Source organism: Silurus meridionalis, chromosome 9, assembly GCF_014805685.1.
Source record: "Silurus meridionalis isolate SWU-2019-XX chromosome 9, ASM1480568v1, whole genome shotgun sequence".
Classification (NCBI taxonomy): Eukaryota; Metazoa; Chordata; class Actinopteri; order Siluriformes; family Siluridae; genus Silurus; species Silurus meridionalis.
This window is the reverse complement of record NC_060892.1, coordinates 1,411,490-1,948,989: the sequence shown is the minus strand read 5'-3', so window position 1 is coordinate 1,948,989 and position 537,500 is coordinate 1,411,490. Positions and strand designations below refer to the sequence as shown.

The 537,500-nt window shown below is 41.0% G+C and overlaps 22 protein-coding genes and 1 non-coding gene across 40 annotated transcripts in view; 13 read left to right on the top strand and 10 right to left on the bottom strand.

The window, feature by feature from the left end:
- Positions 1-2,945: 2,945 nt before the first annotated feature.
- tle5 (TLE family member 5, transcriptional modulator) lies at positions 2,946-21,472 on the bottom strand. Of its 3 annotated transcripts, none has more exons than XM_046856892.1 (8): positions 21,335-21,463; positions 15,282-15,320; positions 10,580-10,668; positions 8,768-8,831; positions 6,652-6,696; positions 4,982-5,044; positions 4,068-4,142; positions 2,946-3,447 (listed from the first exon to the last, which is right to left on the bottom strand). In XM_046856892.1, exons 1-8 carry the CDS (start codon positions 21,359-21,361, stop codon positions 3,214-3,216), a joined length of 636 nt encoding a protein of 211 aa, XP_046712848.1. In that variant the 5' UTR covers positions 21,362-21,463; the 3' UTR covers positions 2,946-3,213. The 3 variants fall into 3 exon arrangements, with proteins under 3 accessions (XP_046712848.1, XP_046712849.1, XP_046712850.1); XM_046856893.1 differs by having other exon boundaries at positions 2,946-3,444; XM_046856894.1 differs by lacking the exon at positions 15,282-15,320 and having other exon boundaries at positions 21,335-21,472.
- Positions 21,473-27,208: 5,736 nt separating this feature from the next.
- On the bottom strand, positions 27,209-55,761 carry LOC124390834 (guanine nucleotide-binding protein G(q) subunit alpha-like). Its single transcript, XM_046856891.1, has 7 exons — positions 54,556-55,761; positions 39,065-39,249; positions 37,467-37,621; positions 35,525-35,653; positions 32,204-32,333; positions 31,832-31,985; positions 27,209-31,302 (listed from the first exon to the last, which is right to left on the bottom strand). The coding sequence occupies exons 1-7, from the start codon at positions 54,689-54,691 to the stop codon at positions 31,112-31,114; spliced, it is 1,080 nt and encodes a 359-aa protein (XP_046712847.1). The 5' UTR covers positions 54,692-55,761; the 3' UTR covers positions 27,209-31,111.
- A 6,321-nt stretch (positions 55,762-62,082) lies between these two features.
- LOC124391331 (guanine nucleotide-binding protein subunit alpha-11-like) lies at positions 62,083-76,413 on the top strand. The gene is made up of 8 exons (XM_046857838.1): positions 62,083-62,398; positions 63,437-63,592; positions 64,711-64,895; positions 66,151-66,305; positions 68,989-69,117; positions 70,869-70,998; positions 72,178-72,331; positions 74,171-76,413. Exons 2-8 carry the CDS (start codon positions 63,442-63,444, stop codon positions 74,371-74,373), a joined length of 1,107 nt encoding a protein of 368 aa, XP_046713794.1. The 5' UTR covers positions 62,083-62,398; positions 63,437-63,441; the 3' UTR covers positions 74,374-76,413.
- Positions 76,414-118,905: 42,492 nt separating this feature from the next.
- On the bottom strand, positions 118,906-124,518 carry LOC124390931 (C2 calcium-dependent domain-containing protein 4C). The gene is made up of 3 exons (XM_046857045.1): positions 122,667-124,518; positions 121,957-122,079; positions 118,906-120,678 (listed from the first exon to the last, which is right to left on the bottom strand). Exon 3 carries the CDS (start codon positions 120,632-120,634, stop codon positions 119,378-119,380), a length of 1,257 nt encoding a protein of 418 aa, XP_046713001.1. The 5' UTR covers positions 120,635-120,678; positions 121,957-122,079; positions 122,667-124,518; the 3' UTR covers positions 118,906-119,377.
- Positions 124,519-127,164: 2,646 nt separating this feature from the next.
- On the bottom strand, positions 127,165-162,717 carry ap3d1 (adaptor related protein complex 3 subunit delta 1). Its single transcript, XM_046857043.1, is given in 34 exon segments — positions 127,165-129,413; positions 132,059-132,138; positions 133,205-133,326; positions 133,422-133,507; positions 133,587-133,675; positions 135,002-135,191; positions 135,675-135,722; positions 137,641-137,805; positions 138,024-138,122; positions 138,649-138,702; positions 139,338-139,484; positions 140,206-140,368; positions 141,290-141,363; positions 141,445-141,641; positions 142,906-142,981; positions 143,091-143,106; positions 143,108-143,160; positions 145,555-145,696; positions 145,836-145,981; positions 146,071-146,302; positions 146,979-147,209; positions 147,412-147,560; positions 147,728-147,873; positions 149,507-149,555; positions 150,086-150,135; positions 150,230-150,279; positions 150,442-150,515; positions 150,602-150,741; positions 151,158-151,287; positions 151,381-151,488; positions 153,400-153,480; positions 154,371-154,451; positions 154,934-155,029; positions 162,359-162,717. Coding segments are annotated over 34 exon segments (3,756 nt in total). The 5' UTR covers positions 162,455-162,717; the 3' UTR covers positions 127,165-129,317.
- Positions 162,718-163,446: 729 nt separating this feature from the next.
- Positions 163,447-175,785, bottom strand: hdgfl2 (HDGF like 2). 2 transcript variants are annotated; one of them, XM_046857282.1, is made up of 17 exons: positions 175,639-175,785; positions 175,063-175,406; positions 174,021-174,097; positions 172,413-172,551; positions 172,134-172,304; positions 171,063-171,185; positions 169,022-169,090; positions 168,743-168,923; positions 168,536-168,617; positions 168,142-168,439; positions 167,933-168,051; positions 167,505-167,572; positions 167,349-167,419; positions 166,809-166,910; positions 166,349-166,502; positions 165,598-165,724; positions 163,447-164,297 (listed from the first exon to the last, which is right to left on the bottom strand). In XM_046857282.1, the coding sequence occupies exons 2-17, from the start codon at positions 175,132-175,134 to the stop codon at positions 164,201-164,203; spliced, it is 1,950 nt and encodes a 649-aa protein (XP_046713238.1). In that variant the 5' UTR covers positions 175,135-175,406; positions 175,639-175,785; the 3' UTR covers positions 163,447-164,200. The 2 variants fall into 2 exon arrangements, with proteins under 2 accessions (XP_046713238.1, XP_046713237.1); XM_046857281.1 differs by lacking the exon at positions 175,639-175,785 and having other exon boundaries at positions 175,063-175,590.
- Positions 175,786-178,024: 2,239 nt separating this feature from the next.
- Positions 178,025-186,549, top strand: ubxn6 (UBX domain protein 6). Of its 2 annotated transcripts, XM_046857284.1 has the most exons (12): positions 178,030-178,249; positions 178,398-178,495; positions 179,453-179,607; positions 181,165-181,220; positions 181,313-181,441; positions 181,898-181,995; positions 182,080-182,155; positions 182,229-182,313; positions 183,251-183,470; positions 183,561-183,691; positions 185,453-185,598; positions 185,668-186,549. In XM_046857284.1, the coding sequence occupies exons 2-12, from the start codon at positions 178,467-178,469 to the stop codon at positions 185,791-185,793; spliced, it is 1,251 nt and encodes a 416-aa protein (XP_046713240.1). In that variant the 5' UTR covers positions 178,030-178,249; positions 178,398-178,466; the 3' UTR covers positions 185,794-186,549. The 2 variants fall into 2 exon arrangements, with proteins under 2 accessions (XP_046713239.1, XP_046713240.1); XM_046857283.1 differs by lacking the exon at positions 178,398-178,495 and having other exon boundaries at positions 178,025-178,249.
- A 245-nt stretch (positions 186,550-186,794) lies between these two features.
- On the bottom strand, positions 186,795-198,994 carry chaf1a (chromatin assembly factor 1, subunit A (p150)). The gene is made up of 16 exons (XM_046857280.1): positions 198,631-198,994; positions 197,855-197,905; positions 196,600-197,207; positions 196,087-196,137; positions 194,282-194,526; positions 194,126-194,186; positions 193,125-193,193; positions 192,815-193,032; positions 192,247-192,415; positions 192,018-192,098; positions 190,828-190,923; positions 190,043-190,286; positions 188,794-188,938; positions 188,322-188,628; positions 188,100-188,184; positions 186,795-187,608 (listed from the first exon to the last, which is right to left on the bottom strand). Exons 1-16 carry the CDS (start codon positions 198,698-198,700, stop codon positions 187,505-187,507), a joined length of 2,604 nt encoding a protein of 867 aa, XP_046713236.1. The 5' UTR covers positions 198,701-198,994; the 3' UTR covers positions 186,795-187,504.
- A 1,432-nt stretch (positions 198,995-200,426) lies between these two features.
- On the top strand, positions 200,427-209,832 carry scamp4 (secretory carrier membrane protein 4). The gene is made up of 7 exons (XM_046858293.1): positions 200,427-200,536; positions 200,930-200,946; positions 202,072-202,200; positions 202,283-202,439; positions 202,541-202,642; positions 205,039-205,156; positions 208,158-209,832. The coding sequence occupies exons 2-7, from the start codon at positions 200,940-200,942 to the stop codon at positions 208,338-208,340; spliced, it is 696 nt and encodes a 231-aa protein (XP_046714249.1). The 5' UTR covers positions 200,427-200,536; positions 200,930-200,939; the 3' UTR covers positions 208,341-209,832.
- A 2,231-nt stretch (positions 209,833-212,063) lies between these two features.
- pias4a (protein inhibitor of activated STAT, 4a) lies at positions 212,064-219,543 on the top strand. The gene is made up of 11 exons (XM_046858209.1): positions 212,064-212,704; positions 213,504-213,888; positions 213,984-214,068; positions 214,343-214,384; positions 215,607-215,697; positions 215,860-215,988; positions 216,072-216,177; positions 216,592-216,665; positions 216,856-217,016; positions 217,110-217,258; positions 217,897-219,543. Exons 1-11 carry the CDS (start codon positions 212,480-212,482, stop codon positions 218,166-218,168), a joined length of 1,719 nt encoding a protein of 572 aa, XP_046714165.1. The 5' UTR covers positions 212,064-212,479; the 3' UTR covers positions 218,169-219,543.
- A 3,166-nt stretch (positions 219,544-222,709) lies between these two features.
- Positions 222,710-233,308, top strand: map2k2a (mitogen-activated protein kinase kinase 2a). Its single transcript, XM_046857926.1, has 11 exons — positions 222,710-223,393; positions 224,056-224,266; positions 224,402-224,548; positions 224,921-224,998; positions 226,658-226,709; positions 229,667-229,791; positions 230,030-230,243; positions 230,437-230,501; positions 230,738-230,799; positions 230,882-230,927; positions 231,080-233,308. The coding sequence occupies exons 1-11, from the start codon at positions 223,305-223,307 to the stop codon at positions 231,188-231,190; spliced, it is 1,200 nt and encodes a 399-aa protein (XP_046713882.1). The 5' UTR covers positions 222,710-223,304; the 3' UTR covers positions 231,191-233,308.
- Positions 233,309-236,811: 3,503 nt separating this feature from the next.
- zbtb7a (zinc finger and BTB domain containing 7a) lies at positions 236,812-256,568 on the top strand. 3 transcript variants are annotated; one of them, XM_046856782.1, is made up of 4 exons: positions 236,812-237,015; positions 244,319-244,825; positions 245,341-246,170; positions 249,902-256,568. In XM_046856782.1, exons 2-4 carry the CDS (start codon positions 244,397-244,399, stop codon positions 250,371-250,373), a joined length of 1,731 nt encoding a protein of 576 aa, XP_046712738.1. In that variant the 5' UTR covers positions 236,812-237,015; positions 244,319-244,396; the 3' UTR covers positions 250,374-256,568. The 3 variants fall into 3 exon arrangements, with proteins under 3 accessions (XP_046712738.1, XP_046712739.1, XP_046712740.1); XM_046856783.1 differs by lacking the exon at positions 236,812-237,015 and adding an exon at positions 237,951-238,140; XM_046856784.1 differs by lacking the exon at positions 236,812-237,015 and adding an exon at positions 238,216-238,339.
- Positions 256,569-266,372: 9,804 nt separating this feature from the next.
- Positions 266,373-284,697, top strand: tcf3b (transcription factor 3b). Of its 3 annotated transcripts, XM_046856779.1 has the most exons (21): positions 266,374-267,041; positions 268,971-269,067; positions 270,244-270,316; positions 272,401-272,474; positions 272,552-272,624; positions 273,017-273,057; positions 273,188-273,320; positions 273,413-273,459; positions 275,959-276,058; positions 276,227-276,363; positions 276,547-276,673; positions 277,143-277,201; positions 277,372-277,450; positions 277,736-277,809; positions 277,939-278,154; positions 278,504-278,615; positions 278,706-278,850; positions 279,124-279,177; positions 280,186-280,421; positions 280,955-281,102; positions 281,181-284,697. In XM_046856779.1, the coding sequence occupies exons 2-20, from the start codon at positions 268,993-268,995 to the stop codon at positions 281,098-281,100; spliced, it is 2,001 nt and encodes a 666-aa protein (XP_046712735.1). In that variant the 5' UTR covers positions 266,374-267,041; positions 268,971-268,992; the 3' UTR covers positions 281,101-281,102; positions 281,181-284,697. The 3 variants fall into 3 exon arrangements, with proteins under 3 accessions (XP_046712736.1, XP_046712735.1, XP_046712737.1); XM_046856780.1 differs by lacking the exon at positions 279,124-279,177 and having other exon boundaries at positions 266,373-267,041; XM_046856781.1 differs by lacking the exon at positions 268,971-269,067.
- A 5,984-nt stretch (positions 284,698-290,681) lies between these two features.
- mbd3b (methyl-CpG binding domain protein 3b) lies at positions 290,682-303,564 on the top strand. Its single transcript, XM_046858487.1, is given in 9 exon segments — positions 290,682-290,862; positions 292,490-292,549; positions 294,266-294,425; positions 295,657-295,794; positions 296,648-296,738; positions 296,826-296,883; positions 296,885-297,001; positions 299,494-299,646; positions 302,312-303,564. Coding segments are annotated over 8 exon segments (921 nt in total). The 5' UTR covers positions 290,682-290,713; the 3' UTR covers positions 299,642-299,646; positions 302,312-303,564.
- A 223-nt stretch (positions 303,565-303,787) lies between these two features.
- On the top strand, positions 303,788-332,168 carry si:dkey-110c1.10 (unconventional myosin-Vb). Of its 2 annotated transcripts, none has more exons than XM_046856757.1 (34): positions 303,788-303,922; positions 305,327-305,437; positions 306,572-306,737; positions 307,616-307,760; positions 308,151-308,307; positions 308,393-308,536; positions 312,663-312,744; positions 312,852-312,959; positions 313,053-313,165; positions 313,673-313,941; positions 314,022-314,103; positions 314,232-314,372; positions 314,464-314,589; positions 314,766-314,849; positions 314,950-315,176; positions 318,161-318,247; positions 318,527-318,844; positions 319,648-319,804; positions 319,949-320,188; positions 321,183-321,392; positions 322,375-322,468; positions 322,813-322,967; positions 323,101-323,274; positions 324,005-324,087; positions 326,821-326,938; positions 327,051-327,165; positions 327,354-327,461; positions 327,550-327,701; positions 329,037-329,129; positions 329,927-330,056; positions 330,281-330,581; positions 330,878-331,052; positions 331,139-331,219; positions 331,306-332,168. In XM_046856757.1, the coding sequence occupies exons 1-34, from the start codon at positions 303,896-303,898 to the stop codon at positions 331,465-331,467; spliced, it is 4,935 nt and encodes a 1,644-aa protein (XP_046712713.1). In that variant the 5' UTR covers positions 303,788-303,895; the 3' UTR covers positions 331,468-332,168. The 2 variants fall into 2 exon arrangements, with proteins under 2 accessions (XP_046712713.1, XP_046712712.1); XM_046856756.1 differs by having other exon boundaries at positions 323,098-323,274.
- Positions 332,169-332,575: 407 nt separating this feature from the next.
- On the bottom strand, positions 332,576-395,656 carry unc13a (unc-13 homolog A (C. elegans)). The gene is made up of 44 exons (XM_046857580.1): positions 395,192-395,656; positions 387,643-387,672; positions 386,926-387,025; positions 385,268-385,385; positions 383,313-383,436; positions 383,155-383,225; positions 382,593-382,647; positions 381,264-381,293; positions 380,983-381,178; positions 379,533-379,652; positions 376,352-377,098; positions 376,153-376,246; positions 374,883-374,929; positions 374,602-374,680; positions 372,223-372,228; positions 372,054-372,128; positions 371,737-371,956; positions 371,392-371,619; positions 363,899-364,040; positions 363,598-363,767; positions 362,873-362,988; positions 362,614-362,777; positions 362,381-362,534; positions 361,954-362,022; positions 361,554-361,643; positions 361,296-361,430; positions 359,642-359,775; positions 359,332-359,368; positions 359,076-359,219; positions 358,405-358,482; positions 358,287-358,310; positions 358,011-358,088; positions 357,825-357,913; positions 357,587-357,739; positions 356,812-356,935; positions 354,721-354,726; positions 353,256-353,285; positions 348,112-348,168; positions 347,949-348,029; positions 347,646-347,793; positions 345,366-345,422; positions 340,470-340,562; positions 340,222-340,381; positions 332,576-336,200 (listed from the first exon to the last, which is right to left on the bottom strand). Exons 1-44 carry the CDS (start codon positions 395,211-395,213, stop codon positions 335,909-335,911), a joined length of 5,187 nt encoding a protein of 1,728 aa, XP_046713536.1. The 5' UTR covers positions 395,214-395,656; the 3' UTR covers positions 332,576-335,908.
- A 2,378-nt stretch (positions 395,657-398,034) lies between these two features.
- Positions 398,035-404,099, bottom strand: hmg20b (high mobility group 20B). Of its 2 annotated transcripts, none has more exons than XM_046858196.1 (9): positions 403,950-404,099; positions 402,376-402,470; positions 402,059-402,283; positions 401,847-401,967; positions 401,561-401,616; positions 401,418-401,484; positions 400,134-400,349; positions 399,040-399,186; positions 398,035-398,590 (listed from the first exon to the last, which is right to left on the bottom strand). In XM_046858196.1, the coding sequence occupies exons 2-8, from the start codon at positions 402,451-402,453 to the stop codon at positions 399,050-399,052; spliced, it is 900 nt and encodes a 299-aa protein (XP_046714152.1). In that variant the 5' UTR covers positions 402,454-402,470; positions 403,950-404,099; the 3' UTR covers positions 398,035-398,590; positions 399,040-399,049. The 2 variants fall into 2 exon arrangements, with proteins under 2 accessions (XP_046714152.1, XP_046714151.1); XM_046858195.1 differs by having other exon boundaries at positions 399,054-399,186.
- A 1,755-nt stretch (positions 404,100-405,854) lies between these two features.
- On the top strand, positions 405,855-416,034 carry btbd2a (BTB (POZ) domain containing 2a). 3 transcript variants are annotated; one of them, XM_046858193.1, is made up of 9 exons: positions 406,076-406,883; positions 407,415-407,534; positions 407,730-407,886; positions 408,311-408,416; positions 409,304-409,501; positions 411,423-411,615; positions 411,745-411,832; positions 414,994-415,140; positions 415,212-416,034. In XM_046858193.1, the coding sequence occupies exons 1-9, from the start codon at positions 406,285-406,287 to the stop codon at positions 415,371-415,373; spliced, it is 1,770 nt and encodes a 589-aa protein (XP_046714149.1). In that variant the 5' UTR covers positions 406,076-406,284; the 3' UTR covers positions 415,374-416,034. The 3 variants fall into 3 exon arrangements, with proteins under 3 accessions (XP_046714150.1, XP_046714149.1, XP_046714148.1); XM_046858192.1 differs by having other exon boundaries at positions 406,083-406,973; XM_046858194.1 differs by lacking the exons at positions 414,994-415,140; positions 415,212-416,034 and adding an exon at positions 412,962-414,111 and having other exon boundaries at positions 405,855-406,973.
- An 864-nt stretch (positions 416,035-416,898) lies between these two features.
- Positions 416,899-421,691, bottom strand: LOC124391443 (elongation factor 2-like). The gene is given in 14 exon segments (XM_046858013.1): positions 416,899-417,242; positions 417,334-417,466; positions 417,544-417,726; positions 417,808-418,161; positions 418,239-418,408; positions 418,411-418,604; positions 418,685-418,880; positions 418,961-419,213; positions 419,401-419,506; positions 419,600-419,778; positions 419,870-420,081; positions 420,192-420,373; positions 420,452-420,666; positions 421,539-421,691. Coding segments are annotated over 14 exon segments (2,574 nt in total). The 5' UTR covers positions 421,542-421,691; the 3' UTR covers positions 416,899-417,048.
- On the bottom strand, positions 419,290-419,357 carry LOC124391758. Its single transcript, XR_006927045.1, has one exon. It is a non-coding gene; the product is annotated as a small nucleolar RNA SNORD37 (small nucleolar RNA).
- Positions 421,692-426,426: 4,735 nt separating the features above from the next.
- On the top strand, positions 426,427-432,974 carry creb3l3a (cAMP responsive element binding protein 3-like 3a). Its single transcript, XM_046857019.1, has 10 exons — positions 426,427-426,678; positions 426,960-427,073; positions 427,174-427,402; positions 427,589-427,722; positions 428,769-428,879; positions 428,974-429,080; positions 429,865-429,933; positions 430,025-430,109; positions 430,489-430,585; positions 431,868-432,974. The coding sequence occupies exons 1-10, from the start codon at positions 426,652-426,654 to the stop codon at positions 432,182-432,184; spliced, it is 1,290 nt and encodes a 429-aa protein (XP_046712975.1). The 5' UTR covers positions 426,427-426,651; the 3' UTR covers positions 432,185-432,974.
- A 4,909-nt stretch (positions 432,975-437,883) lies between these two features.
- rxfp3.2b (relaxin family peptide receptor 3.2b) lies at positions 437,884-439,540 on the top strand. Its single transcript, XM_046857934.1, has one exon. The coding sequence runs from the start codon at positions 438,026-438,028 to the stop codon at positions 439,193-439,195; it is 1,170 nt and encodes a 389-aa protein (XP_046713890.1). The 5' UTR covers positions 437,884-438,025; the 3' UTR covers positions 439,196-439,540.
- A 28,691-nt stretch (positions 439,541-468,231) lies between these two features.
- Positions 468,232-537,500, top strand: part of celf5a (cugbp, Elav-like family member 5a) — a 190,982-nt gene continuing 121,713 nt past the window's right edge. For 3 of the 6 annotated variants that reach the window (XM_046858147.1, XM_046858143.1, XM_046858142.1), the window contains exons 1-2: positions 468,232-468,783; positions 480,431-480,513. In XM_046858147.1, coding sequence (XP_046714103.1) covers positions 468,381-468,783; positions 480,431-480,513 — 486 coding nt within the window. In that variant the 5' untranslated portion in view covers positions 468,232-468,380. The remainder of the gene's footprint in view (positions 468,784-480,430; positions 480,514-537,500) is intronic. The other 3 variants (XM_046858146.1, XM_046858145.1, XM_046858144.1) reach the window with 1 other exon arrangement.

Below are 537,500 nucleotides of genomic sequence, written 5' to 3'. Positions count from 1 at the left end.
TGATATCAAATACATTTTTTATATATATTTTTTTTCCCCAATTGCTCAACAAGGAGCTGAATCGGAGCGAGGTGGATATGCACGTGCATTTCATTTTGTCTCTAATATCACTGTGAAGGAAAGAAAAGTGTGTAAGGGAGAAAAAAAAAAAAATTACTGTATGATCATTCTGTAACTGAAAATGGCGAAATCTTACTGCCCCCTATCGGTGTAAAAGAGGAACTTCATCCAGGACAAAAGGCACAACTAGGGGGACATTACACTCAGAATCTCTAGATTCCACACACACACACACACACACACACACACACACACACCTACATGGTCTTCTTAAAGAAAACACAATTTGCTTTGTTTCAGGTTTGTAATACAAGGATCCTCGGGCCTTGTATGTGCTTTAGCACCTGATTTTTTTTTTTTTTTCCTTTTCCTAAATTTTTTTATCTTAAATCTTGCATGCATCTAACAGGGGAAATCTGCCGAGAGAAAGTGCTTCTCATTTCTAATATTTAATTCTTCCACCGTAATATTTTCTCTGTAGGAAAAACACCAGAATCCAACACAAATCGGCAGTAACAGATAATACCGTTAAAGATTTTTTTTTTCCCCCCCAAACAGTTCACCCATCACTTGGTGAGAGAGTTTGCTGCTCTGATTAATGATGCTGAACACTAAATGCTCCCTGTCTACGACAGCAAGAAAAATCACACACACACACACACGGTGGACCAAAAGTATGCGGACACCTGACTTTTTTTTTCTCTCTCTCTCTCTGACCCATATGTGAGTCTTCTCCAAACTGGACGTCTTTGGAAATGCTTCTTCACTTGAACTGGGAGAACTAAAGCTGTTCCAGCATGACAATCCCCTGCACACAAAACCAGCTCCACGGAATTATGCTTTACACGGGTTGGAAGATGTGGAAGATCTTCTCATATAGCGCTCTGAACTTAACCCTACTGAACAGGAAGAATGTGAACCCTGACTGCACCCCAGACCTCCTCACATCACCTACATCCGTTCCTGACTTTACTAACACCCTCTTAATAAATTCCCACAAAATCTAGTAGAACATCTTCCCAGAACAGTGGAGGTTCTTATAACAGTATATGAGAAATAAATGTGAAATGGGATGTTCAAAAAGACCACACAAATCTTAGTCAGGTGTCCACAAACTTTTGCCTATATAGTGTACATTATGTACAAGTGTGTGTGTGTGTATATATATATATATATATATATATATATATATATATATATATATATATATATATATATATATATATGTGTATATACACACACACAAACACATATTTGTACATAATGTATATGTTATGGCCAGACGATTTGTAAGTCATTTCAAGTCTGACTCTGAATTTCATCACATTACAGCTTAAAGGAATATTTTAAGAAAAAAAAAAAAAAAATCAAGAATACAAACGTCTTATCCAAACGTCTTTCACCGAAAAAACATTAAATGTGGTAAATATATTGTATTTGATTAATAATGCTCTCGCACTGGAGACTCCTTCCATAAACGAACGGAAAGCTAGAGCATGTTAATGATTATAAGTATAACTATAGATTGTGTGTATGGAAGTCTGTTTCTGCCACATTAAAAACAGATCAGAACAGATGCAGCCACTGAAGCCAGGATACTTCTTCGATGTTAGAAAATAAAAATTAAAAAAATTTAAATAAAAAGTTCTGAATTGCAAGAAATAAAGTCGGAGTTGTCCTTAAAAAAGAAAATAAAAATTCGGAGTTGTGCTAAAAAAAAAAAGGTGGGAGTTGTGCTAAAAAAAAGGAGCCAGAACATGGCAGAAAATGTCAGAGTTACGATAAAAAAAAAAAGTTGGAATAGTGCTAAAAAAAATTAGTCAGAGACGGCAGAAGTAATGTCGGAGTTGCGATTAAAAAAAAAAAGTCGGAGTTGCGATAATGTTGGAATGTTGAGAAAAAAAATCAGAATTCGAGAAATAAAGTCGGACTTGGATAATTTTTTTTTTTTTATGTGGCGGAAACCATAGAATGTTCTATGTTGCCATAGAAATAAGAGTGGGCACTACTGTGAGGACAAAGACTATTGATTTGTGAGTATAGACAATAACTCTATAGAACACTGGTCATTAAAAAGGTCCAATATGTAAATAGTTGTAATAGATTTCATGACTATTTTTTGGAAGTATATAATCATATTAATGTCCTGAAATCAAATGTAAAATTAATCCGTTCTCCGAACTGCACATTTTTTTTTTTATAAAATATTCCTTTAAAGTCACTTTATTCCGGTCACCGCAGGCCGTTTCGAACTATTATTTATAGAGTAAAACTACACCCATACCAAAAATGGCGCCGATAATACACTTCTACACTTCACGTACTATTGCTGACCTTCATTCTTTACGTCCGTCTCCCCCTCTTCAGTCAGTCAGCGATAACGTGTTCTCCTTCAAAGGTGAAGGCTAAAAGAATCTCTTCAGGAAGCAAGCGGGAGATAAAACTGTGCTCAAAGAAACACTGGTGGTGCCTCGGTGGAGCTGGATGGCCATGCAGAGATGAAGCAGATTATGAAATACATAGTACAAAGATATATACATACACACACACAATACGGACAAAAGTATTGGGACACCTAATCGAAATCTGGTTCTTTATCAAGACCACAAAGTTAGAGACGCACCATGATATCGCTAGAATATGATTTACATGGGTAGCAGTGGAAGATCTCGAGCTCTTTCCATGCTCTAAAGCGCTCACTTCAACCCTATCGAACATGATGAATGTGAACGCTGCTTTACTAACGCCTCTGTGGCTGAATGAACCTCCAAAACAAATCTAGTGGAACATCTTCCCATGAGAGTGGAGACCATTATGTGGAATGGGATGCTCAAAAAGCACAAACTGATCTTATGCTCAGGTGTCCACCAACTTTTGTCCGTATAGGTTGTGTATATTTGTACATACTGTACACATACACACACACACACTCAGAGATGGCAGAAAAAAAAAAAAAACTAAATATATAGTAAATATATAAAAAGAAAATGTAGACTGCTGAATATAAAGCTAGTGGAATGACCAAGAACAGACGATCAAGATCACGAGAGCAATTTACAGCGTCGGGGACAAAGAAAGAACGACGACGCGTTTGTGCCGTAAGCGAGCCCTGGAGGATGAGGTCACAACCAATGGCAGGCGGAGGAGCGGTGTCTAGTCGGACTTGTCTGCGTCGTCGTCACGGTGGCTGTCTGAGGCGTCCCTGGCACTCTTTTCCTCCTTGGCGAGCTGGGCCTGTGATGCCAGGATGCTGGAAAGGGAGAAGAGGGCGGAGCTTGAGGTGACCGTGGGCAGGCCACTCGGCTGACTCAGGCCCAGGGGGAGCGGAGTCACAGGCAGCGCCAGCCCCTGCAGCTGGGAGAGCTGGTGTGCTTGAAGTTGCTGCTGCTTGGAGAATAAAAAAAAAAACACAAAGCATCTTTATAGACATGTATATATTAGAGGTCTACTGATGGTGTATTTCACCGATACAGATAGTTAGGTTGGATTGCACTGATTAATCAAACAATCGTTTGTTTTTATCCAAATCACTCCATGTAAAATAGTACTGAACTTAATTACAAATACGTAAGTAACGCAGGTCGAAACGATTTAAAAACGAAAGTGTGGATGTGATGCGTTTTAGAAGGAAAGGCCGTTTTCAAACGTATCCGGAGTTGGTGTAGACGTAGACTTAATTTTGTAAAAGAAATAGTCTTACAAAATCAAGATTTTTTATTTTAGAAAACCGAATAGGGCATGAGTGTGGCAACACAAATATTTTTCATTCCTCATCATCAAGTGACTCGCCTCTAGAAGCCGCTCTCGTAAGGACAGCGGACCTTCTCAGTCGCTCCAGCAAAGGATGCTACCTGGAAAAACTATCTGTATGGATTTATGCTGTTTCGGCAATCAACTATCAGTGCTGATAAATTGCTAAATCTGATTAATTGCTCGTCTCTTTTGCATTCTGTTCTTATTTACATTTTGCACAACTTTTTTTAAAATTGTGGCTTTTCCATCCTTACCCGGATAATGGAGTTCATCTCAGGTGGTGTGACCTGTTTGGCTCTCTCTATAGCTCCCAGGACCTGCTGCTGGTGCTGTAACACAGGAACATATCACAGATCATGTCAAAATCTGCATGCGTCCTGCACATCCCCTGTGGCCATCAAGGTATGCATATAAGTAGGCATCCTTACCACCACAGACACTATATGGACAAAAGTTTGTGGACACCTGACTAAGATTAGTATGTTCTTATTTAACTTCTCATTCCGCATGTGGTCCATAATTGTTATAATTTCCGCTCTTCTGGAAAGTAGTGAGATTTTCTGGAGATTTGTAGAAATTTTGTGTACATTTGTGGAAATTCATTTAGCCACAAAGGCGTTAGTAAAGTCAGGTACTAATGTAGGCGAGGAGGTCTGGGTTGCTCCAGCAAAAGACCCATGGAAACCATATCTTCTTAGAGCTATAATTGTGCACAGGAGCATTGTCATGCTGGAACAGTGAAGGGACAATTTTATGCTTTTGCAAACAAAGTCATCCAATACAATTATGTGCTAAAATTTTAGGGAAGAACCAGATATGATTGGAAAGGTCCCAATACTTTTGTCCATATAGAATATATCTATTCATAGAACCATCCAACCACACAAAACCATCTAAACATCCATCTCTATATCCGTCCATCCATCCATCCATCCATCCATCCATCCATCCATCCATCCATCTATCCTCAGCCACGCTCGGATCAACACAGCACTCAATATCTACAGGGTGGCAGGCAAAAAAAAAAAATCAATGTGTTCCTTGCTGCGAGCTTCAGAGGAACCGAGATGCTTATAAAACGTCACTATAAAAAAAAATTAAATTAAATTAAATGAGTGCTAACGGATGATTCTGTGTGTGGGTTAAATGATTGGTGGATGTGCAGTACCTCTTGAGACAGGTAAGGCAGGACTTGAGCACAGATTGCATTTAATCTCTTCACAATCTCTGCCTGCAGGGAAAACACACAAACACACACACGTTATGTAGGATACGGTTTATTTTATTTAAACAATTTGAGCGAAAATAATTTGCAAAGCAAAAACAATATATACACAGTTGTGTGAAAAAGAAAGTACACCCTCTTTGAATTACATATCAGGACACAGTAAAAATTATCTGGTCCTCATCAGATAATAGAATTAAGACAATATGAAATTACACTGTCTCATTACTTATTATGCAAAAATGAATCTAAAGTTAAAAATAATTTTTAAATACATGTTTAAAATCATATCTGTATTTGATGATAAAGGTTGGCTTTCAAACTAAAATGTTCTTTAGTTATTAATAGCGATCGAGGTACCCATAGTGGAACTATCGGATATTAGCAAAAATCCATACCGATAGTTTTTCCGGTTCGCTGTAATTACGAGAGGTGCCTATAGAGGTGAATCATTGATGCCAGATGCTGTTTGTTTTTACACTTGTGACTGTACGCTGCACAAAGAGCGCTGTATTATATTTATAATTTATTAATTATATAAATTAATGAATTCAGTCATTTCCTTTAGCACATTTTATGATTCAGTAGTTTTATTGGTTTTGTAGTAAAGTTCAGTACTATTCATCAGTCGACCTCTATTTATTAACATAGCCTAATTATTCCTTCACTTATTCACTTATCAACCGGATGCAAAAAAATCATTTTAAAATTGTCAAATTTCATTCTAAACTCTAAAACTAAAATGTTATTATGATGGTAATAATGCTCTTTTAATAGGTAATATATCTCTTGAAAAGTAACGCTCATTTGTCTGTACGGTGCAGAACAAAATAATTATATAAATAATAATATAATAACAAATATATTATTTATTATATTTTAAAATATTATATATAGAAAGTGTAGGAAGAAAAAGCAAAGGGGACACCAATAACGCCGTTTCGGTATAGTCCTGGCACAATGTCCTGTCACACGGACACATTATACAGCATGAAAGAGGAACAGCAGGAGAGAGTGAGAGATGAAAAAAAGGTAAGAAATCAGAGAGGGTGATAAAGAATTGGCTGAATACAAAACACCAGGGTCTGTCTTTGCATTCATTTCTGGACTCCTCTTCACCTTTCTCAGTCACACATACTTACACACACACACACACACACTTATAGACACATACACACAGACACACACACACAGCTGCCTGTATGCCTTCCCTCCCGTTTTTCCCCTGTCCCCCAACAAGCCTGATGAATTGTGCTGGAGGCGAATTCAGTGTGGGACTGGAATCCTGACAGCATGTTCAGCAAGGATGAAGAGGCTGTCACTGTAAAGCATTGTAAATCTCTGTATGCTGTCCCACAAGGGCACAGTCAATGATAAAACACCACAAGGACCAGCGGACATCAACTTCCAGACTAAAGCTGTGAATTGACTGAGCACAAATCAGCACTGCATCCAATCTACATTAAAAAAATAATATATAACACAATGTGCATCTACTGTACAATCCATCAATATTAATAGTATTTTTTCTCTCCTATAACAATAGGTACGTCCCAACTGATGTAAAAATGTAAAGGTGGTCCTAATAAAGGGGACAGAGAAGGACAACTTACTTGCTTGTGCATTTCAATGTTTAGTCCATATGACATCTCGTAGTACTGTAAAGAGATACAAGAAATTAGAGGAATATAAAATCACACATACACAATTCTGTCGTAGCATGGACAGGGGAAGGGCATGGGAACTCGATAAGCTATTAGAGAGAGGAGGGGAGAGCCGGATGATGGCGTGAGAGCAATACTGCACAGATTAGATCAGATTAAACTGCTGGGTGGTTCAATTAGAGAAGCAATATCAGAGAGCAACATGGCGCTCGGGCAGCAAAAATAAGATTACAGAGCAGAGACAGAGAGAGGGGGCACAGTGCAGAAAAGAAAGGGAACAGGGAGAGAGGGAAAGAATGGAGACGGGGGGGAAAAAATAGCAAGCAAAAGTGGAGCGAAATCAGAAGAAGGGAAGAAAAGAGATAAAAGGCAGAAAAGAAATGTGAGAGAGAAAGAGATAAGATGAAAGCAAGAGTCTAGGGAATAGGTCAGTGGGTGGATGGTTGGAGTTGTGTGTATGTTAGAGGGAAAGCAGCCTGAGGCAGAGAAACGCCCTGCTTCAGACGCAGTTGTTGGCCTTTTCTCTGGTGCAGCTCTTGCATGTCCACTTTCTGTTCCTAGACCTGGTCTAGTGCAAAACAAAACCATGAACCTGCTCGACTAGACTTGCTTCTGCCCCACTCTAGAGGCCTTCCCCAAAACTATGCCATACAAAACCGTATTACCAACATCCTCACCTCCCTTCACCTGCGTCATCACCCTTCAATATACCTTCACCAGCACCACTTCCTATACCTGCCCCGGCACCACTATACCTGCTCTACTACCACTCTATATAGCTGCCTTATTACTACCCCTATACCTGCTCTACGACCACTCCCTATACCTGCTCTATTACCACTCCCTATACCTGCTCTACTACCACTCCCTATACCTGCTCTACTACCACTCCCTATACCTGCTCTACTACCACTCCCTATACCTGCTCTACGACCACTCCCTATACCTGCTCTATTACCACTCCCTATACCTGCTCTACGACCACCCCTATACCTGCTCACGACCACTCCCTATACCTGCTCTACTACCACCCCTATACCTGCTCTACTACCACCCCTATACCTGCTCTACTACCACCCCTATAACTGTACCAGACACTTTTCCCTATACTTGACCCACTACCACTCCTATACCTGCTCTATTACCACTCCCCATACCTGCTCTATTACCACTCCCCCTATACCTGCTCTACTACCACTCTCTATACCTGCTCTATTACCACTCCCTATACCTGCTCTATTACCACCCCCATACCTGCTCTATTACCACTCCCTATACCTGCTCTACGACCACTCCCTATACCTGCTCTACGACCACTCCCTATACCTGCTCAACGACCACTCCCTATACCTGCTCTACGACCACTCCCTATACCTGCTCTACTACCACTCCCTATACCTGTACCAGACACTTTTCCCTATACTTGACCCACTACCACTCCCTATACCTGCTCTATTACCACTCCCCCTATACCTGCTCTATTACCACTCCCTTTAGCTGCTTTATTACCACTCCCTATACCTGTACCAGACACTTTTCCCTATACCTGAACCACTACCACTCCCTATACGTACCCCAACACCTTTCCTATACCTGCCCTGAAACCACTTACAATACCTGCCCCACACCGCCTGCCCTATCACCAACCTCCTCACCTGCCTAGGAACCCTTCCCCATACCTGGCCTGGCACCACTCCTGTCACCTGTTTCAGCACCCTTCCCTAAAACTGACCCACTGCCCCGACACCACCTGCATTGACACCACTCTTCACCTGCCCCAGCACCCTTCTCTATACCTGCCTCGACACCACCTGCCTTATCACCCTTCTCCATACCTGCTCTGGAACCACTCTAGATGTCTATTGGCCCAGAACCACTACTTCACATGCCCAAGCAACACCTGCCCAAGCATTTCTTCCTACAAGCCGCAGAGCCACCCATTGTATAAACTCCTGGTTCTCTTCCTTCTTCAGCTCCTCTCTAGTTTCTGTCCAACCTCCTTATCCTGACCCAGCTTTAGCGCCCCTCTCTGCTCCGGACCTGCTCCAGCTCAGGTAACTCTTACCATGATATAATGACGCTGCATCTCCGACTTCTCACTGGCCAGTTTGTCGCATTCTAGCTTCAGACTGTAGAGAAGAAGAGCACAAAACATGTACGACGTGTAAAAGTTAATCATCAACATCAGCAACAAGTAAAACACAACAAAACCTGGAAGAGAGAAATATTTTTATACTGAATCCAGTCCAGTTTTTATTTTTTCTTACTTTCAATCAAACCGCAATGAATGTATGACATCTAAACTGTGCTGTTTTTTTTGGGGGGGCATATCATGAACAAAGCAATCACAGTTTACAGAAAGAAAAAAACATCAAAGTGAAGCAGCGTTTTTTTCCCTTAGCTGTGAGATGCACAGTGGCCTCGCTCCCTACCCCTTTCCTCACAGATTGGTTATGTCCAAAAAAAAAACCCCCAAAAAAAACATACATTGGAGGTTGTCATAGCGACCATCCTCCATGCTGTCAGGGTACCTGTGATTGGCCATGGCAGCCCCTGATTGGCTGTGGCCACTAGATGCTTTGGAGAATGCTGTCAGGGGTTAAAAAATAAATAAATAAATACAAGAAGTAAACAAGCAGGAGGGGAAAAGACACTATGTAGTTTGATTTCGGTTTCTTTCTGTCTCCAAATCGCTTGTGCTGTCATCCTTATTTTGATTAATTTATTCCCAGATCTATTTATGCACATGCATGGAGGAGCGACGGCCCGGCTGGGCTCTGGAGACAGCCTGCAGTACATTTCTTTTACAAGGTAGTACGTGTGTGAGAAAAAATAGAGAGAGAGAGAGAGAGAGAGAGAGAGAGAGAGAGAGAGAGAGAGAGACCTTCTGAGATCTGTGCTAAAGTCAACTACAGGAGCGTGAAGGTCTGAATAGTCACAGGAAGCGTGGGGCCCTGTTCTTCTAAAGTGCTCACATGTGGGGTTGTCATGGTAATAAAGTGGGGTGTTGTGTGTGTGTGTGTGTGTGTGTGTGTGTGTGTGTGTGTGTGTGTGTGTGTGTGCGTGTGTGTGTGTGGTTTCAAATTTTAGGTCCAAAAACAATCTGAGCTTCAGCACCAGCCTCAGATAACAGTTCAAGTGAGCAACCGTCAGGATTTCTGCAGGTTTCACCAAGTCAGATTTATGGCATTTCAAGATCTTTTTAAGAACTTGCACTTTGCCGTAGATTATAAATAAAATCCTTTTACATCTGTGGTATTCTGCACCAATAACAAAAAAGCTGATTGGCAAAATTTGGCATTTGTAGTCAAAACATCAAAGTAATATTTAGACTAGTGGAAGAAAGAACTACACAAAAACAAACAAAATAAATTCTAAATTTCTAAAGGTGGCATTTCAATGGGCATTAGAGGCATTGAAAGGGCTGCTGAAAGGTTGTAAAATTAAATATGTTCTTGCATAAAAACAAAGTGCATTCAGAACAAGTGCAACTGCTTAAAGATACAACAATATCACTGGGAAACTTCCTGCCTTTTCAAAAACGTCCACCACAGACGGAGTGCGCGTGCTCGGAGGGGTTTTGCTTTTCTGTGCCGCGTTCCTCTCATATTCAGCATAGCGATCGGGATGTTTGGATTTCAGGTGATAAATTAAACCCGACGTGGAGAAAGTCTTTGCAGACGGCATTTTCGGTTTACGGCCGAAAATGTTCGGTGGCCGAATATTCGGTGCATCCCTAATATAATTAATATATATATATATATATATATATATATATATATATATATATATATATATATATATATATATATATATATATATAGACAGAAAGAGTAAAAAAAATATAGACAGCTTCGAGAGACATCCACAGACGCACCTGTGATATTGTGCTTGGAGGAACTGGAATTCGTCTTTGATGCGGTCGCAGGAGTCTGACGTTGTGAACTTCAGCTGCTGTGATGAAGCCTGCAATCAAAGCATTAACATTTAGCTAGTCAGATGCCTTCACCTCCTACTGCTCCATTACACACACACACACACACACACACACACACACACACACACACACACACACACACACACATCTACAGCGCACATTAGCATGGTTAATGGCACGCCACTCAAAACAGCACCCGCACCACTTCCATAATTTCCACAAGGTCTTCTGGAAAATATATTACATTCCAAAACCTGGATCAAGTCGAAATTCTCATGTGGTTCACCGCCGCCTCAGACACACCATAAACCTGACGATGTCTTTTTACCCCAGATATAAAAATTATGAACAGTGAAAAAAAGAATAAAAAATCCCTGTCGGTCAAGTGTCAGTCAAGACTGTGTTTCTAAATTCCAGCTGTATTACATGTAAAGCACTTATTATTTCCCTCGTCTCGGCAAAGACATTCCAGGAGGACAAAGAGGACAAATTACTACTATGGTGATCTTATGCCAGGGACGCTCAAGGACACCAGGTGCCACGCTGGACGCATACCCATCAAGCAAACAGGAGGCCCCTGGTACATTTCTTTCAGATTTTTACAGGCTTTCTGGAGGAACACAACCTTGTGGGGAAAAAAAAAACTCTCTCACCTCTACCTTGTAAAGCTTTGACAAATTAACCATCGAGTCAGATTGAACCAATAAGCTAATGAGCTGAAGTTGAATCAGAACCAGAAATGGCTTTATTACCAAGTATGTTTACACACACATGGAATTTGACTTGGCGACAGAAGCTTCCAGTGCAGGAGAAGTACAGACATAATAAAACAAGATTAAAACAGATAGATAAATAATGCACTTTGTACAGGAGTAAAAATATTGTTTACAAATGGACCATTTGGATTCTTTGTATAAATGTGTAGTTATGAATATTTGGATTATTCATGGTGAGACAACTGTTCTTGTGCCTGAGTCTTCTGGTGGACGGTGCTCTGTAGCGCCAACCAGAGGGTAACAGTTTGAAGAGACAGTGGAGCTGTGGGGTCCAAAATGATTTTTTTAGTCCTTTTCTCTAATCTGGAGGAGTGAAGATCTTGGAGGTTGGGCAGTTGGGCACCAATTATCCTCTAAGCAGTCCTGACCGTCCTCTGTAGGGTCTTGATGTCTGATTTGGTAGCTGAACCAAACCAGACAGTTCCATATGTACACAGGACAGACTCAATGATGGCCGAGTAGAACAGTTTCACCAGCTCCTGTGGCAGGTTGAATTTCCTCAGTTGGTAAATGAAGTACAACCTCTGCTGTCCCACTTCAGGTCCTGAGAGATGGTGGAACCCAGAAACTTGAAAGACTCCACTGTTGTAACAGTGATGTTCTTGTTTGGAGCGCTGGGGGATTTCTACTGAAGTCCACAATCATCTCCACTATTTTGAGCATGTTGAGCTCAAGATTGTTGTGAGTGAACCAGAGTGCCAGCTCTTTTACCTCCTGTCTGTAAGCAGACTCGTCTCTGTCCTGGATGAGGCCGATGACTGTAGAGTCGTCCGCAAACTTCACAGGCACACAGGCAATCAAATTCAAGTCAAGTGCAACTGCTCTCATTAACAGTCATGGATCCCTGTGGACCAGGCGACCTACTGTACTGCCCGAGGGCAAATATCACCTCATTTTCACATCCAATTACCTTCTGTACTCATCCATGAACCTAAACTTTGGGCTTTCAAAAAGCAAACGAGGGGGAATCTATGAATGGGCAACATCTACAACAACTTCTAGAAACAGTAAATATTAGAGGTCGATCGATGGTGGATTTTATAGATACTGATAGCGAGGTTGGATCATGAAAATGTGCTAAAGAATATAAATCTGAACGCATTAATTTATAAATATAACTATTATAATAATAATAATAATAATAATAATAAATTAAAAGTAATAAATATAGCGCTCTCCGTGCAGCACGCAGTCTCGCATGCAAAAACAAACAGCACGTTGTGTCAGTGATTCGCCTCTAGAGGCCGCTCTCGTAATCACAGAGAACCAGAAAGCAGGAAAAACTATCGGTGTGTATTTTTGCTGATAGCTGATAGATTAATCGTTTGACCTGTAATATATACATGGCATAAAATTGTTTTGTGCTTTTTGAACATCCCATTTCACATTTAGTCCTCATTTTATTTTAGAATAATCTCCACTCTTCTGGGAAGATGTTCCACTAGATTTTATAGAGATTTTGTTAAGATTCATCTACAAGAGTAGTAAAGTCAGCTACTGATGTAGGTGAGGAGGCCCAAGGTGCAGTCTGTGTTCACATTCATTGTTTGAGAGGGTTGAGGTCAGAGCTTCATAGCAGGAGATCTATTCAAACCCATATAAAGCATATCGTCATGGAGTTTGTATTTGTGCATTGTGATGCTGGAACAGGTTTGGGTCTTGTAGTTCAAGTGAAGGGTAAATGGTCTTCTGCAAAGACGTCCTATACAATTGTGTGCCTCTAACCTTTGCAGGAACAGTCTGGGGAAGAGCTACGCATATTTTATGGTCAGGTGTCCAATTTTTTTTCCAAACAGTTTTGCAACAAGCAACATTTTAGAGCAAATGCATGAGCTCCCAGCTAGGAACATTTCTACTGGTTGCCAAATTTCTACCAATGTTTTATTCAGAAACCCCCTCCGGGGGAAAAGTGCAACAATAACCGCCAGAGGCTAAAGACACACGAAGGGTCATATCGCTAAAAAAAATCTCAGTATGCAGAGTAAAGCAGAGCACTCGTGTTCTTCACTTCCCTCAAACCTGCAGCTCCGTGACTCAGGAAAACTCAGCTCAGGAAACTTCATTCCCTGAACACTATTAGGGTATGGAACCAGCTCGAAGTCTCAGACGTCCACCTCGGGTGGAGCATTGAGACGTGGATAGCAGGGATGCGGCTATCAATAATTTTTTAGAAGTCTACCGATTTAATCCATCCGTGTGTAGATATTCGAATTAATTAAGGAATCGTTTCAGCCCTAGTGGGTAGCTTCAGGTTGTGCCTCATACACAATAGTGGCCTTCAGCAGCTGATCTCTAAACTGGCGGCTTCGGTAAACGAAACTTGGGATCAGCGCAATTCAAGGCCAGATGCAGAAAAGCAGGTAACAGAGAAGCCAGGAATTAGGCCAAGGAGGAAAATAAAAGTGTGGGCCAAATTACAACATTCCAGACCTGGTCTTTTAGATGGAGAGATGTGCCAGAGATAATTCACTCACTCACTCTCTCTCGAACAAACATCTAAAAAAAAAAAAATAGGACAATCCCCTAATTTGATTGCCGCTTCTTGCTATTCTGCTCTGCTCCTCTGAGATGCAATTAAAGCATTTATAGGTTTTAGGTGCTGCTGGGCAAATTGAGATTCTTCAGCAGATAAATGAGATTCATCATTCCACTACGTTTCCTGTCACAGCCCCTGACCCTCATCACTTAACAGGATCCTTTCCTTTCGGAAAAACAAAGAAAAAGAATCGTGTACATCTGAGCGCTGTGTAGAAAGATGCAGGAGATGAACGCGAAGAGCGATTCTCCGCAAAGAGCAATTCATCAGTAAAATCCATCTGAGCCTCGCTCTGCCTGAGAACCACACTTGATCTTAGCTCGGTTCCTGGTCAGATACATCAGGTTTCTAACAGATTCTGTGTTTCAAAATCGTCTCGATGATGATCAGCACTGCATATTTACTTATAGGGATCTTTCAGGACAAATACACTGTACGCATGAATATCTAGAGCGCTTTTAAACGTCCCTGTAAAAAGACGAATAAATACAAATCAAACCACACAACGATGACTGGGAAATACACAACAGACAAATCATGGCCTCAGATTGGAGGCTTCCTGAGATGCTGCTGAAGGGGACGGTTTTGTAATCCGGTTGAGGGATGGAAAGCTAATCCTGTCGGGCATGAATTTGATTTGGATTATTATCTCCATGGTCGTGAACCTGACACACACACACACACACACACACACACACAGACTCAAGTGTGGGTGCATTAACCCTTTCACCACACTAAACCACTCTGGTTTCATGTTTAAAATGCACACCTCAGGTTCCCACATCATGTGACCTCAGTCCCTGTCTAGTTTTTTTTTGTATATGAAAACAGAATATGTACAAAGGTTTGTGGACACCTGACCATGTTCAAAAAGGACATCTTAATCCACTAAATTTGTTCAGCTACATGGTTTCAGGCTTGTGCAGGATTTTATTCTCAAAATTCTCAAGTTTTATCAGCCGAAGGGGCTAGCTGAAAAAGAGAGTATACATTTTTGGAGAAATGGGGGAAGTTTATTTATACTTCTAACTGGACAGTCAAGTCAGGAATTGCTTGCTGGCAGAGGCAATTAGAAAGCTGGAGATACTATACAGACAAATATTGTAACATCTGACTTGTGTACTAGCTCCAGCAAGATGTTTTACATGGGTTGAAGTGAATAAACATGAACACTGACAGCACCCCAGGCCCCCTTCCCTACAAAATCTAGTGGAACATCTTCCCAGAAGAGTGAAGCTCATTATAACAGAAAATGCAGACTAAATGTGAAATGGGATGCTCAAAAAATGTTGACAATCAATTTGACAAATAATATTTTGAGAAAACCTACTGTGCCTTCAAAGCCCATCACATTACACCAAACTGGAACCTGAAAGGAAAAACGAGACACGGCTATATGTTATATGTTGCTTGTCAGCAGTTAACGGGTTTCGAGGGCAGATGCTGAGAGCAGACGTTTTGCTCGGTGTGATTTATTGAATTACTGACCTGCCTTTGTTTGTGACTGATGACGTTTGAGCGTTTAAAATTGAAGAAAAAAAAAGAAAAATAACAAAAATTCACAGGGTCACAACCTCAAGATTACTTCCAGCCCATGAAACAAATAAATCAACAACCAGACACTGCGCCTGAAGCTGAAATAACGTGTGCAATCACATCTCTAAAAGCCAGCAGCAGGTCGAATGCAGATGAACTCGAACAAAAGGAAGATATTCATAGCTAAACAGTGTATTAGCATCCCACACGGTGAACCTCGTCCCTCTGGGATTCGCCCGAGTGCAGCAGCAGGATGGTGATGAGCTCCGGGCGATGCTCTGGTAAGCTGCTGAGTTTCGTTTCTAAACAGGGACTACAAGGCAGCACGATGGCTTACAACTTAGGTAGAACAAGACGTGGAAATGAGGTACATAGGTGTCAATACACCGAACCTGCTAAACAGCAATCTGGGACACGGCCTAAACAACTGAGTTATGGGACAAAACAGGAAATGTGAATAAATGACTAGTACAAAGACAGAAGATTCTCAGGCAAGAAAAATACAAGACAGTGATATTGTTTATTCATAACTGTTCACCAAGCAATCACTAGTATTCCAGTTTGGTATAAATTAAAAAACACCATGTATAATTATACAGAACTTTATTATAAAAAAATTATACAAATTTTAAAGGTACTGAATAAAATTAATGAATATATTAATATAATACATCCAAAATAATGTATTTCAAATAAACAGCTTCAGTGATTCGCCTCTAGAGGCCACTCTCGTACCGTATAATGCAACCCGGAAAAACTATCGGTAAAGATTTTTGTTGATTGGTGCTGATAAATCGACTTCTACACAATCTGTGCAAAGGTTTGTGAAAACCTGATTATAGGATTATGTGCTTTTTGAACATTCCATTCTACATTTAGTCCTTATTTGCTCCTATAACAACCTTCAACCTTATGAGAACAAGTGCCACCAGATTTTGTGAAGATTCTTTCAGCCACAAGGGTGTTAAAGTCAGGTACTCATGTAGGTGAGGAGGCCTAGGGTGCAGTCAGCATTCACGTTTATCCTGTTCAAAAGAATTGAGGTCAGAGGTCTATAGCAGGAGATCTTCCACCGCAACCTGTGTAAAGCACCAATCACCAAACTTGCTCAGGAGACAAACTTTTGGTCAATATACTGTATAAGCCTAGTCTTGATCCGTTCCATACTTTTCATCCTCTGAGGCAGCCATCTCAGACTAGGTTTATCTCCTCAACTCCTCAGGAACAAAAAACCAACCAAGATGATGCACTAAATATGAAAGCACTCATGGATACTTTACCAAAACACTGAGTTTCAGGGTTTCAGCATGGCTGTGAGGGGAAATAAATTCCTAATAACACATTACAGAGACTTGGTGTAAAGTTGCTCCCTTTTCAGCTGAAGGTCTCAGATCCAGCGTATCTCTGCACACAGTTACAGCCAAGAGCCTTTCAGGGCAGTCAGCGTAAACACCATGTTTGTCAAGAACGGTGAAAAGTCGTTGCTATGGAGCGGTGCTGCCGTGACAATAACACCCTTTTCTTCATCATCTCCTCCTCTGGCCAGGGTTCAGGCAGGTCAGATTCAAGATAGCGATTTATGAGATCCTCTTCTGCACCTCAGAGCCACGACTAAGCTTCCTGAGCCGTTCAGACCTCTCAGCGCTTTTCACAAATTCAGTAATCGCTGTGCTTCTGTGTCGCAAGGAAAAATCAGCCATGCGTAATCCAATCCTCCTGTCAATCACAGCGACCCTTACAAATTGTAGATATCTCCGAGCTGATAATACACTAAACTGCAAAAGTTTTGGGAGGCCCATCTTTTCCATCCAGATGTGGTTCTTGACCAAAACTCTTACCACAAAGACGTCTGCACCCCAGGCCTCCTCACTTTCTCACCTACATCACTTCCTGACTTTACTAACACCCTTGAAGCTGAACAGATCTCCACAAAATCCAGTGGAACATTTTCCAAGAAGCATGGCGGTTATAGGGTGGAGTCGAATGGGATGTTCAAAATGGACATGTCTCCACAGAATTTTGTCCATATACTGTAGCTCTGCCCATCAGGTGCATCTAAATTCCAAGGTCAACATTTCAACCAATATGAGTGGGTCATCAAATTGCTACTAAAAATCTATTGTACTGATAAGAGCAGACGTTACGGCTTTACATCCTGCGATTATCCTGAAAAATCAGCAGTCTTCATGCAGCCTGGCAAACCGCTGGACCGCGTACTGAAATGTACACCTCGCTCTTAATAGTGACTCGGTGCAGCTTCAGGAAACAGCGCAGAATTAATCAAAAGTCTGGTTTCAACTGCGTGCAATTAGTCAATTGTGAAAATCACCAATTAATTTATCGGTGACTACCTGCTGCATCGTAAACGAGCGCTTCTCGTTAACGGGTCACTTGAGACTTGAGAAGGATCTGAAAGCATAACCTACGACTGCTGCTGGTGGTGGTGGAGATGTTGCATGTGAAGATGGTGGGCTAAAGAGGGCTATTAATTAAACGTCCCTCAACACGTCAATTTGATGCAATTAAATTTTATAGAGCTTTTAACAATGGACTCTCTTTCCTATATCCTGATAGATTGTGGTGAGGATAAAACTCCAAGACTCCATAAGGAAAAAAGCTTGAGAGGAACCGGACTCGAAAGACTCATTCTCATCACCAGATACTCAATCATAATAGTTCGATCATTGTTGACATTGTTCACTGATGGAGACTCGAGTGCACCATCTGAGCTCATTTTAGCAGAACTGTTTATATTTCAATCCAATTCCAATCCATCTTCATGGCTCTTGAGTGAAACCATTCACACTAACCTCATCTTTAAACTGTTCATGTGGAGCCAATTGTAGCACCAACAGTAGGTGCGTTTACGTGGAGCACTGTAATCGGTTTAAAAGTCCAATCCGAATGAAAATGCTCCATATAAACATCTTGAATAGGAATAAAAATGCACAAAACGAGTGCAATTGTAATCGTTTTAAAAGGCGTGAGATAAACCTTTCCATAAACCGAATGAAATAAAAATTCTGCCATGAAACACCACTAACATTGGGCCACAACGCAGCAATAAATCCCTCCACCAGTGTGATGACCAGCGACTCGTGTAAAACTTTTGCTTTTATTCCAGTTCACTAAACTACATCCTGCTCCCACCAGTCCTTACTACAGGAATAAGAGGCGGCAACTGGGACACAGGCTGTTGTGAGCATGTCAAAGTCATTCCGATTGAAAGTGAAGGCACGTGTAAACACCATATCGGTTTAGAGAACGTCTCATGTAAACAGTCTAACGAATCTTTCAATCGGCAAGTGCATATAGTCCAAAAAGCTGGACTTCTAAACAAAAGGCCTTAAGATCAAATCCCAGCACCTACTGAACTTGTTTTCACCGTATCTGACTAGTTAAGACTCGTTACTCAGGAGCAGAAAGTAATTCGGATTTTCTCTGTCCATGACGACCCTCAGACTGTACAAACCTTAAACACAAACACTCCAAAGCCTATAAACTGCTATGGCAAAACTATATGAGACCTGCTCCAAGAGCAACATCTGGAACACTAAGAAAACTCTCAGAAGGGAAAAGGTTGTGCTGGAACTGCAGGAAAGGTTCTGACACAGGAGCTGATGGTGGAGTATAGAGGAGTCTATAGAGGAGTCATCAGAACAAAAACTCTTTCCATGAACTCATCACCAAAGACCATGTCCACAGTACATACAGGTAAAACCAAGGTATTTTGGAAAAAGGAGAGATCATCATGTCATCCTCACCACATCCGTGTCTTCAGCACCACCCATATTATATTATCATCATATACTGGTAACATGCTGTTCTGCACCTCTAGATTGCTGCTCTTGCTGTTTCTGCACATTGTTTGTCTATAAATACACTCTTGTTTATAGTTCTCTTTTGCACATTGTAATGTAGAACATATACAGCAGGTTTACTGGTGGTGTTGTGTGTTGTGTATCTGTCCCACACCATCTCATGTCTTTTTTCTGCACTGTTTGCACTTAGTTGCACACGATGTACTTTATGTGTCGAGGACACATTTAGTCCTGGGCTCTGTGTCCTGTTCTGTAGCGGCTCTGTGTCATGTTCTGTAGCGGCTCTGTGTCCTGTTCTGTAGCGGCTCTGTGCCCTGTTCTGTAGCGGCTCTGTGCCCTGTTCTGTAGCGGCTCTGTGCCCTGTTCTGTAGCGGCTCTGTGCCCTGTTCTGTAGCGGCTCTGTGCCCTGTTCTGTACCTCTGTGTCCCGCTATGAGCGGCTCTGTGTCTTGTTATGTAGCTCTGTGTCTTAAGTAACGGCTCAGTGACCTGTTATGTAACGGCTCTGTGTCCCGCTATGTAGCGGCTTTATGTCCCGCTATGGATCAGCTTTGTGCCCCGTTATGGAGTGGCTCTGTGTCCCGCTTTGTGGCTCTGTGTCCCGCTTTGTGGCTCTGTGCCCCGTTACGTAACGGCTCAGTGACCTGTTTTGTAGCGGCTCTGTGACCTGTTTTGTAGCGGCTCTGTGACCTGTTACGTAGCGGCTCTGTGTCCTGTTACGTAGCGGCTCTGTGCCCTGCTATGTAGCGGCTCTGTGCCCTGCTATGTAGCGGTTCTGTGCCCTGCTATGTAGCGGCTCTGTGCCCTGCTATGTAGCGGCTCTGTGTCCTGTTATGTAGCGGCTCTGTGTCCTGTTATGTAGCGGCTCTGTGTCCTGTTATGTAGCGGCCCTGTGTCCTGCTATGTGGCTCTGTGTTCAGTTTTGTGACTCTATGTTCAATTAAGTGGCTCTGTGTCCTGCAATGTGGTTCTCTGTCCTGCTATGTACTTATCTGTTGTGTTATGTAGCTCCATGTTGTTTTATGAAGCAGCAGAGTTTTTGAGAAAGGTCTGGCACTGTACTGCGTCATAAATATATCTGTGTCCTGTGCTGTGACTCTGTGTCCTGCTATGTAGCGCTGCGTCCTGCTATGTAGCACCAGGGTTCTGGAGGAACGTTGTCTTATTTCACAGTGTACTGGCTCAGATATATATATATATATATATATATGTGGTTGAAATGACAGTAAAAGCTTCTTGACTCGACCAAATGTAAGTTTGGCGGAACAAAAATTAGCTTTTTTTTTTAATTGATTAACTTCTGATCTTCACTCAGACGACAGAAATCCAAATCAATATATAATTATAATAAACGAATAAAATATAATTACAAATCAGTTAAATTACACTGTAATTAAATGTCTGCAAAACAATTTGCGGTTAAGATTCAAGCTGCAGAGATGAAAAAATGAGTTAATTAAAACATTAATTTGATTATTATAAAATATATTATACATTTTTAATTAAATAAAAATAATCAGAGTTTCTGTAACACATTGTGAATTCGGTTCCTTATTTTTATTTTTTTTATACATTTTCACCTTCACGTGAACTCATTTGTGCGTCTAAAATCAGATTAAGATAAATTATGCAGAACATTTAAATTAATGTCCATTAATCTCTTAATCTTTATTTAAATATATCTGAATTTTATTTGAATATTTGATTGTATTAAGTTACAGTCACTGAAGCCTGAACGCCTTTTCTCTCTTTTTTTGCTTTTATAAAAATTCCAAAAAATATCTAAAAAAATATCTTTATTCTTTTAAAGGTTTTGTATATTGTGAATTTTAAAGGTTTTAAATAGAAAATAAATAAAATAAACAATAGAAAAGTTGCCCGAGGTTTCGGGTTGAAGCTGACTAGCCTTCCTGAGCATTAGAGCAGGTTAGTTAGCTGATTAGCATCGCGCTGTGGTATTTATAGCGAGGATTTGGGGATTTGTTTTTGAGGAAAGAAAGAGAAAAGAAAAGAGAGAAAAGTCTCACCGAGTGCCTGGATTGTGGAAACATCATGACAGGTTTCTGTTCCGATTATTGAGGCTGGATTTTGTTGGTTCTGATCGCCGTCTTTGTTCGTCGCTGATGATAGCGGATGGAGCAGGTTATGCTAGCCGGCTAACACGGCACCCGAGCGGCGGCGGTGACGGCGGCGGCAGCAGCGGCTTTGCTCCGGTGTTGGGATTTTTTACGAGGCTTCAGTCTCGTATCTGTGAGGGATTTCTCCTGAGGTTTCATTCGGCATCGGTAGAAAAAAGTCAATTTTACCCAGACTACCCGAATATTGCTGTTTCTTTTTTAACCACAATCCCAGCAGCGCTGTTTGTCTGCGTTGGTGGGTTTGTGAAACACACACGCGCGCGCACACACACACACACACACACGGTTACATGTGCTTTTGTCATAGGCTTCATTCTTTGGTTAAAAAATATATATATTTCTTTTATTTCTTTTATTTCTAATTTTAAAAATAGTTATATAATTTTTTCTCCTCTACATTACTTTTTCAGGTAAAATGCGTGCGGCGGCACTACCACGCTTTACCACAAGGCGACGACAAAACGCCGCATTTCAACATTACGTCAAAGGTATTTTTACAATAATAATAATAATTTATATATATATATATATATATATATATATATATATATATATATATATATATATATATATATATATATATATATATATATATATATATATATTATTGTACTTTTTGTACCTGTAAATATTTAATTATATATATATATATATATATATATATATATATATATATATATATATATATATATATATATATATATATAATTTGAAATGCAAAGCGTGGTCCGTTAAACCAAAAGGAAATATATAAAATAATATAATACTGTATATATTTTCCCAGTTATTTTTCGCGTTACCACGATTCACCACAGGGCGGCGACAAAACACCAGGTTACAATATCTATAATCAAAGGCTACAAGATCAAACCGTTTTGCGAGATAATTTAAAATATAAATAAAGATTTTTTATGATTTGATTATCATGACATTTTTAGAGATGTATTTATTGGACGATGAAACGCAGAGTGTAAACTTAAAAGAAATTAGGTTATTTAAAATGTGTCTTTTTCCCCATTTATTTTTCGCGCCATTATCACGATTCACCACAAGGCGGTGTTTTAATATCTATGTCGAAGGTTACAGGTATGAACATTTTTGGATGGTTGAATGATCATGTATTTGTTTAGAGGTGTAGTGATGGAATGATGAAAATGTAGAGTGTGTTTCTTCAAACTAAATGGAAATAATACTATACTTCTTCTTCTTTCTGCTTCTCCCATTAGGGGTCTCCACAGCGGATCATCCGTCTCCATACCCCCTGTCCTCTACATCTGCCTCTTTCACACCAACTACCTGCATGTCTTCACTCACCACATCCATAAACCTCCTCCTTGGCCTTCCTTTTTTTCTCCTTCCTGGCAGCTCCATCCTCAGAATTCTCCTACTGATGTACCCCATGTCCCTCCTCTGCACATGTCCAAACCATCTCAATCTCACCTCCCTCACCTTGTCTCCAAAACATCCTACATGCGCTGTCCCTCTAATAAACTCATTTCTAATCCTGTCCATCGTTGTCACTCCCAATGAACATCTCAACATCTTCAGCGCTGCTACCTCCAGCTCCCCCTCCTGTCTTTTACTCAATGCCACTGTCTCTAATCCATACAACATCTCAGGTCTCACCACAGTCCTACAAACTTTCCCTTTCACTCTCACAGATACTCTTCTATCACAAATCACTTCTGCTATCACTCTTCTCCACCCACTCCACCCTGCCTGCACTCTTTTCTTCACTTCTCTAACACACTCTCCATTACTCAACTTCTCCACCTTCAAGTCAAGAGTCAAGTGAAGAAGCTTTTATTGTCATTTCAACCATATATAGCTGACGCAGTACACAGTGAAATGAAACAGTTCCTCCAGAACCCTGATGCTACATACAACAACATAAAACAACAATCACAGAGACAGAAAACACAGGGCCAAGGACTAGTAAGACAAATCCTTGCCACATAAAGTGCATGTGTGCAACCTGGTGCAAACAGTGCAAAAAGACAACACAAGACAAAAGTGCAATACAATACACAAAACAAAAAATAGCTCCGCCAGTAAACCTGTCGTGACGAGATAAAGTGAACAGGAGCAGAAATGTAAACAGAATATTGTGCAAAAAAGCAAAAAGCAGCAATCACAGATGTGCAAAAACGTCATGTAAACTCTTTGTGGTAATGATTTAGTGTGAGTGGTACTGGATCATGTGTGTGCGAAGTGAGTACGAGTGTGTGTTGAGTCCGGTTTGTACAGATCAGTCACACAGTGTGTGTGTGTGTGTGTGTGTGTGTGTGTGTGTGTGTTTGTTCAGTTCAGTTTTGTGTTAAGTAGCCTGATGGCTTGATGAAAGAAACTGTTCTCCACCTCTTCTCCCTGCAACTGCACCACTCCACTGCACTCTGTCTTACTCCTACTGACTTTCATTCCCCTTCTCTCCAGGGTGTACCTCCACCTGTCCAGGCTCTTCTCCACCTGCTCCCTACTCTCATCACAAATCACAATATCATCCGCAAACATCATAGTCAACGGAGACTCCTGTCTGACCTTGTCCATTAACCTGTCCATCACTATTGCAAACAGGAAAGGGCTCAGAGCCGATCCTTGATGCAATCCAACCTCCACCTTGAACCAGTCTGTCGTTCCTACTGCACACTTTACTGCTGTCACACTGTCCTCAAACATGTCCTGCACCACCCTCACATACTTCTCTGACACACCAGACTTCCTCATACAATACCACAACTCCTCTCTCCACTCTGTCGTACACTTTCTCTAAATCCACAAACACACAATGCAACTCCTTCTGACCTTCTCTATACTTCTCCATCAACATCCTCAAAGCAAATAATGCGTCTGTGGTGCTCTTCCTCGGCATGAAACCATACTGTTGCTCACAGATGGTCACCTCTTCTCTCAGCCTGGCTTCCACTACTCTTTCTCATAACTTCATTGTGTGACTGATCAACTTAATTCCCCTGTAGTTACTGCAGGTCTGCACATCTCCCTTATTCTTAAAGATAGGTACCAGCAAATTCCTTCCCCATTCCTCAGGCATCTTCTCACCTTCCTGAATCTTGTTAAACAATCTGGTTATAAACTCCACTTCCATCTCTCCTAAACATCTCCATGCCTCTACCGGTATGTCATCTGGTCCAACTTACTTTCCACTCTTTATGCTCTTAATCACTGCTCTCACTTCCTCCTTACTAATCCTATCCACTTCTTGCTTCACTTTCTGCTTCACTTCCTGCTTTACCATCTCCACATCACCCAACCTTCTCTCTCTCTCATTTTCCTCATTCATCAGCTGCTCAAAATACTCCCTCCATCTTCTCAACACACTCTCCTCACTAGTCAACAAATTTTCATCTCCATCTTTTACTGCTCTAACTTGCAGCACATCCTTCCCAGCTCAGTTCCTCTGCCTGACCAATCGCTACAAATCCTTTTCTCCTTCCTTAGTGTTCAACTTCTCCTACAGCTCCTCATATACCCTTTCCAAGGCTTTTACCACATCCCTCTTTACCTGCTGCCGCATCTCCTTGTTCTCCTGCCTACTTTTCTCACCACTCTGTCGATCCCAATCCTCTTTTTCCTTAGGCTTTCCTGCACTTCCTTATTCCACCACCATGTCTCTTTGTCTTCCTTTCTATTCCCAGATGTCACACCAAATACCTTTCTAACTGTCTCCCTCATCACTCCTGCAGTAATTACCCAATCATCCGGCACCTCTTCACCACCACTGAGCTCCTGTCTGACCTCTTCCCTGAATCTCTCACTTCACTCTTCCTCCTTCAGTTTCCACCATCTTATTCTTCTTTCAGTCCTCACTCTCCTCCTCTTCTTCTTCACCTCCAAACCATCCAACAGACCACCATCCGATGCTGTCTAGCTACACTGTCCCCTGCCAACACCTTACAGTCTCCAATCTCCTTCAGGTTGCATCTCCTACATAGAACATAGTCCACCTGTGTGCACCTTCCTCCACTCTTATACGTCACCCTATGATCCTCCTTCTTCTTAAAATAAGTGTTCACCACTGCCATTTCCATCCTTTTAGCAAAATCTACCACCATCTGCCCTTCCACATTCCTCTCCTTAACACCATACCTACCCATCACCTCCTCATCACCTTTGTTCCCTTCACCTACATGCCCATTAAAGTCTGCCCCAATTACCAATCTTTCATTCCTAGGTACACCTTCTACCACTTCATCTAACTCACTCCAGAATTTTTTTCCTCTCCTCCATCTCACAGCCGACTTGTGGAGCTATTCTAGACATTTATTATCACCCCTTCAACTTCCAGCTTCACGTTCATCACCCTATTAGAAACTCTCTTCACCTCCACTACACTCTTACTGTACTCTTCCTTCAGAACCCCCCCTACACCATTTCTCTTTCCATCCACACCATGATAGAACAGTTTAAACACCTCCAATGTTCCTGGGCTTACTCCCTTTCCACTTGGTCTCCTGAACACACAACATATCTACCTTTCTCCTGTCCATCATATCAGCTCTCTCTCCTTTTACCAGTCATAGTACCAACATTTAAAGTACCAACCCGAACCTCTACTCTCCTACACTTCTTCTTTCCCTGCCGTCTCTGTAGACGTCTTCCTCCTCTCCTTCTCCTCGTTCGGCCAACAGTAGCCCAATTTCCACTGGTACCTTAATGAATATTTTTAAAATGTATTTTTCATTTCACTATTACTATTGACCACAAGGTGGCACTGTTTTAATTTTCAATAAAGAAAAACTAGGGATATCGAGGAGGGCTTTAAGCCCCGCCCACTCAGTCTAAACACACCCATGGTTACCTTTTTGAATAGTTCGCTCTTATTATTTACAGTAATGTCAAATGACTTATTATAATACATTTTATGAAACATTGTACATTCTAATGAAACATACTAAGAACCAAAATATGTATTTCTATACGTACTTTCTCAAATTAGAGGTTTATTAAAGAGAACAACCTTATAAAATGTTTGTACTTGGTTTTAGTTTCGGTTTTGTATCGAAAAACGATTTATAACAGCAAGGAAACGATATTCAGACACAATGTTGAGAAGTCTAATTTGCGAGCTTCATCACTGTTAAATAAACAATTAAAATAAACGTGACACAGTATAAAGATGCAAAATGTAATGACCTTTATCCAGTGCAGCAGTACATTCAATCAACACAGTTCCTGATATCTGTTATTAAAACTATCTGTAGTTTTTCTTTACTGGAACAAAATATGTTGAATTATTAATCATAATTTTGAGGTGTAATATTTACATGCTGAACATGACTAGTTTATTTCTCTTATTTTCAGATCCAGAAATGAACAAAGCCTCTTTAATTTCCACTAAAATGGTACAGATCTATTCTGCATCTATTCACTAATAGTTTCAGACACAAATCTATTATTCATTAATCTTCAGCAACAGGAACAATGAGAAGATACAATACATGGGTAAATGTTTGTGGACATCTTTTTGGGAGGTGCGCACGGAGATTTGTCCTCATTCAGCCAGTTAGTAAAGTCAGGTACTGATGTAGATGAGGTCTGGGGTGCAGTCAGATTTCACATTCATCCCAAAAGGTGTTCAGCAGGTCAGAGCTCTATAGCAGAGGATTTCCCACTCCAACCAAAGTACCCAACCAAGGTTTGGGTCTCCATCTAGACACAGACTTTATATACACAACGATGTGCATTCAGCTTTGTGGTAACAGTTTAGGAAAGAACCACATAATAAATTCACACCTGAACACAGAGTATAGGAACAAAGTTTATTCCAATTTAAAACAGATAGTTTTTCTTCGAAGGAGAAGGTTATGAAAACTGTTTCCATGTTTGAATGAGCTTCAGGCAACAGTGGCTGAAATGAACCATAGAAAAGAGAAATATGGCTAAAACACTGTAAATGAGAGAATTAAGCCCCTTGTTGCCCCCCCTCGTCCCTCCCACCGGCCCACCCGCGCCCCAGCCAATCACACACACATGCAATTAAGATGGAATTGGAGTTAAAAACAGAAGAAGTTTAGCATCTTTAACCTTAAATACGCAATAGAAGTGTCCTTTATCTGTTTAACTTAAATCACATACTTGGTGTTTTGTTTGGAAAAACAAGGACCATAAAATACATTGACCAAGTCCTTTCTCTCTTTTTTTTTTTTTTCTTTTTAATATGGTTTTACACAATATTGGCACTTGTTAAAAGTCTGGCTCTACAAAGAAAGGGGATTGGCACACATTATAGTACATCATTTACATTTGGTATGCTTAAAAAAAAGCTAAACAAACAAACTGATTTTATACACCGCAATATTTTTCTTTACCAAAACCAAAAAAACTAAAAACTAAACAAATCTATGGAGTGGTCCTACAAACAGGTCAATTACTATTAAAGTAGTAAGAGAAATTAGCTTCATATTTCCTCTATCCAACACTTCAGTATGGACCTCAAGCAATCCCACCCCAAAAAAAAAAAAAAAAAAAAAGGAAAAAAAAAAGCATCCATTCCATTAATTAGTGTTCACATCTCAGAGTACCAGGAATGTGCTCGACCAAAACCGGACAAACGCAGCCGTTAATGCGAAGCGGGTTCGGTGCGGGCGCTGGCCCGAGGAGAACAAAACTCAACACAGAACTCTGCGGCTCGAACCCACATCATCATGAAAGAGTTAATGCTTAGGTGTGGTAAAAACTCTGTTGTGTGTGTGTTTTTTTGCAATATGTTACCCTACAAGAAGATCTGTAGTGCTTCCTTTTAGTGAGAAATGGCAGGAGTATGTCTAGTGTATGCAGCTTCAGTACAATGCAGTCCAAACCTTAGCTTTCATATTCAATATAAACAAATACACAAGTTTCGTATAATCAGAGATGCGTGGCTAAATAGGGCAGGGCTCGATATTACCTTGAAGCTGGAACAAATCGCCCATACGTGTCCCAAAAATACAGTTTCAGTGAGTTAACAGTGACCATAAACTGCACATTAAGGGAAAAAACAAAAAAAGGAATAAAAATATACAGCAGCAGTGGCCTCGCACCTGAATCCATCAGCCGCCCATGTGACGTGAACAAAGTGTGTGATGAACGTAGTCATGGTTAACCTTTTCGATCCAAAAGTGAGTCGTTATGTAGACAGGGGGCTACAATCTCAAGCCAAAGACCAAACGATCTTCTGGAATACAGGCGAAAAATCAGGAGGAAAAAAATAATAATTAGCGTCACATGCTAATTCTGTGGCACGAGCAAAATCTGGACCCGTTCTCAAACTGCACAACCTTACCTTTAATACCAAAAACACAGCTCACAAGTAGTGAGGGAAATATAATAAAGAGAAAAATGTTTCCTCGCCTATAACTGTATGTACATTTTTACTATACAATCATCATCGAATAGAGAAGCCGAATCAGTGAGGGGGATTCTGGGTAGTGTTCTTTCAGAGCATGATGCAGAGATCAGGCTGAGGTTCTTGGAGATCTGTTGTTGTACCAACCCCTAAAGATCTTTTTCATAAATATGCCAGACGCTTGTGAAAAAAAAAATCAGAATAGTGTAGTGCATTTTTCACCCACTCTTCCGCTTTCAATCTCCATCTCCTAGTGAACGGATGGAGTGAAAGAAAAGAAAAAAAAAAAAAAAACACTTCCGTTAAAGCCTAGAATTACGCCGAGCTTCCCATCGCATTGCAGACAAAACAAATGATTTGTCAGGTTTATCCCAAGCTAAATGTGTAAAGACGATAATCATGCCATCACGCACACACGAAGACAACGTCACCCCGCTTCAGCTTCTCGCTCCGGTGCACCTATTGCTGTCTCAGACTCCATAGTGTTCTTGCATTCTGTCAAGGTCACCCATAATTAGCCCTTATAATGAAAGTATGAAAACTCACCTGAATTACATTGCAAAGAAAATCTAAAATCATCTCCTTACCACAACAGCTAAGAAATTTACACAGGCATCAAGCATAACTACTACTACCGATACCGAGTCAAACCTTTCAGGTCGCAGCTGAAAGCCTACTAAGTGTTGATTATCCACTAATGAATTCTTGTGTTTCCTATTTGCATAAAGCGCATCTTCGAAATGGCAACTGTCAACCCAAACACACACACACAAAAAAAAAAAACATAAGTGACAAGCATGTACAAAATACTGAAAGTAAAGTAGATTAGCCTATAGATTTTACAGCAGTATGGACTCCTCCCCTTTTCATTTCAAACAACCATGGCAAGGGGAAAAACAAGTCCTATTAACATTTATATATCTGGTCCATAAATTACATAAATAGAGAAGATCGATTCCACTTTTGTACAGCACGCTTGTGTGGGACGACGTCGGCCAGAGAAAGTGTTCTTCATGGAACCAGCAGTTTGAACGCTAAGGAGAACGTACTGTCTATTTTTTTTCTTTCCAAGCGTTTACTTCAGACTGTTGCCACACAAACACCGACTACTGAAATGTTCAATGTTCACCATCAAGTACGCATGACGCACTCCAGAACAACAGGATTTAGTAAGCATATCACATTGTCGAAAATAAGAGATACTATGTGGCAAAATAACACCTGGGTTTATACTGAAACTACTGATTCTTAACAATGCATGTAAACATACAGGAGAAAATACGATTTTGTTTCGCAAAACTTCTAAATACATTAGGGTTTTTTTTGTCGGTTTTTTTTTTTCTTCAAATCCCTTCAACTGTACCAACCAATACTGGCAAAAAAAAAAAAAAAAAGAAACAAAAGTAGCAAACGAATCAACATCAAAAGTAGCTAGATATAAATTTGGCAGACGGTACAGACGGAGGAGGAGAAGCGCTAGCGAGTTGTGCGCTCTATTGTGAATAAAGGACCTTTAAAAGTGTGTGTGAAATGGTAGCGAGGCGACGATACGACTCGCGCTCATCTGATCCGCTCCTCGTTCGTTCAGAAAATCTATTTCCACATAACTCACGAATAACTTTTTTTTTTTTTTTTTTTTTTTACTACAGCAGTAGGGCTGTGAGAAATGTTTAAATTATTCCTAATACACAAAACTCAAATGCACGAGGTCTCTGCCGTGCGGCGTGAAACGTCTTGACGTCCGGTTAGATGTTGAAAATCAAATCAAGTTACATTCAAAAGATGCAAGGTGAGGTTTAGCCTTGGAGAGGCACGCAGAGAGAAAAAAAAAATATTTTATATAATATTATATAATATAAAACTGCACTCAATGCCCTGCTAGAATGTTGCCTGTGCTGATAGTTTGGCATGGAGTTATAGTTATAGCCTCCATTCACACCGCTTTCTCCTAAGATCAAGGGTCAGGGATTCTGAGGTTCTTACGATTTGCAATGCAATTCTACTGAGCACCACCACACACAGACTAAGTGTCCTAACACTCTCGTTAGAGAGGAAATCAGGAGGTACAAGCAGTGGAGTTATCAGCTGATGGAACAGGGCAAAACGCTGCCCGCAGCAACTGATAACGCTGTCAGAAATGACCGAAGGAAAAAAATTTGGTAAAATAAACGAACAACAAAACGTAAAGACCTGTGCCTGAAAAAAAAAAGCAGAGTTGTGTCAGTCTAAATCGATTATGTTACAAGCGTGGATGTATGTAGGATACATTAAAAATTGTGTTGTGCATGAAGCTGCAGGTGTCCCTCTTTATCCCTCCCCCTCCTTCACACCAGGTTGTACTCTTTGAGGTTCAGCTGCAGGATGGTGTCTTTGACGGCGGCGAAGACGAAGCGGATGTTCTCCGTGTCCGTGGCGCAGGTGAAGTGCGAGTAGATGATCTTGTCGCTGTCAGGGTTTAGCTCCACAAACATCTTCAGGATGAACTCGCGTCCTGCCTGGGCGTCTCTCTGTGGACCTGGAAGAAGACAGACGGGTTTGGTTGTTTAGGGTTATTTACAAAAATACACTATGAACTGTGTGAAGTTTAGAGACACCTGGTTATAAAAATGGTATTTGCTTCTGTGGAACATCCCATTTTACCACTTTTTCCTCTTTTTACCACAAAATAACTCGTTAAGTCAGGTACTGATGTAGATGAGGAGGCCAAAAGTGTTCAATAGGGCTGGGGGTAGTACTCTATAGTAAGAGATATTTTATTCCAACCAATGTAAAGCATATCTTCATGGAGCTGGCTTTGTGTACAGGGGCACTCTCCTACTTGTACTAACAGCTTGGCTAAGTATCACACGACTGCAAAAGTCAGGTGCGCCAATACTTTTGTCCATAGTATGCGTGTGTGATCTACAGTTTACTAAATAAATCCACCTGCACTAGCTGTTTAATTAATAACAAACCTAGAGTTGTAAATCATCTTGTTACCACTTGGGGTCTCTGTTTTCCAATTAAAGCTAAAGAGCATTTTAAGAGTGGAAAACAAAATGTACCATCAAACTCTGGGAAGTAGTCAACCAGATGAGAGTACATGATCTTTTCCTCCAGCAGGTCTTTTTTATTCAGGAACAGAATGACTGAGGAGTTCTGGAACCAGGGGTAGGTGATTATCGTCCGGAAAAGGGCTTTGCTCTCCTCCATTCGGTTCTAAGGGCAAAAAAAAAGAAAAACTTAAAGGAGAGACAAGAATTATGGTTCCGAGACACAAGGCTGGACATGCAAATTATTTCAACTCGGTCCAGGAGACTGGTTCATTGATATTGGAATCAAGAATTTGCCACCAAAGCAGCATAAACACTATTAATGTTTGTTAGTAGACATTTAACTACCAAATTTATAAAATATTTTTTATCCAAAAGGCATACCTCATTATCTGATTCCACCAGGACCTGGTCATACTCGCTCAGGGCAACGAGGAACATGATGGAAGTCACATTTTCAAAGCAGTGGATCCACTTCCTGCGCTCTGAACGCTGGCCCCCCACATCCACCATCCTGAGAATGAACAAGACTAGCAGATGAGAAGATAAGCACGATATTCATGCAGTGAAGAGCAAATTCAAACTGCGTCTGAAGTTTCAGCCGGAGCGATTTTAAATGAGGTAAGAATGTTTTCCAGACCAAGAATTGACAAATTTATATTTGTATTGCCTGTTAAATATTACTAGGTCCATCTTATACATCATATTGACTGTACTGTATGTTTGTATGTGCCACATGCCTTGACATTAGCATATTCATGATTTATGGTATCATCTAGTGCATTTGTCATCCATTTTTTCCAGTCACACACTTCCCATGTTTGCAAGTGAAAAATGAATGTGTGAAAAGAAAAAAAATATTTCACTGTCAAATCCCAGGAAATTCAATAAGGACCTGAAGCAGGACAGCAATATGTAGGACACATCTTAAATTATCTATCAGTTAATCACACAATATACACTACATGTCCAAAAGTATTGGGACACCCGCCGTTTCTATATGCGGTTCTCCCCCAAACTGACACCACCAATCAATCTCCACAAAATCTAATGGAACATCTTCCCATAAGAGTAGAGGAATTAAAACAGCAGAGGGCACTAAATGTGGAATACGATGTTAAAAAAAAAAAAAAAAAAAAAAAAGGAATGTACCAATCCTATGGTCAGGTGTCTACAAACCTTGTACATATAACAAAGAAATTGTTTTTCTTGCAGCAGATGGCACACAACACAAAAGTACAACAGGATGAAAAGGAAGGACTTTGAAAATGTGCCAATTTGGATGCATTCTATAGCTGAGCAAGAGCAAGATAAATAAAGTTTCATGGAAGAGAGAATGAAGGCTATGTAAGAACAAGGGAAGCCTACAAACCTACAGCTATGTATAAAGTATTTATAATGTCCTCAATATAACATTCAGAAAGTGAGTAGAATTACTGCTCACAAAATGTTCCAAACAAATGTTATCATCAGTATTTTGAACATAAAATATCCAAACATCCACCAACATCTCAATCAGTTTAATTAAAAAAAAATCCTGAGAGCAGCTGTTGTAAAAACCCCTCGATCTTTGTACCCGAGTCTCTGGGGTCCAGGCGTACAGACTGATAAATGGCTCCTTTAGGAGCATCAGCCTAAAATAAAAGCTCCCTCACATCACCCAACCTCCTTTCCAGCAGCAAGAATGACCGTCTGACCTACTTACAAAAGATAAGTGCTCCCAAGTAAAGGAAGCTTTGTAAGACAGACAATTTCATCTGCTTCTGAAGCAATTACACCTCTGAGGCATTTTGGCAGGGAATATTGTAACCATTACAATGATTACACTCGGTTTTCAAATCACTTCCAGTATAATGCAGCTCTTAAATGAATCTGGCCTCATGAACACCTTTAGATTTAAATATCTCGCAATCGGCATGTGAATTTAAGAAAAGCATAGAGGTTTGTGAATGCAGTGCATAAAGCTCATTCTGCGAGCATACCGAGATAAAAAGGAACCTCCGAGCCCAAGCTCTTTGGGAACGGTGCTATTTCTAGTGCTGGTCTGCGTAGGCGGGCTCAACACACTGGCTTCCTGTCGATCTGCTTGCTTTCGTAATGACTCCTGTTCAGTGGCAGCTTCTCTCTCTCTCTTGCTCGCTGTTCTAATAGCTGGAGGATAAGTGTGTGCAGAGGGCTGCTGTGCCCATCACAAAGCTGCAGTCCTTAATACAACACCTCTACATTAGCGAGCTGATGTGTTCGCTTTGTCAGATGCTGCAAGCTAATGCAGTAGTGGTATATCCTGCTCTGCTGCATTCCATGGCCTAGCTGCGTGTGCAACATACTCGACATTCCAGCGGTTCGGGGTTCTGGTTAGGATCATGCCAACGTCGTAAAGGTTTATCCTCAAAGCGTATGTTTGAACTACGATTATATATGGGCAAAGGTATTGGGACACTTGGCTTTTTCAGAAGTATGTGGTTCTTCATCAAGCATGTTACTACAAAGGCACACACTTATGTCTATGGATGAGATGGCAAAGTAGTAAATTTCTCTTTGCTCTATAGCAGGCTAAGAGCTCAAGATCTTCCACTCTACCCCATGTAAAGCATATCTTTATGGAGCTTGTGTTGTGCACAATGCTGGAACACCAACAGGGGGTGGGCAATTTTATCAGCAACAGCCTGGTGTCCAGATACTTTTGACTAATTATATATATATATACACACACACACACACACACACACACACACACACACACACACACACACACACACACACACACACACACACACACAGAGTGGTCCCCCGGTTATCGAACGGCTCGGCTATCGAACATTCCGGTTAGCGAACGGTTTTCCGAACTAAATTTCGGTCCAGTAAACGAACAAAGTTCCAGTTACCGAACGCCACCCACGCTGCCCAACCCAGCGCGAGGGGAAGAAACTGCTTCCGCTTCAACCATCGCTGAGTAAGCATCTATCGCAACTCCTGTTTGTGAACAATATTAGTGATATTTAGCGGTAAGTACACTAATAATTTTGTTTCTTACTCTTGTAAAGTTGTTAATTTATACTTTTACCGAACCAACACAAAATACCCGCAGACATCGGGATAATCCGGCAAAAGGCAGTCCATAAATAATATCCACGGTGCTTTACGGAGGAAGCCCGATTGCGATGAGCTCAATGTGGGCGGGCACGATGAGCGAAGGAAAAGGGCATTCCCTGAAGCACCATGACAGCCACCGTAGGGGGCGTGGCAGGGGGATTCCTGAATATTAATACGGCTAAAAACAAGAAAAAATGGTTAATTATTGGGTATTGGTGGAGTTCGGGAACGGATTAATTGGTTTTCCATTATTTCTTATGGGATAATTAGGACCGGTTTTCGAACATATCGGATTTCGAACGGTTTTAAGGGACGAATTAAATTCGATAACCGGGGGACCACTGTATATTATATATATGCATCTGCATTTGAACTAAAATCGCAACTATCAATTATTGTGATTTAAAGAAACGATGACAATCCATTAAATGATAAATGATGTGCATCTTGTACATGAATAAAAGAAGATTGATATCAAAATAGGGTAATTTTATATAATACACACACACACACACACACTTAAATTTTTTTATTTCAACCATAACCCAAGAATTAAACAGCACACAAGTCCTAACAGGAAAATGATAAGAAAAAAATACTTGTGATTTTTACCTGAAAATAATGCTTTGCAAGTCGAAAGGGTATTCGATGATTCCAGTAGTTGGAACACGGACCCTAAGGACATCTTGCTGGGTTGGTAGATAGGATGAGTCTGCGATGCGATCCAGATCACTTAGATAGCTAAATTTGTTTAAGGGATGGAAAAAAAAAAAGAGAAAATTTCAGGCATGAGAGGAGACACTCTTAAAACAAATCTGACCAGGCCTTCTCAACAAGTCAGAGCTTTAGGACCTGCAACTCTAAAAAGGGAGCAGATAGCCCACAGCCTTCTTCGGCATTCAATCATCTCAATTAATCAGGAGATGCTAATGAAGCGCTAAAATTTGGCTTAAAATTAAAGGTCTCAGGCCCGGATAAATGTGGAGGGTTGAGTTATTAAGGGCATCCAGCGTAAAACATGTGCCAAATCAAATATGTGGATCACGAACCATAATTTCATTGCGGATCGGTCGAGGTCTGGGTTACCAACGACCGCCACAGGTATCGTTAGCCAACACGGTACCAGTGGAAATTGTGCTACTGTTGGCTGAAGGAGGAGAAGAAGAGGAGGAAGATGTCTACAGAGACAACAGGAAATGGAGAAGTGGAGGAGAGTGGAGGTTCTGGTTGGTACTTTAAATGTTGTACTATGACGGGTAAAGGGAGAGAGGGAGCTGATATGATGGAGAGGAGAAAGGTAGATGTGTTGTGTGTTTAGGAGACCACGTGGAAAGGGAGTAAGGCCAGGAACATTGGAGGTGTTTAAACTGTTCTATCATGGTGTGGATGGAAAGAGAAATGGTGTAGGGGTGATTCTAAAGGAAGAGTACAGTAAGAGTGTAGTGGAGGTGAAGAGAGTTTCTGATAGGGTGATAGGGTTAGCTGATAGGGTTAGCTGGAAGCTGAAGGGGTGATGAAGAATGTCTGGAATAGCTCCACAAGTGGGTTGTGAGATTGAGGAGAAGGAAAAAATTCTGGAGTAAATAATGGGCATGTTGGTGACGGGAACAGAGATGATGAGGAGGTGATGGATAGGTATGGAATGTGAACAGGAAGGTGGTGGTATATTTTGCTAAAAGGATCGAAATGGCAGTGGTAAGTATGTGAGGGTGGTGCAGGACATGTTTGAGGAAAGCAGTGAAGTGTGCAGAAGGAACAACAGACTGGCTCAAGGATCAGCCCTGAGCCCTTTCCTGTTTGCAATGGTGATGGACAGGTTGAAGGACAATGTCAGACAGGAGTCTTAATGGACTATGATGTTTGCGGATGATATTGTAATTTGTGGTAAGAGTAGGGAGGAGGTTGAGAAGAGCCTGGAGAGGTGGAGGTAAGCGCTGGAGAGAAGGGTATTAAAAGTCTGCAGGGAAAAGAGGTGGAGAAGGTGGAGGAGTTCAGGTACATGGGATCAACAGTGCAAAGTAATGGAGTGTGTGTTAGAGAAGTAAATAAAAGAGTGAGGGCATGGTGGAGTGGGTGGAGAAGAGTGATAGCAGGAGTGATTTGTGATAGAAGAGTATCTGTGAGAGTGAAGGGAAAGTTTATAGGACTGTGGTGAGACCTGAGATGATGTATGGTTTAGAGACAGTGGCATTGAGTAAAATAAAAGAGGTGGAGCTGGAGGTAGCAGCGCTGAAGATGTTTATTGGAAGTAACGACAATGGACAGGATTAGAAATTAGTTTATTAGAGGTGCAGCGCATGTAGGACGTTTTGGAGACAAGGTGAGGGAAGCGAGATTGAGATGGTTTGGACATGTGCAGAGGAGGGACATGAAGAATATCAGTACAAGAATGCTAATAATGGAGCTGATAGGAAGACCAAGGAGGAGGTTTTTGGATGTAAAGGACAGTCATTTGGAGACAGACGATCTGCTGTGGCGACCCCTGTCAGAAGCAGCTGAAAGAAGAAGTTAGACATTGTTACGAATGGTCCCTGGTTAATATAAACACACTCACTATTTGGTGGAGTCAGACAGCTGATACTCTCTCCTGCGATCGTAGGACTCCTGGATCCCCGGGTCAGCCCACAGCATCTTTATTGCGTTGATGTAGGGTTGGTCAAAAGAGCAGACCTTCTCCACATCCACCTCCCTCACCAGAAGAGCATTGGCCTGTGGATAGACAGCAAATTCCTGGTCACCACTGTACTTTAACTTTCAACTCTGAAATGGAGAATGTTCTAGAGAACAAAAGCCAGATCACATTACAGTAACTCTACACTGGAAAGTCACTGAGACATGATTGAGCATTCACACTTAATCGAATTCATGTGCTTTTAGGACCATATCAGAGAACCAATTAAGTGGTTATTTGCTTCTAAAGCCTAGGGGTTTATGACTGTATGATTAAATCATCTTAATTGTGATCAGGATTGGTGGCTCCCACAATTATACAAAACAGATTATGTACCTTGATTTAGATACTAGTTTGTGTCGACTGTAGTTTGTTTGAACATGAGCTCACCATTCATACAGTTACATACAGCTACTGTGGAATATATAAAAATGACTATATAGACTTATATTTTAAGTTACAATGAGGTCATTGTAACGAATCTCCATGGTAAGTCGAGACATGGCCTGGCCTACCCAGGAATCTTAAATTATTAGGACCTTACAGTATACTACCCAATTCTGATCAACATTCATTAACAAATTACAGAACAATTTAGCAAAACAGAGCATTTACACTATCGTAAGGTATAAACTTTACAGTATATACGTTTGTGGCACCGGGTGATTGCACGTGTGCCCGTTCGTGAGCAGACGAGCGTCGGTTCATGAGTGGAGAGCAGAGCACGCTGTGCACACTGTTTCAGTGTCTGGTGATGGCGATGGCAATAAAAAGGAGAAAGACAAGAGCTAAAATTGGGCTTCATACAGCCAATACCACCCTACTGGTATTCCTGGTAATGGATGGCTGTGTCTTTGTGATCCCCTGATGTTTGGGTGAATTATTGTCTAGAAGTTCTATATGGATGTCAAAGCGGTTAAAAAAAAGAAAAGAAAACCAATATATACAAAATACATTTTTACTAGGGACAAAAATTATTGAGACACTAGATGTTTCCAGCCATATGTGTTTTCAGCCATAAATTGGAGGCACAATTATATTGGATGTCTCTAGATAAAGTTAATTTTTGTTCACGTGAACTCCTCTTCCAGCTTGACAATGTCTCTGTGCACAAACCATATTTATGAATTTATTTATGTAGTCAAAGCTCAAGATCTTCAATTGCCTGCTCTAGAGCTCTGACCTCAACCCTATTGAACACCTTTGGGATTAATTGGAACACAGACTGAATTCTAGGCTTCCTCACCTCACCTACATCAGGACTTTATGAACACCCTTGAGGCTGAATGAGCGCAAATCTCTAGAACAACATTCCAAAAATCTAGTGGAACTTCTTTCCAAAAGAGTGGAGGTTATTATAGCTAATAGGGACTAAAAGTGTTCCAAAAGCACAAAAACTTGGTAATGTGTCCACAGATTTGTGGACATAGTGTACCTCGGACCTCATCACAATAATTGATGTCTCGGTGAATGTGCCACACCTTGTTCTGCTCATACTTGTACAGGATCTTGAGATGGTCCATGGCACGGATCATGGCCTGCATGGAGGTGAATATGTTCTGGTAGACGAGCTTGGTGTAGCTGCGCTTGTCCTCGTCGGTGTAACCCGAGCCATGAATGATGCGCATCTGTTTGATGAAGGTGCTCTTGCCACTCTCACCTGTGCCTGGAAAGAAACGCACACAAAAAAAAAGGTATGAAATATGCCATCGACAAAACCGTGTACCTATATAATATTGCTTCTCAGATGTTCTTGTGTAAACATCTGATGTTTAACATGTTTCTACAGTGATCACTGCTGAGCCCTTAGGAAAATAATTTTTTTTACAACTACTGTTTTTGCTGTAATAGTAGCAAAAGAGCAATATGAGCTTAATCACATTTTTCACCATGAACTTGGAAACCAAATAATGATGTGTAGAACATCCGGCATTAGTTTATATTATTAGCCAGAACTGTTTTTTGCACAGCAGTCAATGATTTGGGTTCTTCATTGGTCAAGCAGAGTTTTCACAACAGAAACACCAAATAAAGTGCTATATAGACAAAAGCATTGGGACACCTGACTTGTCCAGCTATATGTGGTTCTTCTCCAAAGTATTACCACAAAGTAAGATACAATCATATTGAATGTCTGGATGGGCTAGCATTAAATTTTACCTTCACTTGAACTAGAAGAAACAAATCTGTTCCAGCATGACAACACCCCTGTACACAAATCCAGCTCCATGAACATATGGTTCACATGATTTGTGGACTGCATTCGAGCTCGAACCTCAACCCTATTGAACACCTTTGGGATGACTTGAAACCCTGACTGCACTCCAGGCCTCCTCACCTCACTTCCATCAATACTTGACTTTATTAACATCCTTAAGGCTGAATGAGCAACATGTCCACAAGCACTCTCCAAAATCTAGTAAAACATCTTCCCAGGAGTGGAAGTGGTACCAGCAAATGGGACCAATTGTGGAATGGGATGTTCAAAAAGAACCATATGGTCAGGTGTTTACAAACTTTCGTCCATATAGTTCAAGTTTATATTTGCTTTGATGTGCAGTACAGATTACACTGTCATTTGTCTTGTAATTAATTTGATGACAAAGACCGGTAAGACTGGAATTACCTAATGCCTGTGTGTACACAGCAGATTTACACATTTCATCCAACACACACCTTCTTGGTCTCTTAAAAATTTCATAATATAAAATTTTCCCACCATCACCCACCCCTTCAGGACACCACCATCAGTTAAAGCAGCACGTCCCACATTTCCAAGAAAGCAAGTGGAACTACTGTTGTGATAAATGAGACTACTAAAATAAGAGGAGAAAAAGCAGGTTGTCAAGCTGTACTCCATGCTGACCTTATCGTCTCTTTCTGTCTCTTTCTCTCTCCCTCTCTCTCTCACACGCATAAGGAAGCTGATCAGGGAAACACATTAAACAGCCAGGCTGCAGATCCTTAGATTCATCTACTGTAGAGCCATGTGATGACCAGGAACAAAACAAGAGAATCTGATGCTGAACATCACAATCAGCATTCAGTCCTTATCATCCTACTACTTAACTTAAACAACCTTTATTTCCTGCAGAGATGGCATATGAACTTGATGACCGGGACTTCAACGGAATTGCCAAAGACGTAGTAAATAAACTGACTGGACAAAATTATTATAGCTGTCCTCATGACTCATCTGGATTATGTTGCTTCCTTAATGAAAGGAAAAAGAAGAACAAAAGAACTGTGCCAAAAAATTTAATAAAATAAAAAAAAAACATCTTGTGTCGCAGTTCGTTGAAAGTAAACACCTTCTGGATGCGAAGGTCTGAGGAGAAAGAAGACCAGGAAATGTTTTCCCAAACCTTCAGCTATACAGTTACAGTGAACTTGAACTCAATGCAGACTAATAGGGAGGAAGTCACTTTTTGTACAGAACAGCAAAGTTCAACATGTACATTGTGAAAAGCTTTTCTGTTCACCACATTTGTAAAGTATTGTAAGAGTTACTGTAACCTTCCTGTCAGTCCAAACAGTCTGCCAAACATCCTCTGACCACTCTCATGAGGTTCAGTTCCTCACAATGTTTAATCTTGTAGTACCATTCTGTTTCAAGTTTAAAGGTAAATATTGTGTGTGCATTAAGAATACTTTTTTACTCATAACTTTTCCACTGCTGAATTTTTGTTTCTGCAATGAAAACAAACTCTCCATCTGCCACAGTCAAAGTCACATAGATCTTTGTTTCTACCCTGTATGGTGTTTCATGTGAACCATAACTGCTGCTTTTGACCTACATCCATACAATTTAATGCACTGCACCGCTGCTATACGTGACAGACTAATCTGAAACTCACGAATAAGCAGGTGTACAGATGGAGCTCATAGCATCATGGGAAATTTACATGTACACTATATAAAAAGATTTTAGGAAACCTGAACAGAAGATTGGCATGTGCTTTATCTAACTTCTAAAAAGGGTGTTCATAAAGTCAGCGTTCCAATTAATTCCAAAGGTGTTCCATAGGGTTGAGGTCAAAGCTCTATATCTGGCCCCTTAAAATCTTCTACGCCAAACCTGCTGGAACATGTCTTTTAGTTCAAGTGAATGGAAAATTTTAAAATGGTACCATGTCTAAAACCAGCCTCCAAGTTTGTGGAAAAGGTTGGTGAAGAACCACACATGACTGGAAAAGTCAGGTGTCATGATACTTTTGTCCACACAGTGTATTACAATGTACACTACAAACTCTGGATATTATAAGCTCATCCAAAAAGTCTTCCTGTTTAAAAACACCCATTAAATGCTATTCTGGATAGTAACTAAAATTATGACCAGATTGTTTCAACATAAGTATAAAGGTTTGACTCGAGCTTGTAAAGACCCTGAATCAGTGTTTTAAGGACGGACAATGAAATGCTGATGGGGTACATTACTATCAGGTCATGTTGTGTAATTTGAGCCACAGCAAAAAGCATCATCCTTCAATTCTCTTTGAGTCATGAAGGCATTCTAAAAGATGCATCATCATAACATTCGAAGAGTCACTGATACTGTAAATATAATTGCACCGCTGCAACCCTGCTTCAGCATACTTCCATATTTCCTCATTGTGTGTGTGTGTGAGAGAGAGAGAGAGAGAAAGAAAGAGAGAGAGAAACTGGGCTACGCTCACCACCACACTCGGTCCCTGTGCAACCCTGGTCGTCATGGTAACCCTTTAAAGCATTTAGTGCACACTAAACTGGATTTCAAAGAGTAGGCCAACAGCGGTACAGCACACCCCCTGTGCACAGCAAACAACAGGAGCTGACCACAAATAGAAGTACGTTTACGTGTGTGTTTGGGGATGGGGTGGGGGGGGGGGTATTTGGGGTTTCACTTAAACGGCACTGAAATACTGGATGGAGTGTCGTTGGTTCCAGGAGAAAATTATATATGTATAATGTGACTAGGCAGGCTGTTGCTGTGCCCTGCTCCATGTCCTTCTCTACATCTGTGCAACAAATCAATCTGATTTGAAAGGCTGAAAGGCTAAAAATGGATCAAATGCTTAAAAAACAATGTCAAAGCGGGGAAGAAAAAAAAACTAAATTTCCAATGAATGGAGTGCAATTATTTGAAATCAAGGTTAATTTCCTTGGGGGGGAAAAATAATTAATTCTCAAAAAGAGCCCTCTCAGAGCTGTGTGAAATATAAATATTAGATGTTTTGGCATTTTAGACTTTTCTACAGACATGTAAAAGTCACAATTACCTCGTATTAAACACTGAATTAAATGAGCATGATGGTCATTTCTCAGGAGCCATCAGAAGAGCACATAAGCTTGATATATGCTTCAAATCAGCCATTAAGCCATTACTCCAGACGTTTGGGACGGCTGTGGGCTGAAGTAAAAGCTGATGTCATTTATTTTGACTCCGTGCAGTGGCAGCCCGGGTTCTTGTTGCCTGGGACAACAGTGTGATTGACGGAACAAAATCCTGCCTGATCACTTCCACTGCTCCCACAAGGAGCTAAGATTTTGACTAGGAAAGGATAGCATGCATGAACTTAAAGCAAAATGGCATGAGAATATAGTTGTGGGGACTGTTGGAAGGAACAGGAACATGGCAAGATACCAGCCATGTAATAAGATAAGCCATGTGTAGAGCCTTGGTCTGATTTTATGAGCATTCTCAACATTCTTTGCCTTGTAATGGACTTCTAAGCTCATTCAACAGCCTGACCTGTTTTGGTTCCCGTCAATCAAACACATAATACTTGTAAAATGTAAAACTATGATAGCAATAAAGCAAACAGTGTCTGTGCCAGAATCAGAATCATTGCATAACTGTGCGGAAAATAATAGTGAATGATTTAAATGGGGGCCAGAGCAGGTGGAGTATGAGGTTCGGCCTGGATTTTAACACAAAGGAGAAGCCATGACGGTCCTTTCAACCCCTTTTTTTTAGTCTCCACAAAATATTTATACACTCAGCAATAATAATAAATGTAATCAAAGACTATTGCACTTTCCCCCCACTTATTAACAAAGGGAGGACGGTCAATGAAATTAGTTATTGTTCCCTAGATAGACAAAAGTATTAGAAAACCTGACTTTTCCAGCCATATGTGGCTGTAATTAAGAAACTTTTGGGGGAACAATGTAACTATAAAAAAGAAGAGCAAACCATCAATGATGTAGATGTTAACTGTAAATCACTTGTTACTGTGGATAGAAGCAAAATGAAATAAATATCACAACTTCTGTATACCAGGTCATATTTGTCAGCCCTAATATTCACCACAGCGTTCTCGCTCATCTAATAAACCACTAACTTTTCTTTAGATCACGCAATCAGTGCATCCCAACCTAAAACCTTGACAAGTCTAATACCTCTGAAAGGCCAGCTGTAGGAGAGTCATTTACAATATTCACCGCTACCTTTTTGACCACAGGATGATAATGTTTAAAGATTTGCATGAGATTTAATGCCATGCAAACTCTTCCCTCATGATTTCCCTTCAAGAACCAGCGATCTGCAAAGATACGACTGAACCATACTGAACCATGACATAGATGTGAGCTACTATGTTAGAATTGGCACCAGGGATGGACTCGTGTCATGACCACCATCAAGGCTATTAGCATCTGTGGTTCAAAGCACTTAAATGGAGGGGGCAGTCCATAACCGCAGGTCTAACCTTCAGGGGGAATTATGAATCATTAATGGAAAAGGGTAAGAACTGGAACCCTGGAAGGAAGCGTTACCAAATAAAAAAATAAATAAAGTGTGCAAATAATTGTCCTAAAATTATTAGACATTTGAATATTAAAGAATATAAATAATATTAAAGACACACAATATTAAAGACATTTGACTTGGAGACAATTGTATAAGGTGTCTTTCGATGTGGTAGCACCAAGTTTTCCCTTCACTTAAACTAGAAGACCCAATCCTGCTCCAAAAAGTGCATAAAATGTGGAGTGGAAGATCTTGAATGGTCTGCCATAGAGATCGAACCCCAGGCCTTCTCACCTCACCAACACCTGGACAAATGCTTGTGATATTTGCAAAAGTATTGTGACACCCAACTTCACCAGCCACGTGCACTCATATTGGATTGGAAGATTAAGGTTAAAATCAGATCAGTCCACTCACTCAACACCTATGGGATGAATTGGAATGCTAACTGCACCCCAGGCTTCCTCATCTCCCTTACTGACTTTACATTCTTTTGGCAAAATGACCAAATCTCCAGAATCACACTCCAAAATCTAGTGGAACACCTTCCCAGAAGATTGGACATCATAAGAGCATACCACATACCAACCTAATGCTTAGGTGTCCACAAACTTTTGTCCGCTTTAGATATTGCTGTAAATGTGAACGCACAGAGCTAAAGATCGGTATTCCTATGCTACAGCAGACAGATGCTAGTCATAAGAATTCTAGTGCACCTTCTTGCATCTTGTAGGGAGCAGAAAACCAATCCTGTTCCCTTTTTCTTTCACTTCCTGAGCATCATGTGACACAGCAACAGCGTGCGTTCGTGTGTACAGCAGTAGTGTGGGTTGATACGGGGAGCAACTGTGTGTGGAGAACGCCAACACACTTTCTCCCTCTCACACAGAAAATACTTGGCCTATTTGTCACTGCACACACACAAAATACAGTGTGATAAGAGAATAAAACAGCAAAGCAAACACAAACTTGAACACACACACACACACACAGGCAGCCCAAGCCATAAACTCATTACACGTTTAGATAAAACTGGATGCAATTGTTCTCAACAGGCAGATGGCTAAAACATCAGAAGGAACAAGCATGAATGTGGATATATAAAAAATTCAAGCTCCAACACAGAAGTATGAAAACAGCTGCAGGGTCTCTCAATAAGTCAAACTGACAATGCAGGACCACACTTACAAAGCGCTTCCTGATGATCCATTAAAGTGCCATCTTTCAGAGACTAATGTTAGCGAGTCCAAACAGCAGATACACAACCTCGCCGACGCTACACGCTGCACTCATGACGGATGAGCTCACACATCACACAAGATTACAAACTGCCCAAGACTAGACTTACTGTTGATAGTGATGCTGCTACATGGATATCATCGAAAATCACTTTACATCTCCAGCTACACCAACATAATGTGTACATGTCCGTGCGCATGTGTATCAGGGGGTTCTGGAGGGGGGACTGAGTCTTTGATGGATCACCCTGTACTAGTCTTGTGTTTGTCTACAGGAATGCTCTCTAGAACACTTGTGTTCCTCCTCCACAGGGATGGGTTTAATCTATAGAAACCAAGCAGCAAGCATAGTCCCGGTGTGCTTTTGGCTCTGCAACATCCTGCACTATTCCCTTTTATAAACATCTCGGTTGCAGATTATCCGTTTTTAAAAATCATGCGTTCTCCAGCTTGGTGACTACAGGAGTGTCTAATAGATTGAGAATGTGGTTTCATTCCATCAAGCAGACACAAACAGGGCTTTTCTATCACTAAGCATAAGAATCTGTCTTGGCTGTCTCCTGGAGATGATTGTGGTACCGCTGACAACCAGCCTTTGACCAAACGTACAGCATAACTCCATCTTCTCTACATGTTTCTCCTTAATGTCACTAAATTCTTCACAGGTTTCCTTATTTAGCCTACACATTATATGGACAAAGGTTTGTGGACACATGTCCACAAGAATATGTTTTTTTGAACATCCACATTGTTCTTGTAATTAGTGTTGGACGATAAACTTCATTTTCAAATCACCTTATCGTCTCAAACGACAAACACATTTTGGACATTTGCATACACACCACCCTGCTGAGGCTGCTAAACTATCACCAAAAGAAGCTTCATTGACCGTCAGGAAAGATCCAAGCCAACCATCAAACAAACGTTGGTGCTATTGCAAAAAAACACCAAGTACAAAAGAACAACTTCTGATGTTTGTCAAACAGTATGAGCTGCCGGGGCACCAGTACTTCACCAAAACCGCTCTCTCATATCTGTACAATAAAACGAGGGAGATCATCGCAAATGATCTGGTATCTGGAACCTGAATGCAAAATGTCTTGAAATAACGTTCATCTCGAAGACAACAGGGTCGCCATACAAGGGCTTGAAAGGCCATGGCTAAATCGTTTAGGCAATAACCTGTATGTGGCAGTGAATTATTCACTTCAAGTGTGCTTTTGCCCTTTGTTGTTCATTTAACGGAGCATTCTCTCACAGCTGGCCGAGACGACGAGCTCAGCTCAATCTAGCTCCAACTATAATAACAGTAGGTCAACAAACAAATCTTTGTTAGTTTGTTTGTCTAGAAATATTCAAATACAGCCTAATCTAATCCTAATATCCTAATTAATTGAAACTTTAATGTGAGGTGAATTCATCTTTGTTCTGTAGATGTCGGTTTAGGTGGTGATGTTGAGAACAGTAGACCATAGCTGGGCAAATTAATTGTTCATTTATTATTATTGTATTCGCTATGGACCTTAGCGTTTCGGGCGACATCTCTGCCTATCGTCGATACACGATCCGATCATCTATCAAGACAACACTACTTATAATACCCTCAACTTTTCTGGGAAGATGTTCCACTAGATTCTAAAGTGTGCTTGTGGAGATTTGTGGCGATTCATTCAGCCATAAAGGTGTCAGGTACTGATTAGGTAAGATGAGGAGGCCTGCGGGTGCAGTAGGTTTGAAATCAGAGCTCTATAGCAGAACACTGGAGGTCTTCCACTACACATATGGCTATTAAATTGTGTCCCAATACTTTTGCCCATATTGCATAGGAGGCAAATCTAACGTGCATTTCAATGCAAATGCACAATCTGACCTGTATGAGATACAACTCTAGATCTAGAACATTATTTACAGTGTGCTTGATTACAGCAGTTCACATTCTGTGCTGCTTTCCGGCTCTAGCTTATCTCCACTGCTGTAAGCCATCACTCATCTCTCAGTGCTCCTCTCTGCCAATAAGCCTGTAATTTCTATCATTTTGAGATGTATTAGACTGCGAGTAGACAGTGGAGAGCTATAGGTCTCTAAAACAACAACAACAACAACAACATATAAGAGCAAATTACACAATGGACAAAACGTGCAACTAAATTACTTAACTATAATTAAACCATTTAATTACACTTCAAGCACAGGAGGCAATTAATAACAAACTTATAACTTCCATGTCCAAAAAAAAAAATAAAAAAGCTTTGAACACAACTGCACTCAAGTCTGATTTCGGGTTTATTCAGAAGATGCAGTCACAGGTTTGCATTTGTGTGGATCAACTGCACAATTCTATACAACACTATGTAGAATTAAGGTTGTTATTTTCATGTGTACCAACATTCACGTAGTGGAGATCATGTCACCTTACAGGAATATCTGCAAACAGGGAAATCGTTCTCATGTAAGAAGATAGCCATGGAGGCAATGTGCAATTTTCCTCAATGCCAAATACAAATGCTCACACCAAAAGGTGAGGTAATTACAATGCTCCAGTTCTACAAACACAAATAGCCGTGTGTGTTACCGTTTTTCCGGAAATCATGGGACAAGTCCTTGTTACTCTGCATGCAGCATTAAGATCTAATCACGTACCTACCTGATGCAGAGCACACCATGGGGTCGCGGGTTTCAACAGGATCTGGGTTCGGTTGGGAGTCAAAAACAGCTTACAGATTGTCCCAAATGAACTAGAAGTCAATTCCAGGGGCAATCAGAAAACCTTTTTAGTGTTTCAAGCGAGTTTACAAATGCACAGCATTAAACAACTAACAGGGTAAAACTGAAAGTCAAATCCTTCACCAGGCCTGAGAGAGAGAGAGAGAGAGAGAGAGAGAGAGAGAGAGAGAGAGAGAGAGAGAGAGAGAGACCCCACCCACTTAGACTACCAGGCCAATAAGTAAATAAAAAAATAAATAAATAGAAATCTGATGTGCCCGTCAACTAAATACAAACTATAGTACATTTAAGACAATGTGTAAGAAAAATCTATATTGGCCAATATTCGTACTTTCTGATTGATGAACCATGCAGAACTCTGCAGGGAAGCCTAGTGATTACGTAGACTGGTTTTACATTGAGGTCAAGGTTAAACTGAAAATAGCATGATGACATGAGTGAACTACTTTCTTTACCTTTCTCTGGCACAGTTTTGTATTGTGGTCTAATTACGTATGGAGGGGTGTAGAACTGTGTTTATTTATCCAACAAATCATTCGCTCATTTAAAATAAGCTTTATTCACATTCTAATTTATTGATCCAAGTCAAACTACCCAAATGGATTTTTACTGATTTGGTCTCCTCCGTGGAGTGAGACATACTAAAGCGACATACTAAACTATACTACAAAAATACATACATTATATAGACAAATGTATTGGGACACCTGACTTTTAGCCATATGCAGTTCTTCCCCAAACTGTTACCACAAACTGGGAGGCACAACATTGTATAGGACATCGTTGGATGCGCTAGAATGAAATTTCCCATTAACATCAACTAGGAGACCCAGACCTGTTCCAGCATGGCAATGCTCCTGTGCACAAAGCCGGCTACATGAACAAATGTGATATATATATATATATATAGGGAGTAAATAAAATATGGAGAGAGATGTTCAAATTCAACCTTTTTAATTTAAGTTGTCTACAAACTTCTTATAGGGTATTTGATTATGTCTGTGTGTATGTGTGTAATTACAACATCAAATACCCTATAAGAAGTTTGTAGACACCTTAACATAAACATGTGGATTTTGAACATTGATTTTATTATTATCTAATTAATCTATCTATCGATCAATCAATTAATTAAATAATAATTCTCTCTCTCTCTCTCTCTCTCTCTCTCTATATATATATATATATTAGATAATAAAATTGATAATGAAATTTGTCAACAATGCAGTTATTGATTAGTTGGCCTGCGCAAGTTACTGGTTAATGGTATAGTTCGATGAAGCGCTATTGTATAAACTGTTTTCTAACTTCGGGACAGTCGCACTGTGATCCGTTCTGTCGTGAGCATCAGCATTGGACGATCCGGTATTACTGTGTGTGCGCGTGTGTGAGATTGAGGATTATGTGCTCATTATTTTCTGATGTTGCTTTGACTAACCCGTAACGCTGTTGCCAATAAATATAAAAAAGCACGAGTTTTGGAAAGCTGTCTGTGCTTATATGATTTTTGTTGCAACTGGAGTTAGCGAGCTCTCACTTTACCCAGACTCAACGCGTTACAACGGCTTGTATCTAAACAGTAGCCGACCAACAAAGTCATTGTTCACTGTCTTCCTCCTTCCTTTCACAACTATTTCTCCCGGGAGTTTATCTTTTGGCATCGTCGTGCTTAAAAATCACCATCGGTGAAGCTTTTCTCCCGATGCCATGCAGCTCAGAACACAGGTGAAGTGTGTTTTTTCGTTTCCGTTCGGAAATTTTCTTGGTCTAATGTTATGGGGTTCAGTTTTTTTGCTTGAAGTTTGTAAAACCGGGAAAAACACAGGAAAAATCCATAAATTAGCCGCTTCGTTGTTCAAAACGTGGGGAAAAAGTAGCGGCTTATAGTCCGAAAAATACGGTACATTTTAGTCAAATGTTGTGGTTTTTAGCTAATTTATACACCAATGTATTTTTTCCTTGTTTGTATTAAGCCAGTTAGCTTGCTGCATTTCTCCATATCATTCTCTACTTATAACAATTGAATAAAACAGTTAACTTATCGGTTTTCAAATGTGATTTTGCTGCAGCTTTGCATTTTTGTTTTGTTAACCCAGCATGAGTGAATGTGTTCAAAGAAGAAATTCCTCATGCACTTCAACAAGCAGCTACTATAAGCTTTATAAAAATGTTAAAATTAAAGATTTTAAGTGAACGTTTATACATAAATATTTATAGGTAAACAAACTATGAATCAGGGTTTTAGTGTTATAACGAGTAAAACATCTAATTTAAAAAAATATATTTTTTAATCTGGGGACAAAAAATCCGAAATATTATACCGTTTTCAGTATCAACTAACGGCTCCAGAAACCCTGCTCCTAATTGCATGTTATGTAATTTGACAGAAAGATGACACAGCTGGCCAAGACACACACACAGTCCAGAGATCAGATTTGTTGGGGGAAACCACACCTGCCATAATCAGACAATGTGAACTGAACCCAGTGTTCTTTTGCAGTGAAAGTGTACTGGTTTGAGATTGTCTTTTAGAACACAAAATATAAACCCAGAGAGCTCCAGATTAGCACAACAAGACCCTAATGATGCCACAACCATATCTGAGGCCAAGAGCCAAATTAAGGTAAGAGTGGTGGCACACACTCTCCCCTGTCCATCTCAGTGACACCAAGCAATTTTGGGCAAATAGACCTTGTACTAGAAGAGAGCAGATAACACTGTCCTCTGAAGGCCTTTGTTTGCCCAGTTTGTAACGATGCAGTTGGACATGCAGGTTTTATATGTCTTGAAGGAAGCATGTGTTAGCCTGTAGCTGCTGTAAAGGATCCGTGTGGTGGGTGGGACATGGCATGTGATCAAAATGGTAGAGAAATACCCACAAACTCCAGTATAAGTGATCAGCATGAGGCCATTAGCATTAGGCAGATGGGTACATGGTTGTGTAATGGATTTTACACAGGGAACTACTGATAGCAATAATACAGCTCTCTTCCAGACAGCGAACCACATCCTGGACCTTCACGTAAGCCCGGATAAAGACTTGGATGAAGAAGTGTTACTGAGTGGTCAAAATGCTTCCTGCCTTGTTTCCTTAATGCATCACTATTTATTTTCCCTTCCAAAAGAACCTCATAAAAGCGACTTGTGTTTTCTGTGGCTGGGTATGGACTCTCAGGGCACATAGGCTGCAAAATTCAGGGCTTTTTATTGATGCTTTTACACCACAGCACAAGACCAGGCTCATGAACATGTTCTAAACTACACATTACACAACTCACTCGACAAAGCGGTAAAAATACAACGATGAGAAACCTGAAGGCGCGTTTGTAACGCAACCCATCGAATTAGGTTTTTCGTCAAGTGTGCATGCAACATGAGGAATAATTTGGAATTTGGGACGCGTAACAGATTTCGGTACATGTCCTACAATTCTGATGTTCAACCCGAGATTTGAATTAAATCTCTGATCTAATTAGGTGCATCGTTTCTACGTTTTCCAGCGCATACTCAGAGGAACAATGTCCATGGATTCACATCACATGTCAACCTCGCTGATTCAGTTCCTCTATTTGATTTTCAGCGATTAACTTTTACATGTATTCACAACAGGAGTCTTAAATGTCTCCGAGACATTACACTTTTGGACACTGGCTCAGGTTTGGGAATAAACAAGTTTTCTTTTTTTTTTATATAAAATAAAAAGAAGTGGTCAAGTCAGTCACAGCCACAATCATTTCAGATATATTACTTCTGCACAAATTTATAAAGACTTCAGATACTTAAATCTGATTTCTTGACACCTGATTTATAAAGCCTAAACAGCCAGAACGCCACAAAAAATAAATCTTTCCAAACCTTCCTAACAGGATTCAAGCCATGTTCGGATGTGGCTTCAAATCCAGTTAAAATGACTCCTAAAAATATGCAGCGTCATTTAGTGTGCAGTACCGAACATGGAGTGTGTCATTCTATAGCTTGTGACTGGACCACATCAGAACCTTGCCTGGACAGTGCCCCTGAAACAATCCACACAAAACCTTCTAGCTAATTTTCACTTAATATACATATATACATATATACATATATATATATATATATATATATATATATATATATATATATATATATATATATATACACACACAATATAAAAGTGTTTACAAGCAAATGAACAAAAGTATTTGGACATCTGACCATAGGATTCATGTGCTTTTTGTAACCTCCCATTCCCAATGCAGTCAGCATTCCAATTCATCCCAACGGTGTTCAATAGGGTTGGAATCAAAGCTCCAAGTGATGAGATCTTCCACTCCAACCCTTGTAAAGCATATCTTCATGGACTTGGCTTTTCTGTACAGGAGGATCTTCATGCTGGAACAGGTTTGGGTCTCCTAGTTCAAGTGAAGGGAATATTTACTACTTTGTTACTGCATCCAAAGAAATCCTATACAACTGTGTGCCAACTATGCTAACAGTATGGGAAAGACATCTGGCTAGAAATATCAGGTGTCCCAATACTTATGTCCATATGATCTACAAATCCTAAAGATCTAATCAGATCCAAAATAATAAAAGATGTGGAGATTTGGGTTTTGTTTACAAATCTGTAACATAACTAAGGAAGCAAGAGTATCACAAGAGCATCTGATTGACTTTGTAATCGCACTGCTTGGGTTTGGTTTCATAGAAACAAATCTTGATCTGGGTGTAATTATTGAACAGTAGAAGAAGAGGGGTTTGAAATTGCAGTAAAGTTTCTCTGCATGTCTGCACATCGCTCAGGAATAATGAGTGTCTGTCTGTTGAAAATAACATGAAAGTCACAGATCCACTGTTTTAATGCCCCTGTACTAAAATAACTGCTCTACATCTATGGTTCTCCAATTGAGGTCTGGAAACCTCCAGGAATCTAGGGTTAGCAAGGACATGATTCCCCCCCGTTTTCTCCACCAACCGCAACCCACCAGTCTGCTCTTTCCATTACACACTATATGGACAAAGGTTTGTGGACACCTGACCATAAGATTAGTATGTGCTTTCTAAAAATCCCTTCCCCAAATTAGCCAACAATTTGCTCTCACAAGAACCTTCACTAGATTTGGAAGAGTGGTTGTGGAGCTTCTGCTTCTTCAGCCACAAGCCAGGTACTGGTGCAGGTGAGAAGGCACATTCCAATTCATTTCAAACGTGTTCAATAGGGTTGAGTTTAGAGCTCTATAGCAGGAGATCTTCCACTCTAACCCATGTAAAGTATATCTTTAATGATCTGGCTTTTGTGTCCACTGTCCTATTGCAACTTACACAAGTTGTGTTCCTCCAACTTTGCGTTAACAGTTTGACAAGGAATCACATTTGGCTTTAAAAGGTGTCCCAAAACGTTTGTCCACGGTGCGCATTGGATAGCAACCTGTGTATAGGTGAAGGTGAACACGCTTGAAAACAAACCACCAGACCACCAAAGCCCCCCACAAAATTGCTGCTCCATCCTGCAACAAAGCATAAGGAAGTGAAGGAAAGTGGTTTCTGCCACCATTTCCGCATACATGCCCCGTGACTGGCAGATGGCATACCAAATTTCTGTTTATCTCCTGACCACAGAATGGATCCCAACTCAATAACATGAAACAAAACATAGAACCATTTAGTGATTAGTGATGCTTCACTACATTTACATTTATTGCATTTGGCAGTCGTCCTTGTCCAGAGCAACTCATCTCATTTATAAAACTGAACATCTACATGGTTATTGCACTTGTTCAGGTGCCCAGGAGTGGCAGCTTGGTGTCATATGTGGGACAAAAGAACACCATGGCTCAAGTAAATTAAATACATTAACTACAAACATTAATATATGTATAATAGACATATACATTAATAGACACCACATATTTAATCCCGGGATTTGTACTTCGGGTGCATACGATATGACCCATCTCCACATTTATATGTTCACACCTTCTACAGGTAGGAGTATCTCCAGGTATGAGGAATACGCTTGTGTGTGTGTTTACAGGACCATAAAAAACACATGTTCTGTCTCAGCTGCTCAGAGTCAATATGAGCCATGAAAGTCTGTAGAACCATTGCTGAACATAAAACCGTCTTTTCAACATTACCTGGGTACCAGATATCTGGATGGTACCATCATCATCACCACCACCACTATCTTTTTATGCAATGAATATAGTTGACTGCAAAATGGCATCATTTTGGATCTAGCCACACCAGCCAGACACCCATGTTAAAGACATTTCATTCAGCTTGGAAAGATCTCACATACCCAGGAGGAGAAGTTTGAGCTCCCTCCTCGCGTCTCGCTTGTCTCGGCGAAGCTGTTTATCGATCTCGGCGTTGATCCTCTTCGACTCCTTGGCCTCCTCACTCAAGCAGCAGGCCATCATCGACTCCAGCGTCATCGCCGCAGTGTGGTTCAGAAAAACGATCTTTTATATACGTGTGTATATATATCTATCTATATATTTTCCCCCTTTCGAAGAAGCACGAATATTTGCTGCTGCCTCCGTCTCAGCAGGTGGTTACCTTCCTAAATCGGCGTGTCGATGCAGCGAAGAGAAACGGCGTTAGCTGCTAAAGAATCATGCCAATCGCCTAGGCCTTGGGATGTGTGATTATATATATTTATACACACATGTTTATATATATTTATATATAATGTATATGAGCACACACACACGCACACACTCACACGACAGTAACCTGCCTGTTGACTAGCTAGCCCAGTGAACACGAGCAAAAGATTTAGGACAGGCCCTAAATCTTCAATAATTAGTATAATATTAAATAACTGATTTAGTTAGCATGAACGCTAACCGTGTGCTATACAGGAGGAGGAGACCAGCTGTCTAAATAATGAGCACGTCTTACCGCCTGCTAAAGCCTGGAACCGACCCCCCGGACACCGCCGTTCGATAATGCTGACTACCAACTCGAGTTGTCCCGTTGAGTTCGGGACGATGCTGCCTGCCAAGACATCCGTACTGGATTTCTGCTAACTACCCAAGCTAACCGCCCCAGTACCGAAACCAAACGACGACGGAGTAGTCGCGCTGTGCGCCCGCAAAACCGTCCATCAGCTAACTCCGCCGACCGACGCGCTAGCTAGCTAGGAAACTAGCCCACCACATGCAGCGAACAGAGGCAGAACCAAGACCATTCCAGCTTCAACCTCAGCCCGGTCTCACTGCAGCCCTGTGCGCGCTGGCTAGTCAGCGTTAGCAAACACAGCTTAGCTAATTTACCTCAGAAAGCTCTGATAGCTAACAAGCTAGTCCTAATTTTCTTGTACCTCAAAGCGTAACCGTGATCATTCATTTCTTTCTACGACCTTCCACGAATGCTTTACGATTTAATCTTTTTTTTTTCTTTTCTTTACAACGTTTTTATTACGTCTTATAAAGGCTGAAGAAACGAATTATTTCGAGCGCATCAGCTCCTTCTGCTTGCTGGAGCCCCTATGAACTGTACGCTGCCGAGACGCTGGAAATGATTGGTGATTGACAGGCAAGCACAGCCAATCAGGACAACGAGAGTGTGTCCGGAGGCGGGCTCTTCGGTCAATATAGCTTGGTGGAGAACGCGAGAAAGGCCCGAGGGGCGTGGCTTCGGTGCAGAGTGGGGACGGGCGACGCCCCTTCTTAGCTTGGTCAATATTCCACAATGTGGTAAACATGGGTGGATCCACCTGAATGAACTGTGTGTGTGTGTGTGTGTGTGTGTGTGTGTGTGTGTGTGTGTCTGTGCGACCAAGTGTCCCCACAAAGGTAGTATTCCACTTAAGGCTTTTATTGTGATTCCAGCAACATACAGTACAGTACACTGTGAAACAGAACTATGTAGCCCTCCAGAACCAAGGTTCCTCATGAAACAACACGAATTAAAATTCTAATGCAAAAAAAAAAGCACAACTAAATAAGACACTACATAACGTGCAAACATTTAGTTGCAAACAACAAAAGACATTGAGACATTGCAGCACCCACCATACAATAGATGTATGATAGTGCAAAATAGTTTAATAGAGATACGTATATGGTTTATATTCGATTTAGTAATGAGTTTATTAGAGGGACAGCCCATGTAGGACGTTTTGGTGAGGGAGGCGAGATTGAGATGGTTTGGACATGTGCAGAGGAGGGACTTGAGTTATATCGGTAGAAGAATGCTGAGGATGGAGCCACCAGGAAGAAGGAAAAGAGGAAGACCAAGGAGGAGGTTCATGGATGTGGTGAGGGAAGACATGCAGGTAGTTGGTGTGAAAGAGGCAGATGTAGAGGACAGGGGGGTCTGGAGATGGATGATCCGCTGTGGAGACCCCTAATGGGAGCAGCCGAAAGAAGAAGATATGGATTATATTTGACCTTGTAGGGACATTTAGAAGACAGAGAAATCCGAATTTTCTCTTTTAGTGTTAGATACATGCACAGCATGGGTGACTTAACTTCTTAGTTGTATAAATGAAAAAAAAAGTAGGTCGCTCTGGATAAGGATGTCTGCCAAATTCCATACATGTAAATGTAGAGAGAAAGAGGGGGAGAGAGGCATACCTTGCTGAGCTTACTCATATTCATTTTTCCAATATTCCAGCATGTAACAATATCCCCAGTGGGAAATTCACTACTGCAGAATTTATTAATGTCCATCTGGACTTACATGAACAATGCAGATGTTAGATCAACACTGGAGATTTTGTTTAGCTCTACCATGATAGGCTTGATAGACCGGTTCTGCTTGTAGGGGACAAAAGACTGACATCCAAAATGTTGGAGGGGAAAGGAGTGGCAAATACCAAGTCAATGAATTTGCAGCTCCAGTGCATCTCTCAAGGCCTATAGTGACTGACTGACTTCTATGTCCAATGAAAAGTGAAAGTTATCTTCCAGCAATTTGACTCTAAATGAACGTATGTGATGTAAACAAAGTGAATGTGTGTATACAACAGTTGCAATACATCCATTTGTATACACTATGGTGAGAAATGTTATACTCCTATTAAATGTACTATATGAACAAAAGTTTGTGGAAACCTCACCATAAGATTTGTCTGTGTTTTTTGAACATCCCATTCCACATTTAATCCCAATTTACTGTTATAATAACCTTTACTGTGGACATTTCTGTGGAAATGTTTCACTAGATCTTGTGGAAGCTGTTAGTAAAGTCAGGTTCTGATGTAGGTGCGGTGAGGAGGTTTGGGGTCAGTCAGTGTTCACATTTATCGCAAAGCTCTATAGCATTGCACTCAATATCTTAACTCTTAACCATGTTAAGCATATCTCAATAGAGTTGGCTTTGTGCACAGGGGCATTGCCATGCTGGAGAACCATAGATGGCTGGAAATGTCAGGTGTTTCAATACCATTGTGTGTGTGTATGTGTGTGTATGTGTGTGTGTGTGTGTGTGTGTGTATATATATATATATATATATATATATATATATATATATATATATATATATATATATATATATATATACAGTACAGACCAAAAGTTTGGACACACCTGCTCATTCAAAAAGTTTTCTTTATTTTCATGACTATGAAAATTGTAGATTCACACTGAAAGCATCAAAACTATGATTTAACACATGTGGAATTATATACATAACAAAAAAGTGTGAAACAACTGAAAATATGTCATATTGTAGGTTCTTCAAAGTAGCCACCTTTTGCTTAGATTACTGCTTTGCACTCTTGGCATTCTCTTGATGCCTACTTTGAAGAACCTACAGTATGACATATTTTCAGTTCACTTTTTTGTTATGTATATAATTCCACATGTGTTAATTCATAGTTTTGATGCCTTCAGTGTGACTCTACAATTTTCATAGTCATGAAAATAAAGAAAACTCTTTAAATGAGCAGGTGTGTCCAAACTTTTGGTCTGTACTGTATATATATATATATATATATATATATATATATATATATATATATATATATATATATATATATAATACTATATGTGCTATGCTCCATACACTCTATTAAAGTGTTGCCAAGACAGACAATTTTCAGTTGTAACTGTGCACACACATTGCTGTTGTTACACAACACTGCCACCTTAACAGCTTAGCTAACAAACAGAAAATGTGAATAAGCAACCTGTGTTTGGAAGTTCCATATTCATTCGGGCTCGTCTGTCCTGCATGGTGATGTTCCCAAACCAAGAAGTGATGCAAGTGTAGAAAGTCTTTAGCACCAGAGAGGGTAGTTTAAAGTCCTTTAGGCGTCTCAGATGGTACAGACGCTGCCAGGCTTCTTCAACAGAGTTTAGATGTGTCAGGTCCAAGACAGGTCCTTTCCCAAACTGTTACCACAAAGTCAACAATTTAATAAGAGATTTTTGGATGTGGGCGCATTCCATTTTCTCTTCACTTGAACTAGGAGACCCAAACCTGTTCCACCATGAGAGTGCCATTGTGCACAAAACCAGCTCCATGAAGATATACCTTTATGGATTGGAGTGTAAGATCTCCTGCTATAGAACTTTGACCTCAACCCTATTGAACATGATGGACAGGATGTGAACGCTGACTGCACCCCAGGCCTCCTCACCTCACCTACACCAGTACCTGACTTTACTATCACCCTTGTGGATGAATGAGCACAAATCTCCCCAAAGACATTCCAAAATCTAGTGGAACAACTTCCCAGAATAGTACTTGCATACCCATCAGCAGGTCCTGATGGTTTAAGAATTGAAACTAGCTTGTTGTGTTTAATCATGCGTAGGTTTCCTATAGTCAGTATCCTATAATGACATACAGTACAAGGCAAAATGCCCAGTGTTGAGTTATGACAGTTCATCACTGAGGCTGTACTGTGTACACACATCAGCACAGGCAACTGATTATGTATCTCACATTTACTGTCATAAAAGTTTCAAACCTCATTTTAAGTAGCTGCAGCAGGGAGTAAACATTTTAGAGCAAGTTCATGTCTTTGTTATTGGTTATAACTTGGAAGCTGGAGAATCTGTTCTTATGGAAAATACTTACACATTGAAAGAAATGAATGTGATGTGGTTGTAGAAACACTAACTGCCCCCTAACAATAAAATCTACATTCAATAACAATATATGAATTGAATTCATGCTGCATCTGGTTTATAATCACACACGCCATAAGCGCTCAGTTATGGACATATTCCTCAATATTTGGTCGCCATCATTTTAAGGAAATATGTTGAACCAAAATAATGGCACTGATAACTGAATTTAATCATCGTCAGCTGTAGTAAATAGTAAAGAGCAAGCGTACGTATGCCAGATCAGATGGAAAACGCTCACACTGGGTTCTACACTCCAACCCACTCCAGCAATCTCTGATTGACCCTTCCTTACAATACACGTTTTATCACACTGGTTAAATAGAAATCAACATGTCATATTTTCAATATCTGTATAAACAAAGACTGAGGTATAAAGTAAGTATTTATTTATTATAAAATGAGTCAGAACACTATGGGCTTCTGTGTGTAGAGTATCAGGTTTGTTTAGTTGCTAGTGAGCAGAGACACAGGAAAGGGGAGGGGTGTGAGCCCCCTGCTGGGCAAAACATTCACATCGCTTCACCACAAAATTGCTCTAGAAATAAATTTAATTACAGCTAGAGATTTTTTGATATGGAAAAAAACGTAGCTGTGTGGAATAAAGTTCATAAGTTGGGGTTAGCACTTTATGAACTCAAGCTAACTTCCAACAAAATGCCTTTTAACTATTTAAACTAATATATATATATATTACAAAGCCAAATTATACAGAATGCCACAAATTGAGCTAAATTAGATATAGCTGGTTGCTATTTTTGGTCCAGGTCTACAAATGCTGTAAATCCCCCTTACACATATCTGCTTACACGTGGCCCATTTTGGCGGTTTTATGTCAATCCAGGGAAGAACAGCAGTGTAGCTTTAGCTGCCTCACAGCTCCAGGGTCCACAGTTTGGTCCAGAGCTTGAGTTACACTGTGCAGTGTAGTCTGTCATGTTTCTGCTGGATTCTCTGGTTTCCTCCTACCTCCCAAACCAGGACAGGTACTTTGGCCTTAAAATGGCCATGTCTCTATATCTAGCTAACTGGTTAAGACTCTGAGTTACTAAATAGAAGCTGCCAAGCTGCCACCCTTTGGTCCATGAGCAAGGCCCTTAAACCTCTCTGTCTTTATTTACAAGCTGGTATATATCAAGAAAAAATGACACTGTGCTGTAATGTATATGTAACAGGTAAACGCCTATTTCTTTTCCATATGGTGCCTTACAATGGACTGACCATCGTACCTGGGATCTATTCACACCTCATGCCTATGTTTCTGAGAGAGGCTTCGTATCCGCCAGAACTCCCAGATAAAGTAGTTATTGAAGAAGAATGAATACATCAATCCTGCAGCAATCAATCTTATTACTTTCTCCTGGTATGTGCAGCGATGGTCATGACACCTTCTTCCAAGATCTAATTACACAGATAAAAATATATCTTATACATAATACATGATATGTTCCATAGTTAGAAACAGTGATTGGACTTCACTGATTTATGTATGAAATCAAACCAAATAACAAAAATAAAGGTTTCCCAATGTGTCACTGGTGTGATAATGGACCTGTTGTGTACCGAGTGTTTATCTTTTACCTGGAAAGCCACATGTGGTTTATGCAATCATCAAGATTGAAGCATTTATATGACATTGTATTTATGGGTACACTGTATTCACGTTTTAGAGTCAAAGATATTTACATTTATGGCATTTGGCAGACGCCTTAGACAACTTACAGTGATCTCAGTTATACAGACGAGCAATTGAGGGTTAATGGCTTTGGGAAAGAACCCAGGAGCTTGGTGATTTAAATCAATAAATTTTTATTAGTAAAGCATTTTTAATAATGGACATTGTCGCAAAACAGCATTTTAAGATGTCATGAATGTCATGGTTCCTCTCAAGGTTTCTCCGTTATGCCGTCTCGGGGAGTTTTTCTTTCCACAGTCGCCACCGGCTCGCTCATCAGGAACAAACTTACTTATAAAGAACATCTTAACTTTTAATCACCACATTATCTGTGTAAAGCTGCTTTGAGACAATGTTCATTGTTAAAAGTGCAATACAAATAAAAATGAATTGAATGAAGTTGTTTAAAAGAATGTATAAGTTTAGTGCCTATACGTTTGTTAGTTATAATTGGTATAAAAGTTTATCCATATTGAGCGAGCCAGTGGCGATAGTTGCATGAAAAAAAAACTCTCTTGAGAGGAACCAAACTCAAGAGAACCCATTATCCTCCTCAACACCAAATGACAGTTAAATCATTGTTGGGGTGTGCAGTGATTCAAATCAATGACCTTCAGATCAGAAGTCCAACATCTCATCCACTGATCTCTGACTTTCACACAAATATATATATATATAAACCGAGGTGTGAAAGGGTGTCCTCCTCAACACCAAATGTATATTTATAACAGTTAAATCATTGTTGAGGTGTGCAGTGATTTGAACCAATGACCTTCAGATCAGAAGTCCAACATCTCATCCACTGAGCTCCAACTTCCAAACAAATATATTAAAAAAACACAAATATGAAAATAAGAGTTGGAGTAGCAACCAGGGTGAAAAAGTGCTGAGGAACCTCTATATCTGATTAATTGGTTATTGGTTATTGATTAATCACTTTGTGCTTTGCAGGTGAGAGAAACCTTTGGCCAATACTCCAACTTCCATTCCCTTATCTGAGTAAGGCGGTGGCCTGGAGAAAGCTGAGAGTATCCGAGCACAGTCACGTTGTTCTCAGTGAGAATGGGGTGAAGTCTAACAGGCTTAGCGCTGAAGAGCAGCTTCACTCCCACGAGTCGCATTCCTGCGATAGGCATCGGGAGCAGCCGCGCGCGCATACCTGTCATATTCCTCACCAAATGCTGCACTTCCGTGTCATGTTGGTCTGCTGACCGACAAGAATGCGTACGAACTCGGTGAATATCAGCGCTTTCGGTCTTTTCCATGAAGACTAAAAAAGTTCGTTTCGGACCACACTCCAGTTCACCTGAGCGCGAGATGGATCGTGTTTCCCACCGAGACTCCCAGACCGCCTAAGCTCCCGGAACAGGTGTGACTGAAGGTGAGTGATTTTTGCTCCATTTGTCTGTCCGACCATCTCAGGGGACTGTTTTCTACACTTATCAGAGCACATCAACCTCAATTATTTACAATGTAAATCGTCGATTATTTTCTTCCTTGTGTTGGAGCGAAGATCTACCATCGATCCCCGTCTCACAAGCTACTCCTCCACACACCAAAATGGCACCCAGAAGAACCAGCGCCATCAACTTCACCAGCAACCAAAAACATTGCATGGAAACACGTAGGAATTATGAAACGAAAACAACAACAACAAAACAATCGCTCTCAGTTTCTCCATAAAGAACTCCTCCGTCTGCTCTACTGTTCAGTGAGCACCTGAAGTGTTCAAATGAACCCAAGTGGAAACAAATGAGAGTTTACTACAACACTGAAGATGTTCATCAGACACCCCCTTTTACACCTCCTGAACCTTACAGAAATCATGTAGACCTGATCAGGTGGATCTGCTTTTCAGAGAATTTCCAGGAACTCTTTGTTTACTAATAAAGGAAACAATCCAAACCAGTGGTATAGAGAACAACACCGGGTTGATCATCTGCATGTGATACTATAATCTCATGCCCTGGAAGATGATCACGAGAAGAGTGAAAATCATTGTGTGTGTTTTTTTATTTTTTTAATTCCAGTTTAATTTAATGTAGGTGAGCCGAGCATGTGTGAACAGGCATTTTTAAATAAATCGGATCATTTTTCCCTATGATAAAAAAAAAAAAAAAAAAACAGAGTGAATCTGGACCCGATATTGTTCTGAAATTAGGAACACTGTTTAACTGTTATTTTAATTTTTTAATCCATCAAAAAAACAATCTTGCAGTTTAGGAGCTCGTATGAACTGTCCAACGAATACAGCGAAAGATTTAGGACAGGTATATAATTATGGGTGTAAGGAATGTAACTCCCAGTGTGAGGGATTGGGAGTTATAGGAGTCTGGTTTTCAGCCCTTGGCTCGGTGCCTGGGAGACGTGCACTGAACAATGACGAGAATTTTTTGACATCTGACCTGTTATGTTTTAGGGAAGATGGAGGGCTGCTGGAGATGGTGCTACCAAACCTGCACCTGCTGTCTGAACGAGGAGCAACGGAAATCAGTCGCAATAGACAAGGAAATCAAGAGGATTCTGGCTGAACAGAAGAAAAAAGAGCGAAGAGAAATTAAAGTGCTCCTACTGGGTAATGAGAAATCCAGAGTAAATTATTTTACACGTAGCCACGTGATGATAGCTGAGGAATCTGTCTGAGTCTGTTGAGTAAAACTGTGAGCTGTGAATTCATTTCTGAAGTAGAATATCTCATAGGGGGTTTTCTTCATGGAAACATCACCCCGTGACCTTCACAAGGGAAATGACATCACCACTATTATTATTATTATTATTATTACTATTATTATTATTATTTGTCATGTTGCTAGCAGACTAGTAATAAGTAGATTGTAACAGTTCAAACAAGTGTAGTTTCACAAGGAAGCGGAAGTGTGGTTATCACAAGAATCGTAACTATTAGGCAACAGAGACGGTGTCCTTTACATGATAAACATCCAGTTCTCATAAAGCCGATAAGACGAGTGCATAGCATGAACAGGTAGACGAGAAAAAAAAGAGGAGCCGATCGTGTGTTTTTCTAAGTAGTCTGACGGTGCTGTCATGATGCCATGACGCTGTGGCTTATTTGATATGATAGAAGTTGCTTGCTCGTGTCATTAAGCAAATATTTGCTCGTTTAAGAAAAAAAACAGTGGACAGCCGAGGCAGCTGTGATTCCTCAAAAACACACCCCGGTCGTGCGGTTCTGTGTTCCTCTGTAATTACACAAGCGGTAGATTAACTACATAAATTGGAGCGAAATATAAACATGTGCTTAATCAAACAGGGAAAAGGACTGGGTGGAGTAGGTTGATTTCTCAACACCCCAAATTCCTGGTGTAAAAATGCCCCGTTTAACACGCCCTGCCCTGCGACAGGCTTTTTCAGTTTGTCCGCCTGAACACCTCCACTGTTCAGCTGCTTCATTCTCAACAGGATAGTTAACATTCCAATGTGTGCATGATGTGGGTCTGCATTCAGCTGATGCAAATACTCAGCACTTTCTTTCTTTCTTTCTTTCTTTAGTTATTTACTTATTTACTTATTTATTTATGATTTGGGCTACTTTTATACCTGACCCCTGTTTTTCTTTATTCTGTATTTTATCTTATTATAATTTTCATCGAATTTAATTTCGGTATTTAAGTTGAATTCGGCTTCTCTGTATCTACATTTTGTCTTTCTGATTTTCCTGTTGCTCGTCGCTAGGCACGGGAGAGAGTGGGAAAACTACCTTTATCAAGCAGATGAGGATCATCCACGGCAAGGGATTCTCCGAAGTAGACAGACGCACCTTCACCAAACTGGTTTATCAGAACATCTTTACAGCAATCAAGGCCATGACAGCTGCCATGTCAACCCTCAGGATTCCCTACGCCAACCAGCAGAACGAGGTCTGAAGATCCTGTGACTGTATTTTAGATCTGAATATTTTGAATGAGATTGAGCGATCGGTTTAGTCTGATTTGTCTGACATGAAAGTACTGATGAAAGTTGTTGAAGCTTTATGACACAATAATGAAGCATGGAGTACAGGTTAGTATATTTATATTAACAGGATTTGGCAGATGCCCTTACCCAGAGCAACTTAACATGAACCTGGCTCAGGGGCCCAGCAGTGGCACTTAAACTCACAACCTTCTGTTCAGAGGTCCTCTGTCCACTGGGCTACCAATGTCTGAATAAATGCACACAAATGCTGTAAATGTACATTTAAAGATCCCCAGAGAACTATGCTGTAGAAAATTTATATAGAATATCGAAACACATTCAACCACCCCATCTCCTGTAAGCGAAATCTGCATGGCCTGCAGATAAATAACTCAGCTTTCATCATCATACTGCGGTTACCAAGCAAACAGGGTGAGTGAAGGCGAGCACTTTCTTCCTCTGAGACACTTAAACCCACCAGTTACATTTGTTCTAACTGTTGCTCATGCTCCCATTGTGTTCCAGGGCAGCATAACTCACTCTGAGAAAAGCTATCTGCCCTCTTCCACATACATGAACCTACAGACACTCACAATTAGCTTCTCTGTGAATGACAGGAGAAAGAGATTGAGAGATTATCTCATCCCATCCCATTCCATCCAGTGTCCATGGTCCATTCCTGGAATGAAGTGATAGTCTGTTCACACAGATTCATTTTTAAATAAACAAATAAATAAATATTATATATGTACATAGGTTTGAGGACACCTGAACATATGTGCATTTTGAACATTCCTACCATTTCATCTCATTTAATCGGGTCGAGGTCAGCATGCCGCTCAAGATCTTCCACTCCAACCCATATCTTCATGGAGCTGGCTTTGTGCACAGGCATATTGTCATGCTGGAACAGGTTTGGGTCTCCTCGTCCAAGTGAAGCACATCCAAAGACATACAATACAATCGTGTTCCTCTGAGTTTGTGGTAACAGTTTGAGGAAGAACCTCATATGGCTGGGAAAGTCAGGTGTTCCAATACTTGTCCATACAGTGTACAGCAGACCTGTGTATCTGCAACTTCACACCTAGTGATAGACTCCAGAGACCCACAGAAAGCCTGACCTAGATAAAGCACCGACTGAAGATGAACAACGAATGCCTATATACACTGATTGTGCACCTTATTTATTTTTGAATGCTCCTGTCTCAATATCTGTAGGCACATGCTCAGAAGGTTCAAGCTGTAGATGTCCATCATGTAGCCCACCTGGATCGAGGTTACGTGGATGCTATTCAGTCTCTGTGGACCGACACCGGAGTTAAAATCTGCTACAGTCGCCGGCGAGAGTACCAACTCCTGGACTCTACTGAATAGTAAGTTCTGTTTAATTCATTGCAGGAAAACTGATCACAGTCATTCTTGTAGAGAAGCACTAGAGCTGCAGATAAATTGGGTAACACAATTTTTTGTCCACGCACTTGATTGAGGATCGTTATTTAAATCGAGGAAAGTACTGATGATGATCACTGTTGGTCTCAGTGATCTCAGACAGTTTCATTTGGAAGCACCAGAAGCATTAAATTGTCATTTTCACAAAGTTTTGTGTATATATATATATATATATATATATATATATATATATATATATATATATATATATATATATATATATACACAGAAGCAGATATTACCACCAGATGGCGCCACATAGCTGCTCATGAAACCCAAGATCACTCCACAGGAGCAGCTTATCATCTTCAGTGCACAATGAAGATTTTAGAAATTTTTGGAATTACCATGCATTTCGGAAGCATTGGAGGAGTTCATATGTGCACTTTCTATTGAAGTTCAACTTTAAATGTACACCCTTAAGCGTGGAAATTCTAATTCAGGTCTTTTTATAGGTGCAATCAGATTTGTGTGCAATCAGATTTGTGTGCAATCAGAGTAACGAGGGATTTGATTGTAGTTATTTTTGTCACATTTTATGCCACTGCAGGTTTTCATCATATTTCAATCAGTGCATATGGATCTGTTAGTTTGGTAGGGTGCAGTACAACAAGAACCTGCTCCATAGAAAAGCTCCATAATGGTCCTTAGGAATAACACATTTTTGCATATTTGCAATATACACCATATAAACAAAAGTATGTGGGCACCATTTTCCAGCCTTATGTGGTCTTGCCAAACTGTTTCCACAAAGTTCGAGGCACACACTTGTACAGGTTGACTTTGGATGCAGTAGCGAAGTAGTAAGCTTTCCATTCACTTGTTCCAGCATGACAATGGCCCTGTTTACAAAGCCATCTCCATGAAGATAGAATTGACATGGTTTGGAGTGGAAGATCTTCTGCAATAGAGCTCTGATCTCAACCTTATTTAACACCTCTGGGACCTCACAGAACACCCTTGTGGCTGTATGAGTCTCCACAAATCTCCAGACAATCTAGTAGAACATCATAGGAGAGTGAAGGTCATTATAACGGCAAATAATGGACCAGATATGGAATGGTATGTTCAAAAAAGCACATCCCAATTGAGCAATCCTAAAATAAGGAGAACAATACAGACAGGACCTGCATGAGGTTGGGTTCTGGGTTCTCTACATTCCTCACACCTGTAGTTAAATGCGTTTTGGTTTATTAAAATGAGGTATGCAGTGAACTAAAGGATTATTAGAGCTCTAAGGATTCTAGTAAAAAGTACAAACAGCCAGCACATTTAAATAAATGTAGAGAAACAGTTCCTCATGGATTTTATTTTTGGATTTCCACATAATTACATAAATGCCTTTTCATGTACATGTTTTTTTTTCTTTCTTTTTAACAAACCCTCATGCACAATTACATAAGTTGTGATTAAACCAATACACAAGCTTGCAAATGGAATTGTTTATCAGATAATTAAATGCTACATTACTGATTATCATCTAATTTCCTGTAATGGACAGAGCGAGGCATTTCCCTGTTCGACGTTAGTGCTAGGTCTTTCCCCATCACCGACTTGCTTCCTGGATTTCTCTCTTTTCTCATTCTCTCTCTCTCTCTCTCTCTGTCTCTCATCTTTCATCATCCAGTTCTCAGAACTCTTTCGTGATAAGAAACACAAACAAATCTTGGGTAACATTTAATTAAAGCTGGCAATGCCATTACAACCCAATTCACCTTTCAGCTTCCGTGTGTCCATCTGTTTTCACATAAACCATCTGATCGTTTTTTTATACACGTGATAAATAATCTTTTTGTTATTGTACCTCATCAAAGTGTTTATTAATCGCTTGTTTCATTTACATATTCAACCACTTGTAATCATCAATTAGATACAATCAACACAGAAATCAAACAGCTGCCAAGAATTCCGGCTTATTTATCCTATTTTTATATTATTTTTTAAATGATATGCAGCCAAAAATTATCCAACATTTATTTTATTTCTCTCTGGCTATTCAGTCTCCTCATTATACATTCATATGAAGTGATTTTAATCATCTCATCAATACAAATTTTTACTTCAGAGGGAATTTGTGATGGAGGTGGGAGCTCTGGGGGTTAAGGTTCTGGGTTACTGATTGGAAGGTCAGGGGTTTAGGTTCTGGTATCACCACAGCTGCCACATTTGGGCCCTTTATCAAGGCTCTAAGAAAGTATTTCACTGTGCTGTTAAGTACCTATAAAGCACCTTTCTTTCCAGTTGCATGAGATCATCCCAGCAGCTGCAATACAACCAATCTTGATCAGAATAAATGTATTTTGTGCTGTTGCTATGATTTATCTCTAAGAAGGCATGGTCATGGTTTCACAGGTAAAGTGAGACCTGTCACTTTCTGGGATTATCATAATATTTATTCATTAGGGAGTTGACGTGAACTGTTACTGTGACATAAGAGTCACTGCGTTTCTGTACACCATGTCTGATGTTTTAAGGAAACCCGTATAGTTTCATAGCAGAGCTATTGGAGCTTCACTCCAGTTGATGAAATGCAAATATTTATGATAGGAGTAGTTCAGGATGAGGACTGAGAATCACTCATGCATTCTAATAACCATCCATCTGCAGCTTCATGTCCAGTCTAGAGCGCATCGCAGACCGTGACTACATCCCCACTGCTCAGGACGTACTTCGGGTTCGTTTTCCAACTACTGGGATCAACGACTACTCATTCGTAGTGGAAAAGATCACACTCAGGTAACAGCACACCACTTTCAATACACACTTTTAAATCAGAGGTGCCAGAAGGAACCGAATAGGGCTTTTTGCAGCAGTGCCATAGAAGAACCATGCTTGGTTCCTCAAAGAATCTTTTCAGTTTCCTTGTTAAACCCTTTCATAGAGAAGCTTGTCCAGTACAGTTCTTTGTAGAACCATTAAAAAGCAAATCCCTGACATTTATAATATTATGGAAGATCCAGCCAGTGTGTGACCTGCAGTACCGCGGCTGCTAATGATGTTCAGTGAAATCGCAGTGTCTGCTCCGCTGCCTGTTTACCTGTCATGCTTGATTTATTTTAATTATTTGCGACAGCATTAGAATTTCTCGGACACGCCATTGTGTCCAAGGACATTAATGTTCTCTGTCTACCCCATTTCCTCCGGTTAAATGGATGACATGATCAGACAGAGCCATTACTTTGCAAATCAATTCCAAAAACCTGTGGAGAAAAATAAATAAATAACCGAAAAAGCTGTCATGGCTGATGTACATCAACCATTTAATCGTTATTATTCGATGCCTAATGAGATGCTCATATTACTTATTCGTGCTGTATTTATTTCTCATAATGAGTGGCAGAAAGGGGGTGACTAAGTAACCTGTTTTGGGTTTGCTAGTTTAGCAAAAACATTAATAAAAAGCCATTAGCAGGGTAGGAATATACTCACGACATTGTACAGAAGTCTCAGAAGTCATTTCTCAGTAACAGATAATATCTGTTTAGCTGCAATTGATTACAGAGTTTTTTCAGGGTCACTAGGTTAGCCAGCTAACAGTGAAATTAGCATTTTCTGACTAGAAACATATTCGCTAAATTCACAATGTGAACTTTTTGCTAGATAGGTTTGATTAGATAGGGGTTTAGTCAGCTAAACACTTTACTAGCATCCTGCTTACTTGTTTGTATATGAGTAAGGCAGCTGTTAACTAGCTTAGTAAACAAACTACAACTAACTAGCGCCATGCTAGCTACATTTACAATTTGAATCAGTCTGTAGTAATATCTGTTCCTCTGCAGCTGATTATACAGAGTTTTATAAAAAAATGTAAAAAAAAAGTTGGCTAGCAATGAAAAAGACTAGCTCGATACCCACCTACATTGTATGGCCAAAAGTATTGGGACACCTGACTTTTACAGCCATATGTAGTTTTTCACCAAACTGTTACTTCTGTAAACTGTTATAACAATGTCTTTGGATGCGGAAGCATGAAATTTTCCCCTCGTACTAGAAGACCCCAACTTGTTTCAGCATGGCAATGCTCCTGTGCACAAAACCAGCTCCAAGAAGATCTGCTTTTTATGGGTTGGAGTGGAAGTTCTAGTGCTATAGAGCTCCAACCCTATTAAACCCTAACACGTGACTTTTCAAACATCCTTATGCTGTCATATCCTGAATGAATCTCCACAAAATCTAGTGGAACACCTTCCCAGAAGAGTGGAGGTCGTTGTAACAGCAAATGGACACAATGTAAAAAAAAAAAAAAAATCTTATGGTCAGGTGTCCACAAACTTTTGTCCATATAGTGTATTTGTGATTTAATCATTTTTACTGTCCACCAGAAAACTTCATGAGAAAATGATAATTTTTAGGACAACTTTTCGGATCAGTCAGATGAAGGTAGAAACCTGATGCTGATCTAATGTTCAAACTATATGCGGAAATCCTTCTACTTCTGTCTGCTTCTCTCGTTTCAATCCGTAACACACTTGTACACTCTGATACAGGATTGTGGATGTCGGAGGGCAAAAATCAGAGAGGAGGAAATGGATCCACTGCTTCGAGAACGTGACGTCGCTCATCTTCTTGGCTTCGCTTAGCGAGTACGATCAGGTCCTGGAGGAGAACAACAGTGATGTGAGTGGAAGAGTTTTTGCAGTAAAGCAGATTTTTCTTTTTTTTCCTCTGTTTTCTGTTGAAAAAAAAAGACTATTTTTAGTCTTATTCAGTTCCTTATTTTAAGGAAAATGACAGTAAGAAGATGAAGATTTCCTTTGAGCAAACAAATCTATAAATGTCCAGATATTCCACTTTATTCTCATAGAAATAAAGAACAGCTTTACACACTCTCAGCATCCCAACACTTCCTTTCTCCAAATATTTACCTGAAATACTTTGCAGTGCTTCGTCTAAAACTCGCCAAAGTTGTTCTTCACTAGTTGCAGATTTCTTTCTTTCTTTCTTTCTTTCTTTCTTTCTTTCTTTCTTTCTTTCTTTCTTTCTTTCTTTTTCTTGTGATGCAGTTAATCTTTCTTTCTTTCTTTCTTTCTTTTTCTTGTGATGCAGTTCATATTTCTTTCTTTCTTTCTTTCTTTCTTTCTTTCTTTCTTTCTTCTTTCTTTCTTATGATGCAGTTAATCTTTCTTTCTTTCTTTTCTTTCTTTCTTTCTTTCTTTCTTTCTTTCTTTCTTGTGATGAAGTTCATCTTTCTTTCTTTCTTTCTTTCTTTCTTTCTTTCTTTCTTTCTTTCTTTCTTTCTTTCTTTCTAAATAGCGCTTACAGAACTCAGACGTATGTTTACGCTCATCCTTTTGTTGTTTGGTGAAGTCGCTTTCAATACCGCAGTCCAGAAGGAACTGCATGTATGAAATGGTTGCCATGTTGATTCAGGATCCATGTGTGGGGGTGAGGCAGATGTTTTCTCCTGTTCTACATTTTACACAGGTTTTTCTGTTAGAGACCAAAAAAATATTTCGACGCTTTCTTGTGTTGAATAAATCTCCACAAGCACATTCCAAAATCTAATGGAACATCTTCCCAGAGGAATTGAGGGTATTGTAATGTGGAATGGAATGTTAAAAAATCATCAGTCTCGTGCTCAGGTGTCCAAAAAATGTGTCAATTTAGTGAACATTAAGTATTTTCAGGATTTTTTTCATTTGTAGGATGCAGTGTTGTGCCACATTTCCCATAGGGTTCCAGTGAGAATTGAATCTCTGAAGTTATTTTTATCAGTTAATGAAGTGATCATTGTGTATATTTCTGCCTGATACATTTTTTTATCCCAATTTCTTTCCAATTTATTCTGCTTTGCAGAACCGTATGGAGGAGAGTCTGACGCTCTTCTACACGACCATCCACTCACCCTGGTTCTCTAATGCCTCCATTATCCTCTTTCTCAATAAAATGGACATCCTGGCTGAGAAGATCAAAATTTCCGATCTGCAGAACTACTTCCCGAGGTTCCAAGGTACAACCAGCTAAAACGACACACACCTCCAGTTCATACTATTTTAGGCTGATAAGGAATGCCATGGCAAAAGATTGTGTTCACTTGTGTAGTGTGAAAGTGCTGTGAGTCACCTCATATCACCGTATCTCCAAACCCTCACCTTCCCATTTCTGTCTGTTACTCATGGCAACCATGAAATGCCCAGTGTTTTGCATCAGCAATCAGGCAGGAAGACTGACAGCCTGTTGTTATGATGGTAGAATTTTTCCAGCTCTCACCCATGACAGCTGTTCACATGATGGGATTTGTGGGGTGTGTTTTATATTCAGAGAGAAAAAGCCATGACATGAAGAGCCTTCATTAAATGTGCCGCGTGTCATTTTTTGAGCCCTCTGCTGCCTGTGATGTGAATTACAACTTCAGGAAATACATTGGCGAGCTTTTCCGTTCTCGTCATAACGCCAAGTTCACACGTACTTTGTGTGAAAGGATTGTGTATTACGTTTTCATATAAGACATCCATAAGAGAGCCGCAATATTCAAGCGATTATTTCTAGATAGATTTACATAATAAGATTCACAGACAAGACAGACATTATTATCTGACGTGAAATGTTACCATCACTTCCACACCAACAGCTGTTGAAATAGGAAAAGGACATATTGGATCTTATATTTCTCCACTTTAACATTTTTTCAAGTGTCATCCAGTGTATAGCCTTCATGTGATCACTTCTGCTTAAATACAAGCCCCCCCACATGCATAATGTAACAAATTTCTAACGTATTTCACAATAAAAAATACTTTTTTAGACTATAATTTTAGTTCTTTTTGCAACTCCTGTTAAATATTTCGCATTTCTTTGTCCCCGCCGGGCTTAAATTAATACGATGAATGCACAAAAATAGTAGTATACTATAATTATATGCTTTTATGCGCAAACAATAAAATATTCATGTCAATGTGTTCATTTTCACCATGAACCATGCAATGCAACTTCAGCATGTGCAACATGTGCGTTTTTTTCATATTCATTGCTATCAAAAGCAAAACATTTACTTACCCATGCACATGGTTGGTGGGTGAATCTAACAAATAATTAGGCTATTTGAATAGCTAGAAGTCGAGCGATAGTGGATCTGATAGCGAGGTTGGAATGTACGTGCCGATAACCGATTAATCAAACAAATGGATACTGGATAAAAACAAACACTGAATTATGAAAAAGTGCTACATTTTAGGAAATACATATAAATATATTCATAAATATAATTATATAATTAATAAATATTCAATTAAACATAGCGCTCTCAGTGCAGCACGCAAAATGCACGTGGGCGTCAGTGGTTCGCCTTTAGAGCCACTTGACTTGACTTGACTTGACTTGACTCCACTTTAGAGGAGATCCGCAACCTGAAAAACTATCAGTGTGGATTTTTGCAATCGGTGCCTCGACATCTATTAATAACTAAGGGGCATTTTATTTTGAAAGCTGACCTTTATTATCAAACACTGATATATTTCATTTAATTTAACTGGCATTGTTCAGGTGGCCGTTCCAAATGTGGGGCCATAGTGTTGGGCCCTGTGTCCTAACCTGTAAACATGGGCATAGAACAAATACACATTACGACCTTACTGCCTCTGTTGACCTTTTTTATGCAAAAAATTATCAGAATTATTCCAGTGTGTTTTTGAAATGCTATTATTATTATGATGCTTATATTTCTTAAAATCCCACATATTCCCTGCATTCAATCTATTAATCCAGTGTAAAGCTTTCACATTTCCATTAACGCACCTCCTACCGGATTTGTTGTTGGCTTTGACCCTGTTTCACTAAACTCCACTTACAGGTAAGAAACGGGACGCAGATGCAGCCAAGGAGTTCATCCGTGAGATGTACAAGCAGCAGGCGCAGACCCCTATGAAGAAGGAAAACAAGACCATTTACCCGCACTTCACCTGTGCCACGGACACCAACAACATCCGCATGGTGTTCAACGATGTGAAAGACACAGTGCTCATTAAGTCTCTGCAGGAATATGGTGTGCTGTGACCAGGCCATGACATGACTGCTTGTTAAGATTGTGGATAAACCCACCTCCCTTTCTTCATCTTCTTCTTCCAGTGTCATTTGTCAGACATTTGTCTAATAGTTTTGGGTGGTAGACATGATAGCTACTTCTCGAGATTTTGCAATAATGGAACAGACCAACATCTTGGCTGAAGAACTCGTAAAGAACTCATAATGGTTTCCCAGTCATGCATCAGTGAGGGATATTTTTTCTCTTCATTCTTGGCAAGGGAACGATTCTGCGGTGAAAATGAACGTTTTGCATTGGGATTGGTGCAGTGAAGACGTTCCACATACTAGACGGAGAGAAATCTGTAAGGACCTTTTTTTTTTTGTATATTAACGTCTCTTTAAATGATGCTGCATATTAAATCAACTGAATTTCTGGGGTTTTATGATTTCATGGTGTTAGTGTTATAACAGGACACATTGTTCAACTAGTTGACGCCTTTACACTCAAATATAAGAGTCTTCAATTGCTGCAAGGGCTCCATTTCTTCCTCTGGGACCAAGATCTTATGTCCTTATCTACAGGGACACTCCTTTGTATCAATTTCCTACTTTTGTTATCATTCTGTCTTTTTTTTGCTCTCTCCACTATACTCTATTTAACAAGAGTACAGATGCCCTCTGTATAATTAATATTTATCATATGTTCTTTGTATTGTGTCCTGTAAACGTTATAACTGTAGGTGCTTGGAATCCTTTGTGGCATGTAGAAAAGCTGAATTCGTATCAAATGGAGAGAAAATATCTCAAAGAAATGAAGGACAATCCTATGTGTCATCTGCTCACCTTTGAACCTATGAATGATTTATTTGTGACATTGAGAATAAATGTTTTTCTTCATTTTATAATATTAGTCAGTACCCTCCATTGAAATGCAGCAGACTATATGGACAGAAGTTTCTAGAAACCTGAGCATTCGATGTGTTTTTTGAACACCCTGTTCCACATTTTGTTAGCATTTACTGTTGATGAGCGACACTCTTCTGGGCAGATGTTCCACTAGATTGATTCATGAGGGTGTTAGTAAGGTCAGGTACTGATGTCGATGAGGAACCCTGGGGTTCATCAGTGCTCACATTCATCCTGTTCAATAGGGTTGAGTTCAGAGCTCTAGAGCAGGAGATCTTCCACTCCAACCCTTGTGGAGCATATCTTAATGGAGCTGGGTTTGGACACAGGTTTATTGTCATGCTGGAGCAGGTTTTGGTCTCCTCGTACCCAAGTACTGCTTGTGCCTCCAAAGACAATATAGTCTCTCCATTCAACCTATCACCATGACCACAGAGATCACACCTTTTTCTTATTCACCAGATGTACTCAACTTGTTCCTGTGTAATTGTTCTTCCGTTACATGATTCGTACGAACACTGGGGGGGACTTACATAAAAAACCCAAAGCTCTGGATGAAGGCAGGGCTCATCATGCTGTGTGAAGGCGATGCTACCAATTGCACTACCTTTATTTGTCAATTATAGTACAAATTATAATTCACTTAGCTTGTGATTAGATACCAGCACGGTTAATTATTTATCCTGCCCACAAAACTAAACCATCTGTTTGCAATGATGAACAATATTTCATGTTTACTGGTGTGTTTGTTTTCATAGTGCCTGATTTATGAGGGAAAAGGGAAACACATTTAACATGGCAGCGAGCAATAAGCTACATTTGTATAGTCTGTTTCATTAAACATTCGGTAGTGCACTGTATACGACCTGTTTAATATCGCTTTATTCATGTATCTGATTGTTTGTTTTTTTTTACCCGGAAGCACCTGTTTTATGTTTCAATATTTCCTTACATTATTACCTTGACATTTTTATAGAAGTAGTTTTTTTTTTTTAGTTAGCAGTTGCTGCTTTACCTTCATGACAAATTCATGTAAACTAGGTTTGGAATAATAGATATCCCACCACCAACACCACCAACACCACCACCACCACCACCACCTACACCACCACCGTCACCAACACCACCACCACCACCACCATCACCACCACCACCATCACCACCACCACCACCACCACCATCATCATCACCACCACCATCACCACCACCACCACCATCACCACCATCACCACTACCACCACAACCACCATCACCACCATCACCACCACTATCACCACCACCATCATCACCACCACTATCACCACCACCATCACCACCACCACCACCATCACCACCACCACCACAACCACCATCACCACCATCACCACCACTATCACCACCACCATCATCACCACCACTATCACCACCACCATCACCACCACCACTATCACCACCACCATTACCACCACCACCATCACCACTGTCACCCACTGACTAAACCGTTTTAATTCTGCTATGCTTTCCTGAAGTCTTTCTGGATGCAGGCCACATTTTTTTTAGAATATCAGTATAATATCAGTTACTGCCTAATACGCACTTTATACTATATGGATACAAGTTTGTAGACACCTGAGCATAAGAGTGGTATGTGCTATTTTGAACATCCTGTTCCACATTTAGTCTCCATTTCCTATTATAACAACCTCCACTTTTCTGGGAAGATGTTCCATCAGATTTTGTGGAGATTTTTGTAGTCGGCGTTCACATTCTTCCTGTTCAATAGGGTGGAAGTCAGAGCTCTAGAGCACGTCCTGTAAAGCATATCATAATATATCTGGCTTTGTGCACAGGGGTTTTGTCATGATGGAATCAGATTTGAGTTTTTTAGTGGATGTGAAGGGAAAAAATGTCATGCTAGCAGATCCAAAGACATCCTATGGCTGGAAAAGTCAGGTGTCTGAATACTTTTGTCCAGACTGCACAGCATATAATGTGACATGGGAAGCAGGATGTAATGTGGAACTGCTCTGTCAATTCAAAGTTACTCATCAGGGTACCACAGTACAAGTACATTGATATATATTTGAGTTTTTTGTATGTTTATTTCACCTCAGTCAAGATCTTTTTGGTCTTTGGTTCTTGGTATTTAATGTATCTGTATTTGTATAACACGTTCTGTCCCATTCCTCTGATGCACGTGAGACATAGAATCCCAATCCTCTCAGTTCTTCTAGCAAAACTGAAAACCCATGGGAGATATGTTCTACTTATTACGCTTTTCTATTTTCTATCCAAGTGAGGTCTACTGTATCGATGGGTCGTTTTCGAACGTATTACTTGTGGCCCTTGATGGAAATGACACTTTTATTGTTTCTTCATCCTGTACAAACCTGTGTTTAAAAATAAAATAAAATGATCAACGCACAGTCTTTCCTTTATCCCATTCTTCCACTCCAAGACTCCACACAAAGTTTCAACATTATTTAGTTTGATGTCATTTTCTTGTTTGTGCCTTCAAGAAAATACTCTCTGTATTTGCACTTCCTCACACAGGAGTAAACAGAAATGTCACCGCAAAAAGTGATAATGAAACGGATTATCCAGCTGCTCCTGTGCAAATAATCATTATATGAGCATCGGTGTGTTATTAGAAGCCTGTTTCGCTCGACCGGTGAGTCAGGCAATCTGAGTGTATTTATCGGGTGTATTTTTACAAAATACAACACAATTACAATTATTAGCTACATGCCAATTTTACACAGTACCTTCTTTTTCAAAAGTAATTGGACAAACCAACTTGATTATATATGGCAGATCTTCTTTCAGCTGCTCCCATTAGGGGTATCCACAGCAGATCATCCGTCTTAATACCCCCCCTGTCCTCTACATCTGCCTCTTTCAAACCAACTACCTGCATGTCTTCCCTCACCACATGGCCCTCCTCTTTTCCTCCTGCCTGCCGCCTCCATCCTCAGCATTCTTCTACCGAATATACACCATGACCAAACCACCTCAATCGCACCTCTCTCACCTCGTCTCCAAAACGTTTAACCTGCACGTCCCTCCTGTTCATCCTTGTGTACCCCCAAAAAATCTTTAACTCTGCTACCTTCAGCTTCACCTCCTCTCTTTTGCCTCAATGCCACTGTCTCTAAAACATACAGCAGGTCTCACCACAGTCGTAAAAACTTTCACTTTCACTCTCACGGATACTCTTCTATCACAAATCAGTTGTCTCATTTGATCAAGTGAGCTGTTTAGGCCTTGTGCAAGGGCCCATCAGTGGAAACTTAGTAGAGCTGAGATCATGGTGAAGCTTGTAGCAGCCCATTCTGCAGCAAGTGTGTTAGTAAGTCAGGTACTGATGTAGAGAATGATAGGAGATACAGGTTTGAATGGTTTCACATATGGTTTTAAAAGTCAGGCGTCCTAATGTTTTTGGCCGTTCAGTGTTGCTTAGGTCTTAGGTATGCCAGTGTAAAATGTAAAATGCTGTATATAAGTGACTTCTGATATTGTTTCGTACCAGATACTGTACTCATGGCTTCATTTGTATATCAACAGCAAATGGACACCATGAGTAAAAATGGGGTATTTACTCCTGCTTTCTCTCATAGCAGCACCACCAACGTCAAGTCAAGTCAAGTCAAGTCAAGTTTATTTGTATAGCGCTTTTCACAACAGACATTGTCTCAAAGCAGCTTTACACAAATCAACAGTGATGGTGAATGGTGTGCATTTGTCCCTGATGAGCAAGCCGTGGCGACTGTGGCAAGGAAAAACTCCTTAGATGTTATGAGGAAGAAACCTTGAGAGGAACCAGACTCAAAGGGAACCCATCCTCATCTGGGTGACATCAAGAGTTTGATCATAAATCTTTCAACAATACAGAACACTGGAGAGTGAGAACTAACATGATTACTGGAGTATAAGATTATAAGTGATGTTCTTTCTGCAGTCTTAAACAGTCTATATGGTTAGTAGCTCCGAGTTTTATAAGCTCAGCATTTGTGATCACCACAGATCCAGCATCAGCTTCTCCATGCCAGAGCCTTTAAACACTCCAGGAGGTCCAATGTCAAAACTCCACACATGTAGCGGGATCCAAATGGCACTGGTACGTCTCTAGATGGTTCAGGATGTTTGTGAGTTCGGCATCTACTTCTTTAAAGGTCCGTAATCATCACGAGGTGGGAGGTGACTGGAGCTGGAGCAACCTCAGGATGCCTCGGGATGGGGAGAGAAAGAGAAGCAGTGGAGAGGAATTAGCGTAGCTGCTGTTCATGATATTAACAGCACAAGTTGATAATGTGCATGTGATCAGATGTTCTGGAGCACAAGGTTATGATGTGATGTGTGTTATGTGTAGGCTTTGCTAAAAGATATGTTTTAATCTACACTTAAATTGGGTGAGTGTGTCTGAGCCCCGAACACCGTCAGGAAGACTATTCCAGAGTTTAGGAGCTAAATGTGAAAATGCTCTACCACCTTTAGTGGACTTTGCTATTCTAGGAACTACTAGAAGCCCAGAGTTTTGAGATCTCAGGGGCGTGGCGGATTGTAGCGTGTTAAAAGACTGGATAGATACACGGAGCCAAACCATTTAGTGCTTTATAAGTGAGAAGTAATAGTTTGTAGTCTATTCGAAACTTAACAGGAAGCCAATGTAGGGACGATAAGATCGGGGTTATGTGATCATATTTTTTTGACCTTGTAAGAACTCTGGCTGCTGCATTCTGGACTAACTGAAGCTTGTTTATTAATGAAGCAGGACATCCACCTAGTAACGCATTACAGTAGTCTATTCTGGAGGTCATAAACGCATGGACGAGCTTCTCTGCATCGGATATAGACAACATATTTCTTAGCTTAGAAATATTTCTAAGGTGAAAGAAGGCTGTTTTGTAACCTGATTGATGTGATTTTTGAAAGACAAGTCGCTGTCTAAAATAACACCCAGGTCTTTTACCGTTGAACTAGTGGTTACAGAACATCCGTCTAAATGCAGGTTGAGATGCTGGAGCGTCTGTATACCAGTTTTGGGCCGATGAGCAAAATCTCAGTCTTATCAGAATTTAAAAGTAGAAAGTTATGGGTCATCCAATCTCTTAGTTCCTTAACACACTCAGTCATCCGGGTTAATTGAGCTGTATCGCCTGGTTTAGATGAAATATATAGCTGAGTATCATCAGCATAACAATGGAAGCTAATTCCATGCCTTCTAATAATATTTCCTAACGGAAGCATGTATATTGTGAAGAGCAGGGGTCCTAGAACTGAACCTTGCGGCACGCCATAATTTACTTGCATTAGCCTGGATAGCTCTCCATTCAAATCTACGAAATGGTAACGATCGGACAGGTAGGATTTAAACCAGCTTAATGCCTGTCCCTGAATGCCGATGTAATTTTGTAAGCGATCTAGGAGGAGATCATGGTCTATAGTGTCGAATGCAGCACTAAGATCTAGTAAAACCAACAGCGAGATGAAGCCTTGGTCTGAAGCTAAAAACAGGTCATTAGTTATTTTAACTAGAGCAGTTTCTGTGCTATGATGGGGCCTAAAACCTGACTGAAATTCTTCAAAGATATTGTTCTCTTGCAGGTAGGAACATAACTGTGCAGCGACAATCTTTTCTAAAATCTTAGACATAAATGGGAGATTTGAAATTGGTCTGTAATTTGATAACGTGTTTGGATCCAGATTAGGTTTTTAATGAGGGGCTTAATAACTGCTAACTTGAGGGATTTAGGGACGTGACCTAAAGATAGTGAGGAGTTAATAATATTTAGAAGAGGCTCACCAGTTGTATATAACACTTCCTTCAGTAATTTAGTAGGAATTGGATCTAACTGACATGTTGTCGATTTAGCTTTGGCAATAACATTATACAGCTCTTCCTGTCCTATACATGTAAAACAGTGGAGTTGTGGAGTTGAAGGTAACACTGTCTCAGGAGATGCTGTAAGAGGTTGAACTGCCACAATTGTTTTTCTAATGTTATCTATTTTTTCAGTGAAGAAAATCATAAAGTCCTCACTACTAAACTGTGATGGAACACAATTTTCAGAGCCCTGATTTGTAGTTAGTTTAGCTACTGTACTGAAAAGGAACCTGGGATTGTTTTTGTTGTTTTCTATAAGTTTGCTCAGGTGTTCAGCTCTAGCAGCTTTTAGCGCCGTCTGTAGCTGAGCATACTGTCTTTATACGATTCTAAATACCTCCAATTTAGTTTTCCTCCATTTTCTCTCCAGATTACGTGCTGTTCTCTTGAGGGCATGTGTATGACTATTATACCAAGATGCAGGTGCTTGGTCTCTAACCTTTTTTAACCGGATAGGGGCAACGGTGTCTAATGTGCTAGTGAGGATAAGGTCTATGTTCTTAGTTATCTCATCAAGATTAATAGTAGTTATGGGTTTAGTGAGAAATTGAGATAAATCAGGCAGGTTATTTACGAATCTGTCCTTAGTGGTTGGAACAATAGTCCTACCAGGTCGATAACGTGGTGCAACACGGCTAATCTGCTCTACCGGTAGTGTGTACAGTATGAGGTAATGGTCTGTGATGTCATCACTCTGAGGTAAAATATCTATATCAGTGACGTCTGCTCCGTGTGATATTATTAAGTCTAGTGTGTGGTTAAAGCGATGAGTTGGTCTGGTGACGTTTTGTTTAACCCCAAAAGAGTTTAATAAGTCAACAAATGATAATCCTAGAGCATCGTTTACATCATCTACATGAATATTAAAATCTCCTACAAGCAGCACTTTGTCAAAATTGATCAAGAGATCTGATAGAAAACAAGCAAACTCTTGAAGAAAATCAGCGTAGGGTCCTGGGGTCTGTACACGGTGACCAGAGCGAGTTTACTATGTATGTCCGAAAGTACAACTTTAAGAACGAGCACTTCAAATGATTTAAAGCTGAATCCTAACATCTGACTAACATTAAGAGAAGCAGTATAAATGGTTCCTACACCCCCCCCACGACCAGTCTGACGGGGCTCATGCTTATAAACATATCCTGACGGTGTCGACTCGTTTAGACCCATATAATCACCTGGTTTAATCCAGGTCTCAGTGAGACAGAGTGCATCCTCGATCCCCTCGACCAGAGTAAATACAAGCTGCTAGCCAAAGGAACTGAAGGCCTTCTGAGTCATGCTCCAAAAATCCACTCATTCCTTTCAAGTCCACAACACACAAACCCATATCATCCCCGTAATCCTGTAAACTACAACAATTTTAGCTACACAATCTGTCTACCAAACCTGGCATTCACCCACACACCACATGAGCTAAACCCCTTTCAGTTCTACAGACGAGAGATCTTTCAGATCCAGATTCAAGGCCATTATGTACAGAAATTTTGTTTACGGTTCTACATGTTGCTCATGAGTTCTACTTAAATAAATAAATAAAGCTCCATCACAGTACAATACAATCCAGCAGAAATATGAGCACGGTCCTAACCAAATTTTGATCTTAGTCCTAACAGTCACAGCTCATGTCTATATTTGGTTCGAACCAGACCAATATTTCTATAATGTTTTGCAAAGCCTGTATGCATCAGAGCACTCCAGGCTGCATATTGAGCCTATTAAACTCCCCGGAAATATAATTATAGCACTCACTGTGGCATTTTTGAAGTGCACTGATTACCTCGGTGGATAAAAAACACTATTACAAACTCTAAAAGATGAATTCCAGTGTCTGCAGTGAAGCACCAGGGTTCGGTTTGCACCTGCTGCTGCGGCATGAGCTCGCCAAGTTCTTAATTGAAGACACAGTGAGGTGGACGGATGTATGTAGAGCATCTGGAGGGAAGTAACATGCACGAGGAGGAAAAGTTTGACAAAATCCTACACGTTTGGCAAAATCCTACATGAATGAAATATTTCGCCATTTTTTTCTGACATCATGCTGCCAATACGCGATCGCCACAGATGAGAATTGCAGCATTGCTTTTTGTCCTCACAACTAATATATTCTGTACAATAGATGAGAAAAGCTGAAAAAAGCTTTTTATATATCCATTTACAGGAACAGATCCATAAAGAAAGTTACTTACATTTCCTCCATTTCTGCTCATTATGAAGACCTTTATGAGGTAAAATTTCGAGCATAAAAACACTAAATAATGTATTTCATGGCTGCTATTCAACACTATTGAGGTTTGCCTTGATTTCTCAAAATCATATTTTGGGTTAACTATTTAGAAAACATGTTTTTCTCTCATCCTGCTGAGGCTTTGTGAAACACTTCACACTGTGAAGGACTGTGCTGTGAACAGTGAGTTTCCATACAAGAGCTAATCAGCATGAACTATTTAAACAAAAGTATTGGGACAAGTGACTTTTCCAGCCATGTGATTCCTCCCCAAACTGTTACCACAAAGATCTGAGGCACAAAACCTGTACAGGAATTCTGTGGATACACTAGAACTAGGAGACCCAAAATTCCAACAATTCCCATGTTAAAAAAAAAACAGGTCCATGAAAATCTTCTACTGTAGAGCTTCAACCCTATTGAACACCTTCAGGATGAATTGGAACGCTGACTGCACCCCAGGATCTCACCTCCATCAGTACCTGTTGTTATAAACACCCTTCTGAATAAATGTCCACAAATCTCCATAAATGCACTCCAACATCTAGTGAAACACCTTCCCAGAAGAGTGAAAGGAAACTTCTCAAAAGGTTCAAATATGTTGCTCAGCTGGATTTCAGTCTAATAGACAGTAATCCTATCGCCTGCAGCTGTAAGAGTTTCCCATCTGTAACATAGCAGAGCATTTATGAATGTTTATACAAGAAGCTGAGCGAGGCTAGCACTATTCCTTTAATATTTGGGCCGTAAAATAATGCAGTGTCTATCACTCTTTTTTTCTTTGTCCTTGTACTTATTAGTCATGATTTTTTCTTCAAGGTCTCTCCCTCAAACCCTCTTAAACAATCAGAGCTGGTGTTGGCTATATGCTTAAAACGATTTGGTTACTTCTAGAGAATGTGGTCAGGAATCCGATCTTTTTCAGTCTGTTAAAGCAGAAACTTGACCTCATTCCATACAAGAAGAAATCCCAAATTATTGTTTCGGTGCTTTCAGGACTACAGTAAAAATCACAACTGTTGCTTTTTAAAAGTAAAAAAAAAAGGTTTCTTTCCATCTACGGTTTACACTTTATTAGTGGAAGAGAGAGTGAGAAAAAAAGAATGCAAGAGAGAGAGAGTGAGAGAGAAAATAAAATGGAGAGAGAAAGCGATAGAGTAATTGAGAATGCGAGAAAGACTTTTTTTTTACTTTTAAGTGCCTTTTTATTTCAAAACGTTAATTTTTAAACACAAAAAAACCCATATAGAATGAAATCAAAAACAATAAATAAACCAAGTAAAATGTCAAATTATCATTCATGTGAGTGGATTTAAACAGAAATAATTAAGCAAAAACAATAAAAGGCTGAACATGTGGGAGAATAAAAAAGGCCATAAAAGATCACCAGTAAATAATAGTGTATAAATACAGAGAACAGTTTAAAAAAAAAACACAACAAAAAATAAAGAATGACAGAGAGAGCAAGAGAAAAAGGATGAGTGAAAGTGAGACTTATTGAGTGAAATTAGAGCTATAGAGAATGAGACTCGTGAGAAAGAGAAGAAAAATAGAGAGAAAGCATGAGAGAAAGTGAGACTTAAGTGAAAGTGAGAGATAGCAAGAATGAGACTGATTGGAAAAGAGAAAAGATAGATAGAGAGAGAGAGAGAGAGAGAGCATTAGTAAAAGTGAGACTTATTAAATGGAAATGAGAGATAGAGAAAGTAAGACTGATTGGGAAAGGGAAAGTGAGACTTATTGAGTGGAAATGAGAGATAGAGAGAATGAGACTGCATAAAAAGGGAAAAGACAGATAGAAAGAGAGCGAGAGAGAGAAAGCATGAGTGAAAGTGAGACTTATTGAGTGGAAATGAGAGATAGAGAAAATGAGACTCAGTGAGAAAGAGAAGAATTAGAGAGAAAGCATGAGAGAAAGTGAGACCTAAGTAAAAGTGAGAGATATAGAGAATGAGACTGATTGGGAAAGAGAAAAGATAGAGAAAAGAGAGAGTGAGAGAGAGAGAAAGAGAGAGAGACAGAGAGAGAGAGAGAGACTAAGAGAAAGAGAGAGAGAGAGAGAGAGAGAGAGAGAGAGAGAGAAGAGAGAGAGAGAAAGAGAGAGAGAGAGAGAGAGAGAGAGAGAGAGAGAGAGAGAAAGAGAGAGAGAGAGAGAGAGAGAGAGAGAGAGAGAGAGAGAGAAAGAGAGAGAGAGAGAGAAAGAGAGAGAGAGAGAGAGAGAGAGAGAGAGAGAGAGAGAGAGAAAGAGAGAGAGAAAGAGAGAGAGAGAGAGAGAGAGAGAGAGACTAAGAGAAAGAGCGAGAGAGAGAGAGAGGGAGAAAGAGAGAGAGAGAGAGAGAGAGAGAGAGAGAGAGAGAGAGAGTGGCAGACAGCTCTAGTGATTCTGCCTCATTAACTGTCACTTCCTGTTAATGCATTTGATTTCTGTCCCACTGGACTTCCCACCGGTCGGTGTTTTTTTACTTCGTGTCGTCTTGAAAGTCGCCTCATTTGACGTGGCTGCCAGTCTCTGCCCCACATGCTATTGGCCTTGCAATATTACTTCTGATAGCAGGTCAAAGATGAACAGATGCCCGGAAACAACACCAAACTGCGCAGGCATGTGTTTAACAGTAAATATTTGATTATGATAATAATTTTTTTACATTTAAATTGCATGGAAAAAACATACAGAATTACACTGACACATTTATTCCAGACGGTGTGTCTGACATTTAGAAAGGTGGATTCGTCTGGGCTTTCTTCATCCATCTTAATGATTGTTGCAGACCTTTGTTAGTGCATGTGAAATGATGGAGCGATCCAAGCTCAGCATTTTTCATTCAGAACGCTCACTGGTACATTCTTCCAACTTTATCGATGTTTCCCAGGCTGGTGGTTTCTCCAGCATCCTCCCACGCTGGCAGACATACAAAGAACCTGACAAGTTATCCTCTGCCGAGAGCAGGCTGCTTTAGGTTCTTAAACACATGTAGTCTTGGAGTCTGGATGCTGAGGAGATAGCAGCATATGCTTTGAGGGTCCACCTTGGCCTGCCGCTGGCGCATACTGCACTTCCTGATAAGAGACTGCCAATGCAAGTAATTCATTTTCATTATTGTCTCGTGTCTTGTGAAAGCCTCTGGAGTCCTGTGATGTGATGCATTTGCAAAACGTTACTATTTTTTGTCATATATTTGGAAAACCTGAGACTAAATGTGAAAGGAGATTTAGTTTAAAATGGTCATTTAATATGAGAAAACAGAACAGAATTCTATAGGATGTCTTTGTCTAGTTTTTTTAAACTGGGAGACTCAAACCTGTTCCAGCATGCCGATGTCCCTGTGCACAAAGCCAGCTCCATGAGCATATGGTTTACATGGCTTGGAGTAAAAGATCTCCTGTTATAGAGCTCTGACCTCAACCCTACCAAACACTTTTGGGATTAAACGTGAACGCTGACTGCACCCTAAGCCTCCTCACCTCACCAACATCAGTACTTGACTTCACTAATGTCCATGAGGCTGAATGAATCTCCACAAATCTCCACAAGCACACTCCAGAATCTAGTGGAACATCTTTCTGGGAGAGTGGAGGTTATTATAACAGCAAATGAGAACTAAATGTTGAATGGGACACTCAAAAAGCAGTCAAAAAAGGAGCGTGTTTGTGTAGATTTTGTAGAGATTCATTAGTAAATTCAGGTACTGATGTGGGTGTACCATGTACACCAGATCTTCATCGAGCTGGGTTTGTGCACAGGGGCATTGTCATGCTGGAACAGGTTTGGGTCTCCTAGTTCAAGTGAATTTGGTGGTTAAATTCAACTAAAAGCTTTTTTCAAGGTTTTTTTTTTTTCAGATGTTTCGCATTCTGAGATATGTATCTGCTTGCCACAATTGTTCAGAGTGGTTATCTGATTAACTCGAATCTACTGGTTAGCTTGAAGCAGTCTTTGTTGACCTGTCACATCAACAAGGCATTAGAGACTGTTATGTGAGTTAAAGAAAATCTGAACCCTCATCCTGTACTAACATTTACGCCACAGTCTTGATGTGAACATTCCCCGAAGCTTTCCCTGTATCTGTGTTATTTATGTATCTGCATTGCACTGCTCCTACACGATTGGCTGATTAGATAATATCATGAATAAGTAGGTTCATAGGTGTTTTCCAAACAACGTGCTCAGCGAACGTATATACAGACAAAACAAAGCTTTCAAAAGCGCGTCTGCTGTCATCATGGCTACCGTCTGTTTCTGTGCTTTTCTCTTGTTAGCAATAATAACTCAAGATAACAAAAACCTGTGGTTAAAAAATTACCATTTGGAAACACCTGTTGTAATTTTGGTTGTGGAACTGAAGAGGTGCTTGGAGACCATGTCACCGTGACCCGACATTTCCTAGCGGATTCAGTAAAAAGAACAGACAGTGAGCCTGAAAGAACATTTTCTCGTCAGCGTTTAGGGTTGACAGTGTTTGCTGGTGTATTATGAGCTCCATTCGTTAAGATGGTGTACATTCAATTCAACTGCATGGGCTATGAATATATCATTTGTATATCATCTACAATACACTGTGAAACGTGTGAAAACTGCTGCACTTTATAATTTTTGAGACACATGCATATTCCTTTTGTTTCTATACAACAGTAAACATGCATTTCTGTTGTTATGTGTTTGTGTGTTCAATGCTTTGGCAATGTTTATATTTGTCATGCCAATAATGCAACCTTTAAATCTGGAATCGTGAAAAAACAAACAAAAAGACACCAGAATTCAACAGTGAATGAGTGAAGAAAGTGCTGTAGAGTCGATATGCGACATTATTGTCTCTTCCAGAAGAACTTGTGTGAGACGGAGAACAGGAGAGAAGATGTGATCAGACTCCCTCACCCCCACACTCACACATGGAGGTGGAAGCTTAATGGTTTGGAGTTGTTTTAAAGCAGGGAATGTTCTGGAATGTACCCTGAACCAACACGGCTCCCATTCCGTACTTCAACACCGTGCAGATCCGTCTAGACTGCGTCTCGTTGGAACCAACGAGACGATGAGTACGTTTAAATCTTACGTCAAACCTCTGCTAGCATTATTTAAAGAGCAAACAGTTGTCTGGAGTGTTAGCTATCATCCAAACTCCTGACACGTGCTGGATATTAAGTAATAATGTGATCAGACAGTAGCCTATATAAAAGAGTAGCTTTTTCCCATTTGTTTCTGCTATATAGATAGCTAGTTAAATTGGTATAGCTTTGTTAAACTGTGAATCTGCTTTCAATCTAAATCTCAAAATGAGCAGTCATGTTTATATATCAGGTGGGACGGAGGTGTCACACTGCCCTCTTATGGCTCCAGAGTCCATGGTTTGATCCTATGAACAGATTACTGTCACATGACCTTTTTTTTGTGTGTCTGTAGGCTTTGTGTGAACTGGTTTGTGAATGTGTGTGTGTGTTTGCGAGATGGATTGGTAATCCACAATAGGGTAGGGAGGGGTATTCTCACCTCTTACCCAATGCACCCTGAGTGAACTCAACAACCATGTCCAGGATGAAATGTGTGAATAAAGAAAAAAAAAAATAGTTTGAAATAATGTTGAAAGATGTAGGACTCATTTGTGTTCACAGATAGCAGCCATTATGTTGTTGTTGTTTTTTTGTTGAAGATGAGATTAATGATGTGTCTGTCCTGCATTGGTGAATGTGCAAATCTAATCAACCATATGGTTGCAAACTGAAATGGAGTGACACCAACACAACTGAACAACATGAAACAATCAAACCCTCGTTTCACTCTGTTTCTCTCCAGATGAAGGAGAACGCTTTTGGTTTTATGTTTAGGTTAATATCACAGAAACAGACTGCTTCCCTGAAGGCAGTGGTGCTACAGATAAAATCTCTCTCTGTGCCTGGTCTTGTCTCGCTGTTGCAAACTCAGGTCTGTTATCAACAGCCATCACCAGGCACTCAGTGTATGAACTTTAGCAGGCTTTAGATGAAGCAAATAAGTTTCCACGGTATAAAAAACACACTGATGGTGCACCACTGTTGCTCTGCAAGCATCAGGACTTATCTAAAAAAGAGCAGTGGGTGAAATTGGAGCTTCAGCGCTCACATTAACAGCACTGGTACCATTTTTAATAACCTGAACCCATGTACGAAAGACACGCCTCTCCTTGGCTAACCATCTGGTACACCTTGTTAACCTTTGCTAACAAAATTAACTATAAGATCTACACTAGATGGGAGAAAGTATGAGAACACCTTACATTTCCAGCCATATGTGATTCTTTCTCAAATTGCTACCACGAATTGTATAGGACGTCTTTGAGCGAAATTTTCCCTTCACTTGCACTAGAAGACCCAAACCTGTTCCAATTCCCCTGTGCACAAAGCCAGCTTCATGAAGATATGCTTTACATGGGTTGGAGTGGAAGATCTCCTGCTCTAGATCTCTGACCTCAACTTTATTGCACATAGATGCCAGGCCTGACCTTACCTGACCTACATCAGATTCAGATTACAAATGCTCTTGTAGCTAAATTAATTTCCACAAATTTTCTAAATCTATTGGAACATCTTCCAAGAAGGGTGGATTGTATTATAAAAGCAAATAGAGATTCAATGTGGAATGGGATGCTTAAACAGGACATACGGTCAGGTGTCTATAAACTTTTGCATATATACACTGATCAGGCATAACATTATGATATTATAACATTAGGAGGAAACATTATCATTAAAAATTGGCGAATGTAAGGATTTGAGCGAGTTTGACAAATCGTGATGTCTAGACGTCTGGGTCAGAGCGTCTCCAAAACTGCAGCTCTTGTGGGATGTTCCTGGTCTGCAGTGGTCAGTGTCTATCAAAAGTGTTTCAAGGAAGGAACAGTGGTGAACCGGCGAAAGGGTCGTGGGCGTCCGAGGCTCATAAGGCTATATTGTCATGGCTGATCGGTGTATATAGTGTAGCTAAGAAGCATTTGCGAACTGGAGCAGTAAGAATGATGTACAGTTCATTCATATATAATTAGATAACAACAGCATAAAACTTAAAAAAAAATATCTGATAGGACGTTTACTAGATATTGAACTTTGCTTTTTTGTGTATAAATTCAGCATCAGAGAGCTAGTGAGAGGAAAGTGAGCAGAGGAACTGTGGGAGAGCTGCTGCTTAATAGTCTGTCTGCCTGGCAATAATTCACATGCTGAGGCTCGACAGGGCGCTGCACTCTGCAATTCATCTTCATTTTAATTGAAAACATTTTGTGTTTGGTGTTTCACCGCATTAAAAAAGCACAACCCCTGGGGAATTGGTCAAATCTAATTGATGGATCCAGAACCAGGTCTGAAAGTAACAGAGCGAGCCAGAGAACACTATAAATTTACTATAAACAGACTATAAACAATGTAGCCGTGTCTCGAAACAAAATCAATGTTGTATTCCGAAGAAGATCATCGTCATGTGTCAGCAGTGATCAACCGGATCAAAACATGTAAAAACCAGATCTCTACTTATTGCTCGCAGAGCTGAATACTCATATGATATATCATTTTCAGTGGAGATAGTGTAGAACGCTTTTTTCCTTCTTGAGGAGTTTGCTTTTGGACATTTTTGTCCAGGCTGAAGTACACAAAAACGCTCGTGTTTTCAGTGCTGAAACTGCTCGAACATCTGCTCAAAGTTTCTTCTTCTTATTATTCTTTTGTTTGTTTGTTTTGATGCTAAAATTTTTATTGGGAGTGACGAGGATGGACAGGATTAGAATTGATTTTATTAGAGGGACAGCACATGTAGGAAGTTTTGAGGACAAAGTGAGATAATTGACATGATTGAGATGGTTTGGACATGTGCAGAGGAGGGACATGTGGTATATCGGTGGGAGAATGCTGAAGATGGAGCCACCAGGAAGAAGGAAAAAAGGAAGACCAAGGAGGAGGGTAATAGATGTGGTGAGGGAGAACATGTAGGTAGTATGAAAGAGGCAGAGGTTTGAAAGAGGCAGATGTTGAGGACAGAGTAGTATGGAGACGAATGATCCGCTATGGCGACCCCTACTGGGAGCAGCCAAAAGAAGAAGTTGGTTTTTTTGTAAGTTTCACAGTGTCTGTAAAAAGTGTGGAAACCCCAAGTGTTTCATGGTTTTTGAGAGACACGTGCATGTTCATTTTGTTTCTATGCAACAAACTCAGTAAAGTAACAGTATGAAGATTTCCTTTGAACAAACACATCTATAAATGTCCAGATGTTCCACTTTTCATTAACATCACACTCTCTGAATCCAGACACCTCGTTTCTCCAAACATGTAGCTGAAATACTTTGCTGTGTCTCTTGTAAAAGTCCCTAAAGATGCTCTTCACTAGTTGGAGATTTCGTGTGATCCAGTTCATCCCAGAGCAGTTCAGTAGGATTGAGGTGCGGTGACTGGGCAGGTCGTTCCATGATACATGACCATGATGATCACTCCAGACGTCTGTTCACCCTCTAAATAACGCTTCGTATACTTCGGCTCATCGTTTTGTTTTATGGTGAAGTGGGTTTCAATGAGCCGCAGTCCAGACGGAACTGCATGGTGTTGGTTCAGAATTCCTACATTTGCATTTATAGCATTTGGTAGATGCCTTTATCCAGAGCGACAATTATTTAAACAGTTGAAGATTAAGTGCCTCGCTCAAGGGCCCAGCAGTGGCAGCTTGGTGTGCTGAACTCACACCCTTCTGTCAGTATCCCTTCACCATTTAACCTACATGTATATAATAAGTGAGCATGTTCTCCATATATAAACAGAAATGAGGTATGTGGAATGTGACTCAGCTTCACAGATTTCATCCATAGCTTACTGTTATTGCTTAAGGTGACAGTTTAATGGAAATAAACACCATTCGATTTTTATTTGCATATTAACAAAAGGAAAAAGTGAAGAAAAAGTCAAATTCTATGAAACACAATGAGAGCTGGGCAGTGGTTGGAGTTGGTCAGGATGCTGTTCAGTGATGCAGTGATAGAAAGCCAGCGTGGTTCTACGTGTAGACAAGACCGAGCGTTCGCATCAACCAACCGAGCATTTAGAAATCCCTTTTTATCCACAAAATCTAGGTGTGTATTTTTTATTAAAAAAAAATCTTTTCCAGTATTTTTCTTCATCATGTCAGACGAAGCTACATTTGTAATAATGGCAAAAGAAACGATTCTATTCCCAAGAATATGACACATCCCTACATCTTATTAGATCCCCAGTGGCTTAAACGCACAATTTCACATTGCATTGTTTTCTGGTCTAGCTCAGTGATGCTAAAAGTGGTGCTCTTTGAGGAGGGTATAATACAGGAGCAGATGTGTGGGCTGTGCTTCAGTAGTCAGACAGATTAGGCTCTCATATTTTCATATTGTATATTAATGAGTGGCTGATTTGAAGGCGTGAATGAGTCTGACCTTTTCTGCTGTACTAAAGCGGTGGATCACACGTTCCGAGCGCATGCACATCAATTTAAAAACCATACACACGCACACACACAAAATTCACTTTAAAACAATAGTCCCGAAAAGAAGACAACGAAATACCCACACATACAGACATGCAGCTGGAACGAGCTCCTCGGTACTTCAGAGGATCTGCAAGGTGAACCGAGACTTCTTTAATATATTTTGTAAACCCAAGGTTTCTCCTGCCGTCAGTGGAGCCGGGATTGATATAAAAAAATGCTTATGCTTTTCCTAAGAGACATTGGACAGCACTTACAGTGGTATTCTGCAATAATTGGACATTTTATAGGCAGAGAAGGAAGACAGCTCTCTCAGCCTAAGGGAACTGACAGACAGCATGTGACTTCGAGTGTCTGCAATGTGTTTAGAGCTTTTACTGAAAATGGGCTGCTGTTTCGTTTAACATGAGAAATTCGGGTTCATTGGTGTAGGTCGATAACAAGGCATAGGAGTCAAGGCTGCTCACTAGTTTGGATCATCACTCTCTGTTCTGCAGTGATGATCATTAGAAAAAAAAAAACATCAGCAGTGCATTAAGTGAAACCTGACCTAAAGTAAAGGATAATAAAGGTAGCTTTTTTTTCATAAGTGCTAGTAGAGTGAAACAGCTAGTAATAAGATTGGTATGTGCTTTTCAAACATCCCATTCCACATTTAGACCACACTTGCTCTATTATAACCTCCACTCTTCTGGGAGGAAGAGATTCTCTAGATTCTCTAGATCTCTAGATTTTGTGAAGATTTGTCATTCAGCCACAAGGGTGATAGTAAAGTCAGGTACTGGTGTAGGTGAGGTGAGGAGGCCTGGGGTGCAGTCAGCATTCACATTTATCATGTTCAATGCGGTTGATTGATGAGATCAGAGCTCTGTAGCAGAAGATCCTCCACTCCAACACATGAAAGCATATCTTTACGTAGCTGGCTTTGTGCAAATGGACATTGCTATGCCGGAACAGGATTGGGTCTCCTAGTTTAAGTGATCCCCTTCCATAGTGCCAAACATAGTTAAAATCTGAGTTTCCCTCAGGAACATATAAAGTAGCACACACTGCAGCAGGGATTTTGGCTCACTTCTCCATACAGGTCTTCTCCAGATCAGTTTCCTCCATAGATTTTCTATTGGGTCCAGGTCTGGAGACTGACTAGGCCACTCCAGGACCTTAAAATGCTTCTTACAGAGCCACTCCTTAGTTGCATCGGCTGTGTGTTTGGGGTCATGGTCATGCTGAAAGACCCAGCAAAGACCCCTCTTCAATGCTTTAACTGAGAGAAGGAGGTTGTTGCCCAAAATCTCACGATACATGACCCCATCCATCCTCTCCTATGGTCCATTCGTCCTGTCCCCTTTGCTTGTGTACAATTTTGTCCCTAGTGTCCTTAGACAGCTCTTTGGTGTTGCCCATAGTGGAGAGGTTAGAGTCTGATTGATTAAGTGTGTGGACAGGTGTCTTTTTTACAGGTAACGAGTTCAAACAGGTGCAATTAATGCAGGTAATGAGTTTAGGATATGAGGCTTCTTAAAAACAAACCAACAGGTCTGTAAGAGACAGAATTGTTGCTGTATGGTAGGTGATCAAATACTTATTTTATGCAAAGAAATGGAAATTAATTATTTAAAATTCATACAATGTGATTTTCTGGATTTTTTAGATTCTGTCTCTAACAGTTGAGTTGTACCTATGATGAAAAGGACAGATCTCTCCGTTCTTTGTAAGTGGGAAAACTTGAAAAATCGGCAGTGTATCAAATACTCATTTGACCCACTGTGTATACATATACTCATACAACTTGGGTGACCTGCTATAGATACAGATGAATGTAAATGCCGACTGCACTCCAGACCTCCTCTTCTCACCTACATGAGTACTTGACTTTACTAACACTCGTGTGGCTGAATTAGTCCCCACAATATCTAGTTGAACATTTTCCCAGAAGAGTGGAGATTATGGGACTAAATGTGAAATGGGATGTTCAAAAAGCACATACTAATCTTATTTCCATCATATAGCTGATCTTTTCTCATTAGTTATCTTTGTTTTTTGCACCGAGACATAGGTGAGCCACAACAGTGAGTTAATGAGCGTACAAGCGCAGACACACACACACACGCAGACACACACACACACGCACACGCGCACACGCACACGCACACACACACACACACATTCTCATCACCTCCGATCTAATTATCTATTTGCGAGGTGAACTGCAGTGACCAGGCTAACCTTCTCAGGCATGGAAATGTAAATGCTGCACTCACACGTTTATTTGTTCATGATAAACTTAGACGAAGGGGAAAATGTTACCAATTACAGTGGGAAACGTCTTAAGGATGAACATTACCTCATTTTAATAGTAGTTTAAAAGTGAAACAATGGAAAGCAGGTAAAAAATTATAAAAAAACAAGGGTTTACAACAGCAATCATTTTAAATAAATAAAACAGGTATATTTATCCATTTATATTAACATAATTATCTATCTATCTATCTATCTATCTATCTATCTATCTATCTATCTATCTATCTATCTATCTATCTATCTATCTATCTGTCTGTCTGTCTATCTGTCTGTCTGTCTGTCTGTCGGTCTGTCCATCTGTCCGTCCATCTATCTATCTATCTATCTATCTATCTATCTATCTATCTATCTATCTATCTATCTATCTATCTGTCTGTCTGTCTGTCTGTCTCTCTCTCTCTCTCTCTCTCTCTCTTTTTCTTTTAGGTTGCTATTGATTGCACTGAAGCACACAGATACACTGTCTGCTTTGAACTTTGATATCCTTCGCTGGTAAATATTTTGATCTGAAATCCAGCCAATGAGGTGCAATTAATAGAAACCAAAAGGAATTCTCTATTCAGTCATGGACATTCTCTTGTATGCTTCCAAACTAAGTACACAGTAATGTGAATTAAAGTAACATTTGAATATGGAAGTCTGCATTACCTTTATATCCAGTACCTCCACTATCTAAAGCCCACAGCTCCAAATTCAGTTCTGAAAAGAGATACTATTCTTCATCACAGGGAGAGTTATGGAGCCCCTGCAGCTGCTTTCTCCCTGAATGCTCATTAGACAGATGCTTGGTAGTGTAAGCCAGACCCTCTGTAACTTTATTAGATAGATCTTTCGACCTGCGCTGACCCATGTTCTGCACAAACAAGCCAACCAGCAGCAGCATGGACCTGGAGCTCCACAAGCCGGATCCCATTTCTCCTTGATAGCATGAAGTTGTTTCACTTAAGTCACATTCTGCCAGCAGCTGAGAGGAAAGAAATATGTCATACTTCAGTAACAATAGAAGCTCTTCTATGTCATGCGACTGAACTTTCGCATGTGACAGCAGCAAAGTGGAATTCCACTCAGCTATCAAGTGCTAGATGAGGAAATGATAGAGGAAAGAAATTAAAGTCAGTCCCTGAGGAGTACGGATGACTGGCAGAAAGGAAGAAAATAATTATGAGCGGTTATGGGGGAGAATGAATTAGTCGAGTTTTCATGTGTGGAACAAAAAGACTATAATAGAACTACAAAGTATGACCAAAAGTATTAGGACACCTTACTATTCCAGCCATATGTTTTCTTCCGCAAGATGTTATCACAAAGTTGGAGGCACACAATACTTATGCTTATAAGCACGTGTTGATGGTCATGGGGGGTGGTGTAGCAACCATTTACAGTGCTCATCTTAATGTTAGTCAGAGATTAGGATTCAGGTTTAAATCATTTGAAGTGCTCGTTCTAATGTTGTATTTTCAGACATACATAAAAACCCTTACTATCTCTCGCTCAGTCCACCGTGTACAGACCCCCAGGGCCCTACGTTGATTTTCTTCAAGAGTTTGCTTGTTTTCTTTCAGACCTCTTGATCAATTTTAATAAAGTGCTGCTTGTAGGAGACTTTAATATTCATGTAGATGATGCAAATGATGCCCTAAGAATATCATTTGTGGACTTAAGAAACTCTTTTAGGATTAAACAAAACATCACCAGACCAACTCACTGTTTTAATCACTCACTAGACTTAATAATATCCCACAGAGCAGACGTCACTGATATAGATATTTTACCTCAATGATGACATCACAGACCATTACCTCATACTGTACACACTACTGGAAGAGCAGATTAGCTCGTTATTGACTTGGTAGGACTATTGTTCCAACCACTAAGGACAGATTCACAAATAACCTGCCAGACAACAACACAGACACGATCCTCACTAGCACAATAGACGCCGCTGCCCCCATCCGAGTAAAAAATAACAAATCAAATATCTGAAAAAATATTCCATCACAGTTTAGTAGTGAGAACTTTATGAATTACTTCAATTCAATTCATTTTTATTTGTATAGTGCTTTTAACAATGAACATTCACTAAAAAATTTAAGTATCAGAAACACAATTGTGGAAGTCCAACCTCTGAGGTCATCTCCTGATTCAGTCTCACCTAAAACTCCACAGTTACAGCTACACTGCTTTACATGTACAGGACAGAAAAGAGCTGTATGATCTTATCACCAAATCCAAATCAACATGTCTGTTAGATCCCATTCCAACTAAACTACCGAAAGAAGTGTTACATACAGCTTTTGAGGCGCTTCTCAATATTATTTACTCCTCACTATCTTTAGGTCACGTCCCTAAACCCCTCAAGTTAGCAGTTATTAAGCCCCTCATTACAGTTTTTCTCAGTCGCTTTGGAGCGTTTCTCAGATCAGAAATGAAATTCTCAAAACTACTTGTTCAAACTCCACATCATTTAGTCATTTGTGCTCATCATAAGAACATTTCTCGTTGCTTTGATCAAATTGCGAATGCTTTTGTTTATGTTCATGTTAATCAAAATATATTATCCTGGTTTCACCTAAATGGTTTTAACCCCCAAAACATTTAGGCATCAGTTCATTGCATAAGTCATTAAGTGCAAAATGGTTAAACCAGTTGTCAGAATTTGTCAAGCTCTTCTTCTTCACAGTTCTATCAAACTTTTTTGGTAAATGTGTCTTGATGAATTGTGCAGATGAACCTTGAATGTCAATAATGAAGGGGCGTGTTCACTTTCAGACCAATAATCAACTAGTTCTCTAAAATAGGTCAATGCTGAATCTCGTGAACCTTTACTGTAATTGGCGAGTGTATATAAAAAAAACAAAACACAGATTTACAATTGTTGAAAATGGATGAACAACTAGGAAATGAACATGGTCGAGAGCCAGGAATGAGGATGCAGCTGGAAGGAGGCAAAATAGAGGAAGAGGAAGAAGAGGCCAGAGACAGAGACACATTTCAAATGAAATTAGCACTGTTGTGGACCATGTTGTCAATCATGGCCTCACAATGGTATGATATCTGTTGTGATGTGGATGAAAATCTGAGGCCCGACAGACTGGGACGTCAGGGGGTAGAGACAGATTACACTGTATAGTGCAGCATGTGCAGTTCTGCCTAAGAAGTGTTTCCTATGTTTACCTTTTTGAATTTTTATTTGTGTCTTTTTATTTTCTATCACAATGACAGTGTATTGTAATTTTCTGTCAGTCCACTAAATAAGTGGATAAAAATAAAAATAAATAAAAAAGGAATCCTGTCCAGTCTCTTACAATCAATATCCCACATACAGTAATGTGTAAATTTGTGCTGTTGAAATTCATAGTTGACACTTCAGTCTTGTGCATTTTTAATACTTGTAATCCAAAACATAGTTTACATCTGGAAATACTAAAATAAAGCATTGTTATATTGAAAAAATGACTAAACATTTTGACTACCGTATTTTCCGAACTATAAGCCGCTACTTTTTTCCCCACGCTTTAAACTCCGCGGCTTAAACAATGAAGCGGCTTATTTATGGATTTTTTTCTGGGTTTTTCACGGTTTCACAAACTTCAAGCCAAAAAACTGAGCCCCAAAACATTAGACCAATGAAATTGCAGAACAGGTTCAGGTAAACCAATGAAACTCTTTATATTAAATCAGAAGCGCTCCCACTGAATCGGGCCGCACCACATAATAATTATAGATGAGGTTCCTCTGACGTTTGATCTGCCGCTCACTCGGACTGTCTACAGGAAATGTGAATCATTCGTCACGCTGAAAACCACCGGGCATGAAAACACACTTCACCTGTGTTCTGAGCTGCACGGCATCGGGAGAAAAGATTCACCGATGGTGATTTTTAAACGCACGACGATGCCAAAAGATAAACAGTGAACAATGACTTTCTTGGTAGGCTACTGTTTAGATACAAGCTGTTGTAGCGCGTTGAGTTTGGGTAATGGGAGAGCTCGCTAACTCCAGTTGCAACAGAAATCATATAAGCACAGACAGGTTTCCAAAACTCGTGCTTTTTTATATTTATTGGCAACAGCGTTACAGGTTAGTCAAAGAAACTTTGAAATGAGCATCAGAAAATAATAAGGACATATTCCTCGGTCTTGCACACATGCAGTAATAGCGGAAAAATGCGGCGAAGGCTTTTCACGAAATGCCGCTCTGCTCTTAAAGGAGCCACAACATATTTCACCGTGTAACAGACACTGTCTTTCGTTAAAGCCTGTGTAAAGGTTATTAGTTTCAGCGTAGACAGTGTAGGCTTATAGACCGGTGCGGCTTATTTATGTTCAGAAAAAAATCTTTGTAAAATTCAGCGCTTATATTTGGGTGCGCTTAATAGTCCGGAAATTACGTTATCTTGTTCGTAGACAATGATAAAAGGACTTGTTATTTTGATGGTAATGAAATGTTCATTGACACAAATACTTACTTTTGAGAGAAGTACTAAGGATTTTGAGCAAAAAACAGGCTTTTGCAAGAAATCCAATGTATTGTGCTGTTTGTACACATTGTTTTGAGAATGCACTTACTGATTTGCAAATCTTAAGGATGATTCGAGAAATGCTCCAAAGCAACTGAGAAAAATTGTAAGAAACCTAATTTGGATCCAAACACTATCAAATTACAGACCCATTTTAAATCTCCCATTTATTTTTAAGATTTTAGAAAAGATTGTCGCTGCCCAGTTCTGTTCCATCTTACAAGAGAACAATATCTTTGAAGAGTTTCAGTCAGGTTTCAGGCTCCATCATCCACAGAAACTGCTTTAGTTAAAATCACCAATGACCTGTTTTTAACTTCAGATCAAGACTACATCTCTCTGTTACTTTTACTAGATCTTAGCGCTGCATTCGACACTATAGATCAATAGTCCCCAACCCCCGGGCCCCGGACCGGCAATGGTCCATGGGTCAATTGGGACTGCACAAAAATAATACATAACATTATTTCCGTTTTATTTATTGTCTGATTCTGAACGATGTTTTATTTTGGAAAATGACCGGATTCTCTTCTCCACATCTGTCTATGACTCACTCTTGGATGCATGTCAAGATGCCTTGGTCACATGTCTTACCTCCATCCACTACCTTTTTAAAGGGGCTCCGGCCGCTAACACATAATATATTACCGCTAAATTTAAACCCCCAAGCGAGCAAAATAAACAAAAAAACAACACAGTGGATTCACTTTTATTATTATATTTAGAAAATACTAGTTTTTATGCCGGTCGTATTATTTTATTTTGTTGTATTTATCCGCCACATCTTAAAGGCCGGTCCATGAAAAATATTGTCCGACATTAAACCGGTCCGTAAAAATATTGTTTGACATTAATCCGGTCCGTGGCGCAAAAAAGGTTGGGGACCACTGCTATAGATCATGACTTTCTCCTGGATCGCTTACGGAGTTACATCGGCATTCAGGGACAGGGATTAAGCTGGTTTAAATCCCAACTGTCTGTTTGTTACCATTTTGTAGATTTAAATGGAGAACTGTCCAGGTTAATGGAATTAAATTATGGGGTGCCACAAGGTTCAGTTCTAGGACCCCTGCTTTTCACAAAATACATGCTTCTCTTGGGAAATATTATTAGGCATGGAATTAGTTTTTACTGTTATGCTGGTTATACCCAGCTATATAATGTCTACTTCCTCTTCTTCTTCTTTTGGCTTCTCCCATTAGGGGTTGCCACAGCGGATCATCCATCTCCATACCCCTCTGTCCTCTACATCTGCCCCTTTCAAACCAACTACCTGCATGTCTTCCCTCACCACATCCATAAACCTCCTCCTTGGCTTTCCTATTTTCCTCCTTCCTGGTGGCTCTAATCTCAGCATTTTCCTACTGATATACCCCATGTCCCTCCTCTGCACATGTCCAAACCATCTCAATTGCGCCTCCCTCACCTTCTCTCCAAAACGTCCTACATGCGCTGCCCCTTTAAAAACTCATTTCTAATCCTGTCCATCATCGTCACTCCCAACGAAAACCTCAACATCTTCAGCTCTGCTACCTCCAGCTCCACCTCCTGTATTTTACTCAATGCCACTGTCTCTAAACCATACAACATCTCAGGTCTCACCACAGTCCTATAAACTTTCCCTTTCACTCTCACAGATACTTTTCTATCACAAATCACTCCTGCTATCACTCTTCTCCACCCACTCCACCCTGCCTGCACACTTTTCCTCACTTCTCTAACACACTCTCCTTTACTTTGCACTGTTGACCCCAGGTACCTGAACTCCTCCACCTTCTCCCCTCTTCTCCCTGCAACAGCACCACTCCACTGCCCTCCCTCTCATTCACACACATGTACTCTGTCTTACTCCTACTGACTTTCATTCTCCTTCTCTTCAGCGTGTACCTCCACCTCTCCAGGATCTTCTTTACCTGCTCCCTACTCTCACCACAAATCACAATATCATCCACAAACATCATAGTCCATGGAGACTCCTGTCTGACCTCGTCCGTCAACCTGTCCATCACCACTGCAAACAGGAAAGGGCTTAGATCCTTGATGCAGTCCAACTTCCACCTTGAATCAGTCTGTCGTTCCTACTGCACAATTCACTGCTGTCACACTGTCCTCATTCATGTCCTGCACCACCCTCACATACTTCTCTGACACTCCAGACTTACTCATACAATAACCCAGTTATATACTGTATCAAAATCAGACAAAACATCTCAATTGGCTCGGTTAACTGAGTGTGTTAAAGAATTAAAAATTGGATGACTCATAACTTTCTATTATTAAATTCTGATAAGACAGATTTTGCTCATCGGCACAAAAACCAGTACACAGAAGCTTCAGCATTTCAACCTGCATTTAGACGGATGTTCTGTAACTACTAGTTCAACAGTAAAAGATCTGCGAGTTATTTTAGAGCAACTTGTCTTTTAAAAATTATATCACCCAAGTTACAAAACCAGCCTTCTTCCACCTTGGAAATATTTCTAAGATAAGAAACATCTTGTCTATATTTGATGCAGAGAAGCTCGTCCATGCGTTCATGACCTCCAGACTGGACTATTGTAATGCATTACTAGGTGGATGTCCTGCATCATTAATAAACAAGCTGCATTTTGCCCAGAATGCAGCAGCCAGAGTTCTCACAAGGTCGAGAAAATATCACCATATAATCCCAATCTTCTCATCCCTACACTGGCTTCCTGTTAAGATTAGAATCCACTACAAACTACTGCTTCTTATTTACAAAACACTAAATGGTTTATCTCCATGTATCTTTCCAGTCTTCTAACACGCTACAATCCGTCAGGCTCCTTCAGATCTCAAAACTTCGGAAGTCTAGTAGTTCCTAGAATAGTAAAGTCCACTAAAGGTGGTAGAACATTTTCACATTTAGCTCCTAAACTCTGGAATAGTCTTCCTGACATTGTTCGGGGCTCAGACACACTCACCCAGTTTAAGTGCAGATTGAAGATGTATCCTTTTAGTGAGTTCTACACATAACACACATCACATCATAACCTTGTGCTCCAGAACATCTGATCAAACACATTATCAACTTATGCTTTAATATTATGAAAAGCAGCTACGTTTATTTCTCTCCACTGCTTCTCTTTCTCGCCCCATCCTAAGGCATCCTGAGGTTGCACCAGCTCCAGTCACGTCCCACCTAATGTAGGTTATGGACCTTCAAAGTAAAGATGCAGAACCCGCAAACATCCCGAACCATCTAGAGATGTACCAGTGCTCTTTGGATCCCATTTCATGTGGAGTTTGGACATTGGAGTCCTTTGAACATTTAAAGACTCCGGCATGGAGGAGTTGGTGTTGGATCTCTGATGATCTCAGATGTTGAGCTATTTTATGAGTTGCTCAGTAACTGTCTGTATAAGACTGTAGAAAAGACATTACTCATAATCACACACTCATGTACTCATGGTGGTCCTTATATTTTCCTGTGTTTTGTATTGTTTTAAGATTCAAAATCACACATTTGACATCACCAAATGAGGATGGGTTTCCTTTTTGAGTCTGGTTTCTCTTAAGGTTTCTTCCTCATAACATCTTAATGAGTTTTATTTTACCAGTCGCCCCAGACTTCATCATCAGGGACAAACACACATAATTCACTTATATTAAAACAATTCTATAATTCTTGCTGCTTTGAGACAATGTGAGACAATGTGAACTTGAACTTGAACTTTGAAACACCTTAGGAATGAATTCTCACACTGACTGACTTTAACACCATTATGGCTGAATGAGCATAAATTTCCATAAAAATCTAGTGGAACATCTTCTCAGAAGAGTGGAGGTTATTATAACAGCATATGGAGACTAAATGTGGAATGGGATGTTTAAAAAGTGCCCACCACATGAAAAATCTGTACAAATTACAGTTTTACTCAGTAGCTTTGGAAAACAGTAATCCTCGCTTTACCGCGGTTCGAACCGCAGTATATCGCAAAATTGCATTTGCCAGATAATTAATTTGTTTTGCTGATTTCCCTGGATAGCATGATAGACCACAAAACTTATAGGGAATTGTTTTTAAGGAGTTTTATGTTGAAATAATGAAATGTATCTCGTAAAAAGCACTCATTATTCTGATGACAATGAGATTTTCATTGACACATATCCTTACTTTTGAGAAATGAACTGAGGATTTTGAGAGAAGTTCAGGCTTTTGCAAGTAATCTGATGTGTTCTGCTGCTTGTACAAATTGTTTTGAGAAATGCACATAATGCTTTACAAAATTATTAAAAATGGTTAGAGAAATGTTTCACAGCAACTAAGCAACTGAGTAAGGGAATAAATATGTCATACAAATTAAATGACAGAAATAGATTTCAATTCTAATCCTAACCTTATTTGAACATATTATATTGTTATGAATTTGCCAGAGTGAGCTCATGTCCATTTATTCTGCTCCCAATTAAGATCATTAGCTGATAATCAAGCTCTGGATGTGTGTTGTCTTGTATTCAGGACACACAGAGACATTTTTAATGAGTAGTTCAGTGGTTGTCCATGACAGCCATTTGATTTGCAAGCAACTGAATGATGAACTGCTTCAATAGAAATTTACATCACCATACCACAGTGTTTTCAAATTGTGGACAAAGAAAGAAAGGAAGAAAGCGAGAGTAAGAGAGAAAGAGAAAGGTGACTTGGCCATATTAATCGGAAGAAATCAAGTGGCAAGATCCTGGGTTCAAAAGATCCAGATACCAAATATGAGAAAGTTTTAACAATGAAACCAACAAGCCAAATGTCTGGTTTAACACAACTCAGTAGAAACTTTAATATATGGCTCAACCCTTTGCTTTTCCTATAGCAAAAAAAACAATATAATAAAAAAACAACAGCCCGTTAGGACATCACTGAGAGTCTTATCCTGATGAAATGGAAATCAATACAAGTGTCAGTGGGAATCGTGGGGCACCGGAGGAAGCGAGACGAAATAAAGCTAATCCGCTCATATCCTCCACAAATTCTAGCTAGAAGATTTTAGAGCAAGATTAGAGCATGCACAAGGAACAGCAGCGATAATAGAGACAGATTAGAAAGCTGGGAAAAAACAACAACAAAGAGATAGAGATAACATGATTGAGGGAATTACATGGTATCATGAGAATGCTGGATATATATTCTACACAAAAAAAGTTTGTGGACACTTGAGTATAAGATTGGTATGTGCATTTTGAACATCCCATTCCACAGTTAGTCTTTAATGGCTGTTTTAATATCCTCAATTCTTCTGGGATACTTGTGGAGGTTTATTCAGCCTCAAGGGTGTTAGTAAAGTCAGTTATGTATAATAGTATGTGTAATAGGGTTGAGGTCAGAGCTCTATAGCAGGAGATCTTCCACTCTTAACCATGTAAAGTATATCTTAATGGAGATGCTTTGTGTAAAGGGTTAGGGTTAGGGTTAGGGTTTGGGTTAGGGTTTGGGTTAGGGTTAGGGTTAGATCTGACATTCTGTAACAGGTTTGGTACTCTTAGTCCAACTGATGGGAACATTTCATGCTAGCACATGCAGAGACTTTCAGGATTTTTACAATCTGATCTCTCTCTTTCCTGTATCTCTGGCGTTGGTGTGATTTCCACAGAGAGAAAGTTTTGGAGACGCTCTGACCCAGTCGTCTAGCCATCCCAATTTGGCCCTTGTCAAACGCTTGCTCATTTCTCCTGCTTCTAACACCTCAACTTTGAGGACAAAATGTTCACTTGCTGCCAATAATATTTCCCACTCACTAACAGGTGCGATGACGAAGAGATAATCAGTGTTATTCACTTCACTGCTCATAATATTACAACATCATAATGTTATACCGGCTTGGTGTATATATACACTACATCTATCATAAAACAATACTGAAGTATTCCTTAACTTGATGCACCAAAATGAATGCATTACCTCTTTTTATCAGTGTAAATTGCAGTGAGAAAACGTGTGCAGTGGCAGCAGCAGTGACAGATCAGGCTTCAGTCCCACAGGCTTTTCTCTATTTGAGCCAGTCTGGAGATTATGTAAATCCCTACACACATGATCAGTCAAAGTGAAGGGCTAAATCAACCAAACAAAGAAACCTGAGATTTTATATGAACTAAAGAAATTTTTTAAATAAGAAGACAAAAAACAGGATGTACTCCAAACATCTGACTTATGGTCTATATGGGCAAAAGTATTAAGACTTATTCAGCCATATGTGATTTATTCTCAAACTTTTACCACAAAGTTGGAGACACACAATTGTATAAGATGTATAAGAAGGTAGCAATGCTCCTACATTAAAATATTGGAATAAAAGATCTCAATGGGCCTGCTATAAAGCTCTGACCTCAACCCTACTGAAAAATATGAATTGAAATGCTGACTGGACCCCAGGCCTCCTCATCTCACATACATCAGTACCTGACTTTACTAACACCCTCGTGGCTTAAAGAATCTTCACAAATCTTCCCAGAAGAGTGTAGCTTATTATAAGAGCAAATGAAGACTAAATGTGGAATGTGATGTTCAAAAAGAAGCACATACCAATCTTTTGCTCAGGTGTCCACAAACTTTTGTTGATATTGTATATTGTATATAATGTATAATCCAATCACAAAACTGGGACAACTCATATTTCCAATCAACGCTACAAATATCATTTTTTTCTTCAATATGATTGTGAAACTCAACCAAATGCATTTTTTAAAAACTATCATCTAAATGCTACGTACAGAGAGGTTCGGATATAGTGATGAGAAATGCACCTGGGACTTCATGCATAAAGATGCCGTCACCATCTGATAACTTGCAGCTGCGGCTGGCATACATTATTCTGTCTATTTGTTTGCCCCTTTTATCCACTATAAATAGAGCCAGGCCTTCTGGGTGGTGGGTCATGAGTTGGGTGTAACAAATCATTTTGTGTGTGCAGAGAGGTGCCATGAATGCTCACCTAGAGCACGCATCGGATGTCTATCCCAATCAGCTGGGTCTTTGTTGTGCTAATCATTCTCTCAGCATAGACAACAGCCACAGTCTTATATCCTGTCTGTCTGTCTGTCTGTCTGTATGTCTGTCTGTCTGTCTGTCTGCCTGCCTGCCTGCCTGTCTGTCTGTCAGCCTGTCTATCTGTATGTCTGCCTGTCTGTCTGCTTGTCTGTCTGTCTGTCTGTCTGTCTGTCTGTCTATCTGTATGTCTGCCTGTCTGTCTGCCTGTCTGTCTGTCTGTCTGCTTGCATGTCTGTCTGTTTGGCCTGTCTGTCTCTCTGTCTGCCTGTCTGCCTCTCACACAAACACACACACCTTCTTTCCTCCGCCTTAACGCAAGCAAATTAAAGGCAAAGAAGTTTCAGGTATAATTACAGAAATAACAAACCCATCATCTATCATCTCCTGCAACGGCTTGTTACTCTTCTCCTCTTTCGCCCTCGTGTCCCTACGGCTATTTTTATACTGGGATTGTAACATATTGCTTCTGTTTGATGACATCCTTTCTTCCAAGGACATTTTTCCCCTCACAGTTGTTACTGCTATTCAAGTCATTAGCAGATTTAATTGCTAGGTTGCATTTTAATCTTGAGATTTGATCGAGTTTTGATTGAAAACTTGGGCTTCCTCTGCTGATGAAATCACATGTTGATTTCAGCATTTCTATGTATATAATCCAATATAAACATGACACACTCACGTGATTTTAACATCAATTAGTAACGAGATGAATTATTATTATTATGATTTTCTTAAATGTACACTTAGGCATATTTTCACTTCAAATGTAGCTATTAAATATCACTTTATCTATATATCTATACACTCTAAGTCTGAAAATTTGCAGATTCCTGACCATAAGATTGTTAATGTACTTTTTAAACATATGATTCCACATTTAGACCCAATTTCCTCTTATAATTGATCTTATGATATAACTTTTCTCTTCTGGGAAGATGTTCCACTAAATTTGTGGAGATTTGGGCTCTTTCATCCACAAGAGCATTATTAAAGTCAGGTGCTGATGTAGGTGAGGAGACCTGGGGTGCAGTCAGTGTTCACATTCATCCTAAAATTGTTCAGTGGGGTTGAGGTCAGAGCTCTATAGCAGGAGATCTCAAACTCATGTAAAGTAGATCTTCATGGAGCTGGTTTTGTGCACAGGGGCATTGGCATTCTGGATACAGGTTTGGGTCTCCTATTTCAATTGTATGTACAACGATGTGGTCACGGATTGAATAAGAACCACAGACGGCTGGAAAACTTTGGTGTCCCAAAACATTTGTGTATATTGTTTATATACTATACTGCTTTAAAACAAAATGAAAAAACAAAACAAACAAAACTACAAAAGCTTGTACTATGAATAGTATCACTGCCTGGTTTGGGAACTGCACAAGACCCTACAGAGGGTAGTGAGGACCGTTAAGAAGATCATTGTTTGTGAACAATGACAAAAGGACTGATGCCAATGAGATTTTCATTGACCCAAAGACTTACTTTTGAGAGATGAACTAAGGATTTTGGAGTGCTGGCTTTTGCAAGAAATCCAATTTTCCACATTGTTTGTACACTTTTTTTGAGAAATGCACCTACTGCTTTGCAAATATTAAGGATGATTTAAGAAATGCTCCAAAGCAACTAAAAAAACTGTAATAAACACCCTTGTGGCTGAATAAATCTCCACAAATCTCCACATGCAAACTCCAAAATTAAGTGGAACATCTTCCCAAATGGGGATTAAATGTGAAACAGGATTTTCAAAAAGTACATGTGATCAGGTGTCCACAAACTTGTTCCAGTAGTGTATTTCTAACAGGGTTTATTACTGGATTTGGCGTAGTTTTGTGTGCGTTGAGAAGGAATTTTCAGCAGGACCATGACAACGGACCGGTCATTAAAAGAAAAAAGAAAAACCATGAAGCATTGTCCAGATTGTTGCTGCAGACTGCTTCCAATCCCTTAATCTCCAAACAAAATGTACACCAAAGACCAGAAAAGCCACATACACTGTCGAGTCTCCCGAAGCAGAAACAGCAGTCGCCATTTTAAGGGTTTTACTCTTCCCCTTTAGACACCTGTTCAATTGTGCGCTAATTCTCTTTGATTTTATGGAAGCAGTGCATTAAAAAGATGTGCTGGATTACACTGTGCATTATGCTCGTCTTTCTCTCTCCTCTCTGACTCTAATTAAAGCGTCGGCTGTTGCCACTCGGCGGCAGGCTGATGTTAATTCACAGGTGTCCACGTCGGCCAGGTCTCCATAGTGACAGAGAGGTATCCCATTACTCCCCAACATTTTATCGATGCTGATTAACCCGGGCCAGAAACAATGTCTGCTGTCTGCAGCCCACCAAGTTTCAGACTTCAAGGTTGTAAAGACTGGACTGCAATTTGAGGGCATTCAAGTGGAAACCTTTGTTAGGAAGAATACGCCTGTCTCCTGTCTCCTGTTCTGACTCTGTAAGTTACACTTTTACTCAAAGCTGCCAGATGGTAAGGTCTTGTCAGGAGCAGGATTTAAGCAGACTGGAAAGAGGAAAAAGTAATAGTAATGATGATATAGCGATGGTACTGCTGAAACATGACAAAAACCTTCACCGCTCTCAAATAAAACCAGAAAGCATCACTTCAATCTTTCTTAAAATTTTACCAACTTCCCCTGATACTCCGACCAGCAGAAATGTCATGTTTACTTATTTCAGTAGACAGATATACAATGACATTTCAAATGGCAAAACTCAGACTTCCTGCTTAGTATTCATATGTAATTACAAGATGTTTAATACTGGACCAGGTCCAGATGTTTTACACTATATTGGCAAATGTTTGTGGACACCTGGTCATGTGGTAAAGCTGCTTTAAGATGTTCATTATTAAAAGCGCTATACAAATAAAAATGAGGTATGTGCTTTTTGAGCATCGCGTTCCACATTTAGTCCCAATTTGCACTCATAATTCCCTTCACTCTTCTGTGAAGATGTTCCACTAGATTTTGGAGTATGATCATGGCCACAGGTACTGGTGTAGGTGAGGTGCGGAGGCCTGAGGTGCAGTTAGTGTTCATGTTCATCCCATAGGTGTTCAGTAGGGATGAGATCAAAACTCTATAGCAGGCCACTCAAGATCTCCCTCTCCAAACCATGTAAACCAGATGGAGCTCGCTTTGTGCACAGCAGCATTGCCATGCTGGAACAGGTTTGGGTTGCCAAGTTCAAGTGAACGCAAAATTTTATTATACCACATCCAAAGACGGACAAATGTGTGCCTCCTGCTTTGTGGTTTGGAAAAGAATCACATATTGCAGGAAAGATCACTTAGTTCAAAAAGCACAAAACATACAGGGAATTTTGAGGACTGCAGACACAGTGGTTGGCCAAGAAAACTTAATGTAGTGGACAGACACATCATGCATACTTTTCTTCAACATCAGATGTCCAGCAGTTTTATCAGCAAGGAACTGTGGAAACCAGTGGGACTTAGGTACACCCATTTTTAATTGAAGTCTAAAGCAGTCTGGCCTGAAGTATCTTCATGTAAGAATTGCATGAAGTGCTGGAAAGCAGTACAATAATGAGCGTCTGCAGGCAACAGTGAAGCATGGTGGAGGTTCCTTGCAAGTTGGAGGGGTTGAATTTCTGCAAATGGCGTTAGAGATTTGGTCATGATTGATGGTGTCCTCAGTGCTGAGAAATACAGGTGGATACTTATCCATCATGCAGTACCATCAGGGAGGTGTCTGGTTGGCCCCAAATGTATTCTGTAGCAGGACAACAACCTGAAACACACTCAATGTCATTAAGAACTATCTGTAGAGAAGAACAAGAAGTCCTAGAAGTGATGGTTTGGCCTCCATGGAGCCCTGATTTGTGGAAGTTCTGAATGGAAGTTCTGAATGTGGAAGTTTGAAAGAAAGATTTGTGGTAAGTTCTAAAAGATGTTTGAAACAACCAACCTGCTGGATTCCTTTAAAAACTGCACCTAAAAGAATGAATGCTGTTTTGCAGGCAAAGAGGTGAAAGGGTGGTCACACCAAATACTGATTTGATTTGAATTCCTTTTCTGTTCACTTTTATTTCCTTTTTATTATTTAATAAAAACAAACAAAAAACTATTAACGCTTCTATTTTTGAAAGCATTCTTATTTTACAGCGTTTTTTCACACCTACTTAAAAGTCTGTCATGATCTAAGACCTGAGAAGGTTTTGAGATTTTTACCAGCGTAATCCTGTCCCTGTTACACACTTCTGCATTTAATTACATTGCAAAGAGCTTCTATAGCCATTTGTACAAACTGAATGCAAATGACTCAAGACCCTGCGATGTGGATAACAGCAGGAGCACGTGTGAGATGTATCAACGTGTGCTGAAATGTTGCTTTTCTCAGCTCTACAGCTGAGTCAAGAAAAAGTCTCAGTATTTCCTCTTGAACAAATAACAAGAAATATCACGATACACAACAAACACATATTTGCTTTATTTATATCCAGAGCGATGCATTGCTCTGGTTCTGTTTACTTTCAGGTACCAGAGTACACGATATGGACAAAAGGATTGGGATGCTTGATTTCTCCAGCCACATGTGGTCCTTCAACAAACTGCTACCACAAACATGGAGGCGCACAATTTATAGGATGTCTTTAAATGACAAACAAAGTGTAGTTAAATTAGAGCTATTCAGTAAAACACACACACTCTCTCTTTCTCTCTCTCTCACTCTTTCACACACACACACACACACACACACACACACACACACACACACACACACACACACACACACATACACACACACACACACACACACACACACACACACACACACACTGTCTCTCTCTCTATCTATCACTCTCTCTTTCTCTCTCTCTCTCACACACACACACACACACACACTGTCTCTCTCTCTCTTTCTCTCACACACTCTGTCTCTCTCTTTCTCTCTCACACACTCACACACACACACACACACACACACAAACACACTGTCTCTCTCTCTCTCTCTATCACTCTCTCTCTCTCACACACACACACACACACACACACACACACACTGTCTCTCTCTCTCTCTCTATCACTCTCTCTTTCTCTCTCTCACACACATACACACACACACACACACACACACACACTGTCTCTCTCTTTCTCTCACACACACTCTGTCTCTCTCTTTCTCTCATTCTTTCTCTCACACACACACACACACACACACACACACACACACACTGTCTCTCTCTTCTCTCACACACATACACTCTTTCTCTCTCTCTCTCTCACACACACACACACACACACACACACACACACACACACACTGTCTCTCTCTTTCTCTCTCTCACACACACACACACACACACACACACAAGTGCTGAACTTTTTGAACTTTTGAAATTGGGACCTTCTGCTTTCTCCTTCATGTTTCCACCAGGGATGGACATCCCGGGGTTTCCATAGGAACGTGTCACTCTGATTTTGATCGCTCAGTCAGTGTCTGCAGGTTCAATACTCCCAGAAGCCGCGTGATTATTGGAGCGGGAAACACCACCAGGGTTACTGGAAATTAACTGCTGCAGCGAAGCCTGAAAACAAGCCCATGTTTGGTTCACTAGTGTGAGACAGAAATGCGAGGTATTATTTCAAGGTTGTTTTTGATTAGCATGACTTTTGGCACCATGAGCTCACAACCAAATATGTTTCTTGTGGGATTCTTATTTGGATTTAGGAGTTTACTAAACCCCCTGCATGGAATGAATACGAATGAAACTTTCTTCTACCGTGAATATTTATAAAAGTTGAGTAGCAAGCATTTTGTGAAATCAGTCTTTCTTTTATGCACTAATCTGAAAGAGTGTGTCTGAGCCATGAACATTGTCAGGAAGACTTTTACAAAGTTTAGGAGATAAATGTGAGAATGTGTAGGTTGAAACAGAGTCATTAACCGAAACAGAAACAGCTGTGTAGAAGCTTTAAACTGAGTGAGGAACAGCCAAACTGCTGTTAAGGTGAGGTTTTGGAGGACAGTTTCATGTTGCAGGTCCTTCACCATGGCAAGATGAAATGAATATTTATAAAAGTTGAGTAGCAACTCTTCAGGCTATTGTTAAAGCCTGGGAAAATTCCATAGCAGGTAATTTTGCATGGTGTTTCACTTACTCCCAAGTTCATTCCTCTACATGATGGATGGAATAAACCCCTTTTCCCTGCTCCCCAACTCAGCAGTTGCCATGGCAATATCCTGGCCAATAATAGCCCTTGCATTTGAACCCTGAAGCCCAGAGAGGCAGATGAAAATCCCCCCTCCTGGATGGTTTTTAACATAAAGGATGGCTGTTGATGGTGTGATTGTATTAAATGTGGTCTCGTCACCTGGGTGTCCTTAATTATTTCAAAACAGTTTAATAGGAAGGGTCTCTGGTTACAACCTAATGCCATGTTTTCTTCCTTCTTCCTGCATGTCAGGCATCATGCAGTAAAATCCATCACCCGACAGAAAGCAGCATGAGGCTGAATCTGATACGTCAGAACAGGAGAATGATTTACTTCTAAAGCCTGAATACACAACATCTCTTGAGAAAAATTTTCAAGGCTTTTAAAGAGATAAATAATTAAAATAATTAAATAATTAAAATACACATCCAACAAAGGAAATAACACTGAGAGCACTCGTATGGCAGCAACTGACTGCCATCTCTCTCTTATTTATCTCTTTACTCATTCTCTCTATCCCGAGTCGTACAGTTACACCAAAACTTCCTTCTGTTTGTAAGCGAAACGTTTGGTTTTCTTTTCTCCATGATATGGTTGCTGTTTGTAATCCAGCATGTATTTACTTGCAGTCATTTCTGCATTAACAAATGTAATAAAAACATAAAAATTAGACATACATAAGAGTCCGTGTGTGAGGGTCTCCTCTCCAGTTCCTATCAGTTACACCAAACATTATTTATGGACATAAATGTAAGTAATACCTTCAGTAGGGTTACAAGGTCAAAATACCCAACAATAGGCTTCTAAACATTATAACTTCTTTACCTTACAAAGAAACCCACAAAACTCAACTCTGACCTCAAATCAACAGAAGAATATAAGCAGCTGTAGAACAAACACAGCAACAACAGCAGTTCATAGGATGAATCTCACATCTAGAAAAAGGCTAATGAATAACGCTTTCCTCATCTACTAATTCTGCTCCGGAAATTCCATAGACTCCAATAAACGTGTTTTTGGAGGCATCTACGACCCTGAAGAACATTATTGATACGGATATATAATGTCTTACACATACATCCTGCACTAATATTCATATATATTTATTATTAATGCACATTTTACACTGCCCAGAGACTGACTGACTGACTGCCTATCTATCTATCTATCTATCTATCTATCTATCTATCTATCTATCTATCTATCTATCTATCTATCTATCTATCATTTTACTTCTAAACAATCTCACATCTCATCTTATTTTGTTTTTCTATCAGTCCAGAAAAGAACTACAGCGAATAAAATGCTTGCCATACGTTGATCTCCAACGCCTCTTTCCTCGTCACATCCAGTGTTCTCTGTTTTTGGACATTGTGAACATGGAGCCATCGCTGGTAACGATGCACAGACCCACAAGGGATATTTCTGTAAATAAAGTCTTATAAAAATGTATATGTTTTAACTCTCTTTACATTGTACATGTTTGTGAAATCTTATTCCTTGACTTTTATATACCTTTATAATAGTCTTACAGAGGGGGAGAGATGCCACGGGTGGGTGCGGTGGTATTTGAATGAATGAAAAGCAGTTTAGGTTGTTGCACTTCATTTGATGTATTTGTACACTAGAACATCCTGAAACTAAAAAGCAAAAACAGCAAGCGCAGAAGAAAATGCGAACGCAGCAGAAACAACAAAACCAACAACAGCAACAACAAAACAAACACAGCAACACACACAGCAGCAGCAGCAGCAGCAACAACAACAAAAACAACAACAACAACAAAAACAACAGTAACAAAGAAGCAACAACAGATACAGCAGCAGAAGCAACAATAGCAGGAGATACAGCAACAGCTGCAACACAATGATGCAGGATACAAGTCTCACCTGGCCACCATTCATCTCAGCTTTATCTAAATTCTGTCTCCCCATCAGCCAATCAACTAATTTGAACAGTCAGGCTCTTAATGGTGATGAAAGCCAGCTGGTGTCTATTAACCTGGAGGGAGAGAAAGAGAAAGAAAGAGAGAGAGAGAGAGAGAGAGAGAGAGAGAGAGAGAGAGAGAGAAAGAAAGTAAGAGAACTAGGAGGCCCAAACCTGTTCCAGCATGACAATGTCCCTGTGCATGAAGCCATCTTTATTTTATTCTATTCTATTCTATTGTATTCTATTCTATTCTAGGCAGTATTTTATATTATCTTATAATTTTGAGGATTAAATAAAATAAACTATGATTAATACATTTTGAAAGCAAACCTCAAAAACAGGTCTTGTGAATTTTCTTTGTTTTAAAACAGATCAACAGATACTTCATTAAACTCAGCAGAATTTCAAACAGTGAGAGAATTATAGAACAAAAGAGCAGTTTAAGAATGAATGGAAGGAAGACGTAAATGTAATAGTAGGTTGGAAATTAGCGAGCGAAAAGAGAGTTTTTTTCCCGCATTTGACACATTATGTGGCCAAATGTTTATGGACACCTGGCCATAAAGATTGGTGTGTTTTTTTTTTTAACATCTCATTCTTCATTTAATCCCCCATTTGCTGTTATAATGATCTCCATTCTTCTGGGAAGATTTTTTCTGGGCATATCTGAGTATGCTTTTGGAGATTTGTGAAGATGTAGGTAAGATAGTTAGGAGGCCTGGGGGGTGCAGTCAGCGTTCACATTCATTCAGTTCAATAGAGTTGAAGTGAGAGCATTATACCAGGAGATCTTCCACTCCAACCCATGTAAAGCGTCTCTTTGTGGAGATGGATTTGTGCACAGGGACACTACCACGCTGGAACAGGTTTGGGACTCCTAGTTCAAGTGAACTACGCAAAGACGTTCTATACAGTTTGGAAAAGAATGACAAATGACGCTAGGAAAGTCAGGTGTCCCAATACTTTTGTCCATATAGTGTTTTAACTATGACACATTTCTGTCAATAACCGTGGTTTTACACAGACACGGGGAAATACTCTCACACTGAAAGACAGCACAATTCATGATTCCTAATCTTTTTAAAATCAAGTGTTCCAAGTCTGTAATCATGCTGAATAGCAATCGCAGTAAACAGAAACTCTTCCCCTGCTGTTAGCAAACGATTTCTGCTAAACCTGGAAACACAACACCTGGGGTTCTGTGCTTGTGTGTGATTCTTTTTACAGGCATTCTGAGGCAAAACAATAAAAACATGCATAAAAAAACAAACCAAATATAATACAATTTGTTCATATTTCTGTTGTATGTATACGATATAAAAAGTATTGGCACACCAGACTTTTCCAGTCAATCCATAAACTCTTACCACAAAGCTCTATGAATACAATTATATATGATGTCTCTGGGTGTGCAAGCATCACGTATTCCCTTCACGTAAACAAGGAGACTCAAACCAAATTTGTTTCTTCAAACGTTCAGATAAAATACGTCAGCGTGCCTCTTGTAAAACTTGCCATAAATGTTCTTCACTAGAAGGAGATTTCATTCTGTCTTTCAGTTCATCCCAGAGCAGTTCAGTAGGATTGAGGTGCGGTGACTGCGCAGGTCGGTCCATGATTGATATCAGTCCAGACGACTCTCTAAATAACGCTTACAGAACTCAGACGTACTCGTCTCGTCGTACGGTGAAGTCGGGTTCCAACGAGACGCAGTCCAGACGGAACTGCATGGTGTTGAAGTATGGAATGGGAGCCGTGTTGGGTCACGTTTACTTTCCGGAATAAGTCTCCAAATCAACCCCAAATCATTACACTTCCACCTCCATGTGTGAGTGTGGGGGTGAGGGAGTCTGATCACATCTTCTCTCCGGTTCTCCTTCTTACACAAGATCTTTTCTTAGAGACACTCCACAGAACTTTCTTCCACCTATTCACTGTTGCATTACTGTGTGTTTTTCCTGTGCTTGTTCCATAGAAATAAAAGAAGGAACATGCATGTGTCTCAAAATCCATAAAAGAGCAGCCACACTTCTGACAGGCGCTGGATGTAATATGTATGTTAGGAACAGTCCACCTCTAAAATACACTTATACACGTGCCAATCGTGTAACTACAGGACAGCTATAGTCCATAAACCTGCTACTCAGTCTTTATTTATTGTACTGAAAGTTCACTTTGAACTCACAAGCGGCTCTGAGACCTTTTATTCATCACATATTACTTTATTTTTCTCACATGAACCAAAGTATACACACCACAACCGTTTATCAGTGTGTACATCGTGAGGGTGGGGTGCTCATGCAAAAGATAAGGTTTTTGGTCACAAAATCAGTATCAGTTCACATTCAGTTACAAACACAATAAACAGAGCGAAGCGGATTCCGAAAGCACGTACAACTTTCATCCATTTACACATCAAGTATGTTGGATTGGCGCTTCGAAATAAAACATTTTACAAATAAAACCAAATAAAAACCTGTTCGAACAGGAAGACTTGACCCTTCGAGCAATTCTCTGATCACAACCAATATTTAGTTGTTTTGTTTTTTTTCTAGAAAGGTGAACATCAGCAGGAAACATCAGCAGCCCGTTTAATTAAGCAGCATTTCAAGATATAATAAGGGTTAGGGGTCGTTTATACAGTCTGCATGCTCTGGTCTCGAGGGTTTTAATGAGGGATTTCGCTACGTTTTTATCACCACTACAGAGTCACACAATCTCTCATTTGCACCAGCACTAAAACCGGCGCACTGTCAAGCCAAAAGTATTGGGACACCTGACCTTTCCAGCCATATATTCTTCCTCAAATGTATACAATTGTGTAGGAAAGAAGTCTCAGAAGACCAGGTCATAACCCGTGGAAAATTTGCTAACGGCTTGCAAGAACATTCTGGGTCAAAATGTCTATAGATTTGATACTGTATTATTTACGAGGCTTTAGGAGCCGTTATCCAGAAAACACATTGTGCAGTTGCTTTAAAAACACAATTGGACCTCTACATGGTCTAGGGGAACCAAAACCAGGTCCATGAACATCTGATTTACATGTTTAGGAGTAAAAGATCTCCTGCTATAGAGCTCTGATCCTCAACCTGACTGCACCTCAGGTCTCCTCACTTTCCTCCTCACCTACATCAGTACCTGACTTTAATAACAACAACCTTAGCATTGAATGAATCTCCAAACTCCTCAGAATCTAGTGGAACTTCTTCCCCAAAGAGTGGAGCTCATTATATTATTATCTTACGGTCAGGTGTCCACAAACTTTTGTTCATATAGTGAATTTCCTGAGATTTTGGTTAACACCATTATCGTGGAGCATTTCTGTGAAATATTATTGATCATCATCTAAAAGAATCAGAAGATATTTAGCAAACAATAAATAAATAAATGCATAAATAAACTACGCTTAATAAAACGGTTCCCCTTTGATCTCTATTGTCACTAATACTTCACAGAGTTCTGTTTTTTGATTCAATTTATGATTGAATATTTTCTACAGAGTGACACATACGAAGCAGTCAGAACAGAGAGATTGATAAAGAAAGTCTCAGTATAACACAGCACAGGTAAACTTGGTGAAGACATGCAAACCTTCACCTTCACCTCCATCGTTTAAGGCTTTTGAGTGTCACAAAACTATTCAGAAGTGTAAGCGTGTAACAATGCAGCGCTGTCAGACGGGGTGATGTAAAAATCCTCCAGGTTGTTTATTCCTTCTGCAAATTAGCTGGTTGATGCATCCAGGATCAAAGCTGACATTTGCACATTGAATTATACACGCAGGAGTTCAAAGGCTCTGGCCTTCATACACGAGAAGTTTTTTTTTTCTATCGAATGTTCTGTCTGCATCACTTCACACAACAACCGTCTGACGTTCTACAACACCTGCATGTTCTTTACGTTTTAATTCATTACCCTCTGTCTCCTAATGAGACCCTAAATCTTATACACTATACAGCCAAAAGTTTGTGGACACCCGACTGTATAATTGGTATGTGCTTCTTTTTGAGCATCCCATTCCACATTTAGTCTCCATTTACATCTCCATTTACTGGAGATGTTGTGGAGATTTTGTGGAGATTTTGTGGAGATGTTGTGAAGATTTTGTGGAGATTTTGTGGAGATGTTGTGGAGATTCCTTCAGCCACAAGGGTGTTAGTAAAGTCAGTTCACATTCATCATGTTCAATACGGTTGAGGTCAGAGCTCTACAGCAGGAGATCTTCCACTTCAACAATTGTGCGCTTCCAACTTTGTGATCACAGTTTGTTAAAGATCTACACACAGCTATAAAAAGTCCAGGTGTTCCAATACTTTTGACCTTATCAGGTTTTTTTTAATGAGTTTTGGTGTAATTTCTGATTAGATAAAACAATAAAAGCATAACATATAGCTTTTAACTCTCATTAGTTCCTTGGTCAGACTTATAAACATCATTTGCTTACAAATAAATAAGTAAAAATAAACACAATAAAATACCAGATTTATATATATTACTAATAAAACACCAAACCAAAGTGTAAGTTGTAGCCATGCTAGCTGCTAACACTACACACTAACATGATTAGCTATTTACTTAAAGGTACATTAAAGGTCCTCCTTTCAGGGCACTAAGCCCTCATAAGCCCTTATGTAGTCTTAAAGACCAGGCAGAAGCTTCCCCAGAGGAACCTCTCTCTCCCCGACTAGGCTGTCCCTTTTCAGGCTGGTGCCCTTGTTCACCACTTTGATCTTCAGAGCTAGGCTTTTCACCTGAACCGAGCTCACAGAATCAAAAAAGAAATCCTCGTTGAAGACGGGATTGCGGCTGTTCTTGATGATAGTGCTTCTCTGCTTCTGCTGCTTGCCTGGGTTGAGGTAGAGTGACACACAGCAGTTAATGCTCTTTATGTCAAACGTCTGGTCATAAAGGTCCTCAGCTGCAATGATTCGGATGCGCAAACGTGCCGTTCCCGGGTCGTAATCAGCACTCAGCCGGACTATGCCTCCTTTGTGGAGGTTCACCATGTGCTCTCTTTGTCTGTCCTTCCCATGCTGATGATCCAGAGTTCCACCACCTGCGGAAGAGTGGAGCCTCCTGGGCACGCTGGGGCTGGGCTCTGCAGAGCTGCACTCGTCCGTGGAGAGAGAACTGTGCCGAGCGAACGTCCTCTTAGCTTTAACCACTTTGGCCTGAGTCTCATGGGTGAAGATCTTGAGCAAGGAGGCAGAGCGGGACAGCAGGGGTGAGCTGAAAGGGGAGGACTCAGCTGAGGAGCACGTGTCGCTCTCGCCTCCACTAAAGTAGCGATACGGGTTGATGTGAGACGTATTGAAATCTAAAGGGTTCAGATGATTAACTTCAATGCAGGTCTTTCCCGGTGACTTGCGAAGGGTATTGGGGGACGTGACGGGACTCGTGTGGTCGCAGTGAAACAGAGACTCTTTTCGCCGGGTGTGAGGACTCTCCATTAGCGTAGCAAATCCGTAGGAGGTCTGAGTCTTGGGAATATATGACAGAGACATAGCTGTCTGGGACTGAGGGTCAGCATTGGTGTCCCCAGCGACGACATCATCTGCACTCTCAATTTGAATTATATGACGATTGGCAGCTCTTAGCAGGTTTTTGGTGTCTCCGGCTAGTTTGCTGACCAGGCGTGGACTTCGAGGGCTAATGATTTTGTTGCCGATGGTCTGCTCGGAGGTGGAAGGCCGTAGACAATCTTTAGGCTTCACGTCTGGGGTTTCAGTCTCTGGTGGGCAGCTGACCAGCTTAGGAGGGATGAAGAAGTCGGGGATCTTATCAGGTGTAAGAACGTTGCTGTAGATGGGTGCTTTGTCCTGTTTGTCTCCTGCCTCACCAGGTCGGGGAGCGTTGTTCTCCACTGAGCTCCGGATTTTCTCCAGAACCCACATGATTCTTCAGAGTCTGAACCACTGAAACACAGCTGCTTTTCTGTCTGCAAAATTAGGCATTGGAGTTGTTTAACATACACATATGACTGTAGATAACAAAAACATGAATTCAATTAAAAAAGAAATCAGATGGTAATGGATTTTTTGGCTGAGAAAATTAATTGAAAGCAAAACACAGTGTGTACTACGGATATTTGTACATATATTCATTTTTTCAAATGCTTAACCACGTTTCACGGTTGGTGAAGGTTCTAAAAAAGGCATAATATAATAATTTGATATTATTTTTTCCACTGCTGATTTTGCAGTAGGCATTTCACTTCAACTCAATTTTCTTTTTTGAGAAAACACTCATAGTTCTTGCATTAAACGGAGGAATAAAATTGTTGTATTTCTCGTTGTATTTTAGATGATTTAAATGTTAAATGGCATTACATCAGTTCACTGCTCTTCTCTAGTTGATCAAAAAAAGTCATCTAAATATTAGTGATACAGGAATGGGTGTCGAGTTGTGAAACACCATGTTTTTAATAGAATTTCTCAGCGATTAATTTTGAGCACAAGCCTGCTCAGTTCCTGTATAATCACAATAACATTATAATACAAATAATGGGAATTATAATAAAAATAACTGTTATTATTTTGAAAATAACTACTCCAACAGGTTGTCTGGAATAAATACAAGCATTATTTATATATTAATTGATGATGATGATGATGATTATGAATAATTGTTGATGATAATAATAATAATAATAATATTATTATTATTATCACCATCATCAACAATTAATATATAAATAATGTACACATAATATATAAATTAATATATAAATATATAAATAATAATAATAATAGTTATTATTATTATTATTATTATTATCAATTAATATATAAATAATGTATAAATAATATATTAATATATAAATTAATATATAAATATATAAATAATAATTATTATTGTTGTTGTTATTATTATTATAAATATATGTACCAGACAAGATTATTATAAACTGTATTAAAATAATTGAATTATAAATCTCACTGCTACAGTATGGATGAATTTGGTTCGAGACCAAAAGCCGCATATAAAATCAGACTATAGGCAGTAATGCAGAATAGCGTGCAGCCGCATCCTGCGTTCACCTGCGCCTAAAGATCATCCAGATGCTCGACAAGATGAAAAAAACTATCACACACACACACACACACACACACACACACACAAACTTAAATAAAAAGTAACCTACAATAATAAAAAAAAACTCATAAAACACACCATCCCGAAAGCCACCTGTAGCTTTCCAGCAGCTCTGACTTACTCTGATGCTGTGTTTCTTTTCAGTTCTCCTGCGGTTCTCCTCAGCTCTCTAGCGCTTCATCCCCGTCCAGCTGAACGCTCCTCACTCCGCTTCTGAACTGTGCCTGTTAGCGTCTTTATTCACCTGAGGCGACCAATCAGAATCCTCGGATCACCAGCCAATCATCATCATCATCACCACCACCACCACCACCATCATCATCATCATCATCACCACCATGGTGGCGCGCCAGTGAAGAAAAGAACAGACTACAGCCCCAGTGAACCACGGATCCTGTCCAGATACCACTTTACTGAACTTAGATCCTAATCGGACTGGTTTTATCTTGTACACACTAAGAACATGTTTTGATGGGAGAAGCTTCTAGATATCTAAGGAAAAAAGAATAAATCTTGTAGGAAGTTTTTTGTAAAATTGTAGTGTTAGCAATCTAATAAATGATATTGATAAAGTACATTATATACAGTGTTTTACAAAAGTAAGTGCACCCCTCCCATTTCAGCAACCGTTTTACTCTAATTTCTCACGGGACAATACAAAAAAATAAACTATATTTTAGAGTAGTTAATGATCAGCTTGGTTATATTTACTATCCTCTAAAAATATCAACATACCGCCATTATTGTTTAAATCACTGCCAACAAAAGTAAGTACACCCTCAGTGAACATGTCAAAACCGTGTCCAAAGTGTGAATATTGTGTGTGAGCACCATCGTTCTCCAGCACTGCTTTAATCCTCCTGGCTGTGGAATTCACCAGAGCTGCACAGGTTGTTGCTGGGATCCTCTTCCACTCCTCCATAATGACATCACAGAGATACTGGATGTTGGACACATGGTGCTTCTCCAACTTCCACTTAAGGATCCAGACAGGTGCTCAATAGGGTTCAGGTCTGGAGACATACTTGGCCACTCCATCACCTTCACCTTCTGCAAGGCAGTTGTCATCTTGGCATATATATATATATATATATATATAAAAAGAAATGGTTCCCCACCAAGTTGTATAGCACACACAAATGTATAGGATTTGTTTGGATGGGGAGGCAAAGTTTTATCTTCACTTAAACTAGGAGACCCAAACCTGTTCTAGCATGAAAATTGGCATCCCTGTCCATTACATCTGTAATGTAGATAAAGTGAATGACAAGAAATATTGATACACCGGGCTTTTCTAGACATATGTCATTCTTCGCCAAACTGTTAGAGGCACATAACTGTGTAGGATGTTCTTGTTTAGTCAAACTAGGAGACACAAACCTGTTTCAGCATAACAAAACCCCCATTGGTTGGATTAGGAGATCTTCTGCAATAGAGTCAAAAAAGTCAGGTGTCCCAATCTCCAGTCTCCACAAGCACACTCCAAAATGTAGTGGAACATCTTCCCAGATGAGTGAGGTTAATATCAGAGCCAGAGACTAAATGTTGACTGGGATGTTCAAAAAGAACATGGTCTTATGGTCAGGTGTCCCAATACTTTTTTTCCATAAAGTGTAAATCAGATCTGCTCCAGTGTTCAAGTATGGAATCAGATCACAAATTGATCTCAGGTATTATTTTGTACTTCATGTTGCTCAGATGAAGTGTAGAATGTGTTGAATTTAGGTGTCTAAAACCAAACCTGTCTATAATCTGACAACTAATAAAACATACATACAGTATCTTCGTCCTTTTGTAGAAGACGACATCATTCGTTCACTACTAAACAGTGTGTCATCATAAAAAAAAAAACTCAACGCAAAGCAAAATTGGACTTGAGGCGGAACATCTCGTCATTCTTCCCTGGTCATCAGTTGTCCTGGAGACCGGGTCATAACTATAGCAACAAACAAAGGTGAAAAAAAACACATCCATAAGAGAAAAGGTCTGGATGGAGTGAACCTGATGTGAAAGCAGTGTAGGTACACACTCAAAAAAAAAACAAAAAAAAAACAAATCAATAAAACCTACACACACCCACACGTATCTGCAGAACACGTGTCGCTGCCTGTTTGCTTTTGGTGTGTCGGTGAACTGGTTATTCGATGATTAATCTTTAGAGATAAGAGGTCAATAATTCTATATAATATTCTATAGAGTCAGTGATAAAGTCAGCAGAAGGATTATGATACCAAACACAAATATAATAAAGCAGTAGGCTTCGTTAGAAAAGACGGAGAAGCTGAACGGATGAATTAGTACCTTAATGTTATACAAGGTCAAATTCACCAGCTTTCACTAAACCTACTTCAGATCTGTACAGGGTGCAGCTACGTCTCACCTTCACATTTTTTCAGGTTGATGTTTGTTGACTTGAAATATGATACCTGGTTACCAAGATAAATAAAACTCAAGGACCCGTAATTATGGGTTCAGTATATGATTTCTGAACATCCCATTCCACATTTAGTCTCCAATTGTCTCATAATAATCTCCACTCTTCTGGGAAAGATGTTCCACTAGATTTTATGGAGATTCATGCAGCCACAAGGGTGTTAGAAAAACCAGTGACATGTCTGACAGGTTTGAGCAGAAGATCTTCCATTCTAACAGATGTAAAGCAGATCTTCATCAAGCTTGAGCAGGTTTGGGTCTGCACCCCATGTATCCTCACCTCACCTCACCTACATTAACATACCTGAGTTTATCAACACCCTTGTGGTTGAATGAATTTCCAAAAAATCCAGTGAGACATCTTCCCAGATGTGTGGAGCTCATTATAACAGTAAATGAGGATTAAACGTGGAATGGGATGGAAAAATTGTTTTATTCATTTGAGGAATATTATATGAAGGAATCAGCACTGAGTTACTGATCAGGAGCTCGGGGGAGGGTTAAAGCCCCGGTATCGCCGAGCCTCCACTCTTGGGCCCTTGAGCGAGGCCCTTAACCCTCCGTGCTCCAGGAGCACTGTATTATGGCTGATCCTGCACTCTGATCAAGCTGGGATATGAGAAGAAAAGAATTTCACTATGCTGTAATGTATATGTCAAATAAATTAAATTCTTTACTAAAGTTGTCGAAAACACATTGTGCAACATGTGATGTAGAAAACAGGACTCAACAGGAGTCAAAGCTGGTTGAAGAGTTACATGTGCAGACAAGAAAATCAATGGCCTGATTCTTGAAAGCAGCCTGTTTTGCTATTTTGTGAGGTCTTTTGTCAGAACTGTGAGTCACACAAAATGATTTAATAGCAGCTACTTTGAGTTCAGCCAGAAATACACTGAGGATTACAGTAAAGCGCTATTTCACGCTACAGCATAGAAGAATTAAACACCTATTCCAAGAAGAAAATGAGCCTCCTTCAGAAAAAAAAATGCACCTTCTCACACCGAAATGTCACAAGACTTCTCGCCGTCACGTATCCGCCTTGAGCTGCTTGTTAAAAAACCAAAACAGGACAAGAAGAAGCAGATCTGGAACAAATAAGCTTGACCTGAGAAAATTACAGGGAGACACAACAAGTGCAGCTGGACATGTAAAGAAGACCAGAGGATTTGATGTTCCTGTGGGTAATATGTGCTACAAGAATTCGGTCATGAACCTTCAAGAACATGAATAAAACATCAAGAACATTTTTACAATTGAGTTTATTGTCAGGCTCTGGTTTTCATTAAACCGCTTCCTGGAACTGCTCATGCTTTCCACCTGAAGACCTCAAAGCCTTGATCAGTAGCTTCAAGCCTGTCCATAAACAATATACGAATACATGAATAAGTTTGTGGACACCTGAGAATATGTTTGGTATGTGCTTCCTATTCCACATTTAATCCCCATTTACTCTTACAATGATCTCCACCTTCTGAGATGTTCCTCTAGATTTTGTGGAGATTTAAGGAGATTCATTCAGCCAGCAAGGGTGTCACAAGGTACTGATGTAGGTGAGGTGAGGAGGTCTGGGGTGCAGTCAGTGTTCACATTCAAGATGTTGAGGTCAGAGCTCTCTAGCACGAGATCCTGCTTCCACTCAAATCCACGTGAAGTAGATCTTCATGGAGCCGGCTTTGTGCACAGGTGCATTGTCATGCTGGAACAGGTTATGGTCTCCTAGTTCAACTAAACAAAGACATCTTATACAATTGTGTTTATCCTACTTTGTGCTAACAGTTTGGGAAGAACCAAATATGACAAAGTCAGGCAACAGACTGTAAAACTCTTTAAGATGCCTGCACACAAATGACTTTTAGCAGCTTGAAGATGCAACACACCATGATGAGGCGTTCAAACCCTTTATAACACGAGGAATCCGTAATACTGTTCATGCAAAACAAACCAGGAGTTCATTCATCAACACATGCCGCTACTTTAACACACTTGTTGCACAGCAACTCATTAAAAACATTCAAAAATATTGATCTAGTTTAAATACGATGACAATACTGCCACCTTGTGGTTATGTGTTCTAACAGCGCAATTCAAATCCCTACAAGTTTATCCATAATGAGAGAAAGCGAGAAAGAGGTGATGGTGGTGCGAGTCTTCATGATTATGAAACCAGCCTCAAAAGAATATTTCATCATTGTTGAGGTGATCAACTGTTCACTGATGGAGACTCGAGTGCAAAACTTCATTGAAACTGTAGCCATGTGTGTTTACCATCAATAGTAATCTTATGTACATCACATTGCCAAAACAGTTTGTGGATCCCGAGTGCTTTTTGAACATCCTGTTCCACATACAGTCCACATTTGCTGTTCTAATAACCTCCACTCATCTATTTCACTAGATTTTGAAAAATGCTTGTGGACTTTTGCAGCCATATGTGGTTCTTCTCCAAACTTTTATCACAAAGTCCGAGGCACACAGTCGTACAGGACGAACTAGAAGATCCAAATCTGATCCAGCATGACGATTCCCCAATGTGCACAAAGCCAGCTCCATGAAGATCTGCTTTACATGGTGTGGAGTGGATGAGCTCCTCCTATAGAGCTCTGACCTCAGAACCTCTGAACACCTGCGAGATCATTACAAACACCATTGTGGCTAAATTAATTTCCACAAAATCGAGTGGAAGATCTTTTCCAGAAGAGTCGAGGTGATAACAGTGAATGCAGAATGGGGTGTTAAATAATTCTGGTCATGAATCATATAAAATCCCAAACATCACCATAGAGTTCATTAGAGTTCATTAGGGGGGGAAAAAAAAGGGGAAAAATTTCGTATCATTCAGAAGTGGGAATTTATTGGAACACCGCCTTCACACAACAGAAGAAAAGTACAGCAGAAGTCTGCTGGGGGAAACCTTTTAATTAAAGGGAATGTAAAGAACAAAATCACTGGTCATTCATTTATTCTTGAAACATTATATTACATCATACAGTCAGAAAATACAGAGTAGAAGGAGGAGCAGTACCTTCAGAAGAAGAGCACTGAGTATATCGAGGGATACAAGCAAAAAAAAAATCCAGCGAGATTTGAGCTACAGTCGATCAGGAGGGATGTGGTTCCGGGTGGGGTTCGGGTCGGGGTTCGGGTACATGGGATGCTTTTATGAGCTGGTTACACACTATTTCTTAGCGTCTAACATCAACAAAAAAATCTATCGTTTAATGCAAAATAGGAGGATGAAATCCATTTTTTTTCTTCTAATTTGTACTGAACAGATAAAAATACAATCCGAAAGTGTAGCATGATGACGCAAACTTACACTTAATACACTGTATATATTTATATACACAAGAAAAGAAGAAAAAGGAATGCAGGGGAATTAAGATGTCTTTTTTTTTCTTTGACAGACGAAAATGAACAGATTGTAAATTTCTCATGCAAAATCAAAGTGAAAGGAACTCCACATTAAACCTCTAAATAATAATAATAATAATAATTACACGTGCTTCCCTGCGTGTCATGGTTTCGCACGTGTTCATCTAAAACCTTCAGAGGCGTGTTTACGGTTACAGAAATGTGCACTTCGGGGTGGTCGCGGATGTCGAGGGACGACGTCTGATTGGTTGGTTATTTACATGAACGCAGCCTGAAGCTTTGTTGGTCATCAGTGTTTAAATCATACAGAACTGTGCGAGAAATTCAGAGAAGCTTCATTTATGTGCTACAGAGATCTGGACCAGGATGAACAAAAGCAGAAGTTATATTTGAGCAAGATCTTCGATTATTTATTACATTAGATGGAGAAAAAGCGGAAAAAAAAACAGGCGGCGGATTCAGCACAAATCTGATCGTCTGGTTCACACGTGGTTACAGTAGTGACGCCGACGGGAGTGACGTCGAGGACACGTGGAGGAGCGAGAGAAAGAGAGATACAAGGAACCACCAAGTACAATACTGACTGAAGAAAGGATTCTGATCTGATACTTTTGGTTTCTGTTCACTGATCTGTTCGAGAAGTTCTTTATAATCTATTGGGAAAAAGACGATACGGATTCTTTTGTTAATCAGAAGCGAATCACGAGTTAATGATCCTCGAACTTCATCCTCCCGTGCGCTAATTACACGCGTGTTTCCTTAATCAAACCCTCACCGCTTCCTGTAGTGTGTAGGGAACTCGTTAAAAGCTACGTGCACGAAGGTTTAGAGTAAAAGTGTGGGGATTGATTTATTTAGTCAGCGTGAAGACGGAAGAAAATCAACATCTGTATCAGTCAACTGATTTAAAAAAAAAAAAAAAAAAAAAACCCTCACACTGGACTGGAACGTTATTTCTTTCTTTTTTGGGAACAAGTCTGAATAAAAACCTGGTCCGTAGTAGAACTTTCAAATAAAAAAAAATAAAGCACTAGGTGACACTTGGAACTGTGTAATACAGTTACAGGGGAAACAGCAAAAGGTAAACAAAACAATTGTTTGATTGACAGCTGGGATAAATTGTGGGTGGGGCTTCAGGCTTGATTTGGGGAAGAAGAAAAAACAAACAAAAAACGAAAGACACACACACAGGAGAGGGAGAGAGAGAGAGAGAGAGAGAGAGAGAGAGAGAAAAGAAACAGATGCTGAGCAAGTTTAATAGACAGATTAAACAGACTCAGTAAAAACACTGGAAAAGAAGGAAGGCAACAAACGAAAAAAAAATGAAAAACAACCACATTGAACAAATAAATCGAGTTAATAAACTGTGTTAAGACAATGAGGGAGAAGAACGAGGTGGGCGGTGGTTAGTGAGATGAACACACACACACACACACACACACACACACACACACACACACACACACACACACACACACACACACACACACACAGGGGATGGGGATGAGGGGGGAAAATGAGAAAGTCGAATCGAGAGTTCCAATAAATATACAGGTTTATAAGGAGAAAAGGGAAGAAATGGGGCCTCAGTGTTTGTGATATGATTCTGAGTGTCTGGGTCGGGGAGACGGTGAGGGAGAAGGAGGTACACGGGCACCGTCTGTCTCTCGGGCGCAATCAGCATTGCGAGAAGGTCTGCTTTATCTCTTCCAGCACGTTCCCCAGCAGTGATGACTCATCACATTTAGCGTCGATGGACACCGTCTGATCAGCCTAGGAGTGAGAGAGTCGGTCAGACCGGCTACTTTTCCCCTCTTTCTTTTTTCTTAACAACATACCAGCTTCTCTTCTTCTTCTCATGGTGCTAACTGAACCTTCTCGTGTGGATTTCTCCTTCACTTTACTACTGTTTCTATCCACACTGGTGCTTTTTTAAATCCCTCGTCAACTGAACACTGAACTCCTGCACTTCGCTCCTGGCAGCTGCGCCTTTTAATAACATTCGATCACTGCAGCATATCGACTTCCTTTCAACCTCCAACACACAAATACTGCTGCACTCGTCCACTGACTTCCGCCAAAAATAGTCCATCAACCCTCTTCTTCATATCTCTGATCTCAACCTTCACTGCTCCACTCGTCCCTTCCATCCTCTTCCACTGCTTTATTCATCCCCCCATTCTCTACCACTGCTTTATTCATCCCCCCATCCTCTACCACTGCTTTATTCATCCCTCCATCCTCTACCGCTGCTCCACTCATCCCCCATCCTCTACCACTGCTTTATTCATCCCCATCCTCTACCACTGCTTTATTCATCCTCCATCCTCTACCGCTGCTCCACTCATCCCCCATCCTCTACCACTGCTTTATTCATCCCCATCCTCTACCACTGCTTTATTCATCCCCATCCTCTACCGCTGCTTTAGTCATCCCCCATTCTCTACCGCTGCTTTATTCATCCCCATCCTCTACCACTGCTTTATTCATCCCTCCATCCTCTACCACTGCTTTATTCATCCCCATCCTCTACCACTGCTTTATTCATCCCCATCCTCTTCCACTGCTTTATTCATCCCCATTCTCTACCACTGCTTTATTCATCCTCCATCCTCTACCGCTGCTTTATTCATCCCCATCCTCTACCGCTGCTTTATTCATCCCCATCCTCTACCACTGCTTTATTCATCCCCATTCTCTACCACTGCTTTATTCATCCCCATTCTCTACCCTGCTTTATTCATCCCCATCCTCTACCTCTGCTTTATTCATCCCCATCCTCTACCACTGCTTTATTCATCCCTCCATCCTCTACCGCTGCTTTATTCATCCCCCATCCTCTACCGCTGCTTTATTCATCCCCCATTCTCTACCGCTGCTTTATTCATCCCCCATTCTCTACCGCTGCTTTATTCATCCCTCCATCCTCTACCGCTGCTTTATTCATCCCCCCATCCTCTACCGCTGCTTTATTCATCCCTCCATCCTCTACCGCTGCTTTATTCATCCCCCATCCTCTACCGCTGCTTTATTCATCCCCCATCCTCTACCACTGCTTTATTCATCCCCCATCCTCTACCACTGCTTTATTCATCCCCCATCCTCTACCACTGCTTTATTCATCCCCCATCCTCTACCTCTGCTTTATTCATCCCCTATCCTCTACCACTGCTTTATTCATCCCCCATTCTCTACCACTGCTTTATTCATCCCCCATCCTCTACCACTGCTTTATTCATCCCCCATCCTCTACCACTGCTTTATTCATCCCCCATCCTCTACCTCTGCTTTATTCATCCCCCATCCTCTACCTCTGCTTTATTCATCCCCCATCCTCTACCACTGCTTTATTCATCCCCCATCCTCTACCTCTGCTTTATTCATCCCCCATCCTCTACCGCTGCTTTATTCATCCCCCATCCTCTATCGCTGCTTTATTCATCCCCCATCCTCTATCGCTGCTTTATTCATCCCCCATCCTCTATCACTGCTTTATTCATCCCCCATCCTCTACCACTGCTTTATTCATCCCCCATCCTCTACCACTGCTTTATTCATCCCCCATCCTCTACCTCTGCTTTATTCATCCCCCATCCTCTACCACTGCTTTATTCATCCCCCATTCTCTACCACTGCTTTATTCATCCCCCATTCTCTACCACTGCTTTATTCATCCCCCATTCTCTACCACTGCTTTATTCATCCCCCATTCTCTACCACTGCTTTATTCATCCCCCATTCCTCTACCACTGCTTTATTCATCCCCCATCCTCTACCTCTGCTTTATTCATCCCCTATCCTCTACCACTGCTTTATTCATCCCCCATTCTCTACCACTGCTTTATTCATCCCCCATACTCTACCACTGCTTTATTCAGCCCCCATTCTCTACCACTGCTTTATTTATCCCCCATTCTCTACCACTGCTTTATTCATCCCCCATCCTCTACCTCTGCTTTATTCACCCCCATCCTCTACCTCTGCTTTATTCACCCCCATCCTCTACCACTGCTTTATTCATCCCCCATCCTCTACCACTGCTTTATTCATCCCCTTCCTCTACCGCTGCTCCACTCATCCCCCATCCTCTACCGCTGCTTAATTCATCTCCATCCTCTACCACTGCTTTATTCATCCCCCATCCTCTACCACTGCTTTATTCATCCCCCCCATCCTCTACCACTGCTTTATTCATCCCCCATCCTCTACCACTGCTCCAAAGATCCCTCCATCCCTGAGTTTGTCTTATAGGTTTTCGGAACACACGGTTTTGTCCTAATGTTCTCTACTGCCAAATATGCAACTCTGAACATTGTTCCTGAGAAGTTTAAGGCTTGTAGAGCATCAGAGAACATATTTCATACATGTCACAGCATGCATTATTGTACTGCTCAGCATAAAAAAAACTGCAAACTTACGGACTTGACCAGCAAACAGACATGGTGACCCTGGATTGACCTGCTATACATGGAGGCACAGGAATCGATCCTCTCCACAACTGTTCCAAAAAATAGAAAAAGCATTAGATACACATGAGAGGTCTGGAAATTCACAAGTTTCATTTAAGCTTGAACATTTTAAAATCCACTAGAATGAAAAAAATCGTTGCAAATCAATAAAACAAAAGACAAAAGTTTGTAGACACCGGAGCATTCGATCAGTATGCACTCCTTAAACATCCTATTGCATGTTTATTCCCCATTTATTTATCCTCCACTCTTCCGTGAAGTTCTTCCACTAGATTTTAGACCCCACAAGGCTGTTATAGTATGATCAGGTACTGATGTAGGTGAGGTGAGGAGGCCACTTAGGGTCTTCCACTCAAACCCATGTACACCATATCTTGTCCAAAGAGGCTGATACAGGTTTGGGTCTTCTAGATGAGTGGTGCCCAACCTTTTTGCACCATGGAACAGTTTAATCTCAGACAATATTTTTACGGACCGGCCTTTAAGGTGTGGTGGATAAATACAACAAAATAAAATGATACGACCATAAAAACTGGTATTTTCAAAACAAATAATAAACGTGAATCCACTGTGTTGTTGTTTGTTCATTTTGTTCGCTTGGGGGTTTAAATTTAGCGGTAATGTATTATGTGTTAGTGGCCGGAGCCCCTTTAAGAAGGTAGCGGATGGAGGTAAGACATGTGACCGGAGCTCCTTTAAGAAGGTATCAGATCGAGGTAAGTCATGTGACCGAGGCATCATGACCTGCATCAAGAGTGAGTCATAGACTGATGTGGGGGAGAAAATCCGGTCATTTTTCAAAATAAAACATCGTTCAGAATCAGATAATAAATAAAACAGAAATAATGTAAGTTATGGATTCTTTCTGTGCGGCCCGGTACCAATTGAAACACGGACCGGTGCCTGGGGACCACGGATCTAGATCAAATGATGTCCTATTTAATTACGTGCCTCCAATTTTGTGGCTTGGGGGAACAACCACATATGTCTAGAAAGGGCGTGTGTCCAAATATGTTTGGCCATACATTGTATCTTTATACACATTAAAGATCAAATGGACAGAGATATAAACTGAAACATTATCTCAGTGCCTACCAGAGAAGTGGTGATGGAAGCAAATTCTAGCCAACAGGTGATGGAAAGGCATGTTGACTCCCTCCAGCTTCAGAGAGCTGCTATGTAGGTCCCCGGACTCCAGCAGCTTGGCGTACGCATCACTGTTTATACAAATCACATCCGGTCAATTATATCTGTCTGACCATCAAAAAAAAAAAAAAAAAGCCAGACTCTGAAGTGTCTGCTCGGGCCTGACCTGTAGCATGGAGTTGTGATTAGGTATGATGTGCAGGTAAAGTGCAGTTTGAAGTCCAGTTTCTCATGAGTGGAGGAATCCTCTGACTGTGACAGAGAAAGGAGTAGAGGTGTGTAAAGGCAGCCATTGTTGTGTAAATGTGTGTTGGGACCGTTGAAGTTTTACCTTCACTATGAAGGTCAGGGTTCCTTTCAGTTTCTGAGGCATGATGATGCTCTGCACGGAGAACACGAAGCGAGCCTCGTTTGATACCCCTGAAAAATCACGAGAGCAAAAAAAATAAACAAATCAATAACCCGCAAAAACTACAAGTAGCACCAACGTTTTTTTTGAGGGTCGTTTAGCTGAACACCTGGAGGGAATGGGGGTTTGTCTTCTGAAAACTCTCAGTCTATCCCTAATATTCTTCTCTCTCTGTTCTTCTGTCCCTTGTCTCGATCCTCTCACCACTTCCCAGGCGGTGCGGGAGAGCTGCTCAGCTAAGCTTTCTCTCGCCCTGATTATACCGATGGGAAATTCTCCTTCATGTCTGCAGTCGCCTCCTTCACCGTCTCTTACATTCAAGTCCCAACATCACAGAATACTTTGACTGGGAACGGAATCTGGAAGTGGATCTGGTTCTGTTTATTACCCGTTTAGCTTCAGAGTATTCTTGGGTTTTTGGAGAATTGCGAGAGGATGATCTCGGTCAAAGTCTAGTCGTCTTTCTTTATAAAAAAAAAAAAAAAAAAACTTCCTCTTTCCCCAGGTCTTTCGCAACACCTCATCTGCTCCTTCGGAAAACGTTATATATCCTCATGTTCTCCACATGTGATCTCACGTCTTGGTCCTGAAAGTTCAGTTTCGTGTTGGTCGTTTTTATCATCACCTGTTCCATGTTCTGGGCTTCTACTTTTTCCGATTCGGGTTTCTGCCTGCGCAATTGTTTAGTTTAGCGGTTCTTTTGTGTCTCTAAGGAAGTCACTCATCTCCTCCAGGACTTTTGCTAAACTTTCCGCATCATTCATGAGGGTATAAGCATTAGCGTCGCCGTCTCGTGTCTGCGTAGGAGAGCTGACGTCTACATTTTTTTCCGTCCACAATTTCTTCAACGGTGCATTTTTTTTTGTTTCTCTCTTCTACCATTCCTGCCCCACTTATCAATCTGAACAAAGTCAATTATTATTTAAATTTGATTATTTTACGGAGTAAATAAATTTTTTTGTTTTTGTTTTTCAGAGGAGCCGTTGTTTACGCTGCCATACGGGTGGGAAACATCCGGTGTAGCTTTATGCGATTAGGAATCCGTTAGTAATGATCGTAGCAGGTGTACACGCTGTTAGCTTTATGTATTCAGTTCTAGCTTTTTTGGTTTTTCTGTTTGGGTGCAGAATACTGCCACCTGCTGGTATGGGAATGTCTCTTACGCAAGCGCAGAACGTACACGCACGGTTCAGTGCGTCCTGATAACCGGCCTAATGCCAAAAATCCTCCCGATTACACAGCCGGACAATGGATTGTTCGACCACTAGTTTTAACGTAATGCATCAAGACATGAATATTTATAACGAGTAAAATTTCAAGTTTAATTTCGGTTATACCTGGTGGCAACTGGAAGGGTACGACGAGCCCATCATGTGGTCCGGCATCATCGGGCCGCTGCAGTTTGGAGTTGAGGGAGTCCAAAACGTTAAATTCCATGGACTTCAGGAAACTGTTGCTCTTATTCTCAAAGATGATGGACACCACGACCTGACTGCCATCCTGCAAATTCCCCTGAATATCGTACACCTGGAAAGAAAGAGGCCAGACCCTGTCCTTTAAGTGTGATGAAGTGAAGTATTAGATTCTTCAGCAAGCAGAACACTCCTCACTTACACCTCCAAAGAACACACTCAGATTACTAACAGATTAAAAGAAGGAAAATAGCTTCTAAAAGGAAAGGAGAAATACATATTTATATACACAATCAAATCCAAGTGCATTCAGCATGATAGAAATTGACTGCAGGTTTAAGAGAAATCAGACACTTTGTCCTGAAGCACTGCACAACAAGCAAATAACTCCATCAGTACCTGATCAGCATCTTCCTTCATCTTTAACAGGGAAGGAAGAAATGAGACAGGGCAAGATGTAAACTCCAAAAGTCTATAATAAAACACATCATCTACCATACAAACATATTTTACTAATAATAAACAAATACATTCCAATCAGCAGCACTACACTACTGATAGTGTTCATCAATACGTGTAGTGACGTCAAAATCCCTACCATTTTGATGTAAGTGTTTTCAGCCAGGAGACAGTAGTTGGACATGGGCTAGAAAACACAAGCAAAAATAAATAAATAAATAAGACAGTTAAGCCCCACACACACACACACACACACACACACACACACACACACACACACACACACACACACACACACACACACACACACACACACTTCCTTTGACCAAACCGCTTTACACTCCATCAGCATCCAGAAAGTTTGTCTTCTCCGAACCTTCAGCTGAAATACTTCATCATGTCTCTTCTAAAACAAATGTCTTCTTCACTAGCTGGAGATTGATTTCGTTCTTTCGAGATCTTGATTTCTTTCTCTTTCTTTCTTTCTTTCGAGATCTTGATTTCTCTCTCTTTCGAGATCCTGATTTCTTTCTTTCTTTCTTTTTCTTTCTTTTGAGATCTTGTGATTTCTTTCTTTCTTTCTTTCTTTCTTTCTTTCTTTCTTTCTCTTTCTTTCTGTGGAGATCTTGATTTCTCTCTCTTTCTTTCGAGATCTTGTGATTTCTTTCGCTCTTTCGTTCTTGTGATGCAGTTCATGCCAGAGCAGTTCAGTAGGATTTAGGTGCGGTGACTGTGCAGGTGGTTCCATGACGGATAAACACTCCAGACGACTCTCTAAAAAACGCTTACAGAACTCAGACGTACGTTTGTTAATTGTTAGTTAATGATTCTGTTAAAGTATGTGACAGAGTTCAGTGTTTATATGGAGTTCTTCTGTTTAATAACAAGTATTCTAGCATTTTCTGCTAGATTAAGATTCCTTCTTATGTACTTTGAGTAAAAAAAGCTGTTTTTTTGTTTAAGTGTATCGCAGTCCATTAATGTGTTTTGTGTTCATGTTGGTCTTTTACAGCGATGACGTCTGGAGTGTCCAATACGGCATCTTGTACACGTGGTCTGGCCGTGTCTGAATTTGAAAAATAGAAGTTGAGGGATTGTCTTCGGTTTATTTATGCTCGGGTTTAGTTTATCTGTGCACTGTGCACTTAGTTTGCCACTTTTTCAGGATGGAGTTTTCTCCCTGTTTAAGGTTGATGGTGGATTTTACAGTCTGTGATTTGCATTTTCAGAGCTTCTGTAGCAGCACCGCCTGCCTGTTCCAGCAAAAAATGTAGTCTCTGGTGGGAGTCCACTTTGAGCATCCCATAATTACCAACATCCTACTCAGTCTCTATGGATTCAAGTGTTTGGAAGAAAGATTTGGAGTCTGTGCAGAGTCTCTGCTGTCCTTGATTGCTCTCTGTTTGCTCTAGAGATAAAAGCAGGGCATGACCCTCAGCTGTAAAGATTGAGCTCTGTCCAGGAATATGGAAAACTCTGCAGATACACAGCTGTCCTTCTGGATCCATCAGTATATACATGTTTATGTAATGGGAAGCAGCATTTTATATCCAGGAATTGTTGTTTACATTTATTTTCACCTGACTTTATACTGGGTCGGGTCCATTATGATTCTTGGTTTCTTCATATTCTATGGTGGTATATGGACGTGTGTTGACTGGGTTGATATCCCTGTTTTGTAAATTGGGTTTTATGCGGATCCCAAGTGAGCTGATGTACGTGGGTCCAGCTTCATACAGCTATGAGGGTATTGAGGGTGGAAGACTGAAGTTGAAGCAGACTTCGTTCTGGTCCGTCTTTAGTTTGGCTACATAATGCAAGGCCAGTTTCAAGCGCCTGTTTCATTTTTCCAACTTGGACACGAAAACATCGTTTGGATAAGAAGGTTGGCGATGAAATTTGCAGGTATTATCGAAAGCCCATTTCATACAAGTCTTGCCATATTTCCATCATGTGTGCTCTTTTTTTGATGTGACAAAAATGTCCTGTTTGGACTCCACAGAACTTTCCTCCACTCATTCACTGTCACGTTACTGTGTTTTTGCCTTTTACTAAAACAAAAAGAACATGTATGTGGTTGAAATGTTTTATGGAAAGCGACTGACCGGTAGAGGCTCCTCCTCCTCCTCCTCCTCCATGGTGCCGTTCTGTACAGAATCTCTCCCGTCTCCTTCACTGTGGTGGTGATGGTGGTGATGGTGATGCCTCTTTTTCTTCTTCTTCTCCTCCTTCTCTTTCTTCACCTTTTTCTTCTTATGTTTGGACGACTTCTGAAAAAGAAACAGAAAAGCGCAAGATGACGATCCAGCCCGATTTTACAAAGCAAAGTATGAGCAAAAGTATTTGGACATCCGAATGTAGTCTTTTTTTTTTACTTTTGGATAAATCCAGTGAGCAACAACACGGAAGATTTTTGAATTTATCGCTGCCCCTTATGAGCAATTGAAGGATGTTTTATCAGCTATAAAAACAAACTGTGACCCGTCACCTCTTCGGGTTCTTCATCTTTGGGCTCATCCGATTCAGAATCTGGGGCTGCGGTGACGGTGGTCTCAGGGGCTGCAGCAGGTGTTGGAACAGTTGCCTCCTTTAAAAAAAAAAAAAGTTCAGATTAACATACGCGACTAGAGATTGGAGTTTTTGGATCGTACACTTTATACACAAACCCATGCATGCATATAAAACAGCAGTGTTCCTGCTTAAATGATAGAATACTGTTCTCGATGCTGAGGGGGGACAAAATGCTGGAAATGGTGCTGACAACACACTGAAATACAAGTTAGATCTGTTCTCAGCAGGATCAACAGCTGCCTGGATCGAACAGCAATTAATATTCCTCTAGGATTGGGACTACAGCAAAGCAAGACACGAGACAATGTTAATGAAAGCTGGTCCGATACGCAGACACAAGTGCACGATTAGCAACGTCACAGCCAGCACCAGACAAGAATAACCACCATCCCTGGGAATAAGTGCTCAGGGACCGGAGACAGAGTGAGACCTTGGAACACTGATGAGAAGAAAGGATGAAATGACGGAGATTTTGTTAAGAGGATCAGAAAGAGAGAAACACCACAATGTAAAAAAAAATAGGAGGGAGGGTAAAACTGGACCTTGGCAGTTGGGGGAACAGGAGCACTAGAGAGCCAGAAATCCAAATCGGAGGCCTAGAACGAAAAGGGGCAGGGTAGAGAATAAGTGAAAAGAAACAAATCTTTCAAACACCCAATGCAGAGTCCATGGCCAACTTAATGATCATTTAATTACATTGTATGCACAAAGGTTTTGGGACACCTGATTTTTCCAGCCAAATGCAACACAAACTGTTACCACAAACATGGATCATCCCTTAATTTGAATTTAGAGATCCAAACCTGGCCCCTGTGCACAGACAAGATCTGATCATGGGTTTGGGGATTTTGGAAGATCTCCTGCTTTTAAGCTCCACCCCTATTGAACATGATCAGTATCAGACTTTCCTGTGGCTGAATGAATATCCAAAAGCACACTAAAATCTAGTGGAAAAACCCTCCCAGGAGACTGGAGGTTAATTATAAGGATAAAAGGAGACTAAATGTGGGATGTTTAAAAAGCACATCAATCTTGTGCTCAGGTGTCCACAAACCTTTGTCCCAAAATAAATTAAATAAAAATAAATGAGTATATAGTATAAAGTATGTACAGCATATTACTGTCTGCAGTCTCTCTTCCCTTATAATTGAAATTATTATTATTATTATTATTATTATTATTATTATATTAAACTCTGCAGCGTGGTGACTTAACCGCGTCAGATTCACACCTCGGCAGACGCTGAGGCGGGTGGAGTCACCGCCACACTGGTCTCTTCTGATTGCACTGGATTTTCTGAGTGAGCCTCCAGTGGCTCTTCCTCGACATCATTTCTGCGTTTCTTCTTCTTTTTCTTCTTCTCCTCCTCTTTGCTCTTCTGCAACCAAGCAAACAGTCCCGACAGGTTTAGCGATATTAACAGCAAATACATTTTAGTTATTAACACATCGCATCATAGTGTTTATTCAATTATGAGTGATCGGTTCCTGTTTCCACTGAACATTAGTGCAGGATCAGCCCAACATCTTTTCTTTCTTTCATGGATTTAACAACAAAAAAAGTCTTTTGTGGCAACTGCAGACAAAATACACAATAAATTACTGTAAGAAACTAAAAAACAGCAGTACAATGTGTCCTGACACTGGAGACTCCTTCCAAAAAAGATCAAACGGAGAGCAACTCTTTGTGACCTGAGTAAATACTTAAATGTGTAACATGTTTTATGTATATGGGAAATAAATATGTCTGAAATGTGTACAGAGAAATGTTCCCAGTTCCCATTTTTAGTGCAGCTCAATAATACTATAAAACGTAGTATTAAACATCAAAACCGCCAACTTTATCAGAGTGATTTTTATAACTTGTTAAATATTCGAACTTCAAAATGCAATAAAAATATATTCGACACTAAAAGAGGTCGACCGATTTTAACGATACCGACAGCTACGTTGGATCGTACTTGCCGATAACCGATCAATCAAGGAGAGGTTTTTTTAATAATTACTGGATAAAACCCCAAACACTCCAGTACTGAACTATATTACAAAAGAGCCTTTTCCATACATCCAATTCCTTTTTCTTTCTCTCCGTACACTTACCTTTCTCTCCTTATCCTTGTCCTTCTTCTTCTCTTTCTTTTCCTTGCTGCTCCTCTTCTTATACTCCTGTCGGATGCTCTCTCCATCCTCATCTGTCCCAGGGCTCTTAACGAACTCAGGGCGGTGTGTCCTCACTGGCAGCTTCTCAGTATCAGCCAGGGGCCTAGAAATTACACACAAGCACTGTTCTTACTGATTCACCATAATGTCTGAAGAGTTCCCATGTGCGGGACTATGCGACAATGGCCAGGACTGTATTGGACTATATGGGACCGTGTGTGGGACAATATAAGACCATTTGTGGGACTGTATGGGACTGTGTGCAGGGACAATGTGCAGGACTAGGCCATGTGCAGCAGGAAGCAGCATTCTACACGTCAGTACTAACAGGCAATATATATATCGAAAGGGGTCAGACTGGACGAAGAACACAAATAGATGGAGGTTTTGAGCCAATCGCAACTAAGCACTCATTCAGCATGAATACTGGGCTGGGAAAAAAAACACGTGTGTGAATTATTTCTGGACAATTTCAAGTGCCAGTCATGAGAACTAGAACTTTCAGAGGATTAGGAAACTGCAGATCATAGTCTTACATGCAGTGGTTACATTAGGAATATTCCTGCTTCCTAATTGGTGAAATCCTTCTCATGATTTCCCAGCACAGAAGATCGAACTGGAGGAGTGCGTTCCTATCAGCAACACAAAGACACAGAGTCTTCAGGTCGACTACCAGTGTCAACATCTACAACATATCGAATAATATAAATTAAAAAAAGGGAAAGAACCAGGGCTGGGTAATTAGGAGGAGGCAGCCCATCAGACTCGTTTATGGATCTAACACTCACCTGTAGTTAGCACCAGAAAGCAGACTGGCAGGAAAACAGAAGTGTGTGCACAGGAGACAGAAACAAAAGAAGCAGATCAAAGTGTGTGTGGAAAAGGTGAAGCGGCTAAGGGTGGTGCCCTCGACAGCAGGACTGAGACTTCATGTGAACTGACGAATGATTTAAAAGTAACCTAAAGACCACTGTGAGAATGTGAGATGATTGGTTGAGCCACAGGCACAACAGACAGAACATACTTGTCCAAGTCAATGTCCAGGGCTTTGTGTGGATCATTAGGGTCTTTGTCATCATCGTCACTCGGTAAGGCGTTCTGCAGAAAGATCAAAACCGGCGTTAAAGCTCCAGACTGCGCTAACATACACCGGTCTCAGCGCTTCATTGCCTGCATTACCTCCGGCATCTCTTCAGTCATGATGTCCACCTGCTGAGCAGGTGTGATATCTTCTTCACTCTCGGGGCCTGAGTCAGCTCTCTTCCCCTTCCCACGCTTCTCTTTCTTCTTCTTTTTCTCCCTCTTCTTCTTATCCACCTTTTCCTTCAGCCGACGCTCCTCCTCCAGCTTCAGGTACTGGTCCGACATGGGCATCCCTGAGAGGGGTCACGAAACATCTCATCAGTGCTTTACACTTCTGAAATTTGCTTTAAAGACAAATGATAATAAACAAGAAATGTTTCACAAAGAGCACTAAAGATAAACATACTATATAGCCAAAACGTTTGCGGACACCAAACCATGAACTTTGTATGTGCCTTCCGAACATCCAATTTCACCATTATTCCCTCGTTTAATCTTATAATAACCTCCACTCTTCTGGGAAGATCTTTCACTATATTCTGGTGTTAAGAAAAATCAGGTAGACCTGTGGTGCAGTCAGGTGTCCCAATACTTTTGGTCATAGAGTATATTATAATAGTGTTAGAACAGTGGTATACTTATTTGTGTATATATTTTCTATAGCTTTAAACATTGTGTTATTGAAAGTATTTCATGTTAAAGTAGATTTACATGGCAGGCATTTAATTTAGTTGGATATACTCACTGAGAACACCCTCAGTGAACATGTCAAAACCGTGTCTAAAGTGTGAATATTATGTGTGAGCACCATCGTTATCCAACACTGCATTAATCCCCTGGGTGTGGAATTCACCAGAGCTGCACAGGTTGTTGCTGGGATCCTCTTTCACTCCTCCATAACGACATCACGGAGCTTCCGGATGTTAAACACATGGCGCTTCTCCACCTTCCGCTTGAGGATCCCTACAGGTGCTCAACAGGGTTCAGGTCTGGAGACATATGGTCATCTTGGTGGTGTGTTTGGGGGCGTTATGTTGGAAAAACTGCAGTTTCCAAAGGAAGAGCATCATGTTATGCTTCAGAACGTCACAGTACATGTTGGATTCCATGTTTACCTCAATGAACCGCAGCTCTCCAGTACCATGAGCGCTCATGCAGCCCCATACCATGATGCCGCCACCACCAGGCTTGACTTTAGACAAGAAAGAATTTTCTTGGTTCTTCTCACAAGGGCGTCACCACACATTCTGGACACCATCTAATCCAAACAAGTTTATCTCAGTCTCATCAGACCACAAGACATGGTTCCAGTAATTCATGCTCTTGGACAGGTTGGTCTTCAGCAAACTGACGTTTTGCAGTGAGCAGCATACAATCTGAGCACTGATGAGCGGACCTTCTGCAACCTCACGCATCTGTTTTTTGGAGCAGCTTCTGTATAGCACAAAGACTCGACTTCTTTGATCTACCTGACTAACTTCTCAACTGATAGCTGAAATGTGAGAGGTGTACTCACGTTTGTGAGATACTGTATATACAGTACATCTGCAGGCTTACCCGGGACTTTGAGTGGCACGCTGAGGTCGATCTGTACCACTGGAATGTGCTCAACACCTGGCATGTCCTGATACACCTGCATGAAGATGAACACACACAAAAAACATTTAACAAGAACTAAACCTTGTAGAAACTTCAGCAAACCATCAAATAAATTCAATCTTTGTTTCTTTACTCTGATGTACCTTCTGAGCAGAGGGAGGATTTAATGTAGAAGGGGTTGTTGGCTTGTTCCTGCTTCCGAACTTCCCGTCTCTGTTTGGGTTGAAAGAGGCAGAAGGAAGGAAATATATAAGCAGATAGTTTTGGGCTTCAAAACAAAAAGCACAAGATTGCATCCACATCTCGTCCCTATATACTCTTATAATAACCTTCACTTTTCACAGATGTTCCACTAGATTTTGTGGAGATTTATTCAACCACAAAGGTGTTTGTGAAGTCAGGTAGAGATGTAGATGAGGAGCACTCGGGTGCACACTCAGCGTTCACATTTACCCCAAAGGTGTTCAATAAGGTAGAGGTCAAAGCTCTCTAGCAGGAGATCTTCCACTCCAACCCATGTAAAGCAGATCTTCATGAAGCTGACTTTGTGCACATTTGTGTCTCCTGGTTCGAGTGAAGGGAAAGTTGACCTAGTTTTATACAATTATGTGCCTCCAAACACAAACCCTTCAGCGCCGTGCCCACGTGACCGATATCCCAGTGTTCTCAGGTGTTAATGTTTAACAATGGAGTAAATAAAAAGGGAGAAGCGTAACCATGACTAACATCGTTCTAAAGCTCTGAGCCTCAAGCAGCAATTTCAGATCTGTTTTTCCAATGGAAAATGTATAACAAATGTATTTGCTGAATGTGTGTAAGCAGTACACACAAACATGCATAAAAAAACCCACATTATTATTGTAATAACGAGTCACAAACACATCCACTCCTGCTGATCCCGGTTTATTAGGAAAGATGAGGCTCCAGTGAACAACATGCCATAAAGCATTTTTGCTCCAACCAAACAACAGTGTTGTAATTTAGATAGCTATTCTTTTGTTTACGTCACAGAACTTCGATTGTTGTATTGTTTGTATGTGTTTCAGAATAACTTTCGCATAAAAAAAAAAAAAACGCCATCTTGGTGGTAAAAAAAAAAAAACAAAAACAAATATTGCTGGTAGAATATAGTGTTACAAAACAAATGAGACCACGCCTAAAAAAAACAAAAAAAAAACAAACACACTAAAAGAGGCAGAATCTCAGGCTTGAGCCTCCACTCTATAGGCAGGTTTCGTGAGGTTCTGCTCTGCGCCACCAATCATTTCAAACCTTTTATTTCCAGCCAGTAGCATGATGGAAACAAAATGATTAATAGAAAATGTAGCCAATGAGGGCAGGATTCTAACAATACATGGGAGGATTTTATTCCTTAGTTTTATTACTCTTTACACACTCTTAGTGGTCAAAGCAGCACACGTGCACACCAACCAGAAGAGGAAACAAAATGTTCAATGCAGGAAACGGAGCCCACTTTTATCAGGAACTGTTAACATTTAAAGTTAGGTAGAGCATTTTCAGCTGTAAAGTCCCAAAAGCTGTGGCGAAGGCTAACGGGTTAAACTGCAAAAATATATTCAAAATACACTGCTTTATACAGCTTCTTTTAGCAGATGGAGACACAGACAGGCCACATGTTTAAACACTCAAAAATAAAATCAATTAAAAGTATAATTAATTAAAAATTAATTTACAAAAAAAGTAAAATTAATTTACAAAAAGTAAAAATATGATTACTTTTTACATTTATTTTGTTTTTGTATTTATATTTTTACTCAGTTTCATTTCATAAATTTGATGATCCAATCACACTAAATGATACCTCTTTATATATTGTCTAATATCTAATCAATGGTAAAAGCCTTGATTTTTCTAAACGTGTATTTAAAAAGACATTCGTTATCATTCACTAATAAAATGAAACATGCAGTGTTAAACATGTATGACATCATAGCTCACTGTAACATCAGATACTGGGAATGTTACAGCTTGTTTGTTCTCTGTAAACATTTCACTTATTGAATTTATATAGCGTGTAATATATATATATATAAAAATAAAAGTCTCTTGTGGAGAGACGCATCTGCTTCACTGTGAGACTCTTGAATACACTTTTCAACTCACTGGATTCTTCCTCTTTATGAGCACTGCATTTCCATCGCTGCTGATTACAAAACACTTTTTTTTTTTTTACTTTTATCAGAAAACTACCTCTGTACTCAGGTGTGGATGTTTCAGAAAACAGGTGTTAATCTCTGAAATCCTTTTATGGTCATTTGTATAGCAGCCAGACATTATAGCTGCACTTTTTCTTGGAAAACCCACATTTGATGTTTCATTTCAGTTGAGAAAAGCTGCACTGATCGTAAATCGTAAATCACCTTGACAACGAGATATCTGATATGACTAATCTGCATTCATTTATAAGGAGGTCTTATGAGTAATTGCTGAGGTGGTAGCTAAGTGGTCAAAACATTGGATTTTAGATCAGAAGGTCATGAGTTTAAATCCCAGGCCACACCTGGGGATAAATGTAAATTGCTCTGGATTAAGGGCATCTCCCAAATGCACTAAATGTAAACTGTAATAGAATGCAAATATACACACCCTTGCAAGCTCCTTCTCATCCACTTCGGTATGGCGAGGTCGAGAGTGCTTGGGCTCCTCTTTAGCAAAGATAGACTTGGGCTTCTCATCCTCAGACTCGCTCTCAGATGGAGGTTCATTGATCCAGGCATCCAGATCCAGTCTGCAACACCAAACAACACATTGTGAATAAATGCATGGACACTTCAGTGGTCTTTGGATTAGAATCTCTTCAAAAAAAAAAAAAAAAAACAAGGGTGTGCAAAGTCAGTGTACATGTGGCATCTCGTTCAGAGACTCACCCTTCAGGCACAGGCACTTTCTTCTGAGCTTTAGGAGCTACAGGGTTGAGTTCTCCTGCAAACAGTGCAGATACTTCCTCAGCTACTTCCACATCCTTCTGCTGCAGCTTCTGGATGTATTTCACCAGCTGTAGAATGCAGGACGCCTAAACAAAGAGCAAATAAATCAGTCAATAATTGGATTATCTTCTGCATGCACATTGCTAATCTATATACAGATGTGTTTAGGCCTCACCCTCTCCTGCACTTCCAGATTAGCGCTCTGGACGAATAGAGGCAGTCTCTCTATGAGCAGTTGGCTGGCCTCCTGAGCAACCTGGCTGTCTTCTGTCCCCTCGTGTTTTTGCAGCAACGTCGCAAAAAGTTTCGCAGCATTCTGCACATACACGGCCTGGATGTGGCCTGGCAGGGTTGCCACTTTGGGGCGCAACATGGCCTCCAGAGTCTGCATGGGGTCCTCCAAGTGCCTAAGGAAACGGTTCACAATAGAACAAAAGGGTAACATTAAACGTTCAATTTCCTAATCTGACTCCATTTCATAACCAAAGTCAAATTCAATACATGAATCATTATAAGTGGTGTATGAACCCAACATTGCAACCGGAATAAAGCAAATTCTCATATTTTTAATAGGACTGTCAATCAATTCAAATATTTAATCGTGATTAATCGCATGACTGTCGAGTTCACTCGTGATTAATTGCAACTTAATCGCACATTTTTATCTGTCTGACATCGCCATGGACAAATATGGATGCTTTACGCAAATGTATTATTCATTATTATCGAAACCGCACAAAGACAAAAAATCCCTGCAAATGAAAAAATAATAAAAGTAATTATGGTGTTTTAAATGACGTACATCGCACAATGCGACGTTTCCGCACGGACGGTTTTAATTGCCGGACGTGCGTCATGGCGGATTTCGGTGCTCGATTTGAGACTTGGCGCAACAAATTTTAAGGGATTAAAAATATTTTTCAGTGGAGTGATGAATTTGTGATGAATTTTGACAGCCCTAATTTTTGAACCTTAAATATTTTTCTTAAATAAAAAAATTCACTGTGTAATTATAAAAAATACCCTAATGGGAGAAGCTGGAAGAAGAAGAAATATTATTCTGAAATTCCCGATCGGACGTACTCTGAGAATTCCCCACAGATCCACGCGGCGGCATAGAGGACCTCGCAGATGCCGTTGCGTTGCGTGTTGCCTGTCAGCAGGTGCGCGTTGTCTAACAGCGTGGCCATCTGAGCCACGGCGAACGCTCGGATGGCCTTCACACGGATGGCCACGTCCAGCATCTGGGAGGCGATGATATGACCATGCCGGGTGCCTTCGAGCCGCGTTAGTTCCACCAGAATGCTAATGTACCTGCATAAGCAGAAAGAAAAAGGACTTGAGTTACAAATTCGCTCCGGTTTTCCACTGGAGAGTGTGTTACATTTTTATAAACAATTTCTTCTCTTTAACAATGTTCAGTTGTTAAGGATCTGATCTGATCAACCTCCCGGGCTCTGCTGTGTGTGTGTGTGTGTGTGTGTGTGTGTGTGTGTGTGTGTGTGTGTGTCCTTACCACTCAAAGTTAGTGATGTACTGGTAGTTGCTCTGGCTGCAAATGTCAATAATCTTGGTAAGCAGCTCGTCCCTGTATGTGGTGCCTTCAGCCTTATCGACGTGCAACATTAGCTTCTTCACAATCTCCATCAGGTTCTTCTTAGAGACCTACAAACACGTGACAATGATCAGATATCAGATAAACCTTTAATGTGGTGAACTGAGTAAAAAACAGACATGGCAGACTTTAAAACCGAGCAGTTTTGCACACTTTTACAGTAACGAAAACATAAACGAGTGAGAAACACAAAAACCGTATGAACATGCTGCTGTACCATGCCATATAGAAGATCCAGAGCCCTCAGTCGGATGGACTCGTCCTTGTCATCCAGGCACTGCAGGATCAGGTCTTTGTGTGACTGCACTGACTTCGGGTGCGTCTTAAGGATCTTGGACATGGCCAGGAGACCCAAGTACTTCACTGTAACCCAAAAAGTTATCTCAGCAAGCTTTACACTTGGCTACATAGAACCTGCTCCCCTACACACACATTGTATGGACAAAAGTTTGGAGACACCTGATCATAGGATTGGTATGCGCTTCTTTTTAAACATCCTATTCAACATTCGGTCTCAATTTGCCCTTATAACAAGCTCCACTCTTCTGGGAAGATGTTCCACTATATTTTGTGTGATTTATTCAGCCACAAGGGTGTTAGGAAAGTCAGGTACTGATGCAACTGAGGTGAGGAGGCCTGGGGGTGCATCCAAAGGTGTTCAGTAGGGTTGAAGTCAGAGCTCTATAGCAGGAGATCTTCCACTCCAACCAAAGTGAAGATCAATTACATGGAGCTTGGTTTGTGCACATGGTCATGTTCAAACAGGTGTGGATTTAAGATAAATAAATAAAATAAATAAATAAAACCAACAAGGTTCGAGACGATTTTGCATGCACAGTCACAGGGAGCACCGCCCTTCATAAGTCTGTGTGCCAAAAGAAACATATGGCTGGAGTCAGGCGTCCCGATACTTTTGTCCATAAAGTGTATTGATCTAAATAAATCACTATAGGAATATAGTTAAACTGGTCTACACCACATTTAATCCCAAATAAGAACACAAACACATAAGAAAATGAAAAGAGGACAGACACGACATGGACATGACACACAGACACAGACGGACTTGAGGTTTTGTATGAATTTGTGAGCACAATGGCGTTACAAACGTCTGACTGCTGGCTAATGCCGAGTCACTGTGCAGATCGAGGTTTCGTGCAGCTGGATTCCCGTGGATTCTGGAATAATGGTGTAAAAAGATGAGAAAATGCATAGGGGTAAAATAATAACCCTACATGCTACACACACTACTGAACTGAGAGCAGCTGCTCAATTCTGCCTCAAACTGGTCAGAAATATCTAGTGTTTATATATGTATCCAAAAAGAACACCACAAAAAACATCTGACCTTTTCTCTCATTAGGTCATGATTAAAAAAAAAAAACCTTGATCGGAAGGTCACGAGTTCAAATCCCACCAAACTGCCACTACCAGCTGTATAAATAAAATTAGGATAAAATGCGTGTGCCGATGTGAACACACTCATGCTAGACCAGGAACAGGTAATCAGGAAGGAAAATCTGAACGAGCTCTTCAAACTACCATAGATAAATTCCCTTGCAAAAAAAAAAAAAAACAGTCTTCTTACCTTCTCGCAAAAACCCCAAATTTAGTCATGCACAACTTATAAAACATTACTGACAAACAAAACCTTCACAGTCCAGGTACTGGAACACTTTCTCTACTCACTGCACTCAGTAGGAGCCTGATAACTCGAAACATTCTGAAATGCTGGTCCAGTGCTAAATTCTGACCTGAGAGATCGAAATCATCCAGACTGGAGAATGTGTTCAATGTTCACACACAGGTCATAAGACATGGAAAGTTGGAACTTTACATTCCTTCCTTTTCAAAGTCGAAGAACTAAAAGCACGAAAGCAGCTTCGAGTTATCCAGGACGCAGCTCCATAAGTATAGGGGGGGGTTTGAGGATCTAACACACAAACACGCAGACAATGAGAAAATGACACACTGCAGGCATTGACAGAAGGCTCACAGTTCTGGTCCGAGTCTTCGATCAGGATTCGCAGTTTCTGCACACAGAGCTGTGGATGGAAAGGGAGAGCGATTACTCAGAATCATTCCACAGAAAATTTCTTCATCTCAGTTAATCATTCATTTTAGTTCTACTGAAATAACGTGTCATTTTTCTGACATTTTCTCAGCTCTGGAATTCATTTCCACTCGTCCTCGAACTGAAGGTACCTGGCTAGAAATCATTGGAGTAAACCATAAGTACAAAAGTTTGTGGACACCTGAGCAGGCGCTTTCTGAGCGTCCTGTTTCACATTTAATCCCCATTCGCTATTATAAGAACCCTTTGAGAAGGTGTTACTCTAGATTTTGAAGATTTGAAGGGATTTGTTCAGCCATGAGGCTGTTCGTAAAGTCAAATACTGATGTAGGTGAAGGCCTCGGCTCCAATTCCAATTTATCCCATAGGTGGTCAAATCTCTATAAGCAGGCCACTCAAGATCTTCTATTCCAACTGTATCTTTAATAGTTCACAAAATTCAGGTGTCCCGATACTTTTGTCCATATAGTGCAGATAGAATCTGGCAGAATTGACACCCACCTGAATGCTAGCACTGTGGTTGGGCATCCCAGAGGAGAGAGAAATCAACACTGCGGAGGAGAAACGGCACAATAACACCGTCAATATACTGATCTGAGATGTTGGTTATTCCACTGAATTCCCCACTGGAGAGAAAGTACCAACCTGCGATCACTGTGTTCACACATTCATACAGCAGTGACATGGCCGAGGTACTGAAAGAGACGTGAAGACAGACAGAAAATGAGGGACCTCCTGTTTGTCTATAAACAGTAGCAATGGGCAGTGATTTTTTTTTACATAAACATGTTGCGGTGTATAAACTGAAATATGTCTGAGGTGATGTGCAGTCCTACACGCTACACTGTCCATCGTACCTGTGGATGAGGTTAGTTAAGGGCTCAATCAGCTTCTTCCCGAGACGAGGCTCCAGAGGGGTGAGGGCACCAAACTGAAATAAAGTCACGCACACGCATTACGCATCTCTACACATTTAAAATATGATGCACAGAAACAGAGCAGGCGTCCTTCACATACCAGTTTGATTATCTTGATGAGGACCCAGTTGTTGGTGGAGGAAGTCATAAGCTTGAAGAAAAGGGGGGCGAGGGACAGGTAGTTCTTCGGGTTTCTTCTGGCCAGCTCACAGATGACGTTAACTGCTGCTGACTGCACACCTTGAAGCAAGAACAACAAAAATTATACATAAATACAACCACACAATGTCCAAAAGAAATTGTGACACCTGATATACTGTGTGTGGTTCTTCTCCAAGTCAGAGGAGCACAATTGTAAAGGATCTTTGGACGTCATGGAATGAGTTTCCCTTCGCTTGAACTAGAAGATCCAAACCTGTTCCAGCATGACAATGACCTTGTGCACAAAGCCAGGTCCATGAAAGATATGCTTTCCATGGGATTGAGTGGAAGATCTGCTGCTACAGAGCTCCAACACTATTGAACATGATGTGAATTCTGACAGTACCTGACTTTCCTTAGCCTGAATAAAACTCCACAATTCTTCACAAAATCTAGTGGAACATCTGTCTAGAAAGCAAAAGAAAAAAAAGAAAAAAAAAAAGAAACCTGGGCACCTGGGTCAGGGTCCTCCAGTTTCTCTTTCAGACGGGGGAAGGCAGGACGCAGGGACTCGGGGTACTTCAGGAACACTTTATACATGATGAGCACAGCCTTCTTCCTGATGTACGGCTTCGTGTGGGACATCTGTGATGTACAGAGCGATTTCATTTCATATTCAGGAACAATAATGATTCTTAGTAATATAACTGCTTTTATAGCGCATACAAAAAGACTCACCAAAGTCATAATGTCGTTTGCCAGGTCACGGGCCAGGTCAGGGGTCACAAAGCAGGAGAGGCCGGTCAGAGCCACGCCAGTGTCGTACTGATTAGGACTGCTGAGATCCTGATGAGATGAAGGAGAACATTTAAAATAAGTAAAATAATAATTTTTTACTCTCCCCCCATCCCCCACCCCTTATAGAAGTTCTCTTAACCCCTCATTCCTCCATCCTCCACCATCCACCACCACTACACCCTCCACCTGCTTCCTTCATCCTGTCACCGCTCCACTGCTCTCTCCATCCCGCACTGCTCCCTCCATCCTTCCCCCCATTCTCCACCACTATACCCTTTACCACTGCTCCCTCCATCCTCCACCACTATACCCTTCACCACTGCTTCCTCCATCCCCCACCACCTCTACTCCCTCCATCCCACCAGCACTGCTCCTCCATCCTCCACCATTAATTCCTTCATCCTACCACTGCTCCACTGCTCTCCATCCCCCACCACCACCACTGCTCCCTCCATCTTCCCCCATACTCCACCACTGCTCCCTCCATCCTTCCCCCTATTCTCCACCACTGCTCCCTCCATCCCCCACCACCACCACTGCTCCCTCCATCCTCCTCCATCCTGCCCCACTGCTCCTTTATTCTCCACCACTGCTCCGCCATCCTCCACCACTGCTCCCGCCATCCTCCTGCCATCCTCCACCACTGCTCCCGCCATCCTCCCGCCATCCTCCACCACTGCTCCCGCCATCCTCCACCACTGCTCCCACCATCCTCCACCACTGCTCCCGCCATCCTCTAACACTACACCCTCCACCACTGCTCTCTTCACCCCCCATTCTCCACCACTGCTCCCTCCATCCATCACCACTACACCCTTCATCCTCCAACACTTCTCCCTTCATCCTCCACCACTGCTCCCTCAATCCTCCCACCATTCCCCACCACTGCTGCCTCCATCCACCACCACTACACCCTCCACCACTGCTCCCTTCATCCTCCACCACTGCTCCTCCATCCACCACTACTCCCCATTTTCTACCACTGCTCCTCCATGCACCACCACCACCACTACACCCTTCATCCTCCAACACTGCTCCCTCAATTCTCCCACACCCCCACCACTGCTCCCTCCATCCACCACTACACCCTCCACCACTGCTCCCTTCATCCTCCACCACTGCTCCACTGCTCCCTCCATCCCACCACTACTCCACCATTCTCTACCACTGCTCCTGTCATCCCCCCATTCTCCACCACTGCTCCCTCCATCCACCACCACTGCTCCCTCCATCCACCACTACACCCTCCACCACTGCTCCCTTCATCCTCCACCACTGCTCAAATGCTTAAAACATTCTCTTTTCTGGCACCTAGGAAGAGGAACAAACTTCCACTTGATGTTTGAACAGCTGACTTCAAACGATATCTAAAAGATCTACTTCTTCTGTAGCTGTATTTTACTTCTATTAAAATGTGCTTTCTAACTATATTCTCTCCCAATGGTTTTAGGCTGATGGTATTATTAGTCTGATATAATGAACTTGTTCAGAAAGAATTTATTGATAGAGATGTCAAAAGATTAAGTCGCTCAAGATGAAATACCATAAACGCAATTCAGTACAAAACTGAAAACAGAAGTTTCTGTAGCGGTTATATTCACACTGCACAATAATTTATAACACCTGATGGCATGTTTTTTCTATTTGTACACTCCGCATTAATAATTGCTCACATCTGACTACACAATGGTTCAGCTTTCAAACGGCTAGAATTACAGGCTGGTTCCTAATACTTTTCACTAGTGATCCAGCACCAGCACCTTGTCAGCACACAAGCGTTAAGTGCTTCCTATTAGGTTTTCACGCGAGTGGTACACGCCAAGCTGCTAAGAAGGTCAGCATGCTTGAAGAATCCAACTCGCTGACCATGTGAGCCTAAAGGTGCACTTTTCATGTAACGTGTCCGTCACAGCGGACGGGCATGAAGATCAAAACGAGTGAGTAGAATGTCCGGCTTACCTTGCGAATCTGATTGGTTGTCAGCATGATGACATCAGTGCCTTCATGAAAGCACTGTGAGGCTGCCAGGTATCCGATTCGCTGAGAATGAGAGAAGACAGCAGTGTGAACAATAGTAAACTAGTTTTAAGTGAACTGTATCAGCCCATGAGACCTATGTGGACAAAAGTATTGGTACACCTGACCATCACACCCATATGCTGTTCTTCATCCACAAGGTTGGAGGCACACAACTGTATAGGAAATCCCTGGATGTGCTACAATGAAATTTTCCCTTCACTTGAACTAGAAGGCCCAAACCTATTTGAGCATAACAAAAACACACCTTTGCACAAAGCTAGGTCCATAAGGAGAAGTTTTACATAGGTTGGATTAGAAGATCTCCTGCTCCCCAGACCTCCTTACTTCACCTCAACCTACAACAGTACCTGACAGTTCAAACATCCTTGTGCCTGAATAAATCTCCACAAGCACACTGAAAAATCTAGTGAAACATCTTACCAGAAGGTGGAGCTTCTTATAGGAGAAAAAGGGGACTTAATGTGGAATGAGATGTTTATAAAAAACACATACCAATCTTATGGTCAGGTATCCACAAACTTTTGCCTATACATGATATCTGAGTCTTTAACATCTTGTCTTGTCATTAACCCATGAGCTGAATTTGTGTTGCTCTGGATTTAATTTTGCACAGTTTCAGTAATCGTTTCACGTCGCAGGATGTTCCAGATCATGGGAAAAAAAATAATCATCCATCAAACATTTAAATCAATTAAATGAAATTAAATAATTCTACCAGGAGCCTGATAAATCCTCTGCCAACATGTGGTTTGTCTATTGCCTGAACACAAGGCACAGAACAGGCAGGTCCTGTCCTGAGAACTCGGTCAATCGGTGTAAGTTATCCCTGTATCACAAGATCTGATCTCCAACAAGATTACAAACATGGAAGAAAATTAATATTTTCTTACCTTAAAGGTGAACTTAGAAGAGCTCATCACCTCAACGATGTTGAACGCAGCCCAGCTGACATCATATCCAAGCATCTGCAACTATAAACACACACCAGATACCGTAATGAAGCAAAACTGCTGATTCAGAGTCAAAGTGGCGGCGGAGGACAGACAGACAGACAGACAGCACGGCGGCGGCGGACAGAGAGAGTGGTAGAGGACAGACAGAGTGGTGGTAGAGGACAGACAGAGTGGTGGTAGAGGACAGACAGAGTGGTGGTGGTGGTAGAGGACAGACAGGGTGGTGGTGGAAGACAGAGAGTGGTGGTGGAGGACAGACAGTGGTGGAGGTAGAGGACAGAGTGTGGTGGTGGAGGACAGACAGAGAGTGGTGGTGGAGGACGGACAGAGTGGTGGTGGAGGACGGACAGAGTGGTGGTGGAGGACGGACAGAGTGGTGGTGGAGGTGGAGGACAGAGAGTGGTGGTGGAGGACGGAAAGAGAGTGGTAATGGAGGACGGACAGAGTGGTGGTGGAGGACGGAGAGAGTGGTGGTGGAGGACAGAGAGTGGTGCACTTACATAGGTGAGCTTGCACACTGCATTGGCTTTGACAGCGATGTTGTCCTGTTTGAGTTCCTGCTTGATCTCGTCGATGCATGTGGAGATGTATTTGGCCTGTTGAGAAACAGAAGAGACAGTGGAGCAGTGATGTGAGTGATAGTGATGGAGAACGCTTACTTCTGAGAGCTTTAGCCTCAGTCTAGGATCTCTATATGTATGCATCTATAGTGGCTGTAAAAAGTGTAGAAACACCTGGTCATTTATAGATTTTAAGACACGCAACAATCTCGCTAAAAGCTAAAACCATACAGTAAGGTGACATTGAATTAAAGTTCTGTGGCGTCCAAATGGGACATTATTGTCTCCAACAGAAGAACTAGTGTAAGATGATGAACAGGAGAGAAGATGTGATCAGACTCCATCACCCCCACACTCACACATGGAGGTGAAAGCTTAATGGTTTGGGGTTGTTTTGGAGACTTATTCCAGAAAGTGAAATGAATCCTGAACCAACACGGCTCCCATTTAAGACAATGATCCGAAGCGCACGGCTGAGTTCTGTAAGTGTTATTTAGAGAGCAGACGGTCGTCTGGAGTGATATCTATCATGAAACCACCTGCCCAGTCACCGCACCTCAATCCTACTGAACTGCTCTGAGATGAACTGCATCACAAGGCAAGTTTTACAGGAGACACAGTGAAGCACATCCACACATTTACCGTAATTTCCGGACTATTAAACGCACCCAAATATAAGCCGCACCCGCTGAATTTGACAAATATTTTTATTTTGAACATAAATACGCCGCACCTGTCTATAAGCCTGTCTACACTGAAACTAATTAACTTTACACAGGCTTTAATGAAAGACAGTGTCTGTTACACGGCTTGTATCTAAACAGTAGCCTACCAAGAAAGTCATTGTTCACTGTCTTCCTCCTTCCTTTCACAACTATTTCTCTCGAGAGTTTATCTTTTGGCATCGTCGTGCGTTTAAAAATCACCATCGGTGAATCTTTTCTCCCGATGCCGTGCAGCTCAGAACACAGGAGAAGTGTGTTTTCATGCCCGGTTGTTTTCAGCGTGACGAATGATTCTCATTTCCTGTAGACAGTCCGAGTGAGCGGCAGGTCAAACTTCAGAGGAACATCATCCATATTTATGATGTGGTGCAGCCCGATTCAGTGGGCGCATCTGATTTAATATAAAGAGTTTCATTGGTTCACCTGAACCCGTTCGGCAATTTCATTGGTCTGATGTTATGGGTCTCAGTTTTTTGGCATGAAGTTTGTGAAACCGTGAAAAACCCAGGAAATATCCATAAATTAGCCGCTTCGTGGTTTAAGCCGCGGAGTTCAAAGAGTGGGGGAAAAGTATCGGCTTATAGTCCAGAAAATACAGTATCCACTCCAAAATCTATCAGAAAGCCTTTCCAGAAAACAAAAGGTCATCATCACAAAAAAGGGTTTGGTCAGGCTTTTATCTCCTTTTATTATTTTTTTATTTTTTTTGTTACATGCTGCCTTGCATTTGCACTGATCAACTGGATATTTAAAATAATTATTAATATTTTATAAAAATAAAAAGGAATTAATTAAATTAACGTAATACACTTATTATATTGATTAAATTCAGTAATTGATGAACATTGGTGCAAATTCAATTGATTAAATAAAGTTAAATAGATGGAAAAATTTAAAGTGTACATTTATAAGACCACATTTGGGCAATACAGAAGTGTATAAGTGCATGTTTTATATTTAATTTTCTAAGGATATGTTCTACTTATTTCAGCAGACTAACAAATGTCTTACTTCAATCCGTCATTTATTCACTTCCTCGATATGTGGAATTGTCAGGATTTTCTCCTTTTAAGAGAAATTCTTGAAACTTGACAAACGCTAAAGAATCCATATCGCATTGTTGTGAATGTTTTCAAGTTTAATAATAATTCTTATTAAAAATGAGGCGGAGACTAAACAAACGTTAAAAGGATTGCATTCACACGTGCACCGAACCGAAAGTCCTGTACTGGAGAATTTGGGCACAAATATGAGAACTCTTACACTCCGTACTAAATCGAATGCGATTCGCCGGGTCAACAATTTTCAACCAATCACGAGCCACCGTTCTCGGAGAGAAAACCGTGTCTGAAGAGCGCATTTGGATAATAAACCATGTGATCTGGTGATACAAGAACAACATTTTTAGCAGTAGCACCCTGAGGAGGAGGAGGAGAAAAAAACTTCAGCACTTCGATGCGGATGTGGAAAAAAAAAAAAAACTAAAAACTCTGTCTTTCCCTGCCTCTGAAGGTTTCTCACAGAGTCTGTTAGTCTCGGTTTCTCCACCTATCCCTGTGTTGGTCTTCTCACCTTCCTCGATCCTTTCCCCACACACACACACACACACACACACACAGTATGGAGTGAGGGTCATGTGTCTTAAGTCATAAGACAGCATACAGACAGAATGAGAGAAGGGAATGAGGCATTATGGGAGAAACTGCAGCAGTGTTTTTTCTCAGCTGCACAGAAATAAAGAGCGGCTAAAAACGTCCACAGCTGCTGATCTCCTGCTGTGTCCTCATTACAGTGTTCTACAAAATGTGTCCATTTCTACACAAACATCATGGTGAGATGAACAGCAAACACCCCACATTCCACACCTCCGGCAGAGTGAAAACAGTAACACTCAGGCTACAAAAATCCCCCGTCTAGTCCATGCACAGACGGGACCGTCAGGAAAACAAACAAAGGGTTCGGCCACGCAAAAAGCTGAACACACACACACACACACACACACACACACACACACACACACACAAGCAAACAAGCTGACGTTTAATTCATGGGGAGGATGAATATTTCAGAGTTCTGTCCACGGTTGGCCGGGTAACAAGACACTGTATCTAGGTGAGCTGGTACAGGTTACACAGGTGGAGTCTTTCATGACATCGGACTCCAAATGTCTCCGGATGAAACAGAGCGAGAAGAGACACGGAAGGTCTCGACGTGTAACACAGTCTACATTAGGTGTGTAATGGAACACAAAATTCACGTTTCAGTTCAATTTCGGTTTCAGGTGGGGGCGGAGGGGGGAGGGGTGGTTTTAAAACATGAAATTAGTCATAATTTTTTATTAACAGTTTATTATTATTATTATTGATAAAAAATCTAACAAAATGCTTGTTTGGTTAAATAATATTAAATAATATTTAATAATACTTTATATACAAATTTAATAAATCTAATTTATGCATAACATTAATTAAATTGAAAAATCAATTAAACCGGCACAAAATAAATTGATTAAATTAAATATAATAAATGGAAAAACATTTCATTAAATAGTTTACATTTGTTAGACCCCATTTGAGGAACGCTGACTGCACCCCAGGCCTCCTCACCCTCACCCTCACCCACATCACTACCTGCTTTTACAAACACCCTCATGGCTACATGAATCTTGACAAAATCCTAATGGAACATCTCTCTGTTGAGGTCGAGGAAGAAACAATCATCAGCCAACGCTGACAAAATCTAGAGAAAAAGATTCACAACACAACACCCACTGCCTCATCCTGCAATTATTATTATTTTATTTTATATATATATATATATATATATATATATATATATATATATATATATATATATATATATATATATTTTACTTTTTTTTAAACTCACTCATTCTACCTTTTAAATATTTATTTTATATATTTATAATACAATTTCATATAATAATAATCCTGTTTTTGTTTTTTTTTTTTTTTTTTTACACACACACACACACACACACACACACACACACACACACACACACACACACAGACACACACACACACACTTATCCTGCCTTTTTTTTTTTTTAAAGCAGTAAAAACTTTTACAATATTTTTGTATTTATTATTATTATTATTATCATTTTTTTTTTTTTTTTTTTTTAAAAACATGCCACTCCCTCATTCTGCTTATATGACGATTTAAATCTGAATATTTAGACTCGTGTCCTGGATGGCGGTGCAGATCGACGATTGTGATAATCGACACATGTAAGGGTTTCGGGAAGAAGACGCAGAAGAAGACGCAGAAGAAGACGACGTTCTGCTCGGCTGCTGGAATAAAGTGATTTTGGAGTTTTATTGCTTTAATATTTCTGCATTATACAAATGACAGATGGAGAGATAACTGAATATCAACCCACAGTGACGGTCCGCCTGCAGCACTGAAGAACCAGAACCAGCGCTGTGATCACGTCGTGTCTCATGAGTCCGCCTCGGGCGTGAGGTGCCTTATGGGACGATACTCTAACGTGGGCTGGGGACAAATAGATCAGTCCTGATACACGTGCAGCTGAACGGGCTGATTATATTACAGGACAACCTGGCCTACATTACACACACACACACACACACACACACACACACACACACACACACAGTGTCCCAGGGGTTTTACTTGTAATGCAACTATTTCCAGGGAACTATAATGTAGTTATTGATTTCGCTCGAGTGTGAACAAAACTCAGAACACTCCAGAACGATGCATCAGAGACGAACACAGAATTCGCTGCAAATTCTAAAGCAGAGGGGATCAGAATTCTCCGTTTCACCGCCGAGTCAATTCATTCTGCTTCTGTCCACCTGAAGAGGCGAATAAATGATAATACAATATTCAATTATAATGTTTCCTGCCACCAGCACCAACAAAGCCTGTGACATCATCATCATCATCATCATCGAGTGTTCAGACGGCTAGACGTTTCCTTCACCCAAATACCAAAAGTATTGGGACACCTGCCGTTTTCACCCACGTGCGCTGCTTCTATAAACTGTTCCCACGAAATCAGAAGCACGGGATGCCTTCGTCTAGTCCAGGGGTCTCCAATCTTCTCCAGAAAGGGACAGTGTGGGTGCAGGTTTTCATTCCAACCAATCAATGGTCACACCTGACAGTCATTGAAAATGAAGATCATTAGATTTGAACAGGTAGAATTTGGTGTGGACTTGCTTGGTTGGAATAAAAACCTGCGCCCACACTGGCTCTTTCTGGAAAAGATTGAGACCCCTGGTCAAGTCGAACGTGGAGACGCAAAACTGCTCCAACATGAAGATGCACCTGTGCACAAAGCCAGATCCGTGGAGATAAGTGGAAGTGTGGAAGATCTCCTGCTGGGTGAAGGTGAACACTGACTGCACCACAGGGCTCCTCACTTCCTCCTCCTCCATTAGTACCTGACTTTCTCAAAAAGACCAACAGAAGAATCTCCACAAAATCTTGTGAAACGTCTTCCCACACGATGGAGATCATTATAAGAGCAGAGAATGAGATACATATAGGTGGACATGAACATGTGTTCAGACCGGAGCAGAAGCTCCAGGTCAACTGGTGCGCTTATATATATATATATATATATATGTATATATATATATATATATATATATATATATATATATATATATATATATATATATACACACACACACCCTTATCCTGCCTTTTTTTTTTTTAAAGCAGTAAAACTTTTACAATATTTTTGTATTTATTATTATTATTATCTTTTTTTTTTTTTTTTTTTTTTTTTTTTTTAAAACATGCCACTCCCTCATTCTGCTTATATGACGATTTAAATCTGAATATTTACACTCGTGTCCTGGATGGCGGTGCAGATCGACGATTGTGATAATCGACACATGTAAGGGTTTCGGGAAGAAGACGCAGAAGAAGACGACGTTCTGCTCGGCTGCTGGAATAAAGTGATTTTGGAGTTTTATTGCTTTAATATTTCTGCATTATACAAATGACAGATGGAGAGATAACTAAATATCAACCCACAGTGACGGTCCGCCTGCAGCACTGAAGAACCAGAACCAGCGCTGTGTGATCACGTCGTGTCTCGCGAGTCCGCCTCGGGCGTGAGGTGCCTTATGGGACGATACTCTAACGTGGGCTGGGGACAAATAGATCAGTCCTGATACACGTGCAGCTGAACGGGCTGATTATATTACAGGACAACCTGGCCTACATTACACACACACACACACACACACACACACACACACACACACACAGTGTCCCAGGGGTTTTACTTGTAATGCAACTATTTCCAGGGAACTATAACGTAGTTATTGATTTCGCTCGAGTGTGAACAAAACTCAGAACACTCCAGAACGATGCATCAGAGACGAACACAGAATTCGCTGCAAATTCTAAAGCAGAGGGGATCAGAATTCTCCGTTTCACCGCCGAGTCAATTCATTCTGCTTCTGTCCACCTGAAGAGGCGAATAAATGATAATACAATATTCAATTATAATGTTTCCTGCCACCAGCACCAACAAAGCCTGTGACATCATCATCATCATCATCATCGAGTGTTCAGACGGCTAGACGTTTCCTTCACCCAAATACCAAAAGTATTGGGACACCTGCCGTTTTCACCCACGTGCGCTGCTTCTATAAACTGTTCCCACGAAATCAGAAGCACGGGATGCCTTCGTCTAGTCCAGGGGTCTCCAATCTTCTCCAGAAAGGGCCAGTGTGGGTGCAGGTTTTCATTCCAACCAATCAATGGTCACACCTGATAGTCATTGAAAATGAAGATCATTAGATTTGAACAGGTAGAATTTGGTGTGGACTTGCTTGGTTGGAATAAAAACCTGCGCCCACACTGGCTCTTTCTGGAAAAGATTGGAGACCCCTGGTCAAGTCGAACGTGGAGCCACTTGACTTGGAGACGCAAAACTGCTCCAACATGAAGATGCACCTGTGCACAAAGCCAGATCCGTGGAGATAAGTGGAAGTGTGGAAGATCTCCTGCTGGGTGAAGGTGAACACTGACTGCACCACAGGCCTCCTCACTTCCTCCTCCATTGGTACCTGACTTTCTCAAAAAGACCAACAGAAGAATCTCCACAAAATCTTGTGAAACGTCTTCCCACACGATGGAGATCATTATAAGAGCAGAGAATGAGATACATATAGGTGGACATGAACATGTGTTCAGACCGGAGCAGAAGCTCCAGGTCAACTGGTGCGCTTATATATATATATATATATGTATATATATATATATATATATATATATATATATATATATATATATATATATACACACACACACCTGTGTGTGTGTGTGTGTGTGTGTGTGTGTGTGTGTGTGTTTTCCGCTTTAATTAATATCTCATTCATTCCACCATTGTGACATGGAGCACACATCTGGACGCCGGAGGTCCTTGAAAGCTTGTCTGAAAGGCTTTGCTCCGGGTAGAAGGTGTATAAAAGGTGTATAAAAGGTGTATAAAAAGGTAAACAGAGGACGCTAGCACGCGCAGCAGCCGTTGCTAACGCGAACTGAACCGTTACGTACATTTCCATCGAGCTAATGACACGTCCTCATTCTGCCCGTGTAGATGGAGGTGTTGTACACAATATCTTACCTCATCCTCCTTGTGGTTCCTAATGCCACGTACTAAATCCTGAAGGTTTTTATCAAACATCCGATCGATGCTTCCTTTTACGATCTTTAACGCCATGGCTGCTGATGTTCCTCCAAAGCCGAGCTTAGCGCTGTTTTCCCGAGCTGACAGGCCCGCTAGACGCGCTTACATCCACCTGAGGAGAACACTAGCGCTGTGATAATCCTAGCCTGAAGAAGGCGATGCCAGCTGGATCCGTACCTCCACCACCACCACCACCACCTTCTTCTTCTTCTTCTTCTCCTCCTCCTCCACCAACACCTTCTTCTTCTCCTCCTCCTGTAACTGCAAACTCACTCAACGACCGCCAGCGTCTAGAAAATGGCTGCCAAAATGGCTGCCGGATCAGCTGACCAGCAGGCTGGGTCAAATAAATGAGGCCGAACTCCAAACTATTTCCTGTTCCCTACACAAGCGCACTACATAGGCTAGGAGAGCGGTCACGTGTCCAAGGCTTGTGGTGCACTATCTAGCCAATGAGCGTGCGGTTTGCGATTATCACAAACAAATGCGATTATTATTTGTAGCAGTATTTTTTTTGTTTGTTTATATATAAATACTATATTACATTTTTATGTATCGATTTTATTTTCTTACTCATTTGCGATCATTACAAGAGAATTTGTAATTTGTTGAATTAATTATAATTTTGTATATAATATACTAATAATTAAAAATAATATAATAAACTTTTTATTACATATGAAATTTTCATTTATTTTTTCAATAATTTACATTTTTCGTTAAAAAAAAACGTCTCATCCATTTGCAATCATTACGAGAGAAAGTGTAATCATTATTAATAGTAGTAATGTTATATAATTATATTACTATTATATAAATTATATTTATTTGCAATCGTTAAGAGAATCTGTATTAATATTAGTAATAGTATTATAAATGTTCGATTACTATTATGTGTGTATATATAAATAATAAGTTATATAAATAGCCAAATAAAAATTTTATATTAGTCACTTAGTATTAGTGATAAAAGTAATATATAAATTTGATTATTATATATATATATATATATAAATAAAACCATATTTAGGGCCACCATGCTGTTTATTTCAATTTCCATCAATTAAAAAAAAAAAAAAAAAAATCTGACCGAGTCGCACTACAAAAACACCTCTACACGTATGACGAGATCATGGAAAGACCAGACAGCAGGACTGCTCTTACAGGGGTTTCAGTAGAACTTCAAATCGTACTTCAGGTGGGTTAAAACTCCGGTTCGCTACTGTAGGAAAATAGTTCATTACCTTCTGCTGGAGGGTGAATTTACATAGGGATTGTGTTAATGAAGAAAAAAGGTGTTTTTATTTAAAAAAAAAAAAAAAAAGGGATTCCGGTTAACAAAAGGTGGCCTAAGTACCAACACGCACACTCACGCGCTCGCACGCACACACTCGCACGCGCTCGCACACCGTTTTCACACGTAATCAGGGCCTTCTTTTAAATACCAGTGTTTTTAAATAACGTCTCCTTCGCAGCGTGGGAGCGGAGCGGTGCGGCACTGAACACCGACAAGGCTGACCTTCTGTTCATACGTTCATTCATCCATACAGGGAATAACTTTCGTCCGTTTTATATACAACCAGATTTAACGGCGTAACACCGTAACGGGTTTTTTTTTAGAAACAGTGAATGAAACCGACATAAATGTAAGGAATAAAGTCAGAGTGAGCGTGCGGAAAATAAACAGCGACGTGGTCTTCGAGTACGGAGAACGTCTTCATGGGGTACACGAATCGATGAAAGTTCAGTTCAGCTAAGAAAAGAAGCAGTTCAGGGTCTTCAGCTTTGTAGTGGAGGCTCTGTGTCTGCTGTCGGGGTGTGCTGTGTTTCCTCAGGTGTCTGTGAAAGCTCCTCAGCAGGGCTGTCTGGTCCAGGCCTAGAAGAAAAGCAGAGTCAGGTTGATTCAGTGATCCGAGGCACAGGGATGCAGGCGCATCGAAAGCCCAGATCATTATTACTAAATCTTTATGGAAGACGAGAAATAAAACACAAAAATGAATTGATTTATTTTGTGTCATTAACATTTTACCTTCTGTAGACAAGAACACTATAAAAGTGTGTGCTTTCTGAACATCAGATTCCACACACACTCTCAATCCAAATACATCATTGTCTCTCCTTTTGTTTCGCAACCATTTGCCTTCTCTCTCCATCCATCCATCCATCCATCCATCCATCCTCCTTCCCTCTACCAGCCCACCATCCATCTCCTCTCTGTCCATCCATCTACTCTTTGCATCCATCATCTCTTGCCATCATTCCACCCATCCTCTCTCTGTATCTATCCATCAAACCATCTCTCTCTATTCTTCCATCTTCTCTCTGTCTATCTATTCATCCATCCAACTTCTCTCTCTCTTTACTCACTTCTCTATCTATACAACTTCTCTCTATATTCATCTCTATCTATCAGTCTTCTTTCTCAGAATCTTCCTCGCTCTATCCATCCACAGATTTTCTCTCACTCTATTAATCCATCATCTCTCTGTATCCATCATTAAATCCATGTCTCCTATACTTCAGTCTATCTATGCATCCCTCCATCTCAGTTTCTCTTTATACCCATTCATCATCTCTCTCCATCATTCCACCCATATTCTCTCTTTATTCTTCTCTTTATGAATTTATCTCACTCTAGCCATCCATCCTTCCACCTTCTTTCACTATCCATCTATCCAACCCTCTTTTCTCTCTCCATCAAATCCATCTCTCTCTATTCTTTTATCTTCGCTCTCAGTCCATCTATTCATTCATCCATCTTATCATTTCTCTTAATATCTGTCCATCCATTTTCTTACTCAATTTATTCATATCTATCTATCTATCTATCTATCTATCTATCTATCTATCTATCTATCTATCTATCTATCTATCTATCTCTCAGTCCATCTCTCTCAGTCCATCTCTATCTCTCTCTTTATCAATCCATCTATCTATCTCTCTATCCATCCATCACCCATCTTCTCTCTTTATTCATTTATCTCGCTCCATCCATCCTCCCATCTTTTCTCTTTCCCAATCCTCCTTTTCTCTCTCTCCACCTCCCCTCTTTCAGATTTGTAATGAACATTTCCTCTCTAGTCGCTTCGTAGCAGTTAATAATCCACTAGTTGTGAATGACAAAAACGCACAGTCGGGGATTTTGTTGTTTGTTATCTGTATATCCACGTATTTACCTCTGGTTGTTCTGGGGTTCGTTGTCACTCTGCTCCTGCTCCTCTGCAGGCTTCGGATCCTTTGATTCACCTTCTGAAACCACGTCCTTTTTCTCAGCCTCTGACTCTCCGTTCACCGGTTTGGAATCTTATGATCAGAAAAAATAAAAACAAAACAAAACAAAAACACACACATCAGGGTCAATCCGAACACACCCTCCTCAGGGTCAGTGGGGAAGTTCAAGACCATCATTTCCATGACACAAAACATCAGCAGAGGTTTTAATGCCATTACGTAAATTGAAGGATTTTTGAAGGATTGGCAACTTCCAGCACACTTTATAACCAAAAGTATTGGGACACCCGACATTCCCAGACACAATGTGATCCTTTCCCAAACTTTCCACGAATCTTGGGGCACACAATCGTTAAGGACTTCTTTGGAATGCACGAGGAGACCCAAATTTGTTAGTGTGCACAAAGCCAGGAAGATATTCTTTACACTGGCTGGAGTGGAAGATCTCCTGCTATAGAGCTCTGATCTGAACTCTGAACACCCTTTTGTCTAAAAGAATCTTCACAAAATTGAGTGGAACATCTTCCCAGAAGAGTGGAGGTTATTAGAACAGCAAATGGGAACTAAATGTGGAATGAGACGTTCAAAAGGACATATCTAACGTCTCTCAGGTGTCTATATAGTGTAGATAGATATACAAGGCAATACAGAGAACTGGATGAGTGGAAAAGTGAAGAAGTGACTATGGAAGATCACCTGCGCTTGGTGGCTCTGTTTTATCCTCCCCCTCGCTCTTCTCCGCTGCTTTTGGTTTGTTCATCTCCGATTTCCCAACAAACTGGAGTTTTAGCTTATTATACACCTCTGTAGCCTTTTCCATCACCGCACTGCTGGCCTTGTATCTGCGAATCTGTTGGAACAGAGAACCGAGATGAGTTCAAACCGGACACTTCATACGTAGCAGCATGCGACTCATGTTCTCGTAAGATGGCATTCTGTAAAGGTAAACCATAATCTATCCTGAAGGTCTTCTGAGTGTTAAAGAAGACCAAAAACGAGGTGTAAAAAAAAAAAAGGTAAGCCATTAGGTTCCACAAAAGGAACCATTCTCTTGATCATCACTTGATGTTGCATGTCTTCTTCATGATCTGGAGCTCAAACCAGATGTCGGCTTGCCGTAAAATTCGACACGTGAGCGTGAACATGAAAAGCAAACCTTTTTCAGTGTGGTGATGACGTCAGAGTTCTTCTGTAGGATCTGACTGGTGACCGGTACGGCGCTCAGGTCCTCCAACGCCTGTAGACATTTCTCAATGTCCTGTAACAAAAAAGAAGGAAAATAACGATGCTGAATTCTCGATTAAGGTTCGTCAGAGGGTGTTGATGTAGACGTCTAAAACTGGAGCTCTGATAAAAAAGTTCAAACACAAACGTTTATCATTATTAATAATATTATCGTTATTATTTGGACAGACAAAATTTTCTCCCGGAGTCTCCATCTGCTACGCTGTGTGCTCAATAGTATTGGGACACCTGACTTAACCCCACACATTGTACGTGGTTCCTCCACAAACCACACGTGGTTACCACAACGTTACTGATCAGATGTCATTTGATGCTGAAGCATGAAACTCTCCTTTCACTTGAACCAGGAGACCAAAACCTGCTCCAGCATCACGATATTTCATTAAAAAGTTATTTTAAGGAAAAAAAAAAAAAAACAAGTATTTAATAAACCGAGGAACACGAAACCTACCGGGTTGTCCACCTTCAGTGCAAATTTAATGTCCGTGTGCAGCTTTTGGAGTTTTTCTTCTGGAGACGGCTCTGAAATAAAGCAAAATTGAAAATATTGGGGGGTGTGGGGAGGATTATTATATCCGATACACAGTAGATGATGTGGCATACAGACCTTTTTTCTTCTCCACTCTCTTCTCTGGCAGACGCTCAGGTCTTCGTTTTGGTTTCTCAGGCTTGGACCTGGTCAGGAATATGAGTTCCGCATCAACTCAATTGGATCAATGTGAAAATAACACCTGACTTTAAGTAATATGTGGTACTTCTGGAATAGGTTTCCCCTTAGGCACACAAATCCAGCTACATGAAGATCTGCTTTACATGGGATAAAGTGTAAGATCTCCTGCTATAGAGCTCTGACCCTAAACCCTATTGAACACGAATGTGAATGCTGACTGCACCCCAGAACTCCTCAACTCACCTACATCAGTACCCGACTTTACAGTAACAGTAAATGAGGACTACAAGTAAAATAGGATCAAAAAAAAAATCTTATGGTCATGTGTCCGCATACTTTTGGCCCTATGCCTACAGCCATCTCACCTCGTTCGGTGTTTCTCCTCAGATCGCTGCTCCTTCTTCTCCTTCCTCTCTCTTTTCTCTTTCACCTCCTTCTTTTGCCTGCCTCTCTGGCCGTCTTGGAGTTTAGCTTGCTTTTTCACCTGAGAAGAAAAAACAGAGGACATGATCATTCTGTCTCCCACACCCCCTACTTCCACCTCCCCCATCCGTCTCTCGAAGCGTGATCTTGCCTCCGGCGATGAATCGGAATCCGACGGCGCAGGGATGGGAGGTGGTGGCGGTTTCTTGGACCTCTTGAGAGGATGGTCGTCCACGCCTTCGTCCGAGCTGCTGCCGCTACTGCTGTCCTGCTCTTTTCTTTGCACTTTGCTCTCTTTGTCCTTCTTCCTTTTCTCCTCCTCCTCTTTCTCTCTCTCCCTCAAGCGCCGAATCTCCTCCGCCTCCTCCTTCTTTTTGCGCTCCTCCAGCTCTCTCCGCCGCTGCTCGTCACGTTTCTTCCAGTCGCTGATTTGGTCCGATTCGCTGCCGCTGCAAATATGAACCGAAAAAAACAAAACAAATTCAACCAACCTGAAAAGAAAGCCATAATTATCATCATCGTCAGTGTGAACGTGTCGTGCCCACCTGTCACTGTCTGAAGAAGAGGAAGCAGCTCTTTCCGGTGCTGGTTTAGACTTCCTTGCCCGTGGCTTCTGTGCTGGTTTTTCTGTAAAAAAAAAAAAAAACCCAACAATCTTTAGGCGTAAGTTCCTTGAGTCATTGAGAACATCATGGAGACACTAAACCATGTTAAAAACACTAAAGTGGACCACTAGCAGGTACGGGTTTCACCTTTCTTGCGTGACTGTGGAGCTTTCCTAGGCGGAGGATCTGATTCAGACTCCGACTTGGATCCAGACGGAGATTCAGACCCAGAGATGGCCGGCCGTGGCTTCACATCTTCAGAATCGCTCCTGTCCCGCTTCTGGTCCGACCGCGAACCTGAGTCCGACTCGGAATCTGAGGACGCTTTCTAAAGGAGGAGATGAGAAGATATGGCGACAGGTGCATCAGCATTGAAAGTGAACATGTTGTTGAACGTGAACATGTGATGACTGCATCGTGTCGCACCTTCCTCCTTCCTCTGCCTGCAGGCTTCCTGCCTCCCCGACCGCCAGACTCCTTCAGTGGAGTGAAATCCTGCAAAGAGAACACAGACCAGCTTAAATAAAAATCTGTGACGTAAGAGTGGAGGAAGGTGCACACAGGTGGACTATGTTATATATAGGAGATGCAACCTGAAGGAGATTGGAGACTGTAAGGTGTTGGCGGGGGACAGTGTAGCTAGACAGCATCAGCAGGATGGTGGTCTGTAGAATGGTTTTAAAGATGAAGAAGAAGAGGAGAAGAGAGAGGACTGAAAGAAGAAAAATATGGTGGAAACTGAAGGAGGAAGACTGTAGTGTGAGATTCAGGGAAGAGGTCAGACAGGAGCTCGGTGGTGGTGAAGAGGTGCTGGATGATTGGGCATGAAGAAGGAATGAGGAAGTGCAGGAGAGCAGAAGGAGAAAGATGTTGGAGAAACAGAATTGGGATCGACAGAGTGATGAGAAAAGTAGGCAGGAGAACAAGAAGATGCAGCAGCAGGTAAAGAGGGATGTGGTGAAAGCCAAGGAAAAGGCATTTGAGGAGCTATAGAAGAAGTTGGACACTAAGGAAGGAGAAAAGGATTTGTAGCGATTGGCCAGGCAGAGGAACCGAGCTGGGAAGGATGTGCTGCAAGTTAGAGCAATAAAGGATGGAGATGGAAATGTGTTGATTAGTGAGGAGAGTGTGTTGAGAAGGTGGAGGGAGTATTTTGAGCAGCTGATGAACGAGGAAAATGAGAGAGAGAGAGGGATGGATGATGTAGAGATGCTGAAGCAGGAAATGGATAGGATTAGTAAGGAGGAAGTGAGAGCAGCGATTAAGAGGATGAAGAGTGGAAAGTCGGTTGGACCAGATGACATACTGGTAGAAGCGTGGAGATGTTTAGGAGAGATGCAGTGGAGTTTTTAACCAGATTGTTCAATAAGATTTTGAAAGGTGAGAAGATGCCTGAGGAATGGAGAAGGAGTGTGCTGGTACTGTTCTTTAAGCATAAGGGAGATGTGCAGACCTGCAGTAACTACAGGGGAATAAAGTTGATCAGTCACACCATGAAGTTATGGGAAAGAGTAGTGGAAGCCAGGCTGAGAGAAGAGGTGACCATCTGTGAGCAACAGTATGGTGTCATGCCGAGGAAAAGCACCACAGATGCCTTATTTGCTTTGAGAATGTTGATAGAGAAGTATAGAGAAGGTCAGAAGGAGCTGCATTGTGTGTTTGTGGATTGAGAGAAAGCGTACGACAGGGTGGAGAGAGGAGTTGTGGAGACAAGGTGAGGGAGGTGTGATTGAGATGGTTTGGACATGTGAAGAATGCTGAGGATGGAGCTGCCAGGATGGAAGAAGACCAAAGAGGAGGTTTATAGATGTGGTAAGGGAAGACATGCAGGTAGTTGTTTTGAAAGAGGCAGACGTAGAGGAGATGTATGGAGACGGACGATCCACTGTGGTGACCTCTAATGGGAGCAGCTGAAAGATGTGTGCTTTCTGATCATCCCTGTTCACTGTTATAATAACCTTCAATCTTCTGGGAAGATGTTTCACTACATTGTGTAAAATCAGGAACTAATGTAGGTGAGAAAGTCAGGAGGTCTGGGGTGCAGTCAGAATTTACATTCAGCCTGTTCAATAGGGTTGGAGGTCCATAGCAGGAGATCGTCCAACTCATGTAAAGCAGATCTTCATGGAGCTGGTTTTGTGCACAGAGAATTCGTCATGCTGGAACAGGTTTAAATCTTCCCGTTAAAGTGAAGGTAAAAATGTCATATTTCATTCCACATCCAGAGACGTCCTGTACAATTGTGTGCCTTCAACTTTGTGGGAACAGTTTGGTAAAGAATCACGTATGGCTGGAAAAGTCTGGTGTCCCAATACTTTTGTCCAAATATTGTATAAATATTGATTCATATCATAGTGATGAAAAATGACCCTGGTATATGAATCATTTGCAGATGAAAATAAGTCGGTCTAAGCCACGTTCAGACACAAGGACAGACAGATATAAAAATAAATAAAAAGAGAGAGACCTGGTCACTGTTTTTCCCAGAGTCTGATTCAGAGCTTGGGGACGGCTCAGGGTCAGAAGCAGATCCGCTCTGCTCTTCGTCACGGTCGCTGGATGAGGCTCGCCCTCTCTTCGCCGGTGGTCTCTGCGGAAGAAAAACCCAACAGTGTTATAAACACTCGACACGACGTTATTAAAATCAGAGATTCTGGACGTTACAGGGGTCCCTGCATCAGCCCAGAACATCTGAACTTTCACCTCTGACTCAATATTGACTTTTTTCCTGCTATTGAAAAAAAAAACATGGACTGATGATGCTTAATGTTTTTTCCCTGATAGAAGAAGCAAAAATAGTATACGAGGTGGAATCAAAAACTTTGCCGACTCGCGTTGTTTACAACTTTATTTATCTACGTTTACACATGATCACCTTCAAAATAGTTCCCTTGCACAGTAATACAGCGCCTCCCAGAGGTCTTCTGGTACATGTCCCGTTTTGGAACCCTTCTGCGATTCGCACCGGATCTCCGTGTCAAAACGGTGACCTTTGAGCTGCATCTTCGTCTTCAGGAAGAGGGTGAAATCCACAGGAGCCAAAATCTGGTAAGTTGGGTGAGTGCGGAAGTGAGATCATGTGGTTTCTGGTGAGAACCTCGCATGTTCTCGGTGACAGGGTGAGCAGGTGTTCAGAGAAGCACCGGTTGCACAGCTTTCAATGTTTTTTGGCATACTGACTTATAAAGGTCGGTGCTCCCTGTGACTGTGTGTGCAGCCATGTGCTGCCATCTGTTGGAGTGTTACAAAACTAGTCTCGAAATGTTTTGATGCCACCAGCTCTGACCTCATCCCCAATGGAATGAGTGTGAACACTGAAGTCTTCTCACCTACATCAGTACCTGACTTTACTAACAAGTGTGACTCCAAAATCTAGTGGAACCTATTCCTGGACGAGTGGAGGTTCTTATAAGAGCAAATGGGGACAAATGTGGAACAGGATGCTCAAAAAGAAGCACATATCAATCTTATAGTCAGGTGTCCATAAAGTGCAGATAGATAGATTCAAAACAACCCCAGACTTGAGACCTTGAGATACCTTAGCTGCCGGAGCTTTCCGCTTCACTGCTCCTCTGCCTTGATCTTCACTTCTAGATCCCGATTCCTCGCTTCCTGATTCGGCCTTCCTCGGGACCACTACCTCTTCTTCGTCTTGTGCGTCGCTTCCTGGTGCAGGTTCGTTGTCTTCGCTCTCGGACGAGCTGGCAGTCTGAACATCAAACGGTTTAGTTAGTTTAAGAAGAAAGAAGTTCTGACATGCTGAACCATCAGAAAAAGTGGTTTCTGGAATGATTAGAATGCGACGTAAGAGACTCACAGCAGGCGCGGTGTACGACGCATGTGGATTGTTCTGTATTTCCCACAATCCCTCATTAAACCCTTTCCGTTTGTTGGGCTTCCCGTACCGGTCCTGGTACTTCTCATAAGCGAAAAGGTCTTTCGGTGCGAGGAAGGCTCTACAGAGGCAGGGTGGGAAAAAGAGCAGAACATCAAGAGTGAATAGATGAAGTCACTGAGCGGATTCAGGAAAAGGAGAACTTTATGAGAGGAGAACTGGGGTTTTAGACCTTCTCATGTCGCAGTTTTTTTTAATATATATATATATATATATATATATATATAAATACACATACAGTGGGTACAGAAAGTATTCAGACCCCCTTAAATTCTTCACTCTTTGTTATATTGCAGCCATTTGCTAAAATCATTTAACCCTAAACACAGAATTGTTGACATTGTTGACAAAAAACTGAAATATCACATGGTCCTAAGTATTCAGACCCTTTGCTGTGACACTCATATATTTAACTCAGGTGCTATCCATTTCTTCTGATCATCCTTGAGATGGTTCTACACCTTCATTGGAGTCCAGCTGTGTTTGATTAAACTGATTGGACTTGATAAGGAAAGCCACACACCTGTCTATATAAGACCTTACAGATCACAATGCATGTCAGAGCAAATGAGAATCATGAGGTCAAATGAACTGCCTGAAGAACTCAAAAGCAGAATTGTGGCAAGGCACAGATCTGGCCACGGTTACAAAAATATTCTGCTGCACTTAAGGTTCCTAAGAGCACAGTAGTCTTCATAATCCTTAAATAGAAGACGTTTGGGACGACCAGAACCCTTCCTAGAGCTGGCCGTCTGGCCAAACTGAGCTATCAAGCGCCTTGGTGAGATGAATGCGGCCAAGTACAGGGATATCCTGGATGCAAACCTTCTCCAGAGTGCTCTGGACCTCAGACTGGTCCGAAGGTTTACCTTCCAACAAGACAATGACCCTAAGCACACAGCTAAAATAACGAAGGAGTGGCTTCACAACAACTCCGTGACTGTTCTTGAATGGCCCAGCCAGAGCCCTGACTTAAACCCAATTGAGCATCTCTGGAGAGACCTAAAAATGGCTGTCCACCAATGTTTACCATCCAACCTGACAGAACTGGAGAGGATCTGCAAGGAGGAATGGCAGAGGATCCCCAAATCCAGGTGTGAAAAACTTTCCAAAAAAGACTCCTGGCTGTATTAGATCAAAAGGGTGCTTTTACTAAATACTGAGCAAAAAGTCTGAATAATTAGAACCATGTGATATTTCAGTTTTTTTTTTAATAAATCTGCAACAATGTCAACAATTCTGTGTTTTTCTGTCAGTATGGGGTGCTGTGTGTACGTTAATGAGGAAAAAAATTAACTTAAATGATTTTAGCAAATGGCTGCAATATAACAAAGAGTGAAAAATGTAAGGGGGTCTGAATACTTTCTGTACCCACTGTATAGAATATAAATCCATTACATAAAATCGAACCAGTTTTAACGTGGTGTCAGATCGATATACAGGACAGTAAACAATGTTAGGAACAAACTGTTCTGTCTAAGAACCTGCGAGGAACGAACCTGCGTGAGGAACGAACCTGCCTTTACTTACGTTTCATGGGTCCCGAAGAAAAATATGGGGATTTTATTGGGTGGCGGTTTTACAGCCCCTTCAGCCACATCTTCAATCTGGAACAGACAAAAGCACAAACATGGACCGTATTAGAACATTTACATGTACACGCTCAGAGAAAATACATCTTCAAGAACCCTGAATGATGAAAAAAAACATTGAGTGATTCCCCCCACCCCAAAAACACTCCTGACAAACAAGCTGAGTAGACGAGCATAAAAAAACCCATCAAACCCTTGCAGAAGACAAAACACAGGTTGAAACCCTCTCAGTCGAGAGCAGGAACCTGATGCTGCAGCAGGAACTCATAAAGAACACCTGAATGATCGGGTTTTCAATTGATGGATTTGAACTTAATCTACTGTGTGCTCCTGTGAACACATCACGAGGACAAAGATGAAGCTCCTACTGAAACAAATGAGAGCAAATAATGTTGGGTTTTTTTATTTATAAAAATTAAAATGTTATTTTATTAAATTTATTAAATTAATTTTTGTTTTGTTTTTTATTATTATTATTATTATTATTATTATTATTATTATTATTATTATTATTATTATTATTACTATATGAAGTTATCTTCATTGCAACCCTTCAGACTTCTGGTAACTAATCTGCTACCTGTCTGTCTCCCTGTGCACCAAACCTGCACACCTGAATCTTAATGGGGCAAGAAAAAAACCCACACGTTCTGCAAGACACGAGCAGAACCTTGGAGGAGATCGAGCTGTGGATGTGTGGGTGTGTGTTCACCAACAAACCGCCATCCATCCATCATTTAGCTCAGCGGATCCTAATCCTACCCGTATCCGACCAACCCCGCCTCCGCTTGCGTAATTGGCCAATCAGCTGAAAGTTTGAAATCATGCGCAATCAGCAAATGGACGCGCGAAAAACCGGACACGGTGAGCCAATCAAAACACAGGAAGGGGGCGTGACTCGGAATATGGGTGCGTTTTAAAAGAAAATTAAAAAAGCGCCCCCAAAACCTAAAATGTCCACTCGGTGTGTGTTGGCTTACCCGAGCCGGCCAGTGCGGGTAGCCCTTCATTTTGGCGAACACCAGATCCCCGGGTCGGAAATTGTGCGGCATTTTGTCGCTTCTTTATGCTCCGGGGTGCTGTTTTTCTAGATTTATCTCTGGCAGTGGTGGTGTTTGAAATCTCCCCGTCTGCAACCGAACCATAGAAACCTCCACAGCGCGACGGTTCCGGCACCAGCTTCCGCTCACACGCAGCAACAAGCGGATGTCCCGCCTCCCCGGCGCGTCGATTAGAGAGTCTGCCTGTCAATCATGCCCTGAGCCAATCAGAGTTCCCCGTGCGCCGTTCTCCGTACACAAGGGCTCGAATAAACCTGAAAACGCTTCGAAAAGCGACGGGTGAAGAGAAACATTTATTTTGGTGTATTTTTGTAAGGTTAAGTGAATGGAAAATATATTTTAAAGACTGATGAACGAAACAATTATTTTCAATATTGTACAATAATACTGAAGACATCCAAACTATGAAAGAACAGATATTCCAAAATTATGAAGTAAACAAACACACACAAACCCCCAGAATGTTTTATATTTTCAGTTCTTCCAAGTAACCACCTTTTGTTTGAGAGCTTTCCACACTCTTAGCATTCTCTCAGTCAGACTCATGTGGTTGGAATTCTTTCCCAAAGGTGTTAAGTGCTTGTTGGCTGCTTTTCCTTCACTCCTCCTCCAACTCATCCCAAATCATCTCAACTGGGTGAATCTGGATGCGAGGTCAACTGATGCAGAGACAGATATATCTTACTTAAACTAGCAGGTGTGTATATATGAGTTGCTCAGGCGCTCCTGGTTCCATAATCTCAAATGACTGTATCATTACTCATAATCACACACTCCAGTGCTCATGTAAGTTCTCACTCTCCAGTGTTCTGTATTGTTTAAAGACTATAATCAAATCAAGTTAATTTTATTTCTATAGCGCTTTTCACAACTCTTGATATCACCCAAATGAGGATGAGGTTCCTCTTTGAGTCTGGTTCCTAGGAAAGAGAACCGGTGAACTGGTAACAGGATCATGGGCTTTAAAGGCTGATGATGCTCATTAGGAGTGAAGGCAAAGCCAGTCTGATCAAATCCTACACAAGAGCTAGCAAGTGTCACCTACATTGGAGCGTCACAGCTTGGTGTGTATAAAGCTGCAGAGCTGGACAGAGGTCAAAGAGCCCATGCTGAACCGTGTACACCAGCTAGAGCTCCTCAAATAAAGAGACATGAGTAGCTAGATAGAACCCCAATTGGAAAAAAAATTCGAGACACTGGGTAAAATGTAGATAAAAACAGAATACAATGATTTGCAAATGTCATAAATCCACATTGTATTAGAACATAGAAAACATATTGAATGTTTAAACTGAGAATATTTACTATTTCAAGGAAAAAAATAAGGTCATAATAAATTTTATGGCTGCAACACATCCCAAAAAAGCTGTGACGGGGGCCATATTTACCACTGTGCAGCTTGTCTTGTGTCCATATACATCTGGGAACTGAGGAGAGCAGTTCCTAAAATTTTTAGAGAGGAATGTTATCCCATGCAGTATGTGTCTGATACAGGATTCTGCCTGCTCAACAGAACGTGACAAAAACATGTCAAATCAAATATGCCGATCATGAACCAGAACCAGCAGATCGGTCGAGGCCCGGGTTACCAACAACCGCCACGGGTATTGTTAGCCAACAGGGTTCCGTTGGAAATTGGCCAACTGTTAGCGAAAGGAGGAGAAGGAGAGGAGGAAGACGTCTACAGAGACAGCAGGGAAAGGAGACGTGTAGGAGAGTGGAGGTTGGTAAAGGGAGAGAGGGAGCTGATATGATGGAGAGGAGAAAGGTAGATGTGTTGTGTGTTCAGGAGACCAAGTGGAAAGAGAGTAAAAGCAGGAACATTGGAGGTGTTTAAACTGTTCTATCATGGTGTGGATGGAAAGAGAAATGGTGTAGGGGTGATTCTGAAGGAAGAGTACAGTAAGAGTGTAGTGGAGGTGAAGAGAGTTTCTGATAGGGTGATGAACGTGAAGCTGGAAAATGAAGGGGTGATGATAAATGTCGTGCTTATGCTCCACAAGTGGGTTGTGAGATGGAGGAGAAGGAAAATTATGGAATGAGTTAGATGAAGTGGTGGAGAGTGAATCTAGGAAAGAACGATTGGTGATTGGGGCAGACTTTAATAGGCATGTAAATAAAGGGAACAGAGGTGATGAGGAGGTGATTTTGCTAAAAGGATGGAAACGGCAGTGGTGAACACGTATTTTAAGAAGAAAGAGGATCATAGGGTGACCTATAAGAGTGGAGGAAGGTGCACACAGGTGGACTATGTTCTATGCAGGAGATGCAACCTGAAGGAGATTGGAGATTGGTGATTGCAGGGAGAAGAGGTGGAGAAGGTGGAGGAGTTCAGGTACCTGGGGTCAACAGTACAAAGTAATGAAGAGTGTGTTAGAGAGGTGAAGAAAAGATTGCAGGCAGGGTGGAGTGGGTGGAGAAGAGTGATAGCAGGAGTGATTTGTGATAGAAGAGTATCTGTGAGAGTGAAAGAGAAAGTTTATAGGACTGTGGTGAGACATGCGATGAGGTGGAGGAGGTGGAGCTGGAGGTAGCAGAGCTGAAGATGTTGAAGTTTTCGTTGGGAGTGACGATGATTAACAGGATTAAAAATAAGTTTATTAGAGGGACCACGCATGTAGGACAGAGGAGGGACATGGGGAATATCGGTAGGAGAATGCTGAGGATGGAGCTGCCAGGAAGGAGGAAATGAGGAAAAATGAGGAGGAGGTTTATGGATGTGGTGAGGGAAGACATGCAGGTGGTTGGGTTGAAAGAGGCAGATGTAGAGGACAGGGGGGTATGGAGACGGATGATACGCTGTGGCGACCCCTAATGGAAGAAGCCGAAAGAAGAAGATTATTATTATTGGGGTGTTGTAGTAGTACATTCAGGACGCTAGGGGGCCATTTCACTTCCGGTCCGGATTGTCGCGCTTCCTCCTGTCGATGTAAACAGATTACTTCGCCGCTATTATACGAGCGGTTAAACATTTCTGACAGTATTTTTTTTTTTGCTTTTTTGAATAAATACTCGTATTCACAATGAAGAAGTTTTTCGACGACTTTAAAAAGGAAATCAAATTTAAAACAGCGGGACCAGGAAAGAAACTCACCGAGGAAAGCAGGTACAACACGCCTCAGTGTCCGGCTTACTGTCGGCTCCGCCCCTCAACCTCACTTTACCTTCATGATAATATAATATAAGAGACAGGTTTTTGAGTCGTATTTTCTTTTTTATTTAATTTTTTACACAACGGCCGATTCTTATGACAGTGACATCATAAAGTAGTACCGTTGGGCCTTCTGACGTCACAACCTCTGCCGTCAATTCTGGGTCGCTTGATGATGATTTCCATAAACATGTGGGAAAGGTGTGTGACCGTGTTTACAAACATTTAATTAGTTCTGCTTCAGTTGCTTTCAGGAATGAACAGCATTTCCCAAAATTACAAACAAAAAAAACAACTCCACTCTTCTGGGAAGATGTTCCAATAGATTTTGTGGAGATACCTTCAGCTACAAGGGTGTTAGTAAAGTCAGGTACTGATGTAGGTGCATCGGCATACAAGTTGCAGCGCTTTCTTTCAACACCACTGCTGCTACGTGATTATGACGTATCACAACACTACAGAGAACGAGGCGTGTCCTGAGAGTCACATACAATACAGATTAACATGGCAGAGGTAGAGCTGTAACTTCCTGCAGACACAACAGGAAAAGAACGTCTGGTTTTATTTAATCTTTTTACTTTTTTTTTTAGAGGTCAGAACGCACTTAAGTAAATTGATGATTTGCTGTCTGTCTGAACCAAAGAATTAAAAGTGAACTATTTATATTGTGTGTGTGGTGAATCGTATCACATTGCATCGGCAGCTGCTTCATATGGATCTTTAATGTATCGTATTGTTGGCTATGAATCGAGATGCGAATCGCATCTGCCTCAGTTATGATGATGCGCATCTCAGTCAATGTTCCAATTCATCATGTTCAATAGGTTTGAGGTCAGATCTCTATAGCAGGAGATCTTCCATTTCAACCATATAAAGCAGATCTTTATGGAGCCGGCTTTGTGCACAGTAGTTTTGCACTGCTGGGACTGGTTTGTGTCTCCTAGTTCAAGCGAAGGAAAATCCAGAAGGAAAACCACATATATCTGGAATAGTCATGTGTTCCAATAGTTTTGTCCAGCTAACAAAGTAGGCACCTGAACGGATCCCTGAATAAACATCACAATTAAATATCACAAACATTTTGAGCTGGAAAACTGAAACTTCTTTTTGGCCTGCTTTCAGTTTCCATATGTACTGATCAGATTTCTTTTTTTTAAGTGCCAAGGCTCCAGCAGTCCAGACGGTTAACCAGACAAAGCCTCGTTCTGCCCCTAATGAAGGTGCACAGAGAGCTGGAGCTGCAGCGCTGGCACGGATCGAGCAGCAGCACAAACCCCGGCCACAAACATCACAGGACGCCATCAGAAACCAGGGTGAGCCGAGATTCAGGTTTACATGATCTACAGGAGAGTTCTATTTCTCAGTTGATCTTTTGGTATACACAGTAAAAGATACTAGTTATAGAGTATAATTCAGCTGCAATAGGGAAACGAGTGCACAGTTTCTCCAGGTGCTATTTATTTCATTTTAAGTCTGTGATCCAGGAGCATGTGTTTGAGGTACTTGCATGGTTTTGGAGGTTGAGCTGAAACAGTTCTCGGCTTTAAAGCTTGACTCGATTGTGCAAGATTGGTGCTTCCTCTAGTCGCTTTCAAAGAGCCGGAAACAGGATGTACTCTTGATATTGTATAGAATGTCTCTGGATGAAATGGAACATCTTCCCTGTAGTGTTGAGCATATTATAACAGCAAATCGAAATTAAATGTGGAATGGGAATTAAAAAAAAAAAAGGTATACCAATCTTATGCTTGGGTGTCCACAAACTTTTGGCCAGATTGTATTGTATTGTGATTGACAGGGTATGTGTATCTGGTGTGTGTTTGAGGAGGGAGGGAGAGTCTCTCAGGGTACAAGGAAGACAAGCTTCAAAGCTCTTTTCTGTTGTGGCTAATTGGTGGTGGAACTAACTGTTACTTGATATCCTCATAGCTGAGTCATCAGCAGTCTTCAAACAATACCTAAAGATCTACCTCTTCCAGCAGTTCTTACATTTGTACTTTTTCTTAAAATAAATAAACTCCAAAACTGTTGGGACTCATAACCCTATATTTTATTCACAATAGAATATAGAGAATATCAGGTTAAAAGGTAAAAACGGACCACTTTAAGGAAAAAAATAAGGACGTTTTGAATTTGATGGCTGCAACACGTCTTAATAAAGTTGGGACGGGGCAACAAAACGCTGTAAGTATTACTAAAAAGTACCGGCTGGGGGAACCTCTTGCAGCTAATTAGATCAATTGGCAACAGGTCAGTAACATGATTGGGAATTAAAAAAAATAAAGAAAGGCAGATGCTCTCAGAAATAAAGATGGGCAGAGGTTCACCAATCTGCGCAAAACTGCGTCTAAAAATCTTTAAAGAATTTTTCTCAGCATCAGATTGCAAGGACTTTTGCATCTCTTATTATCTACAGTACACAATATCCTAAAAAGATTCAGAGAATCTAAAGAAATCCCTGTGCACAAGGGCACTGCATTGAAAGAGGCGTGATTCTGTAATGGAAATCACTGCATGGGTTTAGAAACATCTCGGGAAATCACTGTCTGTGAACACAGTTCGCCGTGCCGTCCGTAAATTCAGGTTAAAGCTCTACCATGCGAAGAAGAAGCAGAGAGAGATCGAGGGTGAGTAAGGTAACGGCTAGTTTAAGGATTTCGGCACTAGTTCAACCTGAAGGGGCAAATTAATATGAAACCTATATTCCTAATCTGTTTTATTTCTGCAGAGCTGCTTTGTGATTATTAAATGTGATATTTTGACAATATAAGCCGAAATAATCGAATAATAAAAAAAAATCACCTCACCATGTTATTGATTGTATTCCTGTAAAAGCATGCTCACTTGTTTTATTTTATATTTCGCTTTAGTGAAAAGGGAGCTGGAGGCGGAGGCTGCAATGGAACACAGAAATGCAGACGTGGAGGCAAGCAGCATTATTAAACCGAATTAATACTGTAAATCACGGTTTAATTGAGTTATATTGTATTGATCATTTTAATATTATGGTTTATTCAGGCATCCAATGATGCAGTGAAGGCGGCTGAGAGTTTTTCTGTTTCTGGAGTGTACTTCATCTGCCCTCTGACCGGAGAAATGTTAAAGAAGAGTGAGAGAGAATCCTGCATCAAGGAGGCCATTCTTTTGGTAAGGGAAAAGATCTACAGAAAAACCACCTCATCATGGTCTAATCACACCATATATGGACTATAAGATTGATATGTGCTCTTTGATCATCCCATTCCAAATGTAGTCTCCATTTGCTAATAATTTCCACTGTTTCACTACATTCTGTAGTGTGGCTGTGGAGATTCATTCAGCCACAAATAAGTGTTAGTAAAGTCAGGTACTGATGTAGGTGAGGTGAGGAGGAATGGGATGAATCAGGTAAGAGCTCTATAGCAGGAGAAATTACACAAAAACATATTTTTATGGAGCTGGATTTGGGCATTGTTATGGTGGAACAGGTTTGGGTCTCCTGGTTCAAGGTCATTTTGTGGCTGTAATATTTTGGGGAAGAACCACACATGGCTGAAAAAGGCAGGTGTCCAAATACTTTTGGCCACACCGTATATGTATATTATTTGCGGTTTGTTTTTGCAGCGATTCTCTGAGAATCCAGTGGAGGCTTCTGTTATGATGATCCACACTTTTAACAAGGACAAAGAAAAAGTGAAGGTTGCCGTCGACATCATCAGCAAGTGAGCACTTTTTTTTTTTTTTTAAATAGTTTGTTAGTGGAGGGGAAAAAAGGCTGCGTCTCATGATTCATTTCTCATTTGCAGGTACATTGATAATATCTGTAAAAATCCAACAGAGGAAAAGTATAGGAAGATTAAAGTCAGCAACAAAATCTTCCAGGTGAGCATAAGGTAAAGGAGGGAAAAAAAAGAGGATCATTATGTGTATTTATATTAATTCTCATATCTATCAGGAGAAGGTGAGTGTGATTGAGGGGAGCCGGGAGTTCTTGCAGGCACTGGGGTTTGAGAGCGTTGCGCTGCCAGTGGATGGACAAGGTGAGCTTCCAGTTCATGATGCTGCTTTTACATCACATGAGTGTCATTTGAACCCCATTTTCCTCCAGGTTGCTTATGGGGGGTGAATTCCCAGCCACGACTACATCGTACTTCTTTCTGGAGGCAAGTTATTTTAATGATCAGGCAAATGAAGATCAAAAGTCCAGAGAGGCCATTACTGAAGCATCTATCTATCAGACAAGTGACTGATTAGACCACTCTAGTTTTGATCAGATCACACACAGAAAGCTATTTAACACATTTGAAAATATGTGAACTCATTTTTATACCCCTGTGAAACATGAGGCCATGGTTGAGCAATTTTCCTGTTCTGAATCATCCAAGTTTGCCAAACAAATGTCAAATATCAATGCAAAAACACTTAAAATATATTTTACTCCTGTGAATTCATACAAGTGCCCATAACTGTCAAATATCCAGGAGAGAAATCTTTTTTGTGAATTATTTTGAACAAAACGTTTAACATTTAAATATTCCAGATTCCACATTTAGTCTTGGTGACCCCGAATAGTCAAAGATTTAATGCTTAGATAAGAGACTGACTCGACTACCAATCTCACAGTCGAATCTTCACAGAGGTGTTCTAATAAGAGAATCATGCCAGGGTTAGGGAACTGTCAGTTAATATACAGCCATTGTGATATTGCTGTAAATAGAAATGTGAAAAGAAATAAGCTTGTGATGAAATCCAACCCCCAGTGACAGATTTAACTTTCACTTTCCATGATCTGTGACTGACACAGGAGCAGGAATATAAATATTTATTTTACTGTTTGTTTGTTTTTTGGTGTTTTTTTCAGTGCTTTAATGTTACTTAATTGCACTTAGCAAAATTTTACCTCACAATCGTTCATCAGTAGCATGTTCTTGTATTTGTTGTAATGTCTACTCATGCTTCATCTCCACTTTTTTCCAGAGGACACCGAAGAGTTCTTTGTGTTGGCTGAGCAGGATGCTGCAGCTCTGGAGCAGTTGAAAGAAAAGAAAGAGCAACTGCAGAATGGACAACCGGTCCGAGCCAAGCTAGACCACCAGGTGCAAGCCTTCAGACCTTCACAGCATGCAGCCCGCTTCGACCTGCCACCAGACTTTTACAACCTGACTGCAGAGGAGCTGAAACGAGAGCAACAGATGAAGTACGAAAAGGCGTCCGTTTCTCATTTCTCTTCTATTCAGATTTGAATATTCCTGAACAAAACACTAAGCAAATACTTTCTGGATTTCAGAAGCGAGGTAGTCGAAAGAAACGCCATGCTCCGGACAAAAGCCATGCGGGAAAAAGACGAGCAACGGGAAAGAAGGAAGTATAACTATGCCCTGCTGAGAGTTCGCTTACCGGATGGTAATATACTACAAGGTATGCTGTTCTGTTTTGCATTTTCATTCTATTTATTGCATATAAACTTAACAAGAGCACGTTTGCAGGGATTCAGTGCTGGATGTTTCTCAAACCTCAGAACACTGGAGGTTATATGATGATATTTTCTTGACCTTGTGAGAACTCGGGCTGCTGCAGTCTATACAAACTGTAGCTTGTTTATTAATGATGCAGGACAACCACCTAGTAATGCATTACAATAGTCCAGTCTGGAGGTCATGAACACATGGACGAGCTTCTCTGCATCAGATATAGACATGTTTCTTAGCTTAGCAATATTTCTAAGGTGAAAGAAGGCTGTTTTTGTAACATGGTTGATGTGATTTTTAAAAGATAAGTTGATCTAAAATAACTCGCAGATCTTTTACTGTTGAACTAATAGTTACAGAACATCCTTTTAAATGCAGGTTGAAATGCTGGAGCTTCTGTGTACTGGTTTTTGGGCCGATGAGCAAAATCTGTCATCAGAATTTAATAATAGAAAGTTATGAGTCATCCAGTCTTTTAATTCTTTGATACACTCAGTTATCCAAGGTAATTGAGTGTATCGTCTGGTTTTAATGAGATATATATATAGCTGGTTATCACAGCATAACAGTGGAAGCTAATCCCATGCTTTTTAATAATATTTCCTAAGGGAAGCATATATATATTTTGAAAAGCAGGGGTCCTAGAACTGAACCTTGTGGTGCCCCATAATTTACTTGCATTAACCTGGATAGCTCTCCATTCAAGTCTACAAAATGGTAACGATCAAACAGGTAGGATTTAAACCATCTTAATGCTGGTCCCTGAATGTCAGTTATTTTGTATGAGATCCAGGAGAAGATCGTGATCTATAATTGTTTCCCATAACCTACTCTATGCGGCCACTGTGGAGGGACATTTTGAACGCACTGCATTTGTATTTTAATGTAATATGGCAATTCAACGTGTTTAGTTTTTACTAATATTCTTGTGTGCAATTTCAGCAATAAAAATAATTTGTATTTTTTTTTTAAACCCCAAACTTGTTCATTTTAAAAGACCTGTCTTATTTAGTATTGTTCTTTAATAAAGTACTTCTTGTCCGATTAATCAATGGAATAATTGAGAGCAGCATCCCTGATTATATATATAAAATGTATATTACTATATTTCTCCTAAAAAATGGGTTCTTGTTATTCATTATGCTCTAATATACTATACATAAAAGGAGCGTTCGGTACCGTCTTTCATTCACTCTGTACTGTGGATGTGTATGGTTGTTTTATGGTGTGTGTTAGCCTAGGACACAGACATGATACAGAACATGCCATGTTTATTCTTTTTAAAAGGGAAAGACAGCTCACGCCACCATAATGTCAAAGTAGGCATCTACCTAAAGGCATCAGTTCGATCAGGAGATGCCAGTGGCGAATGAGACATGAGCTTGCCTAATAAAATAGAAAAGTGGTAGTTAAAGACACATGAAAGATTGTTAATGGCCATGAAGAGCCACACATGCCCTCTAAATTGTTTGAGAGGAGGGGGACAAAAACATGACATTAGATTGCATTGATATGAAGCTGTGGTTTGTCTTGTAGCCAGAGGTACTGTCAGGATCACTATAGTCATCACAGAAAATTAATTGGTTATGATCAATAATTATTGCATTCAATTAGACATTAGTAAAAAGTTCTGTACTTCTGTACAGTACATTCTGTACTTCTTATTTAGATTCCTTATAGTTTTTAATCTCTCTTCTTTTTTTACCCACAGGGACCTTCTTTGCATGGGACAAGGTAGCCGTGCTGTACCAGTTTGTGCGCGACTCCCTGGAGAACGGCTGGCAGCCCTTCGAGTTAATCGGACCAGGAAGTCAGAAACTAAAGGACGAGGATGTGGCAATAAACGAATGCAACCTTGTATGTAATCACAAAATCAAAATCACTTAAATTTGTCTGCTCATAGGATTAAAAACATTTTTTTTTTAGGTGCCTACAGCCTTGCTGACCTTCTCCTGGGACGCTGCAGTCCAAGCAGACATTGCTGCTGCTGGAGGTCAAAGCAATCCAGTGTTGAAGCCAGAACTGTTGAAGAATTTAAAAATCCTGAGCTGAACATTTGACTGCTACCCTTGCTCTCCCTTACTGACGCTGCCTGGACTTCCTGTTCCCACTGTGCTTTTCTTTCCTGCTGGAGTGCACACCACCACCCCTGTGTTCAATGATCAGAATGCTGATAAGAAGAAGCATTCACAAGTCAGTGCTGAAGCAACTGTGGCTCATTTGGGCAGGAGATCTAGCACTATTGACTGAGCAAATACATTTAGTCCTATCAGATCGAAAAGAGTTTGTATGATGTGTTAAGAGTCTTACTTAAATTCTAAATAAATATTTATATTGCACTGTAATTAATATTTAATTCTCCATGGCCCTGTCCACCCATCATTGACAGTAGGTCCAAGCTTTATTGTACCTGAAATTGACACTATTCAGGCTATAAGTAAAAAAATTATCACTTTTGGTTTAAAAAGTGATCAATTGTACTAGATTTCAATTGTCACTATTTTCTTACTTGATAAAATTTCATATTTAAAATGGAGTAAATTTACATTTTAAAACAATAAAACAGGACAACAGTCTACCTCCTCACAAACTCATTGTGAGCGAACCCTCAACACTAAATATGTAACTTGCTTGTTTGAGTTCCTTGCACACTGATGTATCATTCACAGCTTGTTAGCTTTGTTTCCGTTATTAAGCAAGAATGTATAAGAATATAATGGGACCAGGTTCATTTATGTGCTATACTGTGCAAATTGTGTGCATCTGCCTAATTCAGTCTACTGTAATAAAGTTTTTGGATGCATTATCCAGGAGGTATCATTTCATGAACGTGTTTATAACAAAATTTAAATGAAACTCCACTTTACTGGAGTATAAACTGACTTGACTTTTTCTTCATCTACCCTTTTTCCATCTAAGTTGTTCCCCCTCTTCCCAATTGATGTAGTCCTCAATTCCTTTTACAAATGGACTAGAAACCCTTCCACCCCATTCCCAAATGAGTTGCACCCCCTTCAACTCTCTTCCCAATGTACAACAGCTGTTTAATAAACTCTTTTTAAATAATGCTTTATTTAAACAATTGTTGTAAAGACACCGATCACAACAACAAATAGATGTAGTTATTTCGGAATTTAAGAATCGAAACCTTAAACATGTTGATTAACCCCCCTCCTCCATTTTTTGGGACCTCTAAACCATTATTTAAAAAAAGTTACACATTGTAGAGGTTTTAAATATAATTACACTGTGTATAGCAGCTTAGAGGAACAACCAGCATGTGTAGGGTCTTTGTCCTTTTTACAAAAAGAAAAGAAATCCACAGAAATGCTGGCAGGCAGAAGCACAAGTGTGGATAGTAAAGACATAAAAAGTGCGATACATTTTCCAAAAAAAAAAAAAAAAAAAAAGTTTTTAATGAGAAACCAGTTCAAGTATTCTGGGGAAAATGTATATATATATTTATATTTATATATATATAGACTGTATGTATTTTAAAAACAGGGCCGAGTCCAGAATCATGTGCTGGGCCACTGTGGAGCATCAGAGCCAAGACAGTTTATTATACACAACCACAGATAGCTGCCTTTTGTTGAAAAGAGCCTTGTTAGAGCAGACCCAGTGAACTACCAGACAGCATGTTTGACAAATAGCATGACTTCTCGTTTGATGGGCCTTTAATACTGCGCATTACCTGGAACTGCAGACTAGGATTTAAGCCCCTCATACACAGTTAAGTCGGACACTAAACATAAATGGTGGCTTAGGCAGTAGCTGGTGTAGGGCAAGGAAGAGAGAGAAGAGTGTCCATTGCCTCAGCGTTCTTGGTTTCTGATCTGGGTATCTCACTGTTCGGTTCAGAAGATCCTGGATTAAGACAGAAAGTATGAAAGAAAATCATTGATGACGACCTCTTATAACAAAGACCTTTCCTCTTTCCTTATGGTTTTTATGCACTTTAAATCGATTTCTAATCATGCACCTCACATCCCGATCACCAACTGTTGGACCTCCTTCCATCCAGAAGGCACTATAGTAACATCTGCACTAGTAGGTTCAGGGCCATTTTATCAGCCTATTGATCTCTATGCTATACTGTTAGGGCACTGATCTCACTGATGTCTGCATTTCTTTACTGCCTGTAATATGTATTATCTCCCTTGCTCTCTCTCAATCATAGATAAATGGATAGAAATCTTTAAATACATTGCATTATCTTGTTTACTGTTGTATTATATGCCCAAAAGTATTTTTTCAACTGCATGTGCTACTTTCCCAAACTGTTTGTGTACCACACAAAGTATAGGATGTCTGGATGTGCTAGCAAATTTTTGCGCTATCAATGGGTTTGCACTTACCGGATTGCTCGCACAAAATAATGCAGTCGTCTTCGTCATCATCCTCAGTGTCTGCCTGAAATCCGTCAGTTTCCATTGCTTCAGCCTTGAAGATACCCAGCAAACTTTCAGCTCAGAAGCTGTCCTCATATTTGCAATTTCATTTTTACATGTTCATTATTAGCATTGTCAACAAATCTGTCCTCACACACACACAAAATATGGTGATAAAAAAGGTCCTACCTGTTCAGCTTCTCCACATTTTTTCATGTACTTGGTGATGGATTGATTACTGCTACTCTTCCTTTTGTTAGAGGGAGTGGTGGAGGTGGAATGTGACGCAGTGGGAGAGGAGCCCTGTGACCCCACGGTGGATTCATCTCGAGCTGTGTGTGCTCCCGTGGTAAGGTAAGTCCACTGGCAGGGTACCGGTAAGGCCTCCTGGCCAAAACGTGCAAGGACCTCTGGATGAACGTACCAGCAGCACCGTTTATACGTTGATCTCTTTTCGTATACCGCATTTTCCTTCATGAGGCGCTTCACTCGGATCCTAATTGGGGGGAAAAAAAGCAAAACATATTCCTTGTTTCCTAAACACATTAGATGGCTCATATATTGCTGAACAACAAAAACAGAACTGACTTAACACAGAACAGATCACAGCCTAAATTTCTTGCCGTTGCAAAAATGAAAATAAATCAATCGTGTGAATAACCTGGGGGGAACGCTGTCTGCAAAGCTCTGTGGGCTGCCTGCAGGTGAGGATGCCTGTTGCTGTCGACAGAACTCCTGGAACTCTGTGATGATCACCTTACTGCTGCAAACATTACCATGTAGCAGGGGCAACAGCTGAGAGAGCCCTGAGATAGAAAACACACACACAAAGATTCCATTAAAAGTATTTAGATGAAGTTTAATCAGTCACTCTCGTGTAAAATAAATCTGCCTGAAATTCTACAGAAAATAAGACAATCACAATGTAGTACGGTCGAGCAAAAGTATTAGGACACCCCACAAATGGGTGTTCACTATAGAACTCTGGAACACTCCATGCCTCCTCACCTCACCTACATCGGTAGGTGAGTTTAGTAACCCCTTATGGCTGAATAAATCTCCACAAACACTTCAAAATCTAGTAGAACATCTTCCCAGAAGAGTGGAGGTTAGTATAACAGCAAAAGGGGAATAAAAATGTGGAATACGATGTCAAAAAGCACATACCATTCTTACAGTGAGGTGTTCATATAAAAATATTTAAATGCGATTAGTTGCATGATTAACATGAGCTACATCGTGATTAATTGCAACTTAATAACACATCTTTATCTGTTCTAAATGTACTTTAAATGAATACTTTAAGTTTTTAACACTCCAACATGGGCATGGACAACTATGGATGCTTTATGCAAATCTATGTTTGTTGTTAGTGAAACCATATTCAACATAGAGCATGAAATCTAGATAATAGATGTATAATTTGACTACCATGTCTATTAGACACATAATAAAGAACAGATACCAGTTTCCCCTTACCCCTCTTTTTTGCACTGAGCAAATATCATACACACGGCTGTTTACATTTTCAGATGACAGCGCAGCTCGTAAAAAATATTTTTGCCATATTTGAATTGGATTTTGGTGCTTGATTTGAGATTTGGCGTGTTAATAAAACAAATGTTTTGTAATAAAAAATAATTATTCCGGTGTAATGAAAGGACTAATGAATAAACGTGTGTTGCGCTGAAGGTTTTAATATATATATATATATATATATATATATATATATATATATATATATATATATATATATATATATATATATATATATGTTAAAAATATATATCTATATCTCTCTCTCTCTCTCTCTCTCTATATATCTATATCTATCTATATATCTATATCGAGAGAGAGAGAGAGAGAGAGAGTACAACTACAACTAAAGAAGACACACACTGTAAACTCACACTGTTCATTTCTCTGTTGGCGTGAAACTTTTTCTTCAGGTGTGTTGGGGTCCTCACTGTTCAGAGGCTCGATCATGCAGATGGCGTAAGACTGCAACATTTCTAATGGAGAATCTTCTCCGTCCCACACGCAGCCTCTTACCACTGCCTCCAGCACGTTCAGCTTCCTCTTAGCCATCAGCTCATCCCACTCCCGAGCTTTCAGCTTCTGACGCACCTTCTGCTTCTCAAGGTCACCACCCTCCTACACAAACAAAACAAGACAATATAGGCAGCTACATTGCCAAAAAAATAAATAATAATAATAATAATAAACATTGACTTATATTAACGTTTTTTATTTTAATATATTTCTGAGGTTTTCTTTTTTTCACCAAAAATGCCAGATGCCAGAAAACACCTGTACTTTCAGCTTCTATCGTGCCATCACTGAGAGCATCCTATCAAACTCCATCTTAGTGTGCTATAGCAGTTCTAGTGTGCGAACGAAAATAACATCACTGGCACCAAAGTACCAGCAACTCTTCCCCACAGTAGACATCTGCAGAAAAGAAAATTCTAACTCGGTCACAAAATGTTCATGACTGCTTTCCATCTAAGAGGGGGATAAAGGGCCATTTGCACCAGGGGTTTTTAAAATAGTCCATAGTGTTAGGTCAAAGTCTCATTCCATTAATGTAGTAACTGTTTAGACCTTGTTTAGACCTTGTTCCCAAAACGAATAAACTGGTCTACACATAACACGCAGCTAAAATAAAACAATATAAATCTGATTAATTTAGTACCTCATCTTCAAGCGCTCCTTCGCCATCTGAAAGATAACCGTGGGGTACAAAGAAGCCATCGTCTTCTTCATCATCATCACCTTCGTCATCATCATCCTGTCAAGGAAACCCAAAAGTCAGCCATTAACATTAATTACTATGTCAATCTATAAGTGGAATAAATTAATGCAACACACACATAATGAGGAACTAAATCAGAGTACAACTCATCAGTCTACCTGATACAAGAGATGTGCACCAGAATTATTATTGTTAAAAAATTTAAGTTTTTCTCTCTCCCTTTTATTTATTTTTTATAAAAGTTTAGTTAAAAATGTTCTTTATTTCTTATTTGTAGCATATCATTAGTTTTAGCTTTTAGAGGTTTCATTCTCTAAAAAACTTTAAATTGATATTTGCAAATGTATATTTGAAAACATAGATATAATAAGATCAAAGGACAAGATGATAGAGTATCTAGCAAACTACAAAAATCCCCCAATGTTGAATTAAGCTGCTTTTCAAGTTTACTAGTATTATTGAGCTGTAATAAACACATACAGCTTAATACCTCACTATACTATTTTAAACCCCATACCCATACTACATATCTCTCTCTCGTAAAATTAGACGGATTCGCTTCACTATGAGCTTCTCAAATACATGTTTACATTTCCTGGATTCTTCCCCTTTATTAAAGCAGCACAAGCATTTCCATTGCTGCTCCAAATAAACTAAAATAATTTGGTTGCTTTTTGCTATAGATTAATTTGTCCTATAGTGCTCCACTAGACCTAATTGCTGGGCCAATACGATATAATACATGCTACTGTCACCTACTGGTCATTCATGATTCTGCAATATTTACAGATTCTTAGTTCAACCTCTGTTCTCAAGTTAGTCACCCACCATTTAAAAACAAAAAAATTTTTCCATAGAGATTAATCACTATCATGGTCTGAAAATGTAACAGCCTTAAAGATGTTAAGTACACAAATAAGTCTTAAACAGCAAAAGGTCTTAAAAAAAATAATAATAATAATAATAATAATAATAATATTGAGGTCATCACAAACCGTACCACAGTTCTTTTCCATTTACACAGAAGAATAATAAACCTGAAAACAGTCTAATTTGACCGATCATAGCTTTGCAGTATAATAAATATTGCAAATAAAAAAAAAAGCAAAAAAAGCACCACAGTCCCTCACCCCTTCACTATGTGACAGGGACTCTCCTGGCTCCTCCTCTTCCCATTCCTCATCACTGTCCACCTCATAGTCAAGCAGATCCTAACACACACAATGTTAACAAATCAAGACAACTCAAGCTTTCATTTTCCACTCTACAATGAAATGTTCATGAAAATCCTAGTATTAGTGCTTTTTTCAGGTAACAACTATTCAAAATAAATACTAAATATAATCCAAAAGTTCTCACCTTGTCCACTTTGAAAGGACAACGAGGCGATATGTGAGTGCTCTTTTTGCTCCAAGTGCCCCAGTAAGCAGGGCGATAGTTTTCACGAAACTGAAGAAGCTTCATGCGTCCGTAACGTTTGTGGTCAGGAACACCAGATTTTGGGCAATCATCAAGCATTACGCAGTCTCTGTTCAGAAAGCAAAAAGGAAATAAAATTAGGAGACCCAAACCAGTTCCAGCATGAGAATTCCACTGTGCACAAACCCAGCTCCATGAAGATATGCTTCACATGGTTTGGAGTGGAAGATCTCCTGACAAAGGTTCTGAATTCAACGCTAATTAACACCTTTGGAATTAATTGTATGCTGACTGCACCCCAGACCTCCTCACTTAACCTACACCAGTATACAACTTTAACACATTTCTGTCTATATAAGCACAATTCTCTTCCTAAAAATTTAGTGGAACATCTTCCCAGAAGAGTAGAGATTATTATTAGAGCAAACAGGGACTAAATGTAGAATGGTATGTTCAAAAAGCAGGTCAGATGTCCACAAACAGCCATATAGTCTATCTGTAAACTAACCTTGGCGTGTCTGTGCGTTTGGGTTTGGTTGGTCCTGACTTGCGTGGTTTACGGGTTATCCAGTCCTTCAAGCAGTCAAGAGTGTAGTTCGGTTTTGTCAGGAATTGATCCAGCTCCTCAAGAACTGCCTCTTCACAATGCACACGAGTAAGCGGGGCCAAAGCCATGTGTTCTTTGATTTCAAACGGCGCAAATTTCCCACAGACGGACGCCAGAGTCTGAAACGCAATGATCTGTAAGTCAGCAAAAACCGTAGATACTGTAAAGTGGATGGAAAAAAATATACTGATCAGATCAAGGGATATCTAACCTTAGGTGCTAATTGAGGCTTGGGTTTCTGTAGGAATCGAGTGATCTCAGCCTTTTCTGCTTTGATTCTCTAAATAAACAAAAAAAAAAAAAAGAGTTAAGGAAAGATTGAGATACTGAACTGCAACTTCTGAATAAAAGATTTAACCCATGTTATTGGCCACATACAGTATCTCACAAAAAGAGAGTACACCCCCAAATTTCAGCAATCATTTTATTTATTTTATCATCTCAAAAGGACAATACAATTGAAATAAAAAGTTGGATATACTCGAGTAGTTAATTTGCAGCTTGTATAACAGAACAAATTTACTGTCCTCTAAAAATAACTCAACACAGCCATTGTCTCAATAACTGCCAACAAAAGTGAGTTCACCCCAGTGAACATGTCAAAACTGTGTCCAAACTGTCAATATTTTGTGTGAGCACCATTGATTTCTAGCACTGCCTTAATCCTCCTGGGAACCCATCTTGGAAAACCTCTATATGACTGTGGCCACTGCATTGTAACTCGGTTTTAGGGTGTTACTGATCTTCTCACAGCCTCAGCATCTTTGTGAAGATCAACAATTCTAATTCTCAAATACTCAGAGAGTCTTTAACATAAGTTGCCAGGTTGAACACCCAGTGGTCAGTATGAGAGAATTGTACTCAGAGCACCAAATTCTAACTGCTCTAATAAAAGATACACAAATTTGTATGGTCCTGTCAAACGAACAAACATGAATAGGACATGTGGATTTGCATGGTTACAAGTAATCACTTATTGGGAGCTATTTAAACAATAATGGCTGTATGTTGAGTTATTTTCAAAGCCGTGTGTTACTTCAAGACAGTTAATCTGTACTGCTTTACAAGCTCCAGATTGACTCCAAGTTTCATTACTATAGTATTGTCCCCTGTAATGTAAGCAGTGTACCCTTCTTTTGTGAGATACTATATAAATGCTGAGGCCTGAAAAGATTAAAACCAGGTTATGAAAAAATTAACAACTCAATTCACCTCTTTCTCTTCCTTCAACCGTTTTTCCTCTTCTTTTTTTCTTTTCTCTTCAAGTTTAGCCCTAAAAAAAAAAAAAAAAAAAGCAAGCCAACAGGTAACTCAATGTGTTCTCTTTATCTGTGAAAAATTAATTCAATAAAACCAAACGAGACTCACTCGATCTTCACTTTGCGCTGTTCTTCTTTTGCCTGCTGTCTTTCGGCCTTCTCTTTGTCATGCTTTTCCCTTTTCTCTCGCCGTTCCCTTTCTTCCTTCTCTTTCTTCTCTTGTTTTTCTTTCTTCATCTCCTCTTTCAGTTTCCGTGCTTCCTCTCGCTTCTTCTCTTTGGCGGCCTTAGCATCCTGTTTCTGCTGCTCTTTCTCCTCTCGTTGTCTGTGCTTCTCTTCCAGCTCTTGAGCACTCTGTGGGTGGGTGAGGTAGTAAAACTTAACAAAAAAAAGTACTTCACCTTTTTGAATTTAGCAAACACCCTTAACCAGAGCGACTGATTGTCTTATTTATACATCTGAGCAGTTGTTAAGGGCCTTGCTCAAGAGCCCAGCAAGGGCAGCTTTGCGTTGCTGCGATTTGAACTCATGAACTCCTGATCACAAGTCCAATATCTTTTCACTTCTTTTTACAAGTACAATAACAGAACCATCAGTATATATGACCTCATTTTGGTCAGCAAAACATTAAAATAAAAAACACACAAAATCCCAAAATATAAAGTAATGCATAAAATTATTTAAAATAAAAAATCTCTCATTTTCATGACGTTCGTTTTTACAGTTCCAGAGTTCTGCTTTATAGAAGTGTACTCGCACTTGTTTGCAGTTATATACTCCCAATTGCAAGATTAAAAAAAAAAAAATAGAATTCTGACTTTTCTTCTCGTAATTGCGAGTTCATAGCTCAAAATTCTGTGGGAAAAAAGTCTGTATACTAAATAAAAAGTAATAACCCCTTTTTGATTTTTTTTTTTTATTCAGTTGCAGAAACGTAGTTCCGTAGTTTTCTTTGTTTTCATTTGACATGATCCTTTTGCCTGAATCCTACAATAGCCAAAAGCCTGATTTAGAAGGTTTTTTTCCCCTCAATTCTGACTTTAAACATCCTACATTTCTAGTAACCATGTTGTCGGCCTGAAGTTTGAAGCTGCTGTTGTATGAACGAGACGCCTATATGCTTCATCTGTCTGCGTTCTCTCCAGGGATCAGAGGTTTCGTTTGATACCATTCGATTCTATTGACTGTAGCCCATTTAATTTTCAACGTGTAAAGCTTTCTCGCACTACAGAGTGGGTGACGCTGCCTAATTGGCTAACGAAACTCGGAATTGCAAGAGAGAAAAAAAGTCAGAATTGCAGGGAAAAAACTTAGAATTGGACAAACATTTTATTTATTGTGGCAGAAACGGGCTTCCATGTGAATCTTTTCCTCTAACCTTTCCCTAACTGTTTTCTCCTCGTTCCTCCATTTTCATTCTGCAGCGTCTTCTGTTACCTGTCCATAGAGCACCAGAGTTTAGCAGGTGGTGCGTGAGTAATAATAGTCCGTGGGAAACACAGTGCTCCGTGTGAAATTAAATGAACTAAAAGCATCAAAGGCAAAATAATTTGCCTTGATAAATTTACAAAGACATGGACCGCCGAGCTCTTGTTAGCATATCCTCATGAGCAAGCTGTTGATTCGGGTCAAAAAGCTGTCTGTCAGAGGACCTCAAGAAGTTTCTCGATGAGACACAATGCTTGTGAATTTCAGGATGGATTAAACTAAAATGTATGCATTTACTTCGAGGAAAAATGCTGAGCTATGGAACAACACAGTGCATTAGCGACATTATGGAGTTGGTTATAGAGCTTTATAAGGTGTCTAGTTGATTTTAAATAGGGCTTATTTGTCTTGGAACAAATTAAGTATGTAAGAAGAGGTGGTTCTGTATAACTCAAATCAATGATACTTAGAAAATCCAGGTTTTACCTTAAGAGAGCGTCTTTTCAATTGTTTTTGCTCAGTGTTCATCCGTGGCTCCTAAAGGGGAAAAAAATATGTTATATATGTATTCATTCAATGGCTCCATTCAGAATAGTGCACTTTCATACGAGCTGGATTGAAACAATATATGCAGAGCTGACTGGAAATCAAACTAACTTGCATACAAGACATATGAGGATTTTTTTGAGTAATCCGATTACTCAAAAGTCACTATATATCCGAAAGTCACTATATAGTTCCTGATGCAAATGTCAATTATCCCTGGACCACCCATGTGCCCTGTTTGGCATAAGTAAACAGAGATGCCTATAATAGGCAAGCTTCACAAGAAGATTAATCAATGAATAAAACCCCCAGATAACACCATATGAGCAACAGTTTTGTAACAAGTGCTACAGTACAGGGAGAGTCCTCATCATAATTTAAATATTCCTGCCTGCTTTTCTATTCATGTGGATTTGTAAAGTAAGGTCTGCATTGTTCAGTTTGTCTACTTACTGATGCAGGAGAGGTTGGTGTGCCTTTATTGGGCTCTGGAGAACTCTCAATCAAAGAAACCGAGCTTTCAGACAGAACAGATTTGTTCTCCTGACTATCTTCAGTCTCGTCTGGCTGATTCTCATCCTGCTCCGTCTCAGGTTCAGACTCCAACGTGCTGTCCAAATGAGGTTGAGAGACACTGTCCTCAGCTTCATCGGTTTCCATCGTTTCTTCTGACGGCAAGGGAACGGCAGAAACAGCTTCAGCCCCTTTTCTTTCTGTGACATTTTGGGTATTTTTTGCATCTGTAGAACACAGCGCATCCACAGGAGCTGAAGTCTGTGTCCTGACATCGGCGGAGTTCGAGTCCTCGGTCAAGTCAACAACCACAGCAGAACCGGGACTAACCAGAGGATACTTGGTCCGCCTCATAAAACCATCAAGAGGCCCACGGCCATTTTTCAGAGCAGGTCTCGGTTGCAGGGGTGTAGAGGTAGCATTAACTTCATTCTCCCCATCAGAGGCGCTCGGTTCATGGGTAGGAAGAGGAGAAGCTTCTGTTTTGGTTCTTTTGGTCTTCCCGGTTTCCTTGGGTACAGGGTTAAGTCGTTTGAATGGAAGACGTGCTGGAAAACATTAAAAACAAAATATTAACACACAAAAAAAAATTCTAAAGAAGTGCATCATTTAGACTGGAAATCCAGTTTAACACTAGTTGTGTTACAACTCAAATTAAAACAATCCAATGATCTCAGGACACCTAACTAAGTAAACTGTTAGCACAATCTTTGAGGCAAACAACTGTATAGGCTGTCTCGATGTGCTGCCATACAATTTTCTTGAAGACACTGCACCCAGGGCCTCCTCGTCTCACATACATCAGTAAGTAACTTTACTAAAACCATTGTGGCTGAATAACATCTCCAACATCTAGAGTAAGATCTTCCCAGAAGAGTGGAGTTTATTAGTACATCAAATGGGGACCAAATGTGGATTGGGTTGTTTAAAAAGGCACATACTAAACTTATGCTTGTGTGTCCACAAACTGTTGTCTATATAGTGCATGTAATATTCTTTTTTTTTGTTCCCACTGATGGTAAAATGCACTTATTTTCACCATCTGGTGTCTTTTACAAAAATACAACTTTTTTTCTTCTTGATCAGGTCTCTTTTGTGAAAGAGATGTTCTCCAAATGCCTTTCATACTGGTTAAATAAAGACTAACTAATTAACTATAGACTTAATCCACAAGTGAAATTAGGAAATCTGTTACCTTGAACGAGTTTCTTGCTGGCAGTGCTGGCTTTGTCCACACAATCCATTCCTTATTATACAAAAAAAAAAAAAAAGACATTTTAAATTATCACAAAAGATTGCATTCGTAGAGTCAGAAAAATATAATTCACAAATAACAATATATGGATACAAAAGTGCGGGAAATAAACTTTTATATAGTTTCACTGCAGGATTTCCAAACAAAGGAGTGACCTGAGCAGATCCTTTCACCTGCTTATGATCGAGAATACTTTAACTATGTAAATTAGAACATAAATAAAATCCAACCCACATCGTACCGTTTATTAAAGACCACAATACAGCTAGAAAAGCGTATTTCGTATTGAATTGAACAGCAGAATGAGAGAAAGAACCCAAGCTAGTTTGACTGTGTTGTGTTTTCTTTCTACTCTCCCGCCATTCAGTGAAGCCGAGTCCGGTGCTCTGAGCTCGGGGCCTGCGGTCTGTCCACCGCCGTGTATAAACACCCCAAAAATACTAAACAATACAAAAGCGAATCATCTAAACACCTACCTTTCTATATCATTCAGATTCGACTGCCAGCTACAAACCCTGCAGTTAATCCATATAATTTAATAAAACAATAAACGGAGATACACTACAGACACAGAATGCTAACTTTCATGACTAGCAACTCGCCAAGCTAGCTAACTAGCGTACCCAGCCTACTTTCAAATACATCCGAACAATTATATATGTTTATAACTAAATTAAAAAATAAAAATTATGTCAAGATTTGTCTTCAACTCGGACCTCTCCGGGGCGTGCAGGCTAAAGGCATGGGTGATGATGGGTCCTCGGCCGCGAGCATCACCGCCACCATTCGGAACTTTCGCTGAGGTAAAAAAAATGAAAAAAGTAGTAATGATGATGAACGTGTAAATAAAAGTAGAAGTTGATTCGTTTTCACGTCCAGAAAACGTCCGGAACCCTCATTGGATCTTCATTTGTTCTTATTATTACTTTTTTTATATAATAATAGGCGCTTTTTTTTCCTGTGGACGGACGGACTGAGTGACTGACTCTGTGATTAGCTCCGCCGCTAGCCGTCTCGCATCCCCTACTGAACTCCCTCGCGCTCAACTCAGAATTGGCGGGAGCTGATGCGCGAGCCTCTATCTCCGCCACTGATTGGCTGTACGGCAACGGACACGGAAACCCAAACACATTTCCGGGTTTCCTTCTGAACTTTGGCCACGCCCCCACCCAAAACAAGTCGTTTTTATATTAATTTTCTCTTCTTTTCTCTTCTTTTCTTTTCTTTTTTTTGGTTTCACTGTGTACAGTAGTATATATGGTTGTAATGACAAAAAAGCCTACTTGACTTGAAATCCTAAAGATGTTAATCAACATGTGAAGAACATGTTGGTGCCACTTATTATCAATAATAACAAATTCAGTAACTAAAGTAAAAATACCAAGGAAAAAGTTTAGGATCCAGGTTTTTTGTGTCAAAGAAGTTTTATTTGTTATGTTCGCAGATATTAGTGACAGTTTGTACAATTAAATGATTAAGTGAGGCTACAGGAAAACTACAGCAAATATTAGACATTAAACAATATTCAACAGTAAAGATAAGAGGAAATCAAGGAAGAGACAAAAAGAAATAATGAGACACAAGAAAGCTATAGTTATCTATGTGAATACATTCAGTGGTGTGAAAAAGTGTTTGCCCCCTTCCTGATTTCTTGTGTTTTTTAATGTTTGCCACACTTTACTGTTTCAGATCATTAAACTAATTTCAATATTAGTAAAAGAGAACAATAGTGAACACAACATGCAGTTTTTAAATAAAGGTTTTTATTATTGAGGGAAAACTAAATCCAGAACATGGCCGTGTGTGAAAAAGTGTTTGCCCCCTAAACCTAATAACTGCTTGGGCCACCCTTAGCAGCAACAACTGCAATCAAGGGTTTGCAATAACTTGCAATGAGTCTGTTACAGTGCTGTGGAGGAATTTTGGTGTATATATATATATATATATATATATATATATATATATATATATATATATATATATATATACAAAATACTGCAATGACACCAGTATTGATGATACTAATCTTGAAAGCATTTGGAAATTATAATTACAATCAAATTTTCTTTTAAATGCTTTTTTTTTTTTTTTTACATTTCCAAAAAAAATCCCCACACAAACAGAGTCAGAGACATAAAGGCTAAAGACCTAAAGGCTGGAAAAAGAGGAAATATGTGTGTGTGTGTGTGTGTGTGTGTGTGTGTGTGTGTGTATATATATATATATATATATATATATATATATATATATACACACTTTTTATCCTTTATTTTGTTTAGCCTTTAGGTCTAATATATATATATATATATATATATATATATATATATATATATATATATATATATATATATATATATATATATATATATATATATAAGACCACATGCAAAACGTAAAAGCAACTCAAACTTCCGGGTTAGTCACAAGAGTTGCGTATACACCCTTTTTTCCATTGAGTCTTGGGAATTGTAGTTCTCTGCAGTAATTTTAGGTTAACTAGGAAACGAAATAGCCCTCTATAAAAACTACATTTCCCAGAAGCACCCCAGATCCGTTTCCGTTATTCTCCAGGATTCTCCAGCATTTCTATCCTTATCCATAGCAAAGTTAGTATTCCCACAGGTAGGTGTTTTCTTTTCTATATCCGTATATAAAGTGAATAAACGTTTTATATGTTCTTTCGTTTTTACCTGCACAGAGATCAAAAAGGTGCTGAGGAACCCGAATTATCCCTTTTTGTGAAGTGATCAGAGTATTTCAGAGTTAGCCCTTTATTCATTTATAATGTACACTTATTATCGGTTATTATTGAGATCCCTTTGTTTATTAGTTTTATATTTATTGGTGGTTTGTTGTGCACAAATAGCTGGATGTAATAATGCATACAGCTGTGCATATCTTATCTGATTTTATGAATGTTTTTGCGCTCTCTCACTCTCGCGCTCTCTCTCTCTCTCTCTCTCTCACACTTTCTTTCTCTCTTTCTCTCTTTTTTTCTCTTTTAAAATTTCCCAGAAACCTGAAAATGACAGGTAAGTGAAAAATATTATTATTATTATTATTATTATTATTTTAATTATTATTATTCCATAATGATCAAAGTGACGACTGAGTGGATTTTATTCCTGTCTCTTTATTATTTTTTTTACTTTTTATTATATTATGTAGTATATTTTAAATCAAATTCCATACAAAATAATATTGTTTGTCATTTCTGGGTGGGGAAAATAATTTTTTCCTCAATAAATTCTGTACTTGTCTTGTGTGTGTTAATAAAATGAAAAGTTCTCTAGATCGTCTGTGTCCCGCCCCCGGAGAGTTCCTCACAAATTTCACAGTTTGTCCAGTGTCCAATAACCAGTTTTACGTATACAAAACAATATATACGTACACAAATACGTATATATAAATAAAAAAAGATACATAATGTATATTACAAAATTCTTGAGCGTATAACCCTACTCCCACCTGACCTGCCTAAGGTATTAAAAGGATAAAAAAAAAAAAAGTAATTAAGTAAATCAATAAAGTACACTGCTAGGCAATTAGGTCTTCTTTAAGGGCGCCGGAGCTTATTTTTTTCTTAGTACACTATATAGCCCAAAGTATGTGGACCTGACTTGAAGAATTGTGTGTGATAATTGAACATTTCATTCCACATTTAGTTCCAATTCGCTGTTATAAAAGCTCCACCCTTCTGGGAAAAATTTTCATTAGAATTTGCAGATGTTTGTAGAGCTTCATTCAGCAAAAAGGGTGTTAGTAAAGTCAGGTAGTGGTGTAGGTGAGGTCAGTGTTCCAATTCATCCCAAAGGTGTTCAATAGGGTTGAGTTCAGAGCTCTATAGCAGCCCACTCAAGATCTTCCACAGATTTTTTCAACTCGTGTCTTTATAGACCAGGCTTTGTGCACAGGGGCCATTGTCATGCTGGAACAGGTTTGGGTCTCCTAGGGCATCCAGAGATGTCCAATTCAATTGTGTGTCTCCAACTTTGTAACAACAGCTTGGGGAATACTGACGTATGGTCGGAAAAGTCAGGTGTCCCAATACTTTTGTTCGTATAGTATAGGTCATCATCTCTAATAAGATCATGGGTTTAATTTCATGTGTTTTTTAAAATATTGTTTCAATCCAAATTATAATTGTTTTTCTTTAGAGCGAGTCAACAACTTCCCCCCTCTGCCCAAGTTCATGCGCATCAAGCCGTGTTTCTACCACAATGTTGACGAGGAAATTCCTCTCCCTCACCGCCAGATTGTTCACAGAGTTTACAAGCTTTGGATCTGTAAGTGCTACCAATTTGGTGTCCACTAACAACATTTGTGTTAAATGTCTCTGACAATGTTTTGACATTTCTGTGGTCACAGTGTACTCGATCGCGCTCTGCGTCAACCTGGTGGCTTGTATAGCTTGGGTGGCGGGTGGAGGCAGCTCGGTCAACCTGGGGCTCGGGCTCCTGTGGCTCGTGCTGTTCAGTCCCTGCGGATACACCTGCTGGTTCAGGCCTCTTTACAAAGCGTTTAGGTAATACACTCCACAAAAAAGAAGAACGTTTAACATTTAAAATGTATTTTGTACATATTCTTGTTGTCTGTTTCTATCTGATTCTATCTGTTTTTCCACAGGGCTGACAGTTCCTTTAACTTCATGACGTTCTTCTTCATTTTCTTCCTTCAGTGTGTCCTCGCTTTCATTCAGACCCTGGGAATAAACAACTGGGGTGCATGGTGAGGAATACCCTGATACATTTATGAACAAAATGACCTTGTGATCTTTCAAATAATATGCTGTATTAATTAATTTATTAATTTTTTTAATTTTATGTATTTATTTTACTACACTATGACAGCATGACAATGCCCCTGTGCACAAAGCCACCTCCATGACAACATGATTTACTTTGGAACACTGATTTTTGCACAACTCATCTACATTAGTACCTGACTTTACTTACACCCCTGTGGCTAAATGAATGTTCACAAAAAATCTCCACGAGCACACCCTTCATAATCTAGTGGAACATCTCCCCAGAAGAATGGAGGTTATTATACAGGCAAATGTGAGATTTTCAAACAGCACAAACCAATCTAATGGTCAGGTGTCCACAAACTTTTGATCATATAGTGTTTTAGTTACTTTGCATTTAATATTGTCTTGAGAGAGTCTTTTGGCCTGGTGTTGGCCAATAGATACTGTATATTGCAAAACTGGCTATAAAGTAATTTCATCAGCTCAAAGAGAACTGTGATAGTCATCATCACATGATTTTCATAAGCAGCCCCACACAGAGAGAGAGAGATAGAGAGAGATTGAGGGAGCTTATTTTTTCTTAGTACACTATATAGCCCAAAGTATGTGGACCTGACTTGAAGAATTGTGTGTGATAATTGAACATTTCATTCCACATTTAGTTCCAATTCGCTGTTATAAAAGCTCCACCCTTCTGGGAAAAATGTTCATTAGAATTTGCAGATGTTTGTAGAGCTTCATTCAGCAAAAAGGGTGTTAGTAAAGTCAGGTAGTGGTGTAGGTGAGGTCAGTGTTCCAATTCATCCCAAAGGTGTTCAATAGGGTTGAGTTCAGAGCTCTATAGCAGCCCACTCAAGATCTTCCACAGATTTTTCAACTCGTGTCTTTATAGACCAGGCTTTGTGCACAGGGGCATTGTCATGCTGGAACAGGTTTGGGTCTCCTAGGGCATCCAGAGATGTCCAATTCAATTGTGTGTCTCCAACTTTGTAACAACAGCTTGGGGAATACTGACGTATGGTCGGAAAAGTCAGGTGTCCCAATACTTTTGTTCGTATAGTGTAGGTCATCATCTCTAATAAGATCATGGGTTTAATTTCATGTGTTTTTTAAAATATTGTTTCAATCCAAATTATAATTTTTTTTCTTTAGAGCGAGTCAACAACTTCCCCCCTCTGCCCAAGTTCATGCGCATCAAGCCGTGTTTCTACCACAATGTTGACGAGGAAATTCCTCTCCCTCACCGCCAGATTGTTCACAGAGTTTACAAGCTTTGGATCTGTAAGTGCTACCAATTTGGTGTCCACTAACAACATTTGTGTTAAATGTCTCTGACAATGTTTTGACATTTCTGTGGTCACAGTGTACTCGATCGCGCTCTGCGTCAACCTGGTGGCTTGTATAGCTTGGGTGGCGGGTGGAGGCAGCTCGGTCAACCTGGGGCTCGGGCTCCTGTGGCTCGTGCTGTTCAGTCCTGCGGATACACCTGCTGGTTCAGGCCTCTTTACAAAGCGTTTAGGTAATACACTCCACAAAAAAGAAGAACGTTTAACATTTAAAATGTATTTCTTGTTGTCTGTTTTTATCTGATTCTATCTGTTTTTCCACAGGGCTGACAGTTCCTTTAACTTCATGACGTTCTTCTTCATTTTCTTCCTTCAGTGTGTCCTCGCTTTCATTCAGACCCTGGGAATAAACAACTGGGGTGCATGGTGAGGAATACCCTGATACATTTATGAACAAAATGACCTTGTGATCTTTCAAATAATATGCTGTATTAATTAATTTATTAATTTTTTTAATTTTATGTATTTATTTTACTACACTATGACAGCATGACAATGCCCCTGTGCACAAAGCCACCTCCATGACAACATGATTTACTTTGGAACACTGATTTTTGCACAACTCATCTACATTAGTACCTGACTTTACTTACACCCCTGTGGCTAAATGAATGTTCACAAAAAATCTCCACAAGCACACCCTTCATAATCTAGTGGAACATCTCCCCAGAAGAATCGAGGTTATTATACAGGCAAATGTGAGATTTTCAAACAGCACAAACCAATCTAATGGTCAGGTGTCCACAAACCTTTGATCATATAGTGTTTTAGTTACTTTGCATTTAATATTGTCTTGAGAGAGTCTTTTGGCCTGGTGTTGGCCAATAGATACTGTATATTGCAAAACTGGCTATAAAGTAATTTCATCAGCTCAAAGAGAACTGTGATAGTCATCATCACATGATTTTCATAAGCAGCCCCACACAGAGAGAGAGAGATAGAGAGAGATTGAGGGAGAGATTGAGAGATATGGGGCATGGTAATGGTTAACTTTGTTCTTTTTCCCCCTCTCTTGTAAATCGCTCTAGTGGCTGGATCGCTACAGTGATTTTTTTCGGCACTAACGTGGTCTCTGCTGTGTTTATGCTCATCGCCACTCTGCTCTTCACTCTAGTCACTGTGCTTATGGGCCTGGTTTTGATCAGGGTGAGTATTTGATGCTAAAATAAATAAAAAATGTTTATGCATCACTGTTCTTCCACTGTTGCACCATCATTTTTTGCACCGTTCTTCCACCTTTTCTTCGCCCCCTGTAAGAAACTGTATGTAACTAAATGTTTCCTCTTTACTTGAATCCCCTAGTGTGTGGCCTGGTCAGGTGAAATGTGTGAGGACGTGTATAGAGTTTTAATGAATTTTTGATATTAAATAATAGTAGTGTAACAGTACACAAAATTCAGGGTTTTTAAGTCACGGTTTGGTTCACTTTCGGTACGTTGGGGAGAAGAAGCGCAGAACATAAAATTGCTTGTCGTTTTTTTTATTAACGCAGGTTATTATTATTAACATTTGTGAACAGTTTACATTTTTAAATCAATTTTAAATAAAATTCCTACTTGAAATTTATATTTTATAATAATTTAGTAAAGAAAAATCATATTAATGCAATACACTTTACAATTTGCCAAAAATTATTACATTGATTAAATAAATTGATTACATTTGTTAGACCCCTGTGCTAAAAGGATGGAAATGGCGATGGAGGAAAGGTAGAGTGGAGGACGGTGCACAGAGGTGGACTATGTTCTATGTAGGAGATGCAACCTGAAGGAGAGTGGAGACTGTGAGGTGTTGGCGGGGGACAGTGTAGCTAGACAGCATCGGATGGTGGTCTGTAAGACGGTTTGGAGGTGAAGAGGAGGAGAGTGAGGACTGAAAGAAGAATAAGATGGTGGAAACTGAAGGAGGAAGACTGTAGTGTGAGGTTCAGGGAAGAGGTCAGACAGGAGCTCGGAGGTGGTGAAGAGGTGCTGGATGATTGCGCAACTACTGCAGGAGTGATGACGGAGACAGATAGAAAAGTACTTGGTGTGACATCTGGAAATAGAAAGAAAGACAAAGAGACGTGGTGGTGGAATGAGGAAGTGCAGGAGAGCAGAAGGAGAAAGAGGTTGGGATCGACAGAGTGATGAGAAAAGTAGGCAGGAGAACAAGGAGATGCAGCAGGTGAAGAGGGATGTGGCGAAAGCCAAGGAAAAGGCATATGAGGAGCTGTAGAAGAAGTTGGACACTAAGGAAGGAGAAAAGGATTTGTAGCGATTGGCCAGGCAGAGGAACCGAGCTGAGAAGGATGTGCTGCAAATTAGAGCAATAAAGGATGGAGATGGAAATGTGTTGACTAGTGAGGAGAGTGTGTTGAGAAGATGGAGGAGTATTTTGAGCAGCTGATGAAAGAGGAAAATGAGCGAGAAAGAAGGTTGGATGGTGTGGAGATGTAAAACAGGAAGTGGATAGGATTAGTAAGGAGGAAGTGAGAGCAGCGATTAAGAGGATGAAGGGTGGAAAGTCGGTTGAACCAGATGACCTACTGGTAGAAGCGTGGAGATGTTTAGGAGAGATGCAGTGGAGATTTTAACCAGATTGTTTAACAATATTTTGGAAGGTGAGAAGATGCCTGAGGAATGGAGAAGGAGTGTGCTAGTACTGATCTTTAAGAATAAGGCAGATGTTCAGACCTGCAGTAACTACAGGGGAATAAAATTGATCAGTCACACCATAAGGTTATGGGAAAGAGTAGTGGAAGCCAGGCTGAGGGAAGAGGTGACCATCTGTGAGCAACAGTATGGTTTCATGCCGAGGAAGAGCACCACAGACGCATTATTTGCTTTGAGGATGTTGATGGAGAAGTATAGAGAAGGTCAGAAGGAGTTGCATTGTGTGTTTGTGGATTTTGAGAAAGCGTACGACAGAGTGGAGAGAGGAGTTGTGGTATTGTATGAGGAAGTCTGCTGTGTCAGAGAAGTATGTGAGGGTGGTGCAGGACATGTATGAGGACAGTGTGACAGCAGTAAAGTGTGCAGTAGGAACAACAGACTGGTTCCAGGTGGAGGTTGGACTGCATCAAGGATCGGCTCTGAGTCCTTTTCTGTTTGCAGTGGTGATAGACAGGTTGATGGACGAGGTCAGACAGGAGTCTCTGTGGACTGTGATGTTTGTGGATGATATTGTGATTTGTGGTGAGAGTAGGGAGCAGGTGGAGTAGAGCCTGGAGAGGTGGAGGTACATGCTGGAGAGAAGGGGAATGAAAGTCAGTAGGAGTAAGACAGAGTACATGTGTGTGAATGAGAGGGAGGGCAGTGGAGGGGTGCGGTTGCAGGGAGAAGAGGTGGAGAAGGTGGAGGAGTTCAGGTACCTGGGGTCAACAGTGCAGAGTAATGGAGAGTGTGTTAGAGAAGTGAAGAAAAGCGAGCAGGCAGGGTGGAGTGGGTGGAGAAGAGTGATAGCAGGAGTGATTTGTGATGGAAGAGTATCTGTGAGAGTGAAAGGGAAAGTTTATAGGACTGTGGTGAGACTTGAGATGTTGTATGGATTAAAGACAGTGGCATTGAGTAAAAGACAGGAGGTGGAGCTGGAGGTAGCAGAGCTGAAGAGGTTGAGGTTTTCATTGGGCGTGACGACGATGGATAGGATTAGAAATGAGTTTATTAGAGGGGCAGCGCATGTAGGACGTTTTGGAGACACGTGAAGGAGGCAAGATTGAGATGGTTTGGACATGTGCAGAGGAGGGACATGGGGTATATCAGTAGGAGAATGCTGAGGATGGAGTTACCAGGAAGGAGGAAAAGAGGAAGACCAAGGAGGAGGTTTATGGATGTGGTGAGGGAAGACAAGCAGGTAGTTGGTTTTAAAGGGGCAGATGTAGAGGACAGGGGAGTATGGAGATGGATGATGAAGCCGAAAAAGAAAAGATGAAGAAGATTTACCCATTTGGATAATACAGATAATACAGATCTGTATACGGTCGGGGTGTGTATATATATTGTATATATACAGTATATATTATTAACTTTACAGAGACTAAGCAAAACTTGCAGTCCACCACTTAATATGTTCATGAAGGAACTCAGACTATGTTCCGCACATAAAAAGTATTGCGTTTTGTACCGTTACACCCCTAATAAATACCCATCTGTCCTTTTTATTTCAGGTTCACAGGTTATACCGTGGTGGTGGAGGCAGCATGCAACGTGCCCAGGAAGAATGGAGCACCGGCGCGTGGAAGAGTGCCCCTGTGAGAGATGCCAGCTTCCACACTATTACCGAGACCGGCCCCAGTCTGCCCCAGTACCCCGCTTCTGTACCCAGCTACCCAGAAAACAGGCCGTGGTGATAAACCACTCAGGACTCAGCATGACTGTGAAACACTGAAGACAGAAACAGGATTTAATAAACTCCGCTGTACATTTGTTTACAAACTTCATCACAAAAATTGCCAAATAAGACACGCTGTTTGGCCATAAGTTTGTGGACACCCGAACGTAAGATTGGTATCTGCTTTCTGAACATTCCGTTTCACATTTAGGTCCTTATTTGCTCTTATAATAACCTCCTCTGAGAAGATAGATCAGTCAAGATGTTGCTCTGAGATTTTTAAAGCTACAAGAGTGTAAGTAAAGTCAGGTACTAATGTAGGTGAGGTGAGGAGGCCTGGGGGTGCACTCAGCATTCCAGTTAATCAGTTTGAATAGGGGTGAGGTCAGAGCTCAATAGCAGGCAACTCAATATCTTTCACTTCTATTTTCATTTATGGGGTTTGGCGGACGTAATTATCCAGAGCGACTTACAACTAAAGCAAGGGGCCTAAACTAAGCTCAAGGGCCCAGCAGTGGCAGCGTGGTCATGCTTGGAGTTACACTCACGATCAGAAGTCCCGCATATTAACCACTGAGCTTCCACTGACCATGCTGGAACAGGTTTGGGTCTCCAAGCTCAAGTAAAGGGAAAATGTACTACTTTATACCAGCATCCAAAGGCATCCTATACAATCATGTGCCTCCGACTCGGTTTAAAATATAACTTTGCATATAACTGGAACATTCGGGTGTCCCAATACTTTTGGTCATACTGCTTACATCTTAATGACGTTCTGAACAATGCGATGACATTACAGTATAAAATATTCGATCGGATCGATGTTTGTTTTTCCAGATCCTTTCAGTCTAAATGTGAAATGTTACACTAAAAATCGCAAAAAAAAAAAGATGTTTATTTTGCCAAATGATGCCTTACATAACAAAAACTGCACATCTTAAACCAGAATATTCTTTAATTGTCAAAAATTGACGTGTCATATTCCATCTGCCTTTTTGATTCACTGACCATGTGCACAGGAGTTGCACGCTTCTCAGCTAGCCAAGAACATTCCTTTTTTTTTCCCCTTATTTTTCTTGTCTGAGATCCTGAATTTCTCTTCTATTATATCTAGCATGCGCTTTATTATATTTAGCATGGTCAAAATATATATCTCTATTTTTCTATTTTATTTAGATCGCCAAATTATTCCGAATGGAAAACCGTTCCGCCAGGATTCGTATTAGATCGCTCCTGTTTCTATCATCTGCTTCCTGATCTCACTGCTTCTGATTTCAGTGCCATGATGATCAGAGATCCATTCCCAGCTGTATATAAACTTTCCTTTGTGTAATGTTCCGATTAGGACCATTGTGTTTACAAACGGCTGAACCGTGTGAAGTGTGAATGACTGAATGGATCAACTTTACTTGATTAACACAAGTAATAACATTTATGTTTAATAAGATTGTACAACTCTAAAAAAAAAATGTCTTAAGCTAGATCACTAATAAAAACATTTCTTTTTTGAATGCTTGTGAGGAAATGATTTTTATTAGAATTATTGCACAAATTAAGGTTTTTAGTGCTACTGTATCTTTCCCAGCATGGTGTCAGTATGATGCACTTATTCATACACTGTATAGCCGAAAGTATTATGACTTGTCTGGCCATATGTGCATCTTTGCCAAACTGTTACCACAAATTTTGAATGTGTTTGGATGCGATAGCATGACAGAAGACCTAGTGCACAAATCCAGCTCTATGGAGATAAGCTTTCTGTGAGCAGGAGTGGAGGATCTCCTGCTATAGAGATCTGAAATCAACACTCTTGAACACCTTTGGGATGAATTAGAATGCTGACTGTACCCCAGGCCTCCTCACCTCACCTACTTCAAATTGTAGGCCTGAATAAAGATCTTCATTGGTCACAGGAAAACTCAAACCACCCCCTCTGGTACCAACAATTACTATGAAAATCACTATTAGATCACTTTTTGATCATTTTTAATGGTTTGATGATTTTATGCATTGCAATGCCGTCCCTTGATTGGATGATTTTTATAATCCATCAGATATTTTATGACACTCTCGCAGATTAAAGGCGTATCGTTTTAGCAAGTTCTACACATAACACACATCATATCATAATCTTGTGCTCCAGAACATCTGATCACATGCACATTATCAACTTGTGCTTGTTAATATCATGAACAGCAGCTACGCTCATTCTTCTCCACTGCTTCTCTTTCTCTCCCAATCCCGAGGCATCCTGATGTTGCACCAGCTCCAGTCGTGTACCACCTCATGAAGATTTTGGACCTTCAAAGAAGTAGATGCCGAACTCGGAAACATCCCGAACCTTCTAGAGACGTACCAGTGCCAATTGAATCCTTCTTCATGTGGAGTTTGGCATTGGACCTTTTTGAATATTTGAAGGCTCTGGCATGGAGGAGTTGGTGTTAAATCTATGATGAGCTCAGCTGTTAAACTATTTTATGAGTTGCTCAGTAGCTTGATGTCACCCAAATGACGATGGGTTCCCCTTTTGAGTCTGGTTCCTCTCAAGGTTTCTTCCTCATAACATCTAAGGGAGTGTTTCCCTGCCACAGTCCCCAGGGCTGCTCATCAGGGATAAACCCCCATCATTCACTTTGATTCATACATTCTGTAAAGCTGCTTTGGGACAATGAGCATTGTGGAAAGCGCTATAGAAATAAACATACAAGTTCATAAATAAATAAATAAACAAAATAAATATTAACATCCAAACGACTCAGCAGCGCTCCCTAGTGTTCTTTAGACATTAAACAAATAAATACGCATACGATTCAACAGCGACTCCTAGCGTTTATTATTAGACATTGAACAAATTAAAATCTTCTTTTTCCGGCTGCTCCCATCAGGGGTCGCCACAGAGGATCGCCCGTCTCCATACTACTCTGTCCTCTACATCTGCCTCTTTCAAAACAAATTGAATCCAAACTATTATTGAGCGCCCTCTATTGTTCAACATTAGACATTGAACAAATAAATGTCAACTCGACTCAACAGCGTCCCTAGTGTTTATTATTAGGCATTAAACAAATAAATATCCACACGGCTCAGGAGCGCCCCTACTGATTAACATTAGATATTACACAAATAAGTATTCAGTCGGCTCAGCAGCGCCTACTAATGGTAATTATTAGACATTGCACAAATAAATATCCATTTAGTTAAATAACAACTCCCCCTAGTGTTCAACATCAGACATTAAATAAATAAATAAATAAATCCAATCGGCTCCACAGCGCCCCCTGTGCCCTACATCAGCCATTAAACGAATAAATAAATATCCACACAGTTCCTTACAATTAACTCCTCAAAAACAATTTAAAACAGCTAAAATATATAAACATAAGAATCAACAGGCTTTCCACGAAAAACACAAATCGATTGTTATAAATATTAACCTTTATACTGTCTATCCAATTTAAAACAGTCTCTACAACATGTTCAGGATGGACAATCTTTCATTTTGGTGTGTATAAAGGCACTAATACGGATCTTTTATTATCAGTATTATTATTATCATTATTAACATTTGTATTATAATGATCAGACTTGTTTATATCCATGCACAGGCCTGATTCTTTCCCACATGCGTTGTTCTGTACAGTTCCCTGTCCTCCCCTCCTCCACCACATCCACCACACCGGTAAAACATGGACTGGAGTTCGGTTCGGAACGAACTGCATTGATTTTTATCCCCCTATGGTTGTTGCGTTGGATTTTTTTGCGTTTTCTTTTTGTTTCCATATATTTCTGGTTGTATAATGCGAACAAATCGTGTTCCACCCACGAAAATGCATCTGGATCTATTAATATCGATACATTAAACACCTAATGGAGATGAGAAAAAAGTAAAACAAAAGCATTCGATCTTTTCAGGCCTGGTTCTGTGGAATTTATGAACTGGATTTCTGGGCAGTGGAGCGGACTGGCCAGGGCCATGCGCTCCCTGTCGACTTTACGCGTAAAGCCCGGTGGTCCTGGTCAAGTCTGAATGAAAAATATACCGAGTTTCGACTTAAAACTGATCTATTGAAACCGGGCCGGTGTGATTGTGAGGTTCAGACATCAGTGTGCATGTGTAGAAGAGCGAGCGGCCTGTCAGGACCGTGAGACCTGACCGGAATGGATCCGTCTTTTTACAGCGGTACTGTCGCTTTAAATCCTCGCGGCACCGCCTCCTTGGAGTTAGTCACGCCCACTCAGACAACGACACGAGCTAGGATTGGACGAGCCGCGCTCGGGTCCGAGCGCTCCGGCGCTTTTCATTGGCGCGCCGCCGCCTTTTCCCCTCACAGGTTCTCGCGGGGCTGCTTTGTGAAGATGGCGGCCGAGCTGGTCGAGGCGATGGTGAGTAGACGGGGCTGTTTTTCCTTTGGTGCGCGAAAACCACAGCTTCCCGTGGACCAAAGAGAGACCCGGTTCTCGCGTGTTCGAGCCGCGACGAGAACTCGGGCAGCCCGGGGCTCGGCGTAAGCCGTTTCCTGTAGTCGGTAGTCCCTAAAACTGCGCTTGGCTCTGAGGTCTGGACGGAGCTGAGGTTAGCTGCTACAGGCTAACGACACTGGAAATGAATGATGGGACTGTTAAAAAAACACCGGCTCACACAGTAGGCGGCGGATTGTGGAGAACCAGGGTCACTTTTCACATTCTAGAACAAGTCCGAGTTCAACAGGACACGAGAGAACTGTCACTGAGTGCAGCTCCTTCAACCAAGAGCTGAAGTAAAGCTAATAAATGAGTGTGGTGCCGAATGGAGCCGAGCCGAGCCGATCTCAGCCGAGTGGAGCCGATCTGAGCCGAAGCGTCCCTGCACTGCCTCCTGTCCACATCTGTGTATTGATGTATTCCCATATTTTGTAATATAACTCCTAATATTCGTGATTGTCTAAATAAAGCAATCTGCACGAGTTATGTGTGCATTCCTATTTCCAGAGTGTGTAAATATTCATTTCAACACTGATCCTTTGCAGTTGTTGTTCAGATCTTTCAGAGCTTTACTTGTTCAGGAAAACATTATGAATCATAGATTATTTATTTTTTTTTTCCGCATCCAATCGAATGGTTTAGAAACGACCCTTATAAAACATACGCTGACTCTTTTGTGTACTGTCTCTGTTTTTTACATCCATCTTTCTCTTGTGTCTAGAACATGGTGAAGAGTTTTCGAGTGTCTGACCTGCAGACACTGCTGGCCTCTATGGGGCGCAGTAAAAGCGGTTTGAAGCAGGACTTGGTGGGACGAGCTTTGAGACTAGTGCAGACCGAATACAGCCCGGAGCTGCTGAAGAACGTCCGGCAGCTTTACGAAACGCGCTTTCCCAAAGCGCCCGGGTGGTTGGCTGCTCGTCGGCCGGAGGGGATACCGGCAGTGTCCTATCCGACTATCAACTCGTCTCCACGAAACACAGCACAGGGCACAGACTACCTCAACGGCATGCCCAAGCTGGCTGCTCCACCAGCAGCCGAAGTTAAACTAGTGCCCTTGCCCTTTTACCACAACCTAGAAACCTTGCTGCCACCTACTGAGCTAAGTGCGTGATTTATTCACTAAACCAAACCATTTTCTTTTGCTAAACCGTAAATGTTGTACTTTTGTTTAAAAGCTAATGGTTAATTTTCTTTGCAGTTGCACAGAACAGTGAGAAACTACAGGACAGTCAGTGTGTGTTCGAACTAACACAGGGCCAAATAGAACAGATCCGAAACTCCAGGTGGGGAAATCATCTCAATGTTGAACATTTATGTTTGCGCTCATCATCAGCACCCTCAGTTTTAGACTTCATAGCAATGCCACACCAGATGCCTCACTTTCTCACATTTCTTAATGCATTTGAATTGGGAATACAGCAGGATGTGACAACCTGAGCAGAATAATGTTTTTTATTGTTAAGTATGCGTTCAGCGGTATATACTCGGTTCATACAGCTTACTTCGTTAATGCAAAATTGAACGATGACTGATTTTTCTCCATCCTTGTGTTCTCAGTGAACTTCGCCCAGGAGTGAAATCGGTCCAGGTGGGCCTTAGGTAAGTCTGTCTGAATATTACAAGGGAATGTTATGGTCTCTTTTTATTGTTTGTTTGATTGTTTTTTTTTTTTTCCCTCCTCAAATATATTCAAATTTATCAGAGCCTAATTCCTGTTCTTCACACATCTTCATACAAACCTAGTGTGTTTTTGTTTTTAGAAGCACGTTCCTTTTGTCTCAATGCAACAAACTCTGTAATGTAACGAAAATATTTCCGTTGACCAAACAAATCTTTAAATGTCCAGATGTTCCACTGTATTTACATAGAAAATAGCATGGAGAACAGCTGTACACACTTTCAGCACCTGGACAGTTCTTTTCTACGAAATTCTTCGCTGTGCATCTTTTCTTTCTTTCTTTGTGATGCCGTTCAATAGGATTTATATGCGGTGTCTGGGCAGGTTGTTCCATGATGGATACAAACAATCTGAATTAAAACTCGCAGAGCTCAGATGTACACCTCCGATCATCTTGTTGTACGATGAAGTCTGTTCCACTGAACCGCAGTCCAGACGGAACTACACGGTGATGAAGAATGGAGTGGGAGCCATGTTGGATCAGGATTCCTTTAACTTTTCAGGACCTTCCCTGCTCCAATACAACCCCAAACCATTAGGTTTCCACCTCCATGTGGGGGTGAGGGAGTCTGATCACATCTTCTCTCCTGTTCTCCATCTTGTTTGGACTCCAGAACTTACTTCCACTCATTCACCGTCCAGTTCTTGTGCTTTTACAGAGTTTGTTGCATAGAAACCAAATGAACATGCATGCGTTTCAAAAACCGTTGACAAGCGTTATCAGAAAATAACGACTATTTATAAAAGTGTGTGGTGTGCAGAGATGTTCTCTCCATAACCATTCATTCATAAGGGTTGTAATCTGACCATGAATCCATTAGCTTATTATATTTGTATACTATTTTATGCCTCATCAGACCATTTAAAGAGAAATCGGGTCCTAGTAGACTTTCTGTAAAAGTTATTTGGATAGAAATATTTCTTTTTAGGTTGATCAGAAGGAGAACGTTGTTCTGATTTTCAGTGAATCTTCTGGTAAAATGCACATCAATGACACCAATCTGTTTTTTGACTTGTATATTGTCACTTCCTGTTTCTGTCCCTCATCTTGGTGAGACATGACGAATCCACTACAGCGTAAAATTCTCAAGAGCTTTATCTGATATGTTCAACCAACACAATGTTTTTTTTTTTTTGTCCTAGAATCTGTTACACTGACTCCATTGGTGTCCAGGAGGATCAGTACCCTCCCAATATTGCTGTCAAAGTGAATCAGTCCTACTGTCATGTTCCCGTAAGTAGGCTTAGATCGGATCTTGAGTATTTCATTTGCCGGATGGAGCGAATGATACCTATTTTTTTTCCTAATTTGTTACTTGTGTTTTTACCCCAAACATAAAATCCTTTATATTTTAGAGCATCTTTTCATAATCTCTTCCTCACCTGTCATCTCCAGGGTTATTATCCTTCCAACAAACCAGGTGTGGAGCCTCGTCGTCCGTGTCGCCCGATAAACATCACGCCCTGGCTTCATCTCTCGACAGCCACCAACAGAGTCACCATCACATGGGGCAACTTTGGAAAGGTACTTTTGAAAAACGCTCGTTTCCTACGATGCACCTTAATAAGTGTGGTCACGTGACACCGTTCTCGTTTCCCCTGTTGCAGCGCTATTCCGTGGCCGTGTACCTGGTGAGGGTCTTCACGTCTGCAGAGCTGTTCAACCAACTCAAGCACTGCTCGGTGGAGAGCGCCGAGCGATGTCGCGAACGCAGTGAGTCGATAGAACGAGACCGCATATGGACAAAAGTATTGGGACACCTATCATTTCCAGCCACATGATGTTCTCACTAAAAACCATTACCACAAAGTCCATGAAGATATGGGGTAGAAGGTCTCCTGCTGTAGAGCTTTACCCTATTAAGCATAGATGCGATCCCTAATGAGGCCAGTCACCTCACTTACATCATTACCTGACTTGTGGCTGAAGGATCTCCAAACTGTTTAGTGGAACATCATCTCAGAGGAGTGGTGGTTATTATAAAAGAAGCGCACGTGTTATGGTTAGGTGTCCACAAACTTTTGGCCATATAGCGTATCTTTTAAATTCAACCGATTGGGTTATTTTCTGCTTAAATAAAACATCTCTTGGATTATTAAGATGTTTTTTTTGTTTGTTTCTCTGCAGTTCAAGACAAGCTGCGTTTCGATCCAGAGAGTGAGATCACCACTACAGGACTGCGAGTGTCTCTAATCTGCCCAGTATGTATTTGTTCTTTTATTTATCATCCTTTTTTTCCCTCCTTCATGTCATTCAGTAAATAATTTAAGTATATATAATTTGATTTGCATACCGGATGAAGGATTGCTTTTGAGGAGGGTCAGCTCTCTTTTGAAAAAGTGCATCTTCTTCAGTATATATGATTCTCACCGTCTCCGTGTTCTTCTTCAGCTGGTGAAGATGCGTCTGGGAGTGCCGTGCCGGGCGCTCACATGCGCTCACTTGCAGTGTTTCGATGCCGTTTTCTTCTTGCAAATGAACGAGAAGAAGCCTACATGGACCTGCCCTGTGTGTGACAAACCTGCTCCCTTTGAGCTGCTCACCATTGATGGGTAAGATGATGGTGTTCCTACTGACCTTTCCTCTATTACAAGCAGAGATTCTTATTTTAAAAAATTTTTTTTTTTTGCTACTTTGTGCTTTAGATTGCTCTCTGAGATCCTGAAGGAGACGGAGGATGTGGAGGAGATCGAGTATTTGACTGACGGCTCGTGGAGGCCGATCAGAGACGACAAAGAAAAGGACAGGGAGCGAGAAAATAACCACACTCCAGATTATCCAGTTGTGGATATATGTAAGACTTTCCTTTGTGTCTAATTGGAGAAACAAATCCATATCAGTTCTGGGATCTAAAGGGTTGTAATTATGGGCGGAAGGTTTTGATCTACTGTAGCTTGGTGGTTGGTACCAGAGTGGTGCGAAAAATAAAAAACATGGCTGAAAACACACCCTGCTGAGAACAGCAGACTTCTGGTAGTTTCATGGTGAGCAGAAAAGCATCTTGCCATACACAAAACCAAAACCCCTATGAGGTGGATGGGCTACAACAGCAGAAGACCACATCTGGTTTCTCGGCTGACACAGGCCAGCAGGTTGGGTTGGTACTGAATTCTGACTGTACCTGGTTCATCATGATTCATCTGACCAGGCTACCTTTTTATTTATTTATTTATTTTTGAATAAATCTATTTGGGTTTTGGTGAGTGTGTACACTGAGGCCAAGAAAACATGGCATGGCCTTCTGCTATTGTAGCCGATCCACGTTCTGAGATGCTTCTCTGCTCAGCACATTTGTACAGAGTGATGATCTGAGTTAACTCGAACCTGTCTGGTTGAGTTGGATGTTTTTAGAGATGCTGAAGGTTGATGAGAACATTACCCAAATCTGCTGGTGTGACTATAAAAAGACTGAATTCCTCGTTTAAATTTCAGGTGTTCCTGAGACGAACGGCCACTCCCCAGCACACAGCAGTACGAGCCAGACGGGAAGGTCGGCATCTAGCGGCCCAGCGGCGGGCACAGGTGCTGCGAGCGGATCTTCAAGCGGAGGAGCAGTGGTAGACCTTACGCTGGACGACTCATCAGACGAGGAAGAGGGTGGTGGGGGGGGTGGAGACAGCGAGGACACAGAGGACAGCCAGGACAGCCCAGCGCCCAAGCGGGGCCGATACGATTACGACAAAGATCTTGTCACTGCATACTGAAACGGGCTGCAGATACGGACAGAGGGACAGGGGACGCGGGTTCGAGCCCTGGAAAAATCCCCTTAACTCTCATGTTGTTGTTTTGTTTTTTTTTTCGTTTTTTTTTCGCCCCCTACTCCCCCTCTTATTTTCCTCTCCTAAAACACGTTTCCCCTCTCCCACCCAAAAAAATACTCATACAGACGTACAAACACGTGCACAAACTGTTGACCTCTGGAGCAGGTGGGCATCCTCATGACACCACTGGAAAACCCATAGATGCCCACTAAAGCCATCGTGTCTTCTCCACCACGACATCTTGATACTGTTTTTCTCCCTTTAAATAACTGCGGAGTTATAAAACCACCCTCGATTCTTTCTCTTCCACCATCTTCCCACTACAGTCGCTTATAGGCATTTTAGCTTTCACCGTAGACACCAGGTCTTGTGAGGAGATGCTTGAGAAAGATTCCTCGTCAGCAATACGACGTCAGAACCGAACGCAGAGACAAAACTGCGAGTTTGATTAAAAAAAAAAAATTTCTTATATAGGGATTATAATCCTTACTCGATTGGGTTTATGTACAATGTTGGGCAGCCAGAATAAGTCAGCGCCGTCTCTGTAACTCTGCACGGTTTGGTCAGATTTGGAAGGTAACATTTTGTGATTTTTCATTTTATTTATTTGCCCCACCCCCTATATTTTTGTTTTTGTTTTTTCCCATGGAAATTGACAACCTACCTCAGTCTAAAGGCAAACCTGACCACAACTTGAAAGGTTAGACAACATGACTTGATTATTGTGGTTTTTTTTTTTTTTTTTTTTAAATACTCAGTAACACTGGAAAGAAAAAGTTGTTGTTTGCTATGTCATGCCCTTTCGATATCTCACTAAAAACAGCCCTGGACTTTTCTCACAAGTGATGGATTTCCAATCAGCCGAAATAAGGAATTCTCTCTCTCTCTCTCTCTCTCTCTCTCTCTCTCTCTCTCTCTCTCTCTCTCTCTCTCTCTCTCTCTCTCTCTCTCTCTCTCTCTCTCTCTCTCTCTCTCTCTCTCTCTCTCTCTCTCTCTCTCGTCTCAGACACTCGGAATCGTGAGAACTTTTGAAACTGATGTTCCAGCAGGTAAATATTGTACAGTAGGAGCTAACGAGTGCTTATCCGAACTCGGTCGCAAGTCTGCGGCTTCTAAAATTCTGTGAAGTACACGGACCAGCATTCGTTAGAACTCGGGGAAGGCAGGAGATGGAGCTGAGAAGAAGCCCAGGCAATGCCTAGACAACGTTTAAATGACTTGTAAAAGTAATTTCTCTGAATGCATGAACTCAGACGGGGATAAAAACATTGAACCCAATAATAGGCTTCATGTTTGTTTGTTTGGTTTTTTTTTTTTTGGTTCTGTCCCCCCTCAATTAGACACGTTTGTTTCGAAACTTATGAGACTTTGTTTTCACTGTGAGCTCTGTGAATCAGCCATTGATGTCCGTCTGATGTCGTGAGATGGGTGTGTTGCTCAATCTTCTGATGTGGAATCAGCGATCGGTGCAACATGCAACGTTTTCTTTTTCTTTTGCCATTCGTGAGAAAAAAAAAAATCTGTATTTATTGTTTTAATCATTTTTGTCTTGAAATAGCATTTGTATTATTTGTACATATCATATCCAGGCGCTTGAGGAGAGTCCAATGCTAGTTTTCCTAAGGGATGGGAAAAGAAATCTGGCTAGGAGGCTGGTTCCGATTACCCAGTTAGATAGGAGACCTCGCATCCTGCATCCACTCGGCGCAGGAAATCCGTAATCCGCCTGCCATGTTGCCTAGTCATGTGATACTTGGGAATGTCATGGGGGAACTAGTGGTGTTTAATCATAGAACTTCTGCTCTCGGTTGGTGTTCAAGTTTGTATGGGAGCGTGTACTTGGTAGGAGAAGGAGGCAGACCACTGGTCCGAAGTTCAGCTTCATCAGTCATTTGATTAGCGAGTTATAATACCTGAGTACCAGGTACTGTGTAGACACACAAAGGGCTCACAGCTTGCAAATTCTTTTTAGTAAGTAGGACGAGAAAACCACTGCATAATATCCACTGCTCAGAGTGAAGTTTTTGTTTTTCTTTCTGCTTCTTTAAATCACCTGGATTTCCATCTTCAGCGCTGTATTCCATCTGTCCGAGGGAACGTCTTAAAACCGTGACTTTTTTTTTACAGGATTATGATTTGCGAGTCCACATACGGTCTTCCACCAATTGTCCAGGTTCAGGATTTTCATTCGAGAAGCAAAAAAAAATGCTCATATTCAACCCCCCCTTTTTTTCCCTTTTTTTTTCTCTTTTAGAATAGATTTCTATTCACACTTATTGAAGTCATTAGATGAGACCTGGCTGAATAAAGTTCAGCTTCTCGATGGATCTTTATTAAATTTTTTGTTTGTTTTTGGGGGGGGGGCTTTGACCTAAAGTGGTTAATTTGGAATTTGAAGGTTCAATCTTGACTGGTGACGTGCTTTTTTTTTTTTTTTTTTTTTTTTTTTTTTTTCTTCATGACAGTGCTTAAGATAGCATGAGCAGTGGCTTGCAAATTCTTGTAATTGTTTTTTGTTTGTTTGTTTAGTTTTTTCCCCTGTGTCTTTTTACATGTTATTAAAAGCCAATAAAAAAAATAAATAATATTTTAGCAGTTTTCAAGTTTGCTCCAGTGGGTGGTCTTGGATAAATTGTTAGTGTTCTGGTGTTTTTTGTTTATTTTTTTCCCCCCTATTTTCATAAGCGATAAATAAATCGGTGGAATTCTGTCGTGTCCACGAAAGTGAATTTGGCTGTGGAATCGAGTACTCGGGCGGTCCCTGTTTGAATGGAAAGAAGTGTAAAAAGTTCAAGGACATCATACTGTCATTTGTGTGCAATTAATTAAAATGATTTTAAAAAAATCGTTTCTTTTTTTTTTTTTTTTTTTTAACCATTATCAGGTTCTGAGTCCAGGTTTGTTCTGTTCCTTACTGAATGTTCATGCAGGATTCTCTCTGGGTTCCTCTCAGATACATGCCAGTAGGTGGCGTGGTTACTCCAAATAACTTGAACTGTGTTTGTGTGTTACAGTGGCTTCTGATAATACTTGGCACCCTTGGTGAATGAGAGAAGGAAGTCTTGTATTTCTTCAATCATTTGTTTACAAGAAAATCACATCAAAAACGTTCATAAGAGTCAAATATATTTAGAAGTAGGATCCCATTTATATACATTTCTATGTACACTTGGGTGACTAAATTATGACTTTTTGTATTTTTTTAAAAATGTAAACATTAGACAGACAATTTTTTCACAGCCCTCTCTGCTTACATCTACTCAGGGTGCCAATATTAGTGGAAGACACATTATATGATGCCCATCAGTGCCCAGAATGTCTTCCTGCTTCATGTCCAATGTTCCCAGGAAAAGCTCTGGATCCACTCGTACCTCCTCAACCATCATAAAGCGGTTATTATTAAAGCTCTACAACAATTCTACATGGCCCTCACAAGAAAAGCTCATCATTTTATTTGTCCTGCTGAAGCTGGTACACTTCTGTATACGGGCAAAAGTTTGTGGACACCTGACCATAAGATGTGACCATAAGATCACTTCCACTAGATTTTAAAGTTTGCTTATGGAGGTTTGTGTGAGATTCATTCAGCTGGAAGTGTGTAAGTAAAGTCAGGTAGTGATGTAGGTGATGTGAGGAGACCTTGGGTGCAGTAAGCGTTCACATTCATCCTGTTCAGTAGGGTTGAGGTCAGATCTTTATAGCAGGCCAATTAAGATCTTCTACTGTCATGCTGGACCAGGTTTGTGTCTCCTAGTTACATATTATGGTATTTGGCAGACATTATTATCCAAAGCAACTGAAAATATACATTTACATCATTACATACGTCGTTTTTACGACTGAGCAGTTAAGAGCCTTGATCGAGCGGTGGCAGTTTGCTGGTGCTCGGGTTTGAACTCATGACCTTCCGATCAAAAGTCCAACCACTGAGCTAGTTAAAGGGAAAATGGAGGTTGTAGCTTCATGGTTCAGATGTTGGACTTCTTATCAGAAGGTTGTAAGGTCAAATCTCACCACCATTAATCTGCCTCTGTCGGGCCCTTAAACCATACCCTCGTGTATAAATGAGATAAACGTCTGCTGATATTATAACCTCTATAGCAGGAGATCTTCGTGGACCCTCCCAATACGTTCTTATACAACCGTGTGCCTCCAAAATGAATAGTAACAGGAGGAGGATCCACATATGGGTGGAAAAGGTGATTATAATTGTGTCCATAACAGTGTGATCATCTGAGAAGGTTGTGCATGAAATGGTTTCAATTACAAGTTCAACTCCCAATGAAATGATTTAATTACCAGATCAAACAATTAACTGAAAGCTGGAAGGTACTTTATTATTATTATAAAAGCCCTGATATTTTTTCAGTATGTATGTAAACCAGAGATCCACACCGAGAAGACGTGAGAAGAGAAAATCACATGTAATCGCCATGTTGCACGGTATATCAGCCTATCCTTGTGTGTGAGTGACCGGTCTTATCGCGATACTTCGATTCTCGCGAGATTTTCAACGCTTCCTCCTGGTTCGAGAGCGGCTTCCTGTACAGGATTTTTTCTTCTTCTGCACATTTAAAAAAAAAAAAAAAAAAAAAAGGGTTTGGACGGAATTTTGAGCACAAGGATCTTCTTCAGGAGGACACACCTTGAGATCATTTAATGCCGCGCTCATTTGTGGAGAAATAAACCCCAGGGATCAGATGTGCTAAAGGCCTAAAAGCTGTCATCTATCCGAAGACGGTTCCTAGAAGGAGTTTGGGCCGTGCCGAGTCACAGCCTCCTGTCTCAACTGGGAGAACTTCGGAGAAGATCACAGCCATGATTTGGTCTCACACCTCGTTCCAGCTTGTACACTAGACCTTTTTTGTTTGTTTTGCTGTCCAATGCTTACCTGTGTGTGGGACACCTTCTTCACCTCCTGTCTTCTTGTCATCCTCCCACCTGCTCGACTGTGACAGTGAGGCATGTCAGACTCCAACATCTAAACCTTCTGCAAAGCTGGTCCATAAAAGATTGTCTCGTTTCTGTGAAATTAAAATATCTACAGTTTTTGAAAGAGTAATACAATAGTAATCAGACATGGCCCCGAAGAAACCCAGACCAGTCCCTCTGAACATTACACCTACAGGGGAAGGACAGCAGTCCACCAACCCTGATGCTGCTTCAGAGTAAGTACATCATCCACACATCAGATATCACCACTGTTATATCCTCAGATCTTTGAGGAACTCCTTCTGATTTGGTTCTGCTCAAGGTTTTCCAGATTTCATGATCAGGCCATGTTTATGAAGATGAGCGGTTTTCCATTTTCAGTATCCATGCTATCTTCATGGGCTGTGCTCCACACTATCCTTCCTTCTCCTCCGTATGATCTGAGTTGGGGTAGTCATAATCATGCTGATGGTGCTTATGGAGATTTCAGCCAATAACGTGTTAAAAGTCATCAGGTACTGATGTCGGTGAGGAGCAGTCACTTTAAGGTCTTCCAATCCAACCCATATTTTCATGGACCATCCAAATACATCTGATAAGATGATGTGCCTCAAAAAAAAATTCCGGGAGAAGATCCAACTCTGGTTGGAAGAGTCCTAATAATTTTATCCTTGTATTGTATCTGCTCCAGTGTATGACCAGAATGTACTGAATGAAATGATGGACTATGCTTCACATGATCTTTCCTTCTCCTGTGTGTGTGTGATCTCAGTTTGGATAGTCAAGTTCATGAAGATCCAGAATTTCTCACAAATATTCCCAATTGGTATCAAAATTCTTTCTTTTAATACTTTTTTCCAGATTATTATATGAACCTGATGTATTTTTGTTTGCTCAGAGCCAATTTGGAAGCCTTGCAGAAGAAGCTCGGGGAGCTGGACCTGGATGAGCAGCAAAGGAAGCGTCTGGAAGCCTTCCTCACCCAGAAGGCTCAGGTGGGTGAGCTGAAAGATGACGACTTTGAGCCCATCTGTGAGCTTGGTGCAGGGAACGGAGGAGTCGTCCATAAAGTGCGCCACAAACCCTCCAGGCTGGTCATGGCCAGAAAGGTAAAGTATGTGTTCAGTGTGTGTGTGTGTGTGTGTGTGTGTGTGTGTGTGTGTGTGTGTGTGTGTGTGTGTGTGTGTGTGTTCTTTTTGTGAGCTGGATGATGCAACTCAGCTTTGTTCTCCATTTTGCTGCAGCTTATACATTTGGAAATCAAACCAGCCATCAGGAACCAGATTATCCGCGAGCTGCAGGTGCTGCACGAGTGCAACTCGCCCTACATAGTGGGCTTCTATGGAGCGTTTTACAGTGATGGAGAGATCAGCATCTGTATGGAGCATATGGTGAGAAGAGTTGAATGAATGTGAATGTCCTAGATGTGCACTGTATGAGCAAAAATACTGGGACACCTGATTTGTCATGTGAACATGATCCTCCTCACCTCGTCTACATCAGTAACGGACCTAACTAACACCCTTGTGGCTGAACGAATCTCCACAAAATCTCCACAAAATCTAGTGGAACATCTGCCCAGAAATAAGCACATTCCAATCTTATATTCAGGTGTCTACAAACTTTTGTCCATTTAGTGTATGTTTCTCTTGGAGAGATTCATTACTGTGAATTCTTTCATGGTTTTCCTGATTTGCAGTGAGGAATGATAGAACTTTTCCTGGGTAGCTGTTGAAGAGAATATAATTGTTGGTCTTTTTCAGGATGGAGGTTCGCTGGATCAGGTACTAAAAGAAGCTAGAAGAATTCCAGAGGAAATCCTGGGTAAAGTTAGTATTGCGGTGAGTATTGCTCTTTTTTTGTTGTTGTTGCTTTTTATTATCTAGTACAGACATCACACACTCATCAAAGGGTTTCTGCAATTGAAAAAAATTTACTTTCAAGACTTCAAAGTCTTAAATTCCATGTTCTGGCGCTCAAATAATTTTAAACGGGTCGAAGTCATTGTACCGCACCTCTGATGCCCTTTGAAATGCTTTTGCAGCAATTGTTTTGTTTGTTTGTTTGTTTCATTGGTGTTGTACTTTTTCTATCGCTATTCCGAATTTAATTCGCTGTATTACAACTACAAACGAGCCCAACAGCCAATCAGCATTCTGATATTGAATGAATCTCTTTCAAGTAAGCTCGGTTAAGGCCAGTTGAAAAACAATGTTATTATTTGTGTGTTTTTGATGTCATTGTTTGTGGTTTTAAAAAGAGCTTAAATTTGATTTGGAGAAACCTGCAGAAACCCTGTCATGAGAAATTTTCCATTTCCTGCTTCAGAGCTGGAATTTTGAGATGAAGAGATATCTGTGGGTGTTTATTAGAAATACATTCACATTTAAATTCTTAGATGTGGCCTGATTTTAATTGGTCCGATAGATAGACAGACAGACAGACAGACAGACAGACAGACAGACGGATAGATGGATAGACAGACAGATGGATGGACAGACAGATGATGGACAGCTTGACAGACAGACAGATGGATGGACAGACAGATGATGGACAGCTTGACAGCTTGACAGCTTGACAGCTTGACAGACAGACAGATAGATAGATAGATAGATAGACAGACAGACAGACAGACGGACGGATAGATGGATAGACAGACAGATGGATGGACAGACAGATGATGGACAGCTTGACAGACAGACAGATAGATAAATAGATAGACAGACAGACAGATAGATAGATAGATAGATAGACAGACAGATGGATGGACAGACAGACAGATGATGGACAGCTTGACAGATAGATAGATAGATAGATAGAGAATAAATATAAAGGCTGTAACAGTGCAGAGACGTGTGGAGATCATTAAGAAGTACAGAAATGGTTCTAAGGCGATGGCATTGAAGAGGAATGTGCAGAAGTGAAAGGTTACAAGATTATGGCATTTAAGAACATGTCATAATGCAGCATAAACCCTTTATATAAACACAACTTTTAGCTTGTAAAAGTCCACGGTGATATACACAGTTTGATCATACGATTGGTATGTGCTGCTTTTTTTTGGACATCCTATTCCAAATGTAGTCCCCATTTGCTTTTATAATAATCTCTACTCTTTTGGGGAGATATTCCACTAGATTTCGTGGAGCCACAAGGGAATTCGAATAGTGCAAATAGTAGTGATGTAGGTGAGGAAGTGAGGAGGCCTGAAGTGCAGTCAGTTTTCACCATCATCCTGTTTAAAAGGGTTAAGTTCAGAACTTAATAGTAGGAGATCTTCCACTTTAATCGATGTAAAGCAGATCTTCATGGAGCTAGCTTTGTGCACAGGGGCATTGCCATGCTGGAACAGGTTTGGGTCTCCTAGTTCAAGTGAAGGGACAATTGCATGCAAAGACCTTTAAGACAGAACTAGACATGGCTGACAAAGTCAGGTGTCTCAATATTTTTGAGCTGACCGTGTATTTCTGAATGAAACGTTCTCTTTATCTGTTCCACAGGTTCTTCGAGGACTTGCCTATCTGCGAGAAAAGCACCAAATCATGCACCGAGGTATTTTTGGAGGCACATTCCACAGAAATGTTTTGTGACTCTGCATGCGTGTACATGTGCAAGTCGATACTCGATTTGCTCGGGCAGGAAATGAGCGTATTGATATACATCATCCAGACTTAATCTAATCTTTTCCCTGCTGCGAGTCGATCATTTGAGCCGACATGTCATACATGTTACACAGAAACGATATCATCTGTGGTAGCGTTTAAAATGAAAAACCTTTACATTTCACCTAAACCTGCGATCGCCGTGGCGATTTGAAAGCTAGCGAAAGATTTCGGCGTATAGTAACTACGGTTCTGTTCGCAGAAACTCCACACCAGGCTGAATATTTACACTACATGGCAACATCTCATTCCTCTTATAATAACTTCCAATCTTCTTCTATCCACGAGGGTGTGAGTAAAGTCAGGTAGTGATGTAGGTGAGGTGAGGAGGTCTGGGGTGCCGTCAGTGTTCCAACCCGTGTAAAGCATATATTCATGGACCATCCAAAGACATGTGGTTATAGTGATGTACCGCCAACCTGGTGGTAACAGTTCAGGGAGGAATCATATGGCTGGAAAAGGCAAGCACCCCAATACTTTCATTCTAATAGTATCAGCTCTGGTTCAAACAGCAGGAGATCATATTTTGCGATATCACACTTTCCCATCGATGGATTTTAACTCCTAAACAGTCTCAGCTGATGGTCAGACCAGGTGGCGTAGAATTTAGAACAATACACTAGTATATTGGGCAATAATTGCAATACCACACTGCCTCCACAGGGGGACAAACATCAAAGCCGACACGCTGACACGTTAACGTACGTCATTTTAGTTTGTTTTCAGCGAGGAAGGATGGTGTCAGCGATGAACTGTTCACCAAAGTTGGATTTCTGAGATGCATGTCATCAAGAAGAATGAAGAAAGTGAACTAAAAAAAAGCTCTGGACAGAATAATGCAATGGGACATCCAAAAAACTGTCTGCATCTCGAAGGTCATTTCCTTAAGGGACACAAACAAATCCAGTCAAATGTTTTCTTGGCGTCTGGCAGAATCACCTGGCACCAAAGTTCATGTGAGAACTTGCCTTACAGGAACCGTACTTAAAGGGTGTGTGAAAGAAAAAATGCACGAACGAACCACAAGATGATATACGATATATATGATGTTTGCGAAAGTATTGGGACACTTGCTTTTTGTTTTTGTTGTTTCTCCACTTGTATCCTTAAACTGTTAAAACAAAGATCTGACCTGAACCTTTTTGAACATCATGAGCGCTGGCTGCACCCCAGACCTCCTCACCTCATCTTCATCAGTATTTGAATTTACTAACACCCTTGTGGATGAATGAATCTCTGCAAATCTCCACAAAAGCTGGTGGAACATCTTCCCAGCAACTTTAAGTAACTAAGAACTAAATATGGAATGGGATGTTAAACACCACATATTTTATGGTTAGGTGTCCACAAGCTTTTGTCCATTCAGTGTACATTTGCGACGCCAACTTGTGATTCCTGTCTGATCGTTTGACCAAACACAAAGGTGTTTTTGTCACCATCAACCAAAAATACAAGGTATCTAATCAAAAGCAACAGATGATACGTGATGATCGGCATATAATAAAGACCTTCTCGGAGTGAAAGTCCAATGGGAATTAAGTCAGCAACCTCAAAACCCTGACCTCGCCGAACCCGAAGCGGGAAAGAACGTAACATGGCACCACTTAGTTCTCAATAAGTCAAAATAATTGTCCTACATTGCTTCAGATGTTTCTACAGCATATAATATCCTGTTCGGTTGTTGTGTGCCGAGTAACAGCTCCTTTTCGGGTTGATGTTCTTCACACAGTTTTTAGTGTGGATGGAATCGGTGTAAACATGAACTGTTGATATGCGCCAAATGGCACAATGTTTGGCTCATGGGTCCAAATACTCCTGCAGATGTGGTGGGTATTTACTGGAAAGTTGTGGGATCAGAAGACATTGGATTTCCAACTTGCACTTGCATAATAGAGTTCGGTTTTGAACTCTTAGCCTCTTATTATTTCCTGTTGATGAAGTTTCTTGGCCCATTTAAACAACATATATGCGCTATGATGTTTGTCCTAACATCCTTCGACTCCATGTCTCCACATCCCATCTCCTATATGAAAGCTCCTCCCTAGTTGCCATTGGTTAAGGTTTTGCCCACTGCCAAATGAAGTAGTGAACTGAAAATGGCTGACCGGGGCATTGCCAGGGGTTTTGGAGGAGCCGGATTAAGAGCTGAACATGCTCATGAGGGACACTCAAGTCTGTCGCTGTGCTGTTGTGACATTGAGAGTCAGCAGAGTGAGCGCAAAACCGTCTGGGAGCCTGGCTGGTAATTATGGCTTTGCAGAGGTGATTATATGGCAGCCGCGCCCTGCAACCCCCTCTGTTCTTATTTTTGCATCACCTCTCTTTCCGTCTTGGTTTATCAAATCTTTTTTTTTTCTCTCTCATCGGAAAGCTGAGCTGGAGGAGGGTCTCGCGTAGGTCTGGTAACAGGCTGCAACTCGGTACAGATAAAAACTGCTGTCTGGAGACGTTCTCAGACCGTTCTCCTGTTACTTATGTGTAGCGATGCGCAAATGGGGTCCTAATTCCAACTTCGAATCGATGACCAGGCAAAAAGGGTATCGTATGTGTGTGTGTCACGTGATTTATTTCCCATACATAAAAAAAAATGGCCATGCATGTTTGCCATCAAAGGCAGCTCGCATTTTTGTCAACGATGCAGCCGTGCTAATGCAGGGCTACTTGTGAGATGTTTCTCTGGTCGAATACTTGGCACAGTCTAGGATGACTGGAGTGAAGCTGGAGGAAAAGGGCCAGGTGGTGGGATTTGAGCCTTGGCACTCTTAGCCAGCCCTACTCCTCCTTATTCCTTTTCATCCCTCCATTTCACCTACATTCACTCTCTCTGTTGTGCTTTGGCTCCTGCAGACGTGAAGCCCTCCAACATCCTGGTGAACTCGCGCGGTGAAATCAAGCTGTGCGACTTTGGCGTGAGCGGCCAGCTCATCGACTCCATGGCCAATTCCTTTGTGGGAACACGCTCATACATGTCGGTGAGTCAGACCTCTCTCTTTCTCCCTCTCTCCCTCTCTCACTCTCTCCCTTTCTCTCTCTCTCTCTCTCTCTCTCTTCCCCACCCTCCCAATCCTGCCCCTGCCCTTGCCAGAAACCAAGCCCATGCCCAGTAACGCAGTATGTGGTGCGGAGGCAGCCACTGCTAGCTCGGCCCAGTCCTGCATTTTTGACGCTGTTTCGACTCTTCGTAATGTTACTTTTTTCCTGCCTTGACAGCCGGAGAGGCTCCAGGGCACTCACTATTCAGTGCAGTCGGATGTATGGAGCATGGGCCTGTCCCTGGTAGAGCTGGCCATCGGCCGCTACCCCATCCCCCCGCCCGACGCCAGGGAGTTGGAGGCCGTCTTTGGGCGACCCGTGCTAGATGGACCAGGGACGGAGGGACACAGTATGTCAACAAAAGCCAGACCTCCGGGACGCCCCATTAGTGGTAAGACTTCATATCTGTCCTGAAGTGTATTAGGTCTTAAATGATTCATTATCTAAACCCTGTTGGTGAATGTTATTATTGATTGATTATGTTTCTTATATAAAAGAAATGTTCATGGGACACTTAATATAAAGCTACATAGAGAGCTATAAGGCAATTTAGTTGACTCATGTGAAATGTCTTTTCCCCAAAGGACATGGAATGGACAGCAGGCCGGTCATGGCTATATTTGAGCTACTGGACTACATTGTCAACGAGGTCAGAGAAATGCCCAGTGTACAAATCCTGGTGTATTTTTGTGTGTGTGTGTGTGTGTGTGTGTGTGTGTGTGTGTGTGTGTGTGTGTGTGTGTGTGTGTGTGTGTGTGTGTGTGTGTGTGTGTGTGTGTGTGTGTGTGTGTGATTTTTTTCTTTAATGCATTTTTTCCCCATTTTGTTCTGCTCCTCAATATCACCTTCTTTTGCTCTTTCTTTCCATCCCTCCATTTTCCATAGCCCCCACCCAAGCTGCCACTTGGTGTATTTACCTCAGACTTCCAGGACTTTGTGACAAAATGGTGAGTTCACGTTTTTTGGGTTGGAATTCACTCCTTTTTAATTGTTTTTGGGTGAATTTTAATTTTCTTTCTTGGTCCACAGCCTCATCAAGAACCCCGCTGACCGAGCTGACCTAAAGATGTTGATGGTGCTTGTTGTCTGGTTTATTTTTATAATTATATTCTGATTACCATCATAACCAGATTAAATATCCCATCAGAAGAGTTAAATCGACGACTTATTGCATTTAAATATATAAGAAGTCGTTTCTCAAGGCCACTTCTGGTTTTGTCGTTACAGGGCCACACGTTTATCAAGCGTGCAGAAGTGGACGAGGTGGACTTTGCTGGTTGGTTGTGCCGAACCATGGGTCTGAATCAGCCGAGCACTCCTACTCGCAGCTCGGATTGAACTCGACGCTAACGCACAGTCCTCATCATCCTCACTGCTCTTTTCTTTTCTCCCCTCTGCTCTTTTTTTTCTCCCTATGCTCTTCCCTGCACCTGGTCAGCCCTTTCGAGTTTCCTCGTTCCTCCTCACTCCTCGCTCTGTTCTTGCCGCGGGGCTTTTTTGCAGGTACTGGTTTATGAGAGGTTTGTTCACATTCACAGCATATCGAAGATCCTTTTTCTGTTCTACTTGATTTTTTTTTTTTTTTGTTAAACCAAAAAACCAAAGAGGGCTCCTGCAGATGATGATGATGATGATGATGATTTTCTGGTCATTTTATGAGCTGGATATGTCTGTGAACATGATTGAATTCATGAAGCTGAACCATGACTCGTGCATGCACGTTTCTAGGCATGCATCTGACACAACATTTCAGACATACATGCACTATATGTGACTGTAAGATTAGTATCTTCTCCTTTTCGAACATCCCATTCTACATTCGCTCGTATAAATATGCTCCTCTCCATTCTTGGTAGATGTTACACAAGATTTTGGAGTGTGCTTGTGGAGATTTATAGATGTTTATTCAACCACAAGAGCGTTCATAAAGTCAGGTACTGATGTATTTGAGGTGAGGAGGCCTGGGGTGCATCTTTATTTAATAAGGTTGAGATCAGACCCCAATAGCTGGTAATTTTCCGCTCCAAGTCGTGTAAATGCAAATTTTCATGGAACAGGAACATGTTTGGATCTTCAAGAAGCAGCTGTGTATATGTTCATATGCCCCAATACTGAAATCTCCATTTATATTCAAGAAAGTTTGCAGAGATTTGATCTTCACGTGATTCACAAGGTGGCACGCTCTTCCTGAAAACCTTATTGATATTCCAGTAGCTGCATCTGAAGCTTAGATTTGTCATCTAAAGGTTCTGTTTGATGCTGTAACTTTTTTCACCTTTAGGGATTTTGGGAAAATCTTTTTTTTTTTTTTAATGGTTTAATGTTCATTTTTATTGGTACCTACACGCAAAAACAAGCATTTCTGCTCAATAGATAAACCAGGATCGCACTGATCATTTGCAGACGTTGGACACATGCACACAGACTGTACATCCTCTGCAAGCTACGGTTATTAAAACTAAGTTACGTATTTTGCGTAGTAGACTGTTTACCAAGTCGGGATAAATTTGACGCACTATACAAGCAAATGTAGAGGGGAAAAACGAATGCATAGAGCCAACAGACGGTAAATGTGAAGATGGCTGGGGTGTGGCTTTGCCTTCTTCTTCAATGTTCAGTTTCCAACACACACAATGGGGCATAAAACAAGTTTTGCATTTTTCTCGTTTTATTCAGTTTCTGTCTCGAAAGAAAATTCTTTAAGTTGTGGGTTATTTTGGTTAAAATGAATACAATGGTGGACCTGTTTTGTGACCTGGCATTCACCTCTAACCAAATGAATGCAGACGCACATGTGTAATTAATAAAAATAAATGTGTGTGTGTATCTCTATCTCTATCTCTATCTCTATCTCTATCTCTATCTCTATATATATATATATATATATATATATATATATACACACATACACACACAAACACACACGGTGCAATTGGTACTGTTTCATAGTCTTAAAATTAGCCTTTGGTGGGTTTTTTATTTTGGATTGGTGTAAAAAAAAAAAAAAAAGAATAATACAAAGTAATTTTATTATCATATGAAATTTGTTAAATACAATTCTAATACATGAATAAAATCTTATTTGTGAATCAACGCGTCCACACACTCAATCGCAATGTTTATAATATATATATATATATATATATATATAAATATAGTTATTATATAATATAAGTTGGTTTTTTGGAATTTCTTTGTATCAATTACTCATTAATGGGCATGTGATGATGTGTTGTGTAATGAAGGGAGAGTCACTGCCAAACTACATTTTTTTGTCCTGTTCCAACTACCAAAAAAAACCACACCTGAGTCAATTAATTGCTGCCTAACATGTTGGAAACGAGAGTTGCTCAATAAGACAGACTGGCTTTTGAAGACCTGAGAAGATTGATGTAAAATATCTTGAATCATTTTATTAAAAATCTTCAAAAAAAAGATTTTCTTTCAAAACTTTAACCTTCTGTTTTATTAAGCGTCATTTATTTTATATCTGCATGTCCATGTGTTCACTCGAAATCTCTACTACTCGAAGCATTTTCACAACATCTTCTCTGTCCTCCACATTTGTAGCTACATTGTAGTTACTCAGAATTATGAAAAAATAAATCTGGATATCCTACAATGTCATGAAGGCTGGACCTATCTTAGGAAGTATAACTTTACCTTGGTAGAACATGGAGACGGTCAAAAGGTTGCACTGATTCTCAGGTACTAGGATCTTCTTTTGTAATGTCCATTAAAAAGAAAAACTCCTAATAATGATATCCACCACCCAGTAGGTCGTTCTTTGCATAGACTAAGGAGCTCCTCATCTTTCCTCCATGGTAGAACAAGAGCACATGATGGGTACTGTTCAGATGAAGTAAGTTGTGCACTGGATACAAACAGAAAAGTCTGAATTCACAAAACACTAAATTCTAGAAAAAAGAAAAAAAAAGCAGTATGTTTGAGACACCCATATCGTGTTTACATATGACACTGGCTTGTATGGAGGGTCTTAATGGACTGCAGCACAAGCAGGAGATCCTACACTGAGCTCTTGTGAGAATGTGATGGATGAAATTGTCTCACTGCTTTCAAAAGTTTTTGTGATTATATGGAGAGTTGCTGAAGAAAGTACACTTTTTGTCTAAATGTTTCCAAGTGCATGAAGAAATGCATGAGTTGTGGAGACTGTTGCATTCAGGAATGTGTCCTGGACTGTCTGATCCTCAGCTGAAGCTTCATCACTAAGGAGCTAAACTCACAGGCACAGGTGATCTCGCTAGGGGTGCCAAATCTTTTTGCTGAATTGTTAAAGTAAAGTGGCTCAAAGCAGAGGAGATCTAAGGATCAGGAAGCATAAGTTGGACTTTTAAGCTTATTTACTAAATTCTGTGCAACTTGAAGAAAGAGGTTTAGTTGATGGTATGGAAAAATCACTGGACAAATGCTTCAGAAGTATGTCTGGTTCCACCTTGGCATTAATTGGGCCAAACCGTCTGTTGGGACGCAATGTCTGCAGACACCACACTGCTAGACATGTGCATCAACTGATAAACGGTCCATTGTACTGCCCCATTAGATAAATTGCTAATTATTATTGCGCCCACATAAGGTCCATCCATGAACGTAAAAGTGACCCTTCTGACCTTGTGGTGCCTGACTATTGATGTATCTCACTTTGCATGTGCACTAATGGACTTGTTCAAACCAGGCCATCCAACTCCAGGGTCTTTATCAACCTGGAAACCCTGGAAACCCCAAAGAGTTTGAGGACCACTGAAAGGGTTTTCATATTTTGTGTTTTAAGTCCAAATTATTCAGTTTCACATGAGCCATCTTCTTCCAGATTGTTCATGTGCCTAGAAAGTGACTTGGATTGTTTATCAGCTACTGCTAATCAGTGGTTACCAGATGTGACCATTTATGTATGGCCAGTGGTTTGTGGGCCAGATTTAGGTATAGAATGTCATCATGCAGTATAAGATAAGAAAAGAGACTTTTTAATTGGGTGTTTTTCTTTTGTGAATTAGACTTTTGTAGAGAACAGATTGCTGTAGGTGTAGCCAGGGAATTAACTTGTTTACCATGTTAGCTGAGTCCAGCTTAATTGGAGTTAGGTGTGTCCAGTTACTGGACAACCATACTTGAAGCATATATATATATATATATATATATATATATATATATATATATATATATATATATATATATATATATATGCATTAGCCTGTTAGTTGTGGATATAAATGCAAAGTTGAAGGTGCAAAAGGAATTGAACCTAAATTCCTGACAATTAGAAGTGACTAGAGTGGTGGCTGAAGCTAACATGTCTAGCAATGCTAACAAAGGAAACAACTAGGTCCATGGGGTTCCTCAGCGTTCCTCATATCTGGGTCTACTTAAAGTTTATCTTTGGAGGACATGGAATCTGTAGCTCCAATGGCAATCACAACTGGCTATGCAGATAGCTCCATGTGTACTAATGATTGAGAAAAAAAACCCATCACAAATCAATTTAGAACTTTTTTGGAAGTCCAAGGTCTTCATACATCAAAGCACAAGTTTGTACCTCAGAGTTCTTCACTGCGAAAGGGTGAAATAAATTTTAAAAGATGCTATTAGTTTTACATTTTGAAGGTATGATTATTCATAAATGGGATTTGAAGTAAGGAAGCTGTTAATGCATGTTTTCGTAAGTCCTTTCTGTCATTGTTCAATAACTGGATTTTCAGCGAGTTGAAAATAAATTGAGTTTCTATTCATTTATCAGTAAAGAGCAACATTTCTTAAATCTTCCCTGTAGTAATTACACATATATTACTGATACGGGAGCTAGGAGTTCAGCTAAAAAACACACCGGGGTATTCGTTAATTGTTAAAGCACTCTTTTATATCATTTGTTTAAACATCAAAATTAAATTAGTTAAAAAAAAGCACTAATATATTTCAAATCAAGCCTGCATTGGGAATCTGTTTGTTCGGGAGCTGGACAAATGCACAGGGGCTTTTTTTCTGTGGTCAGGACTTTTGCTGTTATTTGGCTTGTTATATTCTATTGAAGAAAAGCATTTAGAACTGTATGAAATCCCACAGTGTCTTATTAGTACTTTGTGGGAATGGTTCTGCTTCCCGCTGGTCTGTTGGCAGTGCCATCTGTGGCTAAAATATGTTGATTTGTCTTTTGGGGTCCCTCCACCCCCCTAGTAACAAGTTGCTCGATTCTACTGTTGGCCTAATGGAGCAGGTCTTACTCATTTCATCAATGTCAAGCTGTATTAATATCATCGTCCATAAGCCCCATATGGAATATAAGTCCTTCCTACAACTTTTGGACAATTCAACTCTTTGTCCAGTCCTTTCAGGTGATTAATATAATTGTGGCAGAAAATGTAATATATCTTTTTATAGACCTGTATGAATTCTGTTCGGTAATTAAAGTGCTGGTGTATTTATCTATCGAATTTTAAACTCCGGCTTATGGTATAGATGGGAGATGAACAGCACTGTCTATTGGGGACCATTTGAGAATCGGCATGTTGTGAACTGCATAAGTGAAAGAGCTGTATTTGTGTGTGTTTAGTTGGGGGGGTGTTGCTGGCAGACCCTGAGTGTTTTGGAATGTGCCAAGGCTTGTTTCTGGGGTGGGACTCCATGACCTCAGGCTGTGGGATGGGTGGGTGTGCCTATAACACACATTCAAAGCCACTCCAGTAAGAAAAGGACGGTTGCGTTCATGATTATCCTGCACATGCTCACTTGATGTGAATGTCATGTTGTTGCAAAACTTGAGACTTGATGGACATTTGATGGCATTTGTACCTGCTCCTCACCTGATGTTTCCCATCTGTCGCACAGAAATATAATGTTGATGTATTCCCTTGAGAGGTGAAGAGGACACGGGCAAGGGAGAATGCTGTTTCTTTAAGAGAGAGAGGGAGAGAGGGAGAGAGAGAAAGGGAGGGACCTCTTTGCCCTCCAGAAACCAGGAAGGGAATTGAGTTGATCTACTGCTGCCTGTACTTTAGCGCATACGAGGCTTTGAGAAGCAGGGACAGCCAAAGAGAGAGAGAGAGAGAGAGAGAGAGAGAGAGAGGGAGAAAGCAAGTGAGAGAGAGCTCCAGAGAGGAGAAGAGGAGGGACAAGCAAAACCCACCAAAGCAGCACCACGGCCATCACAGGTGAGCTGAACCCCTGTGCTCCCCCTCCTGGTTTCCCTGCCATCTCTTCCAGGGCCTGTTGTCAGGAAAGAAAAGGAATGAAGGAGGGGGCAGAGAGAGGGCATAAAGGGTAGAAAGGGGATTGCCACTGAAAACTAATTTGCCTCACCTTGGATTTATTGCTGTTGGTTTGCTGAAATTCATTTTTATTTAATTTTTTTTAGAAAAGTCATAGTTTGGTTGAATGTGTGTCTATGGGGGTGGGTGGGGGGTCGAAAGAGAAAGCCTGAGGCAGTGCTCTGAAGGAGGAACCAAAAATAATGCTGTAATGCAAGGTAGAAGTAGCTTGTGACAGGCTTCAGTTTTAAGTTGTCAAATGGAATCAACTGTGATGGATTGCAGCTTTCTGCTTGTCTGGATTGTTTGTTTGCATCTGTTTGATATTATTATTATCATTTCATTGTAGATCAAAAGTCACAAGTCAAGAGGGTATAAGTTTTTCTATCCTTTAGGTCTGCTTAAGACAGTACTGAATTGTGGCGCATGCATGAGTTTCCTTTATTTAGTCTTCAGCCTGGCTCTGCTTGATGGCTGGTCTCTGTACTTTTAATACCTGGCATCCTGCTAGCAACACACCGTAGCATATAATTCAGCTCTCAGAGTGCTTACGTTGAACCAGGGCTCAGAGCTGTGGGGTTGGTAAGAGTGGACGGCTTGGGACTTGTAGTCCATAGCAGTGGCCTAGAAGCAGTCCGTAAAATCTGTAGGACTCCACATCCCAGACAGCCGTGCCCTTGGCCATACAGGAAAGGGAACAGCCGGCAGCCTATCTCAGTAGGGAGGTGTGGTGAGTGAGCAGCTGTCAAACCAATCGTAGAGAGGGAAGTGAAGCCAAAGCAGTGGGCTGAAAGAAAGAGGGCTGGGGGTGGGAGGAGGAAGGGGGAGAGTTCGAGTTAGTAGGTGTCTGCCTGTGTGTGTGTGTGTGTGTGTGTGTGGGATCAGGCAAGGGCTTGCCTGTGTAACTAGGGCCACTCGGAAGTTTGCCGACTGCAGTTACTCCACGACACAATCCTGCCCAGGCACGGAGGCAGGCAGGCAGGAAACACTGAGCTGGCCCACAGAGAGAAACACATTTCTGCCTGGCTGGTAAGACCTCCTTAATGCAATCTCACTCTCTCTGCTGCTTGGAGTGCAGAAGACAGGACAGCAGTAGGATCTTTAGGAGAGAGAGAGAGCGAGAGTGTGAGATATATAGATAGAGGGGCACTAGGCTTAGCTAAGCTGAAAGCACTTGACCCAGTTGCAGATGGAGTAGAGATGGAAAGCAGAGGCCTGCTGCGTTAAGGTATGGCCAAAGAGGTTATATTCAGCTCTCTTCAACTTTGCATGGCATTGCGTTTCTATTCAATACTGTCAACGAGAGGGTCGAGATGAATCTCATTGCAAACTTGGCACGGACGTTTATATACAGAAGTAAGTTGACTGTAGGAAAGTTATACGAATGAATTACACAGTGTTAGGTAATGATCATGGTCTTCACTTAGACACATCTGGGATGTTTGAAAAAAAGTGGCACCCCTAGTGGACTGCTAAACTGTTTCGAAAAGGTTCAGCTTATATACGTAATACGCTGCAAAACATCTTAACCTCTAATCTTGTGACTTTTGTGTCATTTGTTGGCAGACTTGTATCGGTTTTACCCCTTCCGCTTTTTTTTTAAAGAAACTCAAGGATAAATCTACCTTCCTCCAAAACCCCAAACCCAGTGATTGTGTGTCATTGAGGGTCTTTTGGTAGTGTCTCATGACTTCAGCGTGGTCAGCAGTCTCCTTTGGGTGTCATGTGCATGAAACCTTTTCTCACTTTCTCTTTCCGTTTTTTTTATTCAAAGATGTATGCAGATAATTTCCAACCCATACTGGCTTAACTCGTTTTGGCTGATGCGGGTACAGGGAGGGCGCGAGGGGTATTTTTTTTATTCGCTGATGACGCCCAGTGTCTGAACAATACACAGAAAAGTTGCCTTGTCTTGTCAGGGGTGAGGCCTGTCTTTATTGTCTCTTAGTTGCTGTGTGAATAACACACATATTTAAGCCCACTTCAAGCGAGTCTACTCTTATATATGGGGAGACTCTGCCATGCCATGGGGTCATTTTGAGTCATGGCACCCACCTTGGAATGCTATGAGGCCTTCAGAGAAACTTGGCGAGTGTGTGTATCAGCGTGTGAGCCTTTGGGAACACTAAGATCACCGCCCATAAAGTAAACATTAATGTTGCCTTTCTTTTATATAAAATAAATGGAGGATTGCTGAGGGGATTCTTCAAAGTGTATACCATCAGTTCTGACCTGAAATACAGATTTGTTGGGGTCTAGTGTGCAATTAATGTAATGGATCATTTAATTTTAACTTTATGGATAATCTCAATATCAGCATTCAAAATATTTCTAAGTTTTAGATATTGTTATCTTGTCATTCCCCCTTACCTGCGTTCTGTGAGAGCTCTCTTATATGGAAAATTTGGCCTGCAGATTAATATAACATTTCTATTTCCTCATATTTACAAAAGGCTAAATAATATTTAATCACAGAAGTTTGGATTGTGTTATGTGCTGTTGTGGAGTGAATGTCCTAGTGCAGGAATTTGCTAAATTGGATTTAACTGGAATTGAAAATTTGTACAAAAGTCTTGCCCACTGAGCAGTTCCAGCAGGCAGCCAGAGCTCTGGATGTAGTTTTCATTCGGGGGCAGTCGGCTGGGTGGGCTGTTGGGAAGCATATTTAAAGTGATTAAATTAGAGACTGTGATGTTCGGAGATGGGCTGCAGTGAGCTAACCTCCCTATCGGTAATCAGAGAACTCATCTCATTATGCTCTCATTGCACTCTTTAAAGGGCCTTCTTCCACTTGTCCTTATCTGCAGTGGGTCTGTCGACATGTCGGGCAAGGCCTACTTCTTAGTTTCCTTAACAGTAATGTGGAATCCGATTGCTGTAAGTTTATTCTCTCACCCGCCCCCATTTGCCATTATGGAGCTCGGCCTCCGGCGAGTGGAGGAGAGTCCTTGACACACTTACCTTTGCGTAATTGTTGCGAGATCTGTGGATAATAAAAAACGGCAGTGGGTGGGAGGTGCATTTTTTTGCCTCCTCAGCATAGGCAAAAAAAGGAGGAAGTGGAAGCTGTGGTGGGCTGGCGGCGGACGAGCGCAGTGCAGTGTCTGGGAGAGCTGGTCATCTGATAACAGAGTGGGTTCTGTTACACCATTGCCAGAGTCACACAGGAAGTCATCTTCCGTCCATTCTGCCTGGCCTCTGCAGCAGAGATGGAGACATGGAGACACAAGGGCACTGGAAAAGGCCGAGCTGCTTTCTGACATTTCTGCCATTTTAGGTGAGGGGATCATGTTGTTTGGTCTCTCTCCATTGGTTTCCTGTAAGCTTGGCCACAGTGTGCAAAAGACTCACAAAAGCTGAAGTCAGCCAGCTGCCAGATGCAGGGAATCAGGCCTGGAAAACTTTGGTCAAACTCTGAGGGGGCGTCTGACATTTGCACACTTTGGTATAACCTCTCGATAAAGCAATAGCCAGCTGAGGAGAATCGTAAACATGTTGTCACAATTTCAGCACCTCTCATCATTCCTCTTCTAACTGAGGAATGTGAAGGACCTACAGATCCTGATAAATATAAATCATATGAGATGTGAATGAAATTGTTTTAATGAAAGCATATTGTTATATAGTGTTAGGCAATGTTTTCTGAAGTACCCTCCATAGCAACTCAAACGTGTGTGTGTGTGTGTGCGTGTGTGAGAATGTGTGTTGTTGATTTTTAAAAGACCTCACCCACTACCTTTAAGGGGGCATTGTGAGCCTGGATTTTTGGCAAGCTGCTGACATATCTGAAATGAAGCAGCCCAACCTCATAACTCCAGTTTATCAGTCGTTCGCCCACTTCCTGCTTGCACTCTACACAACCAATCAGGCTTCCCTTACAACTGCTGGCAGGAGTGACTCATGATTAAGGCCTTGTTCAAAATCCTGTTCTTCTTGGAATTAGACACCCTCTCTCTGTCTCTCACATTTCCGTTTATCCGCTAATATCTCTTCGGTCCTGACCTTGAACTCCTAACCTGTGTATAGTGACCCCCCCGACAGCCCTTTTAAGGAATTGGAGTGTATGATGGACTTTTACAAAAGGTCCCCGATGTTTATGTTTTTATTCCATCAACCTGAAGGTGACTGGTGGAAAGTAGAAGAAAAAATGAAACTCCGTTAATGTGCTTTGTTTTCAAACGGCAGTGTAAGTTTGTGTTTATGTCATAAGTCAGTGTGTGATCCTGGAATGTAAGGTATGTTATGTGTATACAGTGGATTACATATACGATCCGATCTGGCATTACTAACCAAATAATCACTGAACACATTCAATAGTTTTGTCTAGATCTCATCCTTCACAAGATTTATATCTAAGAACATTCAGAAAAGAAGTCAGTGTAAGAAAAATGTAATACGTGTTTGATTATATGTTATTGTATGAACAAACAATGCATACTTTTTTTAATGTAAATTATTTCACACAAGCTTACTGACACAAGAACACTTTGTATAAGAACTACCAAATGAATGCACAGGTTTATACTCAACATAATTAGGATTGTTTGCTTTTAGCAACCTGGTCACAAATATATTCCAACAGTTGATGCTGATAACTGCTCTGCGCCGGCCACGGCAGGAAGACCTGGGCTAAGGTAGGAGGGGTGGGATGGCTACTTGCAGCGAATTGTGGTTTGACTTGCAAAGCAGTGGCGGGTTGAGCGTGCGGCTGCTGGCTGAGAGACCTGCAAGCGTGTCACTGGGGCCAAGGCACAGCCCCCGTCACCCGCTGCCATGAATTAATGATGAGGAATGTTTGGAGCCATGAGAAGGTGTCAGGATCAGGTTTGTTTGCAGTGTTTCCTCTTTCTTTCAGCTCAACTCAAGGGTTTATTCTGGGACAGGGACAGCAACTTTGATTTTTCAACTCCTAGCTGAAGTTACATAAGATTTCGGACGCCTCTTTATGCCTTGTGTACAGCACAGAAAGCTGTCTCTTTCTCTTATTTTGATTTTCAATTCCTGATTTCTCACACAGCAGGTATTCTCTTACTGAAATTAGCTGGTGTTTCTCAACTTACCATTCTGACCTCCATTACTCCCCTCTCCAGGTAAAACTTCGTTGGCATTTGTCCGTTACTCCCAGCCTTTCGCCTGGTCTTTACCCTAGTCTATTCAAATAAGGTATTTGAGAGATAGTGAAATGAGCGTCGGTCAGCCAGGCTTTATCAGGACTTAACGAGAAAACTACAAGCAAGCAGAGGAGTCATGCAGGTGCGCATCAGTGTGTCACAGCTAAAGAAGAAATACTTGAACCAGTCAGGATGTAAGAATGTAACTAATAGAGTGTATCTATTATTAGAAGGGCATCCCTAAGGTGCTCTATATAGAATTGCATGCACCGCACAAGCATACGTGTCCTAGATTGTGATTTATAATCATTCAAAATAAAATGATATATATATATAATAATGACGTGAAAAAAAGAATTCATACCGCGTGGCGCGAAACGTGGGCCAAAATGAAACAAGCTGAGCGGACAGGTTTGTTTAAAGCGTTAGGGTTGTGCTTTACCTAAGCGTGACCTCTGCAATGCGATGACATTGTGCCAGGTGAGTTGTTTTTTTTTTTTTTCAAGAGGGCATGTGGAAAGCAGAGGGCGGGGTGCTCAGGTTGAGCAGGAATTTCTTTTGAATGCGCTGCTCCTATAGAGAATAATCCCCCACCAGCCTCACCCCCTGCTGGGTTGCTGTGCCAGATGGAGGAGGGGCTTGGTGTTCGTTTGTGTGCATTTGAACAGCAAATCAAGGAGGGTTACCTTGCAAAACCCCTCTCCACCTCCCTCATGTTCCTCCTAGCCAGGCTACATTTGATCATTTTAATCTCCCCCTCAACACGTGAGCAAGGGGACAGGCCTTTCCTGAAACTTGGCACACAGAGCAGGGTGGGGTAACCGGCTCAGACCGGATTGACAACCTCCCTATTTAATACCGTTCCTTTACAGCCGTGCATGTGTCCTACTCCTCCTCTAGTGTGTTTTTTCCACTTTGGCCTATCCTCGGCAGTCCCTTGTCCCCCCGCCCTCTGTGTGCACTACTGAATGCACAAGCTGCACAGTTTTGTACTGGGCGCCACTCTGCCCTCAACCTACTCACTTCTCTTTTCTTCTAATGTCTTCTCCCACTGCCTTTAAAGAAAGCAAATCTACCGCTCTCTCTCACCCAGCTATGATTGTCGTAAAAGACCCAAAAGTCATTACAGTCAACTTTGAAATCACGTAGTGTTACACATCACATCGCACATCATGTTGGAGCGCAATATACGAGTTATAACATATTAACTGCAGATTATTGCGTGCTAATAAAACAAAGGTCATATACTGTTTACGTTCACAAACATTATTTCGATCTAAACATTTTACCCACTGCAACTTAAATACAGTAAATTTCTTTATACTTGTGCATCGCCAATACTGTGATTTAACTAAAATATTTTAGTAAAAATAATAATTATGCTATTTTACTTTTTTTATTGTATCGAACTGCACATGCTAATTTCAGTAATTAGTCTTTGGACTTGATGCGTACAATTAAGAACTGACCATTAGTCCTCAGTGTGCTCGTTTCTCTTTGTCTGTGCCACATTTGCCTTGGAAACTTGACGATAATAACTGAAAGGCTGTTTTGCCTCAAAAAGGAAGTGAGATTCTAGAAAGAAACAGGTCTGAAGTAAGAAAAACTGTCAGTAGAAGAGGAACAAGAAACTGCAGTTACTCCATTCTGAGAATTTGCATGATGCTATCTCAATAGACTTTAGAGGTGTTGCTGACCTATTAGAGATTAGTCTAATTCTTATACTAGTCTCAATATGTATTTTTTTTAATCCGTTTTTTGTTTTGTTCACAAAAAAACAATTACATATATGGCAAACATCTTAAATGGTTAATCAGTTTGGGCCAGCAGTTACAGACAACTGACCAGTCTATTCTTACACTTTTCTAACATCCTGTCGACAGTTGACCCTTGATAACAGATAAGACTGCACTATATGACAGCACACAATTTTATAGGATGTCTTTGTATGTGTTAGCATTACATTTTCCCCTGACAATGCCCCTGTGCACAAAGCAAACTCCATGACGACATGCTTTACAAAGGTTGAGTTTATATCATGTATCTATAAAACCTCATCGCAGACAGATGATTTTCTATCATATGTTCGTCCACAGACAGGCAGACGGACAGACGGCAGGACGGAGACCCGGGCGGCGGCTGCGATTGGCGGCTCGACGGCAGGCTGGTGGAAGATGTCGTCGGGGGCCGGCGGGCGGGCGTGTGAGGCAGAGGAGGGTCCAGTGGGCATCCCCTTTCCTGAGCACAGCGCCGACCTGCTGGAAGGCTTGAACCGGCAGCGGCTCAGCGGCCTGCTGTGTGACGTGCTGCTGGTGGTGCAGGAGCGCGAGTTCCCCGCCCACCGCTCAGTTCTTGCCTCCTGCAGCTCTTATTTCCACAAACTCTTTACCTCAGGCCTGGCTGCAGAGCGGCAGAGTGTTTACGCGCTGGACTTTGTGCGTGCCGAGGCGCTCGCTGCACTGCTGGACTTCGCCTACTCATCCACACTCACCGTCAGCCGTAGCAGTGTAGCCGACATCCTGAGCGCCGCCCGTCTGCTCGAGATCTCACCCGTCCAAGAAATCTGCACACACCTGCTCGACACCAAAGTGCTCTCCCTTCCGGTGGGTCAATCATTTTTCTGATGGAAGTGTTGATATTGATGATAGATTGTAGACCATCCATAATAACTTCATATAACAGAGACCTAAAATTTGTTTTTTAAGGTGCACAATATATACATGTTTTGGTTTAGTTGAATTTTTTTAGGTTGAAGTATAGTAAATAATTTGAGGATTATTTGGAAAAGAAAAAAGCTGCCCAAGAGGGGAAATGCATGACTATATGATGTTCTATAGAGAAGTTGTAGCTCAGTCATTAAGGCTCTGGGTTACTGATTGGAAGGTCAGGGGTTTAAACCCAGGTGTCCCCAAGCTGCCACTCTTGTTGCCCTTGAGCAAGGCCCTTGACCCTCTGTACCCCAGGGGCGCTGTATCATGGCTGACCCTGTGCCTTTCTGGTGTTTACATCAATGACAGGCTCTTTGGGAGACAGTAGGGCGTACATGTCTTTTTAAGTCGGTACTTTATAACATGCCTATTATTAAGCATCAATTTACAGCCCCGCTTTCTGTTTTCAGACGGGCAGCGAGAGAAGAGAGGATGAGCTGGAAGAGGTCGGAGAGTGTGGGCGAAACAGCCGAGAGCAGGGCAACCGGCTACGCGCTCGCGAGTTCCTGGAATTCTTCCAGCGAGGGGCTCACTGGAGCAGCAGCTGCAGTACGCCAGAGCTCAGGGACATGCCCGCACACCTGCACTTTAGCCATCGCAACGGCGCTGACAGCAATGGCACGCCGTCTAACTACTTTCCTCCCCCAGGCCCAGGGCTGGCGATGCACCCTCCACCAGACCCAGAAGATGATCCAGATGAGCCACAGGACACAAAGGAGGTACTGATCTGGACTCGAGGGAATGGCACTGAAGCGCTCTCGCACTTCTATGCCCCATCATCACAGAATGGACACTTCTACCTCCATCAATCCGAGCCCAAGGCAGAGAGGGAAGCAGAAACGGAGCGCGAAGTAGAGCGTGGACCCGCCAGCGCTCTTCTGCAGCAGATGATGGACTCTATAGAGCGGCAGAAGGAGAGGCCAGATGGGGCTGAACACGAGGGCGCTGACGGAGACGAGCCTGACGTGGAGTTTTACTTGAAGTACTTTAACAGTGTGCAGCGCGAGGAAACAGCCGTTCCACTCTGGGCCTCAATGCGAGGTGGAGAAGGTAGAGGCACTGGAGGCCAATCTAGCACAGGCAACGCTGGCGGTGAAAGAAAAATGCGCTCCAAAGCCTTTCAGAAGTGTCCTATTTGCTCCAAGGTCATCCAGGGTGCTGGCAAACTACCCCGCCACATCCGCACGCACACTGGAGAGAAGCCCTACGAGTGTGCCATCTGCAAAGTGCGCTTCACCAGGTGAGCTGAAGTACATTTCATTTGACAGTAAGAGTTACGGCTTCGATTTCTTCTGTTTTTCAAAGGCGTGTGTTTTGGAAATAGGGGGTTTGTAAAATATGTCAAAATTGTTTACCAATGTATAATAATATAGAAAGGTACATTTGGGGTACAAATACAGGGCTACACAGGGGCCCTGGGTTATTGGGAAACTTGAAGAAAAGTGTCTCGGAATCTATAGTAAGACACCATCTGTAAGGTGTGCCAGAAGAAAAAAAAAAACACAAACCTGAGTCCCTGCAGTTTGTTAAACACTACGGACACTGTGACTGGAATCAGCTCTATGGTCAGAATAGAGCTTTTTTACACAACATACACTCAAGGTGGGTTTGTGGTAACGAAAAAGAAGAATTGTGGAAGGGTTTGTGATGTTTCTAAGCTCTATTCCAGGTCTTTTTTCCATCTAAAAATAAAAAAAAGAATTCCAGATAATCATTGGTTTTTGTTTTCCCAATTCTATGAAACCGTTTTATGCTCTGTGGGGTGAATTAAAAAGGAAACAGACAACAAGAAATGACTTATGACCCTGAATGGTCTGAAAAAGAGTCTGATTCCTCGCTCTGTATTTTTCAACCTCATCAAGCACATACACCAAATGGACAAAAAAGTATTGGGACACCTGGTTTTGGTTCTTCTCCAAATGGCTACCACGAATTTGGCACGCAATTATATAGGAAGTAATTTGGATGCACGAGAATAACATTTTCTCTTGAATTTCGGAGACCCAAACCTGTTCCCGCATGACAATGCCCCGGTGCAGAAAGTCAGCTCCATGAGTTTTGACTTTTTATGGGTTGGAGTAGAAGATCTCCTTCTATAGATTTGACTGGTTGACTTTACTACACCCTTGTGGCTGAATCAATCCCCACAAAATCTAGTGGAACATCTTCCCAGAAGAGTGGATGTGATTATGAGAGTAAATTGAGACTAACTGTGTAATGGAATGTTCTAAAAGCACATCTTATGGTCAGGTGTCACAAAACCTTTGTTTGGTTGTCTTAATCTATGGCCAGGACAGTATTTTATTCTTATATACATCTACAAGAAGTTTGCGGTGTCCAGTTTAATATCCGTAGCCTGGATTCCATATGGGCATCACAAGGCGAGTTTTCATTATACTCCAATTTCTTAGTATATTTATATTGAGATACTATCAGTGATCTTTTGACCCGATTTGAATGTATTTCTCTTTAGAAAAATCCTATAAAATTCCCAAATCTTGTCACTACCCCTTTCTTGCAAATGGTAAAAAAAACAAGGAAGTGGGTAGATCTGTATTCTGGTCAGGGGGCAAACGGCTATAAAGCCATCTTTTATAGGGATAGGCAGCCTGCATGACAAAGTCCCGGAATTTTAACAAGGGGATCCAATAAAAAGTGGGCTGAGTTGGCATGGCTGTGTTGCGTCTTATCTGAGTTGAGGCCGCTATAAAGCGCTGCATGTCAATATTGAATGGAATCATAGATTGGTGCCATATCTATGCCAGCGACTTTTTGAACCTGTGATCTTGAGTGTTATGTTGATTTTTGCCCCCTGTACACATGACCCTTTTTTTTTACTGAGCTGCTAACATGGCGTGCACTGTTACCCGAGGGTGTGGGGTTCAGTCATAAAACCGTCCCTATAATGAATTAATGAGGGGACCTTGGAAATAGATGCGGTGTTGAGTAATATCCGGGGGGTCTGTTGGCTGTGTTGGGTTTGATGCAGCAGGAGATGGGAAGGGGGTGTATTCCTGATGCCGTTTGATCACGGGTTCTCCGTCACTCTGTAATAAATCAATCTTGACCTTTAAATAATTTAGTTGCTTCAGCACGCCACTTTATTACGCTGTCCTGTGGGTTTGTATGGCGTCTCCCTGTGCGTGCCAGTATGTAGGTTACGATGAGTTTGCATACGTGTAAGATTTAGACGGTAGGAATACACGTGTTTATAGGTTTCAGGGCAACACCGTGTGTGTGTGTGTGTGTGTGTTTTAAATACGCCGATGTGTGTGCGAATGTGTTATTGTGTGGTTTTGTATATGTTTGTGTTTGACTATAGGCCTGTGTGGTTGTGTTTATATACACAGGAGTGTGTGTGTGTGTGCGTGTCTGTGTGTGTGTTTGTACAGTAAGCCTCCACAGTTCCGGGCTGGCCAGCCCCAATAGTTTATTTAGCTGTACTCTTCCCTGGTCAGAAACAAAGAGGAGGGGGCGTATGGGTGAAGTGTGTGCAGACGTGAGTCCTTGCACTTGATCTCACGACACAGCACCGTTCGTGGTGGGAATCTGCCTCACTTCTCAACGTGTCACAACCTGAACGATAGAAACTGCGGCTTCTTCAAATATTCTTGATTCAATCCGGAAATTTCCGACGACGCGAGCCGTCTCAGGTTACAACAACTATACGGACAAAAGTATTGGAACACCTGACTGTGGACAAAGTGGGATGCAGGAGAGAAATTTTTGCTTTTCTTGAACTGGGAGACTCAAACCAGCATGACGCTGCACCTGTGCATGAAGATGGTTTGGAGTGAAAGATCTCCTGCTAGAGAACGTTAACTGCACCCCAGACCTTCTCATCTCTCCTCACCTACATCAGTACCTGATTTTACTTTCGAATGAAACTCTACCAACCACCACAATTCAGAATCTATTAAACATCTTCCAAGACTAAATGTGGAGACTAAAAATGGTTTTGTCCATATAATGTAAACTAAATTGGACATGTATGTAATGTATATTGGTGTGTGTGTGTTTGTGTGTGTGTATATATATATATATATATATATATATATATATATATATATATATACAGCCTTGATTTCTGATCTTTTCTGACTGGTTTAATCTCATATCAGCCCCTGTAAATCTGCCTGTTTTACTACGCCGATAAAATATCAACCGTTTGTCGAACTGCAGATTTAAGGCTTGAATGGTGAACACTGAGCACCTCCTCATTGCCTCACATAGAAATCAGAGATAAAAATTTGCGCTTTATGGCTCTCGTCCTCAGATGACCTGCTGCCTCCCGGGAGCAAACATATGTTGCAAGATCAACAACCAAACCTGCGTTTTTCTAAAAAAGATTCCATATAAAAAAAAAGGGTATTGGTTATTATTATCATTTTTTTAATAAATACTTATTATTAAAAAGAAACAAACATATTTATATATTCATATATTTATTCAAGACAAACTCATAACACAATCAATTCCACCAAGTTAAACAGTGTCCAAGGTTCCTCCTGCTGTAATTGCACAGAGGACACGTCCTTCATTATGGTGGGACGTACCAAGTGTGTGTGTGTGTGTGTGTGTGTGTGTGTGTGTGGTTTTAGTGTTAGGTATTTGAAGCTACCATTAACTATAATTAAAGATTATCTGTTGTTATTAAAATTCTAATAATAATTGACTGGTAACTTTAATTATTCTGGAGGTTTAATTATCAGTAATGAAAAAAGTAATGAAAATAATAATCTCAAATATAAATGTAATAGGAAAAGTCCTGGTTTTATAATAAAAAAAAAAAAACATTTTCATTCTTTATTCTATCACAATATACATTTTTGATATGAAATCATCCTATCAATAATATTTAGAATTTATTTTTTATTTTATGGAGCACTTTTAACTATTTTTTAGCATTTATAAAGAATGTATAAGTTTGTAAAGTTTGTTGTTATTTACATCCTTTTTTTTTTCCTCCAGACAGGACAAGCTCAAGGTTCACATGCGCAAGCATACAGGAGAGAAGCCTTACCTGTGCACGCAGTGTGGCGCCGCCTTCGCTCACAACTACGACCTGAAGAATCACATGCGTGTACACACGGGTTTGCGCCCCTATCAGTGCTCCAGCTGCTTTAAGACCTTTGTACGCTCGGACCATCTCCACCGCCACTTGAAGAAGGACGGCTGCAACGGCATCCCGTCTCGCCGCGGACGCAAACCTCGTGTACGAGAACCCGACGTGCTCGAAGCCCCTCTGGACGCGACCGGAGGGGGGCCGAGATCTACCAGGGGCCAACTGCATCCGGAGGACGAGGATGACGAGGAGGAGGAAGGGGGCATGAGCATGGTTGTTATGGAACAAGCTCCAGAGAGCCGCACACACAGCCCGAAGGCTGACAGAGGCGCTAGAGGAGATGCGAGCGCAAGGCAAAGAGACGCCACAATGCCATAAAAATACACACTGCTGGTGCTGGTGTTGCACAGAAATCAGAAAAAAAAAATCAACAAAAAAAAAAAAAAAGCTACAACTCCATGCTTCTCTTTAAAAACCAAATCAGGGTGTCCCAAAAAAATCTAATCTTTTCATTTCACATTTTTCTGCGTATTTTTTTCTTTTTTTTTAACATTCAGGGACCTGAAGCCACAGTTACAGCCTGTTGAAACAGCGAAGAGCACTTGACATCACTCACCTGTGCGGTCTCTGTCTTTCTGGGTGTTCCCTTTTTGTGATTTCTGTTCTTAATCGCTTGTCAATATGCATACGAGACAATGGAGCTACTATGCAGTTCAAAACAGGTTCCTCATCTCTGGGTTGGGTCCACAGGGCTTTGTCTTAAACAAGTGAGGTGTCAAACACCTGGCTGACCACGGCTGCTAATGCGACAGGTAAACAAAGTGCGATCCAAGACGTGTGAGAAGCAACAAAAATGAACCTTTCTCTCGTTTTTTTCCTTCCCTAATGCAGTGAAAAATATGTACATATACCGTAAAAGAAAAGGTTCTCTCGTCTCACATCCATACGGCAATATATTATGCAATTCCGACGCAGCACCTTGTTTCTACACGTTCCAGAAAGAATCAGACAGGGGTTTGGTTTTAAGTGTTACTTTCTCTCTCTCTAAAAGAAAAAATAATAATAACAATAACACGGTTATGGTTATATCTTTATAAAAGGGTAACATTTCGAGTGAAATCACATTAAGGCCATGGGAGGAAGAGGATCCTGGGATGAGGTTTCCGTGTTTCTGAAGCACTACCGTCATCAGTTTGCCTCTAAGCAAAACCACGTTGAATCTTTTACCTCTCTTTTTACAGAAGCCTGCATTATTATTATTTTTTTTTACTTTTTCCTCTTTTTAGAATTCTTGGGCTCTTTTTCTTTCCTTTCCGTCTTATAGTTTGTCGTCGTCGATGTTTTCGTTTGAATTGGCTGTTTTGGGTACTTGACACTTTACATTGTTTATGTGTGTGTGTGTGTGTGTGTGTGTGTGTATATATTAGGTAATAATGATATCGGTCCCTTTATAAAAGGTTTATTACAGATTGTTAGGGTTTTATCTTCCTTCAGCTTCGCTCCAGGAAATTTCCTAAGGGGAAGCTACTAAAGGGTGGAAGGCTGTTTGAATGTATGAGAACATTTAATCGAGGAACCCGTTTTGGTCCTGAACTTAGCACTTGATGGAACTGGCATGTTCCTTCCAAAAAAAACAAAACATCTGCATTTATGTGTGTGTGTGTGTGTGTGAGAGAGAGAGAGAGAGAGAGAGAGAGAGAGAGAGAGAGAAAAGATGTTGAGGGAATCTTCCATGGTGTAGTTTGCCAGCTTAGCGAAATTAAGAGACAGAGAAAAAGACAGAAAGAGAGAGAGAAGAGAGAGGGGGCGCTTTTTTCCAGATAGCGAGTGCACAAAGGCTGGGAATGTTTTCTCTTTTCATGCATTGGAAGGACGGAAAAAAAGAGATGAGCACCTTTTATGCATTTGCACAGCTTTACTAAAGATTTCATCCCATTAGAGAAAGAAAGAAAGAACAAAAGAAAGAGAGAGATTCCTATTTAAAAGAGAGAAAGAGAGAGAGAGAGATGCAAAGTTCCACATTCTGCCCAAGGGACCACGAATCCATGGGACAACCGGGGAGACGAGATAAGCAATAAATACTTGTTTGGGGTGGAAGGTGGAAGGGTTCGACTTTTCATTTATTTTCTTGATTTCCGCAACTTGTCTCTGTCTATTGGACACATCCTAAGCCACGTGATTCAATCCCCGGGGCTGGGAGACGTCAGCACGTCAGGGTTGTGGACTCGAAATCAAAACACACGCTTCACTCCAAAATCTGGTATCGTGACTGCAGTTCTGGTCAACGTAGATGAATCTTGTTATTCCAAAAGTGCTTGATGGACTTTACAGACCTCAAAGAGGAGTTTGGAGAAAACAGAGGAAAATCTTGGTGTGATTGCTGGTATCAGTGGCGTAAAGAGGGTCCCCTCCTCCCGAGACGGATATCATCACCCAGGCCGCCATGGGCTTTCGCCCAAACTTTCAGTCCTTTGCACCTTAACGGGAGCGGCAGGTTTTCGATTGCACTTTGTTACTGAGAAGGGCACTTTTTATTTCGTCGAAATACACGGGTACTTTGAAACAAAAGAGAGAATGTGCTAAGAAAAAAATGGAAAGACACCCATCGATGTCATGACGCTTCGCTCGGTTCTTCGTTGTGGTTTTAGGTTGTTTTTTTTTCTTCAGACGACTGGCTGCCAAAATCCGATCTCTGCAGTCACGTATTGCAGGGTAACCATGTTGAGTTTCTGAAATGGTGTATGACCTTGATTAGAAAACAAGCAGAAAAAAAGACGCCCTTAAAAAAAAAACCAAGAAGAAGATATTGCCCTTATATCTGATTGCACTTGAAGTTTTCGTTCGATGTAGATATTTTTTCCTTTGTCTTAATAAGGGATATTGAGGGGGTGGCTATACGCTTGTGTGTGTGTGAGAGTGTGTGTAAGAGTGTGTGTTGGGGTGCCTGCGTGTCTGCAGGGGTCTTCCAGTAATTCATAATACTCTTATTCTGTTTAGACAGTTGACCAGTTCATTACTTTGGTTTATATCATTATGTGCTGAGAACAGACTTCCTTTTGTAACTCCAATTTTTCACTCACTGACAAACCATCTAGGGTTTGTAATGAAAGGGACGTGTTTTGGTATTGCAGGACCGCACCCTTAAACGGTCCTCGCTCTGGAGTGAGCTTCGTTTGTCCCGGGTCCTGACCCATGTCCAGAATTCTTTTTTTTTTTGCACTTTGGGTTGATTATCGGGAGCTCGGCTTCTGGCTGTATATGAATTTTAACTCTAAAACATTCTGTGTGTTGGTCAAACCGTAGAGCAGAGTGAAGTGTGGTGCGTGAGATAAAAAGCCACAGCCCTAAACCTGTAAGAGAATCGAGTAGAAATCATCGAGAAAAAGAAATTGTACTTGAGTTCTGTCTTATTGTTTTTACTCTACTTTTTTGTTGTGATCTGTTGCTGCCTGTTTACTTAATGAACTCTTTCTTGTTACCCTGCAAGGGTTTGTTGCGACACTTACCTTTAAGTTGTATGATTTGACGTGTGTATAAAGGGGAGGGACGAGGTTACGGGGTTTAAAACCTGCGGCGTGGAAATGGGACGGACGATCCGGGTGGGGTTACCTGTAGCCTGATAGCACTGGATGTGGTGCTTATAGCTGAAACAGCAAGAATTTTTTTTTGCACTAAAAGTCCTTAATTGAGGACTAGTTCACTCGGCAAGGCCTTTGAGTTTCCATGAACGCAGAGCTTCCATCACAGGGGGAAGGAAGCGCCAGCTCGGTGGTTAAGGCGGATTAATGATCGGAAGGTCATGAGTTCGAGTCCCACACCACCAAGATGGCGCTGCTGGGACCCTGAGCGAGGCCCTTAACCCTTACCTGCTCAGGTGTATAAATAATATATAAGGGTCCTCTGCCAAATGGAAATGGAGCCTAATTTACGCCTGCTTCACATCCCCTTACCTTTCTGTAATTATTATTATTCCTAATCATTATAAATCCAAAGTAAGCAAAGGAACCTGGATTACTTGAAAAATTTGAACTAATATCTGAATAAGCTCGTCACTTTCTTACTTAATCTACTGATTGCATCAGATAAAATTTCCAAATAACAGCAACATTATTGAGCAACATGACTCGGTTTAAAAATCCAAAGCACACGTCAGCACAACACACGACACGAAATGGAAATTGTCTTCACTTAATCGCAAAACCTGATGGAAACGATAAAAAAAAATACAGATATCACGATATCTTGTCTGAAGAAGTAATGACACATCTGTAGGTTCATAGCAGCTCACTGGCCTTGTCTGGGGCGTAAACAATATTCTATAAAAAGGGTCCACAAGGAGTCTACAAGGAGGCTGGGTATAAACCTGACAGGAAGCTGGAGAGGACTAGAATGTGCCTTAACATGGGAAGATATTGGGCTTGTTGGTGTTTGTGAAAAGTGCGGCTGGGCAATAAGGCAATACAAAAAAAACTATCAGTGGCATCGTGTACAAGTCCGTATTTACGAGATTTCTCAGGGATCGTCAGTACTTTTTATAACGCTGATCGATTCCACTGTCACACAATATCGACGTGCTGATTGAGATTATATACAGAGTGAGATTTTATATGTTTATATGCATTTCCGCCATATGGCCCAGTTGTAGTAAAAAAAAAGCAGCTCTGTTCTTCGCTCCTCTTCATGTGGCAGAAGGTCGATTTCTCAGCTCCCTTTTACGACTCCTTGGATAGACGCTACACTGAGACGGGATCTCTCTTTAAAAGAAACGTATCGCTTGTAATATCCAAATATTCATTTCTCTTTGTTTTATTTATTCTTGATTCTTGATAAGCATTAAATAAATAACACATGCGATGTGTTTACGGTGATTACTGTTCCAATCAAAGAAACGAAACGTAGCGAGAGGTTGAAAAACTGATGACTCAGCAGGCCGAGGCTTGATTTTCCGACTAGGTATCTGCAAGCTGTAGAGAGACTCGCGATGTGATTCGGCACGTCCACGGAGAGACTGCGGTCTGTTGCTTACAGGCGCTTTGCACTAGGGGTCCTTTGTGGGTGTTGGAACGGGTGGTTTGCACAGAACCTGGAGGTTGAGGAGCGTTTTTTTTTATTACAAACATGTCGTTATGTTCAGGAACGAGTGAATGCTGCCTCTCTGATCGTGTAACAGATGTTTGAGGTGTTTTACTGGTCATTGAAATGAGCAGCAGTGCTTGTGTGTGTGTGTGTGTGTGTGTGTGTGTGTGTGTGTGTGTGTGTGTGTGTGTGTGCACGTGGTAGAACACAAGTCACTGTTGTGGGAGATTAAGGGTAATCATCTATTTTTTAAGTCAATTGTTTCTCAGGTTGAAAAACACTGCAGATCATTGGTTTGATACCAACCCCAACGTTATTTCGTTTGCCTTGCATCTAATCGAAGCTTTATTACAAAGTTTGTGTTCCTGTCGAGATTTTTGTGTACAAAACAAAACCTATGCAGCCACCCGTAGTCCCCCGTCATCACTCGCCTACCGTGAGCGTTCGAAGGTTCTCGGGCCGAAAGAAAATCGGAGAGTTTTGCTTGAAGATGGAATAATCAAACTGCACCTTGGTCTTTTCCCTGAGTTTACAGTACGAGCTGGCGACATTCCAGTCTCTGGGCCACGCAATATCCACAGTAGAAAGAGTAGTTTGTGTCAGAGAGACTTTTTTTTTTGTCTTTTGAAGCCACCAATGAAATCCAGGTTGCATTCCGTGACTACAAAAATCCCCCCCCCCACCAACAGGACAGTAAACACAGTTCGGTTTTATCGACGGCGAAGTGACGTGTTTTTTGCCCTCGGCCTTCCTTTAGTTCTGAGATTAACGGATAGGCAGCGAAGGTGGGCTTCGAGAAGAGGTTTCCTGGTTGTCGATTGTAACAAAAAAAAGAGCACTTGCACGTGCTTTCTCCCGTTTTTACTGTTATCGTTGCTGTTTTCTTCTACTCATGTTCATGTCTTTTATTTTTATATATATATATATATATATATATATATATATATATATATATATATATATATATATCAATGTGGATATGATGATTTATTTAAATGCGAAAAAAAAAAAAAAACTACATGTAAAGAAAAACTTGAACGTACTAATATTTGGGTTGAAGTCCTTTCCAACTGCCGCCCCACTCGACCACACGCATCTCTCAGACAGACACAGGAACAAAACATTCTTTAAAAAAAAACAACAAAAAAAAAATACGAAGGCAAACCGGACCTGCTTTCTGAGACTTTGGCAGAATTCACAGGTTTCAAAAAGGTACTGTGGTGGCCTCGGTCCCCCTCGAACCCATCCAGGGTCTAGTTGCACATACTCATCTTAACATTACAGTGTCAATCCTCCATGCACATATGAGGCCACGTATGACCTGTATGACCTCTCTTTATTTTCCTACTCCGATGGTAGTTTATATAAGCACACTATAGTAGATTTCAATCACTTCAGTGGTTAGAGGGACAAAAAAATATTATAAATATATATATATCATATTTTTGACAAGTAGCTCACAGAGAATATATCTAGTGTACATAATTCTTTAACATGCAGATACATGAACTATAGAAAAAGTCATTTCAGCAATAGCATCAAACCCTGATACGAGCATTAGGGCACATTCTAACAGTTCATTTTTGGGGCGGCAGGATATTTCCCAGTATCTCAGGCTTGGACGGTAGCAATCCTGTCCTTATTTTCAGCTTAAATTAAGTCCTATTCCTTTAAATTGTCTGTTGAAGCTACGGAGGGACGGGCGAGTTTGGGAGAATTTGCACTTTTGCCGATGAAAAGAATTTGTATTGTATATGAGACCACTAAATGTGCATCGTCTAAATCATGTAATTCCATTTTTTTCTGGTTTTTGGTTCCATTTTATTCTGTTGGGTTTTCTTTTTTTTGTATTTTTTTTTGTTTGTTCGTTTCGTTTCATTTATTTTTATGAAATATATCCAAAAAAATGTCTGGTGTCCTGGTTTAAGAAATAAGATCTTTCTATTAAAAAAGAAAAAAAAAGAAAACTTTTACGTTTTCTGTCTCAGTATATTTTATGGAGATGCTCTTTATCTCTCTCTCTCTCTCTCTCTCTCTCTCTCTCTCTCTCTCTCTCTATATATATATATATATATATATATATATACAGTACAGACCAAAAGTTTGGACACACCTTCTCATTCAAAGAGTTTTCTTTATTTTCATGACTATGAAAATTGTAGATTCACACTGAAGGCATCAAGGGCTATTTGACCAAGAAGGAGAGTGATGGGGTGCTGCGCCAGATGACCTGGCCTCCACAGTCACCGGACCTGAACCCAGTCGAGATGGTTTAGGGGTGAGCTGGACCGCAGAGTGAAGGCAAAAGGGCCAACAAGTGCCAAGCATCTCTCGGGGAACTCCTTCAAGACTGTTGGAAGACCATTTCAGGTGACTACCTCTTGAAGCTCATCAAGAGAATGCCAAGAGTGTGCAAAGCAGTAATCAAAGCAAAAGGTGGCTACTTTGAAGAACCTAGAATATGACATTTTTCAGTTGTTTCACACTTTTTTGTTATGTATATAATTCCATATATAATTCCACATGTGTTAATTCATAGTTTTGATGCCTTCAGTGTGAATCTACAATTTTCATAGTCATGAAAATAAAGAAAACTCTTTGAATGAGAAGGTGTGTCCAAACTTTTGGTCTGTACTGTATATATATATGGAAAAAAAAAGCTTGAGGACACTTGACCATCACATTCCACATTATAATATCTTCCACTCTTCTGGGAAGATGTTCCACTAGATTATATGGAGATTCATTCAGACATAGGACTGAGAAAGTGAGGAGGTTCCTGGGGTGCAGTCAGCGTTTACATTCATCATGTTCAATAGGTTTAGAGACCTATAGCAGGAGATCTTCCACACCAACCCATATAAAGCAGATCTTCATGGAGCTGGCTTTGTGCACAGAGGCATTGCCATGCTGGAACAGGTTTGGATCTTCTAGTTGAAGTGTAGGATAAAATCTCATGCTTCTGCATCCAGTAGCATCCTGTACATGTGCATCCCTCCAGCTTTGTGGCAACAGTTTGGGGAAGAATCGCATGTGTACAGAAATCGTGTAGATTCAGGTGTTCCATTAGTGCTCACCTCAAACACCGTGGTTTATTGGTACCATGTGGGATGCTGATCTGCAGAATTTCACACGTCTCTAGAATGTAAGAAATGAGGAAAATGCCCAGATTGGCTCAAGCTACCAGGAAGGATATTAAGAACTCATAATGACTCTTAAGTCTTTTGCAGCCTCTAATAGTTTTTCTTCCAGGAAATCTATTCTTGCCCTGTATTTCGCTCCATCCATCTTCCCATCACCTCGGACCAGCTTCCTGGTCCCTGCTGAAGAACAGCGTCCCCACAGCATGATGTTGCCACCACCATGTTTCACGCTGGTGTGTTCAGGCTGATGGTTTCTGCCACAAGTTCATTTTGGTCTCATCTGACCACAGCACCTTCTTCCACATGTTTTCTTTGTCCACTACATGGATCGTGGCAAACTGCAAACTTCTTATTCTTTTTTGTCAATAATGGCTTTCTTCTTACCACCCTTCCATAATAGCATGATTGGTGGAGTGCACAACTTTTAGTTTTAGACTCTCCCACCTGAGCTGTGGATCTCTGCAGCTCCTCCAGAGTTACCATGGGCCTTCTGGCTGCTTCTTGGATCAATGCTCTCCTTGCCCGGCCTGTCAGTTTAGGTGGACGGCCATGTCTTGCTAGGTTAGCACTTGTACTATAGTCAATCCATTTTTGGGATGATGGATTGAACAGTGACCTCCGTGACCCTGCTTTAAACTTCTCCACAATTTTACCCGTGACCTGTCTGGTGTTTTCTTTAGATGATGCAGTTTACTCACTAATGTTCTCTAACAAACCTCTGAGATTATACTGGGATTTAGATACACTAATTAGGTGACTTCTAAAGGCAGTTGATTGCAAAACTCTTTAACACTAAGTATCAATTTCCTCTTCACAATTTTTTGTAATATTTTGTGTTGGTCCATCACATAAAATCCCAATAAAATACGTTTAAGTTTGTGGTTATACGGAGAAAAAATGTGGAAATATTCAAGGGGTATAAAAACTTTTGCAATGCACTGTATTTAAATTTATGACATTTGGCAGACACCCTTTTCCAGAGCTAATTACATTGATCTCATTCATACATCTGAGCAGCTATAGGGTGAGGGCCTTGCTCTGGGGCCCAGGAATGGCAGCTTGGTGTAGCTGGGATTTAAAATCATAACCTTTGGATCCAAAGGCCAATGTCTTAACCACTTAGCTAACACCCCCCACATCCACCCCCCACCCCCACCAAACTTTCTGGTTTCGATCATGTCAGTCAAAAACAGGAATATGGAAGATATTTGCAGCAGCTCAGTGTTTAAAGTTCTGGGTTACTGATCAGAAGATCAGGGGTTCAACCCCAAGGTCTCACCCTAGGCCTTGTCACCTAAAATCAATAATGTCCAAATGGTTAATCCCCACATCAGCGCTCTGAAATATACTGGAAAGCATTAAATAAGTATATTTATGTATGCTGAAGATCCAAAGCAAATTGTCTTCAGTGCACAGCCAAATAAATGACTGTAGGAGTGATGGAAAGGTGTACACAAACTTTTGGTTATACCGTGTGTGTGTGTGTGTGTGTGTGTGTGTGTGTGTGTGTGTGTGTGTGTGCATGGCGCACTGTGATAGGCTGGTGACCCATCCAGGATGCCTCAGGGCCAGCATTCCCAGGATTCGCTCCAGATCCACCGCAATTCTGACCAGGAAGGAGCAACTCCAGAAGACTAAAGAGAAAATTTGATCGCAATGCACCTTCACTACCACAAGATGGCGCCAACTCATCAAATGAATCCCAAATTATATACACTAGGCGGACAAAAGTTTGTGGACACCTGACCATAAGATTGGTATGTGCTTTCTGAACATCTCATCACCGAATGCTGTTATAAAAACATACACTCTTCTAGGAAGATGTTCCACTGGAGATATGTGGAGACACAAGGGTGTTAGTAAACTGATGAAGGTGAGGTGAGGAGGCCTGGGATGCAGTCAGCGTTCATGTTCATGTTCAATACTGGTTAAAGATATGTTCATGGCGCTGGCTTCGTGCGCACTGTCATGCCAGAACAGGTTTGGGTCTCGTAGGGTCTACATTAAAATGAAATATTAAATTAAAATGGTCAGGAACAATCCACAAAAAATTAGCTAGTGACTGTTGTTCCACCAGGAGGCAAAATAGAGCCCCCCAAAAAGTGCCATTTTTATATTATTTCTTCTTAAGACCACAACAAGGATATTTCTAGGTGATGGTTGGAGTGATCGGCTGTAGACCTACTAGACTGTATGGAAAAAAGCATTAGAACACATGACTTTTCCAACCACATTTGGTTCTTCCTCAAACTGATTTCTGAATTCTGACTTCGTTTGAATTAGGAGACTCAAACCTGTTCCAGCATGGGTTTACACAAGTTGTAATGGAAGATCACCTGATATCAAACTCTGACCTCAACCATTTTGAACACCTTTGGTGTAAATGTGAACGCTGACTGCACCCCTGACCTCCTCACCTTCTCACCTACATCACTACCTGACTTTACTAACACAATTATGGCTGAATGAAACATCTTCCCAGAGGAGTGGGGGTTATTATAACAGCAAATGGGGACTAGATGTGGAATGGGATGTTCAAAAATGCAAATCTTATACTCAGGAGTTCAGGGTGGACATGCTACATAATGTCCTGAATTGTATACCATGCCTTAAATAGCGATTATTGTTGTGTATTGTAAGTTTGGATTAATGATTATTTGGTCAATTTCTAAACTGCAACTCTCTTGTTCTTGTTATTTAATCAAAATAATCCTGGGAATTGAGTCGGAAAGGAACAACCAAGTAAATCAGACCAGCTTTTGGGTTCCTGTAATGTTTTTTCTGGTCGTTTAGAAGTGCTTGGCCCCCTAATTCTCTCCTCACGCTATTAAAGTGTGTCTGTGTATCTGTGAGAAAGTGTCTGAAAGAGATTTCATGCAATGACAGAAGCTCTAAAGGCTCCTGCTGCCTTTTTAACAATGAACACCATAATGGTTTTTTTGATCAGACTACATTGTATCTTAATTATCCTTATTAACAGGCTACAATTTGAAATGGATGATTATATGAGCTTTAATTGAAAAAAAAAGAATCATACAACACGAAAAAACAGCAGGTTAATCAGATCATCCTACAGAAAGTAACGCGTATCCGAGACAGGATCTGGTGCTAACCCTCCCATATGACAATAATTTGCTGATTCTGAAGACAGATCTTTCTTTCCTATGCTGATTAGGGACCTTAGCCTTTAACCCCAGTGTCGTAAGTGCACTTAACCGCAGTCCACCCAGACTACAGCGCTGAAAACGCCTATGGGCATCACTTAGTCTCCAGAGAAACCAGCCCGAGGTGCCTTTAAACCATTGCGGCAAAAAAAAAAAAAAAAAAACACACCAAAACTCTGCAGTCATTAATATGCAAAAATGCAAATGAGTGGGTAATTAAGAGCCAGTGCTCTCTGGAGGCTCTTTGATTGCTAATGAATTCTAATCTGCAAAGAAGAGGGGGAGGGGAGAGAGGATTATACATAAAAGAAAAGCGGACAAAAAAATATTACGACAGGCATCCTGATCATATTTCATCCTCCGAGACGCTATTTTGAGCCCTGACATCACACACGAATTCGAAATATTCTCAGATCTCATAGAATGATCCATTTCAATGATAAATTTCCATCCAGGAATGTTCCTATAACAGTGTTTTTTGGGAATTGACATACTACTCAAACACGTCTTGATATCAGCCACTGATTGTGGAACCTGTATATGCTCTGAGTGAAGAAAACCGGCTGAGAGAATAGAAAAGAACACCGGCGAGATCGGCATAGCTGCATGTCAGCAACAGCTGCATTGTACAGAGACATCATTTCGTCACTTTTATAAAGCAATAACCCCCTCCTTCACCACCTCCTCCATCACCCCTCGACTTCTCCATCCTGCGTTCCACACGTGCACGCACACACACACACACACACACACACACACACACACACACATGTACACCAGCACCATTCTGTCATTGTTGAACGAGAACTCCCACAACACCCACAATATTCTCACAAAGCCATCCTCCATACACACAACAATCTCTCTCTCTCTTTTTCTCATTCTCTCTCTCTCTTTCTCTCTTTGGCTTTTCTCAGTCATTCTACAATCCTTCCTGTTCACATCATTAGTTATTGATAAGTTATAACACATATTTTTGCACACAGTGTTTACGCTATATTTACACTCTCATTGCCCGTCTGAAATAAACACAAACACACGTGTAAAACGAGGTTTCTAGGGTTGAAATAATGAGCTGTGGTGGTGTTTTTTTAGGGGGGTGGGTTCTTCAGCGTGTTTCAAGCCTGAAGATCTTAGAGCTTGTAAACAGGAAGTATGTGCCCCGTTTTCTTTTTGTTGTACCCGATGCATGAGTGATAGAGAAAGAGCTACTGAAGCAAACCGCACAGAGATGGGATTCCATATCGGCAGGTGTGTGGGTATCAGTGTGGGGCTGTTACTGTTCGTGGGAGCTCATGATTGTGCTAATGAATTCATGCTCGAATTGCAAGTGCTCTTTCCTCTGTGTCTTTGTTGAAATTTATATATATATATTTTTCCTGCCTGATTTTATGACCTTTTTTTTTTTTTTTTGGGACCCAGAGAAGAATCTGGTACATGATTTCAGACAGACATCCAGATATGAGTAATAAATGGTCTCGTTCAGAGGCAACGGGGGGGTTTGTTAAGGTGAATGTCTCAGCATCGATGTCCTTTTACTGGCCTCCGATCAAGCTAGCTCAGTGGGGGTCAGTTTACTCTCAGCCATGCGAGCAAAACAGATAGATTCCTCTCTCTCTCACCCCCCTTCCTCTCTCCCACCTTCTGCGTAGATAGACCCTGAACATGGGCAGTGGGCCAGAGCCATCAATCTAGCCCTGGCTACCAGCAGGCATACTGTGCAGCAAAGCTTTCCTTTATTTATTTATTTATTTATTTATTTCTTCATTTATTTACGTTCATAAATATGTAAAAGCCCCGAAACAGAAAGTTCTCGTGATAAAGGTCAATTCGGCTCAATCTCGGCTCAATCGCATGTCTGTGACTGACGAGAGACAGTCAGTGTTTGAAGTGATGGGAAAGGGTTGAAGGTTTTGGGGCTCACAGAGTAAAAGCTGGCCTACTTTTGTGTCTGATCAGTACCGTATGTATCTCAGATCTCAGCCTTCACCGCAGGTAGTCTTCAAGTGCAATGCACACTGCATGTCGGCTGAATCCTGAAATGCACAGATGCAGCAATTTAAATGTGGAAAAAAATTTCTCATACCTCATGCAAACATCAAAACATAACTATTTTGACGTACATCATGCGATGTAGTAGTACCTTTTCCCAAGCTCTAATTACATGCTAATTACATGTTTCTAGTCATTTCTATTCATACTCCTCTACTATCGAGCACAACGTTGTAATCAAACAAAAATAACAAATATACTGGAAATATTAGTTCTCCCCCCCGGTACTGAAACGCTGAGTTTTCTTTTATACGAATAAATATTTCACGCCATGTGTACACAAACGTACAAAAACATATGCTAATTTGACTTCTACATCTGGTGTTAATTAAGGACGGAGGGAGGGGAATGGCTAGGAGGAAGTGCGAAAGGCTCGACAGAATCACTCAGAGTCAGATAATGAGTCCTACCATGCATGTGAAAGTCTTCAGAAATGACCTCTGCCTAGTCAATATAAAAACCGTGTCTGAAATCTGGCGCGGTTCCAGGGTTTTTTATTTTAACGCCACATGCTAATGGAGTCCGAAATGCGCCTGATTCTTAGTGGCGTTCATCAAATTGCCTGTATATCAACTCCATTCTCTTTTTTTTTTTTGTCCATTGCAACCCTCCCTCCTTCCGTCTCGTTGCCCTAGTGCCTGCTCTCCATGTCAGGCCCAGCTGTTACTACAAACTACTTGGAGCGTTTACAAGCTCTGTAGTGAACCTCGCTGTTCGTATGTGAGTCCATCTACACTGCACACTCCAGTATATTTCGATAATATCGAACCTTTTTTTTGGCCTGTATTAGAACACAAGTATTTTTAATTATTATTTTTTTCAGTGGAAACAGTAAGGGTATGTGTAACAGCCGTACACACCGCACACTACACAACACCCTGGGGGTTAATTATTACGATTTACTCAGCCTCTATGCTCCAGGGAAATTCATCTTATTATTTACCAATTTCTTACTTACCCTTCTCCCCAGTGACCAGCATCATGACAATTATAATTTCATTACACATATATATGTGTATACTGTACACCAGAACTAAAGCTCCCACTCTGTATTATCAGTGGACCCTGTTTTTGTACCTTGGGCTCACATCTTATGTATAAATCAAAAAGAAAAAAGGGCACATAATTGGGCCGTAAGGACCTCTGGGTCGTGATAAAGTGTTACTCTAAATCTAATTAAAGGCACACGTACACCACCTGCAATTCCAGGTATTAGAACGAAACACAAGTGAAGCAGCAAAAGACATTTTCTGAATGTATTGTTCTGTGTATTTATTAAACCAGTTTTTTTTCCTGCATTATATTTCTTAACATTATTAATAAACATTAACATTATTTTGTGTGTGTGTGTGTGTGTGTGTGTGTGTGTGTGTGTGTGTGTGGGGGGGTGACGACTCTATATGAAGATTACATTATTTATTTATTTCATAATTTATTTGTTTGTTTCACTTATTTAAAAAATGATCTTGTTCAATGTAATATACTAAATCCGCTCAATGTACGTTTTACCTTTAATTTTGTTAAACATTATAATTGCTATTTATTCTGATTTAAATTATATTTAATATACAATTATTTTAAAATTATTTGTTTATATAATCGATGAAACCTGGTTGGTGTAGAGTTCACATTTCATTTTCAACTTTAGTTTCTGTTTTTGCTTGTTTGTTTATTATTACTATTATTATTATTATTACTATTATTATTATTATTATTATTATTATTATTATTATTAATAATAAATTGAACCCGTAAGCATTTCATGTAATAATTGTTTACTTGTTTAATTATTGTTTATATTATTTATTTTGTTTAATTTTAAACCTGCTTGCTAAATGTTTTACATTAAACTATTATTATTATTATTATTATTATTATTATTATTATTATTATTATTGCTGTTTTTTTTATATCCTGAATCGGATTCTTATGAACTTGACATGAGGATTAAATCATTTTACTGTCGATTTATTCAATATTATTTGTATTTCATATAATAGAATAATCCTGCTTGGTGTACATTCTAAATTTCAATTTCTAATCACTGAAAAAAATTCGGATCATTTTTTTCTCCTAAATCGGATTCTTCTGAAATCATCAGGAGCATTACATAAACTGTAGTTACCCAGTTCCCAGTTTGAGGCCGCACTCATGCGTCGTCCCAAACGGAATACTAGTGCACTACACCGTGTAGCGAACTGACAGGCCACCATACGTTCCCTTAGTACTAGCACTATTTAGTACACTAGTGCGCGGATTGGGACGGAGCCTCTCTCGGTTTCCGTGGCCAGCTCTCCCCTCCCCCACTCCGTATGACGAGCCTAGACTCCTCTCAGCCCCTCCCCCTCCTCCCCTCCCAAAACCATGGGAAGCTTTATAGATCACACAGGGAGACTGCAAAGGCCACGTTCACACTGAGCTCCGAAATAAACCATTCGGAAATCAGAAATAATTCGAAATTATGGTGTATAAATTCATCACACACATCCTAGAAATGCACTAACTAACGCAGTAGTATTACGAGTTAGTTAGTTACAATTCTATGTTTCTGGTTTTGGAATTTACTCAGCCGGCCAATTTTTTTTTTTTACGTTAAATAAAAGCATTAACAAAACAATCAGATTTAGAATCGCTCAAACATTCTTTAAATACCCTTTTCTTTTCAATTGTGTTTTTCTTTTAGAATTTCTAACCAAGTTTTAACCGGTGCTACAATTTCAGCGTAGGAGGCGACGTTAACCAGAAAAAAAACCCACACACTCTCTCTGAGCCCCCTTCACACAAGCCTCACCGCAGGCGTCACGAAAAAGAGGCGGGAAAAAACTCAAACGCGTTTTGATTGGATGCCTTTGGCGTCAGTTATTTCCCTAACGCGTTATCCTATTGGCTGTTCGCTCGAGTGGCTAGGGGGGTTGAGAGGAGGAGAAGGGGGGTGGTGGTTTATCTCTCCATCGCGTGCTGCTCCTGTAGCATCACGGCTTTATTATTCGAACGTGCACGTCCGCCGAAATATATAGTGCGCGTTGGTGAATTATACTTCTGATTTTTGTTTTTGTTCCCCGGAGTGCCGTGGCTCGTGATGTCGTGGCTCGTGTTTTGCTCTGTTTAATCGGATAGACCAAACCGAGGATACGACTGACTGTGTGTGTGTGTGTGTGTGTGTTCTCCGGTGGGCATTTTGAAACTGGACACCGCAGGGCCCTCTTTTCCATGCGGAGGGATACGTTGTTGCTGCTGACAATGTGGATGGAGGAGCTGTAAGATGTCTACCGGGAGAATGAAGCCGTCACTATTGTAGCAAAAAAAAGAGGAAGTGGTGCGTCCGGGAGCGCGAGCCGTTTGGATACTTTGTAACGCTCTGTTTCCGGTCGCGGGTTTCCGCTCTGTCTCTCGGTGTGTGTGTGTGTGTGTGTGTGTCTCCGCTTCCCGGAGGATGGAGTGTAAATAAGGACTCGCGGAGATCCGACGCTTTTTTTTCATGCCTCAGGTCTCGTGCGCAACTTTTTGTTTTGTTTTTTTGTTGACTTGTTTATTGTTTGGGTTTTTTCCTCCTATGAGACTTGGAGGCTTTTCTGCATAAGCGCTGGAGGTGAAGCGGCTCCTACACACAGGTAGCGTGCGTTTACACTCTACTGGAAGTGTGTGTGTGTGTGTGTGTGAGTGTGAGAGAGAGAGAGAGAGATGAAGTCACTTATTGTTGTGTTGAACTTCCATTTCCTCTGATGGCTCTGAGGTGCTCGGGCTGAGGAGCGCTCCAAGAGCAGAGCTGAAGTATTTTTCTGGCTTCTGATGGAGCTCTGTGACTTCCGGTCCGATCTCCTCCAACTCGAGCTGGTGTGTGTGTGTGTGTGTGTGTGTGTGTGTGTGTGTGTGTGTGTGTGTGAGAGAGAGAAGGAGAAGGATTTGTTGCTGAAGTTGGATGTTCATGCAAATCATTTGTTTGCGTTTTTCAACATGCTTCATTTGTCGAGTAAACCGAGTCTAATTGGGCCTATCTGTCTGTCTGTCTGTCTGTCTGTCTGTCTGTCTGTTCACAAACACTTTCCAAATAGTGCTGGTGAAGTTACTCAGGCTGTAGTTGCACGTCTGGCAGGAAATTCCTCATGTCCCCCCACCCCCACTGTCTCTCTCTCTTTCTTTTTCTCAGTCTCTCCCTCTCTTTCTCCTTCTCCCCGTGTCTCTCCCTTACTCTCTGTCTCCCTCTTCCCCCCCCTTTTACTTCGTCACTCTGTTGTCTTTCGCTGCCACTTTTCTTTCTCTACCTGTCTCTCCTTTATTTCTGACACACGCACTCTTTCATTCTCTTTCTGTTCCCATCTCTTTCTCTCTCTTTCTCCCTCTCTCACTCACACACACTCCATTTTTTCTTCTCCAACTCTATTTGTTTCTCCCTCTCTTACATCTACTTCATCTGGCTCTCTTTCTCTCTGTGTCTCACTCTTTGTCTGTCTGTTTTCTTCCCCACTTTCCTTCCCTCTATTTTTATTTTGACCCCCCTTTTCTCTCTCTCTCTCTCTCGCTCTCTCCATCAGAGACATTTCCCCCACTTCTCCTCCGACTCCACAGGTTCTTTTTCTTTTTTACTCGTGTATGGATTTCACAGTTTCCTACTTGGTTTATTTATTTTGTTCTTCAACCCTGAATATTCATAAATACCTCCTTATATTTGACCCTATCTGTGGGTGAGTGTAAGATCTTTCACGTAATATTAGGTTCTGTCCACACGTGTGTGTGCACGTGTGTGTGTGCGTGTGTGTATATATACTTACACGCACACACACATATAGACACTACTTTTTTTCCATATATCTCTTCCCTGAAACTCTTTTCACTCCCTGTAGGTTTGCGTTAGGATTTTGATCTGTATCACAAATCTCCTAAGTAAATCATCCTCTGTCTCTAAATCCCACACCACCAGCAGCACCGCAGGTTGCATACTAAAGCCCTGAGCAGTATGTCATCATACAGCACCACAACAGGTTGTATCACCTGCTAGTGTCCTGCACAACACAGTAGAAACGCCATTCTCGCTAAATACACCACTTTGGACCTCTGCCCTGAGCGTCAGGACGACTGTCGGTCCTTGTTTTTGTCTTGTGTTCGGTTTCACGAGTCCACATTTGATGTTCAAGGCCTCACGTGAACAAGGAAATACCAGAGTGTGGGAAAAGAAACATGAGTGGTCTCTTGAAAAACTGCTGCTGGTGGGTGAAACGACAACCTGTGGCACAGAAGTGATGGAAATATTTGATATAAATATATCCATGGCTTCACTGGGCCTCTTTGAGATCAGCCTGGGGTCTTGCTTTCAAGCTGAGTCTGAGGAAGGAGAGATTGCATCAGGGTGGGGCAAGAACGTTCCAGAAGTTTGACTGTGCATTAGTTTTATCCGTCAATAATTAGTGTATTCTATGCCAATATGTTGTTTTGGGCTCTGAGACGTTTTTTACCTGACCGCTCCGTTTCAGGATCGCAAACCGATAGAACAAGGTTTAATACTTAGTTTCTCGCTGACGGCAGTTTGGAACTTTCTCTTGCAGGGCTCTTTAAAGACAGCGGGGCATGAACGAGCAGCAGGGCCACAGAATGGCGGTCGAAACAGATAAGGAACTCAGCGACCTCTTGGATTTTAGTGCGGTAAGAGAGTGAATATATGGTGTGTGTGTTGGGGAGGGTGTGTGTGTGTGTGTGTTGGGGGGTCAGGGGAACGCAGGGGATTGGGGAAGGGGAAGATAAGGGGGTCAAGGTGGTGCAGAGTCAGGCTTAGTGGAAGAAACACTCGGAGTTCATTACCTGCTTGTGATCTTCTGTTGAAATGTGCAGCGGTGTGTGAATTTGATCCGTGTTTCAGAAATTTAAAGGCACATGGATCCTTTAGTGTGTGTGTGTGTGTGTGTGTGTGTGTGTGTGTGTGTGTGTGTGTGTGTGTGTGTGTGTGGTGAGGACAGAACTGTCAGTTCCATGTCGAATCCATGACTACATTCACTCCTCACTTGCTTTTCCTGAACAGTGTGTGCATTAGGTCCAGGTACCTGGAGTACATAAGGTACTCGGAGACATCGAAGCATGTTGTGCAAATGATTTCGCTCCATTTTATTTTTCATACTTTATAATTTCTTCATCTTATTTCATTTTTCTGGTACCATCAAAACATGCCAGATGTTTTCTTTTACGACGTTTTCATGCCTGAGGTTTTTCTAGCGATACGTAGTGATGTAGTATAATCAGGTTTTAGGTGTTTATGTTAACTATTAGTTCAGAAAGTATGAGTTTGTAATTGTATTCAATTCTATTAATGTATATAAAAGTGAATTTTCTCATTCCGCCCACTTCCACTAGGAATTTACAACCCGTTATATTGGATGTCTGCACGGCACATTAGAGGAAAACGTTTAAAAGGGTTCAGGAGGTGAAAAACGATGATCAGCTCACATCCTGTCATGATTTATATAAAGGCTGAAATCAAATGCCCCAAATCAGTGTAGAAAACCGTAAAGAATGTGGAAGAGGTGAACGCTCTCCATTCTGTGAAGCGCTGATGGACGTCGGAAATCCAGAGGAAATCCAGAGTAGGAAGAAAAACACTGTGGGTTGGTCTTCACGTGGGTTGAACGTCTACGTTCAGGACGTGGTGATGTGGTCGTATTTGAGCGGTCACATGGTTAGACGTTTTTTTTAAGGCACGGTGAAGGACAGGTTTTGTTTAATACGTATTGTTCTGTATACTGAAGCCGTCTTGAGGCTTTGACGCATGCTGGTTTTATTTATTAATCTTTTTCCTTTGTTTTTTTTTGTTTTCTTTCTCTGCATTAGATGTTTGCACCACCTGTAGCCAACGGGAAGACTCGACCAACCACTCTGGCCAGCAGTCAGTTTGGTGGCTCAGGTGAGTTTCTTCTATTCACTGGAATAACTTCACGTTCCGAGTCACAGGTTGCTATGATTTTGCTTCTCCCACCCGCTTCGTTTTGACACTTTTCCTTGTCGACACACCAAACATTTTAGCGAATGGGAACAATCTGAGAACAAAGGGTTAAACTGAGGTCTCTAAATGACACCCCCCACACACACACACACACACACACACACACACACACACACACACACACACACACTCTCTCCTTATCCACACCGTAGCATATAAAACACTCCTCCCTCTGAACAACAGAACACTTTCTCCCCCTGCCGACTCGCAGGAAACGGCTCTGCGCTGAAACAAAGCTCAGTCCTTTCACCCCTCCATGCTTTTTCAAGAGCTCCACAGAGGGTCTGGCATGAAGATAGCAAAAACACACGTCGAGAAAAAACAAGAGAGGCATTTTTTTAAACAATTAAAATAAAATCCCTCATGAGTCGGTCAGTTGGCCGTCACAACAGCCACGTGGATTCGTCCGGGTTTGACGAGACGACTTTAAGAATGAGGGAGGGGTTAAGAGTCTCGGGGGGGGTTTAATTCGTTCATCTCTGCAGAAGGGGATGTAACATCTCTCTGTAGAAATGATCAGAGAGTGGAGTTGACGCTGGAGTGTAAAAAAGAAGTTGAACTGCAAGAATTTATTTTGAATGAAGTAAAGGTCATTCATGCTGTGGCAGTTTCTCAAGACAAAAGTGCTCTAAAGGGTGCTAATTGCATTAAAAACCCTGCTCCACCCCCAACCACAACCACAGCTCACCACCCACTCACTTCTCTGGTGTGTATCTGCACACCCGTGTTCGCGGGAGAGCTCCTGCAGGCTCACCTCCACATCTGCCCGTCTCCCATCTCGCACCTTCGCAAGAACTCAAAAGTTTCTCCTCTTCTCCTCGAGAGGGTTTGGGTTTAACTTCAGAGGTCTGCGTCTCCACATCTGGGATTTGACTCTCCCCCAGTTTTGCTCGTGTGTAATATTTTGGTCTTGGCGTTGGCAATAATAGTCGAGTGCTGATTTATAAGTAAAACTCCTTCATGACGATATGATCACCCACAAGAACCTGTTCCCGGCGTATCGAAACCGTACGCAGGGTTCATTCATTTTAAAGCCCGAGTGTCAAATCTGCGAGCGGAGCGACGTATACGCAGGGTTTTTAAACTTCGCAGAAGGTCTATAGATCGGTTTGAGAACATCATACGCTCGAACCAAGTCCTCGCAAACCATCGCCTCGCTCTCTCTTCCTTCCTCTCGCTTTCACGTCGCGCACCTTCACGTGGAAAGTGCCGTTCGGTGCCCACTTCATTTGCCATGCCACCCGCGTAGACTGCATAGATCACGTCTGTCAGCGTGGATGTCGCTATTTGCACTGCTTTGTTATTTTCATCACTCATGCTCAGCCTTCAGCCGCCACGATCGCCGGAGCCCCCCCCTCTCAAAAGGGGAATATGAATATTCATAAAGCGACTGCATTAATATGCACAATTATGCAAATCAGCATGCAATTAAGCCGTGTGTCTCTGGAGAGCTTAGCGAGCATTAAGGCATAAAACAGGCTGAGAAAGAAGAGGGTTCTTCGAAAATTAGACTCTGTATGTTCTCATAAATTCTTTTGGAAACAGATGCTCTCTCTATATGTGTGTATCTACCTAACGTTATACATACGAAGCCGTGTATTTGCGGTGTGTGTGTGTGTGTGTGTGTGTCCTGCTCGGAAATGCTTTATGTCTCGAGCTCTGTCGTTTCTCATTTTTGACATCCTAATGAACGCGCTCTCTTTATAGTCCTGGATATTAATCTTTGATGAATGACATGGATTCGCCCATTAGGGCTGTACGTCTGATGCCCCAATCGAGATGAGATCCATAGCTGAAGCTCTCGTTTTAGATTTATTTTTTAATATATAAAGGCTTCACAAACCAAATGTCAAAAGAAACCCATGCGAATAAGCACAGAAGGAACCGAATAAATATATTTAATTATTAATTTTTTTTTCTTGACTTGAATCTGCTGAGCTTCTCTTCACCGTCTGTCGCTGACTTTTCTGGCGTTTCTGTTGCAGGATTGGATGAACGCGGTTCCTCCGGTCCCTGGGCTGCCGGGGAACAGGGCAGCCCTTCGTTCAATCATGGACGGGTAAGAAAAGTTGTAAGAAAAAGGAAAAGATGCAATGTTTTATTATGGTTTTATTTATGTTTAATTTTTTTATCTAGAGTTATAGCGAGGGTTCGCACTACAGCGAGCATGACGGCCTGTCTTCACCGTTCCTCAGCACTGGGATTGGTGGTAGGGGTTTTCCTTTTCTTTCTTTTTTTTTTTTTTTTGAGCGTCTTTGTGTCTCTTTCTACACGTGTGTGTGTGTGTGTGTGTGTGATGCTAAAGCCGCTGAGGCAGAAATTCTCCCTTGAGTTTTGACCAACAGTGCCTCTTTGTAGCTGTGCAAGGCCCCTACTTTTGGGGGAGGGGCCGCCTTCCAACTTTCATCCTCCGGCACTGGATTTTATTTATTTATTTATTTTTGCTGCTCTTTATTTTTGTTTTGTAACTAAATTTAGTTTTTATAAATTTTACTCGCTTTTCATTGTGCATCGTTTTATAACAACATAATGTCATAATAAAAAACAAAGTTATTGACCTTCTGTGTGTTTTCTTTTTTTTTTTTTTTTTTTGCTGTATAGGAAAGAATGAACGTGGACCATATTCATCATTCGGTGGGCAGGTAAGATTAAAGAAAGAGGTGCTGTTAAAGGGAAAAACTCACTCCTACACCCATGTGATCTTTCTCTGACCTGAACTTTCTTACTCGGTCGACTCGGACTAGAATAAATATTTCTGTGTGGTTTGTGCAGCAAGGGTTCCTGCCTTCAGACATCGTGATGGCCAACGCTGATGCCATGTCTCCATCAGGCCTGAAGTCTGGCTCTCAGTTTTACCCCACGTTCTCCAACAACCCTCGGAGACGCCCTCCAGAAGCAAACATGGGTAAGATGGAGGGGGAAAAAATGAAATTTCAGAACGAGAATTTCGCTTGACGCCATCATGAACGTTTTTCTTGTTTTCTTTATGTTTTGTAGACACCCAGCCAAAAAAGATTAGGAAGCCACCAGGACTTCCGTCTTCTGTAAGTACATACAACTCCGTCTACCCACCCACCCTTTTCCTCCTTCAGAACTCAAGTTCAGCACCAGCAGTTTTGTGACAGGAGTCGTGCACTTGCACTGGAACCAAGTATCTGCAGTAAGAACTGGTCCACGGTGGCGTTCGCCTGCACCTTTCTTCTCTTTGTGCTATGTAAAAAAGAAGAAAAAAGAAAAAAAGCATGGCCGTCGCACAGCTGTGCTCCGTAAGCTGCGTACATACTCCGGCTAATTTGGGAAATGCTGAGACTAGTGGGGGGAAAAAAAACCCCGATCAGGTCCAGGTGACTGGAGAAGGAGCTCAGGATTAATATTAATAGTAATAAAATCCTCGCAGGATTCCCGGCACTCATCTGCTTCGACGTATATATTGGCCCGGATTAGTAAATACCACGTTTTGCCAGAGACTGCTGGCACGCACTCGGGGTGGAAAACGTCCATGTTGTGATGAAACGTTTTTAAACAAAGTCATCGCTATAGAAATACACATCCAACAGTTTTGGACATGTTGCACAAACAGGAAGCGGCGGAACGTCTGAAGGTATCCGGACAGGGATTTTTTTTAGACGCGGTTCTACCGAAGGGCCGGTGGTAACTTTAACGTTCGGCTTATAATGTTCAGCTTGTGCCCCGTTCAAAGAGTAATTGTTTTGTCTTGGTCCGAAGCCAAATGAGCTTACCACGTGCCTTCCAGACGCACATAACACACCCCTCCCCCACGCCTTACGCTAGCCTCATATCGACCTGACCACAGGACAATGTCCTTCCCTCGGCATGCTAGTACCAGAAGCGAGTCCCCCTTCTGTGCCCCATTTATTTGTTCCTTCGGTTTTCTTTTTCTTCTTTGTCTCAGTAACGTGTCTTCGCTCAGATTAATAGCTGCCGATGATCATGACTTGCCCCCTCCCCAGTCTGTGCTGCTCAGTCTGCTAGGTAACTTCCTGTTACCCAACACCCACTTCTCCAGCAACATGGAGCACTTAGCAATGCTTTACCACCCCGAAGCCTGCACTGACTTTTCTCCAACTTTCAATGGCATTTCTTTACTATTTCTTAGTATTTAGGGTTAGTTTTTTCCAGACGAAAGCTGTATCTCATTTTGTCTTCTCAAGCTCACATCTCTAACTACCATGTGACCAGCGTAGTCTATTTTTTTTCCACTTTCTCTCCCCCTCTCGTTCTGCAAGACCTCTCCCCTTGTCACTTCTCACCACCTCCCCCCCTTATTCCTCTCTTCTCCTTCCCTCCTTCTCCCTCCCTCTCCCCCTCTCTCTCTCTCTCTCTCTCTCTCTCTCTCTCTCTTCAACCCAGCTGCCTGTGGAGTTGGACAGGCTCCAGGAGCAGGCAGATGGCTCTGTAATTAGAAGTGCATCTCTCCGTTCCCTTCCCACTTCTCCCGGTTAAATCAAATTACAGGAAAAAGAGAAATATCAGTTTGCTGGATTTGTCAATTCTCCACCAGCCTCCAAACTACTTTACCCCTGGTATTCGCATATGCACAGTTTCGTACGGATCCGATCGCACACACCGTGGCCCATACACGAAGGAACTCGCGATACGTGGCGGCATGTGGACGTTTCTCGTCATGCGTACCGGAGGAAATGCAAACCGGATTCGGGAAAATAAGTCTCCGCGTTGTGGCGATTCGCGATTCTTCAGAGCGCACGTATTCCAGCATACGCGAGTGCCACAAATAGAGAGCGAACGCTTCGCTCGATCATGTAGAGAAATCCGTCCCGAGGGTGCTCGACTTGATCTGGATGAGGCTTTTAGAGATGCCCTTTTGTACGCGCCCACCCTCTCTTGCTTTTGGCTCATGGGAAAGAGAAAGAGGATGCACAGACTGTGCCGCGACATGGCTGTGGCACCTTTCCCAGCATGCTGTGTTCCCAGTCCCTGTCACTTTATCATGAGGGAGCACTGTGGAAACACTCGCACACGTCATTTACTCAAGAGATTTATATATATTTATATTTAAATAATATTAGGGTTGTGCATCTCCATAACTGAGGGCGATGCGATATGCCAACAATATGATACGTTTAAGATACACATGAATCGGCTACTGATGCGATACGATTCCCCCCCATTGCGATACGATGCGGTGCGATTTCAATTCTGTGCAAAATCCGATTCTCTGCAGTTCAATACAGTGCAGAATGCTCAATTTTCTTGACTTTGTAGGGCAAAAAAAAAACAGACCTACTTTTCATGTTCTGTCTCCAGAAAAACACAGCTCTACCTCTGCCATGTTAATCTTTATTCAGGACACACCTCTGTAATATTCACATAACAGCAGTGCTGCTGAGCAAACACACACACTTGAGAAACAGTTTGGAAGAGAAATCGATCTATATATCAAATATTGGTCACTTTCTTTATAATGAACACACACACACACACGCACACACACATATATATATAATGCAGATTTGTTCTTTCAGTAATTGTTTACGTTTTTTATCTTTTTTTGTGGGTTCCAGGTATATGCCTCCACGTCCGGTGATGAGTATCCTCGAGACGGTGCTGGATATCCAGCCTCTAAACCGGGCCCTGTCTACCCCGGCTCTTTCTACATGCAAGGTGAGCAAATTTCATGGAAGTCTAGGAAACACACAATATTTTTCAGTTAATTATCATCAGGTTGGTAATTGTATTAAAGTCAAGTCAAGAGTCAAGTCAAGTTACTCATATATTTAAGTTACTCATATATATTTTTTTGTGGGTGTATAATCTTTTATTTAAAAATAGAGGGTCTACACCCTTCCTCTGACCCCTGGGCAACGTCTGGGCCTCTGGGCCAGTCAGGATATTCAGCCATGCTGGGCAATTCGCCCCACATCAACCAGCCAGGCTCCTTCACTGCTGTCAATCCACAGGACAGAATGGTGAGTCTCTCTCTCTCTCTCTCTCTCTCTCTCTCTCTCTCTCTATCTCTCTGATATATATTCTCCAAAGCAACACTAATTCAGATGATATAAAATATATTATTTCCTCTAAAAAGTCATTATTATTGATCTGTTATTACTGAGATAGTCGTTAATAACCACGCTGCCATCCTGTTATTCCAGAAGCGCCAGCCGTTGCCTCTCTCCCCACAAAACTACCCTCTTCACGGCGCTGATGTCAACGGCTTCCATTCAGGCTCCGGGGCCTACAACCAGACGTCTTCTATTAACGGAGCAGACAGCATCATGGGTCTGATACTTTTCATGTGTCTAAAGTCTGAAATGCCCTTTTTTTTGGCAGGTTTAATGAAATTAGTGTTGGTATGTTAGTGTTGTTATTATTATTATTATTATTATTAGAGAAGGTGGAAGCTTATTGGTTAAGGAATTGAACAATGAAGCTGAAGGTCATGAGTTCAAATCTCAGGGGAATGAAATTCTAGGATTTAATAATACTGAATAGAAATCTCTTTATTTAATGAATTAGTGGTGATGAAGGGAGAAATATTTGTAGGTTTTCATTTCACTTGTGGTCATAAAGTATAAAATATTTCAGGATTTTGTGTTAATAATATAAATAAATAATTACTAAATCTATGTAAATCTCTAAATACTTTTTTTGTTTTAATATACGTTTAGCCTATCAAGATGTGTGTTTATATTATTATTATTATTATTATTATTGATTCCTTAATTAATTTTCTGTTTTTCTCTTGCAGTCAGTAGAAGTTCAGCTACGGGCAGCTCAGGTGACGAGATTGGAAAAGCCCTAGCCTCGGTGAGTGGGGACTCATTAGTTTTTGCCCCTCAGGCAATATTTTAAAAGTATAATTACTCATTGTGTTTGATGATGCTGGAGATGTTCATGCTAGCTCCTCATACACTTCATGCTTACGCTGGCGTGAAGACAAAACTCGGAGCACTCACGGCATGTTTTATGTATCGCAGATCTACCCTTCAGACCACAACAGCAACAATTTCCCCTCCACACCCTCCACGCCGGTCGGCTCACCCCAAGGTATCGCAGGTACGCCCCGTATCTGACAGTACCGGGATGGTCACATGACCAGTCCGTATGACTTCTTGAAACAAAATTAGATTACACACGGGACATGATGTTGAAGGAAAGGCAGATATTAGATCGGCACTTTGCTCCTGCAGTGTTTGTGAGGACATGAACAGACTGTAAATGAGCGTTCTGTCCTTTTTAAATACATTCTTAGAGCGCCCTCTGCTGCTCCTGATTTGTTACTGCAAGGCAGAGGTTGGGTATTCCTTGCTGCATTCAGGTTGACAAAATTCTCTTCCTCAGGTGCTTCTCAGTGGCCAAGATCTGCGAGCCAGGCAGCTCTTTCACCGAGCTATGAAGGTGGACTCCATGCACTTGTGAGTTTCAAGATCCATTTCTTATAAAATAACCATGATTCTGTATAACAGGGACATATAAAGAGGATTATTATAAATATTATCGTATTATAATTTCTGTCTTTCTTTGCCTTTGCTTTATTCTAACAGCAAAATAAAATGGAGGACCATCTAGAGGAGGCCATCCATGTTCTGCGTAGTCATGCGGTGGGTCAGGGCCCAGGTTCGAGCCTTGGTGGAGCCCATTCAGACGTTCACAGTCTGCTGAGCGCTGTCGCATCTTCTGTTCATAACGGAGCCCTGGGAAACCTTGTTCAGGGATTTTCGGCCGCTGGATTGGCTCTGGGAAACAGACATCCCGCAATGGTAAATTCTGATTTGATGTAACATCATAAAGCATGTGGGTTCCAGTTGTTTGGGTCAGCGTTCGCATTCATCTCAAAGGTGTTCAGTAGAGTTTGGAGGTCTATAGCAGGAGAGCTTCCACACTAAACCATGTAAAGCAGATCTTCACGGGGCTAGCTTTGTGCACAGGGGCGTTGAGATGCTGGAACAGGTTTGGGTCTCCTAGATCGAGTAATGCCGGAGCATTTATATAGAGACATCATAACAGTTTGTGGAAGAACCACATATGGACGTGAAAGTCGGGTGTCCCAAAACTTTTGAGCTGCCTACCACAGCACATTTTAATGCCCTTTCTTTGTGTCGACCTCAGGGTGGAAGTCACCACGATGACCCCGCCTGTCTCCCTCCCAGCAGCAGCCTATTACCCACGTCCCATACCTCGGGCACCCCACAGCCTTCAGGAGCACCGGAGGACTTCACAAGTCAGTACTCACCACGTGTAACCAAATGACCTTCAGACGTGCACAGAGACGGTTGTGATTTTTGCTTATGTTTTGGGTCTCTGACCGCAGGTTTGTCGGGAGGCGTAGCCTCGCACTCCTCAAACAGCAGCGGCGATATCAAGAGGGAAGACAAAGATGATGACGAGAACTCCTCCGTAGCAGATAAGTCTGAAGAAGAAAAGAAGGACTCCAAAGTGTCTCGCAACAGAACGAGGTACGAGATTTAGACTTTGTTTGCCATGTAATACATTCGGTCAATTCTTTTGTATTTTGGTATTTTTTTTTTCAATCCTGCATGCGTGGAATCGTTTGATCGCTCCTGGAACCTCCGGAGAACTGTGTGAAATGCTGTATTTGCGTGTTGATGCGCTCACGCTCTTGAACAAAGGGCCGAGTGTGTGTTCAAAGTGTCTGAGCTTCTCTCAGGCATACTGCTCCCTCTCATGGTGTTCTCCCTCCCCCTCCCCAACTCTCACATTGTTTTCAGAAAGGAGGTGTTTTCCCTCCAGGTCCATTCAAGTTTTTCAGACCAGGGAGAAGAGTAAGTGTATCTCCCACTATAGAATGCACCGCTGAGACGCCTCAAGATCAGTCAATTGTATTTCTGTCGAACATTTTACACATTTACTGTGCTTTATGGAATGCGCGCTCTCTCACTTTCTTACACATACACACTTCGCTCTGCTTGTTTGGTTTTATGGTTTTTGAGATACACAGGCGTGTTCCTTTTCTTTAGATGCACAAAACTCGGTCATGTAGTGATCTGAAGATTGTCTTTGACCAAACAAATCTATAAATCTACACCTAATTCTCATTGAAGAACGGCTTTTTACAGCAGATTTCAGCTGGAATACTTTTGCTATTCCTGCAAGATGTTCTTCACTAGATTTCTTTAGCATTCAGTTCAACGCAGAGATGTTCATCAGGACTCAGGTGCGATGACTGACTGGACTGGCCGTTTCGTGATCCGTATCACTCCAGACGACTGTTTACGCTCTAATTACCGAGGACATATTCGTTGCTTCGGATCATCGTCTTGACGTACGGCGAATTCGGTTCCAATAAACCGCAGTCCAGACGGAACTGCACGATGGTGAAGTACGGAATGGGAGCCGTGTTGAATTAGAATTCCAGGATTTCACATTCCGCTCCAATACAACCTAAACAGTTAAGCTTCCACCTCCGTGTGTGAGTGTGGGGGTGAGGGAGTCTGATCACATCTTCTCTCCTGTTCTCAGTCTTACACATGGTCTTCTGTTGAAGACAAAAATGTCCCATTTGGACTCCACAGAACTTTCTTCCACTGTGAGGTTTTTGTTGTGCTTTTACTGAGTTCGTTGCATAGAAACCAAAGGAACATGCACCTTTCTCAAAAACCATGAAAGATCAGGTATTTCACACTTTTTACAATATCGGAATTTCTGTAATATTATAGAAAAAATGAATCAAATCCCGTCTTGGTTTATTAATTTCCATTTTCTCCAACAGGTTCGTTGATGATGAAAAAGTTTTTTTTAAACAGTGCCTCCTTTCCTCCTTTTTTTTACAGTAAAGACGACGAGGACGATGAAGACCTGCCTGCCGAGGTGAAGATAGAACGGGAGAAAGAGCGACGCGTAGCCAACAACGCCCGTGAGAGGTTGCGAGTCCGGGACATCAACGAGGCCTTCAAAGAGCTGGGCCGCATGTGTCAACTGCACTTGAGCACGGACAAACCGCAGACCAAACTGCTTATTCTTCACCAGGCCGTCAACGTCATCCTCAACCTGGAGCAGCAAGTGCGGGGTCAGTTTCCAGATTAGTGGATCGGTCTCGAAAGATCACTTACTCTCCATTAATAAGAGATTTATACGCATATGAAGTTTAAAAGTCCCATTCTACATGTAGTTCCTATTTGCTGTTATTATGACCTCCACTCTTCTGGGAAGATGTTCCACTAGATTTTGTTTGGAGATCCATTCAGCCACAATGGTGTTAGGAAAGTCAGGTACTGATGTGTGTGAGGTGAGGAGGTCTGGGGTGCGGTCAGCACTCATATTAATTCCAATAAGGTTAGAGCTCTTTAGGAGGACCCTCAAGATCTTTATGGACCTCTGCCTTGTGTGCCACCCAATATTGGTGCAACAGTTTGGAGAAGAACCAGATAAGTCAGGTGTCCAGATACTTTTGCTTGTGTAGTGCAGACGGATTTCTCATTCTCAAAATAATCCAGTCTGTATGTATTTATTAATTATTTATTCCAATCCAGAGAACCGTATTGTCATGTCTCATTAACGTCTCTCTGTTATTTTGCCCTCTGTCTCGACCCCCCCCTTTAGAGCGCAATCTGAACCCGAAGGCGGCGTGTCTGAAGCGACGGGAGGAAGAGAAGGTGTCCGGTGTGGTTGGTGACTCTCCAATGCAGATGCCTGGACCTCACCCTGCTCTGGGAGGAGATGGACACAGTTCTGTCGGTCATATATGATGGTAGGTGTGTGGAGGTTCGGTCTGGACAGATGTTTGATGGTATTTGCGAATGACTTATTGTATTTTTAATTTTTGCAGATCTTTGGCTCATGGAAGAAGTGGCCTTTTTTTTTTTTCTTCTTTTTTTTTTTTTTTAATCTGTCCCTTCATCCTCTACAAAGTGTGCGCGCGAGTGTGATTTCACACGTGTTGACTTGGAAAGTGTCGTCCATGAAATGTAAGAGGTCGCATCTTCACACATCCGGAGACACAAGTGTACTGCCAAACTGACAACCCGTTCTGCTGCACTCCTGATTGTGATTACCAGCGTCAATGTGAAGAACTGTGTATTTTATTTCTCACTTTCTCTCCTCGTTTTTTTTTTTTTTTTTTTTTGCTTCCATGAACTGATGGAACACAGGGATAAATACCGTATTCTGTACCATGGACAGTTCACCCCACGGCTCAGAGTGGGAAGGGAAACATTTTTAATCAAGGACTTGTGCCTAAATAATTGTTTATATATATATATATATATATATATATATATATATATATATATATATATATATATAATATAAATGAGAGACACTGAAGCACATTGCTTACTTGTGTGGAACAAATCTGTTTGGGAGTTGCTTGTAAATAAGCAATGTTTTTACGTAGCTTGGCATTCCCTGCTCAGAGGTACAGTCTTACACGTGTGTTGTGTAACCAAACCCATGTGAAGTGGGAGAGAACCTGTGGTGCTTTTTTTTTTTTTCCCCTCTTTTGTTCCCTTTTTTTCTTTTTTTCCCTCCCTCTCTCTCTCTTTTTTTCCAGAAGGGTTCAAAGGTTGTGTGTTCTGCATATCCCAGCATGCCCTAGTTCTCCACTCATTTCCACCAGTCAGAACAAACGCAAAGCTCACGAGAGCATTTCAAATGTGTCCATATCAAGATGGCCCAAAAATTTGTGGACACCTGACTGTTAACCCGTAGGTTTTTTTCTGAACACCCCGTTTCCACATTTCAGGTGACGTTTTTGCTGTTCTAATAACCTCCACTCCTCTGGGAAGATGTTTCTCATGATTTTGCTGGTGGAGATCCATTTAGCTACAAGGGTGTTAGGTGGAGGTACGGTGAGGAGGCTCAGGGTGCAGTCCAGAGTTCAGCAGGGTTGCAGTTGGAGCTCTATAGGAGGAGATATTCCATGTAAAGCTGATCTCCATCGGGGTTTGGCTGATAAAGTGTAGGGACAATTTAATACCACATCCTGAGACTGAGTCTTATAGTAATTGCGTGTAGATCTTTAAATTGTAAGCACAAATTGTTGAAGAGTCACGTGCGTTGGTGGAAAAGTCCCGTGTCCCGATGCCTCTGCCTGTATAGTATAAAGTTCAATTCTCCTATCTCATGTGTACACCCTGAGTGTGTGACGCCCTGAGGCCCAGCAGTGTGAGAGTTACGGTGTTATTTTAGGGTCATCCCATAGTTCTCAGCTCATACAGCAGATCTGATGATGATGATTCGCAAGAGAGGAAAATATCTTCTGCGACACCGGTTCAGAGGCGCACTCGCTGAAACCTCACACTGAAACCTCACCATGTCCACACGTGCATAAAGGATATTATTTCAACCTGAGCAGAAATGTAAGAACGGATATATATATATATATATCGCTATATATTAAAAAAAAGTATATATTTTGTTAGTATATACATTGTAGATTTATAAATAATAATAAAAAATCACTATTCATTTGAAGTGTAGAATTTATATTGTTCAAAAGGGAGAGAAAAAGAGAGAGGGAGGGAGAGAGAGAAAGAGAGAGAGAGAGAGAGAGAGAGAGAGAGAGAGAGAGAGAGAGAGAGAGAGAATGAGAGGGATAGAAAGAGAGAGAGAGAGGGAGAGAGAGAAAGGGCCCAATGGGATCAAATGACTGGAGATTTCAGAATTTCCCCGGGTGGCATGTCGGTCCTGCGCTCCACACGTCCACACCATTTCCTCTCTACGTCACTGTGTTTAGGCTTCGTTTATCTCCGTCATGAAATCAGGTCCACAGTCGAATCGATTCTCACGGATGACCAGCGTTCCTTCGGTCGGGAAACTCGGCTTACGGCAGATCCGTCCCTGTTCGTGAATTCCTTTCATATTGATTTATTTTTGACAGATTGAAGAGAAGAATCCTGCTCGGCTCTCATCTCACTTTGGAACATATTATGCAGCTGGTTTTTGAATGTACACTCGAATATATCCTCCTTATTTTGCTGTACGTCAGAATACTGCCATGTCACTTCTTTTCTTTCATCGGACAGTATCTAATCCATCTATTTCTGATGAGAAAAAACTTTTTTTTTAATCGTGTGTGGTTACATGGATGATGTATGTAAGATAAATACAGTGTTATGAATGAACATGTCTATAAGTGTGTCTACTGTGGACACTTATGTACCCATATTTCTTTGAGATTACAGGAACACATACGGATTCCTAAACGAGGATGTGACCCCTAATTGACCTTGTGATATACATATATATATTTTTTTTCTTTTTAAACGTGGCCTTGTCATCCTCAAGGCAGTCATATTCGGTGCCTTATTAGTGCCTAGTTTTCTTTCCCTTCTAAAATCATATTCATTTATATTTCAAATGTTCTGAAGTGCTCAAAGTAAATGTATGACTCGAAAGTCTCCTGACCTTTTTTATTTTTTTTCAGGAATTTTTTATTTTTTTTTCCTTCATAAACTTATAAATTTCTAATTAGGTTTGTGTGATTTGTCAGTATGTTGGACTTTTTATTTTTATTTTATTTTTTTTCCCCCTCTCTTATGTGTTTCTGAGAACTCATTATTTGGAAAGCATGTCAAACTTCTGCAGTTTCTACACTTTCCTGCTACCAGTATTTTTATTTTATTTGTCTTTTTTTTTTTTTTTTTTTTGGACCATCAGCCGAATTTCTACAAACAATGCCGTATTATAGGCCTCTAGCAGCGAGGACACAAAAGAGCCAGCGTCTAAAATTTGTATAAAATTATAAAACAGGATCTGATTGGTTAAAAAAAAAAAAAAAGCAACCCTCCATCAATGAAATTCCCAAAAGTTTTCTTGCTGGATCAGTTATGCAAACAGACCGGTGAAGGAAGTTCTTTGTAGGGTGAGGATTATCCCCCTCCCCCCCTCCGTTCTGCATTAGTTTTCTATCGTTCACACGAGACGAAATGATAGATTTGGCCAAGTCTTGCATGTCTGTGCGTGTCCAGTGGCAGATTCTATTTTTATACAATGAGAAGTGTTGCATCTTTTTCAAAATGCAGCATTGAAGAGCAAATTCTGTTGCATCTGAAGTGAAACGTCCTGCCCGACTTTTCTCGACATACACACCACTGTTACACTGTTAAATAGGGGAGATGAACAATACAGAATACTGCTGTTGTGGCTTCAGAGTGCCTCCTGGTGTGTGTGTGTGTGCGTGTGTGTGTGTGTGTGTATGCTGTCTTTTCGGTCTATTATTTCTGTTCTTTATTTTGTTTGTTTTTTTTATAAATATATATAAATCTATATAAAAGTAGGTATTAAGATTCTGTCCTGTATATAACAGTAATGTAGCAATAAATGTGCCATTTTTAATAACAAAAGTTCTTAATCTTTTTTTTGTTTTTGTTTTTCTCAAATGTCCAGGTTTGAATCTTGTATACCTTAAAACGTTAAATAAATAAAAACATGTGATAGAAGGCGTGTCGTTATTTGGACCGCCATCGTACTGCTTCTTTTTCGTCCCAAAAAGAAAAGGAAAGATGGCTCGAACCAAAACAGTGCCGGAGGATAAACACCAGGAACCGAGATGTCTAAGCAGAACATCACCCAGAGCGTCCATCAGCTCACCTTCTTCACATCCTGGTGCCGTCTCTTTCCCAGACAAGCCACGCCTACACATTCTTCTGTCTACCTCATTTGAAAACCTGATCAGACCAGGCCACTGCTTCATGGTCTGGTTCCGATGCTCACATGTTCTACGTGTTCTTTGTAGGAGCTTTGGGTGATGCACATGGGTCAGCAAGGGCTTTCTGATCTCTACACAGCAAACTGAGATGCTCTGTGTTCTGACTCTAGCAGGCAAATCAAGATATTATACTCTAACCCATGGAAAACATATCTTCATGGACCTGGCTTTGTGCACAGGAGATATATCTTTATCTTGATCTGTCATCTTATACAAAAGGAGGCCCACAGTTGTGTGTGGTAACAGTTTGGAAAGAACCATAAATAGCTGGAAAAGTCAAAAGCCGGCTGCACCCCAGGCCTCCTCACCTCAGCTGCATTAGTACCTGACTTTTGCAAACCCTCCTGCTGCACTGATCCTACTTCTGAAGTTGATTAGCCCCCATCACTAATGCACAAATGGCATATTATTACTGTCACTATGAAGCATTGTTGCGTGTGGAAATATGTGGCTTCATACCTTGAAAAGCAAACCTGTGCATACTTGATATCGCCCGGAAATCCGATAAAAACTGAGACCAAGCATCACTGCCATACGAGAGCTATTCTCTCTGCTTGACACCAAACAAGGGCTGGTGTGCCAGAAGATCCAGGAAAGCTGAATAAAAACCAGCTGCTGAATGAACCAAAGGGGTTCGGGTTTAATCATCATACGGAATGAAATGCAGAGTCGGAGCTGCATCTTCTGGTGATAAACATTGCTTGTTGGATATTCGAAGGTAAGAAAGTGACCCTTGGTAAAAAGGAGCAGAGGAGGCTGTGAAAAATTGTTCTCTGTCCACACAACATGCTCCTCAGGAAAGGTTAGTCTAGTGTTTTGATCCTTTCTGCTGTCAATGTGCTGAGACGGACCTTCACCCTGATGAACCGATTGCCCATTAAAATTCTCCACATTATCCAGTCCTCATGTCCACATGTGCCTTTTTGGGGGACGTACCAGCACCATTTAGATCCCACTTCATGTGGAGTTTGGACACTGGACCTCTTTGAGTGTTTAAAGGCTCTGGCATGGAGAGCCTGGTGTTGGATCTGTGATGATCTCAAATGTTGAGCTATTTTATGAGTTGCTCAGGAACTCCTGGTTCCATAACTTTAGATAATTGTATATAACTGTAGAAAGAACATTACTCATAATCAGCGTGCTCATGTTAGTTCTCACTCTCCAGTATTCTGTATTGATTAAAGACTATAATCACACTCTTGATGTCACTCAAATGAGGATGAGATTCCCCTTTTGAGACTGGTTCCTCTCAAGGTTTCTTCCTCGTAACATCTAAATGAGTTTTTCCTTCACCACAGTCACCATGGCTGCTCATCAGGGATAATTCAATTCATTTTTATTTGTATAGTGCTTTTAACAATGAACATTGTCTCAAAGCAGCTTTACACAGATAATGTGGTGATTAAAAGTTAATATGTTCTTTATAAGTGTAAGTTTGTCCCTGATGAGCGAGCCGGTGGCGACTGTGGCAAGGAAAAACTCCCCGAGATGAATAAGGAAGAAACCTTGAGAGGAACCAGACTCAAGAGGAAACCCATCCACATCTGTGTTGCACCAAATGTCCATTTATTACAGTTAAATCAACCATGTTGAGGTGTGCAGTGGTGATTGGATGCAAACTGTTGTCCTGAGTTAGTGTAGCAGACTGTTGACATTAACTACAGTCCAAATCCATCCTCAAAGCTCCCATGTTACTCCATAATTTCATGGATGTGCAGGCCATTGCTGAGAAACCGTCCCCAGCTGCACAGAGTGGCCTCCAATCTAAGAGAACACCATCCAGAGGCAGGCCTGGACGAAGTGGGAAGATCCACGGAGGGGAGAGGGGCAGGAACAGTGGTCACTGGAACCTCAGGAGCATGTTTGACTATAGAGAGAGAGAGAGAGAGAGAGAGAGAGAGAGAGAGTGACAGGAAGAGAAGGATATGGATTATTGTGTCCTTATTGTTGTATGAAAGTTAATGTCACTGTGCAGTTTGGACTCCGGCAAGACTCGCTATGGCAGCATAACTAAAAGGGAGAACCAGAAGGTAACACAGACATGAGGGATCTCTGGGATAAGAGACGACCCACCACACCACCGTCAACAAACCTGAGTGAACGTGTGAATGTGAGGGGACGACAGCATACAAATATACCAGTTCACCAAACACTCTATATCCATGTTCCCTCTAGATCTGCTCCTTTACCTAAGAAAAAATCTACTGATAAAAGGCTTGACTAAATAAATAAGTTTTCAACCTCGACTTGAACACTGAGACTGTGTCTGAGTCCCGAACACTGATTGGAAGGTTGTTCCATAACTGTGGGGTTTATAAGAGAAAGATCTGCCCCCTGCTGTAGTCTTCATTATTTGAGGAACCAACAAATAGCCTGCACCTTTTGATCTAAGTAGGCGTGGAGGATCATACTGGTACAGAAGTTCACTCAGATACTGCAGTGTGAGACCAATAAGTGCTTTATACGTCAGTAGTAGTATTTTATAATCAGTGTGAGATGTAATTGGGAGCAGTGTAGATGATTAAAACAGGGGTGATGTGGTCATATTTCCTAGATCTAGTGAGGACTCTTGCTGCTGCATTCTGGACTAACTGAAGCTTATTTCTGCACTTACTCCAACACCCAGACAGTAAAGCGTTACAGTAGTCTAATCTAGATGTTACAAAAGCATCAACTAGTTTTTCTGCATCCTGTAACGACATCATATTTCTAATTTTAGCAATATTTCTAAGGTGAAAGAAGGTGCTCCTGGTAAATTATGTTTAATTTCACCCAGAGGCCGCATATATAAAGAGAAAAGCAGTGGGCCTAAGACAGATCCTTGCAGAACACCAAACTTTACCTCGGATAGTGTGGAGAACTCACCATTTACATCAACAAACTGATAGCGATCAGTCAAATAAGACCTGAGCCAAGAGAGAGCTGTTCCCTTTATTCCAACAACGTTCTCACGTCTAGCAAGCAGTATAGTGTGATCAATGGTGTCAAAAGCTGCACTAAGGTCGAGCAAAACAAGTAAGGAGACAAAACCCTGATCAGAGGCCAATAACAGGTCATTTACCACCTTTACTAGCGCCGTCTTTGTGATGAGGCCGAAATCCTGACTGATACATTTTAAAAATGTTATTTATAAGTAGATGTGAGCAGAACTTCTGTGCTACAACCTTTTCTAGAATCTTGGAGATAAAGGGGAGATTTGATATTGGTCTGTAGTTGGACAGCTGACAGGGTGAAGGTCAGGTTTCTTAATAAGGGGGTGGATAACTGCCAGTTTGAAAGATTTCGGTTCATAACCAGTGCTAATTGAAGAGTTTATTACTTTCAAAACAGGTTCAGTTACCTCTAGAATGATCTGTTTGAGGAAACTTGTAGGCAAAGGATCGAGAATGCAGGTTGATGGTTTTGATGAGGAGACTAATGAAATTAAGTCACTCTCATGAATAGGAGTGAAGCTTTGTAGTTGATTGTCTGCTATAATTACACTGCTGTCTACAGGGTTACTTGTAAAATAATTTGGATTTATATTAACCGTCTGGATTTCTTGTCTGATGTTTTCAATTTTATTATTAAAAAAGTTCATGAAATCATTACTACCTAATGATGGTGTGCATGTTAGCGCAGTGCTTTTATTCCCTGTTAATTTTGCTACCGTGCTGAATACAATTTAGGATTCTGCTTGTTATTTTCTATGAGGGAGGAGAAATATGCTGATCTAGCAGCACTGAGATTTTCTATAATTTAGGAGGAGATTCTCCTTCCATGCTATTTGAAATACTGTTAATTTTGTTTGACGCGATTTACGTTCTAATTTTCGAGTGGTCTGTTTTAAGGTGCGCGTATGATCATTATACCACCGTGCTGATTTTTTTCTCCCTGATCATTTTGGTCTTAAGGGGGGCTACATCATCTAGAGTGTAACGTAACGTTGATTCTAGGTGTTCAGTGGCCCAGTCGAGCTCTGCGATCTATTTAATATTGTCTAAAATGGCTTCAGACTGTGGAATTATGACTAAAAAACACACATCATTCACTCATCATTCACTTTAACTCTTAAGATTCTGTAAAGCTGCTTTGAGACAATGTCTGTTGTGAAAAGCGTAATAGAAATAAACGTGACTTGACTTAAAGATGCAACATTTTAGAAATAACTGATTTGGAACGACCAACTTTTCTTGCGATGGCTGAAACGGTCATCCATTTGGCCTTCATCTGGACAAGAAGCTGTCAGAGGTGTACAGGTTCTTTAGAACAGTTCGACATCCTGCAAAGTGAAAACTGATCATTAAGGAAATTAGCACCAGGTGCCGGATTAACACAATTGTGTTAAATGAAAATTGTGTACAACTGGAAGGTATCTGAAAGTGTTTTCTAATTTTGTTCAGTGTTTTTAAATATGTCATGTAAGTTCTTCATTCTGTGCTTCAGAATATATTTAACTCGTGAAATATTTGCATAAATGTGCGCTTTCACTTCTGTTAGAATCACTTTAAATAGGACAAAGCAGTGACCTCATAGATTTAGGAAATTGTAGATTGTTCTCTTGTTTTGACCATCCATCCATCCATCCATCCATCCATCCATCCTCCCTGTTCACTTCCATCTTCCTTTCATCTTCTCCTATAATGCCTGAGGGTTAGAGTATACATGACTAGGAATCTGAGACCATTCCTCCATCTCTTCAGATCCTTCACATTTTAAGGACCATGCTGATGGACTCCCCTCTTCCAGGAGACTGGGGACTGGGACGGCCACGTTAGGACCTTGATTTTAACGCTTGAGTTTGTTTTTAGATGAGAGTAGAGGCTTTTTTCTCCTTGAACACCTTCCAAACAACTTGTAGTGATGTAAGTGATGTGGGATTGTTTTGTAGTTTTGTAATTTCCAACGTTTAACTAACTTCTGCAGTTCTCCAGTTGTGATCTCTGGAGGTTTTTTGGCCACTCCAACCTTCTTCTTCACAGTGCATTAAGGCGATTATAGACGCACGGCTTCTTCTGGGTCGATTCAGAACATTTAATTGTTAAATGGTCATATATATTTTAGAACCTTCTGTTTTTATTTACTGAGGGTGCCAATATTAATGAACAGCACGGTATACCACGCCACAGTAAGGTAAGACCAAAGTAATTCCAGACCTTTACATTACATGTTTACAGGAGATGTGGTAGCTTAGTGGTTAAGATGTTGGACTTTGGATCAGAAGGTTGTGAGTTCAAATCACACCTATACCAAGCTGCATATTCTTGTAAATCACAAGACAAAAGTATTAGGACACTTGACTTTTCCAGCCATATGTGGTTCTTCTCCAAACGGTTCCTCTACAAAGTTGGAGAAACACAATAGTATAGGACTTGTTTGGATGCAGAAGCAAAGTAAAACATTTTTCCTTTTCGCTTGGACTAGAAGACCCAAACCTGTACATCATCTCAGAAGATTGGAGCTTGTTATCAGTGACTAGATGAAGGATGTCCAGATGCTCAGGTGTCCATGAACCTTTGTCTAGATAATGTATTTTAACATAAGTGATCGAATTGAATCCTTCCTAAGCAATTTATTTTAGATATATTTGTTGTAATCGAGGAGGTTTCTATTACTTGCTCAGGTCTGGAGTGTGTGTGTGTGTGTGTGTGTGTGTGTGTCCTGCAGGGCGCATGATGTCTTTCATTAGTCTCATTGCGGGGGGAGGGGAGAGGAGAGGAGCGCAGAGGAGAAGAGAAGAGAGGAGAAAAGAAGAGAAGAAGGGATTTAACCAGGGATCAAGCAGGAGACACCCAAATATCATGCAAATGGAGAAAAACGAGTAAGTAGCGCATGCAAATCCCGCATTTTAGCGCGTTTATGGTGTTCCTTCGTGCACTTTGATCGCTGGCTGTTGGGTTGAGAATAAAAGCAGGTCGGTGGATTGTGTGTGTGTGTGTGTGTGTGTTGTTCGTGTGAGCTATTTTCCGGCGAACAATATGTAAGATACCAGCTTTCCCTTTCACATGAGAAGGTTTGGAGACTTGGCGCATGGTGTCGCCCATAAAATATACAAATATTATTAAATATATTTTCTTCTTACAGGTTGGCCTTGAGATAAAGACCACGGACCGAGCCTTTTTATAGTCTTTAACGTGTGTGTGTGTGTGTGTGTGTGTGTGTATATGGGGCGGGGGGTGGGGGTGGCTAAACTCAAACTAGCCACATATCATTACAGCTTTATGACATGTTCATTGCAGGGTAATAACATTTTCACGCCTTTAACGCCTTTACAGCCGGACAGTAGCGCCGAGGACACGCCATTTCCTGCCGTGCAACAGCAGCATTACTGCGGCCGAGCCGAAATAAAACAATACCAGCGTTTTACCCACATTCGATACACGAACCGATACATGAACCGATACATGAGTCGATACATGAGTCGATGTTTGATATCCTTTTTTTACGATCATGTTTTTCTGTGAGATCAAAACAAAAACTTTTCCAAAGCTGTTGTTGTTGAAATGCAATAATCTGCATTGCCCTAGCATTATTCATTTTGTTATTAATGAAAAAAATGAACAAAATCAAATAATCAGTCACACAAAACCGTATTCAAGCAGATTTTTTGAATGCTTCTGCTTTAGTGTTAAATAAAATGAAATGAAATGCTTTCCCATTGTGCCTGTTTCTGCTTAAACTGATCGAATCGATCGAAGTTACAGATTTTACAGCGATCCTGATATATAGTGCCACCAAGATGAGGATGAGGTTTCCCTTTGAGTCTGGTTTCTCTCAAGGTTTTTTTCTTCATGATGAACTTCTCAGGGAGTTTTTTTTTCTGTCACACATACACATACAATTATAAGAAACTACACTGGGGACAATGTGTGACATTGTTAAAAGAACTTTACAAATAAAACTGAATTTAATCGAAATCTGATGCACGACGGAAGAAAAACAGTCCCTATTTAAGTTCATTCAGTCTTTAGCTCCAAAAATAATCTGAGTTTGGATCCATAATTGAATGTGAGAATCGATCCTCTCGTCTTCTCTATACAGGACTGATATCGAGTGAATGGATGCATTAGGATTGATCTACCTGTCCCTACTAGACCTGTGTGTGTGTGTGTGTGTGTGTGTGTGTTTCAGTTAGCAATAAAGGTTAACACAAGTCTCACAACTAAGGACATTATCTAATAAAGGTTTGAGACGTAGGAATGATAAATGCGGCCTCATGTGCCTGATATACTGTATTCTTCCTCCTTAAATAAAAATCCAAACCTGGAGACTGGAAAAATGTGGAAATATGCACAGGATGAAAGCCATAAGGAGATAAAACTGTGTGTGTGTGTGTGTGTGTGTGTGTGTGTGTGTGTGTGTGTGTGTGTGTGTGTAAAAAAAAAAAAGAGAGAAGAACCAGAATGCGTCCGTGACCCGAAATAGACGAGACTTGTTTCTTTTTTTAGCAGAGGTGAGGAAGAGGAGGAAGAGCACAGGAGAGAGGCGGGTCGGTTGTTTAGTTTGTGGTAGGCTATTTATTATTATTATTATTATTATTATTATTATTATTATTATTATTATTATTCCCATTTCATTCTGCACGTCTTGAGAACATCAGGCATGACATTTTCATGTGACCAGTCATAGTATTTATGTATCTTCATACTATGTTTGCATCCAGACAAAAGAAAGTAAAGACACACACACACACACACACACACACACACACACACACACACACACACACACACACACTTTTATTAAGAGTAACCCTTGTAGGTTTGTGTCTAGTCACCATTAAGTCCCTGTTAAGCTTCAAAACCTGCTCACACACACACACACACACACACACCACACACACATACACACACACACTTTTATTATGATTAACCCTTGTAGGTTTGTATCTAGTCACCATTAAGTCCCTGTTAAACTTTAAAACCTGCTCTCACACACACACACACACACACACACACACACACACACACACACACACACACACACACACACACCACACACACACACACACACACACACACACACACACACACACACACACACACACACACACACACACACACACACACACACACACACACACACACACACACACACACTTTTATTATGATTAACCCTTGTAGGTTTGTATCTAGTCACCATTAAGTCCTTGTTAAACTTTAAAAACCTGCTCACACACACACACACACACACACACACACACACACACACACACACACACACACACACACACTGCATAGACAGAGCTCGGCTTTGTGTACGATGTGGTGCATTCAGACAGAGTCCTGCCTTCTGACAGCTGCATGAGCGGGAAAAAAGAGTACAATGCTCATGCTCATGCCTGTGTGATAAAAGGCCTGTACGGAAGGACAGATGCAAAGCCTTGGTTTAATGACCAGGACTTAGACTTCATACACTCATGCTGGATGAAGTAAAACGTGTCAGGAACGCTCAGTGTGTACGTCCTGTTTAGACGACACACGAATGCGATTTCATTTCACTTGACACTGGATCACGTCACATGAGCACAGTAACGGATGTTCCTGTACTTTACGGCCAAAAGTTTTGGGACATCTGGCTTTTCCAGCCACTTGTGTTTTCATCAGTCTGTTTACATTTCTGGCATTTGGCAGACGTCCCTATCCAAAATCCAATGCCTTCACCACTAAGCTTCACGTCCTCCAAAATCCACAATTTAACTGTTATCACAATGTTGGAGGCGAACAATTGTATAGGATGCCTTTAAATAGGAAACGCAAACCTGTTCCAGCATGACAATGCTCCTGTACACAAAGCCAGCTCCATGAAGATATGGGTTGGAGTGCAAGAATTTCTGCTCTGACTGCACCCCAGGCCTCGTCACCTCACCTACATCACCCTCGTGTCTCCAAAATCTAGTAGAACATCAACAAGAGTGGAGGTTATATATTAATATTGAAAAAGCACTTAGCAATGGTCTCCTGCTTAGGTGTCTTCATACTTTTTTCCATATATTTTATGAACCCTTGAGTGCATTGTGGAAATCATTCACAGCATCACTCGGTTTGGTGGATGTGTGTAAGCTTGGGTCTGGTGTGATGAATTCGGCTTCATTAACTAGCCTGCGATCATCAATGCATGCTGCGGTTTGCTTCTCCATGCGTTACCGGTCTGAATAATACAATGCATTTTCATCTGTGATCCGTCTCGGGTTCTCATAATCCTGGTCGTATCTTTCCTGCCAGTCCCGCTGGGAAGAAGTTCCGCAGCAAACCTCAGCTGGTGCGTTACCTTGGCAACTCCATGGACCTCAACTCGTTCGATTTCCGCACCGGGAAGATGCTCATGAGTAAACTGAACAAGAACCGACAGAGGCTTCGCTACGAGACGAACAGTCAGACCAAGGTGAGGAAAGATTCATCCCTGAATGTAGAGAAACCTACAAATGTCATGCTTTCATACGAGCTCTCTGGATAATAATCGTAATTATAATAAATACGTATAATAAAAAAGTGCACAAAGCATGTAGTAGATAAAGTAGATCCACTCAGTAAAATGTGACTCCAGTAAAAGTGTTCATTTAAACTTTCACTTGGGTAAAAATACAAACATTTTTACCTTCAAATGTACTTCAGTATCCAAAGTAGTGATTTATTATAACTATAATCTTCATGTTATTATTTTTATCACAAGATTCTTTACTTAATCACCTCAGTTTATGTGTAAAGACTCGAATCTGACTCTCAGCACACTGATCTATTAATAGAATGATATTAATGACTCAAACACTGATTGATTTCTATTAAAATGATCATGAACCCAAAACCTTCTTTTCAACTATTTCCATAAAATCACATCATATGTAAATAATCCCACGTGTGTGGTGGTGGCGAGTTCGAGTCTGGAGTTTCTTCATCATTTATTCCTCTCTAAATGTTCTGTTGATGTTGAACTGATGCTGAACTGTATGTTGGTGATCAAGCGCCAATCAGAACGGGTTTAAAACTCGACCCTGATTGGTGACTCGCTCTTTGTCTCAGTCTCCCCAAAAGTTTCCCCAAATGGAAAAACTTCAATAAAATACAGAAACAAAGAAAAAGCTACTTAAATACAGTAATGAATTACATTTACTTCATTACTGTCCATCACTGGTTATGATAAATATGAGAAATATCACCCATGTTGATGTTTACAATGGTGATTTTAGAGACATTTTGCAGTCTTCAGGTTCCTCAGGGTCCTTCTGAGTACCAAGAAATTGTTTCTTCTAAATTGATCTGAAACATTTCGGATTAAAGTATAACTAGGAGACGAATCTGGTGATTAGTCCATGGAATACATGTTTATTCAACCTCATTTTCATCTCCATCAACCCATCCAGCCAGCTCTTCTACCCTGCGAATGAGGGCTGGGGGGGGTTTACTATAAGAGACCACGCCCCTTTAAAGGTTAAAAATGCATCATCACAATCGTGCACAATGGATTTATCCTTCAGTTTGTCTCCTTTAATAATGAATCTAAATCTTCTGTTGTTTATACACAAAAATCAAAGGAAAAAAGGGTCACACTGTCCATCCAAAACTCCTGGTGGTGTTTGAATATGAAACTTTGATCCTGTATCGTGTATGTGCTGTAGGGAAAACCCGACCTGAACACGTCTCTCCCGGTGCGACAGACAGCCTCAATCTTCAAACAACCTGTCACCAAAGTCACCAACCATCCCAGCAACAAAGTCAAAACAGATCCACAAAAAGCCGTAGACCAGCCAAGACAGGTACGCCCCCTGTGGGACTTGTTTTGTTAGAGAACAAACAATTCACTGATCATACACTGTATATATATCAAACCTCAATTCCAAAAATATGAGGACACTGTAAAATGTAAATCTCATAAATCCTTATTTTATTCACAATAGAACATAGAAAACATATCAAATGTTTAATCTGAGAATACACGTCATTTGAAGAGAAAATAAGGTCTGAATGTACTGGCGGTCACACGTCTCAAAAAAGTTAGAACATGGCCACATTTCCCACTGTGTAGCATCATGTCTTCATCATGTCTTCTGGGAACTGAGGAGAGCAGTTGCTGAAGTTTCAGGAGAGGAATGTTGTCCCATATGTGTCTGAAACCAGATTCTAGCTGCTCAACAGTTCTGAGTTTCCTTTGTTGTGTTTTTCGTTTCATGATGCGCCACATTCTGTTTTTATTTACATTTTACACAGTGTGCCAACTTTTTTGGAGAAATGGGGTTGTATGAATAAGTACATGCAAATGTAATTTGTGTATCTCCTGGATTTGCATTTCTCATTCTTGTACAAACTTTTAGTCTAATTTTAGGATATAACTCAAATGCTATACATATAAAGAACAGTTAAAATTAACGCACACAAGCTGTAATTTGTGCAAAAATCACGTTTGTAAACTTCTTGTTTTGTAAACAGTAAATGTGATGAGATGAGATCCTTTTCCATCTATTACAGTATCATTTATTTGTAATGCATGAGATTATTCTTTTTCTGATCTTTTAAACGAGAAATCATTTTGCGGCTGATTTGATCTTATCGATCCGTGTGATTTTAATTTATACCTGATCATTACTAGAAATTAAATTTTTCTTCCTGCAGTTGTTTTGGGAGAAGAAGCTGAGCGGACTTAATGCATATGACATCGCAGAGGAGTTGGTGAAAACCATGGACCTACCCAAAGGTCTGCAGGGTACGACCTCGGTCACGATGTTAACGTTTTTTACGCGAAGGAAAAAAGGCGCAAAACATAATACGAGGTGGCTGTGGTCTTCTGCAGGAGTAGGTCCCGGGTGCACGGACAAGACTTTGCTGTCTGCGATTGCAAGCGCCCTGCACCAGCTCCGCTCCCATCACAGGCCAGCTGTCGGCAGCTGTGGAGAAGAACCCAGGAGTGTGGCTGAACACGGCCCAGCCGCTCTGCAAGGCTTTCATTGTTACAGACGAGGACATCAGGTGAGATGTCTAGAAGTTACTCCAACTTACGTCAGGTGATCAAGAGATCCAGTCCTGCCCTTATTTAAATATACATGAAAGGTCAAAAGTATTGGGACACAATACTTTACTAACACCCTTGTAGCTGAATAAATTTCCACAAAATCTAGTGGAACATCTCAGAAGGTCTGATGCAGTAATGAAATCAAAGACGTTTTTTTTTTTTTTTTTTTATGATAATATCGTCAAATATCCTCCAATTATAATTGAGCCAGAAAACTCATTGCAATTGGGACATTGTTTCTTTAAATTATCTATATGAGCAAAAGTTTGTGGACACCTGAGCATAAGATTGATATGTGCTTTTAAACCGTCACATTCCACATTTATTCTCCATTTACTGTAATGATCTACTGGAAAGATGTTCCACTGGCAGAGTGCTCAGGGAATGTGCAGAACAGCTAGCGGATGTCTTTACTGACATCTTCAACATCTCCCTGAGCAGCACCGTTGTTCCTATCTTGCCCTCACCCACCTGGACAACAAGGACACGTACGTACGAATGCTGTTCATAGACTTCAGCGCAGCATCTGATTGAGAAGTTGAGCCTACTGGGCCTGAACACCTCCCTCTGTAACTGGATCCTGGACTTCCTGACTGGGAGACCTCAGTCAGTCCAGATCGGGAACAGCATCTCCAGCACCACCACACTGAGCACTGGGGGCCCCTCAGGGCTGTGTGCTCAGCCCACTGCTGTTCACTGTGTAGCAACGCACAGCTCGAACCACAACGTCAAGTTCGCCAATGACACGACCGTGATGGATCTCATCAGCAAGAACTATGAGTCAGCATACAGAGAGGAGGTGGAACAGTTAACAGCCTGGTGTGGAGCAAACAACCTGTCTCTGAACATTGACAAAACCAGAGAGATGGTTGTGGACTTCAGGAGAGCACAAAGCGGCCATTCTCCACTGACCATCGATAGATCCTCAGTAGAGACCGTCAAGAGCACCAACTCTTTGGTGTTCATCTAGCGGATAACCCTTACCTGGTCACTCAACACCAGCTCCATCACCAAGAAAGCCCAGCAGCGTCTCTACTTCATGAGAAGGCTGAGGAAAGCTCATCTTCCTCCCCCCATCCTGACCACGTTCTACAGAGGGACCATTGAGAGCATCCTGAGCAACTGCATCACTGCCTGGTGTGGGAACTGCACTGTCTCGGATCGCAAGACCCTACAGAGGGTAGTGAGGACAGCTGAGAAGATCATCGGAGTCTCTCTCCCCTCTATCATGGACATTTACACCACACGCTGCATCCGCAAAGTCAACAGCATTGTGGATTACCACACACACACCCACACACCCCTCACACACACCTGTCACACACATCCCTCACACACACCTGTCACACACACCCCTCACATACACCTACCATCAGGAAAGCAGTTCCTGAAGCATTCGGGCCTCACATCCAGACTATGCAACATCTTTTTCCCACAAGTCATCAGACTCCACAACACAGAACTGAACTAAAATCACACACACACACACACACACACACACACACACACACACACACACACACACACACACTCAACTGTGTGTTACTGAAATGTACAACCTGAACTCAACACACTCTCATAAATCATCTCACTCCATTTCACCATCATTTATTTATTATTTATACTGAACCATATTACACTGTTTACATGCTGGTTTTTTGAACGTCTCGACTGCTGCTGCTGTTTCTACACTGCATTGTGTTTATAAACTCATTGTTTATAATCTGTTATAGTTCTCTTTGCACAGTACTGTATATTCAGAGTATACAGCAAGTTTACTGGTCGGCGCTCTCTTGTGTTATGTGTATTTGTCCCACACTGTCTTGTGTTTTCCGTCTGCACTGTTTTCCGTCTGCACTGTTTTCGTCTGCACTGTTTTCCGTCTGCACTGTTTTCCGTCTGCACTGTTTTTCGTTTGCACTGTTTTTCGTCTGCACTGTTTTCTGTCTGCACTGTTTTTTGTTTGCACAGTTTTCCATCTGCACTGTTTTTCGTCTGCACTGTTTTCTGTCTGCACTGTTTTTCGTCTGCACTGTTTTCCGTCTGCACTGTTTTTCGTCTGCAGTTTTTCGTCTGCACTGTTTTCCGTTTGCACTGTTTTCTGTCTGCACAGTTTTCCGTCTGCACTGTTTTTCGTCTGCACTGTTTTTCGTCTGCACTGTTTTCCGTCTGCACTGTTTTCTGTCTGCACAGTTTTTCGTCTGCACTATTTGCACTCGGTTTCACTCCATGCACTTTATGTAGCTTTATGTTGTGTGTTGTAGCACCAGGGTTCTGCAGGAACGTTGTCTTGTTTTTAATCTGTACTACTGTGTATAGTAGAAATGACAATAAAAGTGTCTTGACTCGACTTGTGTGTGTGTTCGCACGTAACAGATGGATATTTAGAAGTAAAATAACGTCCTTGTATAAATTGTATGTTTTGTTTTTGTGTTGTTCGGCGGATAAGGAAACAGGAGGAGCTGGTGTACAACGTGAGGAAGCGTCTGGAGGAGGCTCTCATGGCCGACATGTTGGCTCACGTAGAGGAGGCTTCCAGCGGTGAAGAAGCACTTAAGGATGAGGGAAACTGCCATGATGATAAGGAGGAGGTATAGCGAAGGTGAGGACACACGCAGCTCTCACACTGACAAATACTAACGCAACAAAGCAGGAAATTCTGGATTCTCAATTTACTATTTTATACTGTATGGACACACGTTTGTGGACTGATTGGTACGATTTTAAGCTCCACTGTTCTGGAAAATTGTTTCACTAGATTTTAGAGTGTGCTGGAAGGGTGTTAGTAAAATCAGGTACTGATCTAGGTGACGTGAATAATGAATAGATGGAAGGAAGGAGGGAAGGATAGATGGATGTATGGAAGCAAGGAAGGATGGATGAATGGATGGATGGAAGGAAGGATTGAAGGTTGATGGAGGGAAGGAAGGATAGATGAACATAGAATGGGAAGGAAGGATGGATGAATGGATAGATGGATGGTTTAATGGATGAATGAAAGCAAGGAAGAATGGATGGATGTATGAACGTAAGAAAAGAAGGATGGATGAAAGGAAGGATTGCCGAACAGAGGTGGCAAAAGTACACACATCCATTACTTAAGTAGAAGTACAGATACTCATGTTTTAAAATACTCGGGTAAAAGTTGAAGTACTGATTAAACATTTTCACTCAAGTGAAAGTAAAGAAGTTTTGGCTCTGACATGTACTTCAGTAAAGAGTAGTTATTACTTCTACCTGTTTTAGCTGTTAACTGGACCTCACATCATATAGATAGATAGATAGATAGATAGATAGATAGATAGATAGATAGATAGATAGATAGATGATGGATAGATGGATGGATGGATAGATGGATGGATGGATGGATAGATGGATGGATGGATAGATGGATGGATGGAAGGAAGGAAAGATGAATGAACTGAAGGATGGATGGATGGATAGATAGATAGAACTTTATTGTCATTGCATTGTACAGGTACACAGCAACGAAATGCAGTTTGGCATCTACCAGAAGTGCAAAAAGTAGCAATCGTGCAAATAGTACAGATAAACATGTATCATATGTACAGCATGTGATATGTATGTAAGCATATGTACAGTGATTAAATATAAAGGCTATAACAGTGCAGAGACGTGTGGACATCATTAAGAGCCTTTGCTATGTTTCCACACGGACAGTTAATGAGGTGATACCGGAGAAACTGCACCTCTTCAAGTCAAGAAGCTTTTATATATAATCATAGACATTTTACAGATTTGAATGATGTATTGTTTTTATCTGTACGATCAATAAAGACAGTAATTTAAGTCCGTGTCGCCATTATGAGGGGAAAACCCACAAAACGCCACCTAGAGGGTAAATTGTGTAAAACATGGAGGATTTGGTGTTTGATTTGAGACTTGGCGCAGAAATAAAACAAAAGTTTACTGATTAAAAATATTTTTCGGTGGAGTTTATTTATTTATTGTATATCTAAGTAAAGAAGGGACATCGTGGATAAATGTATGTTTTGCTGGAGGTTTTAATTTCGCCTCTTTTATATTTAGTTATTTATTTATGTATTTCCATTTTTTTTAAAATGGTAAAAACAGAAATGAGCGCTGAATTGATAGCGTGTTAATAACATCTAGTGCCGTTTAAAATAATTAGAATTTTGACAGCCAAATATATATATATTAATACAAAACTAATTAAAAATGTTGTTACCGAATGAATGTATCCAGGCTGAAGATCCACATATAGAACACAAGCAGAGAAAAGATGATGATGATCAGGAATGTGTCTGTTCTCAGTCATGTTCTCATCACTGACTCCCTCTGTCTCATCCACATTAACCCCAAACTTCTTACTGCCTTCTGCCTGCTGATTCTTATCTTCGTAAAGAGTGAGAGTCAGGACTTTATACACCAGTGGAGTAAAAAAGATGCGCAGTAACAGGAAATCAGTTGTTCGGCTGAAATCGGCACAGTGAAAATAAAAATTTGATATTTTACCAAATCAATGGATTAAAACTAAAGTAACGAGTCTGTTTTGAAAATGTAAGAAGTAAAAAGTACAGATTTTTGTGTAAAAATGTAATGAGTAAAAGTAAAAAGTTAATTGTTAAGTTAATAATGAGTGAAAAATAAATAGTGGAGTAAAATACTGATACCAAAAAAAATCTACTGAAGTACAGTAACAAAGTATTTGCACTCCGTTACTTCCCACCTCTGATGCTGAACAGACGAAAGTAAGGAAGGAAGGATGGATGGATGGAAGTATGGATAGATAAATGGAAGGAAGGATGGATTGAAGAATGGATGGACGGATGGATGGATTGGAGGATGGATGGAAGGAAGGAAAGATGAATGAACTGAAGGATGGATGGGTGGAAGGAAGGAAGGAAGAATGGATGGAAGAAGGGAAGGAAGGAAGGAAGAAAGGATGGATGGATAGACAGATGGATGAAAGGAAGTATGGATGGAAGGAAGAATGGATGGATAGATGGATGGATGGATGGGTGGAAAGAAGGATGGATGGATAGATGGATGAATTGATGGAAGGAATTATAATTGGATGGATTGATGTATGTAAAGAAGGATGGATGGATAGATGGATGGATGGATGGATGGATGGATGGATGGATGGATAGATAGCACAAAGTACTGACTAAAAGGGCACCGATTTGTGGCATAGATACATAATCTATTAAACAGAGATATTTATGTAATGATATAAAGCATTATGGTGATAGATGACTGTCTCTCGATCTTCTCCCATGTAGGGCAGCAGTACACGTCTAAAACTACCTGCATACAACTCTATCAACTCCACCATCTAACGAGGACCAGAGACCAAACCTTCCTGCTCCAACTTCTTCACCAAGATGCTCGAGTCCTGCTATGAAGAACATAATCCAAACCCACTGGCTGGGATTCTTTTCAGGACTGTCAGTTTGGCATTGTTTAGATTTTTATTGTGTATATAAACAAAGCGTTTGCAGATTCTAGAGCTGAAAGTGGCACTTCCACGTGATTGGGTTGTGTCTGGAGGAGTGATGTGACAATCGGGTGAAAACTTCCATCCTCCTGTTTTCTAGAGTAGAGAGGTTTTATGATGCAGGATCCTGGGATATGATGAAAAGGATGTAGTTAGTGTTGTACAGTATCGAGAACCACCAAAGGAACCACGTGATGTTTGATACATTCATTCATCGAGTCCTTAAAATCCCAATCATCTTGAAGAACCTTGGAACCTCAGCTAACTGAATCTGACATTAACATTAGGAGTCATACACTAATGGACAAAAAGTATCGGGACACCTGATGTTTCCAGGCGTACTGTATATGATTCCGAACCAAAGTTAAATGCATGAAATTTTCCCTCTGCATGAAATTTGCTCCAGCAAGCCAACTCCATGAAGATATATACTTTACATGGCTTGGAGTGGAGGATCTCCTGCTATAGAGCTCCAACCTTATTGGGATGAATGTGAGAGCTGACTGCACCCCAGGAACCTCCTCACCTTCTCACCTACATGAGTCCAGTCACAAAACTTAGTGGATCATTTTCCTCAAAAATTAAAGATTATTATAAGAGTAAATGGAGACTAAAGGTGGACTGGGATGTTCCAAAAGAAGCAGATGCCCAGGTGTCCTCAAACTTTTGTCCATACAGTGTAGGTTCCTGATCATTCATTCAGTATAAAATGTGGTGTTGGTGTTGATAAGTTCAGTATTCGATTCTTTGATTTTGTACATTTCTTTGCTTATATTGGTGTTTTGACCTCATGAACGTTTTTCTCTTGCGCACAAAAGAGGTTCAGTCTGGAGTCACATGACAACGCAGTTTTTCACAATGAACTGGATTCAAATACGAATTCAAGTGTGAACGCTGATTCTGTATAATGAAAAAATAAACCCAGTTGCTGTTTTTGGATGAACGCACAGGTTGGATCTTGAATATATGTAAATGTTATGGTTTGAACGTGTTGAAATTTGTTGATTTTTACGCAGTAAAGTGTTCCTGTGTGTTTGACGATTGTCTCGTTTGTCATTTGATCCGTGAATCATGATGAATTTTATGGACCCCGAATGAGATCTTTAAACCGTAATGACTGCAACGATGCGATGGAATGAAGCCTTGCTGTCCCTCCCAGTGCCCTCGTGAAGTTTAACCGTTAACTTGCCATTAAAGTTATGATGCCTCCCTTCCACACCGGAGCAAAGTGCACAGGACCTGGTGACTCTGAGGGAGTTCGAGACGCAGCAGTGTTTGTGTCACTGGTGAATTATTCGTTTTTGTTTTTCATACATTTTAAACTTCTTCTCGTCTCCATTACCTCGTTCAGCATATAATCCTGGTTAATATGGCGTCTCCTGAACTCTACACGAAGGTAAGAATCTGCTGGATGTACAGGTCCTGGATGTTCTTCCATCTCTTCAGATGGAAATAGCCAGCAGTGTGGAGGTTCTTTCATTTCCCAATTTGTTCTTCAGTGAGGAAACCTTGACGGTTTATTTCGTGGGTTTATTATGTGGGGTGGTTTTGGAGACAAGGTGAGGGAGGTGAGATTGAGATGGTTTGGACATGTGCAGAGGAGGGACATGGGGTATATCAGTAGAAGAATGCTGATGATGGAGACACCAGGAAGGAGGAAAAGAGGAAGACCAAGGAGGAGGTTTATGGATGTGGTGAGGGAAGACATGCAGATAGTTGGGGTGAAAGAGGCAGATGTAGAGGCGGGGGGGTCTGGAGACGGATGATCCGCTGTGACGCCCCCTAATAGGAGAAGCTGAAAGAAGAAGAAGAAGTTTATGTGGGGTGGTGGGTGTTGGTTGAATTCGATTGAAGAGGAATGAATGACTGGTGTTAATGTTTAATTTAGAAGAGCTGAATTTGTGCTGATGTAAGAGAAACGCTGTGACTGAGTGACTGAGTCGGGAAACACGTATACAGGAACAGAGCCGATATTCCAGCTGAGTATTTACTGGGTAGGAAACTACAGTGAAAATGTTCTTCTGGGTCCTACACAACACACTCAATAATAAAACAAAGATGTGTGAAGATTTCCTTTTTTCTTTCTTTCTTTCTTTCTTTCTTTCTTTCTTTCTTTCTTTCTTTCTTTCTTTCTTTCTTTCTTTCTTTCTTTCTTTCTTGTGAGATCATGTGATTTCTTTCATTCTTTCTTTCTTTCTTTCTTTCTTTCTTTCTTTCTTTCTTTCTTTCTTTCTTTCTTTCTTGTGAGATCATGTGATTTCTTTCATTCTTTCTTTCTTTCTTTCTTTCTTTCTTTCTTTCTTTCTTTCTTTCTTTCTTGTGATATCTTGGGATTTTTTTCTTTCTTTCTTTCTTTCTTTCTTTCTTTCTTTCTTTCTTTCTTTCTTTCTTTCTTTCTTTCTTTCTTTCTTTCTTTCTTTCCTTCTTTCCTTCTTTCTTATTTTCTTGTGATATTTTTCTTTCTTGTGATTTCTTTCTTTCTTTCTTTCTTTCTTTCTTTCTTTCTTTCTTTCTTTCTTTCTTTCTTTCTTTCTTTCGTTGCAACAAAAGTTCTATTTGGACTCAGATCTTTCTTTCACTCATTCACTGTCCAATTCTTGTGTGTTTTACAGAGTTTGTTGCATAGAAACTAAAACAAACCTGCATGATTTGCAAAAGCCCCTGTATTCTCCAGCCTTTTCTAAACTATGATATGAATACACTCATTTTCCATAAGGTTGATGATGTAATTGCTGGTGAAGAATGTGGTGTGAGCTCTCACTGGTTCTTATACCACAAGCGTGAAATGTTCTGTTCCAAGGGAGCGTGTGTGTGGGTGCCAGATTCTGAAGAGGTGTGGGTGTGTGCTCAGCTCGAACAGGACTACCAACCTGGAGATCAACAGCTCACACTGAAGCTCAGCAATCGCACAGTGAGATCACACACACACACACACACACACACACACACACACACACACACACACACACACACACACACACAAACCTATTAAACATACATGACTGAACCCCAGGAGTCCTCACTTTCTCACCTACATCACTATCAGACTTTACTAACACCCTTGTGGCTGAATAAATCTCCACAAATCTCCATGCAGTCTCCACAAAATATAGTGGAACATCTTCTCAGAAGAGTGGAGGTTCATATAGGAGCAAAGAGGAACTAAATGTGGTATGGGATGTTCAGAGAGGAACCCACTATTTGTATGCCAAATACTTTTGGCCATTTGGTGTATGAGGTTTTTTTAATAGATAAACATCCGAATGGTTAAATGAATCTCCACAAATCTCCACAAAATGCAGTGGAACATCTACCCTCAAGAGTGGAGCTCATTATAAAAGCAAACGGAGACTAAATGTGATGTTTAAACAGGAAGCTCAAAACAATCTTATCGTCAAACCTTATCTCATACAGTGTCAGTCATTACTGTAGAATAAATAGTGACTCATCTTCTTGTTTCATGACATCAAAATTGTTCAAATATACATTTTTTGTTCCACACATAAAAAAGTTCTTGTCTCAGACCTAAATAAACCCCACAGACAAACCCGGGTGAGTTACTGATAAAGTCATGAAGCCGTATTACAATAAATCTAAAAATACTCCTGAGCGGCATGGTGGGACATCGTCAGCATTCCTGCATCATGACTCTAGGACTTTGTGGTAACTTTGAGACTGGAGTACTGTGTGTATGAGGATTCTGTTCAGGTTCTCCCTGTGTCCCTGTTGGTTTCCTCGAGGGTCTCCAGTTTCCCTCCCCCTTTAAAAATGTCTTCAGCAGGATTGTATATGAAATTGATCTAGGTGTGAATATGTGCGTGATGCACTGTGACATCCATGACATCCAAGCTGCATTCCTGTGTATTAATGGATAGTCCTTTAGATCCACGAAGACCCTGAGCAGAATAACGGAATGACCGAAGATGAATAAAAGAACGCATGGATTATATAGTGCACGGTTCCTGGGGTGTAGCAAGGAACGCTTGGCCCACAACCAACCACACCAGCCCCACTAACGATTGCCCTGATTATTCCCTCTTTGCAGGTGCAGTACCCTGTGGCGCCCCCTGCTGGTTTGCCCCCTCTGGGAAACCCGGATATACTGGAGGGTGAAAACGACCTGACAGCGCTCACATTCCTGCACGAGCCTGCAGTGCTGCACAACCTGCGTGTGCGCTTTCTTCACTACAACAGCATCTACACTTACTGCGGTGCATGACCACACACACACACACACACACACACACACACACACACACACACACACACACACACACCCCCAACAATTACAATCCAATTCAGACTCAAAAGGGAATAAAGTTTAAGTTCTCAATCTTCTTCTTCTTCTTCTATTGGCTGCTCTCATTAGGGGTCTCCACAGCGGATCATCTGTCTCCATACCCCCCTGTCCTCTACACCAAAACGTCCTACATGCACTGTCCCTCTAATAAACTCATTTCTAATCCTGTCCATCGTCGTCTCTCCCAACGAACATCTCAACATCTTCAGCTCTGCTACCTCCAGCTCCACCTCCTGTCTTTTACTCAATGCCACTGTCTCTAAACCATACAACATCTCAGGTCTCACCACAGTCCTATAAACTTTCCCTTTCACTCACACAGATACTCTTCTATCACAAATCACTCCTGCTATCACTCTTCTCCACCCACTCCACCCTGCCTGCACTCTTTTCTTCACTTCTCTAACACACTCTCCATTACTTTACACTGTTGACCCCAGGTACCTGAACTCCTCCACCTTCTACACCTCTTCTCCCTGCAACCGCACCCCTCCACTGCCCTCCCTCTCATTCACACACATGTACTCTGTCTTACTCCTACTGACTTTCATTCCCCTTCTCTCCAGCGTGTACCTCCACCTCTCCAGGCTCTTCTCCACCTGCTTACTATCAAGTTCTCGAAATGATCCATTATTTTGGAAAATACTATATTTGTACAGGTCTATGGGTCTGAGGGTGGAGGGTCTCAAGTGTGCCTCTGAAAAAAATAAAAATAAAAGGGTATAGGATGGAGTCCTTCCTGCCTGAAGCATAAACTTGTGCATATCCTTCCTTCTCTGTATGATTTAGGAATAGTTTTAGTGGCCCTGAACCCATATGAGCAGCTGCCCATCTATGGAGAAGAGGTGATTGATGCATACAGCGGGCAAGACATGGCTGATATCGACCCTCATATCTTCTCCATAGCAGAAGATGCCTATCGTACCATGATCAGGTCAGTAGGAATTGTAGGGATGGAAAGTGTGAATGGTAGAGTGTGAGATGATTGTCCTTACTTCTTCAGAAATGAGTTGTCATCTGGATATATAGCACAAAATTGTATATGTATATATATGAAATAATATTTTATAATATGTTATAAAAAGAAAAAAATATAAAAAAGAGAATAGAATAAATCTAATTAATGCAATACACTTTTATTATATTGGATAAATTGAGTAATTGATTAAATTGGCACAAATTAAATTGATTAATTAAATATCTTCATTCCTTCCATCCTGCATTCATTCCCTCTTTCGATATGTGGAATTGTTATGATTATTTCCTATGTACCCAATTTTAATTTAAATAATAATAATTAAAAAAATAAGGAATTATTGTACAGGGAGGAGAAAAACCAGTCCATTATCATTAGTGGTGAGTCAGGATCTGGGAAAACCGTCTCTGCAAAATTCACCATGCGCTACTTCGCCGTGGTTGGAGGAGCAGCTCGGCAGACCAGCGTGGAGGAGAAAGTCCTAGCCTCCAATCCCATCATGGAGGTCGTATGGCATCTTGTGTTCTGTTTTTATTGATGAACTTTCGTTTCTGCCAGAGTAATAAAATATACAACGTTTTGTCTTGAAGGCCATCGGGAATGCTAAAACTACTCGCAATGATAACAGCAGCAGGTTCGGGAAGTATATTGAGATTGGCTTTGGATCTAAAGGAGATATAATCGGAGCACACATGAGGACCTACCTCCTGGAGAAATCTAGAGTTGTTTTTCAGGTACCTTTAATTTCACTACAACTGCGTACTACGTATACATCACACAAACAAACGTTTGTGGACACCTGAGGATAAGAACAGTATGGTCCTTTTTAACATCCTATTCTACATTCAGTCCCCATTTAGTGCTGTTATTATATCCTTCACTCTCTTGGGAAGATGTTCCACTAGATTTTGTGGAGATTTGTAAAGATTCATTGAGCTACAAGGGTGTTAGTAAAGTCAGGTACTGATGTAGGAGAGAAAGTGAGGAGCCCTGGGGTGCGGTTAGCCTCACTTTTCAGTGTGGTCTATAGGTTTATAACAGGAGATCTTCCATTCCAACCCTGGTAAAGCAGATCTTCATGGAGCTGGCTTTGTGCACAGGAGCATTGTCATGCTGGAACAGGTTTGGATCTCCTATTGCATCCAAAGACTTCCAATTCAATTGAGTGTACAACTTTGTTTTTAAAAGAAGAACCACACATGGTTGGAAAATTCGGGTGTCCCAATACTTTTGGCAATATAATACAAATGTAAATTGTATATACCCTGCTATTTTGCAAGTTCTCCCACTTAGAAATCATGGAGGGTCTGAAATTGTCATCGTAGGTGCATGTCCACTGTGAGAGACATAATCTAAAAAAAAAATCCAGAAATCACAATATATTATTTTTAAACTATTTCTTTGTATGATACAGCTGCAAATAAGTATTTGAACACCTGAGAAAGTCAATGTTAATATTTGGTACAGTAGCCTTTGTTTGCAATTACAGAGGTCAAACGTTTCCTGTAGTTTTTCACCAGGTTTGCACACACTGCAGGAGGGATTTTGGCCCACTCCTCCACACAGATCTTCTCTAGATCAGTCAGGTTTCTGGCCTGTCGCTGAGAAACACGGAGTTTGAGCTCCTCAAAGATTCTCTATTGGGTTTAGGTCTGGAGACTGGCTAGGCCATGCCAGAACCTTGATATGCTTCTTACAGAGCCACTCCTTGGTTATCCTGGCTGTGTGCTTGGTCATTGTCATGTTGGAAGACCCAGCCTCGACCCATCTTCAATGCTCTAACTGAGGGAAGGAGGTTGTTCCCAAAATCTCGCAATACATGGCCCCGGTCATCCTCTCCTTAATACAGTGCAGTCGCCCTGTCCCATGTGCAGAAAAACACCCTAAAGCATGATGCTACCACCCCCATGCTTCACAGTAGGGATAGTGTTCTTGGGATGGTACTCATCATTCTTCTTCCTCCAAACACGTTTAGTGGAATTATGACCCAAAAGTTCTATTTTGGTCTCATCTGACCACATGACTTTCTCCCATGACTCCTCTGGATCATCCAAATGGTCATTAGCAAACTTAAGACGTGCCTGGACATGTGCTGGTTTAAGCAGGGGAACCTTCGTGCCATGCATGATTTCAAACCATGACGTCTTAGTGTATTACCAACAGTAACCTTGGAAACGGTGGTCCCAGCTCTTTTCAGGTCATTGACCAGCTCCTCCCGTGTAGTTCTGGGCTGATTTCTCACCTTCCTTAGGATCATTGAGACCCCACGAGGTGAGATCTTGCATGGAGCCCCAGTCCGAGGAGATTGACAGTCATGTTTAGCTTCTTCCATTTTCTAATGATTGCTCCAACAGTGGACCTTTTTCACCAAGCTGCTTGGCAATTTCCCGTAGCCCTTTCCAGCCTTGTGGAGGTGTACAATTTTGTCTCTAGTGTCTTTGGACAGCTCTTTGGTCTTAGCCATGTTAGTAGTTGGATTCTTACTGATTGTATGGGGTGGACAGGTGTCTTTATGCAGCTAACGACCTCAAACAGGTGCATCTAATTTAGGATAATAAATGTAGTGGAGGTGGACATTTTAAAGGCAGACTAACAGGTCTTTGAGGGTCAGAATTCTAGCTGATAGACAGGTGTTCAAATACTTATTTGCAGCTGTATTATACAAATAAATAGTTTAAAAATCATACATTGTGATTTCTGGATTTTTTTAGATTATGTCTCTCACAGTGGACATGCACCTACGATGACAATTTCAGACCCCTCCATAAGTGGGAGAACTTGCATAATAGACAGGTGTTCAAATACTTATTTTCCTCACTGTATATTTCACATATATATATATATATATATATATATATATATATATATATATAAATATATATATATATATATATATATAAATATATATATATATATATATATATATATATATATATATATATATATATATATATATATATATATATATATACAGTGCCCTCCACAATTATTGGCACCCTGTTTAAGATGTGGTCGTGGACTTCTAAAATTCTCCTTTTTTAAAACAACATAGAACCCAAATGCAAAAAAGAAAAATCCAACCTTTATTTAAGTACATTACTTTGGTGGTAAAAAATCACACATTTAGAAAAAAAAAAAAACTTGAAATCATGTGTGCCACAATTATTGGCACCCTGATGTTAATACTTTGTACAACCTCCTTTTGCCAACAAGACAGCACTTAATCTCCTCCTATAACATTTCACAAGATTGGAGAACACAGAGAGGATTTTGACCATTCTTCTTTGCACAATCTTTCTAGATCATCCAGTGTCCTGGGTCCTCTCTTATGCACTCTTCTCTTTAGCTCGCCCCACAGGTTTTCGATTGGGTTGAGGTCTGGGGACTGAGATGGCCATGGGAGGACCTTGAGTTTGTGACTGCTGAACCACTTTTGTGTAGATTTTGCCACATGTTTTGGATCATTATCCTGCTGAAAGACCCAATGACGACCCATCTTCAGCTTTCTGGCAGAGGCCATCAGGTTTTTATTTAAAATATCCTGGTACTTCAAAGCGTTCATAATGCCATGCACCCTAACAAGGTTCCCAGGGCCTTTGGAAGAGAAACAGGCCCACAGCATCACAGATCCTCCACCATACTTCACGGTGGGCATGAGGTGCTTTTCGCATACTCATCTTTTGTTTTACGCCAGACCCACTTAGAGTGTTTGTTGCCAAAAGCTCAATCTTAGTCTCATCTGACCAAAGCACACGATCCCAGTTGAAGTCCCAGTACCGCTTAGCAAACTCCAGACGTTTACGCCAGGAGTGTTAGTGAGAAAGGCTTTTTCCTTGCATGCCTCCCAAACAGCTTGTTGGCATGTAGAGAGCGTCTGATGGTTGTTTTGAGACTCTGTGACCCCAAGATGCCACTCTTTGATGCAATTCTGTGACGGTGAGCTTGGGAAATTTTTTACTTCTCTTACCATCCTCCTCACTGTGCGTTGTGGCAAGATAAACTTGGGACCTCTTCCAGCCTTGTTTGTCACTGTTCCAGTTGTTTTAAACTTCTTAATGATTCCTCTGACTGTAGATACCGGCAAGTTAAGGCGAGTGGCTATTTTCTTGTAGCCATTGCCTGACTTATGAAGGTCGACACACATCTGCCTTACTTGAATGGTGTGTTCTCTTGTCTTTGCCATGTTGACAAATGGGTAAGAGAATTAGGCCTCTGTGTCACGTCATATTTATACCCCAGGAAACAGGAAATCATGAATTACTAATTAAAAGTCCCTAGATACCCTGACCAACCTTAGCAACTACAGAAAAATATATAAAAAAAAAAAACAATTACATTTTTCAGATGAATTGTTAGGGGTGCCAATAATTGTGGCACACATGATTTCAAGTTTTTTTTTTTTTCTAAATGTGTGATTTTTTTACCACCAAAGTAATGTACTTAAATAAAAGGTTGGATTTTTCTCTTTTTTTGCATTTGGGTTCTATGTTGTTTTAAAAAAAAGGAGAATTTTTAGAAGTCCACGACCACATCTTAAACAGGGGTGCCAATAATTGTGGAGGGCACTGTATATATATATTCTAAAGGATCCAGTGTGTCCGGTAATAAGGCTATGATGAAGTCTCTGACCAGTCTCTCAAAGCACTTCATCACTACTGAGGTCAGGGCTACAGGGCAGTAGTCGTTGAGGCAGGTGGGCTGGGGTTTCTCGGGACAGGAGCAATGGTGGACTGTTTGAAGCATGAGGGGACAACAGACTGTTCCAGTGAGAGGTTGAATATCTCAGTGAGTATCTCAGTATCGTCTATGACTGTTTATTACCAATTTTTGTTTTGTTTTTTGGTTTCCTATGACTTTTAGGCCCCAGAAGAAAGAAACTATCACATTTTCTACCAGCTTTGTGCCTCCAGAGATCTACCAGAGCTGCGGTCACTCAAACTTAGTAAGCTAATAATGTTTATTAAAAAGAAAAAACGCCTGTTTTTTTTGCACACACGTTATAATAGTTTTTAAAACTAACCAGCTAACGAATTCTTTCCCCCCCTCTAGAAACTGCAGAACATTTTCGATACACCAACCAGGGGCAAAATATAAACATTTCAGGCACAGATGATGCCATGGAGCTGGAGAACACTCGAAATGCTTTGACTATCCTGGGTAAGACATTGGCACTCATAACACACTGTTCTGACCAGTTTCTATGTGTGATCTGATTCCATATCTGATGCCATGTCTGGTTTAACTCTGCAGGAATTTCACCCGACCAGCAGATGGAGCTCTTTCGGATTTTGGCAGGTGTCCTCCATCTTGGCAATGTTCACATCCAGGCCATTGGCAGAGGAGGCGAACGTAGCTACATCAGTGTATGAGCATAAAAACATTATCTTCTGCAAATCTCTAAAGATATACTGTTTGGCCAAAAGTTTGCGGACACCTTAGCGTGCTTTTTGAGAATCCTGTTCCATATTTTGTTTCCGTTTGCTCTTATAATAAGCTCCACTCTTCTGGGAAGATGTTGTAGATTTTGGAGTGTGCTTGAGGAGATGTGTGGAGATTTGGGGCGATTCGTGGAGATTCGTTCAGCCACAGAGGTGTTATTATGATTAGATTCTGACGTTCCATTTCAGCCCAATAGGGTTGAGGTCATAGCTCTATAACATTCCACATAAGATCTTTCACTTCAACATATTTTCAGGCAGATCTTCATGGAGCTGGAATCCTATACAATTGTGTGAACAACTGTACTTATGGTAGCAATTTAAGAACCACGAATGGTTGGAAAAGTCAGGTGTCCCAATACTTTTGTTATATAGTGTATATATATATATATATTGTTTGTCCATGTAGTGTATTGTGTGTGTATTTGCCAGATAGATGATCAACCTCTCATGGTGTTCTCCAAACTAATGGGTGTGGAAGGTCCTCAGATGGCCCAATGGCTCTGTCATCAGCGTCTAGCCGTAGGTGGGGAGCTTTTGGTGAAGCCGTTGTCAGCTCAGAAGGCTAACGAGGCGCGGGATGCTCTGGCTAAACATGTGTATGACCAGCTGTTTATTTGGACTGTACAAAGACTGAACTTGGCTCTGAGGGCACACAGAGAGCAGCCTAAGACTTTTATAGGAGTGCTGGACATCTATGGGTGCGTTCAACGTTTTTTTTCCTCATCAGCCACGCCGGATTTGTGCTCATTAATTAAAACTTTATCCTTTTTTTTTTCAGGTTTGAGACGTTTGACCGAAACAGCTTCGAGCAATTCTGCATTAATTACGCCAACGAGAAACTTCAGCAACAGTTTAACAGGGTAATTAACCCGATTCCGTAGTAAAGAAATTTATGCTTTCATTCAAAATGATGGATCGGTAAAGGAAATTGTGCCGTGTTTTTGCTTTATCATATAATCCACAGTGAAAGCTGTCTCTTTTTATGCAGCACGTATTTCAACTGGAGCAGGAGGAGTACGAGCGAGAGGAGCTTCCCTGGAACCGTATCGAGTTCAGCGATAATCAGCCCTGCATCACACTCATTGAGGGATCTCTGGGTCTCCTGGACCTTCTGGATGAGGAATGCAGAGTGAGTCGTACCGAATACTGAAGGGATTTTTCAAAAAATATATCCATATCTGTCTAAATGCTGCTAAAATCTGGGATTATTCTGATGCAAGATTCCTAAAGGTTCAGATGAAAACTGGGCACGAAAACTCTACGACCAACACCTGAACCGAAGCCCTAATTTCCGTAAGCCGCGCATGTCCAACGCAGCCTTCATCGTGCTCCACTTCGCTGATATGGTTAGACAATTTCACATTTTCACTTCCTGTTTTCACTCTAATAAAAGTCGTTGCTCAGTGGATGAGATTGAGCAAGGACCTGGGCCTTTAAGTTCTCAGCTGTTTAACATAATTATAAGTCATTCTGGATAAAAGCGTCTACTGAACACCATCAATGTAAAGGTTTCCTCTTTCAGGTCCAGTATGAATGTGACGGGTTTATAGATAAGAATCGTGACACAATATTTGAAGAGCCAATCAATATAATGCGAGCCAGTCAGGTACATATGTGCTTTTTCTTTTTTCCTTACACCATGTCTGGATTTTTAGATAAATAAATACTGAATTAAAGAATAATTTCTTGTTCTTCGGTCTCTTCAGTCTGAGCTGGTTGCTGAGTTGTTCCAGCAGGGGTCATCTGGTGGCTCTGTGTCTGCATCGTCCCTACCTGAGAGTGCACGTGCGGGAAAACGAGCTCATCGTGAGCACAAACTCACCGTAGCCTATCAGTTCCGCCAGTCTCTACAGCTCCTGATGGACACCCTGGGCAGCACCACGCCTCACTATGTCTACTGCATCAAACCCAACGACCTCAAACAGCCTTTTATGTAGGCATTTTTTATGGTCCGTTACAATTTACAGCTTTATTATTACTCTGCGTTCACTCTGTCATCATTTTTACAGGATATAGGGAAAGCATGAGACATGTACTATAGGGACAAAAGTGTTGGGACACCCGATGTCATGAGGAAGAAACCTTGAGAGGAACCAGACTCAAAAGGGGAACCTCATCCTCATTTGGGTGATTAAAGTCTTAAAAAACAATACAGAACACTGGAGAGTGAGAACTAACATGAGCATCAGAGTGTAAGATTATGAGTAATGTTCTTTTTACAGTCTTTTACAGTCGGTTGATGTTGTGGAACCACGAGCTACTGAGCAACTCATAAAATAATTTAACATCTGAGATCCAACACCAACTCCTCCCTGCCAGAGCCTTTAAACATTCAGGTCCAATGTCCAAACTCTAATTGGCACTGGTACGTCTCTAGATGGTTCGGGATGTTTGCAGTTTCAACATCTACTTCTTTTAGGGTCCATAATCTTCATGAGGTGGGACGTGACTGGGGCTGGAGCAACCTCAGGATGCCTCTGGATGAGTAGAGAGAGAAAAGCAGTGGAGAGGAATTAGTGTAGCTGCTGTTCATAATATTAACAAGCACACGTTGATAATGTGCTTCCACCTTTAGTGGACTTTGCTATTCTAGAAACTACTAGAAGTCCGGAGTTTTGAGATCTCAGGGAGCATGATGGATTGTAGCGTGTTAGAACACTGGAGGGATAATTGGGAGATAAACCATTTAGTGTTTTGTAAATAAGAAGCAGTAGTTTGAAGTCGATTCGAAACTTAACAGGAAGCCAGTGTAGGGATGAGAAGATTGGGATTATATGATGATATTTTCTCCACCTTGTGAGAACTCTGACTGCTGCATTCTGGGCAAACTGTAGCTTGTTTATTAATGATGCAGGACATCCACCTAGTAATGCATTACAGTAGTCTATTCTGGAGGTCATGAACGCATGGACGAGCTTCTCTGCATCAGATATAGACATGTTTCTTAGCTTAGAAATATTTCTAAGGTGGAAGAAGGCTGGTTTTGTAACATGGTTGATGTGATTTTTAAAAGACAAGTTGCTCTAAAATAACTCCCAGATCTTTTACTGTTGAACTAATAGTTACAGAAAATCCTTCTAAATGCAGGTTGAAAAGCTGGAGCTTCTGTATACTAGTTTTCGGGCCGATGAGCAAAATCTCCGTCTTATCAGAATTTAATCATCAGCATAACAGTGGAAGCTAATCCCATGCTTTCTAATAATATTTCCCAAGGGAAGCATGTATATTGTGAAAAGCAGGGGTCCTAGAACTGGACCTTGTGGCACCCCATAATTTACTAGCATTAGCCTGGAAAGCTCTTCATTTAAATCTACAAAATGGTAACGATCAAACAGGTAGGATTTAAACCATCTTAATGCCGGTCCCTGAATGTTGATGTCATTTTGTAAGCGATCCAGGAGAAGATCGTGATCTATAGTTTCGAATACAGCACTAAGATCTAGTAAAACTAACAGAGAGATGTAGCCTTGGTCTGAAGCTAAAAACAGGTCATTAGTGATTTTAACTAGAGCAGTTTCTGTGCTATGATGGGGCCTAAAACCTGACTGAAACTTCTCAAAGATATTGTTCTCTTGTAAGGTGGAACAGAACTGGGCAGAGACAATCTTTTCCAAAATCTTAGACATAAATAAAAGATTTAAAATTGGTCTGTAATTTGATAGTGTGTTTGGATCTAAATTAGGTTTCTTAATGAGGGGCTTAATAACTGCTAACTTGAGGGGTTTAGGGACGTGACCTAAAAATAGTGTGGAGTAAATAATATTCAGAAGATACTCACCAGCTGTATGTAACACTTCTTTTAGTAGTTTAGTTGGAATGGGATCTAACAGACATGTTGTTGATTTGGATTTGGTGATAAGATCATACAGCTCTTCCTGTCCTGTACATGTAAAGCAGTGTAGTTGTGGAGTTTTAGGTGAGACTGGATCACGAGATGATCTCAGAGTTTGGACCTCCACAATTGTGCTTTTAATACTTTCAATTATTTCAGTGAAGAAATTCATAAAGTCCTCACTACTAAACTGTGATGGAACACATTTTTCAGAGCCCTGATTTGTAGTTAATTTAGCTACTGTACTGAAAAGGAACCTGGGATTGTTTTGGTTGTTTTCTATGAGTTTGCTCAGGTGTTCAGCTCTTGCAGCGTTTAGCGCCTGTCTGTAGCTGAGCATACTGTCTTTATACGCAATTCTAAATACCTCCAATTGAGTTTTTCTCCATTTTCTCTCCAGACCTCTCCAGGTTGCTCTCTTGAGGGCTTGAGTATGACTATTATACCAAGGTGCAGGTGTTTTTCTCAAACCTTTTTAATCGGATGGAGGCAACGGTGTCTAATGTGCTAGTGAGGATATTGTCTGTGTTTTCAGCCATTTGTTCAAGATCATTAGCATTTAGGGGTTTAGTGAGATGTTGAGGGATCAGATCAATACATTTTCCTTTCAACTGAACCCGTTCCAGCATGACGGTGCTCCTCTGAATAAAGATATGCTTCACATGGGTTGCAGTGGAAGATCTAAACCCTATTGAACAGGATAAACTGTCATGCTGACTGCACCCCAGACCACGTCACCAAACCTACATCACTTTACTACTGCCCTTGCAACTGAATACATTTCCGCAAATCTCCACAAACACATTTTAAAATCCAGTGGAACATCTTCCCAGGAGAGTGGAGGTTCTTATTGGAGCAAATGAGGACAAAATGTGAAATGGGATGTTCAGAAATGAACCCACCAATCAAATGCATGGGTGTCCTAATACTTTTGCCCATACAGTATAATATATTATAAAATATACATTATATTTGTGTGTGTGTGTGTGTGTGTGTGTGTGTGTGTGTGTGTGCATGCAAGCGTCTCTGGTTTTTCAAGTGTTCTGCCTTGATATCTCGAGTAAGTTTGTCTCTCTCCGTCTCAGGTTTGATCCTAACAGAGCAGTGCAGCAGCTGCGAGCGTGTGGTGTGCTGGAGACAATCCGCATCAGCGCCGCAGGTTTTCCATCCAGGTAAGATCTTACAGTCAGCGCTCACAATCATCATGGTCAATAGGGTTGGAGCTCTATAGCAGGAGATCTTCCACTGCAACCCATGTAAAGCAGATCTTCATGGAGCTGGAACAGGTTTGGGTCTCTTAGTTCATGTGAAGGGAAAATGTCATGCTTCTGCATCCAAAGACGTCCTGCACAATTGTGTGTATGAACAGTTTGATAAAGAACCACATATGTTTGGAAAGTCCTGTGTTCCAATACTTTTGGCTTTTCTTTAATCACTTTTTCTTCCTCCAGGTGGACATATGAGGACTTCTTCAGTCGTTACAGAGTTCTCCTTCATAGATTGTCGGTTGGTGATTTGCGAGAATCCTGCCGAAAAGAAATCCCTGCCCTCATCCCCGACCCTGAGCAGTACTGTTTTGGCAAGACAAAAATATTTTTCCGGGCAGGTCAGGTGGCCTTGCTGGAGAAGCTGAGAGCCAAGAGGCTGCGGGCAGCAGGGGTAAAGATCCAGAGCTGGGTGAGACGATGGATCCAGCGCCGGCGGTACCTGCAGCTACGTCGGGCTGCTTTGATTTTGCAGAGACACACTCGAGGAACCCTGGCCCGCAGGTGAATCCAAAACTGGTTCATTTCATCACTGAAAAGAAACAGTGAGGTCTCAGGCATACGGGCAGCTCGTGTCATGTTTAAATTAAGATGAGAGCAGAGAATAATCATATTTAGTGATTATTTTTAAAAAGTCTCATGTTGAACTGGTGAAAATGAGCAGCAATTCTACAAAAAGTTCTATAAAAAACTTTCTCCAAAACGTTCTCTTAGCTGTTTGCCAAACATTTTTTCAAACAGTTCTCCTAAACCATCCTTCAAACAATTCCCCAAACCCTTTTCCAAACAATTCCCCAAACCATTCTCTAAACAGTTTTCTAAAATGTTCTCCAAACCATCCTTTAAAAAGTTCTTCAAACTGTTATCCAAACTGTTTCCCAAAATGTTCTCCAAAATGTTCTCCAAACAGTTCTCTAAAACTTTCTGTAAACCATCCTTCAAAAAGTTCTCCAAATAGTTCTCCAAACAATTCTCCAAACAGTTCTCTAAAACATTTGTCTAAAACCATCCTTCAAACATTCCTACAAACAGTTCTTTAAAACATTCTCCAAACCACATTCCAAACAGTTCTTCAAACTGCTCTCCAAACCGTTCTTCGAACTGTTTTCCAAACCCTTCCTCAAACCGTTCTCCAGACTGTTCTCCAAACCCTTTCCAAACTGTTTTCCAAACTTTTCTCCAAACTGTTCTACAAACCATTGTCCAAACTATTCTACAAAATGTTCTCCAACTGTTTTCCAAACCGTTCTCTTACTCCTGTCTTGTGCTTTTGTATCGATTATTACTGTGATGTTCTCTGATGTTAGGTTGGCTTGGACGCTGAGGTACACACGAGCTGCACTGGTCATTCAGAAGACGTACCGTATGGTAGCAGCGAGGCAGAACTTCCTGACCTCCAGAAAGGCTGCAGTAACGATCCAGGCGTTTGTCAGAGGCATGCAGGCTCGGCGTACATACAGACTGGTAAAGAACATCCTAAGAACCTGAATTTACTGCCATTAAATCAGACAGATGTGAATCTTCAGTATCTATGAGACCATGATGTGCTGCACGTGTGTATATTTGCATGAGAAATGAGAAGTTGTGTGTCTGTAACTGTGGCTGTAGATGCTGATGGAAAGAGCAGCAGTTTGCCTGCAGGCGTGGGTCCGATGCTGGCTCGCTCGGCGTCGGTTCAGGCACGTTCGGGCTGCGGTGGTGCTGATGCAGTGCTGTGTGCGCAGGAGAAATGCACGTAAGGAGTTGCGGAAGCTGAGAGCCGAGGCTCGGTCTGTGGAGAGGTACAGAGAACTCAACAAAGGCATGGAGGTCAAACTCATGCAGCTTCAGCTACGTGCTGACCAACAGGTAAGAGAGAAAGATTTCTCTACAAAATACTGGTTTTGAAATAAAGATCTAGTGTGAGTGCTAAAAGGAGCAAATGAGTTGGTAACAGCATTCGTTTACATTATTATTGATTTTAACGATTAGTTGTTGCTGCTCTGATCCTGTGCCAATGTACCTGTGCACAGCTCTATGAAGATATGGATTACATGGGTTGGAGTGGAAGATCTCCTGCTATAGAGCTCTGACCCTCAACACTATTGAACATGTATAAATGTGAATGCTGACTGCACCCCAGGCCTCCTCACTTCCCCTACATCAGTACCTGACATTACTAAAACCCTTGTGGCTGAATGAATCTCCACAAATCTATACCCACATCTAGTAGTACATCTTTAGAGAAGATTGGAGCTTATTATAAGAGGAAATGGGAGCTAAATTGGAATGGCATGTTTAAAAACCACACAACCATAATAGGCTCAAGTGTCCCATTATTTATATATATATATATATATATATATATATATATATATATATATATATATATATACAGTACAGACCAAAAGTTTGGACACACCTTCTCATTCAAAGAGTTTTCCTTATTTTCATGACTATGAAAATTGTAGATTCACACTGAAGGCATCAAAACTATGAATTAACACATGTGGAATTATATACATAACAAAAAGTGAACTGAAAATATGTAATATTGTAGGTTCTTCAAAGTAGGCATCAAGAGAATGCCAAGAGTGTGCAAAGCAGTAATCTAAGCAAAAGGTGGCTACTTTGAAGAACCTACAATATATATATATATATATATATATATATATATATATATATATATATATATATATATATATACATATACAGTATATAGTAAAAGAATTGCCTGTGGAACCCATCATATTGTCTCAAAGGGTGCCAATAATTTTAGAGCAGACAGTTTTTTGTTTACCAATGGGATCATAGTGCACTTGTGATTATGTGTGTGTGTGTGTGTGTGTGTGTTGTGTCTCAGGCGAGAGAAAGTGCATCTCTGCGTGAAACTCTCAATGCTGAACGCGAGTCACACATCTCAGAAGTGAATCAGCTGCACTTGACTCTGCTCAAAGTGCAGAAGCAGCTCGAGGAGCAGAGCCAAGCTGTTCCAACTCTCACTGCAAAACAGGAGGAGGAGAAAAGGAGAGCTGAGGAGATAGCAGCTCAGGAGATTCACCAGCTCACACAGGTCTGTGTCTCCCCTACATCTCACTGCATCTCACTACATTTCACTGACTGCATCTCACTACATCTCTCTACACCTCACTGCATCTTACTGCATCTCAGTACATCTCACTACACCTCATTGCATCTCACTACACCAAACTACATCTAACTACACCTCACTACACCACAGTACACCTCACTGCATCTCACTACATCTCACTTAACCTTACTGCATCTCACTACATTTCACTACATCTCACTACACCTCACTGCATCTCACTACATCTCACTTAACCTCACTGCATCTCACTACATCTCACTACACCTCAGTGCATCTCACTACATTTCACTACACCTCACTACATCTAACTACACCTCACTACACCACAGTAAACCTCACTGCATCTCACTACACCTGATTACATCTCACTACATTTCACTACACCTGACTGCATCTCACTACATTTCACTACACCTGACTGCATCTCACTACATTTCACTACACCTGACTGCATCTCACTACATTTCACTACACCTGACTGCATCTCACTACATTTCACTACACCTCACTGCATCTCACTACATCTCACTTAACCTCACTGCATCTCACTGCATCTCACTACACCTCACTGCATCTCACTACATCTCACTTAACCTCACTGCATCCCACTGCATCTCACTACACCTGATTGCATCTCACTACATTTCACTACACCTCACTGCAAGATAACTACACCACACTACACCAAACTACAACAAACTACATCTCACTACACCTCACTGCATTTTACTACATCTAACTACACCTCACTACACCTTACTATAGTTTACTACAACACAATACATCTCACTACACCACACTACACCTAACTACACTTTACAAAACCTCACTACACCTTACCACATCTCACTACAACACCCTATGCACTTCTCTTCATGTGTGGAATGTTCCTTTGAGAACATTAGAAGCATATCTTCTGCTGATTTCCTTTTTTTCCCTGCAGGTGATAGAAGCGTTGAAAGTGGAGAGGAACTGTTTGGAGAAGGAACGAGATGATCTGATCACACGTTTGAAGGAGTTGGAGAAAATTCAAGAAGGTAAATTTCTTTCTTTCTTTCTTTCTTTCTTTCTTTCTTTCTTTCTTTCTTTCTTTCTTTCTTTCTTTCTTTCTTTCTTCTTTCTTTCTTTCTTTCTTTCTTTCTTTCTTTCTTTCTTTCTTTCTTTCTTTCTTTCTTTCTTTCTTTCTTTCTTTCTTTCTTTCTTTCTTTCTTTGGAAAGGTCTTGTGTCCCAATAATTTTGACCATACACTGTACCTCTAACAAAGACTCATGTTCTCAACACAGTAAAAAAATTCCGCATCCTTAATGGTGTGTTTGTGTGTGTGTGTGTGTGTGTGTGTGTGTGTGTGTGTGTGTGTGTGTGTGTGTGTGTGTGTGTTAGAGAGCATGCAGAAGTCGGTTGCTCAGGCCGGAGCTGCAGTTCAGGCCGAGCTGGAGGAGGAGAGGAGAAGATATCAGGGCTTGCTGAGGGAATTCACTCGATTAGAGCAGAGATACGACAACCTGAGGGATATGAGCATGCTCCCTCCAGCTGAGGTACTGCTGCTTCTACTGAGAGACAGGATGAGAAAGAAAGTGCATTGTACATAAGAACATTCTGGTACATTCTGGGTGAAAAGCTCAGATCATATAAGATTCAGACTCTCCATTGTTCTTTGTATGATAGCAGCGATGGTTTGGACCCAGAAGAACCGATTCCACTCAGAGCTTTTCTCTGGACCCTACTTCTCCCATCTCTCCATTCTTCGACAACTTCCCTGATTTTTCTTCTTCTGACGAGAGCAGGAGGATCAGCGTCTCCTCAATGTTTGACCTGAAGCCTGGCAGCACAGAGGCACCTTTGGTGAGACGAATCTCAGATCATTGATCTCAGAATTATACATCATACATACATCAAGTAGATTGTAGTTTAAATTCAATTTGCTGAATTATCATATTATGAGGAACAACTACCATAGGGTTGTAGCATTACTGACTGTGGAGAACATCTGTTATAATGTGAAAGTTGTGAGGGAAAAAAACTCCCTGAGACAACACTAGGAAGAAACCTTGAGAGGAACTAGACTCCAAAGTGAACCACATCCTTATCTAGGTGATCCTGAAAGTCCATTCATTAGAGCTCCATCTTGTTAAGGTCATCAACTGATGGAGACTTGACTGTAATAGTGTTCATGGTGATTGTAGTCCACTGTAGCAGAAATGTTTATATTAATAACAGTTCAAAAATCATCATGGTTCCAATGTTTCTATCATCCATATTCATCTCAAATATCTTCAGGATGTTTATGGGGAACTGTCCTCAGTATCAATGGTTGTCATCCAAAAGTAGAGGATGGATCAGAGAGGTTTAGAGAGAAGAAAATGGTAGGATCATTGGCAGAGATCGCTGTTTATGTGTAGCTTATACGTTTAGCTCAGAGACATCGTGAGAAACATGGATTAGATCAGATGGATGTTACACTCAGTGATTGTATCTCCTTCAAGGTGCACCTGTATACTGGGCGTATCTGAAAAACTGGCAGATGTTCAAATTGATTATCCAGCACATGAATATTGTACTGTCTCGGTTGTAGAATCTTTTGGATGATCTGGGAGAGTCAAAAGACACAGGAGCAACTCTGCAAGGAGAAGACCTTCACCTCCACGTGGCCAACAAGTCAGTTTCATTCACCAAATCTATTTGTTAATTTGTTTCTTCTTTTTCTACTTCTTCTTTCGGCTTCCCCCTTTAGGGGGTGCCACAGCGGATCATCCGTCTCCACACTACTCTGTCCTCTGCATCTGCCTCTTTCAAACCAACTACCTGCATGTCTTCCCTCACCACATCCATAAACCTCCTCCTTGGTCTTCCTCTTTTCCTTCTTCCTGGTGGCTCCATCGTCAGCATTCTCCTACTGATATTTCCCATGTCCCTCCTCTGCACATGTCCAAACCATCTCAATCTCACCTCCCTCACCTTGTCTCCAAAATGTCCTACACGCACTGTCCCTCTAATAAACTCATTTCTAATCCTGTCCATCGTCATCACTCCCAACGAACATCTCAACATCTTCAGCTCTGCTACCTCCAGCTCCACCTCCTGTCTTTTACTCAATGCCACTGTCTCTAATCCATACAACATCTCAGGTCTCACCACAGTCCTATAAACTTTCCTTTTCACTCTCACAAATCACAGATTCACTCTTCTATCACAAATCACTCCTGCTATCACTCTTCTCCACCCACTCCACCCTGCCTGCACTCTTTTCTTCACTTCTTTAACACACTCTCCATTACTTTGCACTGTTGACCCCGGGTACCTGAAGTTCACCTTCTCCACCTCTTCTCCTGCAACCGCACCCCTCCACTGCCCTCATTCTCATTCACACACATGTACTTTGTCTTACTCCTACTGACTTTCATTACCCTTCTCTCCAGCGTGTACCTTCACCTCTCCAGGATCTTCTCCACCTGCTCACTACTTTCACCACAAATCACAATATCATCCACAAACATCATAGTCCAGGGAGACTCCTGTCTGACCTCGTCCGTCAACCTGTCCATCACCACTGCAAACAGGAAAGGGCTCAGAGCCGATCCTTGATGCAGTCCAACCTCCACAGTGAACCAGTCTGTCGTTCCTACTGCACACTTTACTGCTGTCACTCTGTCCTCAAACATGTCCTGCACCACCCTCACATACTTCTCTGACACACCTGACTTCCTCATACAATACCACAATTCCTCTCTCCACCCTCCACTCTAACTCCTTCTCTATACTTCAACATTCTCAAAGCAAATAATGCATCTGTGGTGCTCTTCCTCGGCACGAAACCATACTGCTGCTCACAGATGGTCACCTCTTCTCTCAGCCTGGCTTCCACTACTCTTTTCCATAACTTCATGGTGTGACTGATCAACTTAATTCCCCTGTAGTTACTGCAGGTCTGCACATCTCCCTTATTCTTAAAGATCAGTACCAGCACACCCTTCTCCATTCCTCAGGCATCTTCTCACCTTCCAAAATATTGTTAAACAATCTGGTTAAAAACTCCACTGCATCTCTCCTAAACATCTCCACGCTTCTACCGGTATGTCATCTGGTCTTACCGACTTTCCACTCTTCATCCTCTTAATCGCTGCTCTCACTTCCTCCTTACTAATCCTATCCACTTCCTGCTTCTCCATCTCCACACCATCCATCCTTCTCTCTCTCTCTCATTTTCCTCGTTCATCAGCTGCTCAAAATACTCCCTCCACCTTCTCAACACACTCTCCTCACTAATCAACACATTTCCATCTCCATCCTTTATTGCTCTAACTTGCAGCACATCCTTCCCAGCTCGGTTCATCTGCCTGGCCAATTGCTACAAATCCTTTTTTCCTTCCTTAGTGTCCAACTTCTCCTACAGCTCCTCATATGATTTTTCCTTGGCTTTCACCACATCCCTCTTCACCTGCTGCATCTCCTTCTACTCCTGCCTACTTTTCTCATCACTCTGTCGATCACAATCCTGTTTCTCCAACCTCTTTCTCCTTATGCTCTCCTGCACTTCCTCATTTCTTCCTCATGCCCAGTCATCCAGCACCGAGCTCCTGTCTGACCTCTTTCCTGAATCTCACACTACACTCTTCCTCCTTCAGTTTCCACCATCTTATTCTTCTTTCAGTCCTCACTCTCCTCCTCTTCTTCTTCACCTCCAAAACCATCCTACAGACCACCATCCGATGCTGTCAAGCTACACTGTCCCCCGCTAACACCTTACAGTCTCCAATCTCCTTCAGGTTGCATCTCCTACATAGAACATCCTCCTACATAGGTCCACCTGTGTGCACCTTCCTCCACTCTTATACGTCAATTTGCTAATCTTGTTTAATGTTGAATGTAAAATATTTATTGCTACCAATTGTTAAATGTGTGATTTTGCTTTTCTGATCCAAAAAAAGACTTTTTGTGTTTGTCAAAAGTTGACAAAAGTTTGTGGACACCTGACCAATAGACTGGTATGTACTTTTTGAACTTCTAATTTCACATTTAGTATCTATTTGTACTTCCAGTCTTCTGGGAAGATGTTCCTCTAGATTTTTGTGGTGATTCATTCAGCCATAAGGGTGTTAGTAAAGTCAGGTACTGATGTAAGTGTGGTGAGGAGGCCTGGGGTAAATCTTCCACTCCAACCCATGTAAAGCAGATCTCCATGGCTTTGTGAACAGGAGCATTGTCATGCTGAAACAGGTTTGGGTCTCCTAGTTCAAATCAGGACCACATATGGCTTTGAAGAACCCCAGTCAGGTGTCCCCAATACGTTTGTCCATATAGTGTATTGCATTATGGGTCTTGTGTGTGTGTGTGTGTGTGTGTGTGAGTGAGTGTGTGTGATATGTGATAGCAATGTTATGTGTTGTACAGGTTTATGGAGAGGCAGCTGCTGGCTCAAAGCCCTGAGTGGGAGCAGGAGAAACTTGTTCTCACTCAGCAACTCCAGGAAGCCCACACTAGAGACAGTTCAGTTAGCAAAGATCTGAAGGTAATCATCTGCATAAGTTCACTCACAGCTTCCCATCTCCAGCATTTCTCTGCAACGAAACTGGTTCATCTATAAATAAAAACCCCGGTGCTTTGACTCTGTGTGTGTTCAGGAGGAAATGGAGAAGCTGGATCTACGGGAACGGGAGAGCCGCAGTCTAAATATGGCACTACAGGAGATAAAACATGCAGTGAGAGACAAACTACTGTCTGCAGGCCTGTCGAAATGTACTAAAAACACACACACACACACACACACACACACACACACACACACACACACACACACACACACACACACACACACACAAATACTCACATGCACACATACATACACACTCACCTACATACATTCACAAAACACAGGTGTGTGTGTATGGAATGGAGATGGTTTTGTGTACCTGGTGTCTCCTCAGATCAGACCATGTCTCAGAATACAACACAACGCTCAAACCTGCCACTGACTGGCCTTCTGGAGTGTCGGAAGAGAGATGAGAGCAGACTGATAAAAAACCTCATTACAGGTACACACACACACACACACACACACACACACACAATGCAGTACGATAGCTATAATATTTCCATTCTCTCATTACTGAATGTCTGCAGACGTGCGAGCAGACGTGGCTCTCTCCCTGACGCCCGGGTTGCCTGCACAGCTCGTCTTCCTGTGCATGCGACAGGCGGACATCTGCAGGGACGAAGCTCGAGTTCAAAGCCTCTGTGTGGCCACAGTGACCGGAATCAAAGCAGCGCTAAAAGTAAAACTTGATCACAAACACGCAAAACGGAACAATTGTTTAATTGCTATGAAAAGTTCTGCACTTCAGTCTCCATCAGCAAACAGCTCCAATCAGCACCTCAGCAATGATGGAGCTGTGATGAAAGAAATGGGAAAAGGAGGAGCTCAGTGATTAAAGTGTTGGACTTCTGATCAGAAGGTTGTGAGTTTAAATCCCAGCATCACTGGGACATGCTGCTACTGCTGGGCCCTTGGGCAAGGCCCTTAACTCTCAAGTTGCATGGAAGTGATAATTTTAGGCTTTGATAATAAGAGCATCTGCCAAATGCAGTTAATATGAAGAATGATGATGATGAGGCTCCTTTTTGATTTTGGTTCCTCTAAAGGTTCCTTTTTAACTCTGGTTCTCAAGGTCTATTAGGTTTTTTCCACTTTTTGAGTTCCTTTTTTTTTCACCTTTTGAGTTGCTTTTTGATTTTGGAACTCAAGGTACATTTTTGAGTCTGGTTCCTTTTTGGGTCTGGTTTAAAAAAAAACAAATTTTTTTTTTGAGTGCGTTTATTTATTTATTTTTTCTTCTAATTTTGAGTACTTTTTTCCTCTTTGAGTTTTTCTCATTGACTATACATCAAGTCAGTGAACAGCTGATAGCATCACCTCAGCAATGATGAAGCTATGATAAAAGAAATGCAGAATGGGGTAGCTTAGTAGTTAAAGTGTTGGACTTTTAATTGGAAGGTTATGAGTTCCAATCCCAGCACCACTAAGCTGCTACTGCTAGGCATTTGGGGAAAAGATTCATAAATGAGGTAATTGTAAGTCGCTCTGGATAAAGACATCTGCCAAAGTGTAAATGTGAAGAATATCTAATTATAATCAGGGTTTCCTTTTTGAGTCTGGTCCCTTTTTGAGTTCCTTTTGAGTGTGGTTCCTCTCAAGGTTTCTTTTTAAGTCTGGTTCCTGTCAAGTATTCTACTCAAATTTATATTTTTAATCTATTAGCTCGGTGGTCTGCATTACTGATCCGAAGGTTTGGGGTTCATGCCCCGGTATCACCAAGCTGGCACATTTGGGGCCCCTGATCAAGGCCCTTAACCACCTGTGCTTTAGGGGTGCTGTATCATAGCTGACCCTGCACTCTGACCCCAGCTTCCTAACATCACTGGGATATGTGAAGAAAGATGTAATGTACATGTGACAAGTATAAAGCCCCTTTTCTTTCTTTCTTTCTTTCTTTCTTTCTTTCTTTCTTTCTTGAACATCATGATCATGAACAGTATCAGCATTTAAATTTCTTACATCTGATTGAAATGTCTGTTTAAATTCTTCACATTTTGTTTGTTTCCCGCTTTAGAAGCACAGCAGCGATTTGGACATGACGGCTCTGTGGCTGAAGAACGCTTACCTGCTCAAAGACCTGCTCACCCAGCATTCGTCCACCACACAGGTCCAGCTGCTCTTTTCCTCCGTGTGCTGATTAATTCAGTGATCAGCAGTAATATTAGTGATACAGTGCATGACTGAGAAACACTCTTCTCATCAAACACTCCTGCAACATCATTTCTATCTTTAGTGCAGACCAAAAAACAAACAAGCGTCTAAGGGATGGGAAGGAAATAATCTTTTCAGGCCAAAAATACCGATTTAATGATAAGATTATACAGTATAGTGCAAATTCACAGCTACAATGTGTGTGGAGTGTCGATCTATAAAAATACATGTACACACACTCTACGGACAAAAGATGTAGACACTTGAACGTCTCATTCCACATTTAATGCTCATTTGCTCTTATAATGAGCTCCACTATTCAGAGAAGATGTTCCACAAGATTTTCTGGAGATTTGTGGAGATTCATTTAGGCTCAAGGGTGTATAGGGACCTATAGCAGGAGATCTTCCACTTTAAGCCCTTTAAAGCAGATCTTAATGGAGCTAGCTGTGTTCACAGGGGCATTGTCATGATGGAACAGGTTTGGGTCTTCTAGTTCTAGGACAATTTCATCCAAACTGCTAATACAAATCTGATACAAATTGTGTTTGAAGAACCACTTACGGCTGGAAGAGTCAGGTGTCCCAATACTTTTGTAAAAAAAAACCCTTCTAGCTGAGTTTCATCAGTTATAAATTCAGTGCAGATGAAACATTCACACTTCTTTAGTAATCATTAATAATCACTATAGTGGTAGGGATGTGGAGATCTTTGATCTGTTAAAACGTGTTAAATGTGTCTGTGGTTGAACAGGAGACAGGGAGAAAATTGCTCCCTCTGCAGGTGGAGCTGAAGGAGGAGGAACGAGTGCTTGGGAATGTGTGTATTCAGGCCTACCAGCAGCTCCTCTCCATCTCTGAGAGCCACCTGCAACCCATCATTGGTACGGTTCCTGCAATGTTCTCCTCACAGGTTTTCCAATAGAATTTTGGGGGGAAGTTGTCATTGAAAGAGTTTCCAACACGAGACATGAACATGCACAGCGATTATTGCTAGAGGGAAAAGTTCTCTACTTGGTGGAACCCTCTGATTATTACAAACCTTTGACTCTTTGACTGATTTGACTTCTGTATCCGTCATGATTCGCTTTTTTCTGCATTGCTCCAGTTCCAGCCATGTTGGAGAGTGATACTATCCCAGGCCTGTCTGGAGCCATGGTAAAGCTGGTCACCTCTCGTAAGCGGGCAGGGTCTGATCCTCGGCGTGCAGGATCTCCAGATGAGACCAGCATGGCGACTCTTCTGAGGGAACTTGGAGCTCTGCACGCTGCACTGGTGCGCCAGAAGCTTCCTCCTGCCCTGCTTGACCAGGCTTTCCGCCAACTCACACACCTGCTCGCTGCCTGCACGCTGAACAGCCTGGTCCTCCGCAGAGACATGTGCTGCTGGAACCGTGGCCTGGTGATCCGGTCAGCAATGTCGCCTAGTACTGAATCTTTAGCAAAGGAAAACACCTGATTCCATATTACTTTAGAACTTCTTACATCTCAGACATGAATATTGTAAATCTAGAACATATGAGTGAACACTTAAAGCTCTTGATACATGATGAAGTTCTCTCAAGGTTCCTCTCAAGGTTTCTTCATCATATTGTCTTTGGAAGTTTTCTCCCTCACCGTGCTCATTAGGGACAAATTTATTTAGATAATTTTTTTACAGATATAAAATCGTGTCATTTTATAATACTTTTTTTTTCCTTCCTCAGCTATAATGTGAGTTTACTGGAGGAGTGGCTGAGGAGTCGCGGGTTGCAGGCAGGGGGCGCTGCATCCACACTAGAGCCTCTGATCCAGGCAGCACAGCTCCTCCAAATGAGCAAGAAAACCGAGGCTGATGGACAGTCCATAGTTCATACCTGCAATGCCCTGTCCAGCCAGCAGGTGGAGCACCGTGATGCATTATAGTGCCGCTTTATTGAGAGTAAGGTGAAGGTGATGTTTGTTAACATCATGATCCTGTTTTGCAGGTTGTGAAGATTTTATCTCAGTACACTCCACAGAGCGACGCTGAAGAGAGAGTCACGCTCAAATTCATTCGCATCGTTCAGGTACAAACGCGAAAAATATTAAAGCACGTTTATAAAAAATTGAGAAGATGCTGTTGCGTTAACTTCGTGTCTACGGGGTTTACCAGGGGCTGCTGAAGGAACGTCCAGATGGAAACCAAACAGCACTTCTGCTGGATGTTCGGAGGGTTTTCCCCGTCACCTTTCCATTCACAGCACCTCCACCAATCATCTCCGAACAGCTGCTGATCCCGGAAGCTCTCAAGATCAACTTCTTGCGCAGAGTCTGAGGGAGGATCTGTGAGAACCTGCAGCACACCAAGTGCACTTTAATGAACCACCCGTAAAGAAAAACAAGATGACTTCCATATTTGTGTTTACATTTGAGAAATATTTTGGGTATAATTTGAATAGTTTCGGGGGCTTCGATGGTTTATGAGACATATTCATGCTCCTTTTGTTTCTATGCAAAAAAACTCAACAAGAAAACCACACAGTCATGTGAGTAAACGAGTGGAACGAGTTCTGTTTTGTCTCTAACAGAAGAACTTGTGTAAGATGATGAACAGGAGAGAAGATGTGATCAGACTCCCTCACACACACACACATGGAGGTGGAAGTTTAATGGTTTGGGGTTGTTTTGGAGCAGGGAAGATTACAGAATGCAAATGAATCCTGAACTAACACGGCTCCCAATCCGTACTTCAACATCATGAAGTTCCGTCTGGACTGTGGCTCATTGGAAACGACTTCACTGTAGCAAGATGATAAGTATGTCTGAAACGTACGTCTGAGTTCTGTAAGTGTTATTTAGAGAGCAGACGGTCGTCTGGAGTGATATCTATCATTGAGCGACCTGCCCAGACACCGCACTTAAATCCTACTGAAGTGCTCTGAGATGAACTGCATCACGAAAGAAAGAAAGAAAGAAAGAAAGAAAGAAAGAAAGAAAGAAAGAAAGAAAGAAAGAAAGAAAAAAAGCAAGCAAGAAAGAAAGAGATCACAATATATCAAAAGAAAGTAAAAAGAAATCTCAAGATCTCACAAGAAAGAAAGAAAGAAAGAAAGAAAGAAAGAAGAAAAGAAAGAAAGAAAGAAAGAAATCACAATACATCGAAAGAAAGAAAGAAGAAAAGAAAGAAAGAAAGAAAGAAAGAAAGAAGAAAAGAAAGAAAGAAAGAAAGAATGAAAAAGGAAGGAAGGAAGGAAGAAAGAAATCATAAGATCTCACAAGAAAGAAATGAAAGAAAGAAATCACAATACATCAAATGAAAGAAAGAAAGAAAGAAAGAAAGAAGAAAAGAAAGAGATCACAATATATCAAAAGAAAGAAAAAAGAAAGAAATCATAAGATATCACAAGAAAGAAAGAAAGAAATCTCCATCTAGTGAAGAACAAATTTGGAGAGTTTTGGAGAAATGAACTGTCCAGATGCTGAGTGTGTAAAGCTGCTGTTCTCTAAAGGAGGATTTTTCAATGCAAATTGAATTCTGGACTTTTCTAGATTTGTTTGATCAAAGGAAATCTTCATAACTTTTTTTCCTTTTTTTTTTTTTTTTTTTTGCATAGAAACAAAAGGAACAAGTAAAACATGTACTGATTAAATTATTACCTTTATAATAATTGTTAATAATTTATAATCTTGGAATTTACTACTAATAATAACGAAAGACACCATTTTTTATAGCCATTTATTTAATATATTTATGACCATTCATTAAGTAGAAACACAGCAAAAAAAAAAAATGCTATTAGTTTCACTTTCATCCCCGATAAGAACAATAATAGTTAGAAAAACAGAAATTATAAACATCTGTTGTATAAAAAAAGTCTCTCATGCTTCAGTACTCTATCCCTACACATATTTATATATTCACAAGCCTTCCAAAAATAGAAAATAATACTAAATATTCTAAATAAATAACAAAAATTACCACGGTCTTCAAAATCACATCAAAAAAACCAAACATGCTGGCACGAGAGAGATCTTATCCCAACATGCACTGCTTCCTATCTAAGGATCTGGAGTCCAAGATTGGGGTGGGGGTGTGCTGGGGGCAGACATCATTGCACTGTATGTATGTGAGTGAGTGAGTGAGTGTAAGTGTGTGTGTGAGCATAAAATCAGGATCTCTCTGTGCTTTGTTTGTGCTCTCACTCGTTTATGCCTCTTCTCGGTTCTTATCGATAGTCACATCTCAGGCTCAGCTTCCGAGCCTCTCAGAGCGTCTGGACAGCGTTCGGCGGTCCTGCGGTCTGTTTCTGAGCTTCACACAGTCTCGATAAGAAACGTTCGGGTGTATAATTGTGGCTGTAACATATTATACACTAATTTGTATGAAAAGCACCCAATGACAATATCATTACTGGTTTTCTAGACCATTTGAAATGAGACAGCATTCATCATTTTGGTTTCAGATAATATCCGAAATAGCAGAAGTTTTCATCCAGAGACGAAATGTGAGGTTGAGGTTGAGTTCTTTTTTTATTTTTTATCTTCAGATCACTTCACATGACATCCCTTTTAACGTGGCGTCAGTGTGGATACACATCTTTATTCAAAACGTGGCCTATTCAATCTACGACTTGAGGGAATGCACGGTTATCTTAGGGAGGGATCAGCAAGCATTTTTAAAAGTATTGGGACACACGACTTTTCCAGCTATATGTTCTACAAACTGTTTGCATTTATGGCTCTTATCCAGAGCAACTTATTTTAATCTCATTCATACCACTGAGCAGTTGAGGTTTACGAGCCTCTGAGTTACCCTTTTTTGCACAACGTTGGAGGTAGAGATCTGCACTCCCGCGGGAAATGACGCAAACGAGCTCCAAAAGATCTTCCGAGAAGAGTAGAGATTATTAGAAGAGCGAACGGGGACTAAATATGGATTGAGATGTTCAAACAAAACCAGAAGGAAACTCAGGTGTCCACAAACTTTGGCCATGTAGTGTAGCTGTGTTTATGCACTGTATACACCATGTATGGAGTACTTATTTTTATTTTTGTGTGTAAATATGATCCATTATTATGCAGGTTTTTAATTTAATTCGGGGTTTTTTTAAGGTTAATAATCCAGGCATTAATAAAAACACATCATGTGATGAACCCAGTCGGCCAATGCGCTGGATTTCCAGCGAACACGAATAATCAGTGAGATCTTCAAAGCTAGAAGATAAATCACACACACACACACACACACACACACACACACACACACACACACACACACCCAAAGCTATAACCAGTCATTATCTCCACCCTACGCTGTGCTATAAAACCCTGTGGAACACCAGCAGGGTGGAAAAGCTGTGTTCCCGTCACTGACTGCTCAATGGCTGGAAATGAAGGGGTGTTCTCGTGTGGCAGGGAACATATTAAATCCTCCAGCACGAAGTACACGTTCACGTTGTGCTTTTCCTGAACACTTAGATGGCTGGCAAGACAATTTGGGGGTGGTTTGGGTTGCTATGGCAACAGCGCCAGAATTGTTCTGAGATAAAAATGCTGTATCTCTTAAAAACGATGGGACGCCTCGTTAGAAAATCAAATTGGCGAACGAGTCAGTACGTCGTCGTATAAGGTCCTTTTGCACCTGACCCATGTCGCCGTAATGCCTTATAAAATCTCGGTCATGCACTCACTTGATACACCACACATGCAAGGCACACATGCTCACACACAAATGAAATAAAACCCAAAAAGTGGACGTTAGAGAGGCATGGCAGTGTGTTGAACAGGAATACTTCACCCAAACATACCAACATTTCTGACATTCAATCAACATATACGACTCTAGAATTACGTAAATAAACCCATACAGCGCATCGTGAGCTTCCAAATTCCTATCGTTCCCAGTGGGATGTACAGAATCGGCAAAAAGAAATTTGTTCCTTTGCTCCGTGAGATGTATTTGGTCCTTGCACGGTTTTGCAAGCCATGGTTTCACTTCATATACAACCATCGTCTTGTGCTTGATCGAGAAAAGAGATTTGCATAATTTATTATTTTTTGTTTTAAAAAAAGCATTGGCCCCTGTTAAAAGTGTCCCTTTCAAACGTAATGGAGAAACATCTCACTGAGAAGAAAGGAGAAATACCCTGATGCTCAGACACCCGTGTGGAGGTGCAGGAATGATAAACAAGGCAGTTTTACACACCAAAGTCTCGTTCAAGACATCGTTCTCATAAACAGTAAGAAATAGGGCTCTGAGAGGCATCGGTGGCACTACATTAGAGCAATCCTGCTTTCACTCGGGCGTATCTCTGCTCTGCTCTGTAATCATTTGATAAAAAAAAAAGAAGAAGGATCCATTTAGACATTTCCCGATATGACGGCAGACGTTTAGCTCTGATATATTATTGAAAGAATATTTGCAGTTTTTAAATATATTTATGTATGAATATCTAGATAAATATCTTTCAACCTTCAGGTTGTGCCATATAATATGTACTTTTGAAAATCAAGGACACCACACAAACATCAAGTATTCTACAGGTTCAGGAGTGTGTACCTGTATCTTCATATGTCCTGCACTGTGCTTCAAGCCTCAGGGCAGATAATGGCAAAGTCACTGTTTCGTAGGATTTGTCCAGTATTCTGATCTGCAGTGTGTGTGTGTGTGTGTGTGTGTGTGTGTGTGTGTGTGTGTGTTTGTTTTAGTGCAACACTCAACAGATAAAATTAGAGAGGGGGCCAGTTATCTTGAAAATCCCCATTTCCTTCTACCTTTAGCTCCCTCTGCCTTCCTCTGCAGAGCGCTGGTCGGATTTGAGTTTGACAAACTCTTTCGCCACATCGTCGTTGTTGCGCTGGGAGAGGATGCGCAAGACCGTCAGACCCGTCTCGTCCATGTGGATGCGTTTGGTAAGCGGGAGCCAGCAGGCCACGCTCCCGCGGGGCGCCACGTCCTTTAGCTGCAGCACGGCCATGCCTACGGTGCGGTCCTCTCGTGCGAAGCAGTAGTCCTTCACGCACACCTGCAGCTCATAACACTCTGGCCCCACCTCGTTACTCAGCGTACTAGTCACGGTTACAGATAAAGGCCTCAGGTTACTTCATTGCTAATGGATCCTGAACATCTAAATACACCAATGCATCTTAAATAACTATGAGGGGCATTCAAGTCAAACCGGGATAGGACAAAATAGCCATTTAGTACTGAGTGTATTTTTTTATACCTGTAACATTGAAAGTCTCGGTTTGACTTAAACTCCCCTTGTAGTTGCTAGCTAACAAACTAAACTAGCACACAAGAAAATTGCATTGTTGCATTTTATGGTGAAGTACGAGGTGGCATCAAACATTTCTGTTCGTTTTGTAACACGCCAAGAGATGGCAGCACAAGGCTGCATGCACAGTCACAGGGAGAACTGCCCTTCATAAGTCACTGTGCCAAAAGATATTGTCCTGTGTACATTGGGAGCTGTGCAACTGGTGCTATTCTCCACCACCTGTGTTACCATGTCTGCTATTGTGACCACGTGCGCACCCTGTCACGGAGATCTTCTCACACGTGAGTTTCTCATTGAAAACAACTTCCCACCCTGCTCACCTGATTGGGCTTCTGCCCTCTTCCCTAAAATAAAGATCCAGCTCGCTGTTTTGACTCTATTGAAGAGATCCAGCACGAATCCCAAAAGGGGCTATTTTAAAGGTGATAGTGTGTAAAAGCAGATAAATAAAGTAGTTTCTTGTAAACAGAGCCAGTCTCGAAACTTTCTGATACCACCTCGTATTATTGTGTAGGTTATGTAGGGAAAGGAAAGGGTGAGTGTGGTGGCAGGCGTTCATTCAGTGTTATAGAATTAAATAGATTTAGAATATAAATGTTAACATTATAAATGTATACATAGAGCAATCCAGAGGTGATATGAGAAAAAAAAATCCTTCAGAGGAACCAGACTCAATGGGTAACCTCATCCTCATCTTCAACACTAGAACATTGTTGAAGTTATCAGTTAATCCAGCCATTAGTGTTGCACATGTCAGATCACTCTTAGTGCCGGTCTCAAGCCCGGATAAATGTGGAGGGTTGTGTTATGAAGGACGTTGAGCATAAAAACGTGCCAAATCAAATATGTGGATCACGAACCAGAATTTCATAGCGGACAGGTATCGTTAAACAACAGGGTACCAGTGGAAATTGAGCTACTGTTGGCCGAAGGAGGAGAAGAAGAGGAGGAAGACGTCTACAGAGAAAGGAGACATGTAGGAGAGTGGAGGTTCGGATTGGGTGCTTTAAATGTTGGTACTATGACTGGTAAAGGGAGAGAGGAAGCTGATATGATGGAGAGGAGAAAGGTAGATATGTTGTGTGTTCAGGAGACCAAGTGGAAAGGGAGTAAGACCAGGAACATTGGAGGTGGAGGTTTAAACTGTTCTATCATGGTGTGGATGGAAAGAGAAATGGTGTAGGGGTGATTCTGAAGGAAGAGTACAGTAAGAGTGTAGTGAAGGTGAAGAGAGTTTCTGAAGTTGAAGGGGTGATGATAAATGTCATCAGTGTTTATGCTCCACAAGTCGGTTGTGAGATGAAGGAGAAGGAAAGATTCTGGAGTTAGTTAGATGAAGTGGTAGAAGGTGTACCTAGAAATGAAAGATTGGTGATTGGGGCAGACTTTAATGGGCATGTAGGTGAAGAGAACAGAGGTGATGAGGAGGTGATGGTAGGTATGGTTTTAAGGAGAGGAATGTGGAAGGCAGATGGTGGTAGATTTTGCTAAAAGGATGGAAATGGCAGTGGTGAACACTTATTTTAAGAAGAAGGAGGATCATAGGGTGACGTATAAGAGTGGAGGAAGGTGCACACAGGTGGACTATGTTCTATGTAGGAGATGCAACCTGAAGGAGATTGGAGACTAAGATATTGGCAGGGGACAGTGTAGCTAGACAGCATCGGATGGTGGTCTGTAGGATGGTTTGGAGGTGAAGAAGAAGAGGAGGAAGACGTCTACAGAGAAAGGAGACATGTAGGAGAGTGGAGGTTCGGATTGGGTGCTTTAAATGTTGGTACTATGACTGGTAAAGGGAGAGAGGAGCTGATATGATGGAGAGGAGAAAGGTAGATATGTTGTGTGTTCAGGAGACCAAGTGGAAAGGGAGTAAGACCAGGAACATTGGAGGTGTTTAAACTGTTCTATCATGGTGTGGATGGAAAGAGAAATGGTGTAGGGGGATTCTGAAGGAAGAGTACAGTAAGAGTGTAGTGAAGGTGAAGAGAGTTTCTGAAGTTGAAGGAGTGATGATGAATGTCATCAGTGTTTATGCTTCACAAGTGGGTTGTGAGATAGAGGAGAAGGAAAGATTCTGGAGTGAGTTAGATGAAGTGGTAGAAGGTGAACCTAGGAATGAAAGATTGGTGATTGGGGCAGACTTTAATGGGCATGTAGGTGAAGGGAACAGAGGTGATGAGGAGGTGATGGTAGGTATGGTTTTAAGGAGAGGAATGTGGAAGGGCAGATGGTGGTAGATTTTGCTAAAAGGATGGAAATGGCAGTGGTGAACACTTATTTAGAAGAAGGAGGATCAGAGGGTGACGTATAAGAGTGGAGGAAGGTGCACACAGGTGGACTATGTTCTATGTAGGAGATGCAACCTGAAGGAGATTGGAGACTGTAAGGTGTTGGCGGGGGACAGTGTAGCTAGACAGCATCGGATATTGGTCTGTAGGATGGTTTGGAGGTGAAGTAGAAGAGGAGGAGAGTGAGGACTGAAAGAAGAATAAGATGGTGGAAACTGAAGGAGGAAGAGTGTAGTGTGAGGTTCAGGAAGAGGTCAGACAGGAGCTCGGTGGTGGTGAAGAGGTGCTGGATGATTGGGCAACTACTGCAGGAGTGATGAGGGGGCAGCTAGAAAAGTACTTGGTGTGACATCTGAAAATAGAAAGAAATACAAAGAGACGTGGTGGTGGAATGAGGAAGTGCAGGAGAGCATAAGGAGAAAGAGGTTGGAGAAACAGAATTGGAATCGACAGAGTGATGAGAAAAGTAGGCAGGAGTACAAGGAGATGCGGCAGCAGGTAAAGAGGGATGTGACGAAAGCCAAGGAAAAGGCATATGAGGAGCTGTAGGAGTAGTTGGACACTAAGGAAGGAGAAAAGGATTTGTAGCGATTGGCCAGGCAGAGGGACCGAGCTGGGAAGGATGTACTGCAAGTTAGAGCAATAAAGGATGGAGATGGAAATGTGTTGACTAGTGAGGAGAGTGTGTTGAGAAGGTGGAGGAGTATTTTGAGCAGTTGATGAACGAGGAAAATGAGAGAGAGAGAAGGTTGGGTGATGTGGAGATGTGAAGCAGGAAGTGGATAGGCTTAGTAAGGAGGAAGTAAGAGCAGCGATTGAGAGGATGAGACCTGAGATGTTGTATGGTTTAGAGACAGTGGCATTGAGTAAAAGACAGGAGGTGGAGCTGGAGGTAGCAGAGCTGAAGATGTTGAGGTTTTCGTTGGGAGTAACGACGATGGACAGGATTAGAAATGAGTTTATTAGAGGGACAGTGCATGTAGGACATTTTGGAGACAAGGTGAGGGAGATGAGATTGAGATGGTTTGGACATGTGCAGAGGAGGGACATGGGGTATATCAGTAGGAGAATGCTGAGGATGGAGCCACCAGGAAGGAGGAAAAGAGGAAGACCAAGGAGGAGGTTTATGAATGTGGTGAGGGAGAATATGCAGGACCCCTAACAGGAGCAGCCGAAAGAAGAAGAAGATCGTTGAGGTTATCAGCTGTTTACTGATAGAGATTTGAATTCAAAACTGTTTATGGTGATTGTAGCCCTAAACCATTGTAGAAGAACTGTTTTTATCAATTACAACCCAAATCGATCTTCAGTGAGTTTATCTGTCCATGGTAACCTAATGGATCTTCAGGCTGTTCATGTGAAACTATCCTCAGCAGCAGTGACTGACTATATAACTATGTTCAATCGGTTCCTCTTGAATTCCATCTATCACATGTGCATCCCATTTGGTTGGAATGAAAGCCTGCAGTCACAACAACCCATGTTTGGAAAATATTTATGAATTTAAGAGATTATACTCACAATGTGAATGTTTCGTTGTACTTAGGAGCCCAGCTGTTGTTCTTCGATTTAGTGGCATACTTCCTCTTCTTGTCGCTCAGGTGAGGGCCGATAATGTAGACCTCTACAAAGGGGCGGAATATTCCAGACGTCTGCCACCTCAGGTCGTTTGCTGCGACCACTACAAGAGAAATATGTCTGCTTCGTAACATTTCAATAGTGAAGCGACAAATCCTTCAGGAAATCTCCTAACAATGGTTTCTTCTGACCTTTCACTGTGACCTTGTGTTCGCCTGTGTTGGGATGAGTGAAGACCTCGACATGGATGGACACCTCTCCTACAGAATCGTCCACACCAGAGCCTGAGGATGAACAGCAGAAAAAAGAGCTCACAAATCAGGTTCTCAACTCAGTAGCTCATGCTCATGATCCTCTGCATAACAGAGACTCTGATTCTGTTTTGTGTGAAGAAAAATGGCCTCTACCACAAGAAGAACTGAGAAGGAACTTGGTTTTATTCCATATTTAAGTCAATCCATGCATAGGTCTAAACAATGATTGTTTAACAGTATAATGATGCACTATATGGGCAAAAGTTTGTGGACACCAGACTATAAGATTTTTTTAACTTCCCTAATCTTTTTTTTTCCTTATAATGATCTCCACTTTTCTCGGAAGATGTTCCTCTTGATTTTGTGGAGATTCATTCCAACACAAGGGTGTTTGTAATGTTAGGTACTAATGTAGGTGAGAAAGTTCACATTCATCCTGTGTAAAAGGGTTGGAGCTCTTTAGCAGGAGATCTTCTACTAGAAAGCAGATCTTTATGGAGATTTGTGCACAGGGGCAGTCATGCTGGGACAGGTTTAAGTGAAGCTCGTCCAAGGACATCCGATATAATTGCATATATCCAAATTTATGGTAAGAACTACATATGGCTGGAAAAGTCAGGTGTCCCAATACTTTGTTCACACAATGTAGCTGTAACACTAAAACAAAATATTATGATAAATAGAAAAAGGATAATTCACAGGATCTTGAAATCTTGAAATCCGTGTGTGTGATATGTATTACAGAGGTTTTGGACAGACAGCAAGCACACAATGTGTAATAAATTCCTTTAACCCCTTAAATAACCTATTAGTTTCTCCAGAATTTGAATTCTTCACTCTTGTAGATATCTAACAGTGTATACAATTCAGATATAAAGTGCTTGCTGTTTGTTTATCAATCAATACACTCGATAAAACAATTTCTCAAATATCCAGTCATGCAAATCCAATAACCATTAGAAGGCTGAAAGAACCATACAGGAGTGTGAGATCTGTGTCTGATCTCCACACATGCAGTGGATGTTGACTTGCTTTGTGGGTCTGTAGTTGAGGAGAAGGAGTGTGGAGGGTGGATTAACCTCTCCAAAGGTGGTAGAGAGAAAGAGCACTGCATAGAATTTCACAGTCAGGCAGAAACATGCTGAAAATGTGTTGCTGTCCACATCATCTCCAGACTTCCAGGGACAGAACAATCATCTCTGAGTGATCAGTCCTAGCATCCACTCACGGACATTCAGCTAAAGGGGTCGCACTGTGCTACAGAGTATGGACAAAGGTTTGTGGACACCATTAGACCATAAGATTGGACCATTTCATTCCACAATTAGTTCCCATTTGCTGTTATCATTAGTTCCACTCTTCTGGGAAGATGTTCCTCTAGATTTTGTGGCAATTCATTCAGCTACAAACGTGCTAATAAAGTCAGATACTGATATAGGTGAGTACGAGAGGAGAAGGCCTGGGGTTCAGTCAGCGATCACATTCATCCTGCTCAATAGGGTTGGAGCTCTATAGCAGGAGATCATCCACATCCTCCAACCATGTAAAGCAGAATGTCCTTTACAGTTGTCTGCCTCCGATTTGGTAGTCTCAACACTTTTGTCCATAAAGTGTATTTGGAAGACTGGACAAGATACCAATATGTTACAGTCCCACTGTGTGTATAGCATGTGCTACCCCTCTGTCGGAATGTGTGTGTGTGTGTGTGTGTGTTAGTAAGGAGAGTCCTTGAGCTTTCCAAGCTTTTGCTCCATGCTCCTGATGTTGGGAAAGGTAGGTAGAGGCAACATGCAAACACGTACGGGTTAATATGTCCAGCAGGGGGCAGTAAACCTGCTCACCTCTTTGTGCCCATGGATGTATAGGGATCCATACACTTACACATGCAGAAGTAAATTATTACACACTTTTGTACGCACACAAACACACACCTCATATCCTCAATGTTTCATAAAAAATCTGGCTCATAACAGTACTTTCAGCATCTAGGTTTCTCTAAATGTGGTGTACTTATAGAGCCTCAACTAGCAGGGGGTTAATGGTGATGCCCACATTTCACAGGATTCACCACAGCCCAGTTAGACAGCAAAGTTCAGTTCAGCAGGATCTCGCTGATCTGTTCTGCGCTATGCAAAGCTATAAATAGTTATTTAGGGTGCGGTGTTCTTTCACGATAATTACTCAGACTGCAGGAACCAGGAAATAAGTGCTGGTGTATCTGGGTTTCCAAATAGAAACTAGGATGGGGGATGGCACCATCAGAACAAAGCTGTGTACAGAAAAAAATTGACCTCAATCCTGGTCTGCTCTATAGTTTGTAAAACTCCAGGTTTTTTTTTATAGCAATCACGTTGTAGAGATATATGAATTATACAGGTGTAATAGACCTCTTAAAGTAGATGTGGCAAGATTTTTTTGTTCCCATTACCCATGTGGTGAAACCTCTGAATTAAATGCAGATCATTTACATAATTTAAGATTCATGAAGATATTTGGTGAGACACCGTCTACTGTTGTATGGGCATCATGGGAAAGACCGCTCGCATCAGCATAGCAGTTTATCTTCAAAAAAATTAAGTAAAAAAATCGCACAAAAAAAACAAACGAGTGTCAGACTGAACAGAGATGAAGTTCTGCATGCTAACAGCCCAAAAACACTGCTGACATCAAGGCCTTGTCATGTGGAGGAAACACTGCAGGTTCGATTGAGCATGCTTTAAACCAGGGGTCCCTAAATATCTTTTCTGTGAGGGCCACATCATTTTTCCTTTCTTTAATGCGGATCTCTAACAGAAATCACATTAGCATGAGTGACTACCAGTATTATTGTGAACATTTTATTATGATTTTAAATGTATTTATTTTTGCCTCCTAATTCTGGATTAGTTTCTATTTTGTTCTGCACTGTACAGACAAATGAGTGTCACTTTTCAAGAGATATTTAACCTATTAAAAGACCATTATTACTATCATAATGAATTTTTTTTCATCATACAACCAATAGTGGATTTTACTGATACCGATAGCTAGGTTGGAAAAAAGTTCTGAATCATTAAACCTGCTAAAGAAAATAAATATGAATATATAAATAATAATTTATTAATAATGAAAATAATATAGCGCTCTCCATGCAGCAGGCAGTCTCCCGTGCTAAAACAAACAGCACGTGGTGTCAGTAATTCACCTCTAGAGGCCGCTCTTCTAATAACAGTGGAAAGCAGGATTTTTGTCAATAGCCAACAGTTCCATCGATCAACTATCAGTTCATTGATCTCTACTAATAACTAAGGGACATTTTAGTTTGAAAGCCGACCTTTTTTTTAAAATCAAATACAGATATGATATGAGTAAAACATATATTTAAATTGTTCAGAGGAGTTTGTTCAGAGGGCTGTTGCAAATGTGGGGGTCATATGGGCCATAGCTTGGGACCCCTGCTCTATAGACTTATGTAACAACGTCATTTCGATGATAAAACTGAGTAAATCAGGAATTACAGAATTAGGGGGCAGATCTTTGGGATGGACATAATCACAGACATTCCATTGGATAAGCCGCATTTAAAAGACTAAAATAATTTCTCAAGTATTGATCTAGGAGGCGAGACACGTCTGAAATGTAACTGAAATGTAACTGTAATGAATGAACATTCAGTGCTGAGGATGAGTATGGGTTCCTTTTTGAGTCATTATTTTATATAACATTATTTCTGCTTTATCTGTGTAAAACTGCTTTGAGACCATGTACATTGTAAAAAGTGATATTCAAATAAAATTTAATTGAAATTGAATTGGATTGAATTAAGTTTATTCATAATGAGTGGTGACTGTGCTGAAGAAAAAACTCCCTGAGAAACCTTGAGACTCAAAAGGGAACCCCATCCTCATCCTCAACAAACTGAAAGTCTATTCATTACTGTTCAGTGATTAAAATGCGGAACTGTCCCTGGTGCTGAAACATTGTAGCAGACTGTTGATATTAATTACAGTCCAAATCCATCTACAACGTTCTTGAGTGGCTCAGTCACTTCTTAAATCTTGATGTTATTTATGATGCTGATGTAATTATTGCTGTTATACTCAAATTGTGATATCAAATAAATACTAGCGAAGGCTCTGCTCACATGATCAAATGCTAACAATATTTACAAGGCACTCAGGTCTAAAAAGATTTTATAATCTGTCTTTAGTCGCTTAAATTTGCTTTCTGCCACTTGTGCACCCACACACACACCCACACCCATCCCACCCACCCACCCGCACCCACACCAACCACAACCACACCCACACCAACCACACCCACACCAACCACACCCACACCAACCACACCCACACCAACACCAACACCAACCACACCCACACCAACACCAACCACACCAACCACACCCACACACACCAACCACACACACCCACACACACCCACACATTCTCTTTACAATGTGCACATTATCCTCACTTTCTCACTCATGATAAACAGGTTGACTTGTGGGAACCAGCCAAATGACTCCACAAGTTCTATATTTTATATTTGTGGGGACATTTGGTTGCCACCATAAAATAAGAACATGCACGCATACTCTCTGTTCAGGGTTTTCTTCATCTGTAGTGCCTGTATACATCTTCCAGCAATGTATGTGCACATACAGTAAGTCAGTGATCCCAAGACCTTATACATGCAATGTTAAGACTGCATTGGTGGGACATGAGTGGGCATGCAATTGGGCCATTTGTATGGGATGCACGTGATCTATCCGATCATCATCTGAAAGAAGCTTTCGTTCGGGCCACTGACGAGACCTTGGTGGTGCAGGGCGTGAGCCCTTTGTAGACGTACCCTTTTCGGGGTACACATCCTCGCTATTGGTGAACCTTATCCCCTTCCCTCCATGAACTGGTGGAAAGACGAGGGTGGAGGACAGGATGGGAAAATACGGAGCATTAAAAACAGACAAGAGTTGAAGGATGTATGAGGAGAAAACATAGAAATTACGATAGAAAAGACAACATGAAGGAGACAGAGAAATAAAATGCCAAGAAAGAGAAAGTAAGAAAGAAAGACAGACAAAGAGACAATAAACCAATAGTTCAATAAGCACTTCGGGCCTTTGTAGTGTTTTTGATATTTGATAAACTGCTTTTACTCAACACACACACACACACACACACACACACACACACACACACACACATTTAAATGCTCAGGCTAAAAGAATGACATTTATTCTAATTACATTTCAGGTGATCTTTCATTAAAAAGCTTTCTCTCCCAGAGGCACTGAAAACCAAACTGTGTAATTATTTCCATTTTAAAATCAAGGCTACAAGAAAAAAGGAAGGAAAAGAAAAGTACACCATTCCCAGCAGAAAGTCTGTATTTCCTAAAAAAACAAAAGACAGAGAAATGTACAAGTCATTCAAGAAGTCAATGAGTCTGAGTCAAGTCCCAAGTCATTCGTCATAAACATAAGAGCCCTCAACCATTGATTGTCACATAGTGACTCAATCCTGTGCTCGCAAGAACATTCTGGGGAAAATATTTACAGTGGCAGTAATAAGTGTGGAAACACCTGCTGTTTAATGTTTTTTGAAACACATGATCCTTTTGTTTCTTCCACCTCAACTTCATGTTTTGGGGTTGTTTTGGAGCAGGGAAGGTTCCCGGGAAGAGAAAGGAATCCTGAATCAACATGGCTCAATTCCGTACTTTAACACCATGCAGTTCTGTCTGGACTGTGGCTCATTGGAACCGAATTCACCGTACGTCCGAGTTCTGTAAGTGTTATTTAGAGAGCAAACAGATGTCTGGAGTGATATCTTTTTTACAGTCTTCTCGTACAGTACTGTATAATCAAGTATACAGTAGGTTTACTGGTCGGCGCTATATTGGGTTTTGTGTCTTGTCTTGTGTCGTCTGTCTGCACTGTTTGCTCCAGGTTGCACTCGATGCACTTTATGTAACTTGTGTTGTAGCTCTATGTTGTTTTGTTTGTTGTTGTTTAGTGTAGCACCAGGGTTCTGGAGAAACGTTGTCTCATTTTTACTGTGTACTGTGTACCACTGTGTATAGTAGAAATGACAATAAAAGCCTCTTGACTTGATCTATCGTGGAACGACCTGCCCAGTCACCGCACCTAAATCCTATTGAACTGTTCTAACACTATATCTAGGACCTATAATTTCCTCTATTAAATTACAACATTATACAGAAACACCACTACTAATGGGCAAAACCTTCTAATTCATGTGAAATAAACTATAACATTAATAAACTATAAATGAAACAAAAAAAGTTAGAGCATATCAAATTCACTCTTTTCTGACTCACCTTTTGACAAACTTTAACCACTTTAATAAAACAGCTGTGCTCCCAACACTGCTCTGTGCTTTTCTTTCTGCTGTTGTGTTTAATTACCACTTTCAGCTCCAAGTGAATAGCAGCGCAATAAATTACTGTGCACGAGCGTCACGACACTGACAAGCCACACGCTTGTGGTCGGAAAAAGACGTTGATTGAGATTTGCGGCCCGTAATTAATTTTGATTAGATTCAGTTTTATTTGTACAGGACTTTCGACACGATCGACATTGTCGCAAAACAGCTTGAAATTTATCCCTATAGTTTTTTTCCTAATGAACGAGCCAGATGTGACAGTAGTGATGATAAAAACTCCCTGAGAAGAAATGTGGAAGAAACCTTGAAAGGAACCAGACTCTGAAGGGAACTTCATCGTTATTATACACTTAATGGACAGGGTTAGGGTTAGGGTGAGCGCAAATCTCCACAAAATCTAGTGCAAAATCTTTTCCGAACCGTGGAGGTTATTATAAGAGCAGATGGAAACTGAATGTGGAATGGGTTGCTCAAAAAGAAACACATACCAATCTTATTGTCAGGTGTCCACAAATTTCTGTTCATACAGTGTAGTTTTATAATTGCAGAAGTTATCAACTGTTCACTGATGGAGACTCGAGTGGAATCTGTACATGTTGATTGGAGCCTGAAACCAATGTCAAGTCCAGAGTCAAGTCATGAGTCGGTCAATCAGAGCCTACATCCAAGAGTCAATCCTACATGTCTGGTGCATATTATCTGCCTAAAAAATGCAAGAATTTACCTTGTGCATTCTGTGACTGTACAAATGTCTTGATGAGCTTGTCTGTGGCTTGTGTGTAGAGGGACAGGGCATAATGAAGAGACTGCAGGTCAGGACTCTTCTCCAGAAAGGTCTTCTTCAGGCCGACTCCTCCAGCATGGAAATATTGCTGCAAAATAAAGCATCATTATCAGCCCATAAACAGTGCAGGCTACGTCCAGATCATGGAACTTCAATTATTAACCCAAGTAAATAAGATGTATATTAGATGTTCAGGAGACAAAATAACATCAGCTCGCTCCTCATAATACGTAAGATTTTTACCTTGATGGTATCCAGAGCCAACTCAATAACTGCACACTGCTTGGGTGATAAAGCCTTGGCTTCTTCACGCACCATGTGCTCCTACCGAGGGAGAACAAACACAGCTTACATTTCATCACATGCTATATGATCCACAAATGTAGATCCACAATCTTTACGTTACCTTCAGCTTGGAAAGCTGCCCAAGCTCCTTAGCGGCGTTGAAAATTAGCTGTGTACCCTGGAGAAGGAGACAAAACACACAAAACGAGGACAGAAGAGAAAAGGAAAGGATAGTGGTGAGGTTATGGAGTAGGACGAGACGAGAAACAAAAGCTACGAAACAATATGTTTCTCACGCACACACACACACACACACACAAACACAAATAGCATTTACAGAATGTAACACACAACAGTAAAACAGCAGTGTAAAGAAGAAACGACTGACACACACACACACACACACACACACACACACACACACACACACACAGAGCTGAAAGGTCTAGAAAAGTAAACCCTATGTGACTGCTAGAGTGATACACAATATGGGCAAATGTATTTGGACACCTGACTTTTCCAGTCCTATGTGGTTCTTCTCCAAACTGATCCCACAAGGTTGAAGGCACATGCTGACCTCAACCCTATTGAACATAATGAATGTGAACAGCACCCTAGGACTCCTCACCTCACCTACATCAGTACCTGACTTTAAACACCCTTGTGGCTCCACAAATCTCCACAATATCTAGTGCAACATCTTCTCAGAAGAGTGGAGGTTATTATAAGAGCAAATGGAGACGAAATGTAGAATGGGATGTTCAAAAAGAAGCACATATCAATCTGCTCAGGTGTCCACAAACGTTTGTCGATATAGTGTTTGTTAATATAAAGAAGAAGAAGAAGAAGTAAAAGAAGAAAAGGAGGAGGAAGAAATATACTTGTGATACTTTGAAAGAAGAACAAACATTCCACAAACACATGGAAAAAAAAAGGAGAAACAGGAACACTTTAAATTAAACCCTTTCTATCAGTACACTGGCGGACCGGATATCAACTCGTGACATTTTCAATCAGGATAAAAAAAAAAACAGTTCATAGTTTTATCAAAGCAAGTATGATAGAAGATTTGTCAAATTAGTCAAGACACTTGACACATGACTTTAGAGTTTAATGGGAAGGGGGTGTGAGCTCCATGTTGGACTTCACATTACCAACATTGGTACAGAAATATAACTGAAAGCACCAATGCTTTTAGATACAACTAATTTAATGCAATTAAAACCAGTGGTGTAAAATATTTGAGTAAATGTAATTAATTGTAGTTGTCATTTTCTGGCTACTTTCTAGTTTTACTGAGTATCGAAGATATAAGCAACTTTTAGTCTCTTCTTAACTACATTGACTCCAGAAAAAGTAAAAGTTTCCCTTTAAACTCGGTTCCTCTGCCTGGCCAATCGCTACAAATCCTTTTCTCCTTCCTTAGTGTCCAACTTCTCAAACAAAGTAAAAAGTACTCAATACGAAGTCAAATACTGAAGTGCTGTTCAAATCAGATACTGGAAGACTTTTACTCAAGTCATATTGGAATCAGGGACTTTGAACTTGTCATGGAGTACGTTTTTTTCCAGAAAGGAATCTATACTTTTACTTGAAATTGATTTTTAGCGACTCTTTACATCTTTGATTATAACATTGACACCTAACAGGCTAGGTCAAAAAAAAAAGAAGAAAAATAAATACCTATGAAAAACTGCAAATATTTAAATAGCTTACTTTCACTTGAACCGTGAACCACTTTTGTGGACATTTAGACATTACAAATTGTTTTAATGGTGATTATGGACACTTCAAAACCAGCCAGAGAGAAAAAAAGAGGAAACACCGACCTATTATGTTCCAGTGATAATTAGATCCTAAGATACTTACTGAACTACACAACATGGTGGATAAACCTAGTAGGACCAGATGATACGTCTCTAGGTTATGTATGTAACCCTAGTTCCCTGAGGGAATGAGACGCAGCATCAAAACGCTTTGGGAACGCGCCCGAGTGTTCACGCTCTGCAATAATGTGTCAAAAATTGGAGGCTGGTTGTCACCAGCAGGTTAACGTCACGACCAGGAAATATGAAATGCACATGGAGTGAGGCGAGCGCCAGCTTCTGTAAGGGAGAAGGAAGCGCTGTAGGGACACCGGCAGTGCGGCTTAGAGACACAGCATCTCATTCCCGCAGAAAACTAGGGTTACATATGTAACCTCAGCCACAGCCTCAGCCTCCGTGTGCCACGAAAAAAGGGGGAGGCGTACAGACGCAGCCTCAGCCATGCCTGGGACAGTGGGGCTGGAGGACTAAGGGAGAACCAGAAGTGACAGTGCAACATCTCTTGAGATGCGAACAGATTCCCCTGGGCTTTGCCGAATCTCTCCCAAATCTGCTCCACCACGAGAGGGTGGAGCCACCATTTCCTGGGTCTCAACCCCTGCCTCGACAGGGTGTCTGCTGCTTTGTTTAATCGACCCGGGTTGTAAGCTGCTCTCACTAAGAGGAGCTTCCCCCAGGCCCACAAGAGGATCTGGTGTGCCAGCCTGTACAGTGGGCATGAGCGCAGACGTCCTTGATGGTTGATGTAAGAAACCATCAAGGCACTCCCTTTACTGGCTTTCATTAGCTGTATCAGATTCAAAACACTGATGCTTGCCTACAAGGCCAAAAATGGACCAGCACCATCTTACCTCAGAGATCTCATCACACCTTGCACTGCACCACGCTGTCTGAGATCCTCCAGCACTGCTTGACTGGCACCACCTTCTCTCAGAATGAGAGGTAGGGTATACTTTAAGGCTTTTCTCTGTTCTGGCACCGAGGTGGTGGAATGAACTTCCCATAAATATACGTACAGAGGAGTACCTGGCTATCTTCAAGCGACGGTTGGAGACCTTCCTCTTCCTAAAACAATCAAATTAGCACTTCCAAGTTTTCTTTGTAGAATTCAAGAATTATATTTATATTAGGTTTGTAATCTAGCATACCAGTGTAGATTTATTTATTGCTAGAGACTCAAAGCACTTTTGTACGCTGCTCTGCACACGGGCGTCTGCTAACTGCCGCAAAAGTAAATGTAAATGTAAACCACAGAGGTGTTGTCTGTACAGATCAGCATGTGGTGATCTCTGAGAAAATGCTTCAATGCTAAAAGCACGGCTAGCATCTCTAGGCAATTGATGTGGCAAAGTGGAAGGGGCCCTTCCAATAAACCTTGGGTGGAGTGACCACTCATGACCGCTCCCCACCCCGTGAGGGACGCATCCGTCATTAGCGGTACGCGACGACCGGGAACTCCCAACACGGGGCCCTGAGACAGGAACCCAGGATCTCTCCAAACATCTAAGGCACACAGGCATAGCCACGTGTCTTTGATCGTATGGAGGGCATTGCCCTTCCATGAGAACCAAAGGGTCCGTCCTGTGCCACCACTAAATGGGTCTCATGTACAGAAGGCCAAGTGGGATAACACTTGGTGCAGCTGCCTTGAGCCCTAGCAGTTTCTGGAACTGCCTGACAGTGAGAGGCTGTCCTTCTCTGACCTTCTTGATGGCCTTAAGGATAGCCACAGTGTGGGCAGGGGTAAGCTGCATGCACAAAGTAGTCGAATCCCATATGACGCTGAGATAGGTGGTTCTCTGTAATGGAGAAAGCACACTCTTCCCGGCGTTCAGCCGAAACCCCAAAACCTTCATGTGAGCAAGAAAGGACATCTCGATGCCAGACCATTAACTGCTCTGATTGAGCTAATATCAACCAATGGCCGATAAAGTTGAGGATGCGGATGCCCTGAAGTCTCAGGGAGACCAGAGCCACATCGACACATTTTGTAAAGGTGTGGGGTAAGAGTTCCAAAATAGGACTCATTCTGATGGAGGGACCACCTCAATGGCCTCCTTGCTCAGGAGAGTGTTTACCTCTCATTCCATGACCAGAGCCTGCTCGGTTCCCAACAGAGTGGGAAGAACCCTGTCTAAATGGGGCGGACAATACTTGAAATGTATCGAGTAGCCTCGCTCTACAGTGGGCAGGACCCACTGAGACACACCTGGCAGAGCTTTCCAGGATGCCAGGAAGTCTCTTAGGGGTATCGGTCTCTCAAGACTGACCTCTGGTATGCTTAGAGCCGGGGCAGTGCCCTGAAGCGACCCTAGGAGCCTCGAAGGATGCGGCAAGTTCTACTGGACCACTACGAGACCGGGTGGAGACTGAGGAGGATGCTTGCTGGAGCTGACCATGCCCTGAAGCACATTCAGTGGCAGGGTTAACGGACCAGGTTCCTGAGAAGGGGCAGGGCAGGGCGGCACTGGATACTGCAACGCGTCCCTTCCGGATCCCCAGAATGTCCTATGTCAGGATGTTTTTGCCGTAGCCCTCTTAGTAAAGATGACAGTCTTCAGATCTGTCCCTTCACAGGGCTTCGGTGCAGAGCGCCATGCAGGATCCCTTGCAGGGGGAGTGCAAGACGCTCTGTTTCTGTACAGATAGGAGGTGGTGACGGCCAGCTGTCAATTTTTGACTGATTACACACATTATTTCAAAGCGTGGAACACTCGGGCGCGTTCCCAAAAGCGTTTCGACGCTTCCTGAAAGGGAACTATAGTAAGGACTCTGCTTAAGAACTATAAACCCTACTAAACACCTTTGGGGTGAGTTGGAACAGCTCCGTAGCCTCCTACATCAGTACCTGACTTTACTAACACCCTTGTTACTAAATAAATCTCCACAAAATCTCCACAAATTTAGAGGAACATCTTTCTATAAGAGTGGAGAGTATTATAAAAGTGAATGTGGACTAAATGTGGAACAGGATGTTCAAATGTCCACAAACATTTATTCATATCCAGTGTATAACAATGTATCACTAAAACCTACATGAGTTCCAGGTCTGGTTTAGTGTTTTCCTCGCTGTAATAATAAAAGAGAATATTAATGTTAAGTGATTAATTAGCTGATAATTAATAATCAGCTGATCAGATCAATTAATATGCAGGTTAGAGTATTCAGGAAGTAGGTAAGAAGAGAATCCCTGGCTCAAAACTAGCTATCATCATAAAAAAATGTGAAGCCTGAAGCCTGGAATTATTCACTCGCTATGGACAGGAAGTCTGAGATGGAGAGAGCTAGGGCTAAAGGCAATCTTGAAGAACAAACGAGAACCAACGGCTTCAGACTAAGACAGGAGGAGCTAAGCGACAGCGAAGGAACACATTAAGAAATGAGAACAAGAGAGAAAGGAAGACAGGACACATTGAACTCAATTGGTTTTAGTTCTTACATCACTGTGACAAGCAAGCTTCACCCTGCCCTGTGAAGAGAGGAAATGCATTATTAACTTCAGAAGCACTCGTGTGTTTCTCACACACTGAGGTGCCAATCACAATACCGGCACGGATTGGATGTGATGCCTCAAAAACCAAATGCTTCAATTTTAGGTACACGCTATAGGGCCAAAAGTATATGGAAACTCAACTTTTCCACCCATATGTGGTTCTCTGTCTTTATAGGATGTCTTGGATGTGCTAGCAAAGTTTTCCCATCACTTCCAACTAGAGATCCAAACCTGATCCAGCATGGCAATTCTCAATGTGGTTGGTGTAAAAGATCATGCTATAGACCTCAACACCGTTTGGATGAATCTGATGACTGCACTACAGGCCTCCTTACCTCACCAACATTTACCAGTACTTGGCTTTTCTAACACCCTTGTGGCTGAATAAATCTCCACAAAATCTAGAGGACCATCTTCGTCAGAAAAGTGGAGCTTATTATAGGTGCAAATAGAGACCAACTGGTCAATGGGATGATTAAAATAAAGCACATACCAATGATATTTTTAGGTGTCCATAAACCCTTGGCCATATAGTAAAATCTAGAATCCACCTGATCTCACTGCAGAACAAAGGGGCCACAGGTGCACATGTTCATCGAATCATTAGAGTAACAACAATCACATTCTTAAATAAATGATGTGGTAAAAAACAGAAATAAAAGTAAGAAGATAAAACAATATATACTTAAAAAATATGGTATAGTGAGGATGCAGTTATTATGATATGACTATAATATTTAATGATACAAATGAAAAGTCAGAGATCGATCCTGGAATGAAACACAAACAGGTTAAGTCATTTGAACCTCAAAACAATAAAGTACAGACTGACAAAACAGAGTCTGGCAAAGAGAAGACTGTAGATCAGAATCAACGGTTGAGACACAAGCGACAGACCGACAGGGGAGAGAGGGGGTTCAAACGGGTGAAGGTTACCAATCAAACCACAAAGCCACCACCAGAGGCACCCAGGCCGCAACCTGCCACGCAATGCACAGCGAGGAACGAGGGACAGTGGAAGTGTGGCAGAGTGCCACTTCCAGAGACGAGAAAGTAAAGGGAAAGATAGAAGGAGGACAGGAAGTGTAGAAGGGGGCCACCAGATTCGTTAAGAAGAAAAGGCCTCTTTTGAGTCAACCAGGAATGCACCATGCGGCAGCCACCTCAGCTGGAAACAAGAGGTGAACGGGAGAGATGCTAAACGGTGCGGATGTAGAGAGACAGTAAGACGAAGAGATGTGATGGACGGATGGTCGATGCACACAAGGAAGGGAAGGAGGGAAAGGAGGAAACTTGCAGCCACACAGAGCAGGAGTGGGTGGGTAGGTGGGTAGCTGGGTGGGAGGCCACCCGGGGTACTGACGTACTGCAGGACAGACAGATGCACACAGAGGAGGGCTGCTGTACTTACTATCATCTGTGGAGTAGGAGGAGGAGGAGGAGGAAGAAGAGCGAGGGGGCAAGCGAGAATGTAATAATAATCAGAAAAAAAGGGTCAGTGAAGCTGCAAAGAGCCCCACATCAAAACAACATCTAAAAGGCCCTGAGTGTGCACACTGCTGGCTTCAGATCTTCTGAATTAGTGCTTGCTGGGTTCCAGAGTTAAAGCTCGCAAGAATGCGAGTTTATTCCAAAAATGACTAAGACATGGGGCTCTTTTGTAAAAAATAAAAAAAATAAATAAATAAATAAACAAACACAAATAATAACAGATGTATAAAGACAAATAAAATCAGGCTGGTCTCTGATCCCATAGTAAAAATTTCTTTTTTATTCAATAATAATTATTACCAAAACGAAAGAGAGCAAAGAGCAGCCTATTAAGTGGGTGATAATGGTGCACTCCCAAAGCCAATATCGAGTCTTTTCTCTGAAATAGGTGTTTTATTAATGCAAGGTGGTTCAGGGAACAGGGAAATGTTAAAAACAACTCGTACTGGAGTATTATAGTCACATGACATCCAGCTAGGACAGGACTCAGGATTGAAGAAAAACCCAATATGCAATATTAAAAGTTAGGAACACTTGCTCTCACACAGGCAGCAATGGTGGTTTAAAAGCACTCAATTTAAAGCTAGCAATCTATACGACGTAAAGCATCGATTAGCCATGCGAAGTCTGTGAAATTTTGTAAATTATACCCAAAATTATAGATGTGGGTTTTTTTTGCATCTACAGTAAAACAAATGGTATATGGTTCTATATGTTCTTGATAACTGCATACAGTGATTTACCCATTTTATATTTAGAATTTGGCAGACAATCCCTTACAGAGCAACTTAAAAACAAGCAGTTGAGGGTTAAGGGCCTTGCTTAAGGGCCCACAGTGGCAGCTTGGTGGAGAGAGTGCAATGCTTTAATCACTGATTTGCCACTTCCGTTTTTTTTTTTTTTTTGTGGCACAGCTGCATTTTTAACTTAATTTCGACACTAGCAGACAGTGATGCAATGCAGTGTGTGTTATACACCAACTTTCCATCTATATTTAGCAGGAATAGATATAGTTTGTGTGGACAGAATTTGCAAAACCTCAGCCAAGTCTACAACTCCACTTACAGAAGAAAAAGGGACACTGTGTAAAAAGTGAATAAAAACAGAATGAAATGATTTGCAAATCTCACAAACCCATATTTTGTTCATAAAAAAACATAGAAAACATATCACGTTATTTTAAATTTGACGGCTGCAACATAAAAAATTGGGGCAGGTCCATGGTAACCACTGTGTAGCATCATATCTTTTGTCCACATACATTTAGGAAGTGAGCAGACCAGTTCTGGGTGTCCTTTGTCCAGTTTTCTGTTTCCCTTGTTCCTTGTGCAACTATTGATGATATTATGTTCTGAAAATGATGAGATATTGAACTGTTTTGCAATTAGATTTTGAGGAACATTATTCTGAAGTTGTTCCACAATTTGTAGACACAGTCTTTTACAGATTGGTGAAGCTCTGACCAGCTTTACTTCTGAGAGACTTTATACCCAATCATCTTACTGACCTGCTGTCAATTAACCTTATTAGTTGAAAAACGTTCATCTAACTGTTTAATTTTAATAACGTCCCAACTTTTTTTAGACGTGTTGCAGCCAACAAATTCAAAATGATCTTGTTTTTTCTTTAAAATGGTACATTTACTGTTTAAACATTCGATTTCAGTTCTATTATAAATCGATTACAGGTTTGTGAGATTTGCAAATCATTACATTCTGTTTTTAATTTCGATTTTATACAGTGTCCCAACTTTTTTGGAATTGGGGTTGTATATTAAATGTGTCTGTTTCTGTATATGTTGTTTTCTAGGTTTTATTTATAGCCGTATTGCATCCGCGAAACCATCGGCAGTAAACTCCTGACCATGAGCAACCAATGCAGGATGAATGCAGAGGTGCAAATTGAAAACAAATGCTGCCGGTGTGATTGCAGCGTAATAGCAGCTCGAGCTTTATTTATACGTTGGATTGAAGCGTTATTCATATTTTGGCCAGTTTGCAAAGTCTCTCACCGTTTGATCGGTTAGAGGAGGCAGAACGATGGTCTTCTCCATGGTGTTCATGACAAGTTTCCAGAGCTCCTTTAGCACTCGTTTCAGGACCGTCTTCTCACATATCTTAGCGAACAGCGACAAGCTAAAAGAAAATAGCAATGAAAAAAGAATACGTCTCGCTCCACCTACTCCCACTACACTATATGGACAAAAGAATTGGGACAACTGACTTTTCCAGCTGTTTGTGGATCTTCTCTAAACTTTTAAGTTGGAGGTACACAACTGTATAGGATGACTTTGCCTGAAATTGAAAATTTTCCACTTGAACTAGGAGACCCAAACCTGCTCCAGTATGACATTCCCCTTGTGCACAAAGCCAGCTCCATGAAGATCTGCTTTCAATGGGTTGGAGTGAAAGATCTCCTGCAATAGAGCTCCAACCCTAATGAACATAATGAATGTGAACACTGACTGCACCCCAGGCCTCCTCACTTTCTTACCTACATCAGTACCTGACTTTACTAACAGCCTTGTAGCTAAATATTTCAGAATTTATATTTCAGTAAATTCAGTGGAACATCTTCCCAGAAGATTGGAGGTTAATATAAGAGCAAAACTTGGAATGGTATGTTCCAAAAGTACATAAAAATCTTATAATCAGGTGTCCACAAACTTTTGGCAATGCAGTGTAGACCTACACTCTTGCTCTTGGTTGCATCTTAGATAGGATAGAGAAGTAATGAGGAATAATGGAAAATACCAGCTGGAGGGCCGGATGGTAGAGAAAACTCACTTGCTGTCAAGGAAGTCCATGATGGGCTGCAGAACGTTGTCTGCATCCTGAGCCACGCTGCTGCAGGCGCTAGCTGGCACGTTGCCTGTGCCTTTTACTTGGCTCAGAATGTCTCCCATCTGCTTCACATTCTCTTCAATGTTGGGCTGGAAACTGAAAAACCAGACATGGATCATAAATTACAAGTTGAGAAGTCAGAAGAAGCAGACTATCCAGCCAGGTCGATCACTTGCACTACCTGGTGGCAAAGATCCTGGCCAGGTCATCCAGAACATTGTTGAGTTTCACTTGCAGCTCCTTCAGGATGTCGCTCGCCTCAACATTCAGCTAGAACACGACATTCCACAAGAAAACCTCATTTCAGGAAAAACTAACCTAGTGTTGATATAGCAAATTTACTAAAAGAACATTTTAGAAGACTCACATCCTTGCCTCCCATTGCCTCAAACATCTTCTCTAGCTGTACCCGCAATTGCTGAATGTTGTTAATCAGAATACAGGGCTGTGGAAATCAGAGCATCACAGCATATTCATGTTACACGGTGCAAAATATAACATTCAGCATCTGCTTTCAAAGCAATCAGTCAGCAAATCTCTGGGCTGCTGAACTGAAAGCAGGACATGACCAACTCTACATTCACATCCACGATATTCAAGACTTGAAGTCCAAATTCATCAAATTTATAGCTTTGATACGCACCTTTATAGCACCATCCTTAGCATTCTAGAGTCGGATGAAAAGAAAAACGTGACATTAGAAAACCGTGGAAATTATTGAGGAGAAAAGTAGAAGAAGAAGACATGAAATAAAGAGTTACCACTTTCTCCTTGGTGCAGTGGTGAGGGAAGTCTCGAGAGATTATGCTGGCATAGGAGAGCAGAACGTTGCTAATTGTCTGTGAAAGAAAAGAACAAAAGGAAAGGAACAGTTACGTCTCTGACTATAAGACATTGAATTGACTTGTCTAACAGAAGCTTGGGTATATATACAGTATATAAAATATAAAATCAGCCAGCGAACCAGAACCAAAACTTCAAGTTTCAAGTTTATTTGTCATACGTACAGATGTCAGTGACAGTTTGTAAAATAAAACGCTTGTGAGGCTACAGCAAACTACAGCAAAAATTAAATATAAAATAATATCAAACAATAAAGAGAAGAAGAAATAAAAAATAATGTAAAAATAAAGCATAAGAAAATTATAATTATTAACAAATCTGTGCAGAAAGCGAATGTATATATATATATAAATATATACATATAGTGGATTAAAAAATTTATCCGCGATTAATTGTATGATCGTTATAAGTTGAATGGTGATTAATCGCAACTTTTTTTTATATCTGAGTAAAGATAGGACTTAAAGTTGAAATTTTGCCTCTTTTATATTTTTTATATATTTATATATAAAAAAATGGTCAAACAGAAATGCACGCTGCATTAATCACGCATTTAAAACATTTTCTCAAGTGATTGAAATGTGTTCACCTTAGCAAAGCGCTTCATATAGTGGCCCACAATCTGAGGGTCGGGGCACTCCAGCTTTTTAATAATTTCAAAGCTCTGGTTGAGCTGAGAAAAGACGTCCACCACCGAGCAGGAAAAGAGAGCGTGCTCTGATGTTTGTTGGTACTGTGTAGAGAAACACAGAAATAAAGAGAAGAGAAGAGTGAGTGGGAGAGGAAAAGTTAAAGAAGTTTTGCAGCCAGATAGACAGGAGGGCGGCTGGTATTTGTGGCTAGACACCAGTAGGTGTGACACCTAATGCATGCATGGTACGACTTGGAAACAGAAGAAGAAAGAACTGAGGTATCTTATTTGAGACATTATAGTAATTTTGGTTATTAATATAATAATAAATATATTAGTTGTTGCTGATGCTCTTTTATCCATCCATCCATCCATCCATCCATCCATCCATCCATCCATCCATCCATTAATCCATCCATTAATCCATCCATCATTTAATCCTTCCAGCCATCCAATATAAGGACGTGTCAGAAAGATTGCAATCACATCTTGTTAGTATTGCAAGTTTTACAAGTAGAACTCACTGGTTAAGACAAGGAGTGTAGGAGTTCTTGTCTTCCTCAATAATGGACACAATTAGGGTGATCAGTTTGGACCAGAAGTCAAGGTTCTTGATGCTTGGACCCTGTTCTTCAGGAGGAAGCTCACCTTTCTTTGACTGTATGAAAAAAAAGAGCAAACTTTACTTGATGAGATATGAAAGCTAAAACAGTTGCTATATCCATGATAGATTGTGAACACCTAACCATCAGATTGCTTTTAGAACATCTCAATCCCCAGTTGCTGTTATAATAACTTCCACTCTTCTGAGAAGATGTTCCACTGGATATCGACATGTGTTTGTGGAGGTTTGTGAGGATTCATTCAGCCATAAGAGCATTAGCGTGCAGTCTGTGAGGAGGCCTGGGATCCAGAGAGTGTTTTAATTGATCCCAGAGGTGTTCAATTGGGTCAGAGTTCTATAGCAAAAGATCTTTTGCTCCAACCCATAAAAAACACATCTTCACAGAGCTGGCTTTGAGAATTGCCATGCTGGACAGGTGTGAGTTCTAGTTCGAGTGAAGGAAAGATGTAAAGGTATCTAAAGACGTCCTATATCAGGAGTCCACATTTAAAACGGCCCTCTGAACAATTCCAGGAACATATTTATAATTATTCGACTCATATCTGTATTTGATAATAAACGTCGGCTTTTAAAGTAAAATGTCCCTTATTTATTAATAGAGGTCGAGGCACCGATAGCTGATTTAAATAATATACGGATAGTTTTTCCGGCTTCCGTCCTGCCTTCATTATGAGAGCGGCCTCTAGAGGCGAATCACTGGTGCTACATGCTTGTTTCTACACGTGAGACTTTTTACTGCACAGAGAGTGTTAAATTATATGAATTATTTATCATTTATCCATTATATAATTCTATTTATTATTGCATATATTCATATTTATTTTCTTTAGTACATGTTCATGATTAGGAACTGTTTTTATGTTTGTAATAAATTTCAGTATTATTTTACGCGATGTGTTCTGTTTTTTTTTCCAGTATCCATTAAAAGAATTATCGTCGATTAATCAGTTATTGGCGAGTACGATCCAACCTAGTTATCGGTATCGGTAAAATCCACTATTGGGCCCCATCTAGTTATTAAAATAGCCTACTTATTTGTTATATTCACCCACCAACCACATGTATATGCATAAGTAAGTAGTTTTTTTTTTCAAAAGCAATAAATATGAAACAAATGCGATATCAATGCGATATTTCTTGAAAAGTGCTGATTTTCTTTTACAGACCCCCATTAAAGAAAGGACAAATTATGTGGCCCTCACAGAAAAAAGTTTGGGGGACCTCAAGTTGTCCTATACAATTGTGTGCCTCCAATGTTGTGGTAACAGTTTGGAGACGAACAATATATGGGTGAAAAAGTTTCAATAGTGTCTACATAGTTTTGTCCCTACAGTGTGCTACATAATGGAAAGCTTCTGGATGAATTACATAATGACTAATGCTCCTTAAAGCACCATTTGAGGAACCAGTGCACTGGAAGAAGATGAATAAAATAGAATAATAATAAAATAATGACCTCTACAGGGGGAATGGACATAGCTGTAGTTCCTATACACACAGAACCCACTTTGACCATGTGGTTTAGGGTCAAGGAGCATGGAGTATCTTCTCACCGGGTCAGTCTGGTACTCGCGGCTGTACAGCTCATGGCAGTTGTTGAAGATGTATTCGTATGTGGAGTTCAGGCAGGCCTTCACACAGTCTTTCACAACCTGACTGGCACGAGGAGGACTCTGTAGCTCTTGGACCTGGGACACCAAATAATACTGTTATTCAGCTACATGAGCATTTTACTGATGACAAGTTTTATAAAAAGGTCTGGAGATGATACTCTGATGTTGTCAATATTTATGTCTCATTGTGTAAAATACCTTCATTCTGAAGAATGTGATACTGGTGAGAAGGTCCACAGTGGATTTGAGATCCTGCAGCCTCTCAGGGCTGCTGGCTGGGAAATTATTCTGTTACATTTATATGAGAGAGAAAAAAAAAGTTGTGTAAGATCTAGAAAGCTTGATCTCATGGGACAGAGCTGACTTTTTTTTGGCAAGTAAAATTAAATCCTCTGGTTATTTAATAATGCTGTCATGTCCATCAACATCATGATTATAATCAGGCAGAACAGAAGTCTGGTTGCAAGAAGCTCTCGATACGGCTTGTCTGCTGTGAATAAAACAGAGCCCTCGGAGAAGGAATGAGTGACAAACACTGAAACAAGTATAGAGAGAACGAGTGAAAGCAGGAAGAGAAAGCGATAATAGAACACGGTACCCTGTACATGGAGAGGTCGATCCTCAAAGAGTTGTGTAGCTGGTCCAGGAGTTTGACAAAACGCTCTTTCTGTAAAGGACATAAAATATAAGAGACAATAAAAAAAACCACCAATATAATAACACGTTTATTATATTTTTTCCCTGCTACCAGTATGACTATTGCAAATATAGAAATGTAAAGGTGCTTTACAGCACAGTAAAATTCTTTCTTTGCATATCCCAGCGATATTAGGAAGCTGGGGTCAGGGTGAGCCATGATACAGCTGGAGCACAGAGGGTTTGGGGCCTTGCTCAAGGGCCCAAAAGTGGTAGCTTGGCAATAAAGAGGCTTAAACCCCCAAAATTCTTAACAGTAACCCAAAACCTTAACCACTGAGCTACCACTTTCCCAAATATATAAAAACAGGTCTTTATAGGCCACAAACCCCAAAGTTGGATGCAGCGAAGCGGTCGGAAGCCGAGACGTTATTGGTAGCCTGGGTGGTGTGAGCGTAGTACGCGTTAATGTTAGCCAGCAGAGTGCTCATTACAGCTGGCACTCCTGGACACATGTACTTAGACGAAAGACAGGCAAAGTGTCTGATGAAAAAAGACACAAAATCACAATAAAATACGTATCTATGCCTTCATATAACATGACATTCAAACTCTGACTCACGTCATGGCTTGGTATATGGATTCCACTCCGTAACGCATTGCAAACTCATCCACGATCTCCTGAGGCGTCTCTTCGAAGTAGACCTTCCAGGCATCATCTCCTTTTGCGTCCGGGATCTTTACTACGCCATTGTTCTGAAGATCCGTCACGTAGTGGAAGAGGTTCTATAAGGTTGAACGAGATGAGTTCTCCTGTGGGTTCCTTCATATTCCAGGTTGAAATGATATAAAAGGCACTGCATTAACAAAGTCTGACTGACCTCATGGAGGCAGGTGTACTGGACATGATACGGGGCCACTGTTTCTTCTCCCTTGATCTCCACGCTGATGTGCATTCGGATAGCTCCTGACACGGCGGACTTGTCGGTACGCTTGTCTGGACAGGAAACAGACCGAGAGTAAGGAATGTCTTTTATTAGCAGGCAATGGAGTTCCCATAATTGCATAGTGCTCTCTTTGTAAACTCTACATTACTAACAGCTTCTATTAACACGGCGATAAAAAGTGGAGAGCAATTACTTTGGATTGTAAACAATATATCAGCAACAGTACCTGACTTTTCCAGCTATATGTGAATCTTCTCCTCACTGTAGAAGACCTCCTCAAAATTGTATAGGATGAATTTGAATGCAGTGCAAAGCAGTAAAATAGTTCTGAACTAAAAGATCCAAACCTGTTCCAAAGCCAGCTCCATGAAGATATACTTCCATGGGTTGGAATGGAAGATCTCCTGCTATAATCCTGCTATGCTATTCCGATCTAAGACGGAACACTGACTGCAACCCCAACCTGACTCAACTAACACCCTTATAGTAGAATGAATCTTCCCAGAAGAGTGGAGGTTATTATAACAGACTCAATGTGAAATGGGATGTTCAATTAGCATACATACCAATCTTATGGTCAGGTATCTACAAACTTTTGTCCATACAGAGTATTTTGAATAGTGGTCAACCATTACGCATTACAAGCCTTCCTCACTCACCGAGGTTGTACCACACGTCCATTTCACCGCTCAGCGTCCGCACCTCGATTATAGTCTGCCCCAGGAAGTCGTCAGACTCTCGCTTGAACTTCTGCTTGACGCGTGATTTGATGTCATCGTCCTCGTCCCATACTCGCACTTTTATCCGGTCTGAAGAGTTGTGGCACTCGCTGAAAACACAATCAGACTCGTCTTGTTTTACACCACAAAGTATGTACTGAACCTCAAACTTGTTTATTAATGAAAAGAATGTTATTATACATACGACAGAGATTCTAACAATTACAACCGTTACACTTACAAATTGAAGGACTCGTCCCAGACAGGATTGAGGTTGCCGTAGATGGTCTTGGTTCTTTTCTTTGTTTTGCCTACTTGCACTGTAACGTAGGGATCGCTGGAGCCGGTTTTATCCTTGGCCTGGAGGCCCTGAGCACACAAAACTGTGGAAAGCAGTGAATTTATAGTGCGGATACATCATTTATATTTTATCCATCGAAATGTTTGGGTCAAAGACATAAATGTGTTGCGCTAATTATATACAAGGAGCGTTCAAGTCAAACCAGGACTTTTAAGTTTATAAAATAAAAAGAACACGTTTCAATGGAAACCGCATTTATTTTTCTACATACTCCTCTGCTACATTTATTCACTAATCCCAGTGTTTAACTTCGACGTAGAAGATTCGGCATAGAAAGATTTGTCAGTACACCTGAACCTGGACGTATCTTATTAGCCAGACATTATCATCTGGTGCTTGTTATGATCATGAACAGCAGTTACAATAATTCCTCTGAACTACTTGTCTTTATCTACCCATCCTGAAGCATCCAGAGATTGGGCCAGCTCCATTTGTGAGACGCCTCGTGAAGTTAGAAGATGCCAGCTACACAAGGATCCCAAGGCATCTTGAGGTTGTGCCAGCTCCAGTTGTGTCCCACCTAATGAAGATTTTGGACCTTCAAAGAGAAGCTTCAAAGAGAATCTTGCGAGGATCCCGTGCTATAAGATGTACCAACTCCAGTTGGATCCTACTTCAAGAAGATTGTGAACATTAGATTTCAAGAATAAACAACCTCTTAATCAATACTCAATACCTTCTACATCTGCTGTTTCTCCATCATATAACATTTAAAGGCTCTGGTATGGAGGAGACAGTGTTGAATCTATAGTAGGCTCAGACGTTGAGCTGATTTATGAGTTGTTCAGTAGCTCCTGGTTTCACAACTCCAACTGACTTTTTAAGACTGGAGAAAGAACGTTACTCACAATCGCACACTCCAATGCTCATGATATTTCTCACTCTCCAGTGTGTCAGAAAGTTAGGGTTATAGGATCCAAGGCAGATGCAAAAGGAGCAGGGGAGAAAGGCTGTGCAGAGCTGAATCGGGAAGCCGATTCAGGGAGTCGATTCAGGGAGTCGATTCCGGGAGCCGATTCCGGGAGCCGATTCAGAGAGCCGATTCAGAGAGCCGATTCAGAGAGCCGATTCAGAGAGCCGATGTGCGCGAAGGGGTGAGGATTCCGAGCCGGAAACCAGAGCGCGTTCAGCGCGAGCCGAAACCGAAACGCTGCTCAGCGCGAGCAGAGCAGAGCCGAGCCGGAAACCGAACACGCCCAGCGCGAGCAGAGCAGAGCAGAGCAGAGCAGAGCAGAGCCGAGCCGGAAACCAGAGCGCGTTCAGCGCGAGCAGAGCAGAGCAGAGCAGAGCCGAGCCGGAAACCAGAGCGCGTTCAGCGCGAGCAGAGCAGAGCCGAGCCGGAAACCGAAGGACAGAATGTTCAGGTCAGAGACAACGAAACAAACAAAAGAACAAACAAACAAAACAGAATACGCTGGAGAGTGCTCAGGGCAAGCCTAAAGACAATCTGGCACTGACTGGAGGATTCAGGCGTCCTTATAAGTGCCAGAAAATCATACACCAAATCCGTGCAGCTGGTTGGGAGTGGGCGTTTCCTCTGTGGTTGAGGCGGTAATACCTGAAGTGCTCAAGCGGGCTGACAGTACCCCCGCCCAGGGCGGCCCCGACGCCCAACAGGCTGCCCCGGTGGGCCCGATGAAAGCCAGCAATCAGGTCAGGGTCCAGGATAAAGCGGAGGGGACCCAGGAGCGCCTCAGGACCATAGCCCTCCCAATCCACAAGGTACTGAAGGCCCCGCCACGACGACGGGAGCGGAGCAGGCGGCGACGGTGTAGGCAGGACCCCAGCAATGACCCGGCGGGCGGAGGGGCCTGGCGGAGGGCACCAGGAGCAGGCCTGAACGGGTCGAACCCTAGACACATGAAACGTAGGGTGGACCCGAGCGCCTGGGGAGCCTGAGCCGGAGGGCCACGGGATTAATAACCTTGGAAATGGGGAAGGGGCCGATAAAGCGGGCGAGCTTCCGACAGGTGGCCTTAAGGGAAGGTCCCAGTAGAGAGCCACACACGTTGCCCGGCACGGTAGCGGGGGCTAGGCACCGCCACGGTTGGCCCCTGGCAAAGCCTTATGCCATTCTTGAGCAGGGCTGCTCGGGCCGTCCTCCAGCCTCGACGGCAGCGACGAAAGAAAAGGGCGGCAGAAGGAACGGCGGACCGGGGTTCCTGGTTGGAGAAAACCGGCGGCAGAAAACCGTGGACCACCTGGAAGGCGCAAGTCCTGTGGCAGCAGTGGGAAGAGTGTTATGGGCATACTCAATCCATAAAAGTTTGTCCGACCAGGAGGAGGGTTCCCGACTGCAAAGGAGACGGAGACCGGTCTCAAGATCCTGGTTGAGCCTCTCGGTCTGTCCGTTCGTCTGGGGGTGAAACCCAGATGAGAGGCTGGTCGAGATGCCCAGGAGGCGGCAGAACTCCCTCCAAAACTGCGCCGAGAATTGGGGTCCGCGGTCCGAGACGATATCTCTGGGGAAACCATGGAGGCGGAATATGTGCTGGAGGGCCAGCTTGGCGGTTTCCTTGGCAGACGGCAGCTTGGGCAGAGCGATGAAGTGGCCCATCTTAGAAAATCGATCAATGACCGTCATGACAACCGTGTTGCCACTGGAAATGGGCAGCCCGGTAACGAAGTCCATGGCGATGTGCGACCACGGGTGTTCGGGATAGGAAGGGGCGAAGAAGACCATGGGGCGGCCACGAGGGTTCTTGTGTTGGGCACAGTCGGGCAGGCCGCGACAAAGTCCCGGTGTCCTTTACTACAGAAGGCCACCAGAAGCGTGCCTTGACCAGAGACAAGGTGCGAGGCTGACCGGGTGACAGAAGAACAGGGAGTTGTGACACCACTGAAGAACTCCAGGCGGAGACCCTCGGGACGAACAGGAGACCAGTAGGGCAACCCTCAGGGACAGGGCCCCTGTCTTGGGCATTCTTGACCCGCTCCTCCAAAGCGAGACTAAGGGTGTGGACCGACACAGACTTGGCAAGGATGGTCTCTGGGCATGGCTCCTCCTCCTCCAGGGCATGAACCCTAGAGAGCGCATCAGGCTTGACATTCCGGCTCCCAGGCCGGTACGAAGAGAGAACCGAAGCGCCAAAGAAAAGGCCCCATCTAGCCTGTCGGGGGTTGAGTCGTTTAGCCGATTGGAGGTACTCAAGGTTGCGATGATCCGTCCAGACCAGAAAGGGGACCTCCGCACCCTCCAACCAATGGCGCCATTCCTCCAAGGCCAGTTTGACAGCCAGGAGCTCCCTCTCACCCACCGGGTAGTTACGTTCAGAGGAGCTAAGGCGCCTGGAAAAAAAAGCGCAAGGATGCAGGCGGTTATCCTCAGGGCAGACCTGGGAGAGCACTGCCCCACCCCACACCGGAGGCGCCAACTTCAACCACGAACTGCCGAGCCGGGTCAGGAAAGATGAGGATGGGCGCCTCCGTGAATCGCCGCTAAGCTCCAGAAAAGCCTCCTCAGCCTCAGGGCCCCAGAAGAACGAGCGGAGGGAAGACGTCAGGAGGTGGAGGGGCGCCGCCACCGAACTATAGCCCTTTACGAAGCGGCGATAAAAATTGGCGAAGCCCAAGAACCTTTGTAAATGGCGGCGGAGGTGGGGTCGGCCAGTCCCGGATAGCCTGGACCCTGGCAGGGTCCATCCGGATATTACCGCGGAAAGCAGGTATCCCAGGAACGAGGTTTGTGAGGTGTGGAACTCACATTTCTCAGGTTTAACATAAAGCCCGTTCTTGAGAAGTCTCTCCAAGACCTGACGCACCTGCCGGATGTGTTCGTCCATGGAGCAGGAGAAGATCAGGATATCATCCAGGTAGACAAACACAAACGTATTAAGCATGTCACGGAGGACCTCGTTGACCAGAGCCTGAAAGACGGCCGGAGCGTTGGTTAGGCCGAACGGCATGACGAGGTACTCGTAATGACCAGCTGGGGTATTGAAGGCGGTCTTCCATTCATCCCCCTCCCTGATACGCACCAGGTGGTATGCGTTGCGTAGATCCAGCTTAGTGAAGATCGTGGCACCATGCAGGAGTTCGAACGCCGAGGCCATAAGCGGCAAGGGGTAACGGTTCCGGATAGTGATCGCATTAAGACCCCGGTAGTCAATACATGGGCGTAGGGACTTATCCTTCTTTTCGACAAAGAAGAAACCCGCACCAGCCGGGGAGGAGGATGGTCGGATGATCCCTGCTGCCAGAGACTCCTGGATATACTGGTTCATGCTAGTCCTCTCCGGGGCCGATAACTGATACAGGCGCCCCCTAGGGGGACTGGCTCCGGGATGCAGGTCGATGGCACAGTCAAAGTGCCGGTGGGGAGGCAGGGAGGTAGCCAAGGCCTTACTGAACACGCGCGCAAGGCCATGATAGACCTCAGGAACCGACGCCATATCGGAGTGCTCGGGAGTGACAGCCGGCAGTGGCTTGGGTGGAGGAAGAGCAAGACAGTGGCCGAAGCAATGCACACCCCAATCAAGAATACGCCCTGTCATCCAATCAACACGTGGGTTGTGTTTCCGAAGCCAAGGGAACCCGAGCATAATGGGGGCTTGGGGAGAGGAGATGACCAGGAAGGAAAGCCACTCCCGATGTTGTTCCCCCACTGACATGAGCAGAGGCCTAGTGCGGTGCGTGGCCCGGCCCAAAAGGCTGCCGTCCAGGGCTCTGATCAGCAGAGCTTCAGGCAGGGGCTCCATGGGAACCAGCAGCTGCTGGGCAAGCTTGAGGTCGATGAACTCGGCATCAGCCCCGGAGTCGACGAAGGCAGCCAACTCCGTGCCATCGGGGCCAACCTGGAGGTGGACCAAGATAGTGGGTTTGAAGGGAGCGGGGAAGCGCGGCTCGTGGGTGCTCCCTCCATTACCGACGAGCCTTGCCTTTTACTGGGCAGGATGCGGCCATGTGCCCTTTACCTCCGCAGTAGAGGCAAAGACCCAGAGACCGACGTTTTTCCTTCTCAGCGGGGGTCAGGTGGTGGCGTCCTATCTCCATGGCCTGTGGCGGAGAGAAAGAACGGGTGCCAGAACCCGAAACACGAGGAGGGGAACCGCTCGCAGTTAAAGGACTGTGAGGACCTAGGCTCTGAGTTGGGTAACCACGCTCCCGGCGGCGTTCCCTTATGCGCCGATCGATGCGTGTAGCCAGGGAGATCAGCGAATCCAGATCCCGGGTGGATCACGGCGGCAAGTTCGTCATAACAGCAGAGGAGAGGCCCTGGAGGAAAGTGTCATAAAGCGCGATGCGATCCCATCCGCTGTCAGTGGCCTGGGTCCGGAACTCAGCCGCGTACTCCGCAACAGGCGTTGCCCTGTGCGGCCGAGACCAGGAGCGGGCGGCATCTTGGCGTGGCGTGGGCGTGCGAAGACCTTCCGGAGTTCCGCAGAAAAGCCGCGAACGATCCGCAGTTGGGTGATCGGCTTTCCCACTCCGCAGTGGCCCACCTTAGGGCTCGGCCTGACAGGAGGGAAATGACGTAGGCCACCTTGGAGCGCTCTGTACCGAATTGAGAGGGTTGCATGCTAAAAATCAGGTCGCACTGCATAATAAATGAGCGGCAGGAGTCAGGGTCGCCCGAAAACCGGGCTGGCTGCGCGAGCTGAGGCTCACGCATGGCTGAAGGGGCGATAGGAGGAGCAGGGGCCTGCCGGGCCGGAGCAGCAGATGATGATGGCGGCAAAGCACCTGTGGTGAGCCGGTCGCCAAAACGCAGCGCAAAAATCCCATGATTTCCTGCACGCCAGTAGAGAGGTTCTGGATTTGTTGCTCCTGCGCCGCTTGTTGGCGAGCCAAGGCCGTTAAAGCGGCGCTAGAGGCAGGTACATCCACGGGATCCATGTTGGCCAGATTGTTCTGTCAGAAAGTTAGGGTTATAGGATCCAAGGCAGATGCAAAAGGAGCAGGGAGAAAGGCTGTGCAGAGCTGAATCGGAAGCCGATTCAGGAGTCGATTCAGGAGTCGATTCCGGAGCCGATTCCGGGAGCCGATTCAGAGAGCCGATTCAGAGAGCCGATGTGCGCGAAGGGGTGAGGATTCCGAGCCGGAAACCAGAGCGCGTTCAGCGCGAGCCGGAAACCAGAGCGCGTTCAGCGCGAGCAGAGCAGAGCAGAGCAGAGCCGAGCCGGAAACCGGAACACGTCCAGCGCGAGCAGAGCAGAGCAGAGCAGAGCCGAGCCGAGCCGAGCCGGGAACCGAAGCGCGTTCAGCGCGAGCAGAGCAGAGCAGAGCAGAGCAGAGCCGAGCCGAACCGGAAACCGGAGCGCGTTCAGCGCGAGCCGGAAACCGAAGGACAGAATGTTCAGGTCAGAGACAACGAAACAAACAAAAGAACAAACAAACAAAACAGAATACGCTGGAGAGTGCTCAGGGCAAGCCTAAAGACAATCTGGCACTGACTGGAGGATTCAGGCGTCCTTATAAGTGCCAGAAAATCATACACCAAATCCGTGCAGCTGGTTGGGAGTGGGCGTTTCCTCTGTGGTTGAGGCGGTAATACCTGAAGTGCTCAAGCGGGCTGACACAGTGTTTGTAATGTTTTAATGATTTATAATCACACTCATGGTGTCACCCAGGAGAGAATGGGTTGCCATTTGACTCTGGTTCCTCTCAAGGTTTCTTCCTCAAAACATCTAAGGGAGTTTTACTTGCCACAATCACCCCAACCCCAGGCTGCTCATCAGGGATAAAAACACATAATTTACTTGTATTTACATTTTTGTTCTATAATTCTTACATTCTGTAAAGCTGCTTTGAGACATTGTTCATTTTGAAAAGTGCTTCAAAAAATAAACTTGAATGGAATTGTATCCCAAGGTAGCCGTTCTCCATTCCCAAAGAAAAACTCATCTCTTGTGCAATTTCACGACAGGTTAAGTGTTGATTAACCAGGATCAGGTATTTTACGCACTGAATGTTTACAGGAATAACTGCTTTTTGCTGGGTACCATCATGACTGGGATCATCACCGACGGCCATCTTTGAAACATTCACATTGTTCAAATTCTCATCAGTGTACTGTGCTCAAAGTCTTCTGTTGATATCCATGGGTTTAATGTCTTCGCTCACAAGAAACTTCAGCACCACAAGCTGTTCAAGGCATGCACAAACACTGTCGTCTTAACGGTCTCTGGACTGACCTGCGACAAACACTGTAGTATCACCATGCTAGCATCCATTTTTTATGTGTAACTTTAAAGTCCCACTTTGACTTGAACGCCCCTCATATTTGCCATATTTATAAGAACATAATGAGACTTTTACTCAGTTATTACGGTCTTTTCAACAACATTAGTGCAACCAGTTATGTAATATATATCAGAGAATCTTGATTTGAGTGAAACGCATTCCAATTAACCCCTGATGGCGGTCCTGCTGACCTGTGATGCTGATCTTGGCTGACCACTTTGACGTTCCATCCAAGACACTTTGCTTGACCTGCTTCATCTGGGTGACGTGAGAGGTTTTGGGGACGCCGAACACATCCTGGATGAGCTCGAAGATCTCTGGCTTGTTTCTCTCACGGATTTTCATGCGATCCTTTAGAACCATGATGATGTTCTGAGTCCGATCCTCTGCACCATGTTTGGAGCTCTTCTCAGCAGCTCCTGTAATAAAGTGGGGAAAAACATTTTTGGAATATATGTACAGTAATTACTGAATAAAATCTCACCCAAAGGTCCTTGAATTCAGCAATATATAGTGGTGTACTATTTTTTTCTTACTTTGTAAACAGTCAGCGTTTAGCAGGTCCTGGCACTTCTCATGGCATTTGACGCCGCACTCGGTACAGCGCATACCCTGCCGGGCAATACCCCACAACAGCCCCTCACACTCATAGCAGTAAGTCGGCGTAGTGGCCGTCCAAACCTCAAAGTTATGGGGGGTAGTACAGGAAATGGGGTAGATCAGAGCCTGGAGGGTCTTCTTATACACGTGACTCTTCTGCATGAGCAGATATGAGGAAAATGTGTAAGAACAGAGAGTAAACCCTGACATCATTGGACAGAGACAGGACGTGGGAGAGGGTGTCAGAACATACCAGCTCCTCGTTGTTCAGAGTGCTGGAGGCCATAGCCGAGGTGATTCCAGCCTTGCGAGAATTCTGGACGAGAGACTAAAAAGAAAAGCGCGAAGAGGCACACGTTTCTCCAGCTTTCAGTAACAATCAATATTTTTCATTTTTAAATTTTATTAAAAATTGGACTTACCATCGCCTATCGAAGATCAAATGTTTGCCCATGGAAGAGGGAAAAAAACAACCTTTTAAACGATGCTGGACAAACCATTACCCCATCACATACCCCCCTAAAACGTACATTGTATGGACAAAAGTAAGTAGACACCTGACCATAAGATTGGTATGTTATTTTTGAACGTCCCATTCCACGTTTAGCCTACTCTTTTGGAGAGATGTTCCATTAGATTTTGTGAATATTTGTGGAGATTCATTCAGACACAAGTGTGTTAGTAAAGTCAGGTATTCTAATAGGAAGTCTGAGTTTCATTTGTATTTAAATGCTCATGTTGAATCCAGAACACTCGAAAGGTATAAGGAACTAATGTTCATTTAGAGTCTCTATAATTTCTTATAAGTTTATCCCTAATGAGTGATCCAACATTTAAGGCATTTGACATCCTTTTTCCCTGAGCGACTTACATTTAGATCATTCACACACTGAGGAGATATGGAGTAAAGCTGTTTACTCAAGATTCCAGGAGTGGCAGCTTGGTGTGGCTGGGATTTAAATTCATGACCTTTAACTACCAAGTTACCATCTTGTCCTACAGAACTGCTCATGGTGACTATAGTCCCCAACTACACAGTGTCCTTAACTATACAACAATAAGGACACATAATAATCCATATCCTTCTCTTCCTGTCACCTCTCTCTCTCTCTCTCTCTCTCTCTCTCTCTCTCTCTCGGGCGAGATAAACATGCTCCTTAGGTTCCAGTGACCACTGTTCCTGCCCGTCTCCCCTCTGTGGATCTTCCCACTTTGTCCTGGTCTGCCTCTGGATAATGTTCTTTTAGTTTGGAGGTCACTCTGTGCAGCTTGGGACGGTTCCTCATCAACGCCTTGGGTGGTTCCATGAGTAATTCCGGAGTAAGAACAGAAGCTTTGAGGATGGATTTGGTCTGTAGTTAATGTGAACAGTCTCCTACACTGACTCAGGACTACAGCTTGCTTCTGATCTCCATCACTTCACCTCAACATCGTTTGTCTGTAATAAATGGACATTCGGTGCAACCCAGATGAAGATGAGGTTCCCTCTTGAGTCTGGTTCCTCTCAAGGTTTCTTCCTCATGCATCTTGGGGAGTTTTTCCTTGCCACAGTCGCCACCGGCTTACAAAAGTACACTTATAAAAGAACATCTTATTCCTCTTTTATCACCACATTATCTGCTGCTTTGAGACAATGTTCATTGTTAAAAGCGCAATACAAATAAAAATTGAACTACAGTCCTAAACTATTGTATCAGAGTTTTTTTTTTTATATTAGTAACAATTCAAACCCGTGTTCATGATTCCTAAGTGTTTAGCATCCACTAGAGGTGTAACAGTACACATATTAGTACTGAACATTTTCAGTACAGGGCTTTTAGAAATAGAATTTGTTGAAAAAGTTAAACCCCACTGCCCAGAAAAGTATTGTTCAGTTTGAGTGTCATTAAGCTGACGGTCTGATATAGATATCTGTCAGGAGAGTTGAGAGAGCATAGCGGTAAATCAGACAAGCAGAAAACCTCAGTGTGACTATCACATCATCTAAATTCAAGTTGTATTCCTCAAGATTAGAATTTACTCATTGACATTTGGGCAGTAGCCATGGAGTCAAGTAAAAAAAGAAACCTAATGCTTCTAGAAGAAAGAGTGAATGTTCATGGTGATTACATTTGTATTAATCCAGACACAGTGAACTCTTTTAATTATATATAGGCAAACTAGGCAGTCCCTGGGCGCAAAAAGCAGGGGGTGCCAGTGAGCGCCCCCTTCCTTTCCACCACCCTCCCCCTCGCCCATTTAAATTATTTACCTGTTTCTCTGCTGAAATTTAATATCCAGTTTTGCAATGATTATTAAATGTGTTTAACCTTTTTTATGGAAGGTTGCAAATAATTTGTATGTTGTGGGGGTGGGGTGGGGATGGTCCCATACAGAAATCTGATATATGGCCATACATGAATATATTATTATATATATGATAGTTAATATATGCGAACATATATGAACATATTTATAGTTCTATTGGTGCTTTGCATATACTGCCAAATATCAGATTTCTGAATGAGGTGTCATAACATTTCAGCAGAAAATAATTATAACAAAAGGAACCTGGGTTGAAATAGGCCTTCAACAGAGTGTCAGACCTGCAAATCAACAGTGATAATAATTCTTTAATAAATCCTGAAATCTGTTTTGAGCAGAAAATATCAAGAACCAAAGCTGAGCGAAATGACTCGTTGTGTCAGACAGAAACTTATTTGCAATTTATCAGGCTGTTGATATAAAAAGGTGTGACATGATACGGTTCCCATGGGAACCTTGGACCCAACAAGGACACGCTGAGAGTAAATATAACTCACCAAATCTCGAACCAGAGGAATGGCCTTGCGTTTGCGCAAGTCTGGCATGCTGTCTATGGTGTACAGAGCTCCGCCGGGTCTGGGCAAAAGAAACAAACCAAAGATTAAGACCCTGATAAATAAAGAGTGTACAAGAAGCATGACACGATAGACTGAAACTAATTTTAATTAATATACCACCTGTCCTATATTCTTAGCTTTTCTAAAATCTCACAGCACTGTCCTGCCTTAAACTGAGTCCCTGTCCCCTAAAGAATCTGGGTTTCTTTGGTTTCACTCACCCCGCTTGTAAAAACAGTGATGCAAGTACTGGAGTCTCACCTCGGGCCTGCAGACAGCATCAGAGACACACTCAATCTCACAGAGAAACATCATTTTCCACTTCACACTTCATTGTCATTTCAACAGGTAGTGCTCGCATTAAAAAATAAATTGCCCATATACTAATTTGTGACTTATACAGTTATACAGACATGCAAGTACGAGGTGGTTTTAAAGAAGGGCTGCTATCTGGTTCTATTCTGACCATGTGCATTACCACGTCTGTGATTTCATCATGGACGGCAAGTTTAAGAAATTCTGAGTAAAACTGGGCAAATCTGCCACACGACATACGGCGGTTTGACATATGGCGACGCTGCGCCAAGACGTCCGAGGTGTTTTGAGTTACGCACTTGGTATAAGAGGCGGAACATCACTGGAAGATGAAGAGTGTATAGGAAAACCTTCAACGAGCTCAAACCCTAAAAAAATGTCTAAACCATATGGCAACTTGTGCATGATGATTGTCGGAGAACAGTGCACATGATCTCAGTTCCACACCCACCCTACTCGCCAGATTTGGCCTCTTCCTGAAGCTGAAGATCCAGCTCCCCATTTTGACACCATTGCAGAGATCTGGTGCGAATCAAAGAAGATGCTTTGAAAAAAGATCTTCCAGCACACATTACAGAAGTGGCAGGACCGATGGGTGCTCTGTATTACTGTGCAAGGGGACTATTGTGATGGTGATCGTGTGTAAACCTAGATAAATAAAGTACTTTCTTGTAAACAGAGCGAGTCTAAAATCTTTTTGATACCACCTCGTATGTATGTGTCTCTGCAGTCCAGCTTTAAGACCAGGAGATCATCAAAGAGATCTTCCAATCTTTTAGTCAGGCACATAGACAGACATACACCCACCATTCTGAGGGCTCATCCAGCCTTGGCCATTCAGGACAGGGCATGAGAATCGATATGGCAATGACATAAAACTGAAAAGAAAGAAAAACAGGAAAGAACAAACAATAACTGGTTGAAGGACAAACACAAAATGAAATAAATCAAAATGAAAAATCAATACAATAAAATAGGTTTAAATGCCAACAATACAACAACAAAAACAAAACAAATGGAAAACAAAGAAAGAGACTCAATGAAAACTGGAGGATGCCATTGGACAGTACAAAACCTTTCAGTCTGCTTTTCCAGGGAATAACTGAGAACATGGGAGCAAACCCCCAGACTGCATCAGGACCAGAGTTTACTCCTATTCATATTAGTCTCACTCACCTCCTGCAGCTGGAGCTGAACCCTGTTGAAAAGTCGAAGCCAGTTGGCCTTGGCACGTTCAGCAGGATCCACCACCTCGTCCCGCTTTACCACACTGGGGGTACCGAATAGAGGAGATAGCTCTTGCTTAAACAGTCATGACCAAAACACAGCAGCTTCCAAACACCTGAAATCATCAGGATCCATTGCAGTAGCTCACCTTTCTGGAGGTGCTTCCATTTTCTCAGGCAGGGCTTCAAATAACTTCTCAGAGACTACAGGCTCAACTGGAGGCTTTGGCACCTCTTTAACTCCAACAGATTTTGCTGTAGGTTTTTGAGATGTTGCTGTAGAGCCAAGAGTCTCCACATCAGAGACAGTGGATTTGCTCCCAGGTTTGCTGAAGTCATCAAAGCTTTTCTGCTTCGGCACAGCCTCTGTGAAAGTATCTGTGGGCCGGAATTGAGGTTCGGGTAGTGGGGGCTGATGCTGGTGCATCGAAGTCTGCTTTTCTAATGGCGGCCGACTAAAGCTGGAGGTCTCACGGGCTAACGAGGGAGCAGCACTGGTTGGAGTGGGTGTATATGGGGGCTCCTGATCTTCACTAAGTGTACCATCCAGAGGATATAACTCCTCATCCTCCTCAAAGCCCATTCCCTCTTCCTCTTCATAGGGGTAATCGCCTTCTTCCTGCTCGTACAAGTCGGCGTCCTCATCCTCAAATATCGCGCCTTCCTCGCCTCCGTCTTTGACGTAGCTACCTTCATCGCTGTAGACTCCTTGGGGCTCATCATGGTCCCAGCCAGGGGACTCTTTACCATAGCTGACCGAAGAGTGGCACGAGTGGTAGGAATCGTTCTCATCGTAGAACTCTCCTGAGCCACGGAAGCTTTCGCCATCCTCACTGAGCTGCGAGCTGCCTCGGCTCAGCTCGCCTGACGAAGCATAACGGCTGGACCCCGTGGGACTGCAGAGACATGAGAAAGTGTTAAACAAGACAAAGAAGCTGCAGGAGTGAAAGTAGGTTCCTGGATACAAGGGAAATGGTAACACTGACAAAAGCTACTCGGTTTGTGTAGTAGGGCTGTCAAATTCCTTTCAATCAGCATTCAAATGCACTGAAACCAACATTTATTTCATATTACTAAAGCTATTAGCAATGATCTTACTTTTTCATACACTGTATGGACAAAGGTGTGTGGACACCTGACCATAAAATTGGTATGCACTTTTGGAGCATCTCATTCTACATTTGGTCCCCATTTGCTCCTATAATAATCTCCAGTCTTCTGGGAAGATGTTCCACTAGATTTTGTGGAGATTTGTGAACATACAGAAACAGGTTAGAAGGCCTGGGGTGCAGTCAGAATTTACATTCACGATGTTTGATAGATTTGGAGCTCTATAGCAGGAGATCTTCCACGCAAAAATCTTCATGAAGCTGGCTTTGTGCAAGAACAGGTTTGGGTCTCCTAGATAAAATTTTCCCAGGTGTCCCAATACTTGTGTCCATATAGCAAAGAAATGTAGAGCATGATAGTTCAGAAGGAAACATATATTTATTTATTTAATGATTTGTTTGCCAAAGTTTCTGGAAACAAGGTTGTTGGATCTAAAAAGGAAAATTCACTCTGACAGCCCTAGTGTGTGTGTGTGTGTGTGTGTGTGTGTGTGTGTGTGTGTGTGAGAGAGTGTGTGTGTGTGTGTGTGTGTGTGTGTGTGTGTGTGTGTGTGTGTGTGTGTGTGTGTGTATGTGTATCTGTGTGTGTGTGTGTGTAGAAGGCCAGTGCAACATAATGCAAAAGAGCTCAAAGGAAAAAAACACTACTTTACTAAGCTGCAACGAAAGCAGATGCTGAAACTCAAATAGAGCAGAAAAAGAGCTTTTCCTACCATTAAACAGTCTCTACACAAAAGCAAGATAGAGGGAAGAGAGACACAGAGATAGAAAGAGAGAAATAGATATAAAGAGAAAGAAACAGTGAGTGAATCGACTCACATTGTTCAACCAAACACGCAGCAAGATAAAAAGTCAAATGAAGGATCCACATCTGTGAGCCCTTCAACGTTAATCGCTTAGAGCTATCACTTCACCCCTCTATTGTTAGTTCGTTTCATTCGTACACATGGTAACACATTCTTCTTTCATGTATTTCACCATGCAGATCTTATCTCTTGTTCCTCCCTATATATTCCAAAGATCTTTCACAAATCAATACCTTCTATAGCCGATGTACACTACATGGAACTGTTACTGCACAAAGCCAGCACCATGAAAGTCTGATTAACATGGATTGGACTGGAAGATCTCAAGCTTTAGAGCTCCAACCCTACTAAACATGATTAATGTGAATGCTGATTGCACCCTAGGCCTACTCACCTCACCTGTATCTGTACTAACATGTCTTATGGCTGAATGCATTCACAAACTCTAGTGTGAAATCTTCCCAGAAGAATGGAGCTTATTATAAGTGGAAATGAGGACCAAATGTGGAATGGGATGTTCAAAAAACACATACCAAGCTTGGTATGGTGTCCACAGACTTTTGCCCATATAGTTTATTATTTCCATCTAGAGTTTATCCAGGAAACTTATTCAAAGATCACTTGTAGGTCAAATATACTGTAGACGTTACATAATTTATTGTGTTCTATTTTGCTGTCCATGGTGCTAAAAGCATACCTGCAGATTTTTCTTTAGTATACTGTATACTGAGAAAACCCACATGCTCAAGTAAAGAAAATATAACAATAATGCAAGTTTAGGACTGAATCTAAATCTTATCTTATCGATATTTTGTAAAAATAAAAGGTTATTTAATTTTGACTTCTAGGTCTGGATGAAATCTGATCCCACAACAGGGAGGAAAAAACGTCAAGAGTAGGCATTGAACACTGAGATGCAGGTCTTCTGCTTTCTGATCCGTAAACGAAGTATTGCCAGCTGCCTGGTCTGAACACGGGCTTTAAAACCGTTCTGCAATTACTGTAGACACACAGAGTCGCCCCTCTAACTCTGTCAATCAAAAGACAAGCAAATAGCAGCCTACCAGAAGAAAGCATCTACCCATCTCCTTTAGCATTTGACACGCTAAAATGAGGACCAGATGCATTCAGACAAACATTCAAATCACGTCACATTGCATTGAGAAGTACACAGTAGAGTCACGGCACAGCATAGAAATACGTTGAGAACAAAAGATACAGATAGAGATAATCAATATAGAGATAAATGCATGTAAAAGAAGAGGTTTGTGCGCATGCATGCAAGCACAGCAAGGACCACAGGGACCAGACACGTCCAAATCCACGACATCACAGCGGCATGGAATCACAGGCTGGAGCAGCAGGAAGAAGAGGAAGGTGGTGGTGGTGGAGGTGAAGGAGCTACAGAGACCCACCTATCAGAGAGTGAGCGCCTACTGTCTAAGGAGTACTGGCGGCTGGTCCGCCTGCTCGAGCCGGAGGCCGAATCGAGATCACTGCGGCCGTTGGTAGCGGAGTCTAAACTATCAAAGCGTCTGGGAGGAGGGAAGGGAAGGGGACAAGGCAGGAAGAGGAGGAGCATAAGTCACTGCTTATTTGCATGTGGCTTTCAAAGGACACCCAAAGTCAAACCAACATGGTTCAGCCTCCAACTCCATCTGGTTGGTTCACCAGGCTGAACAAAAACAACAATCTGCATGAAAAAATGGATTCACAAACCTCTATGTTAATGTGATGGTATCAAAAAGTTTTGAGACTAGTTTTGTAACACGCCAACAGATGGCAGCACATGTTTGCACGCACTGTCACAGGGAGCACCGACCTTCGTAAGTCATCGTCCTGTATACATTGGGAGCTGTTCAACTGGTGCTATTTTGACCACATGCGTTCCCACCTCAGCAAGCAAAGAGCAAATGAGAAATTCTATGTGAAATAAGATGTTTGAGGTATTTTGAGTGGCACACTCACTTTAGCGAAAGAACATCACTAAAAGACGACAAGAGATGAGGAAGACCTTCAACAAGCTTAACCCCTGAAAAACCATTCTGCAACTTGTGCAGGATGATCGCTGGAAAACAATCCGCAACATCGCTGCCATTGTTCAGTTTCGGCGATTCTCACGTGGGATTTGAACATGCGCCATGTTGCTTCAAAATTGGAGCTGACCCAGGAGCAGAAGAAACATTGTGTCAAAGTCTGGCAAGAACTTGGTCAGCGTACCATGGACGAGCCGTTGACAAAACTTGGGTGTACAGGTACGACCCCGGGACAAAGTCGCTGTCTTCACAGTGGAAAAGCCATTCATCTCCATGGCCAAAAAGGCGAGGCAGGTCCGCAGCTCGACCAAGTGCATGCTTATCTATTTCCACTTTCACGGCATTGTGCATCATCCCCAGGGGTCACATCATCAATAGTGAGTTCTACTACCAGGTTCTGACAGAGGACGTTAGATTAAAGCAATCGGTTCTGTTGGATGCTAGACTCGAAACTTTTGATACCACCTAGAGGAGAGGAGGATGGAATTTCTATGCGATAATGTATCCCAGCATTTGATGCCACACCAGTTTCCAAAAGTGATTTCAAATCTTTTGGAAAGTTTGGAGAAAAATGTTGTTAATGAGGAGACAAGCAAAGGCTTGCAAAAACATCTCCAGTACTCAGGTCTGAGAAGGCTCCTGTGATGCTCACCACCAATTTTACATGCACAATAAGAGCTCATCCAAGAGTTTATATAGACAGAACCCTGAATACTCTGAGAAAGTTCATAAGGATTATGAGAGTTCATAGTCTTACAGAACAATTCATGTAGTAAAACCACAATTGGAATGAATTACACAAGTGTAAGAACTCAAGCCTTCTGTGTACCTCATGGGTCTCTGGTTATCGTAGTCGTACTCTTGCATGTCATCAATGCAGGAGCCGAGTTGCATGTTGCGAATGGGATACTGGTGCATGGAGGCATTGGGCTGGGATGTGGTGTAAAAAGGAGGAGGGATGCTGTTGCTCGTCTCACTGCGGTAATCGCTGTCTCGGTCGTCCACGGCACTGTCTGGATCATCATCTGGAAGCATGATTTGTGTGATGATTTGTGTAGAACTACAGAAGATGGGATTGAAATCTAAGAAAAACAAATGAATGCTGCTTACTTTGTTGGTCTCCCCATAGACTCCAGTTACCTACAATGGAAAAGAGAAAACCAGCTTTAGAAAGATGGCACAGTCTAGACTAAAATCTTATTTCTAACCATAAAAATCATATTAATCCTTTTTTAAGAATAAAATACTACACAATTGCAGATTGTATAATATTATAATGATTGTTTTAAGATTATTTATATATTTTTCTTACCTAAAGTTAGTTATTTTACCTGCTAATTACCATCAGAGGCATCATTTGGCTTTGTATCTTGTTTATAACTTTATTTTAGCTGTAATAACTGGTTTAAAGCTTAATAATCACACTTAGGACCTCCCTTGTTTTATGTCGACACCAACACATTTATTTACAACCTAAAAACAAATTGTAAGAGTCTGCAGTATGAAGTCGCCACACTCTTTCTCAACATTATCCAGTCTGGCTCTTATTTTTTGGAACTTTTTATTTAAACAAAGTATTTATGGCTTTTTATTACAGTTGTTCTGTAGTTCAGTTTCTCATGTTGAAGATCTTTCAGTGTTCAGTCACGACAAAATACAATCAATAATGTTTTATGTTGCAATAAGTTTGAGTATTTTGAGATGGTAATGATTTATCTTTGTTATTGCATCGTGTGTTACGAGTCAGTCTTTATTTGAATTAATAATGGTTGACAATATGCAATATGCATGTATGCGTGATCTTGATTTTAATAGTGATCTTGTTTCTAGATTAAATGCTTTTTAAGACAGAATATATAATGACGATTCTTAATTAAGAGGTACTTTCTTGTTCTCTGGTTTTAAAATCTTTGAACACAAATTAAGAAAAGAAAATTGTTTCAAAAAATGATCAACAAGCCAGTTTTAAGAATTTAAATTATTTATTGTTTATTTTAGACATTTTGTTCTTATTTCAAGAATCTTACCAAGTGTAATTTTCTTACTGCATTGGCAGATCATTTGACTTATTTCTGCTCTGTATCTTCTCAAATCATGCATTTATTTCTTAGACTGTTATTTTTTGCAGCGTAATGAGCTAGTGGTTCAGACGATCCAGACGTGACACGGGTTTAAACCGGACATCAGCACAGGGTGAAGATGACCTTGCTGCTCCAGGCTAACTGCGATTACGGCAATATGTTTGCATCTACTTCTAATCAGAGCTTTTACCCAGAAGCCGTTCTCACCTTGTCTCCATGATAAAACTCACACACCAAAATACTGACTGCAGTATCTATATTTTCAGAACACACCTCCTACCTTTGGGGCTGGTTATTAATTTTGTGGAATGAGATTCTGGGCCTGAGCGTGATATCTGAGCGTGGCGTGTCGACTTACAGCACTGTGTGGATGGCACTGGAAGTGGTCTCTCAAGCTCCTCCTGATACGAATACTGCATAAATCAACAACGCAGCGATTACACAAGTCGAGCCGATAGTAATGACAATAAAGATTTTTTTAACGTCCTTCACATGGGTGAGAAGGACGAAGGTAATAAAGACGCAGTTCGCTCCAGATGATGAAGAAGCGATTTGTTTTTTTATTTATTTATATATGTTTAGTTGTTGACAGACAGAAACACATTACAATAACACAAAGAGCTAAACCGAAATAATATTAAGTTCCAATAATCAAAGCAATAACAATAAATCTAAAAATGAACGAAATAAAAGCATTTGAACAAATACAAAAAACAAACAAACTCTACAATAAAATTCTCAGCCAATCATGAACCTCTTGATATGGGTATTTACCCCCTCAGCCTGTTTTATCTCATACAGTATAATTAAACCAGTTGTTCAGGAAAAAAAATAAATGCTTATTAAGACTATTTCTTTTAATTAAAAAGCAGTTTTGGCCTTCTGGCCCAAAAAGTCTGAAGATGAATGAGAATACTTACGTCTTGGTCCCGCATGGCATTAAGCTGCTCCAGTTTTTTGGCCCAATAGCGAGCCTCCTCCTCTGGAATGTCTAAAATCACAGAATTCAACAGCTTGTAGTTCTGGGTGTAGCTCTGTAGTGTCACAGAATGAAGATAGATGACGATGCTCAGTTTACCTAAAGGCAATTCGAAGCGTGTGTCCAGAAGCACGCGGTGGAAAGTTGGATCTTTGGTACCACAGATCTCACTTTCGGCCATGATGACTTGGGAGTCCAAAGTTATCCACTGCCCCGGTCCTTCCTGTTCAACAGGAAATTAAAAGGCAAATTTATAATCTTTAAAATTCTCTACATTTCTTCAGCATTTAACAGACACCCTCATCCAGAGCGACTTACATTTTATCTCACTTAGACAACTGAGCAGCTCATGGGATTAAGGGCCTTGCTCAGAAGCCCAGGAGTGGTAGCTTGGTGCAGCTGGGATTTGAGCTTATGACTTTTGGAGCCAAAGTGCAATGCCTTAACCACTAAGCTACCATCTCCCCATCACAGTCCATAAATTTCTGAGACTCGCAGCCAGCGCAAGAAGTTCAAAAAGTGAATGTAGAATAAATGCATGGCATTTGGCAGACACCCTTATAGTTATCTCAGTTATAAAGCTGAGCGGTTGAAGGTTGAGGGACCTGCTCAAGGGATCAGCAGGGGCAGCTTGGCAATGCTGGGATTTGAAACCATGTATTTTCCAAGCAAAAGTCCAACAACTTATCCAATAAGCTACGATTTGATTGGCAAGTGTGTTGTTTTATTGTTAAATGGAATTTACATTTTATTAGCTTCACCTTGGAGCTTTAGTCCAAACCTGAAAAAAGGTCAGCATAAGGGATGATCTTTGACATGTAAAAATGAGAGCTATTCCATAGAACGGATAAAACACAGTCGTTTTGATTATCAATTTTAGATTAGTTTGGATGATAGAATTCCAAAATTCTGCAGGTATTCAGACCTCCATGGCCCAGTGAGGTCTTAATGCAGCCAAGTAGATAGCAAACAAATATACTCCTTCTATACTATTAATACATAATTCAAACTAAGGTTTGCATTCTCTGCAGATATGCTCTGTGCACCATGACAGCTATACAGAGTATAATCAATTTAATAAAATCTACATTTGACCTTTATGTCATTTTATATGTTCATTAAGAAGGTTGATTTCCCTACTATACATCATTTACATTTATTTAGGATTAATTCCCCTGGAAAGGCTCTAGATCATGAAGTTGTATGCTGTATGGATCAAAGATTGATATCTTTTACTTTTTGAAGATTCCATTCCACATTCTTTACTCCATTTGCCATTATAATAAGCTATAATAAGATCTTCTGGGAAGATGTTCCACTAGATTATATGGAGATTCATTCAGCCACAGGGGTTAAAAAAATGTAGGTACTGATGTAAGAGAGGTGAAGATTCTGGGGTTCAGTCAGCGCTCAGATTCATTCATGCTCAATAGGGTCGAGGGCAAATCTCTAAAAACACCAGGTCACCCCAACGCATGTAAACCCATGGGAAGTGGTAGATCAGTGGATAAGCTGTTGGATGTCTGCTCGGAAGGTCTAGCAGGTTTAAATCACCTGCTTCTGCTGGGATCTTGAGAAAGGTGTATAACTGAGATAAATATAAGTTGCTCTGGATAAGGGAATCTGCCAAATGCTGTAAAAGAAGAGCAGATCTTAATGGAGTTTTAGCATTGCTGCTGGAACTGGTTTGGGTCTCCTAGATCGAGTGAAGGGAAAATCTTATGCTACAGCATCCAAAGACAGCCATCAGTTTGGGAAAGAACCACATACGGCTGGAACAGTCAGGTGTCCCAATACGTTTGCCCAAATAATCTATGTGTATGTAAATGTATCTATAGAATCTGGGCTTTTTATAATATTAGATTCTTCCTACCAATGTCTTTCATATACATTTTAAGATGCACATTTTTGTGTTTTTAGTCGAAAATCTTTGTTACACATAAGATAATCTGAAATGTATTGAAAGCCAGCTGGCCAGATTCTGCATGTATAGGCCTACAGAGGGTGAGTAGTACTGCAGGCTGTTGGATGCGAGCGTGCCATCTGTGCCATACCTCATTGGACTGGCGAATGCTGCTCAGAGGGATCCACAGTGTTCCCACCATGGTGTCCCAAATCAACCCTTTGTTCCAGACCTCCACAGTCAGGCCCAGATCCAGCCTGTTAATCTCACTAGGACAGAAAGAGAGATGGTGAGAAGGATTTCAACACAACCATTACAAAAAGATTTAGCTGGAAATGTTTTTTCCCATTCAAATTCATTCGGGTCATATAGTATATATATATATATATATATATATATATATATATATATATATATATATATATATATATATATATATATATGAGAGCAACAGTATGGTTTCATGCTGAGGAAGAGCACTACAAATGCATTATTTGCTTTAAGAATGTTGATGAAGAAGTATAGAGAAGGTCAGAAGAAGTTGATTGTGTGTTTGTGGATTTAGAGAAAGCGTATGACAGGGTGGAGAGAGGAGTTGTGGTATTGTATGAGGAAGTCTGGTGTGTCAGAGAAGTATGTGAGGGTGGTGCAGGACATGTATGAGGACAGTGTGACAGCAGTGAAGTATGTAGTTGGAATGACAGACTGGTTTTAAGTGGAGGTTGGACTGCATCAAGGATCGGCTCTGAGCCCTTTCCTGTTTACAGTGGTAATGGACAGGTTGATTACCGAGGTCAGACAGGAGTCTCCATGGACTATGATGTTTGTGGATGATATTGTAATTAGTGGTGAGAGTAGGGAGCAGGTGGAGAAGAGCCTGGAGAGGTGGAGGTAAGCGCTGGAGAGAAGAGGAATGAAAGTCAGTAGGTGCAAGACAGAGTACATGTGTGTGAATGAGAGGGAGGGCAGTGGAGGGGTGCGGTTGCAGGGAGAAGAAATGATGACGGTGGAAGAGTTCAGGTACCTGGGGTCAACAGTGTAAAGTATCGGAGAGTGTGTTAGAGAAGTGAAGAAAAGAGTGCAGGCAGGGTGGAGTGGGTGGAGAAGAGTGATAGCAGGAGTGATTTGTGATAGAAGGGTAGAGCCAAAGGGAGAGCCTAAAAAATGCCTAAATGCCTAAAAAATGTTTAAGCAACTCTGTTCAATGTCTGTTGAAAAAAACAAATTTGCTGCCAACAACCCATGATAATATCAATGCACAGGAGACTGGAGCCATTAGGGAAATGTGTATGTGTTCCAGCACCCAGGGATTTAAAACAAAAAGCCTCCATTAGACTGTTACATGTTATGGATACTTAAAAGAATAAACTGCTTCAAATGTAAAAATATAGTAACATTCAAAAATCATTATTTTATATATATATATATATATATATATATATATATATGAGAGAGAGAGAGAGAGAGAGAGAGAGAGAGAGAGAGAGAGAGAGAGAGAGAGAAAGAGAGGGAGAGGAGAGTGAAAAGAGAGAATGAGGGAGCAAGAGAAACAGAGAGAAAGAGAGGAAAGAGAGAGAGAGAGAGAGAGAGGAGAGAGAGAAAGAGAGGGAGAGAGGAAAGGGAGAGAGAGAGAGAAAGAGAGGAGCGTGAGAGAGAGAAAGAGATTGAGAGTGAGAGAGAGAGAGAGAGAGAGAGAAAGAGAGGGAGAGTGAGAGAGAGAGAGAGAGAGAGAGAGAGAGGGAGAGAGAGAATGAGAGAGAGAGAGAAAGAGAGGGAGAGTGAGAGAGAAAAAGCAGAAGTGTTTCTTACAACATGAAGTCCTGTTCCCAACATGGCTGACTGCCTCGTACAGCGATGGTGGTGCTCTTCACGTTCTGCACCTTAAGGGTCACATACGTGTTGAATTTTTCTGGACACACACACAGACACACACACACACACACACACACACACACACACACACACACAGTAAGCCGGACAAAATTCCAGAAAAAAGTTGGGACACTGTGTAAAATTAAATCTCATAAACTCATATTTTATTCACAATAGCACATAGAAAACATTAAAAGTTAAAACTGAGGAGGTGTAACATTTTAAGGAGTCTGGGTACTGCACTGATCTACCTGCAGTGCAGTCAAAAACATTTGGCATTTAATGAAACAAAAAATATGACAAAGAAAACCCAGGACTGTTAAGCAGATAGAATCCTGTAGCAGACATGAATAAGACAACATTCCTCTCCCAAAGCTCCAGCAACTGGTCCCTTCAGTTCCCAGATTGTTATTAAAAGAAGAGGAGATGCTACCCAGTTTTTTGCAGCCATCAAATTACCTTATATTTTTATTAAAATTAAATTTTTAAAAGGTTTTCTATGTTCTTTTATAATAAAATATAGAGTTTATGAGATTTGCACATCATTGCATTGCTATATATATATTGCAATGTTTACATTTTACTCTATTTTATTTTTGGAATTGCGATTGTAACTAGAAACCAAGTCGTGATGGTAAAAGAGTTCTGGCCTACCTTGTGGTCCATCTAGCTTCGCTTTTTTCACTGTAACAAAAAGAAAAAAGATGAATAAAATGCAAAACAGTGTAATCTCTCCCCAACCCACTGACAGCATGCGTACATTCGTTTTTATACTTCTGTAGGCAAGCTGACATCACTATACTTCTCCATTATTCATGTACACCCATGTAACGTAGATGCAAAGCTTCAGTGTGGCATTTAAATTCAAAGCTCTGCCGTTAATCCCCTACACCCACCTTTTACTTTGGAATCGGCAGAAATCCACGCTGTCTCTTTTAAATCTAACTTTAATGTCTGTAATTATGTCTATACAAACCCCCTGAGGACTTCTCACTTCTGAGAGGTGCACTTTCATGTCCATGATGGCTGGAAAGGTTAGGGTTTGTGTGGATCGTTAGCTCATTGGTAATATTTCGACATCACAGCAGCAACAATAATATAATATATCATGGTTTAATCACTGCACTTAATACCATGGTGTTGAGTTCAGTAGTGTCCTGGTTCTTTATTATAACAGTCACCATGTTCAAGTAAACTACACGATAGTTTGTGGACGTCTGAGCAAGATGTTGCTTCTTTTTGAATGTTTAATTCCACATTTAGTTCTTATTTGCTGTTATAATAACGTCCAGTCTTCTGGGACGAGTGTGGAGATTCATTCAGCCACAATTAACACATCAGGTACTGATGTAGGTGAGGTGAGGAAGCAGTTTGCAGTCATCGTTGAGTTCTATAGCTGGAGATCTTCCACTCCACCCCATGTTAAGCATATCTTCATAGAGCTGCACAGAGGAATTGTAGTTTAGGTCTCGTAGTTCCAAATGAACCAAATCCAAGACATCCAATAGAACTGTGTGCCTCCTACTTCATACAGTTTAGTGAAGAACCGCATATGGCTGGAAAAGTCAGGTGTCTCAAATACTTTTAATATCCATATGTGTAGTGTAGAATATACATTCATTAGAGTTCCATTATTGTTGATGTTATCAGCAGCTCACTGATGGAGACTCGAGTGTAGAACTGTAGGCGATTGTAATCCTTCAGCATTAGTAGCAGTACTGTTCATATTAATGGCTCTTTAGGTTGTCCATGTGGAAACATCCTCAGCAGCATTGAGTGGCTCGGAAGTTTATTTTATTGCTCATATCCGTTAGATGCTCTTCAGAATTCCCTGAAACTGAACGATGGCTATCATATTAAAAAACAATTAAAGGAAAGCGCAAATAGTACATCGATATTATTATGTACCATCCAGATATATTGCATGTGATATTTCACTGCATGTCACGTACTGTGTATGTATGTGTATGTGACAAATAACACTTTATTTGATTTGAAATAATTCATGATGGAAAAAGGATTTGCATTTCACGTGTCGGCAAATTTAAAGAAATGGGCTAAATTGCCTGTGCGTATGTACAGCGCAACATCGATGCCCCGAAAAACAATACAAATGAAATTACAGCATTAAATTAAAAGACAATGTACAAGATTGCACTATTATATCCGTTGCTCAAACTAATAGCCTCCTTTTTTACATTCTACATATCATTTTATACACGTGTATATATATATATATATATATATATATATATATATATATATATATATATATATATATATATATACACTGTATGTATTTTCATAAATACTGTATACAACGTCTTCTTTATTGCACTGTCCAATGAGTACAATAACCATCTCATTGTGTATAATCCCCACTCTGTGTATTGTTTATTTATATCCATTTTATTGATTTCATATTATTTATTCATTTATCATTATTTATTAAATATATCACTGCCTTACCAACCATAATTTATGTAAATGTTGTACACTGCTACTAATGCACTTCTGGTTAGATGGTAAATGCATTTCGTTGCCTTGTACCGTAACCATGTGCAATGACAAATTGAATCAAATCAAATCAAATCAAATCTAATCTAATCTAATCTAATCTAATTTATTTATAGGCTGTACACTCACCGGCCACTTTATTAGGTACACCTTACTAGTACCGGGTTGGACCCCCTTTTGCCTTCAGAACTGCCTTAATACTTCGTGGCATAGATTCAACAAGGTACTGGAAACATTCCTCAGAGATTTTGGTCCATATTGACATGACAGCATCACGCAGTTGCTGCAGATTTGTCGGCTGCACATCCATGATGCAAATCTCCCGTTCCACCACATCCCAAAGGTGCTCTATTGGATTGAGATCTGGTGACTGTGAAGGCCATTTGAGTACAGTGAACTCATTGTCATGTTCAAGAAACCAGTCTGAGATGATTTGCGCTTTATGACATGGTGTGTTATCCTGCTGGAAGTAGTCATCAGAAGATGGGTACACTGTGGTCATAAAGGGATGGACAAACACTGACCCTACCATCCAAATGTTGCAGCAGAAATCGAGACTTATCAGACCAGGCAACCTTTTTCCAATCTTTTATTGTGCAATTTTGGTGAGCCTGTGCGAATTGTAGCCTCAGTTTTCTGTTTTATGCTGTCAGAAGGGGCACCCGGTGTGGTCTTCTGCTGCTGTAGCCCATCCGCCTCAAGGTTCGACGTGTTGTGTGTTCAGAGATGCTCTTCTGCATACCTCGGTTGTAACGAGTGGTTATTTGAGTTACTGTTGCCTTTCTATCAGCTTGAACCAGTCTGGCCATTCTCCTCTGACCTCTGGCATCAACAAGGCATTTGCGCCCACAGAACTGCCGCTCACTGGATATTTTCTCTTTTTCGGACCATTCTCTGTAAACCCTAGAGATGGTTGTGAAAATCCCAGTAGATCAGCAGTTTATGAAATATTTAGACCAGCCCGTCTGGCACCAACAACCATGCCATGTTCAAAGTCACTTAAATCACCTTTCTTCCTCATTCTGATGCACTGCAGCAGATCGTCTTGACCATGTCTACATGCCTAAATGCATTGAGTTGCTGCCATGTGATTGGCTGATTAGAAATTTGCGTTAACGAGCAGTTGGACAGGTGTACCTAATAATATTAAGTGATATAATATTAAGAGAAAAACTGTAGTACTATTTAAAATCAGACATTGAGCATCCAAATATAACCAAAATGGAACAATCCTTGTTTCATCTCATTTCACCTCGTTCTCCTCCTATCATAAGCATCAAATCTTCGACTACTTGGGGTATAAATTACATATGAGGTACTTCACTGGTTCTGGTGCAAATATCTGGGATGACTGGAACATTAGCTGGGGTTTGATTGACCTGTGAAACCACGACTATTTCTTCTTGGGGACAAATGCAAAAAAATATTTAGTTCTTATTAAGATCAGTTGTCGAGATCTTACGCATCTGTACATTCGACAGAATCCCAGAACTGAAAGATTAGATTGATGGGATGATCACTTCATATGAGTGTATGTAGGAGAGATGGAATAATGAGAGAGAAACCCAGAGAATGTAGGATCATTTTAGGCAGCATATAAAAATAGACGGATTGACAGCCGATTGATTTCCACGTACTGTTGTGTTGATCGTATTTCACTGATGATGACTGAAAAGTGGCTGAAATACATACAATAACATCATTCAAATCAGCTGAACACTAGGTCTGATTACACAGGACCGCTCTTACATAAACATGCAGACGTGAAAGGAGAGATGTACGGATGTCCTTACAAGCCAGTGACCCAAAAGAAAAATGCTGAACCACCATGAGCCAGCGGATCAGATCTGCTGTGTCTTGGAACCCATTCTACAAGCTCTTATATCACACAGATTTTTTGTGGCTTTTAGCTCTTCATCTCTTCTCCCTCTCCATGTCTTCAACACGAGCTGTGTTTAATCTCTCAGTGCTGCCGAGTGCCGTATCCACATGCCTAAAAATAACCGCTTTAGTGTGACAGAGAGCTGAGACTTGTTAGGGCGGCTCCCAAAAGCTCGGCACGAAGTCACAGTAATAAAATATCTTTGGATTGAAAGCCTGAATTTAATGAGTTCAAACCCAACTGCATTTTACTCCAAAGCAACGAAGTGAAAAAATATACACAAATTATTAAAGAATGGTGTGGAGCACTTTTGATAGATTCTGACCACTGCAGACCGAGAACATTCCACAAGAGCTGCAGTTTTGGAGACGCTCTGACCCAGACGTCTAGACATCACAATTTGTCAAACTCAAAAGTGATTAAATTAATGTTTAAGATTAGTTATAAACATTAAAACCTCCCACTCTTATTGGAGGTTAAAAAAAACAGACTTACTTTTTGAGACAAAACAAAGACACACACAAAACATGGTCATTATGGACGGAATGATGACGGATGAGGCTGTCTGGGTGAAGAGTGAAATAACAAAAGAGATGAAAATTGTCTCAAAAACAGATAGTCTGCAGATCTAATGAACACGGTGAGAACGCGGCCCCTTTGTCTATAAGGAACAGATATAATTGTACTGATGTAACTCTTTAAAGCTGTTGATGAACTGGAACAAATCGTACCAGGAAACAGCAGACACGTATAAGAAGCACGCGTTTAAAGAATATTTCCTGTTCACGTTGTTATTGATTTAACATTAAAGTGAGAGGAATTTATAAGAATGATAATTAAAGAGCAATAAATGCAACAACAAATGCATGATAATGTTCCTGTGCACAAATCCAGCTCCATGAAGATATGCTATACATGGGTTGGCGTGGAAGATCTTGAGCTGCCTGCTCTAGAGCTCTGATCTCAGCCCTATTTGGGATGAATGTAAACACTGATGGCACCCCAGATCTCCTCACTTTCTCACCTACATCAGTACCTGAATTTACTAACACACTTGTAGCTGAATGAATCTCCACATGGAGATGGAACATCTTTCCAGGAGAGTGGAGGTTATTATAACAACAAATGGCAACTTAATGTGTGAACAGGATGTTCAAAAAGCACCAAATAATCTTAGGGCCTGGTGTCCACAAACTTTCGTAAATACAGTGTAAGATACAGTTTGAATTTCAATAATAAATGAGTGTCAAACATCTGACCCTTTTCACACATTGTATCATTTAACTTCTTAAAAAAGAATAAATCAAATAGAATTCAATGAAACTAAAGAGCAGTGAAATACACACTTTTACACACTTATACACACAAATTAAAAAAAAATCCACTGGAGAACGAACAAAGCCTGGGTACTGTGCATCTGCTCGGGTTATTGAAGCGATTGCCAGGAATCTGTCGGATCTCTTTGACACTCGCCCACACTCACGCGCTCGCTGAACGCCGGAGCTGGAAACTCTGAAACCTGATTCATTACGGACTGGTGGCAGACTGGTAGGCGTGCATGCAAATGGGACGCAGGTTGTGATGGACTTCATTTATTATCACGCACACGGGGCAATACGGTGCATATCAAGGCATGGGGGGGTGAGAAATGTGTCACGTGAGTACATTTTGAAAGCCACGTTCCAATGAATCACCTGAACTAACACTCGGGTGAGGATCAGAGCGGTTTCAGAGTCCAGGTTTGAAAGGTGTTACTATTTCACGTTTCTGATCATTTCTATCTCCTCATACCAGTGTGGGCCTCAATCCTGAAGTTGCTCCGCCCTCTAAATGTGGGCGATGGACCATTTTATAAACTGTACCGCAAATTTTTTACACTTTTGTGCCAGATGAACTACATATAAGTTCATGTAAAAAAAAAAAAATGTGGGTGGGAAGCATGACATTCCTCTGTCTCCTGTCTATCAGAAGGACACTCGCTGGTTGTGGGTGTACATGTGTATAAAGAAGGGCAGTTGTTACCTCGTTTTCAGCTGCCCTACGATGCTGCATGAGATGTGGAGGATGGTTTCATGTGTATTCGAGGAAGCACACATTAACCCTTACCCTTCCAGCTTGGTAGCTATTATGCAACAAAAAAGAAATAGTGGGAGGAACTGGAAAATGTGTAACTTACTTATAACGACAATATAAAACTTTCCAGTCAAATCTTTTGTATAAAAGTAATGACAATAGCAGGAGTTACACTCCGAAAGTGGATTGTATTGTATGTAAGTTAAATCTGTAGAGGAGATACAAGATATCAGTTACAAACAGACTGCATAGCAGATCATTTTCCTCTAATGACACTATTACTTTTCTTCACATTACTGGGAATATAGAAATGGAATAAAAGCACCTACAGGCAAAAGAGGAGGCGAACATTTGCTTTGAGACAGCACTGTATAGACAAAAGTTCATGAGCATAAGATTAGTGTGTGGTTTATTGAACATCCCATTCCATATTTAGTCTCCATTTGCTGTTATATTAACCTCACCAGCGAGATTCTCTGGAGATTTGGTGGAGATTTGTGAAGATTCATTAAACCATAAGGTTGTTAGTAAAGTCAGGTACTGATGTAGGTGAAGTGAGGAGACCTTGGGTGCAGACAGCGTTCACATTCATCCCAAAAGTTGCTCAGAAGGTTTTAGTTTAGGCTTTGTCTATACAACCGAGTGCCTCAGAATTTGTGCTGTTTGCTGAAGAACCACAAACGGCTGGGAAAATAGGTGTCTCAATACTTTGGACTATATCATGGATCCTTAAAAAAGTCAAAGCTACTATGACACACAAGTGACACTGACCAGAACTACAAAATTGATTTTGTGTGTGTGTGTGTGTGTGTGTGTGTGTGTGTGTGTGCATAGTGACTTGTGATGGACTGACGTCTCTACTGAGGGTGTATTCCTGCCTCACTTCTGGTTTTCCTAATGGTCTTTGGATCCACCCCAACCCTGATAGGAAACAGCTACTGAAGATGAACGAATGAATGAACGAATGAATGAATGAATGAATGAATGAATTAATGAATGAATGAATGAATGAATGAATGAATGAATGAATGAATTAATTAATTAATGAATTAATGAACCAGCAAATTAATTAATTAACACGGATTTTGCTTTGCACATAACATGAGTCGCACACATATATAATAAATAATATATTATTATAATATATATATATATATATAAAAGAAAAAAGTCTAACAGCCCACTGTAACCTTATGCAGTCTACAAAACCACCTAGTAGCGTTTATTTCTGCTTCAGAATGAGGAGAAAGCTGGGAACACGCCCCTACACACTGACAGCGTTTCAACACGAAGCCAGGACCCTCAGCCACTGCCCCCAGGAGCGTTTATTATTATTATCATTATTATAATATTACATTCAAGTGTTGAAGGAAAAAAACCCGAAGTCTGGAGTAGATGTAAATGTCAGAATGAACGGATCTGGTAGTTCTGCTCGAAGGCTGCTTTTCGTCGTGTTCCGACTGATCCACGACCACGACCCCTGACTGATCCGATTTCACGATCGTTTTTACAATGAAAGAAAGAAACCCGAAAATTCAGGAGGAATCCTCACGCACACTGAACATTCACAGCCTTCTTACAGCGTGAGATTATATCTGAAAGTGAACACATTTGCCAACGTTCATTATAACCAACAGCTGGTGGTCCAACACACACACACACACACACACACACACACACACACACACACACACACACACACTTCACTGAGTATAATAAAGCTTCACTTACCTCCGACACAAAGCAGTGACATCTCTTTCTGCAGTTTATCAGCTATGTTGGCGGCTTTTGGTTGCTTCTAATAAATGAGATAATTAATATAAATAAAGATGAAGAGATTTTTGGAGGCTGAGACGCGTCCAACCAGGAGCTGCCGGAGATTGGAGATCGAAATGAGATCTCACGGTACAAATTGCACCCGTTGAAGCAGCTGAAATTGGAATGTCGGCTGTCCAAGATTGTCGTTCCTACATAAGTCCTGGCTCTTCTGCCTGGGTTTGGGGCGACAAAACCAGCGAATTGTCTTCGTCTTGTCAGCCTCTCGTGAGCCGCCGCACAGCCATCTTGTTCAGCACCACCGTTACGAGGACAGCTACTACCGTGACGTCACAAAAAAAAAACAGCAAGAAAACTGAACCGTGACGCGATTAAACACCATCAACTTAACCCTATCACACCAGTCTGCTGAAGATGGCTCCACCGGAACATTCTGAAAGATCTATGAGGTTACTGTCGATGGTAAACACCAAGGAACCTTGAAGATGGACTTGGACTTCTGTGACTTCCATGAATAGTTTTGGCAAACTAAAATGATTAGTTACAGAACCGTTTATAAACTCAACCATGATGTTACTCTAATGGATGAAAATCTGGTGCTGATGATGAGGTTCTATTTGGAATCAAGGTTTCATCCTCATCATCTCACAGAGTTTTTCCTTCACCACCATCACCTATTGGATCCTTCTAAGGTTTCTTCTTCATATGATCTCAGGGAGCTGTTTTGGGACAATTTCTAAAAGTGCAACACAAATAATCGTGTACTAACAAAGTCAAGTCAAGTGGAATTAACCATCCTTTCAACCATATACCGTGCAGTACCCAGGAAAAAACACAGCATTCCTCCAGGAGCATTTCAGGGCTAAACGATATGGTGTGTGTGTGTGTGTGTGTGTGTGTGTTCGGTCACTTTGTCTTGAGGAGTCTAATGGCTTGGGGGAAGACCTCCTACCTCCTCTGGATGTGGGGGTCAAAAAGCTATGCTACCTTTTTTCCAGACATCAGGGGGTGAACAATGTGTGTGAGGGATGTGTGCTGGTTTCTTCATAGATGCAGCGTGTTCTGAAATTGTCCACGATGGAGGAAATGGAAACACCATTGATCTTCTCTGCCATCCTCACTATCCCCTGCAGGATCTTGCAATCCAAGACAGTGAAATTCCCAAATCAGGCAGCGATGCAGAAGCTTGGGATGCCCTCCATGGTCCCTTTCTAATATCTCAAATATCCGATACCTCAAACCTCCTTTTTCATTTTCACCGTTTTATTTATCCAAATAAAAAACCAAACAAAAAAACAGCTTTAAGAGGAAAATGCCTGCGAGCACACACTGCTGATGAAGTAAGAGGGTTGCATATCAAAAAGTTTCAAGACAAGTTTTGTTACATGCCAACAGGTGGCAGCACAAAGCCACACGCGCAGTTAGAGGGAGCACCGACTTTCATAAACACCTCGTACATCTATACCAATTGGACCAGTCATTCAGATTCTTCTACTAAAACAAAATCCACCTCAGTTCACTAAATCTGACTGCTTAATTATGACACTTGGCATTTAAATTCTGGTCAAATAGAATCTAGCCAGTCAGTGGTTGTCTTTTTCCATGAGAACAAGAAAGACAGGGCAGGAGAATTGTCCATAGTGTTAGATGTAAGTGTTTAATATACAAAATCCACCTATACTGTAGATTCCCTGCTATGATCAATAAATAAAGATATAAAAGCTGTTCTTCCAATAGTTGTGGTATACCCAATAAACTCGCAAAAATTATACAAAACATTAACTAGGATATGACTTGAAATTAGAGATTATATTTAATGTATTAGAAGGAAAAAGGCAGATTTTTTGTCTTTTGTTGGATGCTGGTTTAAAATATGACCAATGTCTCCCTCTGCTGGATATGATGTGGTATTTCACTGAATTGAGATTATTTATCGCGGAAATTCCAATCAGTCAGATCCATGATCAAGTCTCTTCGTTCAAGCAGCAAAATGCTCACAGTTTGAAATTAACGTGAGAACCAGGTGCTTTACAAGTAACATACAATTGAGAAATTGAGGGTTCAGGGTCTTACACAGCTGTAGCTTGATGAGGGGTGGTAGCTTATCGGAAGGTTTCGAGTTTAAATCCCATCACCAACCTGCAAGGCCCTGAACCCTCAACTTCTCAAATAAAAGTATTTGGTAAAGCAGTTTTCCATCCACAGTAATTACATGGATCTTCTGGGATGTTCATGTGAAGGGACCATCCTCAGCTGAAGTTGATATGTGCACACACGACATCGTTAGATGAAGCACAGTCTCTCCAAAAGTATTGGGACACCTGACTTTTCCAGCTCGATGTGGTTCTTCTACAAAAGTGTTTTAGATTTACTTGATTTTATTCCTGTGATGCAGTTCAGCAGGTCATGATACACATCATTTCAGACATCTGTTTACTCTCTAAATAACACTTATAGAACTGTTGTACTGAGAAGTCGGATCCAATGAGCCGCAGTCCAGACGGAACCACACGGTGTTGAAGTACGGAATAGGAGACGTGTTGGTTTAGGATTCCTTTCACTTTTTCTGGAATCTTCTCTGCTCCAAAACAAACCGTTAAACTTCCACCTCCGGGTGTGTGTGAGGGTGAGGGAGTCTGATCGTTACTCTCATCATTACACAAGTTCTTCTGTTAGAGACAAAAACGTCTCATTTGGACTCCACAGAACTTTCGTCCACTCATTCAGTCACATTACTGCGAGTTTGTTGCATAGAGAGAAAAGAAAAAAAAAAAAAAAAAAAAAAAAAAATATACATCTTTTAAACAGTTTTATTTCATTATAATAAACATTCCCTGATTCTGTACCTGTTTTAATGGGTTTTTTTTTTTCAAATACACAATTATAAATCAGTGTAAAATGTAAAATCTACATTCAGGAAAACTTTCATGATGATAATTTGCCTCGGAAATATTGCGTATTTGCTTTTAATCTGCGGAAAAATGGTTTCTGGAATGAAGTATGGTATTAAACAGACCGAAATTTCGTTTATGGTAATAAAGAAATGAAGAGAAAAATAAATGGGTTCGAAATCTCTGTCTCTGACACACACACACACACACACACACACACACACACACACACAAAATTCCTTAATCATTTGAGAAATCATAAAAACATTCTAATGAACTACGGTTTAGCGCCTGAACAGCCGAACTACGCCTCGACGTTCAGGAGCTTTCGTGCACTGAAAAGCAAAGATTTTTTCCTCCGGGGTTTTCTGGGGAATCCGGTCTTCATGGCGCTGGAGACGCTTCAGCGACCACCTCAAATCCGTAAAACAGCACGGCTGCACACGTTTCTCAGAGTTGCTCACTGGAAACGAGAAATGAGATCGCTGTGATTGTAGGTTACTGAAAATAACTCTTACACCATCGCCAAAATTATTGAACGCTGTGAATGCTGACTGCACCCCAGACCTTCTCACCTCACCTACATCACTCCCTGACTTTACTAACACACATGAGCCTGAATGAATTCCCACAAACTCCACAAAATCTAGAGGAACATCTTCCCAGAGGAGTGGAGCTCATTATAATGGGGGTTAAATATGGAACGGGATGTTCGGAAAAGCATATAATATTATTCTCAGGTGTCCACAAACTTTTGGTCATGCAGATATGTGCTGGGACTGAAAGCTTCACACTGGAGTTTCGGTAAAGATTAAAGCTGCTGAGATGTGAAATTTGTAAGAGCACCAACATGAACGTTCTGATGCTTTTCCTTAGGTTCAGAATGTAGAAAGTAAGCTACAGTACACACACCTTTTAGACGTTACCTGTCTAAATGAGCCAGAAGCTCCTGGAGTTTGAGGAGCAGAGCCCGGTGCTCGTGAGGACTGCTCTCCAAGGTACTGCTCAAACGGCTCAGGTACGTGTCGAGGGTTCCAAATGAGGGGGTCTCACCTGTACCTGTAACCAGAAGACCGTTCTATTATAAACATACTATAAAAGCTCGGTTTGAAGAACAAAACATTTTATTTAAAAAAAAGATACAGTTGTAACAACCCCATGTTTTTTTTCCCCTCTGTATTCGAGTTGTGCGTCGTGTGTATAAAATGTCATCAAGGCATCCGATTGGCTCCTGCAGGCTGATTGCCTCCTGTAAATAATCATGGGTCTGAGGCCATTTCTTTTTGAACAAGTTTTTATTTTCGGCTCCTGAAGTCAATTGCACAAAAAAAATCTTTATTATATATTTTTTCTAAATGGAGGCGTAACATGAAATTTGGGGGTTTGTTTATCGGTTAAATATTTTGTTAAACATGTTTATTTTGCCTGTTTTGTTTGTTATTGTTTGTGTGGGTTTTTTTCATCGGGGTAAGGGAGAAGATGCAGAGATTGGCATGGCATCTATTATAATGCATATCGTTTTTTATCGTTTTAAAACCAAAACTTTCACGGAATAGCCAAAAGTATTGGGACACCCGACTTTGCCAGTCACGTGTGAGTCACACAATTGTATAGTGCACTTTTATATGTGGTATAAATATATTTTTGTTGGAACTAGAATGTGTTCCAGCAATACAATGCTCCTGGAGTGGAAGATCTCCTGCTTAAGAGCATTTAACCATACTGAGCATGATGAATGTGAACGCTGACTGCACCCCAGGCCTCCTCACCTCACCTACATCACTACCTGACTTTACTCACTCCTCGTGGCTGAATGCTCAGAAAGAGGCACATCTCAATCTTATGGTCAGGAGTCCATATGTGAACTCTTTGTGTCTCACTGAAGTGCTGCTACATACAACGACTTCTTCTGCAAGCTCATGTCACTGCTCCACACTCTATAGCTTTATAGGAGCACCATCAGAATGATGTCTGTAGCACACCTGCAGAACTGCATAGTGACTGACCTGGCAGGGGGACACACGCCAGACTGGTGACCATCGTCTGTTTGATGGCCTGCAGGCGGCGGTGCAGGGCTTGCGTGCGCAGCTCGTCCTGACCCAGCTCGGCCTCCAGACGCTCTTTGGCGCTAAACATCTCCGCTATGTGCTTCTGCAAAATGATGTTCTGCTCCTCGAACTCCACGTTGGCCTTCCGCAGCCGACGGAGCTCCGCCTCTCTGGCTGTGGTGGTAAAAAAAACACGTCACTTTCTTCACGAATTTGCCGAAGGTTTTATTTATACATTTCTTTTTTTTTTTTTACTTTTTAAAAAAAATCCAACCCCACTCCAAATATTTTCCCGATTTGAGCTGCCACTTCTTGTCAGTAAAGTTGTATTTGTGAATAAATATAGAAATGATGAAGCCTGAATGAAGCCTCTCAGATTCCACATTGCCTCCAAAAAAAGGTGCAGGTTCTGTTCACCTGCACTGTTAATTTCTTTTTTTTGAGTTTTAAATAAACGTATTTAATATCAATTGTTAAAAGAGCAATACAAATTAAAAAAATGGAATAGAATAATCATTGATTCATGTTATGGAGGCAGAAAATGTGTACATTTATATTATTTCATAGTTACTCGACATCACCGAAAATCAGCACGATTACAAATGCGATATAGATTTTTTTAAGAAACTAATATTAAGAGACTAAAGTTTTAGACACCACATTGCCTGTTTTTGCTGGATTTCACCAGCAAAAATAATTCCAGTCACAGCTCTTTTTTGCATCTCTGAGCAACAGTTAGTGAGTCATTGCAACCGAATCGTTTAAACGAGTGATTCATTCACTCACAATGACTCACTTATTAACAGTGACTTACTAGTGGTTTAAATTTCATAGTAAAAGTATCCTCTGTGCCACGAAGATGAATTTGGCTGATGCTGATTTAATTTGCTTGGTAACAGCTGAAATGTCTTATGAAAATATGAAAAATATTAAAGATTTTAGGAGTCAGCTGTCCATGGTCCTTAAAGTACCAATAACAATAACGCACTCGGCAAAATGACGCCGATTATAGAAATCGATAAAAATCCCCCCTAAAATATCGAGGTATCATTTTTTTGGTAAATATCGCACACCCCTAGTTTGACATATGGTATTTACTGGTTTGTATATCGTCCATATAATCATCTATTAAATCTGCACTAATAAATGTTGTCATGTTATCGTCATTAGTTACTATACGCTTTCCTTTTTTTATTAAAGTGATCCTTAACTTGCAGGTGCCTATAAAAGCGGAGCGTGTACCTTTGTTCTGATCGAGGAACTCCTCCGTGAAAATGGGCACATCGAATCTGTTGGACAGATCCATGCTCTGAAGAGCAGAAAGACTGAAATGGGTTATAATGTCAGAAATACACACCGATATTCGTTTATTTTTAAAATCATACCTTAATAGATGCTGATCCTGAACTGTTGGCGTTTATAATGACGGATGTCAACTCCTCTAAAAAGAAAAAACATTCGGTTCAGATACAGTATGGGAACATTTCCTTTCCCTTCCTTCTCACTCTCGTTCTCCTTTAGTTTTTTTGCTGATAAAATGATCTGATCCGCGACTCAAAAACCGTCATGTGATTCAAACCGTGAGTTTTGTGATCGTTGCACCACTAATTGAAAGTGTAAACAAGAATACAAAACAGTAAAACAGTGCATTAAGTGCTGTTTAATCCTGACCTTTCTTAATTTTTTTATCTTGGATCTTGGTGCTGGTGATCTGGTAGGCTTCGCTCTTCTGGTACTCCTTCAGTTCCCGGGCGTACTGCATTTTTTCACGCTCCGCTTCATCCAGGTAACGCTGCAGGCCAAAACAATTTCATCCATAACGTGCACAATCCCTACAATTTATACTCCAAGACGTAGAAACTCAGACCTCGAAAAGTCTTTACCTGTTTGTCATGGGGCGCCAGGCGACTCCACTCGGCTCCGAGCCTCTTGGTGATTTCGGGAAAAGGAAGATCAGGGTGCAAGGCGCGGATGTGTTCACGTCTTTCATTCAGGAAGCGTACGTACCCCGTCACCGGAGCCTTGGGACCGTTGGGTAAGACCTTCTTTCTCTTTTTCCCCTTGGGCCAGCCTCGCTTCTTCACAGGCTGCGCACTGAGGGAGTTGTTCTGAACGGGTCGCATTTGTAAAGCAGATGAGGAATTAAAACAAAAAGCACAGTTTCACAAGACTAAAGTGTATATTCTCTTAAAATTCTTACTTCTTCATGTGTCGAGTCTGAATGATGGAAACTTTTCGATCCCGGGCCGTCGCTCTGCTCTTGTTTTACTCCCCCCATGACAGCTTCATCCGTTTCTGAAAAATAAGCACATATTCAGGAGCTCACGAGCAGGAAACATGATTTGAGAGGAGCAGTGACAACTTTATGCCAACTTTTGCTCCCAGGGTCACGGTTTGATCCATGAGAGTTTCCTCGGAGTTCTCTGGTTTCCTCCGGACTTCCGGATGAAACCATGAAACCATGATGTAGGCGTCGTTGCTCTAATCTAAACTGGGCCACAATGTGAAAGCATGTATGGTATTCTGTGATCGACCAGCTTCAGTACCACAGGATGGGCTCCAGATCCAAAGAGAACCTGGATGGATAGATGATGGATGTGTGAATGGATATATGATGGATGGATGGATGGATGGATAGATAGATAGATGGTTGAGTGGATAGATATATGATGGGTGGATTGATGGATAGATAGATAGATGGTTGAGTGGATGGATAGATGATGGGTGGGTGGGTGGATAGATGGATGGATGGATGGATGGATAAATAAATGACTAGATAATTGAAAGGCTGGAGAGCTGGCTGGATGCTAGATGTATGGATGAGTGGATACATGTGTGAATGGATTGATGGATGAATGGATGTCTGGATTGGTACATAGATGGATGGATGGATGGATGGAGTGTAAATGTATGGATGAATAAGTATATAGGTGGATGGATGGGTAGATGGATAGACATTTGGATAGATAAGTAGATTACTCCTTCTTGTGGATGGATGGATGGATGGTTGGCTGGATGGATGGATGGTTGGCTGGATGGATGGATGGATGGATGGATAATTGGGTGGATGGATGGATAATTGGGTGGGTGGATGGATGGATAAGTGGATGGATGGCTGGATGGATGGCTGGATGGATGGCTGGATGGATGGCTGGATGGATGGCTGGATAAGTGGGTGGGTGGATGGCTGGATGGCTGGAAAGCTGTTACCAAAGATGCTTCCTGTCTAATAAGTTTCTCAGCATCACTCTTATTTCATTAAACACCCAAATGTTATTCATTACAATCCTTCCATATACCACTAACTGGGGTTTCCTGTATTTATGCCGTATCCCAAATGCACGCTTAATTCCTACATAAGTGCACTACGAAGTGAATGAAAAAAAACATGGCTTCCGCTCCGAATGTAGTGCACTAAATATCCATTTGGAAGCCGCCCCCGGTATTGAGTCTTATTTATTTCCAATGGTTTTATTAAGAAAAAAAATCCTCGGTTATATCAATAATTATTACCAAATATACATTTTCCGAGTATTGATAATTAAAATGGTCCGAAATTAATACTTGCTCTCTTTTGCTAAGCGTTAAGTGGCTAACACTAGCGCTAGCTAAACCTAAACACCGCGAGCTAAACAGCTAGCACTGCTAAAAACTCGTATTCCAAAGACCAAAAGCATAAAGATGCGAATATAAACCCCCAAAATCACCAGCGTTCATTTTATACATCAATTTATATTATATTGTAATTTTATATCCGGTATATAATTCGCTTACCTGAGGAGAGCCCAAATCAACAAGCGTATAATACTGTATGCGGCGTGTTCTTAATTGTGATTGGACGACGAGGTTTGATTCGCAATACATGATTGGTCAATGTCTGTAAATTTTCTGAAAGAAGATTGGCTGTAATCTGAGTAGGCTGGACTAATCCATTCTAGCACCGCCCTCCGTGTTGTGATGGGCGTGTCTAAAATCTACACCAAGGCAGTGAGTGGGTTATGTCTCAATCCAACATGTCCGCAAAATGGCGCCTTTATAATAATGTAGGTTCAAGATATTGTAAATTCCACATACAGAGTCTGTGAAAACACGTGGACTTTTATGGTTTTTGAAACACGTACATGATCCTGTAATGTCTTACACCAAACTGAGTTGATGAAAGTCAAGTTCAAATTGGACATTTTTGTCTCAAACACAGGAACTTGTGTAAGATGGAGAACAGGAGAGAAGATGTGATCAGACTTCCTCACCCACACACTCACACATGGAAATGGAAGCTTAATGGTTTGGGTTTGTTTTGGAGCAGAGACTGTTGGAGACATATTCCAGCAGTTGAAAGGAATCATGAACCAACATGGGTCCTGTTCCATACGTCAACACCATGTGATTCCGTCTGAACTGCGGCTCTTGGAACCGACTTCCTGAGTAACTGCACCTCCACTTGCAGATTGATTCTGGACTTTCTCACCAAAAGACCTCAGTCTGTTAGTTTGGGCAAACAGGGATTCTCAACCCTCATTCTAAACACTGGCATCCCACAGGGCTGTGTTCTGAGCCCACCACTCTACTCCCTGTTCACCCATGACTGTTTTCCTCTGTATAACTCCAACATCTTCATCAAGTATGCAGATGACACCACCGTAGTCGGCCATATCAGCAACAACGCAAATCGGCCAACAGTTAAGAGATCCAAAGCCTGACAGCATGGTGTGCCACCAACCACCCGAACCTCAACGCCATGAAGACTAAAGAGCTCATCGTGGACTTTCGGAAATCTAACAGCAGGAGATATTTCCCAGTCAACTTCAATGGAGCTGATGTAGAGCAAGTCTCCAGCTTTAAGTTCCTGCGAGTTTACATCTCTGCGGATCCGTCCTGGCACCAGAACACTTCAGCTCTGTTTAGAAAGGCTTAACAGCACCTATACTTCATGAGGAGTCTCAAGTAAGCTCATCTTATCCCAGGGATTTTAACGAGTTTCTACCGCTGCATCCTGAACAAATGGTACGGAGGCTCCATTGTGTGTAAACGTAAACCCCTGCAAAGGCTGGTCAAAATCACCCAACGCATCACTGGCACCCATCTATCTGTCTGTCTGTCTGTCTGTCTGTCTGTCTGTGCGGGCGGGCGGGCTTTGAGAGCTTCCGCGCGAGTATGCATTCCTTCTTCTGTTGTTTGGTTCGGAGTTTCTTCATCTGATAGAGGATTGAATCCGTGCATATTCACACTCATGTACATCTACAGCATCCGCTCTTCTTCAGTGTGCCTTACAATTATCTCATATATACAACTAAACTGTTGATGGTTAAGGGGCCGCACTCAAGAGCCCCGCAGTTGAAAGAAAACCGCTAATAATAACAGGAATATGCTGAGCCTGATCCTGATGTCCACCAGGTGGCGCTACTCCATGGGTCCATTTCAATCCAGCAGGCTTAATAGGGAAACGCTGACTCATTAGGCAGCAGTATATACACGCACACACACACACGCATGCGCAATGTGCCAGATCTCTAGGTGAGTACATATCAAGAACAGATGTCCTATTAAGTTCGGAAAGGAATGATTGATTGCGTGTACACGTCCTGACGCTTTTTAATGACCTCTGTATGTACTGGGTCATTGGGCGTATGTCAGGGTTTAAAGACTAAATAAAACACACACACATTCTATAATTATTTCTGATTGGGTGGAGCCTAAGCCAGTATAATAATTCATGGAAAGTAAACTTGTAATGGTGTGTGTGTGTGTGTGGATTACCATAACTGATGTTTTATAATCATGATGAGATGAATACAAAGATAAATAAAAACTAGACAAAAAGAACTAAACTCAAAAATAAGGACCCATTTGGAAGGTGTCATAGTGGGTTGAGGGACCTGTTATTAAATTATACACAGTCTGACTCCAGTCTGCTGCCTGATATCAACTGGGAACCCTGGAGCTTATCCAAGGCCAGAATACACACACATGAAGCGTTGTGTGTTTATGTAAAGGGGAGGAAAAAAAACCCTCAGTAGATATTGTTGGTGATGGAAGACGGTGAGGTGACGGCTCTGGGGCGAGCCAGCTCTCTCCGCCCTCTCGGCTCATCCAGCCCGTATTTCTGGTTATGCGCTGTTGCGTGCGTATTTTCCAGCCCAGCCTGCAGAGCTCGCCTTGCAAGATGGCCGCGGGTGAGAGCGACACCAGCCGCTCCGCTTGTCTGAACCCGCCCAACGCGGGCTCGCTGGGCAACGCTCGGCCAAGCAACAGCGCTCACTCGGCGGTGCCCGTCGGCGGCATGGGCCCGGGCTCAGCGGCGGGGTCCGCGGGGAACGACGATCCCCAGGCGCAGGGCCTTGTACGCGACGCCGCCGCCGCCGACGCGCTCACGTCCGCGGGCACAGGGAGCGCGCAGAATCCTCCGCGGCACTCGGCGCCGCACAACGCAGCGAGCAGGGACGCGCCACCGCGCGCCGCCTCCAATATGAACGCGGCGGCCACGTCGGCGTCCGGCGCGGCGGCGGCGGCGGCGTCTTCATCCTCATCCTCATCATCCTCGTCCTCCTCCTCCTCCTCTTCTTCTTCTTCTTCTTCATCATCATCATCCTCTTCATCTGCGGGCGCGTCCGCAGTCTCGGCCTCTGTCCCCGGCAGCCCAGCCTCAGTGCTCGTGTACCGTGAACCCGTTTACAACTGGCAGGCGACGAAAAGCACGGTGAAAGAAAGGTTCGCGTTTCTGTTCAACAACGAGGTGCTGAGCGACGTCCATTTTTTGGTGGGGAAGGGGATGGGAGTGCAGCGCATTCCTGCGCACAGGTAGGGCCGGAATGGGGCCAAATGCAGTTCTATCCTAAGTCTCATGTTTACCTTTTTTTTTTATATTCCTAATTGTATACAAATGAGCCCCGACACGCAGGCAGACCCAAACCCAGTGATTACACGGAATATTTTATTCTGAGTTCCTGATGGAACAGTGTGACTTGTTCTTGTAAACAGCTTGCGTTCTTTAAAAAACAACAACAACAAACAAACCGGAAATCCGCTTTGTCGCGCTTTTGCGTCTTTTCTGTTTCTGTTCGGCTGCTACTTTGAGGGTGATGTTTAGGTTCATACGCAGCAGCATCTCTCTGATTAACGAGTTTAAAAGTTCATCAGGCTGTAATTTACCTTTAGATAACCCTTTACCCCTCAGTCCTCATCATTAACCCCCCCTTGGGTAACTCAGCACGCACTGATTCCTCTTTTGCGTCTGGACAGATTTGCCCTGGCCGTCGGGAGCGCGGTGTTCGATGCCATGTTTAACGGCGGCATGGCCACAACATCCACCGAGATCGAGCTGCCCGACGTGGAACCTGCAGCGTTTCTGGCCCTCCTCAAGTAAGAACTCAAGCATTTATTTTGGCAGTAATAAAGATCTCTAGTAGTGTAGTGTTGCATCTTGCATCCATGTCCTTGAGGTGCCCTTGATATATATATATATATATATATATATATATATATATATATATATATATATATATATATACACACACACACACATATGATACAGATATGATTTCCCACCACTTTCAGGTTTCTGTACTCCGATGAGGTACAAATTGGGCCAGAGACAGTAATGACCACATTATACACCGCCAAAAAATATGCCGTTCCTGCACTTGAAGCTCATTGTGTCGAGTTTCTGAAGAAGAACCTGCGAGCTGACAATGCGTTTATGTTGCTTACCCAGGTAAGAGCTCCATGTGTGTTAAACTGCAGGTCTGAGGTTCGTCTGCATGATGAACTTATTACACGAGTACAGTATCTTCTATGCTGTAAAGCTTAATGACACATGGAATTTCTGTGTACGGTAGCAATAGCGCAGCAGTTATAAACTAGCTATTACATCGCATAGTATTTCGGTTGTTTACACTCATTACTGACGTATGGTTGGATTTATGTATCAGCTGTAGCTTCATGAGTGCAATGCAGATGACATTATTGAGGTTGTTTTAAGGAAATATAAAAGTACACGTGTCACGTTGCTGTTTCAGAACTTTACTGAAATACGTTGACTTGTAGATGTACGATGGTAAATCTCTAAACTTGAAAGCAAGTTTTTTATGTAAAAATCATTTTTATTGATATAAAAACGTGTCTTATTCAATTTCCAGGCACGGCTTTTTGACGAGCCACAGCTTGCCAGCCTCTGCCTGGAGAACATAGACAAGAACACGGCGGATGCGCTCGCTGCTGAGGGCTTCACCGACATTGACCTCGGTATTTCTCGTTTTAGCGTCTGATACTACACATAAGAAATATTTTTCTTATTGTTGTTATTATTATTATTATTATTATTATTACATAGATTACTATATTAAAGCATTCACGTGAAGGGTTTGGTTTCTTTTATATCACAGCGATGTTGTTTTTATTAATGAAAATTATTAATATATATAATTTCATTGAAATTAATATTCAATGAAAGCATGTGGTTTATTTTAATCTTCTATAGTTACGGCTTATTTATAGTCCTGGAATGTTCACATGACAAGTTAATCCCTGTGTTTTTAAGCTCCTTTTCCTTTACCAGCCCTTATTTTATAGTCCCCATTTGCTTTTATAGTAACCTCCACCCTTCTGAGTAGATGTTCCACTAGATTTTGTGGAGATTTGTGGCGATTTATTCAGCTACAAGTGTGTTAGTAAAGTCAGGTACTGATGTAGGTGAGAAGGTGAGGATGTTCCTGGGGTGCAGTCAGCGTTCACATTCATTCTGTTCAAAAGGGTTGGAGCTCTATAGCAGGAGATCTTCCACCAAATCCATCCCATGTAAAGCAGATCTTTAAGCACAGGAACATTGCCATTTTGGTACTGGTTTGGGTCTCCTAATTCAAATGAAGGGGAAAGTTCATGCTCCTGCATCTAAAGACGTCTGATACATTTGTTTGCCTCCAACATTGTGGTGAGAGTTTGGTGAAGAATCAGATGATGCAGTCTTTTTTTCTTTTCCTTTCTATTGTTATTGTCTGTTATAGGAAATATTTGTAGAAATATATGAGTAGTGTTCATGTGTACTGTAAGTGTGAATAAAGGTGATGGAAGACTCGACACTTGTTGCAGATTATACTGTAAATTACTTGATGAATGTATTTGTGGTTTTGTAGATACGCTGGTGGCCGTGTTGGAGAGGGACACGCTCGGGGTGCGGGAGGTTCATCTGTTCGGGGCAGCGGTGCGTTGGGCCGAGGCCGAGGCTCACAGGCAGCAGCTGCAGCCCACACCAGAGAACAAGAGGCGAGTGCTGGGTAAAGCCCTCGGCCTCATCCGCTTCCCACTCATGACCATAGAAGAGTTTGCAGCAGGTAACAACATGCTCCAGCCAGTGTAAACCCTGTATACCCTGCTCAGTGTGAACACTTGCTTTCGATTGGCCGGAAGTTCAAACAGGTAGTTTGCGTTTGTCAGTTGGATCTAAATAAATGTGCTGCTTATAAACACCTGTAACAATAATAACATCCAGTTTCAGTTCCATCCAGAGTGAGACGGCGATTGTTTTGCTTGTGGAATCCATAAATTCTTTATAAATATTTGTGTATCTCTACTTTTACTTAAGTACATGGTTTGTGTACTTCATCCACCAATAGTTAAAGTAGAGAATGAAATGTGACTCCAGTAAAAAAAAGAAAAGTATTTGCCATTTAAATGTACTTAAGTATCCAAAGTACTGATTTATTATAACTATAATGTTCCAATTATCATTTTCATTACAATATTCTTTACTCAATTAACTGTGAAAAGACTCGAATGTGACTCTCAGCACACTGATCTATTAAAAGAATGATATTAATGACTCAAACACTGATTAATTTCTATTACAATTATCATTAACACAAAACCTTATTTTTTAACTACTATCATTTATTCTTCTCTAAATGTTCTGCTTGATGTTAAACTGATGCTGAACTTGATGTTAAACCGATGCTGAATTGGTGATCAGTAGATGCACCAAACGTCGATCAGAACACGTGTAAAACAGAGCGTGCGCTCGATCCTGATTGGTGACTCCTCATTAATATCCTCATTAATTTATCCTCATTAATAAAAAGGAACGACTGATTTCATTTATTGTAGTTGAGTAAAAATTTGACTTTGTAATGTAGTGAAGTTCAAGTAAAAGTCTTCTCAAATAATTCAGTAAAGTTCAGATATAAGTATTGGGAAACCTGACTTTTCCAGCCATTGGTGGTTCATCCCAAAAATGTATTCAAATTTACAATTTCTCCATGAAGATTCACTTTAAATGGGTTGGAGTGGAAGATCTCCTGCTATAGACTTTCATGGTATATAGCAGACACCCTAATCCAGAGCAATGTACAGTTATCTCAGTTATACTGCAGAGCAGTTGAGGGTTAAGGCCTTTCTCATACGCCCAGCAGCTCGGTGGTGCTGGGACTTTAACCCATGACCATCTGATCAGAAAGCGAACATCTTATCCAATGAGCCATATAGAGCCCTATAGAGCTCTGGACTCAACCCTATTGAACATGACGAATGTGTATGCTGACTGCAACTCTCCACAAAATCTAGTTGAACATCTTCCCAGAAGAGTGGATCTTATTATAACAGCACATTGGGACTAAATGTGGAATGGGATGCTCAAGGCCTCCTCCTGGCTGGCTCACTGTCCAGTTTAGAGTTTTGCTCACAGCTACTAGGTAACTGTGGACAACGATACTACCTACAGTAATTTCTCTCCACTTCCTCGCCATGAAGATCTTGGGGCATTTAGAAATGTTTCGGCTTCAGCTGGATCCCACCTAATGAAGACTTTGAAGATAAACAACTTTTTAAATCATTACTCCAAATAACCTTCTACATATGCTGTTTCTCCATCATTGAACATTTAAAAGCTCTGACATAAAGGAATTGGTGTTGAATCTGTAATTATCTCTAATCTTCAGCTAATTTATGAGTTGCTCAGAATCCCCTGGTTCCACATCTCCAACTGACTGTAGAAAGGACATTACTGATGACTCCTTATATTTCTCAATCTCCAGTATTGTAATGTTGTAATGATTTATTATCACACTCGTGGTGTCACCCACATGAGGGTGCGGTTCCCTTTTGAGTCTGGTTCCTCTTAAGGTTTCTTCCTCATACCATCTAAGGGAGTTTTGAAGCACTATAGAAATGAACTGGATTAAAATGATTTAACACTCTATCTGACCCTTTAGAAGACCCTGACCTTCATGCTTAACCTTGATTCGGTTGTGTTTGTTTCAGGTCCAGCTCAGTCAGGCATACTGACAGACCGCGAGGTGGTCAGCTTGTTCCTGCACTTCACCGTTAACCCCAAACCTCACGTGGAGTTTATCGACCGGCCGCGATGTTGTCTGCGAGGGAAGGAGTGCAGCATCACACGCTTCGGCCACGTGGAGAGCCGCTGGGGATACAGCGGGACCAGCGACCGTATCCGGTAATCCGGACACCAGGTGTAGGTAGACTGTAGGACAGGGTAGACGGAGCAGCGTAGGCTAGGTGAAGAATTTAGAGTGTTAATGTTGTGTTCTTGTTCGATTATTCATTATCCAAAAATTCTTCTTAGGTTTTCTGTCAATCGGAGGATATTTGTGGTGGGATTTGGACTTTACGGCTCCATACATGGTCCAACCGACTATCAAGTCAACATCCAGGTAAAACTTGGCTTTCACAAGGAAAAACTAAACACAACAAATCATCTTGTAGTGTTCAAGTTTCTTTCTGTATTTAATCTTTACCAAATGGATTTATAGATTATTTTAAGCATTATTGATATCTGATATAATACTCTATATGGACACAAGTTTGTGGACATCTGACTGTAAGAGTATGTAGTTTTTAAACGTCTCATTCCACATTATTAGAGGGACAGCACATGTAGGATGTTTTGGTGACAAGGTGAGGGAGGTGAGATTGAGATGGTTTGGATATGGGCAGAGGAGGGACATGAATTATATTGGTAGAAGAATGCTGAGGATGGAGCCACCAGGTAGGAGGAAAAGAGGAAGGCCAAGGAGGAGGTTCATGGATATGGTGAGGGAAGACATGCAGGTAGTTGGTGTGAAAGAGGCAGATGTAGAGGACAGGGGGGTATGGAGACGGATGATCCGCTGTGAAGACCCCTAATGTGAGCAGCCGAAAGAAGAAGAAGAAGAAGATTCCACATTTAGTCTGAATTTACTGTTATAATAATCTCCACTCTTCTGGGAAGATGTTCCATTAGATTTTGGAGTGTGTTTGTGGAAATTTGTGCTCATTTAGCCTGATGTAGGTGAGAAGGTGAGGAGGTCTGGGGTGCAGTCAAAATTCACAATCATGCCATAGGTGTTTATTAGGTTTGAGGTCAGAGCCTTATATCAGGAGATCTTCCACTCCAAACAATGTAAAGCAGATCTTCATGGAGCTGGCTTTGTGCACATGGGTATTGTCATGCTGGAACAAGTTTGGGTCTCCTGGTTCAAGTGAAGAGAAAACCTACTACTTTGCTCCTGCATCCAAAGACATTTTTGTACAACTGTGAGCCTCCAAGTTTGTGGCAACATTTCAGGAAAGAACCACATCTTTCTGGAAAAGTTGGGTGTCCCAATACTTTTGGTAATATAGAGTACCTTTTGTAGCTTGTTATGGTTTACCAGCTAGCTTCATAATACGCGTAAGGCGCTTGACGTGTAAACGTTTAACGTGGCCTAGTGTGATAAGACAACGTTTTTAAAAGAACAAACTCAACCAAACTGCTTGTCTGTACATTGCATGTAAAATATGATTTTTTTTTGTTCATTGAAGGAAGGACGTGTTTTTAGGAAAATAAAGGCATGGAGTTATTATTCTCTAAAAACCTGCCAACCAAAGTGAGCATGTAAAAAAGTGTGAATATGATGTGTGAGCACCATCGTTCTCCTGCACTGCCTTAATGCTCCTGGGTATGGAATTCACCAGAGCTGCACAGGTTGTTGCTGGGATCCTCTTCCACTCCTCCATAATGACATCACAGAGCTACTGGATGTTAGACACATGGCGCTTCTCCAACTTCCACTTATGGATCCCCACAGGTGCTCAACAGGATTCAGGTCTGGAGACATACTTGGCCACTCCATCACCTTCATCTTCACCTTCTTTCGCGAGGCAGTTGTCTTCTAGGTGGTGTGTTTGGGATCGATATTATGCTGGAAAACTGCAGTTTCCAAAGGAAGAGCATCATGTTCTGCTTCAGAACGTCACAGTACATGTTGGAATCCATGTTTCCCTCAATGAACTGCAGCACCCCAGTACCAGCAGTACCAGACCATGATGCTGCCACCACCATGCTTGACTTTAGACAAGACAGAATTCTCTTGGCTTGTCTTATCAGGGTGTCACCACACATGCTGGACACCATCTGATCCAAACAAGTTTATCTCAGTCTCATCAGACCACAGAACATGGTTCCAGTAATTCATGCTCTTGGACAGGTTGTTCTTCAGCAAACTGTTTGAGGGTTTTCTTGTGAGCAGCTTCAGAAGAGGCTCCTTCTTGGAAGACGGCCTGCAAACCGACGTTTTGCAGCTTTTGCAACCTCAATGCTGCAGCACTCATGCATTTGTTTTTTTTTGTAGCAGCTTCTGCACCTGATGCACAGCACGAAGACTCAACATTTTTTGATGGACCCTAGCGAGGCCTGTTCCAATGGAACGTGTCTTGGAAAACCTCTATATTACCGTGGCCACTGCACTGTAACTCGGTTTTGGGTGTTACTGATCTTCTCACAGCCTCAGCATCTTTGTGAAGATCAACAATTCTAATTCTCAAATACTCAGAGAGTCTTTAACATAAGTTGCCAGGTTGAACACCCAGTGGTCAGTATGAGAGAATTGTACTCAAAGCACCAAATTCTAACTGCTCTAATAAAAGATACACAAATTTGTATGGTCCTGACAAGCAGACAAAAACATGAACATGATGAATAGGACGTGTGGCTTTGCATGTTTACACACGATTCAGCTGTTATCACTGAGGGTGTACTCACTTTTGTTGCCAGTTATTTAGACAATAATAGCTGTATGTTGAGTTCTTACCAGAGGACAATAAATCTGTACTGCACAATGACTACTCTAAAATATATCTACGTTTCATTTCTATAGTATTGTCCTTTGAGAAGATACTAAAATGTGAGGGGTTCATTCAGTTGTGCATTTTTGACCATTTTTATTTAAAAGAAATATATTAATAAATATAAAAAGTGGCGAAATAAAAACTTAAATGCAACACACATAATAAATGCTACCGAAAAAGTTTTTTTCATCCCTAAACATTTGTTTTACTGATGTGTCAAGTCTCAAATCAAGCAATGATGCACACATCCGGCAAATAAAACCGTCCGTGTGGAAACATAGCAAAAGTTCCGTTTGGTGTTCTGATGAGTTACGTGATATAGAACAGATAAAAAAATTTACGATTAAGTTTAAATTAAATGCGATTTAATATTTGAATCGATCGACAGCCCTAATGTATACGTTTCTGTGAATATATTTATACAATGTTTAATATTTTATACATAATGCAAGTCATTCCAGGTCATTTTGGATAGAATTCAATTATGATGCATGTTCCCACTCTGAAATAAAGACATTAAGTAGTTGCATGTCATTTATGTGCGATTTAAAATATGCTTTTTGATTGTATGCAAATTAATGTTTTTAAATAAAAAAAGCATTAATTAGAACAAAAACAATTTCCCTTAAGCGACGTTAAGCGTTTTGAAGAACGTCCCCTAAAATGTCCTTGCAAAACCCGTCCTCAAGAAAAGTGTTTATACAAAACACAAGTGTTTCCTCGGCAGATCATCCACACGGACAGCAACACGGTGTTGGGGCAGAACGACACGGGCTTCAGCTGCGACGGCACGGCGAACACCTTCCGCGTGATGTTTAAAGAGCCTGTAGAGATCCTCCCGAGCGTCAACTACATCGCCTGTGCGACACTAAAGGTATCCGCCGTTTATAAGCCCAAAAATCAGAAATGAATTCTACAAATAATGTTTTCTTTCTTTCATTACAGGGTCCAGATTCGCACTACGGAACGAAGGGGATGCGAAAAGTCACTCACGAAGCTCCAGCTACCGGCACCAAGACCTGCTTTACCTTCTGCTACGCCGCGGGAAACAACAACGGCACTTCGGTAGAAGACGGACAAATTCCCGAGCTCATCTTTTACACGTAATGATGGACGTGGTTCTGATCGATGAGTCCGGACTCTTTCGGCGAACCTCTCTGGTGTAAACTTCAGCAACCAAATACTGATACTTTTTTTTTTGTCTTGAGCATGAGAAATCGGTCACATACCCAGTTGTGCATTGGGTACGGATTTGGTTTTTTTATTTCTACTCATGTAGCACCTCATTGTATAAACCTAAACCTATGATTGATTGTAACATCTGCCAGATGTTGTCATAGAGCTTTTCCGCTCACTAATAGACAGCTGTGTATCGGTTTAGTGGTAAACGGGTCTGAACCGGGTCCATGTAACGACTCTGGTGAATAATATTTCGAGGTTCCGAGTTGCACTGATGCACTTTTGACCCAGACGCAACTGCAAAACGTGTTTGGAGCGTAATACACTACATCTGTTTTTGACTGTTACGTTTTTCTTCCCCCTCCCCATGTTGGAAAAGTATGTTTGTGCAGAACGCAGTCGAACTGTAAACGCCCTTGATAATCTTCAGTAAAAACTTCGATGGAGCACTTTGCATTCTAAATGCTATACTATTTTGAGCTGAACCTAAATGAATGTATGATTGACGTGTCAGAACATGTATTTGTCATTGTGAAAGTGCTGTAAATACATCGTCTGATTAAAGTTCAAGCGTGCTTATTAACTTCAATTCCTTGATGGGTCTTGGTCTTTCAGAAGCATCAACACCTTTAACGTAACAGAGTCATTCACAGCTGAATTACATGATCATCTCTATAGGAGGAGAACTGCAATATCTAAAGCAACAACCTGCTCCACAACAATAAAATAAAGTGTATTAAACTACCATTACATCCAGCTGAAACACCACACGATTCAAAAGCAGGAAGATCTTCCTGCTGAAGGATTACTGCAGATCTAACTGATCAGGAACTTCAGCACATCTGGTATCTTTTAGGGATGGTTGAGTCACATCAAAGTTAAAAAAAAAAAAATTTTGCATTTATTACCATCATTTGCATATTTAAAACCTGGCTTGTTTAAGGTGTGACCAACAGATGCTAAACCGTTTCTCTGGCCTGTTCACTGCTGCGTGAATGTGACTTCTCAACACTACAGAGACCGTGTACAGAGGCGTGTCCTGAGTCACAAAGAATACAGATTAACATGGCAGAGGTAGAGCTGCAACTTCCTGCAGACACGACAGGAGAAGAACCTCTGGTTTTATACTAAGGCCCGTTTATGAAAGGGCCATGTTTTAGAAGTCAGATGAGACTTTAGGAAATTTTTGATGTACCTACCAAGTAAATAAAAGCAAACTCTTCCCCCATTGCATTGAAACAAATCGCCCTGCATCATTACAGGTGAATCGTATCTGTATCGTCTATTTTTAATGCTTTGAGATGAAATTAAAGTCTAACCAAGCAACTAAAAGGCAGGAGGCAAGATCCAGGAGTTGATCTTTTGCATTTAATACCATTTGAGCCACATAAGAAAATCATGGCACGAGTATTAAAACAGCCATGATCAAACAAAACATTACATCCACACAATACAATTTTTATTATTCTTTATTAATGTTTACGTTTTCGATCATGTGTTTAGCAGGCAATAGTGCTCATGATGTTCTGTACAGTCCAGTCCCTCAGTGGGAAGATCTAGAGATATAGTGGGGGAGTCAAAGACAAATGGGACAGGAACTTTACTACAATTTGTCCAGGTAGTTATCCAGAGCTGGAATTCCTTCCTTCAGACCCTTGCGCTTGCGTGTGTCTGCCACAACCTGAGCGGGCTTGGTGGAGGGTTCCATGGGATCTCCGGGGAGGATCTGCCAGTGATCGAACACGCACTGTGGGAAGGCCTGACCGGAGGTGTTGGAACGGAGGTCAGCGGTAAAACCTTCAAAGAAGAAAAAATAAAATGCAATTAGACCATTTAACAGAAGAGCGCACCCCTCCCAAAATAGATGAACCCCAGGTGTTTGACTTACCGAAAGATTCATTGACAGGCAAATAAGCCTTGACAATAAACATAGGAGTTCCCATGACCTGAGATTCCTCAAACACCAGGCCTCTCTTCCTGTTCAGGACACCATAGATACCACCGACGACAGCCTCAGGACACTGAAGAGCAATAAGGAATGATTAGTCACTCATCTATGCATGGATGTAGAGAAGAATACAGATGGTAGCCTACTCACTTGGATCTCCACCAGGTAGACGGGTTCGAGGATCCTGGGCTCGGCCGTGAGTTGGCAGGCGTAAAGCACTCTGCGGGCTGTGGGAATGATCTGACCACCACCACGGTGAATGGCGTCTGTGTGAAGTGTGACGTCGTGGACGTCGAAACGGATTCCACGCATGTTCTCCTCACAAAGCACACCCTGGAAGGTGGAATTTTTTTTTTGCATTTAATAAATAATTTTTAGAAAAAATAATAAAAGGGGATACTTGAGAAGGTGTACCTCCTTGGTGGCCCACTGGAAACCAGCCACCACACTGTCCTTGATCTCATTAAGGTACTGCACTCCCTTGGTCACATCCACAAGCATGTTGGGTCCGGTTCCGTCGGGTCCGAAGCACCAGATCTTACGAGCCTCAGTCACCTCCCAATCGTACTTATCTGCCAGGTAACGTGCACGTGTCTTCAACTCCTGCCTGGCTGCAACCTCACCTTTATCGATATCCTCGGGCAGACCCTCAGCCAGGGGACGAGCCTTCATGAACAGACGGTTGTGCTTGTTGGGGGACTTGGACAGGCACATTATTTTAGACTCGTCTGAGACGGTCTCTCTGTAGGACACGACCGGGTCGGATTTCTGTGGGAAGCGAGTCGGATGTTAATGAGGCAAAATAATTTGGGAATACAGTATGATTAAATGTAATGATTGTGTACCTTCAGTGGAATGCAGGCATGGTCCTCTTCAAGATCCTTCAGGCAGATCTCAAGATGAAGCTCACCAGCTCCAGCGATGATGTGCTCACCAGACTCCTCGATGATACACTGGACCATGGGGTCAGACTTGGCCAGGCGTTTCAGACCCTCGACCAGCTTGGGCAGGTCAGCGGGTTCTTGGCCTCGACTGCAACTCTCACCACGGGACTCACGCTGAACTTCATCACACGCAGGTTATGGGCATGTTCGTATGTGGAAATGGTCCCGGTCTTCACCAAAAACTGGTCCACACCAACCAGACCAACGATGTTACCACAGGGAACATCCTCGATGGGCTCGACGTAGCGACCCATCATCAAAATAGTTCTGGTGAAACACAGCAGCGTTTAGGACTCCAAGACAAACCAGCGTTAGATGTTCAGAGCATTTGATATGAATGAACTAACCTCTGAATGGGTTTGAGGTAAAGGTCCTCCTTCTTTCCAGGGGTGTAATTTGGTCCCATGATGCGCACCTTCAGGCCAGTGGACACGCAGCCAGAGAACACGCGCCCAAAGGCGTAGAAACGACCCTTGTCGGTAGTGGGCACCATTTTCGAAATGTACATCATCAGGGGGGCTTTGGGATCGCAGTTCTTAATACCTGCAAAGTAAATACAAATTAAAAGCGACATCCATAAATACAGAACACACTTTCCAGAAGCAGCCTAAGTGCCAACCTACCCATAGCAGCCTCGTCATCACCAGGTCCTTCATAGAGCAGCTCACAGCGGTATTTCTGAGCAGTCACTGGAGAAGGCAGGTGGATGGTAATCATCTGAAGCAGAGCTTCTCCGGCGGGCAGCCAGCGACGCATCACTGCCTTCAGCAGGGGCTTGCCTTCTTTCTCCTTGTCCTCGGTGTCCAGCTTGATGTCCAACTTCTCAATCAGTTTAGCGGTCTCCTCCTTCTTGAAGTTCATGATGGCGTCGAAAACCTACGAAGAACAGAAAACGCACTGAAGGACTCTATATAAAGCAAGAGGACGTTAGTGTTCCTGTTGCCTTGATAAACATCAGACTGAAGTTGTTCATCACTGGACAATCAGGTCAAAGTGAAGAATATTTATGTCATCACACACTGCTAGCTCAGGAGAAAAACAAAAAAACCTTAGCTCTGCTTACTTTGAAAATAGGATCCAGAATGAGCTGAGCGAAAGTCCTGGGGAGCTTCTTACCATCAGGGCTATTGGCAGACTTGCTGAATTTTCCGGTTGCGGGGTCAAAATACCTATTTAAAAAAAAAAAAAAAAAAAAAAAAGTTTAAGACTGCAACTATAAATCAAATCTATAATGTTGAACTGTTCCAAGCTGGAGGTCTCACCTGTCACCCCACAGTTTCTTCATCATGTCCTCGACCTTCTTGCAGCGCTCTACTGGTCCAAGCTGGGCATCACCCTTTGCAGCAAACTTCATGACGTACATCTCGGCAAACTGCTTGAGGGTAAAGGCCCAACCGTGCAGTCCAGACCCGAATCCAACGGTACCAACCACTGGATCGATCTAAAGGAGAAGCTTAAAGGATTAGAAACACCATCATAGATTTTCATGCAGTAACAACAAAAAAAGAATAATAAAAAATAAAACCACGCACCATGATGTTACCCATGGGTCCGTTCTCATCCTCTCCGTAAGTGGAAATGATCACGTTGACGTTCTCCACAATACGCTGGAAAGTCTGATACAGCTCTTCAGGCTCCAGCTGCAGCTCCAGCAAAGCACGGTCCATCTTGTTCATCATCAGCACAGGCTTAATTCGCTCACCAATAGCCTGTCTCAGCACAGTCTCGGTCTGCACGCACACACCTACCAAAGACAACAAAAAACAAGAGCAAGCAAATTAGGGTTGGGCATCAAGCCACCTTTAATAAAACCGGTGCATCCAGCTGGACCATTTATGGACTTTTTGCACTCACCAGACACGCAGTCAACCACCACCAGAGCTCCATCAGTGACACGCAGAGCAGCTGTCACCTCAGATGAGAAGTCGACGTGTCCGGGAGAGTCGATCAGATTGATCAAAAACCCAGTACCATCCTTGCACTGCTTGATGAAGGCCAAGTCGTTCTCAGTGAGCTCGTAGAACAAGGAAATGGCACTGCACGCAGACAAACGCAGAGTCAGCAAAACAAGGCTTTATGGTGTAAAAATCAAAAATAAATGCTGCATCACTCACGTGGATTTGATGGTGATACAACGTTCCTGCTCATCCTTCCTTGTGTCAGTAAAGCGTGTTTCTCCTGCACGGGCTGAAGCGATGATACCAGCCTTAGACACCAGCGAGTCGGTCAAAGTGGACTTCCCATGGTCCACGTGAGCAATCACAGACATGTTGCGGATGTTGGACTTTTTGTCCATAATGGCACGGATCTGGTCTACGGTGAAGTTCACCTGAGGACAAACACACAAATGTGAATATAAAATCGAAAAAAAAAAAAAAAAATGTCTGTCATTCCTGATGACGCAGTAAGTAGCGCAATCCAGAAGGTAGGAAGATTCACGTGAGGCTGAAGGCCAAAACCCCGGAAACGAGTCATAATCAGTAAATAACACCAGTCGGAACCAAACCCTGAACCTACAGATCACGCATAAGAGTTGAGATCGTCAAAACCAGGATCTGATCAGGGATTTTTTTTGTATAGGAAACTGCGCAGTCATGGAGGATCACATCTGGTGGAGATTCTTTGCGCTTCAACGTGGTGCGCCACATCAGCCGGTAAAACAGGCCACGTGGATCAGGCGAGCGCCTGATGCTGTGGAACATCACTACCTTCTCAAACTGGGTTTTCTGGACCACAAAACTGACACGAGGTCTAATTAAAAAGGGAAAAAAACGCGCTCCATATGGTATTTTTATTCCAGTCATAAAAACAGAGCTAGCAAAAAAAAAAAAAAACTAGCATGCAAGCGGCCAACGCCTGAGGTAAAAGCCGTCGTCATTGGGAGAAAAAAAAAAAAACGACGACATTCAAGACGGATTTAATTACAAACCAAACGCGTTAAAACGATTATTTTTTCGTAAAACCACAACCCCGGTTTAAAAACACCCTCTCCCGCCTCACACGGAGACTCCGCCGGTTCTCTCAGGCCTGACGCCGGACACAAAAGCTCCGCCATTTTGATTTCCTACCGCACTAAATGGCAGCACCGGCAACCGCCAAAAAATGCCCTAAAACTACCCACGGACTCTCGAAAAACCCCGCAGGACGCGATACCGAACCCCAGCCGGTGTATAAGAGGGCGAAGGGTCCGTAAATACTCACCATTTTGACGGATGTTGTTGGATTCGCTGTATGGAGAAGCAGACACGGAACTTATACGCTGCCTACCACTCAGGGGCAAAGGCAGGGAAGAGACCGGCTGACGTCAACGTGTACGTATATATAGAGCGTCGGGTCCCTGCGTGATGACGTCAGGAATGGCGTCACATGCAACAACGCCGCCCTGTGTTTTTATTTTATTTTATTTACTTATATAGATACAGATACAGGTATTGGTACAGGTACAGGTACGATTACAGAAACATACAGGTATGGGTACCGGTAGTACAGGTACGAGTACAGATACAGGTATGGGTACGGGTACAGGTATATGTACAGGTACAGATACAGGTATGGGTACAGGTACGGGTATGAAATAGGTACAGGTACAGATACAGTTATGGGTACAGATACAGGTACTGGTATGTGTATTGGTACAGGTGCATTTATTTATTTTTAAAAATAATAAATGAAAGAAACCAGGATTACTTTTATACTCTGTGTATATACTGAATCTGTCTATCCAGTAGAAGTGTAAACATTTTAATTTGTTTTTTTTTTTCCATTCTCAACTCCATTTTGTCCCTTATTCTTTGCAGCACGATGTTAATTGCCTTCTTTATGCACATTACTGTTTAATTACTACTTGATCTCTGTACAGTCACCTGATGGTCACTGGATATTTTTACCTCATTTCTTCTCTATATCTGCAAATTGTGCCACTGCCTCAGACCTTTACTGTTCATAAAACATAATACATGTGAATATGTAAATTGTGTTTTCTATTTATCAAAAATCTAACAAAATGGTTAATAAACACTACCAGCAGGCGGCGCTGCTGCTCCTGTAGCACCATTTGTCTAAAATTCGTCTCAAGTATACCTGATTGGAATTTAAATTTTCTATAGCCATATTAAAGTAATTAAGTAATAATAATAATAATAATAATAATAATAATAATAATAATAATATTAATAATAACTGTAACTAGAAGAACAAATACTATTATTATAAGTACCAGTTAAATAATGTTTATACAGCATTACTTTTTCGGTATTGCATCTACCGAATTACTTAATTTTCCCAGGAGAGCGGAGGTTATTATAACAGCAAATTTAACAATAAACATTGTCTCAAAGCAGCTTTACACAGATAATGCATTAATAAAGAATGCAAAAGATGTTTCTAATTTGAGCAGTATTTCTAAGGTGAAAGGAGGAGATCCTGGTAATGTCACATGACCCTCAAAGGAAAGACTCAGGTCAATAATAACACCAAGGTCTTTGACTGCTGTACACACTGAGACAGAAACACCATCCAGAGATGCTACGTATCGGAAAGTTTGCTTCTAGCTGCATGTGGTCCTAGTGAAAGTACTTCAGTCTTATCCGAGTTGAGCAGAAGGAAGTTAACAAGCATCCACTGTCTAATGTCCTTTACACACTCTCAACATTGTTAAACTGATCTCTCTCATCTGGCTTGCTGAAATATACAGCTGTGTATCATTAGCATAGCAGTGGAAGTGAATACCATGTTTATGTATAATTTCACCAAGAGGCAGCAGATATAAAGAGAAAAGCAGTGGGCCTAAAACAGATCCTTGTGGAACACCAAACTTTACCTCAGAGAGTGTGGAGAACAGATAAGACCTGAGCCAGGAGAGAGCTGATCCCTTTATTCCAACAACGTTCTCAAATCCATCAAGGAGGAGATTATGATCAATTGTGTCAAAAGTTTCACTGAGGTCAAGCAAAACAAGTAAAGAGACAAAACTCTGACCAGAGGCCAATAACAGTCATTTACAACTTTAAATAGCGCCGCCTCTGTGCTATAATAAGGTTTATATCTCTCACATTTATATATCTCACAAAGACAAAACTGTTACTAAAGAGAGACTAAAATACATAATGGTCCAGCATGAAGCATGTCTATGAGAGACTGAAATGACTCTCTGATAATCTTCTCAGCTGTCCATTGATGCAGCAGCTCAGGATGCTCTCCAAGGTCCTGTATGGAGCGTGGTGAGGACGGGTAGTAAGAGCTGGTGTTGAAGGATTTTGTGAGGCTCTCTACCAGGTGAACATCAAGGAATTTGGTGTTCTTGATGTTCTTAACAATCTCCACACAGGAGCTGTTGATGTTTAGCAAAAAGTGGTCAAATGGGTGGTGGGGTCGAGTCCCAAACAAATTGTCTATAAAATAATAAATATATTTCTGTGTAATTTCCACACTTTTCACTCGTGTCTGATGATGGAACACACGGACATTGGCACAACCGTATGCTGTCTATGTCGGTCAAGAAAACCATAAATAGCACTGTTTTTAATGCAGAGCGGCCATCTTGATACTCAGTTCATTTATTGCTTTATGAAAAAGACGCATTAAAGATTAAAACTATGAGCTTTTAACTGAGCGCCAAATCTAGGCCATCCGAGTCATGCTTCTACTTCTACAAATCCATTTGTCCTCTCAAGCGTCCACTCGAGTCACTCCTCTGCCGCAAGATTCCTGGAGTATACAGTGACCTAAAAAACAGTGACCTAAGAAACAGTGACCTGAGAAAAGGTCAAATCTTGTTGTTGGCATCTACCCTTTCATTTTTAATAGTTTTTTTTAAATGGGTAGTTATAAACGAGTTATATAAGAGAGCTAGTGTATTTGACTTAAATATGAGTTGCTCAATATTAACTACAATAGGACACTCCTGTTCTTTCGCACCGAAATTCACTGAGAATTCGTCACACACTGATTCAACCCGTGTCCTCACCGAGGAACTCTTTAAAGAAGTCAGAACGAAACGCCAGACGTTTACATATGATATGATTCACCCCTACTACGATGCAGTGTGATCCGATTTCAATTCGATTCCACACGTGAAAAAAATGCAATGGAAAAAAATATTATGCTCTGAAATTCACTATGGTACAGAATTTTTTTTCAGCAAATAATCAATTTACTTTAGTGCCTTCTGACTTCTAACGCATGACCCTTTCACACACACACACACACACACACACACACACACACACACACACACACAAAATTAAATAAAACCAGACGTTTTTTCTTGTTGTGTCTGCAGGAAGTTACAGCTCTACCTCTGCCATGTTAATCTGTGTTCTGTGTGACCCTCAGGACACGCCTCGTTCTCGTAGTGTTGTGATGCATCATGTTCACGTAGCAGGAACAGTTTAACGACGGGATATCGATCTACATATCAAATATTGGTCACAAATGATTGGTCGCTTTCTAAATAATAAAAGTATAGTGCTTTTACTTAATAATTATATATAAATAAAACGTTTTTTACCAATGCAAATATGTAAAATACGATGCATCGGAGTACAGATGCCAACTTGGATCTGATGCGCACTTTTTTGAATTGATGCATCACATCGTTAACTTTTACACACAAATATATTTGGGGAAAATTTAATTCGAGAACAAGATGTGTGTAAAACAATATATATGTACAGCAACATGGGATGTATAAATATATTACATATTTATATATAAAGGGAAGTGGTGGCACAATGGTTAAGGTTTTCTGATAGGAAGGTCATGAGTTCAAGCTCCAGCACAGACATACTACCACTGTTGGGCCCTTGAGCAAGGCCCTTAAGCCTCTCTACTCCAGGGCTGCGGTTTCATGGATGACTTTTACAAGCTGGGATATGTGGAGGAAGATTTCCACTGTGCTGTAATGTACATGTGTCATGTTAAAGCCTCTTTCTTCAGGCAGAGATCAGGGTGCAGTGATTTAAATACATTCAGGCAATCAGACTTAAATTAGAAATGAGAAATGATAATAAATGATAGACTTTATAATCACTTCAGCCATGTTCCTTATGAGCCTGGTTCCTCTCAGGTTTTCTATACAATTTAATGTGACTTTTCTATTCAGATTTCTGTAAAGCTGCTTTGAGAAAATGCTTGGTGTTAAAAGCACTAAACAAAAAAAAGCAATTAGGTTTCACCATTTTTTTTAAATAATAATAATAATAATAAAAACAACAGCAACAATAATATACTTTTACTTGACTTTAGAGGACTTTAAAGTTACTTAATACATACTCAATATGTCCAAAAGTATTGGCACACCTGACATTTCCAGTCATATGTGCATCTTCCCCAAACTCTTTTCAAATTTGGAGGCACCCAATTGTATACGATGTCTTTGAATGTGGTAGTATTACATTTTTACACGTTCACTTGAACTCGGAGACGTGAACATGTTCCAGCATGAAAATGGGATGGAGTGGAAGATCTCCTGCTACAAAGTTCTCACCTACATCAGTACCTAGTAGTTAATAGCACCCTTGTGGTTGAAAAAATCTCCACCGAATTTCTAATGGAACATCTTTCCAGAAGAGTGGAGGGAATTATAACAGCAAATGAGAACTAAATGTGGAATGGGATGTTCAAACAGCACATACAAATCTTCTGCTCAGGTGTCCACAAACTTTTTGACCACATAGTGTGTAGTTCATCCATATAATTGATTATGTCAATATGTTTGAAGTTTCCATAAAGTGCAATAACATCATCGTTTATCAATAAGAACAAGAACATTTTATAACTAATGAAATAATGTTAGGAAATCGGTCAATATATAAATATATGACAGGTGATCTAATCTGGGTTAAAGGTTACACTAACATCTGGGTTAAAGGTTACACTAAACATAAAAGCAATATATGACCTTTGAGCTGAGCAGGTCAGAAGAGCATAACCAGGGCAAAGAAGACAAAAATGTACATATTAAACACCATTAGGAATCCAAATAAAATGTAAACTAATGAATATTATCAGCTTTAATTATCACTCACTGGTTTAAAATTATTTATTTTTGACTTTTGGCAACAATTCGTGCCGCTTCATCATACTTTCTTGAAGACATACGTCACCTTGCAGCAGCCAATGGGACGCCGGAGGTTTTTTCTAATGATCAGATTGTAGTGTTGGAGTTTAAACTTTGTCCCCGCAATGAGATCAGACAGAGAGGAAGGTAGGAACAAAACTGGCTGAAAGATCTTCTTACATCTCTGTATATTTGTTTATTTTTTTGTTGAACTTTTGATACACATTGATCCTCTGTGGTTTTAACGACGAAACCATGGCAAAGGAGTTTCACTCTGAACAGGTAAGTAGCTCATATTTACGATTCAGTATCAAATTCTCAGAAAGTAGAAGTAGAAGCAGAAACTGTATTGCATTTGTTATCTAGTCCACACACACACACACACACACACACACACACACACACACACACACACACACATCGAAGAACAAAGTTCAGCATAAGTTTACAACAAATCTCCAAAGCAATTGTTGTAAAGATGGAAGTGTTTTCTGAGCTGTTTTTCTGAATTTTCAACTCAATAAACCAAACTGACTGAATGACATAAACGCTTCACGATGCAGGCGTGTGACGGGATAGAGCTGCTGGATCTGCTTTTTGATAAGAATGATGGCATCCTGTCTCACGAAAACATGGCTCACCATGACGACCAGCCTTGGCTGATTCAAGAGCCTAATGTAAGTGATGCATTTAACACCATCTTCAGAACATCTCCCTGTACTTTCAATATTACCATCGGATCAAAAGAAAGTGTGTTTTGTCTTTGTTTTTGTGTAGATGCTGATGAAAGCTCAGGGTACTGAAGACTTCTTTAACACCCTGTTAACCGGGATGGACTCAGTGTCCGGCTCTCCGCCATGGCCGCCGTCTCCGTCTGACAGCGGAATTAGTGAGGACCCACATTCGGACCGGTATGACAGTCCTCCACCTCTTGGGAGTCCTCCCCTGGATTCATACTTTGTACCTTATCCTTCTGCTCCGAACACAACTGTGGTTATCCATCCTGGTGAGTTTGAGATGTGTAGGTGTAAAAATAACTTGGCGGATCAATTTCCGTTTTGTAATAAATATCCAGTTTTGGTGAACTGAAACAAATCTGGTAGATCTTTGGACAATGATGGGATGGGATGAAAAATGGTTTGGGTAAGTTATAAGGTCTACAAGAAGCATATTCTCTAATCTCTTTCCTCAGATGGCTGGGGTTCTGGGATTTTACCGGAAAAGGTTGCCGAGATGCAGCTTGCACGCGACGTGCCTCCTGCTCAACTGGCCACCTCCTTCACTCTCAGCATCAAGGATCTGCTCCTGTCCGGTGCTCCAGAGCCTGTAAGTCCCCATTGTGTCATGTTACATAAAGCTCCAGTGGATAAATAGGGCGGAAACAGGAGACACATTTAGCGCCGTGATTTCGTTAAGGCTCATGGAGAACAAATTTCTACATGTACATTTATGGCACTTGGCAGATGTTTGTCCAGACTTACAATCTTAATCCTAGCCATAAAAATCACATGATCTTATTTTAGGAATAAAAATACTATGCTGTGAAAGATTATTATTTATCTTTTTTTTCTTACTTAATGTTAATTTTACCTGTAAATTGAGCTTAATTACCATAAGAGACATCATTTGAGAACCTGTTCATTAGTATTATTTATTCCAAGTGCTGGTTTTATGTCGACACAAACACATTAATTTACAACCGAATAGCAAATGATGAGTCTGCAGTATGAAGTCACCACCCTCTTTATGAACATTATCTATTCTGGGTTGTTATTTTTTGATTTATTTTTTGATTAATACAAAGTATTTATGTCTTTTTTATTACAGTAAGTTGTTCTGTAGTTCGATTTCAGTTTCTTATGTTGGAGATCTTTCAGTGTTCAGTAGCAACAAATTACATTCAATAATGTACAAGTATTTTGAGATTTTGCTCTGTTTTTGCATCGTCTTCATTTGAATAAATAATTGTTGATCTTGATTTTAGTAGTGTTTTTTTCTGTTTAAATGTTTTGTCTCATTAAAAGACTAGAATATATAACGATGACGATGCTAAAATGAAAAGGAATTTTCTTGTTCTCTGGTTTTAAGATTTTTTTACACAAATTTAGGAAAGCAAACTGTTTACAAATAATTAACAAGCCAGTTTGAAGTTAATTAGACTGAATCGACTTCAAGGAAGGAGTGTTTTAATACATACTTTAAGGCATTTTGTACTTTTCTAAACCCATGATATGTTTCCTTTACCAAGTGTAATTATCTCATTGCACTCGTAAAGAATTTGACTTGTTTCCATGCATTTATTCTTATATTTAGAGACATTTTTTGCAGTCCAATGCCTTAACCACTGAGCTGTCTTCTCGTCTCCTCATCAGCCTCCACCGCCTTCACAGCAATCTTGCCAGGAGCTGGTTCTCAACGAGGACGAGAAGAAGCTACTGTTCAAAGAGGGAGTATCTTTGCCCAGTCAGCTTCCTCTTACCAAGGTAAAACATTGACATTCCCAACATGCAACCCATGGACCACATACATAACGATTTCACTCCTGTAACACAATCCACGCTTTGTTCCCCTGATCAGTTTGAGGAGCGGATCCTGAAGAAAATCCGCCGGAAGATCCGTAATAAGCAGTCCGCCCAAGAGAGCAGGAAGAAGAAGAAGGAATACATAGACGGACTGGAAAGCAGGTACTAATTAACAGGGTCGTAGGTTTAATTAACATCACTCCATGTAAGAATCACATTTTATACCATGCACTCCAAAAGTATTGGGACACCTGACTTCTCCAGCTGTATGTGGTTCTTCTATAAACTGTTCCCACAATGTTGGATGCACACAATTTGTGTAGGATGACGTGGAAGCAGAAAATTCACTTGAACTAAGAGACCCAAACCTGTTCCAGCATGACATGCAAAACAAAGCCAACTACATGAAGATCAGATTTACATGGGCTGGATAGGATAGGATATTATAACAATAATAATAAACAAACAGCACGTGGTGTCAGTGATTCGCCTCTAGAGGCCGCTCTTGTAATTACAGCGGACCTGAAGCCAGGAAAAACTATCGGAATGGAGTTTTGCCAAAAGCCGATAGTTCCGGCGATCAACTATTGTTGCTTCGACCTCTGTTAATAGCTTAGGGACATTTTACTTTAAAAGCCATCATGTATTTAAAATTATTTTTTTTTTAAATATGTATCTGGTATTGTTTCTTTCCGAATGTTGAGGCCATAGTTTGGGGACCCCTGGGTTTGAGTCTCCAAGTTCACATGAAAGCAAAGAAATCCAAAGACATTCTTTACAGCTATCTGCCTTTACATTTGTGGTAACAGTTTGTGGAAGAACCACATTCAGCTGGAAAAGTCAATACTTTTGTCCATATAATATATACATCTGGGTTTAAGAATCAGCTGTTATTATACTGTAAAACTGGAAGCCAACTTTATTTGTGAAATCTGTTTTTTTTTAGGATGGCAGCTTGCACTGTGGAGAACCAGGAGCTGCATCGAAAAGTCTTCCAGCTGGAAAAATGTAACATGTGAGAGAACACATTTCCAGTTCTGTTTCCAGTTCACTTTTCTTTCATCCCTAAAAATCACTGTTTTTACGATTTCTGTTTGTTGTCTCAGGTCCCTGATGGCGCAGCTTCGCCGGCTGCAGGCTCTGGTCATGAACGGATCTAACAAACCGGCTCAGGCCGGAACCTGTGTGCTGGTGAGGAGCATAACCACAACACACACACACACACACACACACACACACACACACACACACACACACACACACACAGAATATCTGAAATACATCTGTATATAAGCACCCCAGGCCTCCTCACCTAACCTACTTCAGTACCTGATATTACTAACACCCTTGTAGCTGAATGAGTCTCTATAAATCTTCACAAAATCCAGTGGAACACTCCCAGAAGAGTGGAGGGAATTATATATAAAGCATAAAATAAATAAATAAGCATTACATCAACAAACAAGCTAGAGAGGAGTAATTCAAGAGACAGGAACTCCAAGACTAATGAAGTGATGTCAGTGGTGATATGATGAGTTACATGAGTTGCCTATCTATCAATGTCTCACAGGTGCTGCTGCTGTCGTTCACCTTGATTCTTCTACCCAGCCTGAAGCCCTTCACCGAGACCAAAATCAGCCAGCCTGGAGACTACAGCCAACTTAGACGTGAGTGGACCTATCACTTCACTCCTTGGGCTCAGATCAGGGAAGTGCAAGCTCACTGGTTAAGGCATTGGAAGGTCATGGGTTCCAGATGACGATACAGGGTGTCTGCTAAAATACCACCAATGTAGATCCTTTAGAGAAAGATGTCTGTAGTTCAGACTATAATATGCCCCCATTACCCACAAGCCATTAGATCCAAGCTGGACTGCTGCTGAAAGGTGTCAAAGATCTGATGTTAGCCATAATACAGTCCAAAATTGGCTCTGTAATTTTCTCCACATGTGGAACCAATGGTGAGGATGAACAGGATCAATGTTTGTTGTCTCTGTAGCAAATAATAATCAGTCATGGTGGTCCATTTCTGGGGGGCTACTCACATTAAAATAACACCATGCTATAGTTTAGTACATTTGTGCTTAAACGAAATAGAAAATAAAACCAAAATATGCAATCGGAGAACATCATCTTTTATCTCGGGTATTTTTGTGGGCATCTTATTGTTCTTGTTGTCATAATGGATATCTGATTTCACCCTGACCTTCATGCTTGATTTGGAAAAGAAAAATTAACCTCAACTCTTCTGGGAAGATGTTCTACAAGATTTGTGGAGATTTATTCAGCCACAAGGGTTTTAGTAAAGTCGGGTACTGATGTAGGTGAGAAGGTGAGAAGGTCTGGGGGCAGTCAGCTTTCACATTCATTCTGTTCAATAGGGTTGGAGCTCTATAGCAGGAGATCTTCCACTAAATCCAACCCATGTAAAACGTTTCTTCATGGAGCTAGCTTTGTGCACAGGGGAATTGTCATACTGGAAAAGTTTTGGATCTCCTAATTCAAGTGAAGAGAGAGTTTTATGTTTATGAAACCACTCATGCCCTATACAACAATGTACCTGCAGAAGCTTGGTGCTACTGGGATTTGAACTTGTGACCTTCTGATTCAGATTCCAATGCCTTCACCACAAAAGTGTTCATTTTCCTGATGAATAAAAATAATTGAAATGCTCATGTAGTCTTCCTGCTGAAAGTGTGAATGAAGGCAGCACTTGAAGCAGATGTTAAATGATACATCACCACCACCACATTTCACTGACACCCTGAATTTACATCTGTTAATATAAGTTTGTATCAATCGCTCTTTTTTCCGGTGGCAGTTTTAAATACTTCCTGGTCATGTGACTTCATCTGTGCTTTAAAACGTTGACAGAATCGCAAAGACGTACATCACGCTCTGAAAAATCGATAACACCGAGCACATCTCTGTGTCCTTTTCTCCTCTGTAGTCCAGTCACGGTCACTGCACAGTCTGCAGTCCTCTCGGGTGATGCATGCTCTCGAGCGCCCTTACATGGGGGCAGAGGATTCCAAGTCTGCTCCGGGTTTTCCTGACGATGAAGCCATGGAGGAGATAACATCTCTAATGGAGAAACTTCATCAAGGCCCAGGATTGGCTGATTATGACCTTGAAACTCACAACACAAGCCTAGATCAGCATGATGACCAGCATTACCATGCTGACCCCATTACCGGGCGTGTCGCAGCAGTGACCTTGAGCTCAGGGCGTGACCCGAGGCTCCAGCCACACGCCGACGACATGTGAGGGATTTAATGTTGGATTTCTCCAACATTCTTTTACAATGATTTTTCTCTATTTTTTTTTTTTTATTTTTTTTACAAAATAAGTCAACATACTTTTTCTGCATTTTATCCTCTGAAACTAATAAGTGGCAGATAAAATGTTAGAAGATTAAACATGTTCCTCAAGATCTTACTACGCCGGATTCCATCCGCACTGGGATACGAAGAAAAGGGAAGTAGATTTGCTTCTTTAAGCTTTTTTTAAACAAATGATTTGCTTCTACGTGAAACACATTTTTGCTAAACAAATAACTCCATGTCATAGTTTTAGACGTTTGCTTGTAGATCTATTTATCTATATATCTACACTGTATGGAGAAAAGTTTGTGGACACCAAAAAATTGTGCTTTATTTAGTCTCCATTTACTGTTTTAATAACCTTCACTTTTCTGGGTAGATGTTTCAGAATTTGATTCGATTTTGGAGTGTGCTCATGGAAATTTGTGGACCCTGTTCAAAAGGGTTGGAACTCTATATCAGGAGATCTTCCACTCCAACCCATGGAAAGAAAATCTTCATGAAATTGGCTTTTGCATTTGTCCTGCTGGGGCAGATTTGAGTCTCCTAGTTCAAGTGAATGGAAGATTGAATGCAACCGCGTTAAGAAACACATAAATCGGGTGTCCCAATACTTTTGTCCAAAGCTTCTACTGATCTTTAGTGCATTGTGAAAGCTATGATGATACCTGTATTATAAGCACTTTATGCAGCTTACTTGATGTTCTGTTTAATAAAAATTCTTGTAAACTTGTTGAAGGCTGATGATCACTTCCCAAAAAAATCAGGTTCTGGAGCTACAGTTTTGTCTGAAATGCACTGAATCATATCAGAAGGATTAATCACTTACTAACCCCAAACATAAATCTGTCTGGAACTTGCCCTGGTTGCAATCATAAAGTTGCACAAGGCAGATTGTTTGATTTTGAAAGGGAATGTAGATAGGCTAGAGTTATAAAAATCACCAGAGATCATATTTACTGATCCGCAATGATTAAGCAGGAAATCCAAATTATTTTGACCCAAAAATTGACATTATAAAAGTTCTGTGATCCCAAAACAAAATACAAAAAAAATCTCAGATTATGAGAATAAAGTGGAAATATTTTGAGAATCTCAGCAATATGAGATTAAAGACAATATTTCGGTAACATTTTAATCGGACCTCCTGGAGTGTTTAAAAGCTCTGGCATGGAGAAGCTGGTGTTGGATCTGTGATGATCACAAATGTTGAGCTATTTTATGAGTTTCTCAGTAGCTCCTGGTTTTATAACCATAATGACTGTAGAAGATTGTAGAAAGATCATCAGTCATAATCACACACTTCAGTGCTCATGTTAGTTCTCACTCTCCAGTGTTCTGTAGTGTTTAAAGACTATAATCACACTCTTGATGTCACCCAGATGAGGATGAGGTTCTGCTTTGAGTCTGGTTCCTCTCAAGGTTTCTTCCTCATAACATTTAAGGAAGTTTTTCCTTCACCACAGTTGCCACGCTGCTCATCAGGGATAAATAAACATCGTTCACCTTCACTGTTGATTTCTGTAAAGCTGCTTTGAGACGATGTCTGTTGTGAAAAGCGCAATAGAAATAAACTTGACTTGACTTAATAATAACAATTAGAAAAATCATTAAATTTGCAAGGAAAACATCTCACTGTTTTCATTGAATGGATGTTCTGGAGCATTTTCTGGAGGTCTTTTGGTGCATCTGCAGAGTTCAAATCAGTGAACGGATACTGCAGCGTTTCTTCATTTATTTAGAAGAAAAAAATCAGACAAACATTGAAGGAATCGTTTTTTGTGCGGTGTGAAATGCTGACCAGAGGGTCGACTACAAGGATATCGATGGTTACATTTGCGTGCTTTTTGAAGAGGAGATGTTTTTTTTAAGGAGACTATGAGGATGATGATCAAAGAAATGAGCCCTGAAGGACCTCAGCCGGGGTCCCAGCACATTGTGGTGCATGGACTTTATTCTCGTACTGCTACGACCTTATTCTTGTAATTTTTACTTTATTCTAAAAACATTCTGACTTTTTTTATTCTGTACTGCTATGAATTTATTCTCATAATCTTTTTTTTTAGATGTTTCAAAATTCTTTTACATGACACTAAAACCCCATGTGAAAAAAGAAAGACTCTTAAATATACAGTACAGACAAAAGTTTGGACACACCTTCTCATTCAAAGAGTTTTCTTTATTTTCATGACTATGAAAATTGTAGATTCACACTGAATGCATCAAAACTATGAATGAACACATGTGGAATTATATATGGAATTATATACATAACAAAAAAGTGTGAAACAACTGAAAAATGTCATATTCTAGGTTCTTCAAAGTAGCCACCTTTTGCTTTGATTACTGCTTTGCACACTCTTGGCATTCTCTTGATGAGCTTCAAGAGGTAGTCACCTGAAATGGTCTTCCAACAATCTTGAAGGAGTTCCCCGAGAGATGCTTGGCACTTGTTGGCCCTTTTGCCTTCACTCTGCGGTCCAGCTCACCCCTTAACCATCTCGATTGGGTTCAGGTCCGGTGAGGCCAGGTCATCTGGTGCAGCACCCCATCACTCTCCTTCTTGGTCAAATAGCCCTTGATGCCTTCAGTGTGACTCTACACAGTCTTTGAATGAGAAGGTGTGTCCAAACTTTTGGTCTGTACTGTATATTAAAACTGTACTTGACATTCAGATTGTATATTTATAGCACAATTGTGCTTCTAACATGTTTAATTGAATGCATTAAAATGTACTGTATTGCATTTAAATATATGTTTAGACAGTATTACAGTATAGAAGTGCTTCAGTAATAAACTAGTTGCAATTTTAAGAAATATGCTGAAACACGCATACTTTTTATAATAGTGTATTTACAGAAAACTCTTATTCTACTTTCACTTGAAGTGTTTGATGTTTAAACTTCGTAAAATGATTTGGCTTTCAGTAAGTTAAAAGTATACGCATCTACACATTCACGTGAAGCTTTAAATGTATACGTCAGCTGTACTTCAATTATAGCATTCAAGTGTATTAAATCTCCAATTTAAAGAATTACAATTTAATGGCATTTTAACAAAACTAAGCATTAAAATATATCGCAATTACCTTCAAATAAATCTTAAACATATTTAAAATTAATTTGCTTGAAGTTGTTTCATAATCTTCTTCTTCTTCTTCTTCTTTTGGCTTCTCCTATCAGGGGGCGCCACAGCGGATCATCTGTCTCCACACCCCTCTCCTCTACATCTGCCTCTTTCACCCAAACTACCTGCATGTCTTCCCTCACCACATCCATAAACCTCCTCCTTGGTCTTCCTCTTTTCCTTCTTCCTGGTGTCTCCATCCTCAGCATTCTCCTACTGATATACCCCATGTTCCTCCTCTGCACATGTCCAAACCATCTCAATCTCACCTCCCTCACCTTGTCACCAAAACGTCCTACATGCACTGTCCCACTAATAAACTCTAATAAATAAGTTGTTTTAAAATAACATTTAATAAGCATTATAACATGATTAATGCATTGAAAAAATGTACAACTTAAAAATATTTCCTCAGACGCCATCTTATGGATCACTATACATTCTACATTCAGGGTTTTTTTATTGATTTATTTTTCTCATAAGATCACTACAACTGAAGGTTATATAGAGACAAGTAGAGCAGAGCAAATAATCTTTCGTAGAATAAACAAACAAAACAAAACAGGTCAATTATTAGCACATGAAGTCATATAGAAAAAAAATCCTTGACCTAAAGCATAGGATGAACAGACGTTGCTTTTTTTGAGCATCCCAGTCTGCATTTAGTCTCTGTTTGCTCTTATAGTTGCCTCCACTTTTCTGGGAAGATGTTCCACTAGATTTTGTGGAGATTTATTCAGTCCTATGGGTGTGAGTAAACTCAGGTAGCTGAGCTGAGGAGAACAATTCCCTGCATGTGAGATGAAGGAAAACCAGGTATCATTTCATTTAAATTGTTGCTTTTAAAGGTGTATTTATTCCACAGCGAGGTCAGCAAGGTCAGTGAGGTCAGCGAGGTCAATACCAACTTCTTTTGTCCTCACTGAAGGTGCATAACTAGATTACTTGTTGGCTCCTGTTTCACTCTGGGCTTCTTTAATCACGAAGAAAGAAACAGGAAAGTCATCTGTACGACTTCAACTTGCTCTCCTGATCGAAAGTGTTTCCCTCAGGGATGTAATCTCCAACCTCAACTCCCATCACGGAAGAGCAGGAGTGTGGTAAAGAGGCATTTTCACTCCATTAATCTGCAGATAAATGGACTTGTCATGTCTTGTCAAGGCCTGAAAACCTTTTTTGAAATGGAGCATTTAGCAAATGTAGGCTAAATGCGGACTGGGATGTTAAAAGGAACACGTCAGGTGTCCACAATCTTTTGTTGATATTGTGTCTTAGTGTAACACTTTGTGGGTGTATATTTATTGTTCGTCAGACAATGTTCAACAGAACGACCTGGAATTCGAGAGGCTCCTGGTCCACCACAGCCCTGATCAGGCCAAAGTAGTTACTGCATATAAATTAATGAAGATGAAATTGTTCAGTGGATGAACACTACTCTGCTTACACTTCTACCACCATATCTGTGTGACCTTCTCGCTTAAAATGGTGATCTTTCAGAGACAGTCATGCTGCATCTCTCTTTTTCCTTTGAGTTTTGATGGGCTGCGCTCAGTACCTTTTCGCTCTCAAACATTCAGACTGTACAATAGAATACACTGATAAATGAGCTCAATACCACACTGCATCGAATTCTTTCCCAAAATATCAAATGTGTCTTGAACGTTTTATGGGTTGCAGCCAATTTTCATTGATCTTCATGACTCCTGCATGTGCCCTAAAGCCAGAAAAGCTTCCTTATGATTAAAGATGAAAACAAGGTGAGTTTATAGAGCGCTGTTCAGACGACTATAACTTCAAATATAAAGCTTATTTATTATGGCACCATTCCCTTAACCATAGGATACAGAAGAGACCCATACACACACACACACACACACACACACACACACACACACACACACACACACACAAAAGCGTACATCCGAGTTCTGTTATCTATCATGGATCTCCTCATCTACATCCTATTGAATTGCTCTGGGAATTGAACTGTTCTGATGCGGAGACTGTGTAAAGCTGTTCTTCATGCTAAGGACGGATTTTTCAATGACAAATGTAAAAGTTTCGTACATTTATATTTATATTTGGACTTAAAATCATGCACTTGTCTCTCAAAAATTGTAAAACACTCATTTTGATCACACTTTTATCATATATTGTACACATTTCAAAACCTCCACATACACAGAAACACCTGAGCGATTAAAATACTTTAGACCAGTAAGAGTTCTAGATTGGGTGGGATTCAGGAATTTAGTGGATAGAAGAACCCCCAACCCCCTCTTTTTTATTCTTCAGTCCATTTTCTATAAAATATTTCCATCAGATTATATAATCGGAGATCAGCATTTCCCCGCCGAACGTTTAACAGAAGACTGCAATCAGTATTATATGATATAAATATATTATATAGGAATAAAGCAGCTGTGGACAGCAGCGGCCGCGCGTGCGTCATGCGCTCCCCGGTATAAAAGTCAGAGCGCGCGGTAAAGCGCGCAGTGTAGTCGGTGCGCACTCGGAGCGGACACTGGATAATCCACGGGAGGTGGCAACCAAGAGATAAAGGAGGAGGAGAAGAATAGGGCGAAGAAGAAGACGAAGAGGAAGCGCGCTCCATCACTCCCGCTTTGTGTCTTCTCGCCATGCCGGCAGCGTGAGAGCCATGGAGAGGAACAGCACGGCGCCGAGCGGCGGGTGCGCGAGCGAGCGGGAATGCCGAGGCGCGTTGGAGAACTGCACCGGCGCCTTGGACGCTAACCTCTCCGTGCGCTGCTGGCTGCATCTGCTGACGAAGGAGTCCGACTCGGCGTTGCAGGGCGACCCCTCGAGCCTCGCGCTGCGCGTTACGATTGCGCTCGTTTACTCGGTGGTGTGCGCGCTGGGGCTGGTGGGCAACGCGCTGGCACTCTACCTGCTCCACTCGCGGCACCGGCAAAAACAGAGCTCCATCGATTGCTTCGTTATGGGCCTGGCTTTTACTGATCTGCAGTTTGTGCTCACGCTGCCTTTCTGGGCCGTGGACACAGCGCTGGACTTTCGCTGGCCCTTTGGTCGCGTCATGTGCAAAATCATCAGCTCTGTGACCACCATGAACATGTACGCCAGCGTGTTCTTCCTCACCAGCATGAGCGTGGTGCGCTACTACTCCATCACATCTTCCCTGAAGATGCACGTACACCGGTCAGCTGCCATCAAGGCCAAGTGGGTGAGTTTAGGCATCTGGGCTGTGTCACTTTTAGCCACACTGCCACATTCTGTCTACTCCACCATCGCCCAGGTGGCACCGGATGAGGAGCTTTGCATCGTCCGTTTTCCAGAGTCAGGCAGCTGGGATCCTCAGCAGCTTCTGGGCCTGTACCAGCTTCAGAAGGTGCTGCTGGGATTTCTCATCCCACTTGTGGTGATCACACTGTGCTACCTGCTGCTCCTGCGCTTTGTGATGAGCCGCAGGATCATCGGGGGCGCGAGCTCCGAGGCCGAACACGATCGAAGCAAGCGTCGGTCCAAGGTCACAAAGTCGGTTGTGATCGTCGTGCTCTCCTTCTTCCTCTGCTGGCTGCCCAATCAGGCGCTTACACTCTGGGCTGTGCTCATTAAGTTTGACATGGTGCCATTTAGCAACGCCTTTTACAATGCCCAGGCCTACGCCTTCCCGATCTCCGTGTGCCTTGCGCACACCAACAGCTGCCTCAACCCGGTGCTCTACTGCCTCATCCGCAGAGAGTTCCGTGCCGGCCTCAAGGAGCTGGTGATCAGGGCCACACCGTCTTACCGCAGCCTGGCACAGCTGCGTCCACGCAAAGCCAAAGTGGCAGAGGCCCACGTTCTCTAATCTCTTGTCTGAATCTCAGTGAGGAGCATGTTTCCTTTCTGTGCTCTTCAACACTCTTTCCTTTGACTCTGTTTATGGCTTTCACATCTGGTCATGATTTGGTCATTTCTGTGTTTTTTTTATGTAATCAGAAGTTCTGCAAACAGCAGTTCTACAAAGCCTGACAGAAAAAAAAACAAAACCAGAAAAAGTGTTTGTCTGATGCATGAATTTAAATGATCAATTTTAATATTTGTAGCAGAAATATCCTCAGTGCTGTGCTCAATCCTGATATATATGAAAATATGAACCTTTTAATCCAGTGTATATAAAACGAATGTTTACATTTATAAAATATGATGCAAAACTAATAAATATGATTGCTGCTATTAACACTTCCTGTCTGTTATTACAGGTTATACATTGTTTACAGGTGTACAGGTTATTGCACGTACCCCAGTAAGGACTTGGTTTTCAAAATTCAAACTTTCCATAGAAATGAACGGGAATTTACAAAATTGCAGGTTTGCCTCTAACAGGGAACTTACATGTAGAAAAAAATCTTTTAGGATAATTTTGGTTAAAACACCCAGATTTAATGCAATTTCAGTGGAATTTCTACCTGCACCTCCATCAATCAGATGCACACAGCACAGTTACTGCAGGGCTACTGAGGCCACGCCCACAACATGGCCACACCCCTAGAACATAACGCATCATTTCCTGAATCCTACACACAATTTTTTTTTAAATGTCCATCTTGTAGAGGATTTACAAACATTACAAAAACATGACATAAATTTACGTTTTAAACGTCCTTGTGCTTTGTGTAAACTATTGTGCAACAAATTATACTAACAATTACATTTGTCATTTTTAAAAATCTGGATTAGTTTGCATGCACCTTATAACAGAACTAAATGTTTATATTGGTTTGTATATGATACAGTTTATATACATTTTCCCAAATTTCTACTAAATTCACATAAATTCTCATAAATTCCTGGTAAGCTTGTAACTTGGAATATTTCAAAAATTTCCCAGATAAAGTTTTTGTGCTTCAGGTGGTGTTCCAGTTTATCCTGAAGGTATTCAGTGAGGTTGAGGAGGTCAGGGGTTCTAAGCAGGACACTTGAGTTGCAGCATAGGCACGAGTGGGGAACAAGTATATTTAGGTGACCATATACTTTTGGACATACAGTGTACTTTGCCCACCTGCCAAAATAAACCGCTATGAGATATATTTGGAGGAAAGTATTACAAGCCAAAAGTAGTGGGACACCTTGAAGTCTTTGAGGGACCCCATTAAAATCTGCTTTACATGTGTTTTTTTGGAAGATGTCCTGCTACAGAGCTCCAACCCTATTGAACAGGATGAATGTGAACGCTGACTGCACCCCAGAACCTCCTCACCTTCTCACCTACATCAGTACCTGACTTTACTCACACCATTGTGGCTGAATAAATTTCCACAAAATCCATGAGAACATCTTCCCAGAAGAGTGGAGCTTATAATCACAGCAACTGTGGATTGAGATGTTCAAAATATGGTCAGATGTCCACATACTTTTGTTTATACAGTGTATATGTTAAAGGCAAATGATTTACTTCAGTGAAAAATGTGTAAGGAGGTACCACATAAAGAAAGGAGAAAGCTGAGAACATACTGAGCCCCAGTGTTAAATAGGTCATTATCTGGTGATATATGATGGTATCTTCTGCAGGTGACCTGCTGGGGAAAATTAATCTTCATTAAGGTTGAGCTGCAATGTAATGTGTGTGTGTGTGTGTGTGTGTGTGTGTGTGTGTTGGGGGATATAAGTTGTTCTCAATTAGCAACGGTTTCAATCCATAACACACACACACACACACACACACACACACACACACACACACACACACACACACACACACACACACTTCTAAATGGGACTTACATATTATAATATTTGTAGCATGATTGTTTTACCTGTAGTAGAGGATAAAGGGATGAGTGGAGCAGTGGTAGAGGATAAAGGGATGAGTGGAGCAGTGGTAGAGGATAAAGGGATGGATGGAGCAGTGGTAGAGGATAAAGGGATGGATGGAGCAGTGGTAGAGGATAAAGGGATGAGTGGAGCAGTAGTAGAGGATGGAGGGATGAGTGGTTCAGCGGTAGAGGATAAAGGGATGAGTGGTGCAGTGGTAGAGGATGGAGGAATGAGTGCAGCAGTGGTAGAGAATGAGTGGGGTAGTGGTGAAGGATAGAGGAAAAAAGGAGAAGTTTGGAAGGTTTGGTACTGATCCATCTTTTAAATATTTACAATCATTTTGACCCCCCGCCCCAATCAGGTTCACAGCCCGGTGTTTTCACTGTGGAAGGAAAAGAATGTTCACTTTTCCCGGCTGTCTAAAGCTTCCACCGTGGTCCATTCTGAAATCCATCAATAAATATTCTCTTTGGAGGTCCCTAAACCCGCGAAAAGAAACGGGCTCAATGAATTCATTAAAAGATCTTCAATGCTTTCTCTCGCTCTCTTTTTCTCCAGTGCAGTCAATTCACAGCACTTCAGAATGTGGTGCAGATGTTTCCAGGAAAGTTGTGTCTCTAGAGACTCCTTAGAATTTTATACTCCAGTCCTGGAGGAGTTCAAATAAACGTGCAACAATCTTAAACAAAATAAAAAAAAAGTGAAGCACTAAAAGCTCATCTCCTCCACATGACTCCTGTTTATACGGCTGAGTGGGAGAACATCATCAACCAGGATGTCGTGGAACAGTACCAAGGTTTTTTGTCATGCCTCTGTTTAATGTATCATCATCCTCATCATCATTGTCATCACCATGCTCATTGTCATCCTCATTATCATCATCATCCTCATCCTCATCCTTATTTTCATTGTCACCCTCATTCTCATCATCATCCTCGTCACCATCACAAACATTACAAACTTCATTACCACCAGTGAACATTGTGGGAAAGGACATTGTGAGAGTGGACTCTCACAATGTCAAATACAAATACCTGGTGTTCATCTAAACAGCAAACTGGACTGGACAGACAACACGGAGGCAATCTAAAAGAAAGTGCAGAGCCGACTCTTTCGGCTGAGGAGATGAGGTCTTTTGAATGCAGGAAGGCTACTGAAGACCTTTCTTGACTCTGTGGTGGCCTCAGCCATATTCTATGGTGTGTTCTGCTGGTGCAGCAGCATCTCTACTGCAGACAGGAAGAGACTGAACAAGCTGATCAGGAAGTCCAGCTTAGTCTTGAGGATTCTTCTGAACACGGTACAGGAGGTGGGAGAAGGAGGATGATAGCAAACTATCATCATTGCTGGAGAACGTCTCTCACCCCCTGTATGAAACAGTTTCATCTCTCAGCAGCTCCTTCAGTCACAGACTGTTACATCCTGAGTGTCTGAAGAAGCGATACAGAAGATCTTTTCTCCCTGCTGCTATTAGACTTTACAATCAGAGCTGCTCCCAGTGAACCAGTCACCAAAATACACACTGTTATTACTGTATTGTTACTGTTTCACTGCAATAATAACAATAACAAAGTATTTTAAACACATGCAATAACAGAAATGTTAAAACCGTGCAATATGTCTGTTAGAGTAACTACTGACTCGTGGTCTCTTTTTTCCTCTTTGTGTATTTATACATTGTGTTGTGTTTATACTGTATACTGTATTATATCTCTATTCTTTTATATCTTTGCACAATTATTTTTCTTTGCTGCTGTAACAGAGAAATTTCCCCACTGTGGGACGAGTAAAGGTTTTATATGAATGTTTATATAAAATTGGAAAAATGGAAATGGAAAAAAGCTGGTCCTGAACCTGCTGGTTGTTGTACGTATGTTCCTGTAGCTCCTTGTTTGTTAAAGGAGGTTAAACAGTTTGTGACTGGGATGTGAAGAGTCCTTAATGATGCTGTGAGCTCTGCACAGAGATCTGCTGTGGTGAAGGTGTTCAATGGCAGGTAGTTGGGTGCCAGTGATGCGTTGGGTGATTTTGACCAGCCTTTGCAGGGCTTTACGTTCACACACAGTGGAGCCTCTGTACCATACAGTGATGGAGTAGGTCAATGATGCAGGAGTATAAACTCATTAGAATCTCTGGGATAAGAAAGTGCTTGGAAAGTGCTCATTTAAGTGTTTTAGGAAGAGGTAGGTCTTTAATCGTCGCTTGAAGATAGCCAGGGACTCTGCTGTACGAACATCTAGAGGAAGTTCATTCCACCAACTCAGTGCCAGAACAGAGAAGAGCGTGTTTTCCAATTTTCATGAGCCAATTTTCATGAGAAAGAAGTCTTGAAATGAACAAGAACGAAAGGAAACCCCATCTTCATCTGGGTGACACCATTATATTCATTAAATTGAGTTGTTTTAGTTCGTCTTAAACCATTTTATAGCACCTGCAGGAGATCAATAAAAAATATTTATTACGCATTAAAAGTCGAGTGGACACTGAAATTGTCCATTCCCTGTTCTCAGATGTGCCATGTTTGTTCAAATTGGAGGAATCTCCAGTAAAGAGCAGCACCTGTCTATAAAGGCCTTTTTTCCCAGACTAGAACAATGCTGGCTTTACTACTGCTTTAGAAGATTAAAGGCTTAGCATCCACTCAGACTATTAACTCGCTCTTCTACTGGATTTTATTAACAGGTTGACCTTCACTTGGAAGAGAAAGTGAGAGAATCTCATGACACCTGGTTTAAATATTGTGGATCTCAACTAAAGCAAAAGGATTCAGAAGGTCCCAGACGTTGTGCTCTATGCTCCATCCGTTCATGAGCCTTCAGTTTGTACTATCCTGGTCACAGACTTGCGGTAACATCAGACTACATAATCAACTAGATATAAATGATTTCAGGAAATTTCTGAGTTAATCAAGAATTTTACATTTATTTGCCAGGCAATAATCAATAAACAAATATCACATCTAAAACAAATAATAGAAGAAAGTTACATTACATGATCAGAATAAAACCAAATAATTTATCAATGCAGTTTACTAAAGAATTGGTAAAGAGTTACTGTACCTGGCAATAGAGACACACAAAGACAGTGTGGGAAGTTCTCACTATCGAATGCTTCCCTGAGTGTTTTACCAAATTTCCTTAAATACCCAAACCATCGTAAACACTTGTAAATTCAAAGTGATAAAAGATTTGCAAACCCTTTCTTGGGACCTAAAAAACCAAATGTCACCTAGACCACCTGGTAAGGATCTTCTTCGGGGCAATCCTTATGTCAGTAGGACAGAATTTCCCCAAACCTGAGGTCTGTTCTACTTATATGGGACTGAGATCAAGGAATCTCCAATCACACTGAGACCTTTAAAATGATACTAAACTGTGTACATTTCTAAAATGTAATTATTACATTATGCAAGGAAAAATAGCTTGAATTCTGGGACCTTCTAAGTCACCTTTCCATGACCCGGCCACCTCCCCAAGAGGGAACGAGGGGGCTCAAGGATTGGTGACTGGGCAGCTGAACAGATGGCTTTCTCTCCTCAGATCAAAGAGATTTGCTCTTCAGATTAGAAGGTTTATTGGTTTGTTACATGGTAGTTCTCAGGGTCTGGCCACATGAAGTTGCATGGCAGTTTTTGGGGTCTGGGATCATGAACAGATCTGACCATCCTTACACCACACACCTCAAGGGCTCAAACCAAGATCTTTTCCTTATTTTAAATGTATTCAGGAAGAAGAAAATAATGTTACCTGGAATGTTACCTGTCCTCGGGTCATGCACTTTACACACTGACCACAAGGGGCCTGAGGTCACTCATCCAAAAGAAGAATCTGATGTGGGAGTGATGCAGTGTATCCTCGTTTAAACTCTATAGTTTTCCATTTCCAACAAATTTATTATTTACAAATTTCTACTGAGATGTGACTATTGATTCTTCTTCATGAGAAGACACAGAGAGCGATCATGAACTTCTCAAAATTCTTTGCTACCTCCGAATTCGGACACTCTCTGGTCTTAGTTCTGCAGACTGAGAGAAGTCATAGTGAGATCCAGTCATGTGGGTCTCTTTAGTATTCCATTAGCAGGTCTGTGAGTCTGATAATTGTTTGCTTGGGAGCAGCTGAGGTTAATGAATCTCACTAATTGGGGTTTTTGATGATAAATACATACTTCATGTGTTATTCTCCAGCTTGGGGAGCAGATAACTGGGATTATAAAGGTTTGTTCAATGGATGAAGGAATGAAATCACTGCCTATTAAAGATGCAGTGCTTGAAAGATCCTACTATTGTGTTCTTTTATGTTTTATTGGTTTGTTTTTTAATGATATTTTATGTTTTTATTTATGGTGTGGTTTGACAGCTTTCAGTGTGTGAAAGAAAAGCAGTGCAAAGGATGGTGAAGACCACCAAACACATCAATGGCACCCAGCAACCTAGCACCAACATCTTCACTTCATTAGATGTCTGTGCAGAGCATGCATCATCATCATCATCATCATCATCATCATCATCATCATCATCATCATCAGGGACTTCCCTAATCACAGACTCAAAATGTTAATTTTCCTTCCATGCAGGAGGAGATAATGGAACACTTGCACCAAAATCAGCAGGGTTTTTTTTCCCAACAACCATCAGCATCACCATCATCACTCTACTGGATTCTGCACTTCACCGTCAAGACTCTGATGTCTAATTAATGATTTTACTGCTTTAACCTTACTGTTTACTGTGTGTATATATATATAGCAGAGCATCTCCAAAACTGCAGCTCATGTGGGCTGTTCCTGGTCTGCAGTGGTCAAAAGTGCTCCAAGGAAGAAACAGTGGTGAACCCGACAGGGTCATGGGCGGCCGAGGCTCATTAATGCACATGGGGAGCAAAGGCTGGTCCGTGTGGTCTGATCCAACAGACATCCCTGGAAATCTGATACATATCAATATATGCAAAGTAGTAGATTAGATTGACATGGCAGCACATCTGAAATCTGATTGGACAAAAAAGTCTAACATCCACATCCACGTACTGGAAGCAGTGCAGCCGAGAGAAACGCTACAAAATTAGAAGAATAAACTGTTGGGAATAAATGAATACAATTTAATGGAACAAATATTAGAATTTAGGTTGTAAATGTAAGTCAGTGCTTCTGATAGTGTTTAGTCCTGCAGAGAAGGTTTTACTGGCCCTCACCGCCCACCACTGGTTCTGCTTGACTCCACGTTCTCGCCAATAGAAATCGCAGCTGTCTGCGCTTTACAGTCAGGAATAGCTGTTAGTGAGATGTGCAATATTTATGTACCCTCATAACATGCTTTAACAACGTTTAAATAAATTCTACTAAATATCTGTCATTTATCAAGTACTAATGAATGACAGAATAAAAAAACGTGTTCCTAGAGATTTAATTATTATTAAAAGCAACAAATTCCTCCAACAAGTATTTATTTATTTATTTATTTATTTATAACAAAGATGTATGAATGTATTACCAGAACTAAATGAATAGAGTTGATGTAAGTTCTAAGTTTAACAGATTTGATTGAGGACTAAAGGAATCTGAAGCCTAAGATGATTAATATACCCATGGACCATAGGTTCTCCTAAACTTCTCTGTTTTCTGCTGTAGGGTGCCCACCCAATGGCCCAATTATTATTAAAAGCAACAAATTCCTCCAACAAGTATCTGTGCTGTTTATGTAAAACGAACAAGTGAGAAAGAAAATCAGGACAAAGTGAAAATAAGAGGCAAAGAAAATTCAATGTGGGCAAGAAATACAAATCTCAGCACAGGGTTTAGTTTTATGCTCAATGGGGATGAAAAGATTAGACAAAAAAACAAAACAAGAAAAAGTGGTCTAATCATCAAACAAGAAAAAGTGGTCTAATCAATGATTTTCTAAACGGCTCTTAAGTCTCTGACTTTGTGCTGAGTTTCCTGAACAGAAACACAAATCAAGCTGTGATGGAACATCGCTACTTTCCTGCACTTCAGGTCTGGCAGTTTAACCTTTTTCTCTCTGATACTGGGCTCTTTTTTGGAGGCTCATGGACGTTAATTAGAGCCAGATTAAGTTGAAGTGTTTTAAGAATGACAGCGTTTGCGTGCTACGTCTTCAGCAGCTGTCGCCAGGGGATCTCAGCAATTTATCGGCTGCGGCACATTGCGTCTCTGCAGGTCAAACCCCTGAGGAACCAGCAGACAAACACATGCCACCCATCCTTGAAACTATTGAAAATTTAAGATACAGATAATGGATTTTTAGCAATACAATAGCAGTAAGACTGCTGACAGCCTGTCATTTATCATACCTGAGAAGAAAAGACGGCTTTTCTTCATACACTGACAGAATAATAGAGGACACCGAATTGTAGGTTTTGATTGTATTAGTGGCAGGATGCCATATTTAATATATAGGTAATGCTTTCTATAGGAAAACAGAGTGCTGCTTGCTGTTCAGTGCAATTTGCTGCCATGTCCTTGGTATTTGACATCTTAGGGGATTGTTGCAGGCCCGCTGGAGGGTGTGTGTGTGTGTGTGTGTGTGTGTGTGTGTGTGTGTATGTGTTGAACTGAACTGGGCTAAAGGTGCAAATTGAATGTGCTGGTTATGATAGGAATGGGAAATGACACAATGCAATCAGGTCCATTTCCTGTCCTCCTGTCCTGTGTTTCTCCTCATGCGAGCTGTTTTTCTGCAGCTGCAGCTCAAAATGATCACATTTCCGCACATCAAATGGACAAAATAATCAGGCTACCTTAAAAACGACAACACCTCCAGTTCCCCTTCTACTTCAGGCGATTATCTGATCATCCAATCATGTAGCAGTAGTGCAATGCAAATCCAGCTTTAATTATTGTTCCCATCAAACATCAGAAAGAGGAGAAATGTGATTCGACCACTGGACAGGCAGCTTCGAGTATTTTAGAAACTTCTGGAAGTTCTGGAAGTGGAAAACTCACATGAAGGCTACATAACTGAAATCTTCATCTTGAACTGATATACAGCTGTGACAAGCAGAAAAGAATTACAAGATGCACAACACACTACAACTCCAACTAGAACTACAACATGACATACAACAGCAGAAATCCACATCACCTAGAACACGAATCTGAGGCTACAGAAGAGCACGGGTTTCAAAAAGTAGAAAATGGAAATAACTGAAAAGAAAATATATGAAAACATGGATTATCTCAATTTCTGTGCACATAGGATCAGAATTTGATATCAAAAGCATAAATACAGAAACACAGCCCAGTTCAGGCTGCTGGTGGCAGTCAAGGTATAATAGGGAACTTTATGATCTAATTCTGTGCAGCTTCCAAACCAGACTGTAAAGATGCTCTCAATAGCACACTTGTGGAAGTGTCTGAGGAATCATCCTGGCACACCAAATTCCCTCAGCTTTCTAAAGAAATGTAGAAATGAGTTCCTGACCAGTCGTTAAGTGTTATGGGACCAGGTGAGATATTTAGGCATGAGTGTCAGGAACAGTCAGGAATCTGAAGCCACTCAGACTCTCCACCTCTTTTCTACGTGTAATAATGTGTGCTGCTCCCTCATCCTTCTTTGGATCAACAATCATCTCATTTGCTTTGGTGGCATTCAGAGAAAAAGTGTCTTGGATCTACTTTACTAGCCACTTTCCAACTGTCCATCCAACCATCCATCCATCCATCCATGCATCCATCCATCCATCCATCCATTCATACATCCATCCATCCCTCCCATCTATCATCTATCCAACTATCCATCCATTAACCCACCCAACCATCCGTCCATCTATCAGCCCATCCAGCCATCCATTATACATTAACCCATCGACCCAGTCCACCCATCCAACTACTCATGCATCCATCCATCAATTTATCCATCAATTTATCCATCAATTCATCCATCCATCCATCCATCCATCCATCCATCCATCCATCCATCCATCCATCCATCAATCCATCTATCCATCACTATGTCTGCGCAAGGTTCTCATTAGCACAATTACACAATTCCAAAATTTCAATTTGTTTTAAACCTTGTTGAGAGAACAGATTAGACTTTTTCCAGTTGTTATTTTTTAATTAAGAACGAGTCACATAATGGGTTTAGAAATACCCGAAAACACTGGAAAGCACGACACATGACTCGGAAACTTCCTCATCCTCATATACATCACTTAAATCACTAAAAGACTAAAAAACTTTACCTTCAGTATTTTCTTCTCCCTTTCTTTGTCCTTCAAGCTCCATGTCTGATCCTTGGTTCAATCCAGTTTGTCATCCCTTCAGTCAACCAATCAGTGCTCATTTTTTACATTTATACTTGTTTAGAATACATGATCTGTATACACATTGTTTAATAATGCTTTCATATTTAATTACATCACTATATATATATATATATATATGTCAATAAACGGATCAGATACGATGTTGAAGTTCACATTTGTGAAATTAATTAAGCAGATAAATGAGCTGCCAAACTGATTGAGAAAGACGTCAAGGTTTATTCGCTTAATTTGCTCAACCACCCCCCCCCCCACACCCTCCCAAAAAAATCTCTCAGGGTCACCTGCAAACTGAGAGCTGCCTCGTAAATGGAAGCAGAGGATGAAGCTAAATGACGTGAGTTGATTACATGTGAGTTTTGAAAAAGACAACCCCCATGCCCCCATGCCCCATCACTTATAGAATGTGAACTACAGGTGCATTTAATTTATAGCCTATAAAAAAAAAGAAGAAACGTTCACAAGAGGGAAGTCTTTGTGATATTCTATAGAAGTGCTTTAAGTGATTTACAGTAGTGCCAGGATTAGAAATTGGCCCCTGTGGTGTCTGATTCTGACCCCAAGATTTGCTTTTTTTTTTTTTTTTTTGGCATTTATACCCATCATCAAAATGAATCAGCAATACACCAGTGTGCAAACAAGTGAAACCTGCAGGTAAGCTGGTCATCTATACAATAGGCACGAAGCCAGGCCAGAGCCATCAGCACTGATAGAATGGACAGCTGCCATAAAGTGATTTCAGCATGTATTTCATCTCCACCTCCAGAAGTCCTCTCATGCCAGTTGGCTGCTTGTCCTTGGCTGCCTGAGGCTATACATATTGATCCAGAATAAAATATCCAGACTGATTGGATCGGTTTTCATAGCAGAAAGCAGAAATGAACAGCGCACCGTGCGCCATACACAACAGGGATGGTAAGATTTGCATCGGTGCATCAGCATAAAAGTTAACGATGTGATGCATCGATTTAAAAAAGTGTGCATCACGATTCAAATGGCATCTTTTTTAACATATTTACATCGGTAAACATCGCTAAACTGTTTCTTGAGCGCGTCTTTGAATATAAATACATTACTTAAATATGACGCATCACAACACTACGGAGATCTATATAAATATAGATAAAAAATCTATTGGAGTTCAAACGGCCCGACACCAGAGACCATCGAGGCTGAATATTGAGTTGTTATCTTGAGTATCCCTCGCCATTCTGTTCCACAACACGCCTCATTGCCAGTGTTGGGCAGTAACGTGTTACTAGTAACGCAGTTACTTTTGACAGTAACTAATACTGTAAGGCGTTACTTTTTAAATAAAGTGACTCCGTTACCGTATGGTTCGTTGTACGTTACTTTTTTAAATGAATGAATTTGGGCTGAAGTGTAGACTACAGTCTGACCTGTTTACAGCAGAGACGCATTGTAGGATTGGTGGATGAACCACTGTAAACAGGAAGAAGACGCACTGTGGGCGTGTCTCCATTTATTCAGGTCTGTGCGGCAGTAATGGCAAGTCAAGGCGAGAGCAAGACAAGTTTCTCAAAGTGGAAATATTCTCATTATTTCACTTTAGTTGAGTATAAAGACAAAATGTTTAAGTCAAATGTAAGCTGTGTCTTTCTGGTTCGAAGCTCGTATCTACTGCGATAAACAGCAACTCCAATCTGTTGAAGCTCCTTCAGAAACTCCATGCTAGAAGCTAGAAGCTAAAAGCTAACCCAGTGTTCTGTTCTACATTGTTGATAGTTTTCATACTTGAATATATTTTACTGTGAATATATTATTCAGCTTGTTTTGTTATTTATTTCAGAAATGCTTGTGATATATTCAGTTTGTGCTGCTCTGACTTTAATAAAATAGTGTTTAAAAATTACTTTGTGTTTAAGTCAGTTTTGTGTTTGTAGACCATAACACATAAAAGGGCATTAATGGGAACATTAAAGAAGGTTCTTTAAAAAAGTAACTTAAAAGTTACTTTTAACAGTAAAGCATTACTTTTTGGTGTAAATAATCAACAAAATAACTGAGTTTTTGGACTTTTTGAATCAAGTAACGAGTAACTGTAACTGGTTACTATTTTTTAGTAACTAGCACAACATGCCTCATCGCTATGGCAAGGTGTTCTGCAAAACGCACCCATGGTGAAATTGCATCAGTGGCTCTCACACTATCACCATTCTTATACAGCGAACGCTCATTGAGCTCCACTGATAGGGCAACTAACTGCAAGGGCTTCGAATTAAATTTCCACCCTGGATTTATTCCGCTTTCCTTAGCTCCTGGCCACACATACTCAATTTGCTGTTTAGAAAAAAAAGAGAGGAATGAATACAGAGTTACACATAAACCCAAAATCTTTTGAAGTAATATGTGAAAAAAGCATGATGTACTTAGAGTGTACTGGATATGTAGATTAATCACTAAAACATATTCAACAATGTGTAAATGACTGGTTTACGGTTACTTGCACTGGTGCCAATCCTGTGTAGAGCTGTATCCTGCAGGAGCAGTGCACATTGTTATTTAACACTTTTAAGTCTCACCTCTGAATGAAGGAAGATGTAGTTAGCAGAACGAGAGAGTTCACTCCCGCAATGAAAAAACGGGTCAAACTCAGTGACCCACTGATCAAATTATCCACACTCATTTTACCTCCTCAGTCAATACACTCCACTGCACAGTTCAGCTTTAAAAGGAAATTGAAGAAAGTGATTTCGCCCAATCACACAGCTTGATAATGTATTTATACAAATCTACTCCCTAAAAGAACATTTACTTATAATATTATACTCTAGTACTATATTAGTATGTATGTTAGTTCTCACTCTCCAGTGTTGTGTACTGTTGAAAGATTTATGATCACACTCTTGATGTCACCCAAATGAGGATGGGTTCCCCTTTTGAGTCTGGTTCCTCTCAAGGTTTCTTCCTCATAACATCTAAGGGAGTTTTTCCTTGCCACAGTCGCCATGGCTGCTCATCAGGGATAAATACACACCATTCACCTTCACTGTTAAATTCTGTGAAGCTGCTTTGAGACAATGTCTGTTGTGAAAAGCGCTATACAAATAAACTTGACTTGACTTGACTTGACTTGACCTTTTATTAAACTGCAAATAAAGACTAAGATAAAAAATAAAAAAAGAATATAAAGTATGTACAATAACACAAGCTTTGTGTGTTCGCTTGAATTAAAATGTAATGAGCTCCGAAAGCTTTCCTACTTCTGAGTTTGTGTCCTACATATCCAAAGTTTAGACATCACACTATTGTCTGAATCTAGAACAGAGTTCTGAAAGGTTAAAGAAAAATAAGTGGTGCACTAATAGGGCTTTAATCTCATAGGATCTGACAGTGCAATTAGGGTTAAGTGAAGGCTGATAAAATTACACCTGCACAAGGCAGTGCAGGTACGAGTGAAGAAAGAATTTTTTGGTGAAATATTAAAAAGGAATGTATATTTACACCCTTATATATAAATGTACATTTACCTTCTATACAGTGTGGCAAAAAAATCAGTAAGCCACCAATTGTGCAAGTTCTCCCACTTAAAAAGATGAGAGAGGCCTGTAATTTTCATCATCGGTACACTTCAATTATCAGAGACAAAAAAAAAAAATACAGAAAATCAAATTTTTTTAAGAATTTATTTGCAAATTATGGTGGAAAATAAGTATTTGTTCAATAACAAAAGTTCATCCCAATACTTTGTTATATTCCGTTTGTTGGCAATGACAGAGATCAAATGTTTTCTGTGAGTCTCCACAAGGTTTTTACACACTGTTGCTGGTAGTTTGGTCCATTCCTCCATGCAGATCTGCTCTAGAACAGTGATGTTTTGGGGCTGTCGCTGGGCAACACAGATTTTCAACTCCCTCCAAAGATTTTCTATGGGGTTGAGATCTGGAGACTCGCTAGGCCACTCCAGGACATTGAAATGCTTCTTACGAAGCCACTCCTTGGTTGCCCGGGTGGTGTGTTTGGGATCATTGTCATGCTGAAAGACCCAGCCACGTTTCATCTTCAATGCCCTTGCTGATGGTTTTCACTCAAAATCTCACAATACATGGCCCTATTCATTCTTTTCTTTACATGGATCAGTCTTCCTGGTCCCTTTGCAGAAAAACAGCCCCAAAGCATGATGTTTCCACCACCATGCTTCACAGTAGGTATGGTGTTCTTTGGATACAACATTCTTAATCCTCCAAACACGACAAGTTGAGTTTTTACCAAGAAGTTTTATTTTGGTTTCATCTGACCATATGACATTCTCCCAATCCTCTTCTGGATCATCCAAATGCTCTCTAGCAAACTTCAGACGGGCCTGGACATGTACTGGCTTAAGCAGGGGGACACATCTGGCACTGCAGGATTTAAGTCCCTGGCGGCGTAACGTGTTACTGATAGCAGCCTTTGTTACTTTGGTCCCAGCTCTCTGCAGGTCATTCACTTGGTCCCCCGTGTGGTTCTGGCATTTTTGCTCACCGTTCTTGTGATCATTTTGACCCCATGGGGTGAGATCTTGCATGGAGCCCCAGATTGAGGGAGATTATCAGTGGTCTTGTATGTCTTGTATGTCGCACAGTTGATTTCTTCACACCAAGCTGCTTACCTTTGACAGCATTTTGGTCTTGGCCATAGTGGAGTTTGGAGTCTGACTGTTTGAGGTTGTGGACAGGTGTCTTTTATACTGATAACAAGTTCAAACAGGTGCCATTAATACAAGTGGAGGACAGAGGAGCCTCTTGAAGAAGAAGTTACAGGTCTGTGAGAGACAGAAATCTTGCTTTTTTGTAGGTGACCAAATACTTATTTTCCACCATAATTTGCAAATAAATTCTTTAAAAATTAGACAATGTGAGTTTCAGGATTTTTTTTCTCATTTTGTTTCTGATAGTTGAAGTGTACTGGTGATTAAAATTACAGGCCTCTCTCATCTTTTTAAGTGGGAGAACCTGCACAAGCGGTGGCTGAATAAATATGTTTTTGACCTCACTGTATAGCTGCTCAAGAGCCCAACATTGGAATCTTAGTGGTGTTGGGATTTGAATTCACAACCTTTTGATTAGAAGTCCAACATTTTAACCACTGAGCTACCGCTTCCCCGTGTAAGTGTAATGTTTAAAGCTCCTACATTAAACCTTCAATTTTAAACCTAGACTTTTAGTTATTTTTGTGTTTTTTTGTTGCTTTGCTTCATTCCTGCACCTTCCTCACACATAAAAACGAATTCAGTCTCTAAATACAGGGTCAGCCTCCTCTTTAGTTTTTTACATTTACATTTGAGGATTAAGGGCCTTGCTCAAGGGCCCAGCAGTAGCAGTTTGGTGGTGCTGGGATTTGAACTTTGACCTTCAAAGTTAAACGCCTTAACCACTGACCTACAACCTTCCCCTTGGTTGCCCCTTGTGGGCATTCAGGGTTTTGCTCATAGCGTCAGCAGTGTTAGGTCATGAAGTACATGTTAAGTTACAAGCTCACATTCTTCACTCTTACAGTCCTCTTTCTCAGAAGGAATTCATCCCTAGTTCTGCTAAGACAGGGGTGGGCAATTAATTTTTACAAGGGGCCACATGAGAAACCTGAATTGTGTCAGAGGGCCACACCAATGATAATATTTTAGGGATGCACCGAAATAAAAATTCTTGGCCGAACCAAAAACCAAAAATGAGGAAACCAAGGCCAAAACCGAAAACCGAAACACTGAAAGAAAAGATTATGTCAATTTTTAGAACCATTGCATTTATGGCTATGAGTGAGTACTAACCTCACTAAAATCAATGACTTGCAATTTAAAGAATAAAGTGTTTTATTTAATATTATAAATTATTGTTATTTATTTGTTACCATTTATAGTATTGACAGACAGACAGCGGTCAATTATTATTGGCAACGGGTCTGTTAAAGGAAAATAATTGACCGCTGAACGTTTAGAAGCCCATTCAAGTGAATGGAACGTTCTAATCTACAGCATTAAGAAGAGCCGTGTAATAAATAATATTATATTATAATCATTATTATTTTCGGGATCCACAGGGAATGTTTCAAAAATCAACCCGTCGATCCACTGGAGACCACTGATCTAAGGCAATGAATTCCGTAATTTTGTGTGTTATGCCTTTTGCCTCGGCACCATCACTGGAAAACTTTCCTGCCTTTTCAAAAAACGTCCTCTACAGACGGAGTGCGCATGCTCGGATTGACTTTACTTTTCTGCGCCGCGTTCTTCTCATATTTAGAATGGCAATTCGGGATGTTTGGATTGCAGGTGATAAATTTAACCCGACTTGGAGAAACTCTTTGCGGATACACCCCCTCTTGAAATTTCAGCATTGCATGTTTTGCAAATCGCTCTCCTCACACCGCAGACATGTTGCTCTTATCCAGATAACAGTGTGCTGGCTGCGCTTTTTTATTGCGTCATTACAATTGTGTTTCCGCCATGTTGTTTCGATGATTTAGGTATTTCGGCCGAAAATTTTCGGTGGCCGAATTTTCGGTGCATCCCTGTAATTTATGATTGTCCTCACACGAGCCGGACAGGGACGTACAAAGGGCCGGATGTGGCCCGCGGGCCGTAGTTTGCCCAGGTCTGTTCTAAGATGACCTCCTGCACAACCATCTCTCGTTTGATTTCCCAGTTGTGGATAAAACCCGAGATGAGTAAAATTAACTGAGGGGGAAGAAAATGATCCTCCTCTCATGTGCCCTTTGAGAGGTAATTAGTTCTTAAATGAATGGCGTGCAGATATCAAGGAATAAAGGAGTGAATAGACTTTCTCAGCTTCAGAAATGCTCATTCAGAGTAATAGTGAAGTGCAATTCAGATCTTTTTTCAATCCATTTACATGGAAATCAGATGATTGCACAATGAGAGATCTATTGAACAAGTCAGCTACAGGCATGATTACTGGAGTGTGCAATAAAAACAATCTGATGTCTCAATGTCTATCTGTCAATCTATTCTTTAATTTATACACTATAGACAAAAGTATTGGGACACCTGACTTTCCAAGCTACATGTGGTTCTTCCGCAAACTTGGAGTCACACAATTATGCAGAAGAACTCTTTCAAAACTGTTCCAGCATGACAATGCTCATGTGGACAAAGCCAGCTTTTGCTTTTACCTGGTTTGAAGTGGAAGATCTCCTGCTGAAGAGCTCTGAATGCCCAGGCCTCCTCACCTCACCTACATCAGTACCTGACTGTAATTAAGAAATCTCCAAAGATCTTCCGAAACATCTTCCTAGAAGAGTGGAGGTTATTATAACAGCAAAATGGTGATTAAAAATACACATACCAATCTTTTGTAAAGGTGTACACAAATTCTGGCTGTATAGTGTGTGTGTGTGTGTGTGTGTGTGTGTGTGTGTGTGTGTGTGTGTGTGTGTGTGTGTGTGTGTGTGTGTGTATATACACACTAATATTTTTTTTTAACACTGTATGAAATGAATTTAAATGAGGCACAGGAAATTTCTCTGCTTCATCTTCTCTCACTCTTTTTCTCGCTCTCTCTCTGAGACAGTCCTCTGCTTGTTCATCTATTTATACCTTTATGACTTGTTGCTGTATGCTGCATGTTTGTTGCCAGAATAACACAACAGCATTCTTCCAGATGCTTGATGAATCCTATTTGCCACCAAGGACATTCCATCCAAACGAACAATCCCAGCAGTGATATTAAATCAACAAAATTGTGTGTTTATTGTGTCACCCACCAACACCATACATATATGCCAAGTGGGCATTAGGATAGGGCACCAGTTCATCACAGGGTAACATAGACACATATTTGAAGACTAGAATTAAAAGCAGACAATCCAGCTCCAGGGTGGTGCAATTAAAACAGAAATTCTAGAGGAATCCCAACAAACAAGAGCAATTTAACCAATTTCACTCTAATCTCTGTGCCATTTCTGTATTACTACAAAGTCAAATTCCTGGCTGGCTCGCCAAAAACATGTTAGAACTCAGAGCAGACACATTCAAATCCAAAAAAATTAACTTTTTGTTCTTTGATTATTTACATGTTTCTTAAAGATTCCTACTTTACTTTTAAAGTCTCATTTACCTCATTCCCATATTCCATTAATTTCACCCACCAACACCAGTCCTGGTGAGGTTTCCTGCACATTCTTATGTATAAGGGATGTGTATCTCAATAACTAAGGCCGATGGGATTTGCATCTTTATGCATAGCCAAAATATACATATAAGCAGCTACTGATGCGATGCGATTCACCCCATAACGATGCCCCAATCCGATTTCGATTCGACTCAACAAAATGCGATTTAATGCAGTGATGCGCTGCAATTCAATATGGAACAGATACTTCACTTTTATTTCTTTAAGTGTCTTCTGATTTCTAACGCATAGCCTTTTTACACACATGCCTTTGTAGTGCAAAAAAATAAAGTAAAACAATGTAATAAAACCAGACGTTTATTTTTTTTCCTGTTCTGTCTCCAGGAAGATGCAGCTCTACCTTTGCCATGTTAAGGCTGAACCTCTTTGTTTGAAAAGAGCAGACGGGATACGATCATGACGTCCTAACTGGTAACGATGGCGGAATTTTCTTTGTGCAGCACTCACACTATCCTTATTCTTATAAAAGGTTTTACAGTAAATGCTTGTTGCATTCTATTAGAACTAATTGCATGAAGTTCGAAACGAGCTCACGCTGGATGCAGGTGCCACAGGTTCCTAGTTCCAAATTTCCTGTTTCTCTGCATTACCTTGTAAAGTATAAACAGGGTTTCTGCCCACTGACCCTTCAAAAAAGACACAAACTTCAATAAATAAAAGGTTGTGTGTATACTTAACATGAGTCTGCTTGGTCTTTTTTGTCCCAAGAAACTATACCAGAAACACTGAGAATGAGAGAGGCAGGAAAGCATGCCAAGTGGGCATTAGGATAGGGCACCAGTTCATCACAGAGTAACATGGACACATATTTGAAGACTAGAATTAAAAGCAGACAATCCAGCTCCAGGGTGGTGCAATTAAAACAGAAATTTTAGAGGAATCCCAACAAACAAGAGCAATTTAACCAATTTCACTCTAATCTCTGTGCCATTTCTGTATTACTACAAAGTCAAATTCCTGGCTGGCTCGCCAAAAACATTAAAAAAATTAACTTTTTGTTCTTTGATTATTTACATGTTTCTTAAAGATTCCTACTTTACTTTTAAAGTCTCATTTACCTCATTCACATTTTCCATCAATTTCACTTTTTGAAGTTTCGCCTACCTCCTTCTCATCCTAATTTCATATTTATGTGATTTTCTCTTTTTCGATACCCAGTCTAAAAACATCTCTTGTTTTTCAGAAAGAGATTCCGGGCTGTGATGCAGCACTCTGTTCTACTGCACTTCTTTATAACACTGATGGTTTCTATATTTCTAATAAACAGCAGTAGGAATATATCTCAACAAAACTTCAGCATTTTTTAATTCGACAGCTAGAGAGCGCACTAGTCAGAGCTCGTAAACCGCTGTAGCAAACTGCGCAAACTCAAATATATTCATGTGGATTTAATATCTGTTTTTTTTTTTTTTTACTTTAAAGAAGTAGATGCCAAACTCGCAAACATCCTGAACCATCTAGAGACGTACCAGTGTCAATTGGATCCCACTGCATGTGTGGAGTTTGACATTGGACCTCCTGAAGTGTTTAAAGGCTCTGGCATGGAGAAGCTGATGCTGGATCTGTGATTATCACAAAAGCTCAGTAGCTCCTACTTTTATACCAAAGACTGTTAAAAGAACATTTACTTATAATCTTATACTCCAGTGCTCATGTTAGTTCTCACTCTCCAGTGTTCTGTATTGTTGAAAGATTTATGATCAAACTCTTGATGTCACCCAAATGAGGATGGGTTCCCCTTTTGAGTCTGGTTCCTCTCAAGGTTTCTTCCTCATTACATCTAAGGGCGTTTTTACTTCACCACAGTCTCCATGGCTGCTCATCAGGGATAAACACACACCAATCACCTTCACTGTTGATTTCTGTAAAGCTGCTTTGAGACAATGTCTGTTGTGAAAAGCGCAATAGAAATAAACTTTACTTACATTTACATTTGCAGCATTTGGCAGACGCCCTTATCCAGAGCGATAACCTGTGATCTTCTGAGCCAAAGTCCAATGCCTTAACCACTGAGCTACCACCTCCCTCACTTGACTTGACTTGAATTTTTATTCCACAACGACTGACAGAGGAGAGGAAACTGATTGGGTTGCCAATATACTTTCAAGTATTTCAACTCACAAGGCAGATTTGTGAGATTTCACACAACTTTTCCCCCAAATCTTTGGTGTTTTGCACTAAATAGCTGCTTATTGAAATACCTGATTATGCAGCATGTCAATGGAAGCTTGTATATAGAGATATGGGCATTGATTTATGAACTTGAATCATCCAAATTAGATTTTATTACTCATAACTTTATAACTTCAGGGCAAAACTAAAGAAAAATAAAAGTTGGACACAAGCATTATCTTGAGCTGAATATGTTGTGAATTTTTTTAATTGTGTGAATTAAAATTTTTACAGAACACACACACACACACACACACACACACACACATACACCACCATCACAAAGCCAGTGGAGCGGTACAATCATATTACAAAGACACACTCATAACCCCTAAATGAATAAGGATGAAAGCTGGAAAGCTGTGATGTGTAACTGATAAATGATAGACCATGTTTCATGATTCTTTAATTCTCTCTGCACGATTGGATTGGACAGCTTCAGGTGCACAACCTGCACACAAACACTGTGTAGTTATGAGTGAGTATGGAGTAACTGAAGCGGAGTAACGAGAACTCATTTATGCTTTTCCTAACAACTCATCTGCAATTCAAGGTCACAGGGCTTCAACGAGGCAGCCGTAAATATCAAATATTAATATATCAGAGAAAAGAGAACAGCTCGACTACATCTCATGGTGAGGTGTTTATCAAGCATCACCTCTGAAATGGATCGTATAGCTACCTGATTTCTCACGCCTGCGTTAACAGAAGTTCTGAATAAGACAGACGGGCGAAAAAAAGGAAGGGGTTGGTTAATAGGGATCTAAATTTGAAATGCAATGAAAAACATTGCGGCAAACTCTGAACGCTTAATGATTCCAACCAGGATTTGATCAAAGTGATCGATTTTGTGGTGAGAATTTCCAAAATTTTGCTGAAAATTTAGCATTTTTTTTTAATGATCATGTTACGTCTGCCGTTAGATGTACAGTGATCAAACATGACGGAAAAAACAAACAAGATGTAAAAACTGATAAAATTCCAGACTTTTGGAAAGAAAGGATACTGGTCTGTCGTTGTTGATGTCTGAGGGATCTAGATGATAGGAATAACTCTTTCTTGAAGGTAGCCAGTACATGGCCAGATGCCAAGGATCCATTAATGATTGTGGTGATGAAATTCAGGAGGTCTTCTGAGATGGTCTGGAGCATAATGGAAGAGATTGAATCCAGTGGGCAGGTGGTAGAATTGCAGGACTGGATGACGTGTAGTATCTCCTCTGGTGCTACAGTTGAGAAATGTGATGTGTGTGTAATGGATTTCTTTGGCGTGTAAATATAAATAAATATTTAATACAAATTAATACCAAATAAATATAAATTCACACCTTAAGGGAGACTGAATCTATTCTTAATAAATCACTTGAGAACTATACTAATAAATAACTATACTAAAAAATGCTATAAAATATAAAAATGGAAATAACACGACTCTAGAACCGACTGAGTAAAGCAGAAAATACACAAATGTCAGAATCCTACTTTAAGTAGTGCCAGAAGATTACATTCATCGAGAGAGATTGTGTGCATCTGTGCTGAATCTCTACTAATAATGAAGCTGTTGGAGTAACTGGAGTAACTGTTTTCATTCTGGATCTCATCTCACAAACGTACACTTATAAAGAACATCTTATTCATTTTTATCACCACAATATCTGTGTAAAGCTGCTTTGAGACAATGTTCATTGTTAAAAACACAATACAAATCAAAAAGAATTGAATTGTATAGAATTTTTTTAACGTTTTCTTCTCCAGTTCGTCAAATTTATCTTGTTATGACCTTTAATGAAAATCCCCGTATTCACCACAAACTCCTCCAAGGAGTGCAGTAAGGTCATTAGGAAATGTGTACAATAGCCGTCTCACTCTGGACTCCAAACTACAAAAGTTTACATCCAGCAAAATGTTTACATGCACATTATTTATTATTGACTTGATTCAAAGTGGAGGTTGGACTGCATCAAGGATCGGCTCTGAACCCTTTCTTGTTTGCAGTGGTGATGGACAGGTTGACGGACAAGGTCAGACAGGAGTCTCCATGGACTATGATGTTTGTGGATGATATTGTGATTTATGGTGAGAGTAGGGAGCAGGTTGAGAAGAGCCTGGAGAGGTGGAGGTACATGCTGGAGAGAAGGAGAATGAAAGTCAGTAGGAGTAAGACAGAGTACATGTGTGTGAATGAGAGGGAGGGCAGTGGAGGGGTGCGGTTGCAGGGAGAAGAGGTGGAAAAGGTGGAGGAGTTCAGGTACCTGGGGTCAACAGGTGGAGTGGGTGGAGAAGAGTGATTGCAGGAGTGATTTGTGATAGAAGAGTATCTGTGAGACAGTGGCATTGAGTAAAAGACAGGAGGTGGAGCTGGAGGTAGCAGAGCTGAAGATGTTGAGATGTTCGTTGGGAGTGACGACGATGGACAGGATTAGAAATGAGTTTATTAGAGGGACAGCGCATGTAGGACGTTTTGGAGACAAGGTGAGGGAGGTGAGATTGAGATGGTTTGGACATGTGCAGAGGAGGGAAATGAGGTATATCAGTAGGAGAATGCTGAGGATGGAGACACCAGGAAGGAGGAAAAGAGGAAGAAGAAGAAGATATGGACAATCCATTTCTGTAGCCTTCTGTACTGTTTTGGTTGGCGCTACTGTGTTACTGTTTTTTTCTTGTTGCATGTTGTCTCTTGTCTGATGTCTTTTGCACTAAATGTTGCACATGATCACTTTGTGTTGTTAATTGAGAGTTATGTGTAGCTTTGTGTAGTTCTGTTCCTTTTGTTAATTTGTGTTGTTTAATGGATCACATTGGTCCTCGAAGAACGTGTACTGCACTGTTTGTATTCACATCCAGCCAATCAGAATCACAATCCACTATTCACACTCGAACTTCCAGCCAATCACAATCCAGATTATAATCAGTTATTATAATTGGCTCCAGGAACTGTTTTCTTCCTGCACTTACCATCTGGGACCTGAACATGGGAATATAGTTAGAAAGTTAGGATTATATACTGATAGTTTGATCATATGTCTACTATTTGTCAAATGTATCTAATTGTAAAGCCCGTAAACGAGGTATTTGATTTTCAGTATTCTCCAGGTAAAGATGCAGTGCATGTATTTAATAGCTTTACAAAAGAGCTTTAATAAACAGATAGACAATTAATTTAATTCAGAGACATCGTTTCAGGTTAGCTTTCTGCTGACAAACAAACACATTTCTGCGAACAAGAAAATACAATTGATGTGTTTTTGCCTTCGCGTTTTACCGGAATGCAGTGAACAATAGCGGGACATTTTACTGCAGGGACATGAAATGCTTGACTACTACTGACCTCTGGTGGTGAGAAAAAGTTTTACAGTGTAAGTACGCGCAATTTCACCATTTCACCATTACTACAGTAAATCACAGGTTTATAAACACCGAGTGTTTTATGGTGTTTGAGAGACACATACTTGTGAAAATATGAAGATTTCCTTTAACCAAACAAATCTATTGAATGTCCTGAACTTATTTTCATAAAAACTGACAGCATCCGGTCAGTTCGCTTCTCCAAACCTTTATCTGAAATACTTTACTGTGCCTCTTTTAAAACTTCCCACAGATGTTCTTCACTAGCTGGAAGTTTCTTTCTGGTCATGCAGTTCATCCCATCCCAGAGCAGTTCAGGAGGATTTAGGTGCAGTGACTGTGCAGGTTGTTCCAGGATGGATATCACTCCAGATGTCTTTTTGCTCTCTAAATAACACTTACAGAACTCAGAAGTGTGCTTCGGATCATCGTCTTGTTGTTCGGTGAATTTGGTTCCAACGAGCCGCAGTCCAGACAGAACTGCATGGTGTTGAAGTATGCAATGGAAGCCGTGTTGGATCAGGATTCCTTTCACTCACCAGAACAAAAACTCCCTGAGATGATGAAGAAACCTTGAGAGGAACCGACTCAAAAGGGAACCATTACATTACAGTTCCATCATTGTTGAAGATAACAACTGCTCATGGAGATTATATTAATTGCAGTCCAAAGAATTCTTCATGGATTCTTCAAATATTTATAATTGAGGGATCAGGAGACTTTATAGGGAATAGTAAAGACTGCAGAGAAGATCATCAGGATCTCACTTCATTCCATCATGTACATTTACACCACATGCTGCAGACTGTGCAACTCTTTCAACTCTTTCATTGACACATTTTGCAGAAATAACCGAAACCACTAATGCTTAAATGTACAGTATTTATTATATGTTTATAATGTTTATTTATTCAGGAGCAGCTCTGGTCCTGTTGTGTGGAAACAACAGGACCAGTTTTCAGCCTCTTTTTTGTAACACGCCAGCAGATGGCAGCACAAGGCTGAATGCACAATCACAGGAAGCACCGACCTTCATAAGTCAGTGTGTTAAAAGACATCGTCCCCTGTACTTTGTAAACTGTGCAACTGCTGACCACGTGCGCATCCTGTCACCGAAAACACATGAGTTTCTCGCCGGAACAACACAATCTCACTTCCGCACCAGATTTGTCTCCTGCGGACTTCGCCTTCTGCCCGAAGATGAAAATGCAGCTCAAAGGTCTCCGCTTTGATATCGTTGTGGAGATCCAGCCTCTCCACGCTTCGAGAAGAAGACTGTCAGGACACGTTTCAGAAGAACTCTGGGAGCTGTATTACTGTGCAAGGGGTCTATTTTGAAGGTGACATCGTGACGTCATTAAGGCTCAACACTCCTCAATCCACATTTGCTCCAAAAAGTGCTCGAATCAGTTCCAAAAACTTTGAGAACCAATTTTTTAGTTGTTGAAGTTGAATACATTTTTATAGAACTGCAACAAATTAAAAACTCTGAATATTTGATCGCAAATTATTTACTTTTATCTGATTTGCAACAGTTCTTCTACTTTGTGACGTGACCATGACTGTTATTTTATTTGTTAATTGAAGATTCCTGTAATGTATGTACTATTGGTTATCAGCATTTTGTGATAAGCCTGCCCTCTAGTGGTGACATATATAGTGATGTATTGAAGTTAATAGTTCAGAGTAAAAACACGACTGCTGTGTCTCATTTATCTGCCAGCATACACAACAATTCCTTTTACTTCTTTGTCTTTTTGTTTTCTCATTCTTTCGTTCTGGAGTGTTGAAGACGCTGTTGATGGTTAATGCAGTGTTAATGTGGTGAACAATTTCGGTTTGTATTTTCGGAAATTAAACCTGACAAATGAACTGTTTTTGGATTTGTCACTAACGTGTGTCTTGGTGTCGAGGACTCGTAACGTTCGAAACGAGTCAAATCCTCACATACTGTTCAAATCAGATACTCGCAGACGTTTACTCGAGTCATAATGGAATTGGTTTTTGCAGTGAAGATCTATACTTTTACTCGAGCGGTGATTTTCAGCTCCTCTGGTACTGTACAGTGTACAGCTGAAATGCCCATAAAACACTTTCATTCACTGGACCTGAAAACATCTCAGAGTGGAGAAAGACGTGTGCAATACCAATCAAAAATATTGTCTGCTGTGTAAATATATTGATGTCTCCAGACATTTATAAGCTTCCTGGAATCATCTGAGAGCATCCTGCACCAGTACTGGCTAATTAGACTTCCTCCAGTCATCTTGAGAACTTTTGGGCTTCTGATTGGGTTTTTGAGCAACACCATGATCTCCTCACTGCAGCTTTACTTTGGAGAACCATTTCAGCTAAATGATCTAAATAAAAGACAAATGCCTGGCCTCCAATCATCTTCCCATCACCTGACACGCACCTGCACATTTACTGAACACTTCTTTATATTGTTTCCTTTTCAAAGAACTTTCTCTCCAGATTTCTTAACAACTGCAAGCTTCATGTAGAGAACTTAGTGGCTTGTTTGAGAACCTTCTCAAGCTTCTTCAAGCTTCTTTCAGAGGATGTGTTTGCTTTTTGGAGAACTTTCTCTCCAGCTGTCTCAACAACTCCAAGCTTCTTGAGAGAGAACTTGGTTGCTTTTTGGAGACCTTTCTCAAGCTTCTTGCATAGAATGTGGTTGCTTTTTAAAGAACTTTTTCTCCAGATGTGTTAACAACTGCAATCTTCTTGTAGAGAACTTCCTTGGCTTACCAGCTCCACTAGCCTGTTGAAATGTAACCTTATTTCATCAACTCTTCATCTTAGTTCCAACTCAACCACCTTCAGCTTGCTGAATTACATCTCTTCATCTTTCATCTCATCTTCTAGGAATTTAAGTGGGTGCTGCAGCTTGATGTTGCTTCTAAGGTAACTTATCCATCCAAGGTGGTTGCTAGTTTTCTTCTCCAAGTCCAAATGTTCAGATCATATAAAAGTTGCAATAGTATCCAGGTACGTATCCTTCTGACAGGACCACGCTTTTTTTTAAATCCCAGACGTTCCTCAGTGTCAGGCTTTGATGGATGCTGGCTCCCTCGGGTTGCTGTTGAACACCACGCTTGGGGTCTTCACATGCTTCTCATTGATGATTTCAGTGCCTGAGGTGCTGAAGCAGAACATATCAACCATCTGTCATTTCAGCATCATCACTCTGGATGTGGATGGATTGAAGCTCAGACACAGCCACACTGTCAGCATCTCCGGGTTAGCTCCTGACGGTAAACTGAAGAACACCAAGCTGCTCATTGTCTGGTGCATTTTGCGTCCACATCATGCGTGCGCTATAATTTGTGTCTTCTCCAAGATACTGGGCTCATGCACCGATCTCCTCAAAGTATCATGAGAAGGTTGATCTGTAGATGTTTCTGCTACAAGCAGCAATAATTGTAGCACTCGGAACTATATGTAGCTTTTCTGAAAGTCCCACCACAATCGATCTCGCAGACGAGTGAAATACTAACAGTGTTGGTCAATAAACCCTGGAGTGGAAGTTCTGCCTCTTTCCATCCCATCAAGAACACCTCTAAATTTAGATATCCTACCTCCTTCAAGGGCTGCTTCAATACCCACAAGCTCCAACGACTATCCAGTCACGAAGCCTCGCCATCAGGAGTCGTCATAAGAGTTTTTTTGTCTTGAGGAATGAAGGCAAGGGAAAGTTCTTCAATCGCTACTAGATAAAAGATAGAAATGAAAACATATTTCAGTGGAGCAGAAGAGTAACAACAACGCATTACGCCTTTAAAGCCTATTTTCCAGGATTGATCGAGATATTGATTGGCGTATTGAAGCTCAACGCCACTTCCTGTCAATAAGGTAGAACATGGAGTGAAGAAAATGGATTTTTTCTAGTTTTGTAAAAAAAAAAAGAAAAACAACAAAATATGGGGTACATAACATACAATAAGTGAATCTTTGGAAAATAAGAAATAATAGACTACAACACCTAATATAAATAAATAAATAAATAAAAAAGAACTTTTCTGGTAGTTCCTCCAGGAAAACTCATAAGTGTGTGTGTGTGTGTGTGTGTGTGTGTGTGTGTGTGTGTGTGTGTGTGTGCAGATTTCTTGTGCTCCATTGGTTTTCTATACCATGTGCTCAGCGGAGGAAAAGACGCTCGTTGGTAGAATAAACACAGATTTCTTATTTACATACAGAAATATATATGAAATGAGCTCAGAGTGGCAGAACGTCCACCATCATGTTTCAGAGCAGACTGATATCTGCATAAAGCTTCTGAACATCATCTCCATATACAGGCCTGCAGGTTTCCTCCCATATCCCAAAAATCATACGAGTAGATGGATTTGGTACTCTAAATTGTCCCTAGGTGTGTGTGTGTGTGTGTGTGTGTGTGTGTGTGTGTGTGTGTGTGTGTGTGTGTGTGTGTTTTGATCAGCACACGATTTAAACCTTGAATGAATCTTTTAGATCACTGATTGTGTTCAGCGGTGGGGTTGCGATTCCACTTTATCACCGTTTGGTGTCGCCCGAGTGCAGCGAAACACGCTGCTTATGGCCTTCAGCCGCTTTGCTTGTGTTCTGTGTTTGTATTTGTATGTATTTTAATGTGAATGTGTGTATGTTTGTATGTTAATGTAAAGGTGTGTATATATGTGTGTTTGAATGTGAATGTGAATGTCCATGTCATTGTGTGTATGGTGAATGTGTGTTTCGATGTAAATGTGTGTATTTGTGTGAATGTGCATTTATATGTGGACATAAGTGTATATTTGTATTTGTATGTGTGTGTATATGTGTGTGAGAGTGAGTGTATTTGAATGTGCATTTGATGAGTGTGTGTTGTGTGTCGATTTGAATGTGTGTGTGTGCATGGTTGTAGGTGGATGTAAATATGTGTATTTTATGTGGCTATATGTGTGTGTATTTGTATTTGTATGTAGATATATGTGTGAGAGTGAATGTGTGTGTGTGTGTGTGTGTGTATATGGATGTGAATGAGTGGGTGTCTATTTGTATGTTAATGTGTGTATATTAGTATGTGGTGTGTATTTTATTATGTGGTGGATGTGAATGTGTATTTTGTATGTGGATACCTGTGAGTGTGTGTGTACTTGGATGTGAATGTGTGTGTGTGTGTGTGTGTGTGTGTGTGTCGACCTGAAAAGAGTGCAGGTTTCCAGCTGAGTACTCCCTGTGTGTGTGTGTGTGTGTGTGTGTGTGTGTGTGTGCTGGCGCGTGCGCGCGCGCGCTGTCATTATTGCTATCCGGTCTGCTCCGCGCTCGCGATGGCCAGATTCATTCGGCGTGAGGCAGGAAGGCAGCAGCGCTGTCCCGCTCCCGCTCCGGTCCCCGCTCCGGTCCCCGCTCCTGCACCCTCACACGCTCCGGTTCCGGTTCCGTGCAGCCTGCTCGCGCCTGGTCCCGCGGAAGCACCGAGCCCACAGCCGCTCCTCTTCCTCCTCCTCCTTCCCTACCAGCACCAGGTTCTTCCCGAACCCATGAACGGCTCCGAGTCCATCTCCATCCACCAGGAGAGCGGCACCATGAAAGACCAAGACGCGATCAAGCTGTTCATCGGGCAGATCCCGCGGAACCTGGAGGAGAAAGACCTGAAGCCACTGTTCGAGCAGTTTGGGAAAATCCACGAACTCACCGTGTTAAAGGACCGATACACCGGCATGCACAAAGGTAACAAACACACACACACACACACACACACACACACACACACACACACAACACCTGTTCATATAGGGCATCAGACTCACAAGTCCATCACATCTGTGACACGGGACCTTCCCTCATCCAGGTGTTTTATTATAGATTATCTGCAACCTTTCTGCTGCATGATGTTCTCCAGAATCCTCTCCATCATTCTTCTGCCATGAAGCTCAGAGCTCTTCTAGAAAATCTTCCATTAACTTGTATTATTTTTGACATGCAGTCTGTAGTGTACCTGTGGGATTTACAACGTGTGTGTGTGTGTGTGTGTGTGTGTGTGTGTGTGTGTGTGTGTGTGTGTATGAGACTCTAAACAACCTGTACAAAGACTCTTGTCAGTCATATATGATGCTTTTTCAGATCAGGGTAAATATTTTCTTCTCTATTCATCTGTCCATTTTTTTTTTACATCCAGGAATTCATTCATTTTCTTAACCTCCAAATTTAACATTCAGCCAAATTGTAAGTATTATCCTCAGGCTGGAGACCTCCAGAACCTCTTTAATGGACCTCATGCCCTAAGTAGATCAGTTTCTTTGAAACCTGAATGACCGACGTGTTGTTCCTTTTAATGATGAGAATGAAGACCACCTCAAACAAGTGCTCATGCGGAACCCAGGAAGAGGCGTGCATGTTTCTCAGAATGGTGTATTGTTCTAGTTAGGTATGACGCACGTTTTACTTTTGTGGCTGTGTAGTTGTGAAGATGAAAGAAACGGGGTATGCGTGAAAAAGTTCTGCAGGCTTCACTTTCATCAGGTGAGGAATCTTTAAAAGAATATACAGGTACGCAATGGTTGGTTTCCAGAAGCTTATATGAGCATGCATGGACGCACACGCACACGCGCGCGCACACACACACACACACACACACACACACACACACACACACATTTAAAATATGGGAGGTGGTAGCTTAATGGTTAAGGCATTGGACTTTGGACCAGAAGGTCATGAGTTCAAATCCCAGCTACACCAGGCTGTTGCTCCTCGGCTCATGAACAAGGCCCTTAACTCCTTTATCTGCTCAGAACATCAGTTTGAATATAGTGTACATTATTAATGTAACATCCAGTGTAGTATAATTTCTACCTAAAGTCCTGTGGACGTCACGCTCAGTGATTAAACCTCTCGGTCATTGTTCAGAAGGTCAGGGGTTCAAGCCCCTGTATTGCCCAGCTGGAGCCCTTGAGAAAAGCTCTTAACCCTCTCTCCTCCAGGACTCCTGTTTCATGCTGCACTCTGACCCCAGCATTCCTAAAAAAATGTCACTGTAATGTATATGTGACAGGTCCAGTCCTCTTTCTCTCTTTAATGAACAGATGATGGGAGGTTCCTCCTGCTAAAGGGATGAGATGTGGAGACCAGGCTGCTAATTCATTCAAGCAGGAAAACACGGCATTAGTTTGTCAGGCGTGGTAATAACGCATGACCATAATGACTCGAGCGAAGAGGATTAGTGGTTCTAGGTATTGTCTGAAGCCCGGGGTTCCTCGGATCAGCTGGCCCTCGTGTCCCTTAACGGCGCCGGCTTTTCCACCAATTAAAAATGTGCTCTGCTCCGGGACGCAGCAATATTTAATAGGACTAACACTGTTCGATGCCGTCCCCAGGCAAATATCGGGATTAATAATTAGCATTCGGCACTGCGATATTTAATGATTGATCGTTGAAAGTGTAACACTCCCTTAGCACTTAATTAAAGTTTGGATGTTTAATATTTAACGAACTATTATGGGAATATGAGATTTTCGGAATTTTTGTACATTATAAATGCGGATAAACGCAGGGCGGCAGTTTGGAGGCGTTTTCACCACATCGTCTTTTTTTTTTTTTTTTCTCGCGTATGGAGAATTCTTATTGTTACAAATGATCATACGTGGTAGAGTGAAATATTAGCATTAATGCCATCGAGGATCATATTCCTAATGTCTTTCTAACTGGCTCCGGAAAGCCCTGAACAATAAATCAGAGTAATAATCGAATGAAAATGGCAGCATTGTTTTTTTAACTCGTCTTGTTGAAGTGGGTTTCATGTGCGGACGTCATGCGCTAAACGCCCGGATTCAGGGCATTTATGTGCAATACAATCAGGCTTTTTTTTTTCTCCTCAATTGATTCGAGATGCACGTAAGATTGATTTTGTGAAGCTTTTGGAGTTTTGTGGAATTCTAATATATGATTGTGCATTTTGTATAGAAGAATGGCTTCAAAAGTCCAGGCTGTTAATAGAAAAAGTGTGTGAAACGAGGATAATTACCTCTCGAGATAAGGTTAATTGGAGTCAGAAGTTCCAATCAATCCGAGTGTGGGTTTGGACTGCGCTCCCATAGGAGGAAAAAAAAGACAACTTGTCGTTCACCAAATTCGGTTCGATTGCAAAACGACGTATTCAGATGATATTTTTGGAGATTTCTGAAGACGTATGTTCAGAAAGTCGACGTTCGGACTCATGTTCAGGATCAATTCTGCACATTGAAACTGCACACGGTGAGTTTTGCGCTTGAGTGAAAAATTGACAACATTAACAATGAATATGAACTATAATAAATGAGTATTTGGTGTCTTCTAGATGAGGATGAGGTTCTCTTTTGGGTCTGGTTCTTCTCATGGTTCCTCATATCATTACTTGGAGTCACCACTGGCTTGCTCATTAGGGAAAAACTTAAATGGCTGATGCTGAAATATTATAATGATATCTACAATGTGCCTTTGTTAAAATTGCTCTACAAATAAAAATAAATTGAATTAATAGATTTGATTAATGCTCTGAATGATGACATCAATCCAGATTGATGGGTTGTAATTATTATAGAAAATTATGTTTGTTCAACAACCAATCTTCTTTGCTGGTTGATTTTCCACCAAAAGTGCTGCATATCGACACCAAACGTGGAATTCATCCCATGTGTGAAACACGGTGGTGGGTGCATTGATTTTTCATGATTTCGATGATTTTATGGTCGTCTGTTACACGGTTTTAAAATGGATTAGAATTGAGTTTATTAGATGGACAGCACATGTAGGACGTTTTGGAGACAAGGTGAGGGAGGTGAGATTGAGATGGTTTGGACATGTGCAGAGGAGGGACATGGGGTATATCAGTAGGAGAATGCTGAGAATGGAGCCACCAGGAAGAAGGAAAAGAGGAAGACCAAAGAGGAGGTTTATGGATGTGGTGAGGGAAGACATGCAGGTAGTTGGGTTGAAAGAGGCAGATGTAGAGGACAGGGGAATGGAGACGGATGATCTGCTGTGGAGACTCCTAATGGGAGAAGCCAAAAGAAGAAGAAGAAGAAAAAGCACCATAGACTCTAATGTTTTGTCTGCATTTTAGATCAGGATTGATGGACATTCATGGTCTAGACGGTGAAACTACTTGATAAATTTGGTTGTTAGATCAGATGCTTATTCTCGTGGTGCACCAATTTGGCAACTACACCACAATTGCGTTTGTGTTTCGTTATATTTTTGGGTTAATAATCAATAATTCGGTAGATTTTGGTGGAGCGTGATGGCAGAATCAAATCTGATATTTTGATTTACTAATCTAATAGTCAACATACAATATATGGACAAACATTTGTGGACACCTGAACGTGATATTTGTCCTTTTTGAACATTCACATTTAGCCTTCATTTGATGTTATAATGATCTCTACCTTTCTGGGAAGATGTTCCACTATATTTTGTGGAGATTCATTAAGCCACAAGGGTGTTAATAAAGTCTGATGTACTGATGTGGGTGAGAAAGTGAGGAGGCCTGGGGTGCAGTTATCGTTCATCAGAGCTCCATAGCAGGAGATCTTCCTCTCCAAATCCATGGAAAGCAGATCTTCATGGCGCTGGCTTTGTGCACAGGGGCACTGTCATGCTGGAACAGGTTTGGGTCTACTAGTTTAGGTGAAGGAAAATATCATGCTCCTGCATCCAGATGTGCTACACAGTTGTGTGCCTCCAAATTTGTGCATTTTAGTGAAGAAGCAAAAATGACTGTCAGCTTTTTAATGAACAATGATTTCGTTAATTAATACTGAACACTTGTATGTAGAAGAAGCTTCTCAAACCAGCCAAATTTTTACACTGAAACAAGCAAGTCACCACAACCCAAAATAGACGAGTGTATTATGCAACAAGGTTTTTTTCTCTCTTTCTTTGTAAATATGCAAAAAATCTGCCTGAGCTCGATTGGGTGACCATTAATAAAACAACAAAACTCACTAATAAAACATCAAAGCGGATGTTCTATTACTACCAGAATCTCTGCAGTAAAATGCTGTTTTTTTTTTTTCTGAGACCCATGTTGCACTTGAGATTAGAATAATTTTTTTGGAGCATGTTGGCTATAATTTAAATGATGGATCCTTCAGATGAACGATGAGAAATCTGTTTTGTTACCGGCTGTTGAGCTTTTCACGAAAACATTTGGAACACAATAAAAAAAAGAAAAAGTGTACGATTTGCTCAGAACCCTGAAAAAAAAAATCAGTTCTTGTCGGTTTTTATGGTCTGAACCTGGCAGCTTCCTTCAAACCATGCTTAGTATCGTCATGGCAACTACAGTGCAATATTTTTCTATGAACGGAGACATGGATAAATATATATACATACCTTACATCAGATTTAGGCTTTTTTGCAGGGAACTTTTTTAGGGTAAAACTGTATACAGAATGTAAATAAAATAAGCTGAGGTCAGATTGTTGAAAGCTGAATAAAAAGCCAAGATTTTCGTTCTGCGTTTTGCTGATACATAAGAATTCCTGGGAAAGATTGGAGAACCTCTATGATCTCGAAAGCATGCTAAGATCTTCCCAGACATTTTAATAATAATAATAAAAAAAACATAATTCTTTCAGTTTCATAATTTCTGACTCTTCTAAATAAGAAGTTGGGCAATTTTTTGACATTATTTTGTGTGCAAGTGCAGAAGAAATGATTTGTGTTATGTTATGGAGAAATGCACTGTGCATGTTTATTTCTCCATTGATCCACTGTGATTCTGCGATCACTGAAAGTTTGTTGTCTCACATTCGGACTCCTTCTGTCTCGCTGAACTGGACAGGAGAGAAATAAAAAGCAGGAGGATAAAGCAGGGCAGAACAGATGAACAAACTAAGAGAGAGAGGTTGTCCGATCCATAAAAAACTAAATGGTGGGTTTAACGTGAAGGTGCGCAAGAAGTGACTACTAGGCGTGAGAGCATAAAAATTTGAATTCGATTTAGTTCATTTGTAGAGCAGGTTTAACAAAGGATGTTGTCTGAAGTATCAAGAAGAAACCTGGAGACTCAAAAGAAAAACAACACAGAATGTCTATTCATTACAGTTTCATCATTGTTGAGCTGTACAGCGATTGGCGCTTAAATGCGGACCTGTCCATGGTCCTGAATTATTGTAGCAGACTGTTGATTATAATTACAATTAATTACAGTCCAAATCCATCCTTTAAAGTTCTTGAGTTGCTCAGGAACATCATGGATCTTTAGGATGTTAATGTGGAACCATTCTTACATAGAGACATAGAATGGTTTCTAATTGAAGAGAACACTTCAAGAGAACACTGGAACATCCAGAGATACAGCAGGGTGGCGAGGTTTTAGCTCAGTGGTTAAAGTGTTGGATCAGAAGGTCACAAGTCCCAGCACCATAAATTATCCTTTAAAGTGGATAACGTTGTAAGCTTAATATCATCCTCATCCTCATTATCATCATCCTATAGACATATTTATTCCCCAACGTAATTATAAATGGCATTACGAGGAATGAGAATTGAAATCATTGTTCTTTGTGCCACTCGTCAGGAATGGGTTTGAAAGGATTGCTGCTCAGCAGGGCTATAAATAGGAATCTGTGGTATTTCCAAAAATAGGTTAAGCTGCCATCGCTGCACTGCTGGCATGACATCACCACATTGCTGCCAGCTTTCCCCCGAAGACCACTCCTGTACTGTGGAAATGAAGGGAAGCAGAGTGTGAGGGAGGAAAAAACAGAGACGACGGGTGGGGATGGAGGTGGGGGTGTTGGGATGGACTGAAAGAGAGAAAGAGTAGGAAAACAAAAGCGATAGAAGAAGAAAGAGAAAGAGAGAGAGAGAGAGAGAGAGAGAGAGAGACGGGGGTAGATGCACCCTTTATTGCTGCCATTTCATTTTTTGTTCCTTTGTTCTTCTGAGAGTTTTTCCTCACTGCACAGCATCAATTAGACTCGACTGTGTATATCTGTGACATGCCAGTTTCCTCCTTTACCGCTTTACCATTCTGCCCTGTTCCGGGGCAACTTGGGTGCATTCCTGTTAAAGTCATGATGATGATAGATCTAACACTGAGTGTGATGTGTAGTTTCAGGAGCTTTCAGGAGAAAGTGGGATCAAATTTATTTCTTACACTTTCTTACCGTATTGTGGTCGCATTCATACCTTGCTATGTTCTCGCATGGTTTTTCAGTTACCCTTACAGAGCTTTATGTGGATGAGGTGGTATCAAAAGTTTTCTAGACTAATGGTGCTAACTGGTGCTATTCTGATGGCGAATGCTGCAACGAGAGCGGAAGAACATCACAGGAAGAAGGAAAGAGCTCAGGAAGACCTACAACGAGCTCAACCCCCCGAAAAATGAAGAAACCATTTGACAACTTGTGCATGATGATCGTCGAACAATCCACATGATCTTACTTCTGCACCCATCCTACTCACCAGATTTGGCTTCTGCAGACTTCTCCTCCTTGCTGAAGATGAAGTTTCAGCTCAAAGGTCACCGTTTTGACACTTTTGCAGAGATCCAGCGCAAAATGCAGAAGGTGCTTAAGAATTTTTAACGACATGTTTGAAGGAATATCACAGGGAATTTTAGTGTGTGTGTGTGTGTGTGTGTGTGTGTGGTTTGCGGTCTGCAAGCTAATTAATGGTTCCAATTATATACCGTAAATCATTTTCAACAAAAAGTAATCAACGTTCACACTCAGCATGTAGAGCCATAGTAAAAGGTACAAGAGATATCCCCTTGAGGGCACCACCTCAGTGGTAATAAGTGAATCACTACGAGCATTAATCTGAACACTTTTCCTTCTTAACACTCATTGAGTATTGGGACACCTGACTTTTTCACCCATGTGTGGTTCTTCCCAGAAATATTCTCACAAACATTTCCCTTTGCTTGAACCATACATGTTCCAGCATGACAATGCCCCTGTGCACAAAGCCAGCTCCATGAAGATCTGCTTTTCATGGGTTGGAAGATGTGGAAGATCTCCTGCTTTAGAGCTCCAACTCTAAAGAACTTGTGTTCAAAAAGCACTTACACATTTTTGATAACTTCTTCTTCTTCTTCTTCTTCTTCTTCTTCTTCTTCTTTTGCCTGCTCCTGTTAGGGGTCTCCACAGCAGATCATCCGTCTCCATACCCCCCTGTCCTCTACATCTGCCTCTTTCACACCAACTACCTGCATCTCTTCCCTCACCACATCCATAAACCTCCTCTTTGGTCTTCCTTTTTTCCTCCTTCCTGGTGTCTCCATCCTCAGCATTCTTCTACTGATTTACTCCATGTCCCTCCTCTGCACATGTCCAAACCATCTCAATCTCACCTCCCTCACCTTGTAACCAAAATGTCCTACATGTGCTGTCCCTCTAATAAACTCATTTCTAATCCTGTCCATCGTCGTCACTCCCAACGAAAAACTCAACATCTTCAGCTCTGCTACCTCCAGCTCCACCTCCTGTCTTTTACTCAATGCCACTGTCTCTAATCCATACAACATCTCAGGTCTCACCACAGTCCTATAAATAGATTTTTGATAACGTTTAGAAATAGTCTAAAATTTCTCAATAGAAAAAAAAATCTTGAAATAAATAGACTTGTCTAGAAAAAGCATTAATCATAATAAAAATATAAATTTTTGCAGTCACATCTAAATGAAGGTTGAATAATAAGAAATAGATTTAAAAAGCCCACACCAGTTTTTACTTCTGCTGCACTTGGAAAACCGTTGGAAACTATCAATCCATGCATGTGTGAGAAAAAAAGGTTTTGTTCTTCAGACTCCCGGCTAGACGAGGATCATGGATGTTGGACACACTTAAAGGTGCCTGGTTTAATTAAGCTTTACAGGTTACGCTAGAGTACTGCTTATATTACAAAACTCATTACAAGCTAATTAGGCCGGGGCAGGGACAATGCTGCTGTTAGAAGTTGATTGCATTGTAGAGAATCAGACTCTCGTAGTGGTTGAAACGGCAGTGGTGGTGGGGCTCGTTATATAGTGGATCTGTATGTTCAAAGTAAGTTTGAAGCTGACGAGACTTTATGTTCGGTGCACCAGACCTTGGCTTACTATTTAGGAACTAACTACTCTGTGATGAGAAAAAGAAAAGAAAAGGAAAGTAGAACTGATGGGGAAGAGGATTGCCATGTGATTAGGCTACGAGAAGAAGAATTGAATCATTGAGAGGCAGATTTATCCTATAGGCATCTACATTTAATGGGCATTTCGCAGCTAACGTGGTGGCGCGCTCGAGAATCGGCGGGCGGGCGGCGTTTGCTCCGGAGGACCATCCGTAAATAAGGCAGCAAATGGATGCTGTCAGCTGCGAAGAGGCAGAAAAGCAGCCGCCGTTCACAGCTTGCTTAATCTCCACCATGTCTCTCCATGAAGCTCCAGTCATCGAGGGAGCCTCGCGCAGAAAACGGTGTACCCAAAGACTGTAGTATATGCAGCTTCTTATTAAAAATGACAGCATTCTGTACACACCAGCATTGTTCACGTTGCATAAGCACCCGATGTGATTATCAAACACTGTGGCAGATCGTTTACTTACACCGTCCCTGTTTTTTTTATTTTTATTATTCCTCTTCTCCCACCCTCCCAGTCGTTTGCCGCGATGTCAGCAGGGCTTCTTTTATGTTGCATTTCGTATAATTTCATCATGCAGCCCGAAAAAAACATTTTTTTCTCACTTGGTATGCAACAGCTTGCTGGTAATTTGTACATGTTTGGATTCCAATTATGAAGTTGTTAGAGCCAGAGCCCGTGGGCTGCAAGTGCGTATTACACCATACATTAAAGCGTTCCGAAACACTTTTAAATTGAGATTGTATTTTCTTAGCCTTTCACATATTTATTCTTTCTTTCGTTCTCTTTTTTTTCCTCCCTTCTTCTTAATGTCATTGTGGCAGTTAATTTGCTCCAGACATGGCGCGTTTTTCCACCTATGCAAATGCATCCAATTTAATAGCGGCGTAATTGCACGACGCAAAAAACATTCCTTTCAAACCGAGGGTCAGGGACGTGGCCTTGGTTGGAGCTTTTATAGACATAAAAACTCTTTGATGTATTTAAACGTGGCGCTTGTTTAGTAAAGGGTTGGAATGGCATACAAAATAAATACACCGTTGGGTGAAATAGTTATTTCTGGGCGAGTGCTTGGAGCACAACCTGGGTACACATGGCGTGCATGGAAAAGGGGTCACGTTTATGTCAAGTTTATATGAGGTGAGAAAGATAGTCAAAAGGTAGATCTTGATGTTTCTTGGATTTATGGATATTGGATTAGATTAGATTCAAGGTCCCCTGGTGGTCTAGTGGTTAGGATGCGGCGCTCTCACCGCTGCGGCCCGGGTTTGATCCCCGGTCAGGGAACCAACCCCAGCCATTAGGGTTGCACAAGCCTTAGTGCCGGTCCCAAGCCCAGATAAATGGGGAGGGTTGCATTAGGAAGGGCATCCAGCGTAAAAACGTGACAAATCAAACATGTGGATGGTCCGCTGTGGCGACCCCTAACGGGAGAAGCCGAAAGAAAGATTAGATTAGATTAGATTTGATTCAATTCAACTTTATTGTCATTGTGCAAGGTACATGTACAGAGCCAATCAAACGCAGTTAGCATCCAACCAGAAGTGCATTTACAAGAAATGAATAGCAGTGTGATGTACAGAAGGTGCAGTAGGTAATGGAAAAGACTATAAAATATATATATATATATTTATGCATATAGTAATATACAATATACAGTGCAAAGATTGTGCATAGATGTCGGGAGATGACATGCTCAAATGACATGATAGTTATGTACAAGTATGAATGTTATATGATACAGTATATACAGAATAAATATGGGTGGAATTTACAGTAAATTTATTAAAAATTAAAAACAAGTTATGGATGGTGCAAAAATGCATAGTGGATAAGCAAAGAAAAAGGAAACAACACAAAAAGTGACAATGCAGTAGTGTATTTTTACATTGTATGATATAACCACAACCACATTAGTGGGCTTATTCATACCTTGTTCATGGGAGTCGAGATTTAATAAAGTTCCAGTTCCTGTCCGAACTATTGACGAAAAAATCCATGGCAATAGTTTTTCCGGGTTCCAGCTTGTTTTTACACGCGAGACTGTTATATTTATTATTTATAATTCATTCGTTATTTCATTATATTTATTCAATCGTTTTTTGGCAATCCATTGTGATCCAGCACCACAGTGTTTCCTGTTTTCTCATCAAATCTAGAGTTAGGGTTAGAGTTAGGGTTAGAGTTAGGGTTAGAGTTAGGGTCATCTCATCTCAGCATTTCGGAAACATTTCTAAAAATCTCTGTTTATCGCTCTGCTCGTTGGTACGCACTTCATTATTTGAGAGTAATCATTAAAGCAGCTCTTGACATCAAATCAAGAAATGCAACGACGATACGTTGTGTGAAACTATCCGGTCTCCAGAGTGCACATTAACATGCCGACAAAAAATAGGAAAAAAGGACGAGAGCAGAGAGCAGAGAGCGCAGATCCATTTTATAGCAGTCACTTTCACACCTATAAAAGTGTGATCCCCACTGAGGGGTTTGTAAGCTGCCAGTGAAGCAGCTTAACCCTGGCAGAGCGTCACCTGGCACCGGCACAGGTGCACCATTATAGCATGTTTACTGTCACTGTCGTAGAGCAAGGGCACATTAATGACGGCCCTGGGTTTCTCTCAGGCTGCTTCGACTGAACGAACGCCCCTTGCTCACTCGCGTGATCGTGTCTCACGGCGTCTTCTGGAAGCTCTATGGGCTATGAGATATTCTATGCTGTCCTCCCCCACTGTCTACATCCCTTCACGCCCCCCCGAGGGCCTTCCCTTCTGCACCATCTCTCTGTCAGGAGCAGTCGGAGTTTATCCCACCCAGCTGAGACGTGGGTGGTTTGGACAGTGACGACAGGCTGATGTATAGAGCTCAGGCTGGAGCTACAAAACGCACACACACACTTACACACACACACAAAGAACAGATAAAACAGGCTCCACCATATTAGAAAAGGAGCTGTTTGTATTTAACCAATATTCCAGGACTTCTCCCAGCCTTGTCACTGTAAGGAATGGTTAGTGCCAGCTCGATTTTTCAGCACAAACAATAAACCGAAAGACACACACACACTTTCTTTTAATATTATTATTATTTTGTTGTGCGCTCAAACCCAGATCCTGACCATGTCCTCATGGATTATTCATTTCTACCCCCCTTGCCTGTACTTATTCAGATCATAAAATGCAAAATTGGCCGTGTCCTGTGTTGCGATTGAATGTTTAAACAAAACCCTGCACTAACTGGTCGATTTGTCTCCCTGGTTGCTTTGTCTCACAGGTTGCGCGTTCCTCACCTACTGCGCCCGAGAGTCAGCTATCAAAGCCCAGAACGCCCTCCATGAACAGAAGACTCTGCCAGGGGTGAGTTTTTTTGTTGCTATTCTACAGCCGGGGCTTTCATTACGGGCCACCATATGCAGTCCGAAACCAAATTCAAGAAACCGATGTGGGAATAAATCGATAAGCCCCAGCCTTTTAAGATCAGGCTCGGAGCCGACTTCATCATGCCTCCACTGTCGGGGATACAGCAAGGAATTGATCAGATGCTTTCAGTGTGCAGTGCTTAGGAGGGCCAGGGACCGCAAAATGTCAATTTTTTTTTTTTTTTTGGTTCTTTCAAAATTCTTTACATTAAATTAGTTTATTATTATAATAATAAACAAGCCCGGGAAGTCATTGTAAGAGACCCTGTCAGGGTCCCTGTCTGTTGTCAGCATTGAGACAGAACGTTATAAAAAAGTAGGAGAACATCAGACACACATTTCTGTGGTTTATCTAAAACAGGGTTTCGGCTTTTTTTTTTTCTGGTTGTGGACATGGAATTAAAATGAGAGATACATCGGCGTGAACTGCTCCAACAGGTCATCAAAACCGAGTCTGTTTTATCCTTTTGCTTTTATCTCCAGAGCGTGTGTGGCTTTTTGTGTTAAAGGGCATCCAAATAATAGAAATGAATTTGTTTAAGAATGCCAGGGGACGTCTCCATGTGGTTACACAGAGCATGAAAAGCAGAGCGAAAAGGAAAAAAGGCAAAGGATTGTAGTTGATTTAAAGCTGACCTGGTGGTTGTTCAGACACTAATTGCACCCACAACCTCGAGGGAATCAGTCAGGGTCGAAGAGGTACTAGTACTATTTGTACATTTAATTTGTACTTTGAAGATATACACACACACACACACACACACACACACACACACACACACTGATCAGGCATAACATAATGACCACCTGCCTGGGTCCCTCTTTTGCTGCTAAAACAGTTTTGACCCATCAGCATTAACTTCTTCAGCAATTCGAGCTACAGGAGTTCGTCTGTTGGATCGGACCACACAGACCAGCCTTCGCTCCCCACCTTCATCCCCATGTCTAGCCATCACAATTTGGCCCTAGTCAAACTCTCCCAAAGCCCATTTGTCCTGCTTCAAACACATCAACAATGAGGACAAATTGTTCACTTGCTGCCTAAAAATCTCTTCCACTCACTTACAGGTGCCATGATGTTATGCCTGATAGGTGTGTGTGTGTGTGTGTGTGTGTGTGTGGGGGGGGTTGTTGATACCTGAGCATAAGATTGCTATGTGCTTCTCTTATAAACATCCCATTCCACATTTAGTCCCCATTTGCTTTTATAATAATCCTCACTCTTCTGAAAAGAAGATCTGCTGGACACAAGGGTTTTATTAAAGTCGGGTAATGTAGGTGAGGAGGCTTGGAAGCTGCAGTCAGCGTTCACATTCCTCAGGTTTAATACGGTTAATAGCTCTATAGAGGGAGAAAGCAGATCTTCATGGAGCTCAGTTTGCGCACTGTTTCATTGTCATGCTGGAACAGGTTTGGGTCTTCTAGTTTTGTCTAGTTTATGTGTGTATCTCTCAATGTGGTTCTAAGCAGCAAGTTTGAAGAGCAGAAATGTTTTGGCTGATACTTTTATCCAAAAAAGGATATAATTGAGACGGTGGACGTTTAAAGGAAACGTGTAGGGTATATGAAATCGTTAGATTTGAAATCATGACTTTCCGAGGCAGATAACAGATGCCTTTACCACGTTTTTTTATGTCTTATTCATTGTGGACAAGTGCATTGTCATGAATTGAACTGGTTCAGGTCTATAAGTTCGACTGAGCACAAGTGTCTGCTGCCAGTTTTGGGGTAACAGTTCAGGGAAAGAACATCATATGGGTGAAAAAGGCAGGTGTCCCTTTTTGCTCTGTTGCTCAGTAGCTCCTGGTTCCTCAACATCAAATGACTGTAAAAGACTGTAGAAAGAACATCACTCATAATCACACACTCCAGTGCTCATGTTAGTTCTCACTCTCCAGTGTTCTGTAGTGTTTAAAGACTATGATCACACTCTTGATGTCACCCGAATGAGGATGAGGTTCCACTTTGAGTCTGGTTCCTCTCAAGGTTTCTTCCTCATAACATCTAAGGGAGTTTTTCCTTCACCACAGTCTCCATGGTGCTCATCAGGGATAAACACACACCATTCACCTTCACTGTTAAATTCTGTAAAGCTGCTTAAGACGATGTCTGTTGTGAAAAGCGCTATAGAAATAAACTTGAACTTGAACTTTTGTCCATAAAGTGTATGTGTATGAATATGTGAAGGAAAAAGTTGCAAAAAAAAAGATACACATGCACACGCTTGTTGTGTACTCGATGCCCCTGAATGAACTTTACTCCAAATGTTTGTGTCCTCATGAGGGATGGTGTAGAGAGAAAGAGAGAGAGAGAGAGAGAGAGAGAGAGAGAGAGAGAGAGAGAGAGAGCGAGATAGAGAGAGAAGGGGAGGCAGAGAAGAATGAAGTAACAAATTGAAGTTTGTGTATGTGTGTATGAGAGTGTGTGTATGAGAGTGTGTGTATGAGTGTGTGTGTGTGTGTGTGTGTGTGTGTATATATGTTCTGCTATATCTGCACACTCCGTCCCCTGACCAGGCTGACTTTAAATCTTTCAGCACAACCCCTGCTGCTGTGTGCTGATGGTAAGTAGATATGCCAGTTGTTTGTTTTGCAAAATCCTGCTTGATATGCAGTTTGCCAAAGGCTTCAGCGTAATTCATGTAAACTCGGATTCCCCTGGAGACGACTTACAACTTATTTATGCCTCCGGTTTCGTTATTAACTCCCAACTATTACACAGTGAAAAGGCTGGAGAGACGGTATCCCGTCTGGCCTAAACTTATTTGCCGTTTTCCAGTTTGGAACGACGGTGAAAAGGAAGCTTTTAAAATATTCCGAGCCTGTTTTCATCCAAGATAATCGCTTTTATTACGTTAAAGTTATTGTCAAATTATTTATTTTTTGCACTTTCTGCAAGCGTGGTGGAAGTAATCAAAGTGAATGGCATCGTCTGAGCTAATGGTAAAGTAGCCCTGTGCTTTTTAAGAGCGGTAACTCATCTGGATGTGTCGGATTATAGTTTACAGCAGCTTGTTTTTGGTTCAGCAGTTCCTCCCAAACAGACAGTTTCTCTGTGCTTTTCGTCTGATTCATGGAGCAGGACAGATGACCTCAATTTGTGATCTTATAAAAAAAAAAAAACAAACAAACAAACAAAAAACAGAAAGTGTGTGTGTGTGTGTGTGTGTGTGTGTGTGTGTGTGTGTGTGTGTGTGTGTGTGTGTGTGTGTGTGTGTGTGTGTGTTGAACCCATCACATCCATTATTAATGTGATCACATCCACCACATTCCAGTTACTAAAGGATGATATAGTGATAATCGGGTAAGGATGGAATGGAGTGGAGTGGAGTGTTAGGAAATGGAATTGGATAGTGTGAGGTATGATAGCAAGGAATAGGATAGGATTGGGAAGAGGATGGGATTGGAAGGGTTGGCATAGAATGGAATGCAATGGAGTTGAATGGAATGGGATATGATGGAATGATATGAAATGGGATAGAGAAGAGGATGGAAGAGGAATAAATGAGATGGGATGGGATTTTATCCCATGGTATGGAAGGAATGGAGTGGAATAGAATGGAAAGGATGGGATGGGTATAGGATAGGAGGGAGAATGGAATGGGATGGGATAGGGTGGGGAAAGATCGCAAGATAGTATGAGATGGAATGGGGTATGATAGGATTAGGGAAAGTGATATAGGATTGAATTAGATAAGAAAGAAAAGGTATAAACAAAAGAAAATGGGAAGGATTCAATTAAATGGATAGGACATTTAATGTAATATTATAAAATAGACTTGATTTAGACTTAGGGAACCTGTACTGTACTTTGTGTCGTTTATACACGTTAATCCATGAAAACCATGGAGGCAAACAATAAACAATCAAAAAAGAACAAAAGAAGTCATAATTAGAAATCAGTGGGAAAATAAGAATGCAAATGAAGACTCTGGTACTGAGATTTCAGTCTGCCAGCTCTGGATACCTTCTGCCATCTGCCAGCCAGATTACCAGCAGTTATCTATACATCTAGTTATGAGCTGAAGCTGCTTACACACACACACACACACACACACACACACACACACACACACACACACACACACATGCAAAAATGTTCATGCCTAGATGTGCACTGAGATATAACATTTGTTTATTTTAATAAAAAATAAAAGCAAATAGTAATAAAACTCATTACATCAATTTACCACAATTTGTAATTTGTTTTTTTTTGTCTGGCGTTGGTGCTTTTATGTGGATTCTACTTATAGCTGGACTTTCAGCATATTATTATTATTATTATTAATTCTTGTCAAATATACAGCCTGCATATGTTTTGTATCTCCTGAATATATGCACTATACACTGTAAAAACATAAAGACTGGTATGTGTTTTCTGAACCTCCACTCTTCTGGGAAGATGTTCCACTAGAGTTTGGAGTGTACTTTTACCCCTATTAAGCAGATCTCCATCAAGCTGGCTTTGTTCACATGCTTTGCAAGTTTGGTCTCCTAGTTCAGGTGAAAGGAACATTTTTGGAAGCCACAGGATTACATATTTTTTGTTTGATTCCTGGTTTACTTTCTTACTCAATATGATTCATATTTTGGATATTTTCAGTTAACAGGAACTTTTTACACAGGTTGATTATAGCTTGAAGAATTTGATTAACTTGATTTAATATTTGATTTTATTTCATTTGTTTTAACGATACCTACATTGATTTCCTTTTTCATCTTTCGAGAAAAAGTAGTCTGGCTTTAGTTTCTACCTTCTAATTGACCAGGCGTGTAATATATATATAATATATACAATATATATATATATATATATATTATGACATTATAACATTCTGAGTGGTGAGGTGAAGAACACTGATGATCTTCATCATGGCGCGTGTTAGTGGGTGGATTTATTTATTAGGCAGCAGGTGAACATTTTGTCCTCAAAGTTGATGTTAGAAGCGGAAAAATGGGCGTAAGGATTTGAGCGAGTTTGACAAATCTAGACGTCTAGACGTCTGGGTCAGAGCGTCTCCAAAACTGCAGCTCTTGTGTGTGTTCCTGGTCTGCAGTGGTCAGAATCTATCAAAAGTGCTCCAAGGAAGGAACAGTGGTGAACCGGCGACAGGGTCACGTGCGGCCGAGGCTAACTGATGCACGTGTGGAGTAAAGGCTGGTCCGTGTGGTTCCGATCCAACAGACGAGTCCTGTAGCTCAAACTGCTGAAGAAGTTCATGCTGTTGATGATCGACGGGTCACAACTGTTTTAGCAGCAAAAGAGGGATTAACACAATATGCTGTCTAGCTGGATAGATGGATATTAAATGGAGAGTGTATAGAAAATGTAGATAATGTGTTTTCTCTGATATTTCAGATGGTCGTTATGGTTGCACATTCGTTTCTCTCACAGTTTTTATGTTATGCTGTTATAATTATGTCTAATAACCTGCATGGCAGTTTTTTGTCCCTTTACACTAAAGACCAGAGCTGTATCAGAATAATAGGATGCTTGCTGAAGTGAGCAGAAGCGAGGGTGTGTGTCTGCTTGGGAAAGAGCCCTGCAGGCCGAGTGGGAGGAAAAGGAGGACTGAGAGGAAGACGTTCTGACAGCTGTCTGTTTCTATAAATTGGAGTCTTATCAGTGTCCTGTGAGATGAGGCAATAACATCAGCATGTATACATGCAGGCCTGTCACACAACAGCCAGCACTAACTGCATCGATATGTGTGTGTGTGTGTGTGTGCATGCAAAGCTGTGTGAATGTATTTTTGCGTATGACACGACGAATACGATTGAATCAACTCTGAATGTCTTTACTAGCCCTTGTCTGAGGTTTGATAAACGATTATGGTCACGGGTTTTTACACCTAAATACTCATTTGATTGGTTGAAAAATTGTTTAGATGCGTGTGCATGCGGAATTGCGTGCTGTTGAATTGTTCACACTTTTCCCACCTGAGTGCAATTTTTATTATCATCTGAGCTTTAATGCTTCGATGTGAAACCTGCTGCGTGTTTTTGCCCGGTGTCAGTAACGATGAAGGCGACGGTGATGTCATGAAATACTGCATATAGATATATTTATAGTTCTATAATGATACGAGTGGAATGGCAAATTGCATGTGTAATGGGAAACGTGACCACTCGGTTTATTTTGTGTAATTTCAGTGCTGAAATGGTGGTAAGAGGGCAGCATGGTGGGGCAGAGGGTAGTGTTGCTGCCTCAAAGCTTTTGGGACCTCGGTTTGGTCCAGGGCTTGGGTTACTGTCTGTTTGTCTGTCTGTGGGGTTTCACATGCTGTCCTTGCGTCTGTGTGGGTTTTGTCCAGGTTCTCTGGTGTCCTTGATTGGCTACATTGAATCTGCCCCTAGGTGTGTGTGTGTGTGTGTGTGTGTGTGTGTGTGTGTGTGTGTGTGTGTTCCCCATTCTCTGTAGAGAATCTGTATCCATCACAAGTATTTCCAGTATTATGCAGTTTCTGAAGAGAAATAATGAAACTACTAATACATTTATAATACATGTTTTTGCTTGCGTACATCATATGGGCGGATGTTTGTGGACACAGCATAAAATTGATAACCTCCACTTTTCTGGGAAGATGTTCCACTAGATTTTGTGGGGATTTGTGGTAATTCAATCAGCCACAACGGTGTCCTCATGGTAATGATGAAGGTGAGAAAGTCAGCATTCACATTTATTCATGTTCAATAGGGTTAGAGATCTATAGCAGGAGATCTTCCACCAAATCCAACCCATGTAAAGCACATCTTTATGGAGCTGCTGGCTTTGTGCACAGGGGTCTCGAATTGTCGTTCTGTAACAGGTTTGGGTCTCCTAGTTCAAGTGAACCGCATTCAAATACATCCTATACAGTTGTGTGGGAACATTCTGGGTCCAGAACCACGTATGGGTGGAAAGATCAGGTGTCCCAATACTTTTGGCCAACATTTATGTATGAGTCATAGTAATTCTTTTACCATTTCCTCCACCTTTTCATAGAAGCGTTTGGACTTAAGGTTATTGTAGGTCTGTCTAAATGATGCTGTAAATGTGTACGATTCTCATGTGTGTGTTTGTGTCCAAGGTCTCCAAGTTCTCCTCATCCAGCGATTCCCTCCTGATTTTCTTCAAATGGTGGAAATGGACTCGCATCCTTTTCTATTCATCATCATCATCATCCTTTTTTACACCCACACACATTTTATCTGCCTCTTGCAAAGTCCTCTCGAACCAAAACGCTCTTAATTCCGAAATATAAAAAAGCCCGGTGAGTAAAAAATAAAAAAAAAAAAAATTTGGACAATCAGTTGCATTAAAATTATGGAAAATCCCACTCGCTTTCATGGATCCTGCTTTCATGGAAAATGGAAAACTGAAGGATGAAGATAAATTATTTAGTGATGCACCAAACTTGCTTCTCTTGAGCCACTTTTTTCTGGCAAGAGTGTTTTTTTCCTCAGGCAGCACAGGTTTAGGGGGAAAAAAAAAAAAAAGATTTATTAATGTTTTGTATTTTTAGCCTCTTTAGTCTATTTCAGGTTACGGCTGTAGACGGGGCATGAGTGTCTGTGGAATTGAGTCATGTGACTGTGTGATCTGGGTTAGGTTAGTGGTTGTACTCCATGCTTGATGGCACATCACGGTCTCTCTCTCTCTCTCTCTCTCTCTCTCTCTCTCTCGGGGCCCCTGTCTGAGGGAGTCTGGCTGAATGAGGGCCACTGATGGGCCAGTCAAGGCCCACTTCCTCTTTCTGCCAATCCATCTTCATGTCCCCCGGCAGGTCTGCGAATGCAGGTGTGCTCCAGCCAGCACCATAATGGAAGCTGAAAGGGGGGAGAAGGAGAGAAGGCAAGACAAATTACAGCCAGGTTCTTGGAAGCCACGGCTGATGGTGGGAGACTAAAATAGACAGACGGAGGGGCCGTGGAAGGTTGTGTCATTTTGTTCGGGGATGAAGGGCACACTTAAGACATGGTGGGGTTTAAAGATAATCAGCTCTGACATGTTGCCCCTCTGTCCATGACTAAGAGAGAGAATGATGAGGACATGGACAGATGCTGTGGGAGAGGACAATAACTTCAATGAAGTTCCCTTCATGCTTTGTATCCTGATTTAGGGATTCTCTATGAAACAAATGATTTATGGGGTGGCTTGGGAATGATGAGGGGTGGCAACACTGACGCAAGAAAATGAAACGAGACGGATATTAAACTTGTGTTTCTCGAGTTCTACACAAACCTGTTGCAGGTTTAAGTCTATTCCAAGTTTCATTTACTGAGCGAACAATACAGATTATATATAAATACAAAGCCTCGGTGTATCAATTACTGGTTTACTGTAAAAAAAAAACTCAACAAATACACAGAAACCACATTTTAATCAGCATAATGAGCAACACCGCCAAATGGGTATTTGTCCTGAAGACATGTCCTGAATCCTGAAGACACAAACTACTAAGCAACATAAAAGTTAAAAAAAAAGAGTGAAGTCATATTAAAGTGGTTCTTCTGTTAATCGGTCGAGGAAATACATTTTTTTACTTTAATTTAAATATTTTACTTTAAAAATCAAGATACCCGTGCTGGGGTGGCAGATGGGGTGGCAATGTTTTTTCTTAGGGTGGCAGTTGCCTTGACGTCCTCACCCTTCAATTCTACAAATGGAAAGTAAAACACAGACATGACTAAACGACATGTAGATTAAGGGGTGTTAAAGGTATTAGTGATGAAGGGAAGACATTCAGACCTCTGGCAAATAACTTCTTTATTGTTTGTTTTTTTTTCTTTCACATCAATAAAATCTTTAAAATTATTTGCTATTTAATGAGCTCTGGTTCTCAGGTTGCCATCGACCACATTGTGTGTCTTCTTCGGTCCATGTGCAACATTCTAGTTCCTTTTGGAATTTAAGTTAGGACCATATATACTTCTACTCGTCTGGCCAAAAGTTTGTGGGCACCTGACTATTAGCTTGCTAAACATCCCATTCCACAATTACTCCCAATTTGATGTTATTATAAACCCCACTCTTCTAGGTAAATAGATGTTCCACTAGATTTTGTAAAGGTTTTTGGAGATTCGTTTAGCCTTAGATTCGTTAAAGTCAGGTACTGATGTAGGTGTGGTGAGGAGATCTGGGGTGCAGTCAGTGTTTACATTCATCATGTTTAATAGTGTTGGAGTTCTACAGCAGGAGATCTTTCACATATTTCCAACTCATGTAAAGCAGATCTTTATGAAGCTGGCTTTGTGCTGTTCATCAGCAGGAACAGGTCTGGATCTCCTGCTTCTAGTGATGGAAAAAATATTACTAACTTTTCAAAAGTTTTGTTCTTAATTTTTTTTTTTTTGACGATGCATAACTTGATTTCCAATTTTTATCTTTGGAGAAAAAAATTGTCTGTCATATATATAGTTTTGCTAGAGCAGGTTTGGGACTCCTAGTTTAAGTGAATAAGACTTTTGGGAAAGAACCATGTTTAGGTGGAAAAGTCAGATGTCCAAAAAGTGTATCTGTGTATCTCTGTAATTTATTGAGGTTCTGGAAAATACCAGTTGGAATTAAAACAAGTATGAAGAAAGAGAGAAGATGAGCAGTTTATAAGGAAAAAAGGGGCTTGTTTAAGGGCTGGGATTTGAAACCATAACCTTCTGAGGCAGTAGACGAATGCCTTATGCTTTACCCACCTGACTGGGTAAAGGAGAGGAGAGGAGAGAATTCAAGGCCACACAATACAATCCATTCATAATTGGTATACAAATTTAGTTGAATTTAAGCTTCCGTCAGGCTTTAAATGTAGACGTGCCTCACTTATCTACACTCAGAAGACTCTAAGGCCCTGAGATCAAACTCATTACGCAATTAAAAACAGGTCTGAAGGTCATATTCCTTTTTGTTCATTCATCCTTTATTCGCTTTCCCGGCTCAAAAATTCATACAGCCGCACGGCAGAGCATCCGATCTGTCACAGAGTAGAACCCTGAACCCTCAGATGCCTCCTGGGAATAATTATTAAGTTGTCAGCATGGTGGTTCGGGCTGTTAGAAATATCGCCTGGAATATCATGTTCCGAGTTCTGAGGAAGAGCTAAAAAAAATAAAAGAAATCCATGATCCATGTTCTTCATATACCAGGAGTCTGTTGTCCACTGAGGATTGTCGATATTGTAATATAGTATAACGGTGAGATGGAAAAAAAAGCCCTGTAGCTATAACACACTTTCTCAGAGTAATATTTCTATTTCAGAGCGGTCGATGCAAAGCAGCGGTGAGGGTGTATAAGTCGCACACCGTCTGTGCACGTGTGTGTTTGTCTTTGTGTGTGTGTGTGTGTGTGTGTGTGTGCACCCTGATGGTCTCTGCAGCCTTTGTGTGCGTGTGTGTGCGTGTGTGTGTGTGTGTGTGTGTGTGTGTGTGTGTCTGCGAGAGCACGCTTCACCGAGGAGCAGCGGGACCGAATTGAGTCGTCGCTCGTCATCATACTGACCAGTCGCCATGGCAACATGGGCAAACCACATACCAGGCCACTGCACAATCCATTAGGTGGAAGATGGGAGGATGGGGAGGGGGAACGAGAGAAGACAGGAAGAACAGACAACACATTTATTTGCCGCTTTTATTTTACCTGTTTTTTATTTGTATTTTTTTTTATGATGGTATTGATCTGCGTCACAGGCAGCTGGGCAGATCACCGGCAGAGCCTTCTGTTTCCTCAAGAATATAAAGATTCAGTTACTGCTCCATCGGGCAAAACACACACACACACACACACACACACACACACACACACACACACACACACACACACACACACACACACACACTTTGCAATTCTGTATTTTATAAATTATAATTTAATTATTAACCTGTTTTCTAAACCAAAACCAGATCCAACTTTACATTTCAAACTTTTTTTTTATTCATATTCACTACATGGAACGTTTCCTCAAACTTTCATGATATGTCACAAACATTAAAACAAACTCAGGGGGTAACTCAGTGGTTAGGAGTAGAGCTCGACCGAACGGATTTTAGCGATGCCGATCGTACTTGCCGATAACCGATTAACCGACCCATAGTTTTGCTAGCTCAAAAATTCTAGTTTATTATTTCACTTTTTGTTTCCATTACAAAACCTTTTTATTTTGATGGATCATCAATCTAAATCTCAACATGTCCTCAACATCTGTCTTTTTCAAACCACCTACCTGCATGTCTTCTCTCACCACAGCCATAAACCTCCTCCTTGTCCTTCCTATTCTCCTCCTTCCTGGTGTCTTCATCTCCTGCATTCTTCTACCCTATGTCCCTCCTCTGCATGTGACCAAACCATCTCAATCACCTTGTCTTTAAAACATCCTGCCTGCTCCGTTCCTCTAATAAACTCATCTCTAATCCTGTCCATTCTTGTCACTCAAAATGAAAATTGCAGCATCTTCAACTCTGAACCTCCAGCTCCACCTCCTGTATTTTTTTTGATGGCCAGAAATTTGGTCCTACTTAAGCTCATAGTCTACACAAAGTCTTTTTAGTCCAGCCTGAGAAGGTTAGTGCCATGCTGTTGACCTTTTGCAGTTTTTAGATTTTTTTTAACGATAACTTGGTTTTGATGATTTGTGTGATGATGGTAAAATATTACATCTGACCTTAGTATCTACTACAGTAATTAGATCCATGGTTTAAAAAAAAAAAAAAAAACCCTTGGCGTCTCATGTTTTGTTTTTTTGCCCCATTAATCCTGAATTGTAAAACACATCACAGCGATACAGACACATTACATCCTCTGTTGATTTTATTTTAGGTTCTCCGAAGAGCAACATAATAGCCTCTCGTTTCACACTGGTGCCAGCTCCCGTCGTAGGCCGTACGGCTCGGAGCAGCTTTGTCACGGTGTTAGGAGAATCGATTGGCAGGCGCCAGGTTTACCCAGGGCTCTTGGCACTTCCCAGATTTCTGTTTTGGAAAAATGGCATTGGATGAGCGGAAATTCAGCAGCAGGTCGTTGCCAGCACCTGATGGCACAGTGTGGGAGAATAATGCAGAGATGACAACAATTTACTTATCAGAACAACATCAGAACAGTGGAAATGGATTCCAAATTTATCTTCTGAGCGCAATGGTTTATTTATTTTACATTTAATATGGTGTCTATGTTTTTGTCTGGATGGAGAAAGACATTGCTTTGGATTTCATATTCAAGATTAAACAGTGACGAGGAAGTTAAATATCACTTACACCACTTCAGGGGTTTTAGCATCTATAAAAGGTCTTCTTATTGTAACTTACACTATATGGAGAATAGTGTAAGTAAATTTCATTGACCTTTTCTTCAGGATAAACAATCCATAAATTCAGACCCTAGAACATGAAGAATCATCTTCCTTTATTATGAACTGAAAGGAAGGACTGTCATTGTCACAGAGAGTTCAGTCATGATGCACTGAGTAGAAATGATCTCTATGAGATCTTTATATAATAGAACAGAATAGAATAGAATCTCCTCTTGTGTTATTTCCATGCACCTTTTAAAATACATATTTAGAAAATGTTTTACTGTATGTACAAATTACATGAGCAAGTTTAACAACTTTCTCCATCATTACTACTACGAGACGGATCGCATGTTCAGACCCCTTTAGTCCGATGGATGACTTTAATTAAGTTCAGGTATTGAATTAAGATCATGGCACAGATTCAAATGGCTTCATTTGGGCTAAGAATAGAGGCTGCTGCTTGATGACTCTCTGTGGACTGTTAAGCAGAAGCGAGAATGGATAAAGGTGAGGCGGTGGGCTTACAACTTACAACTGAGGGGTTTTTATTATTTTTATGGGCAGAGGCAGCCTACGAGTGCCGATGTATTGATGTTAGCAGAACGGTGGTATTGGGGTATAGATATAATAGATTCCTTTATTCTTTCTTCACTAAGCTCCATTTCGAGGACTAAGGTAGATAGAAGCTCAGTGGATAAGATGTTGGAGGGGGGGTTTAAATCCCATCTTCAACAAGCTGCTTCTGCTGGGCCCTTGAGCAAGGACCTTAACCCTCAATTGCTCAGCTGTATAACTGAGATAACTGTACGTTGCTTTGGATAAGGGCGTCTCCCAAATGCTGTTAACGGAAAAGTCTTAAACATTACCTTCACTGCGAGGATATTGCCATCTACAGCATGTGTTTAAAAGAGTAAGGATTTAAGTGTTCGATAATTTGTCATTTAAAAAGGTGAAAAGTGGATTAAATGCACATACCCTGTGAAAAGTGTCCAAACACTGAGTCTTTTATGGTTTTCCAGAGACACATGCATGTTCTTTGGTTTCTATGCAAAACTCTGTAATGTAATGGTCTGAAGATTGATGATTGACCAAACAAATCTATAAATGCACAGATGTTCCACTTTATTTTGATTGAAACTCCTTTTTATTTTTAGCATCAATAACTGGTAAAATCAAGTACTGAAAGGTGCAGTCAGCATTCCAATTGATCTAAATGTAATAAAGTTGAGGTCAGAGCTTTATAGCAGGCCACTCAAGATCTTCCAAGATTGCCAACCCATTTAAAGCATATTTTCGTGTGCATCCAAATTGATGTTCTTGAAGAAGAACCATCTATAGCTGAAAAGCCAAGTGTCCCAATACTTTTCACATTTTGTGTAGATAAACTCATATTTACTCACAATCACCTAGTGATGCTTGATCTTCAGGAGAGAATACTGTAATTCCATCCCTTCTACAGAAAAAACACAGACCACTATGCTGCATTGGACTCCTGGCCACAGGACAAACTAATTAAATCAGTTAAAAGTTTCAGATTATTTAAGTAGTTACACTTATTTATTCATTTATTTATTTTTCTAAAAAAGGGAGTTTTAAGCTCGTTTTAAAGCGCTCTTGTTTATAGGAAATTACATTAGCACATTTATGGATTGTTCTTTCCCTAGAGGACCATCCTGTAAAAGATTCCACATATTCTACATTGAACCTGGGCTTTTTAATTACACTAACGGTTCTCATACATTATTCCTGCATTAAACTTTTGCATTTTTTTTGTTTTGGTCCATGAAGTTATGCTTCACATGGGTTGTGTGGAAGATCTCCTGCTATAGAGCTCTGACCTCAGCCCTATTGAACTTAATGAATGTGAAAGCTGACTGCACCCCAGGCCTCCTCACCTACAGCAGAACCTGACTTTACTGATGCCCTTGTGTCTGAATGAATCTTCTCAAAAGCTAGTAAAACATCTTCCACAGCAAATGCGGACTAAATGTGGAATAGGATGTTAAAAAAGTGGATGGCAACCTTACGCTCAGGTGTTTACAAACTTTTTTTTATATACTTTATCAGGGAATTGGAAAATAAAAATGACTGCCAGAAAGAAAAAATAGTCAGTAAAGATGGAGATGTGCTTTAAGATGCTGTTTTATTTTACTGTAAAATTAATTATACTATTTGGAGCAGATATACGGTAAGAATTTGGTATGTTTGTTGTAAAAAACAGAATCCATACATTATTTATTGTTTTATGTTTGATTTTAGATATTAGACATTAACTACAATCTCTGTTTCCTGCACCCTGTTTTTGAGGCAGCTCTCCATGGTGCTGAAATCGAGTCGGCCATATGGATCTTGAGTGATTTCCAGTTTCATAGCTCTCTGCTTTAATAAAATGGGGAGACAATCTTACAACAAAGGCAAAGATCTGCTTTAAACTTTTGCCATCCGAGGGCCAGATGAGAACTATGTTGTATTTTTTAGCATTAAACACTGATCCAGATAATAAAAAAAAAAGAACCATGGGGCTCAGCTTGCCTACCTGCGATTATGTCAGTCAGGCTGTTATTTGGCTTGCACAGTCTTTGTCTTTAGCAAATAGACTTGTCAAAAGAAAAAAAGTAATTGCTTTTTCCCTGTTCTGCAATACTGTCAACTGGAAACAAAAGGTTCAGTCCTCGTTCTATTCGCCGTGTGGACACACACCATTTTCTAGTGCTATTAGCAATGCGTTTCATTCACGAATCAGATTTCTTTTGGAAACCACAAATTGTCTGCTCACCTGAGCACACATCCTGTAGGCTTCACTTGTACACCACAGAAATCTTTTTTGCATGATTACACCTGCATTTTATACTTCCAACATACTCCTCCCTTCACTGATTTTCTTTCATCTCTGTCAGCTGTCAAAGACATTTCTCGCCTATGTTTGGCGGCTCCAGCTTTTCTCTTCTCCGGGGACCGAATGCGCTGATGTGCTGCGGGCTTCCCTCCAGCCATTGCACGACTTATAGATACTATCTACCTGACCAGACAGCACTCTCTTACATTGGCACCTGTTAAGTATGGAAGATCCATCCTGATTCTACACCATGTGCTGCATGTGGTCTTGGGTTTCATTTGTTTTGTTTTAACTTGCTGTGCCTGTAGTAATTCTGATTATACCTGCGCATTGCAGATGGATTTTGCTCAGATGTGCTTGAAATGCCACTCGAGAAATGAATATGAGTGACTCCGAAAAACAGATTATTAATATTAATTTTTTTTTAACAGATGAAATGCCACCTGGATGAATATCCCATTCTTTAATTTATGTGCATCAGAACAGACAGATAGGCAGATGGATGGATGGATGGATGGGTGGATGGATGAATGAATGGATGGATGGATGGATGGATGGATGGATGGATGGATGGATGGATGGATGGATGGAGGAATATAAATTCTATATACTGTATGTGGGTATGTAAAAATGTATGATGAATAAATGAATTTATGCAAAGAGAAATAACAGATGAATTGGCTTTGGAAGTGAGTGTAGACACAAAGGATGGATTGACTCATTACAAATGGATGGATAGATGGAAAGCTGGTTATTCTTTTTTTTTAAACCCCAGAGAAGGAAAATGTGTAAAAGCATAGCTGTAATATTTCATGTTTATTCAAAATTGATTGAGGGACGGATGGAAGGGTATAACATTTATTTCATTTTATTCCCAGTGGAAAAATGATAAATAGTGTAGTTGTAGTGTAGTGTGGTTATGTAATATGTAATGTATGTAGGAAAATGGATGGAGGGATGAAAGCAAATATTTTGATCCCTAATTGGGAAATGTACTGCTTTCTAAATATTCAAGTGATGAGTGGATGTAGGATTAAATGGATGGATGGTTTGTTTGACAAGTGGATGGATGTGTAAATGTATGAAATTATGGTGTGGACAGATATATGGTGTATGAATGTTCAGATGGATGGATTAAGGTTGGCTAGATTGATGGATGGATGGATGGATGGATGGATGGATAGGTATACAAATGGATGGTCCTACAGTTGAATAAATGAATGAACAGATTGATGAATGGATGGACTTATGGTTTGATAGACAGATATATGGATGGAAGGATGTATGAATGGATTAACTAATAGATGGACTTATGGTTTGATGTGTGGATGGATGGATAAATAGATGGATTGATTAAAAATGAATAGAATTATGGTTTGATGGATGGATGGATAAATTAATAAAGGAATTGATAGATTTATGGTTTGATAAACATATAGATGGATGATTTAAAAATGAATGGATGGATGGAAACAGGATCATCAACAAGTGCATATGGGTGTGATGGTCATGTGTCCACGTACGTAAAAAAAAGACCTGCTGTGTGCAGAATCTGTTGCTTCGCCACTGATAATGATGATGATGAAGACGATGATGCATTTACTGGCTTATGATATCAAATAAGTGCGTTTAGTTTCCAATTAGGATTATGCTTTATAATTAGCTGAAAAACCCCAACATACCCCTTCCCTCCTCCTTTTGACTTTATTCACCCCCTCTCCTGATCTCATCCCCACTTTATTACAGTCCACTGCGTAGCAAGAGAAATTAGATCACTAGCCTGTGCATTCATGTGAAAAGCTCGCCGTTGCTGCATGGGTTGGTTTAATACGATCAGACACTGATGTCAGAGGCAGCGCTGGCCTTGTTGGGGCCTCTTTACAATCTGGTTTAGGCAAATTAGGACGACGGTCCGTTCCGACCTCCGTCAATGCTTTTGTTAGAGTTTGTGAGATATATAGGCATCTACAGCGGATATGATTTGAGACCCAAAACGACGTGTTTTTCTCATAATTATGCACCGTATTGCAGAAGTCTTGACGGCAGCAGGAGCACATCAGTGATGCTACGAAAGTAAAAGAGCAGTCATTACTCGCTTTGATCTAGTATGCAATCATTGGCCTTGAGAGTGCTTTCTTTTTTTTCCGAGCTTTCTTGCGTTCGGCTGCAAAGAAAGGACCATTAATATTGTCTTGCTTTGCCATACATCTAATAGACCGATAATACAGGCATGGCCCCCAGATGAAAAGAGAGTGCATTACTTTCTGTCAAAGAGATGAGATGTGAGGCTAAGCACAGCCGAGCCTTGATTTACCCGGTGTTTTGTTACAAGATACAGTGCACTGTTTTCTAAAGCTGATACATCTGAGATAGCCCGACTACACGTTAAAGAAAAAAAATCTAAAGTCTATTGCCTGAACGGTCTGCCCTGATTTTAGTCGTCTTTATATGGTGAAAGATTACAGCAATCATAGAAATTTGAATAGAATTAGAAATGGATAGGGGATAAAATGTAATTTCGCTCTTTCCATGCTCCTCTGTATTTCCAGTTTAGTTTTTACCCATTTACGGTTACTTTTCTTTTTTTTTTGGTTTAATCTCGTCTGCATGAGTGTCGGTTTAATCAGAATTAATATGACAGTTGCACTATATTCAGCCCTCACCCCCCTCCACACCACTTCCTCTCCCCTCCTTATGGTTTATTCATCTGTAATGTTTCCATGCAAAATTAATATTATTTAATAATACATAGACACGCTATAGGTTCTGAGTTAATTGCTGGGTATTTACTATGTAATTGCCGAATTATTTATGTAAGAGCCGAGCTGAAGAAGACAGAGAGGTTCACGCGAGTCTCTTTTCTTTTACTTTTCTTAATATTCTCAGAATTTAATCTTATTTTTTTCATCCTTTTAAAGATACGTCTACCGGAAATGATTTAAAGGAAGGGACGACATAGAAAACTTGTACTTCAGGTGAAGAAATGAGATAAACGAGTATTTTGTTTTCTTCCCGAACACAGTTTGTACACATTTCTATTCACAATCTTGTTATTCTGACTGAGTTGTGTTGAACAAGGTGTTTTGCGCCTTCGTGGGTCAGAACTAGTTTATAGGAGTAGGTCTTATCTCTTTATACGGATGATGGGGGAAAAAAACGAAGGTAACAAAAGGGAAGAAACAACTCAGGATTAAGTCCTAGGTGAGAAAAAAAAAACTAATTTATTTGTTGAATTGACCAGAAATTACTTTTTGGGTGTCGAACAAAAGATGCTCAACGACTCATTTGAAAAAATAACAGCTTTCCGATCCAGTTCTAAGTCAGGCACGAAAGGCATCGCATTTATTGCATTTTTGAAAGTGCCACATCAAGGATCAGGATGGAATAAGAAAACATCAGTACTGCAATGCACCATACCACAACACAACACAATGAACGATGTTTTAGAATCAGACTCCTGGTTGGTCCATGTGCCTTATGGTCAGTCAATTTTTATTTTAGAAAGAGAATTTCAGAAATAAAAAATGATCTCCTTCTAATACTCCAGAAACAAACTAAGCCATTTTCCCATTTCTTCGTAAAGGCACATAAAAAAATCTAAATGATAAAAAAAAAAATTAAATAAATGACAGTAATGTAAAACTCAATACGTTACAGTAGTTTCAAGTTGGCTGCACCTGGTCTGCAATTTCAGCTCAGAAGTGGGCGGAGCTTATACACTATATATATATAAAATAAGGTCTCTTTTCTATCTAATTCTGAATTCTCTCTCTCTCTCTCTCTCTCTCTCTCTCTCTCTCTCTCTCTATCTATCTATTTATCTATCTATTAAGAGAGATTTAGTCTGCATTTAGTCAGGGCTCACCTGATTGTATATAATAGTCAGGTTTTATTAATGAAGTAAAAATGTATGTATTTTTGTTCAGATAAAGCGATTACTTTATACGGGAGGAAAATGATGTAAAACCTCGAGCGCTTTGTTTATTTTCTGACTCCATCCTTTCCTTGCCTGTATATAGAACCCTTTTATTAATAAGCGAATTTGGCAAATTTGTTCTTTTAATATCAATGTGTATTTAAAATCATGTATTTTCTTCATCGTTGATTTCTATAGGTGGTGAACGCTTTAGGTGCAAGTTAAAGTGAGGATTGTGTGTAAATATGATTTGTTGTCATCAGGTGGATTCTTTTGCTACTACTAGATCCAAATGTGAGTCGGAGATAGAATTCAGTCGTGCTGAAAAACCCATTGTTTCTCCGGTATTCATGCTTCAAGTGCTCTTATATTTCACCATTTTTAAAATCTCTTCAAGGTGCGTTCCAATGCCATTCTTATGACCCTCATTTTTGCATTCAAAAAATCTACTTTTTGTGTCAAAGTAAAATCTTAATCTGTTCTAAAAGCTTTTCTGTTTTGTGCATCCATGTTTTTCCGTAGCTTAGATAGCACCAGGTTTTCTTTTTCTTTTTTTTTTTTTTTTTTAGATTCTCTTTCTAAAATAAAAATGTAATGACCAGAAGATACACAGAATCTGGAGAAAGTATTTTATTTTTAATTCTAATGCATGCTAGAGAGAAAGAATCGAGAAGGTCTTCTGATGGTACACTTCAGCTCACTACAGATATTCTGAGACACAACACACTATGTGGATGTGGAGGAAACGAATGGCGAAGCAGCTGAAAAAATCACACCATCACCCTTAGCCTCAGTCTGTGATGCGATACAAGTTTTTATTTCCCTGGTGGAAATATTGGACTGTCACTGCCAGATCAATTGCCAGTGTCCAGGGCAATTCATGGTTCCTCCAATTATAATCTACTGCAGCTGGTGTGGGCCTTCATGTAGCTGTGGGGCAGCCTTTGTAATAGAGGCATCACTCTGCAACGGATAGACTGGAGCGCCAGGCCAAAGCCTTCGCAGTTGGGTGCTGAGGTTCTTGGCTCCTCGTGTGAGGAGGCTTATTGGAGCAGCAGGAACAGGCAGCCAGGCAGACCTTATCTTTCCCGTGCACAAGTCTGTGCTCTCACTGGGGACTGCATTACCGATCATAGGCCTCAGTCAATCCGCTCTCAGCCACAGGCCCTGGGCAAGCTGCCCTCGCACAGGAACCTCACGCTCCTTCAAGCTGCGGAGGTTAGCTCACAGTTCAGGCGAAGAAAAGTGCTGATGCATTACTTTTTTTGGGTGAAAAGTGATAAAGCATGCCTTACATCTTTCTGAAAATGCTAATAAAAAAATCGGGTAAAAGTCTGCAGTTTGGGGAGTTATTTAATTCCCGAGAAATAACAGTGAGAGACGATGAATGAGAGTCGGAGAGAAAGAGAGAGTAAGAGTACGAGAAGAGAAAGATGCCTGACAGTTAGGGCATACATACTTCAAATTAAAGGCGTTATATAAGCAGATGTTGGCGGGGTGCTGTTGGCCAAGGCTGGAGATGAATAAGACTCGCTGTCACTAAAGTGAAAAGAGAGAGCGAAAGAGAGCAAGAGAGAGAAAACCTTAGGGGTTTAGGAGATGGGGAGGGGCCGTGCCTGCCATCCTGCTCTCAGTGGAGCACAAAGAAACAGAAAAGGATGGTGGATGTCAGGAGGAGAACTAAAGGCATAGAAAAGAGAATAAAACAAAAAAAAAGAAAAGGAAGTTCCCACTCTTAGGCGCTCCTGTTTGTGTGTGAGAGAGAGAGAGAGAGAGAGAGAGAGAGAGAGAGAGAGAGAGAGAGAGAGAGCAACATCTGAGAAAAGAAATCACGATCATGGATTTTAATGGAAATCTTCGGCTCTATCGGAGCTGTGAGACTGCGTTATATAAATGAGTACATTTGTGTGTGTGTGTGTGTGTGTGTGTGTGTGTGTGTGTGTGTGTGTGTGTGTGTGTGTTTCCTGTGTAATTAATTAATTGAAAGAACTCATGACAGCGAGGAAATTTTAATCCTTTCAAATAATTTTTTTATTAAATGTTTTATCTTTGATGTTTTTACCCATGTTTATTTTTTTTTAACAAATAATTATTTCTGATTCTAAATTAATTTGCGGACCCCCTGCAGTACTGCCGCATCCCCTCTAGGGACCCCCGGTTGAAGACCCATGGTGTAGACTCTTTATTCATCTAACCTCCGAAAAATACAGTTGCAGCCCAAAAGTATTGGGACACCCGACCTTTTCAGCCGTATGTGTTTCTTTGTCCTACTGTTACTCCAAAGTTGGAACCAGCTCCATGAAGATATGCTTACCATGAGTTGGAGGACGTGGAAGATCTCCAATCGTGTTCTAGAGCTCTGACCCTGAACCCTATCGAACATCCTGACCACATTTACATCAGTAGATCAAAACATCCTAACGTTACTGACACCCATATGGCTTAATGAATCTCCACAAAATCTAGTGGAACATCTTCCCAGAAGAGTGGAGCTTATTATAAAGGCAAATGGAGACTAAATGTGGAATGAAAACACCATTCTTATGATCAGGTGTCCACAAACCTTTGTCCATATTGTATTTCTATAGATTCATCTTAGAATTTTCAAATAACCCTTTTTTCATATGGTGTAGTCACTTTAAACATCTAACCTCTGCAAAATACATTTTAGGCCAACATTTTGGGACACAACTTTTGTTGTTCTTACAAAATCTGGTGGAACATCTTCGCAGAAGATTGCTGGTTATTTTGACAGCAACTGGAGAGTAAATCTGGACTGGGAACACCAATCTTATGTCCACAAACTTTTGTCCATACAGTCAGTTTCATGTATTAGAGTCAACTCTAGAATTATTTATCTTCTCTATAGAAAGAACAAAGATTATTGAGAGTAGTGTGTTCACGAGGCTGTTTTACTCCTGTCGCAGAACCATCTTGGCTTTCATTTCCTTTGTTGACTCTGTAATCCCTGGCTCGGGAAGCTTCACCGCATGTGACAGATGCATCATGCCTCACTTCGTCACACTCCCGATTCCTGTCGACTCGTCTCAGGTTAGATTTCTGTACTATTTTGGAATCGCCCCGGAGTGACAAGAAAGTCTGAGGGGTGTGAGGACGCTTCCTGTTCACACCTCGGCTCTGGTTGATCCTGACACGTAGGCACTTGGTGAAAATGAGGGTAGGGTGGAGAGCAGGTCAAATAGGGCTGTGAATGAGCAACGCAGTGCTAAAACATCACTAAATCCTCCCATTTAGGATGAGGGTGAAAGAGATGGGTTCAGAGAGAAAAAGAGAAAGAGAGGGAGGATGACAGAATCCCTCCTTCCTCTCCATGCTCCGGCTCTGCACACTGTAATCAGTCAACCTTTGAGATGTTATATTGCCATCTGGTCATAGGAAAAATGGCAGCTTCGCTCCAGCGAAAAAAATGTATCGTGTACATCGATTACTGCATCATCCACGCTGTCTGTTTTCCTCCTCAACCTTGAAAAATCTTTATACTATTTTGGATTATTTATCTGTAGTAGATCTGATGATGTACAGAATAAATAACATGGATCATCCTGATCAGAGGTTGACCAATGAATCGGTTTTAATGATTAATCTGCACCGATAGCTGATTAAAGGATTTTTCGGCTTTCGGCATAATATCCATACCGATAGTTTTTCCGGGTTGCAGTCCAATGTCATTGGGAGAGCGGCCTCTAGAGGCAAATCACCACGTGCTGTTTATTTTAACACGTGAGACTGCATGGAGAGCGCTGTATTACATTTATTACTTACAATCTTTACAATTATTTATATCATTCATTTTCATAATTTATTTTAGCACATTTTCATAAATCAGTACTGTTTTTCTATTTTACATGGAATGTTTTGTTTGTTTATTTTTATCCATTTTTCAATTATTGATTGATTAATTGGTTATCGGCAAGTACGATCCAAACTAGCTTCCAGTATCGAAATAATCCATGGTCGATATTCAGTCGACTTCTAATCCTGATTTATGCCAAAGTCCTGATCAATTCAGAAACCACTCGCTGATGCTGTGGATGGAAAACACTTAGGAATACTTATAAAGGTGAACTTGGACTTCAGTTATTATGACCAGCATTTGAGTTTCCATCAGTGGGCAGTTGATGAAGAACCTCAACAATGATGAAGCTGCTATATAAAGTGAATAAATATCTGGTGCTGAGGTTAGAATAGAATTAATGCATTTACTTGAGGCATGTAGTAAAATTCCTTCTTTGCATTTTCCAGTGATGTTAGGAAGCTGGTGTTAGAGATGTTACGGCACTGAGCACTGATTATTAAGGGCCTTGCTCAAGGGCCACAAGATTGGCAATGCTGGGGCTCAAATCTCCGACCTCCTGATCACTAACATACAACCTTTACCGCTGACCTACCATTCGCCTAATGATGAAATCCCTCCTTTTGAGTCTGGTTCTTCTCAAAGGTTCTTTGTATGTTCTCCAGGAGTTTTTCTTTCACCACGTCACCTCTGGTTCACATATCAGGGATAATCTTCTGTATTGCTTCCAAACGAAATACAACTAAACAAATGAAACCGAATTAAAACATAAAATCGGCGCATGCTCCCCAAATCGCGTGCTTAATTGTAAACTAAATGCGCATTAAAAAAAAGTTATTTGAACCTTTTATCGGCTTCGCAGCAATGCAATTTATTCCTGCCAGGATGAATGTCAGCCTCGATGCCTGTAGCCCATATAACCGTTAATTATTGCAACAAATAGCGGAGTGTCCCCGGAGACGCTGCTGCTAAATATTTGCAGGTACAGCTGTGCTGGATCGCACAGTGGCTGCATAGGTGGCCATGCATGAAAGTTAACCGTTCTTATTGAATAGAAATCTCCCCACTCTCTTCCTCTCCCTCTCTTTCTCACACACACACACACACACACACACACACACACACACACACACATTCTGTCTTCTCGTCTGCCCAATAGAGAATTCTAAAGCACCTCTCGTAATCGGCCTTCACATACAAATGAAGGTATTTGCATTCGCCTCGCTGTGTCCTGTTATCTGTGTTCTACTTTCTTCAAACCTGAGAAAAAAACAAACAGGGCACATTACTATTTTATTATTATATACACTGTATGGACAAAAGTATTGGGACACCTGACTTTTCCAGCCAGATGTAATTGTGTAGGACGTCTTTGGATGCAGCAATGAGATTTTCCCTTCTAGGAGACCCGAACCTGTTCCAGCATGACAATGCACGACAAAGCCAGCTTCATGAAGAGCTGCTTTAGATCAGTTGGAAGATGTGGAAGATCTCCTGCTATAGAGCACCAACCCTATTGAACAGGATGAATGTGAATGCTGACTGCACCCCAGGAACCTCCTCACCTTCTCACCTTCATCAGTCCCTGACTTCACTTACACACTTGTGGCAGAATGAATCTCCAATTTTCAAGTGTGGAGCTTCATATAAGACCAAATAAGGACTAAATGTGGGAATTTTCAAAAAGAAGCACATTGTAATCTTATGCTCAGGTGTCCACAAATAATTTTGTTTCCCTCAAACTTTCAGGTTCTGTCAATATTGATGATAACTGCATTTTTTCAGCTTAAAATAGACAAAACCGTATCTAATGGAGATATAAAGAGATCAGAAGCAGGGCTCAAGACGTATCAGAGAGGAGAGAGACTGGATCTCTGTACTGCTTCACTCTTCCCTAAAACTAGGAGCAACAGAGAAGAAAAAGGAAAAAAAGGAGCACTTTCGCAATACTGAAGAGGGACAGCGGATATGAAAGAAGATATTTACATCAAAAGAGTGAAGAAATAGCTGAGAGAGTGCAAAATCTGTCGACCCGAAGCAGGTCCGAGTTATAAGGAGGTCTTTAGAATTTAAAACGAACCCTGTTATGCACAATAAGCAAAATTTCCAGTGTACACTAGGATACACGCTTCTTAAACGTGGAGCGACAGGGTCATCGTTCGATATTAACATCAAACCAGAGTGGAGGATCAGATTGTTTCCGGAGGTGTTTCTTTATAGCATTATGTGGATTATTTCACAATTATCCACAGGATTTGTGTGTCCTTTTTGAACATCTCATTTCACATGTAGGGTTGGAGCTCCATAGCAGAAGATCTTCCACACACTTCCAACTCAGCTTCGAGTTCTTCATCGAGCTGGCTTTGTGCACAGGGGTATTATCATGCTGGAACAGGTTTGAATCTCCTAGTTCATGTGAAGGGAAAAATTTCGTTCTTGCATTCAAAGACTTCCGGTACAATTGTGTGCGTTCACAGTCGTGTCCCAATACTTTTGCCATTACAATTTCTTTTTCTTCTGAAAAGGGAACGCATTTTGCATTCATGCACTGTACAGTACACAGCTCCAGGGTCTGGCCTTGGACTCCGTGACGCTCGAACAGAATGTATATCATACTTTACTCTACACAGAAAACAAGCTGCAACTATACATTTTAATTCTGAAGTTACTATTTGTCTTCACATGGAGCTGCAATACTCCTTCTCTTTCTCTCCTTCTCTTTCTCTTCTTCTCTTTCTCTTTCACTCCTTCTCTTTCTCTCCTTCTCTTCTCTTCTTCTCCTTCTCTTTCCTCCTTCTCTTTCTCCTTCTCTTTCTCTCCTTCTCTTTCCTCCTTCTCTTTCTCTTCTTTCTTTCTCTCCTTCTCTTTCTCTCCTTCTCTTTCTCTCCTTCTCTTCTTCTTCTCTTTCTCTTCTCTTTCTCTCCTTCTCTTTCTCTCCTTTTCTTTCTCTCCTTCTCTTTCTTTCTCCTTCTCTTTCTCTTCTTCTCTTTCTCTCTTTCTTTCTTTCTTTTCTTCTCTTTCTCTTCTCTTTCTCTTCTTCTCCTTCTCTTCTTCTTCTCTTTCTTTCTTTCTTTCTTCTCTTTCTCTTCTTTCTTTCTTTCTTTCTTTCTTTCTTTCTTTCTTTCTTTCTTTCTTTCTTTCTTTCTTTCTTTCTTTCTTTCTTTCTAGTGAGATCCTGTGATTTCTTTCTTTCTTTCTTTCTTTCTTTCTTTCTTTCTTTCTTTCTTTCTTTCTTTCTTTCTTTCTTTCTTTCTTTCGATCCTGTGATTTCTTTCTTTCTTTCTTTCTTTCTTTCTTTCTTTCTTTCTTTCTTTCTTTCTTTCTTTCTTTCTTGCTTTCTTTGTGTGAGTGTGGGGGTGAGGGAGTCTGATCACATCTTCTCTCCCGTTCTCCTTCTTACTAATGTCCCATTTGGACTCTACAGAACTTTCACTCATTTACTGTGTTTTTTTTGTTGAGTTTGTTGTATGGATACAAAAAACCCATGCATACGCCTGAAAACCATAAAAGACTGTTTCCACACTTATCACAGTCTCTGTAGCACCAGAAATGCTTGAGCCAAATGCTAGAACGTTTCGAATGCTGAAATAAAAGCAAAGAATTTATTTAATTACATTTTTTTTGTATGTGTGTTTATTTTATTTTTAATTTGCAAATTTTAATTCAGTATAATTTTCTTCTCATTTTAAAAAGTTTGAACTTATTTCATTTTTTTTTTTTTTCATTTTTCTTACTTTCTTTTTTATTTATTTATCTATTTATTTATTTAATATATATAATCCTATTCCTGGGTGGAAAACCCCACCTCTTCCTCTCGCTGGTGGACAGAGTGGACAGACGAGAGTATAGTATCTGTATCTGATAGTCATCAGATTCCAAACCTTGATAAGAGAAAGATGATTTTACACACTCTCTCTCTCACACACACACACACACACACACACACACACACACACACACGGAGTAAATCACTAAATGGCTATGGTAGAATGTAATCCTATATATAGATCTGTGTCATTTAACGCTTCTGTAGCCGTAATGATGCTTCGTGCGCTCGTATCAGATCGGTGCTTATTGATAACAATAACTGAACAGGCCACAATCTCATCCTGCGTTTCATGGATTCATGGATTATTCTCCAGAGGTATTTTATTGAACCAATGGTTTAGACATGTGCAGAGGAGGGACATGGGGTATATCAGTAGGAGAATGCTGAGGATGGAGCCACCAGGATGAAGGAAAAGAGGAAGACCAAAGAGGAGGTTTATGGATGTGGTGAGAGAAGACATGCATGTAGAATGGTGTGAAAGAGGCAGATGTAGAGGACAGAGGGGGTATGGAGACGGATGTGGCGACCCCTAATGTAAGCAGCTGAAAGAAGTAGAAGAAGAAGGTATTTTATTGAACCAAACTTAATACAGTAAAAAAAAAAAAAAACCAAAAGAAGTAGAAGCAACACTGACTCTCACAGATTTCAGCCAGAAGTTTCATTTCTCCCCAGTAGCGCCGTCAGAACCGATATTTACCCGTTTAAAGACAAATAATTAAATGTCCATATGTTTCTGTACGTCCTTCCTTTAATTACTCTGATAGCTCGAATATCACCGTTCATAAGATTTCTTTGTGCTTTTTTAACATCTTATTCAACCAGATTTATTCCTCATTTCACTGTTAAATAATCTCCACTCTTCTGGTAAGATGTTTCACTAGATTTATGTGGAAAGTCATTGAGCCACAGTCAATGTATTACCAAAGTCAGGTACTGATGAAGGTGAGTAAGTGAGAAGGCCTGAGGTGCAGTCAGAGTGTTCATCAGAGCTCTATAGCAGGAGATCTTCTACCAAATCCAACTCATGTAAAGCAGATATTCATGGAGTTTGCTTTGTGCACAGGGGCATCGTCATGCTGGAACAAGTTCGGGCCTCCTAGTTGAAGTGAAGGCAATATTTCATTCTAGCACATCTGAATACATCCGAAACAATTGTGTTCCAACAGATTTATGGTGACCGTTTGGGAAAAGAACCTTGTACAGGTGAAAAAGTCGGGTGTCTGAATACATTTGACCCACAACTCTAGTTCCGATCATGATGTTAAAGTTGAGCCCACTGACCATGATGTTGAGAATTTGCAAGGATTTTTTTTTTTCTATCACTTTCTCCTTGTGGAAGTGTGTGATTATGGTTTTTGGGTCGCGCCCCTTCGACGAGGCTGCATTCATTCGTCTAAGCAAAACGGCACAGAGGCAGAGACTGACTGCCGGCCATTGTCCTCGCGGAGAAAGCAAAAAAAAAAAAGCCCTGACGAGTGTGTAATTAGGCTTTGAACACATCCCCTTCCTCCCTCACCGAGCGATGTTTTTCTTTCTCCTCCATTCATTCGTTTACCGTCTCCCACTCTCGCTCTTTTCCAGCAGAATGTCTGCTAATTAAGCACTGCCATTAGACAGCATGTAATTGGCTTGAGAAGTAATGACAAGTAAGTTTATTTACCAGGCAATTAGAATAAAGGGAGCTTTTCAATTGATAATAATCATTTACGGCTGTGCTGGAGAAAGAGCGAGACGAGGGAAAGAAGAGAGAGAGAGAGAGAGAGAGAGAGAGAGAGAAAAGGACAAAACCCATAGAAAGTACATTTTACTGCTTGTCTGATTGACAACGCTTCAGTGTTTCTACGTTTTTTTCCCCCTCCTTTAACTCCATCATCTTCATCCGTGGTAATATTCAACCTCGATATCTTAGCTAGCGCTAACGTACGTTGAGTTAGCATGGAAGCATCGACTAGACTCTGTAATTTCCAGGAGTATTGAGTTGCGATCTTCTGCATTTTATTTACTCTGTGTAATGCTCCGATAATGCACTGTAATGAGCACGAGTACTCGTCAAGCTCTTCGTAGCACATTAGCTGTTTCAACATTATTAGCATTTAATCTGCATGTTAGCTCGACTAGCTATCCAGGGGAACTTACATTATGATTTTTATTAGTCGTTTGAAAGTACTACAAAATGAGTTTAATTAGTGAATTTTGTTAGTTATTGTTAGCAACAATGCCGTTTTATTAGCTATGATAAAATAGCAAAAAAAAATGTAACTGTGTCCATACGTTAACCTGAAATGCGCGAGCATGGTTTCTAATGTACTGAAATAATAAAGCAAGACTCAGTGTAGACTCAGTGGTGAGGCCAGGGCAGGGGTATGGCAGGGTCCGAGTGAGGGCTTGTGTTCTTGGCTGTCTCTGCCCTTTACTTCTCCAGGCAACAGATGGAGTGGGTGTATTAAAGCACCCCAGTGAGACCCTGTGTGCCGGCTGCCCAGTCAGGTCCAGCAGGAACAGGTGGGCATTTGCTTCATGTCCATGATCGTGCTCAGCTTTCTGGCTTTCCCATGGTGCACTATGGCTCTTCTTTTCCAGACCCTGCTCAGGCCATTGAGGCCAGTGCTCTTGCCCCATTTTTTAGTTTTTTTTTGTTTGTGTTCCTGAGGTATTATCATTCCTGTCATTTCTGGAATATAATGGCACCTCTCACCTGGAGGTGTATTAGATTTGCTCGAATCAGATTGTTAACCACTAATTGATGCCTGCTAACATGATCGAGACTAGCTAATGCTCATCTCCATGAGAACATGTGTGTTTTATGAACAAAAAAATATTGTGGACACCTGAGCATAAGATTGTATGTGATTTCTGAACAACCCATTCCACAAATACATCCCCGTTTCCTATAGTAATGATCTTCACTCTTCTGGGAAGACATTCCACAAGATTTTGTGAAGCTTTGTGATTGGAGATTCATTCAGCTACAAGGGTGTTAGTAAAGTCAGGTACTGGTGTATGTGCGAAGGTGAGTAGGTCTGGGGTGCAGTCAGTGTTCACATTCGTCCCAAAAGTATCTATAAATACTATAATATATAATCTATAAGATTCTGTTCCTCCACGTTTGTGATAACAGTTTGGAGAAGACCTACACCTGGTTTTGAAGGTTTGCCATATCCTTCTAAGAGACACATATTAAAGAAGGTAAAGCATGAAACATGGCTGCATTCCCAGCACTAACAAGGCATTTTTTCCCCCCTCTGTTTATCTTGCTTTTAGAGGTAAATAGGTTTGGACAGGAGCTACTGTGTTAACGCATTTTAACCTGCTGGATTTTAAATATTGAGCAGTCCTTGGCTGGGAAAAAAGCAAGCCTGGGTAAATATGATTGACAGGCAAGGTTTAAAGCCTGGCTAATTCCATTGAGCTATTGATCTCCCTTTGCGCCCTTCCTCCTCACCGTCTGCTCGGGTAAAAGAACGAAGCGCAATGTTCCCGAACTCCGTGTGCTTTTTTTTTTTCTTCCCCCTCTACCAGCAAATGAACTTCTGCAGAAATCCCTGTTTATAAAACCAACTCGGACTCTGTAAACAAACTCTAAGGTTGTGGCTCAGACTGAAAAAACAAGCTCCAGACCTCTGATGATGTTGTCTCTGACTTTTCAATGCTGATGTTTAATAGACAGAAACATGTTGATGGTGCTGGCTGGAGTAATGCATAGACAAATTGAAAAGTTCTCCAGTTGGTCCTGAATTGCAGTGATTCTGTTCCTTTCTGATCTCCTGACCTGCCTGATCCATCTTGATGGAGTTCTCATCAATGGTAATTCACTCACTGCTTCTGATGATGGTTCTGCATGAACAACCTTAAAATATATGATATTACCCTGGATGGAGATGTCTATCACATGAACACAAATTGTTAAACAAGCAATGGACTCTTTGATGATTCTCCTGAATGCAGTTTTATCCAAGTATTGGGACACCTGATATTTCAAGCGATATGTAGTTACCACTGAGGCTGGAGGCACACAATTGTTTAGGACGTCTTTGGATATAATAGTATGAAATATTCCCCTTACTTGGAATAGGAGACCCAAATGCACATGAAGATACGCTTTACATTGGTTGGAGTGGAAAATCTCCTGCTATAGATCTCTGACCTGTTAAACGTGAATGCTGACTGCACCCCAGATCTCCTCACCTCACCTACATCAGTTCCTGACTTTACTAACACCCTTATTGTAACAGTAAATGAAGACTAAATGTGGAAAGGGGTCTTAAAAAAGAAGCAGGTAATATAAAGCCAATCATAATATATAAAATACTTAGAGTAACTTAGAGTAAAGTCTAACTTCTAACATGAACATCCTGAAGATCTATGAAGTTTCTGAGCAACTCAAGAACCTTGAGGATGGATTTGGACTGTAATTATAATCAAAGGTTCAAGACCATAGACAGTTCTGCATTTACATGTCCATCACTGAACAGTACACCTCAACAATTATGGAAATGTAATAAATGGACATTTGGTGTTGAGGATGAGTGTTTAAGGGTTTTTCACACCACTGGCTCCCTCATTAGAGATTAATTATAAGGAACGAAACTAAATTTATACACTCTTTTATAACTGATTTATCTGTGTAAAGCTGCTTCGAGACAACACCCATTCCTAAAAACGCTCTACAAGAAAAAATGAATTGTATGCAGACATTCAACGCAGTCTCACTGTATTTTTTCGAAATGCTTCTAATGCTCAAGTCAGCTGAAGACACTCGCAGATAGACAGAATCGAGTAATGCTGTTCTCAATTCCAGAAATACTGAACCAGGTAACCTATTATGGTACCAGCAACCAGTGTTACCATCCCGTTCCTCTCCTCTGGATGGTGTTCTCTTCGATTCGAGGCCACTCTGTGCAGATGGTTTCACATCAACTGCCTGGGGATCCATTAATTTACGGAGTAACGAGATATGAGGATGGATTTGAACTGTACTTAATATCAACATTCTGCTAGAATGGTTCAGGAGCACAAGATTAACAACGATGGAACTGCAATGAATGGACATTCGGTGTTTACTATGAGAATGGAGTCTTAAGGTTTCTTCGTCATGAAGTCTCAGGTAGTTTTTCCTTCACCACAACTCATCCTTTTATAACCGTTTTATCTCTGTAAAGCTGCTTGAGACAGGGTCCATTGTTAAAAGCGTTCTACAAAATAAAAATTCATTAAATTGAATTGAAAATTTAAATACAACTTTCTAAATATTCGTCATCCGGGCAGGTTTTTTCCTAATCAGCTAAACAGGAGAAAATCGTTCACACCTTGAATGGCCGATCTCTCTTTTTTTTTCTTCTGATGGGGCCTCTAAGACTGGATAAAAACCCATGCACTAATTTTCCTCCTTCCAGCTCAAGATTACTTTAAACGAAAAACCAACAGCTTTGCAGTAGCCCTTTGTAAAAGTGTGCGCCCCGGCAGCTCGTCTGCAGTTTAATGTCTGATTGATAACACCATAGTGAAGATGATTGTAGCAGATGCCAACTCAGAGTGACACGCAATTACTCACTTCATGTAATGAAAACCTTAACACCAATCATCGGGTCTGTAAGAAGCGCTAATGCTTTATGCGATATTCTCTTCCCATTGAGCACGGCATCCTGAGGGAGTCGCCTCAGACGTTTACTAAATAACCTCGTTTGTAACAGCGTCGTAATAAAGGGGAGGGTGTTAGGGTTTTTTTTGTAACGTTGCTTTTGATATTAACGGCCATTTTTTTAAAAACATGCCATCAACAAAACAGGATTCATTGCGGTTATTCTTGGAATGTCCGCACGCTTTAAAGTTTGAGAGAATAACGGAAAAAAAAAAAAAGTCGTGCAGGCGTTAGGAACACTCCTATGAGGCTCTATCGAATGGTGTTGCCTTGGCAACAGAGACTTAATTATGGTGGATGTCTGTGTCCCTTTTTAACGCGGTGGCAGCTCGGCCGCTCTCAATCTCCGAGCTCGGGGTTTCTATCTGCTTGCGCCAGTCACTGCAATTATTCCCTGTGAATCCTTATAATTATTCCCAGCCATGGGATGCACATTATTCCAACCGGTTCTACTTGAATACAAAGTATTTTGCTATTTGCAGGCATTGCTTTAAAACAAAACACAAAAAGAGAGACCCTGACATTGGTTTCCGTTGTGTCACAAAGCAGCTCTCTAGAAATAAATAGACATATACATTTATTTTAGTACATTTTGTCCTGTAAGTTCATCCCTAATGAGCATGGCGGAGGTGAAGAAAAACTCCCTGAAACTTCATGTGGAAAACACCTTAAGAGGAACCAGATTTAATACTGATGAAGACTCGAGTGTTCATGATGATTGAAATCCTAACCATTGTAGCAGAATGTTTATGTGGAGCCGTCCTCAGATTGCAGGCGTTTATTGAAATCGCTTCTCCGTAGTAACTTCCTGGTGAACGTTGCATCGGTTTACTCTGAAATCGGTAGGAAATAATGTGAGCAAGACCAAAAAAAATCATTCGAGGATATTCCAAATAAAACATTTCTGTCTTTCTTGTATATGCATATGCAAATGAGAAGCTTAATGGTTAAGTCATTGGACTTTGGCTCTGAAAGTTGTGAGTTCAAATGCCATGATTTAAAACTATTTTACTATTTTATTTGTCACAAAAATCTGAGGTGGTATCAAAATTTTTCGATTCTAGTTTTGTAACAGATGGCAGCACAGGGCTGCACGCGCAGTCACATGGAGCACCGACCTTCATAAGTCAGTCAAACAAAAAGACATCATCCTTTGTACATCGGGAGCCGTGCAACTGGTGATATTCAGTTGTGAGCATGAACGCACCCTGTCACTGAGCTCCTACTTACACGTGGAACAACATGGTCTCACTTCCGCACCCTGTGGACTTTGCCCTCTGTCCCAAAATGAATATCCAGCTCGCCAGTTTGACACCACTGCAAAGATCCGTGTGAATTTCAGAAGGTGCAAGACTTTCAGAAGACGTTCCAGAAGAACGCTGGGAGAACTGTAATGCTGTGCAAACTGACTACAGTAGGGGAAATAATTATTTGATTCCCTGCTGATTTTTTTAGTTTACCACCTTACAAAGAAATGAACAGTCTAGATTTATTATGGTAGGTTTTTCTTTTACAAAGAAAGACAAAATATAAAAAAAATGTGACTTCCACACACCCAAATTAGTCCTGCACCTTTAAGAAATAACTCATTATGTGTATAATAGACACCAGTCACAGAAACAACCTCCTCCATTCAAAACTCTCCACCACCATGGAGGAGACCAAAGAGCTGTCAAAGGACATCAGGGACAAGATTATAGACCTGCACAAGGCTGGAATGGGTTACAAGACCATCAGATTTTTGCTTTGGCCATATGTTTTGGGTCATTGTCATGATGGAAGACCCATCCACCACCCATCTTCAGTATTCTGGCTGAGGCCAACATGTTCTTATCCAAGTTTCTACAATGCATGGCCCCATTCATGTCGTGATGTCTTCCTGTACCCTTAGCAGAGAAACAGAGTGTTTAGGAGAATGTTTCCTCCTCCATGTTTGCATATTCTGCATTTCTCTGCAAGTCGAACAGATGCCAAAGAGCTCAATTTTGGTCTTATCTGGCCACATCACATTCTCCCAAGCCTTTTCTGAATCATTCAGGTGTTCACTGGCAAACTTCAGGGCTGATCCTTTACCTTTCTCAGAATCATCCTCACCCCATGAGATGAGATTTTGCATGGAGTTTCAGAGCGAGGGTGATTGACTTATCTTGTATTTCTCTTTCTCAGAAAACTTCTTGCTCATGGTCTTGTAGCTAATTCCAACCTTGTGCAGGTCTTCAATCTCGTCCCTGACGTCCTTTGACAGCTCTTTGGTCTCCTCCATGGTGGTGGAGAGGTTTAAATAGAAGAGGTTGATTCTGTGACTGGTGTCTTTTATACACATAATGAGTTGATACTAGGAGAACTTTCCTGAAGGTACAGGACTCATTTGGGTGTGTGGGAGTCAGAAATCTTGCTGATTTCATTTCAGGATTAAATACTTATTTCACTCAATTAAATACAAATTAATTTATATATAATATAATTCTTTTTTTTTTTTTTTTGATATTCTGTCTCTATCTGTTAAAATAAACCTACCATAAAAACTCAAGACTGTTTATTTCTTTGTAACGGTTTTAATTTACAAAATCAGCAGGGGAGCAAATAATTATTTCCCCCACTGTACTTTGAAGGTGATCGTGTGGAAACGAAGATAAATAAAGAACTTTCTTGTAAACAGAGCTCGTCTCGAAACTTTTTACTACCACCTCGTATGTTATATACAGAATACAACGTGCAGTGAAATGAACACCTGATTGGTTGCTCAGGTGTATGATTGAGATCCATGTAAGATGCTCTGGATTAGAACATCTGCCAAACGCTCTATATGTCAATTTAAATGAAATTAAGTATAAAATCATGAGACCTGAAAACCTTAATGGACAATGTATGAATCATTTGTTCTAAACGACTCAAGACACTACAGATTTAATATCTCCTGATATTAAACATTTCCAGAACTAATGCAGCCTCTATACTACATCACATCAGACTTCATTCCTTCCTATAAACCAGCAAGAAAATGCTTTACTGCAGTAACTGTATAAATACATAGAAATACTTCAATATATATAAATGTCTATATAGACACTGTATGGACAAACACTGGTGGACATCTGAACATTAGATTGCTATGTCCTTCTTTTTTCACATCAAGTCTTCATTTGCGGTTATAACAACCTCCACTCTTCTGCGAAGATGTTTCAGTAGACCAGGGGTGGCCAACCGGTCAGAGACCAAGAGCCATATTTTTTACTGTGTTACCGCAAAGAGCCACATCATACACATGGGCACATATGAACCCATCCCTTCCTCTTACACACACACACGCACACACACACACACACACACACACACACACACACACCTCTGCTCAGCCAGATTTATTGTAAATGTCACACACCAACATGATAATGACAGTACTAAGACCACAGGCCAGTAATTTTCAACAATGAACATTGTGTGCACTGTCTCACACACAAACTCTCACAAACTTGCAGTTAGTTTCGGTATGGGCAGATTTGCTTTCGCAAATGCAGCCATCATTGTTTCTTTTACATCTATGCCATGGGTTCTGTCTTTTAATGGCACAATATCAAGGAGTTCTTCTTTGATCACACAATCGTTTGACACAATATTGCCAACTGAGGCTTGTCTTGTATGAAACAACTCTCATCCAATGCGACACTAAAATGCTCACATGTTTGAAAGTCAGAGTGCAACTGTGATTCAATAGAACTTTCTTTCGGCTACTCCCATTAGGGGGCGCCACAGCGGATCATCTGTATTCGTTATCCACATGTTTGATTTGGCACATGTTTTACGTTGGATGCCCTTCCTAACGCAACCCTCCCCATTTATCCGGGTTGGGACCGGCAAGAAGTGTGCACTGGCTTGTGCAACCCTAATGGCAGGGGTCGGTTCCCTGACCAGGGATCGAACCCGGGCTGCAATTAGTTTTAGTGTAGACACCTGCGGCTTATAGACAGGTGCGGCGTATTTATGTTAAAAATAAAACTCTTTGTCAAATTTAGTGGGTGTGGCTTATATGTTATATTAAATGTTATATTTTATATTAAATGTTATATTTGGGTGCGCTTTATAGTCCGGAAATTACGGTAAACTCTCCCACTCTGTTAAAAACGTCCTGTGTTCATCTTTATATTTACGTATTTATATTTTTTCCCTGCCATTTTGAGAGCGAACTTGACACAAATTGTTTTATTAAATGATCTCGCCCCTACTGGGAAACTTTGCGGTATTTTCATCTCACGCACATGCGCATTTGACAAAAATACTGTAATAAACTCAAGCGAAGCGAACACGCACAATAAAAAAACACAAACACAAACTTCGATATGAACGTAAGAAAACCAGGCAAAGAGCCACATGCGGCCACCCCTGCACTAGACTTTGTGGAAATTAATTCAGCCACAAGGGTGTTAGTAAAGTCAGGTACTGATTACAAGTGAGTTACAGGAGGTCGAGTTAAACTTGCTCCTGAGGCTCCACTGACCACTGTTCCTGCCGCTCTCCCCTCCGTGGATCTTCCCACTTTGTCCTGGTCTGCCTCTGGATAGTGTTCTCCCGACTGGAGGCCACTCTGTGCAGCTTGGGACGGTTTCTCATCAACGCCTTGGGTGGTTCCATGAAATTCCGGAGTAAGGATGGTGAGGATGGATTTGGAATGTAGTTAATGTCAACAGTCTCCTACACTGACTCAGGACTACTTTTCGCTTCTGATCATCATCACTGTACACCGCAACATCATATATCTGCTACAAATGGACATTCGGTGCAACACAGATGAGGATGAGGTTCCCTCTTGAGTCTGGTTCCTCTCAAGGTTTCTTCCCTTATGCCATCTCTGGGAGTTTTTCCTTCACCACAGTCGCCACCGGCTCGCTCATCAGGGACAAACTTACACTTATAAAGAACATCTTCACTTTTAATCACCACATTATCTGTGTAAAGCTGCTCTGAGACAATGTTCATTATTAAAAGCGCTATACAAATAAAAATGAATTGAATTGAATTGAGGTGAGGAGGCCAGTCAGGGTTCACATTCATTCATGTTTAGCAGGGTTTGGTACTCAATAGCAGGAGATCTTCCACATCTTCTAATCCATGTAATGCAGATCTTCATGGAGCTGGCTTTGTGCATGTATTGTCATGCTCAACAGGTTCTTTCAGTTAGCCTTTATTTGTCACATATACACTACAGCACAGTGAAATTCTTTCTTTTCATATCCCAGCTTGCTCGGATACAGCGTCCCTGGAGCACAAAGGGTTAAGGGCCTTTCATAAGGGCCCAACAGTGGCAGCTTGGCGATACCAGTGCTTGAACCCCTGACCTTGCACCTTAACCACTGAGCTACCACCTCCCCCAAGTGAAGGGAACATATCATGCTCTTTCATCCAGAGACATTTCTGCTGAGTTTGGGAATGGAAAAAAAAGAAAAAATGCATGACTTGATGAGTAACGTAGCCCTGATGTAATCCTGACATTTCTTTGGTAGATTTTCATGGATATTAATATGTGACCTTTTGAATGTGTTTAAAGTGTCTCGTGCCATGTTTCCTGATATTGTGAATCTCCACGAGAAAAAGATTTAATACACTCGTATTTTGTCAATAGCTAAAAAAAAAAAAAAAAAAATATATATATTTTCTCAAAGTCTTCATTTAGATCTATAGAGGGGTATGAAGATTTTTTGGAAAGTAGAGCTAAAAACAGACAGCTGGTTATAAAGCTGCTCAGCCGAGCTCCCCGATGTGGGTGAAAGAATAGCATGCTGCAAAAAAAAAAAACGTGTCTGTGGACGTGAACATTTTTATATATTTTTTTTATTCTATTTCTGCTGAGCCACCTGTGCAGGGAGACGCTGCTTTTTATAGCCACACCTGTCATGACATCGGGGCGTTTGAGAACAGGGAACCTCACGATTATGTAAATGTGTAAGAAAAAAAAAAAAAAAAACTCCGTGTTGAGCCCCTCCCACCCCCCACCCTGAGCACAGAGAAGATACCTTTCCATGAAGGACCTTCTTGACAGGAAACTCTGTTTGATCTACATGAAACCTGAGATGCATATTGCTTGTTCTGCAAAACCTCCCGTGCCAGATTAAACCTCTCCAGCGCATACGAGCAGATTCTCTCGTTCACACGAGCAGGAAATTATTCTCTAATTTTTTTCTTCTCTTTTTTTTTTATTTTTTTTTTTTATGACAAGCTGAAAAGCGTAGACATGGCTGCTGAGTCTGCAGATAAGTTCCAGCACAATATTTGCTTTAAAAATGCACTTTAATGTAGAGATAATCACAGTATGCGTGCGGTGCGTTCGAATTCGCGTCACTGTGTTTGGAGTTATCTCAGCATGCTTCGTGATGAACATCATCAACCTGTCTGGAACACTTTCTGTTCACTGCTCGGTTAGTTTTAGTCCAAAAAAACTGAAGAAGAAACTTGTTAGGCCTGTTTTTATAATAAATATGATGAAGATGAGGCCCAAGATGTCGTCAGATATTTTTGTGCATAAAAACATGAAAATGTAAAATAGCGGCTTTAATCAGATTTGATTCTGGTCAAAAGTATTGGGACACTCGCCTTTTCTAGCCCTATGCGATTGCTTTCTGAACTCCGCTCAGCTTGGAGGCACACAATTGAATCAGATGCCTTTGGATGCAGGAGCATGAAATTCTCCCTTCACATGAACTATTAGACTCAACATGACAATGCCCCTGTGCACAAAGCCAGCTTCAGGAAGATATTGCTTTGGAAGGTGTGGAAGATCTCCTGCTCTAGAGTTCTGAAATCACTCCCTGTTAAACATGAATGAATGTGAATGTTGACTGCACCCCAGGTCTCCTCAGCGTGGAATGAGATGTTCAAAAACACCTAGCAATGGTCTATTTTTTTCAGTAAAACATCTAATCCTTTCGGTACAGCGTCCAATCATTTCCAGAATGGTGTCAAATTATTTCAGTATAGTGTCCAATCATTAGTTTTTCAGTATCGTGTTTAATCCTGTTAACATAGTGTCCAATCATTTCAGTGTAACATCCAATCTTTTCAGTACACCATCCACTTATTTCAGTATTATGTTCATTCATTTCGTTAAAGTGTCCAATCATTTCATTATTGAGTCCATATATTTTAATATAGCGTCCAATCATTTCAGTGTACCATCCAATCATTTCCGTATAGCGTCTTTTTATTTAAGTAAAGCGTCCTACCCTTTTACTATAGCATCTAATCATTTCAGTATTTTGTCTAATCCTGTTAGCATGGTGTCCAATCATTTCAGTATTATGTCCAATTAATTCAGCATAGCATCCAATCTTTTCAGTACACCATCCAATTATTTCAGTATAATGTTCAATCATTTCATTAAAGTGTCCAATCATTTCATTATCGAGTCCATATATTTTAGTATAGCGTCCAATCATTTCAGTGTACCATCCAATCATTTCAGTATAGCGTCCAATCATTTTAGTATAGCGTCTAATCATTTAAGTATAGCGTCCTACCCTTTCAATATAGAGTCTAATCATTTCAGTATTTTGTCTAATCCTGTTAGCATGGAGTCCAATCATTTCAGTATTATGTCCAATTAATTCAGGATAGCATCCAATCTTTTCAGTACACCATTCAATTATTTCAGTATAACGTCTAATCATTTAAGTATAGCGTCTAATCATTTCAGTATTTTGTCTAATCTTGTTAGCATGGTGTCCAATCATTTCAGTATTATGTCCAATTAATTCAGTATCTTGTCTAATCATTTTAGTATAGTGTCCAGTTATTTTAGTATAGCATCCAATCCTTTTCGTACAGTGTCCAATCATTGTCAGAAGTGTCCAGTCATTGTCAGAAGTGTCCAATCATTTCAGTATAGCATCCAATCCTTCTGGTACAGCATCCACTCGTTTTCAAAATAGTGTCCAATCATTTTATATGCATCATATGCACATGTCCTACCACTGCAGGTACCTTGGACAGGGCTCTTACCCTTTACCTGCTCAGTTTTTTATATGTATTAAATATAAAACGAAAGTCTCTCCTGGGAGAAAGAAGAAATAAAAAAGTGAAACCAGGTAAAGTGATCTGTAATTACAGATTGTGTACATTGGCAGAAGGTCGAATTATTTGAAATCTGTTCTACTGGTATAGAGTTTGTGCGGCGAGGCATCGCGTCTCGTCTCGTAATCCCTCCGAAGGTCGCCGAGTGCACTTCCAGCTAACGAGTTCCAGGTAGAACAATTCCTAACAAGGTCGTGTTTATAAAGACTTAAAAAACCCACACATTTAATCAGTTTCTTGTGTATTCCAGAATATCTATAAAGTAATGAGCATGTCAGCGATTTCTCACTGCTCAGAGGAAAAGAATCAAAAGTGATGCCGCTGTAGACGTGCAAGAAAAGTGTCTCTGAGATCACAGATTATCCATACTTTGTCTGAAACACGTTTCTGAATCCACATTATTCTTTCAGGTCTGTACGTCTTTAAATTTCATGCTTCATGTAGGAGAACCTTGTAATCAGCATGGATCTGTGCAGAACGTCGCTCACTGTATATCTGGTTCAATTCTATCACATGGTCCATCTTTCTTCATTATTCAGCAGCTTATAAAATAGCACTTGATCCAGGACATCTTATTTTTTAATTCCAGATTTTTCAGATAATTCAAAATGAGCTACTTTAGATCCTGAAATTGTGGTATATTGTGTCATGTCTAAGAATGAATTTCTATTGAACAATTTTATTTGTGTGGTGCTTTTAATGATGGACATTGTTTCAAACCAGCTATAGAATAAAATAAAGAATATATGAGTGAGCCAATATATACTATCCTGGAACAGAGAGGGTTAAGGGCCTTGCTGAAGGGCCCAACAGTGGCAGTTTTTTCAGTGCTAGGAAGTGAATCACAAATCTTTAATCAGTATCCCAGAGCCTTAATTATTGAGCTCCCACTTTTCCCCCAAAAATTTAAAATTCATCCTCATCTAGATGAAACTGGATTTTCATTTATTATAAAGATGCTATACTGAAGTTACAGGCTGTGCATTTTTCCCTTCGGCCTTCAGTGGCGTCCTGCCCGAATCTCTCCACCTCTTACTCCCATCGTTTGAAGCCAAGTCTTTAGAAACCATCAATATTAAAGAGAAACGCAGTAATTGTGTGTTATGTAGTGTTTCGGCGACGTTTTCTTGAAAAGTGGATCTTGTAAAGTGTCCTTATAAGTGTTTCTGTGACCAAATGAGTTTCTTCTCCGTCAGCCATTGTGGAATAAATAAACAGCTATTAAATCCACATGAATAAATTGGAGATTGCGCAGTTTGCTGCAGATGCGGTTTGTGATCTCTGACTAGTGACGCTTTCTGTCCAATCAAAGGACATGAAAATTCAGACGTTGTTGTACGCCTGCTAGATGGACCCAGTGGCTCAGGAGCCCCGAACTAATGAGAGAAATGCTATGAAATGAAGAGAATAGACTATTGGGAATAATTAAATATTTGTTCATGGAAAAATATATATTAAATTTGGGCCAGCAGAGAAAGCGTTGTTGACCCTGATGGCCCTCCACAGCTATATAGACAAAAATGTCAACATCAAGAATCCTGATAGTATGCGATGGTCATTAATGCAGGTTTTTATCCATATTGTTTGAACCCCATGCGGATATTTACAGTAGGTTATGTTTTTGTTAACACATTTTTTCTCTCTGATTTGCCTTTCTGGACTTCAGTCAAGGAAAACGTCATTTCAAAGAGCCGGAAAGTCGTGTGATAATGACGCAGGTCAAACGTTTTTCTCGTGCAATACAGGGAGCATTAAACGATTCCATGTGGATTAGTTTTTGAGAAACGACTGAAAATGATAGTGTGGACTCTGAGCATATTTAGATGAAAATGCTATTTTATCAGGATTAGTGTGGTGTAGAAGTTCTCTTTCCTCTGACTCAGCCTTTGATTCAGCATATTTTTAAACCCGGTTGTCAGGTCCAGAATTGCTGTTTTTTGAATGACAGCGTCCTCGTCTCTCATTATCACCTCGATCTCTTCTCTTTTGTCTCTTCACTTTCAGGCGAGCTCAGAGGTTTTGATGTGGAGGCCTTGTTCAAAGTTTAATGCTGTTTGTTTAATATTCCTGCCTCATTTCCTTACATCAAAATTTATGACCGCATTCACTGTGTTCTATAAAGAATTCATAAATGTCATTACTAATATCTTTCATAGATCATTTAAATTGATCCTTCTGTTGGGTTTTTAATCCCTCTCCATCTCCCTGCTCAGATTCATCAGATTGGCAAGGTGTGTGTGTGTGTGTGTGTGTGTGTGTGTGTGTGTGTGTGTGTGCGTGTGCGTGTGTGTGGGCGTGTGTTTGATGAATGTCCGTGTGATAACAGGAGCGTGAAGCTAGTCGGTGGAAGAAGTGTGTGTGTGTGTGTGTGTGTGTGTGTGTGTGTGTGTGTGTGTGTGTGTGTGTGAATACAGTTGTAACTACGTGGGTTTGCAAAAAGAATTCATTCATGGACAGAGAAAAGAATTTTTATGTGTGTAATCAACCGCTTATGAAAATGTATAAGACAGAGCATTGGAAATAAATAATAAATAAAAAAACAGAGCTCTTGCATAAAGCACACATTATTATTTTTATTATTTGAAGAAAAAAAAACATGTTCAGAATCAGTAACAATATTTTATTGATCCCATAGGGAAATTGTTGGATTGCAGTTGCAATAAAAAAAAATTACATATTACAAAATTACAAAAATAAATAAATATACATATTATATGAAATGAAATGTGTAGTAGAAGTGAAAAAGAAAAAGGTCCGACTACAATTACAGTGAGGAAAATAAGTATTTGAACACTGAGTTCTCCCACTTAGAAATCATGGAGGGTCTGAAATTGTCATCGTAGGTGCATGTCCACTGTGAGAGACATAATCTAAAAAATCACAAGATCACAATATATGATTTTTGAACTAATTGTTTGTTTGATACAGCTGCAAATAAGTATTTGAACACCTGTCTATCAGCTAGAATTCTGACCCTCAAAGACCTGTTAGTCTGCCTTTAAAATGTCCACCTCCACTACATTTATTATCCTAAATTAGATGCACCTGTTTGAGGTCGTTAGCTGCATAAAGACACCTGTCCACCCCATACAATCAGTAAGAATCCAACTACTAACATGGCCAAGACCAAAGAGCTGTCCAAAGACACTAGAGACAAAATTGTACACCTCCACAAGGCTGGAAAGGGCTACGGGGAAATTGCCAAACAGCTTGGTGAAAAAAGGTCCACTGTTGGAGCAATCATTAGAAAATGGAAGAAGCTAAACATGACTGTCAATCTCCCTCGGACTGGGGCTCCATGCAAGATCTCACCGTGGGGTCTCAATGATCCTAAGGAAGGTGAGAAATCAGCCCAGAACTACATGGGAGGAGCTGGTCAATGACCTGAAAAGAGCTGGGACCACCGTTTCCAAGGTTACTGTTGGTAATACACTAAGACGTCATGGTTTGAAATCATGCATGGCACGGAAGGTTCCCCTGCTTAAACCAGCACATGTCCAGGCACGTCTTAAGTTTGCCAATGACCATTTGGATGATCCAGAGGAGTCATGGGAGAAAGTCATGTGGTCAGATGAGACCAAAATAGAACTTTTGGGTCATAATTCCACTAAACGTGTTTGGAGGAAGAAGAATGATGAGTACCATCCCAAGAACACCATCCCTACTGTGAAGCATGGGGGTGGTAGCATCATGCTTTGGGGGTGTTTTTCTGCACATGGGACAGGGCGACTGCACTGTATTAAGGAGAGGATGACCAGGGCCATGTATTGCGAGATTTTGGGGAACAACCTCCTTCCCTCAGTTAGAGCATTGAAGATGGGTCGAGGCTGGGTCTTCCAACATGACAATGACCCGAAGCACACAGCCAGGATAACCAAGGAGTGGCTCTGTAAGAAGCATATCAAGGTTCTGGCATGGCCTAGCCAGTCTCCAGACCTAAACCCAATAGAGAATATTTGGAGGAGCTCAAACTCTGTGTTTCTCAGCGACAGGCCAGAAACCTGACTGATCTAGAGAAGATCTGTGTGGAGGAGTGGGCCAAAATCCCTCCTGCAGTGTGTGTAAACCTGGTGAAAAACTACAGGAAACGTTTGACCTCTGTAATTGCAAACAAAGGCTACTGTACCAAATATTAACATTGACTTGTAGTGGAACATTGTCCCAGAAGAGCAGATCTTATTATGACAGCAAATGGAGACTATTTGTGGAATGGGATGATCGGAAAGAAGCACATACCAATATTATGCTCAGGTGTCCACAAACTTTTGCTCATATAATGTGTATTGTATGTTTGACAGAAGGCCTCCTGAGCAGACTTTTCTAGAAAATCACCATATATGACTATTTGAGGAAGCTACACACACACACACACACACACACACACACACACACACACACACACACACACACACACTATCCTATAATCCCATGGTCCTTGGGATTACATATAGGGATTATATATGATTTGTAAAAGCAGGAAGAAGTGATTAGAGATCAGGGAGATCTTTAAGACTGGCCTACATCAGAGAACCTGAGTGGAGTGGAGCGAACCATTTATTTTTTTGAAGGGAGGACGGAATTTAAAAACAAAATCAAGAACGTGAACAACTACAGCAGGAATGTCGGGCCACACACAGGAGTCTTGGACGTCATTTTCTATTCAAATACGTTCACCATTAGTATTATTTTGCCAAAGGTTTGTGGACAGCTGACCATAAGCTCCTTTTATAAAGCCACAAGGGTGCTAGTCAAGCCAGGTACTGATTGGAGTTGAGGGTTGAAGTCAGAGCTCTATAGCAGACCACTCAATATCTTCCAAGATCTCCAAGACTTTGTGCATGGGATGTTGTCATGCTGGAACTGGTGTGGATCTTCTAGTTAAAATTTTAAAGGAACATTTTTATGCTCCTACACTCGAGGATGTCCAACTGTGTACCTCCAGCTTGGGAGAAGAATCAAATATGGCTGAAAAAGTCAGGTGTCTCAATAGTTTGGTAAAAAAACACAGATGGAAAAATGATGGAACTGTAATAAATGGACATTTGCGTCCATATGACCTGATAGAAGTTACAGTTACAGGATTCAGGCTCATTCTAATACAAGAATTGTTTTCTCTGGCTGTTTGTTCCATCAGAATCAGAATCAGGTTTATTGACCAAGTGTGTTGACACACACAAGGAATTTGGGTTCAGCTGTTAGTGACTCTTAAAGTACAGACATAAATAAAACTATACATCCAGCTTGGACTATACGAGACAAAAACAGACTATAAAAGACAATAAAGACAGTGTGAGACAATATAGACAGTATCATCAAGTATAAAGAAAAAAACAGAAGCAGTAAATAGATGATTTCTGACAAACCTAAGATTTTATATCAAACATCTGAAAAATTATAAAGAAGATCTTCATCTTCCTGCTGTCTGGAAAAGAAGTACCGAATCATGCGGGTTCTCACAACCAGACTTTCTTACACAAACCACCAGAATTCTCAACAAGAGACTGGTCTGACACACACACACACACACACACACACACACACACACACACACACACACACACACAAACACTTCTTCTTCTTTCGGCTTCTCCCATTAGGGGTCTCCACAGCAGATCATCCGTCTCCATCCCCCCTGTCCTCTACATCTGCCTCTTTCACACCAACTACCTGCATGTCTTCCCTCACCACATCCATAAACCTCCTCCTTGGTCTTCCTCTTTTCCTCCTTCCTGGTGTCTCCATCCTCAGCATTCTCCTACTGATATACCCCAAGTCCCTCCTCTGCACATGTCCAAACCATCTCAATCTCACCTCAATCACCTTGTCTCCAAAACGTCCTACATTCACTATCCAACATCTTTAGCTCTGCTACCTCCAGCTCCACCTCCTGTCTTTTACTCAATGCCACTGTCTCTAATCCATACAACATCTCAGGTCTCACCACAGTCCTATAAACTTTCCCTTTCACTCTCACAGATACTCTTCTATCACAAATCACTCCTGCTATCACTCTTCTCCACCCACTCCACCCAGCCTGCTCTCTTTTCTTCACTTCTCTAACACACTCTTCATTACTTTGCACTGTTGACCCCAGGTACCTGAACTCCTCCACCTTCTTCACCTCCACACTCAAACACAATCATTGCAGTTTTCTTTGCACAAATAACTGCTGATAAATGTGTTATTTGCACTCTGTGTATCTCTGTGCCCTTGTTTCATAATAACACACGTACACTGCATGTAATATCCTGTGTATATTTTGTTCTTGTGCGTTTTGTCTTCATTTGAGATGTTTTGTCTGGTGCCCTGGACCTGAAGGAACGTTGTTTTACATCACTGTATGGCTGAAATGACCAGAAAAACACTCATTTCCTCACTAATGATTGATTGTTATGAGCATTATTATTGTTATGGTTTGGGCCATTTTTCCCATCCAGGAGTGTAGATATGTGCATGTGTATAAAAATAAAAACATAAACTCCAGTGAATATGTGCACTAGTTGTAATGACAGTAGACTGTAAATGATAAATGACACTGCTGTAACTTAAAACAGACATGAGTATAGTTTATATAGTGTCCTAATGCTGCAGTGTAGACTTCAGTAGGGTGATGGTGATGGTGATGGTGTGGAGAAGAAGCTTGCTCTGAACCTGCTGGTTTCTGGTGCTGAAGTTCCTGTAAATACTTCTGCATGGAAGCAGGTTAAACAGTTTGTGACTGTGCTTTGCTTAAGATATCTACTAATAATCATCTCCATAACATCTCCATATATCATATAGTTTTAAACTGTGGATGAGATCCACATGGAAAAACAAGGTTGAGAAAAAGAAGACGAAGATGCCATCAGAGACATTTTGTTGTTTTAGAGATTTGTTGCAAAATGACCCACAATAAGAATAAGAAAGAATAATCATAATAGAACAAAAACTCCTTGTAGGATCATCTCAGCTTTAACCATGGATGTTGTGGATTCAGGCGATGTTTAGGATGGTTCCTGGTTCCTGAGGTGAATAATTAGTGCTCCTCAGCACACACACTGTTTGTTATAATAAATTTATAATATGTTGGTATAACGATATAAATCAGGCTCGAACGTTCGTACCGTAATACACGTCCTTTGCTCATCATCTCTCTTCGGCTCTTCATATTTTATGAATGCAGCCCAAAGTCCCTTTAATAACCGAGGCAGATTGGATAATTCATCAATTAAAAGAATAAACAGAGCCTTTTATTGCACTTAAAACATCGTTGTTAGGGAGGGGGTTCTGGGGGGTTGGGGGGGGAGTTGTGATGGATTGTGTAGATTGTGTAATTGGAACATTGCTCAAAGCACAAACATATTTAAGAGTGCTGCTGCGATGGAGGTGGCGTGGAAGCGTTTAATCGTAATAAATATTACATAGAGGCATCGTTTCGCCGTCGTAAACATCCTCGCTAATGAAACGGCTGCTAATTAATAGGATACACACCTCGTATATGTTGGGTTTAGTAAGGAACCTGTCTCGCACTCCTCGGGTGAGGATTTTTTATTTCTTTATTTCAAAGAGATTTAAGACATGAGCGTTTTCTCAATTGTACTGGAGATTCCTTCTTTATTATCTGTGTGTTATACATTATATGGACAAAAAGCATTGTGACACCTGACTTTTCCAGCCATATGTGGTTCTTCTCCAAACTGTCTTTGGATGCTCTGGCATTAACTCGGAGCTCCTTGAAGATCTGCTTTCCATGGGTTAAAAGATGCGGAAGATCCTATTAAACATGATAACCGTGAAGGCTGACTTTGGGGCAGTGCATGTCTTCTCACCTCACCTAAATCATCTCTGGGTTACTAATGTAACCCTAGTTCCCCGAGGGAACAAGACGCTATGTCTCCCAAAGCGTTATGACGCAGCTCGAGTTCCCGAATGGGGAACAGTAAATTTTCTTGTGAATGAAAGAATGAATCTCCACAAAATCTTGAGGAACATCTTCTCAGAAGAGTGAAGGTTATTAGAACAACCAGTTGAGAATAAATGCAGAATGGGATGCTCAAAAAGAAGCACATATCAGTGATAGGGTGAGGTGTGACGCACATACAGGTATCTCTTCTCTTCTCTTCTCTTCTCTTCTCTTCTCTTCTCTTCTCTTCTCTTCTCTTCTCTTCTCTTCCTTTTTCTTCTCCTCTTCTCTTCTCTTCTCTTCTTCTCTTCTCTTCTCTTCTCTTCTCTTCTCTTCTCTTCTCTTCTCTCATCCCCACTGGCTTCCTGTTAAATATCCAGTAGAGCATAAGATTCTGCTTCTCACTTTGAAAGCTCTTCATAATCTTGCACCCTCAAATCTCTCTGATTTGCTTCATACTTACATCCCATGGGGTTTTAGGGCATTTAGTTGAGCTGCTCCTCATCTTTGGAATTCTCTTCCACGTTCTATTCGAGAAAGTGTCTGTCTGACCTTTTAAATCATGTCTTAAAACTTATTGGTTTAGATCAGGTTTTACTGATCACTTTTATCAGTTGAACAGCTGTTGTTGTTGTTTGTCTTGATTTTTATGATTAATCACTCAGTTGTATGGTGTCGCGTTTTTTTCAAGGCACCTTTATATAAAAAGTATTATTATTATTATTACTTATTATTAGAGTCTATTTGTTTTCTTTTTTGTTATGAGTTAATTGTCGGTTGATGTTTTCACTGTCCTCCAGTTGAAACGACTTTATATCAGCAATGAGCACAGCTCAAGGTCACATGGGCTGTTCAGTCTGCACCGCCTGCAGAAAGAAATCTGCGGAATGCTTTAACGGTATTCAAAAATATGCAGTAAAATAAAAAAAATTGACACGGGATCACTTTTCCAAGCTTTAAATCCCGATGTCTCTGTGTTTAAAAACGAGCCCTGACCATGGCAGTGTGAGGAACCGTGATCTCCTCTCAGCGCTGAAGCAGGTCGGTTCAGCGTTTGATCAGGCGGAAGGATACGGGACGGTGTTTAAATATCAGCAGATCCGTCGTCGTTTAGTCGTTTACTCGTCTTGCCGTCGTCGCCGCTGAGAGAAAGACCAGAGAGCTGTTGGGGCTGAAATGCAGGCTGTCAAAAAAAATGTAAATAGTTGAAACCGTTTTAATGATCTTAATGCATTCAGAAAGCACTAATACACACCCTACACTCTGTGCCGGTATTTCACAAAAATGTCCCTCTATATTACCCGCCTTCGACAATCTCTTTTCACTTTCCATAACATTAAGCAGAAAGTGTGGGGTATGAAAATAATCTCTCTTGCCTGCTATTTTCTGCACTGGTGAAGGGAAGAACTAGAGCCCAGAAAACACTTTTTATTTATTTTTTATTTTTTTATCATCTCGTTTGCCAAGTGTAGGTTGCCTTGGATGAGGGTGAGGGATCTGGCTCAGTAGGGACGTATGTGGTAGTGGTGGTGGAGGAGGAGGAGGAGGAGGAGGAGGGAAGCTCAGAGCACAGCTTGACTTCGGTTATTGCAGATGGCCAGGGCGGTATGGATCAGGGGGGTTGCGTTGGAGTGCCAATACATATTTATGTGCTTTGGAGTTTGTGGCCTGACTGGTTCCCAAATCCCAAATGAGGGAGCAGGAGGAGGCAGTGGAGTCAAGCCCAGGGGCAGTGTGGTGGCATCACGCAGAAATTCATAAAGCACGCTTTATTCGATATTATTTCTCTTTTCAGAGACTGCACATCAAAGTGTTTCCTGTAGTGTTATTCCTGAAATCCGGCCACCTGAGGCGACACCAACTGCGACATGTATAACGGAACTATAGCTGTAGTGCTACTGCCAGCCCTGGCTGTGAGAATACAGACAGTCTGTAAACGCCAACGTTTACTTTCTGATCTTTTTCCAAAAGTAAGAAAAAAATGTCGATTGGAAATAATTATTGCTTTGAGCTCATCTGTGTCTTTTCTTTCTTTCTCTTTCATGATTTCTGTTCCTGTGTTGCCTGTCCATTGCAGGTAAGAAACAACACACACACACACACACACACACACACACACACACACACACACACACACACACACACACACACACACACACATTTTAGCAACTTTATTTCGAAAACTTGGCAGCAAATTTAATTACTTGACCATCATTGTAACAGCCAATCTCTGACTTGTGTTGTTCTTAACAAACAATCCCTTACCAGCACTTTTTCCTACAAACAATCCCTGACTTTTATTGTTTCCAACAACCAACCTCTATTCAGCAACGTTCTAAACAACCAATCCCTGACCTGCATTTTTTCATCAACCAGTCCTTAATCAGCATATCAGCATATTTTACAAAAGCCAATCCCTGACCAGCTTTGTTGCCAACAACCGATTTCTAATCACTATTTATTCCAACAACCAATCCTTGATTAGCATTTTCACCAACAACCAATCCCTGACCAGCATTTTTTTCCCAACAGCCAATCCCTGATCAGCATCATTCCCATCAACCAATCTCTAATGACCATTTTTTCAATAATCAAACTCTGACCAGGATTGTTCTCAACAACCAATCCCTGATCATCATAGTTTGTCCCACCTGCATACCTCTTATGTTTGTAAACTGAAATACATACCTGACTGGAAGGTTCTTCAGGGAACCACAGATGGCTTTAGGAATCCAGAGCTGCTCTTCTTTGGCATCTCAGTAGAGAGTAGATTTTAAACAGGATTTATTTAGAATCTGTTCTGAAAGAAAGAAAGATCATAGCACTCCTCCAGGAGAACGAACACAGGCATATTGTGAAGCTTATTCGTGTTGCGTTCCCTTTGTGTAGACTTTGGAAGGAAAGTGAGGAGGAATGCCAGACCTTCTCCAATGGGTGTTTTATTGAAATGAAAAGTCCTAATGGATCTTTGAGCTGCTATTCCTGCTGTCCTTTTTTTCAGCACCAGTCACACCAGTAGCTTAATTACCATTTGACACCCTTTCACAATAGCTCAGGGTCGCACTGCTTTGACCTTTACCCTATGAACTTTGCCCTGATGGATTGACGGTAAAGAATAGAGCTTGTGATAATTACTATTGGCAGTGTGCCGAACGAAATCGGTAAAATCGTTGCCGTGATTCAAAGCTTTTTCTCTGAGATGGTTTTAGAAGAACATACAATGCTCTCTCTCTCTCTCTCTCTCTCTCTCTCTCTTTCTTACACACATCTTCTCTCTGTCCAGATGCCTTAATAAAAGGTTCTCGCAGGGCAGAGGCATAGTGTACTGCCTACGTGCTTCTATTAATAAACGGCATTAACCACCTGGTCCACTGGGAACTATTCATTGCTGAGATGAACTACTCTAAAGTCCGCCACAACTCCGGCTCATTTTTTTTTTTCTTCACGGGTCGCTCATTACAGTGATGGTACTGTCTCCATCCGTCTCCCAGCAGCCTTTTTTTTTCTGGTCCCGGCCGTCCCAAACACACAGAATGTATGTACACCATGAAAATGACCAGCGGCCATGCAATCGATATCTAAACAAGAGAAATGATTACAGCCCCTGATGACAAGTCAATTTTTTTTATTTTCCCTCCCCCCTCCTGACTCTTCAGATGGATTTCTAATTTTCTCAACCCAGCTGCTCGACGACACGGAGCACCCCGCTCCCCGTCTGCAAAAAAAAAAAAAAAAAAGAATCATTCAGATGACAGATTTGTGCTACAGTGTTTAAATATGCCACGCTATGGTAATTAACCCGTATTAATCTGCTTTATAGTAAAAATGTAACGCTAGCATGGGATTTTCCACTGACTGCAATTACAATTACATACTGCCAGATATTACCTGGTATAAACAAGGGATGTTCATCTTTATCAAAGAGGCATAGACGGCGATACTATACATTAAAGATAAATATGACGCAGCTACCAATGCGATACGATTTAACCCTGTTACACTTTTATTTCTTGTTGCAGACAGACAGCTGATCATCCGTTTACTTAAGTGCCTTCTGACTTCTATCGCATGGCCCCTTTCATACACATGCCTTTGTACTGCAAAAAAAAACAGACGATCTTTTCCTGTTGTGTCTGCAGGAAGATGCAGCTCTGCCTCTGCCATGTTAATCTGTATTCTATATGACTCTCTAGACATACCTCGGTCTCTGTAGTGTTGTGATACGTCATGTTTACGTAGCAGCAGCGGTGCCGAGAGAAAGCGCTCAAGAAACAAAGAGAAATTGATCTACATATCAAATATCAAATTATTAGCCACTTTTTAAATAATAAAATTGTAGCACATCTACTAATAATTATATAGAAATAAATCGCTTTTACAGATGCAAATAAGTTAAAAACTATGCCTCATGATATAAATGCCAGCTTGTGTCCAATACACACTTTTTTTTCATTGACGGATCACATTAACATTTATGCAGATGCACCGATGCGAATCCGTGAATGTTGCCATCTCTAGTATGTATGTATGCACAATATGCTCTCCAGATCATTTAGAATCATCCACATCAGAATATTTATTACTCTAAATCATGACTCTTTCATGCTTCTACTCTCTCTTTCCTTCTCTTTCTCTCTATTTCTGTCAGAGTTTTAATTAACTTGCACTTTTCGTTGCACAGGCTGCTCTGAGAAGACACACTATTCTCAGTAGCACATTAAATTTCTCCATCGAAGAGACTGAACAGCCAGAGGAATACTTACCCATGATCATATCTCCATTCTTTTTGGTTTTATTTATTCGTTTATTTACATATTTAAAATAGAATCCAAAAGCGTGAAGTTCAGGACCACGGACAGTGCATCCCGGTTGCGTGTAAAAACGTTTATTACTTAGGATCGTGAGAATTTCAGCACGGGGGACTTGAAGTTCTGCCTGAACAAACTCATTATTATCATCACACCGGTACACAGTTATTGTGCAGATGAAAGGAAAGAGGGAAAAACAGGTAGCGAGGAGAAATAAAAGAGTGAATAAAGAAAAAGCTGAAGAAGAAGCGGCTGTGAAAAGCATAAGCTGGAATAAAAGGTAGCAGGAGGAGAAGAGGTGGGGGGGTTGAGGAACCATGTGTGTTGTGTGAACGGAAAGAGAAGTGAAAATGAAATGTGTGAGAGGAAATAGGGAGTGGAGGCTCAGCTGGGTGTAACCGGGGTATTATTGTGGCTGCAAACTGGTGTTGTGTCAATGCTATTGTAGGTCCACTGATTCACAACCGAAATTCCGAATTGATTTGCTCTATAGGAGCTCGGCGAGCAACTATATTGAGCCTAAGCCTTTCTTTTTTTCACCGCTTCTATTTGCTTTCTTCTTTTTTTCTTTAGCACTCCAGCGTTTTGGCCTAGTTTGTAATGTGATGAAGAGGTTGTGGGCCTGAGAAGGAGATGAAGGGAGTGTGTAACAGCCCAGCTAATCGAGGCCGGTTTGCTGTTTCATTTCATGGCTCTTTCCCAACAGCCTGCTCTTTCTTTCTCTTTCTCTCCTCTGAGCAATGACTTTCATTCTACTTGTGGCATCCTTGTCCACACCGGGCTCTGGGCTGCAGATATTTCATCCATCACATGCTATGTGGAGCACTAAACCTCCACCGGTGAGCTCTCCTTTCAGCCTTCTTCTGGTGGAGCTGCGGCACTCTGCACACCTTCTCCTGCTATTAAAAGGCGTTTAAAAATATAGCGTGGGGTTTTATTGGAAAGAAATTCAATTCGGTTCAATTTTATTTGTCTGTCGTGCAGCTTGTACCTAAATGTGAATGTCGATTCAGATGTTCAAGCTAGAGGCAAACTTTCCTCTATGACTGAAGGAAGAACCTTTGAGAGGATGTAGTGGAAATAATGACATTTATGTAATTGTAAAAGAATTACAGGACATTAAGGGACATTCAGTATCAGTATAACGTCCCTAAGAGTCTTAGGAGGAGTTCAGGCCAGTCTTAATGAACAGCAGCACTTATAAGGTATAAATGTACAGTTTCCAGCTGAAATGATATTTTAAGTAGTAGGTATACACTGATGTAATATTAATTGGTGTATTTTTGTGTAAATAATAAAATGATTGTGAGGATATGCTCAAATTCTTTTTTTTTTTTTTTACATTTATTACATTTCATTAATATGATAAAATAAAATAATATTTTTTATATATTTTTCATTATGTCAAACTTTTCCTTGTAACCAGATGGACTTATTTCATGTTCATAATAATTAGACAAATTAAGATACAAAAAAATTTAAACCAGAAAAACCAAGCAAAGGTTTTTATTTTATTTTACAATAATTATGCAAATTACTATTAATTAGCTTTTTGTTCTGTTGCATAAATGTTTTATCCTTACTTTCATCATTTTTGAAATTTTAATGCATCAATTAAAAGTAATCAGTAATTAATGGTAAATGGAAAAATCACAAAATTATGTGGAATAAAAACGCTAATATTAAGTACTTTTAATAGAACACCACTTCACTACACCCCACTGAGAATAAACACAAGCAACGAATGTAGATAAATAAGACAGACAGACAGACAGACAGACAGACAGACAGACAGACAGACAGAAAGATGGACAGGCAGAGAACATAGATAAATTGGCAGACAGAAAGAATGGAGTCAGACAGAGATTAAAGTCAGAATTCGAGTTTCTACCTCCTGTGTTTGTTCCATTCCAAGTCCCTCATGAGATCTATGTGAGTTTTCTGAAGTGCAGGTGGATAGAAAGCTGATAAGTGAATGTTGAGGTTCAGGTTAGATGCAGTTTAACTGAGACTCGGCTCATGGATCACAGCGCTGTTTACGATTTCTAAATTCTGCAGCTGTAGCCTAAGCAATACACTTCCTCTTAATGCATCTCTTTGTTTTCATGCGGTTCTGAGAGATGCTCTCGCCACCCCTCAGGAGCTGTGTTTTCCCCCCTGTGGAGAAGATGATGAAGTGTTGCTGTGAAGTGTGTTTGGTACAGATGTCTCGGTATTTCTCACCATTCCACTACATCCTGCTCAGGATTAGAAGAATGACTCCGTATTACACCGTATTTATTCACAACATGTTTTGGAATAGCTAGAGAAAAAACAGGACGTGTCCTACTCCATGTCTGACTAAGACTGAACATGTGATAGAAGGTCTTGAGTCCGAACCCCAGCTCCGCCCAGCTGCCAATCAAAAGGACATCTCCCAAATACCATAAATGTAACTGATCAAATGTTCTGTGGAATAGGATTGAGAATGACATCCTTCTGTAGATTTACTGAATCAATATCTGGTGTGGTCCAGGTGTGGATGAGGTTCCCTTCTGGTTCCTTGGTTGGATGATGGTGTAGACAGTGCAGTCAGACAGCACTATAACATATTTGAAGTGGATTTGTGTCCATGCATTGCATTACAGTCCTGATGGGAATGTATATTTAATCTATGCTTTAAACGTGTTTAACTTGTGTTGATTGATAAATCGCGGCGTTGAGGGTAACAACGTCGGGGTTGATCATGGTTGTGGAGGAGGTGACGCGCAAAATTTGTTTCGCTAATTGAGGAAATCACACATACGACGTGGCAGCAGAAGAGGGCGGCTGTAGAACACTGAGCCAGACAGAGTAGTCCCGGTGGGAAAAGCCCTGGGGAGACGCCTGAATGACCACCATGACTGATACTCAGCCTGATCAAGGTTATTGGGCCAAGACAAAGTGAAATGAGAGCTGTCATGCTGGTTTATAGCTCCTGTCCGGTACCTGTGCTGTCCTGACCCTGAACGAGGAATTGAATCGGACCGGCCTGTTTTGATCTGTTCCAAATCACACCACTAATCGGACACATCTGATCAGTGAAGGAGGACGCCTGTGAGTAAGACTGTATGGCGAATTCACTTTGAAGGCTGGATTTTTATTTGCGTTAAAGTCAAGTGCTGAAAAACGAAAGGCCTATTTCACCAAATTTGATTTGTCAGGCAGCTTAGAATGACTCGGGCCAGCATTTTTAGCCTCTACCTTTTCTCTGACCGACTGTCAAAACAAGTTCTAATCCATCTTATTATACCAAGTGGGAGCGAAATGTTGGCGAGACAATGGCAAATGCCAGCAAAAAAAAAAAAACTCAGAGCAACCCAGACAGGCAAATCAGGCGTGGGCTCTGTGGGGAGCGTCTCGAGTGTGAGAGTGTATTGGTGGATTAGAGGAAAAGGGCAGGAGAAGGAAAGAAGGGACCGATAATAAAGAGTGAGCAGCTGTTGAGAGGTTGACAGGCAAGGAATGGGGGATGGTGGGGGATGAAAAGGACAAGGAGGAGGAGAAGGAGGAGGAGCGAGAGTGGTTTGGTATTTTCTGTTGAGGAGTCAAAGGCTAAAGAAAGTGATTTTGCCCTCGCTTCGGTTCCATCAAAGACGATCAGGAGTGGCAGAACCGGAGGATTTAAGACGGCCACACTCGGGCTGGCAGGCAGGAAACTCTTCCTCTGAGAAAAGCCAGAGTGAAAATCTATTCGTTCAATTTGCCTCTGGTGTTATTGTTCCTTTGTCTCTGTGGGAGTCTGGAACGAGAAGTTTGGGGTGAAGGTGATGCATTAATTGTGGGTCACTTCTGTTTCTGAAGGATCAAGTGACTTCAGCAGATGTTTGAAAAGAGTTTTATATCTGAGACGGCTTCTGCTCAGCT

What these genes read in the sequence shown, in the direction of transcription:
- tle5 (XM_046856892.1), bottom strand. Translation starts at nt 21,361, where the DNA reads ATGATGTTTCCACAATCCAGGCACTCG. An exon ending in TGCAGCGTCATTATATCATG is followed by an intron (nt 6,697 to 8,767) that starts GTAAGAGTTACC and finishes ATCTCTTTACAG; the next exon opens with TACTACGAGATGTCATATGG. An exon ending in ACATTGAAATGCACAAGCAA is followed by an intron (nt 5,045 to 6,651) that starts GTAAGTTGTCCT and finishes TTTTCCCTGCAG; the next exon opens with GCAGAGATTGTGAAGAGATT.
- LOC124390834 (XM_046856891.1), bottom strand. Translation starts at nt 54,691, where the DNA reads ATGACGCTGGAGTCGATGATGGCCTGCTGCTTGAGTGAGGAGGCCAAG. An exon ending in CTGTCTGACTCCACCAAATA is followed by an intron (nt 35,654 to 37,466) that starts GTGAGTGTGTTT and finishes AAACAAATTTAG; the next exon opens with CTATCTAAGTGATCTGGATC. An exon ending in TTGCAAAGCATTATTTTCAG is followed by an intron (nt 32,334 to 35,524) that starts GTAAAAATCACA and finishes GTTCATTCTCAG; the next exon opens with GATGGTGGATGTGGGGGGCC.
- LOC124391331 (XM_046857838.1), top strand. Translation starts at nt 63,442, where the DNA reads ATGGAGGGCTGCTGGAGATGGTGCTACCAAACCTGCACCTGCTGTCTG. An exon ending in ACGCCAACCAGCAGAACGAG is followed by an intron (nt 64,896 to 66,150) that starts GTCTGAAGATCC and finishes CAATATCTGTAG; the next exon opens with GCACATGCTCAGAAGGTTCA. An exon ending in GTGGAAAAGATCACACTCAG is followed by an intron (nt 69,118 to 70,868) that starts GTAACAGCACAC and finishes ACTCTGATACAG; the next exon opens with GATTGTGGATGTCGGAGGGC.
- LOC124390931 (XM_046857045.1), bottom strand. Translation starts at nt 120,634, where the DNA reads ATGTGGGTTCTGGAGAAAATCCGGAGCTCAGTGGAGAACAACGCTCCC.
- hdgfl2 (XM_046857282.1), bottom strand. Translation starts at nt 175,134, where the DNA reads ATGCCGCACAATTTCCGACCCGGGGATCTGGTGTTCGCCAAAATGAAG. An exon ending in TCCACAGTCACGCAAGAAAG is followed by an intron (nt 168,618 to 168,742) that starts GTGAAACCCGTA and finishes TTTTTTTTACAG; the next exon opens with AAAAACCAGCACAGAAGCCA. An exon ending in GAGAGTGGAGAAGAAAAAAG is followed by an intron (nt 167,420 to 167,504) that starts GTCTGTATGCCA and finishes GCTTTATTTCAG; the next exon opens with AGCCGTCTCCAGAAGAAAAA.
- ubxn6 (XM_046857283.1), top strand. Translation starts at nt 178,167, where the DNA reads ATGAAGAAGTTTTTCGACGACTTTAAAAAGGAAATCAAATTTAAAACA. An exon ending in AAACTCACCGAGGAAAGCAG is followed by an intron (nt 178,250 to 179,452) that starts GTACAACACGCC and finishes CTTTTTTTTAAG; the next exon opens with TGCCAAGGCTCCAGCAGTCC. An exon ending in GGACGCCATCAGAAACCAGG is followed by an intron (nt 179,608 to 181,164) that starts GTGAGCCGAGAT and finishes ATTTCGCTTTAG; the next exon opens with TGAAAAGGGAGCTGGAGGCG.
- chaf1a (XM_046857280.1), bottom strand. Translation starts at nt 198,700, where the DNA reads ATGGTGGCGGTGATGCTCGCGGCCGAGGACCCATCATCACCCATGCCT. An exon ending in CCCTGTCACATAGTGAAGGG is followed by an intron (nt 190,924 to 192,017) that starts GTGAGGGACTGT and finishes TTTCCTTGACAG; the next exon opens with GATGATGATGACGAAGGTGA. An exon ending in AAGGAGCGCTTGAAGATGAG is followed by an intron (nt 190,287 to 190,827) that starts GTACTAAATTAA and finishes TTGTTTGTGTAG; the next exon opens with GAGGGTGGTGACCTTGAGAA.
- scamp4 (XM_046858293.1), top strand. An exon ending in AGTTTACAAGCTTTGGATCT is followed by an intron (nt 202,201 to 202,282) that starts GTAAGTGCTACC and finishes CTGTGGTCACAG; the next exon opens with TGTACTCGATCGCGCTCTGC. An exon ending in TGGGCCTGGTTTTGATCAGG is followed by an intron (nt 205,157 to 208,157) that starts GTGAGTATTTGA and finishes TTTTTATTTCAG; the next exon opens with GTTCACAGGTTATACCGTGG.
- pias4a (XM_046858209.1), top strand. Translation starts at nt 212,480, where the DNA reads ATGGATCCGTCTTTTTACAGCGGTACTGTCGCTTTAAATCCTCGCGGC. An exon ending in TCGGTCCAGGTGGGCCTTAG is followed by an intron (nt 214,385 to 215,606) that starts GTAAGTCTGTCT and finishes TTTTTGTCCTAG; the next exon opens with AATCTGTTACACTGACTCCA. An exon ending in TTATCCAGTTGTGGATATAT is followed by an intron (nt 217,259 to 217,896) that starts GTAAGACTTTCC and finishes TTTAAATTTCAG; the next exon opens with GTGTTCCTGAGACGAACGGC.
- map2k2a (XM_046857926.1), top strand. Translation starts at nt 223,305, where the DNA reads ATGGCCCCGAAGAAACCCAGACCAGTCCCTCTGAACATTACACCTACA. An exon ending in TGGGTAAAGTTAGTATTGCG is followed by an intron (nt 224,999 to 226,657) that starts GTGAGTATTGCT and finishes TCTGTTCCACAG; the next exon opens with GTTCTTCGAGGACTTGCCTA. An exon ending in GAACACGCTCATACATGTCG is followed by an intron (nt 229,792 to 230,029) that starts GTGAGTCAGACC and finishes CTGCCTTGACAG; the next exon opens with CCGGAGAGGCTCCAGGGCAC.
- zbtb7a (XM_046856782.1), top strand. Translation starts at nt 244,397, where the DNA reads ATGTCGTCGGGGGCCGGCGGGCGGGCGTGTGAGGCAGAGGAGGGTCCA. An exon ending in CCAAAGTGCTCTCCCTTCCG is followed by an intron (nt 244,826 to 245,340) that starts GTGGGTCAATCA and finishes TTCTGTTTTCAG; the next exon opens with ACGGGCAGCGAGAGAAGAGA. An exon ending in TGCAAAGTGCGCTTCACCAG is followed by an intron (nt 246,171 to 249,901) that starts GTGAGCTGAAGT and finishes TTTTTCCTCCAG; the next exon opens with ACAGGACAAGCTCAAGGTTC.
- tcf3b (XM_046856779.1), top strand. Translation starts at nt 268,993, where the DNA reads ATGAACGAGCAGCAGGGCCACAGAATGGCGGTCGAAACAGATAAGGAA. An exon ending in TCAATCCACAGGACAGAATG is followed by an intron (nt 276,364 to 276,546) that starts GTGAGTCTCTCT and finishes CTGTTATTCCAG; the next exon opens with AAGCGCCAGCCGTTGCCTCT. An exon ending in TTTTCAGACCAGGGAGAAGA is followed by an intron (nt 279,178 to 280,185) that starts GTAAGTGTATCT and finishes TTTTTTTTACAG; the next exon opens with TAAAGACGACGAGGACGATG.
- si:dkey-110c1.10 (XM_046856756.1), top strand. Translation starts at nt 303,896, where the DNA reads ATGGCGTCTCCTGAACTCTACACGAAG. An exon ending in AAATGCTTTGACTATCCTGG is followed by an intron (nt 312,960 to 313,052) that starts GTAAGACATTGG and finishes TTAACTCTGCAG; the next exon opens with GAATTTCACCCGACCAGCAG. An exon ending in CGAGGAACCCTGGCCCGCAG is followed by an intron (nt 318,845 to 319,647) that starts GTGAATCCAAAA and finishes CTCTGATGTTAG; the next exon opens with GTTGGCTTGGACGCTGAGGT.
- unc13a (XM_046857580.1), bottom strand. Translation starts at nt 395,213, where the DNA reads ATGTCACTGCTTTGTGTCGGAG. An exon ending in TCACTGTTTTTACAAGCGGG is followed by an intron (nt 374,681 to 374,882) that starts GTGAGTGAAACC and finishes TCTTTTGCCCAG; the next exon opens with ACCCGGCGGAGCTCTGTACA. An exon ending in TACAACGAAACATTCACATT is followed by an intron (nt 336,201 to 340,221) that starts GTGAGTATAATC and finishes AACCGTGACTAG; the next exon opens with TACGCTGAGTAACGAGGTGG.
- hmg20b (XM_046858195.1), bottom strand. Translation starts at nt 402,453, where the DNA reads ATGGGGGGAGTAAAACAAGAGCAGAGCGACGGCCCGGGATCGAAAAGT. An exon ending in AGATAAAAAAATTAAGAAAG is followed by an intron (nt 401,617 to 401,846) that starts GTCAGGATTAAA and finishes TTTTCTTTTTAG; the next exon opens with AGGAGTTGACATCCGTCATT. An exon ending in CAGGATCAGCATCTATTAAG is followed by an intron (nt 401,485 to 401,560) that starts GTATGATTTTAA and finishes TCTGCTCTTCAG; the next exon opens with AGCATGGATCTGTCCAACAG.
- btbd2a (XM_046858192.1), top strand. Translation starts at nt 406,285, where the DNA reads ATGCGCTGTTGCGTGCGTATTTTCCAGCCCAGCCTGCAGAGCTCGCCT. An exon ending in CTTCACCGACATTGACCTCG is followed by an intron (nt 408,417 to 409,303) that starts GTATTTCTCGTT and finishes GTGGTTTTGTAG; the next exon opens with ATACGCTGGTGGCCGTGTTG. An exon ending in GGGACCAGCGACCGTATCCG is followed by an intron (nt 411,616 to 411,744) that starts GTAATCCGGACA and finishes AATTCTTCTTAG; the next exon opens with GTTTTCTGTCAATCGGAGGA.
- creb3l3a (XM_046857019.1), top strand. Translation starts at nt 426,652, where the DNA reads ATGGCAAAGGAGTTTCACTCTGAACAG. An exon ending in TGTCCGGTGCTCCAGAGCCT is followed by an intron (nt 427,723 to 428,768) that starts GTAAGTCCCCAT and finishes TCTCCTCATCAG; the next exon opens with CCTCCACCGCCTTCACAGCA. An exon ending in CAGCTGGAAAAATGTAACAT is followed by an intron (nt 429,934 to 430,024) that starts GTGAGAGAACAC and finishes TTGTTGTCTCAG; the next exon opens with GTCCCTGATGGCGCAGCTTC.
- rxfp3.2b (XM_046857934.1), top strand. Translation starts at nt 438,026, where the DNA reads ATGGAGAGGAACAGCACGGCGCCGAGCGGCGGGTGCGCGAGCGAGCGG.